Source organism: Pezoporus occidentalis, unplaced genomic scaffold (genome assembly GCF_034315485.1).
Source record: "Pezoporus occidentalis ecotype Australia unplaced genomic scaffold, CSIRO_AGI_Poc_V1 ctg44, whole genome shotgun sequence".
Classification (NCBI taxonomy): domain Eukaryota; kingdom Metazoa; phylum Chordata; class Aves; order Psittaciformes; family Psittacidae; genus Pezoporus; species Pezoporus occidentalis.
Window position 1 is genome coordinate 1,411,482 of NW_026915769.1, and position 576,716 is coordinate 1,988,197.

The following is a 576,716-nucleotide window of genomic DNA, read 5'->3' on the forward strand; positions in this document are numbered from 1 at the left end:
TTGGTATATGACAAATCTGAAAATCAGACCACTTGTTGCTTGCAATAAATTTACTTCTTTGTGTATACTTAACTGAAAGAGCAGTCTGAGAATCATTACCTGTAATTAGAGAAAACCGAAACAAGCCCTGACCAGTACATCTGCATTTTATATTAGCAAAATCACCTTTTTAGGGTCAGAAAGGAGAAATCAAAGCAAGACTTTTACTGTAAAGCTCTACAGTTAAGCAAAAGAAATTCTTTTTTTAAGAGTAATACAAAACAAGCAAGATCATTTTTGGATTAGTAAATCTAAGTGTAACATCCTCAAGAGAAAGTTACCAGAACTGAGAGGTAGATGCAAAAGGCAGCTAGAAATTAAAGCAGAAATACAGCTATACCGTTATACTGTAAAATGTATACTGCATTTAAACACCATATTCATAGTATTTTAATACAGTAGCTTATTTTCTACCCCAGCCTTAGTGTTTTGATTTCTGAATCATTGTAGTAATTTAATAAGAAAGCTAATTTCACTAATTGAAATTAAAGGTTAATTCTACCAGACCATTGTATAGACAGAATACAGATGGCAGTATTTAGGAAGCTGGAGGCTCATGTCTGCACATAGAAATTTAATTTTAAAATGAGTTTATAGCTATTATTTTTATTAGATAGCAACGTTTACAAATTTGAATTAAGAAATAAAGTTACAGAACGGAATTATCTTGTGCTCATTCTTGGTTGTGATGGGTTTTTTCTTTAAGGTCATAATCACTTTTATACAGAATGTCATCAACAAAAAAATCTAGACTGTCTAAAACACAGCCCCACTATTTCCTCATTCAATATTTCATAATTTATCAAAAATCTATGCTTGTTCTAAACATTTTAAACAAGTATTTAATTAACTATGCTACTGGGCCCTTAATATATTTAAATTTTTTAGTTCAATTTGTACACAATACAGATTTTTAAAAAGCATTTAAGGATTCTATATTGCAATTTTTTGTAACTTTCAAAACTAGGAATAAATAGCTTGTTCCCATAACAAGATGAAATCCACTATTCAATATACCACGTCGTGTCTTCTCCATATGTCTCATCTAAGCATACAATTTTCTAGCAGGAATATTGTTTTAAAACACTTAATTCCCCATCATTTTAATGCACAGCCATTTTTGACTGCAAGAGCCTCTACTTCCTGATAAGCGCAGGTTTAACTTAACTCTATATTTAGCAACAGTCCACTAAATAACACCTCAGCATGTACTTCATTTACATTTTCTTCCCCACAGCTCGTGAGAGTCGGAAGACAAGCTACGTCTGGTAAGGATGAAACTGCACTGAGGTTTCTATTAGGAACCCTCATTTCCAGTGTATGCATTCATCCTTCTTTCTCATTCCTGCCTCACAGCTGAAACCAGTAATAAAATAAAGCTTCCAACATCTAACATTGAGGTTGCTAACAAATGCAAGACTGTAAAGGAGGGGAAATCAAAAAAATACATACAATGTAACAAGTTGCTGCAAGGTTTCTGCTCTGTAAAGATTAAACAGGAGTAAGAAGAGGCTGAGCCAGAAAGCTGCATAAGGAAAAAATATGCTGGAACAAGGAAAAATATCAACAGTCTTAAGGCAACGTTTATTCCCATTAGCAGTGTGTTCACTTGTGTATCTGAAGAGAAATCCTCCTTTAGGGTACTTAATCATGTTGATACAAAAGATGTCACGAACCGTATCGATCCTAGAAAAGTAAAAAAATCAGACAGACATGGGTATGTTTTCCATTGGACTAAATCAGTTTTAATTAATATTTGTACATAAAGCCTTGTTTAATTCTTAAAGACTTAAAGAAATTTGACCAACGCTTCCAAGAACTGCAGTTTATGTTAAACTCCAGGATAATTAGCTTGATTTTCAAACATCCAAGAGCTCCCACTGACCTCATCTAGGAAATGCAAACTGAAGCACGAAGCATGCTTTACACTATTGAAACAAGGATGTCTTAATTTTCTGCACAAACATAGATCAAAGGTATTTATGTCAAGTTAATTGAAGAGCCAATATAAGAGTTGGGCCAGATGATTGCTATAGATTCCTTCCAACTAAACTATTCTGTTCTGAGTTATGAACTATTATTACTTTAAAAATTAAGTGACAGCAAACAACTCTGTTATGGAAATTTTGTTTCAGTTGTAAGAAAAGAAATAAAGTATATAAGGAAAAGGCAAAAAAAGTTATTCTACAGCTACAGATTTATTTTTAGAAAGATTTATTTCCTACCACGAGAGGTCTACAAAGCTCAAAGTCAAATTCATTCTTTCCTCCCCTAAGATGATGCAATGGCAGCATCCATGATACTAAAGCCTATAAAAAGACTTTAACAGATGGTTAATATATTGTAAATATTTTTACTAACCTGTATAGATGTCATGACCCCATTAGCAAGTACAGAAAGTTTTCCAGCCACTGACTTTACTCCTTGTTTAAACTGAGCTATATCAGGAGCTGAAGGCAAGACATTTGTAATATTGTAGCTTCCTAAAAGAACATGCACACAAGAAGAAAAGAGAATTTTATATTAAAAGCAGCCTTTCCTCCCCTGGAAGTACATGATACTACTAGGAGCACTAAATACCAATGTCTGGTTGACACTGTAAAAACCACTGAGCACGCATCTCAAATTTCTTAAATATGTCTCAATTTTTTTCAGTTGTTCAAAATTTCACCCAGAGTTGCACCTTCTACACTCTATATTCCCAGCTAAGCAATAAAAGTTTGGATAATATATAATTTATTCCACACTTTCAATCCACTGGATGTTTATTTGTCTGGTATCCTAAACAGATTTATTACATCGAAATTAAAATATGAATGTACTTCTGTCGTTATGTGCATGCACAGGTATGCTTTGCATGCTGTATAAACACACATTTTGCATTACTACATCTGAGGCTTGGAGAGCTCTATAGAAATTATAGCAGATGTAATTAAGTTTTAAAACTCCAAGGCAAAGCTGGCAATGCAGCCTTCGTTAAAGCCAATATAGTGTGGCCACTGTTAGCTCTACTATTATGAAAAGTATAGGCCTGAAGATAGTTTTGAAACATCCCTGATTTCTATTAACTGCATGATAAGTATTAACATGCTAACAACTACAATCACCCACTCATTTGCAAAAAGAATTACTGGCAAGCCTTAATATTAAATAACTGATACTGTAAAAAGCACAAATGTCAGTAAACCAGCATCACAGGCCATGATCTTGGGAATAAATGGGGTTCCTGAGAAGAAGCATCCCAAAACATACCTCTATCAAAATGGAGACTGCAATCTGTAGCCTTCATATCAACAGATAGTCATGACCAGTCAGGACACAACTAGTAACTTGCAAGCAGTTACTGAACCTTGGACAAGCTCGTCCAGCCTCAGACTCCCCAACCTGTACAACTGTTAACTGCTTTTGAAAGGAGCTCCATAGTGCACATTGATACGCATGGGCTGCCCATTCTTCTCACTTTTTTTGTTTTGAGCAGGTGTGCAGGAGGGAATGAGAATGAACCTGCCGCACCTCTTTTCATGGGAAATTAAAGGCACCTGCCTCATTAGCAGGCTGATAAAAACATTACAGTAGATAATGTGATTTAGCTAAGCAAATTGGCTGGTTCATCGTGGTAGATGCTTCCCACTCCATTCTTTACAGCCTGCTATTGTTTCTACAATGCATGGGCACACTTGTTTATAGATTATTTTCAAAAATTCCCTGTTACTGACAGAGCCCTATTTCTGAACTGTAATTTTGACAAACTGTTCCACTTAACAAAAATGCTGAGGCATTTGATATTAGAGTCAGAGTCATGGAAATAAAATTTGCAGATATAAATAACCTGGGAAAAGCTCTAACCACTTCTCAGCCACATTAATTTTCTCATGTTTTCCTGGTTATGTAGGGTTGTCTGAAAAACTTGTAAATAAGACAGGAAAGCAACTCCTTTTCTTGCGATTTCCTTCAAAATCAGCATCTACAAGTCAGCTATCCAACATGCCATCTTTCATAAGCAACTCGTCTGAAATAATGCAAAGTAAAAGCGTTTACTTGTACCCCTTTTTGGTAAATGGCTCCTACAGCATTCTGTACAAACGAAAGCATCCCAAAACTGTTCTACCCTAAATCTCAGCAGAGCTCATAAAAACAACTTTAGATTCAAAGGACATTTTATTCTGGCAAGGACCCCAGAATTACAGCAGTGTTTTTGTTGCCAGCCTCTGGTCTCCTAATTACCTTTATTTTATGGAACTAATTGATGGCCTTGGCATTAATTCCACACCAGACAAGCTATCAGTAAAATTTCTCCAGATGGACCACTGTCAAAAGATAGTCTTTGGGGCAGGAGGTGTAACAGGAATGCAGGAAAGGAAGGTTCTGTAGATTGAATATAGTTGAATTTACAATATACAAAATAATTTCTGGTCTATCTTTAACTCACCATTATCTTAGAGCAGTTAACAACCCACAAAATGTAGCAGAAGTTTAGTCTCTGTAACATAAAACTTTAAATTTACTGTTGGGTTGCACACCAGTCACAAACAGTAACTAACCTCAAATCACAGGCAGGTATTTTCATCCCATTATTAGGAACCTCTGCATTCCTCCACAAGCCCCAGGAACCTTTCCAAGTGGCTAGTGATGAATAATAGTGTGTGCATAATTCATGTACAGCTACTAAACATTATATAATTGCCTGTATTACCCTTCTTCAGAACAGGGTGAGAATTTTACCACCTATATATGCACGTGCACATAAAAAGACACATTCATACATATATAAACACAGAGATATGTATTTCACATCAGTTTGCCCCATCTTTAACTCGTATCTACCTTTTTCTAGCTTATTCTCTTATTAGCACTGTGTAAAAGCCCCACACCTATTACACAAATTAAAGGAAAAATTAATTCCATATAAAACATTTCATATGCAAGAAAATTAAAATAAAAAAGATGGAGTTCTAGTCAACAATAGATAAAAAATATTATCACAATCCCATGTACCATTGGAAACACAGTTTATAATTTCAGAAATACCATTTCTTTGCTTGTATTTCCCACATCTTTTTTAAGCACAAGTATGATATAATCTTGCAAATACCCTTTCAAGCGGGTAATTTACTGCAATTTCTTCTTTATGTCTCCTCCCCTACTTAATATCTTTTTTACATTTCAAATTACTAAAATCCAGCTTAAGTAACAGGAGTAATTTCCCTACTAGTCACTGTATTCAAAACTTGCTTTCAGGGTATCAAAACTGAACAATCACTTTTGTTTTTTTAACTCCCAACTTTTCCAAAGTAAAATCAGATGCTGCATACTGTTTGGCTTTCCACCCTATTTATATAATTACTCACAGATTTCAAGTTCTTCAAGAATTCTTTTTTTCCCATTTCCTCACAAGTTAAGGAATGAAACCCAACTGATCAACTCAATAAAATTCTCCAGTATGTCCTACCTTTTCTATATTGCATTATTGCACTATCCAGAAAGGGTGTTAGAAAGAAAATGTGAGTCATTTTCAAAAGCCTAAGGAGCTACTTTTCAGTCAATCTAATCTACTACTTCCTTCCTTTCTAATTTGAACTATACTCTCCAATGTAAGGCATTCCAACAAATCCTTTACACAGACGAAACAACAGAAAAATGTCCTGAATAATTTGGCAAGACCAGTTTTAGAAGCAGATACCAGGATGAATGGATATGATATGCCATGCAACAGATTAACATGGGAATTTCAAGGCCATTAATATTGTATTAAAGACTTTCCTTAGGCTCAAATATTATTATGACAGCTATTTTCACATATGTAAAACATAAGTTGTTGGTCATTTATTAAAAACCTACCTAACAGTCAACGTAGGTGTTACCTCATTTGGTTTTATAACAAAATATTACAGTCTCCCTTTGATAAAAATTATTTACAACATAGAGTCTATTATTTTCAACAAGTCATGTAAAAACCAGTATAATACACTGAACTCAGTGAACTGAAAACACAGAACTTGAAATTTAAGAATTTCTTTTTTTTTAAATAATAAATACACTGGCTATGCCTGTTTGACCTATTAGCGATACTAACATGTACTGCACTTTGTACACTTCTTGCAGAATACAGTGACAGCTAGCTGATAGCGGAACTAGAAGCAGAGTACAGAAGCGTATTCACTCCATAATACAGTTTCTCACTCTGTTCAGTAGGTACCTGTTGGTTGCTTTTTCTGATCGTCAAACAAGTCAGATGAACTTATAGATGAGCTTCCAGAAAGTCTTTCTAGTCGAGCCCTTGCTTCATACTAGAAAAGAATTGAGAAGAAAAAGTGTTGTAACAGTATGCTGTCATCTTTTGAGGTCATGTCAGATAATTCATGAGATTACAGGTACAGTTTTAGAACATACAAATCCAGCTGAAGTTGACCATTCTGAAAGTTGCTCCCATTCTGTACTTTTCACATGACTTATACAGTGTGAGTTTGTCATAATCTCAACTCATTTCTGAGTTGATCAGAGTGACATTTACTACTGCAACACCAAGAGGCTGAAAAACTACGCAACCATTAAAAACAACAACTAAAAAATGTGAAATTGAGTGGTTAGATAGGATAAAATAAGGAAAAAGCACTGCAGCTAGCATCATGGTAACCTTTCTAATCATATCATGCTTTTAATCCAACTTTTTCTGAGTTCCCTGGAAACATAATAATAATTGATGATGATTATTATTATAATAATTATATTTTTACATTCCTCATTACATTGCTAATTTTTCATTAGAAGTATGTTTTCAAAATGATCCCCCACCTCTAAAATGAAACATAATATTAATCTGTATTTTATTTCTAGGCTGGATCAATTACATGTCACTTGTTGAACAATTCATCACTTAGTTGGCCTTACAATAGTAATAACGTTTCCATGCAACAAACACAGACAGGACAGCTGTTTTAACAAGTTTGTTGGCATCAGTTTGGCTATTTAGAACAAATGAAGTAAGCCTACATCCAGCATCAGGCTGTTTCTTTCAAAAATAAAGACTGCTGACCACTTCTATCAGGGAAGAATGATGTTGGAGGTAAGGTCCTACTTGCGGTGGAAACTCCTTAAAACCAAATGATAAACTATCAGAGTTATCAGAAATGCCTACATCTCTATCAGAGAAATATTCAAGTGGACATAATTCTATAAGCTTACTAATTCTACCAATTTTAACTATTTATGGCCTTCTCTATATAAGAACACTGTGTTTATAGGCAAAGACTATTTTAATATTAAAAAATATTTACCACTGCTTTCTACTTACATCAGCATGATCTTGCCTTCCAAAATACATGTCTGATGAAATTGCTTTTACATTGCCAAATTTCTTTTGTGCCTCATCTGTGTTTAAAGGTGGTTCATATTCAGGCTTACGACGAGACGCAGGCCTAAAAGAAAAATAAACTGCACTTGTGAGCCTAACTTTTATTTACATCACAACAAAAAATCAGTATCAACCCAGGACAAAGAAATTCAGATAACTAAGTTGACAGAGCAGCAAATAAAATTTCAGTGACAGTTTTACAAGATAGTGAACAAACAGCATTTCAAATTCATTAATCTTGTATCTTTATTTTTAAAGTTCATTTAAAAAGCAAGCTAAATTACGTGAACAAGGACAGAATATCTCTACAAAATGTCAGAACCCACAATTTCAGTGAAATTCAGATTTAAATGTAACAGCATAAAAATGTTTAACATCCTTTAAACTGTCACTACCTTCCACCTCAAACATACATATTCAACACAGTCGCTTCCCTTTTTCTCCCCTCCAACTTTTCCAGAGGAAATGTAAGCAAATGAGGAAGTAACAGTATTATGCACATGAACCCCTATTTTGTGTAATATGCATTACTGGTCCACTAGAAAGGAAGAAGCAGAACATGCTTGTGTTAAAAAAGTTGTACTTAAATGCACAAACTGTACTTTACAGGTAAATGAAAAACAACAGTTTTAAGTAAGAACAGAAGGAGAAAACACCAACCAAGCACACAAAGCCCCACATTCTTACATTTTCTACTTGATTACAAAGATAAAAATGCCGTTGTCAAAGAAATACATTCATTTTTTATCATCGTAACAATTAGACGTGTTGTTTGCACATATCTTCAATAATTTCATCCTAAAAGCTGAATACCCTACAGTTTCATTCACCACGTAACTGGGTTCTCTTTGGTTCGTTAGGCAATAAACAAAGAAGTGAAGCACCTATGCTCTCAGAACAGTGCAAATATTTGAGTTTCTCTCAACGTCTTTTGTCTACTACTTTTTTTGCTGAAACGCTTCGGAAATTACCTCCCGTACATACACTGTACAGCACTGAGAAAAACAGTCAAGTGCTTAAAATATAAACAGGAAATTCAGCTTACCAAAAAAAATAAATAAAAATCTCTTGACTGCTGATGAAAGTTGTGACCAAATTCTCCTTCTAGACTGAAAAAAATCCTACTACTCTGACCAGGACTCAAAGCTTTGGCTTTCTGTACAAAAATCAGTTAGGTTTTCTTGGTATACCTGTCTGAAAATCCTGGACTTTTTGAAGTTAACATTACATCAACATCTCTACTACTGTTTTCTTTCTTCCAAAAAGAATCTGAATTGTCGTCCCATGTAGAGAAAGTGCTGCTCCTCAAATCTGAAGAATCATAGTACCTAAAATAAAGGAAGTAAAAAAAAACTATTGAAAAAGTGGCAACTTTATATTGTTGAATAAATATTGCTATAATAAGTGTACACTGGCAAGTTTTCAGCACAATGAATAGTTGTCAACGAATAATCAGGACTTCATAATATTGGTTAAAAGCTTTGCAGAATAGAATTCTATTGATTTTTTTGTTTTTATGCATATATTTGACTGACTGGAAAGTTCAACCTTTCTTTTAGCTGAATACGGCCATGAATATGCAATATATCTTTGCCTGAGAGATACGGTCCCACCAAAACCAGCAAAGTTCTCATTACTTCAAAGTATTACGTCTTTGTTAGTGTCAGGCAAAGCACTGGGAAGGACACTGTCAAGATACGTGGCTGGTTTAAGAGCAACCCTCAGAAAACTTAAGGACAGACTCTGCAAGCAAGGCACCATGGCGACACTACAAAGCAGCCTGCTCATAGAGGCCTCATGCTAAGATACCAGCTACAAAAAAAGTCACTGTAACTTTCAAGGCACTTTGAACACTCCAGAGATCCAAGAACAAACAGCTAACCCATAGCACCCAGGTGTGCTCTGGCTCCACATGAGGCAAAGTTTTTTCACTAAGGGGCTGATAGTGGCTAATCTCACAGTTCCAAGCAAGTCAATCTTTAAACTGTGCAAACAGAGAATCTGGCCTCATTTTCTAAGGCATCAACAAAGAGTTCAGAAGAGTAAAGACTGCCCTTGTCTCTGGTTCTGTGTGTTATTTAAATAAATTTTTATTTACATATTTTTTGTATTTTTAATATAAATATTAAGTACCTCTGAGTTTTGTAACATGTTTTGTTAAAACAACACTTAAAAACAATACAATACAATAATCTTCTCTTGCATATCAAAACTGCAGGGAAAACACAAACAGAAAGAAAAGAGGGGAAAAGAATCAGCATGTTTTTCAGTTCTGGGTGTATGTTATCTTGACCTGTTCCCCTTTGATTAGCTACGTTTATCTGAACATATATGGAGAATACTTGAAAAAAACAACCTACTAAAATGCCAAAGATTAAGAATTTCCCTTTGTAGTTAAATAGATTTTCTTAAAGTTTGGATTCAACCAGGTAGGGAGTAAAATGATCAACAGGAGGCTAGCAGAACGGAATGATTCAGTAGAACAAGCATGGGATATTAAAGTCTGCAGCTGTGTTTTTTGAAAAGCACTCTTAAAAAAAACCCACCCACAACAAGGTCCTTCCTGTTTGTGTTATGAATAGTCAGGACACTTTGTTTTTGCAGTTTATGAGAAATGTGACACCTTCAGCAGCAAGGCCTCCACCTCCGCACATGGAAAATAGTAGGGACAGATCTGGAATGAACTTAAGAAGCAAGAGTCTCTAGCCTTCCCTTCTGACAGACAAAAAGAAGCCACAGCAATCTTTCGAAGTTTTATATGGACATGTAATAACAAGTTGTTCATATATATATATACATATGTGTATGTGTATATGTATACATATACATATATATATATATATATATGAAGCTATCCAATGTCACAATGACCATCAAAATCACAGGATGGGGCAGGGGCTACAAGAGCTGATTTGAATAACATTACTTACTTTCTTTATCCTTCCCTCTCAGATTTTCACAACTTTGCAAAATAGTATTCTCAGTATTCAGGGAGTGTGGGAGGGGTGTGAGTGGAAGGAGACAGAAAACCAGCATTGAATAGAAAATAAAATTTAACATTGTTATGTTAATAGATTTTATTAATTATAGCAAAAAGAAAAAAATCAAAATCCAAGGATTTTGTGAAGCTTCAATTATATTTCTAAATCTTCAGATATTTAGCTTGATTAACTTACAGATATTTGTCAGAACTCTTGAGTGCGATTATTCTGCTTTCGGGCATATATGAAGATGATGTTAAATTTACCTCTATTTCAATGCAACCCTTTGGAATTAAGGCTAATAACCACCTTACAAACCTTACCAAGACTAACAATCTGACTTTATAGTTTTTTTAAAGAGAATGAATTTGTACACCAACTTGAACTAGATTCTACTGTTGCTATAACTAGAAGATGATCTGGGAGCAGCTAGGTTACAATTTATCTTCTAATTATTGAACCAAAACACATTAAAAAACCTCTTCCATAATTTATCCTTTGCCTGCTAGTAGGCTTATGAATAATTCGAGAGTAGTAACAGTTCAAGGAACAAACAGGGAAGCTGTTTGAAATGATACGTTTTATTTTATAAGACTTGGTACCATGTTTGCATTTCTGCCACCAGCGATTACACTACAAAGTAATGACACAAAAGCCTTTGTGGTTTTATTTGCCTGTCTACAAGTAATTAGGTACAATTTTTCATGTTTCTGTGGCACCAATCCAATAAAGGCGGTTTATAAACGCAACACCTGTTTCTATCTGTCAGTTCAGAAACAACTGTTTCATTTCAATTAGTGCCTGTAGAACTAACGTGTTTTTCTCTCCCTCCCAACAGCGGTATTTTGTAATTTGCACTGCATTCATACTTTGATCCAAAATTCATCAATTCTTTTTTGCATTTTTTTAATTTAAATATATAAAAGTCTATCAAGTAACACTGAAAGAAAGGGGAGAAAAAAAAAGGAATGAACACAAATCATTCTGCCAAAAATAAATCACTGGATTTGGTGCACAGCAATTAAAAGCTTACATGGCAACTGTCTGTGCAAACAGAGACTAGACCCTGAACAAGACAAAACCTGTAAACACATTAATTCAGACTATCCTCCGAAAAAGTAACTCCTCTTCTTTATAAATACATGTGTCATCAAGGTAAGGTCAACTATTCTGAAACTTTCCTGATTCAGACGTCCCCTGAAAATACGTTGTGTAGACATGTCCAGTCGTCTTCTGTTTTTATCTTAAGCTCCAAATATACTGTGCATATTTGAATACATAACTTGCATATATTTCTGCCCCCCACCCCAAGTAAAAAGCTTATAAATTACCTTGAACTAGCAGAGAAATATGAGTCTTCTGCATCCTCAGTGTATTTTTTCTTCGACTTTGCAATGACAGGTGTTTCCTGCTCTATTGTTTGCATATCTGAGGTGACTGAGTGAGAAATGCCACTGGGGACAAGAAGAAAGTAAGTATATAAGGAGATAACAAAGCTCCCACCTAAAAATAAAAAAAAATTAAGCCCAAATCTAGTTTCTGAAGCTTGCTGATAAAGCCCAAGCTATACAAACATTTAAGAAGAAAGGAGGAATTTAAAGGAGCAAAGAAAAAGCACTGGAAAACTCAACTGCAATTATCTGAAGTAGGGACAGGACTTCTGAACACACAGACCAAACCAACAGCTGGAAAACAGAGCAATTTCAGAGTTTTGGCTTGTAAAAGACAGAATACACTTGGGTTGGTAGTGTTCACTGAAAACTTTCTACCCTCCTCACAGTCAGCTAATGGAGGCAAAAACCTTACAGACATCCTACAGTTTAGCTTAACACCTGTCTGGCAGGTTAGAACTTAAATCAATCAGAAGCAATTCTGATCCTTCCCTTGACAAATACTAGATTCTTTGATTATATTATTTAAGTTTTCATAACACACTTTAGTATATTTTTTTATTTCCTAAGTAAAACAAAGGATAACTGCATAAAGCCACAGAGTATTTTAAATACAGTTTATAGAACCTCACATACCTTCTGTTGCTGCCAAATCCTATGCCAAGCCTCTCCAATTCAGTTTTCTTCTTACCAGATAGATTTAAATTTTCTTCTTTTGTTTTAATATCAAGATCTCTGTAGGCCAACCGTAAAGATGATACGCTAGAACAAAACATACAGTTAAAATGTAACTGGAAAATGCTACACAATGACCAACCCAATAATAATGGTAGAAAATTGGCAACATATATTGCAGCACTGTAATTTGCAGTTTACTGAAAATATTGTTAATTGGATAAAATTCAAACTACAAGGATGGGAGAAAGCCAGTAGAGAAGACTGTGGAAACAGTACCCTAGTCTGTGTATGAGCAAGTAATATTTTTCAAAACAAATGTGAAACTTGGTACTACTAAAGTTCAGGACAGTTTTGCATCACCTTTAAGTCAAACTGAAGGAGTCTTTTTTCCACAGTCCTGATTCTAGGTGAAACCAAATAACTGTCAAAAAAGCCAACTCTCATGTACTACAGTACAGTGGTATTTATGACAGAATACTAGTAATATTTTCCCGTAATGTCCAGCTTGGCGTTGCTATGTCTCACTCCACCCCTGCCTCATGCTGTCAGTGGTTTTAACACTTGCCATATATACACTCTTTAGACAAGTGCTCAAGGTAGACCACATTCCTTTATTGATACAGCCCTTCCTTACATGCCCAAAAGAGTATCTCAGGAGAGGGAAGGAGTCTTTGTACTCCCAAAATGGAATATATTCTGTATTATGGCAACTCTGAAGCATCCAAATGTTGTAATTTGCTGCACAGCTGGCAACACATTTTGTCAGTCAAAACATCCCCAGGGCTCAGACACTGTAAGCTGTCATTCTGAGATACCACAAATTTCCTGTACCTCAAAGCAATCGCAACTATTTTCCAGTAATACTAGTGCAGCAGAGATAGGCTTTTAATCTTGACTGCTTACATTTAATTTGTTAGAAGTGACATTTAATTACAAAGAAACACTGCTTACATTTAATTTGTTAGAAGTGACATTTAATTACAAAGAAACACTGCTTACATTTAATTTGTTAGAAGTGACAAAAATAGTAATTTTCATGAGCAATGCAGCAGTACTATAATTCGTAAGTTGTGACTGCCATAAACTACAAATGAACACTATCAGAAGAAAGGTAAATGAGATTTAGGATGCTGCCGGTAGACAACATGCTGCAACTAGGGAGTAAGCACTTAAGCCTGAAAGCCATTGTACTTTTTTATCAATTCTGTGTAGAAACAGGAATGAAACCAAGTTTTTGACTATGGAGTATTTTCTTCCAGTGCGTCTCCTAACTATTTGATTACTGAAACTTGCCAGCTCTTGCCAGCTTGATTTCTTCTGGTCCCATGCATACTGACTTAACCAAGAGTACAAGATGCCTCTACCAAAGTTGATGCCCTGCTGGTTAGTGCATCTCCTGCAAGACAGGAGCTGTGTGGCTGAATGTGTTACAATTAAAAGGACAGAGTCTGGTCGTCTTCTTTCAAAGACAAGGAATGCAGGTACCAGCCTGCTAAAAGGTAGGGGAGGGACATCACTCCTCCACTGATGAGACATTTCGAAAAGGAGGAGAGCAATCTCAATCTTGTGATGATTAGATATCCTTTGACTGGGGCTTTAAGAGGACTTAGAGCCAGAACTAAAACAATCAGTGTATCTTATGTTGAGTTGCTTATAACAATAAAAGTCAGATACCATCTGTGGAATGACTTTTGAAACCAATAAAATCAGAAAAATATATCCTTAAAGCACAGAGTATGTTCAGAAACATTTTAAATCAAATCTTACAGTTTAGGACCAACTGTTACACAGAAAATTAAAAATGTTCTTTAAAGTTCAACTTGAAACCACAACTGATAAAAATCTATTCAGCACTTTAAGTAGAAAGATCAGCAACCCATCTTTATGAAATATTATTTATGAACACCAAAAATCTTATTTGCTATTGATTAAAACAAGTAGGTTCAATTTAAAAGTAATTCCAGTTATCTATTGTCAGTCTACAACAGAAAAAGGTGTATCAATTATAAAATAACATTTTAAGTCTCAGAACTCTTTAACTTTCTAAATACTAGCCCATGAAAGAATTACTTCTGTTCCTGCCACACAACAAAACCACATCAAATTAATTTACTAAAACTCATTACTCAAGCTTTTAAAATTAAAACTGCCATACAAATTAGTTGGAAGCAGATGCAATTTTAGAGGTATTCACCATTGTTTAATTTAGGTATATACTGCCATCTACAGTTAAAAATCCAAAAAGTTAACCTCCATGGCAAAAAACTTATCTTTGCCCTGCTGGGATCGGATCCATAAACTGAAGTGTATGTGCACCCCTCATGTTTGAAGACATTTTTAGAGGGTTCTGGCCACTGCAGAAAGGTTGCAGGAACCTTATACTAAAGGTTGCCTTGAATCTATATAGATCTATGCATTTCTGACACAAAAAACAAATAGCTAATTGAGATTTTCTTCCAAACTGAGTAATATAATTAAAGATACTATCATTAAAGAATAATAATAAATAATAATGAACAGTCATTTTTCTTGTTATTTAGTAGTCCACTCCTCTGAGTCACTCTACAGGTAGATTTTGTCAGCCACTGAGAAGCATGACTTTTATGGTAAAAATACTTCAGGAAAAATGAATGATCCCCTTGCGATTAATGTTTTTGCAGCACACAAAATATCCACTTCTGTGGAGGCTAAATAAAAGTAAGCAAAACGAGCAGGGAGGACATTATAGACCAAAGAGCTTGGTATCATGAGCTCCAAGTGATTTGTCTACAGGTCATAAAAATGATGCATCTTAGCACTCAAGAGAGGATGTTAAACTTTACAACAGTAAAAGTGTACACTAACAAAGTATTTAATAGTCTAATTTTGATGACAACTAACAAAATGTTAAAAACAAAAACAGTGTAGCAGAGAAATGTAGTGGAAGGAACCAGAATCACCACCCTCTGACCTTTTGGGCTAAGTATTTATTAAGTGAGATGGATTAACAGATTCGAGGCCTCAGACAAAAATACTCAAAGGGTTGCGGTGAAATGAAAGCAGTTCCAGTATAAAACAGCTGAAACTCAAGCAGACAATTCTAGTCAAACTATCCCCTGTCTTCAGCATAGAAACTCTACCCAATAAGTACAAATAAAGCTGTGTATTTGTATGTTCCCCCTGCTCTTAGAAAGACTGCTTTAAATAGTATTCAGTGCACTACACCAAAACAAACTGACGCGAGGTAAAGAAAGTTCAAGAGCCAAGAGTGTTCTCTGTAATACTTCAACACGTTTGGGGTTTATTTCACATTTTATTCATGTGTATCAGCAGAATGTCTCCTTATTTTCCCTGTTAAATAACACTAAAGATAGCACTGAGCTATTTCTACAGTAAATAATTAACTATAGGAACATACGGCAAAATGGCAAGAAAAAAGGGCAATGGGAAGACTGCCATTTGGCCCACCTCATCAACATCTGGGTTTTTTTTAAAGCAAGAACTGAAGTTTTATTTGCATGAAGTAACCTCTGATAGTATTTAAAATGTTGGCAATTACTTCATTAACATGAAATTAGGCTTCATGGTTTACAATTGTATATTTAATTCATACTTACAGTGGCTCTTCCTTATCAGTTTTCTTACTGCCATGAAGATCCTCTTGTTCCTTTATTTTATCTACAGCTTGTGCTTGTTTTTCAATCTCATTAAAGCTTTGGCTGCTCACTTTTTGTGCCCCCAAACCACCTTTTTTGGCACCGAGCTTGGTTTATTGAAAAACAAAAAACAAAAGCCCCAGCATTATAAGGGAGACAATGACTTCAATTGACTTAAGAGTAAGCTTTGAAAGCAACAGCAAACACTACACTCTGTTCAGGAGCATATGCAAACAACAATTAAAATTTGGAGCAGAGAAAATATTTTTTCATGTTTTGATCCTCTTCTACATGCTGCTCCTACTAACTTACAAATTTTGTTAGCTCTGCAGTCAAGCATCACAGGGTAATGAAACTATTATAGTTTTAACTGTTCAGAAGATAGCATGTTCAAATAAATAATATATAGCACAACTTCAGTTTCTTAATAAAGAATTTTGTTGCATAGGATTAACATAATAAAACTTGCTGCAATGGAACCATTTGGTGCTTATACACTTAACTCAGAATTTACATTCAGAAGTGGCAAATATTCTTCAATTAGTTCTCCCTGTCCAGCGCTAGTGTGTTATCTCAAGATTAATTACTGATTGACTAATTTATGGTAGGAGAACAATACACAGGTTTTGTATATAAGTGTATGCATTATTAGCTTTTACATATGGCAAAGCATTGTAAACTTTTTTTAAACATGTCAGTAGAGAGGTTCCAGGTTTGTACTCATTCTTTAAAATAATTCTATTCCTAGTTCGTATCACTTCAATACAGGGATACACGTCACATTCTTTCATTCTGATTATCGAAGATTTAAAACCCACTTAAGACTACAAATATAAATAGATATGATGATGCTGATTCAGACAGTGGCACAGCACTCAAACTGCTGTTCTTAGTCCCCCATGTGTTTAATTCCTCATCTCCAACACTGCAGCAATATTAATTTTCACAATACATTTATCTTAACCTTTTGATCCTTTAATGTGTTCGCATAGAAAGTTCTGGCCTACATAAATACAGGTTTTTTTTTACAGGCTCTGACACTACAGTTCACAAACTGTACATGCACCCATGAACACAAACATGTTCTTCTTACTGTAAAGGGAACACACCTGCGCATACCACTTAGAATAAGAAATTTCTTCTGTGTATTAGGGCCCTCTAGTGTGAGCAAGAAAGAATGCGTTGCAATCTAAATGAGTATGTTCCAATAAACCTTTCAAATCTTTTTCCATAGAACAGCCCATACTTAAAAGAAGTGACTCTCTGTAACACGTTGTCATCCTAATTGCCTAACATTAGGCTATTTTCTTGGGCCTCAACAGCCATACATTAAAAACGTAGTTTTTCCTACCTGAGTTAACTTGAGCTGTCTTACTCATTTTTCAGGTTCCTTGAACACATCATTCTGAGATACTCAACTCTCCTCATGCCTTCTTTAGGGAGACGGATGCCTAAGAAAGTGCTAAGACCCCATCCAGAAATAAGTCTGTAAACTATCATCTTGAAAGTATCTTGAATTGATGCAGCTGCAAGTTGCCTATACATACAACCAAATACCATACTGCTGTGCGATACAAGATGAGGACTCCTCCAGAAATACAGATCTGAAGTCTCAATCTGTATTGACAGATTATGTCACACATGCATATTTAGCCACTCAAAGGTGTTACTGGAACTCTCTCTGTTTTCAAGATCTGCTACAAAAAGATCTCAATGCCCATTAACTTAGCTGAAAGCCTGAAGAAGCCGTGCAACCCAGTATCAGCAAATGAGAAGAAATTTACATGGCATTAGCGGAGTTGCAGGGAGAGTGGTTGTGAAAAGAACTCAGGAGAAATGTGATACAGACCTTGACATTAATATATGCTTTGTCATTTTAATTTTACATAATTTTGAAAAAATATGACCTGCTGCTCAGGACCAGACAGCACAAGGAAAATGACACCCAGTTATGTACATGGAAGCCTGTACAGTTCAGTGAGCTGTATGCATGTAAACAGACTTTGAATATCTGAGGTCAGAAAACAACCCACAGATCTGAAGCACTCTACTACATGGAACAATAACCTGTTAGACAAACTCAAGTAAACAATAATCTGTTTTCAAACAGACGATTGGCTGTTTTGACATAGAAATAGTTTTCAATTCCATTTAGTTTCATCAGTTGTTACTGACACAAGTATTGTTTAGTACTAACTTACACAATTCATTTCCAAATTGCAATCTAAATATTTCCAGGAATTTAGAATAGAGTTATAAATATGTATTATTTATATACTTACCCCCTTCTTAGCTTGATTTGGCTTCTTTTTTATGAAGGTGGTGTTCTCTGCAAGGATCAAATGTACATTACTTGACATACAATTTTATTAATTCCAGAACTGCAGAAAATGATTTCCACAATACCAGCCTCAAAACTGAATCACCAAAACTCCGGGAATTTATTTTAATGCCTTGAAGTATTACAATTTCTAAACTACAAGACTGAGATAGTTACAGGGAACAGAGCTGTGAATATCTCCAAGAAACTGCCTCTGATTGAGGGCATGGAATCTCTTGCAAATATACAACAGGAATAAAATTACAGTCTTCAGTTGTAAATACCTGCTAGTAAACAAACAAGAATGCAGGACTTGCTATTCTGAATCTGACTAGAGGTCCACCTGATCCCTTACCACTTCCAAAATGAATTGCTTCCTGGTTAGAAAGGTATTGGCTACATTTAAGTCCACCAATGATACAGATAAAACATGAAGTGAAAAAGAAAACCAAACCCAAACCAACAAAAACTAAAATCAAGTGAATATACAAACAGCGACGAAGACCATACCTTCCTGAAGTACTAAGTCCCAGGCGTCACTTCTTTACTACCCCTGTGCGGCTGAGAATCAATACTCTTTATTCTTGAAAACCTACCCCTGCAGGATGATCTCCAATATGACAAATCACTGATGTATTTTATTCTGTTTTCCTCAGTTTGTTTCTACTTGCTTACAGTATGTTAAGTAAATTAAGATTCTGAACATTGAAGATATTGTATTACAAATATAAGATTTTTCCAGTCTGTATTTTTCATGTTCAGCTTTCTGAAAAGGGAAAAAGCTGTATCTAGATAGAAAGACCAAGCTATCGGTACAAGATGTGTTGGCTTAGCATAAGTAGCAGGCCATTAATCACAGCACAATGCTCTATTGCATCTGTGTGCTTTAAACGCAGAACTTAAAGCAGTCTAACAGGAGGTGTAAAACATTAATGGTCACCTTTATTAGGTGTGATACCTGTAGCATTTAAACTCAACAGGTTGGCTAAGAAGATAGATAAAACCAGAACAACACTGACTAAAATTTGTATCTTAGAAGTAGTACACAGTTTAACAAAAAAAGTTGTGATACAAAATCTGATGTTTCAACTTGTGCACATGGATATTAAAAAAAACTATGTCTCTTCCCAGTCATACATTCTCTGTACAAATGAATATATGCTGGTTGCTACCTTATTCTGCTTACACTCATTACCTAATGCAGCTTTTGGCGATGTACTGAGGCAATCAACACTTGGTCCGTGTTCTGGTCCTAAAACATAATAAATAACAGGGGTAAGAACATCAGAAGGCTCTTTAGAATACTTACAGTACCAAAATACAACTCACAGTACACAGGGTACTGTTTAATTCATACAGCATAATGTGTTATTTCTATCACAGCTTTACCAGTTACTAAAAGCAGCAGGCACCCAATGACTCACAGTCTTTTGAATCTAATATTAGTCTGGATTTCTATTAAACATTCTTAAAGGAACGCACAGTCCCACACATTTGAGCATAACCCTTCTAAGAAGTCCTTCCTCTCCAAAATTCTTGCATTATTAGTATGACTAGGTTATTCTATTATTAAAGTAGGGTAAAAACCAACCTAAATAAAGAGAGTACCAGAAAAATGCATCTTATTGTTAATGAAGAAACAGTCGTACCTTCATAGCAGTCTGGACTATTTTCTGGAGTTTTCTGCTGTAGACAAACTGGCTCTGATAACACTCGCTCTGCATGCTTTCCCTTGAAAAAAATTACAATAATCAAAAGTGTACACAAAATAGAATACATCAAATAAATATGAGCACTGAGCTCAAAGACTGCCAAAGCACCACTGACTAGTTAATACTGGATTCTTAAGATCACAGCTTCTAGGTTTAAACGTATTCTCAGAAGGGCAGTTATTAAAGTTACAAGAAATGCCTACCTTTATTAGAAGTGAGCTGGTTTCAAAACACTCCTGAGCACCTGTATTTTCCTCTTAGCAATTTCAGTATGTTTACCATCCAAAAAAATAATATGCTTTTTAATTGTGCTTTATGTTTAATTATTGTATGTTGGCTATTAACTGTCTTAATTCATAACAGTAATACAGTACAGGAAATCTAGATCACTTATTTACATATAATCACCAACCCTTCTCCCCACACTAAGCTCTTGCACTTCCAATTTTCTAACACTTAATTTTTGATTATGAGCAGTCCTCCCAAGTCTTCCCGGTGAGTCCTCCCACTTCCTTCAGAGACATTCTCCTCAACAGGCAGGTTTGTGACCTCGTCACAATAATATCAACTTAATATTATCTTTTCCATCAATGTTGAGCCACTGTTCTCAATGCTGAGAACATGCTTATTCTTCCCTAAAAACCTTAATCTCAAAACTTCCCCACATCTCTGTCAAAATGACCATACCCAAATAATCTCTTGCCCTGAGGTAAACAAACTGCTTTTCTCTACCTCTTGCCTTTGCAGCTACCTGAAAAGTCTGCTGTAAAGATTTACTTTATTCTATACATACATCTGTATGAAGTTCCTACTTCTTGTCCTCGACCACAAAAATACAACACTTTTCTGCTTAAACTTCTTTTCCTTTAGCTTGCCTCAATTCATGATTTTCCCACTCAACTGCAAGCATTCTTCCAAGCTGCTTTTTGTAAACAGAAATACTCAGTTTCTTTTCTACTATGAAGACAGGTGATCTTCTGGTGAAGACACTAGACTATAATTCACGATAACTGATTTTTTTTGGGGGGGATCTTTGCAATAAGCATTTCTGAGTAAAAGGGCGATACTCCCAGTGTGTAAAATATAAACATTTTTTCACGGTTTCAAAGATACTGAAATTTATTTTTAGAAGACATTCAAATATTGGCTGCAGTACGAATTCCTAAAATAAAACAAATAAATAGCAAAAAGGCTGAATTTCCCTTCAAAAAGCACCATTTTCAAAACCTCACAAATACAACAAGGTTACATTTTGAAATGTCACAACTGAATAAACAAAAGGAAAAATAATTCCTTCAAGTTACATTTTTTTTCTTCCTTAAGCATCCCATGTACACTAGAAAGTCACTGAAATGTCATGTCATTTTTACTGTGTTCTTCACCCAAGTGCAGATACGAGCAAATTGGATAGATTTTTATTACTTGCTGATAATGCACATGCACAATGACAACGTCATGACAAGGAAATTAACTTGCATATGAACTGGAAAAAGAGTCTCCACAATGGGCTAATTTGATATACCCAAGCCCTTTGAATTCTTCTCTATCCCAGAATATTCCTTGTGATTACACTTGTGTTTTATGTGTTACAGACTGTAATTGTACTAGAAAGAAATAGTACTAGAACACTTTATAGTGTTGCAACATTTAAGAGTACTAGGTGTAGTAATAACTTAATTGCTTTAAGTTGAAGATGACAATTTTTATCTATTTTTCAAATACCAGACGCAAGAGAGTCTCTGGAACATTAATCTGTGAAACAAAACCAGCACCTATCACCTTAAGGATGTAGGATCAAAGAAATGAAAACCAACAGGAGCAACAGCCTTCAGAAAATTAACATTTTCAAACAGGATGAAAGAATTTTGAGGAATAAAAAAGAATTGTTTAGCAAATGCTTTAAGAACTGTTAAACTTTACTGATTAAAAAACAAAATTATCACATAGTATATTTAAATCAGAGCACCCCCAATCAGGGAATCATGAGTCCACATGGAATTGTATGCCTACAGAAAGTATAGTTTCATTCCACATTTAGTTACTATTTGGGTCATTCTAAATTATCACCTTAGAAAATGGTTCACATCCAGGAAGAATTTTGAGACCCACAGAAGGAAAAGCAGATAAATGTTAACTCACTGACCTATCCTTTCTCTGTAACATTTTCCTTCAGGATTTAATCTTCATCATAAACACACAGTTAACCCAGTATTCAGAAAGCTAATACGAATGAAATACAGGTAATCTATACCTTGGGAGAAACATGGGATGCAAAAAAGTCTTCCTCTTTGTTTTGAGGTGATACAGGTGGCATTCCACATCCATCTGTCCACAGCTAGAATTGGAAGAGAGAGAACTTTACATATAAATTACATGTATGTACTTTTTTTTCCAAACATACTAATCTTAAAACTCCTTTTTTTTTCTAGTACATAATTTTTCCTTACAAATTTATTCAAGCTTCAATATATGACATTCCTTTTTTTTAATTTCATACATCTTTGATATGTTCCTTCACATTACTCATATCCTTCCTAACAAAATGCTCAATATAAGCTTTGTTGCAGTAATACTGTCAATATTTAGTATCACTAGACCTTCATAATAAGTTTTTTCATATTCTTATATAAGGTATTTTCTTTCTAATACTCTTGTTTTGCCCAAAGCACAAAAGCCCAAACCAAACCAAAACTGAAAACATAACACTAGCAGTCACTGGAAACAGTTTTTAGAATTGTAGCAATGTGGTCTTGTACTCTGATGAATTTTCCCACCTACTCTGAGAGTCCCATCACCTCTGCTACAGTTAAAGCAGAGTTTTGCAAGATGCTAACAGCTTTGAGCAATGCCTGACCTCAGGGTAGGTTGACAGGCCCACAGTGCCACAGGTATTCTTAGCATCGTGCAAGACAGGTCTATAACCTGTGATCTGCACTCCCACCTTACTCATAGGCAAATCACTTCTCATGATACATGACCAAAAATAATGACCGCTGTCAAAAAGTTTACTGAATGTGTAACAAGCTTACCTCACCATTCAAAAATCAATTCTATCCTTAAATTAGAGAAGAAATTTTCTACCATGTGAAAGAGGTGATGCTTGATACTACACCTAACTATCTGAATAATTTACTTCAGCAACTTAGCACATAATCACCTTGCCTTACATAATTACAAAGTATATTAAAAAAACCCAAGCATAATTAATATTAAACAATTCAATGGAATCCATAATTGAAGGAAGATAAACACAGTTCTTCAAAGTGTCATTTGGGTAACTTATGATCAACTTAAATGCACACAGTGCATCATATTTACTTGAACAGGTTTTGTATCTAAAGCTGTTTAGTAAGTAAAAAGACATATTCTCTAAAGTTAGTGATGTGAACTATTGTCTGTAAATTTGTAACTTAAAATTATTATAATCCATAAAATTTCATGCTATTTGATGCAGAGATCAGAAAAACCCCCAAGCCTTCTTGCTTTTCTTTTAATTCCCACTCATCTGATCAACTTCATATAAATCAGTCACGGACTTTAACAAGCTGAAATAAACAATCAAAACATGTTTTCTATGTACGCAGAAGAGAACTGTTGTCAAACTTGTCACTTCAGCAAACCAATTCTGCATACTTAGCTAACAACGTATTCCTGTCAGCAACCTAACAAAGTTTTGATAGCATGCATGAACTCTTTCAGCATTTTTCATGGAAAACAGCAAGTTCAGGACACACATAACCTGCTACATTTTCAAATACTGTTTTCATAGGGCAAAACCCAAACCCACACACTTACCTGTTCAAATCACATCCCACTTAAATTGCAAATATTCTGTAGTTAATTCTATCAACACTTTGACATTTTTACATGCTGTACTTCTCAATAAGAAATCAGTTCCTGATAAGCAAAAATAAAAACTTTTTTGTTATGCAATACCACTAAAATAATTTTGGAGCACACCTGCAAACAAAGAAGTTTCCATACTGAAGGATACCTGAAGTTTCTGCCTGGAACCCACATAAGTTACTGCAAATGTTAATGTTCTGAATTAGATGTAAATGATCCTGAATTCTCAAATTGAGCTCTATCTCAATATTCTTTTTCCAGACAAAAAAAAGGTATGCTACAAACAGTTTACTCCCCAGCTTGCCTATTCACTGTAATGTGTATCAGTACCTCCCAAAGACAGATAATATTTTGCATTGCTAATTGAAAACTTAAAATTACTTCAGGGGAGAGAAGATAAAGATTTTCAGAAATCTTACAGGCACAGGACACACACTACTCACATCAGTACCGTGCTTTCTTGTTGCCTGTGTTGCAAGAGATTTAATCTTCTCCTTGTAAAGCTGAGCAACACGACTGTTGTACTTTGCATTGGTATCATTTGTTGTGCATCCGTGTTGATGGAAAAAAGCAGACTGTGAAGCAGAACACAGAAAATGCCATGAGAAACAGGCTTAAAAACTAATGCCATTTCATATAAAAATATACTGCAGTGCAGCAAAATATACTGTTTCTCTACCTAAATCCAACCTTTTCAATTATGAAGTCTATGTAGATCTCCAGAATGCAAAGAGAACTCCATTCTGGCAACCTCTTTACATATAAACAACATATAGAAAAATCAAATACATTAGTGGGATGCTTCAAAAGCATCTACAAATGCAAGTTTGCCATCATATATAAAAAAAAAAAATCCTATTTGTGAAATTAAGTGTAGAAAGGAAGAGGGAACTGATTACCAATACCTGTGCTTCAAAGGACATTCCTGATATTCTAAAAGGCATTGCCTGGCTTCATCTCTACAATGTATGTTCAATAGCATCAAAATGACTCTATAAAAACTGTCTTCCTTCAAAAGAAAAGCGTGCAAATGCACATTTTATGTACCCATATGTATTTATATGCTTGTGTATTTATATGAAAATATACCTATATAAATGAAAAAATCTATTTCAATTTATGCTCTTAAACTAAAAGCAAATCGATACATTTACATCAGAGTTTCACAAACTCTTTGAAAGATTAAAAAAAAACACAAACAAATAACAATTTTCTCAATATCTACAATCATATATTCCTGCAGAGAAGAACAGAACAGACTGTTTTATGTTACCATAAAACCTAATAAACAAGTTTCTGATAGGATTGGCAAGTCTAGATAACCTAGGGTTATGGCCTCATATGCTGGAACTGCAAAGCATAAATCGAGTAGCATACAAGTACCTGACTTCGTATAAAAATTAAGCAAAGCCGTGAAGGAGAGAGAAAAATGCCAGTCAACTTCTGTGATTCCAACAGAAACAGCTGTAAACATCACATATGCCAAAAAGATGGTGCATTTTTGATTTAAATACAGAGAATCATAGAATAGGGAGGGTTGGAAAGGAACTTAAGATCATCTAGTTCCAACCCCCCTGCCATGGGCAGGGACACCTCACACTAAACCATGTCACCCAAGGCTCTGTCCAACCTGGCCTTGAACACCGCCAGGGATGGAGCATTCACAACTTCCTTGGGCAACCCATTCCAGTGCCTCACCAACCTAACAGGAAAGAACTTCTTCCTTATATCTGACCTGAACTTCACGTGTTTAAGTTTTAACCCATTACCCCTTGTCCTATCACTACAGTCCCTAATGAAATGTCCCTCCCCAGCATCCTTATAGGCCCCCTTCAGATACTGGAAGGCTGCTATGAGGTCTCCACGCAGCCTTCTCTTCTCCAGGCTGAACAGCCCCAACTTTCTCAGCCCGTCTTCATATGGGAGGTGCTCCAGCCCCTTTATCATCTTTGTGGCCCTCCTCTGGACTTGTTCCAACACTTCCATGTCCTTTTTATGTTGAGGACACCAGAACTGCACACAATACTCCAAGTGAGGTCTCACGAGAGCAGAGTAGAGGGGCAGGATCACCTCCTTCGACCTGCTGGTCACGCTCCTTTTGATGCAGCCCAGGATACGGTTGGCTTTCTGGGCTGCAAGTGCACACTTAAGCCGGCTCATGCTTAGTTTCTCATCTACCAACACCCCCACATCCTTCTCCACAGGGCTGCTCTGAATCTCTTCTCCGCCCAACCTGTAGCTGTGCCTGGAATTGCTCCAACCCAGGTGCAGGACCTTGCACTTGGCTTGGTTAAACATGCACCTATGAACTTTGTATTTAGAGCTTTTTTTTTTGGTAAGCCCCAATTCCAATCATTGTAGATATTTATTCTGAAAACAAAAGCAACTAAGAACACTTCAGATTTACCAGCAAACTGATACATAGCTATGAAGCACAGCACTGCTGCTCTCCAGTATAAGGCATCTTGAATACAAATTATTAGTGTTAATCTGACAGTGCTTCTAAATATCAGTTAGTAAAAATAGAATTTTCCATTTAGTTTGGGACAAAAAGGGATTTTTTTTTTGTGCAATTAGAAGAAAAATGTTAATTTTACTTTTTAAAATGTCCAAACATTTTACTAAACTGGTCTTTAAAGTCTCAGGTATTAATCTTCCTAGGTATCCAAAACAGGCCATTGTGAATTTGAGGTATGTGATGGGTGGCTGTAGGTATATTACACCCCTTGTTAAAATATATCATAAGAAACACTGACATCCAAGCAGAAAGACAAAACCTCATAAAATTAAAGGTTTACTGTTGTTGTTCTGGTAATAAGCTTTCTAAAATTAACAGAAGTACTTTTCAAACTTTGCCATCTTCTTTCCAACTACCTTAAACTCTTTGTATTGCTAAGTTTATATAGTTTAACCAAAGCTTTTAAGCCTTAGCCTAAAATAGAAAATATTTTTCATGCAAAATCTCCCTCTTCTGATTTGTTGAAAGTGTGGGATTTATGTACTAAGTGGCATAACAGAAACTCAATGAGTAAATTCATATAACAGCAGTATTAATATAGAAAGATGTAACTTAAGAGTAGGCAGAAGAGGGAGAAGACACCATGCAACCGTTCAGATCTGTAAACCAGAGACAGAAACCTGAATGCCTAATAACAAAGAAAAAGGTTTTACTGGAAAACGCAAATGTGGGAGGTAATTATGATCCTAAATTCATCTTTTTCTTTTTTTTATGGAAATAGGAAAAAAAATAGCAGAGTATGAAACTCTTAGAAAGGAAAACAGATTGTTAAGAAAATTGTTAAGAAAAAAGCCTATGGAAAGCAAGTTTAGATGAAGTTTCTTCAAGAAACATCATGGACAAAGCATAAATAAAGAAAGATAAGGGGAAGCTTTCAGGGAATTAGAAGAAAAGTAAAAATTTCTTAGGAAAGTTGCATGTTTCCGCAATGGGTGGGTCAATTTAGGGAAGTAATCTCAGTTATTGGTGGTTAATCTTTGAAAAAATATGGGAAAATAGGCAATATTCCAGAAGAGTTGACAAAGGAAGACATCCTCCTATGAAAATGAGATTGAGAACAATGTACCTGTCAACGTAACTTCAATTTACAAACATATTATATAACAAACTTAACTGTAAGTACATAAAAAATCAAACTGAAATAACAGCCAATATGAAATGGGCCACACAAAAACACTGCTATTTCCTCTATAACATACATGTAAGAAAAAATAAAACATTTGCAGATTATACCAAGAAGGAAAAGTTGCAAGTATGGAGGATGAAATCAGCAATCAAAAGAATTTTTAAAATTAAAAAAAATAATAAAAAAAAAAAGAAGAGGAGAAATGGACTGGGAAAATAAAAATACCCCCAAGATACGAGCCAGAAGAGACATAGCTTCCAAGCCTAACAAGCTTCAATGTGCAAAGGAAATTCTCAGGAATACATACAGCATTTGCATTTCCTCCAACTTGCATGCATCTCAGCTGAAACCAAGACCAATTGGAATCCAGTTCTGTAGATCTAAAAGGAAGGAAACGTTTTTAATGTTATCTCCCAAGCCATTTAAAATCTCTCTACCTTTTTCATTTGTAAAGTGTTTCTCTCCCCCCCTTTTTTTTTTAAAAAGTGAAAACATGCATCTATTAAAAAAATAAATCTGTGACAATACACAATGTGCAAGAGAAGTTAATAAAGCCATGTAGAACTGACACAGTTTTACCAACTCTAAAAGTTTGAGGAAAAAAAAGTACCCTCTGTCAGGCTTTCCCCTTTAGAAAGCACCAGTAAGATACATTTTCAGGGTAACATCTGAACTCTGTCAAAAGCAAATCACAATTACATGTAATGGACAAAGTAACAATTTGAATGTCATATCACAACAAAAATGAGTGACTATGAGGAGAATTAACACTGTGATCATTAGGAATGGACTCCTGAGAGGCCTTTTGTAACACTTGTATACAGCAAAAAGGCAGCAGAAGGAAAATTTTAGTTGATGGAAAACAGCTACTTTTATCTGCAATCCACTCCTGGATGCATTGCTCTCATGCACTTCAAGCAGAACATTCATTACATTTCAAATATGTAATTATTTATGAGGCCAAAAAGGCCCACAGGCCATCAGTTAGGATACTCACTGAAATGTGACAAGCTCAGGGTGCAGATTTACTGTACCAACTGATTAAGTGAGGTAAACAGCTGCTAAAAGGGTTAGCCCTTTACACTACCCCAGTACTAGCACTCAGGTGACACCACCATGAACTGTTTCAGGAAGTAAAGTTGGCAAAGTGCTACTCAGCTCTCTGACCTGGCTTGCTGGGGGTCAGATTATTTTTATGATCAATACACTGTAACACAGCTGATGACGATAAATTAGTATCTGCCTCGGTCTTGATTTGAAGGAATGATAAAATACTTCAGCATGCTCTCATTGCTCTTCATTTTTGTTATCTTCACTGTAGAAACAGACCTGCCAACAAATGTGCACTACTAACACAAGCAGGTAATGGGAATGGGTGCATGGTAAAACTTCTGTGAACCCTACCTATTTATCTAATTCCCAAGCAGATGTCAGATATATCAAAGCCAATACAAACACTAAAAAGGTCTGAATTGGTAGCTCAAAGAATGGGTTTTCCCCTCTGAGCAGGTATCTGAACAAACAGAAACATTAAAAGATGTTTACTATAAAAATATATAAGCTACTTACCGAATGAAACTCAAATGAACACCAAGTGATCGATGGGTCCCTGAACAATCAATACAGAGAAAAACTCCATATGTTATGCTTGCCCAGCTAGGGTTCTTTGCTCCGCAGTCAAAACATACCTTAAAGAAGTAAACATCAGTAACAGGACTTGAGCATAACAATGTGTTACAGTTGTATTACAGGTCATGCTGACATCATTTCAGTGATCAAACTTAATTAACTCATTTTACAGCATTTGTTGACATGATGACTTTATATTATCCTAATTTCGCAATATAAAGAGGAGTTACACAATCTGCCCACACCTGTGTGTCAGGGCCCTAACTAGACAGGACTACATGCCCTCCCGTTTTTCAACTACAAGTAGCGTAGACGGGGACCACAGGTTGAGAAACCAGGCCGGAGAACCCACGTCAGACTAGTTCACGTACCTGTTTAATGCAGTATTTCCAGCACTACTGAAATACAAAAGTGTTTAAGAAATACTTCCCCAAGGGCAGGCTCTCTTCATGACATAGGACTGGGCCTCCTCTTCCCTCAGAACATACATGCAACTGCAGCTATCAGCAGAACTAATGACATGATAATCTACTTTCATATATAGAATCCTTGATCCTTAGAGCAAGAGACTGAAACCCAGCTCTGTGAAGAAAGCATCCACTCTGTGCACTGCGTAGCTGAGCTCCCTCTGCCAGATAATGACTATTTGCATGATGTATTGCTGTATCAACCTTTTGACTGTCCATCATTAACTGGTTAAAAAGCAAACATGTCCACAACTTCTGTATAGACAAACCCATGACTTTCTTATTCTCTGCCACCACAAAAGGCTCCTAACACTTAGAAATACAAAACGTGTGTGTCTACATCCCATATGCCTTGCAGGTCTGCAGACCACAACTTTCAAGTCCTGTTCCAGCTGTTTTGCATTTTGTGCTTCTTTGACCAAGGAAAACAAGAACAAAAAATTTATTTCATGCAAACTGTTCTTTCAAATGCAAGGAAGAACACAAATTTAAACAGAAACAGCTATTCCTAGTTAATGCTATGTGCACACCTCTATTCCTGTATGAATCATCTGGTCAATGCTTTTTTGATGGTATTTATAAATGCTGCAGAGAAATATTTCTAAGAGTAAAAGCATCCATCTATAGTTACAGTCACTGGGCTCTACTAAGAAATAGCTCCACAGAGAGACAAGCTTTTACAAACAAACTGACGAAGTTCCCCTCTTCAACTTTATCCTTTAACGTCCTCTATAAATGTAACATATCCCCAGATAGCAAGGGAAGTTCTAGCTACACACAGAAAGAAAACATAAAGTTTATTCCAAGCCAGCTGCTGGGGACATATGGAGCGCCCTACACATGCAGCCACAGTGCTTTTAGCACCTCTGTCAGGTTGAAAAATTTGCAAATATTAAAACACTAAGAAGTCTCCATGTTAGAAAATCCATGCATACAACTAGAGACTTTTGTCTCTGTTTTTTTGTACATACCCAGTCAAAAAAGCCCTGAGACTGCACTCAGGTCAGCTCACACACCATCCACCCAAATTAATTTCAAGTCCATGCCCAGGAGTAGTTTCAGGCTAAACTGCTTGTTTTAGTGTGGATCTATTTAGCTTGTACAGTCCAAATTTATCAGGCACAAGCAAAGTTCACCAGCAGATCTCAGCATTAGATCTTCTAACACAGAGACACCATGAGTCTGGGCTTCAGTTAGGCTAATAACCAGTTATACAAACAGAAAGCAAGGAGTCAGAGTTTCTGACTCTGTGAGTCCCCTCTTCCTCTCTCAACAGAGATGTAACATTCATTAAGTCATTTATGTATCCCACTACTGTATGTGGAAATGGAGTCATTCACTGACTTACAGCAGAAAGAAGAAATAACATAAAAGCTACACAGAACAACTGATGAAAGGAGGAGTTAGAGGGATCCCCAAAACAAGCACAGGTGGAAGAATGATATAAGGGAGTTATGGAGAAAAGAAGAATGAGTAACACTTCATGCATGCCAAATTCTCAGAAAACACACAGCCTTTGCAGTCAGAACTCAGTCTTTTTCCCAATTCTCTCCATTCTTTGAAGTAGTTCCCTTAAAACAAAAAACAAGCTTCAATCTTCCTTTTAAATTGACTTCTCTTACAAGGCCAAAAGGAGGATGGGGACAATGAAACAGAAGATTCTGCTTGAAACTGAAGCTAACCAAACAGCCCTGGTCTCGCTTCTAGTGCAGGAGAGCAAAGCAGACTTAGAGTCGTAAGTCTTGTTGAAATTCCCTGACATACAAATGGGAAATGAGAATCTTGAGTATCAGTGGGTGGTTAAAAAACACACAGGTTTAAAAAGTTCAGTTACAAACATCCCTAAGGATTCTGCTTCCCTCCCTGGTACAATTATAAGCACTTCCTAGTTTCAACATCTTAGAAGTCCATTGCATCACCTTGGAAGCTAGCTGCCACAAAGCAGGACAGCTCAAGATCTTCACTCATGCAGGATTCTCTATCAGCTATTTACCAGATACTTGTGAAAATTTTTCATATTAATAAAACCTGCAGCTTTTAGGATTGTGATGCAAGCAGGAACATCTAATTGTCTTGTGGAAAGTAACGTAAGAACTGCCATTTCCAACACATTATGCAACAGAAACAGAAGCAGGTTTCATTAACATTTAGACTCATTTTGCTTAATTTTCTCAATTTTTAAAGTGATTGCTACCACATCAATTTTAACAAGAATTAAGAAAAAAAAAAAATCAAAACCCGTTTCAGAGCCACTCTATGAAATTGTTTCCATTTTAAAACAGATAAAGTGTATTTTCTGTACTGATTTAGGTGCAACTAAAATATGAAAATAATTATATAGAAAATCTATTTGAAGGATATACTTAAGTAATCTAGTACGTTTAAAATACACTTGCAATCTTTTTGCTTATTTTGTGTTAAAGCATTCAGGGCAGTAAAGGTGTAACAGTCACTTTGGAAAAACAAAAACAAAAAACCAAACCAGCAAAAGCCCTAATTGAGATATTTGCACAAGAGCAAACACAAAGGTTTTGGTATAGCCCTCAGCAAGTAATCATTAAATCCTACAACATCCACCTTGCACAAGATGCCTATGTTAATAAATAAATATATAATATGTATTGCTATTGGACATGGAAATGTAATAAACTTTAGCCTATAGAAATGTTAGTTTTGGCACTCTAAAGACGTGAGCAGGTTCAGCAAGCAAACCCACTTATCCCTGAGGTCATGGTCAGGCATTTTCAATGTCTACACAGACACTCCTAACCTCCCATGTAGCGGGGCTGCTGCCACAGGGTAGCTCTGCATTCGCTTGTGCTTGTCAGTCCAAGCATGCCAGGCCACAACACTAAACTCAGGAGTCAGTTTCACACTTGGTCAAAGGTGGTCTAAATCCAAGCACCTACTCCCATAGTAATCAGCCACCGTACCCAGATATGCTTTCCTTCTCTTGCATCAGCAGTAAAGAGTCACACTTGTTGATCATACTCCACTGCTTTGACTTCGAGCAAAGGTAGGTCCAACTCACAGCACAGCCACATGACCAATAATGCCAATGTACGAGAGGGAACAGAAGTGTTTGCCCTTAGAAGACAGGACTGCCCATTTAGAAAGTGTTGTGGTCTTAAAATGACTGATGTGACGCATGATATACTACACTTCATGCTGATGCAAAAAACCTTTCACCCTACAACACACACACAAACCACACCACAATACATACAGTAATAACAAAACTGACAGCTGATAAACCACCACCACAACAGCCATACCTAGTCTTCAGCCAGTTCAGATCCTTGATCTAGGTGTCCTAGCAAGGACATGAATACTATCATCAACAAAAGAAAGAGCTAGAGAGAATGAAAGACTTAACAGTTTCAGAGTAGATCTATGCCAGATTAAAAGTGACTATAGAGCCTCAGTATGCAAGTCTTCAAAACCAGGTGGGCTTTACAAGCACTCCAGTTAACAATATCTGGTAGCTTAAGGACTATGAACACTTGCATATGTACAAAATACACCCTATTTAATAATTTTAACATGTTTGTTAATTGCTATCAGGCAGCTCTGTATTAAGTAATACCCAAAGACACACCAAGAACTGAAAAGCTATTTCTCATGTTATACAAAGTAAAGGAAACTAACATGAAATTACAGATACATTAATTTCAAGACAATTATTCAAATATCAGTTTAAACACACTATAACCCACAAATTAAACTGCACATTTATTTAAATGAGAATTACCTTCCTAAACTCATGTGCACTAAGAACCACTGCAGAGCACTAGCACAGTGTAAATGTGGATGCCTGCTCATAGCAGGCAGTCAGAAAGCCCAGATGCCGCACAGAACAGACACCACCTCTTCCCAAACTGTATACATAAATACCACAGCTAAGCAAATTATTAAGCTTTCAATACAGAACCTTTCCAGTATTTGCATTTCCCCATGTCTATCTTTTCCAGCAGAAAAGCCCTATAAATAAAGGGGCAGACTGTGTAAGAACACAAGAGAAAGGAAACAAAACAAGATGTGCTCAAACACAAGAGGATAAACTGATGTCAGCAACTTTTACTTAAGACTGGTTAGATACATGGGCATGGGGGAGTTGTGAGATTCAAGCTGTTTGTTTCCCACTCTGTCTTTACGGGTCAGTGAGACTGGGCTTTACTGCAGTGTAATGAGGTTTCTGCGCCTGAGCTCCTTCTTTCAAACTGACCCAGTGTGAATGGCAGCACACACTGTGCTAACACTGCTTTGTCAACATCAGCACTAACATTTCCACGTAGCACTAGGCTCGACTGCAAGGCAAGACAGATACGCCTGAGCAACCACAGGTACCACATCCACCTTATTAAGTCTAGTATGGTAACAATGAGCTCAATACAGGGGAACAGTTCAAGGCACTCCATCCTTAGGCTTTCCCCTCTCACCAGCTGTGGGCAATACTTTCTGATGCTCTTGTGATCTCAATTCAGAAGAAGTATCAGAATAGTATTACAGAACTACTTACCCTCTTAAACGCACTGCCAGTTAATTTCAGAAGCTTGTAAAAGATATTCTATTTGAACCTCTCTGTTAGGACTAGGACCTTTCTTTGATGAGCTTTCTACTCCATTGCAAAGGCAGGTTTTAGAAATACTTGTGTCAGAAACCAACTGGTGAGCGTTCACCTCTAAGCTTTGCTTTCTGAGAAACCAGATGTGTGTCCATGGCCTGTACAGTCTTAATAATTGGTGTTCAAAGAGTGGACGTCAGTTTTGAACCAAAGGCAGACCTCCAGATATATATTCCCAGAAAACAAAACCACAGTGTTCCTTCATAATGCTAATCCAAAGTTTCTTAGTGTATTTTTCAGGTATGTTCACAGTGTATGTCCTAAAGCCAACACAGTGGAGCAGATGGCACCAAAAAAAGCAGCACAGGAGCACATAACTCCTGCAGGTAGTCCCACCTTCCAACACTTCTGCTGGGTCACCTTGCAGCCTAAGGCACCTGTCTCACTTCACACCTAGCCACTGCACATCTTCATGGGTAATGGATACTAAAAACCAAACAGGGCTTTACAACTCTGACAAATTAAACCTGGCTCTGGATGAGGCCAATGTAGCAAGAAAACATGGAACCTTTATCACCACAGAAATGGCAGTGCCACAGCAGGCTTTATTTATTTCACAGAATCATGAAACGGTTTGGGTCAGAAGGGACCTTAGAGATCATCCAGTTCCAAACCCCGGCCATGGGCAGGGACACCTTCCACTAGACCAGGTTGCTTCAAGCCCCGTCCAACTTGGCCTTGAGCACTGCCAGGGATGAGACAGCCACAGCTTCTCTGGGCAACCTGTGCCAGGGCCTCACCATCCTCACAGGGAAGAACTTTTTTGATTAAAAAAAACGGGGGGGAGAGAGGGTGGATAGAAACCGATGTTCACCACTCTAAGTTGTCACTATTTTGGAACTTCCTCTCCGTTTTCAGCTGAGCTGACTCTTCCTCCAGCAATCCCTAGACACCTGGCAGCCGGTGGAGCTGCACTTCCCTAGTTAAGAGCTGAGCCCCCGACGCCCAGCAGACACCCGCCTGCCGATCGCCCGCCTGACAGCACCGCTGCCAGGCCGACGGCGAAAAGGCTTCCCCCACCTCCAGGCCGGCCGACCCCGGTGCCGCTGCCCTGCCCGGCCCTTCTCTCCTCTCACCGGGTCCCTCGCCGGTGAGCAGCAGGGCCGGGTCGCCGGGGTCCGGGCGGGGCGTGACGGGCCGCCGGCAGTGCGACGTGTCACAACGGCGGAAGGCGGCCGCTGCGGGCTCCCCACCTCCTCCCCCCTCTCCGGGCGCCCCTACCTTGTTGGTGGGGACGGAGCGGAGCCGCTTGAAGATGGCGGCAATGTCCTGCTTGCTGGGTTCGCACATGGCTGCAGGTGGTGGCGAGGCGGGAGGGCTGCGAACCGGAGCCGCGCTGCCGCTCGCTCGCTCGCACTGCCGGGACGCTCCTCTCCGCTCCGCCCCGCTCCGCTCCGCCCGGGAGGCGGCCACGCCACGCCACGCGCGCGCCCCTTCAGCCCGGCGGGGCGCGGCCTGCGGTCGCCGGCGTGGCGCGAGGGGGCGACGCTTGGCCGTCTCCCGGTTGCCCTGGAGACGAGCGGCCCTCCTGCGTCAGCTCCAACGGCTGGCGGCGGGCGGGAGAGCCGTGTGAGGCGGGTCCGGGAGCGGGCGGGAGCACCACCGCGACCCCCGCGCTGTCCGGTGGGGAGGGAGCTGCGGGTCCGGGGAGAAAACCCGCGGGAGAGCACCACAGGGACAGCGCCTCCCGCTCCGTTCAGGGCTGTGGGGAAGGGGAACCAAGCACCTTCCCCTCAAGAGAGGTAACGGCGCGTTGTTATGCTTGGGAAGTAGACCTGGTTTTGCTCAACAAGTGGGTTCCAAGCGCTCTGAATAAAAGATTTAGTTAAAACCATCTTTTCCTCTTCTCTACAGCCAGGAACAGAGCCACAGAACAAAAAGCTTACAGGTTTAAATTGCTTTTGGAAGCAGCATGTTCAGATCATAGACCTGAACTCATGAATCTTCTCAGAATAGGAAACAATAATAGAAATACAACCAGGAAACGTGTAACACACTGGTAATCCATACCTCAAAAGCCTAGAGTGCCTGAAGGATGCTGTGCTGAGTATGGTTGCACCCAGTGACCTCGTGTCAGAGCTCTCCCCTCAGACTCCACCTTGAGGCACTGTCGTATTTCACAGGCAGGAAGCTCAGCAACGGCAGAGATGAACCCTCTTGCTGAAGTACACATTTGCTGGAACGCTGGCCAGGATGCTGCAGAGGTCCTACAGGAGCCACTCCAGGCCCCCTATGGCCAGCCCCATACTAAAGGTGCAAAGTCCCTGACAGTGCCCCTCACAAAACAGCACAAAGACAGCTTTGTGGCTGTACAGAACTCAGCTCAGCAGCAGTAAGATGATCCATAACAAGATCTTCAAAGCTTGGCATCACAACACTCTTCCTGAGAGATCATCAAATCTCACAAGGCTGTATTCCCTTCTCCCCTACTCTTCACAGACACTTAAGACTTCAGTTATCCATATATGGAAAAAAAAATTTAGACCCTATTTCTGCAATTCTGTAATTCAGTTTAGAAAGTCGAGGTTGGAAGGGACCCCTGGAGATTGTCTGCTCTAGCATTCTGTTAAAAACAGGGCCATTGTTTGAGGTATCTATCTATCTGTCTAAACAGTCAAGGTGGCTACAAAGAAGGCAGAATCACCCTTTTTACAAGGAGTTGTATAGAAGACGAAAGGTGATGGGCACAAGTTACTCCTAGGGAGATTCCGACTGGACACAAGAGGAAAATTTTTCAGAAGGACAGTAAGATATTGGAATAATCTCTCCAGTGAATGGTGGATTCCCAACGTTGGACACTTTTAAGATTTGGCTGGACAGGGTGCTGCAACATCTAGTCTAGGTGATGCTTTGCCTAAAAAGGTTGGACCAGACAGTCCTTGAGGTTAATTCCAACCTGGTATTCTATGATTCTGTGAAGTTCAAAGCTTTGCATGAAAATCTAGCTTCAGCCCTTCAGCCTCAAACCTGCCTCATCCTCAGGGCCTAAGGTACAAGAGGTTCACCATCTCCCACAGAAGCTAACAATCCCCAGTTCTTTCTGGTCGGCGGCGAAGTTGTTCAGGGTGATGAGACCCATTACCGCCTTGATTCTGGCCAGTTGGTGAGAACAGCCTTCTGCTGAAGCGCGTTCCGTGTGCTATCCCCATGCTGGGCCCTCAGCACTTCAATTCAGAGTCATGCCCTGCACCTGCAGCACCTTGATCACCAGGGGTCAGTCACTAGTTACCCTGACAGGCAGCTGAATACCCGAACAATTTACTTTCATTTTCAGAGCGTGGACATTTGCCAACAGCAGGCCAGCAACCTCTTTACTCTAGACTGACGCTATCACAGGTTGGGAACCTGATCAAAGTGTAGGATAGGTGTCCAAAAATCTATCTATAATGCATATATCCAAGTAACACGGAGACCAGAGTTAAAACATCTGAACCTGTAGAAGCATAAATTGTTGCCTATTCCATCCAGCAATCACCCTCCTTCACGATCACTTGGGATCAAGAATGCCTATTAAGAGACCTCCCTTACAAGTGAAGTTTACATTTCAGGAAAACGTTGCCCGTGTAATTGTAGGTTGCTCCGTACAGCGTGATCTCCTCCAGAAACACTTGCCAGATCCCATCTGACTGCATGAGGATTGCCATCCCAGCCTGCAGCCACTGGCCTCACAAGGAGGAAGAGTTGCCAGGAAGGAGACGTGCAATCTTGCCAGTTAATTGGAACAATTAACATCAGAAAAACAAGGTCATCCTGAAGATTCATCTGTCTGGCATGATCCTAAAAAAGTATGCTATTTATTGTCCCATACTTCTCCCAGCTGCGCTGCTGCCTCCCCAGGCAATAACATGCAAAGGCAGCTAGCGCCTGCCACTGTAGCAACCTGAGACCCAAAGCGCGTCTTTGGGAAGCACAGGCAAGTAACACCACAAGGAGGCTGGTTCTTCTGTCTTATGCTGGCCTCCGATTTCAGGAGGTGGTATCTATCTGTCCCTGAGCTGGGACATCAAAAAGTTGCTGGCTGCCCAGAGCCATCTTGTGCACACGGCCTCCATTCAGGCAGTAAGAAGTGTATCAGCCTTGATAGTGTTTAAAACCACACTGCACTGGTCCTACCTGGTCTCAAGCAGTGCCTCTATCCTAAGGCCATATTTTGCAATTCAGCTATGTGAATGTGCATACTAGACAGATTCCTGTTGCAGACTGCAAGTTCAGCTGATTGCTCAGACATGAGTTCTAGACAAGATGGGAGAAAAGCATTTAGCACATGCTTATAAACCTGAGGGAGGTAAGCAGGTGCTGTTAGAGGCAATCTTAGAGGAGCATGTAGGTTGTGGGAGAAAGGTATTATAGCGAATTGAGGTAACAGTAGAAGCAAGGGATAAGCTGATCCACCTCCATCAGGGAAAAGGCAGTACTTGTAATTTATTGGCTGTTCTGCATATTGAGCAAAATAATAATAATAACAAAAAAAAAGCCCTGCAAACAAACAATAAGACTTACTTGGAAGGGTATTTGTAGACTGAGCGCTGGAGTATACTCTGCTTTGGTGAGCAGCTGTTACATGCTGTGCAAGTCCTTACTCAAAGACCAGCACCTTGAGCAGGACTGAGTCACCTGGTCAAACATGGCTTATGTCCTCAATCCTCAACAGATTTTCATCTTGACAAAAAAACTGTCCAAGGAACATACTTCCCTTCCCTGGCTCCATTATCCACACCATGGTGTGCTGACATTTTCCTTGTCACTGAGAAAGAATGCTGATTTCTTCATGAAATTTTGAAAGTAGCCTCCATATCCTACTCTACCCCACTAATGGTGATCTTGCCTATCCCCAGAGGGGAAGCAATCTTGAGTCTAAATAATGGAAACCATCATAATCAGCCCTGAAAGGTGATGGAATGTTTCCAGGAAATAGAAGTGGGCCTCTTGTTCTTTAGCGCATTTGTGGTTTGAGTGGATTGCAGAAAGAGGGAAGGCATAGAAAGAGAATAGCAGCAGTGGAGACAAAGTGGACCACAACTTTGCTTTGCCAGTTATGCCTCAGTGTAGTAGTATCACACCTTACTAGTGGTTTCTAAGAATGTCCAAAATACACATATTTGTATTCCCAGTGCACACAGAATCAGTTAAAAATTCCTTCCATGACAGCTGGTCTGACAAAGATATACACAGTAGACTGCTATAGGTGTACCCTCAGAAACAAGTGCCTGGCAAGTACAACATTCCCTGGAACTGCTGTGTGTTTTACAAGTCCTCTAATGAGGTGCAAATGCAGAGTGACTCACTGCCAGCATGCCAGAATATGACATTGGGTGTTGCCAATCTGTAAATCAAAAACCAAGGGATCTTACTAACAACCCAGAAGGGAGTTCCAATTTGATACGGAGGGAAGATTCTGGCAAGCACAACTACAGGCTAGGCAGAGTGGACTGAGAGCAGCCCTGAGGACTTGGGGGTGCTGGTTGATGAGAAGCTCAACATGACCTGCTTGCAGCCTGGAAAGCCAACCATGTGCTGAGCCACATCAAAAGAAGTGTGACCAGCCGATCAAGGGACGTGATTCTCCCCCTCTGTGCTGATGAGACACCCCTGCAGTTCTGCATTCAGCTCTGGGGCCCCCAACATAAAGACATGGACCTCTTCAAGTCCAGAGAAGGCCATGAAGATGCTCCAAGGCCTGGAGCACCTCTACTATGGAGACAAGCAGAGGAAGTTGGGCTTGTTCAGCCTGGAGCAGAGAAGGATCCAGGGAGACCTTAGAGCAGCTTCCAGTACCTAAAGAGGCTACAAGAAATGTGGAGAGGACTTTTTACAACAGCATATAGTGATAGGACAAGGAAGAAAGGCTTTAAATTGACAGAGGGTAGATTTAGATTACACATTGGGAAGAAGTTCTTCCCTGTTAGGGTGGTGAGACACTGGAATAGGTTGCCCAGAGAAGTTGTGGCTGCCCCATCCCTGGCAGTGTTCAAGGCCAGGGTGGATGAAGCTTTGAGCAACCTGGTTTAGTGGAAGGTGTCCTTGCCCATGGTAGGGGCTTGAAACTGGGTGATCTTAAGGTTCCTTCCAATCCAAACCATTCAGTGATTCATGAAATCTACAGCTTCATTACCCTCCCAGTGCCAAAGGTTCCCTTAGGGCCAGAGGTATTTAAGTATAAATTGTACTTGATGCCCTTTGGAAAACTTGGTCACACTGAACAATTTGTCGCTGCTCAGAATAATATTGTGCATAATGAAAATATGTCACCTCATGACAGTTGTAGCTCAAAGTTTCAGGCCAGCCTCTGTCCTGGGTTCAGCAGTAGCAGTCATTTTTCTCCTCCTTGGTAGCTGGTGCAGGGCAGTGTTTTGACTTTCGGCTCAGGAACAGAGCCAATAACAATGATGTTTTGGTTTGGCCAAGGACTTTGTGAGCCTCATGCTCTGCCAGGGAGGGGAAGCCGGGAGGAAGCAGAGACAGGACACCTGACCCAAGCTAGCCAAAGAGGTATTCCATACCACAGCACGTCATGCCCAGGATGTAACTGGGAGTTACCTGGAAGGGCTGGGAGACTGCAGGGTTGGACTAGGTATTGGTCAGAGCTTGGTTGGGCTGGGGGGGCGAGTTATCAGTCAGCTGGTGGTGAGGTGTTGTATTCTCTTCCTTTGTTATTTCCTTTATCATTGTTATTATTGGTGGTAGCAGTAGTGATCTGTGTTATACCTTAGTTACTGAACTGTTCTTATCTCAACCTGTGGGAGTTGCATTCTTTTCAGTTCTCCTCTCCGTCCCTCCGGGAGTAGGGGGAGGGAAAGAAGGGGGGGAGTGAGTGAACAAGTTGCCTGACTGGGTTTAAACCACGACACCTCCCTCTGCAAATGATATCCTCAAAGACCCAACACAGTCCCAGACATGCATCATTCCAGGACAAATAATCCACGCTGGAAATCTCTAGAACAGAAAGATCAAGCACCCAAATGTCTACTCCCACCATATGGAAATGAAATTTAGTAGTTACATCAAAACCTAGTTGAAAGCAGTTTAACACAGCAGTAATACATTTTTACTTAGTACTAACACATTGTTTGTACTGATAACATCAAGAAGCATAACCACTTCTAACAGGTGAGGTTTCTTGGAGCTTTCCATTCTTGAAAGCAGCCTACATCTCAACAACATTGCTCAATACAAAGCCAAAAAGTTACTATGCTGGAATTTACAGACAGTCCTGCTGCACACTCAATCCTTACTGTGCTTAGGTAAGCCACGTCTATTAGCAACGCGAGGAACTTGCCAAGCTACAGCTAGAAGCAGCATCCCATTGCAAAACCCACCTGTATTTGCTGCATGCAGCATTTAATTGACAGCAGGGCAATCAGATTTCAGTGTTTTCTGCACAAGGATTCTAGAAATATCTATCATCATAGTACTTCGCAACTGATATGGCTGTTTACCGCACAGGGTTGGAGATTTCACAGGTCATGAAGAAAGGTGATCTAGCTGAGGTGACTGGAGAGTTGGATTTTCAAAAGGTTCTTGCTGATGTCCCTCATAAAAGCTGAAGTAAATTGCTGTGAAATAACCGAAATGGTCGTTTCATAAATCAGTTACTGACTACAGTAATAAAAGGTGAGAGATTACCAGTGTGTCCCCCAGAGGGATTCATGCATGGACTTGCAGATTTGGATATTTATCTACAAAACCAGTGAGCAGAAAGCTGGCAGTTTGTTGATATTAAATAACTTATGATCACAGAAGTGGAAAATAGCTGCAAAAGGATCTGGTACAGTACTGATTGCCTAGATAAAGCAACAAAGGAATTTCAAAAGTCAAATGCCAAATAACAATACAGTCTGAACTTCTCTAATGGGGTCAGAAGTAGCTGCTATTAAGAATGAACATTACTGGTTCCCTTTGTGGAACTGATCACAGGTTCTCTTTTCTGCAGTACTCATTTAGACCTGTATGAATAGTGTGGTGTTCAGTGAACTGAACTTTCAAAATTATGAGGAAAGAACTATATTTTTTCATAGGACCAACGACACAGATTTTTTGAAAGCTGAAAATATGTTTAAAATGTCACTATGTGTTCTTACACTCTTCCCAAAGCACCCACTAGTCTGACCTACTATAGTCATTCTTAGAGAAGAGGTTACACCTTTTGAAATGTGGCCAGTTGTGCAGTAAGACTTTCAGACGTATGTAGGTACGTGTAGTTTACAAGCAAAGCAAGAGGGCAGTCTGGGGAGTGTGTTCAGTATCTTTGTGTCAAGGTTTCAGCCGCAGAAATAATGATTTACAAGGAATTTTAATATTACTTTGTATTATGCGCACCTTCTCTAATAAAAACAGCCTGTTATTTGCCTGAAAAGATTCTCTTGATATTCCATCTTAACTAGATAAATTCATCAATGCTATCAATTACTGGCAAGAAGTACCAATTTTACACTAAAAAGACAAAGCACCTAATTCATTCAGTGATCATTGCAGGTATCACTGTGGCAAATGTAGTTAACTCCAGTTGGCAGCTGGTCACAAGTGGTGTTCCACAAGGCTCATTACTGAGACCAGTTCTGTTTAATATCTTTATCAGTGATCTGGATGAGTGGATTGAGTGCATCCTCAGCAAGTGTGCAGATGACACCAAGTTGGGCAGGAGTGTTGATCTAGGGAAGGCTCTGCAGAGGGATCTGGACAGGCTGGATGGATGGGCTGAAGCTTGTGTGATGTTCAACAAGGCTTAATGCTGAGTCCTGGGAGAAAAGGGGACTCGGGGGAGACCATACCGCTCTCTACCAACTACCTGCAAGGAGGCCGTGGCAACGTGGATGTACTTACTGCCTTTCTAACCTGGATGGTGGAGAAAACACACTCTCGACAGCCTGCAGATGATACCAAATTATAGTGTATAGAGGGCCACTGCTCAGTGGGAGATCAACTCTTGAGAAACAGGATGACAAGAGCCTCACGAACAAATGCAGAATGCAAAAATGAGCCTCAAAGGCAAATGCAGTGTCCTATACCTGCAGAGCTACTCCAACTCAGCAGGAAAGGCCAGATGCTGATAGGACCAGAAGAAGCTCTCCATAAAAAGACCAGAGTATCTGAGTGAACAACATGAATCAGGAGCATGTACTTATAGCAGAGGTGGCCCACAGCACACCAGCTTGTATAAGCAAGAGTATAGCCACCAGGTTAAAGCTACCTAAATGGAAAAGTGTGAAGACGGTACCAGACGGTACCAGACTCTGAGGTGTACAAACAAAGTGCAAGAGGAAATGTCAGAAATTCCGATGCATGTAAGGAAAAAAATTCCTCACAGTGAAAGTGAGGAACCATTAAAACAGGTTTCTTAGACAGATGGTGGACTCCTCTTCCTCAGAGATGTTCAAGACTCAGCTGGACAAGCCCTGAACAACCTGCTGTAATTGGCCCTGCTTTGAGGTGCTTTGAGTGCAACCTCGCTGCACTAGGTAGCCTCCAGATGTCCCCTGCATTCTCATTCTAATTTTGGCTACGATGAGTATATTCAAACTCCATATACTACATATGAGATAACATTCATGTTCTTGAAGCAAAATTTTCAATTGAATTCAGCTGTCCATTCAAAATGAGGATGAAACTAGTTGTTTTCATTTGGCCAAACTTAAGTCTGTTTCCCAAAGTTTGCATTTAAGTGAAGTTTGGTAAGAGTATCAAAACACTTTAAATGGCCTATTGCTTATACTTTGTCAGCAGTAATGTAAAAATACTATTTTAAAAATGTTTTATAAATTTGCCATTAGCTTCTGCTACTCAGCATCATGGAAGACTTTGTCCAGTTTCAGACACCCTCCTGTCTACCCCTGCGCTCAGTACAAGAGCCTGATAAACTTGAGCAAGGGCAGTGGAGGGACATCAGGGGGATGGAGCACTTGCTCTGGGAGGAGAGGCTGAGGGAACAGGGCTTGTTCAACCTGGAGAAGAGATTAGTTTGGGGGTCCCAACAGCAGCCTTCCAGCACCTACAAGGAGGCTACCAAAACACAGAGCCAAGCTCTATCCAAGCATAGCAGAATGACATACAATAGTCATCAACTGCAGTACGGCAGGTCCTAACCACAAATTAAAAGGGGAAAAATATTATCATTAAGCATTGTAAGAGTTTGAACAGAGAGGTTATGAAATCAGACTTTGGAAGTTTTCCAGACTAGCTCAAAGGCCTGAGCAAGCTTGTCTGAATGCAGAGTTGACTGTGCTTTAAATAGGAAGCCAGACTAGAGACCTCCCTTGGTCCCTCCCACTTGGATTCTATGGTGCGTTGACCAAACTGGACATCCAGCATAAGGTATTTTGTTTAGATTAAAAGATGCAGAATTGATGGGAAAGACGAGATGCAACTTTCAGCTAGCCATCACAAACACTACTACACCAATCACTGCCAGTCAACAAGACAACTCACAAAAGGAAAATATTCAGATGCTATAAATAGCTTAACTGCTCACCCAAGCTCTACCAGATTTGATTACACCACCGAAAGCAGCATCATGATAGATTCTGCATACACATAAAAGATGCGGTCTCTTTTTCCATAAAGAGTTATGCTGCAATGTCTTGCCAAGAGCCCCTTGCCCAGTGCACTGACTGCACCTCCCCTTTTTTGTTAACAGTAGCACAATGCCACTGATGTAATACTCCTCTTTATGGCCTGCTTAGACAATGCAGATTTTGTCACCTTGAACTGCAGTAAACCGCAGAGATCATTTGATTCATAAGACCATTTCATGTACACTGAAATAGTAAAAGGCGCATTCTGTGTATTTAAGAGATAACAGATTTTATTGTTTTCTAAAATATTTTACAATACAGAGACCCAAACCAGTAATTCCTGACAATTTTAGTAACCGTCTTGTGGATGAACAATCATGTTGGTAAGTTTTCCTTGACAGACATATACATACATCCACTTTCTAAGCTTGCACATTTTGGTTCATTGAAAATGACGACTAAATATATCTATAAGCTCAAAAGCAAACAATAAAATCCAAGACTACCAACAGTGTTTTATAGTTACCTCAAAACAGATTTGTTAGCTTCAAAACAGTGTAGCTTCCTAACATAGCATATCTACTTACCTGATACTTGGGTTTTTGTTTGGGTTTGTTTTTTTTTAAACACAAATCTGCTATAATTTTACAACCCACTTTAAATGTAACAAATGCATACTATTTGACACAATTACAGATGGCCGAGCTGTAATGGCAAACAAATGTAGATTTTACAGTGTTCTGCTACAATAATCCATGTAAGGACTAAAGCTAGTTTATATTTTGACCCATAGATTTATCCACAAATACAGATTTTGAGTATGTTAGTGTATTTACTGTACTTCTGAAAATCTAATCACAGAATACTTTGTCTATGGTACAGTAATGAATATGGCAGGAAAGCAGATTTAAATATACCTATAATTTAAACTCTTAAAACAGTCTAAATCTTATTGACAAAAAAAGGCTTGATAACTAATAGCCATGCTCTTTATATTTTGGAATATCAAATTATATGTACATATACACAACATAGATAGGCTCTTAATAAAAAGCATTTCATATATTTTACAGTCTTCTCTGTTCAAAAAAATTAGCCTTCACAGATTTAACATTTCAAATCACCCAAAAATCATTAGCAGTTTAAAGGAGATCATCTTTATTCCCTGCAAACATGTGCAGGAAATAGCTACTATTCTGGGGCTTACATATAATTTATCTTTCTTTTGAGTGCCATTTAAGTTCTAGATGGAAAACTCTTAGTTTAAATGTCAAACCACGTAAACAACATTCATAATAGAATCCCAACCCATGACACCTGCAGATAGCTCTGCTACAAATAGCCTTCTGTAACAGATATTTATTACAGTATTTGTTTTACAACTTCAAGCCATGCTGACAACATAGAAAGATTACTATAACATGGAAGGAGTTTTCATTCAGTCAATTGGTGACTAAATCTATGTCATAATTTAAGTATTGATTGATAAATCCAAGCATACAAAAAAGGTGCTTAACTACACAGCATTTAAATAAAAAAATACTGCATCTTTCAGACATCGCTAAGAACAAATAGAAAATTAATTATAATAATCTTTAAAATTCAAGTTGCGAGTTACTGAAGGTCACTTAAAATAACTGATTAAACAAAAGTGAGCGTAAGCCACATACCTAGGGTAGGATGAGGCACAAGCATAGAAATGCAAAAATGTTTAGGATTCACAATAACAGACCACATGGGGAGAAAAAGCTTAAAAATATTTTTCCTATCATAGTATTTTTTCAAGCTAACCCCTCTCCTTTGCATTGTGCACAAGCTGTGAAACCAGTATCAAATTATTAGTTCAAGCTTTTGTCTTTAAATCATCATGATTTCGACATCAAGCTCTCGCCTTTCCATTAAAATATATACACTCTATACATCATTCAGCTTCCTCTTACTTTAAATATATACTATACAAGCCTATGAGCTTCTGTAACACTTCTGTATTAGCGTTGTCCTTTGTCACTGGATTGGTTCCACATAGTTTGCTGGGTATAAGCCAACTTGTCCATTGTCCAGGCGTCCTTTGCACCAACCCTGCTCATCTTCATTCTCCATTTTAGTTAACTCATCCCCTGAAAAAAGAAGGAGCATTGTTAATAAACTGTAACCTTTTCAGTAATAACAGGTAGGTAATATGACAGTTATCTGCATGTCCACTGCAGACACGAAGATGCTGTATATGAGCGAATGAATGTCCACTTCAGCCAGGCAAAAGAGGCCACACTTAGTAATAATTATTTCTTTATGTACAACTTATTTGTGTCAATTTTTTCCCCTAGATAAACTGATTCGTGTTTCATCTTAGTTAGCAATAGCAATACATGCTGAAGATATTACTAACCACAATGCAATCCCAAACGGCTATAAATATACAGTCTTGGTATCATTTAGGAGAACATGAATTAGCCTAGGGACTATAAATTCTTTGGTAGAAATGGACAAGCTTCACATTAAATCCTTGCAAGGTGTCAATCTCCCATAGCTCCTCTGTTAGATAAAAAAGTTAAAGCCTCATCTCCTCCAGTTTCTAAGCTCACCAGAGAGCTAAGAGAAGAACATTAGTAAAGTGTTTGGCACTGCAGGCTGTACTTAGCTTATGTTGACATTTTACCACTATTTCTAGTGTGGCAAAATGAGAGAGTGTACAGTTCCAAGCATTCTCTCTACTTCTATGAAGTGCATGTTAATCCAGAGCAAAACCAGTGACTATCAAAAAGCCACACTGCATTAACAGTAAGCCGCAATGCAGTTGCACATGTAGTAGCAGCTAGGGCTTGGAAGCTCACTGATCTTGGAGGTCTATGAAATTATTACCACTTTTAAGCATCATCTGTATAACAGTTACAGAAAACGGTCTAACAACTGCAATAAAGACATTTATTTATTGTATAAATAAATATACAATAACACATTTTGACAACACTGCATGGACTACATTTACTGTAGCTATTTATTCTCAAAGGCAGAGACACAGTAGGGTGAGATATACATCTAGTAGATGGTTGCATCCCATCCTGTTACGTGATTATAAAAGCTCTCATAAGATAGGAATAAACAAAGTTATTCTTCCTCTTTGTAAGCCTCCCACAGTCATTTGCCAAGAAAAGGAAAGAAAGAAAAAAAAAAAAGGCAGAACAAACCGCCAAAAGATGTATGAAGTATTCCATTAATAACAAGGAATTCCATGTATTAAAGTACATTCAATGGACACTATGCAGAATATATTTCTACAGCATGCACCCAGAAGTGATCACAAAAGCTTTGCAGGCAGATTCTTTGAATACCCAAGGAAATCCTATCTGAGAATATCCATGTACATTTAAACCAATCCCTAAAATGCATTAATCCTCTCTTGACAGCTGCTTAGGAGTCTACAGAAGTCTACATAGGAACACAGGCATGAATACATTTTAAATTGTCTCCTGCATGACCTGGTGAGGTTTTTTTCCTTAGACTTTTTAAGTTCAGTGTAAACCTAGTCACACTAATACTTCTGCCTCAAAACTAAGTTTGACTGCAGCCATTCTGTAATTCAGCTTCTGTAAGTAGATTCTTAGCCTAGCATGTCATCCCTTCCCTATGATTGATACAATTGTGTAATTTGGTGTTACACTGTACTTTAACGCTCTTCCTTCAAAGGAATTAAGCTATTTTAAATTAAGCATATGTACATCCCAGAGTTCATACTCCCTGTACTTCATTTTTACAGACCTCACTCAGAGAACCACTTGGTTCAAACAGTTTGATGCAAAGTCACACAGCTGGTACTAAAGCACCAGATATCTAACTTTGTATTTAACCTTTATATCTCTGTGTATAAACATTGCATAGTTTTGCTACTGAAAGGCTTGTTACTGTAAACCCTTGGAATGCCACCCTCTTGCTTTACAGGCACAATACACATATTTCAAAAGGATTAGCATACTTCCATCCCCTGCTAAGAAAAAGCAGCATTAAAGTCTACAGAATGAAAAATAATCTTAGCCGCTGTGCATTCCAAAGAAAGCTCCAGATGTTTGCTTACTACTGTCCTTCTGTCAGGGCACAATTCAGCACAGTTAATAGACAAACCAATCCACTGCTCCTCTCCGGAAGCCTACAATTATCTACAAAGAAGAAAAGTCAAATGTCTAGAGGTTTCACTACTGAGAAAGGAGGGAGGCGAGTGGAAGGCAGGAGCACCAACATCTGAGTTGTGGGGCTTTTTAGTTTAAACCACGCAAACTACATTTATAATATGCCCTGGAAAAACACTGTTCTGAGCACCAGCTTGCTCCATAAGCAGATTGGAAGTCTGGCAGTTCACTGCTCAGGTACATCACTGGCTATCAACTTTCAGCTGTAACATCCATCTAAGACTCATAGTAGATGGTGCAGAAGTAGCATACTTCTTGCAAACCCCGTCTGAAACGGAAGTAGAACCAGAAGTTATCCTAAACTCTTTCAACACTTGAATCCTTTTTTTCCTCCACGACTAAATCAGTCATTACAGAAGAAAGTAAATGGCAAGCAAACAGGAAAAGGGACAAGATCAACGAGATTAACTGTCTCATTTGCAAAACCTGAAGTTCTGTTTGCTTTTGATAAACTACTCACATGCAATTTTGTTCTGGAATTCCTGGTCGGTAAAGTTTTAATGTGCGGCTTCGAGCACGACAGAAGAACAACTGACTGAAATTAGAGCTTGAAGGCATGATCAGGGCATAGATTTCACCTTTCATCACTAGAGGGTGCTGCCTACGGGCTGGCCGGATCATAAAAAACGAAGTTTCCCACTCTGGGGGCTGAGTAAGCTGCCTGGACACAGCGGCTGGCAGCGCTAGCCCAAGCGAATTGGAGGGCATCCAAGCATCCAAGGCATGCAGCCATCATGCCCTTGTGCCAACTTCGTATGTGTCAAATACTGTGGCATGTGTGTCTCCTGTCAGTTGGATCTATTCTGTTCTATAGCAGTGAGGTAAAAAAGGAATAGGGTATATGGCTCAAGGGAAATGCAACATCCTAAGAAGGAAGATGTATAGTAAGTGTAGCCTAATATAAGATGAAAACAGGTAAAGAGTGTTACTGAGCTTACATTTACTGAGGGGGAATGGAAAGAAAGGAAAAAGTTATCTGTCTATGGTTAAATACTGAACCTTAAAAAGTTTGCACTGTAGGAAGCTGGAGGCCAAACAAGGGATGCTTCCAGTTTAAAAAGAAAAAAAAAATCAGTTGATCAGATATTGTTTTAAAATTAACTGCTGTGTCTTTTCCTTTAAAAACAACAACTTTATAAAGTTGGGTTAACATTTCTAGACAGCTAAAAGCAGCAGCTGTTCCTGTCACCAAAAAAGAAAAGGAGAAGACAGGATTCTATCAGTTCTGCAACTCATTTTGTTTAATGTAAAACTGTAAGAAAATCTCAAACATGCATCCAAACACATTCCGAACAGATCAGAAATCAGTGCTTCTGAATGGGGGATACTAAGCAGCGCTATTGGGAGGGGGGAGGCTTAGGTAGGATATTGCAAGTTGTACATTCAGAGGACAGGTACAACTTCAGAAAATAAAAGCTGAAGAGAAAAGAATATTTATCAAAAGGAGAAAGGGGGGGTGGGGGTGATTTAAGTAAATGCTGTAAACTCACCAGCTTTGAAGCTGAGCTCATCTTGCTCTTGGCCCTCATAGTCATAGAGTGCACGTACTCTCACTTCCATTGCAGGAGAGGTATCTTCATCAAATGGATTAGTGTCTCCATTTGCATCAGTGGAAGAGAAGGGATTGTTGGACTCCTCATCAGACCAATCCGTAGGGTAGCCTTGGTTTTTCTCATAGCTGCTAACACTGAAAACAGATTTTCAATTACTCTTTTCTGCTCTTAAAATAGGAGACTAGAAATACCACCAAGATATGAGTTCCCCTAGTTAAGCTTATCCTCCACTCTAAGGCAGAAAAGCAGCAGCATTCTTGCAATACATTTACAAAGTTAGAAAAAGGTGAAATTAAAAAAAGGTATCAAAGACAACCTCCCCATGAACTCCAAAAACTCCTCTACCAATAAGCCTATATAATCGACAGGATTATTTACTCTAGAAGGTTAAAGGTATGCAGATACTAGATGACACGTATAATCTATTATCTGGCTTAGGATAAGACATTTACATTGCTTTGCAGAACTTTCCTCCCACATCTCTATGCACCTCTGCAGTAGCCTTCAACACTTTTTGCATGTTGCAATCCACCAATAGAGAAACTTCATTACACTGCAACAACTTGATCATTTAAACAAAAGTTCAGTGTTGAGCATGCACATGCCATTTAAGAGAGTGGTATGACACCCCCAGTATGTGCACTGAAGTAACAGGCAGCTGTTTGAGAAGGTCCTAAACAAAAAGAAAGCAATCATAAAAGCAGACTTATTCAGCAAGAACACACAGAGCAGTAAAGCTCCAGAAGCAGTTGCAGTACAAAAAACCTGTTGGTTTTAACAGTTTACAGGACTGGTAAAGGAAGGAAAAAAAGCAGCAGCAGTTCTGTTAGCAACTGCCAATAACCCCAGTAGTTTCAAACCATAGATCAAGGCAACAGATATGGCATCTGTTAGGAAAGACAAGTTAGGTTACAGTGTTGCTTACATAACCGCTTAAAAGGACTTCATGCACTGACCGGCATAGTGTTACAGAAACCAAAACCAGAAAACCCTGGATAGAGAAAGTGCAAGTGTGAAAACAATTAAAAAAACAACATTTCACCAACTTTTTGATCTTACTGTCCTCCTTTTCACTGACAGTACTCCCAGTATCTTCTTCATCTTCAAAGGGATTGTAACTTGATTGTACTGACTGCACTGTGTTACTCTGGACACTAAGACTGCTAATTTGGAAAAGAAAGAGCATTATGGTGACCCTATCTGTTTTAGAGTAGAACACTGACACTGGTGTCCCACTATGCAGTTTCTTAGCAGACCCCTTTTCCAGGCAAAAACCAAAACCATAACCAAACAGAAACCCAAATATCTATCAAGGACAGCTTAAGACTCAAGAAAGTTCACAAAATCTCACGCATGATACATTCCTCCAGAATTACAATATCCTTCGTGGACCACAATTTCTTTTTCCTACTGCCTGCAATAAAAGGCAGTGTGATTTTTCTAGCCATTTTCATTTCTTTCTACAGCAACTGATATTAACAATTTTATATTAATCACATCCCAAATACTTAAGCAACTAAATGTTTTGCAATCCAATATCTTAAAGGTCTTTTCTAACGTCATGGATTCTATGATTCTAAGATTCCAAAGTTTAATTGTCATTTCTAGAGATGGGAAGAGAGCAACAGACTTAACTACCAGAATAGCTACAGAAAGTTCAGTTTCTCATTAAGTTTGATCTCTTTTAATTGCACTTTGGTCTCTTTAATTAATTAAAGAGAAATATGAAATGGAGAATAATTCAAAAAATACTTTATAAGCTGCAGAATCACATCACAAATAACTAACATCTGGTTGGACAGTGACTTTTTGATCCTATAGAGCTTAGTGTACTTGAAGATAACAATCCTTTCCAATTAGTCTTTTTAGGCATGAAAAAATTAAATACCTGCTATGTTTGTTAGGCTGCGAAACTTGATCTCCTGTCTGATTAATACCAGTTAGAGTCACCCCATCAGAAGCCTTCTTTTTTTCTCTTCTACTGAGAGTGCGATTCAGATCTGCTGACCACTCCTGTCAATAAATGGAAAGCATGATTGAGAAATTTAATTGAACGATCACATTTAGTTTTCAGACTGAGTTACAGAACACAGATTTATACATACAACAGCACAATATGAAAAAAAAAAGTTACTTTAAGTGTTTCAGTTATAGTTCTCATCTAGTTCCTACCCTAGAAATGCAAAGCAGTATCTGTGCTACTCACAAAATCCCAAGGTTACCTGTACTACCCTGCTTAGTATTCTGAACACCTTGAAAAGACTTAGAATACCAGACATCTGGCAGACAATTGGGGAAATAAAAGGAGTTGGCCAGTGCAGCTCTTAAAAGTTGTACTGAGAGCGCTCACTGTTTTAAAGAAAGCCAAGACATCTGGCTTTAAAAGGTAAACCTTACATTTAATTTAAGGAGGTATTATAACCTAATTTAAAATGGGGCTTACTTCTCAAGAAGGGCTCCAAGAGTGACCTATGAAGAAGCTAATTTTAAACTTGTGTATCACTTCTCCTGTCCCTAAGATCTGAGCCCTTATGGTACTTTACATTTAGTGAAACCTACTGTCCTTAAAAGCCATCCGTAAGAATTAAGGCTCAAATCAACACAACTGTTGACAAGACTCATGATGCATTTGTAAAGTATCTCCTCCTTGACGTTCTGAGCCATTCAGATGTTTCAGAAAGCAGACAGACAGGCATGATGAAGCCTAAACACAACTTGTACCTATCAAATCAAATTAAGCTGCCTACTTATATAAAGCAGGAACCAACAGAGAACAAACCGGATTCAAGCAAATATCCTATGCTTAAACATGTTTGATCTCAGAAGCCTTAAAAATAAAAAACACACAGTCAGGAGATAGTTTGCTATACAAAAGATACCAATTAAGGTAAGTATTCTTAATACTTAATGGGACACTAAGGTTTTGCAAGTTGCTGTTACTATTGGTTTATACATCAAGCACAGTCAGTCTTCAGTGATTTCTGGCTAACTTTTCAGACATACCTTATTATTTTAACTTTGTACAAATACATATTGGATTTCTGAGTTAGCATACTTTAAAGACCACTGACCTAAGCATATTTGCAGTTTATAATGCAATTTCATATTCATTTGATCATGCTGGTTTTTTTACTTACGTCATCCTTGTAGCATGTAAATGAGAAAAAACAACTTGATTAGAAACACAGTAACAGTATTTAATCTCTTAATTATAATGTTTATGAAAAAGGATGGTAATTTCCCCACATGGAAGTAACCGTAGTTCAGCATTTCGGGCAAAGCAACTCTGCAGTAATATTATAAGTTTTATTTCTCAAGCCTTCTAAACTGAAGTTGGTCAGTATTTTAAAAACCAACTGCTATTTTCCATTATGGTTAATAAGGGAACATTGAACTCTCCAGAATTGATGCTTCCGCTCCATTAATTTAAACCTAGAACTTACTGCAACTAAACCCATGATTCTGGTCAGACAAACTCATCTCTATTACAGCTATGTGATATTCTGGTAGCAAGTTCTGCACTGATACATTTTGGTACTTCTTTCCTGTAGTAGTTAGCAGAATACCACTTAAAAAAAACCTCCTTCCTTTTGAAGATGGCATTCAGCAATAAAATTACCAACTGGCTAAGGCTGTTCTAATATAACAACATCGAAAAAAATAGTTAAGATTTATAAATACCAATTTTCAGGACTGAAGTATTTATTTCAAACTTTTTCACCTCAGTCTTTCCTGCCTACACTGTAATTATCTGCTAACAGCAAGCAGATTCAAACTGAAGACTGACACCGAAGGGGAGAAGGATAACACATACAGCTGTCAGGGTGTATCAAATAAACCACGGCACACTCATTACTTCAGTAATTTTTTAGGTTAAAAAAAACAACCCAACAAAAAAACAAACCTCACTATAGGAATTTTCTGTTTTACCCCTTTACCTTTAAGTAGGTGTCTGATACAATTAACCTCAAAAAGCTGGGAGATAAGGAGAGCCCAATGGAAATCAAGAAATGAAAACTACTATGACTTGTAAAAGCAACAAAATTCACTGCCAGAAGCCTGAATGTAATTGTTACACCAGAAAGACTATGACAGAGGCAAAGAGAAAAAAAATAGACAAAACAAGTTTGGGTTGTAAATACTGGAACCTTACCTCAAACTGAGGCCAGTTCATTGACATCCCTGGACCTTGATTAGCTCTAAACCACCGCAAGTCTTCAACAGCATCTGCTGTTTTGATATTCTGTTCCAGTTCACGGTAGATGTTTTTGTAACTGCAAAACAAATTTGTCTTCAAATTTAGAATGATGTTTAGAAACATGGCAAATCCCCTAGTCAGGTTTAAAAAACAAAGTAAGTTTGTATTTCAAAGTTCACAATAGTATTCAAAAAGCTTATAGCAAGACAGACTTTTTAAAACTAACAGACCTATCAAAGACCTGCAAAAAAGGAGTAGTCCAACCAGTAAGCTTGCTGAAAGTTCACAAAACCATAAAATCCTTATTTGCCAGATTCTAGAATTCTGTGGACAATTCTTTAGAATTATGATTGTTGTATAAAGTAACTTCATTGGCTGTTATTAAACGTAGGATATACATAAGAATGAATTTAAATTACTGAATGCCAATCTTGAAATTTTATGAATTTAAAAGATTGTCTACAAGACAGGAGAAACTGTTTTTGTGCTAAGCCCATAGCACTCTGTGAAAACTCCTTTTTAATCCAATGAATCCATAAAAATAAAAATCTCAAACTTGAAATTAAATGGGTTAAACAATTTTCCTCTGCAGGTATAATATCTGCTAACTGCTTTTACTATTTCAGCTCCTCTCTGATTTTACTAACTGTACTATTTAGACAAATGTCAAATAATATAAAAAAGCACCTTACTACTTTTACTTATCTCTTAGGCTAATTGTTTTTCATTAAAGGTGAGTTCTCATAAGTAAAAAGTATTTTACAGAAGTCATGTTGCAGATGAAACTTTGATCCTCTGATCCTGAACCATGCACATGATGCATTTGTTCTACAGACAATGACTACAAATACAACTGCATTTCTATACAACTGTATTATATCAAAAAAAACCCAGTATGGTGCAACACAACATTTAGAGTATAAAGAGGTTTTAACACAACAGCCACAAGGCTTAAAATAAGAGACAGAGAACTGCTAGCCTGTATTCAAGCTAGAGAAATCAGAGAAAATCCTTTTAGATGGACAGAACCAAGTCGCACCAAATTTAGAATTTGAATTCGTTAGTGCTACATGTCAAGGAGTCAAACTCTCCTAAAACATACTTCCAGATTTCTCAGATTCTATATATTGCTTGACTGCTTTAATACGTATGCAGTATGGTTGGTTCCACACCCCCACAACCCCATTCATGGCTCTTTGAATGTATTTAAACAACAGAAAGGCTCGTATTTTTAGAGAGAGAATAAATCATTTGGAATGACTCACTCGCCATCGATTAAATCAACAATAAACTGGAGGTCTACGTCCGTAGAGAACAGAGCAAGGCTATTTTCTGGAGTTTTGTTCTACACTTTTTTTGTTTTGTTTTGGAGATTTGTTCCGCACTTTTGTGCTTTGGAAGAACAAAATACAAGACATGCTTTATACATATGACAGCATAAGGAGCAGACTTTGAACTTAAGATGGACAAGAGTTCAGCAATGGCCAACCAACACATCTTTAACATTTATCTCCTAGTTAAGATAATTCCTTCAGACGGAGGTCTAATATTTTAACAATAAATGTGTTTATACTACAAAGGTCATGCTGTCTCGCACAAACAAATTCTAGATTGTTTTCCACTAAACATGCCAGATACATAATACTCCAAAACCCTCCTTTCCCAATCTTTGATCCAGCATTTTCTGATCCTAAGCTCTGAATCCTTTTGATTTTGGCACACATTTGATTGTAGAAATGCAACAAGAATGAGATCTTGGTTCATTTAACACTGCATTAAATAAAACCAGCAAATGTTAGGGATAGATGCTAATCTGATCTTAGACAAAACAAAGAATTAAGCTCTTTCACTTACACTTCAAGCAAATTGATGTAACACATTAGAAACAAACAGGTTCCAAACTCTACTTGAAGCATGGCTTACTTTTCACTGAAAACTATTCAGCATTAATTTTGAAGTTTTGCAGTTTTACCTTGCAACATTAGACAAATCAAGATGTTTTTGCACTTCCAGTAACACTTCCCGAAAGAAACGTAAACGTTTTTCCTCAAACTGCTGACACTGTTCAAATACCTGCTCCATGTTTTCCATATACTGAGGAGTAGCATTATCTAATTCTTTCAGTGATTTTTCATACTTCTCTTTTGTCTAGGGGTGGAAAAACAAACTGTTAGCAATATATTTTATTACTATCCTACATAACAGACTTATCAATGTAGTAATGGGCAAGATTTAGACCAGAAGTTCCCAAAATGCATTCGCTTTTCATTACCACTGTCCCTATGCTAGGTCACAATAAGTTATCTACCAAAACTGCAGAATTGTTACAATAAAGCTCTAAACCTCTTCTCGGATTTTTAAGAGAAACCATGACAAATGTTAATGTAATATTAAAGATAAAAAACAAGAACCCACACAGCAAGTCAACAGACAGTCTTTCAAGTTACAGGCTGCTTACTTAAAGTTCTCCAAATAACTCCCAAGTGTTATCTATTCTCCTTCAGTATATTTACATAGTCCACTGGGAGTTGTGACAAAAAACCCAAACATTGTATACATCCCTGTGAACATAAATCGCAACTCTGCGAGCTCAGTTAACGGACAGAACCTCAGATGCTACCTAATTTACAGAAATAAGTCAGACAGGCACTAAAAGATTCCACATGACATAACATCAGTCCTTTGGATCACAGAACAGCATTCTCAGAAGGAAAAGATGTCTTTGAAGAAAGTCACACATGAAAAGCCTCTCTGTACCAGCCTGCTGAGGAGAATGAATGCAATAGAACATCATGTCATAAAGTGTAGTTAGTTATTTAAATGGTTATCCGTGTTCCTAAAAAATAATGCATTCTGCAGTCAAGAATGGCTACAAGCTCGGATGCTGTCAGTAAATTTTAAGCACCTATCTCACAGCATCTCAAGTGAAATAACCCTCACTACTAAATGAGTAGAACACTGTCCCAGAAGTTCCCTGTCTTGCTCTGCTTTGTTCCTTGCTGAAAGTATTAACATGAAATAGAGGCAATACATTATTAATTCTTCACAGAAGAACTTGGCAGTAACATATGCTTTGGAGAGAATACTATATTTTAGTAAAGAACTGTAACTGAAAGTGAGCTACACTGTAGTCCACGGCAAATTCAGGAAGGAAAAAAAAAAGGCTTAAATATGCACAAACTATAGTTTAAAATGACTGCATACAAATGGTATGTTAGCATACAGTATACCTTTAGTACATCTTGTTTGCTTCTCTCCACTTTGTCTTGTAATTTTTTAAGTTGTTCAGGATTTAGTGCTGGATCAGCTTTGCTGTTTGTTTCCCTGGATATAGCCAGTTTCTCCTCTTTGCAGGCCGCATGGTACGCTTTCTTTGCTGCTTCCACCTACAAAGTCAATTTGATTATTTGCATCTGGGACAGTTTATACAACAACCATCAACTGAATCTTTCAGCCTTATAATCATGTTGCAATGCCCAAGTGTCAGATTTTGTTCTCTTTCTTTGGATATTTTTGTTTTTAATTTAGGCCAAGGAACAAACAGTACACAAGAATCAACATAAGGAAAGCACTGCAGTACTTATGAATTAGCATTCTCTCACCATAGAAAAATTGTCATTCATGCATATTAGAGAAGTGTGGAACATTCTCAAGAAAAGGTTTACAGAGAGCCCCCACCAGAACGTTTTTCCTGATACCCATGTTCTCCTGCTTCCCTTCTTCTATAAACCTGTTATTTAAGAATATTATGACACTGAAAAAAAAAAAAATAAAAACCAAACACAAACACTTTCCTCCTGCTCATCTCTTCAAGCAATTTTTAACTTTGAAATGCACGAAATCAGATACTGTTAAAATGATAACTTATATTCCACTTTTCCCAGATTTTCACTGAAGTCACCAAGATTAGGAAAGACCAACAGAAAAACACTTCTTTTCAGAAGAGGACAGAAAGCAAGAGATCTGTTTAAGAAAGGAGGGTCCAGCAGAGAGAATAGGGAGTTTACTCCCTTGTAGAGATCTGAGACATGAATATACTATAACATAGGATATCTAATACATAATCTACTGCTGTACCTCTTTCAGCTTTTTTGCCCAAGGTTTCTGAGCTTTCCTAAATCCATCTTCTGCTTCTTTGGTTTCCTTAAATCCTCCCATCATTTGCTTATGAAAGGCTTCCTTCTGCCAGTTCTTGATTTTTTCAAAGTCTTCATTCATCAGTGAACCTTTTACTTCTAGATGTAGTTCACTCACTTTTTCAGCTTCTGACATAAAAGCACACCAAGCCCTTTCTACTGTTCCATACTGTGGGCCTAAACACAACAGAAAGTGTCATTCTCAGTAACCATCACCCACATGGAACTTATATTCCCAAGAAACTATCTGAAGCTATTGATTTATATTCACTTGTAAACAGCAGTATTGATGCAAACCTAGAAAATGGAACAATTGCTTTTCAGATAAATTCAGAATCTTACAAATTTTTACACCAGAACAATATTCATTTAGCCTGGCCTCCTTCTCCCTGTACCATGATTCTCAATATTCTACTTATTACCTCCTTAATGAGCTGATTTCAGCTTCTCAACATGGATAAGCAGGAAAGGACAAACTATTTCAGATTATACTAAAACGCTATCAGATTTGCCTCCATTAGAGCAGTGAAAATGTCTTTTATTACCAGTGTTTCCTCACAGCCACTGCCCCCTCATTATTCAGATACACTTTCAAACTGTGTTCTATACCAGCAGTTACCTAGTAGAAACAGCTGGTTCTCCAGCTGGATTCCAGAACTGAATCTATCTGGATACCTCAACACTGAAGGCAAGATTCATCTGCTTCAGTAAGAAACAAGCAAACTAGCAGAGGAGCAGGGCTTTGTTTGTTTTAAATCAGTAAAAGCTTCGTCATTTGTCACATTATTAAGCCTTTTGCAAAGGCTCAATTACAGGCTAAAAAAGCACACAATTTCTACATTGTACTTACCAAAATAAAGATATACAGAAACCACTTAAGGTTGCAGAGTTCAAAATCAGAATACACTACCTTTTTCCACAAGCTGTTTCCACCTTTTTGCCCATTCCGTAAGCTGTTGTGCATAGACCTTCTCTATTCGTGCTCGCTCATGAATACAATTCATAAGATCATTGCAAAGTCTGTGACCGTCATCAATCCGTTTTACTGTCCGCTTGTAATTTCCAACCTATAAAGAGATAACAATTTCTGCTTAAAAGCTCTGAAAATAAATCTCCACCACAAATACTGTTACCTAGGAGAAGATAATCTACTAGCAGGAATTAATCAATTAGAGCATAAGGTATTTTTTAATTAAACTTAAAACCTAACTGAAACAGTACCAGAGAGGCCACAAGTTCTGTAAAAAAGGTGTTAATTTTAAACGTGAAACCTTGTTTTATCAGTCCTGCAATGTAATTATCGCAGTCATCACTGTTGTTCTGCATTATTATTGCATGGTAATGTTTTAGATAATCAAGATATTCAACACAAATACATTTCCCTCTTCCGTGTTATTATTAAGTACCTAATGCCTTACGTTTATGGGTTTAATCTTTCAGGGTCAATAAAATCGCAAAGACATGCAAAGGAGCACTGCAACATCTGTCAAGCATAATAATAATTTCCGTTTAAGAATGCAGTGTGAAAGAAGCATAACCACTATATATACAGCAGATACCGGATATGCCCTTTGTTACAGCTGGGCTTCACTGCTGACAAACTAGATAGCAACTATTTCATAGAATCACAAAAGGGTTTTCACTGGAAGAGACCTTAGAAATCATCCAGTTCCAACCCCCCTACCACGGGCAGGGACACCTTCCATTAGATCAGATTGTTCCAAGCCCCGTCCAGCCTGGCCTTGAACACCGCCAGGGATGGGGCAGCCACAGCTTCTCTGGGCAGCCTGTGTCAGTGTCTCATCACCCTCATAGTGAAGAATTTCTTCCTAATGTCTAATCTAAGTCTACCTTTTTCAGTTGCAAATGTATACTGTAGTATTTAATGTGGGAAGATGGTCACAGCAATGACATGGAGCTCCTATACGTAGAATTAACTTGAGAGAGCGAGAAAGAGAGAGCGAGAAAGAGAGAGCGAGAAAGAGAGAGCGAGAAAGAGAGAGCGAGAAAGAGAGAGCGAGAAAGAGAGAGCGAGAAAGAGAGAGCGAGAAAGAGAGAGCGAGAAAGAGAGAGCGAGAAAGAGAGAGCGAGAAAGAGAGAGCGAGAAAGAGAGAGCGAGAAAGAGAGAGCGAGAAAGAGAGAGCGAGAAAGAGAGAGCGAGAAAGAGAGAGCGAGAAAGAGAGAGCGAGAAAGAGCGAGTTGCTCAAAGTACAAGCTACAAAGCATGAGGATATGGAGAAAAATGCACACTACATAATGAAATTTCATTATTTAATTAACTCCCCCCCCCCTTCCATTTGTGCATATACACCAACATGGAATCACCAACCTAGACAACTGAAGGGAAAAAACCCGATACTGCTCCCAGAATAATATTTCTGCTCATTTCAAGGTCACTTGGGTTGACTTTGTAAACATTAAACAAGACGTAAGAACCTGGTTAACAGAATTTGCACAGCCTATTAAATATCACATTCTTATCTACCCTAACCACCTGACTGAAAAATAAAGATTAGCAATAAGGCTGTAGCTTAAATATTCAAACACTTCAAGCATGTTTGTAATTTTTACATTTGAATCGTATCCAATTCACATCTTAAACACAGGAGATCACCCAACTTCAGGTCTGCATTTATTCAGAATTTTGTCAGCAGATGTAAAGGCAAGCCATCTGCTTGAGGAAAAACTCCTCAAACTACACAGAGAAATAACCCTAAGAGGGGGAAAAGCCTGTATTAAGTGCTGGGAAAATAAGTGACTGCTGATAAATACAGGCATATGTTAGGACTCCTGACCAAAGCTGGGGAGAAAGAAGAAACTGAAGCCTGTAATAACAGGACAAAACCAATTCCTCATTTTTTCTTTTGAGACAGTGGCCTCGAAGGATTCATTTGGACATGTTTTTGGTTTGGGGCTAGATCCATTTCAACAAATCAAAGAAATTTAGGTAGCATCTAAGAAAAATGTTAGTTTACAGTCACTGATTTGTCTAAATCATGTTAAGAAAAAATAACTGTACACATACAACCCCCGCTTTTTTGAAGGTAGGAAGCTACCAGCATCACAAGAAGGTGTCACCAAAAATCAAGACAGTCAATGCATTCATGTCAAAACATATTTTCTCTGGTAACAAGAAAGTATGAAAAATAACCTCAGATTTTCAGGGTAAATAGAAATTAAGGAGGCAGTTTTAAACTAGCACCATAAGCTAAGAAACATACATATGTAATCAAAGCATTAAGAAAATCAGGTACTTCAAAGAATACTTTCTAAACCCAATCATTCATCTGCTCAAAATCACTCCAGCTGTAGGTTCACAGCCACGCAGACTATTAAAACAGGTTATACTAGCTTGGCACAACTACTGAAGCGTAAATGCGTGTCTCTAGTTATGTGCCCAGGGATTTACGTCTGTAGCATGAACATTTCCTTTCATAAATCTCCACTATTAAATTAGCATTTTAAATGCTAATATTGAATGGGAACTGGCTGCCTCATGGTATTTTTAATGCTTTAATTTTGTGTTGTCTGAGCAAATTCTAACCTCATGGTAATACCTAGCAGTTGCCAAATCTCAGGCAGGTATTTTGAGAACTGAATTTAGCCTACCTATCATGGCACACTCACTACTGTCACATAAGGCCACGCATAAGGCCAGGTCAAAAAGAACTACATGCAAACCACAGATAATTCACCCATGCTACCTCCTTCTCAGGAGGACTGAAGGAACTGGCATTATAGAAATAGTATAGAGAAGAACCAGGCCTACAATACTACAAAATGACAACCCTGTATTCCAAACAACGCCTTTATACTGACACTTTCAAACAGTTTCATACTGCTTTATGAAACAGTAGTTTAAAGCGTGTTGGGCATCACATTCAACTTTCATGCCCTAGGAGGAACTTTGCTAGAACTCTGGAAATGCAGCATTTTCCTGTGTTTCATGACACAGGATATAGGTTATATACTTTGCATTTAACATTTTAGAATGATAAATGTTAAATAAATCTAGTGGTTTATTTAAAAAATACATTTTAAGGGTACGGATGATGCATGGAGAAAAAACAAACAAAATCACTTCTTTGAGAAGTGGAATGTGCAGCCTGCCACTGCAGGAGGCAGACTTGAAGGTACAAGTGCAGAAGGTATTTAGACCACAGAGCCAAGGGAAAAGAACTCTAGTCTTTACGCAGCTAAGGAACTACTAGATTAACTAAAGTTAAAAGAATTAAATTCAACGCCTATAAGCACACTAAAGACGCACTGGATTTTGAAGAAGCACATGACTTAATATATTGTTTTATTCAAGACTATTTGCTCCAATTCTTGAGGTAGACTGCAATCATTCTGGAAGACTTGCCCCCTCACAGGAAGTATGTGAGCTGATGCAAAAATGACAGTCTTTTATTTGTAGCAAATGACCAGGAAAAATGAAAATAAGAATACACTGTTTCAGTCAAAGCCACAGCCACATAATGCCTTCCAATTTCCACATTTCTCAACTAGCACTGTACATGAACACGGAATTTTGCCAGTTAGAATAACTTTCTGATCATTCTGAGCATTGGGCTATTTCCTGTTAAACAGGCAGCAGACAACTAAAACATGAAGTTCTACAAGTGAAACACTTGTTTCAAGAAGATAAACTGCAAGATTATAAACTTTCTTACAGTTTCAAGAATAAGAGATATTTAAAACCTATATCCAGCTTTCATTTAGCATCAACACCTGACCCATCTGAAAGACATTTTATTACACAGTATGACATTCAGTTGCTGTTTATCCTTATTTGACAGAAACATGTCAAAAGGAAATCGCCACAAGAGTTTATTTCTTCAAAATACAACTCTAATGGTAACTTTGATGCAATCAGGGAATTCTGTGAAAATTTTAATTCAGTTTTGTGTGTCGTGTGTCGTCGACACCCCCCCCCCCCCCCCCCCCCCAATTTGAGTTAATCACCAGTTTCCTCTTTTCCACTGGAAAAAAAAAACAACTGAGCTTTGCTATTAATAAGCTTTGGTTGATCCTATTTTGCTCCATTTATTTCTTACAGACATTACAGATGCCTTCAGATCTCCATTTTGCTTAGTCAAGAAAACATCCCTTCTCATTTTGATATTTCCTTTCATGTACAAAGACAGTGATGTCACCTCAAATCCTTTGTCAAATCTCAGATTTAGAGAATCTAATAGCCAGAATAAAAACACACAAGCACACTGTGATGAGGCATTTAGCATCCTTTGTGACCCCCAGTGCAATAACATAACCAAGCACTGTTGCTGGTATCATCTTTAGTGGGAATATTTAAGAGCTTACAACCTCATTATTTTACAATTTCACAGCCCTGAACACAAGGGGAGGGTAGTCTTAAATTATGTAGGCTCCTTTACCTCAACTAATATGACTTTTTCTTTTTAGCATATGCATTGAGCAGAGTAAGAGCCTATAAAGAGTTAAACACACTTACCTGGTTTTCTGGTACTCCGAATGAAAAATTAGAATGTTTCAATTCATTAGCAGCCCAAACATTCAGCTATTGCTACGCTTCAGTCAGTTAATTCTAATATATCATGATAATCCTCACAACCACAAATATTTCAGGAGTTTCAAATGCCTGGAGAAATATGTGATGGCACCTCTTTCTCCAAGTTTGTCTAGTTTATTCATAACTAATCAGTCTTTATGAACTGGAAACGTGAAAGAAAGTCACCACAGCATACAACAGGGTTGGGTTTTTTTTAGGGAGGCGAATAGGCAGTAAACACAATAATGAGCTTTGAAGGCTCATAGACAAACCCATGAATACTGATGACCAATATGGGGACACAGTACTTCCAGCATTCCATTTAACAATGAGCCCAATTTCTTTCCAGCTACATCAAACAAGGTTTCCAAGCACTCCAACCAGCATTAACATTTGTAATATTGTGGGGTTTTTAATTAAATAGAATTATCTTGGTGCATAATTAGCACATACACAGTCCAAGTACCTATGAGCACGATCTCTATGTACGTTTTCCTCTACACATTCACCACTGGTTGACAGAAAAATCCTGAGGAAGCTCTTAAATCCACAAAATCTAAAGCCAAGCATACTAGTAAGCAAACACCTGGCAATGTAAATGGAGAATACTGTTGCTCAGTATTAGGAGGAAAAAAAAAGCGTATAGGAGATGACAGGAATCTACTATTGCAGACTCCAAATATTTTTAAAATGAAAAAGCAAAACAGAACAGTGTTTCATTAGCAAAAAGCATTCACTGACAAGTAACTGAAATTCCCCAACACAGGAATACTTCTCCAGTACTCGAGAGTGAGTTTTGGGAGATTCTCCCTCAAATTCCCTGCATCTAATCCCACTCCCCCCAACCAGACATCTCATGTAGATGCTGGCTGACAGCAGCAGGCATTAAGCACTGGTACTGGGAGTACCAAATGGGCAGGACCAAGACCATCTAAGCAGACAGCTTATAAGGCAGCCATAGGAGGCATGTCCCAGATCAGCTGCTTCTGCTATCCTGACTTTTGGGCTTGGGCTTTGCTTTGGGGTTTGCAGGGGTGGGGGGAAGAAGAATGGGAATGCATATGATAGCATCCATATAACTCATCCAAACTACATATGGGACCAATTTCACCTTTCTGAACAAGATGAAACTCTGATCTTGCTAGTGGATATCTCGGCAAATACTCCAGAATGCAGTGAAAGCCATGTGCTCAGCGCCTCAAAATGCACACCAGGTCCTGTCCTCCAAGGGCCAAGTTAAAGGCTTAAGTTCATAGAGCTAATGCCAGCTGTCAGTTTAGCAGCTATTCAGAATGGCTATTTTCATTTGAGTAAGCAGGTGTTTTTACAGGGCAGTTAAATAGCCCTGCAATAAATGGAGGGCTCATATTGCTGAAGCTAGCAGAAAATCAGGGAGAGTAAGGACGCACATCTAGGGTATGAGTGGCACACGGCCTGTGAGGGACCTACAGTTCATTAGAAGTAAGTGCTTCCACAGGCAGGGTAGCTGTTCCTTTTGATGTCTTACTTTGCAGGATACGCACACACTTCTACTTTGATCTCTAGGAACACTTACTCATCGTTGTTCTTACCTTCACTGGCATCTGAGTGAACGATAGCATTGGTCTCTGCTTGCTCAAGGCATTTTTCTTTTAATATGACCATAATAGTGATCAGCAATCATAAGGCCAGAGCCAAACCAACCAAACACATCAGAAAATTGGCCTTCCATTCATTAACATACCAAATTCTTTCATGTGCATTTCAAAACTACTTCAGTAGAACAAAGTCAATAGGGTTGTTCATTTCTTGTGTTTTACTGAAGCAATGCAATTCTGGAACCAGCAGTTCCGCCACAGTCTGGTTTTGGATGCAAGTGGCACAAATGATTATGATAAACTAACATGTATTTATGGCAGTCATGCAAATGCTTTAAGGGTCCATATGACAGATAAGAAAGAAATACAGGGGGGTTCAAATTGCAAGTCAAGATCCAAATTTTCCACTTTCCCTTGGAAAAGTTGCTTCTATCCTGCTCCAGGCTATCAGCAATAATCTTCTGATTACTCAAAGCCACCCTTGTCAGCTAAGCAACACAGATGAAGGTATTCTTTCTTGAAGCATATCAACAAGACTACTTGGTTTTAAATTTCTACACTAAGAGAGAGCCATAAGCTTAATCAGATACATCACGGTACTTGTAGGCCTGTCAGGAAAATGAACAAAGAGAAAGAAACTTCCATTTTTTATGTTAAGTCATTACTACAACCCAAACAACTCCTCCACTGTTATGGTTGCAATTATCTTTCAGAATGTCTTGTCTTCTTATTTTGTAATTCCTTGCTCTCTAAGCAACCCTACGTGAGAAAATGTTCTCTGTCTGCAAAAGCACTTTTATTTGGTAAACAATTGGACAAATCAGAGGAAAATAAAATACCTGTCCTTCTAAAAAAGATTTATCATCTTGCTAGAAGACAAAAAGCTTTTAGTAGTTGCTTGGGTTAACTAAATGCAGAAAAAAAATCCACAATTTAATTGTGAAAGCTGCTTCTATTTCTGTTTCATGCTAAAGGACTACATATAACTCTGAAAGCCTCTTTTCTTCAGCTGGATCAGCTGTTCTGATCAAGATACTATTCAGGTCTTGTCCTACCCAAATTTTTTGACATAGATCTATAGTAAGTCAACACCAAGAACACAAGTCCAAACAGTAACTTCTCCCATTCCCTTTCAACAAGACAACTATTTCCCAATCACAAATCTGAACCTGATAACTATATCTGTGCAGTAATAAAAAAATGCTAGGATTTAAAGGGAACAAATTACTATTCGCATTGGATTTCAAGCGCTGAGCTTCACCTCAGTGCCAGAACTGGAAGTTTCCATGAACAGTACTGAAATAGTAACCTCATAAAAAAAAAAAAAAAGGCGTTTCATAGATGAAGTAACCTGTACTGACTGCTCCATGCACAGTGTGAACGTACGCAACCAGACAAGGTTAGAGCAGCAAGTTTAATACTATTCAACCATATAATATAGATTCACATTTGTAAGCGTGAGCAAACTGCTAGTAATTGTCTTACAAGGAACCCTAGCAAAGGCAGTGATAACTCCAAAAGAAAACAAATGCTTCTAGAACTGGAAGCCTGATTAAAAACCAAGCAGTTTATTTCCTAGAGACAACGTTTTATGAATTTTCTGTCAAATGCAATGGCAAAAACTTTGAAGTTGGTTCCTCAACATTTTATTAAGAACAGCTCTGATCAGCTCAACAGAACATCAACATTCAAGAAATACAAGCAGTTTAGTTTCAAAGATATGCAGTGAGCAAGAAACAGTTTCCACAGTAAGTTCTTCAGATGGTTCCACATCCAGCCACCTCACCCTTTCCTAAATGTCTTTCAATAAAAAGATGGGGTTTGCAGCACACTCCAAAAGTAAATAAATTTGAGCTATTTTGGAGCCTTAGGGAACAAACTCAAAAGCTCACCCTGCCAGATTGTCTCTTCTGTGCCATGGCCAGGTTTAAATACATTCACTGCTTTCAGCTGTGGCAGTAAAACACAGCAAAGTGGCTTTCAAAAAACTGCAGGCTGTCTTTAAAAACAAATGAAAAACCTATTGCATCAGGTATCTTAAAAAGCATCTGGCGAAATGGTGAGAATGACAAAATCTCCGGTAACAATACAACTTCCCAATCGATTAAGAGTTCTTCACTTCCTGTTACCTGAGGCAGGAAGTACTGAGACTAGCATTCCAGAGACACCGCATCTTTTCTAATCAAGTCAGACAGAACATGTTGGTCAAAGCAGTTTAGTTATCCATTATGAAAGATTAAGACTGGAATTCAAAGTTACAGTCTTCAGAAACAGCGTAACTTATTCAGAACATATGGAAAAAGGACATGTTTTACACTAAAATTCAGCCCACCCAGAAAGCTGCCTCAGCATAAAACAAAACAGAATAGCTGAAGTTAGAAAGAACTTCTGAATATCATCTAGTCCACCCCCCTGCTCAAAGCAGGTCTGATAGGTCAGATTGCTCAGGACTATCTTCAGCTGAGTCTTAGACACCCCCGAAAGCAAAGGTCCCACATCCTCTCTGCAGACACGCTACAGAGTACCCCTACAACAAAATGGGTTACGACTTAGAATTCAGTTATTTCTCAGTAATTCAGTAATATATCACTTTATAAATAGGATAGACACATTTAATACGATAGTAAATATGTCTCCTCAAAAAAATGTTAGTTGTCTACTAAACAAGAACCTCACTGGCATTAGATCTTTTAGATAACGTATCGAAAAATAATGGGAGATCTGCATCAAAACACAATATGCCCTCACTGCCACCAACACAGGTTAGTGATCTAGGAAAGCCTTCATTTCAAAGGTAGCACAATGTTAGGTCACCAAACCCAGATGTCTTACATCGGTCTCTGATAACAGAAATATTCAGACACTTTCCCCCTAGCCATTTTCATATTTGCTATAAGAGCTCAAAAGAGCTCCCAGTCACATGGCAGAAGTTTGCCCTACTGAATACAGTTCACCTGGACAGAACTGGTACCTTACCTCTAATTATGACAGCACTGACACTGTCACACCTTTCTTTTTCTTGCAACAAGCTTCTTTTTTTTTTGTAAAATGCTTCCTGCATTATGAAGTTTGCTCTCTTTAAAGCTTAATCAAATTATCATAACATCTGAAAGCCTTCTTCCAATTGGGGCAGCACAAGATACTGATACTACAATGTGCTTTGTATTATCATTCTGCATGCATGCTCTTACATTGGGATAAGCATAAGATATTGTCTCTCAAAGTTTATACTTGTATCTAGACAAACAGGAGACATGCAGTACAGTCACACACTGTATTTGTAATTTATGTATGCTTACAGTAGCCTTTAACAGTTAATTTAGCTCTAACATTGATTAGTCAACCCTCTTGGTCATTTTAAAAACTACTCACCCACAGCTCTCTTCAACAAGTGACACTGACAAAGGTTCAATTCCGAATGGCATACCCTATGCAAATGGCTGATTCTCAAGTTTGGGCCAGTTAAAAACCCTTGACAGAACTAGGCCAAAATCTAAAAGGTCGTTTCGACCCTGAAGGCTGTTTCTGCAGATCACAATAACCAAAAGAGACTTCTACTGCAGCTCTTTCCACAGTTTACAATGTACAAAATACATTTTCTAAAATAATAGTAAGAAGTAAAATAAAAATATTGTGATAAAATATTAGGGTTACCTCCCAGAAGCTATCACTAGAAACTTCTACTCCAACAGAATCATCATATGAGCCAGACATTTCTATGTATGGAGAGCTTGTAAGTATTCAGATCTTAAAACACTTTCAGAATCTGTAAAGAGAGAAAAAATATTTATGAGCATTATTAATGAAAAACAGTTATCAAAAGAGAAATGAAGTTCGGTAACATCCTTCAATTTCTTGATATCTAGGTATGCCAAATAAAAACAACACAGGGCACGCAGATAAGTGCATTTCGTAACAGAACACTGTTCTACCACACAAGTTCTTGGCTCTTGCCATCATCGCATTTGTTGTCCAGAACGTGTTCAGTCCATCTGTCTATACAACATTTCAAACTGCTGATTTTATTTTGTCATAAAATTTCTTATTATAACAAAAGAAAAAAAAAAGATTTGCAGCATGATGCTTAGTCGGTAAGTATTCCACTTCAAAGCATTCCAGAAGAGGCAATCAATTGACCTTCGCTACCGATACCATAGCCTGCACTGATTCCTATTCCTTTTTCAATCCTGCTCTATCATTTAACCAAATGCAAATATTTAAGGGCAAAACAACTTGCTGCTTTAAATAAAAGTCCTCTTTCAGAAGGAAGATGTTTTATTTCTGTAAGAATTTTAGATTCAAATCATCCACTTGAAAGCCAAGGGCATCTACAAATACAAAACAGAGCTTCCTTCACACTGTAAAGCAAAACCAACATGAAGAGCATTGCAGCTATGTAAGTAGCAGGAGACAAGACCAGCCTCCTTCCCCAGAGCCTTAGTAGTTTATGATATTCAGACAGCCTGTTATCTCACCCAGCCAGCTGTGACTAGATCTCTTACTGAGCTAGTAACCGAGCTACTTGTCATTTTCTTGCCACAACTGTTGTGCATTTTAAAGCAGATAATGGATTGTAAATGATGGTATGATACACTTATATACTGTTCCCACATGTGAAAAGTTAAAGGCTGCATGACAGAAGGTCTCCTTGAAGGTGACAACTGCTTTGCCTAGAAGTTCAAACTTCCACATGCAGTTTTACTGAATTATGTGACATGTTACCACACTATTTATTTTAGCATTTATCTTTTAGTAAAACAAACAAAGGGGGGGGGGGGGGAATCAAGTCCAAATTTTGATCTTTATTAAAACTCACTAACAATTCAGACATTCTCACTTATACAGACACAGCTGCATGGAAGAAAGACATGATCTATCCACATCAAAAGAGGTGACTGTAAAATACTGTTTATGGAAAAAAAAAGAAAAAAGAAAAAAAAATTAGGGCTCCCCTAAGCTAACATTTAAGGTGAGTATCAAACCCAGTACCAAGGCAAAAATTCAGGCACATCCACAAATGTGGTTTGTGGAGCAGAGACAAAAAGGTAAGAGAGGAAGGAAGCAGCTGCTTCCCACAACACACACATGCAAATCTCTGCTTCATCTCTACAGATACTTCATCTGTAGAGTTCTCCTGTTTAGATTTCTCTTACCAACTTTGCTACAGCTACTGCCAGGGTTAAGTAGATTTTAACACGCCTTCTAGGAGGGGTATCTTCACCAGTAGGATGTAAGGTGAAGCTCCCTCTTTTTTGCCCTATGAATTTCCTTAATGCCTCACGTGGTTTCCCTTAGTGCAAAAGGAAGGGCAGAAAACATCTACAAATCTGGCCTACCTTCCACCCTAGTGGTTATAACACACTGCTGACAGAAACAGCAGTGAAAGCTTCCACAGCCAAAGAGAATTTAACACTAAATTCTCATTTCTTGGACACTATGAAAATAACTGTGCCATAACTGTAGGCATACACTGCTTGTTTGTACCAAAAACTAGCTACTGAAACAAAACAGTTGTTTGGACAGTTACAGCAAACAGAACAAAACTGCTTGGGCTGAGAAGACAAGCTGTTCCTCCTGAACAGTTTTTCATCCAATTCATTTCCATAATGCAATTCACAGAAAGCTTAAATAACATGAACACTGAATACAGAACTGAAAACTACACCAGGAATATCAGTTGTTTTATTTTGAAATGATAGTCAAAAATACAGGAATGGTTCTGCAAAATGGCAACTAGAAAAGATGATCATCTATTGCGACGAAGAGTTTTAAAATGCCAGTGTAACAGTCATCTGCTTGTTAGGTTGTTAGTAACTGCCAAAAAAAAGCCCCTTTTCCACCTGTGCTTTTACTGAACCAAGAGTGTGTTAAAACACTACACAACTGTCAGTTTCTCAGCATTACACCTTGACATGGAATGTGTTTTCTAGATAAATTTTGGCCCTTGCAATTCTAACACCACACCAATGTAAGCAAAGATCACATTTGTAAGCATTTATATTTTCCAACAGCCTTTCATTGACAGCCTTAAGCAGCACAAGGAGGAAAACAAAAGTGTGATAAACTTCCAACTAGTTGGATGAACTCAAAAGAAGAGTTTGACATTAAACAGCCTTTTCTAAGGGTTTGTTTGTTTTAAAGTTTTCACAAAAATATAAAGTTATGAAGTGGTATCTTTAACCATAATTTCTGGTGTTTTATCTGGTCAAAGGGAGACCTCAAGTTTAAAGACAAATTGTTAGATCAATAAACATTGTTTGCTAGATTCTGTAAACTGTTTGTGTTTTCTTGCCTTTTTCCCATTAAGGCAGCACTAACACACATATCACTCTCAAGCCAAGCAAGCTGTGGAAGCAAGTGTTTGACCAAGGCATGCCGTGCAGAACAAGGGGAGGAACAAGATGGCAGAGGTTCTCAGGAACCATTATAGCTGTTTTTCTTTAGCACACAGAAGTGTTTACTACCCTTTGAAAGAGATGAGGCAGACAACTGCGGCGTTCAGTGCCTTGGAAAAAGAAACCGTATGCAAAATTATAAACTTAAAGGAAGATTTCAGCAAGTCACCCATCCTCCTCCCCAAACCACACACAAAGTATTTTTGCCCCTCCAATTACAAAAACAAACTGGAGCAATAATACAGTGTCCACACACTACACCACTGCTGGAAATTTAATCTGAAAAGCTACATGGGAAAACTGGAAAAGCTGAAACAGAGGAACATTTTCTTAAGTGAGAGTACAGGTTGTGGGGACTTTTTCTTAAACTTTTATTCCGCCTCAACTAAAACTGCATAATACACAGAGCTATCCTTTTTTCCATAAAGCATGAAAATGATCAGCACTCAGGAAATTCTGATGGGCTTAAGGTTTTTAAATGCCAAATACTATGCTGTGAGAAAGTATGAGCAAGCGTATTTAGGGAAATATTATGAAGTCATAGCAACAACTGGCACAAAAAAAAAAAACAACACTATTTGTACAGCACTACTTAAAAATAAACTGAATACTGAGATAGGCACATTAAGCAGTATGACTCATACTACCCTCATGAAATAGAACTATTACAGCAGCCAGTCCTTTAGCACATTTTTTGTTAGGGCTTGGTTTTCCCATCCTTCAAGTGAATTTGTAGAGGTTTCACAATGAACATTCACTGTACTTTGATTTGCAGGGTCTTCCATTTCACTATAAAAAGTAAACCTATGAACTGTTAGTATAGCTGTCAGTATAAAATCTGGTAAATTCAGACCAAGATTACAAAAGAGGAGTTCTGCACAGATTCTCTCTGCAAATGATCACCTGCATCTTACAAAGCTGGGGGCTCTTTGGTCAGCTACATTTCAGCAGAATGAAGAACTCCATTGGAAAGTACACTGCCAACACCTAGTTCCTATAGTTCCAGAGCAGTTTAGCTTCATCCACTCTGGCCTTTATCTACTCATTCCATGACTGCAGGCCCAACTCTTCAAGAGTACCTATACTGCCTTTTTCTTATCACTCAACCACCTGGCTGAGCAAGGAGCAGTGTGCTCTAGCAGTTTCCACCCACCTTCATAATGAAGGGTAAACCAGCTTATCAAGCAGGACAAATTATTACCAAGCTTGTGTTAAGATTTACTTGAGCAGGTGCATCAGTTTAGGTTTTCTTCCACACAGCTGCCAATTTTCACAAAACTGGTAAGAAATGTGTATCTATTAAAGATCATCAATGAACAGAAGTCGCCTCTGGATCATGCTCTGTGCCTTTTCTTCAGCATGCTCTTGGCCAACACGAATGAATCTCGTAACGAGTACTTCTCAGGGCATTTTCTTCCTCTGTGTCAAAGAACTTTGGAATTTCCACTGAAGCCCAAAATCTCAATATTTTATTAATCATCAAGTCCAAAGGGGTTAAAACAAGTTTTTACCTGTGGCACCACAGGCACATAGGCCACCATAGGAGAAGCAGCAGAGAAAGCTTTACCAGTTCAGAGCCCTTGTTGCCTATTGTCATAGAAAGTCCCAGCACACACCAGCTAAGAGAACTTATATAGGCTAAAAATAACCATGAAGTCCAACTGGAAGAAGTAACTGTATACTAAGTGGAACATGCTGTAATAGCTACAGAAACAGTGCAAACAAGCAAGGCTCAAGTTTCTTTACTTAGTGATTTTTAAGCAATTTTTGTAAATTAGGATACACTGATCTTGGACACAGGAAAATTGATCAATAAATAAATTAGAGGTTGTTCTTTTTTAAAAAAAGCTTCCTCTTGAGGAACATACTAGCAATGCTATATGCTAGAGACCTTGAATTTCTTCTCTACTGCTAGTGTCCTACAGTGTGAAAAGAATTGCTATAAATATCCTGATGGCTTAACACATAAGGATTTAAAAAAAAATACTAACTAATAACGAGCAAGCAGCCCTTCAGATACCAACACAAATACATCTGAACAGAATATGCTGCCTCTACTCTCAAGAAGCTGGTTTTGCTGCTGTTACCTTGAAAGCAGCATACAAAAATCCTTCCTTCCTTCATGTTGAAATACTTGATTTTGTTTTCACTCCCTTTTTCTTCATGTGTCAGGTGGTAGAGGTTACCACAGCACACAACCTGCAAAAATCTACACAACAAATGCAGACTTTTAAAATGCTAAAATAATCCAGTGAATCCCAAAGCTTCTCTTAAAGTATTGTCTAACAGGAAGAGGAAGAAAAAACACTTAAAGATAACTGTTTATGCTCCCCAGCCCCCAGTAACAGCTTAACTTGTTTGATGAACACTTACTGTGAAACAGGTAGGGTTGTTTGTTGAAAGATTTTAAGATTCTGAACCTCCCTTGGAAGATGCTTGTTTTAGTTAGATACCTCATTATAATTCAAAAAGACAGTATTAAAACTTAAAAAAAATACACATCTAATTAAGGTCTCAGCTCTGCTTACTGAATCCTATGATAAGAAATAACAGATTAAGAGTCCAATATTCTAACACAAAGAATGCCTGCAGATAAAACACTACTTCAATACTTGAAACCAAAAGACAACACCACACAACTTTGACCTGCGGGCCTGATCAACATTTCCCAATACGTACAACCCAGATGACAAACAGGAGACATGATTCCTTGTTCCTTACTTCCAGAACATCACACTTTCTAGAACAGAAAGAACTGACAGAGGTCCTCAGTGTCAATGTGACATAATACTTACCTCTTCCAATGAGTCTCTGCTGTACAATGGGCTTCTTTATAGCAAAGCAGTCACTAGTACTATGGGTCTAGGTGACAAACTGGTCTAATCACAGAATAACAGAATCATTCAAGCAGGGTCAGGCCAGGTTGCTCAGGGTTTTATTCAGTCAGGCCTTGAAAACCTCCAGGGATGGAGGCTGCACAATCCCTCCATACAACCTATTTCCGTCTTTAATTGTCCTCAAGGTGAGAGACAGAAGAAAATAAATTAATCCACACTTAGAAAAACAAATGATGTGTCCAGCTATTAATATTATCCTTGTGCTGTCTCTAAGGACTCTACAGAAGCAAGCTCACAGTCAGTCTACCAGCATCTAGAAGAGAAAAGCAGCTGGTCACATTACCTTTTAAACTTATTTTTGTAACACCAGGACTTGTCAGCATGGATCTGACTCAGCAGGATTCCAAAGTTTCACAACTAGGGAGTGAAATACTTATGCATAAGGACACCACTCAACTTGGATTAGCTGCTCATAAAAACTTTCAGCTACACTATTTTCCCTTATTACTCAATGAGGTCTCAGGTTTCGTTCCCCACAGAATAGGAAGGAAACAGGACTTCATTGTACAGAAACAAACATATCCTATGCTTTAAGTGCAAACTATTGTGGTTTGTTACAAAGTGTAGCTACCATGAATATGCTGTACCTTGTATTCCCCGTTTATATAAAGCAATTTGACACAGTTTCCTTATCTATTCTATCCAAAGAACGTGCTCTATAAGAGTTCCCAGTTTCTTCATGGTTGCAATTTGTTTACCCTTTGCATAGAGCAAATTAAGTGACACAACTTCTTTAGCAATATTATAAAATCACGTACCAAAACCTGTTAAGAATCACAGCTGTTGACACTGAAAAGTCCATAAATTAATAGAACAAATAACTACAGGAAAAAAGGTCACTTTGGTTTACACATTCACATGCCACCAAATAATTCTAGCCCTTATGTGCATGGAACAAATGCATCAAACCATGATTATTCACCACTACTCAGTGCTGTGAACTCTTCTAATTGCAATCAGTAGACATTAGTGCATGTTATTAATAGAAGTCAGACCTTAGACTTTCAAAGACAGAGTCTCAAACCAATTACTTTGGCCTAATTCTTATTCTTCAATCTATAAAATATGGAGAATAGCACCTTTTTTTAGAGATTTAAGAAAATCCCTTAGCCTCCTCCAAGAAAACAATTACAACAACAAGTACCAGAAAAAGTCCATAAAAGGAAATTGAATCACCAGGCATTCAGCCTGGATGTTAAAGTTAACATGTGCCAAAGGACTTTCTGAAAGAAGCTGACAGCAACCCATTTGTTGAACCCTATATCCTGAGCACTAAAAGGAAGGAATCTAGGAAATACATGCTGTTACAAACTGTCTAAGCTTATTTCCTATTAGGCACACTCCTCTGAGAACTGCAGCAATATTTATTCTTATGTTTGCTAGTTTGAATACTCGAGTATGTTGCCACCTGGGCATTTTTCAGTTACCAAACAACAGAAAATGACATTAAATAGTAATAAGCTACTAGGTCGTACAAGTGATTCATAACTGTAAGATAACTAGAGATTCCTTGCACTTCTGTGACCTGGAGGCTGCAGGAAAAAGAACAAGCAGCAGCCAGAAGCTGATAGGAACTGGGAGGGAGGGAGGGAGGGGAGGAGCATATGAGCCACCAGGGCAAGAGAGACAATGATGGGAGTGGGGTAGGGGGGGAGTCACCTGGCTTCGACATGAGGACAGCATGCTTCTGGTGAAATCAAGCTTTCTTGATTAAATAGTTTGTGAGGATTGTTTTTTTTTTTTAATGACCATCACTGCACAATGTTAACTGGTTAAACTTGGAAGTTGATTCCCATGAACATGTTCTGATACGATTTTTCCTGTGCCTTAAATGTCTAAGGAAAAAATCAATTGCAAAGAAGTCTGAGGAATTATGATTCATGTCAACAAAAATGCAGACTTTGAAGATTAAGTTCAGAGCCCTTAAAATTATTATTTCAGTGACAGAAGTGCGCACTATTTTCAACTCCAGCTGAAGTACCACTGAGCAAATCCTCAGCTTTGCAAATTTAGTTCCACAGGTGACTAGGTACTGCAGGAGATATATCAAACTACTGACTCAACAGTACAAGCATTTACAAATAATAAAACTTAAATTTCATTAAGTCAAAATTTTAGCATGCCAGAATTTCTGAAGTACTGTTTAGGGCTTTTTCCCCCCCTGTATCCCCTCTTGTCTGTAACAACCAATGAACTTCAAGTTATGGATTATTAAGCATCATACAAATGACAGAAAAATGCCTGCAGAGATTACATGGAGTACTACACAGAGACAATGAGTCATCTTTTGCCTTTCCACCCTAGTACTGAAGTCATGCTTGTTGCTAAAGAATATCTCCATGAATTTAAGTGTCATTAAAAGGAAAAAATGTTATTACTTTGAGTGTTTTAACAAGGACATGCTTTTGTATGTATTCTTTACTAAAAACTGTGCACTTGCTTTCATATTTTGGGAGACAGAGATCATTTAAAATACAAGATACTGTCTGAATAAAATATGATACTTACTGTGTCCTCAAGTAGTGAATAAGATTTCAAATTACTTAATACACTGCAAGGTACTTCCTTCTGTATCATTGTTAGGCCTATGCAGAAGGCCAAAACAGGACCTTCAACTCAAGATGAAGACAGAAATGAGGTGTATTAACCTTTTTTCTAACATGGGAGCATTTTCACCTTTCATTATAAATTTTAAATTACGGATAGGTTAAGTAGGTTTCATCCATTTTCTACTTTTCAAAAATGGAGCCTGTAATATTTTTGAATATCATCCTGTTTTAAGAAAGGAAACGTAAACAAGTTAAATGATCGTGTGTGCATAGCTGCCACAAATTCTGTCAGAAGTACGAGAAGAATATATAATCCAAAATAAAGGTTTTATGAAATATACCATATTCCCAGCACTTACAAAAGCTTCAGATATTCATTTAAGATAAACTTTGATGATCTTGCCTAACATTTGAATTCTGAAATAACGCTTAGGTGATTCTTCTCACACAAAGGAACTCCAGTTTCAACCATTTTTAAAAAACCTCAGTAGTATCAGTATTTACATACAGAAAGAGAGCAGAAGACCACCATAGTTAAGAATTAAACCATGTCTGCTAAAAAAGCAATTGAAGTGTACCTTTTTAAAAACACACCCTTATGTTCTCAAGGGATAGCAGCAATACCATTTCAAAAGTGTAGAGGCCAGCTTTAATTTTCTGCTTAAAAAAACAAACACCAGTGCCAAGCTATGACATGCATTTAAATTAACCTGCAAGACAGCCATTAGGGGTTCTGAGCAAATTTATCTAGCGCATCAGCAGCCAAAAAGCTTAATTTTCTTTTATAATTTCCCTCAGTAGTGTATGTGATGCATACACAGTATAAAAGGAATTGTTAAATTATTATATATTAGACAACATAATTTGTTTCATAAAGAATTCAAATTAACCCTTATTTAGTACTTGTTTTTTAGGTTAAGGTATTCCACATAGGTTTTTAAACTCTTACATTAACATTACTTTAAAAAAAAAAAAGAATCTTAAAATTAAGAGAAATCTGAACTCACTACAGAAATTAGCTGGAGCCTAAGGATCAGCTATTTCATTTTACCCAACTGGAGGATAAAAACACCTCATCTGTTCGTATACTATGTGTCATGGTTTAAACCGAGTCAGGTAACTCGTTCACTCACTCCCCCCTCTTCTTTCCCTCCCCCTACTCCCGGAGGGACGGAGAGGAGAATCGAAAAGAATACAACTTCCACAGGTTGAGATAAGAACAGTTCAGTAACTAAGGTATAACACAGATCACTACTGCTACCACCAATAATAACAATGATAAAGGAAATAACAAAGGAAGAGAATACAACACCTCACCACCAGCTGACCGATAACTTGCCCCCCCAGCCCCAACCAAGCACCGACCGATACCTCCCCCAACCCCGCAGTCCCCCAGCCCTCCCGGCTAACTCCCAGTTACATCCTGGGCATGACGTGCTGTGGTATGGAATACCTCTTTGGTCAGTTTTGGTCAGGTGTCCTGTCTCTGCTTCCTCCTGGCTTCCCCTCCTCCCTGGCAGAGCATGAGGCTCACAAAGTCCTTGGCCAAACCAAAACATCGCTATCAGCTCTGTTCCCAGGCCGAAAGTCAAAACACAGCACTGCACCAGCTACCAAGAAGGAGAAACATGACTGCTACTGCTGAACCCAGGACACTATGCTCTAAAAATTACTATCTTCAATTTAGAGCAGCTTTGACAAGATACAACTCTGTATAGTGTGTTTCCTGAATCAACAGCACTTCCTGGCAAATTAATTCTCCCTACTGAAATCGTTCTTAGCAGCACTACTTTCGGTATTCTCCTGTACAAGAAAAAGGCAAATTTAGCAACACATCTGAAGCTGAAGTCAGGGTGACCTTGATACAAGAAAAGAAAGTAGTTCCTAAGTCACATGAAAAGGTCCAAACCATAACCCTTATGTCTTCACTTCTGTATGTTGCAGAATACGTATCTTACCACAAACTCTTGTATATTAATCTGTAGCCACTGAAGGAAGATAACTGTTCCCCAAATTCTCCCTCCAAATTTTTCAGACTGGTTTCTATATTAACTGTTCTTAGAAACATAAAGGAAACATTGTAAAATAATGGATTTTAAAATTAAAGGACTGTAATCAGGATAAAAAAAAACACCACAAAACACCAAAACCCAAAATAAACTCAATTTGAAAAAAGCCTGTCACAAGATCATGTTATAATGAATAAGACTATTACATTGTTTTGCAAACAGACTGATCCTGGTTTCAATCAATATTTAGTTTTTGAAACAACCTTCGGAGGTGTGCTGTCCTGTTGAGTACTGAGTACTACCTGCAGATTCTTTGGGCAATAAGGAAAAATGCAAGACAAAGTAGATTTGAATAGTATTCTTCATTGACATTAGGTACAAAATCTAACCATAAGAATTCTCCTGTTCCTGTTGAGATGCACAGGAAAGCAGAGGCATAAGAGAAAAATTTCAGAGTAGACTGGTCACAACACACTTGTGTTTTATGTTTTAAACCTGCAACACTGGTTTGTGTTGGGTTGGCGCTTTTCATTTTGTATAAAGAAATTTCCCATTCTGAAGACATGCTGTTTGAATTTGAAATCCAGGAAAGGGCTGTATGGTAGAGCTGTAAGGCCTACACATTGTGCTGTCTAGCATAACATTAAGTGGTTGCTCTCTAATTAATCTTTAAGACTTGTTTCTTTCAGAGCTTTAGGTTTTCCTAATCAAGGAAAAATTCACATTAACATTTTCTTCACTGTAGAAAAAAAGGCATACCAAAATTGGCTTCAAGTAGATTTTGCCAAAGCAAACAAAAATCCCACCTGAACGACTAAAAATTAAACAATTAAAATAGCATCTTTCATCTTTCAAGTTTAAAAAAAAAAAATAAAAAAATCAGAGGTTTCCATTATTTCTATTTCAGCAATTAAAATGTTAAAGTGCGGGAAAAACTTCAATATAATTTACTAATGTTCAGTTTCATAGTGTTCATGACATCATCCACTAATTCACAAGTCAAAGCCTCCTAAAAGGAAACTAATCACAATATTCTGGCATTCTCCCTAAATAAATATGCCTTTAGGTTTGTTTCAAAGAAGCAGGAAGGGGACACAAGACCACATGCCTTCAATTTGCAAATTATACTCAGTAGTAAGCATTTAGTTAGCAAGTGTTGTGCAGAGGAGTAGTAGTGATGTATTCTCCAGCAGAGAAAACACAGAACAGCATTTACAGCTGCACTGACAGAGCAGCTGCATAGAAAGCTGACATGTATACAACCGTTCTAAAATGGCATGTAATTAAGAAGCAAAATAGAATGTTAGAAGAAGCACTGCCTCAGACATCAAAACTTTCTCAAGAAGTGCCATGGTACTTCTGTGTCCACAGAAGTACCATACAACATGAACGCTGGTGTACTTGAAAACAGAAAATAGAAAATCCCACAAAAGTACATAAATAAAAAGTAATACAATAACCATTCTAGAAAAAAAGATGCGTGTTTAAACAGCAGACTGCAGGAGCCCAGAACCATAATTTCAAACATGATCAAACAGTCTTAAATTCAAATATCGCAAAATTCCACATTCACCTGGCCAAAACAAAAAACTCTCTTATCATCTATCACATGGTATAGTAAATTTTTGGTAGGAAAAAAAAAAGCAACTATAAGAGTTCTCTGGCAAGTCATTCAATATAATGCTTGCAAAATACTTACCCTAAAAGACATGCCTTAATTCACCTGCATTTTTTCTAAATACAGCGTTCAGCAACCTAACTGCGTGGATAGCTGCAGTACCTGCACAGCTTTGCCTAACCTCAGTTTCCACAAACAGAATTCTCTCATCAGAGCATACTTCTTCATTTCCTGTGGGCTGATGAAAACCTTGTAGCTCTAGCTAAGGTCATTTATTACCCCCCACACCCACTGCAGCACTCAAACCAACACAAGGTTTTCAGTCACACACATTTCTAATGGTTCCATATAGCTGTAAAGTCAAATATTCAGTTTTACTATAATCTTTAGGAAAGACCACAGGTACCCATATTAAGGGAAGGTATTTTTAGTCATGCAGCTGGTTCGATGAAGAACACTGTTTTTAAATACCTCAGTGAAACATGTAGGCACATTTTGCAGATGCGTCACTTAGGAAACAGCTGTGGTGCTCCGGTGTCTCATAGTCAAAAGCTGTAATTTTCCATCTCAGGAAATATGGGGCTGTGATGTTAAGTAATGAAATACTGAGGTGCACTGAACAGAAGCACATCTAAACCCTTAAATTATGGTGAAACAAGACAGTCTTCCTGAATCTGAAGGTTGTACTGGGGAGCTACTGTTCTTTACTTCGAGGAAGAAGCAGGTTAGAAACCTCATCTGAGCTAAACCTACCCCTGGGACTGTCTCAAACAGATATTTGTTTCCAAAGACTAAAGGACTATCACATACTGTAATATATGTACGAACAATGTCAGCATGTGTTACCTTGTATTATCATTAGAGAGATACAGATGATTATGCTTGGCAGAAACTAGTAAGCCTGATTGGGGCAAGGGAAGCTAGTTGCACAGGTGGACCCAGGCAAACCTGTGCGTTTTCAAGTGTAAAGTTAATTTTTCTGTCACTTTTTTGAAATGAAAAGAAAAAAAAACAAAATGGGGAGAGATAGTTTCGTTACAATGGATAAAGTAAAAGGCACAAACAAAACTAGATTTTCCTATATAGTTGCAGATGACATTACTGAAGACGATAAAGACTACAAGACCTAGTAAAATAACTCAAGTTTCTCAGACCACAATGTGCTCACATTATACTTAACTTAACACAGTGCCAAAGCATCACACTTCACATAGATATCTCTACAGCTGAATAGATTCTCTACTAGTCAAAACTGCCAGCTTTCTAGGATAGCTACTCAACACATGCACAGTAAAAGAAATAACATTATCACCAGAAACATTTTGCTAGTATAGCTTTTGTTCAAGGGACCAACCTAAGCTAGTACAGAACTATACCCTAGGACCCTTACTAAAGCGGAAATGAAATAATTGTTGGCTTAGTTCAGAGCTGTGAAAACAGCTCTAAACAGTAGTTTCGATTACTACCAATTCTTTCTGCAGCCATTATCCCCTCACTCTCCTTCCTCTGCTGACAAAAAGCAGGGCAAATCATCATGCAACATTGCTCAATTCTCAAAATACATCCAAGGATAGTTTGAGTATTTGGAGAAAACACTACCAATGTAAAAACTGCTAATGAAGATACCCGTACAATTTAAAGCAAAATTTTTGTCTGTTATCACTGTCACGTAAGCCTTACACATCAGCAATGTCACTTCTGCAACTGATACAGAATTTATACACCTCTGCAGAATGCAATTCATAAATGTAGACAGAAAACAACAGCAGGCACACTTAGCTTCAACTATCCTTCTTTCCTGTAAGTTAGACAACCAATTATTCTTTTAGGAACAAGAGAATATCTGTTCAAGTGCTTCAAAATCAATGCTATACTGTAACAGTACAAAAGACCATGTGACAGTATTTTATATTTCAGATTAAGTAAGATTAATTCAGATTTTAAAGCAAACTGAATCCAGCTTCTAAAGAACAGTTAGGAGCATTTAAATGGTTTGCTTGTCTTAAGGTGGAGGAGAAGGTTGCTTAATACTTAGTTTCATTAACATGGCCACTGAAAAAAGAAACTCTTGAATTCTGTCTAAACAGATTTTCAGCTCAGTGAATCTGAGGTAAACTTTAGCCAGGAGTCCTCATGTCTCTAGGCAATTTAATTTTCTGGTCCTGAAATGTCAATTACTGCAACAAGACCTTTACTTACCACTCAGTAATCTACACACGAGGGGCTGCTGACCCATCAGAATTAAATATTCCCTAAAATTTATTTTAATAAATAACAAACTGACTCCTTCTCATGTACTAAACTCATTGGTCTAAGCTAGCTGGAAGTATCACTTAAGTATTAAGGTCACTGACCTCATTTTGTGGCCTTCCTTGTATACATAATTTGACAAGCTAAGCTAGAAGTTCCTTCTGTGTGTGTGGGGTGGGTTTGTGTTTTAAAAACCACATGCAGTACAGTTAAACATATTTTAACCCTAACACAACTGAAAATCTATAAAGTCTTCAGTGTGCAAAACAAGGCACTGCTTTAAAAAGCTCATGTGAGATCGAGTGTGGCAAAAAAGAATGTGGAAGTTTATCTTGAGAACCAAAGACTTCACTAATCTTATTAAAGGTTTAAAAAAAAAACAAACCAAACCAACAACACACCCTAAAACCCCCCACACACAACAGAGTGGCCAGTCTTCCTCATGATTGTCAGAGATCAGGATATACATTATTTGACCTTATACAGCTCTCAAACACAAAAAAATCACTCAAATGTAGAATCCTTAAATGCGATAATGTGAAGTGAATGCTTAATTTGGTCAACTACCCTCAGAAATCCTGACTGGTCTTTTCTACCCTTCTCCCGCTTTTCAAGAAAAGGAAAGTTTTTTATGCTGTTTTCAAGTAATGCTTGACTGAAGTACAAGTAGGTCAGCCATCTACTCTACAACCTAATCGGACTGAAGTTCAAGGAAACTGGGACAAGAGGCCCCAGTAGCTACCAGCTCTTGCACTTGCAATTACCGATGTGTTTTTTCATTTAATAAGGCTGTGCCATCACTGACTATGGAGCATTAAACAACAGCCTTTGACCTGCATCTCAGCAACAATTTCAAAACAGATTTTAGTGCTCTCTCAAGATTAGAGTCTGAAAAACCCTAGTGTCAAAAATTCAAACATACAAGACTACTTTTTAAAATATATACAGTCTAGATCCAAAGCAGATCAAAGTATTGAAGCCCAGTCACTAAAAGCACATAATACACAAATTACTTTTTCTGTCAAACATGCTCCTGAGTAGTTTCAGCATTTTAAATGGTTCCACAATGATTCTTAAAACCAGAATCAACTGCTACTAAATGTAGAATTATACACCTTTTTTGCTTCATGCATTAACTTAATCAAAATTCATCTCAGTAAGCTCTACACTCACAAAGCAGTGGTATCCTAATAATCGTAGCAGCTGAGAAAAGAAGGCACCAGTAGCGTCAGAATAAAGAGATCAAATTTCTTAAGCTATTTCATCTACTGCAAATCAGTCTACACGTTGTAATCAAACTGAAAAACTGCGTAACATTAGACTCCAGAAAGTCTGGAGTCACTACATTCAACTGCAACGTCCCATCTTCAATTAAAATAGAATTCAATTGCTATTTTTGCATGATGCATCGTAACATGAAGCAGTCAAAACAGAAAAGGTTAGTATCATGCAATAAAATCATTCTGGAATTAAAATATCAAACTTGCACATACACAGAAAGAATGGCTAAGTGAAACCTCCAAAATGTACTTCATGCATAAACCATATCACTTATATGCACACACATAGAGAAAACCAGCCAGGAACGGAAAATTATTCTCCTCAGTACTACAGAGTTTTTGTGCCATTAGCCTAAATCTACGCTTAACACATTGGGAATTTCCAGCAGTCGTATAAAAGGTGCCACCAGGGTCCACCTTCAACTCAAGATTTTACTAACTAGCTAGTGTTCTTGCGCTTATGAATTCAGCTTGAATGTCTGAACAGATTACACACCACATTTGTCTTCCAAGATTTGAATGCACTGTAGTTGAGCCGACAGCTGGGATGGTATCACCATGTTTATTTCAAAGCTTTGGGACTGGGCAGGGGGACAATGGCATTCAGACAGAACTGCACCATGACACAACAAAGGCAGGGCTCCGTGTCACTGGGCACTCTAATATCTCAGCTAGAGTTCTAGAATAGTTTGTGGTTACTGAAATGAGTCACCTGTCTACATATGGTTACGTTTACAAAGCTGTATCTCCATATGGCTCGTCAATTAAGAGGTTGAGCAGCAAAGGAACCAAAAAAGAAAAACACTGAATGGTTCAACAGCTGAAACATCTGCAAGTTGAAAGCTTCAATTAAGCAGAAATGCCTTAAAGGTATCACTAAAAATAAGATTTCTATTTGACCAAATATTCCCCAAGAATAAGAAAAGCAAGCTATGTGCTTACTCAATGAATAATAAATTTCACATTTTACTATCGTTACCATATGGTAGTGGGAAGAATGAAAGAGGTATATAGGACTTAAAGATACTGCAAAAAAAGGTTAGACAAGACAACGAAGAAAGTGTGGCAAGTTTATATGCAAAATGTAATATTTACAAGTAACATATAATGACCTTTTTCATAATCATACTCTGTAGTGTCACAGGTCAAGTCAAGAACTCTCCAGCTGAGAGCACCTGTGAAACAAATACAGGCATTTTCCATTTCTGGGTCTGAAGGCTTAAAGCCTTAATGTAATCATCTGATAGAAGCACCATTAGAGAAAGTAAGCTTGCATCTAGAAAATCTTTCAAAACATCTTCATTTCTTATTTCTGAGTACCATTTTTTTATTTTCATGACTTCAAAACACAACAGCTTTACTGGAGAGGCAGACATTCTCCCTGTAGTCCCTCGCATAAATCAGAGCAAACTGTGATCTGCCCAAATAGCAAAGCATACCAAATCCAAGAGGCTTTAGGTTGACAAAAGCCCAACTAGACCCAGAAAGCTAATGTCAGCTCTAGTAATAAACAGTACTCATGATAACTCCTCAGTCATTCATTGCAAGCTTTCTTGGGAAGGCCAGAAGTTTCTCTAACTTGCTAAAAGAATCCCTCCAGTAATTACAGCTATGAACCCAGTAATATTTCTTTTTAAGAGAGGCAGCTCAATACCTAAGAGCCACCTTGACGCAGCCAAGCCAAGTTTCAGACCACTGTTGTCTTAAAAAGCAATCAACTGTCCTGACTCCTATAGCTTAAGGGTACAAAGCACTCAAAAGAACCAAGTAATTTCAAATGTCTTTTTAAAAAATACTTTGGCGGATGTATATTTTGACTTACTAAGGTTATTTCAAAATAGAAAAGTGTTTCAGATGTATGCATACTTCAAAGAAAAAGAACACTAAAAAGCGGATGGTGAGTCTAGCTGTAAAGTTTTTCTTGTCATTGAGCATTATTAACTTCTGGTACAACAACCTGAAAAGTCCACACATGTGCTCCCGTAGCAAAGTTTCTTTCCTTTTGCAAAAAGAAGGCTGCCCTCCCAGCAGAAGCCTGAATACTAATACTTGTTTAACTTGAAATTCAGTTTATAATGAAAGAACCTGTACACAGCCCATATCTGAAAGATAGCTTCACTGAGGCAAAATATCTGCATATCTGATGCATCAGAGCCCCCAAAAAAAACAGGTATTATACTTAATTGTATTTTACCACATCTAAAAACCCAGCATTAATAATGTGCTATATAGCATGTTTGAGATTAATAACTTTAAGTTGATTCCTTAGACAATATGCAATTATTCTGTACCTTGCAATTTATGAAACTGAAAATTAAATTATGTCCAATTCTAACATCTTAAAACAAATTGCCTACCTTTTCCCCTTGTAACTGCTACGAAGAAGTTAAATAAATTAAATAAAAAGGTACTAGGAAGAAATTCTTCATTATGAGCATGGTGAGGCACTGGAACAGGTTGACCTGAGAAATGGTAGATGTCCCATTCCAGGCAGTGTTCAAAAGCCGGGTTGGATGTGGCTTTGAGCAACCCGGTCTAGTTGAAGGTGTCCCTGCCTGTGGCAGGGGGTTGGAACTAGATGACCTTTTAAGGTTACTTCCAACCCAAACCATTCTGTGATTCTATGAAATATTCAGTCATTTCATAGGAAGAGAATGTTTTATTACCTAGTTTGCATTTGTCACACTACCTTAAAAAGCCTATAATTTCAACAGAAAACAACAATTTGAGAGAAAGGTGGCTAATGTTTATTGATCCCTCCATGGACTGGTGCCTGCCCACTTAAACACTGGAAACACCTTGCTCCATTTGACTCAGACAATCAGTGAGCCACTTAACCATGACAGAGGACAGTCTACCAGACACTGTTTTTAAACAGGAAAGACATCCTCTTCCTTTCAGCTTCCCAGAAAATCAAGGTAAGGTATATACACATTTTTAATGCTACATTTGAATGGGAAGTCACTACAATAATTTAGTAGATTGGCACAAGATGAGGATTATAGTAAGGGTCAGAGGGATCCTGAAAACACAACCAAATTGATGAGGCTGGACTACTCAATATGTCAAATAGGTCTTCAAAGAGGGTTCAACAGCCACACTTCGCTACAGTAATCAATTCCCATAAGAAATATTTCAGCTCAGTATTTGTCAATTTATAATGGTCACAAAAATGACATAACAGCCCAGGTTAGAAAGAACCTCAAAAAAAAAAAACCAAAAACAAAATCCAGCCTTTCCTGGCAAATGGAGCCTAGATGAGATTGTCTAGCACCCTTCCAGTTGCATCTTGAAAAATCTTGTGATGGGAACTCTACAATCATCTATCAATTCACAAGACATCTTCAAACATTCAGCTTCCAAAAGACAAGAACTAAATCAGTCACAACAGCACGGTTCTCACAGCCAGTTACATTTCATTTGTTTACCTCCTGCGTACACACACAATTGTAGTCCATCTTTCTTTTCTTTTTATGCTAAAGTAGAATGCTACACAGTTGAACCTTGCAGCCAAAGCCATTAACTAATCCCTTAACTATGAATTTTACTACTTGAAGAAAAATGTCACAGTAACATAACATTTCTCTGGTACAACACAGAAAATGTAAACTATACCCAATTCATGTAATGATACAGGTTTTCCTTTATAGGCCATTTTGTATAATGTAAATTGCAAATAAACAAGAAACTAACACTTTTAAAGAACATTCATTTGGTAAACACGTATTCAGCAAAACAGTTTTTGTCCTGAGCTTGTTATGTCTTGGTAGAACTGCTTCTTACCATATGAATATACTTTCATTGTAACATCCATTGGCATGAGGTTTGTTCTTTTTATTACCCCTCTCAGTATTTGCATTGTTATTTCATATTATTCTCACACAATTATTGGATACTCAATTATCTGATCTTGTGCTTAATCATAGGCAATCCAATATTACAATTCTCAATGCAAATCACAAGAATGAGAAGAGAGTCCATAATGATTGATTCCCAACTGCATTCCAAAAAAAGATAAAGCTCTAAACCCCAAATATTTCAGTTTTGGATTTCTACCACTGGCATCTAAAACTCCTTTCAAACAAAGGCAGCTATTCTTTCAGAAATGTTTACATGTTTATTCTCATTTTTAAACAAATTAAAGAATTCTAATGACATCAAACCAGTCTGAGCCTAGCTAGTATTTTGTTACAATACCGCATCCACTGGTGGTTCAGCTTCGAAGGCCTTCTGTAAAAGAAGCTGCAGTAGTTAACACAAAAATCTTCTGTTGCTCTTCATTCTCAGGCTCCGAATAACAATGCCTGGCACTAACAGGAACAATTTTCAATTGCAACAGAAGTAGTGTTATGTGATACCAGAAAAGGGGGTTTTCTAAGTTCTCCCTGCTTGTTTGTATATAACCCTACTGTACTAATCAAATAAAGAAGTTACTAAAGATAGCCTTTTCAACCTAAAACTAGTGCAAAGAAGGCCATTCAAATGGATTTAGTGCTGACTCACAGTTTTGACTAAATCCTAGCAAAACTAACACTGAAATTAGTTTTACTAACTCTACATGATACCAACTGACAGACACAAAATGCAACACCACTGTCCATTTCTAGTCTCTGGGAAAGGTGTAAATCAACAGAGGCTAGCACCAATATAAGTAAAATAGGTAGAAAGGTAGAAATCCAGCACTTTTGCCTATAAAGGCACTGAAACCCTATTCAAATTCTGAAAAACTCTACTCATCTTTTACTGCCGTCTATTTCAATAGTAATATTCCAATAATTTATTCAACAATTTCAGGATCTGGATGTAAGTTACCATCTGAATTCATTTAGCTTAACACCGTAATTATATATCAAGTGTTAAATTCTAGACAAAATCAGAAGAAATTCAATAACAAATAAAGCAGATTTTCAAGTAGGTAACTTCTCACTTGCCTCAATATCTAAGTTTCAGTAGGCTAGCTTCAGACAAAAATTTACGTTGTTTCATTTTCATTTTATGCATTTGACTAGGTACGCCAAATCCCTACTTGTACGTGTCTTTCACCCAAGATGGTAATTTTTCTTTCCGCCCTCCTTAAAAGAGAAAAACTTTGCTAAAGAAAGTTGGCCAACTCCAAAACAAGATTTAAAAATGTCTTTTTAAGCTTACATAGTTAAGATTTCCCACATCCCTTTCAGTATTCACAGCTATGCAGAGCAGTTAAGCACTTGAAATTGGGTAATGGAAAAGTTAGATGGAAGACACGACTTGCATTCCTTCCTCTTTTAGGGCAGATACTATAGCCAGATTGAGATTTTTTGCAGTACTCCAAATTTAAAACTTGCACGCTGACTCCGATGTAAATGACTAGGTGCAATATGCTATTCTTTGCATATCCAAATAATTCTCATGACCCAACACAGCTGCATAACTAGAGAAAGTAGCTCAAATTTAATTCATTCTGGAAAACAGACCCATGCTTTAAAGAACACTGCAGAGATTCCTGGAGAAACAAATTCAGGCACAAGCATCCTCTTACTTATTACATAAATAAATAGGACAGGCAGCAACTAACCCTCAACGGGTATGAGCTAGTGCTCCCTGTTCAGAAATTTTAGACTATTGGTAGATAAAGAATATAGCCTTAATAGTACTCACAACAGTGACAAAGCAATTGAACAATAGCCGCAAGTTTTACATTGCTTATTTCTTCCCATTTGCGGGGCTAAACACTGCCCAAATCAATTACCATTGCATTATAAAGTGTTTCACAAGATTTTTATAAAAGCCTTTTATTTTTCTGAAATGAGATTACAGGACTTTGTTCTGTGTTTGCTGCAATAAAAATTGATTCATGTGACCTTTTTTCATTCACAAATTCAACGCACATACTTATAAAAGCATGTTTATAAGACCTTCAACTTTAAAGAGCCAATTCGTACAACAGCTTTTCAGATTATTTTTCCTATCTAATAAATTGAATTCAAAATGTAATACACTAGCCAAATCAGACACCAACACATCCCTGAAAATGAGACATCTCATAGAAACTTTATAAACTTCACAGCTGAACTACTAACATAATTCACAACAACCTCAAAAGATACGATACTGGGACAGCAGTATTCATTCAAAAAAATGTAGTATTTTATCCATATGTATGAAATGAGAAATAGACACTGCATATGCAAAAAAAATGCATTAAATGTGCACAATGAAAATACATTTTGATGTACTTGAAGACATCAAATCTGTTAAACTCTCTCTGTATTTCCTTGCTATGCAGTAAGATATCCTGGAAACAGCATAAAGGCTGCTAAAATTATTACTGTAAAACTAGTAATTTTGTTCAGCAATACACTGGTAAGCGTTATGCACTAAATTTAGCACAGTTTGTCCTTAATTAAACAAAGTGTTTCTGCTATACCTAGTAACATGTAGAAGCACATGTGCTTCCCATCTAGCCTCTGATGCAAGAAAGGAGAGGAGGGAAAACAGGCAGAAATATCAGATCTCCAATTGCACCTCTAGTTTCTCTACAGGGCTAGTGAAAAACCTAAGCCAATGTATGTTTTGAGAAAGTGAGACTATTTTATTAGACTGATAAAAATCTAAAGCAAATAAGCTATACATTGTCTTGCATAACCTAAAACAAATGCAGAATTAATGCATGATATCTATTTGCACGTATCAGTCGCTGAACTGCTTGTTACTGATGTACAATGATTAAAATTGCACAGCACAGATTTCACTCACGATACCCACAGAATTTATATTCTACCAGAAACGATGCAACAGCCTGATCTAAACCAAGTGCTAAAAATAATTAGATACAGACAAGACCCACATATTGTTCTCTGATACAGGGATACTACAAGCCAAAGCAGAAGCAGCTGCTAATATGGACAACGGATTACTTAACCAAATTCAAACCAACTTTAAGACCAAATCTAATTTCAAATCAATTTTAGGGTTCACCCTACTTTATGGTTTCACCTTAAAACTGTACAGGTTGACCTTTCATCTCCCTAAATTTGTGTTTAGGAACATAAATAACAGATTTGGTCCTACCTCAATGCACAGACAAGATATTCATGATATCCAGTGAATGACCTTTCACCTTTCCTAGTGCAGAAAACAATTTAAAAAAAGCAAAGCAAAGCACAAAGTGTTCTGCAATACTGCTCAGTCTGCTTCCTTGGGAAGATGTTCTCTGCTAGTTAATTCATGTACCTATGCACCTCCTTCAAAAAAAAAACAAACAAACATCAGGTGGAACAGTGCTTTGCTGAGAATAGCCAAGGCAGCAGACTGGGCACTATCACAGAACAAAAGTAACAGGAAGATCCAACTAATTCTGTTCAATTATTTTTTGCAGAATAAGAAAGCCAACTAAATAAAAATCACAAAAAAACAAAAGGTTACAATAAGTTACGTAAGCAGTTCCACTTGATTATTTCCACAAGATTGAGTTCATTCTGGAAATTAAATATTGAGCTGGAATTCAAAGCTAGTTCTTCAAAACCTGGTTGAACAATAAAGTGTTAACAGATTAAGCCTTCTGCTAGGAATTTTAAAAAATATTTAGCATTCACTTTTTTTTATAAATACATTATTTCATTACACAAGAATATATATCAGCACTACACGTTAGAAGTACAAATAAAAGTTACTTACACATGAGGATTCTAGAAGCCAAAAAGCAAAGACTTTTAGCCCCTTTCTACTTGGAACCTGTTCAACTTTGAGAAGTATTTCAATTCAAAAAAGCAGCACATTTACCTTTAAATATATTAACTTAAGATAATTTGATACTTATTACTCACTCAGCCATGCATTTAAAATCGGTAAAAATTGAGAAACATAAGTTTAATCACATCTTCAATACCCTTAACAGCTTAATGATAGTAAGTCTAGGCAATAAGCATTAAATCTTTCTCAGCTGTATTTCAGCAGCTCATGTAGCACAGCTTCTGTTGGTAGGATGAGCAACACTGTTCCATTTATACATACTGCATCTTCCTTATTTTATTACGTCTGACCATTTTTGGCATACATGGGATTATAAAAGCACTTATACAAAGACTTACTTATATCCAACATTCACTTTACGGCCTAAATTTACAGAAATTATTCACTGTACTGCTCATCTCAGTACCTTGCCTGATCACTTTATTACGGTACAGACTTGTTCTGCCAACAAAGGTTGATCTGGTCTTCTCCCACATGCTCAGTCACTCCTCCTGACCTATGCCTTTGACTATATTCAGGAAGCCAGGTGCTAAGCTTTATCCAGCCGAAAATTACTCTGCCAAAAAATAAGAAGCTTCTAGCTGGACCAGGGAACCAACTCTGGTTGCAGCACAGCCACATAAAGAGAGCCAACACAGCACGTAGCAAGAACAAATAGCAGGGCATCAGAGAAACAAACAACCTGACTTCCAGTTTTAGGAGCAACACAGACCGTACTGGTTTTGAAGCTTCATCACTGTGAGTAGAAATGGCAAAAAGCTTCTGAGCTATTTCAACAAATCACAAGATGTTATGCCAACAAAAGGAATAAGCAAGTATACATACAACACAAAATCTGAGACCCTGAAAGTCAAGCAAAAATATATTTTCATTGTTTATGTGCAAGTGGTATGCACACAAGAGATAAGATGTTTGCATCTGGGAACATAAATCAAGCCCATTTAATATCACTGAAACTTCACTGTACAAGTCGCATGGCTGAACAGCATGTAAGTGGTTATAATAAGTAGGTAGAGAGGATTAAGTTGTCAAGAAAGAAGTGGTGACACTCCTGCATAATATTCATTAGTTGTTTGAATTATTAACAACTTTAATGAATACTAACATTCCAGATATTCTAGAATATGTTTCAATAGCTCATGAACCCCACGGGAACTAACTGATATCTACTGGAGATCACCAGAGCACACTAAATAACACAGTCAGCTCCTTCTGCAGCAAGCTGATGTGTGAAGGAGAATGCCGCATTACTGTGGGGCCCTTTGGTCTCACCGACGTATGTTCCACGTTTCACTTTTGCAATACTAAAATTGGCATGGCGCTTAACAAACGCTGCAGGTGACAATGTCCTAACTCAAAGAGCATGTTGAATTCAACACAAAGGAACTCCGTACACCATAACTAAAAAAAAAAAAAAAAAAATGGATTCAGACCTAAAAGAAGTGACTACCTACATAAAAGATACCAGAACCAAGTTGACTCTGACCATTTCTGGTTTCAACTGAGAAGACTCAGATTTGTGAATCTGATAATACTACTTCGCCATGCAAAAATCACAGGGAATCACACAAGATTTTTTAACAGCTGTCCCCAAAGCCACATTAGAAGGAAAAAAAAAAAACAACAACAAAAAACCCAACCAAAATCAAAACACTGTGGCTACAGAACTAGCTATACCTGAAATGGAAAATAGGGGAAGTTCATGGTAATAAATATAACAAAAGCTAGCTACCAGGGCTGTGGTGGTGGACCCTACACCCATTCTTTACAAATGGGAAGTTTTCTTTGTGGCTACATCAAATTCCAACAGGGATTCATTCACAGAAGTCCCATGGCTTGTCCTTTTCTGATAAGGTGAGTTCATTACAAATAGTTACTTTCTGGATTAAAATCTATTAATCATTCTTCTGCCTTGGTACTGTGTACTATTAGCAACTGAATAACCAAACTACTTCAACATTAAGAGCAGCAGCAGTTTAAAAACTGTTTATATTAAATATCACCTCTTTAGATGTCTATAGAACATTAATGCGTTATCTACAGATTAAAAAGTACCTATTTGCTAAAGCCATCCCCAAAACGTGCTTCTGAGGAGCCCATGCTGGAGCACATTTGCTTGCAAGACTTGCAACCCTGTGAGGGACCCATGCTGGAGCAGTATGTGAAGAGCTATAGCCTGTAGGGGAGGACTCACACTGCAGAAGTTGATGGTGGACTGTCTCCTGGGGAAGGGACCCCATGCTGGAGCAGGGCAAGACTGTGAGGAGGAAGGAGCAGCAGAGACTACTGCAGCCCCCATTCTCTGTCCCTTGCACTGCCCAGGGAGAGAAGATAAAGAAAAATTGAAAGTGAGGTTGAGCCTGGGAAGATGAGAGGAGTGGGTGGAAGATCTTTCAACATTTCATCACCCTATGGTGATTTGATTGGCAATAAATTAATTTCCCCAAGCCAAGTCTGTTTCGCCTTTGACAGTAACTGATATATGATCTTTCCCTGCCCTTATCTCAACCCATAAGCCTTTCATTATGTTTTCTCTCCCCTGTCCAGTTGAGGACGGGAGAGCAACAGGGCAGCTTTGGTGGGCATCTAGCATCCAGCCAGGGTCAACCACCACAAGCCATCAATGATACAGTAACACTCTGCAGCTTGTTTCCCTAATCCACTTGTTTCCACCTAGGACTCTCTTCCTCAAGACAGCATGAAAGTTTGCTTTGGGAAGTGGCACTATGTATTGGTTAAGCCATGTGTGCTTGTTGTTCCTGCTTTCAAATGAACCAGCTCTGCTTTACTTAAACTGTCTTTGTCTCAACCCACAAGTTTTTTCACTTTTTCTCTTACAATTCTCTCCCCATCCCACAGGGAGGAGAGCGCGTGGCTGTGCCATGCACACTTGTTGGCAGTGGCCTACCGTAACAGTAGAACTAATCAATGACATGGCAATACTCTCAGCTGTGGGCATAAGAGTTTCCAAGAAATTTAATTGCCAAAAAGAGGAACAACTAGCCAGTCAATTTATATCTCACTTTACAAATGACAAGATTGACAACGTTCTCTATATGAAGCTCTCCACTAACACAAAAATTAAAGATAAGTTGTTGAAAGGAAACGGTTACCCAGTTTCAGTTCTCACACTTAAAACAGACCTCACATTTTGGAAGGGAACCACCACCTAAACACAGCAAGAACTTGGGAAAACTACCTTCAGTTAAGTTTGCCCTAGAGATTAACCACGCTGTTCAAGATAAGCACAATTGTATGTTGACTGGATATTAGACTGGCTGTATTATTTCAGGTAAATGACAGATATATATATATGTCATATATATAATATATATACACACACACATACACACACATATATACACATCTGTTTGTCATAGATTTATCATTTCTCCTGACAAGCAACCAGCACTATTCCACGCTGCAGTAATCCAGATAACTGCCAATCTGCCAAGGAAAGCTTCTTTAATAGAGAGGATCAGAGGTGTAAGTTAAGCTAAAAAGATGCTCCGTTAGTCCTGTGACTCATGGCAGATCATTTATTGAAATCTGTACTTCACATTACCCCTTTTAAGAAGAGCACATTAAGCATACTCACCCTGCACCTTTTACTTGACCTATTAAGTCAGAAATTAATTAAAAAAAATAATACATAAGCTTAAAAGAACAGTGAAGTATGCCTGCATAGTGAAGTATGTATCTGCTACTGAGAACAAACAGACTTCTTACTTTAAGGTTCATCTACCATTACAGTGCTAGGTAAGGTTCCATGCAAGCTGGTGTTGGAACCGAGAACCCCTGGCTATGCTCAGAAAGCAGTCAGAGATGCCACATACAAGAACTCTGCTGGTCCTCTCAGAGCTCAGTCAATACACACCTTTTGTTATTGCAATCACCAGCTGGCAGCGCATCAGGCTGATATATGAGGGAGATTAACATATTATCGTACACAGAAATCAGATTTATGAGTCCTATTTGTGGTACTCATATACAAAGCCACAATAATAAGAAGACAGAAAGAAAGATCACACTTCTGAAAAATGACACTTCACAGTGAAGATTACAGAATACCACCATCATCCAGTTTTAATATTAGTAAACAACCCCCTACCTCATAATCAAAAGCTAAGAGCTTGCAAGTGCATTACGATTCTGTGATATATAAATCACAACAGGCATAAGAAGATATTTAAAATAGATACTTGTGAACTCCCGAGTCACAGTGCCACTTAAAATTTGCATGGCACCCATTCTCAGGGCATCTCTATGTCACATCTATACACTTATGAGAAAAGATTACATAAAATACTGCCTTTTTTGGCTTCATAAAACTGTTTGAAACAGATGTTTAACAACATGATTTGACATGCTGTTCTTCATTTTTGCTGTTACACTGTACTCTGGTTCGCTATTCACTGGTCTAGAGTACATGATAAAAGGCAAAGAAGCTTGTTTAAAATTTTAGGTTTGTGGATGCCTTGGAATCAACTCTTACCTTAAAGCAGAGACCTACACAAGCAAAAAGTGTTAATAACATGCACTGACCCAAAACCAAACAATGTGAGATACAGGTTTCCAACACTGTCAAAATATTTACAATGCGTTGCATAAGCCAGAAGAGTTTTCAAACATTTGCATATTCTAAAATGTTGAACCAGATCTCATCACTTAAAGCCTTCAGGTACTTTTTTTTGGTTTTGCTTCAAAGCTCATTACAGTGCAGCACTACAATACCCATACTTGCTCTATCCCTATTTACCAGTTAGGGCTGGGAACCTCCTCAAATATTGACACATCCTGTCCACCAAGATTCACAGGGCTCTACCAATGCGTAACTGTTCACAGTGGCTTCAGCAGAATCACTCACAGCACGCATTAAACCAGATTCTAGACCAACACCATTAAAAGAAATTTTGGCTGTTTCCCTTCCCCCAAGCAAGGTACCTTGCAGGATAGCATACAAAGGAATGACATTCAAGTCTTGTGACAAACTCAACTATGATTACAGACTGTGAACCAACCCAGGATACAACAGCTTTCTTACTATCAACTTCAGATTATTCATTCCATCCTCAGTGAGCCAAATAGCCAAGTAACATTCATATTAGGTACACCATTTTATTCAACCACAGACTCTTGAATACTTAGCTCAGCTTACCTCAGTACAGTTACATCATTCTTATTTCCCGCTTTCTTCCTTTTAATGCCCTGAGAACAATTCATCATTACATTAAGACAAGCCAAAAAACAGTAACGAGGTTTAGTTGAAAGGAACAACACTTCTTGAAGTTTTATGGATTAAGACAGAATTTGAATTAAATCCCATGTTACAAAAAAGTTGTTCATCTCACAGGCTAGTCTTCAAGCATTACAGACTTCCTTCCAGGTCCCAGTCTCAAGTCATTAGACTTTAAAATTTCTTTTATAAAGCAGAGATCCTAAGAACCAACAAAACATTACTCCAGTGCATTAGCTTACATGCATGTTTAAACAGATCTATTAAAAAAAAACCTTCAGTCTGCACCTACAATCCTCCTGGCTTATTGTATGCGAAGATGCAACTCTTTCCAGGACCTGCTACTCCCATATTGAGAAAACCATATACCAACTCAGAAGTTTTAGCTAATTTGTTTTACTCCCACAGATTCACAGAAGCACAGACAATTTCTGACTAGCAGCCCTGCTAAGCATTTTATCCTTTGCCATTCCTGTGACAAACATAAACATTTTTTGTCCTGCAGGCTACCAGTTCAAGTCACAGTAACTTTTAGGCTCATTTTAACCATAATCAGGGAAGCACAGAATTGACATAAGGACATCTTTAACCCAGTAGTTCACTCAGCTCCAGAGAAGGAAAAGGTAGCCATATGCTGGATGCACAGAGAACGAGAACAAAACTTCCCGTGCCTACCACTAAATCATCCAAACATGTCACCTGGTAAAAGCAACAAGTCCACAATCCTGATTTTGAGACCAACATTCAAGTACCCTGGTAGAGCAAAAGAAACCAGACATTTACCCATTAGAACTACATCTAGGCATTTTCTGACATTATGACCTACAAACATTCACAGATGCACACAATACCACCACACAGTCAGAAAGCCATGCTACTGTAATGATATTGCAAATGCTAAAGGAATAAAACAGAAAAATTAGAAAAATACAAGTAAATACACACTATAAAGTAAAATCAAGTTTTTGTTACAGAGATGACTTGTGGAATACAGAAAATCTCTCATAAACCTACGGCAGTTAAAGAAATGTTAAAGAATACTTAAGACCATCCACTTAAGATGTATACAGCTAACATCAAGCCCAGCAATCGTAACTGCCGTCTAATTTGTCAGCTTGGTATTACCTACTGCAACCACTTGCAGAGCACCCTCTTCAAAGGGAGAGAAAAGAAACAAACAAAAAAATCAGTAAAAAAATAATCCCAAAGCAGTTTTGCCTATCAAACACTAATAAACTGTTTAATCTCTAACTACAATTGTGCTATGTGTCTTCCTGTTAACACTGATATTGTTGCTTGATGTGTGGTATGCAGTTTAACCCCCAGGGCAGTTTTAAATGTTTATTAGACCCTGAGCCAAAGAAACCAACTCTAGAACTGTAAACTATGCACCAAGGGGAGTCTGGAGCCATTGAACAGTGAACAGCCATGCCAAGGTTAACACTACAGAGGTCAACGTAGCACCTGCACTCCTCTCCTGCTTACCGTGCCTAACCTGTGGTAGAGTATGATCAGAGATCTCTAAAATGAGGCTGGCATTGTGCCAATTAGACATGCCCCATGCGCTAATACCCACTACTGCTTAAGCTGATTCAGTCATAATTGGCAGAATGTAACCCTATTATCTTTGAAGGCGAATTGCAAGTTTGACAAAATGTGATTTCAGGAAGGTACAGAGAAAGAGCAAGCACATTAGCCTTTGGTGCTAACAAACTTAATAGTCAAAAACACAATTAAGAAGTTTTGCTCATCCAAAATACAGTTGGCAAACTGTTTCAGTTGCCTCTCACCTTAAATTTGGAATATAAGTCTTCCCCCTGCCCAGTAATGCAAACTGTTTCGGTTGCCTCTCATCTTAAAGCCAGAATATAAGTCTTCCCCCTGCCTAATAAAGCAATGAAGCAGTATTTCTCTACTGGTCTTATCACAGACATGTAAGAATGATCCTTTGATTGCACTGAAAACAGAATGAAAACTCAGTCACTTACATAACACAGTCTTTGCTATGACTATTATAATAATGCACTGTTAATGGTTTTCACCCTTTCAAATAGGAGGTTTTGTCTTTGGAGAAGGCTAAACAAACTGAATTTAAATCCAAATTAGCAGAAGGGAAAAAAATCCCTCCCCCCCCTCACAGCAAGAGAAAACAGTCTTATGGCCAACCTTTCAAGCAGTCTGTTGTAAGGTCACACTGCAACAGAAGAAAACAGAAGTGTCTAGCACATCCAAAGGCTCCGTTTTTACCCTGGTCTGCGTCACATACAAATGATCAAACTTACCGAAATAGGTAAAGGAAACGTGAGCGGTGGTGTACTTGTTATCCTAACTAATCTGTGGTTTTGATCAAAAACAACTACCAAGAAAACCGAGCATTTAAAACTGCAAGATTATGTTTCATTTTCAAACGTTCAGTTTACAAAGGACAGCATATGGCACTCGCACCTTTCTGGCTTCCTTCACTGCTAGGGCACAGGGACGAAAGCTCAGAAGACCGAACCTATCAGCTTCTGAGTCACTCCAACCCGAGACAGTTGGGCAGCTGGGAAAGATGGATGCAGCAAGCTGGGCAGACACTGTAGATACCCAGTCTTTCTCGAGCAAGGTAGCCTCGATGCACATAAAGAAACTTCTGTCTATCTGTCACACAGACGTTACTGTGGGAGATGAGGAGATTCTTTCCGTGAGCCAAAAAAGGGAAAGTTAAGAGAGAAGGCAGCAATGGCAAAATCAACAAGCCTGACTTACCTAGATCATTACTGGTTCTCGGGAGGCTGTTAGCTGCTTAAAATCTCTCTCTCCCCCATACAAACACCTCCTCCCATCAAACTAGCATCGTTACTTACCATCATCCCGGACGCCGGGATTTCAAAACCGGGAAGAAAAACCCAACCGCTCAATTTTAGGCCTCTGTCCCGTCCCGCCCCACAACCAAAGCCGCCGCCGCCACCACCAGCGAGTGGGTCACTGAACAGCGAGCAGCGCTCTTCCCCCCAACAGGAACCAAGCCTCCCCATAGCCCGTGTCGTCATCCTGCCGAGCCCCAGCCCTGCCCTTCCCCGCCGGCCGCCGTGCAAGGAGACCTTCACCTTCCCCGCGCCCGGGCGGCAAGAAGCCCCGACACCACCGCGGGGCGCACACATTCACCCGTCCGTCCGCCCGCTCCCGCTGCGCCTCAGCACTATTACCGCCGAGCCCCCGCCAGCACCCAACAGGGCCTTCCCAGTACGGCACCCGCCCCACGCGGCCTGACCCCGCCACGGGCAGCGCGGGCCCAGGCGCCAGGGGTGAGCCCCGTGGCGAACCCCCTTCCCCGCGCCCGCCGGTGGGACCCCGCCCGCCATTCCGCGCTCCCCCGCCAAAGCCTCTGACTGGGACCTAAACCCCAGCCTCCGCCTCAAGCTTCTCCTTTAAGGGTAGGGCCCAGGCCGACGGCGCCGCCCTCACCTGAAGTGCCGGGATCTGCCGGTCTCCTGTGCCCGGCAGCAGCAGAGGAGAGGGAAGGAGGTGGCCAACGAGGCGGCGAGAGAGCGCGGAGGAACGCAAGCCGAGCCCCAGCGCTCCGCTCTCCGCCGCACCGACTGCCGCCCGCCTCCGCCACCCGTCCGATTGGCGGACCCCAGCCGAGAGCGAAGCGCAAGCTCCCGCCCCGCCGCCGCCCGTTGGCTCTCCGCGGCTGCCAATTAGCGCCGCTTCCTAGGCGAGGGCTGCAGGGGGCGGCGGAGGCAGCGCGGGAGTGCGTGCGCCCCCGCCTCGAGCTCCCCAGCGGCTGGCGGCGGCCGTTAGCGCCGGGTGCGCCTGAGGGGGTTACTGCGTGAGCACCTTACGAAGGGGCTCCGGCCACTGCGCCCGCCGGCGGGGCTGCAGCAGCAGCAGCAGCAGCAGCAGCAGCAGCAGCAGCAGCGGCGGCCAACCCCCGCCTGCCCGGCAGCTTGCCCGCCCCGACCGACCGGCCTGCCGAGAGGGCAGCCGCTGCGTACGGGTAGATAGGTGTATACGTGGTCGGAAACCACTGGCGGTAACGCTGCGGAAAAAGGCAGGGCACGACGTGACTAAAAACATTGCGTCTGTGTCCCGTTTACACTGCGGGGGACAAGTGAAGGGGCAGATCTTGTTTCCCGAAGCGGAATTTGACCGAGTCGATAGATCCGGAAAAGTGACGGAGAGTTTTTAAGGCCCCGAAAGTGGTGAGGGCTTTATTTTGGCTTCTTGTCCCGCGGCAGTAACGCAGTGCCCTCTCACACCCCAATGCGACAGAGAGGGTGCTGCATTTATTACACTTCTCCCCTGGCTGCTCCTGTTCGTCCGCTGAAGACGCGTCTTGCTGCGGGAGAGGCAGCGCGGGACATGGGGCTTGTCCGTCAGCTGCCCCGGGGACAGGGGTGTCCCAAGGACAGAGCCTCCTCTAGAATAACACTGATGATCTGGTTAAACCTCCCTGTGCGGAGGTACGCGATAACTGAATGCTATCACGGGCAGAACTGTTACTCCAGCCCTTGCCTATCTTTCAAACTCTGTTTGTTTTAGAGGACTATTCCAAGTTCCAAGCAGCAGCCAGCAGGGTATTTTGTCCCTTCAGCTTTGACTTCTCCCCCACCAATTTCAGCATTTCCCTCCCATCTGCCCTTCTCATCACCGATCTGCCTCCAGCGTTGTCCCAGAGGACAGCCGGGTTTGAGGACAGCGAGAGCTTTGGGTCGTTGGGCAGGACTGTTAAACAGTCCCGCGAGTACTTCCCTCTTGGCCGTGTTTCCTATGCAAGTCTGCATAGAAGCAGGATAGACGGCAGGTTTTCCTGTACTCTTTCACTAAGTGTGTGACTTACTAACTTAAAGAGTTTTAAGTTCACTGAGAATTTAGATTATCTCAGTAGGACAGTGAAACGATAGCACTGGGGTAAATTTTACCTTCCAAAGAAACGTCCTGAAAAAAAAAACCCAACCAAACAACCAAACGATTTGGGCAGGGGTTTGGAACTAAATGATCTTTAAGGTCCTTTCCAACTCCAACCATTCTGTGAATCTGTCATTCTGTGAATTAATTGCAATTAATATTACTGCAAAATCTGGTCAGGTTGGTAAGCTTTCTAAGCTTTGATGTCTCCGTTCCCTAATTTCTCTCATGTGTTGAAAGTTAAAAGTTCATGTCTGAGAGAGGGAATCTTGAAATTTATTGTTTCTTCTCTCACTTGTGACCACAGATGTGCTTTTGTTTTCTACACAGTCTCTCTCATTAAACACAAAATCAAACTCTGCATAACCTAGCTTTCTTTACAAGAGATTTTAAGTGATACATATATATAATTGTAAATACAGTCCTTTCTGTATGGACAAGAATCAAATTTCCGTTTTGCCTACAGCATTGTCAAAGTTGGAAATTCTCCCTACCAGAACACTTAGACTTTCTTCAACCTCAACATCAAAACAGTCATTCATCTCTTTGTATGGTCAAATAATGCTCAAACTTGTTCAAAGATTGAAGAAACAGAACAGGAATTCAGTGTAAATCACAGTGCTCCCTGGTAGAACTAAGTTCATACCGTGATGAAAGGGAATTCCATTTCTGCAGAGGACAGAAGTTCAGCCTGCAACCAGTGGTGTACTGACACAAAAAACCCCGTAATTATGCCACACAGAGTTCACTGGATACCACCTTGTGCCCCAAAAACCACGTCAGTGTGCACATAAACAGTGCCAGTGTATGCTACCTCCTGTATAAACCAGGGCTCATATTCTTGGCCAGTATTGGGACAGTGACTGTAAACAGAGCAAGAGATGTGCTCTCAGGCCCCGAGTCTGGTTGCAAAAACTACCAGATTGTATTTTGATACATATATTTACTATTATATGTATTTTATATATATATATACACACACATACAGGTACCACAGATTTAGGTCTCATGCCACAGTGGTGGTGTTTTGAGAGTCCTCTTCATATGAACTTCATCTGGTTTTGCATTCCAGAGGAATGGATGGTGACCAGAAATGAGTAATTTACACAACATTTTGTACTAAGAGTTGGATTCAGATTTTAGTGCAACTTGAGAAATAACAATTGTGTTTTCCAGCTTTTCACTTAAGCATCTTTATAAATCTATCATCTTTATAAATGCAATGAAATGATAAAAATTTTGTAAATTATATTATAAAGAAATTAAAAATAAAAAGGGAAGGAGTATTAATTGGGGGGAAAAACAAAGTTCACCAAATGCAATTTATATGAACATTTAAATTCAGTATTTGGAGATTTCTCGAGGCACCACTTCAGGGAATAGTGTTTTCAAGCTGCTGAATATTCTCTTCTGGTTGCAAGATGTTTCCTATGCTTTTCATACTTAGATGAAGAATGCTTAGATGCCTTTGGAAGGCAATAAGACAATAACAGGTATCAGACTTTTAAAAACACATTTTTAATTGCAAAGGTTTTGCCCCTTTTCCAAGTGTACCATTTGAAAGAATTCAGAAGCAACATTATTAAACTCATCTCAGTCTACTTTCTGTATGAACACTATTGATCTTTCTGTGAATTACCTCTATACATGAAGCAGAATTTGTCTGCATTGGGGTTAATACACACCCTGGTGCAGTAATTTGACTTAATTACTTACAGTAACACAATTTAATGTATGTATAAATGTATACAGGCTTGAGGCCACATGCACTGAATAAATACATATATGCACTTGGAAACTGCTTGGGGAAATATACCTCAGTGGTTAATAAAGTGCTATTTTTTTCAATTTCTAAATGTAAATTATTTTTATGCATATTCAAATACTAAATTTTACTTGTAGTGAATTAAAAGAGATTAATGGTCTAATTATATCTATCATCAGTCATGCAGCCTCCCAGCATGATGACACTATTATGATGCCCTAAATAATTTACTGATATAGTGAATCATACTTTAAAATATTCATCATTTTGATTTTAGTATTTTTTTCCCTAAATACTAAAATTCAGTCGGTCTCTGAACATTTTCAGTTATGTACAGGGTGTGAATGAAGATTCAGAATTCCCAGATTCAGAATTCTTGGAAAGATTATCTCAATCTTTTTTCTTAGAAAAAAGGCTACAATCCTTGCAGCCTGGTTGGTGAGCACTGGATTTAGGCTGTTAGGAACAGGACAGGAAGTTTGGGGGGGGGGGGGGGGAAGAAATCCTTCTCATTTTAGATAAGTATCCCACGGTTATTTTTACTTTTAATGCAGTCTATTTTTAAATATGCTTCTTGTGTCTTCTGCTGTTCTCAGAAATTCCATGTGTCCTTTTAAGCACTAATTCTTTCTCTGTAAAGAAATTCTGTCTCTTGGCTTCTCTCAGTGTAAATTTTACTGTTGTTTATTGACTCTTGCAATAACATTTCAGCATTCTCTTAAGAACGTTTCTCTCTAGCTAAGATAGCTCAAGTATTAAATATGTATTTATTTATTTACATGTTAAATCTAAATTTAAATCCTAAGCCATATTTTGATTGCAAATCTAATGCCATTAGTGATTATATACGCCAACCAATGACACAGAAGTTCAGAATATTAAATTTTGTTCCAATCATATCAATCAGTTTCACTGTTTCACTGCCCAACTTTCACTGGGAAAGAACTTTTTACATATAAGACATGTTTTTGTCTGAAATATCCTTTATTATTGCCTTTTCACATTGATGTTTTTAATTAAGGTTTCGTACTGTCTAAACTTTTCTATTTCACAATAGTCTATGATTATCTCAGATGTGAATACCTTTTGTACTTTTTAATAGTTGCAAAATTATTTCAGATTAAGGCACAGAAGTCTCTTTATAACTGGTAAAGACATCTCTGTGTCATTGTAACGGCTGGAAAAGTTCTGGCTATGGGCTAGCTTCAAGTATGGCGAGTTTCTTTAAGCTCTTCTAAGCTTTGATGGCAACTTCAGAAAAGTAGAAAAAAATACAGCCTAGCACAAACAACTTCCTCCTATTCAGTAAAACCAATCAGTTTTTCCAAGATACTCATTTATGTTCCTATTTCCTCTTAATAATCAAATTTTTAACAACATTGTGCCTAAAGGCAGCTTTTCCCAGCTATATGCATTTAATTTATTTTATGCAGGGAATCCAGGAATTAAATTTTTTTGTTAAGGAACCCTACAGGTTAGTATAACCAGCTACTGACACTGCTGTTATATCTGATACCTATGCACCAGCAGACATCGAGTCCTTCCCACTGACCTGAAGGCTTGAGGGAGCTATTGTAATAAAGCAGGAACAGAATGCAAGTTCGCCTCTCTTTTTTCCACCTAAATAAACTGAACAGCAACTACTTCAGAAACAGCACTAGTTTCCAGTGACAGAATAAAGCCCTTCCTTTACTACAGATAAGTGAGCTCTGCCTGACATAGTCCTGCATTTCAGTAGCAGAACACATATCTTCTGTGAAATGTCTATTGTTTTGCTAAGTTTATAGCAGGAAGTGAATCAGGAGACAAGGACATTTTAGGTAGAAGTTCTATTGTGAAGCCAACAGCAACAAAGTGGCTTTAGGGATAATACTGTTTCTTTTATACTAATTAAGTTCCTAAAGCCATATAAAGAAGCTATTCTGTGAGAATCTTATTAATTCCTTCCATGTCAAAGAATTAATAGGGAGAAAGGCTAGTGCCCAGGAAGCAAGCCCCACTATTCAACTCTAGCAATAAGCTCCTTCAACACTGATGTCATTATAACAATTCCCATAGCTGTTTAGAGCTTGTCTATTTAATTCTTCATACAATACTGTCTTTATGCCAGTGATCACTTGAGCATATGAAGAACAGTATTTTAGCACTGAGATACACATTTATTTTGGCTCTGCCTGGCAAGTTACTACAGTAGCTGAAGTCAGAACTTTCGAGAACTGTTATTTCTGATTTATTTTGTTCTACTGAAAGTCAAAACAGTTACTTTATCTAGAGTTAGATACATTTGGAGGATGGTTGGCCTAGGGCCACAGTTAGTTACTCAGAACTAATAGCTTGTCTGCTTGCAGTCACTCAGATTTAAGCCCACTCAGTCAGAGGTAAACCAGGTTTTAATCTTTTGGAGAATGAAGTTCCAGCAAAAAGAGCTACCTTACCTTTGAATGAGAACATCCGTTTAACATCTTTTATCATACACGTTAGCATCCTACCTTTAGCTAATTCCCCTTAACTCCTATAGCAGATGCATGCCCCAAGTGGCTTACTTATCCCCCTAATCACCTCACTTCCATCTGACAGCAGAACATGCCCCCAGCTGCTATCAGTTTGTACATCACTTTGTACCATTAGTTCTGCCCTACTACAGCAATAGATTTAGTTAAGGATGTAGAAGTGAAAAGGAGTAAAAAGAGATTTAATTACATGAGCAGGCAATTTCAGTTTTCATTTCTAGTTTCTCTTCCTCCTTATCAGATTTTCACCTTTACCTTTCAAGGCCATGCACAAACAAGCATCTCACAGGGTGGTATCTACATACTACCCTCCTCCTCCTCCCCCAGAACTATTAGCTATGACTGCTTTTGTTTCCTCGTCATCCTGCTGTTCCTGAGTCTTCAGACAAGCTGCTTCATGCACAAATGCTCATTCCAGCTAACACAGAACACGACCCTTTCCTTATTCAAATTCTTTCAGAGAACCACTGTGTTTTGCAACAGGCCTTACACAGAAAAAGTAGATATTACATAGCAATAGACATTCCTAATTTTGAGTTTCCCAAGAACATTTCACTTAGGTACATGAGGCCTCAAGTTCTTCACAGAAAAGGAAGACTTCCTGCTTGCTTACAGGATTTTCTGGGCTTGTTTGTCACTGCTAATCAGAAAGTTAATCTTGCGTTTCTCAATATACCTCTTCCCCATATAGTCACACCAGTGTAGGCTGCATGAATAGGAAAGAAGTTAAAGGGAAGTAGTAATCATTCTATTGTAGCCATCCTTGCTAGCACAACTGTAACGATAGAACAAGACTACAACAACATTATTTGCAAAGTTACTAAAGAGAAGTGAGAGAAAGCTCCATTTTCCATCTATCACAGTATCCTTGTTCTGTTGTCTGTCTTGTAAGAAATGTAACCACTACAAAATACTACCTCCTACAGTCTCATAGCTCCCAAGTTAGTCACTACTTCCTACTTTACCCCCAACAGGCAGTTGGGGGTAATATCTGACCACACATCTACTTAAAAGCATCTTACCTGTCAATGTTCAAATATACAAGCAAGACTCATACTTAGGAACCAAAAAAACCCAAACAAACCCAAACACAAAACCCTAACCAAAACCTATGAGACCTGCAGTAATTATTTTTTCTTAGCTTTATTTCAAAAACCAACTTGAACATGCTTCTGTAGAGGCCAGTGAGAAGTCTGATGACCAGAGAGTAAGTTGGATTTTGGTTATTTTAATGGAATATGCAAAATTAATCAAGATGAGGATTATACTTTGAGTGACTCATTCAGTATATGCATTTCCTTGTGTATTGCAAGGATGAATTTCAGGTCATGTGTAAGGATACTGGTCAGCCCAGCCCACATCTGCCCTCCCTCCTCAGCCCAAACTGCTCTTGCTGGATGGTGTTCAGACTGAGAGTCATCAGCACCAACTGTCCCAAAGGCAAATTTGTGAGCAGCTGCCCTATTCTAGGAGGAACTTCAAAGGCAGGAAAAGGACCCACACGTTCTGTGGTGCAGGTGGTCTGTTTTACATGTTCAAGAAACTCAAAACTTGTGGGAGAGGTAAAGTTTATATTGCATGCACTTTAGTAGCCTGTCACAAAGGAGGGCAAAGCACATGGCCTGCCCTGGCAGGGAAATTGAGTATTACTGCTCTGGTGGCATCAAGATTAGAGTGTGTTATGGTTACGTGGACATCTGCAACTCTTAGCCTCCTTCATCTTTCTCTCCACAGTACTGTGCCATCAAAAAATAAAACCAACCAAAACAAAACCAAAAACCAGTGAGGAGGGGAAGGAGAACAAAGACGACCAGAACTGTGCCTTGGCATTTACAAATAACTGGTGGAAATGCAAGTGGAAGCAATAGCCAATCACACACCCAACTAGTTTATTTATATGCTACACTGTTAGAAGACTGAAATACCTATTTTTAAATTTTGCTCTATACATTCTGGTAGCTAATCATCACAACGTTCGTTATCATAGCTACCAGCAATAGCTTACCATGTGCAACAATATTTTTGTTATAGTTCACACAAAAATATACAGATATTTTACTTATATACAAGCACAAATATGCAATGAGATTCTCATATTACTGGTGCAAATAAGGATTTCTCATTGGCTTCAAGCAATGAGATTTATTACAGCTTGTTATTGTTCTGTCTGTTTCTCTACAGACATGCATCATCTTGAAATAAAAATTAATGGCTAGTCAAAAAGTGCATCAACATACCATTTGAAACACTCCCTCTGCCCATGAAACTTTCTACCTTTAAAGAGTTAGCAGCTCAAAACAATTACAGGAAATTTAAAAACCTAACCAAAACCAAACCAAAAATCCTCAGCATATAAAGAATTGCTTTTCAGTTTATTACTACTAATTGTAAAACATTAGCTGCCTTAACTGACAATAGCCTCAAGTCTATGCATTGCTATTTTTCTTAGTTTCTCTTCTTTTACTAGCAGGAATCTAAACCCTCATGTGACAATATTAACGCTCACCACACCACACTCTTACAGAATCCACAGCTCATTTATTATAGGGAGCTAGGGACAGTTACAGAGGAAATAAATTATATTCAGAACAGCAAGGGGTTTCTTTCAGAATGCATGTTTTGAGTTATCATCTTTATAAAGAAAGTTCTCAATCATTACTGGGAGAATATTAGTATATACAAAGTACATATGTACAAAATTATCATATATACATACACACACTATATATAATTATTGGGATAATCATTATATCAATGTATGTCTAGTACAGTTCCTGCTTTTAGATTGTTTGTTTCACTTCTTTTCAACAGCTGTACTGTCCTCTTTTAATATTTCCCATATGCAAGGTAGCAAAGTAGACGAATCTGTTCAAAACCTGCATTTTTGTTCATGACGCCTTCCTACCACGAGTGCAGCTGTTTCTCCTGTTATCACTTCCAGGTGGTCAGTACAGGCTTTCCTGAATCTCTTGCACGATTTCCTTTTACTCCAGTGGATTGTCCAGGACGACTCCGCAAGTCACGATCGGGACCATCGCTTTGTGCCATCTCTTCATCGTATCTGAAAATAAGATATCCTCTTCAATGCCTTGTCCTGTTATTCACTACACAAACATGAGTGGGTCCTCTATATTTGATTTTGCTTAATACCTAGCACTGAAATTTAAAACAAGCTGTTCTACACACAGCTTGTATTCTACACATGCACAGTCTGACACGCAGCTATTATTCGAGGAAATATACTACCACATGATGTTGCAATACAGATCAACTGAAGTATCTTCAGCTACTTTTTGAAAGAACCAAAACATCTGGCAGCTTTGGTTAAACTCCTGAGTTTGTGAAATTTTATACTTGTGAAATTTCCCATGTACTTCTGTATTTCTCCTCGCTACACAGGTCTGTGGTTAAGCCAGAATATCAGGCTGCTGGCAGTTTAATAAAGTCTTAAGCTATTGCTTCAAACAGGATAGTTAGCTGCCATGTTAAAAAACTCCACTGTTGCATCCGAGAGCAAGCAGGGAAAGAATGAGGTGAACAAACAACTGTGCTTAAATTAAATGTATCTGATGACATGCATTTTGTAAAACTTAACCGCAGTGACAAGTAGTTCTTAAATATGTAAGTCCACTATGGCCTCAGATAACCTCAATATATACTTACCTCTCGGCTGCCACACAAATTCCAAGCAGAAATTAGCTATAGATGTGTAATTATAATTATCAAAGTACTACAATATTTTTTGAACAGTCATAATATATATTTAATCACACTATTGCATAGGTATTCGCAGCTACCATGTATAAAACATTCATTCAAACTTAAGTCATAATTCAGACATTTAGCTGTCTTTACTAGAATATAAAGAGTATTTAAGATCAGTATAAAGCAGTGGATCTCCTATGTACATAACACATTCCTGACATACTGAACAATGTTACCACTAGTGCTAAAGAAACTATCCAAATATTTTCTCAAAAAATATGAGAAACTTTCAAAAACATGGTATTAAATCAGTGTTTTTCTGGGTAAAACCAATCAATCCTAGTTAAATCCTTCGGACACTCCAACATAAAGATCTGTCTCCTTAATTTCTCTCTTTGTAATCCAGATTAGGGAAATAAAAAAAACAAAGACCTGACAACGCATTACTATTACATCCATGAATTACAGGAGTCAAGAGGTGTCTTTTCTATTAAGTGAGAGAAAAATTATATAAAATTGCTATTATATCAATTTAACTACCATCTATATATTATAATCAATACAACTAAAGTTCTACACATAGAAGACACAACAGTCTCTTAGCCTCTATCCCTCAAATCTACATGCTGAAAGTGCAGAAGGTGCAGAAAAGTAACATTCTCCCTGGAGAAGGGGCGAGGCAGCTCTGCTTTAATGCCCTCCCCCCCTCCACCATTGCTACTGCAGCTCCAAAAAACCAAAGTGGTACTTTGTGTGCATTTTTCACAACAGAACAAAGTTCACCTTATCTCTACACTATATATTAAAAAAGTGAGGTGAGTGGAAAACATTTGCATTTATATAGAACATTGATAAAACTTACAAGACTTCATAATTGCCAAGAACTTCTTTTGGTGGAGATTTATTCCATTTACAGTCTGGAATTTCCCCATTAGGCACAGCAATGTTAAGTGTGTCATTAATAAGATTATACTTCAAGATCCGATCATTAGCAGTACTGGAAGTAAGAGAAGGGGAAGCATTAACCTACAAAAGGAAAAGAAAAACCAGTCAGCATCAATTTTTGAGTGGTACATAGTTCTCCAAACAGCATGTGTGATGACTACATGTACTATTTAGGAAATTAAGACTCAGCATCTCAAAGCACATCTTTCAGTTCCTCAGACACTGTAAGGAATCCCCCACTGGGCATTTTTCTTTTTACTTAGAAAAAAAAAAAGCCCCACACCACTAAATGTCTGCAGTGTCAGCCTGAAGATTTTTGTTGAGACTAGATGCACCGGGTGAATCAGACAAAACATGGATTTTTGTTTAATTTTCTAAGCTTACACAGATACAAACCCCATAGATTTCAGTGCTTACAGTTTGCCTGGTTCACTCCCACAGCTGCTCTACACAGGAACCTGTGGGTTTCTTCTAGGTAAATAGCTTGTATTTATGTTCCTAATCCAAGTTCTCTCCTGTTAACTTGTGAGCTGGAGAAACACACACATGCTCTCTATTCAAAGCACTACATTGTATCTTGTACTAATTAAAACTGGGATTCATTTTACGTATCTCTTGTGTGCCACATTTATTATGGAGAAATGGTATCAGAACAATAAATGTTTGGGTTTTTTAAAATAAAGTTCATTTACATTTGAACTTTCACTTTTAATTAGACTGAGAAGGAAGCGAGATGGAAAAAATTCATGTTGAACACAGATTCAAGGACAATACATTAAAGAGAAAGCCATATGGGAGATGGCGGGGGGGAAACCCCTTCCAAATGTCCCAATTACCCATCATTTACCCCTTTTCCTTCCTCACAATCTGCAACATTAAGGCCATAATAGCATTTAAAACCTAAGTTTGATGTTATGCTCCATTGAGCCAATGCCAATTTTCCAGCTACTGATACAGAATCTAATAGGCTGCTACCATTCAGACTGCCACTGAATTCCAATTGCATGGCCATACTGGATTTCAAAGACAAAACATAAATCCACAAACAAATAGAAACACCAAACAGGAAACAAAAGCACATGCAAGCTTGGTCACACAGTCTGTTTTACTTTCCAACATTTTTCTTAATACACTTACCTGAGGAACAAAAGACACTGTTTCAAAAGAGGAAAGGCTACATTGAAATCTAGCCAGTTTTACTTTGTGAAATGAGAAGGAAGTTTTTTTCCCTGTATTTTAAGTAACTTTACCTCAATTAGCCATGGTTTAAGCTTGTCATCAATGATAATGTCATATCCATAACACTCAAAGCAGTGTTTATCATTATTCATTACAGGCTAAAAAAAGAGAAAAAGACATCAATATGTATTAAAATGAATAATTCAGTACGTAACCTGAATGCATACTCTGCTATAAATCACTATGATCACTGTGACTACATTATGAATCTTCTGCAAGTTTTCAGTGTTTTTACCCGAATACAAGTGTGCTAATAAGTTGAGGATTACCTCTTTTTTTTCCAAGCTGGAAGTAGTATATCAATATTAATGATTGTATTAATGCTAAATACTAACATATTAATTTTCCATTATGTTTGAAAAGAAACGTGTTTTCATATTTTGCAAAAATAATAATATTTAAAGCCTGCATGCATCAGGAGACATCAGGAAGTTTTACGTAACACAGCTTTGCATAATTGTGAATTATTTCAACTTCAGAAAAACGAGACTTATTCAAAGATGTTTCTTTTTCTCTGCTAATATAAACATGTAGAGTAGAAATTTGAGGTCAAACAATTACCAGATTCATTTAAAAAACCTAATTAGCTCAAGTCAACTACGATCCTGAAAGTCAAGAGAAACCAAGGACCAAGTTGTGCTTGGATGTACATTCTCTAGAGAATCAGTAGTTTTCCAGCATCTGCTAACCATTTGCGGTGTGCATGGCAAGACTTTTCTTCTACGGAAATCTCATCAGATCTTTTAAAGAAACCTTTGTAACAGGTTAGTGAGATGTTTTCCCCTAGGCTAATAATGAAAGCTTTTCCATTCTTCAGGGAGTGAAAGGGACAGGAGAAACAAGCATCTCTCATTACATCTGCCATTGTCAGAAAGACAGAGGATCAAAATATTTCATGCTCAATAATTCTCAACACTTTTTCCTCTTCTAAGGTTCTTCTAACATTTGGATTAAATCCCTTTTCTTCTCACATCTGTTTCAAATATGATTACACAACAGACAGTGAGTTGAGCCATGCCTCCTCACCTCCCAGTGATCCTAGCTTCATAACCTGTCCCTCTTTCTTGTGCTGATTCTGGTGTTCAGCTGATCCTTCAGTGAGGCGATTTAGCTTATTACACTGGCACAATACTAACCCATCAATAAAGCAATACAGTAATTGTCAGTTGGGCGAGTGAGCTGATTCAGCTCAAGAAGGTGCCAGAGAGATGACAGGACCATGTACTTGGGAACAGGACAGTCCTTGGCACTAGCGAGCTCTTCAGTTACCCCAGCTGACTCACAGGGCGATACCTGCTATCTCCTGTAATCACAGGACATTATCCAAACACTAGAAAGTCACTTAAGCAGAGGACTGGTTGCTACTTTTTTTTTAAGTGAGAGTTCATGATAACTCTGTGACTCGTGAGGTGAAAGTAAGTTATGCAACTCTGCTGAACTAAAAGCCTTAGGTTTGCTTTGACAAATTGTCCTCCAGAGCTATTTTTTCTTTGACACATTTGTTATTGCTGAAATGGCATCATGTGCCTTGACAGAGCTTAATACTATTCACAAGAGCAGTATCATGTCATATTAACTAGTTCACAGAGCCCTCAAGGAAAGGGATTCATCCACTTCTTCAGTATGCACAGTCAACTCACCCACTCACCCAAAATTCAAGTCCACTCAGAGAAGTCAGGAGACAACAGAATTTTAGAAATCAGCATCAACACCATCACTCACATAGCAGGAAAAAGATTTTAGGGGTTTTGATGGCAAACTCACTTCACGGATATGAGCAGCCTGCAGCTGTAATGCTGTTGCTGGCAGCATTCCAGGAACAGTACTCACCGCCACAGCCTTCAGTGACTGCACAATTATCCAGTGAATTTCATCAAATAATTTGTTTGTGACTTCCTTTCCACGTGTGCTCTCCAGATACAGGCGTAAGTTACTCACTGTCCACTTGCCTCCATGGATATGATTGTAATCATCCTGAAAAATAAAGGAGTTAGTTTAGCCTAAAATTTTTAAGGTGTTCTGCAGTTTTGTTTCATTCACACAAAAAGCCCACTTACACTTACATACAAGTAGTGCTCTAAAAAAAACCTCAGCAAGTTATTTTTATTCTACAGGTTTATGAAGAGTTCAGCTTTACTTTGAACTGCACTCTATATAAACAACTGGTTTTACTATAGCTGTATATGTTTATATCACACATTGCAAATCAAGTAATAAATCTTTCTTCAGAACAAGAAACCAACTGGTACATTGACAACTTTATAGTAAAACATAATTTATGATTTGGAAATACAACTTTTAAAATGCAAAAGGAAAGAATTGAACTTTTTCCTCCTCTGGGATAAGGAAGAAATAACTAAGTGGGCAATAGCTGAATTTCACTGAAGAAAGCTGTTTTAAAATGGAGCACTTGAAAGTGCTTGTCTTAAAATGTGACTTGTCTGTTTCCCCAAAGGCAAACATGGTATCATCTTAATGGTGCTACCAAGTTACATTCAAGAGGACAGTGAAATGACCCGAATTATTTTTAAAGGTTAACTTTTCAAGTAATTCAGTATTTTGATATAGAAAAAAACACTAAGTGCTACTGAAACAGAACAGGGGGAAAAGGAGATTATATTTGTCTTTTCAGAGGCTATCAATGCTCTGCATCACATTCTCTTTAAATGGGAAGACAAGAGCAAACTGGGGGTGTTCGTACTGATGGAAAGACATGCATTAAGCCCTTGTATAACTCTCAGGACACATGCTTTGCCCCTTTAAAAAGGTTCTCCTCAGAGTATTTGTAACGGTTAATGATTGTATGCCTGCTGAATTATAGAACATGATGCAGAAAACAGTTCTCAGAGGAACGAAATCTGTGGTCCTCTAAGATGAGGTCAGAGAAACCTCTATCTATATTTAGGCTTTTCTACAGCTCCCCCCTTAGTACATTTGTAAAACTGGACTGTACAAATAAAGACCTCAAACATGGTTCTCAGGACTTGCTGCATGGAAAAAATGTCTTGAGACCAGATTCCAGAGATCAAAGTTTCAGCCTTCTTTGCATTGCAGAACAAGTACTCAAATCAAAACAGACTGTAACTGGGTAGAGCCTTACACAATCACAGCTGTTTAATTAAAAATATTAGAGTATTGCAGGCTACGCAGAAGATCACTAACTGAAAACAATAATATTGAATTACTGTTGTTGTGTTTGTATTGCACACGCAGTGAATAATGATCTAGAACTGTTTCCCAGCACCAACATTATAATGGGTATAGTGACTTAGTCTCCTTCCTGCATTTTACCATTTCCCTCTCCCAATATAGACTTGTACACTTTTCAAATTAGGGATGTTTTCCCATTACTTAGTAGGGTACAAACGCACTGGAACACTATGGTTCACACAGGACTTAGAGAAGAGATTAACAGCTAGAACACAAAGAGTTTTTCTAGACCACATAATGAATCTGATAAATTACTTGACTGTTCAAATCAGGTTCTTCTAAAATTGTACAACCTAAGTGCCTCCAAAGTTAGACAAGTTTAAAACACAAGGGCACATAGGATAGAGTGGCTTTGCATTAAACCTCTCAGTTCTTTCTACAAAACTCAACAAATATTAGTGGTTCTGAAATTATATAGTTTTTCATATATTCCAGTAATGACTCTATATTTTTAAACTGCTCCTTCTATACACATTTCCGTTGTCTTCTCTTCAGGTGACCTCACCACTACTTTCACCTCTACTTTTATTTGGGATAGGCAACATATCACATGCCTCACCTCTTCACTACTACTGCAAACAGCACCATGATTTACGCTCTAAGTCATATGGGATCTGCTTTCACCACAACCAATTCTCAGTGAGCCCTGTCAGAACCATAATGTGTTTGAAGCACTTTACAAATCAGCACCTGAGCAAGAAAATGTTTGTAGTACTGAAAAATACCACATTTTGACACTTACCCTAGTTTATAACTACCACCACAAATGATATGTCCCTGGAAGTGTTCAAAAACCATGTAGATGAGGCCCTTAGTGACATGGTTTAGTGGTGGACTTGGCAGTCCTGGGGTAACGGTTGGACTTGAGTTGATTCTATGATTCTACAGAATGTCCAGATAAAAGTAGTTCTGCTATGCTGCACATCTTACAGAACAATAATAGACATGTTTAGCATGGTTGCAATTTAAGATACATTAAACGTATCTTATGGAGTGTTGGTGTATGCACACATGAATATATATGCATGAGTGTACATGTGTATGTACATACACATTTATTTTCCCTACTCTTAAACTAAAAACTATGAAATTTGGAAGCATGGCAGTATAGTTTTAATTACTGTAACAGAGGCATGGTCTATAAATCACAGACATCCACTAAAAATGCAAAGGGACAGTCATCATCATCGAGTGGATTCCCTGAAGAAACAAGGCTTGGGCAGTCATAGTGTATGCCCATCTGTGCATGTCCCCCCTGACCCACTGGCCTTTCCTCCCACTGGTGAATTTCAGCCTGTGGTGACATAAGGAAGTCCTGTCAAAGCTATCAGGTTTCCACATGTTTTATGAACATCAATGGCAAATTACAGGAGAGAACTGTTCTGCAGGCAGAACCCTGTCCATTGAAAAGGAAGCCACCAGCTGGCCAGGCAGCAAACATCCATCTCCAAGATCTCAACTGCACATTCCCTTTCTTACCCAGGGAACAAAAGGAGGGGGGCGGAGCAGGGAAAACATGAGAAGAAGCTGGAAAGTATTGTGATGAGTAAGTACTGAAAACAGGAAAGCTGAATTAACTTCACGGGAGAGAGAGAACGGGAAGGGAAGATCAGGAAGCTGATACTAAAGTGCTATTATAAAATACAAATCTACAGGAACCAGGCTTCATTAACTCCACTGCTCACAGAATCAATTCCTAAATGAGCATATTAGCATTTAAATGACAGGAGACTTGGAAGAAAACCCCTGCTTTCAACTACTGAAAGTCAGTACTGAAGATATTCCACTCTATTACAGAGCTACAACTCATTATCTTGCATACTTTTGACCTGCAGTCTTCTAAAGTTTATTTATTTAGAAGTTCAAGTTGAAGTATTTTAATTGTAAGATGATGAAGAATATGACAAATAAAGTCTTTTTATGCCAAGGTTTTTGGGACAATTTAAGAAAAACAGTCTTGCTACAAAAGAGCACCTAAGAACTAAGTACACTTACCCCGTGTTTCTGAATGGCAACGTTTGTAAGATGTACAAACATGTTATCCAGTTCACTTGTACTTGGTGTGTATTTTACTGTGCAAAACCGGCAAAATCCAAGTTTATACCTTAAATGCAAAAAGTCATTAAAATGTGTTAAACCCCAACAAGATATCAGGAAAAAAGCATTCTAGGATACTTATTTTGACTACATTAAATGTTCTGTCAAAACAAAATACAAATACATACAGTCTTACATGTAACATCTCAGTGGACGATATGTAGATACTAAAACATACAGACGAAGATCAAATTTCTTTCCACCAATAAGTAATGGATTGTTAATATAGAGAGAAATCACATAGGCTTCTTTGGAAGACTGAGATACAAACCTGAAAAACACAAATCAAGTTTCAGAATGTAACAATTGCAATGATACAATCTGATAAATCTTTTTTTCCTTTAGTAGTCTGTACGTTGTGAATTGGCTGAAATCTTTAATCTTCTTCATGTACAATGTATAAAGCTGTAGTGGTTAATAATACACACTTGGCATCAGGTATTATATACACAAAAAAATGTTTAAAATACTACACAGATGACCAAGATCAACTAACCATTTAAACTCAGTTTTGAAGTTAACAGGGTAGCTGACTGCACCATGCACAATGCAGCTCTACAAGCCAGTCTTTTCCTTGGAGAGCACTTAGAGCTTGGCACAGTTAAGACAAGCAAAGAGTACGCAGTACATTACCTTCATTAGTCAAGGTCATATAGAACATTTGTATTTATGCTTGGTGTGCATTGGCAAACCACTGTGAAAAGCTACGATAACTTTCAGATTGTGACATTCTTCAGATTCAAAGTCAAAAGGGGAGGGGAAGACTTGAGTGATAGTCAACCAGTCACTTTATAACAGTAAAAAAAATCAGTATTACTTGTGTGATCAAAACCTTTACTAGTCAGAGAAAAAGGTAGATTGCTGACCTGTTTCATCCATTTGGAACTAGATCACCAACATTTTTGTGCTCCAAATAGATAATGTATTTTTAGAATCATAGAACAGTTAGGGTTGGAAAGGACCTTAAGACCATCTAGTTCCAACCCCCTGTCATGGGCAGGGACACCTCACACTAGACCATGTCGCAATAAATGCACTCTTCCTTTGTACTAATTGAAAAAGTTATTTAACATGTATTTAATAATTACTGAATTTGCTTAGGGAAAGATTTTTCTCTTGTTTCCTGTTATTTAATATTATGAAGCAGAACGATTTATTTTTATGCAATTTTTTCCTCAACACCACTGAAAGCATTTTTATAAAGAATAGTTAATTGAACAGTACTTTGTACCTCCTCATATCAAAACAAACTGCATTAAAACCTGCTTGAAGGAGGAAGTCAGATAACAACTGAGATTAAACGCAAAACCAACTATATAATGACAAAGCAATAATAATGGAATACTTTTCCATGCATCAGACATTTAGCATATGGTTCACCTCATTACAGGAAGTACACTAAAGGGTTTTGGTTTTAAGAACTTACGAAGACGTTTTGCTGTCTCGAGACCATTTTTTAATTTGGGAGAGTTTATTGATTAGAAATATTCCTTTTCCTTGAGCTTTGCCACAAGGTTTCATAATCCAAGTGCTGGAGGGATTTTTCCTGAATTCTTCAACAAAGAGATTATAATCGGCCGGAAGCATAAAAGTAACAGGAACAAAATCTGAGTGAAGGAAAACCAAAAAACCCACATAAGGTGCACAATTAAGGACACTGTGTCTGATAAGGCTATTAACATATACAGACTAAAAAAATTCTGTATTCTCAGTTTTCCAGTCTGGCACTATCCACCTTCATTAAGATTTACGTTGCTTTTCATCTCATTTAAATTCTACATTTAGGTTTACACTTGAACAAACAATTGCAAAATATTGCTGCTAACTTCAGCTAAGTAGATTTTAATTCACATGCATTAGTTTTCGCATTCTGTTTATATGCTGTGAAATTAGAATACTACATACCATTCCAATTTACCAAACTTTCCCAATTTCCTATGTCAGTTTTTACCATTCCATTAACCACCTTATCATTCTCTGTGCACCAAACATGTGAATGCTGGTGTCGCTTCCCCTTTGGATGAGGTAATTTTTATTTCTATGTAACTCCCATTAGTCACTTACTTGCTCCCACAATCAGTATTACAATGCTTACTCAAATGTAAAGAAAAGCATTTGTCACTTTTTGCTGTCAAATTATTTTCACTTCCATCCATACAGAACTGCCGCTCTTTTTCAGGGATGAACAACACTTTCCTTTCACTTTCCCAAGATGTAAATCAGTTCAACGTTATCTCCACTTCTGTTTTGCTGCAATGCTTTATGACCTCTAAAACAACTTCACTCTCCTCATTCCTGATCTACTGCTGGTTTGCCTTTTGTTTGTTTAGTTGTATTTCCTAGCAGTCATTACTTGTTTCTTGTTTTCCAACTTCCCCCAAACTTCTACTCTGAAGAGTTTGTTCATTCTGTTCTGCCAAGAGCCTCTCTGAAAAAGTTAATTTTAGTTTTCCCTCCAGCATAAGATATTCAGATAATGTTTTTTCACTTTTGAATTAAAGAAACTCCATCTCATGTGAAGTTCCAGAGTCCTTTGGTTTCATCACTAATCTTATTGCAGAGTACCTTAATCCCACAATTTTCCCTCTTCAAAATAATTTTAAACAAAGCAAAATCAACAAAAACGCAACCAAACAACCCACCTCTCCCCCACACTCCCCCCCCGCCCCCAACCACAAAAAGCCTAGTTACAAGTCTAGTTCTGTACCCTTATACTTAAAAATAGTAATTTCATTATCATTTTATCCAATGTTACTTCAGGTAATGCTGCACTGTTAAGTTCAGTCTTCTTTAAGGACCTTACTCCTAACAAAACAAAGTCTAAATACAACTTCCATGCACACAAAATGGATTTGTGCTCCTCTTTGAATACTGCTGAATACTAGCAAGTACACAATGGAGGAACTGGGCCTTGGTGCTTTGGTAATACAACAGGAAAACAGAAATGTTCAGTCTTTTATTAATACTTTTTCTCCAATTTCAATGAAGATCCTGAACAAGTGCCATCCCCTCTATTCCTCTCAATTTGTAAAATATTAGCTATTTTCCTTCAAAGGAAAGTTTGTGAAAACCTTTGAAAATACAGTATTTCTTACAAAATATTCACTACAACAGTTTTTATCACTTTACCTGTTCTCTGTTTCCTTCTGCTCTAATTCAGACTTGAAGGGAGAGAAAAGGAGAACACAGAGAAAAGGCTGTAAAGTTTGCAGAATACAGCAAATAATTTTAGGACAAAGTGCACTTCACTAACGGGGACAGAGCATTTCAAGATAGTTACTTTAATGTTCTAACACTTCAGAAGTTTGGTGCTTTATGCACAGAAAAGCTAGGTCAGTTCCAGGTCATTGGCTACACAGGAAAGAATATGAATGTTGATAATGAGAACCACATACCCAAATAAATATATTTCCCATTTTCATCCTTTTCTGCAAGTGGACTTCCTTCTTTCTCAAGTTCTTTCCTGTATCGCTTGATATTCTTTACCATCAAATCTTTTCTGGTCAGTTCATAGTGGTTTGGGAAATGATTGACAATCTGGTCATCAGAGAGGCGGTAACCAGTTTCCACACTGAAAACATTTCTGATTGTTTGTACGCTCATCCTGCAAGCAAAGACAGATACCAAAAGACTTCATAGAATCATAGAATAGTTAAGGTTGGAAAGGACCTTAAGATCATCTAGTTCCAATCCCCCTGTCATGGGCAGGGACACCTCACACTAGACCATGATGCCCAAGCCTCTGTCCAACCTGGCCTTGAACAATGACAGAGAGGGAGCATTTACTTCTTTGGGCAACCTTTTCCAGTGCCTCACAGTAAAGAACTTCTTCCTTACATCTAACCTGAACTTCCCCTGTTTAAGTTTAAACCCATTACCCAAGAAACACAATCCAGGAAGATAAAGTTTGTTGGTTTTTTTTTTGTTTTGTTTTTTTTTGTTGTTGTTGTTGTTGTTTCTTTGTTTTTTTGTTTTTTTTTTTTGTTACATACACTTCAACTTTTCTCTCTCATTTCTCTTTATACTCTAATACCCTGCTGCAGTGACAATGCAAGATGTGCTGACCTTCTATTAACAAAATCCTGCCAGAGGTTTTATTGATCCCTCTACTATGACTAAAATTGGCACAAGAGAGGAAAGGAAGATGACAACTTGGGCCTACTGGACTCTGCCTTGTTGATAACAGGTTAAGCCCCAAAAGGATCTAAAAATGGACGACACACCCCCAAGTGCTACAGAAGCAACTTCTGTTATTTCTCTTCCTGTAAATTCAGTTTCTCTCTTAAAAAAAGCCACAAAAACAACCTCCTACTGACTACCTTGCTATTCAGATTGTCAAGCATATGAATTGAAAACAGTGATTCAGAGATCTTACTAAAATCACCCGTAAATGCCAGATCAGGGGCTGCAGTGACAATGCCATCACATATCTACTTTATTTTTCACAGAAGATAAGAGTGGGACTATAGATCCAAAGAAAATTTGTACTGCATGTCTTATATTGGAAATTTAAGAATATTTCCTGACTGCTATCAACCTGCTACGTTATCATTTCAGGAAGAAAAAAAACAAAACAAAACAACCAGTCACACAACAGTCTCTATGAGTGCCCTGTTCCACCTCTTCCCCTCAACCACATTCCAAAATCATGAGATTACTAGATTCCTACCCATTTGAATAAGTGGTTCACAAAGGATACACTTGGCAGCACAAACCGCCATTCTGCCATATCTGAAAGGGACAATATAAATTGTTTGGTTTACGTACAGAGTACTGTTTCTGCCAATTAATAGATTACTGCATTCTAGGACAGCATTTCATGGTCTTATATTGCACAAATGCCAAAAGAGAAGCTAGATTCTTTACTCCCCTTTCACCATTGTTCTGATTTAACTTCACATTCACTCTAAGTATTGAAATGTTGAATAATCAGTCTGCATATAAATCATTATCATGAAGAAGTACAGTCCTCAAAGCCTTTATTATAGAAGCCTGGACTCTGGTAACAGGGCAAGACTCCACCACACAGATAAAAGAATATTTAATCACATATTGGAACTGTGTACTCTTGGATTATTTTATGTTGAGTTGCCAGAAAATTTGGGGAAAAGATACATTCAAAGATTCCCCTCAGGCCACATATCCCCTCCAACAGTAATGGAAAACTTCTGCTTACTGCAAAAAAAAAAAACCAAACAAACCCAAAATCAAATAAAATCAGGTATCACAGTTCAAAAAACACTGAGCGCAGCCTTCCCCCTGGGCTGTTCACAACTGGCATTCCCAGAAGTGATCAGTATCTTGCTAGGTCACCGACTTTCCACTCCCTGACTGTATCTTTGGCAAACTGCAAAGATACATGAGATCAGTAGCATGGGAATGGATCCATGCAGATGGGACCTTCTACTCTGAGGAACCCCAATGACTTTAGCAGGCCTGCACATATACAGGAGTCTACCAATGCAACTCTGAACAGAAGACCAGTGGTAGCCTGAGAAATTACAGAAACAATGTTATACTCTTAGGAGCACTGTGGTAAATCAATGATAATTTCTGTATCTTTCACTTTTTAATATACATTTTTTTATATTATTGATGATACTAACATATTAAAATGCTTCATAAAATTAGAAATTGGTATTTTTAATGTACTTACCAATAAAAATTCCAGTCTTCATTTTCTGCCACCTGAATCCAGCCTCTTTTTTCAAAGTTGTTTATTAGAACAGATTTTTCTATGTCAGTTACCCACTTTACTTTTCCTGCCATTATCCTAAAGCAGAATCAACCTATTAGTAAAGAAAAGTTTAAAGATGTGAAATTGAAAACAGGGGAGGACACAAACCAGGATGGTCAAAGTGGATGAAAAGTGGCATCTAGAAAGGTCAAACCAGGTTGTTCAGAGCTTTATCCAGCCATGTTTTGAAAACCTCCAAAGTGACATCTAGAAAGCATTTTAACGTAAGATAGAAGTAGCAAATTAAATTAAAAATCAAGGAAATTTGGGAACTGGACAACTGCAAACAAGGACACTAGTTACAAGGACCTTTCACGCTCCCCAGCCAATCTACCTTTTCTGAATGGGCACACAACTCACATCTCTCACTAAATACCTTAATGCCAGAAATCACTGTTGTACATTTATTGTATAATGATTACAGAACCAAACATAGAGCATAGACAGCTTTGGGGCCCACATCACAGGAGGGACACGGATGTGCTTGAACAAGTCCAGAGGGGGCCACAAAGATGATCAGAGGCCTGGAGCACCTCTCCTATGGACACAGGCTGAGAGAGCTGGGCTTGTTCAGCCTGGAGAGGGCTTCGGGGAGACCTCAGAGCAGCTTCCAGTACCTGAAGAGGCCAACAAGAAATCTGGAGTGGGAGGATTTGTAAGGCCATGTAGGGATAGGACAAGGGTAAATGGCTTTAAACTGAAAGAGGGTAGATTTAGATTTGACATAAGGAAAAAATTATTTGCTGTGAGGGTGGTGAGGCACTGGCATAGGTTGCCCAGCAAAGTAGTACATGCTCCATCCCTGGCAGTGTTCAAGGCCAGGCTGGACAGGGCTTTGAGCAACCTGGTCTAATGGAAGGTGTCCCTGCCCATGGCAGGGGGGTTGGAACTGGATGGTCTTCCAACTCAAACCATTCTGTGATTCTATGATTTCTAACCAAGACTTACATGCATATACCTTTTTGCTTTACTTTGAAGTAGGAGAGTTCATATGGATCACTTCATGACTGTAGAAGAAAAAAAAAAATATTCCAAGAGAAATCCCTTATGTGCTCTACCAAGAATCATGATTTCCTATACTGCAAGGAAGGGAACCAAAGTAACATTACCAACTTTGTATTGTCTTCTCTGTACTTCATGCAGCTCTGATTTTGCCTTCTGCTCTAGTGGGGAAGGGGGAGATGGATAAGTTGATATCATTAGCAAGGCCATAGGTGGGCACTGGGGACCGTGCCTGCCTCTTGCTTTGCTTGGGAAAAGGCACCTCCCCAGGGGGCTGAAGAGGATGAAAGGTGGGAAATGTGAAATAGAGGTGAAATGTTGGAGACTGACAGACAAACTTGCTTGGAAAAGGCTGCACTGCAAGCAGGGTTTATTTAAAGGCCAGGCTGGATGGGGCTTTGAGCAACATGGTCTAATGGAAGGCGTGCCTGCCCAAGGCAGCAGGGTTGGAACTAGATGGTCCTTAAGGTCCCTTCCAACTCAAACCATTCTATGATTGAAACACTGACAGCAGGATTTCTGCAAATTTATGGTTGCTAGGGAAATGCTTATAAGCTGCATTTCAATTCATGACGCCTAGGTGTCACCTTCTACATTAGATCTCTCACATGTCCAGGTCAGCCTTTCCTGCAAGGGTTGCAGGATTGTCTGGAGGTGACCTCAGGAGGTCTCTTGTCTAGCCTCCTGCTCAATGCAGGGTTAGCTATAAGGTCAAACCAGGTTGCTCAGAGCTTTATCCAGTCACATTCTGAAAACCTCCAAAGATGGAGATAGCACAGCTTCTCTGGCATCCTGTGTCACTGCTTGACTGGTCTCAATAGGAAAAGGTGCTGGGTATTGTTTTTCCCTCACATATTGCCTCATATATTCTGGAACTCTTCTTTCAGCTTGTGCCTGATGTCTCTCACCTTCCCACCCTTCACCCTGCTAAAGAGCCTTGGTCTGTCTTTTTTAATAACCTCCTCACAGGCAGGCTGTGATCCCAGAGCCACCTCTTCTCCATGTTGAAGAAACACAGCTGCCCAGCTTCACCTCACCAGACAAGTGCTTCAGCCCCCTGACCATCTTGGTAAACCCCCTGCTCAATTCACTCCAGTTTATTACTGTCTGTCTTGTTCTGAGGGCTTGTGTGATTTTGTCAATCCTCTGATATACTGTATTGCATCCTTGTCCTTTTTGTTTGAGAAAGACAGGCAAATCTAGCAAGGTAGGAATACAGAACAAATTCACTGAGGAAGTGTGGATGAGCCCAGCACCCACAATTAGCCCCTTCTGTGAAGGGCAGGCTGAAGCTTTCTGAAAGCAGCAGGCACTCACCAGCTGGCACTCTCCTTTACAAGGGCTGTTTGGTGAGATCACCTTTATACCATCTTAAATTGTGCTTTAATGCAATACCAGTGAAGATGGGGGTGAAGACGCATGAATTGAAGCATATCATCCTTTGTGCATACATACTCAACAGCCAAAATCCTACAATCCAGTTGATGTGGACAGTACACTATATACAACAAAGAACTTATTTACCCCATCTCTAAGTAAGTGCTGATCCCAGATCTAGGCCTGATTGATATGTAACTTAAGCAAGCTAACATACATTCATGAGCAAATTATAATAACTGCTAAAGCTCTCATAAGCAGTTTCGATGCTGCTGCTTAGTCTTTCTGTAGTTCATTTCACAAATTACTTTTACAGTTGCAGCCTAGTGAATCTTCATAGTTATGTTTCACAGAAATCAAGTGCAAAGAAGTGCTAATTCAGAAGAAAATCTTGTTAAGCCAAAAGCAGACTCTTTGGCATACCCTTCTCCCAAGGACAAAAACTGCCATGCAAGGGAGTGAGAGCGAGCAGATACACACACATGTAACACCCCCTACTGTTCCTTCTACATATAATTTTCCAATGAAAAGCCAATTAAAACTTCACCTTTACTAATGCAGTGGTGCAATTAATGGAAATAATGAATGTAGTTAATACAATTTCTGCAACTAAGATACTGAGCTGGAATTCAAGGGGTCTTCAATTTTCAGAACTACATAGAGAGACATAAATTTGCCAGCAAGCTAACAGCCCTACTATTTCTCTCTTCCTGGGAGGCACAGTCCCTTATATAGTGCTCCTACCTTCTCCCTCCTAGACTACTTAAATTGCCACATTCCACAAGGCAGAAATGTTTACTATTAGACTTCGATTTTAAAGAGATTTAGACATACTTATTTTTATTCATGCTGATAAGACAAGTTGAACTCAAGCTTAAATAGACAGATAAAAAAAGAGTGTATGAAGGCTCAGAGTCTGTCTTTTTCTGTGCTTAAACAACACCTGGTTCCACAAGGTCATGATCTTTCTGTAGGCCCTCCAGATACTACCAAAACAAAAATAAATGAAACAAAGGGATTCATTTATTTGCACTGAAGTATGCATGATTCATCATCAGTGACTCACTAGTATCACACACACGCTTGTTGTGGTTTTACAAGTGCAGGGATTAGTCAGTTTGGAATAGAATTGCCCCTCCAAAAGGAAATGTTTTAAATAATACTAATGAAACACAACGTAAAATTTTCAAAAGGCCTTAAAACATGTCCTCCGCATCTCCAAGCTACCCCATAAGGTTACCAACATCCAGCCCCAACCCTATACCCATTTCTCTATTACCCAACTCCTTGATCCATCTCCCTACTTTTCCAGTGTGTCTTGCTCCAGCATCGTTAAGCTGCAACTGCCCTCAGGGTTTGTTCTTCCAGAAGTGCTGCATCAGACAAATGTAGCTGCCTGGGCCTCTCCCTTGACAGAATCATGTAGCTGCTGCCTGGCAAAGATCAGGATACTGGGAGCATTGCCATAAGCAGGGCTGCTTTGCTAACACCTCTAATGCTGTAATCTCATTTTTACCCTAGGATGCAACAGCTGCTACAGCATCCTTTCTGTAGGATTCTTTATGAAGAGATTTCAACACATTCTACATATCCTACAGCTAGGAACCCTGGAAGACTGCATGTGCTGATCCAGCAAGTGGATTTTGTGGTAGGTGGCAGGTGGGACTGCTCCATGACTAGCTATGCTATACAACTCCCAGAGATGGCATGGTTTGATTTCAAAAGCCAGAGACAATTCGACAGAAGACTTACACACAGGAAGGTGAGTAAAAATTAAACCAAAGCTAAAAATTGAAGATAACTTCTGCCACAAATATTCTTCTCCTGATTTGGGAACTTTAGGCCTTATAGGTCCATCACCTGACAGGATGATTAAAAGGTTAACAATACAACAGCAGACTAAAAATTAGTCCTTGGTTTATGCAGACAGTTTGACCATCTCAGATGATGTTTAACTTGCCTGTAAATAAAATCTTCTCATTTTGTGTAACCCACAAATTAGGAGACATATAAAGCTATATTATTGAAAATAAGAATTTTTGATAACAATTTTAATACAACATAGTTTTCTACAGGAATCCTCTCATCTGCAATTAGGTATGCCAGACAACCTGATGAGACTGCACAAGGTAACAATGTGTTCAAACTTCTGGTCAGCTGAGATCCTTAAAATGGCAAACAGCTGTGTAACACAGCCCCAGCCTGCTTACTACATATAGGAGGGTAATGGTTCATTAAGTCAAATCCTTCACAGAGCACCAGACCTCCTACTCAGGAGACAACACATGTATAATATAGGTACAGCAGGCCTGACACTTCCCCAAAACACTGCCATTTCTGCCCAGACTGGTCCCAGGGACAGCAAGCAAACACAAGGAAACTTGGCAGCAGCCTAATCCCAAACTGAGGGCCTCTTGCCCTGGCACAAATTCATGCAGTGACGGTGAGATCCGAAAGCACCCTGGTTGTCATTACCGCCACTATAGAAGCTACTCATGCTGACTACATAACAGCTTTTCACACTGCAAAGATAAGCATAAGCAAGTGGTGCCACTGCCTGCAGCACCTGATCTAGCAAGCTCCATTTGCTTCTAACAGTCAGAAGACGTAATTGTGTTTCATAATTAAGTTTATTACTGGAAAATCCAGTTCTGCTGATGCGGTTGCTCCTTTAAAGGAGACTGGGAGGACCTGCCACAGCGATTCCCATCATGTTAGGGAGAAAAAGGAGACGAAGCCTGGAAGGGCTGCGTGGCTGAGCTGTGGGCAACGAGGACCCCCGGAGCAGGAGGTCACCACACGCGCCACGAGCGGACGCGCGTACACATGCTCCCGCAGGGAACCACAGTGGACTCGGGCCTTCACCGACATGTCGTGACAGCCCCACGAACATGCTAGCTCTGTCTAGCTTTGCCCTTGTCCCTCCCAGGGACCCTCCGAGAGTGGGCCGCAGGGTGAATCTAAGCGAGGTGATTACCTCACCCCTCCATCTCCGAGGAGGGGTCGCGATCCCACAGGGAACTTCAGCTGTCGCGATAGGCCCGGTGGGGGAAGGAAGACCGAGGATCTCCCCCAACGGCGGGCGGCTGCAGCCCGCACCGTGTGTCTGCGGGAGAGGGATAACACCCAGCCCGCTGCCCGCGCTCACCTGCCGGCACGAGAGGCGGCCGCGACTCCCCCTCAAACCCAGCCACGCCCGCCGCTCGCTTCCATCGCCCCGGCCGGCGGCTCCACCAAGCCCCGGGCCCTCCCTTCCGGCACCTTCCCTAGCAACTGCGACGCGCCGGGGCGGGACTTCCGAGGCGGTGACGGCGGCAGGGAGAGCTCGGTTGCCAAGGAGACACGCGGCGGCCGCCATCTTGTCTCCGTAGCGGGGAGACCCGATGCTAGCAGGGCGTGTTGCGACAGGACGAGGGGTGATGGTTTTAAACTAAAAGAGGGGAGATTCAGGCTGGATGTCAGGAAAAAAATACAACAAGGATGGTAAAATACTGTCACAGGTTGCCCATAGAGGTGGTGGATGTGCTATCCCCAGAGACATTCAAGGTCAAGCCGGATGTGGTTCTGGGCAACCTGATCTAGTTGAAGATGTCCCTGCTCATTGCAGGGGTGCTGGACAAGATGAACTTTGAAGGTCCCTTCGAACCCAAACTACTCTATGATTCTGTGATACCTAAAATTACACAGGGCCTCCCACACCAAAGCTCAAGTCCTTGTCTGCGCACATCAGGTGCAAGGAGGTTCATCGCCATATGGCTGCAGAAATATCTTCTCTTGTATTGATACTGTTCTGAGGAGATGTGAATTCTGCCTCAAATTACCAACAACTGTGATTCATGGTGAAAACTGGGTGAGAGAAGTAGTACCTAAGCATTAGTGCCTGTGCAAAGAAGCCCAGTTTACATACACAAAATTCCTTCCAAAAAGAGATGTATATTAAGGTTACTGACATCACACGATAGGCTCAATGCAAAGCAATAATAAGGTATTTAATGAACTCCAGAGATCTGAAGAGTCTCTATGGAAAAAATAAATTGCTCATTCTGTAAGACAAATTGCTGATTAAAAAAAAATTTAGATCCATCAAGGCAGTAGCTGAATTAAGCCGTTTGCAGTGTGTTGGCTACAGCAAATAACTGATATGAACCTGTATTTCCTAAAAGCCTTAATTCCCCAAGTAATCTGAAGATAATAAATATGCTTTATGATTTACCAGATCATCTTATGGTAATAGTCTCAGTTTCAAGGATGCAAAGAAATAGTTAAATTTACAAAGAAATAGTTAAATTTAATAATTCATATAACTGGAGCTATTGAATATTCCCTAGCTTAACTGAAAGAAGCAGAAAATGCAGAATCCTTCATTCACGTGCAGTGGAAATTTTCTGGCACCACATCACCTCTGACAGCAGAAGAGAACATGCTGCAGTATTCACAGCCTTCTTCTAACCAAGAAGGTACGTCTGCTGTGACAGCCAGCAGCAAGAAAAGGAAACCTGATTCTTCTCTTTGCCATCAATCCTTTTTTTTTGTCCTTGCATCCATCATACCTCAGGGGAAAGCTGAAAAAGTACCACTTTGGAAATATATTAAATAATTCATTAAGGACAGAAACACGTTTTGTTGTTTTGTTTTGTTTTTTTTTTAACGTAAGAGTCTTTTAGCTTAGTTCAACAGTCCTTAACTGAAGTTACAGTTCCATGGCATAAAAAGCTATTGTTTTGCTGTCTCTCTGACAATTACATCAACAGTGTTACATCAAAGCTAGTAATAGATGCTCTAGTTTTTCATGCATCTCCACTTTGTAACATTATTGTTCCAACAAGGGAAGTCAGGGAGAATTTGAGAGCAGCTCAATAATGCTTATTATTTTATCAGGAAATGCTGTAGTAGCATCAATGCACTATCTTTGCAACAGAAATCACTCATATGATGACATTTGCTTGTTTTATTTTAAGCTTAAGTCAGCTCAATTAAACAAGGTTACCTGTATGTACGAAACTAAGCCTGGTTTCAGGAAGGGAACTGTTACTGATGTGAAGCAAAGTAAACACTAAATCTGAAATATCAGAACTGGTAAATAGGACAAATCCTTGGCACAAAGTAATATTACCAAGGTTAATTTCCCTTTTATTGTACTTTGGAGGCAATTTTTATCTAGCCAATTGCATGTGTAAATGTAAACACCACCCTCACACGACACACTCCTTGGCATGAGTTGGAAGATAAGCACTGTCATGCTCGGAAGATGGGAGAGAAGGATGTTCCAAGGAGGATCATTATGTGTAGTGCACAAAGCAGTGGGCTGTGTAAGTGTATATACACACACACACTTTTCTACATTTAGAAACTTAGCTGCAAAAGTCTGTGGACATCCCAGCTTCAGGTGGAGTGCTGTATCTGTGCTACCATTCTGCTCCTCCTGGTGTTTACCTTCCCTCACACTGAGATGAGATCATACTATAAATAGAGGGCAAAGTCCACTCTCAAGCATTAATCAGTGATGTCTCCTGTTTGACATGACAATAAAGTGTGGAGCAACAGGGGGTTTGGGTTCTTTAAATCTCTTCTAGTGATGGGTGATAGATACCAACTGAATCGCTCACAACACTGTTATCAATAGTGAAAAACACTTGAAGTCCCCTGACCTCTCTAAACTTTTTTTTTTGCAAGAAGTCAATAGGATTTGAGTAAGTCTCAAAAAAAGTCTCTCTCTTTAACCCCTCAGGAGCTCTGCTCTGGCTGCGCTGCCATGGCTTCTCCTTTCGGTCCCCCACTCTCCTCCCCAAGCTCCCTGGGGACCGTTGGGGATGCCTGCTCATCGCAGTTGCTTCTGCTACACTGAATGAAGAGGAAAACCTGCTCCTCCCTGTTGAAAAGTGAACAGTACCACAGCATTCCCAACATTTTAAAGAGTATCTTGAAATTATGATGTATTGAAGCCCAAAGGGATTCTTGAGCAGCACAGATCTCGCCACTGAAACCAAAACTACCCCGAAGCCCACAACGAAGGTGGGCTCCAGCACGCTGGGGTGCTGAGAAAACCACACGGGCCCACCTACAGCCAGCCAGTTGGAAAAGGGGTCCATGGGCGAAACAGGACGGCAGGGCCTGGTCCTGCACTTGGCATCTCCACCGGTGAGAGCACAAAGATCATGTCCCGTCATGTCCCGTCACCGAGGAGGGGCTACCCCACTACGGTGACTGTTGTCCCCCCGAGGGGCTTCCACCTCGGCGCCCCCAACCCCGCCGCCGCAGACGAGCCCGGCGGCGCCAGCGCGGCCGTGCTGCCTCCGAGGCCCTCCTTATCCGTCGGCAGCGGCCGCCCGGCAGCGGATCCGGCCCCGTGGGCGCGGCGGGTTTCCCCGGCGGGGCGGAGCGGAGCGGAGCGGGCCGGGGCGGGCAGACAATAGAGGCAGTCTACGAGTGGCGCCGCGGTGAGTGGCCGTCGCGGAGGGGCCGGGTTGGGGGGCGCGGGGATCTCTCTCTCCTGACGCCGGTCTGTGTGCCCGCAGGGCGGCGGTGGCGGCTTCCAGCGCGGGGCGCCGAGTGGAGCCGAGCCGAGCCGAGGTGAGGTGAGGTGAGGTGAGATGAGCGGCGGGTCCCGGCGGGAAAGGGGTGGTGCGGTGCGGTGTGGCACGGCACGGCACGGCACGGCAGAGCCTTTGCCTGGGGAGGGAGGAGCGGGGAGGAACCCGCCGGGATCTCCCGGGAAGACCCGGATTGTGGTGCCGGGGACTGAGAGCGGCCGGCGGTCCGGAACCCGAGACTTCACCTGCGCGCCTGCCCCCACGGTGTGGGCGTTCTATATACCGGCCCTGGGGGAATCCCGGCAAGTTTCCACGGGCAGCCCTATCCCATGCACCTCTGCCGGCTCTGGCGCCGCAACATCTTTGACCCCCGGAGGGGAGATCGGCGTCTTCTAGAACATACGCCGTGCGGGGGGTGAACACCGTGAGCGGAGCGGGTGGCGGGAGCCGCCGGGTGCACCGGCCCTGCGGCGGGAGGCGCCGTAGCGCGAAAGCGCGCGTAGGCAACGAGCTACCTGTCCTGGCTGCTCAACCTCCGGGAGGGACGTGCGTTGTGTCCGTGAGCCCTTCCAGATGATGTTGTGGGACGCTCCGTGTTCGGTGTTCGGCTGCTACCGTCTAAGCAAATAAGCGAAGTACGTGTGCTTTCACTCTTAGCAAAGCAGGAAACAGCCCTCAACATAAGTCTGAGATCCACAGTAGGATGTATAGCAGAATGTGGCACTGATAAACATTTTTAAATATTCCTGAATAACTCATTTTCTGTATCTGTATACGTTCATAACAGTGCTACTGATAACAGGACTGATGTGCAACAGCAGAGAGGGATAAAGAAATCTGTACGGCAGTATATGTAATGTTTAAGTAATTTCACAAGGAGTGATTACAGGTGCACGGTGAATTCTGTGATTAAAAAGATTTCTAGATGCAGAGTGATTTCTAAATTGCAGAGTATTAGCCAGAGTCTGTGCTAGGCAGTATCAGACGTATGTACAACATTGTAATTTTCTCTCATGGGTACATCGCCAGATTTATTTTGAGTTTTGTGGTTATGATTAGTTATTTTTTCTTATTACCATTTAATGTATGTCAGTTGAACGGGAGTTAGGACTGAGCATAATGAAGAAGAAAATCAATCTTTATTCAAGGCATTTGATCTGATGTCAGAATGTCACCTCTGTAGAGACTCTGCCTCTCTTGAAAGAAGAAATTTAAGAAAAGTGCCTGCTTCACCTGGTCAGTAGGTGTCTGGTAGCGCTTTTTAAGGATTCTTTGTATCAATAGGCCATTGACAGTAAGACCATTTGGAGAGAAGTAATTAAAACTGAATGCGCTCACCTTCTTCAGGGTAACTGCCTGCTAGCCAAAGCCAGAGCTTGATCCTGCGGTTACCAAAGGGAGTAGTAAAACCCCTCCAAATGCAGTAAGGATCTGAAATGAAACTGGAAAGCCAAATACTGAAATCAAAGTATGAGTAAGGGCTACAAATCTACAAAAAGAAAATGAGTGTAGAACATAGCGTTTGAAGAAATACAGTGCTGTACTGGGGCAAGATGACTCCCGTGCATAAAATCTTGTTTTGTTTGCTCTTCATTTGGTTTTATACATTTGCTTTATTTAACAAGACACCCTATTTTTATTGTTAATTCCACTGTCTGCAAGATGTGTGGAATATACCTTACCAATGGGAACCTGGTAATTAATTTTATTATATAGTTAATATTATTTTAGTTTTATTATTTTAAAGTTTTAATAGTTATTAATAGCTTTAATACTTAATTTTAATAATTCTAGTCTATTTTAATTGTAATTAATTTATTAATTAGTATTTTTACCACTAAAATATTGTAGGTGAACTAGGATTATAAATCATAGTAATTTTATTGCAGTGTTTGACTTACTACTGTCAGTATTTTACCAATACAGGAAGCCTAAGTAAAACTGAGAACAGTATGCATTTAAATTCTTTATACAGACATGCAGAACAAGAAAGAGAGCATAAAGAGTGAGTTAAGTTCTTAGACTTAGGGTTACACCACCTGCGTATCAAGAATTAATCTCATTTTCCCAGTCTCACAGTAGTAGGTGGGATTGTGGAGGTGTCTGTAGGGAGAAGACCACCAAAGGTCATAGAAGATGCTGAGTTTTCTGATGAGTCCAATTAGGAGTCCCTGTAAAATGGGACAGGCTGCAGGTGTGAGGTGGCACTACATGACAGCATGTGTGCTGTGCTGAGCAGTGCTGAGGGAAAATGGCAGCCCATAGCTATCTCAAACATGCCAGCTTGCTAAGAATATGAATGAGCAGGTTTAGATTAATGGTACTGTTTGGTCTGTTGAAGCTAAGCATCTGCCTAAATATTTTATACATTATGACCTTGGCGATCAGCATCCTTTAATCCTGCTTGCTGAGGGTGCTAGCAGGCTCATTGCAGGCACTTCACCCTTCAAGTGGAGGGGATGGTAAACAAGGTCTCTTAAGTACATCAGATTTCTATTTTTATTTTTTTCCCAATTTGAATGAATGAATGTTAATGTCAGATTGAAGTATTCCAATTTTATTATGTATCTGTATTAATAATTATGAGCACTGCATGAATTTTTCTGCATACCAGTAACAACTTTTTTATCTGCATCATTCTCTTTAGGAGATTTAAAAAATAAGTCTAAGATACAAAATTTTAGAATAAATATGAACAAAGAAACATTTTCCATAGCTTTATGGTTCATTCATGGATTATTAAACTATATACATTGTCGTACTTACCTCCTACAGCTTAGCCATGCAATTTGGGTAACAATTTTAAACAATTCTTATTTATCAAAAGAATTTTGACCTGTTGGTGAGACTGAGAAGTACAAAGGTCAGAAGATGTTTTGAAAAGGAAATGTAAATGTTACAGCAGAAGCTTTCTGACAGAATCCAAACCTTAACTCTTTGTGAACAAGTAGAACAAAGGTGACATCCCTGAGATATGTGGTGCTGTCACAAAACAAAAATCTGAGTGTGGCAGAAAAATCTTTTTTTTTTTTAAATGGAAATGGTTAGTTTCAGTTTGGTATCGATATATATTTCTCTTCAATGTTCTTGGTTTTTCCTATAAAACTGTGTGGAAGCTTAATGTTTTCCTGCAGACACCACCCTTACCTCCCCCCTTGTTTCTCTCGAGTATTTAGAGGTGGCTGAAATAAGTTTGGGAGCACTGAAGGAAATCAATAGACTCTTCAAAGAAAGTTAAACTATTTTTGTAGGCTTATCAAATCACAGGTTTTTAATGTGGACATAACAGTACTATCTACTTTTCAAGGTGGAAACCTTTTGTTTTTCTCCACAGTCATACATTAAATGTCACCATGAGGACTAGTGTTTTCTGAGTGCTCTAGCAGACAACATGCTAATGTTGATGATGCATAAAAATCTTGAGAGATTCTTGAAGTCTTGACTTAGAATTTCAGTCAGGGCCCCTTAAACATTTTCAGCAGACTGAAATAGAAAATCCGTGTGCAAGATCTTTACTATAAAAGGTTTCCTCCATTTGAAGTTTGCTGTATGCATTTCTTTCTCACCTGAGGTCACAGGACTTACTTAAGGAATACATTTTTTTTTACTTTTAAATATAATCAAATGCTTCTTTCCTATCCTGTGTTGAGGTAACAAACCCTGTGTTAAGTTTCCAGTGAAGGAATTTTGACTTGCTGACCATAAAAACATAAATGAAATAAAATGCAAGAAGTAGAGTGTATTTTGTAGATTTACAGAAGTGTGCCTTTAATAGCTGTTTGAGGCAATATGAAGAAGTGTTTATGCATAAATAGTCTCCAAGGTCATTGATGTTAAGCTGACTGGAAATACAGGATGAGACAAAGAATTAATTTATCTTTGGTCCTTGACTTGATACTGCTTTAAGAGTTAATCCAGCAACCTGGGTTAACTAGCCTGCACTATCCAAAACCGAGTGACTTAACGTTTCATATTTCTAAGAGAAACTGCTGTTGCTGATGACTACCTTGCAGTGCTTTGCTGTCAGCCGTGGTGGTTCAGGAGGCTGGCCCGTGGAAGCCCAGGTGTCCCTACAAGAGAAGGGGCAGAGATACCTTGTAGGCACGGCTGCAGTTCCTACGCCTGTGTGCTGCCCATGGTTTACACATTCTGTCCTGTAAGGGAGGAGGAGAGTCAACAGGCAAGGGTCATAGGAGAGCCCAGAACTTAAAGAAAATAAACCAAAAACTTCCTGGGATTCTGGAGTGTATTTTTCCTCACTACAGCACCCTGGGAGTCCAGAATTCCTGTTTCTGTGAGATCTCAACTAGCTCTTAATCTCTCAGTCATCTTATCAGAATTGTCCTTGTGAAATGGCATAGAGATTTGTATTTGCAACAGGGAGGATGGTGTCATGTTTTGAAGGAGTTTGCTATGGATTGGAGGTTATATATGCAAACAACCAAGCCTCTATTTATTTTTCATTTAAATTTAGTTTGCATGGGCAGCTGGTAGAATCTGAAACAGTCTGAGATACACTTTGATACCTCGAGAGGAAAAAGATGAGGGTCTTATGTGGCAATCCATATTTATGTATGTAGGTGCTTGGAATTTTGAGCCTGAACACTGACATTAGATTACTGGTAGTTGTTCTATACTTTCAAAACCAGCTTTAAAACACACTAAATCACATACTGTAATTATTAACAGCTTTACTGTGTCATGTCTGCATAAAATTCTTAAAATTGTACATGCAAGACAAAGTATACATAAATTACGCTATATGTAAGTCATAAAATACATGAAGATAATACATAAATTGTAATTAATGCATTCAGTACGTTATACTGAAGTATCATTGTGTTTGTCTTAAAAAGTATTACCACAGCAAATCTAATTAAACTGACTACAAGTAGATTTCAGGACCATTTGTTTTCCCCAACTCACCTGCTGGCATACTTGGTTTAGCAATGTGCTCCTTTTTCAAGATTTGTGTTCTCTTTTGCTAGGTAAAAAAAGCCACAAATAGAAAAAACTGATACTGCAAAGTAAAGAAAGTGTCAACATACCTTTTCTACCAAAGGTACTTCATTATTCAGTCTTAATTCTGTTCATAAAAGCCATAATTTCCATCATATAATTGGGCATTTTAGAGGGCTGTTTGGTTTTTGATATAAATTTGGATCTAGGCTTCTATGCAACAAAACATTAAGTAAGCATTTAACTTGAAATATATTGTTTATTCTGCTGAAGGCATTTCATTATTGAAACTAAGCTTTTAGCTTGCTTGCTCAAAGCCTTTCAGAGAAGCAGAAGCTTTTTGGTCTGGTTGGCTAATTTGGAAATGTTGTTTGTCACTGTCATAGGATTCTCCTGCCACCTCCTCAGAGGCATTGTGAGGACTCTGTCGTGGTCACTTGCTTTCTAAATCACAAGCCACTACTCATGCACATGTAAAACCTCTTCGTTTCTGTAAACCAAAATCAGTTTGCCTTTCTTTCTGTATTAATGAGAGAAAGGAAAGTGTGAGATGAGGGATAGAAGATCAACACATCCTCCTGCTTTGGAGAACCAGAAGGGCTTGTGGAGTGTCACGCACACTCCTTTTGCCCAGTCCTGCATGGGTGCAGACTTGAGGAACAGAACAGATCCATATTAATGCACCTTTTACATGCATTTCTATATATATGTAGATTTTAAAAACAATGACAGAAATCAGTAAATGGTCTTGATTTGTTCCTTTCTTGCCAGGGAGGCAATTGCTAAGCTTTGCTTTGAACCTAAAGCAGACCCATCTTGTACGTCTCCAAGAAGTAGCCGTACCAGACTGCCTTTGCTGTATGTCTGTCCCGTAAAATACATTCTAAATCCCCTCTTTGTTGGCTTGCCCTTACATCGAGACAACTTGTGGGCAAAGCCAGCATACCAGGCTGCAGCTGAGTTGAGCAGAGCATGAGCTACGACAGCTCCTTTTTTAGCCTGTGGGAGAAGGTATTATCCTAACAGGTGTGAGGTAGCATATGTTGTGCTTTGGGCTTCTGTTGTGGCATTGTTTGTTTACACGTCTGAGTTCTGTAGTGCACTGACTTACTACAGGTCTTTTTCAGAAGACAATTTTCATTTCATAGATACAGACATTTCCATTGTATGGGCCCATGAATTTGAAACTAGCATCCAGTCTAGAAATGAAATAAAAAGAAAATACCTTTTTTAGATTTTTTCTTTTCTTCACAATGCACAGTTGTAAAGGCTAAGAACAGTTAGCCTAGTTATGCAATAGACAATGGACTTTTTGTACTGGGTTTTAATACATTTTACTCACTATAGTACTTACTTTACTAGACACCTTTAATGACTTTATAAGCTATGAAGAAAAAATGTTAATGGGTTTCCATTTGTTTGAGTCTCCTTGTGGTGCTCACAGGCTACAGGAATGCATCACTACATACTTAGATGTTTACTTTGTACGCGTGACCATACAGTTGGGTTGCTTAACCTTGAAAAGTCCAACACTACATCCTTTGACTGTTTCTCTGTGCAGTCCACAGAGACTAACGCTATCTAGAGAGCTGACACTTTGCATGTCCAAGTGAGTACTTTGGCCTTGCTCAGCCATTCCCAGTTTCTCATTCATGGATCTTCAGGACCCTCTGGAGCTCCTGCCTGAGTTTTGGTGGAGGTCTCAAACCAGGAGCTGCCCTGGGTGATCCAGTCTGTACTGCAATAGCATGTGTTGCATCAGACCTTGCACAAAAAATGGACAGGGGTGCACTTGTGGGAATGTGATTAGTCATTGACCACCACTACATCCAGTAACCCAGTGGTCTAGATGATCCCCTGGGAAATAAGGAGAGTCAGTTCAAGTGCCCGCTGCAGTAAATACAGATTTATTTCTAGTGATAGAGTTTCACTGTGTGGTATGTTTTGAGCCTTTTCACCTGATTCAGAGCTACACAGTCTTTGGGGGTGACTGGGTATCATCTGGGAATCAGGTATGGTGCTGGATAGCTCAAAGGCCTTCTATGGACATTACCTTCTTTTTCATGAATTTTGTTTGGACTCGGGAGAGAGACACAGAGCAAAAAAGGAAGTGTTTAAAACAAGACAGAGTGTATCTTGAAGAAAATAAAGCATCTGAAACTACTCTTTTAAAAAATATTATCTTATTAATTAAGCCTTTTAACTCACCTGTAAAACACGTTCAGTTTCTGCCACTCCTATGTACAGATCCATAGGTACCCCCTTCAAAGAAAGCACTGTGGTATTTCTCCTCAGGAACAGATTTGGGTCATAAAACTCCCTCATAGTGGTTGCAATAAAATACAGAAGGCTTGACCCCAGCTCATCTTTGGCACTGCTAAACTACACAGCTCATCAGAAGTCTGGATGTATTTAAAATCCTAAATTGTAAACTTCTATATGAGTAAAGCAGAAATGCTACAAATAGAAGGAAGAAAACAGAATATTGAACTACAAACTCTATGGCACATGACAGTTCCTACCCAACAGAAATTAATCCATAGCATGCTTTTCCCCAGCCACATTAGTCATCAGTAATAGGAACAGTTCACTTCTGTAGGACAGTGTATTTTCATTTATTTAGTAACACATTTATGCATGTTTGCTTATGAAATAATGCATACACATTTATTCTTAATACTTCTGCTTTGTGGAAAATGTAAATTTCATCTAAATATTGAAAGAAGATCAAGGCTCCCTCAGGACACAAAGGCCCCAGCCTCATCCCGAGTGTAAAGCTTAAGGAAAAATTGCTTGCAGGACTGCAGAAACATGGCAAACCAAATCCCTGCCAAGCAGCGTTATGACAGCTACCTTTTGCTTGGTTTAGCTCCAACTCTGAGAAAATTTCATGTGAGTTTTATTCATTTGACCCGCAGAGAGCATGCTTAAAAGGAGAAAGGAATCCAGCCAGGAGGAATACAGCCAGGGGAAATCCCCTTTGTTGCTGTCCAGGATCACGCCACTGACAAAGGAGGTCAGTTCTCCAATGATGGAGCTGGAAGCAAAGAGATCATAAAAGAGCTGGCCAAAAACATGCCAGAGAAAAACAGAGCATCTCCAGAAGATTGTCGTTAAATTCATTATCAGGCAGCCTTGAGACAACAGGCAGAGCCTGTCAGCACAGCAAATGTTCAAGGGGCAGCAGGAGTGTTACCTGCCCAAGGGCATGCGTGTAGTTCGAAATAACCCCTGTCTGCAGCCCTGATGTCAGTTCTCTTGATAAGCCAAGTAAAACAACTGTAACGACTACAAAAACACCAGCTCCGCTTCAGGCTCTGCTGCTGGTGAACTGCACCTCTTCAGTGCTGTCGGGGAAATATTAGAGATGTGACACCTATACTGAAACCTGTTAAGTTTTGCCATTTTTTTCGCTGAGAAGAGGACCACATCCTATGAAGTACTTAGGTGCTACAGCCTGTATACTGGTTGTGAATAACTTTCTCATACAAGCAGGCAGCTTGACTGATTTTAGTGGTTCCTACTTTCTACCCTTCCATTTGGAAAGCTGCTTATCTGTTTAAATCTTTATTGTAGGCTCTTTCTGTGGTGAGCTGCTTGTAATTTCCATGGTAGCAGCCTCTAGCTGAAGAAGCAGCATAAACCAGGAGCTAAGTTAAAGACTTACAAAAACCCATTCAAATTGTCTGTATTCTACTTCGCTCTCCAGGGATCTTTTACTACCAGGCAGGTAATTGCAAACGGTGCCGGAAAGCATCTTATAGTAAGTGAAACTACTGAGAAACTATACTTATCTACACTAGCTATATTTACCTAGATTTTCCAATTTCTAGGCTGTTTTGAGCCAATAGGAAGTGACAGCCATCTAAACAGTGCATGCCTGAATTGCTGTACATCTGCTGGGTCACTGAAACTTTCCTTTGACTACTCTCAAAATAGTTACCTTTGCAACGCTTGTGTTCTGTCTGGGGAAGTAAAAAGGGTAACTTTAAGAGCGCATTAAACAATTTCCATCTAAACTGAAAAGCCCTTCTGTTACAAGAAGCCACAGGATTTTCTTTCACGACTCGTTGCAGGGTAAGATGTCTGAAACAAGGAGAGTCCCCGGGCACTTTGTCCTTTCCAGCTACTCCAGTGGAGCACCAGAAGAGGAAACCTACAGTAACCACCAAACAATTCCAGACACCGCAGAGCAAATGGAGTTCAATATCAGGTATCATGCTGCATTAATACTTCTGTCCTTCCTGTCGCTTATCTCTCCCCCCCCTTTTCCCCCATATACAAAGCCCCAGACTTTCAAGAAGACTTTGCTAAGCCAAATAATCATAGTGAATACTACTGGAAATTGAATAGATGCAAGTGTAGATAACCTGTAGTGCTTAATACTGACCACACAAGATTATACTGCATTAAGTCTGTAAGTTTTTATCCTGCACAGGGACACAGATGTGGCTCTTCATTAGAAATCCACCTGTTACAGCAAGCAGCTGAGGAAGCCATTTTTACATAATTCTCCAGGCGCCTCTCATAACGAACTGATGGTGCTGCTTTGGGTTTTTCTTAATCCCATACATATTTTCCAGTTCAAGAGCTAGGGGCTGCCTTTCACCCATCTGTGAAAATTCCTTTCTGTGTTTTGTTTGTAGTTGGACTGACCAAACCAAACCCAAGTTTTTTTAAGCAGATCTCTAGAATTAAGCTCTTAAGACCACTTACTATTCAGCAGATCTCATAAACAAGATCTCAGCAGAAATTCAAGCTATAATAAAAATGCATAGTCATACTATTTTTTTACCAAAACAAAAAATCTGAATTAGCTAAGTCAAGTTTGAAATTTTCAGCAGAAAAGTGTAGACAGTTTTTGGCACCAGCGTGTACCACAGACATTGTAGTTCAAGGTTTTACACACTCCAGGACCTGCCTAAGAGCCTTTAGGTTTTGGTCAGTTCATACCCTGGTGCCACCCATTAGCTGGAGACCAACACTGCATTGTTGAAATCACTGGTGTAAACCTGTTGGATGACAAAGCCAGTGGTTATGTAAGATGAAGTATTTTCAAAGGTCTGATGTGAAGGTTGTTTCAGTATCTTGACTTTAGGGGGACAAAAAACCAAAACAACCACCCCAAACCAGAATTTCATTGCCTTGTATAAAGAAATGAGATGCCTAAAAAAACAGCATGTTTTCTCAAGAGTGCCAGATATGCAGCTTTTTATGAAAACAGCAAAGCACTTCTGTATGCTTCTAAATAGAGGTGTAAGATGCCTTATCAATAAACCCATAAATAACAGGGAAAGAAACCCTGAACATTTCTCTTTTACATGCCCAGTTTATTCCAGCTGCTAGGGGAGTAACTGTGTCAGACATTCACAAAGTGCTTTTTAAAGAACTGCAGTTGCAGTATTTTCCCCTAATGTACCCATTCCAAATGCCTTACAGCTCAGCTACCCAGGTTGGCCGTCAGCTAGCCCTGATTGGGGATGAATTTAATAGGAGGTACCACAGGAAGTTTGAAGACACGCTGCTTCACCTGGCACATGGGTAAGTTACCTTCCAGGCACTGTCAAATCCTTTTTAAAAGCATGTGAGATGGATAGATAATTGGTACTGTTTTGTTACATAAACAGTAAGGTTTCTGTACACAAAGTAAAAAATTTTATTGCTACTACTGCTGCTTCATACAGCAGCTAAAACACCAAAACAGGTACTGCAGCTTGTTTTACAAGGAAGAGCTTTATAATGCAAATTGTTGCCACAGACTACAGCCATTTACAGTCAAAGGCTTAAATATGGTTTCTGGGTATTTAAAGTTTCACAGTACCACAGTAGTTTTCTAGGTTAGACAGTGTCTTTAAGCACAACTAAGCAATGAGAGGTCTGCAGCCTAGTAAGTGTGATGCTTCAGGGATGAACATGTTACTGCATGCACTACAAGAAAATGTGGCTAGAGTAATCTGAATTGCCTTTTATCTGCTGTGAGCTGACACGCTTGTCACAGAGCCATTAACTGCCAGTTAAATGCCGTACAGTAACGTCCTAACCCAAGATACATAATCTGTGCCTGAACCCCCAAGTACTTACGTGTAGTTCGACCTCTTCTCGCTTCAGAAAGATGATGGTCACTTCTTGCAGACTTGCAGAGAATGCAGTTTTCTGCTGCCTGCTGCCAGTCCTACACTGCTGCCCTGAATGGTGATTCATAAGAGGTCAACAGCTCTCCCTGGGTTGCGCTGTCCTCAGTTTGAAACAATGGCAAAGGCACAAGGTTGCATGTTTCCTTGTCTGATGTTACTGCTTATTAATTCTGAAACCAAATTATCTCTAGCTTTCAAAGCCCTATGAAGTTGCCAGGTCTTCTTCCTAAGTATTGAGAGAAATATACATGTACATATAGACAGGAACATACTAGAGTTTTAGATTTCTTCTTGTAGCTTTCTAAATCTTGGTGTTTTATTTGCCAATTTTTAAAATAAATTTTCTATCCCCCTGGGGTTGTTTTTCTTTTTTTTTTTTTTTTTTTAATCTTCAGGGTTGCTATCAGTGTTTTCCAGACATGGAATATTATTAGAAGTGTTATAAGAAGCTTTGGAACTCTTTTGAACAATAACTGGACAAAGAGGATCGTTGATTATGGAAACTGGGTATGCGCTCTCTGTTTTCTCCCACCTTTTGGTTGACAACTAGGTAACAGCAATGCCTGACTTCCATGGAAGTGTCAATGAGTAAAGCATACAGTGCCGCTCTAGTTTTGGGGTTATTCCTTAGCTTGTTAGTGTCCCCCTGTTGCCCTGGTTTTAATTTTCAGGCTGAAACTTCTCATTTATAGGCAGAACATGCCAAATGTCTGCAGACAGCTGCCCAAGTTCCACACAGCTCATGGGGCTCCCCCACCATAAGCAGCTGTAAGGGTCTACTGTAGGGGAGATCAGCAGGCCTTCTGCCAGTGGTGTTTCACCATGTTTACTGCTGAGGAAAGAGGATTCTTTAGAGGCTGGATATAACCCTGCCACTGCAGCATTCACAGCAGCCACAGACCATATTCTCAATTTCACACTAACTGTGCACGGAGGCATTTTTGTTAGCTTTCCTGCACCACCTTTTTTGCTGCTTTGTTATTTCTAATTCCCTTCCCTTTTCTTTCCACAGATTTGCAGGCTTCCTTTTAGGTGCGTCTGCCAGAAGCTGGTGCCTGCAGTGTTGCTGGTTGTTGCCTTTTGGTGGGCCGTGAATTATGGACTGCAGAATTAACACAGAATTACAATAGGAGGTCATTGCTGGACTCTGACCAATATCATTAACACCCAGGTGGTGGCAGTCGGTTTGTTTTTCAAATTTACACTGATAAAAATCTCTTTTATATTTAAAACCTAGGCTAGTGCTGGGTCACTGCTGTTTCATACCTTTTTTAAAGAAAAACATTTAAAATAAGGAGGTTGTTGCTGGATAACTGCCTGACTTGCTAGTTTTGAAATGTGACTCCAGGCAATTAGAAAGTCTGTCTTTTTTGAGTTTGTTTTACTGCAGTATAAAGTGTCTATTTCATATAAATGAGTTTCTTAAAGAGATTCTGGATGTGAGGAGGACTGAAGGCATGCTGGCCATCCTTTAAATTTTAACACTGTAAAAGCAATAGTAAAGATTAAAACCATGATACTTTTTTTAAAAATTAAATTGTTGCTTCAAATGTTTCACAGTGTTATCTACTTTATTTTCCAAGACTGTGCTATCACACATTACTAACAATGTCTTGTCTTGTGCATTTCGCTACCTAAGACTACGGGACAGGCTTGATTTGATTCTTAGGTAGTAAAATTAGCATATGGATAGTTTATTGGAAGAAGAAAGGTTAGGATGAACTAGAAAGCAATTTGGTTGGGTTGGTAGTGCTTGAGAGCCACTCAAGCCAAACTATTACTTTTACAGAATTTGTCAGAAATCTACTAATAGCTTTTATATTCTTCTGCCTCTTTTCAAAGTAAAACTTTTTGAGTTACCCAGAAAAAAAAAAAAAATCAAGAATTTGACTGAATTTGGAACAGAGATTTTCTTGGTGACACGTCTTTTTGAAAGGCATGTGCTTAGGGGTAAAGAGATGCCTAAGGGAAACCTGAGCACAGCTTGCAGGATGGAGATGGTGTGTCACCCCTGCATAGTCCATAGACAGCCATCAGGACACAGGTGAGTTTCAGCTCTCGACAGTGCGCCCCAACCATATGAAGTTCCTCTCTCTATCTGGGTGCATCTTCCCTATTCTTTGCTGTTGAAGCTGTCTTTCACTGTACACAGTTACAGACTCTTGAGAAAAAATGAAAGTGCATCTCTGTGGTTTGGGTATTCCCCTCAGTAGTGGGATACCTGCTTCCTGCCTAGGTGAGCAACTACTACAGTTAGCACACTTTTGAAACAGGAAAATATAATATGTAATGGCCTGGTGATTTCAGCACTCATCTGAGGGGTAGGAGTTTCAAGTTCAAGTCCCTGCTTTACATCAGAGAAGCAACTGGAACCACTCTTCAGTGGAGACAAATGCCAAACCCAGTCAAGCTTAACCAGATTAAGGAACTTGTTTCCTCTCTTTCATGAATGGTGCCCAAATCCCATTATGATGCCAACGACCCGTCTCAAGAAACTCTTAAAAAGGCTCAACTGGAGTATTTCATTCAACCATTTCATGTTAAAAGACTCTGAAACACCTCTGATTGACTTGAAATGCAGAGCAAAACCAAAATAGGCAAAGAAGGTCCATAGAGAACAATAGCTCCAGTATACCTTGGAATTTCACATAGCAGCAGCATGTATTCTAGTGTCCCCTTTTTTCAAAATGCCCTCAGGCTGACTTGCCCATCAGCAGCAGACAGGCAGGTTTTTCCTAGAAAAGAATGATGAGCACACTGGAAACTTAGTCTCTCTTGGGCAAGAAGCTGGCCTGCTGAATTGCCTGTAAAATCAAAACCCAGCCTGAAAATTCGTGAGCAGATTGACTGCTCTGTTCAACTCCATAACAGCAGCATGACAGAATTTATGTTAAAGTTACTATTATTTAGTGAAAGGTAGAAATTCCCACCAAGCAGGTCTAATAAACAATCTGTGCACATGTAACAGAAGTACCCGTTGCCAAAAAAATCGATTCTGAATTGGCAGAATCACTTAAACACTACAAAAAAAAAATCAGTTATTTCTAGAAAAATCGTCTTTATGCCCAGGGGAGCAATGATAAATGGGCGACTGCTGCACTGCCTGTTCCCTCTGAGAGCTGTGTGGGGTGACTCTGCTTTTTCATACTCTCGCAATGAATAAGCTTAACATTTTGAATCGCAAGAGAGGGGAAGTTCAGCATCCAGCATGTATGGAGGAAAACAGAGTCTCAAGGAATATAGAAATGGAATCAAACCAATGAAGCAAGTGAAACACAAACAGCATCTGCAACAAGAATCGGTGCAAACTGGTCATTACTGAGAGGCTCCTCTTACCTGTGGAGCTGAGCAAAGAGGCTCCGTGCTGTGACTCACGAGACCCAAATTTAATTATCTTTGTTTTTTTACTGCACACTTCCTCATGTGACAGAGTTTACGGCACTTGATTTTTTTTCCTCCCACATCCTGTTTCTGCTTGTTTCTAGATGAAGGAACCGTGCTGGCTTTTCATGTCTTAAAACATTCAGTTTCCAGAAGCAGAAGGGATAGATGAGTAAGCACGTAAAAGAAATGCAGATAACAGTACTAAGATCCAGGATATTTCATTACTCCACACGCTGCTATTCTCTACCAAACCACAGGCAAGTTTCACAACACAGCAGACACCCTCCTGCTCATCTACAGCTATACCACCAATGTGATGGCATGCTGCCAGGCACTACGAGAAATCAAGCCCCAAACGCTCTCAATTCAGAAGTATATAGGCCTCCATCACACTTTTTAAGCTGATATAAATTGCCACCAAGATGCCAAGCTCAGTTCCAACTATCATAAAAGCTGGTTTCAAAGTAATGTGGCATTTGGTCTTAAAAGATGTAGTCTGAAGCTTCTCACAGCACATAATTCAGCATTTAGCAATATGAATGGGATTTAATTGAGATATTCTAACCATCTAACTAGTGATAACTCTGGTACACTTACGGAACTGTAAGCACCTCACATGGAACACAGGAGCCTTCACTTAAGTAATTTTGTTGACAGTGATGCCAGCCCTTAACTGGCAACCGCTGGTACTCCAGCGATTAGGCTGACAAATTCCTCTGGATTTTACTAATCGTTAATGTTTACACATGCCAAAAGTGGAATTTGTACTGTAAAGGTAGGCTCAGCTAACAATTTCAGGTCATGAAAATAACTGCTGAATAATACACTCTACTAAGCGATCATAATTTAATTGAGGCCAGTATTTTTTAATTCACTTTTCAGAAATGTGAAATTATGAAATGATTAATACTGTAACAAAGTTATTCTGCATTTCATAATATATTACTGAAGATATGCATGGTTATTTAAGTAATAATAACCATGTAATAATAACCAATCCTGAATTCTGTTAAACATATCATTAAAATACCAAAAATAAAACAGGAAAAAAGCTAGAGTTCAGTTGGAGCTCTTGGTCACACTTCAACACGCACCATGGAACCTTTTCTTGCATGTTTGTTCATGATTCCCTACCAAATACCACCCTCTCCTAGAGCTTCTTGTGCCTCTTGCAGACCAAGCAAGCCCACGTTTTCTACACACCCTGTGGGTGTCTTTGCTCAGGCAGTGCCATGCTGTAGAATGACTGGACCTCTTTTAATAAACCAAAGGCTGGCTACAGAATCCAAACCCAAGAATGTGGTGTTAATGCCATTCTAAGTGTCCCCTCAAGCACTGCAGGCACTAGGGAAGGTGCTGGAGCTAGTGTGTACTCCCTCAGAGCCTGCCAGCTCCGGAACTCACCACCAGCCCCGACCCATCCAAGGACACACAGTGCCCACAAGGGAACTGGAAAGCTCTTCCTAGGGGCGCTCTGGAGAACCCACTCCTCTGCAGCTCATCACCTGCTTCCGGAAAACATCTGAGCTGGCAAAACACAGCCAGGAATATGGAGAGAACTGAAATACCAGCATTCAAACTCTCCTCCCCACCACTCTGTCACCACAGGGTTCACTCTGCACAAAGGTGCCTCCAACAAGATCTTTCTGCAAAGTTCCCAGAAGCTGTTTCCTGCTTCTGTCAAGAAAAGTCACCCAAAGGCTAATTCAGCCTACGCAGCCTCTGAAGCTCACGCAGGGACAGCAGCCCTGCACTTCAGCGAAACATTTCTTGTGTAACTTCACACAACCAACACTGGACAGCTGGAGGGAAAATCAGCTCTGTTTATGTGTGGACTATAGGCCAGTGATCATAGAATCAGCCAGATTGGAAAAGACCTTTAAGATCATCAAGTCCAACCATTACCCCAGCACTGCCAAGCACACCACTAAACCATGTCACTGAGGGCCTCATCTGCACAGGTTTTTGAATGCTTCCAGGAACAGATTCTACCAGCTCCCTGCACAGCCCGTTCAATACCTGATCACTCTCCTGGTGAAGGAATTATTTTTAATACCCAGTCTAAACCTCAAATGGTGCAGCTTGAGGCCGTTACCTCTTGTCCTATCACTTGTTACTTGGGAGAAGAGAATGACATCCTCCTCTCTCCATCCTCCTTTCAGGTAGTTGTAGAGAAAAATAATGTTCCCCTGAGCCTTCTCTTCTCCAGACTAAACAATCCCTTCACCCCACAACATTAAAAATAACAGGAGAAGCTCTAGTTTATTTATAGCTTAACATGAAGAAAACTCTGTTCCTCATAACGTCTTCTGCCTGGCAAGAATTTTACACAGATAAGAGTCCTGCAAACCAAGTGAGGTAAGAAACAGGAACATCAACGTACCAAAATCTGTAACAAACAGTTGGCTCCTCTCAACGCACCCTCAAGCCCAGCGCAAAGCCCTCAGCAACCTGGAGCCAACAGCCTGGCTCCTGTATCTCCATGTGGATACAAGATACAGTACACAGCCAAAGCTACATTCAACTTGAGTTCATTCCAGCACCAACCCCTCCCTCCCCCACCCCCCACCCCCCCAGTTACACAGGAAAAAGAGAGGGGAAAGCTGCTTGCAGGACTGAGGCCAAACAGGCGACTGTCTGGCATCTTTATTGGCAGTTCTGCAGTCCTGACACAGATGGAAGAGCCAGACTTTGCTCTCCCCTTCCAAACCTGAGACACACAAAGAAAGGAAAATGTTCATCTGGATTACATGCACAGTGCTCTTTTCATCACAGGAAGCTACAAATGTTTAAGACTTCCTCTTCCGGGAGCACAGTTAGTTTATGCTTTTTAAAATTTAGGTAGAAAAAAACAAGTTGCATGGACTTTTTCTCAAAAGGCTACTTAGGTCTTTGCTGCTTCCTCATCTTCCAGAGCATCTACATGGTTATATTGTTTCCAGGCCTTTAAATTACACTTTTTGAGAACAGCTCCTAGTTGCTTCCCAGGCCCCACTTCATACGTGTAAGGGAATTCTGTTCCTTGCTGTCTTTCATATACAGCATGCATGGTCTGCTCCCACAAAACGGGTGAAACCAGCTGCTTCACTAACAGCTTCCGAATGTGCTTTGAGTGCATGTACTTTTTGCCATCAACATTGGAATAGACACAGACCAGCGGTTTCTCAATCTCAATCGAGTTTAGGGCTTCAGCCAGTGGCTCTGCCGCTGGTTCCATAAGTCTGGTATGAAAAGCCCCACTGACCGGAAGCATTTTTGTACGTGTAAAATAATATTTTCGGGCATTCTCCTGCAAAAACTCCAAAGCCTATAAGAGAGAGAGAGAAGTGAGAGTCTTGCATGACAAAGGTTTACCCAGTTCACCCCACAAGAACCACCTCATTGTGGCAAAGGGATTCCTTTCCCTACCCAACAACTGAGGGCAAACGAAGGCCGTACATAACTTCCACGCAGATGCACAAAGTGAAAGTTTTAAGTAAAAAAAAAAAGAGAAATGTTAAACTCAGCTGAAGGGATAGTTATTTGGAAGCAATACCTGTAAGTGTCCTGCAATGACTCTGCTGTCTGGAAACAAATAGTTTGAAATCTCACACACGGGGTTTTCTATACCCAGCGACTCGCAGTGTTTACGGGCTTCCAAGCAGGCAAATTTGTAATTTGCCTCTCGCCGACCGATAACCGAGAGCATTCCGCTGGGGACGGCTTCCGACGCCTTTTGCATGGCTTCGGCGCGCACTTTGACCGCGTACAGCGCTAAGGAGAGAAAGAGAGATGCTCGGTAAACAGGAGGCCCGAGAAGCCAACACCGTCTTGCATCTGCGGCGCAAGAAAGGGCGGCTGTTTACTCTTATGAAACGTCAACACTTTTAATGCTGTATTACACAGAGTGAACAGTTGAAGTAGAAAAAAAGATATAACCTCCAATTAAAAAACAAAACCAAAAGCGTGAGGGACACAGTGTGATGCTTTGGGAAAAGCACAGGGCAGAGGGGAGACCCTTATGGGGGTTCAGCACATTCCCCGGGCACCTTCGGCAAAGCCCATGGCTCCAGCGAAGACCAGCGCCGCGAACTCCCCCACGCTGTACCCCGCCGCCGCCACGCAGTTCGCCACCACCTGCACGGAGACAGACCCGAGGCCACACATCAGCCGGCTCCCGCGGGGGGCTGCCGGGACCGCCCCGCGTCCCACTGCGACTCGGGTGCCGCCGAGACCGGGCCCCGGCCTCCCCGCCATGGGGCCCGACCTCACCCCCCCCCTCTTCGCCCCGCCGCTCCCTCACTTCAGGCCGCTGGTGGTTGAGCTTCTGCACGGCGGCCAGGGAGGCGACGAACACGGCGGGCTGGCAGTGCCGGGTGCGGTCCAGCTCGTCCTGCGGCCCCTCCAGGCAGAGGGAGAGCAGGTCGTAGCCCAGCACCTTCTCTGCCAGGGTGTACATGTCCCGCACGCCGGGGTACCGGAGCAGCCCGCGGCCCATCCCCACCAACTGGCTGCCCTGCCCGGGGAAGAGCAGCACCGTGCCCTCCCGGGGGGAACGCCGCTCCCGCCTCGCCGCCGCCGCGTCCGGCTCCTCGCCCCCCACCGAGCTCTGCAGCAGGTCGCTCAGGGTCACCGCCCGGTCCCCACCGCCGGGGCGGGAGCTGCCCCGCCGCCGCGGTACGCCGCGGAGGCCGCCGCGCCCTCTGCAGCCACCAAGCCGCCATGTCGCCGCGGCCCAGCTGCCCATGGCCTCCGCCCGCCCGCCCGCGCCGCCGCGCCCCGCGTTGCCACGGGAACCGGGCGGCCCCCGCCGGCAACCGCCCTCCTGCCGGGCGCCGGGAGACAGCAAGCGGAGAGAGGGAGGGAGGCCGCCCCGGCGCTCGCCGCCCTAGGCCTGGCCTGCGCCTCACCACACCACAGCACACTACACCGCTCCTCCCGCCCTGCGCCGGGGGGAGGCCGCTCCTCGAGGCGGGCTCAGCCGGTGGGAGGGGCGCGGACGGGCCGGAGGGCGGGCGCTGCCGCCTCACGGCGTAGGAGGAGCGACAGGCGGCGGCAGCGCGGGAACAGAGGTAACGCCGGCTCTGACTGAGGGACTGGACGGGAAGGAAAAAGCCGGCGGAGGGTCCGCTGCGGCCGCGGCCGGGGCTGAGGGGTCGGAGTCCGGCGGGACCCCACGGGCAGGCCGGGCCGGGGCACCGCGCGTCGCGGCTCTGCCGGCGGAGCTCGCCGGTCGCGTACAGCTGTCCAGCTGTGCAGCCCCCGGTCAGAGGCGGTGGGTGAACCCGCTGCCTGGGCCTTTGGGAGTCCTGCTTCTCTGCCTCCTCACACGGCCCACCTGCGCCCTGGGCACCCCGGCGACGGCCAGTTCAGGCCGCTCTTACCCTGACGGTGTTTTCTTTCAAGGGTCTCTGTAATTTGCTTTTAATTTGACATCTTTAGAAGGGCGAAAGAAAGGACTTTTTTCCTTCTGAGTTTACAAGTAATGCTTATAAATCAGCACAAAATGCACGTTACTAATTCGAGCATTCCATGGCAAGATCATAAAAAAACAAGGTGAAAGTTGCCATGCTAAAGTTGCAGTTGTGCAAGGACTTTGCATAACTTAAGGTTATGAAACTGTCTAGCTGGGAGTTAGACCTCATGGGGCAGTTCAGTAAAAGAGACTGTAGTAGTGATACGCAGACCCCCTGTACATTGGTCAACTCTCTGCATCACTAGTGTAACTTGGGAGAAGGAAAATGGGTCAGAATAGCAAGAAGTTGTTGAATTTTAGTTCAGATCAATTCAGAAGAAACCCGATGAGATTTACTCACTTTCCTAATCTCTGTTCTGTGCTGCTTCGTAACAGGATTCCCCCCCTTTCTGTAAGCCTCCAGGTACAAGAGCTGGAAAAGCCAGTGACTTTCTCGGGTTAGCTGAACTGTGTGGGCAGCAATACGGGTTATACATATCACCTGTATCACCACATCCCACTCTGTGCCTGCATCTACCAACAGTGCAAGCAGCAATACCGCTTGTGCTAAGGCGAGCTGAGATGCTGGATGACAAGTTACCACGTGGGCCAGTGGAGGTGGCACCTCAGGGAGAACTGAGGGTAACGACTGCACTCATTGTGTTGAGTGGGTGTGCTGGAGCTTCAGGCACCTTTACAGCCAGCTCCCTCGTAGGCCACCTCGTAGCAGGGGTGCCCCTTCTGCCTAGGCTGCCAGGTTAGAGTTTGTGCCACCGGGTGCCCATCAGGCCTTGGGAAAAGTCACGGGGGTGACCTTCACATCTGCTGCATTCAGAGGCAAAGACCAGGGCAGGGACCAGTTCCTGCAAACCACTGGCCCCCACTGCAGCCTGGGTAGTAACACTGTGGCTGTTACCAAGGGCACCTCAGTACAGCCACTTTGTCTCTGGTTCACTGTAAAGGGAGCAGACTGCTTGTAGAGCACTTGAGACTTACCAGTAGTGATGCCCCATGAACGTCCTCTTGCTACTGAAGCGTGCCTTGGATGTGGCGCTTGTGATATTTTAACCTGTTAAAGCAAGCTGAAGAGAGTCAGGCCTAGGCAGAACGTAAACTGAATATCCAGAATATAGGAGAACCAGCCTTTTCAAAAATAGGTGTAGTGGTTGCCCAGAGAAGCTGTGACTGCCCCATCCCTGGAAGCATTCAAGGACAGGTTGGATGGGGCTTTGAGCAACCTGGTCTAGTGGAAGGTGTTCCTGCTCCTGGAAGGGAGGATAGAACCCAATGATCTTCAAGGTCCCTTCCAGCCAACTGTTTTATGATTCTGTAGCACTTTCTAAGTGGATGGATGAATAATAATAATTACAATGTTAGTAATACTGATGATAGTAATAGCCTACAGCAGGACACTGGGTAGCTATCTGGAAGGGAGGTAGTCTAAGGGATGTTTTCTCTTTACATTGCTTGCAGAGGATTTTATACAAACGTACAGAGGGAAAGATTAGAAGAGCCTGAGCAGTAATTGGCAAATTATCAGCTGGGAAGCTTTTGCTGTAGCATACATTTCAGTTCTCAATAGGTGAATCTTCAACAAGTTATAGATCTGTTTGTCCAACTTGTGCCATGGTGTTTTAAAAGAAGTGGAGCCTGGGCAGTGAGAGCTGTCTCTAGACCTGATGAGTGCACCTTGCATTAGATCCACAAATAAATACCATATTCTTTATTTTTAGTTATATATTATAAACATAAACTGTATACTTGCTAGATATTTTAGTGTCTATTATTCAAGATTAGATAATAAAGATAAGACTGCTTTTTTTGTGGTAGCCATATTCTATCTCCCAGACTGTGATGTAACTTTGGATTTAGTGTTGTGGTTCCCCTGGAGTTAAAGCCACAACACACATAAATTGCCTATTAATATAAATAAAGTATGTACCCCTTAATTCTTCAGCCAGCTGTATCTCAGGAAGAGGCCTTTTCCCCATGGGAAAGTTACATGCTACCTCTCAGACCTGAGTAGAACCTTATCTGCCCTCAAAAAAATATACTGCAGAGGGTGAGAGGGAGAGTTATCTGTCTTGGGTACACCCTCTCCCTTCAACAGTATGCTCATAGCTTTGTCAATCTACCTCAAACCAGTAGGGACTGGAAAACCCAGAACCACGTGGCTAATTTAGTGCTGCTGAGAGAATTTCCTTTGTGTTTTTAATGTGGTAGCTATAATTTAAGCCGACTGTGACTGGGCAGCTAGTACTAACTTGCACAAGGAAGGGATTAGAGGTTTATTGGCACAGGGGTGTAAGAAAATCATAGAATAGTTGCAGTTGGAAAGGACCTTAAGATCATCTAGTTCCAACCCCCCTGCCATGGGCAGAGACTCCCCACATTAGACCGTGTCACCCAAGGCTCTGTCCAACCTGGCCTTGGACTCTGCCAGGGATGGAGCATTTACCACTTCTTTGAGCAACCCATTCCAGTGCCTTACCACCCTCACAGTAAAGAACTTCTTCCTTATATCCAATCTAAACTTCCCCTGCTTAAGTTTTAACCCATTACTCCTTGTTCTATCACTGCAGTCCCTAATGAAGAGTCCCTCCCCAGCATCCTTACAGGCCCCCTTCAGATACTGGAAGGCTGCTATGAGGTCTCCACGCAGCCTTCTCCAGGCTGAACAGCCCCAGCTTTCTCAGCCTGTCTTCATATGGGAGGTGCTCCAGTCCCCTGATCATCCTCTCGGCCCTCCTCTGGACTTGTTCCAACAGTTCCATGTCTTTTTTATGTTGAGGACACCAGAACTGCACACAATACTCCAAGCAAGGTCTCACAAGAGCAGAGTAGAGGGGCAGGATCACCTCCTTTGACCTGCTGGTCATGCTCCTTTTGATGCAGCCCAGGATATGGTTGGCTTTCTGGGCTGCAAGCACACACTGCTGGTTCATGTTAACCATATGCAATTAAACTAGTTGTCATAGAATCATGAAATGGTTTGGGTTGAAAGAGACCTTAAAGATCATCTAGTTCTAACCCCCTGCTATGGGCAGGGACACATCACACTAGAGCAGGTCCTTCCTTCTCCTTCCTGCTGACTGAGCTCTCCTTTGGGAGCATCTGGAGAAGGGCAGGGGACCCACTGCCTTTGGGACCTGCTCAAAGCCAAGAAGTGTTTTAGATCATTTTTCATCAGGCTGAAAACAAATGGTTTTGTTTGAAAAAAGCCTCTGTTGTGATATATCTATTCCTACCTATAGTACACCCCATCCTATGAAGAGGAGGGCACTGAAAGCTTCTGTTTTTCTGCATGTTACACCACCATAGAGAAATGACCTGCGAAAAAATAGAAGCCCCTTGAGCAGCAAGTTGCACCACTGTTGTCCCCCACCTTTATTTCTCCTGTTCCTTTATGTAGCTGGAAACAGCTTTGGGCAAGTTGGATGTTTTGAGTACCTAGAAAAACTGTTTTAACATGTCTGTAAAACAAACTGAGCTGCTGCAGCCCTCATTACACTGCTTAAACTGCCTGAACTCAGAAAATGGGCAGGATGATGAACAAAGTGTTGCAGGGCAGAGATAACTGGAAACAGAAATAAACAAGTGTGTGTGGAAGGAAAGATTTCTAACTGTGGTGGTTCTCAGAGGCAGTATCTGCTGAGCACACACTGCAAGTACCACCACAGACATGCGGGTTTCTTCAGGATGAAAATCAGGGTGCCAGAATATTGCACAACCAGATGTCGCCCTGAAGTAGAGCTGAGATATGATTGGGAAAATAGCAATTATTTCTAGGTTGTGTAATTCACCTGCAGCCAGAGGGGCTGTGTTAGCAAACCTGTGCTGTGTGAGTTATTACTAAGTAATTTTGGGGTTATCAGCTGTACTCTAAAAGGATAAAGGCTGATAATTCTTTATATACTCTGTGATTACTTTCACAGAGATCCGTGCTGCATAGCTAACTAAATGCACACTGCGGCACTGGCTGAGTGCACAGGTTCTCCAGTGCATCTTTGCCTTTTACTTACGCTCTTGTTAAAGACCTACACCAGGTAAGCAGAGCAAGATGGACATGGCTTCTTCAACAATCAACTAGTGCTGCTCCCTAGTTAGCTACTGCTTTTTATGGGAAATTGACAACAGTATTTAATTTCTTGTGGATTAAAATAATCAACTGCCACTGCTGATGGACAGCTGTGGTCTACCCTACAGGTATGTCCTGATCTTGCTGCATGTTCTTTCTTTTCTCTGTCTCAGTGGTATTATGCAAGAGAAAGTATTTTGGAAGAAGAGAGCTTGAGAAGTAATGAGACATACTGTTGGAAAACATAATATATAATTAGTAGTAAGAGTGGTCAAAAGACTGGGACACCAACACTCAATTCCAGCCAGTACATTCAATCTCTTCTGTTCCTTCCCCTTTCCTCTTCATGCATGGCTGCACTTTCCCCAGTTCTTTGTGCCTTCCCCACTGCTGTTTGCCTGCCTGATTTTCTTCTCTTGTTGTTTAAGAATTATTTCAGTGTTGTTCCTCTGACATGCAGACAGACAGACTATGGGTTTTGTCCTGCAAAAATAAATAATGTAGCAACATAATTTATTCACCAGTAACTGCAGCAAAGCAGTACTTTTCCAATTTGATAGCATTTAGCACTTTCAGCTTGCAGAACACTTTCAGACTCTTCCCTAGGGAGAAGCTGACAGAACCACTGACAAAGTGCAGTTGCTTAATGCCTGCAGGAAGCCACCCTGATATTGTTACCGCCAAATAAAGCATAAACCCCTTTGGGTCCTTGCTTATCACTTTAAAAATTATATTGGCATTTGACAGCTATGCTGGAGCTGCACAGGTGACCAGCACTTTGCAGCGTGTGTAGAGAACCAAACCTAGTGTTCTCCCTGTAGGCAAAGCAAGACCAACAGGGTTAGGAATTAATGAGATCTTAGTAACTTTAAATTTCTAACTTAACCTCCTTATCTGAAGGCAACCAAAGAGAATTACTGTGCTGGAGCTCTTTTCCCATTGCATCTTACTGCTCCTGCACATAGCAATTCCTTCACATCCTAGTCAAAGCAGAGCCTTTCATGCTGTCAATACAGGTGACAAGTAGTGTGTGCCACAGCTGACAGCCTGCTCCCTCAGGAGAGTAGCACTACAGATCTAGGCAAGGAGAACATTTAAACAAATAGTAAAGCAGAATCCATATGGCAGCAGTAACAACAGCAATGAGCTTCTTCCCTACTTAGCTTTTTTACTTGGTTGTTCTTTTGTTCTGTTTTTGACTTTTACTGTTGTCCTGCTTTGTCTGCTGCCTTTTTTGTGTGCATTCCTATTCCTTGCCCTCCCACAACTCTCCCCTAAGGCATGCCCACAGCCCAGCAGCCTACACACGCTTTCTTGCTTACTCCTTGCAAGCTTTTTAATCCTGCATGCTTTACCAGTCCCTCCTGTTTTGCCTCAAAATTCTGCTTTGCTTCTATCACCAGGATTTTTCACAATCCCGTGCAATAGAATTACAGAATGGGTTGGAAGGGACCTTGAAGATCATCCACTTCCAACCCCCTGCCATGGGCAAGGACATCTTCCACTGGCCTTGAACACTGCCAGGGATGAGGCAGCCACAACTTCTCTGGACAACCTGTTCCAGTGCCTCACTACCCTTAGAGTGAAGAATTTCTTCCTAATGTCTAATCTAAATATACCATCTGACAGGTTAAAGCCATTCCCCCTTGTCCTGTCACTACATGCCCTTGTAAAAAGTCCCTTTCTAGGTTTCTTGTTGGTGCCTTTAGGTATTGAAAGACTGTTGTAAGATCTCCCTGGAGCCTTCTCTCTTCCAGGCTGAACAAGCCCATCTAAAGCCCATCTGGCTTGTAGTCCCAGCCCCTGAAATCTCTTCATTAAATCTGCATAACTGTATGGGCAGGCCCCTGAGTACAGGGACAAAAACCATAGTGCAATTGCTGGCCAAGCTCATACTTGTTCTCCAAACAGAAATCCACTGCAGCAGCAGAACTGTGACAGTGCAACGTCATCTGTGAGCCATTTCCTTTTGGTTTAAGGACACCTGTTACACGGGGGATTTCCTCTTCCCAGTCCCTGCCTCCTCATCCCAACAGTCAGAACTACAGCAATAAAACCTTTTAAATGTAGGCCAAGAGAACAGCCAGGTCAATACAGCAGTTTTCTTTGATGAGCCTGTGAAATCCTGGTTGTTCTAAAACTTTTGTTTTCTCTCTTGGGACTTCCACAGTTCCCCTTTCCCCACTGCTGCAATCTCCCCCCCTCCCACAGGACACACGAACAGGAATTGCGTGTATTTGCCTACTGTACACTTGAAAAAATAATGCATTGCATTTTGGTTCTGCCCTTTTTTATCATGCCTCTAATCTGTTTATATTTTAGCAAGCTAAACACTGCTTTTCTGTGGCATTTGGCTTTTGGCCAGAAAATCTGCAATGAAGCTTTTTCCAGTTTCCTTGCTTACTTTTTTTACTGCTGCCTGTACTCTAAACCGGCGTGGCCTACCAGAGCAAGGCATGATTTGGTTTTATTTCTGTGGGCAAGTTGAATCCAGCACACTTTATGGGCTTGGCAGCTAAGATTGCTGCAACTGATTGGATGATTCCACCAGACATCTCTTTCCTTGTTTAGCAAAACATCATTTACGTACTTATCTCCTCCGTGTCCTCCCTGCTGTTTATTTTCAGAGTCATGTTCTCAAGTGTCTGTTACTAATTCACATCACTTTTACCAGCCATTGAGCATCCTCAGCACCTTTTTGAGGGTAAAAATGAAACACAGCAGATGCAATTATTTTGGTTGAGCACAGGACAACACACACTATTTCCTTACTCTTGACAGTACGATCTCATTGAGTGAATGGGCTTTTTGGTGAATACAGGAATTCTTAGTAATTTTTTTTTCCCAAGTGTAGTTCATATGATATCAAACTGGGTAAAGATATTTATGCAGGTAAAATTCAGTAATCATACTGCACGAAGCTGAGGGGGAAGGCCTCACTTCCCCCCACCAAGTAATAGGTTCCTTTATGGGGGTATCGTCCAGTGGACCTGGTACAAGATCCATTCATTTCAGTTGCAGTCATTCCCCGTGACAAGCTCAGGCTGCGGCTCACATACATGTGCACGTTTTTAAATCTGCTAGAAATGGACATGTTTTGTAGTTGCATTTTAAAACCGCTCTGCCAATCCACATGTTCGTGTTTGTTCCAGATTCACCGTCTCGATGGAAGTGGTGTCAGCCTGGGCTCCGGCAGTGGGTTTCACACTCCTGCCCCCTGCAGGAGGATTCTTAGGAAGCACTCTAACAAAAAAGAAATTGCCAGTGTGGTACGGATCTCTACAGAAGCCATCCTGGTGCCCACCTAACTGGGTGTTTGCTCCTGTTTGGGGAGCTGTCTATACATCGATGGGGTATGTTTTTTTCACATTGTATTCAGGCATTTACCTGATCTCAAAGTTGCTTACTGTATAATGCTGTACCAGAGAATTATGATTGTGTTCCTGTGGCTGTATATTCATAAGAAACTCTGTCAAGCTGCCTGTTTAACAGGTAAGGACATGCTTTGGGAGTTGTGTGTGGGTTTGATAGGACATCTTGTATGCACAAGTATCCACATCAAAAGCAGGAATTTGAAAAGCTGCCATTAACTTGCTTTCCTCATTCATCCTGAGGGGAATATCTGCCAAGCTGTCAGTGATGGAGTAAGGCAGCACTGGGAGTTCTTCTATGCATGTCCTTCAGGAATTTCAGTAAAATGATACTAAAAAAAAGGGGGGGGGGGGAGGGAGAGAATTAGGATAGAACTGTTCTAACAGAGCTCAATTAAAAGGAACCAAAATCAAAACATATGTGTTAAATTCTGAATGTTTGAAACATCTACTGACTCCTTATTTAACAGCAGAGCAATTTCTGTCAAATGAACAAGGAATGACATGGCTAAATACCATCCCCAAAGGGACCTTAAAAGTTTAATAATATTGTATTTTAGCAGCTGTTACTTTTAATAAGATGTGGTAAAAATATTTATAGAAGTAGGATGTCTCAGGAGACTGGGCAGTTTTGATACTCCTCACAGACTGCTTCAGAAGCTGTCCACCCAACATTGCATGCTTTTATGTTAACTCTGGTGAGCTGTGCCACAGAGGAGAGCGTGCACTCTGCTCCTAGAGCCTCAGCAGAGGTCAGTGCAGCCCCCAGGCACAAAGGGATACTTTGTCTTTCTGCAGCTGTTCATTAAGAACTAGCTACACGGCAAGATTAAGCATGCTTTTTCCTAGCTATCAAATACACTTTGTTGCTAATGCAATAGTAATAGTTTTTAGGTTGCAATATGCCTTTTATGGCTTAATCCCTCCCATCTCCCATTAATTTCGTCCATCACAACAGTACATTTCAAGTGGTGTGTATATAGCACTGGCTTAACTATATGAAGTTTCAGATCTTTTCCAAGTGAACATTGCATAACTCATCCTGCAGGTTATCTTAAATACCACACTACTTGTTGCAAAATACAGAAATGATGCAGTGTCTGAAACTGTATCTGAATGCTAAATTGGCTCTCACACATTTGCTCATTTGGTTTCATTTGCTTTCCAGAAAAGCTTTGTCATTTTTATAGCCTCATGTACTGTCCCTCCGTTCCCATCAGTATTCTCTTTGCTTTCTCTCTTTGCAGTGTGTACTTTTAAAAAGCGCTGTTCTACTCTTGCATATTCCAAGAGTTATTACCATTTGAATCAGATCATTATTGTCCTGAGAGTTAAAGAATGCCTTGATCAAAGGGACAAGAGCTGAGTGGCTTTCCTGTGAAGCCATTCCTTCAAGTTGTGACAGTTTATCAGTACTTTGATACTATCAGAATCAGTATATTCTGAGGTGGATGGTCCTGATTATGTACATCAGCAAAAAGATCATACTTACTACCACACCTTTTCTTCTGTAATCCATCATGTGCATGCATTCCTTGACTGATCAAGACATACGGTTCCTTTAGAATCTCTTGAATACATTAAAAGCAAGAAGTAACTAAAAGCAGGAGTTAATAAGCTTACATGCCTTCCTCGACATTTAACTTTAGATTTCTGCATTGTGATATTGGTCTGAATTTAAAGTTAGGTTATGAACAACTCTAAGCCCACACTGTGGCTCTGTAAATCACTTAGGAACAGATTGGGGTCTTGATGCCTTTTACCTTACCCTGCCCACCCCTTCCTGTTTTTAACACTCTGCAATCAAACTGCTGGGATTTCAGAGCAGTTTGAAAATACAGTTCAGCCCCTATGAAAGTAATGGCCAGGAAGCAAGCTTGTGTCACTAACTGGCTTAAACAGGAAAAAATAAATCCTTCTTGTATGACCTACAAATGAAGACAAACTCCTTCCAATTACTTCTATGGATGTCTGCTCCTAAAAACCGTAATGCTTAAAGTTGGTCTCCATCTTTGCTCCGCTGCCAGCAGAGATACACGGGAGCCCCCTGCTGTCCAGCCTTGTGTACAGCCCAGTTCACATCCAGCCGGGATAGAACCTGTCTACACTTACTGAGACGGGTGCAATTCCAGATGTTGGCATTTTATCCAGGGCATTCTACTGTGGTCACCTGGAATGGCTATGCAGTCATCTGGACTGAAATCCACCTGATGTCTAAAGGGAAAAATCAAACAAGAGCGAAAGAGTTGTAGGTGATGAATGCTCCTTCTAATCAGGCTCCTTCAGTGCAAAAACCAAACCTTACATTAGTACATCTCCGAGATCCTGAGAATTCCTGTCTTTAGCAACTTATATTCTGGATCCTCCAGCAAACCAATCTTCTGTAGCATTAAGAAGATCTGTTCAGAATGTTTTTGGAAGATCTTTCAGTAGCTGGGATACTGCAGACAAGAAGGGTGCTGGGCGCTCCTCCTGGTTGATTCTTTCCACAGAACTCCTAAAAATCTTTGTTCTCCCCATCTTCATCCCCCTTCCTCCTGAAAAGTGGCTATAGGGTTCCTCCTGCTCTAACACCATACATCCCCACCCTCACCGGTGCTTTGGGATGCCACTCAGTTCCTACTTGTCTTGTGTTCATTTCATCCACTTAAACAATGGGTTGTGTTAGGTTTGAGTTTTTTTGAATTTATTTTTAAAGCACCATTTCCTAGTACCAAAATTAATGGTTTCTTCACTATTTAGAGACTTACCTTTTAGCCTTGCCTCTTGACTTGCTTCCATTTCAGCGTGGCGTTCTCTTTTAAGACTGAAACACAGGAGGTCATCTGCTGCTCTGCACCTAGAAATGAGTACTCTGGCAGGATAGGGAATTAATCTCTCTCTGTTGCTGTCCACAGCAGGTGATCAACCCCGTGCTGTCAGTTACTCTGCCAAGTAGTGCCTGGATGTCTACTTTTTCAAATCAACCTAGACCCTAGCACTAAAGTTGCTTCATTTGATCAAGAACGTGCAGTTGCTTTCTAACCGGTGTGCTGAGTTATAGCGTCCATTTGTTTTCTCCAGATATGGCTCCTACCTGGTGTGGAAGGAAGTGGGGGGCTTCAACAAGAAGTCGGTGATTCCTCTGGGTCTGTATGCAGGGCAGCTGGCATTAAACTGGTCATGGACTCCAGTATTTTTTAGAGCTCACAAAATGGGATGGGTAAGTGGAAAAGTAAGTTTCTTAATCATAGACTTCTGCAGCCATTGGCGAGGTGATGAGTCAAAAGTTTAATGTTATAATCATTGCTCCCTGAAAATGAGCCTTCATTCACACCACATCTCTTCAGGCTGCATCTGTGACATGAAAAGACTGGACACGTTTACTTAGCTAGTGACTTGCTCAAAGTTACACTGGGTTTGTAGTGAATGTAACAAAAAAAGAAGGTATGGATGAGTGGGATTTTATTCTCCCTCTCTTGCTCCCAGCAGCAACACCCTTTGTTGTGACTGTTGCATTGTTTTATGAGTCAAATTGACTTATAATTCAGCAGAAATCTCTCTTTTTTGTTGCTGGCTGGTTTTCTGAGAAGGAATTAACAAGTGCCAGAGTGAAAGAGGTACACAAGTCAAGAAAACTCATCAAGTAAACCCAACGCTGACCACCACCTTCCTGTGTTTCAGGGGTTGGTGATTCTCCTGCTCACGACTGGTACGGCGACAGCTGCAACTGTTTCCTGGTATAAAGTCACCAAAACAGCAGCTTATTTGATGATTCCTTATTTAGCTTGGCTAACCCTGGCTTCTGCACTCAACTATCGTGTCTGGAAGGACAATCGTGATAAGAAGCAATCCAAATAAACAGTTACCAGCCAAAAAGATATTCTTTTCCCCCAAAAGAATTTTCTAAATAGCCTTATTTTATTTTTAGCTGAATTACTTCTACTGTTACAAGCTGACAAAGCAGCACTCGTTTAAAGCAAATACGCCTTTACTAGGCAAGTCACAAAGGGCTGTATTCCTGACTGGGTTTTCAATCAGCACTGTTAGTTTGCTATAAAAGCACTAGTTTTCTATATTACAGCATTATAGTTTATATGACAACAGCATTCCCTTACAAGAAATAAGCATGAACTCCAACTTTGTGAGGTCCAGAGGAAGAAATCCAGCCATATATTAACACAGCTTCCAGAAAGCTGCTCCTAACAGCGACAGACACTACTGTGGTCTGAATCAACACTGACAGGCACGATTGTGGCCTGAATCTTTCATGTTTACCACTAGCAATTCAGAGAAAACTCCAGGAACAAACTTGCCAACAAAGTTTTCAAGCTGACAAGCAGGTATTCTTTACTGTGGCGCCGGAAGACACGGGGGATAGCTCCCCCTAACATGTGTCTCCCAGCTGCCACACACGCCCTCCTTTTATAGCCACTGGGCATACATACACATTCATGAGGCTACGTATGGATTACATAATTTTCCAGAAAGTTCCCCGCATGCGTACAGAATTGTGGTGGTGGTCTCTGAGGATCGTTTACTTCTTCCAACAATCTGCATTACTTCTGGCTGCCTTTGAAGCATGCGCCGTAGGTGCTCATACCAGTTTAATTGTTTTGTTAGCACCAGAGACGTAATAATCCTCCTATCCTCCTCCTTATCAGTTAGCTTAACTGTAGCCCATCCTGGACACCTGCGGTTCCCAGATACTCCTTATCCCTGTGTCCTGTTCTTCTAGACTGTTTTTCTTAAACTATGTCACAACTATAACAATTTATCTTGTGAAAATTCTCAGTATGTTCTCTAGCTGTACTCTACTTTTTCTTCTGTGTATCATCATGCACCTCAGTAATTTTCCATTGCTACTGTTACAAAGCCATCAAACTTAAAATTACCTAAAACTAATTCTAAAGGTTTCTATATTCCATTTTGTGCCCCCTTGTCTCACTAGACACAGTGCTTTAATGCTGTGATGTGTCCCACTACAGCTGCGAGATTTCTCTTCTGGTCATTCTACTCTGGAAATGTTTAAGATGAAATCTTTTTCACAATTTGTGCCTTCTCACTTTGAAGCACTGTACAATTTATTGGCGGCTGAATGCATTAAAGTACATGTAAGTTTACTGACCTTACTCCTGTTTTTATTGTTTTTAAATGGTTTTCAGCAGAAGAACACCTTAAAGCAACTAGCCTTAAAGACAGTCCCTTCATCACTCCTCACCCCTGCTACAGGCAAGACAAAACAGGAAATTCAGAGCACCAGGTCAGAAACTGAGAGAACCCAAATATTCAGCAGACCCCTGCGCACACCTCCGAGGCATCACCAGCAGCTCTGGCCCAGCAGCACTAACATACTCCACCTAGATCCTCAGATGCCAGTTCACTACTAGCCCCTAACAGGGGAGCTAGCAGCTGGGCCACCGGTGCATCTGCTGTCCAGCAGGGCAGTACTGGCACCATGGCTATTCACGTCTCCTGCCAGCACCTTCTTGCTTCAGCTGCTTAGAAACAGAAACCAGGGGTTCTCCTCTTTGAGGTTATGGCAGCGGACTGCAAGATGTGGGATGCTTAGTTCAACCAGTTGCTTCCTATAAGATAAAAAGATCTCTTCCATCCAAGAGCACAACAGACTATTTTTGCCCACAGCTTCTGGTCCCATAACACAAATCTCACTACTTTCTAGAGGTCATTCTTCTCATTTGCTAAGTGTGACATCACTTTCCCTTTGTGATGAGGGAAACCTCCCCCCTTAGATCCCCAATCACTTCATGTTTTCAGGTACTTTGTAGGCAGAAAGTGCCTTTTGCTCTCCCACAAGAGCAAACACATTCCATGAGCAGCACTGCATGCCTTCTATGTCCATTCTCCAGCACCCACTACTATTTCTCAGAAGTAGTCATGCCATCTGTATTAAGCACTTCATGTTTTCTTTAGTCACATTTAAGTAAGGAGTCCAAAAAAGTTCTGACTCATGAGCTGGAGACTGATAAGAGCTGTCAGCACCATTCCTGGCTGAGGAATCCCCTCTCCCTTTGCCCACCTGCGCAGGCTGAATGTTCCTAAGACAAAGATGGTTTATTTCTCCAGCCTGTGTTCCAGTCAGTGGAAAAAAGTAGTTTCTGCAGCCCAGCCTGAAATAGCCTAAAATACCCCTCTCCCTTCTTGATCATGAGGGATAATGTTGTGTATTTGCAAGGCTTGAATCAATGTTCAGAACATTTGTACAATTCCGTAACTGTACTTCGCTCTCAAACAGATCTCGATTGCTGCAAACTAACTTAAAAAATACTAAGCACGTAAAACAAACTTCATTTGAGGAGGGAGATTAGGAATGATTCATTTCAAACTGACACCCAGTCCCAAATACCTCTATCTTAAGCCCTAAACCTTGAAGTCCAAAGACTGCTGGGGCTCCTAGCAGAGTTTTCCAGATCCCTTTCATTCCTTCAGGCCTCTTCTGCATTCCTGTGCTGCTCTAGACATTACATCCTTCTCATTTCCTGCCTCACCCCTTCCCAAAACCCTAGTTTCTTTAAGGGGCAGGCTAAGGATGACAGCCAGCAGCACAAGGCTGTCACAACAGTATGCTGTGCCCTTTTATTTTTAACAAGAAAAATGGGAAGAGTCATCCAATCTTTAATTTTCTTACCCTAGGAGTTCATTGCACTGAAAAGCTATTTTCCCATCATAATATTTTAAATCTTTGTATAAGAGGGATAAATAATAAAAGACATACAAACTCCAACACGATCCAGTAAATTATAGTTTTACTCTCAACACAGGGAACTTGTGCAACATCTCCCAGCAAGCAAGCAATCAGGCTACTGAAAACCAAGGTAAATTGCTCCAGTTATTGTGCTATTTTGAGGTCCCCCATATTCAACAAACAAGACATTTGGTCAACACAAAGTCATGATTTAAAGAACTAAGCAAGACAAAGAAAATGCAGACAACTGATTATCAATACAGTGTATGGTATATGCATATTCTTCTGATACAAATTTTTTTCCTGGGTTACCAGTATAGGAAAATAGTTGCCTCAGCAGCTCACAGAACTGAAATATAAATCTTGCTGTGAAGCTTATCTGGGAAAGAAATTAATAGTGAAGCCTCCTGTGGCTAGACAATGCACGTCACATGGCAGTTGTCTGTTTCATCCAGAAATAGGGTGCTGAAGACATCATTAAAAAAAGTAGGGTGGTATTTGCAGGCTCTATCACAGTCAGGATTAAAGTTCACCTCCAGGATCTGAGGCTGCATAATTCTTTTCCCTGTGAAGGGGAACACAAACATTGCCTCTTATTACAAGTTCTACAGAATCACTGCTGTCTTTAAGCCAGAGATTATACAAAGCGACTGCGAAAAGCCGTATTTATGACCCAAGATGGCAAGCTGGAAGGGTGGGTTCAGTTCAGTGGGTTTGGTTTGGGTTTTTCTGGAGGGATGGAGGTCTGTTCTACCACCATTATCCAGAGGAAAAATCATCCAACAGATTCTGGATTAGCACAGTGAATGCAATACCTCACTTAGAATGAGAATTTGAAGCAATTTAATAGGATCTCCCTGATGCAGCTATCTTGCTTGACAGTCTAAAACATCTTCCAGAAAACTGCTTCTCCTTCCATGTTTCAGTACAAAGCTTCCTTTCTTAAAGCTCTTAGATACCTGCCTTTCTAGTTCTAGCAGTCTTATTCCTTTACACTCCAGCCACTGCCACTTCAACTCATTCCTAACTCATTTGGTTCAAGACCACCTTAAAAACCTGAACATGCACAAGTCCATGGGTCCTGATGAAATGCATCCGTGGGTCCTGAAGGAGCTGGTGAATGAAGTTGCGAAGCCGCTGGCCATCATATTTGAGAAATCATGGCAGTCAGGTGAAGTTCCTGATGACTGGAAAAAGGGAAATATAACCCCCATTTTCAAGAAGGGGAAAATGGATGACATGGGGAATTACAGACCAGTCAGTCTCACCTCTGTGCCTGGTAAAATCTTGGAGCACATTCTCCTGGAAGGCATGCTAAGGCACATGAAAAACAACAAGGTGCTTGGTGACAGCCAGCATGGCTTCACTAAGTGGAAATCCTGCCTGACCAGTTTGGTGGCCTTCTATGATGGGGCTACAGAACTGACGGACAGGGGTAGAGCAGTTGATGTCATCTACCTGGACTTGTGCAAAGTGTTCGACACTGTCCCACACAACATCCTTGTCTCTAAATTGGAGAGACATCAATTTGATGGATTGACCACTGGGTGGATAAAGAACTGGGTGGATGGCCACACACAAAGAGTTGTGGTCAATGGCTCAATGTCCAGCTGGAGACCAGTAACAAGTGGTGTCCCTCAGGGATCGGTGTTGGGACCGGTCTTGTTTAACATCTTCATTGCTGACATGGACAGTGGGATTGAGTGCACCCTCAGCAAGTTTGCTGATGACACCAAGCTGTGTGGTTCGGTTGATACCCTGGAGGGAAGGAATGCCATCCAGAGGGACCTTGACACCCTTGTGAGGTGGGCTGATGCCAACCTTACGAAGTTTAACCATGCCAAGTGCAAGGTCCTACAGCTGGGTCGGAGCAATCCCAGGCACAGCTACAGGCTGGGCAGAGAAGAGATTCAGAGCAGCCCTGCGGAGAAGGACTTGGGGGTGTTGGTTGATGAGAAAATGAACATGAGCAGGCAGTGTGCGCTTGCACCCCAGAAAGCCAACCGTATCCTGGGCTGCATCAAAAGGAGTGTGACCAGCAGGTCATAGGAGGTGATCCTGCCCCTCTACTCTGCTCTTGTGAGACCTCACCTGGAGTATTGTGTGCAGTTCTGGTGTCCTCAACATAAAAAGGACATGGAACTGTTGGAACAAGTCCAGAGGAGAGCCACGAGGATGATCAGGGGACTGGAGCACCTCCTGTATGAAGATAGGCTGAGAAAGTTGGGGCTGTTCAGCCTGGAGAGAAGGCTGTGTGGAGACCTCATAGCAGCCTTCCAGTATCTGAAGGGGGCCTATAGGGATGCTGGGGAGGGACTCTTCATTAAGGACTGTAGTGACAGGACAAGGCATAATGGGTTAAAACTTGAACAGGGAAAGTTTAGATTGGATATAAGGAGGAAATTCTTTCCTGTTAGGGTGATGAGGCACTGGAATGGGCTGCCCAGGGAGTTTGTGAATGCTCCATCCCTGGCAGTGTTCAAGGGCAGGTTGGACGAAGCCTTGGGTCAAACGGTTTAATGTGAGCTGTCCCTGCCCATGACAGGGGGGCTTGGAACTAGATGATCTTAAGGTCCTTTCCAACCCTAACTATTCTATGATTCTAAAGGAAATAGAGTTAAATTTTCTCTTAAAACTTCATCAGTACACTTCAGAATTAACTGCATTCTGTGCAAAGAGAAACAGAGGATCTGATTTCCTGTCTGGTGTTGCGACTGTAAGTCAGGGTACAAGTTTCTGATGCACAGGTAACCATACTCTGCTCTGCACAAAAGCAACCAACCTATTTGTCCCCAGGCTGCCTATGGCATCACAGCCATGACTTTGGCACCCACGCCCCCATCTTCAGAAGGCCAGGGACCCATGCAGCTCATGTTCAGCCACAAATGTAATATGAGTTTGGTGCTTTTACTACAATAGCTTTCCTTGAGCTAGTAACATTAGAGTTGCTTTGCCTCTCCTATTAAAGACAACTCTGGGACAGGTAAAAGGCATCAATGTTGGTGTAGCAGATCCAGATTCAAAACCTTGCTCTAGCCGAATGCCAAAGCTCCATTTTACATCCCCTGTTTCTCAATCATTTCACTCCATGAAAGTGATTAGTTGTCTATCTTGTAATTCAGATTCAGCCACTCCAGCAGTAGGCTAGGGTAGCCACCCAACATGTATCACCTAGTAACTCCTCTGGCAAACCTGGGCACAAGCAACAACTTTCTCCTGTGTCCCAGTGATCAGAGTTTCACAAGAAAAGGGTACACTTAGTTCTGTTTAATACCCCCCAGCAGTCCTTTTTGTGTTGGTGCCTCTGCTGCTTTTCTACCTACAAGAGACACATGTCTGGGTTGGGCACACTGCAAGAACATTTCTGAGCCTCCTGGTGAAATAACCTGGTGAATGCCCTGTTTGGCAAGTTTTGCTAGCAGTCCTCCACAACTGGCTGACGGAAAGACTCTGGGTAGTCAGCTATTCTGTGGCACTGACATGAAGGAGCTTCACACACGTTCTTGCGGAGACTTGGCAACAACTAAGTGATGGTCCTGAAGACGTCAACAGCATTGCCATGGTGAATGTGGTCCCTTCCTTGCTTTAATAAGTAACCATACATTGAAGACACTGGGCCAAGTCTGGAAGTCACATTCAGTAGGCTGTTTCTTTAAGGTTTTCACAGAGAGACAGGTATTTCAGATGTTCTGTCACCATAAATGGGAAAGAACACTTGCTGCTGGTAGAGTGACAAGATTGTTGTACAGTTATTGGGGTTTGTATGTGTTGGTTTGTGGCTTTTTGTTTGCTTTGTTTTTAAAAGCAGGGAACAGCTGTAGCAGGGGCAGAAGGGAAACAAAACCTCAGCCAAGCAGTTAACAGCTCCCCCACCATTCCTGTTAACCAGCAAGGCAGATTCTAATAACCCCACAGATCTGCAATTCCAGCTGTGCTTTAATGTCAGTGTGTGGCACAGAGCACACAGCTCACACTGCTTGAGAAACAGTAAGAGTTTAGACAGAAGAAATAAATTTCAAAACCAGCCCATAAATACAAAGAATTCAAAGCAACGAGCTTCTCACCATCTCTGCTGGTGTCCCATTTCAGCATCAAGTCAACAGCATATATTGCTCTTGATGACGGATAATCACAGATGCCAAGAGGTGCAGGTTTAGCTGAAGCAACTTGGAACAATTCAGCAAATGCCTTACAAATATTTGCCTAACAACAGAAAAAGGTCTCTGAATGAGAAGTGAGGTTCCATAAAAGCAAGAAACATGTTTTCAATTGCTTCATTCATACAGCTTTTTAAAGTTTGTATAAATTACACCAGTCAACAGCTGAAAATGTGAACGCTCTTAGTGTCAAAATGTGCATTTAGACCTAAAGACAACACAGTGGAAGTGCCAAGCAACCTGCAATATCCAGGGACTTTTCTGGAGAGCTAATCAGTACTATGGAAACCCTGAAAATAGGGCATTTCATATTAGAATTAAGTCCCTTCTCAGAAGTCCCTTCTCCCTGCCTATCAAGTTGTATTCTAGCTCTGTTTTATTCTGCAATGAAAAACCTTCTAGCCATTTATATCATCCAAAAAGTGTGGTGGGGACATGGAGGTCTTAAGAACACACTACAATGATATCTTGAGAAACAGTCAGATATCCAACATGAAAGTGAAGTAAACCAGGAAGAACCTACAGGTGTGGATTTTCGCACTGAGTTTATACTGCAGTGAACCACTCCTTCTGCAGACGAGAAGACTGTATAATGCCTCCTATTCTGTACACAGTACTCCTCTGAGGAACCTACAGTATATATTTTGACATCTCTCTTCTCACCCCTTGTAGTATCTTCTTCCAGACTATTTTAAGCCTAATGCTGCAAAACTTGTCATTCTCAGAGTATTGTTGATTGAATATGAAGTTCTAGTTAAAACTGATGCCAATTAATTTATGGAAATCAATCCACAGTTGGGTAACTTATTCACTTTTGAAAGCAGAGGCACATAAATGCTCAGCTACCATTCACTCTGCATCTTCTAGCTCCTGATAAATATGGAAGAATGCAACAATTCAGTTTTGTGCATGTTTCTGAACCATTTCTTTACATTCAGCTTTTTCTTTCAAGCATGAATTACAAGAAAAAAACCTAATCAACGAGAAGCTCCTCATCCACCTTCTTGCATGTTTTATGGAACTATAGTATTTGGAGCTGCTTCTTTGCAGATAAAATATGCCCTTATATTAGAGAACCAGCTGTTTTATTGTGAGAAGTATGAATGTAGTGACCAGAGACAGGGTTCTGGCCAGCTTGCTAACACTGAGCGGCTGGGTAGCAGCTGGAAATTCTGCAGTCTTAAAGGCAAGATTGAATTTAACGAACAGGGGTTCCAACTTACTAGCTCAGAGATACTATGTTGTGAGTGAGCTCCAGTGCACTGCACAGCAAACTGATCTGGAAGTGTACAGGCAGATCTTTAGACTGACAAGTCTGCTTAGAACAGAGAAATCAAAACCTGTGATGCCATTCCACTGAGATTACTATGTACTGTAATTTCCTATTTACTCCTGTTTCCTGCTTGTTCTGATACCTCCTTGTGAAGCCATCTGAAACAAAGGAAGCAAAAGGCTGAATACCTCAGGGGTTCAACCTTTCAGAATCAGAGTTAATATTCTGCCTAAGAGTAGCGAAAACTTTGAAAACAACTTTTCCACAGTCATGTGAGCAACACCTGTAGTGATTCGCACACTTTATATTCTGGACCTCCCTGCCTTTTTGCATAAGATAATAAACCTTCACAACCATAGGCTTAGACTACAGACAAACTTCTGCAAAAAAAGATGGAACTTGCATGAAGACTCTTGTCCCAGGCTCCTGGGGGTAGTAAGGACTGGCTTCATTACCAACTCAAATATAAAGAATTTTTATAGTGTTAACAATGAAATAAACCCCTCAAATGCTAACAACAAAATTTCTGAGGGGGAATTGCACTAGGTTAAAAAAAGCTTCTGAAGTAAAGGTTAATATTTGATGTCCTTTGTGGAACTGAGAGACATGAAGTGCATTTTATGAGGAAAAAAACAACCAACCATGCAACCCAACACTTTTTGAAAAGCTAATCTGATGGGTAAAAAAGGATTCATAAACATTTACACAAGAAAGATGAATTGCTGACTTACTTGTACTGTTGCCCAAGGATATTCAGGATATTGTTTTTCAAACAGAGGAATAAATTCTTCACAGTGTACCTAAAACAGTTTAGCAACATCAAAGACTGTTTTGGTTGGGAATGACTGAGCAATCAGATGACAAGAGAATGGAACACTGAATACATTTTTCCACTCACGCAAACCCAGGTACAGAACTATAGAATTAGACAGTTCCTGAATACCTTCTTTGCTACAGTATTTCTTCTCATAAAGATCACCTGACAACTATTAACCAGCTATTTCAATTATTCTTTTACTGGTCTATCAATATGAGTTACATTCAGGATGTTAGTTTGTATTACCGCATATAATCACAGATGACTGGGGCAAAGTAGGGAAGAGTCTAGGGAAGTATTTGCTTTGGGTACTTCCACCACCTTGACTGCTTGTTTAAGTGAATGTCAAATAGGCTATTTGGTCATAGTCACAAAAGAGGCACTGGAAGATTTTCTGACGGAAAAGCGAGGAGTGTTCTGGACTGTTTGCTTACCTGTTTTAATGTTACACCGGGAGCATAATTCATGACTGTGAAATGCTTCTCATAGTCATCCAAGTCATCAAGTGAAAATGCCCTGGCAAATAAAACAATTCCTTAGTTTCTGAGCTATCAGATTTAATTCTGAGCCCCTCCACCCTAACGGGGTGAAGGCAATTACCGATTTGAAAAGCGCAGCCAGAACACATCATAGATGTACAGCTTGAGTGGTTTGATGGACCGCAGCAACACAACATAACGGATGTCAAATTTAACCATCCCCACATCTTCACGGTGAAACAACACTGGGTTCTCAATATATTTGCACACTACCTACAACAAAGGAAAACCATTCACAGTAAATATAATTCAACTGAAATGAAAGCCAAGAGTCACCAGATCTTGATTAAAGGTATCCTTTTATGCATTTCAGTTTCTCTTTAGGCATGTGCATGAATACACAATGTTGTTATCCAAACAGACACCTTTTATTAAACTCATTGACACTGGGGTGGGGAAGTAGAGGCCAGATATACTCATTTTAAAAAAAAAAAAATCAATGTTAATTTTATTTATGATTTTGGTAACCTTGTTTTGCACTAGAAAGGTGAAGCCATTCTTTGTGCATTCCTGCAGTCCAGAAAATACATGCAGTCCACACACCAACAGAAATAAAGCTGAAGTGACACTATGAGATATGACCACATATTGCGAACTCCTTGTAAAAACCTCCATGATTCATCTATTGCTGGCAAAGACAGTGCTTTGTGCCACTGTGCAGAGCTGTGGATCAGCAGTAATGATCAACCAGGGGACAGAAGGAATAAAGTCCCACAATTTACGACCAACATTAACTATAGCTAATATGCGTTCACCTGCCAGTCTGAGGATTAGTGTTAAAGCTGCATCACACTGGAGGATTCATTACTGTCAGGGCAAGTTTTATTTCTCTAAATAAGAAAACACCAGGCTTCTTGAGTTCATCACTACAACCAATGGAGCTGACCAATTTGAATCAATCAATTCTGAACTAACTGAAACTCTGCTTCTGGCTAGCATATGAATTTTGAAGAAAATAAATTCCCTTCTCTGCATTTTCAAACCTCCTTTACGAAGCAGGTTTCTCAGCTCTCCCATTTAAACCACATTCAAACCCATGCTCTCTAACCTTTGGGCTGCTTTCTCTATGCCTGATGATATTGTTAAGGCTGTTGGTGATGTGGGTATCCAGGCTTCTGGCCAAGTTCCATGGTTTGCATATCCAGTGATTATCTTCGCCTCTGAGACAGAAAGAAAAGCCAACACCTGTAAGTATCCACCTCATTCATCTGTCTGAACATCCACTTGAACTGATCTGTGAAAAAATAGTGTGCGTTACAGTGCAAGAACTGAGGACTTTTTGACTGACAGCTGGGAGCAGTAGGCCTTAGGCATAAAGAGGAGAAAAGGCAGTGGTAGCTTGCATTGATCTTTTCAGTTAGGTCCTAGCATGCTCTCACTGTTTGGTTTCCTCCTGAATTTGACTCCTTCAAAAGGGGAAAACAACCCAACAACAGCATCATCATGAACATGCTCAGGTCACGGTGTGGAAATCAGTCTGCCAGGAGTCTGAGACCATTCTGGCATGATACCATCCAATTTTCCAAGTTGATTCCCCAATAATGCCTTCAAATCATTCATACCAAGTAACACTATAACTCATCTCTTTGGGAAGAAATCACACAGTATCTCAACAGTTCATATTGCGAGAAAATGAAAGCACACCACCATCTTCTCACTTTCCAGTACCTAGTCACCTCAAGAGGCAAAATTCTTTGAAATGTCCTTGAGGAAAACCAGAACATGCTGGTCTTTCAATGTGTCTTTCCGAGTAAGGGCAGGGTGAAACTTGATGCCTTCCTTTCCTCATCTACTAAAGCATTCAGAGAAACTTCCTGAGCTGCATGATAAACTTATGAAGTGAGCTGAAGTTAGTAATGTTAACTTAAGAGGGTCTGTTTTGTTTATTTGAAAATTCCTATCCCCTTCTTCCCATTCTCTACATGCCACTGCATCCACTGTCAAGTCTTGATATTAAAAAGCAATCAGACCACCACACGCAAAGGATATGTGGAAAGAATGCTCTCTGCTGGTAATGTCAGTCAATAACAGAATACATAGAGCAAAGAATGGCCAAATGAGACTCCTGGCAGGTGGCACCACAAGAAAGTATCACCAAAGCAGCAACCTTTCAACCAGAATACTCCATGCTAAGTATAAAAGGTTATCCCGCTAGCAGTACCCTATCGCTCTCTTTCTCTTTTACCAAAAGAAAAATCTCCATTTCCATCCACTCGAAGGTAGTTGCAGCAGCAGAAAGAATGTGGATTTAAACCCTAAAGATCCACAACTGATTTAGGCTAATTCAACTAAAACTCAATTTTACTTTCACAACCTTACAGAACCCAAGTACTTTAAATATTTTCATTCTTGCTTAAATGAAAGAACAACTGCTGCTCATCCCCTGGGAAAAATAAATCACCAACATATGTTGCAAACATGCTCTGATCCTTTGTCTATCTGTTAAATACAAGAGGTAAGATCTTGACCAGACAAAAAGCAATAGCCTTCTGTATTCAAATCATGGTGAAGTTTCTCTGTTTCAAAATGTATTGCTTAACTACTTTTACATTACAGAAAGTACCTAAAAAGCTCACATATTCCAGGTAAAATTCACCTGAACATAAATGCAGCCAGAGCAAACTCATGGTGGTGTAACAGCTGTCAAGCACCAAATGCAGGTTACTGGTGTTTTGGGAAAAAGTGGGATCAAGAAAACACAAAACAAGGAAGCGGAGCCACCTTCTATCACGTTGCTGGAAGTAGCTGATGAACTGAGGCAATTCTGTTTGGAGGTTAAAAGTACGAGGCAACCATCTTGGTCCATCTGGTCCTCCAGCTCGTCTAGAAATAGATGCCAGGCAGTCTTTGACAGTCAGGAGGTTCTCACATGGGAACTGATTCAACATTACCTCAGGCCTTTCCTCGCTTAGCTTCCTGCAAAACAGAGAAGTTGTTGGGTGAAGGGGGAGGGTTGGGGATGCCTTTGGGAACACAGTTTTTATAGCAAAAAAAAAAACAATTTGTATGATCAGGGAAACAATTGCAACCTATAATCTTTGAAGTGTGAGAAATTGTAGAGGATGTCTGCTTCTCCCTCATTGTCTGTGAACACAAACCGGGGATGTGTCAGGTTGTGGAGGACTTGCTGAATGTCTGTGAAAACCCTAGAAGAAGAAAAAGGCATATGAAGAAAAACATCAGTTTGGTTTCTGAAACTGATCAACTTGTGCCTGAACAGAAAAAAAGTTTTAAGCTTGGCTTTCTACAGGAATTATGCTTTACCAATACAAAACTTCAAATTGAAGTGGGACAGACTAAAAAAAAATAAAAAATGTATTTAAACATAGAAATCTCAAACACAGTTTAGCTCTAAAGCTTCACAAAAATAGCAATTCAGAAGACAATGATTTCCTGACAGAGAAGCACTAACATGAATTCTATACAAAAGGTCCCCAAATGAGAGAGAATCCCTCCTAAATGCCTTTGTTGCTGGAAGAGCTTTAAAAATCAACCTTCTGTCATCCAGAAGAAGGAAGTTAATATAAATCTTGTCAGTTTAACTCAGTAGCTTCAGAAGACTACTTTCATTTGTTTAGAACTTCACACACAGCCATTTCTAAACAATCAAAACATATGTAAGTATGTACATTACATATGTGCAGGAAGTAAACACAACTTTGAGGTTTGATACAGATTCCCTCCCAGCCCCATTAAAAAAATCCACACCACATCTGCATATGAACTACCAGAGACCTTGAATGCGCTAAAAGTTCAAAAAAAGGTTTTTACTGAAATTAGTGGACGTAACTCAGTAGGAAATCTTTGGGAGTCAAAACAGTACGGCCTTCTGCCCTTCCAGCTGCAGCTACTGCAAATACCTTTGAAACCTTTGGTTCATCAATGGATCAATTGGTTCTCACAATTTTTCCAACTAGGTTAATGATGAGGCTGAACTATAACCCAGGGGTGTTACAAAGGATTAATCCATGCTTAAGGCCAGATGAAAACATAACCCATGTGGCAAATTCCCTTACTTCAGTCAAAAAAGAGGCAACAGTATGAAAAATACTGCTCTAACAAAGGCCTGAGGACAAGGCATTTGGCCTTACACAGCATGGAAGGACACCTGGAGAGCCTGACAGCGTTTGGTAAATCCAATAAATCTTATTCCACATCATTCCCTAGACATCATTTGATGATTCTGTGATTCTACTTTCTCAGCTGGAGAGCTGAGCATTCTTTACACAGATCAGGGATTCAGTGAGAGGTCACCTCCTCTTGCACATCCAAAAATCCATGTCCCCCTAGTGCTAATTCACTTCAATGCTCTGCATAAGCCCTATGCCACACAGGTAGTGACCTGCATTCATACACTCCAAACAGCAGGCTTAAAGAAAGGCTCTGGTACTCTTTTTCTCCCAGTAACATATTAAAACTAGGACTCCTCTGTAAAAAATCTCCCAGTAAACACTGAGCTGCCTTTATAGATACACAGAAGATACTGGTATCTTCTGTAACATATAGTATCAACAACTACCAGAAAGACTACCCCAGCTCCAGTAGCTTACAGCTATACATGCTATTTTAGAGGTGCTAGTCCTATTAACAATAAATCACCTGCTTTCTTAATCCTGAAGTCTTGCTTCTGAATTAAGCGACTTCATGTGCCAGAGCACTCTGGATTACGTATCTTAAGACTTCCTTATAGAATGCAAAAATGCGGCACAAAAGCAGCAGAGGAGCTCAATCTATCTTCACTAAGTGCAGGAAGACCACTGAAATAAACTGATGGAGGTCAACATAAGAGGGAAAATAAGGCCATTCCACTCATTCAAAGTTTTTCAGTTACTTCATCCATTCTATAACCAATCCTCTTACCATAAAAGTCTTGGGATAGCAAAGGCTTTTGAAGGCAGATGATTTAGTTTTGGGAATGAAGATTTCATAGAAACACTACATAAGCACTGATTTTGATGGTCATATTCCCGCAGGTACTTCAGTATACCCAATATTAATGCATACATTTTAAAAAGTCAAGACCTCTGCCCTGAAGAACATGGACTAAAAGACCAGGCCTGACAACTACTGGAAAATTCCTTTGTTATCTAAGGAGCATTGAAGGATCTTCCATGGCATTTCTCTTGGTTTTACTTAAACTGGTAACACATATTCCAAAATCTACACATCTGTACATAAAAATACAGGCAGGTAAGAAATGTACCAACTCCCATTCAGAATTTGACAAATGACAGAATCTCTACACTGCAATACTGTTGTATTTTGGACCTTTCATTCTAGTACTGATGACACACTTGAATGAATGAATGAAGCCAGCTAACCATACTTCCTAATGATTCGCTGCCGCAGTCATAATAAAATCTTGGGTAGGAATACTATAAAGTCTGGTATTAAAGAAGGTACTATTCAGTGGAATTGTGCAAGTAAGATAAAACATTCTAGATTTTACTTAATTTACTCGAAGTATTTAAAGCTAAGAAGCAGTTATGAGAAACAACTCCCAAAGCACAGAGCTGACAAGACCAATCAAAACAAGAGTTGTCATCTCAAAACCAGCAGTTTTGGGCATCTTCAAAGAAATGACTGATGTAGCCAAAGAGAAACATGAAAGAGAAGATCAACAGACGATCAAGCCCAGCACAAACTGAAAGGACTTTTCATATGAACTTTGTCTTTGAAACATTTAGTTCTTTTATCCACTGTTTTCTCAAGCCAGCAATGAGCACAGCTGGACAGAACAATCTCCCTAAGGCAGGAGAGCTACAAGACCTACTTGAACCTGTAATTTTGCTATATCCAACTACATGTACTTGCTTCCCTGCTTTTCAGGATTCAGGTTAAACATTTATTTCATCTTCCCATTCTCTGTTTTAGCTCTACTTTGAAACAAGATGACTAAGAATTCATCCCTGGTGCTGAACTTCGCAACCTCATGCATTTAATTTCTTAGAAATCCCTAAAACAGTGGTAATGTGCAAGGTAGAGCATGCACATTAACAGGCTACTCACATCTACCCAGCTTCACACATTCCTATCTGCCCAACCATGGTGGCAGCCTTAAAAACTTTAAAGCTTTTCCAGAGGCCTCTCTGCCTCTGGAAGACTGTAGCTCCCACTAGCTCATCTGGACTCTGAGATGCTACCCTGCTCCTAGAGGAACTTTAGTAGATGAAATTCAGAACACAACAAGAAGGACCTTCTGGCCTCCTGCAGAGGTCAAGCTCTCTCCCTTTCTCCTCTCCAGACAGGAACTAGACAAAGAAGAGAGGAAAACCCCTAGGAGTACAGGGACAGGGGTGTTGATAACATTCAGAGCAGCAAAGATTTGGTATGTGTTTCCTTCCCTCCCTGAAGTAAAAGCCATTCACCTGAAATATGCAGCGCAAAATAAAGTGAAAAATAAGTCTACATTTCCCCAACATCCTCACTGTTTCTTTCCACCTCTATCGGAATGCATTTACCTTTGACTCCCTTATCTGAAACAGAAGCAAGTACACTGGATGAAAAAATAGCTTTTGCTCATCCTCAGTCTGTAAACAGAGATTTCAACTACATAATGAAACCTAGACTATCAGGGAGCAAGTCAACAAATACCTCCTAACTCAGTGACTTTGATTTTCAGTAGTTCTTCTCAAGTCAATTCAATCTAGTGAATAACGAGTTCTCTCAACAAAAGAGGCTGGGGTATGAGAATACCTTCCAAATACATTTTAGCCTAATGCCACCTCTCAAGTAAATCACTGCAAGCAAGAATTTGGATCCCAGTGTCAGACAACAAACACCCTGGAGGGCGACTCACAGCACATTCTATGTCACAGTATGTTTTTCTGGAACAAACTAGTAGTAAGGCAGTCTAGCCATGCAGTGCCACTGCTTTTGGTCACTAAAATCTCTTATCTTTGCAATGCTCTTCTAGATTTCTTCTGAAATAGTTTCACAGTATACACTCCATTTTTGTAATTAGGCACATATCCAACTTAAAACATCCCAGGTTTTGGCAAGATTCCCGTTTGGCAATCTCATCTGAAGAAAGTGAATAGTCCGTTATATTCACGCAGCACAGAGAAGCACATGTACCCTGCTGGATATACATGCTGTAATGCAAGAGAGGTTTTTAGTCTCTCTCATACGCTTCAGTGACACTTGTTAGTGAAAAGTATTACAACGTTATGCAACTTCTCTTCCACCCACAAGGTGGCACTTATTTAAAAACTAAAATTCATCTTTACTATGTCTGTGACAATCCACCTACCCTGAAGAACCCAACAAGAACCAGTAAGTCAGAATCTGAAGCAAGTGGCTACATACAAACACACCTGCAAGTTGCTTCTGGTATTCGATGCTCGAAAAGGCCGTTCAGCCTTAGCACACTGCAATCATTACATTTAACCCTGGTAAAAAAACATTTTGTTTGCAGATACGTACTTGAAAACTTTGTCTTTGTCATAAAGTTGTGGGCTTATTGCTACAGGCAGTTTCTCCTTGTTTTCTGCTAAAATAGCCTGAAAAAAACAACAAGAAAAGAAACAGAGAATAAATGAACAGCCTCAGGTCAAACTCTGCAATATTCAGCAGATATGAACAGCTGCTTCGACCAAACTGAATTTTAAAATGTGCATAATCAGGTTTATAAAAGAAGTGATTAAAAACCCCACAATCTTTAAGGGGAAGACACAGGTAAAATATTCAGTATGACTCAAAGTTTTTCCAAGTGTTTTATTAGCAAGAGCCTGTTTAAATTTGCTCAAATTGCAAACCTTTACAGGTCATTTTCTGTAATTCCTTATCTCCATGTAAGTATTTACTACATATATACAGGTGCATTTGTAGTCATAGTAAAAACAATGGTCCACCTGCATGTCTCATCAACCCACTGTTTTCAGTGCAAGTGAATCCTGTGAATGCTGTGTAATATGCTGCTCAGGAAAAACAATCCGTTCAAAAGCAGAGGCAGAAGGAAGTCAGAGGTAAGAGGCTATTAGTAAAAGAGGCACAAGAAATATGGCTTCAAGACCAGGGCTTATCAATACTGTCAAAAGCATGCTGAGAAATTCCTATTTCTCCTAAATATTAACAAAACATCAAATCATACATAGTCATATGCAGTAAGAGACAAAGTTGGTGTATTTCCAATGAAATGGAAAATTGGCCATTTAATTTTTTTTTTTTTTATTACAGATAACTAAAAAGGTTATAGGAGGCAGAAGCCTAATTTTGCTCCTGTAAAAATAAGCAAAAGGCTTGGGGAAAAAAGAAATCTCACTCCACCTTTACACCACCTCTGACTATTGAAAGCAAATGCACATTTGGATCATTGTTGATACCCTGCCAAAGCAAGCAGCTTGCAGAAACTCTGGAATGGGAAAAGTGTATCTTGAGAAACCAGAGAAGCTGGTGTTCTGCAACAGCCCCCAGAATTCCAGCTGCTGCAGGTGGCCCTTGCAAGTTGCAGTGGTGAAATGTCTGTCCAGCCACAGTCATACCTCTTTACCTTTATGGCTTTTACAGGGAATACAACCATACAGAACCGGGAAGAATAAACAAAATCACAGTCATAATGAAATGTCTGAGACATCACTTTGTAAGACAGATTAGACAGTACAAATACAAAATAATTCCTGCAGTTACCTAAGAACAGGAAGAAATGTAAGCCTTACATTTAAAAGATGACTACAATTCTCACAATAGCACCAGGGGATTTACTGCTGTCGTTTCCACAACTTGAATATGGGGAGTTACTGCAGAACAGCAACTACTGTAGTATCCCAAGAGATACTTCTTCCAGCCCACACACTTTATTAAAAGCTGCCTTCCCTGACGCTGGTTTCTGCAATCATTGCCCAATCCTTACCCATAGTACCATTTAAATTACAAGCTTTGTGGTCTATGCTGGAGACCAGAATTAGGTAACAAAACCAGGTAAAAGTTAAGACAATGTTGTTGTAACAACTCTGAAATACTTTTAAATAGAACAGTGAAGCCTTCAGGTTTATTTAGAGCAAAATTAGAGTAAAAAATATAACATCCTTAGCTACAGTAAAAATCAACAGCCCATTTAACAACAAATGATTATTTACCCACAGTAGCAAAGCAGCTGCAGAAACTGCACAGCAATAGCAGCAAACCATTTTGAAACTGTATGACTTGCATAAACATTTGGAAACATTTTCACTTAATTTTATTTCCCTGCAGAACTGCTGGTTCACATACTAATGCTGTAAACAGATCTCTGAAGTAGTCTGTTTTTGTGCATGCAGCTCTGCTTCTGTGAAAATAGGGGAATTAGAAGTGTCACAACATGGTATCTCTCCCATGGCATCTCACTTTTGGTGTTTAAGGATATGCTGTGCCCTGAACTATTCTTCGTTTGTCTGTCACCAGTTAAAACTTGAATCTACAGCTAAACATGCTAGAGTAAAAGAAAGCTCTGTTGGTTAGTTCCAGTATTAATATTTTGCTGTCATCTCTTCTGAACAGCTGAGCAGCAGAGACACAATACAACACCTTTCTTTGAGAAGATGTTTTTAAGGTAGGGTGATAAAAGAGGATTCTCTTTGCACGCATTTGCACACACAGTTCTTTAACTTGATCTGATCATCCCAAAACAGCATTAACATACATGCAAAGAATTGCCTTATCTGAGATCCAGACACTTTTGCCAAGAGAACTACCTGTAAGGCATCAACTTTGGGTACATTGTTGTTTCTCATCTGTAAATGCAAAACACATCTATCTCTCTTCCAAAAATGCAAAATCCCAACCAACCAATCTGACTTAGGTTACAGACAGCCTATTTTGAATGTATACCTTTGTTTGGCAGAAGCAGGTTAACCTCAGTTCTGACTAGATGTTGTTAATAACAAGATGGATCCAGTATTTTCTGCATATCTTCTATCATAAGAAACAGATGGGTTACAGATTCATCTTTAGATGCTGCACTGTGAATGCTGTTAGTGGTCAGCACAACATCCTCACAGGCTTCAGGTTTCTTCATTTTTCTTAAAAAGGAATCTCAAGCAGGCTTGGTTCATGAAAAGGAGATTCCAAACAACATAAATTTCACACCCTTAAAAATATCACAAACCTTTAGCAGAAAGGAGAGCTCAAAACACAATAGATAGAACTTTACAACAGTGCCATCAAATTAAAGATGTCCCTGCTCCAATACTTCATGGTTCTAAACCACAACATTAAATGAGTAGCCAGGCTGAAAAATATAACCACTCCTAAAATACTAAACCAAGTCTTTCTGTAACTCAAGACTGACCAGAGGTGCTACAATAACAAATTCAATCAGTAAGCCTATTAGAAAACATACCAACTACATAACTGGAAGATGAGTACCTCATATGCGGTACCTCATAGCATGCTTATAAAAACATTATGCAATACTGCAGTAGCATATTTGAACTCATTTATGTTGCTTCAGTTTTTAAAAAGTTAAAAATTGTATCTAAGACACTTCTTGACTCACCACACTTTATTTAATAGCTATATTCTGAATCAATATTTAAGCCTAAGAAGAGGCAAAAATCAGAAGTCTTGCAATGCCTTTAGACAATGCCTCATCTTGAGAGATGAAATATGAGACTTAATTCTTAAAATTTTACCTGGTAATACTCATCTGATGGCTCTGGTGTAAAACAGTTGACATCCAACACTTCACTAGGCACCCATGGTAACAGAACACACTTCCTGATCAAGCGATCTGTTTCCCCATAAGCATAATCACGAGTCACTTCGTCTGCAACAAAACAAGGAGAACCTTTAGGAACTGCCTTTCATTCTCCACTGAAAATCTTCCTCATGGCCTATCATAAAAATGACAGCTGAACAGTTAACAATACCACAACCTTTTGTTAGTTAAATGTTCTTTAATTAATTCTAATTTTACAACATTGATAAGGGTATTATGTAGGATGCAAAAATTAGTCTGAAACCATCTGACTTACGCCAGTGTATTTAGACAACTGAACACTTACCTCAAAAACTACAGGAATAAATTGCTGGCCTGGCATTTCCTAACTTACAGTACTTGATTTTCCAGCTCAAAGCTAGAAACACCCACTTCAGGAAATTTTATTAAACTCTTGGATGACTGAATCAGTAGTTTCACTGAGACAGGGATGCAAGATTTAAGTTCTCTGTCAACAAAAAAACAGCAAAATTTTTCAACTCAAGGGTGTCTATCTCACAGAAATTATGGAAGTATCAGGCAGAGAACTTTTAAATTTGATAGCATTACAAAGTATGCAGTCATTTTGGTCTTGAAATATTTGTTTTACTGTGAAGTGAATAATTTGTGAGAATACGGCCTGTCTTCTATTGTGAGCATAAAACCCCCCAAATAGCAAACTCAACACACACTTACCACCAGTTTCAAGGTCTCTCAAAGGCCAGAGAACAGTGTAAGCAATTTGTTGAGGCATATAAAACAGAGGTGCTGTTGCAAAACTAGGCTGATCTGAATGCTGAATGCGTGATCCAAATTCATCCATAATGTACCAGACAGGAACCTTCTCCTCTGCAGTCTGTATGATTAAAGAGAGTGAGACATCCTGCCCATATCAATTGCTATAAAAGCACTTCAAGACAGAAGGTGCAGGCAGCAACCCCTACAACATTTCTGTTTCCTGCTCTAGCCAGGAGTGTGAGCAGGATTCAGGTATAGAGTAACACTCTCATCCCTGCAACTCTGAGGCTAAGCCAGCCTAGCATCCAGCTGCTGCTGGGAACACCACTTTCCCGTATCAGCTGCACAGTCCCATCCTCTTTCTCATGGCAACGCCTACTGCTATTGCCACCAGACCTGCTTCCCCTGTACCAAACTACGTAGTTCAAGGAGTTAAACCAACAGAAGGCTGCCTGGTAGGATTAGTTTTCCTTCAGTTTCTATCAGAATAAGTGTGCTAAAAGGAGTTTGAAGTTTACAGCATAAGAGTTAAGGAGAGCAGAACTGCCTCCTGCCACAACAGCTGGTCGTGAGAGTGCTGAGGCTACATCACCAAAGCACCCCTTCCTTTCACACTTGACATGATAAAATCCTGAATGGGTAAACTTTAAATTCCTTGGTAGCACTACTGTGGCCTTTTTACAGAGGCAGAAATGGAGCACAGAGATTAGACTTCAGATATTCAAGCAGCTCAGTGCCAGAAACAGGAACAGAAGACAAGATCAACTACAGGTTGAATTAACTGTCTTCCAGGAAATCATATTTCAAATGGTAACAATTAATTTCACGTAGCTCACAAACCATCCATGAAACAAAGACACAGGGTAGAAAGAATGAGAGATACTGCTCAGATCTCCCTTGTACTTAAAGAAAAAGCAGTCACATCAGATCTCTTTCTCAGGGATTTTTCAGGCCTAATACTACTGTGAGCTAAGCTGATACCTTAACTAGTGCAGATGCCCACTCCAGAAACTGACCTCAAGTCCCTGAGCTAACAGACCAGGCTGGTCACACTCACACTGCTCAGGGTTAGCCTTGCCCATTCTGAATCAGGGCCTGGCCCAAAGGATTCATGAACTTAGCCTAGGAGCTACTCTGCAGACCCTACAAAAGGGATTTTAATTAAAGCCCGAGTGTTGTATTTCCTCTGAAATAGTATGCGTGCACTTGAAGGTGCTCGAAGGCTCAAGACATGCTGGTACAGTGCTGAAGGACTACACAGGGCAGACAGACCAAACATGGTGTGATCTTATCCACACTACCTAAAAGTAGCAACCTTTAGAGTAAGCTATGCCCAGAAACATTTGGGCTCCATCTTGAAGCTACTTGGTTCTCACCTGAGGGTGAGCTAATGCCAGTTGCCAAATACAAACCGGGAAGTTACTTGACAGTGTAGATATATTCCTGGTATGTAAAGCATTATATACAGGCAAGGAAAACTGCAAGTGTAGCTAAGATGCACACTCTGATGTGAGACAGTTGATTAACAAGAGGTTATTTCCCTCACAATGAGAAAGTTTGAGTAGAAAACACACAACATGCAGCAGATCTCATCCTTCTACCCCCCTCTTCTTTTGGGGCATACTCTTCCCTTCCCTATAAACCTCCCTTTAAAGTCCTCATCAGAAAGCTGGTAGCAAGTCATTGTGCATTTTAGCCCCATGTGGCATTTGCTTTCCTTCCAAGTGGAAGTTTATCCTGAAATGCCTGTAAAAGACTTTTTTTTTTTTTCATTTTTTTAAATTGAAAATTTCTCTCTGTTTATATCCACTGGAAAGTCTTCACTCAGGATTGCTCAGAACCGTTTAGCATCCTAATGAGGTTTTCGAGACATACCCCTTGAGAAAGCTGGTAGGTCTGATTGTATTTCCACATTTCCTGCAACACTTGCTCGATACTGCCCTCATCTGGGATCTCTCCGTGGAAGTCGATGCCCATGAGGTTGGTCATCCTGTGCAATAAGCCAGGTACGTGCAGCAGCTGCTGGCGGGCGTGTTCAACACGGTAAGTCCAGGCGTGGTCAATGAGGAAAACGCTGAAAGAGAATTTTGGTAACATTACAATGGTTCATTTTTAAAGGTACACAGACAAATGTTCCATGGATAAGAGCTACACTTCTTTGTAGATGGTTCGATGACTAAGTCTTCTCTTACTCCTGAAGTCACTCCAAGAGCACACACAGTGACATTACAGGTTAGGAAGAACTTCTCAGCAGTAACTTACACTCTGTTTTTGTTGTAGAAAGCTTATTGTGCATTAGCTGGTATTCTCATGAAAACAAGGAGCAAACACTCTATTTCTAAACCTATTTCCCTTTAAAGGCCGGGAACACAAGTTTCTTCTCTTTTGATCACTATTAACTCCACTGGATCAACCTGATATTCTTGCCTAAATGGAAAACAATACATTATTTTGCAAAATTATTCAAGGACCTTGTTAGCCATGAGCGCTGTGCCATCTGCACATCTAGGGGGAGAGCTCCAGACCTGTATGTGCTGTTACAAAAGGATTAAGTTTTAAGGTACTTTTGATTATTTCTCTTTGTTTTTTTTTGGGACTGTCATCCTGTCCCTCATCCCCTTCCCCCAGTCTTCTTAGAAAAAAGATATTCTAAAAGAATTACTGATCTAACCCAAACCAAAACCATATACAAGTTGCACAGCTTCCCTTGGCAAGTTTAACCTGTCTTTAGGCTGCACGATTTTTACAAAAACTACAGTTACTCCAACAGAAGGGTTTTCCACATTTTGGTTATATCCTCTCACTGAACCAAGTCAGAGAAAGATCTGAATTCTACTTGCTAAAAAACCCAAACCAAACCGAAAACCCCACAACAACCTTCCCAAACAAAACCACTCCATCACACGTATTTCAGGAAGTTGAACACGTGTTGGCTGTCACGTACAGCGAGTTTACTTGAACGATTATTGTATCTCAGATTCCACATACAGAAGGAACCTCATTTTATTTTAAAATTAAAGACTCCAGAGAATGCTATGGTCAAGCTCTTTGGAAATGTTAGCAAACAGGCGTGTTGGTATTCTGCTCCTGCATTCACAAACACATCTGAATGATGCAAAGAAACCCAAGATTCTCATAGGTGCTGTTTCAAACTTCACAATTCAAGCATGTTCTCAGATTTAAAAAGGCAATGACTTAGCTTAAAGCAGGCATGTAAAGGCAGGTACCTGTATTCTGTGTTGTTTTTACTTATCAAGGCTAAATCCAGATTTTAGGTCTTGGGTAAACATCCAAAGTCTAAAAAAGTATAAAAGTTCTGGCAAAAGAAATTCTTTACAACTGAGCAGAACTGTGTTTTGCTCTCCAGCAAAGATGACTTCACCTCACTGTTGTTTATTAATGTATGACAAATTGCCTGTTCTATGTTTAAAATCAGTAAGAGCACAAAAAGCTGTGTTGCAATATTAAGTTGTTTCTTATGCAACTTTTTTCCTAGCTGCATACTAGTCTCATATCCATGACAGGTAAACTGATTCTGAAGAAAGGCAACAGTAACTTGATATATTCAATTATGTATGCATCATAGCATGCAATCGCATGATGACACTCTTGAATTATATTTTACCCAGCTGGAGGAAATTTAATAGTCAATGGACCATTACTCTGAAGCTGCTTAGTACCTCCTTAACCTGAGATTTGTAAATCTCAGATTTACATTGTAAAGGTCACAATTATATGCGGTTGGGTTTTTTTTTGGTTGTTGTTTTGTTTTTGTTTTTTAATTCCAAGGACACATAGTCTTGTAGATACAAAGTTTTGTTTTATTTCTGCAGAATTCATTTCAAGGTTGCCTTTTCCCTATTCTCTCCCTCAGTCCACTAAAATCAATTCCTAAGCATCTTCTTGCATGATTTAAAAAAGAAACAACGTTAAGATACTTGCACTCCTAGTACCCTTTTCAAGACGTGCCTCATAGCATACACCTTTTCTCAAACAGGCAGGTATGTCTTATACTAAAAAAAAAAAAAAAGGAGGATTTCTGAATAGGATCAAACAAGTTTTAAAGCAAACTGTCTATATAATTTTAGGATTTAAGACTATTCAAAGACTGAACACTAGTTCTGAAATCACTCCTCACCTATTGGGATTGGAGGCTTGAAGCCCATTCTCATTTGTTACGATAACTTTGAAACAAGGCTCATTTCCAGGATTTGGTTTCTTTTTCAATTCTTCCATTTCTTCATCACCTTCTTCCTCCTCATCCACCTCTTCTACTTGCATTATCCCGAAGTAGTCACCAGCATCAAATACCTGAGATGGAAAGTACACAAAATATTAAGCAGTTTGTTGAGGCAATACCTTGATATCTATAATGCAACACTGAAAGGCACTTGTAGACACTTTTGGACTGCAGTCCTATAAAAAAAAAAAATGGCACTTTTAACTTAACAGCTAAAATGTGAAAGAATAAATACTGCTGTTCATTTAATAGAACTGTTTGCTTGGGAAGTTTATTTAATATTGGCAGGAAGCTTTGCTGGTTTCTTTGGTACCAAGAGGTCTACTGATGATTGTCTGTTAGTTTAACTCATCATAAAGCAGAACATCTTTGCTCAACTTTCCTAAAAAACAACTAAAGACCCTTAAACCCCAGTATTACCCAGGCTCCACAACCATGATAAAGTATATTAAGATCCCTGAAGAAAAAGAGCTTTTACCAATTGAGCTCTGAACCAGTTAAAAAATCCCAGCATGTCCCCCCGCCCCTTCTTTCCCTACAAAAGGGAGCCCAGGCTCAGTACTCAATCACCTCTGGATGAACTGGGAGATTCCTTTTACTGCTGCAAGTTACAGTCTATACAATTACCTCTATGAATGTGCTAAAAGGGAATTGCTTGCATGCTTGCCGATGCTGGACATAACACCTTCATCTAGGTCTACTCAAGTTTCCCTTCTGCCCAAAATCTTGCCAATCTTGCTTGAATACCTTTTGCAGAACTAAGACTATGCTGACAACTTTTGTGATTTCAAAGTGAACATATGCTTTTCAGAAGAGAAAGAACTTGTAAAGCCTGGGAAGACTTTTCAAATGTTTTCAGAAAGAGAGTTATTTCGCCAAGTCACTCACACACTACATAATGAACCAGGAAGGAGTAGACAAATCATTTGCCTCTATCAGATCTCACTAGAACGTAGCAAGGAGGGAGAAAGACTTAGAAGTGTGACCTCTGGAATTACTGGTTTAACACGCCAAGTCCAGGTACACCTAGCCTCTGACAACACATTATTAGAAGTCATTACTTTTAGACATCACCAACTGACTAGCTGTAAAATCCCAGCAGCAGTGACAAGCTTTTATTTGTTTATGTGAGTGCCCCGTCAGGATAACTATTTCTGCTAGGCACCAACAGAAGGGTGAGGAAATCAACCCCATGTTCGCAAAGCAACACCACCCAGACAAAGCAGATAGCTGCCCAAAGACAGCTGCAAGGGAGGAAGGCAGCAGGGAAACAACATCTACTTCAGATCTTAAGCCACAACATGGTTTCAAAGACCAGATCCAAGTGGAGAAGTGCTGGAAATTCCCTTGAGGAGCAGAGGATAGTATTTTCCTTTAGGCTGGGGGGTGTGTTAGAAAAAGAAGATGCCAACAATATATTGGCTAATTCCACATACACATTTTTCTTAGGGTAAACAACCTCCCTGGAGGTTAAAAATACACCCATTAAAAAAAAAAAAAAAAAAAAAATCAGAAACTGACTTAGTATCTTCCAGTTCAGCAGGTATCAAACCAGCATTTCTAATTTATTCCTAGTTTTCCAGCTTTGCTAGAAGAGGATAACAACACTCTCAACAGCAAGCAATATCACCACCTCTTGCTGTTGTAAGAGCAGTTATCAATATTTAAGTCTCTGCTCAGTTGCCTGTAAAATTTTAGTCACTCATGTAACTGCAGGCAGGTCCCAGCAAAAGGGAGAGTCCTTCCCTGTGTGGCAGTCAGTGGTGCTCACAATTTATTTTGTCAGATTAGCCCCTATCTGGATCAGCTCCCTGATCTGCCCCACTGTACAAGCGTTAATCCCAGCCCACAGCAGGCAGCACAAAACCGCAACAGGTGACACGAATTCCACTCCTCCCTCGAGTGACACCTCCTGCTCCTGGATCAAGACCTGTCCCTATCAACCTCATCAGCCAGCAGAAGAAACCTCATCTAAGTGTCTGGCAATCATCAGAAAGTAAAACTGCAAGTGTGATTCACTGGAGTCCACTTGACACCTGCTACAGCATGCCACTACACATGCTTTCTGCACTCGACATTTTGTCTTGAGGAGCTTGTAAGAACAGGGACACAAGGTGAGCCAGCTGCTGCCTCGGAGATCAGCCTTCACTCACCACAGGCTCTACCCATTTACCAAACACCCATGATGGATGTTATTATCAGGTTCTACAACTAAAGAAGCTGTTGTCTTTACATTTTATTAAGTATCAACTAAAGACTTAGAAATGAAGGGACTTTGAATTGCCTAAGCCATGCTTTCTTCAACAAAGCATCAGCTGCATGAGATTGTCACAGCTGCAGTTAGAAAAAAAAAAAAAATCCCCACTTTTAATACCTTTTCAACAGAGTTATGCTCAACAAAAAATTTCTCCTAGAGAATTTATAAGCTTGAAATAGCAGATTAGGTGTATACCTCATCTGAAGCAATATGCACTTCTTGGAGCAGCAGCTCAAGACCACCTTAGTAAGAGGCTTTTGGTAAGGTTTTTGCTGGGTTTTTAAATTCACCATTGATAACACAAACAGTGAAGTAGTGAACTGATGGGTCTGGCAGAAGCACCTTGTGGGCAGTGTGGATACAGCCTGTTGAGTGGGCTGTGGGTGACATTGCTGTCCTCCTCTCTCCCTCCCCACCTTGAGGGTCTGTCACACTGTGAACCCACTGATGCAGCAGCAGCTCCATTAAAGGAATCTTAAACTGCTTAAGCAAAAGAACACTGGATAGGATCATGCTACCAATTTGAAAAGTATAACCTTTTGCTTGAAGCAGAATAGGGAGAACTCGCATGAAGCACTCCACCAGAGTAAGTAATAACCTCTAGAAGACAGCAAAGGGGTAGCAACACATTTCAGTGGCACAACAGTTGGTGAGCAAAACATGCTTGAGCAAAATTACTCCCTCTTCATATACAGGTGCTATTCCGTCTCAACAAACCTAACAAACCAGAGAATGGGATAACAAAGCAGGCACATGTCATGACAATTACCATGCACAAGCACCTTCGGCAAATTCCTTTTAGACTTACTGCAAACTGCTCCGAAGGCCACAGGCTGCCCTCCCCTGCTCAGGAAAATAAAGTCTAGTAGTATTGATCAGGCTGCATTCCTTCTAGTAATTAATTACAAGCCTTCATTTCTATCTGGGATGAAACTCTAAGCAGTCCTTTGCCAGCAACATCCCAGCGCCACAAAACTCTTGCTGCTATACAGAGAAGCCTGCCATATAACTCAGCATATGGCTGAACAGTAAAAAGATATTATGAATTAAATTAGATGCAGGCACTGTACTTGCTAGGCTTATACATGGTTTCACCAGTAACATATAAAACAACCACTACATTGGAAATAGAATTCTAGGGCTTATAGTAAACATTACACATGCTTATGTTTTGTTTTTCAAGTTTCTGCCAGAAACACGGGAAAGTTTGCCTCCCAACAAAAACCCAATGCTAAATGCAAGATCAATAAATAAAAGCAGGTTTGTTGATCTCACAGATATGCTGTGTTTTGAACGAGCAATCCAATTTAACTCATGGTTACATAATGCACTCACTCTGCTGAAGCATGTGTGTGTGTGTTGGAAAACAGCGGCCTGGGCTGGGTTCTAGAGGCACTGATGTAAGAGAGATTTTTATCTGATGCAAATTTTCCAAGTTCCATGCTAGAAAGTTTTAATCTTTGCAGCAGGTTAGGGCAAATGAAAAATTCCTCCCACCCTCACACATGAAACAAACTCGTGCAGTGCTCCATGTTGCACCGATTTCCAGCCTCCTAGTTATTTCTGTTACCTAGTCTCCCCAAACATTTTCATCCTTTCCCTTCACCTCCTTTGCTTTCTTTACTGCTGCTCCTCCAGCCACTCCACATAGCTCAGTTCTAAGGTACCGCAGTTCAGTCTCTACCTCCCCAAGAGCTCATCTCAGTCCACAGCATTCCTCATAGTAATTTGCCCTGGACATCCCAGTCTTCTCTATACCCTTTTGCCCTTCTGGAGAAAACCCCAGAAGTTGCAACAGTAGAGACAAGCACCATCAGCAGCCTAATTTATCTTCCTAAGCACGCTGAAGTCATTAAATCTTTCTCTCCACACACACTGGAACACTTAGGACAGAAGAAGCCAGTACTGCAAGCAAAATGAAACAGAAGGAGCAGGCTGCCACCTTAGGGCATATGCTTTCTGGATCCAGCCTTTTGCCCTCCTAGCCTCCCGAGAAAGGCTGGGACCATGAATCTCCTCTCTATTGTCTCACCTTCTAAATTTCACAGACCCCTGAAGTTGCCAGCTACCTCCAACTTCATATTACTGGCATATGGCAATGCAACAGCTTGCAACTTTGTGTTTCCTTATCAGCTTTATATGCCTTCCACTTCCAACACATCCCTTCTTGTTTAAGCAGAGTACAAGATGCTCCCTGCTCCAAATCACTTGCATGTATGCTTGTTGGGAGGCATAATACAACAGAAAGTTTATGACTGGGCTTATGCTTCAGTTAATGTAGATTTATTTCTGTAATACATACGGATTCCTGTTATTAGCAGTACCAGACACATAACAGCAGCAGGAACATATTCAGATCCTTCCTGACTATAAACACTCAGGTTATCTCATGGCTTGCTGTGCTTCCCTCCTGTCCTGACTTTAAAGTTGAGACAGGGAAAAGAAGCGTTCAGGTATTTACAGATTAGTTTACTTGTACATGGGTGTTAAATTATAGTCCCCTCTCCTTCCCCACTGTCCTGTACTTCCTGTTCAAACGCATTATCCCACCTCTCTTGTTTCTCCACTGCTCATCATGCCCTCTGGCACCCCACCACTAGTTCCTTTCTCTCTTGATACCTTGAGGTTCCACCAGATCTCCTACCAGGCTGAAAGTTCACCTCATTCTTTTTCCTTCTCCAGTCGACTCCTCCAGACTCCCTGGAGCACTCTCAAAGTCTCCAGACAACCAGTTTCAGGTTGTGTCTCTTCCTTGGTTCCTTGTTCCTTTACTCCAACAAAACCAAGGCAGCTTTCCTCACCACTAAGGCCAGCTGTCCATGTACAAAGTGAAAAAAACCTAAATTCAACTTCTGTCTTTTCAAGCTCTCTGTCCAAAATGACTCTTTTTTCCTCAACTTATTTTTCACTTCCCTTCCTCATCACAAAGCCCCAGGGAGTAAGCAGATGGTTGCTAAAAACATGGGCAAAAAGGGATTCTCCCTCCTGGGCCTGTGCCCACCCAGCCTCCTTTACTTCAGGGCCAGACCCAGAGACCCCCGGCGCAAGCTTCAGCTGAAACATTACCAGAACAATCTTCCCCCACCACCCTGCTCTCTGACAGGGCTGAACAGCTTTTACTCAGCTCGGGAATACATGAACAAACCAACCGGCTGAAAACGCTCCCAGAAAACATGCCTGAGACAGGTAACTCGTGCCTACACAACAGGAGCTGACCGAGCTGGCTCTGCACAGTTATAAATGACTGAGAACAGGGTAGACCAGTGTGGAAATGAACTGAGAAAAAGTAAAAAAAAAACCTATCAGGTAAAAGCCGACCCAAACCAAACCACAATGCATTAACCCGTGACAATGTGCTGACTTTTAATACTACTACTGTTGCCTTTTCAAATGCCTCTTTGGCAAAAAGGGCTGAAGGCTTTAAGACACAGTCATCGCCTCCCTCCAGCATCAGATCTCCAGTTCCCTGCATCCCCAAAAGCTTTCAAGCTTTACGCTGACAACAGTAACACGAAACCAGTTACACACAATACTTCCCATTTCCTTTACACTCCCAACCCGCACCTTCGGTAACACGACCCTCACAAAGCTTTTACCACCCTCCCCTGCTGAGCAACAACCTCTTGGCTCTCTTCCTCACCCAGCCAAGAGAGGAAGACCCAGCTGAGAGAGAGAGAGAGAGAGCTCCGCAATCGCCTCCTCACTGAGGAAGCCCCTTCGGCAGGAAAGACCCCCGGCGAAAGGGCTTCCCTGAGCGCCATTCCCTCAGGGACCCACTGTCACCCACCTCGCCCCGCAGCTTGCGGTACAGGCTCTCCCAGTACAGCGCCGGGACCCCCGAGGCTCGAAGCGCGGCTCCATGCAAAGCGACAAAAGCCGACAGATCCTCCTCAGCGCCTCCCGACATGGCCAAACACTAAAACTACCGACTCCCACTGCCCACCCCGGCGCAGACCGGAACACGCCGAGCAAGAACCGCCCCTCAGAGGGAGGGGAGAGGCGGTGCCAACGGCAGCTTCTCAGCGCTGAGTGAAGGGAGGGGAAACGTTGATCAGTGGCTGCTCGCTGCAAGGGGGCTGCGGCCGCTTGTCATCATCCCTAAGAAAACGGGGTCTGGGGGAGCCATAGTCTGCTAAAGAGGTGCGAGTGCTGCCTGTGCTTCTCCTGCCCATAATCTTTAATAAAACAACAGCATTCGTGGGGCGGTGCTGGCCACAGCATACTTGTTTCCTAGTGTTTTATGGCGATGGGACTTTTCGGGAAGGCCGCAGCCGTAGCCTCTGTGAAGTGAGTTACAGGGGCATGACAAGGGCTAACTGCTGGCCACAGCCACGGGAAATGCTCAAGCTGTGTGTGCAGAGGAAAAGCTGGCATCACGTGTGGCATGGAACAGTAACTTTTTAAAGCCTTTTTTTTACCTTTTTAAACTTTAAGGCCTCTCTCAAGTGTCTGTCAGTGTTAAGAGGGAGGTGTGTTCTTCAGAAGCACATGTAGCAGCTTCCCAATATTTTTCTTGTGTTCTTTAGAAAAACATTCTAAATTTTTAAGAAAATCCATTCCTTCTGCAATTTTGTAGGAATAGCCTAAACCAGTTTAACCTGAGGCTCCCTAAACATTACTGGTGGTTTGGTCTCAATTCAAGTATGGCTGTAAGACAAGAGCAAAGCTAGGCATCTGGCAGCTGCTTGGAGCTGAGGGCTCTGCTGTGCCTGCTACCGTGCCTATCAAAGAGCTGCTGCTGGGGGAGCCTGCATTGCTTCCTCTGTGGATTGTCTGCTCCAGGGACTGTGGAAGCTGCTTTTTCCTGCCAGCCTGTCCTCAGATTCAGGCAGGATCTGACTTAAGTGCTGCTGACACAGTGCTAGGAGGGGTGTACTACAGGCAGGTTCTAGACATAGGAGTTTAGGGTCAGTAGCTGGTCAGAAAGCCTCAAATTCATGGAGTGCTGGCAGTGGAGTATGTACATGAATACCATGTTGAAGAAATACTTTCTTTCTCACCGCCCTGTCTTGTCTTGCTGAACTGGTGTCCAAGTAACTATCCAGAACAGCAGTCCCTCTCTCCACAAAGTCACAGTTACCAGGAGGAGGGTCAAAAGCTGCAGTAGCTTGGCCAGGCGCAGGGAAAGTAGAGATTGAAAACAATGCCTATGTGCTGTAACGATACATCGGCGTTCTGCAGCTGAAGATCTAGCATGATCCTCAGGCTGGAGATCTGAATAGTAGGTGCAGGCAAATCTTCCTCTTTGCCTGAGACTGCATCTGCCTCACCATGTGTTGTGTTCCCTCACTCCCCCAGCATAAAGGCTTTGCCGGGTTGTCACCGAGGAGTCCTCCATGATCAAACAGCAGCAGATCAAAAACCAGGTGTATTTCCAGTGCTTATTGATTGGGCTCCCTGCTCTGAGCTTGAGGATGGTTTTGCTAATATCATGGTTTGGAAGAAGGGGATGCCTCTGGTGGTGATCTTGCACAGGTATTACAAAATGCAGATACTAGATCACTTATCAGTCCTCATGGGGACCGGCCTTACTGAAAAGGTTCCCAGAGACACCCTTCCCTCATTTCTGTCTTTGCCATAGACTGGTACGTGTCAGCATGTTGTGTATGCACACAACATGATATGGTTCTACATAGCCTGTATCGAGTATAGCAAGTTACACGACTTGCTTTTTTTGCATAGATTTTGTTCACCATGGAAAACATTGTCTCGATCTGGGAGTGTTGATTACTGCTAATTTGAACTGGTTGGTTGTTTGCTTCCTTTGTTTTACCAGGTGACTTTATAAAAATGAGAGAGTTCCCAGAAAATATATAATGATTCTACAGTTAAGTCAAACTTTTAATTACCTAAAGAAGTCAATCACTTTTCCCTCAAGAGACAGAGTAGTGGGATGTATTTTCATGTCTTTGTTCTGCAGAGCCATACTGATCATGCCATGTCCAGAGGCAAGGGGAACGTGATCCTGCTCCAACATTAGATTTACGTAAGTCTTGTTCTCACCAAGTGCAGGCAGGTGCTTTCCCACTGCTTGTTTGCACTTCCACCTCACCTTGGTAGGAGTTCTGGCCACAGGCCAGCTGTCTGTGGTTACAGGCTGTTTGGGTGAGCTTGCAGGACTGGGGGCAAGCTGCACTGCTGCTGATAAACTCCAAGTAGTAATAAACCAGTCAGAATCACCAGGGTTAAGAGTAGGTAAGACTCTGACACTCAGAAGCCACAGTAAGTGGGCTGTTCCCTGACTTTGTCAAACAAGTTACCTAATACATTCTTACTCATCTGCTGTCCTTGGCAGCTTACCCTACTTTTTGCTGGTTTTCCACAGCAGGAGTAATTCCGGGAGCAGAGAGTGGATCCCAGCACTCACCACTCCTGTCAGGGCTTCAACCACCAGCTACACAGTGAGGCTTTCAAGAGCGGTCATTCCTACTATGTGGTGTAGAAGACCTGTGATGCCAGAACCATAGCCCAGAGATACCACTGTCAACCTCTCATTATGAAAGGAGGTATTTGTGGATAATCTTTGTAAAGAAAAAATCACCCCAGTATACTATTCTGATTGTTTTCTGAGGAAGAGTGACTAATTTACTAGTGCCTGAACAATGCAGTCCTTACTTAGGCAAAGTGCTTGTTAAATTTAATGGGTTACTTTACATAGGTATTTGTGGAGAATGCAAAAGATTCTCAGCAAGGCTGAGCTTACTTAATGCTACCCTGGGCTATAATAAGAGGATTTACCCATCTGGCACTATCTGTAGGGGGCCAACCCATGCAGTTGTTGCACTTCTTTGTCTTGGCAGTCCTGATGACTTATCCACCACGATCTCTTTTAGTTCCTGCCTTGTATCAGAAGTTTATCACGAGTTAGCATCTTGCCCCCACCAAACACAACTGGAGTTTTACAAAGTTTTGTGAGCCTGGCAGTTTCTGGCTTTATTCCAAATGCTTATGGTTATCTGATCCTGATAGATCTGATGAGAATTCCCTACCTCATTTCCCTGTTGTTTGATGTTAGAACCTTCCTCTTTGGCAGCATGTCATGAAAACCTTCTCCCAAAGAGAGGTTTGGATGTAAGGAGCAGGAGAGACCCTTAATCTAACAATAAAAAGGAGGCGAAGGAACATATTTCTGGTGTATTTTACAGTAAATGCTGTAATATGCTCTCAAATAAACCATTTGCTGAACTTTTAATGCCTTTTGCCCTTGTACACAGGTACTTTGTTAGCAGTAATTAACTTGACTTCCAATGACCTTTAGGAACTTTTGAGGTCAGCTTTTGCCTGCCTTTGACAGGAGCTGACTTTTCCTGTTACTCCTTTAAAGCTTTGAAGTGATAAAGGCAGCTGAATACCATGTCACATGGCACATCTGATTAAAGTGATGCTGTATCTTCTTGGAGTGCAATGAGGATAACTGGCTGTATTACTTGAGTGAAATGCTACTAGCTGAGAAAGGTAGGAATTGATTTTCTGCAGACAGTCAGAATTTATCTGTCTCTCTACCTTTCAAACCTGCCAGTGACAGGTCATCAGTCATACAGACAGTATTTGTATCATTTACAACATATATAAATTCAGCAGAGCATACGGTCATATGATAAATGCTTTCTCTATGGTAAACTACTTATATGAGAACATCAGCAGAACACCATGCTGGTAGATGAGCTCTCCTGCCTGTTCTGCAGTAGGTGGCTGCTGTAGTGTTAACAATGCTTGACAGGCTGTGCTCACCTTCTGAACAAGCACTGCTGAGTGGCAAACCTGTTACCAGGTGCTAGCAATTCTATTAACAACATCCATGATTTTTGTCTGGTCTAGCATGCTGTGTATCCTTAGTGACAACTTGTACTTCTTGTAGTACAAAAGATGACTTAGATCTAATTGACCTATGATAGTCTGTTTTCTGTCAGTTTGTCATCATCCATTTTCATCATTGCCAGAATCACTTGGGCCACTGGTTGTACGGTTTCTGCTTGCTTTGTAATCTTGGACTGTGAAAATCTATCATTGTAAAATTCAGCAGCAAGGAAGGCCTGGGCAAATACATTTTTACTATGGCAGGGCTAGAGGGAGAAAGGACACTTTTGATCTCTCTTTAAATCATTGGTTCAAAGTGCAAGTGTATTTTCCTTTCAATTAGTCCTCAGTGGAATAAGCAGCAGGTGAGTTTGGAAGTCAGGGGTCTTTTCAGTGGCAGCTTGTGGTGGGAATAGCCCATCAGGCCACCAGCAGAAGAAAGCTTCCTTCCTCTTTCTTTTTTTCTTTGAGGCTGCTTCTCAAGAGAGGGCTGTGGGAAAGGGCACTTGCAGGAGATGCAGTTAGTAAATTCAGAGTTATTTTAAGAGATGTTAAAGGTCCTGAAGGGATGTTGGTGATGTAGGGCTTTGCTGTGGTCAGGATTTCTTCTTGCTCTGAAAAACTCTTCTTGAAGTCTGGAAGGCACTTACCTCTGTGTGCCCCAGGACTCACAAACTCCAGTTGTTAGATGAGGAAGAGCAAGCTCTCTGTTGCCTCAAGATGAAAATCAGACCGGAATATGTGAATGCTATCAAAAGGCGAAGTTCTCTTCTGATTTCTGTCTGCATTATACTGGTGTATGGAGCCTTTTTCATGTACACAAATAAACGTCAGGCAGGGAGATCCATTCCATTTTACGTTTATTATGAAAGCAATTTTAACAAAAAATTTATTACATGCTTCATTCTTAGCTTTGACATGGAAATCAAAGCTATTAATATACAGAGGCAAAAAGAAATGTATTTTCTCATAAGGTACATTTACAACAACCTTTTCTACTACAAATCTGACAGTATTATTAGAATATTGGTAAGGCTTAGACCACTGTGTTTTATTTTCTAAGTATCAAATTTTGTACAGTTATTCACTATCTTTGCCCTAAACTACCATGGTACATTTCATATGGAAATAGCTGTTTGTACATAATTTACATTGGTAATAAAGCTTCTGAGTCCCAGCAGCATCTATAAGCATTTAGTTCAAAATGTCACTCTTGCCCAGTGAATCACACAGAGCAAATCAGTATAGGAACCAATATTACACTCCAGGTATTCTCCCCCAAAACCTAATCTACCAGAAATCCCTGCTTAACTGATGATGGACGTGATCATAGTGAATTTTATATAGGTGAAGCTACCACTGACCTCAGTGGCAGTTTTGCCTAAAAAAGGCTCTATGATCTGATCCAGTATGAGGTTTTATCACTTCCACTGCTAGCTGGAAGCAGAGAGATGCCCTACTTTTCTTTGTCTTTACACTATACTTGGACATCATCCTTTGGATTCCCTTTTATTTCTGAGTTTTGTGTTGTTTCTTATCATAACAATGGAAGAAGAACTAGTACTAACTTTAAAATATTCTTTATATGTTATGAAAATGATAAGCACTTCAGAATGACACTTGATAGTCAGTTCTCTGAAAATCAGCAGGTTAAACTGCTCCATAAAACTCTTCCTATGATGCCAGTGTGACTGCAGAATAATAAGAGCAGTAACCTGGAAGGATGAATCTGGCTGCTGACCACATCCACCCCAGTTTCCTACAGTACCTTTTTCATCGTTGTGCTCAGTATCTGCTGCTGTCAATGCCAATTAATGGCCTTTCTAAGGTATAAAACATAGAAAACAATATTTACAAAATAATTTTAATTAAAAAGTAACAAAAACTCTAAAAAAAGATATTTTCACAATCACTAAAATAAACTTTAATTAAGCAAAGCCACTTCTTTTTCTAGATATTGAGTAATTCAGCTAAAATTGAACTGCAGTCATTTGTATGTCTTTAAGGTTTTTATGTCCGCTTTCTGAATACAGATGGTTTAAATTATTACATCTAAAGGTACTTCTGTACATTTTACTCTTGTATATTACATATTAATTTTATAGATTAAAAGCTTAGTGAGGAAAAATAATAAATAAATGAAAGAACAATCTGTAATTGTATATATTCAGGTACTTAGATAACAGGTTTTTGACATTCGGAGTTCATCTCCCATTCTGTTTCTATTCAGATGAAAAATATTATGGTAAAACATGAGACTTCTCTCTGAATCCAAGTCTCACATTGAGGAATAAGTTCCTACTACCTTACAGAAATTTGCTTTCTTCTGTAAAGTCTTACTGAAGACAAAAGTCTCCCCCTCCCTGCCAAGTGCTTACAACAGTCTTGCATCCTAGAAAACAGTTTTATTAAACTCTCAAAGTACTGAGAGTCTACAGAACTTCTCCAGTTAGTAGCATCCCTGTCAATCAGTGGTTTTAAACTATGACAAAAATGCAGCTACTTGAACTCATGACACAGGTACAAGTAACTGTGTGTGTTGCTCATTCCCATCACTAGAAAAGGGAAAATCCAGACCCCTGAGGTGGCTGAGAATTCACCACTGGATTCACTTGTTGAAGATTTCATTCCAGCTTCTTTTTTAAGAGCGCTCAAAGGTATTTAGAGTCCAGACATGGGAACTGTCACAGAGCAGCTGGGTTTTGCTGGCAAATACCAGTCAGCAGTTCTTATGTAAGAATTAAACCACTGCTTTTGCTCCTGAAGTTTGTAACTTGTTATCTGCAAGATTAAAACTGGACTGTTCATATGGATAAGATTAACCTGAGAAATCTGGATCAGTTGTGTGTGCTTATCAGCAGGGCAGGGAATGGGGTTTGGCTTTCCTTGTTGAATGTTTAATGCATGTAAGCACGTTCCTTATTCATGTGGCTGCATCTTTGCGTTCTGCTTACAGACACAGGGCTGCAGGTGGGCAGCTGACAACTCAAAATGCAGACTCTGAAAACTCTGTGACCAAGCCTGTATGTTTTTAAGATAGTCTAAAATGATATTAACTAAACTAAACCTAGCTTACTAGGTAAGCTAGTTTTAAGTAAGCTTACTTACTTTTAAGTATACCCTAGTATGAAGCTAACATATAGGAAAGATAAGTCTAAATCTTTAGTAGTTATATTGTACCGTAATTTAACTTTATCCTATGGGGGAGGCACAATGAGGAAATACGTTTCTTTTGAAAAGTTGGTCTTTAGGTAAAAATCCAGTGTTTGCTGGGGGAAGGAAGGCGGGGCAAGAAAATGAGCTGAAAGAAGACTTCAGCAGCTTTAAATCTGGTTTCAGTGAGCAAAATCATCAGGCAGAATAAATCTTGCTACTGCAAGCAAGGTGCAGGTGGCAACCCATTGAGCACTGAATGCTGATGCTTCCTGTACTCAAAGGACATGCACAGGCACTTTGCCACAGCAATCACACAGGACTTAGGTCTTGATTAGCAACTTCTGATTGCTGCAGTCTCCTGGACCACAGCAGGTGTGCAGGCAGTGATGTGATGCCACAGGAGAATGTTTAGGGATGATTCACCACCACCTAACTAAAAGTAAGTGCAGTATTTAAAGCAGGAGGAGAGGCTTAAAATTCTAAGTGCTACAGGTGCAGCTTTTAAGCATACAGGCATTTGCAAACTGAAAATGAAAAGCTCATTTTGTGATGTGGAATTGGTCAATCACAAACGGACACTTCTTCGGCCTTGCTGTAATAACACATAAATGTGCTGTTGCACCTATCCTGCACACAACATGTAATTCTGTAAGAGCAAGTACAGGGCTGTATTTATTGAATATTTTTAAATGCGATATTTCATGTTTAGGTTAAAAGCCAAAATTTTCTACTCTGTGATGTGTTGATTCATTTCACAAAGCTGGTTTTCTTAAAGGCTATATTTCTATATACCTATATTTCTCCTTCTATGGTTTTTTGATTCCCAAATGTGTCTAGGCCTTCTCCATTGAAGAAGACATTCCTTGTTGTACTGTTGTTTTATAGTAGCAGTATGTTCTCTTCTGACAATGAAGGCACTCTATACCTACATTAACAAGTGAAGAGCTGAGCTCACCTTCTACTTGGTGACCACCAGTTTTTGTAACTGTAAATCTAGTGTGAAAGTAAAAGCACTTTTAGAGTTCATGTAAAAACACTGTGCTGTTGTACAGATCAGCTGAAGTCAGTTCAGGCAGTATTACAGACCACCTGTTGTTAATTATTTCATTAGAAATTTGCACATCCATTTCTATGCAAAGCCGCAACATTCAGACCTGACTCATTTTCTAAATACATGTGAAACCCTTGTATATTCCGAAACATTTCACTTTGATGGCCAGATTATTCTCCTTCTTCTTTCAGCAACACAAAGTCTGCATTTGCTACAGAAATCCTCTAGTGCCCTGTCCTGACTATGTACTCCATGCCCTGAGATGGCTCTGGGGAGTATGAACTAACTCACACTCTGAGGATGTCTGTCAGGATGAACTAATGTGTTGTAAGTAAGGGCAAGTGGTACCAGAGCTAAATGTAGCTGATCCCTCCTGTGTTCACCTCTCACAGCTCTACGAAAGCCCCACTAACAGGGGCCATGACCGGAACATGTCCCTCTTGTAGTCGCTAACACTGGATTCCAATATAGCTAAAGAACGTGGAAAATGCTAGTGGTTTCAGGATTTGTAAGGCAAGGACTTTCAGACCCACTTCAGAGAGGAGGTTTGTTCAGCTTGGCACCAGTGTCCAAATATGTGGGCTGTTAAGCAAAAATTTAACAAGGATTTTACTAAACTCACTGCACAGCATCAGGTTCCAAAGTTCACTCACTAAAGTTTGAAATACTAACGATCACTGCAAACCATTCAGCAAATGAGTAAGTTATTTTTCTCCATATCTTTCCTATCTTTTCCTTCATATGTTTCAGTAGAGTGGCTGCACTCCTGACCCATTCCGATCATTCTGAACTACCTGTCAGACTTTGGAATATTGTTCAGCTGAAGTAGTTTTTTAGCTATGCACTTTTACATAATTGAGTACCTAAAAAGATTTTTTGCCTTTTTAATTATTTTCCACAAATAACTCCTGTTAAATTAAAAAATACATACAACTTTCTTTTCATTCCAGACATGCACTGAGTCTAGGACTGCTGAGATGTACTCCTTCAAATGTCCACCTATAGTAACCCATGATGAATACTTAAAAAAGTAGTTTCAACATCCTCATAAAAGGTTAGGTTTAACAGCCTTTAACAAAGGACTTTTGTGGAGATGCTACATTTTAAAATGAGTGTTAATATATGAATATATATATATACTAAAGAGAAATTTGTCAAAGACCTAAGATCCATGAGTGGAAAAGATGAGTTGTCAGACCCCAAGTTGAACCTGTTCAGGCACAGAAAGAAAAAAACTATACTCTTCAATAGAAAAGGAAAGAAGGGAAGCAAAATTACAAGATGTCTAAGTAGGAAACCTCAACAGAATACTTAAGAAATGGAATATTCAACCACTTGTAGCCAACAGAAACCAGATTTGTAAATTTAAACAGTACTTGATCAAAGACAAATGTGTAACAAGTTAATCGTAACCACCCATAATGTATGTCTTTGAGAGCATTCAATCGTATGTTAAACTAAAGGGTAGATAGATATGCAGAAAAAACCCTGAACCCAACAGTGAAGCAAAATGGTGTGCTAGTCTCTTTCTGAGAGTATGCTAGTGTGATATTTACTCCATGTAATAAACTTGTAGGATCAAAAGGGAAAGTGATACACAAAAGGAAGGGACTTTAGAGTAAAGAGGCTGAAACAGTATTAAAAAAAGGCTACTCTCTCATTGAAATTATCTCCTGTGCTAGAAAACACAGGATTTATCATCCTCTGAAACCACCAGTACATGTCACTCCGTAAGGAAGGCCTGACCACGAGGCTAATGCTCTCTTGCAGCCCCTGTGGCTCCCATGGTTGCAATTCTGTGACAAACGGGAGTTGCAGGTCTCTGAAGACTGCAGGGCCTGCTTTCATCTGCAAAACTGTGTCCTGTTCACCCCTCACCTCCACAGAGCCTGGGCCTGTGACACAGGTCTATTCTCAGCATTTCAGAGGTGGCAGGTCCTACAGAAATTCCTCCTCAGTGAGGAGTTCCACCTCTCTGCATGTCATCCTCACGGTTAACTCTGTTGGTCTGCATATGAGGGGTGCCCAAAGAAGAGACAACAGCTGACCCCTTACTGGACAGCAGTTGCATCTTAACTGATGTTATTTCTCCTGGAATAATATTTGTCAAAAGAGACTGTCCCAGACTAAACCATTATCCAGTATTACAAAACTCCAAAAGGCTTCACTTTGTTGTAAACGGAAGTGACAAGTACTTGGAGAAGTCATTTAATCATCTAAGCAAAGTTACAAATAGATATGGGTAAATAGGGTGAGTGGGATTTAAGATTTAAGCATGAATAATATTTACAGTAACTAAAGATAACATTGCCAATGTACCCACAAATAGAAGTATATATTTATATATTTATATATTGTAATTAATTAGATGCTCTATTAACAGAAAGAAAAACAAGACTACTACTGCTGTTGTTCATTTCTCACCTATCCTATTGTAAATGCCTTCAAAGGGACCAATTGGTGTATGGAAATCCAGAGCTAAATCTGTTTCAGTGAAGTAACTGAGAGTGGCAAACCTCTGAAGAAGTTTAGAAGAGGACAGATAAAAACATTAGGAGGCCAGAACAAGGAACTCAAATCTCATGTAAGTCACAAAAAAAAATTATACATCTGTGGGGTTTTTTTTTCTTTTTTTTTCTTTTTTCCCTTTTGATGTCTACCTGGACAGAGGTTCCACTCAGCCTCAAAAGACAGATAGCAAAATTTAGATAGTTTTTTCTTCTAGAGATTCAAATATAAACTTCAAGTGCAATTCAAAATGCGAATTTTATACTACATACTTCTTTCTACAACAGAATTTATCTGCAGGTAGTTTAATCCAATTTGAAGAAATTCCTTCTTTGCTTGATTAAAGTTATTGTTGATGAAAAAGAAAAAGCTGGAAAGAATACTTTCTCTCTCATGTAATTTCAAATGGGAAGTGAAGATACACTAGTGCAGACAGAAATTTGGATTTTTCAACTAGATGTGCTCAAGGATGCACATTTTTTTTCTTTTGTAGTAAAAATCCCATTCAGAACATTGGCTTTGAATGCTTACATTATAGGTATTCTTCAATATACAACTGAAAACAAAGACTGCAAAAAAGAGCCTTCAAATTAGCAAATGTTTCTACTACAGAGAAAAGACAATATTTGACAGGAATGCAAAATAACCAACAATTGAATACCACTGGACTACTTGTATGGTCGTAGAAATCTGGAAACTTTTGATCGCAGTAGCTTTATAAATGATCTTGGAAACATCTCTTTTGACTCTTGTGCTGTGTACTTGAAATAGTTTTGTGGGTGTGCCAGTACATCAAAGAGAGCTTTAATCAGTTTCTTGTCCTGTGGGTGACAACATATATATTAGATAAAATTAGGGTCTGGATTCAGTGCCTGCACAGCTTTCAACATTAATGAACAACAATCAGGGTTTTTTTCAAAGCTTGATTCTGGGTACAGCACTGGAGGGCAACTACTCCATGTTACTGTGGAGTTTTATACTGATACATCTTTCTGCTGTGATGGACAGTTTTTTTGCAATTAGCATTCCTGGAAATCCCTGAGAGGGCAGCAGCTGGGTTAACCACAAACTGGTTGCAAAAGTTAGGCATTAGGACTGCAGATTGCCTCTGGCTGCCCTTCCAGCCTGCTCCATGCTGTTGTCCCTTCCCTCCTCAAGCAAGAGAGAAGGCTGGCCTTCCAGTGATGCTCAGCTCCTCTCCCGTACCTTGGTAAAGCCTTGGTTCAGAGCCTCAGCTGAGCCTGTGCCTGACCATATATATCCATTGCAGCTGGGACCTCAGCAACCTCAAAGCTCTAGTGAAAGAAGACTGGCAGGGCTGGCCAGGGGAGCTGGCTGACACTCAGTTCCTGTCCTTCCAAGTTGGATATTTACATGGCTGAATTTTGCTACCTGAACAGCCTTTTTTCAATTTGAATTAGTTAATTGTTAGAGGTGGCAGCCTAGCAACCTTCCTCCACAATTCTCTCCAGTGCATGGCTTGCACCTTTGGAAAACCATTTCATGGACAGCTTACAATGGGATATTATGGTTATGTCTTGTTGAGGCAGGTTGGTGATTGAGGCAAATACATTTCTTAAAGCACAGGAAATGCCAACTTAATGACTCATTTAAACACATGCCAGAAGGCAGGTCTTCAAACAATAGTTTCTTTATTCTTGGTTGACTAATTTTTCTAACATACAATCATATTAGCGTACCTTTACTTTAGCTCCTGATTCAGCAAAGGACTTAAGCATACGCTCAGCCCAGCTGAGCTACTGAGTCTGTGCTGCTCCAAATACAGGCATAAACTTCAGAAGGCAGTGAATTTAATTTGAGGTCACACTAAAGCTTTAAATATTGTGACCCTGTCAGGGTAGTGAGAAGTATCTTGGGAAAATATTTTGTAAAGGGAATTTTTGCTTAGCCTTGGATAAAACAGAACTTTCTCACCTTTAGAATTTCTTGATGATTTTCTGATGCATATAATCGTCCATCTCGAACAATGTCTTCTATTAGTTGTTGGTAATCCTCTGAAAAATAAAGATCAGATGAGTGCCTGTTTGTGACATCCTTTGGAAGGGTAATAGCCAGACATTAGTTAGAACTTCTCTTCAAGACAGTGGAAAAATTTAGTATCCAGTTAATTATTCCGTGTCTCTCAAGCTGCTGTAGTCTAATCTAAACACATTGAAATTTTTCACTGCTTTAGAACACTAATTTTGAATTACCCATATAAATACTAACAGCCCCAGAACACTACTCCCTTCAGATAATGTTTTATTATCTACGTTCTAGAGATGAAGAAACAGGACCAGGGATATAAAATAACTGTCAGAGGTTATATGTGAAGTCAGCAGTACAGCCAGAAGCAGATCCAGATTTCTGCCCTGAGAACAGCTATCATTTTGATTCCAGAATGACCAACTTAATCCAGGTTTTCTCATCATTCACAAAATTTCATTGGTGTTTGGAAAAGAGAAGAACTAACAGCTGCCAAAGGTACCACAGAAAAGTCTTTGTTTCATTAAAAGAGAAATCATCCCAAAGTCCAAAATACACAGCTTAATACATAATTTATGTGACAAACCAGGGTGTTTTAAAATGTGGATTTATGAAAGTGGTTACTGAAAGGATATTTCTTTTTGTATCACTTTTTTTTTCTTTCTCAGTTGGACTTGTGATTTTATTAATTTATAATTTTCAAAACTGGCTGTGTTACCAATAGGATTGATGAAGGGGCTTCCCAAAATGCACAGCAAATGTTATTCTCATTATTCATATGATAAATGTCAATTAAAAAGAGTCTTATTTAATTCAGTGGCATATGGCTTAAGCTTAAAGCATTCTGTGTAATGTGCTGTCCGTCCTTAAAGTATTGGAAAAAGTAACAAAAATAGAAATAGGTATTATTTCAAAGTCTTTGCAAGTAGTTTTAATGTAATTCTCTGGACTAAGAATGAGTTACATCAAGCTTTTCCTCTTCCTCTCTCCCTGTAATCAGTGTATGAGATGTTCTACAAGATGATTTTCTGCAATTCAGATATAACACAAAGGTGGAAAACAATGCAATTCTCACCATCGTAAGTCACGTAGGGGACCTGAAATCCTTTGCCACTGTTTCCTTCATTTGACTTGAACTGAATCCAGAGTTTCCTTGATCTTGAGGTAAATGCAATAGGTCTCTCATAAGTCTGACACGTTTCATATGTAGTGATTGAAGTAGGAGAAGCTAGAAAGAAGGTTAAATAAATAAATGTTCTTTATAAAATAACTTTTTTGCACCCTTCTTGGGAAGTGACAAATGTCAAATTGACACTATGCTTCTCAGCTGACATTCAGAGCAGAAGCTTCTTGTGATAGAAGGGATAGAAGAATCTTGGAGATTCAGCAACAGATCAGCAGCAGCTGGATGCCTGAACAGGACTGAAGGAGGAGTGCATCTCATTGGCGCCTTATATTCAGAAGTTGTTGAATTAACTTCCTAAAGACACAACACATAGAATCATAGACTCATAGACTAGTTAGGGTTGGGAAGGACCTTAAGATCATCTAGTTCCAACCCCCCTGCCATGGGCAGGGACACCTCACACTAAACCATGTCACCCAAGGCTCTGTCCAACCTGGCCTTGAACACTGCCAGGGATGGAGCATTCACAACTTCCCCACTCCTCATAAAATTGGGAAGACTTTGGATTTCCTGTGGGTGTCAGGTGTATCAACCTGTGTCACTGCCCAGATTTAGCAGTAACTGCAGTGCACACATACTTGCAAGGGCTACGTTAGAGTACAGCTTGTACAGATAACTCGAGAAAGCTCTCCCAGTATAACTTAGCATAGCTTTGTTGAGTTCAGTAATGGCAGTGATTTATCCCATGTCATAATTGGGCGAGACAGAAGCCCATTAACTGCTCCGTGATTCAGCCAAGACACTTCAATAATTAATATAAGTCTGTTGATTTTTATTGATACACTGTTCTGTTTTAACTTGCTGTGCCAAGTTCATTCAACAATCCTTTTAAAAACACTGGATAAATGAAGAGAGTTCTCCCTTCAGTATGAATTTTCCACTCAGCCAGTTTGCAGTAAATATTTCTATAGCCCAGGTCTGGCAACTTACCACTTTTTCTCATTACTAAAACGTCACCACATTCATCTTCAATTGGGAGAAATATCTCAGGTACTACGATGAGTATTCTCCTCTTTGGGGGTGGGTTTATATTCCAAATGCATTCAACATTAGCTGGGTAGTCTCCAGGATAGTTGGGCGATTCAATGTAGCCAGTATAATCACCAAGTTCTCCTCCACAGTGCTGGTCTGTGGACAAACATGAATTAGAATTTGTTTTAGCCCATTAGCTAATTTGGGGTGTTCTTCTAGATCTGTCAAGAGCAAGTCTAAACTCCTCCTTGTGGCTTTAGAAATGCATACATTCTCCAACTGCCTCTTTGTTTACCATGGAGAGCCTTTAAAGGAATACTTGATCTGCAGGGCTGTTCCAAATGATTTGCAAAACCTTAATTTCCAGTGTATAGGCTGATTGAACACATCATCCAGGCTGCTTTTAACACTTGATTAAGAAATGAACACAGGTAAGTGAACATGATACCACTGTGGAGGTTATCACAGAGTGGTTGCCACTGAGACCATCCTGAAATGCAGAAGGTATTCTGGTTTAACTTCACTTGGTTTTTAAGCTGATTTAGCTGAATGAGTGTGATGATCTTAATAGCCAACCTTATCTTAATTAAAGATTTGCCTGGCTTTATTTTAGATTAAACCAGTCAATAAAGAAGCTCCACTGATGGGTCAGTTTCACTTTCTGAGTTTTCAGATCTCCTATTGAATTTGCCACAGAAGCCTGATTCGGTAAGTTACTTAAGCTTGATCTTTCCAGGCCTAGTCATAAAACTGGATACATGTTCAAATATTTTGCTTAATCTAAGCCTCAGAGATCATGCAAGATCAGAAACTGACTTGCAAACAGGGAATATCTAAGACAGCAAAGTGACAAGGGTGGTTTTATTTTATAGGAAAATCATCAAACTTTTCAAATCCCTTACAAATATCTAATACAGTTAAATTACATTAGAAACGATGAAGGGCTTCAAAGGCACGTGGGACATAATCAGAATAAAAACTTATGACAGACTTGCACATGAATAGTTTGTTTAGATGATGCTACCTAATTATTATAGACACCTTCTCTTAAATTAGCATGGTAGAGATCAAAAAAATTGCTTGCCTAAAAGAATCAGTCATTCACAAAGATCAAACAAAATTGCACTGGAATCTTTGGGGATGTTTAAAATGGTAATTGAAGATAGGAGGCTGAGTACTGCAGAAATGCCTGTGAGAAGATTTCACTGTCATAAGTGATTAGCTGGTAGTTGCAGTATGCATGACCATCTCTCCCAGTATTTTATAATTATTATAAAATGGCAGTTGCTTTGATAGATGATACTGTGCTCTGCAGAGACATGGAGGAATATGCATCACTGCAAGATCCCTTACAAGATCTGGGACCCCAAAAGTTCTGTACCTTTAACTTGCTGCTGGCACTGTGCCAAATTACATTAAAGCTCAACCAGTCACATGCATCAGGTGGTAGTTTTCCAGGTTTTTTTCTCATTGTTTTCCCAATTTTTACTATTCCTTCTGACAATAGGTGAATGCTAACTAGCAATTAGAGAATTGAAGTCCAGCCTGACAGCTGGAACCTTCAAGCTGCAGTTCAGATCTGAAGATATGCATCATCTCACAACTTGTATAAAAGTAACTTACTTTTGCAATGCGTAACATTAGTGGAACCATCAAAATCTGTACTTGTGTTCCCAGGGCAGGTGATGCAGTAGTTTTGACCAAACTCAGGCTGGTATGTTCCCACAGGGCATCGGATACATCTGTGTGTTGTGGAGTTGTAGTAGTGCCCAGGAGAACAATGAACTGTAAGGTATGAGATGTGTTATTTTCAGGAAGTAACGATCTTCAATGCACAGAAAACTTTCTTCTACCCTGGATATATACCTCACAGTCCCAGTTCTGCAATATACTTACTAGGCCAGAAAAAGCAAAAGAAGACAACAGCTCCCTGTGTTTTGCATTACAAACGACCTTCTAACTAGAATTATGTTCCAAAGACTAGAGCTAAACCCTTACAAACTAGTAAACATGCTACATTTGTCTCTGCATTTAATACAGTGTTTTCCAATAAGTTTGTAATAAATGGAAGCTGATACGTATCTGCCTAAGCAATAAAAATGCCTTTCACACTAGCGGGAGAGATGTTTCTATCAGTGTCTGTTTGCCAGGGCCACCATGTCATTCCAGTAGCTACACCAACATTCATTTGAACAGATTCCTTCTTCAGCCTTTGCACTGGAAGTTGACATTATAGAACACACAACGTGTTGTGTGCTTACAGTTTCTAGCCCATTAATAATCAGTCCTTCATGTAACTTCTGTAGTGTTTAGTTTTTCTCATTTGATAAATAAAAATATACAGGATGTGAAAGCTTAAGCATTATCTAATGCAAGTTTGTCTTATTTCTTGCCATGCAGTGGGGCTGATTCACTCAACAGTTGCCATGCTGACCCCATACCTGCCCATGGTAATTCCAAAGAAAGCTATAAAGCCAGTTCAGTCTCTGCAAACTCGGGAAATGATCCCTAGTTGATAGATTTCCCAACCATTTATTTTACTTATACACTGTGTTTTTACATGCAGTGACTGTGTTTGGTTTGGGACCTTTCAAAGCCCCTTGGTATTAAAGATTACAAATAGAAGGGCAAGCAGCAGGAATATGAATTATGGAAAGATTACAAATTTACCTTTGGTTTCACAGTCTTGAAAGGAAACAGCACCTTCATACTTGGTCACAAGCCCACCGCCACATGGAAAGCAGAGGGTCCTTCCTGGTTCAGGCTGGTATGTACCAAGAGGACAGACTCTACAAGGTTTAAAACCATCTGAAGAATAGTGCCCAGGAGAACACTGCCCTAGAAATTGAAAATGATCATCTGTATCAGTGAGCCAACTTTTCTGGACAAAGTATAAAACCCACCAGTAGTTAGCAAAGCTTCCTTTAACTTAAACACATGACAGCAAGACACCTGCGGATCAAATTCTACTCTTACCTGCTGGTTTTGTATTCTTCCTGTAGCTGCTTCCTAAAACCAGCACCAGTAAATACCACTGGTAGCTCTTTGCTACCTATGTTTCTGTTTGCCGTTTTTTTTGCTTTTTAGCAAGGGCTTTATAAAGACGTTAGAACTTTGTGCTTTCACCAAGTCTCTCATCTGAGAATTTCAAAGCACTTTGTAGGAAAAAATTAAATTTTGCACTATATCTGTGGAGCAAATAATTGTGTGGGTTTTTTGTGGTTTTTTTGTTTGTTTTTTTTTTTTTTTTTGTATCTCCATTTTATAGATATAGAAGCAGTAGATCATGGGATTTACCAGACTGGATGGGACCAGTCCAGCACCCTGTCTATGAGAACAGCTGACATCAGCAGCTTTCCAGGTAGCTGTGAAAACTAGTGCTTGTCAGAAGCTCTGGTCTGTGTAAAGTGAAGCATTTTGTGAATAAGTCTACTGAAAGATACAACCTGGTTTCCAGATTTGCTCTCCAAGCAGTTTCTGATAGGCATTTATTTGGTTTGGTTCTTGCTAGCTTAAGTACTTTACTCTTTGACAACCTTCCTGAGAATCAGGATGTCAAGTTTTTTAAGATTATGGCATTAATGCTTATCTTCATACCACTCCAGCCTGGGAGACCAGCACTTTGAGATGTATGGTGTTCCCCAAGGTTGCCTAATCCCAAGTTTGTAATTTAGCTTCCCTGAGAACTGAACAGCAGGTGGAAACAACTGGCTTGAAAATCTGAAAGTTCTGAGAGCTATAGTTGGGGTTGGGTTTTCTTAAGAACCCCAATACTTGCTGGGAGATAAATGCTGGGGCATCTAGTAACTGGGGTAACTTGCCACTTTAGATGAACTAGAACTCTTGAACAAAAGCAAAGTTCAAGTTCTGTTCATACAAAAAGGTCAAACTGCTATGGACACCTGTGGGATTTAGTTGCACTTCCATCCCAGCTGGCTGGAATATGACTGTACAAGCTGGCTATTGTGACACAGACCTCTGAGAAATACTATGATATTGAAGACAGTTCTGCTATTGTTTTTGTAGCAAGACTGACCCATCTGCTTTGGTCCAGTTTCTCACTGGGCTTTTAACATGAAGGCAGTTAATGAAGCGTGGATTTGGATCTTGATTTTAATGTGAACATTAAGCACCTGTGAGGTGTGGCTTACAGACATCCTTTTAAAGAAGAGGTACAGTTAGGTTTTAGAACTGCTAAATACCTGATGCTTTCAACATGAATATGTCTCAGTCTTTACCTGTATATCAGAGTGAGATAACTTGCTCCCTTGCTTTCTGTATTGAAAATGCAAAAAAAAAAAAGAAAAAAAATAGATCTCAGGGGATTTCTCTGAGAAATGCCCCAAATGGCTAGGTTTTCTATTCTGTTTGGCCTTGGACCTACATGGATGCCATGTAAATTAACTACCACAGCATGTTATTCACTTGCAGCTCCAACTCGGAGTTCTACACAACAGGCACTTAAAACCTTTTTCCATACCTGTTGTATGTGCCTCACCTGTAGGGGTGAGGATTTCAGTCATACCTTATTTGTTACCACACAGGCATTACTGCTCCAGAAGATATGATGCAAAAATGCTGTTGCTTACATGTGGTGAGTGCATTTCTAACAATATCTGTGTTCATCAAAATACACTGTTTCATCACATATGCTGCCACATTTTATGGAGACATACTGATTTTGATAAAATCTTTGACAGGCAGGTTTATGAAGTGCAAAGCATATTGGACTTCTTCCCTTGCCACTTTCAGAGAAAGGGAAAAGCAGAGAGTTGAGCAGAAAACCAGACTGTTGTGATCTGACAGCAAACATTTTGAGACAGATCCACTCTGCAAAAATAATCAGATGGGTTTCTTTTTGTTGTTGTGCAGAACAGTAATTCAAACACAAGCCTTGAAACAAACCAGTCTTTTTCCTGCAGTTCACATGCCACTTTGGTCAGTATACTATAGTCAACTTTTAGAAACTCAGATTTGATTTTGGTAATCTGTTCTTGTTGGATTTTGGATAAATACAAATCAACATAACAAAGATGCACTGGCATTTCAACAATTTTCCTGTAATAGCTCCTTCGTACAGCAAATCAGCAAAATCTACCATATGTTTGGACTGGAGACTCTAGAGTTATTTTTTATTCACTGGATGGGGAAAAAGTGGCAGTTTCTCAAGTGACATTCGTTGTATGTTCACTGTAGATATCCTTGAAGCAAGCATTAATGTAAATTACATGAATGAATTTTAAAGTTAGAACTTGCATGGCAGATAGGACAGATTTCTTTCAAAGTCAAATTATCTGCTAAAAATTAGATTTTGCTCATTTGTAATGAAATAAGGTAAAGAAAATAATTAACAGTTGTGTCTTAAAACCTTATCTTGATCAAGTTATAACAGAAGCACAGCTCACTTCTGAGACCAGGTATTATCATAATTATGATCTCATTTATGCATCATGAAATAGAGTCAGAGATACTACATCACTTGCCAAAAGCTACAGTGAATTCAAGCAGCACTGAAACTTGCAGTCATTAGCTCTGAGTCCAGGTTATAGATCCTTGCAGCGCAACTATCTCAAAATTATGATTGCTGCTAATTAGACCAGGTAAACTGCATCTCATGCAAAACATTTTAATCAACAGGTTCATTAGACTCACCAATACCAGTCCAAAGTAATCCATCCCTTTGGCTCACAGTATACCTGACGAGTCCTTACAAGTTAAGGTATGGCCAGATTCCATACCTGACTTGAAGCAAAGTGCTTTGCTTGGCTTGCTCATTTCCATACCATAATTCACATTGCTGTAGCAGGTCCCATCTTCTTGTCAGCAATGTCAGTGGATTGAACAAGCCAAAACATTTGGCGTGTTGCTTGTAAGTGCACAGAGATTTCTTCTGTTACCTTTACAAGACAGAAGTGTGGAAGGCTCTCCCCTCTTTTAGCCTCCATGCCTCACATGGTGTGTGGCAACACCTAACCCTCTTATAATCAAATGAAACTTGCCTCCACATTCTGACACATTCCGGGCGCCCGCTACGCCCTGTCCATCATTACTTGGGCAGGGCTCACAGGTAAGTTGACCTTCTGTGTCTTGGTATGTTCCTGGTGAGCAAGGAACGCACTGATTATGTTCTCCGCTATAAAAGGTGCCCGTGCTGCAGGTAACTGAGAAAAGAAAAGGGGAATCTACATAAGGACTTCCATTTTGATCACATTATTTGCCTTCATATCAAACATTTAGAGAAGATGGATCTCTTTGGCCTCAGTATTACAGTGGCGTATATTTTCCATATGTTAGTCCAGGATCCTCACCTAATGTAAACAGGCCCATCTCCACTGCGGTCTAGGTCAGTTTACATCAGGGCTTGGTCCTTCTATTGTTTAAACTATTAAATGGCATTGTACTGCATTGAAGTGTTCATCAGAAATATGTTGTTAATAAAGCTGATGCGGTCTAAAAACCTTGCAGTTTAATTAAAATAGCGGTGCATAACACATGGGAAGTGATGTGAATTTACATGTTGTTTTTATGGCAGATGACTACAAGAAGTCTGTCTCCTGAGGTCCAGTCTAGAGACTTCTCTGACGGCAGTGTATCCCATGTAATTTTTTATGTCTCTTGACACTCAAATACCCCAACTGGAAAGTGTTTTAAATACAGATATGAATACACGTGCTTTTCCTGCTGCAACAGGGCACATAACTCGATTAAACATTTTTCTCTGCTGGGTATGGGTCGTTAAAATGTACAGGTATCTAGACACTAATAGCAACTCTTTCAATAGCTTCTAAATCACTGTTCCTCTGTAATGAAAACAGCCTCTGAACCAACTCATTAAAGGCACCTATCAGATCTGCACTCAACTATTTCTGTGTGCTTGTAAATAACTTGGTGTTTAAAAGCAGCTGGGAAAACAGATATGCTGATTTTGAAAAGATGATAAGGAAACTTGCCATACTGAGAGCTGCCATTAATAGGTTTGCACTAGCACTTTGCCCCTAGTTACCTTTGCACTAGCACCTTTACCTCTAGTAAAGCACTAGAGCCTGATAATCTGGGAAAAGCTTAAAGAAATTAGGTATTTTACATAAAGTTAAAACAGATTTTTTTTTTTCTTTTTTTTTAATTAGACCTCTTGAATGATAAATACAAATATATCCATGGGTCACAGATTACTTGGTAGTAAGGAGTGTGAGAGAGGTGACCATGGCATCTGGGTAAATACCATATTATTGTTCTACAGAATGGTAATTATGTTTTCATAAGATGCTGGGAGCAACTGAGAACTAATTGCCAACATTGTCTTGTGGTAGGCCTTGATATATACCAGCTGACAGCATGGGAATGTAGCCACAGACATGTTTCTTTTCTTTTCCTGCAACCATTTCATGAACTCCCTTCAAAGTCTTACTAACTGCCAGTGGTTCATGCATATATGTTGAGTGATACTGATTGAAATCATGTTATCTCACAGATTCCCTGCCTGGCTCACTAGGGACAAGCTCATTTTGGATTGCTTATTTTGGGGGATATGCTGAATAGGTTATTGGAACTTACCACATTTTCCATCCTGCAGCACTTGCCCTGTACTGCAAGCTTCATGCCCTTCAGTAGCTTTAGCTGGCTTCTGAGCCACTTCATATTCTGTCCCAGAAAACTGAATGTAAAATTGCTGTTTATTAATAGATTTCCTCAATGTTTTGATTGCAGTTTGCAGCTTCTGCTCCATCCTTTTCCGAACACAGTCAATGTTACAGGTGTCTAGATGGGAAATGATAACAAAACTAGAAGCAATTGAGATTCATGTTTAAAACAAGGCGCTTAACAAAAAGCTGAGCCTGCAACACACCATGACACCTCTATTTGTTTCACTGTCTTCTCTGTATCAATTGTAAAAGCAGCTGACTGTATTCAAAATCAGGCCTTTTAAAGGGATAAGACAGTAGCTGAGGTCCATCAAACTGAGTTTCATGGCCTTGTAAGGGCACACTGAGTGCTGGCATCTTATTGTTAGCATTAAAAAATCAGCGTACACTGAGTGCATGCACAGGAAAAGGGCTGCAGCAAGCATCAATCTCCCTGTGTTGTACTTCCAGATAATGCTTTCAGTCTGCCACCACTACTGTTTCTGAATTTGATCTGCCTGTGCTCTACTCATTTGATCAGGAATCCTTCACATTTCTCTAACAAAGAAAGGTACTTTCTGGCACGATTACTCTTTGAATCAGTTGCCTAGTGAGGTACCCCTCAGGGTTAACAAACCGACCTTTGAGGACTGATGTGTTTATAGAATTCAGCCCACATTTTCTTTGGCCAGATTTTATAGCATAATATTACAGCTCATGAATAACTTGAAGCAATTTTTTTTCTTTCTACAGTTTGTTATGAAAACATGAGTTTTCCAAATGTGTAATAAAAATGCTTGATTCTCAGACTGAAGTTTCAGCAACATATATTTTGGAGCCTATTTTTATCATTGTTGTTGCAGAACTTCTACCTAGTCCTTACATTCTCTGTGCATCAATTAGCACTTCTGTTTAAAGAAATCAGACTAAATTAAAGTACATGACTTAAGGCTTTGAAGGAATTTTGCTGCAGGTTCAATCTTTGTTCCTTCATCTTAATTTCATACCCGATTCCTTTCAATTAAATCTGTGAAAATATGAGTTTGGAAAGGCTGCTGAATGAAGCTTGTGCTAAAAAGTTTGCATGATAGGTTGATGAAATAGCATCAAAGAGATTCTAACCACACACAAAGGAACTGAATTCTGATTTCTCTCCACAGACAGATCTTTCACAAACCTGAAACTTCTTCCGACTTCATCTCCACTTCAAACTCTGCGGTGATATGGGATACCTCTTTTGATGGGGACTTACGGCCTCGACGTTTTTTCTTAGAGGAATCACACTTGAGATTCACAAAGGTCACCTGGCAGTTGTCTGTACAAGGGAATTGACCTCCTTTGCATAAGAGAAGCAACACAGAAAAGAAATCAAGTAGCAAAGTAGCAAGTGACAGGCTAATAAGCGGTATCTCAGCTGGGTTATCATGAGTGCAGTGACAAGCTTCACAGCATTTCATGCACATTGTGAGACACCTCCTTCTCTGTGCAATTTTGGGTTTGTTAGTGAATGCAGGGTGTGAAAACACAGTGTGGTGGTGCTCAGCTGCACAGTGGTACCTCTAATGCCTACAATTGCCTGTCCTTTTTCTGCATAAGACTTAGAAAGTTCTTTACAGAGATTTTCTAAGACCAACAGTACTATGTATTTGATGGTTAAACAAAGCAAGACAGTCAATTTTCATAAATTCATGAGAGTGGCAGGCCTAGGCCTCTAGAAAATACCAGCTGGTATTCTATCTCTTTCAGCAATCGCCAGATATCAGAGGTTTTAAAACATTTGATTGGGAGGTTATGAAACTATATTGGAAGGCTTTATCTGAGGGGAAGTCACAGAATCATTTTGGTTGGAAAAGACCCTTAAGATCATTTAGTCCAACCATTAACCTAACACTGCCAAGTCCATCACTAAACCGTGTACCTAAGTGCCACATCTATACATCTTTTAAACACCCTCAGGGATGGGGACTCCACCACCTCCCTAGAAAGCCTGTTTCAGTGCCTGAGAACCCTTTTGATGAAGGCTTTTTTCCTAATATCCAATCTAAACCTCCCCTGGCACAACTTGCGGCTGTTTCATCTTATCACAAGCAGAGGAACTGAATGCTGTTGCCAATTATGTGGAAAAGGCCATAATCCACTGGGGCATAATCACATGAGCATTCTTTCCCTATATAAAGAAATCTTAGTGAAAAACATCCTTTTTCTGATCGGCAATGGACCTTCCAGGTCAGGGAGAAATTTCTAGCAGTCAGGCCACCAGGAGGATTTCATTTCAAGCGTGTGGTTGTATTATGTAATCTTTCTGTTAGACTCAAAAGTTTAGATGACATAATAAAAACAAAGCAAAGCAAAGGACAAGGCTATGAATCCACAAAATACATTCCCATGGTGACTGCATGACTTTAAAAATGAGTCTGAAAAACAAATCTTATTAAAAGAAGAAAATCCCTAACGACAAGGTAAGCATCTTGACAACTGAGACTCGTTTTAAGTGGGTACTTGGAAAATTAGAGTCATAGATGTCTAGATTTCAGGGTAAAGATAAAATACGAGTCTATATTTAAAAAATCAAATCTTTAAACCATTAGTTTTTTTTTTAGGATACCTATTTTTTACTCTCCTCTGTTCAGGGCTTATATATGACTCCTCACTCTCTAGCAAAAGTGGTGGTGAGGCAGAGTCACAACAGTAGAAGTTTGCTGTATGCTGTTACGTTGCAATTACACCAATACTGTGTATTAAAGTCTGGAAAATTTTGAATTAATATTAAATTTAAATTAATTCCAAATACTTTTAAGCTGTGGAAATGCACAGCAGTAACACCCAAACACTCTTTAACTGTCCCTGTCATAGTATCAAGGGGATAGTGGACAAGAAATAAATGTCATGAAGATCTGTTCAATACACATAACTTTTCAAGTATCTTTCTTATCCAACTTCAAAAATGATGTTAGAAAACAATAAAACCACATGCCCAGTCATACTGAATTTTAAGAACATTTGATTACTTTGATTCATCCTCACATAAGCTTTTTTTTAATTTCAGAGTTTTGGTAATTATGTCTAACTCTTTTAAATTTTTTTTCTAACATTATAACTACTCACTCCAACATAAGAAAAGATCTAAGGCTGCGTAGCACCAGAGCTGAATTATAACTTCACCATTTAGGGCTTATCTTTGCTGCTGCAAATACTACAGATACTAATCCAGAATAAAGCAAATAAATAACATCTTTTGTTTTCTTTCATAAACCACACTTGGGAAAACTAAACCAAAGCAAACAGGCATTGTTTCACACAACTTCACACAGGTCACAGCTTTTTGCCTCAGGATATTTCTTCTATTACCAGTGCTAGAAAAAGGCTCAGCTGAATTCCAAACTCATGTACTTGTGAACAAAGATTTTTCAAAGCACCTGGTGACATTTCAATACTGTCAAATCCAAACCCAAGGCAATGTTCAGCTAGTGTGTGAACCTTGGCCTGAACTTAAATTCAGATCCAAATATGACAAACATTGTTTTTTTTTCCTGTCTGCAGTATGAAAACAAAATAGGCAAACAAGCAAGCAAGCAAACGAAAAATTAGAGTGCTGTTTACATGTTAGAAGAAACCACATACCTAAACCAGCTTGCTTCCCAGAATCTTTTGTTTTTTCTTTGCTGCGAGGTCGTAAATGGCATTTTGCATCCTTAATTTTAAAACGAGCCTTCTGCTTGATTGGAGGGGCTAATGAATCTGTTGACGTAAAATAAAAAAGCTATCATTTGGGATGCAATGAAATGAAATCTGAAACTCGTTTTTAAAAACAGACTCAGAAGACTTCTAGTGACACAGAAAAGACACAGCCCAAGAGTTACACACTTTGTACAAGAATATCCATCTCTATAAGTTAATATTTTTTGCATAAGCACTTATTCTTGAGGCCATGAAGATCAATGAACTTGCTGGTGTCACACATGCACTGCACACAGGCTTCCCCTCCAACAGGCCTGCACATCTTTGTGGAATTTGCGCCAATTTGTCTGTTACTATGAAAAAGAGTAATTCCTGCCTTTTTTTTTCCTGACTCTGTCTGTGACTTCCCATGTTACTTGGCTGTGTTCTGCTCTTGGTAATACCAACCAGGAATAAGATTAATTTAGGGAAGCTACACTGTTGGCAGTTGAAAACCATCCAAAGGAAACATTTTTATTTGACTGTGGTCTATGGCTTGCAAGCTTTATTCTTCGGCTTTAAATCCAAGCCAGTTACGTCTTGTGACTTTAAAGGCTGTTATATAGCCGCGCACCACTTAGGAAATGTGGCTGCTGGCTGACTTCCTTGCAGAGTCCATGGTGGAAAAGGCTGGGCCTGGCCCATCACCTGCCAGCCACTGTAGGCTGCCTATGGGACCTGGAGCAGGTGGAGAGGTGGCTGCAGGTAAGTGCTGCAGCGTGGGTCCCTCTTTCCTTGGGAGGGCTTTGCCAAACTAGGACTGTAGAGGTAGCATGCGCCTGTGCCACAGGCAGACATATCTGCTCCCCTGTTACTGCACTCCTCAGCATCGCACCTCCTCACACATTACAAATATGTAAGAAATACATGGTTAGAGATCTGGCAAACTGGAGAGAAGTACAGCAGATAATCATACATAAAGTGAGATGACACTTCCCACTGCTGGGTGCTGTTCAAGGTGCTTCTAATTTTGCCAGACCTCAACCATTTTGAGCTGAACTTTATTTTATGCTGAGTATCAGCTTTAAGACACATTTTGAAATGTCTCTGCAAACATAATCCAGCCATTTCTGAGAACAAGATAAATGAAGCAGTATGTGCTCATAAAAATCTCATAACCTTTTTATTGGGAATCCCCAGTAGGAGGATCTATGTTCCTAAGGAAGGGCTTTGCAGGCAAGGCTTGGAACCCGCAATAGCCTTCTGCTCTTGCGCTACTGATGGGCCCCTCTGGCTCACTTCCAAGCCTGGGAAGAAATGCCATTTTGATATGCTTGCTATTGCCTTGCTGAACTATGGAAAGTAAATTATTCTATATATCTGTCACTACTGAATACATCTCAAACCTCCACCACTCCTGTACTGATGTACCAACACATGCCACACCGGAAGGCAACTGTGTACTCTCCGCCCCTCAAGGAGAGGATGCAGAAAAGCAAGTGTGCACGTGATGGAACACAGGATACCTTAATTCTGGTCTTGTGTAACTTGAGTGCTGTAGGTCTTGCAACCCCTAAATGGTCTGGAGGACCTCCATGTCCTACCTCCTGGACAGGCGAGCAGGAGAGCACCTACCTGCGCAGCTGGGCAGCGTTGCATTGCGTTTCTGCTGAGCTTTGCCTTGCTGGACAGGAACGCCACAGCTCAGCGTGTAGCTGTTCTCCGAATCTGCAGGGCAGAACGCAGTGTCAGCACGTGTGGCAACAGTCTCTCAAAGCATCTGCTCTCTTGTCACCCCCCCAGCATTAATCTTCGACAAACTGATTAATACTGCTAAATAAGGAGGCGTTTTAAGTGCTGAACTTGATTTCAAATAGCTGAAATAGCTTGCCAGAGGCTATGCGTCACTGTTGACTGCAAGTTCTGTTTCTTCCAGCACTGAAATGTTACATTTTATAAACAATTTGGCATGCGGTTAGCTGCAAATGATTCCATGCTGCCCAAGTAGAAAATAGTTTGTGTTTGTCCATGGCAGAATCCTTGTGCTTTGATCATCTCTTTAACTTAAAAAATAAACCATGTACTTTCATAATAATTCTAGCTCCCGACTCTGACAGAACTTATTGGCAGAAACAAAACCTAATGTACTTAGAACCATAACAGGGTTAACATATTGCACAGATAAAACTGTGTATTGGTGCATACAAATTAGATAAATGCATGGTTCCACTAATCCCTGATAAACTGAAAATAAAGTGTGAACAGCTCTACTTCACATAATGCCAGGACTAATAGTCCTTAGACTATTAGTACAAAAAGTAGAAATATTCTTGTGGAAAATAATCCTTTGTCTGAACCAGAACATGCATGAAAAAGCAGTAGCAATCCCCTTCCCCACCTGCCCTGCAAAACTGTAGATGAAAATTGCCTGGAGCCAATGATACAAAGCAGGCAGAAGATGAAATGCATGAATTTCTACAAACAACACTCTGCTAAACTACTACCAGGAAAATGTATTAAAACTCAGCAACCACAGCAGATAATACTGAGAGATTCTTTTTGCCATATAGCCTCCTGAGACACATTTAGTTGCATCCATTTTGTATGAGACAGTAAGACTGTTTTAAAGGTGTCGATAGGTCATCCTTTGCTCCACGGTGCCCCTGGCTGAGCTGATAGAAGTTTTATGCCACCCCAGCTGGTCTGGGAGCCTGATCATGTGCTGTGGCAGCCACAGCATTAAATTTCCCAGTGTGTCCTACTGGTCCTTTCCTGCTCCTGTCTCAGAACGTGCTCACCAGGATGAGTTCCTCCCAGGGCACTCTCTGCTTTGGGACGTGTTTCTGCTCCTGCTCAATCACAGTTACAGGGTATTTCAGGCCATGATGCAAAGCTCATTTTAAAAAGATGCCTGGATGGGCACAGGGGACTTCACTCAAAGCTGAGAAACCCGGTACTGAAAATCAGCAGGAATCCACTGGAATCAACTGTCAATTTTTTTTCTCCCTCGCTTTTGACACAGCAGTTCAATACATTAAAATTTTTCTTTCGCACCTTGCTGGCTAAAGTAGACACATCTCAGGTTTTTGTTAGAAATTCCCCACCCCTCCAAATGACACCTCAAATTAAACAACGAAGGGCCAAAACTCTAATGTAAGTGGTAATCAGCTCTTCTATTTAGTGATGTACTTATCTGGCCCAGTTCAAGCTATAATGATGTTTTTGCTCATTTACAATTGTCCAGAACAAAAACTGAATGTAAGAACTGCAAACACATTGGCAGAGGAAAATCATCAAGTCACATTCTATACTTAGGAGCACAAACGTTTTGTACAAACCTGGAACAAAAAGAGTATTGGATGGGCAGGACAGGAAGCAGCTTTCTATGCCTCCTGTCTTACTACACACTAGCTGAGCCTTGGGAGCTGGTTTGGCATTCGGGAGACATTTCACCATCTCTGAGGAGAGAAAAAAGAGAAATGAAAAAAAAATCAGACACTACCCAACCCAGTTCCGTGTGCATCCACTTGCGTACAGTGCTGAGGAAAGGAAAGTGGAAACAAAGCAAAATCACAAGCTCAGTTAGGGAGAAAGTATCTGGATCTTCAGCTTAGACTTGAAAATTAAAATCCTTCACAGTTTTTGACCTAAACTCTTGATCAATCTTTCCCTCCTATGCTTCACTTAAGGACTGTTCAGGTCCAAGATCTGCACTCTGGAAGGCAGGTTTCTCTAAGTACAAGGACAATTCTGTGTGCATATCTTGATCTCAGAAGCAACAGGTAATATTAATGACCTGAGATGTCCTTTCCTCCCTTTTGGAGGCAACAGCTCTCCGATTTAACAGGCCAACTACCAACCACGCACAGGAGTCACCCTCACAAGGATCTGTTTATTTAGATGACTGCAAAAGTGGTATTTTCCACTTCTCTGACTCTCAAAGACTTTCTACTTTTAGCTCCATGCTGTAGCCTCTGGAAGTAGAAAACTTCCCAGCCAGGCAGGCATGAGGCAGGAGATTCTGGGATGGAGATTGGTAGTCCCACCAGTCCTTTCAGCCACTGCTGAAATGCTGCAAGCAGTGATAGAAGAGACAGTGACACACAGAGACATCAGCCATTTCTCATCAACATCCACCACATGAGGCACGTTGCAGTTTCTGCAATGGAAATACCCAGCTTCTTCTCTTGGCTTCATGGCAGGATGAAGACAGAGTATCCTGCAGGTCTCAAACTGCTCTTATTTGGGTAAGGGACTGTTTGTGTTTTAGCTGAAACTACAGAAAGTTGTAATGAATTGTTGGACCAGTCTCTGCCCTTCACCCTGAGATGATGGTATGCCACTAATAATTATAATCCTTTACTTATTTTGACATCTTTTGGGACTGAATTGTTACTTAAGTACATTCTGCTCCACACAAATGATGAGGTTCCTTCAGCTGGCAGGTGCCATCACTACTGGCATTGAGGCACTTCCCTCCTTTCCACCAGAGATTTAATCTCTGCACTGACTGTAGGCCAAGTGTAGCTGGGCACAGCTTCAAGCAGGTATTTCACACTGCATCAGCTGGTTAAACCTCAGCTAGGTGTCTGTAAAACAGTTCTTGCTTCAGCCACTTCAGCCTGTTCAGGTATATATGCTTTTTCCCTGACTGTTCCTTGCTGCTTCTTCCAAACATGGTCACCTTACAAGATGGACGTGCCTGACTCTTGTTTTGCTCATGGCTGACTGTGCTACTGAAAATGTCATTTTTCCTGTCAGCTTACCACTGAACCGCACCAAGGGAGACCAAAGCTGCAGCAGCCAGACTGGCTTGGATCTGCCAGCATTTGGGAAAAGCCCAGTAAAGCTGGGATAAAACAGGGCAATTCAAGTGTGGTAGCTGTAATGAGCCTTGCCTGGTTTGGCTTGAGTGCAGAGGACGGGTCCCAGCAGCCACCAGCTGGCTCACATCCCTGGCCTCACTGGTTAAGTATAAATACATACAAGCCCCTTAAACACACCTGATCTTCACATCTTTAATACGGGAATAATCATCCTCCACTTACTTCCCTCCTAAGGTCTTTTATGTGGCTTTGGTGACGGTTTTAAAGTATTTGTTTCTTTGGACTGAGGAAACAATACAAGCGCAAAGTGTCATTGCTGAGCAAAAGAGGATTTTTTTAACTGCAAATACCTCCAAATCATGTGGCATTCAGGATCACTAAATATCATTCTACTTCTTTTTTGTGCTTTTATAACAATATAGAATGCAGTTGCCTCTAAACAATGATGGTAATAAAGGCAAGTGATCAGCAGGGAGATGACACTCATTTTAAGCCTCATTGAATTCATCAAATAAAACAGTGTATACCAACAGAGAAGTGTTCTATTTTCTATCTTCTGAGTATTACAAATAATGAAGAGAAATTTACAACTAGGAAAATATTTTCAACCAGCCTCTTACCATGGGAACAGCATTCTTAGCAGGCTGAAAGGGAATATAGCACAAAACTTTTGTCTAACTATGAGGTCTAACTATATAGCAGACCTCAAAAAACTGCAGTCCCTGCTGTTAATTTACAAACTCATTTCCAGAGGAGTAACTGGTACATTGCAAGAGAGACCTGTTGGATAACTAAAACCCACCAGTGTTAATCATTTCTTATGCCTACAGAACTTGATTCTCTATATAATAGGGAAGGTTAATATAGATAAAGCTAAGCAGGAAAAATGAAGTACACAGTTGTGGTTAAGAGAGAAGTCAATGGCAAAGGCTGAAACCCAACCTGAGATACATACCCACCACCCCTCCCTGGCTATATATAAAAGTATGTAAAAGACTGTAATGCTTTTCTTCCATATGTGCAGAGATTCTGTTAAGTCCCTTTCTTGTTCTGTCTTGCTCCCAGTTAGGTATTAGGCCCCAAGTTTATCTATGAGAAATTACTAGTGGTTCAGCCTGGAGAAGAGAAGGCTGCCTTCCAGTATCTGAAGGGGGGCTATAAGGATGCTGGGGAGGGACTCTTCATTAGGGACTGTAGTGACAGGACAAGGGGTAACGGGTTAAAACTTAAGCAGGGGAAGTTTAGACTGGATATAAGGAAGAAGTTCTTTACTGTGAGGGTGGTGAGGCACTGGAATGGGTTGCCCAGTGAAGCTGTGAATGCTCCATCCCTGGCGGTGTTCAAGGCTGGGTTGGACAGAGTCTTGGGTGACATGGTCTAATGTGGGAGGTGTCCCTGCCCATGGCATGGGGGTTGGAACTTGATGATCTTAAGGTCCTTTCCAACCCTAACTATTCTATGATTCTGTGATTCTAAAACCCCTACCCAAACAAACCCCCACAACCTAAATTTGACTATGAAAGACCTCAGGTATGCCATTCCCGTTAAAAATGTGAAAATGGAATTTACATCTCCCAGAAAATACTTTGAATGGCTGTAGCCATGGTCAAGATGTGTTATGCTTCAAATAAGACCCCAGAAAAAAAGTTGTCTGCTAGAAGGATACAGAAATTCAGATCTGTCACAAAATGGCACTAGAAGCAAGTGCCATAATTTTAATGGTCACAGGATTGTGCTCATTGCAAATAATACACAGCTAGTGTTAGTACTTCATATTAAGCAGGATACCTTTGGAGATAACTTGAAAAACTGGGGTATGGTGCTGTGAATGTAGATTTATTCATTAACATGAATACTATGTCCTACTTGTAAGCGGTTACATGTTTTGAATATTCTAAATTAGTCTTAAAGGGAAAGAGATATAGATGGGGCAACAGAGACGGACAAAGGACAAATTAAGGATGAAAATATAAAATACATAACATAATAATAAGATGACTTAGATATGTGTGAATCGAAACCTAAAAAAACCCCTATCCACACAAAAAAATTCCAGCAGACTGCCCATTCTTTAATCCACCTGGAGTTACATTCTAGTTTATGGACCCCATAGGATCAGGTGTTATTTGACCTTATAACAATTAATTCGGAGATCTAGCTATATTTTCACAATATCTATACTGTGAAAATGCAGCATCCCTCAGGCAAAACCACGGGCTTTTCCGCCCTCCTGGAGGACAGGAGCATCACCACAGTCACCTCCAAGTCAGCTTCCCACACTTACCAACGCAGTCCTTTTTATTCCAGTGCAGTTTCTTTCCAGGTGGACAGACACATTCATAGCTCCCCATTGTATTAAGGCACCCATAGTCACAGCTACCATTGCTGATGCTGCACTCATCAATATCTGAAAGTGTAATTAAAGTTGAGAAGAGTATTAACCACATGTACACATGTATACTGTGCATTAAGATAGTATGTGCATAAGAGTATCTGTTTCTACTATATCTTTTACATTTAAGTCTATATAAACACGTATAAATGCAGACAATACTCATGTCAAACAATTTTAGTGTGTATTGCATGCATCTGTCCTTAGATAGATGTACAACTCCTACCCTTTCAAGGATTTATGCATATGATACAATTACTTGCTAGGGCTATTACACTGAAATTCTTGGAAGTACTCACAAGATACAAAACATGCTCAAAAGTCTCTGCAGCATCTGGACAATAATGTATATTGCACTATATGGAAAAATGTCAAAAGCATAAACTTCTGTTAGATTAGATCTCTTTTGCATAACAGGGAGTTAAATTCTCCATAGTGATTCACAGAGTTTGCTTTTAGAAATGATTCAGATGGAGAAAGAAACTGCATATTTGATAGGAACCTAGCAGCTGAAGTGTAGTTTATTTAGTCTTCTACTCTTCCAATGAAAATGAAAGGTAAAAGCTTGCAGGAAGGTAAAGCAATTACTGGATATGTTATCACTGATATTCCACATAAAATCTTTCAACTTTTGCTACATTAGAAAAGTATTTAGTCAATGTGAGGTGTACTCTTTTAGTCTATGCAGTCAGCATTTATATACTTGTGCTGACGTGGCCAATCTCTCATCTCCTCTCTTCCCACCAGCAGAAAGAATGTTTATCCATCATGCTCAACAGGAGTTGTGCTGCCATGTACTTGCTTCTGGATCACGCTCAGATGGCACAGGCCAAAACTGTCATATGGCACCAGTGGACTATCAGCTGCACATTGCTGCTCCAGAGTCTTTAATTCACTAATGTAGCCATAACCTAAAAGCCCTTGTCATGAACTACAGTCCCATTATTTTAGGCACTGCACTAACCTCAATGACAAATGGTTTTTGCACTTTGAACGCAGCTATGTTCATTTGCTTGCTAAAACAGTAGCATTACTGTAATACTTTTACAAGGCACATAGGTAGTGCCATTTGACAATATGCTGAAATGAGCTAGAATGACATCGAATCAACGGGAGATATACTGAATTTCTAATACTCTGGCTTAATGATAGGCCTCAAAATGTAACTACAGAAGAAAACCGTCAATGTGTCTGGCCATAAATGCTCCCAGGCTGAGTGTCTAACTACTTTTACAAACCATGCCTAGAGTCCAGGCTTGACCACGTGCTTGGCACTGTGTGAATCCATGTGGTTTGCATGAACACTGCCTGAGTTCAAGCCAGTTCTCCCCAGGCCCCAGTGTTGCAGCCCAGTGACCCCATCTGAAGCCAGAGCGGTACAGGTAGGAGGTGGGACTGATGAGTGGTTGGCTCAAGCCCTGCATGGTTAACAAATGTGGACCCATACACATCAGACAAGTTTTCCTCTGGCATCTTGGGGCACTTGGTGGGAACATGGGAGTATTTACTGGGGTAGCTGCTGGAATCTAGAAATGTCTTTCTTCTTCTGATACAAGATTTTAGCCCACGTGGTTAAGTAAAAATCTGGAAAATATGGAGTATATGCAAAAAATAAATTGAGAAAGACACCCGTATATGACAGGCATGCTTCTGGACAATGTTATGATTTTTGGGTCAGAGTCAGAACTTCTGCAGGTCCTGGGTTAGCAATTCCAAAAACGGACAAGGGAGATAGCCCCAGAAAAAAACTTTTTTCTGGGAAATTTCATACATAGAGGTGGGGCTTATGCTGAGTGTTCTCTGCTTGTGAACCCATACTTGAAACACACATACTAGCCCACAGTGCTCCTGCCAGTGAACTCTGGCTGAACTGTTCAAACCCAAGCTCTTGCTGTCAGGTACCTCAGCCCAGAACCAAGCTCCTGAAGCAGCACCCAAATTCCCCAAAGCATTGAATTGACCTGCAGATTCTACTGACTTTCCTAAGGTCACTTAACAAGGCAATTTATACTGAAAGTAGAGCTTTACATCAGCAGGTGGTGTAAGTGCTAGCACTGTCCTTCTAAAAGTTTCCCTTATGACGCAGGACTTTTATTACAAGAGATGCCATGAAGAAGACACCAGACTGCAACAGGGACTGTCCTTCAGCATGAAGGCCCAGAACAAGGACATTGCCACACAGTTCATTAATTACTAAGAAAGGGGAAGCGAGATGGAGAGAAAGCTTCCTAAGAGGTAAGCTTGCACCAAACCTTTTTGAAGGTTCTCATTATTTCTCCCTAGTTTTGACTTCTGCTTAGTGCCACATGGATGGCAGCCAGGGTAAGCTATTTGTTCCACTATAAACATCACTCTGCAGGGGCTGACTAAAACTAATGATAGGCCTGAGCACCAAAGCTCAGGGTGGATTCAGAGCAGTGATTTGGATCTGCCCATTAAGGAAAAAAGCAGACAGTTTGGATCTAGTCATGTTTTTGTCGGAGGTTCCGCACTGAGCACTTCCAGTTAGAGTTTTGGTCCTATTTCAGTCTTATTTAAAAGACTGAAGCTGAAGTAAGGCTGAAGATTATTTAAAGCCTGACGATGAACCCCAAGACTTTGAGGCTTTTCCTAAATTAAGACATATATTAAGTCATTAAGGAATTAACAGTGAAACTGAAAATCAGTCTCTCATACCCTGCATAGCATAGGTCCAGACTCTGCTTTTGCTTTCAGCACTGCCCTTAAGTGAAGTCTTTTCCCAAACTCATTTCTCAGATGAACTCCAATTTCTCTTCCTGCCTGCCTCTACTATACAGTGAATTCATTTGTTACTTTTCCTGCTCTATACAAGAGATACCAGAATACACTACCTACCCCTTTCTTCCAAAGAGGGGGCTGGCAGAGATATGGTTAGCATATGTGGTATGTTATGTTGACCCTACCAAATCAGGTGAACTCAACACTCGGATGGCAGGGATGGACTGGCATCTGTTTCTGCTACATCATTTTGCGTGCCAAAATTTGTAAACTTTGTAAAACTGACATCCTTCTATTCTCTTTGTAGCTCATCATTTGCAGCCTTCCTTCTGTAAATACAATTGTGACTAACCTCACTCCTGTGAAAGTACCAATTAGTACTCTGTGCTTGTGAACTCTATAACGAAGCTTACCCTGTACAGTGCGATGAGCCCCAGCCATGAAGCTGCTTTGCAATGGTTGTGGAAGAATGGCTGCATCCATGCATCCATGCAGCAATGGATGCAAGCATCACAGCTTCTCACCTATACTGGGGCTGCTATGTACCACCATCAAAAAAGGCCAGGACATTGGTTTTTATTTATGTTCTTCTCCTGAGAATTCTTCACCAAGATTGAGATGCTGAAATTTTAGTCACACAAAATAAAGCTAAATAGCAAGCTCACGCTATTTTAGCTTTAACTTTATTAGTTTATCATCTCTAGTTCTAAATGCTTCAGCTGAAAGAATGTGTGGCTGAGTAAACAGTTCACAAACCAAGCAAACACATAAGCAAAACTTGGTTTCCAAACCTCCGCAGTGCGTCAGTCCATACAAGGTGTAGCCTTTATAGCAGAGACATTCAAAGCTACCAGGATAGTTGATGCAGGTGTGATCACACGTCCTTTCAAAGGAACACTCGTCAATATCTGCATTCACAGAAAAAGCATTAGGAAATTAGAATTCAGTTAAACTGAATGGCTGGAATTTTCACATTCAGTTGCAACATCTTGTTACTGATAAAACATCACATATCATCCCATGTAAAATCTGAATAAAATATCATTTTCATTCCTTTAGTGCCTTATAAGGAAAGGACTTGCAGGTACCTGGAGAAGGGTAAGAAAAGAGAACAGAAACACGACCATGGACACCGTATTATACATGTTCACCATTAGATGGCAACCTTTAACTTCTGATCGTCGTTACCCAGCCGGGCAATGGGGATATGAAGGTTTTGGGGGGTTAGTGGCACAACGGAAAAAAATTTCGGGTCGGTTCACGTCATTCCCTCTTTCACTGACCATTCCTCTGCCATCCTGCTCACCAGGACAGGAAGCCTGCTCTGCCTGTGCAGACTGTACACACGGCTGCACATCTACAAGGGGGTAAGCACAATACCATCTGAGAACATGCCAATATCAGGAATGGTCGGGCTGCGCCTAAAACACAGGAAATCTCATCCCAAAGTCACATTCTACCTAATTCAAGAAAATTTGACCTCTTCCCCTTAAAAAAGTCAGGCATCTCTAATTATCACTGCTCACTAATGCAAAACCCTTATTTACACAGTCTCTCTATCCAGCAGGCTATGAAGAAAGCAATTAACAGCACACTGCTTCAAAGGTAGTATAAAGGTTTTGCTGAGGACGACATAAAAGGTTTACTTGACAGCTGTCATGATGTAATGGACTTGCTGTAAACCGTTACATTAAAGGTACCTTAGACAGCAATGCATGCAAAATAACACTTTTGAGTGAATTTCGTCCTAAAACAATTGTTTTTTAAAAAAATCCTCTTCAGTGATTAATTTTTCCATTAAAAGGCCAGAGATATTAATACAATGGCATTATTTGAGAGTGGTAACTTCAACAAATCTCATTCCTCCAATATTCCTGAGGTATAAATGAATGAAAACAGTATTTCTCTAATAGCTTGCACACTTTCTAAAGTAGCTTATTAAGAACATAATACGAGCAACACCATTACAATGTATAATTCAGACTTTCATATTGTACCTGCTTAGAAAGCTGTGGGTGCTTGAAAAAACTACAAAACTCACTGATACTTAAGGGTGTGCTACCCAACTCCTAGATCCAAGTTATTATTTATATAGTTTTGACGTTTAATGAACCATTCTAGGGCTCATCCTGCTGTTATAAATGCAAGCACATAACTTCAAGAACTAGAGAAAACTAAAGATTTTGTGTATGTGTACACAAACCCAAAATCTGTGTGAGAGTTTCTGCACAAATTTAGAATGTTGTAAACAGCTATAATTATATGATCTCCAATTTTAAGTGTTTCAAAACATTCATGAAAAAGAGAATTCACAATGTGGAAACCAACTGTTCAGGCAAATGCATAACATAAAATGAAATATATATTATGAACAAAAATCTATGCTATCCAGTTTTATGTGTGCTTCACAATCACTTGTTATGATCAAGTAGCAAAAAGAGGAAAGAGATTTTTCTCTTTTTTACATCTATTTAATTTTTAATGCATTTTTCTATGCATTTAAAAATATTATTTGACTTCTGAAAGTAATTTCTTTTTAGGGTTTCCTTTACAGCCTTGGAAATATGCAGCTTTTGAATACATATAAATGGCAAACTGTTTCAGTTTTCTCTAACTAAATACATGAAGTAAAATCATTCTGGAATGAACACTGCAGTTACGGTTTTTAAAGATTTTTAATGCCTAAGAAGCCAAATCATACAACATCGTTTCATTCATGTGTAACCTTGTGCCCTGTATGGCATTGCAGGAAATTTACAAAAGCAGTTGATTTTCTGGCCTCTGACTTACCTTGGAAGGCTCTTTTTCAAAAACAATATAAGATTTCTCAATAGTGATCTTATCCCGCACTAGTTTAGGCAGTGGGGTTTATGCACTGCTTTCACACATACCACTTCGTGTTGTTACATATTATGGCTTATAGGTTGTTACAGGTTTTTTTTTTGCATTAAGAAGGATGCCCCTTTGCCCGTGGAAACAACGGTCTGCCTAATAACATCACCAGTCATCCTCTTGCTACGTAACAGACACTCAGAATGGACAAATGCATTTCTATTGCACAAAATATCAGCTACTCATAAACTTATCTTGCTTACACTGTCTGACAGAGACACCAAAACAAACACTTTTATTATAATACAAAGACTGCTATTAAAAGCTTTTTCACCATTTAAGCCCCTCATCCCACCTCCTGCTGATGTTCTCATAAATTCAGCCTCTGCTGAATTCAGAATCTTGCTTTGGCTGATAGAATGCGGAAAGCCTCTGTGAAGATTCTTCCTTGCTTAACACCAAGACCCCTGCCTCCTCTCCTCGTTGCCTGTGGATGGTAGGACGAGGCTCTGCCCAAGGAACAGAGCTTTCCATGGCGCCCTATCCGCAGAATCACCAGTCCCCTGAGGAATTCAGCACTGGTCATAGAAAAGGGAAAAATATGCACCACGTACTCTTCACTAGAAGAAACGGTGGTGTGATACAGGATGCTGAAATACTCTCACTTTGTTTTCTTCTCTAAACTGAAATCTGTGCTCTGGGTGCTGTTATACCCTGGGTCCCAGAAACTTTGAAGTTGGCCCTCGCACCTTTGTGGCGCTCCACAGTATTTCTGCATATTTTCCCTGAAAGGATGTCCTTTTTATCAATAGGACAAGGAGTAATGGTTTTAAACTGACAGAGGGTAGATTTAGACTAGATATAAGGAAGAAATTCTTCACTAGGAGGGTAGTGAAACACTGGCACAGGTTGGCCCGAGAAACTGTGGCTGCCCCATCCCTGGCAGTGTTCAAGGCCAGCTTGGATGGAGCTTGGAACAACCTGGTCTAGTGGAAGGTGTCCCTGCCCATGGTAGGGGGGTTGGAACTGGATGAGCTTTAAGGTTCCTTCCAACTCAACTGTTGTATGATTCTTTTTCCCACCACCCTCAAGATACAGCTATATTGCATAAGAGATGAAGGAGCAAGAATTTAAATCTAGTTTCACCTACACAGCACTGGGCTTCAAACCCATATTCAAATCCAAGTTATGGGCTTACCACGTAACTGAGAAGGAACATAGGTATTTAAATCTTGCCTCCTCTGCACAAACAACACTACACACAACCTACTACACACACATTATCTACTGAAAAAAAGCAAAAAAAAACCAAATAAACCCAAGAGCAGAGATGTGGCAGGTTACAAATAGAGAACTGAGAATAAATAATTTCTCTTTCAGTTTCCTGATCAGTCCTCCACCCAACACATGCACACACACACACATTTTTTATTGGGTTGCTCTGAATTTGCCCCCTCCCAAACACCAAAATAAATACAGAGAAATTAACTTTCTGGGTCAGAGGCACTCTTAAACCAATTTAAAATTATTTAAGAGTTTTTAAACTGAACATGAAAAGTCAAAATGTTCTGTTTTTGAGGAACTTCAGGGGAAAGCTGCAACTTGAGGTTCAAGTTTTATTCTTAGTTGAATTTGGCATGAATTCATGAATAGTCCAATCTGTCTCAGAACATTTCAGATTTGAATGCACTTATTTGACATCAAACAAATTCTTTTTACTTTCACTTAGTCAAAAATTTGTATCACATTCACCACTGTAATCATTGTACGTGACTGTGTCGTTTCAGCATATTAAGAGATGTCTTCACAGTTTAACTATTTGAAGCTTACCAGAAGTCTGAGGCTAAATGCATCTCTGGTAGTACATGATTAGCTTCTTACCAGAGGCAGGTTTTTTTCATCATTGCTAACGGTGCCATATAAATTCTAAGATAAGGACCTCTCTATCTCACAGCAGATGACCCAGTGAAGTGCCTAGTTCAGGCACTGGAGCGGATGACCTCCAGAGGTCCCTTCCAACCTCCACCACTGATTCATATGCACATTGGCAGTCCCAGCCCTCTCTAAAGGCACCCTCTTTATGGGGTCCTGTGCTGCTAAGAGCTCTCCTTCCAGTTGCTGTTTCCATGACATCAATAAAGCCCACCATTTCTTCTACCAATCTATGTTTTCATTTCTAAAGAGAATGTTTCAACAGTGGAAGCACTCCTTTATTTTTGCCTAGAAGGGATTCTACTCAAAGAGATTGTTCAACAGTTTAATAAAAGAGCAGAATTTCCCTGTGTTTTTCAGAGAAGCAATTATTGCCAGCAGTGGTCATGCTTGATAATATTTGTTTGGCTCTGTTCCTGTTAGGTCAAGTCAGCATTTGGATTTTATTGTTGATTTTTCAACCATACTTAGCATTTTCTTTTTGATTTCATGCTTTCATATATTAAATGATCCCATAAAGACCTTTATTTTTCTTGAATATAATGCTTGTTAGTGGGTGTCAGATTGTCAGTACTGGGAAGTAAAATCTTCCATCTATCTCCAGAAGGGAGCTACCACTGATCAAATTTCTTCTAAGTTTCCTCAAACACATGTCTGTCAAAGATGACCTGAGGGAGCAGGGAGAAAGCAGCTCATTTCCCTAATCATTTAAATCCCTGCCCTTTCCACTGACGCTGCCAGTAGACTCCCAATTACAGTAGCACCAATTGTTCTCGTGGTTTATGTGATGTGGACACTGACTCATTTGTGGATGTAGAGTGCACCAAGAAACCATCACACAGTAATGATTTTTGCTAAGTCTGAAACCGGGCTGGATTGCTACCAGCAGCTCCAAAGCGAAAGACTCCTTTCTGTACTCTGTTCCCAGTCCTCAAACGCAGACCCCTGTATTCTTGATTGTCATTGCTTTCTTCTCTAAAATAAATTTCAGAGTAATTAAAATAAACCAATGACCAGGAAATTAAAGTGTAATGCACGGCATTTCCAAAAACCATTGGCCTTGCAAGCAAGCAGCTGAACACTAAATATATGCAGATGAGGCTGGTAAATAATAGCACTGGATTTCGAGATATTTGATGACTGCAAACTGATGTAGACACTGCTATGACTCCCTGACAGAATGTACACATGCAAAATTCACTTGCAAAGAGGTACACCTGTGTTTCAGGGGTTGTGGTTATAGAACTGAACAATTCAATGCCTCGTTTGCCCAACCTCACATTAAAATATTACTGCAAAAGAAAGGATTTCCCCCTCTCTTTCTTCTTTAGCATCATTTTGTTTGCTAATGACAAGTGAAAAAATTGATTAGAGAAAACTAATGGTTACCACAACAGTTTTTCTCTGAGACATACATTACTAGGTTAATTCATGAAACTGGGAGCCTCCTTCCAAAACACAGGCCACATGTTAACTGAATAAAAGCTTAGTCTTGCTGCTTGGAGTATTTTTTGTGTGGTCTGAAAATAAACATGACCAAGGGGAGATCACTGTTATTTGATGGTGCTATTTATGCTACAGAGAACGTGACAGTTGAGGAGAAGCTCAAAGACAATCAATAAAAGCTGTAACAGGGATGTGGGACAGAGTGCAGGCTGTAATGGTTCTGGACACTACAAGCAAAGCACCTATCTTATATTTGATTTGTCTGTGTTCAATGAGGCAAGACATGAAGTATACACTAGACCATCGCATATACATAAAACATACACATTAAATTTAAGTATACTATTTCAAATAGAAATAAAATAGAAAATACTTTGTGCTTAGAAATACAAAGTAAAATAAAACAAAACCTATCTCTACTATCAATTCCTTCATCAACAGAAGTGACCCATGACACTGAATCCCTTCAAAAATGGTCACAGTATTACAGTAATACTTGGAGGTGCTATCACAGTCATGAGTCCATACGTGCGCAATCCTCCCAGTTAGCTTAAGTATACCTTCATTATGGCAGCAAAGATTTATATATATATATCTCCCAGTTACTGGCCAGGATACTGTGAAGAACATCAGCACGGAATCTGTGGTTATCGGATTCACGTGTTAGGAGTGTTTGACCCCAGGCTGGAAGTAATGGCCCAGGTATCCCACTGCACTGTGCACAGCAATGCCACTGCTCGATACAGTGGGGTTATCTCCTCATGCGGCCACACCCTCCTAATGTACAATTCCACAATAGATAGTTCTGTTCTATTCCAAGAATAACCTTGGCTTATTTTGAACCCCCAGGCCAAACGCAGACTCAGTGTGGAGTACCCCACTCAACTGATCACGCACACAAGCCAAACCCAAGACTAGTCAGAATGTTTTGTGTTCATATTTCTCAGTTTCTAAGTTATCGGCTCCTCTGAGAGAAACAGAGCCTTTCCTTTTTCTCATTCATTAAGCACACACACATAGAAACTCTAAGGAGTGTTACATGATGTTTTTAAAATAAACACTAATGCTTTTTTATATGTATTTTGGCTGAATGTTATTTTCTGTCTACCCCCCCCCCCCCCGATACCACCCATGTAATGTTGTTCACCTTACAGCCTAGCCAGTGCGGTTCCCAAAAAATATTTGACAGACATTAGGGAAACCACAGATCTTAATCTGAGTGGCTGCCGGACCATAGGGAATCATGATTCAAGCTATGTTCTCCAACAAATGCTGCTTTAAATTCACTATTGGGAAAGGTATTATTTTGCTACAGCAGCTGTATGATGGGTTTCCACCACATCTCATGTTTTCTGATCCACAGTGACTTACCCCTGTTCACAGTAAGTAAAAATGCATCCTCCATCCGAGAACATAACTCAAATACACATTCAACACTGACCAGAAGGAATGGCTTACAGCTAACTTCTCCTTATGTTTCAAAGTCTACAATAATAAAACCAACAAAGAGGAAGTACGGAAAGATGTAGTAATGTACAAACCTTTTACTTCATTACCTTCCCACTGAGTGCTTCTGGAGCAGGCTAACAAAAAAAGAAGCCATAACCGCAAACCTTTAAAAGTAATTGAAAAACCATTCCCATTTAGACTTACCACTGCATTACTGACTTGCAATCAAGTCAACTTGTTACTGAGACTTAATGATTAATAACATACTAATGACCTGCAGAAAAACAGATCTGGTATTAATTGCTATACTTTTAATGTGAATGTAAGTGCCTAAATAGAACAGTCACATCTTGCATTTCAGAAATTTAAGGGGGAAACTGTCCATTATAACTAAGGTTGACTCGGACCAGAGCATTTATTTATTTAAGAACTTTATTGCTCACAGTTAACTATGTGATTAGTGAAGACCAAATGTAGCACACTAATCAGGGAATGAAAGACTTCTGAAGGAAATTGATTCTGCTTGCAAGGAAATGTGTTTTTTATTAGAGATGATTTGTTCTTAGAATGCAAAGTGGTAATAAAAGAAATAAATGTGTATAAACTGCAATAGAAACCTGCAAAATATACTTGAGACAGAGGCAATAAATAATTGGAAATCTGTGACTTATTATGTAAGCATCCAACAGAGGAGGTATTTTAAGGATTTAGCAGTACAAAATGAAATTACTATTACTCAGTTTCAGGGACAGGCACACAGTAGCAGTTACTGACAAATTCTGCAGAATCTTTGCTTTCTACTCATTCTAATATAGGTAACACCACTGTTCCATGCATTATTTAAACATGCTGCCACAGTTCAGTTCAGGAACAGAAATTTGCTTGTAACACAGTAGAGCTAACCTAGTTTCCCCAGACCAGGCAAAGCATTTATTTGTACCCTTGATTCACTCATTCCAGACAGTATGTCTCTGATCTCTAGCAACAGATTTAGGCCATAATGCTACAAGCAGGTCCATGTCTCATTCCACGTGGAATCATGGAAATCAAGGAGGACCTGCAGTGGCACCAGTGTCACGCAGATGTGCCTCCAGTCACATTCCCACTGAAGGAATTTAGGCTCAATTTTGCTTCTGCTCTGCAACCCACAGAAGGTACTTGCTGCCCTGGAGAGCAATACTTTCTAGCATAGCAGTGCCTTAACATGGACTTCAGTAATTATGACCCATTCCTTCCCCAGGGTTCAACACACTGAAAAGCCTGCATTCTTGCAAGCTACTTAGCAGCCTGAGCTTCTGCCACAGCAATAGGAGTCTCCATGGACCTTGCGCCTGCCAGCTCTCTTCCCATCTGGCTAAGCAAGAAGTGCTCTGCCAAACAGCCTAATGCCCTGAAAGATGCATCTAGGCCACTGATTTCTCCTCTCTCTGTGTGCTCTCACACTTCTGCCACATGTCTAAAGTTGAATTATATCTTCAGTCTTAGAAGTGTGGATAGAAATTGGATGTTTATTTTGATAGAATGAGTATATTTAACACCAACAAGATGACTGTACTCATTTAGTCTGACCTCCTGCAATTAAGCAGCCTTTAACATTTTGCTTGGTAACCTCCAAAAGCATCCATTCCAGAAAGGATTGTCTAGGTGCCTCCTTGGACTGACCTCCAAGTCTTCTCTATCAGTTTATTTTGTAGAGTTCAAATTGGTGTGATCCTTTTTAATTGCCAAATTTGGTAAAGGCTGAATAATTTCTCTTAAAAGAGTGTAATGCATATCTGATCCTTCCAGGAATCAGCAAATACCTCTTGATAGATTTCTCATTTATTTGGTTGTGTCTGAGGTTACACACAAGAAAGCAGGATTCCAAGTAAGTAGCTCCCTTGGGCTGGCTGACTGGCTTTATTAATTGCTATTGCTGGAGCAGCTCAGTTCAGAAAGCAGTAATATTCCATTGGCCCCTTCAGTGGTTAGAACTGCAGCAGTCAGACCCTTCTTCGATGCTATGCACCAAGGGGACAACTCTTAACACGGCAAACTCATCACCCTCATTAACATCACAGCAACTGATTCCCCACTGTTTACCTAGAAGTTACAGCAAATGGAACTGCCCTTGGGAAGAACAAGACAGTATATTTGGTAGAGGTTTTAAAAGTAAATGGCGGCTCATTTTCTTTATCTCTGCTATCAGACATTATCAAAACAGACCAGTGGCACTTTCTGGGAACCACTGTGCTACCTCTGGGATTTGAAAACAGAAGGAAAGCAGGTTAAAAAACAAGACTTGGCAATAAAATTGTAGGCTGAAACTGTTTGCTCCCTCTCCAGAGTAAACACAATTCCTTCTTTAGGAACTCTTCCAAGGGAGTTTTATGTGATCTCAAGTACCAACAGATTAATTTTCCCTTCTCTTTTCAGTTTCTTTCAAAAATTCCCTATTTAATTTTCTTCCATACAAAGTTCACAAGCTCATTCTCTTCCACAAGCTTCCCTCAGGGCTTCCTCAGAGTCTGCAGAAATGGGGCTGCAGAATGACATCTTAATGCAGTAAATACCTATTCCCTATGTGTTCCCTGTGTGTTAACACGTGCCAGGACAACTGACCACCATACATTCCTCTTCCTGTCAGCACTGCAGAGCCAATTCTGCTCCCAGTCAGTGAGTATGGTTTTGTTCTGCCTCATGCATCAGCCACAGAAGTATTTGCTTGCTTTCAGATCACCAAAAGCTTTGCCTGAGGGGCCGGGGAGATTTATGGTTTTGGATAGAAACTGGAGAATTTGGCAATGTCAGCTGTGCAAAAGTTAGCGGTTAACTCTGGGGTCTTTGGGGGTATCTTTGACTATAGTTGGTGGGTTTTGGCCCAGGGTTTTTTACATTTCTATAATGAAATACATCATCATCACCATTATTATTACCTTATTATTTCTCTGCTGCTGTGCAAAGAAAAAGGTTTCCAACATTCTTCCCTGCAGTATTATGAAGGACCCCACCAACTTCTTTTTTTTTTTTGTTAGCAGCACCAAACTAAAAAACAGAATAATGGAGAGAATTACCTGATAAATTCCCTTTTGGCAGGTAATAATTTCTTCTAATTTTTTAAACATGGTTGTGCAAAACTACTTGCTAAATCTCAGTACTGCAAGGAGAGCTGGAGAACAGCAGTGGTAGCTTTTGTCCATGGGACTGCTGAGGAGGAAAAGGTGCCTGGCCTCAGAAGTGCCAAGCCAAGCTTCCCTCTTCCTCCATTTCTTCAGCTGAGCTGAACTGCTCAGGATTTCTGAATTTGGTCAGCTGCCCTAGCAGAGAGAGGAAATGAGAAAATCAGTGTTGGGTCCAGAGGCTTTCTGAGGGGCAGGCAGCAGTACATTTCATATCTAATGAGGTAAGTTTGTTTCTTCTGTGCAGACACTTCACTTTGTCACTCACACCAGGAAACACATCCAGGACTCTCCCTAGCCTAATGCTCCCTGATCCCTTTGAGCATATTTCAACCAACCCTGCTATGGTTTCTCCCCTAGTTTGTGAAATCACTTGACAGAAAACCTTAGCCAACCTGATGTTCAATTTAATGACCAGCAGCATCGGGTGTACGAGCTTCTGGAGCCAGGGAGAGGGCACAGATTTGTGCTGCAGCTGAGGGCAGATCACCTCCTGTGAGGCTTCACTCCAAGGCACCTCCGTATTTGGCTATGCAGAACCCTCTGTACATCCTTTCTCTACAGACACCTGCAGACCGAGTATCCATGTACTCCAAGAGAAGAAACTATTTGCTCTCCGACAGGGGAAGCGGGCAGAAAGGCAGAACTATCAGCTAGGGGAGTCTCTGCAGAGGGTTTGCAGAGAGACATGACAATCACCAGTGACAGCTCTGCAAAAGAAATTATTTTGCAGGTAATAAAGTTAGCTGGATCTTTTATGGAACACCCCCCCCCCACTAATAACTAGACAGAACAGTATAAAATTAGTAAGTCTGCCCAAGGTCACAGACACAAAGGGAGCCAAGGGAGGTGTTCTATAAAGACACTTGGAAAAGAACGTTAAAACTGTTACTTGTATTTGGTATCAAGCACATCACTCTTAGCCTCACTATAAGTTCCTGGCAATTGCTCTCATCTTACTTTTTCTCTGTATTGTTATCCTTGTGAGTAACAATTTTTACAGAATTTCTGAAGGATTTTTAAAGGATTTTTAAAAGATTTAAAATGCACTGTAGGGATCTGAACCTGAGTAAAGCACCACTATCTTCTAAATACAACCAAAAATAGTACCAAAAAAGCCTACATATATTTAACAATATTGCTTGTTTTTAGAACTTATTACTCTTAGAATCAATAGAAAATTAGTTGAGCTAAGCACTTTGTTAAATCACAGCTTTTTCCTAAGAGCTACAAAGTCTACTCACTATTGCATCAGGAAGGGCAGGAACTGCCTGGTGAAAGGCCATGTGCCAAAGAAAGTCTAAGTACATTTGCAACTTTCCAGTGCTAGCAAATCAAAGAAAGGTCAGCATAGCTGTGATAAATGAGACTGACTTAAAAATGTACCTCTGAATGCTTATCATGGATAATGAAAGCGCAACTACAGTTAGTGGTATTCATGGTAAGTCAAATCTGTTACGAATGCTAGTACCAACAAAGTTGTGGCACTGCATGTGGGCATCTGGATGCATCGCTCTTCTCAGTGCCCTGTATGAGCACTTCAGGTGCACACACAAGTGCTAACAAAGGAATTGCAGGACAGATGTGGGGGACCACCATCCCCAACAGACCTCTGACATTCACTTTATTTGCTTCATAGCCTCCCCATATTATGTACAGATTGTCACAAGATTTTGAAACAAAATTATTTATGGTAGGAAAATAAAAATCATCTTGAGCCAACTTGCTTGTATGGGAACTTCTACATGGGACAGTTGGACACAGTCACTCAGTGGCAACAAAAGGGCCTCCAAGCTTCAAAGACTGAATCTGCTGTGGTACAAGGTGAAAGAGAAAGAGATAGACAAGAAAGGCAAAAGGCTAAGTTTCTGAGTGATGAAGATTTTGAAATTGGAGACTGAAGTTCTGTCACTGCTTAGACTGCCTGTAGACTTCCCAGATACTACCTTTCTCTTAGATCTATACTTACCTGCCCTAGATGTTTCCCACCCCTCTCTATTACATGAGGGCTTTGTTGTGCTTAGGTTCCTTTATTAGCCTGAGGAACACAGTAGGAGGCAATTGGCTTTGGCTCCTATTACGTTTATCCTCTTACCATTGTTTTGCTAGGACAATCTAAAATGCAATTAAAGTCAATACTTTCCCAACACTTTTGAAGAAAACAAAGTACTTTCATCAAAACATTGCCAAGATTGTATAAGCAAACATGTATCCTTTTCCAAAGTCAATCATTTTTCAAGGCAAAGGTAAGTTGAGTTATCTACTGCTATTATAGCAATAAACTCTGCTACTTCTTGAAGTGCTTTGCTTAGGAGAAGCATGTATCAAGAGAAGTGCCTTAAAAGAAACTTCAGCTAGTTTTGTTTGTTCTCCTACAAACATAAACATGTTTGGTAGCCTGCACTCTGCTCGAGCCACTATTTACACAGCAAGGTTGTAAGAGCAGCTTAACAGCCTGATGAGACAACATAATAAAGGTTTTTACCCTCTCTGTGTCAAGCAGAGAATAGTCCCTCTATCCTTCAACACACTTGATTTTTAGACATATTTCTGAAAAGCAGAAAATATTCTCTTTGCTAAGGTATTTGTCTCCACCACCCATTAGTGGCAGCTGCTAGTGAGACTTCTTGAAGGAACAAGGGACTAACCTGGATGAAAACAGGGGAAGTTTAGGTTGGATATAAGAAGGAAATTCTTTCCTGTTAGGGTGGTGAGGCACTGGAATGGGTTGCCCAGGGAGGTTGTGAATGCTCCATCCCTAGCAGTGTTCAAGACCAGGTTGGACAAGGCCTTGGGTGATATGATTTAGCATAAGGTGTCCCTGTCCACGGCAGGGGGGTTGGAACTAGATGATCTTAAGGTCCTTTCCAACCCTAACGATTCTATGATTCTATGATTAAAACGTGCCTAATGTTACTTGATGGTGCTGAAAGAGTACGTACAACACAGTTTCAGTTTTCAACTGAAAACTCAAAACGCAACACTTCACCTCCCATGGACCTGACCATGTATTCCCAGCTTCCTTCAATCTCTTGCTGAAGTCGGTGGCTGCTGAACAGATAGAATGACTGTTCTCTGGCTCTACTTCAAAGGTCTGCTTTAAACATTCTGCCTAGAAAGGCTGTCCTTCATGGAGTTGACGAGCAGAAGGTGTCCCTCCAAAAACACCAACAGAAATGTTTTGCAAATATGCATCAAAAAACCTCAAGAAGATGTTCTTCCACTCCACTACCTCTTCATATTTGAGCTTAGATTTTTGTTTTCATGTCCCAAGGCCTCATCTCCAAGTTATCAAAACAAGCAGTAGCAGTTCATAACATAGCTACTGGAAGAAAATCATACCGCTTTGCTTCAACAGGAGACTTGAAAGCTTGCTTTGAATTTGTTCTTATTAGAACAAAATAAACAAAACAGTGCACTTTAAAAGGCCCAGAAGGATAGATGCAAGCGCAGGAAAATGAAACTCTTCTGAACATTTGGAATAGGGTTGTCATTTTATTGCAATTCTGTATAGCCCAGCGTAAAGGATGCCTGACCTTAATCAACCTGATTAAATAACTGGGCACAGTAATATGGCACCTCTATGTGCACCACTGCAATAGTGGAAAATACATACACATATAGCATTTCTCTGATTCTCTTTAAAAACAATTCCTATTGAATTACAGCTTTCAGCACTATTTATCAACAGATTATTGTTTGTGGAAGAATGCTACCTTCCGGCTCAAACTATTCCAAAGCTGACTCATATCCTGGTAATTCATTAATACATAACATGATTCTGGTCCAGTAAAATCATACATCATAAATCCTGCAGCATCAACTGAAAAATATATCTCAAATTCTCTTTCTAAACACTAATGGAACATTTTGCTTGGCTTCCCACACACATCATCAAGGGGAGGGGGCCAGACAAAGCTGTAAAAAGCAATCTGATAGCAGTATACTTTATAGAGCTTAACAAACGAATATAAGAGCTACCATACTGAATGAGACCTGAGGTCAAACCAATCTACCGTCTTACAACAGTAGCCCGTCTCAAAAGCTGCATGGGAAAACAGAAGTGGAATAATCTCTCCCATCTGCCCTCCTCACATTAGGTCTCATCCCATTAGAAATTGATTTAAAGCCTAGATTGTGAGGTTTAATATTCTTTTCAGGGAGCAGCAACCAAAGAAAATTCGCCTTTAACTTATGATAACACTGTGCTGCAGAAAGGAGAACTGGAGGTGGGGGTATGCATTTGTTTTCATGTTTCAGCAGACTTAATTGCTATAACCAACATGGGAGATACTATCACTTGGCAAACAAACTTGTACTGGCTAGAGCTGTTTTTACTTCATGCCTGGGGCATTTATTCTTTCTGGGTACGATCTTGCAACCCTTTTTTTCTCACAAGGGCAGCCTGTACCACTATTCACAATCTCAGTGACACCAAGAGTAAGCACCATGTGGAACAGAAAAGATTTGAGAAGTATTCATTTTATTGACAGTGTAACATGTTGCTTCCCAGCAGAGTATTTTTTAATCTGATGCTAGAAGCAATATGGTGCTTGTCATAAGCAAGATATTTTTGTAAGGCTCAGTGACAAAGAATGCCTAAGAGAAAATCTACATAGGGAACGAACATCATCAGTGACAGGAAAATCATCCTGAATTTTCTTCTTATGATCTAGTCTGATTTCCACAATCAGCTCCCAGTATCTCCTTCTCCAGTGCACCACCAAGTCTCACTGGTTCTTGAGCTGCACTGGGAGCTGAACCAGCAAGTGCCTACACAATTAAACATACTGGACCAGACTCAGCTGGACTGGCTGAAAATCAGCTTATATCAAGTCAATGAATTTTATACCCTTACATCAGCACACCTACCTGATATGGATGAGTGTTTGAGTTCAACAAGGCAAAATCACTCTCCTTCATGTGTATCACACAAATGAGTGTCGATAGAGGAATGGCTTGAGTCCCTTCAACATGTTCTCATTAATCACTCTGCACTGACACTAACTCACTCCATTCAAGTGGTATACGAGAACAAAGACCAGCAGGTTGCCTTAGTGTGATAGCACTGTAACTCTGCTGCATATAGTAGCCTTCTCTCTGATATAAATGAAGCCCTGGGGATTTTCTCTGACTGCTGAAGACCTTGAATGCACATGCAAACTCAGGCAGAAGTCAGTGAGAGGACTCATAGGCCTGCTTGCACCTCACTCCAGACAGCAAACATGGTCTCTGGGATCCTTGATGCTACCTCCCTTGCAAGGACACAGGTAGCAGCACCTTAATGGTTTGCTAATGCTCTCCCTCCTGACAGTTCAGTCCTGACCATGAGGGTAGCAACGTCAGTGAGAAGTCCAGTGGGGGTTCAGGTAAACGATCAGTGGGGGTTCAGGTAAAAATGTATTATACATTAAGAAAAAAACCCACACAAAGCAGTAAAATTTCTGCTGCTGTCCTCATTATAACATCTTACCTGGCTGTGAAGCTGCATGTTATTGCTGCTCTAGAAGGAAGGGGAAGGCTAAATCATCTTACTTTTATTGAACATTTGGTTCTTCTATGTATTTAGGCGGAGGAGAAAAGAAAGAGAGGGGTAGACCAGTAACAAAACTTTCTAATGTTTTTCAGTGGAAAGTTGGCCAAACTGTAATGTTGGTGCATTGAATCTGAGGGGCCTGGGCCTCACCCATTGTCTTTTAAACTGACTTACATGAAGCATTCGTTCTAGCACTGATATGGATTAGCTGAAGGGTTTAATCAGTCTCTACTGCTGTATGGTGCAGCTGTACCCATTTAACATTTTTCACAGCTCACTGCCTCTAGGACTGCACTAGGCTCTACTCAGCTGTAACTCAGAGCAAGAAGAGTTAGAGGAGTAACAGTAAGGTAAAAAGACAGCTTGGCTTGGCTTGGAGAATCATGACATAAAATTCCTCTGTCCTGCTAGTCCAAGAAATTTCCTCAGCATTTTAAAACTGGGACACAGGACACGGGATTCTCCCTGTCCTCTGTTTTCAGAGTCTGTAATGAGAGACAGAGGGACAGATGCTCCAGACCTGACCTCTATCCATGCTTTTAGTTAAGTAATCCAAGATGGGTGACTGTGTCCTACCTGAATCAGTGCAAGGGGCGTATCTTCATCATGAGACCTTCAGGAGGTAATATGACTGGGACACGGCCAGTTGCTTTAGACAGTTACACGATCAAATGTGGGTGGCAGGTCACTGTCATGTAACCCAAAGGTGCAAATCCTCTTTGTCCCCCTTTTTATTTTTTAATTTGATCACTCTATGTCAAAGATATCCGGGGATTCATTGCTGCTTGTGTAGATGCACTAATTTATTTGGGATTAAACTGGTGCTGTACAGCCATATTTATCATCAATGGTTCCATACAGAAGAGTATAGTGAGATCTTTGTAGCTAATCTTTGTGGGCTTCTTTAGGCCAAAAATAATTCCCACAAACACTTTCTATCTGTCCTTCCCTGTATGATTAATCCCTCATTTCATACCCATTTTCAAAATGGAGATACCATGCTGGGAGATTCAAATCCTGCCCTTGGAAGGCTAATAGTGTGTATTTTGTACAAATAAGTGAAAAGGTGGATGTTATGAGAGGGGATTACATATCCAGTCACTATGGCAATGTTTCAAGACCAAGTCTGTAGGATCCTTGGACCATAGACAGTTACTGTATTTTTCAAGGTGCTATTTTTCTTTCTCTCATTCTGGAATGAATGAAGGCTTCTCTTGACAATTATGCATTGGGAGCCCTATGTAAAGCATCCCTTTAGCAACAGATCCATCATAGGGTCAGCTAGGTCTAATCACATCAAATTCTCTGGAATGAAGACCTATTTGGCAGTAAAGAAAGGTCAGTCTCTCATTTAACAGTATCACTTTAGCATTGCATGCATTATAGTTCTGTGGTGCAGCGTGTTAACACAGAAGGCCTGAGGCTGGTTTCAAATTATATTTCAGGTCACAAGTGAAAACAAGCTGTGGATGGAAAGAGTTGGGAGGTATATCCTGTAAGACATTAGAAAGTTATCACAAAACCTGCTACACTCATCAAGTTTGCTCAGAGACAATCTGAGAAACAAAAAAACCAGCTGAACAAGATTTGAGGTGTTTTGCAGGTCAGCACTGCAATATGCTGGCAGAGTTAGTAAGAAAACTGCCTCAATATCTGCTCATAGTATCCTTGGCTCTAGCTATCATTTCCAATTGCTCTACACCATGAGAATTGAGGTTTTGATGAACACTTTGTCTGGAAGTGAAGCTGAGGAGAGAAGCAAGGCTACAGTGGGGAAAATAAGAAACACATTTGTTTTAAAAGACAGAAAGAAAAGTCCTCATACACAAATATGACAGTGGATATGCTCATGTCTTTCTCTTGAATGAGAGGAAAAAACCACCTCAAATCTGCTATATGTCGATTTCCATTGGATAGCTTTGTAGAGTTAAAAAACCCCAAACCTCCAGCAAAATGTGCTCACAGAAAATCACTAGAGGGAAAATTCAATATATCATGAACCCATGGGGGCAAATTCTGTTTGGGATCTCCTGTTGTATAAACATGCATCACTGAATTTCCTTTGGACAGACATTGGCATTACCAACAGCAAAGTATAAGCCCCTGTGTTCCAGTGCTTAGTTATAAAAGAGTCAATCACGTTTGTTTAAAATCTGGTAAGAAGCTAGTAAAGAATAATCAACAGTGCAACGGGTAATTAACCAAAGCAAGTAAAAAATGCTGTCACGTACTGTGTATGAACACATGGCCTTAAAGAAGCCCCCAAAATGCCAGACAGCCCATGCAGGTATTCCACATGGCCCAGAGTTACTTTCATCTGGTGGACAACCACCTCCTTTCACAGTGGCTGTATCAATTCATACGGTTGGTGAGAAAGCTACTTTGGGCATACTTCATTATGACTGAACATCATGTCTGTGAGATCTAGCAATCATCAAGCCCCCTTAAGCCTGCACTGGAAGCTGAATAATGCAAATGCCTTGAACCGCCCCTTGAAAAGGTTTTAATTCCTCAGTGTAGGATGATTTGGCTCTATTTAAGACAGAGGTGGTGAGGGGCAGAGGGTGAGAGTGTAGACTTATCAGGCCAAAGTATTATGCATTGATCACTGGATGCTCCCACTTAAAAGCACTTTTTTTTTCCATAATGTAACTCATCTTTCCAATTCTACCATTCCCTGAAGAGATTTACCACAAATTTGTGTGCTGTCTCCCCTTGTCTTGCTTCGCAAAAGACAATTCCTATCCCAGGAAGAGAAAATTATTTATGATAAGAGTTTCACACATTTTTCTGGGTGTTTAATGAAGCCTGAACTTGAGTGGAGCAGAGAGGGTGCTCATTGTTGAATTTTTTTTGAGATCACTGCACAACAAACAGAAACAGAATAAGCAATTAAGTTAACTGGCTTTAAAACTCATATTGGCTGAGGATTAAGGTAATTACGTCTGCGCTTACACACATTCATTGCAGCTTTAAACAGTCTTGCTTGCTGTTTTGTTGCTGATGTGGTTCTAAAACTAATCTGAGTTGTCCTGTGGTTAATTACCTCAAAGGTTACAAACACAAGCTCTCCTTGCTATAAATATAGCTATGTTATTTGTATTACATCCTCAAAAGAGATGCAGACCTCTTTTGCTAGGTTTATACAAACAGATCCAACCGTTTCTTCCTGTATCAAAGAATTTACAATACCTTAGACTTAAGTGATCTGTTAAAATAATACACAATAGATGGCTTTGGTATTGTCATACAATGATTTCACTGTCAAAGCAGAAGAAAATCTATTTTTAAGTTTGCGGGAAAAGAGAGACTGGGAAAGAGGTATCAGTCTCCACAGTATCACTGGCAGGGCAATGTGGATTATTCACCTTCTGGGTTACAAATAAGTTTCCTTTTAAAAGGCTGGAATGCAGGGGAGGGGAAAGGAAGGAAAACCCCCACACTCTCCTTGTCTAACAAGGAGCCACAGCGTGAGAACCACTCCCCAGCAAAAGTAATCTGTGATTGACAATGGTTTTCTTTGCAGCCAGGGCTAAAAATGGTTTAGTTGTAAACAGACAAATACAGAACATTTTGATGCCCTTTATGTATGCAAAAGTTGCTTACACAAGTACTCTACATGCTGGCGGCTATCTAGTGGCACCAAGCAGGCAGCACCCTTCACAGTTCCCGAAAACCAATGGATTTTCATATCAGGGTATGAGCACAAACACAGGAGAAGAAAACAAATATCTTGTAATGAGCAGATTTGCAGAGGGCAGATTCACAAAAACTGGAAGTTTATTCTCCAGACAGTCCAGGCATTCATACGTGTGACCTTAGGCAAGCTGCTATATTTGGCTTCACCCTTCCTGCCTGAAAAACTGAGAGAAATACTTGATTCTTCACAGAGAGGATGAATGTGTGTAAGGCACTCAGTATGAAGACACTGGGAGCTCTGCAAACAACCAGGAACAAAGTCTGAGACTTTGATACAAGTTCCTTTCAATCTTAAAGTCAGCTCTGAGGTCTACAATGAAAGGACATCAAGGAAATGAGGTCAGGTGGGACAACCTCAGAATTTCACAGGGAATACGAAGGAACCTTTTTATTTAAACATGTAAAATTGACTTGTGCTGAAGAAAGTTAAGCAGCAACAGTTTATGTATATTTTTCAACAGTTTGAAAAATGTTGCTTAACATGAACTGTATCTCTGTGGCTTTGTTCTTCCTCACTGATTCTTTCCGGTGAATCAGACATTGTCACAGACTTATCCAGGGGTTCTGCAGGTGGTAAAAGGGCAAGATTACCAGCCTTTTCCATGGCCAATTTGCCTAAGGTTAGCAGAATCAGTTCCTTGATGTTAGCGATGAGCTCACTTGGAGGTAAGCTTCCTATGCACTAAGAAGGCCACCTAAACTAAATAGGACTCGGCCCCAAAACAATGTGGCCTTCTAAGGTCCTAAAAATGAGTATCTGGTAAACACGTTGATTTGTAACCAAAAGAAATCTTCCTTTTAAAAATGAAAACCAGAAAAAAAAAAAAATGTTGACAACAAGATCATAAGTCACAGAAACTCTATTATGAATCAAAACAACAGATGTAACACAAACAACAGCATCTTTTATAAATACAAATTAGACTTTTCTATTTCATGCATTGGAGAAACTCATATGCCCCAAGTAAATTCCCCTGAATCCCTCAGTAGTGTTCTATGGTCAGTGTTGACACACTGTTACCAAAAAAACCCATGGATGATTTATATTCCAGCAGTCACTAACCCCAAACCACATTTTTTTGTCAGACCTGACATTAATAACTATATTATTTTTGCAGCAGAAGAAGCAAAGTGAAATCACCTGTACTTTGGTTCTTCACAGTGAATCATTAGTGATTTCTTGATCTATATTCACTTTCCTTCTTTCTTTATTAGCAGGCCTACTGACTGCATTATCACCCTAAGCACCAGAGAGGAACTAAATTATCACAGTGCTCTCTCCACAAAGCAGGCATCATACAGTGTTAGCTGTAATCAGTCTCTGGGCCCAAACACCTCAGATTTCAAACAGGAAATAACTTTGTCCTTCCCATTTCACAACTCTGAAGAACCAGTGTTCCTGGGACCACAGGAACTTCTCCAGGTCAAAAATTCTCTGGATTTGCACTTATCTGTTACTGCAACAGATAAGCTACAATTGATGAATCAGTCAAAGTACCTTGCAGAAGCAGACAAGAGTGCCTGCCCTTGCTCACTGACAATGGGAAAAGTAGAACAGCCAGATCACGTTTACATTTCCATGTCTGATCACATGAGGGAGAAGAGAAGCTCAGCTACTGCTTCATTCCTTTCATGGTATGCCCTGTTACTGGCAACTCATTCGTTCTGTGTAGCCCAGGCCCATGAAGAAACAAAACTCCATTGAACAGCATTTACAGAGCTGCTTCTATTTCCCATTATCACGGTATTCATCTGATTATTTATAGGTAGCTTTCAAAGACTATTACTAAGACTTTGCATAATGAACACATAAATTTTGCACCAGCTCTAGCCTAACAAGAATGCAGGGCTTGACTTTTCTCTCGCCAGTTTTGCACTGGTGTAATTACACTTACTTCAGTGGTGAAACCTCTGATACCAAAGCAACAGCATGTCACAACATGACACTCATGAACCAGAAAGTATTCCTAACTATCTCTAAATACATCATGAAGGGAATGCTTCTTTTTAACATTTCATCCCTATTTTCAGCAGATACGTCAAAACCTAACAACTTACTCATCTGACATGATTCTACAATGTTATTTCTGCCTAGTCATGTGCACTAACTGTGCCATTCTCCGCTCTTCCCATCCTGTTCCAGGTTGAAACTAACCTTGCACCGTCTCTTTTGTGTCTAATCCACACTCAGGGTGGAGTAGGCTTCTCAGATGATGGAAGTCAATAGAGAGTTTGTGGGTCAGGGTTAAAGGGAGAACAGCAATGGGAGACATTACTGTGGGGATCTGTTACAGCCCACTTGATGAAGAGGACTCTGGATGAAGCACTATATAGACAGATAGTAACAGCCTCACACTTGCAGGCCCTTGGGGGACTTCCCCCCATGGGGCACTTCAACCACCCTGATATCAGTTGGAGAGACAGTACAGCCCAGCACAAGCAATCCAGGAGGTTCCCCGATTGTGTGGAAGACAACTTCCTTCTGCAAGTAATAGAGGAGACGACGAGGAGAGGTGCCATGCTTGACCTCGTGATCACCAACAGGGAAGGGCTCGTTGGAAATGTGAGGCTCCAGGGCAGCCTTGGATGCAGCGATCATGAGATGTCGAATTTGAGATCCTCAGGACAGTGAGAAGACCGTGCAGCAAGCTCACTGCCCTGGACTTCAAGAGCAGACTTTGGCCTCTTCAGGAACCTGCTTCGGAAGGTTCCATGGGATATAGCCCTAGAGGGCAGGGGGCCCCAAGACTCTTGGTTGATATTCAGGGATCACCTGCTACAAGCTCAGAAGTGTTGCAACCCAACTAAAAGGAAGTGCAGCAGGAGGGCCAGGAGACCTCCTTGGATGGATAAGGAGCTGCTGAGGAAAATTCAAATGAAAAAAGAGGCTTATAAAAGGTGGAAGCAAGGACAGGCGGCCTGGGAAGAATACAGGGATGTTATCCGGGAAGCTAGGGACCAGGTTAGGAAAACTAAGGCCCAGTTAGAATTAAACTTGGCTAGGGATGTGAAAGATAACAGGAAGGGATTCTATAGGTACATTGCAAATAAAAGACAGACTAGGGACAACGTGGACCCTCTCTGGGAGCAATCAGGAGAACTGGCTACCCTGGATTTGGAGAAGGCTGAGGTTCTTAATGACTTCTTTGCCTCAGTCTTCATTGGCAAATTCTCTGATCACACCACCCAAGTCTTGGAAGGCAGACGCAGGGACTGTGAGAATGAAGACCTTGGGCCCACTGTAGGAGAGGATCTGGTTCAAGACCATCTTAAGAACTTGAATGTGCATAGGACCTGATGAAATCCTTTCACGGATCATGAAGGATCTGGCAAATGAAGTTGCTAAGCCACTGGCCATCATATTTGAAAAATTATGGCAGTCGGGTGAAGTTCCTGACTACAGGAAAAAGGGAAATATAACCCCCATTTTTAAGAAGGGGAAAATGTATGACCCGGGGAATTACAGACCAGTCAGTCCCACCTCTGTGCCTGGCAAAATCTTGGAGCAGATTCTCCTGAAAGGCATGCTAAGGCACATGAAAAACAAGATGCTTGGTGACAGCCAGCATGGCTTCACTAAGGGGAAATCCTGCCTGACCAATTTGGTGGCCTTCTATGATAGGGCTATGGAACTGATGGACAGGGGTAGAGCAGGTGTGATCTACCTGGACTTGTGCAAAGCGTTCGACACTGTCCCACACGACATCCTTGTCTCTAAATTGGAGAGACATCTATTTGATAGGTGGACCACCTGGTGGATAAAGAACTGGCTGGATGGCCACACACAAAGAGTTGTGGTCAATGACTCAATGTGCAGCTGGAGATCAGTAACAAGTGGTGTCCCTCAGGGATCGGTGTTGGGACCGGTCTTGTTTAACATCTGTCGCTGACATGGACAGTGGGATTGAGTGCACCCTCAGCAAGTTTGCCGATGACACCAAGCTGTGTGGTTTGGTTGATATGCTGGAGGGAAGGAATGCCATCCAGAGGGACCTTGACACACTTGTGAGGTGGGCTCATGCCAACCTCATGAAGTTTAACCATGACAAGTGCAAGGTCCTACAGCTGGGTTGGAGCAATGCCAGGCACAGCTACAGGTTGGGCAGAGAAGAGATTCAGAGCAGCCCTGTAGAGAAGGACTTGGGGGTGCTGGTCAATGAGAAAATGAACATGAGCCGGCTTCAGTGTGAGCTTGCAGCCCAGAAAGCCAACCGTATCCTGGGCTGCATCAAAAGGAGCATGACCAGCAGGTCAAAGGAGGTGATCCTGCCCCTCTACTCTGCTCACGTGAGACCTTACTTGGAGTATTGTGTGCAGTTCTGGTGTCCTCAGCATAAAAAGGACACGGAACTGTTGGAACAAGTCGAGAGGATGATCAGGGGACTGGAGCACCTCCCGTATGAAGACAGGCTGAGAAAGCTGGGGCTGTTCAGCCTGGAGAAGAGGAATCCTGCGCGGAGACCTCATAGCAGCCTTCCAGTATCTGAAGGGGTCCTGTAAGGATGCTGGGGAGGGACTCTTCACTAGGGACTGTAGTGACAGGACAAGGGGTAATGGGTTAAAACTTAAACAGGGGAAGTTTAGATTGGATAAAAGGAAGAAGTTCTTTACTGTAAGGGTGGTGAGGCACTGGAATGGGTTGCCCAGGGAGGTTGTGAATGCTCCACATCCCTGGCAGTGTTCAAGGCTGGGTTGGACAGAGCCTTGGGTGACATGGTCTAATGTGGGAGGTGTCCCTGCCCATGGCAGGGGAGTTGGAGCTAGATGATCTTAAGGTCCTTTCTAACCCTAACGATTCTATGATTCTAAGTACCAATGAGATGCAATGGAAAAATTTTTTTACCTTGCTTTCTCTTTTGTTGTTGGACAAAGAAGCTCTAAAATACTAATGCTGTTTTGGAGTACAAAACCTTTACATGTTTAAACCCCATGCAAATAATTATGTATTGATAAAGAGGCAATTCCTGAACATAATTTTAATTGAGTACATCGTCCTTCCCCTTCTCTCTCTGCTGATGCATGCTCATCTCTCTAGCCTTTTCTAGGAGGCTTTTAAAGTGTAAAGTTGCAGAGCTCAAATGCGTAAAGTATCATTTCTCCAAAGGCACATGGTCAGAACTTAAGTTTGAAATGGTTATGCACTTAGTCATAGAATATATAACATCACATGACTTAGACAACAAATCATGACACACAGAGCAAATGCTGTAAACCACACATCATTCGAATTCTCACAGAACACTTCACTATCCCTCCATAAACAGATTCTGCCAGGCAAAGGTGGGTTCACAAATTAGACTCTTGGTTTTTTTTTCAGTTTTAATGTTGCAAATGCTCCATTCCAGTAAATTACTCTAAATGACTCTGGTGTAAAATAAGTCTCTGTCCCATTCAGATCATAGCAAATTAGAAGACCTGCACATAAGACTCTGCCTGAGGCTACTCCACTACACCAAACAGATTTTTGCGCTTCATCAGGACACTGGCATTCCTACTACTATAAACACTGAAACAAGACATTTCCAAAAATCTTCTAAACCCACCTCAGATAATGGAAATCTAATAGGTCTTTTCTAACTTTCCGTCCTATTATATTACATACATTACATACAATTAAAACCTGTAGTACAAATGACTTAATTAAAGAAAACTCAAATCCACTGAAAAGAGCATCTTCATTATAGAAGAGATAAAAGAAATGAAGTATTACCTTGGCAGGTTCGTTCATCTGTGAGCAGTTTATAGCCTTTTTGGCAGCTGCACTCAAAGCTGCCAACTGTGTTTCGGCAGAAATGGTCACAGCCACCATTGTTTACCAGGCACTCATCAATATCTGCAAAGAATGAATGAGCAAAAATTGAGTTCATGACAGCAATTCAGTAGTTCAGAGCAGGAGTACAGAAATTTACTCAGACCCCAAGAAGGCTGTTGGCTCTCTTAGGATTCAGGTTGGTCAGAGGTACCTCTTCCCAAAACTTTCTTGCAAGGTTTACAAAACAGCTATGGGCTGAACTGCTCTGGAGGCAGAGAGATTTCTCGCACAACTGGAACTGCCAGATGACCCAAGTTGGCACTTTGATGTTAAAGAACATTTAAAGAAGCTTCTTTGTAGATGCAGCGGTCTGCTTAACAGAAGACTTCAGCCTGTGTAAGATGTGAATCTGTTGCCTTGCACAGGAACTATCAAAATGCAAGAACACATGAAAAACTGAAATAACAACCAAGTAAAACATACATGAATGCTGAAAATACTTCCATTATCCCTATATAAACAAATGTAGGAATATAATTTTTTTAAATTAGCATTATATGCTGGTTTTTCCATTACGAATACAAAGTCACTAAATACCCATTTTCATGTGTCTTGCTTTCTTGATTTAATATATATATAATAGAAGAGCAACTGCAAGTGCATGTGAAATGTTGCTTTTTCAGTTGTTCTGAAGCCATATTTATATATGTATATATGCAAGAAGGATGAGATCAACGGCTCTTACTTTACATACTGATTATGAAGAGCATTGATGAACTTGATAAGACCTCTGTTCTGAATTTCAGACTGCTGATTCTGCTTCCTCCACCTTATAACTTCTCCCAAAAGTGTTGAAGAACTGGAATGATCAGTCCTTTTTCCGATCAAGAAAAGTTTGCGCAATAAGTACATAACAGGTCACAGAACCTCATTTAAAATATAGGGCATCTTTCCACCCTCCCTCACTTATAAAACCATGGATCCATGTTCATTTGAAAGAGAAAAATATGTGGTTGGCTTCTTTTTTTTTATTTTTTTCTTTTTTTTTGGTATGTGTGTTTTTTTTTTTTCTGTTTTTGGTTTTGTTTTGTTTTGGTTTTTATATTAGGAGTAGGACAGTGCAAAAATAGCTCATTTTAGGGGTGCATACAGTGAAGAAGTAACATGATATAAAGCCTTGGCTGACCACTTCTGAAGTGAAAACAAGATCTTTCAGAAAACCAAGTGGAGAGTGGTATTTCCTATTGAAAAGCCTCTTGCTGTAAGGGCTTTCAAACTCTGAAGTAACAGCTGGCCATATAAAAAGCAAAGATTACAAAATGCAAATCTAGGTGCCAAAAGAGCTAATATGAAAAGATGGAAATTTATCAAACACAGCATGATGCTGGTGAATGAAGGGTGCATTTAAAAACAATTTGAATTTAGGATTACTTATAGTGGATGTCATTCATTCATTTTTGAAAACGTATTATTACTGACATGGGAGAGTAGTATGGCTCTTACCATGTTTCTGCATGTAAAATATAAACAGAAGCAGGAGGAGCAAGGAGGTAAATCTAGACATTCAATAGCTAAAAGGCAAATTCAGCCATCCTTTCTAAAAGGCACTTTGCTTCACTGACATTGACAGAAATATCCTCAGGAGACCATACGACTCAAATAAACAAGAACAATGCATATTGTTACAAAGGTTTGCTTATGAGTTGCGTATGTGCAAAGAGAAGGCAAATTTGCTCTGAGACTCTCTGAACTAATACTACTCCTTATTACTTTTGTGTCTAGCTCTGCAGAGGAGTGGCTTTTGCACTCAGTCCTATTAAAAGCATGAGGGTAAAACGGTAGGCAGCAGCTGTGGTGGTATTATGCCTTGAGTGCTTCGCACAAAGACAGCTGAAATCTTTATGTATTGGGTAACAAGTTCTCAAAGTGATCTGAAACCAGCACTTGTGTTTGTTGTCTGGTCCTCAGTTTTGGTGACCAAGCTAGTCAAGAACAGATAACCTTAGGCTCTCAATCTCATAAATCTGATGAAGAGCACACTGAGGGTTGCTATACATCATACCATGAGAGTTGAGGGAGCAACCTATTTGGTTTCAGCTGTGACCACCAGCACAGATCTTGACCCGTCAGTGGCTTCAGTCACAAGACTTTGTCCAGTCCTGCAGGCTGGCATTTCCATTGGCAGAAGTGATTCCTCCCAGTCCCAGTACTTGCAACCGGCACTGTGCTGCAGGTCTTACGATGGATTACAATAGTTCCATGCTTTTGCACAATGCAGGTGTACCTAACTACCTGACAAAACTGCTGGACAAATAGAACTGTGAATTAAAATTACTAATATATTATGCATCATAAACATGCAGAGCAGTCATCCATGATAAAAACAACATGACCTTTGGGCTACTCTGCTGCCTGAGACTGCTTGAAGCAGAAATTACTTGCAGCCTGTCAAACACCATTCTGAAGTGAGGATTGACATTTTAAATGATGGCTCCTTGATTTCACACATTAAATTCAAAATTCCAGTCTAACCTTCTTTTCAGGGTGTCTGAAGACCATAAGGGACAAAAATGAAACCCTCCTGGCTTCAGAGGGTAGATTTGAACCTGTTAATTGTTGTTATTCCACTGACAAGACAGCGCATCAGTTCTACACCAGCAATTCTTTGGGATATTTTGAACCAGGAATATTCTGAACTGGGTAAAAGATGGGAGAGTCCACAGGAAAAGAAGGTGTTCATTCATTTCGTGTAGCTGGAAAACATGATGTGGCCTTTTGAAACCAGGACCATCAAAACAGAATAGAGGTCAAAACTGTTAGCTGCAAAAACATTCTAAATAAGACAAACAGTGCCAACGTCTCTCCTTTCACTGTATTTCTTTCCACAGCCATAGCGAGACTGACAAGGCATGTAGAAATTATTTCACTCTATGGAGAGCAGTGCATCGCTGCATTTCACTTGGAAGAGAGCAGTATCCAACTGTATCATTTCTAACTGGTTCATAGAAATTGCACCAAGTCTATATCCCCACTATTTTTCTTTCCACAGCTATAAATAATTCTTGTTATGAGCCATGTGAAAATAAATGATTCTACTGTGTGAGAAAGTGAGGCCCCATTTATCTTTAAACTGACTGGTACCCAACTTTGTCAAATGCCTGTTTGAACTTCACAGAGAGTATGTATGTCGGCCTATCATATAGGGAAGAAAAACACAGTGGAAACCATCATGGTATCTCTTCCAGCTTTGAATGATTTAGTCAAATATCCCTGTACTATTATTGGGACTGTCTGTGGAGGAGACGTAAACTTGGTGTCTTAAAACATAGTTCTCAAGTGGCTCCTTTTCAACGGATGATGCAAGCTGCAGAAGAATGGCTCAAACTTTCCATGCTGATCTGCTCCCCTGTATCCCCAGGAATGCAAAAGTATATAAAGAACTGTATGTCTCCATGGGGGATTGCACATAAAATGCCCTGGTCATAAGTGTTCAGACAATGTGCAGGTCATTTCAGACTAAGAGGTCTGATGGGCTTTCAGTGCATTAGCAATGAAATCCCAAAGGATTTCTCTTAATGCAATAATCAATATTGTTAAATGATAACTTGCTCATACAAGCTGCCTATCTGGCACAAATACCAACTGATGTGCCCAGCACAAATGGGACACATGCAGAAATGGAAAATACAGGCCAATGAAAAACCATAGAAGCATTAAAATGTACTAGTCAAAATAGCAAGTGAAGGCAACTAAGCATTCAAGCCTCCTGTTAGCCCTGAAAATGGTTCACTCCTCGACATACAACTGAAAAAAAAAAGCAAAAGCAAACATAGGATTTGCACAAAAGTACCTAAACCTTCTTACATTTTTTATATTTTGTGGAAAAAAGCAATTGTAAATACTAGTCTGGAGATGGAACTCAGCAACACCATCACAAAAGCTGTGGGCCCATCTGAACCCAGAAACAAACCCTGACTTGCTGTTCACAAAGAGTGGAGAGGTTTCACTCCAGCTTCTGTGACTCACTGTCATCTCTATGTGCATTGTGAAATGTAAGTCTAGGCTCGCAGCAAATCCTATAAGCAAAGGCCTGGCATAAAGACAGTCACTGTGGTGAAGTTAAGCATGACTACTCTCTGGATTTGCTTATGTGATCCTAGAGCATTGTGGAATTTGCTAGTAAGTCACAGTTTTGGCACACAGATCCAAGTACTCTTTTTAAATATCCTTTCTTTGTAGTTATTTTGCAAAGCTCTCCATATTCTTTTTGACACTCAAAAGCTAATTTTTGAAGAATGGAATGGGCAATAATTTTATAAGAATGAAGGAGGAATAAATAAAATGTTTCTGAAATAAGTTATGCTAAGTTTTCTGAGCATCTCAAAATACGAGGGAGGCAGTGGAATCAGTGTAAAATACAACTTCTCAGCTTTAAATAAAGGAACAGAAACTCAGTTGCTTTATGATATGCTGTATAGCCCCAATCTGACTTGAAGAAAAAGGCAGTCCAGTATTTTTCTTTTCACGTCCTTGTGAATATTAATGGGAATGACTGTTCCTGTTCTACTTGTACATATTTAAGCTCTGCTCAGAGTAATTCACATTTGGAAGGACCTAGCTCTGATCAGGGGTGTGTGACCACATGTGTGTGCATGTATGCATATAAACTCACGAAGATTTGCCTTGCTGCATACAAGTCAGAAAACAAATTAAAAAGTAGGGATTTTAGGCAACTTAGACCTTAACACTTCACATAAGCTGCTTAAAGGCAGGTGCAAGGGTAATCAACCCGCAATCTTCACTTAGCTGTTGAACAGTGATGGATATGGAGATTTCCAAAGCCTCATCACAGGCGGAAGTGAGGCTTCTCCTTTCAATGGCTGGACAAATATTTGAACTGATTGTGTCTGTCTAATCCTTTTCAGTTTTGAAATGCTACCTAGCTCCAGGAAAATAATACACTCCCAGATCAACCTGAAATAATTACAGAAACTTCATACCCTTCTTGTTTGTATTAATGACAGCATGTTAGCATTAATAATGCTATTACCAGCACAGGCTGGACATCATATTTTCTAGCTATTCTGCTAGCTCTTGTTCCCTTCTTTCACAGTTTTCCTTTTCTTTCCTTCTCTTTTCTCATACTTCTACTAATCACCACTGTCCCCTAAACCTTGTAACTAGTGTTGCCTTGTTGACCCAGGTATTAGTGTCCCAATCCATGCAGACTACAGAGTGCTTTACAAAGCAGCCACAAAACTTTTTAGCCCCATGTCAGCAATGGGGAAATAAAGGCACAGAAAACCAATGTGGATTCATCCACACTTGAATCAAAGCCCAGTGTGCAACGCAGCCAGCTACCTCGCTTAGATAGTGTGTCAGTCATCACAGCCTTGCACAAAACACATTATTCTACATGTTGCTCTACGTTACAAATATTACCAGAGCCACCAATGCTAAGACTGCAATTATTTTTTAATATTTGCCTGCTGCCTTGCACTAAATCTTGAAATATATTGAGTAACTCAGGATTCACATAAGCATAACCTACTGGGCTACACTTGCAATGCTCTAGGCAACACTTCCCATAGAATCTTAATGCATGCTAGGGGTAAACTATTAACGTATAATTTCATATCCTCAGACTCAGGATTCAGTGCTACTGTGAGAAAATATAAATCAAAGTAGAACTTAGGTTCTGCTGTTTCCTCCAGGAAACATCAAGCCAGCTGCTGTCTGGTACTTTACAGGGAGTTGTAAGTCCTAGTTCCAGTCTGGGCAAATTGCAACATTTCTCTGCTTTACTTCATCTGCACAGTGGGGGTATCGGTAATTATCACTTGATATTTTCAGGAACAATGCTTTAAAACGGATTATTATAATTAAACAAAGCATTACAAATTAAAGCCATTTACCATCAGAATTTTTCAGTTAAATCACATTTTCTTTTAATTTGTGGTCTGGGCTTCTGAATGGTTTGAGACAGCAGCACGGCCCATGCTGGTTGTGTTTTGCCCTGGAAGATTTTGTGAATATGTGAGTAACTGTACATCCATCTTTACTTCAGGAAGTACATCTGCTGTTCCACCCCTCTACCTCTAACTGCATAGCTCATTCCCTCCAACATGCTTTGCATGCTTCAGGGAGAAATAATTCTATTTATGCAGTGTCTTTTACTTAAGGATTTCAAAGGCCAACAGCTTATCAACTTCATTACATTAAACCTACACAAAACTTTTGCAAGAGAGATACGTTTAATTAATTCTCCTTTAACAAATGTGAAACTAAGGCAGGTAGGGTAGCGTGTGACTTCCCTGCATCAGATAGCTGCAAAATGAAATAAAGCATATATTATAGCACCTCTAATTTGAGTTTTGCACTTCAGCGACATCCTCATTTTCCCTCCCACAGTGCTAATTAACTGTAATGTATGATAAGCATTACTGAACTGAAGCCCCGCTAAGTAGCAAATGAAGGTTCTCCGTTTAATTAGCTTTATGGCTAGGTTGTGGGGCAAGGCATTTCCCTAATTAACAGAATTAAAACTAGACTGGGCAGACAGGAATGAATGTAATTAAAAGTTAATCTCCCTCATCCTCAAAACAAGCTGCCCACAAAATAGAGCGCTTTGTGTAAATGCTCTTAAGCATGGAAAGGTTGAGGCAGGTTTCAACACATTTCCCTCATGTCACTTTCTCCATTTTCACCTGTTATCTTTGCAATTTCACGAAGAAACCTGTCTTCCAACACAGATGGTAATCTGTCACATATGGATTTAGGTGTCAGCTATTCTCCTCCAGGACATATCCACTCTGACATTATCCACCAACCAATCAATAAAAGAGTCTGCCAGGCTGCCAAGAGATCAATCACCTTGTAAAACAAACATTATGTCCTATTATTTTCTTATTACAGTTAATTAGATATATAAAACACAAAAAGCTTCGAAAGTGAAAAACTTCTAAATGCTGTCAGAATAGTTTAGGCCCTGATTTCTCATTTGTGAAAGGGAAGGGATTTACTAAATCTAATGTGAAAAGAAAGGATTTTCATTTAAAATTTTTGCTGAACACTGAATTCTTTTTAAAACTTAACAACATGTTAGTGCAATGCTGCGAACCTAAACAGTGCAAGCTGACTTTGGCTGTGACACTAGAATGTGAAGTGGACCGGACACATAAAGAAATTGACTGATGGAATCTTTTGCTATCTAGACTGAGCTAAATGCAAAACTAGTGCACTCCCTGCCCAAGTGATAGGAATCCCAGAAAATAAAGTCAGTTTTCCTCCTACTGTAACTTTTGATCAATCAAAATGCTTTTTCTAAACACTGGTGAGGGAGAAATAAATGTGCAGTTGAGACTCCCATCTGTACTCAGGGACAACAAAAAATGTGTCTGTTTTCCAAAGCATGCGGAAAGTACAGTACATCAGATGCTGGGAACCTCAGACGGCAACAGTGACCATGTAAGTATGCACAGACCTGGATGGTGGCTGTGGTTCAAATGCTGGTACAGAACTGTGCAGATACATTGGGCTGACTACTTATCTACTTTAATTGTTCACACAGCCACTATGACCACAATAATTCTACATTTAACGTTTCTGCATTTTATGCAGGAGGAGCTGAGACAGAATAACTACTGGCTTTGATGAAGGTTACATACATTAGCAACAGTAAAGGAGTTACAGTAAAGGAGTTCAGTGTTTCTTAAGGCATAAATCTGGGGAGCTGACATCCCAGGGCATCGTCTCCGTACTAGATCTCACTAAGAAAACAAGGCCTTGCTCTTACAATATTCAAATTTTCTGCGTAATCTCAAGGAAGAGCACAGGGGCATGTACACTACTGGATGTGCACTACTGGACTGAGATACAAGAATTCCCAGACTTGGCATATTAACTCAATTTACCTTTACTCATAGTTGTTTTCATTTCTCCCTCTTGGAACTATTATCTGCTCAGGAAAGCTCTGTGCTTACTCCAAGAATCTGTTTGCTTTTGAATCTTTTGTTTAATTAAGTAAAAATTAAAAGTAAAATTGGTATTAAGGACAGTTGAAGATACTGATGCTCCCTCCAAAATCCAGCTGAAACTATGCTACCTTTTCCTATCATAAAGCTACTCCTGCTGATAAGGGCATCTGAATACAATTAGCCCACTATCATTCAAATGCCTCATAGCTGATAATGAATCAAAGAAATCTGGCGGAAGATTAAAAGTTAACCCTCCAAAACTTTTTTAAGACATTGTTTCAACCAATTAGGGATCTGTTCTGTACCAGAGAAGCCAAATACTTCATTGAGAGCAGGATCTAGCCATATAAAACACAAGCTGTATTTTATGATGAAAAAAAGCAATAATAAGAGAATAAAAAAATACTGTAAGCTCTGAATATTGGTAGCTATGATTATGTGAGTAGTCAACTCCCAAATTAGAGAAAGCACGCCACACTTTTATATAACAAACTGTGGTTGCTGATCCTCAGGGAGCTTTATATTGTTGAATAAATGCAATGTCTTTTCAACAACTGAAATGCAAAATATGACCCTCCCAAGCATTAATTTAAAGGATTTGGCATTTTCAAAGGGGAGGTTCACAAAGACTAATAACAACTGCAAGTTTCCAGGGAACAGGGATATTGCCTAGTCATGAAAAAAAACTAACTCAGTACACATGAATTTATTTTGTGGGGATAGATGGAACCCTTGGGAGGGAATGAAACTCAGTGAGTTATATGGCAGCTGACCCACGTCTGCAATTTTTTAATGGAAGATAATCTGTTATATTTGTCTGTCATGAACAAGTCTACAGCAGACAAATGAATTGTACGTCTTTAACCTAAAAATTAAATAAAAGGCAATTCCGCCCATAATAGGGAAGGGGTAGTGAAAGTTCCACACAGATTCTGGATGAGATAAATCTGCAGCAATGGTTAGAAGGCAGATGTTACTCACGGTTTTATTTGCTGGATTCCACTCTTCACCCTTTGTATTGTTTTGTTTTCCATTCCATTTTCCTCTTTCTGACAAATTTCACCTGTGCTGGTATCTAAAATTTGCGCAATCCCATGTGTTTGTAATTTCATTTTGCTTCACTGTGGGCTGGAACTTCAATTCTTTCTTAAAAAGTCTGAATCTTTCTATCTCTCCAATATCTCATCCACCACCTATGGTTTTACCACCAACCCTGCTGACCCTTTTCCTCTCTCTGTGCCCTCCTCTGCTCCTCAGTCAGATGCTCTATCATCTTATCACAGGCTAGATTTGCCTCTGCACTGATGACAGTCAACTCCCTCTCTTCTTTAAGAAAGTGGGGAAAAAAAAAGATCTGTTATTCTGCTTTGCTTCCCAGTTTTACTTGAAACAGTTGTTTCCAGGACAGCAGCAGTGGGACAGATGCTTATGGCCCCCTCACTGGACACAGCTTTCCACTGAGCTGCTGCAGCTGCCTGCCAGATGCTGTTACTGTTTTCCTCACATTGGGTTGATCTTATTTGTTCTTTGTCTTGAGACTGGATGACATAGATGTAAGCACATAAAATGACTGCGGCCTCAGCAGAGAGGCTATAGGAGCCAGATCTTAATGTTTTCTTCTTTAATTCACATTTAGGTAGTTATTTTGAAAATGTTTTTGTAGGTACCTGGGAGCTTGTGCTCACGTCTGACTTCCTGGTTTTACCCATCTCTTCTAAAACACGCAGCTCTTTTGATAAACTGGACTTGACCACTGGTCTTCATCAGATACTCAGCTTTTCCTCTCTAAATCCTAATCTTTATGAGTTTTTTTAGGGACACAGGTGGTCTTGCATCTTGCTTAAGTCCCACCAAAACAAAAATAAGCTCAGAACTGCCTGTGTTATTTAATATTCCCAGTCACTCTTATCAAATAAACTTAGAAAATTTCCTTTGCATCTTCTTCATTCAACTACAAGTCTACCTGTTATCTCTGCAGCATAGTACACGTAATGTGGTTGATTCATGTGCCAAAGAATTCCCCATAGAATCATTTACTGGGTTGCACTAGAACACAATCTTCATGATGCTTTCCAAAGAGGTTTCAAAGTGTGTGTTCTCAGAAACTCTTGCTAGTACTGAAGCACTGAACAGGATCACTGTTTTCACGACAGAAGTCCTGACTTTTTTCTCATTTAGTGGTGGTTTTGTTACTTTTTTCTTTGGTTAGGCATCTGGATCTACTGTTTCATAGTCCTAAATCACCCACTAGCTGCCTTTGGTTACTTCATTGGCGCAAATGCCTCTATTTTCTCAATCATATGGGTTTTGTGAGAAGAAGAGGAATATTAGGAAACAAAAGCAACATGGAGATCCTTTGCTGCTGTTGCTGCAACATCTACCCAGAAAAACTGCTGGCTTCCATAAATCACATAAGCAGTTTTGAGTCACACAAATCCGCATTTACGAAGAAGCTATCTGCCTGTTTCCTGAAAACAGCATGGGATCTCATGATGCTTAAGTATGCAGCAGCTTGGAAAATGGTCAGAACTTGTTGCCAGAAAGCAATTTAAAGAAAATTCAGCTATTTTAATTGACCATTTAATTGCACATTTAATCTGTGCATCATACATATATGGAAAATTACTATTTTTATTCCTCCTAAAAGCATTAGTCTAGTTGCTGTAGAATCCAAATTTTCATTACCATCGTTCTTCATACCAGTCTCATGTTAATTGATTTATTTAGGTGCTGACTTCTCATGAAAGGCAAAGATGTTCCTCTGTCCATTCTCCATTCTGTGCCACAGAATTTTTACGCATGCAAAGATATGAGGTTTGAGGGTTTGTTTTGTTTTGGTTTTCTTGTTTCTTAGGATAAAAGACAGACCTCAGCCATAAGATTTGCATTTGCCTTGTATTCAGCATGGAGAGGAAAAGGTATTTTTTGTTTTGATTCATTACTGTAGCAGCTTGTGATTATGCCTTGACATGCTTGACAGGTTGGCCAATACCAACCTCATGAGGCCTCACCAAGCCAATTGCGAGGCCCTAAACCTGGGTCAGAGCAATCCCAGGCACAGCTACAGGTTGGGCAGAGAAGAGATTCAGAGCAGCCCTGCAGAGAAGGACTTGGGGGGTATTGGTCGATGAGAAAATGAACATGAGCTGGCTTCAGTGTGCACTCACAGCCCAGAAAGCCAGCTGTATCCTGGGCTGCATCAAAAGGAGCGCGACCAGCAGGTCAAAGGAGGTGATCCTGCCCCTCTACTCTGCTCTCGTGAGACCTCACCTGGAGTATTGTGTGCAGTTCTGGTGTCCTCAGCATAAAAAGGACATGGAACTGTTGGAACAAGTCCAGAGGAGGGCCATGAGGATGATCAGGGGACTGGAGCACCTCCCGTATGAACACAGGCTGAGGAAGTTGGGGCTGTTCAGCCTGGAGAAGAGAAGGCTGCGTGGAGACCTCATAGCAGCCTTCCAGTATCTGAAGGGGGCCTATAGGGATGGTGGGGAGGGACTCTTCATTAGGGACTGTAGTGACAGGACAAGGGGTAATGGGTTAAAACTTAAACAGGGGAAGTTTAGGTTGGATAAAAGGAAGTTCTTTACTGTAAGGGTGGTGAGGCACTGCTACAGGTTGCCCAAAGAAGTGGTAAATGCTCCATCCCTGCCAGGGTCCAAGGCTGGGTTAGAGAGAGCCTTGGGTAACATGGTCTAATGTGGGGAGTCTCTGCCCATGGCAGGGGCGTTGGAACTAGATGAGCTTAAGGTCCTTTTCAACCCAAACCATTCTATGATTCTATATCTGATCTCTTCTATTTTCTGATAGCTCTTTGTTTATATGTACAGAGAAGCAAACTCAAACAATGTTTATATTTAAACATGCACTTACTTCTAGTTACAAACACTGGAAGAGTAAGCTGTAGCCTAAAAGCAGAGTCATGTAAGGGGTCTGATGGAAGTACAGTTGCTATATAATGGATTATGAAAACTAGATCTTGATTTGAGTATTGGGAAGTTTACTCTTGGTTTAAGTTGACGAGAAACATGGAGAAATCCATAAGGGAGAAAGAACAGCTCAAAACAAACCACTTCAGTAAACACTCAAGGGTTGTTAAAAGACAATGCACAACTAATGTCTAAAATGCTATCCCGACTCCAGACAGCTTGTGGGCTGGCTCTGACAACAGGCTATAGCCTGCTGTTGATAAAAATCAAGGAAGTCTGATTCCTCTGGAGTAGGAGGTTTTTCTGAGGGAGTGACACAGAAGGTGGAAGGAAACCAGAGAGGGACTGGAATTTCATCTTGCATTGGCTTTCACATGTGATTGGAGAACACAGGCCTCTTTGCACCATTTTTCTTATATTTTGTTTTTATTGTTGAGATATGAAGAGTCACTTTTTTCCTCACTCGTCAGACTCTGAAGAGAACTGGAATTCGTAACCCAGTTCAGAGGTATTTTCAAGGGAAGTGGATACCTTATAGGCTGGGATTAGACTATTTGGATGTGCTTATGAGCATATTACTGTGATAGGATATGAATTCAGAGGGTGCCAGCTGTTCCACGTTATTCCCAATGCACATATCTGTAAGCTTGTGCAAATAGGAGGTAGCTAAGCCAAATGATCAGGAATTACCAAGGCTGATGTGCTTATTTTTCCTTGGGGCCACCTATTCTTCTGACCATATCCTAAAAATGGGACACTGTGGGATTCCTGAGAGAAGAAAAAGACACAAGGTCCAAAATCAAAGTTGATGCCCACTGAGAGGTGATGCACACAAGAGAGGACAAACATTCTAATTCAGTATCCATAGCAGGGCAATACAGGCCTTGCGGATCAAAGAAGAGTAACAGAAGGTTCAAGCTATACAAAGGCCTGAGGATGACAACCTCTATTTTAAAAATGAAATAGTAATTGTCAATGCCTTTTTTTTTTCTGAGGTTCTTGAATTGAAATTGCATAACAACTCAATTTCCTGAAATGTCTAAGAAATTTTCCCCTAAGAAGTCTGAAGTGTATCTGGCTGATCACCTAAAAAACTTGCATCACATACCACTCCCAGGAATCATGGTTAAAATGTTTTGTCTGCTTGGGTTAGTTGCTTCACAGAGGGTTTAAGCACTCAGTGTATCTCAGTCTCTTTCCATATGCAATGTTTTGCATTTTTTTCCAGTGGAGATACCAAAATAGAAAATTAAAGCCTATTGACAGTAATCCTGTCTTTCCCTCAGTTACTTCTGACAGACTCTAAGGAACATGCATACTAGTGCTCTGGGATATCCCAGAGCAATCCAACCCAGATAGCTTTATTTATCCACAGCAAGCAAAGAGAAGCTACTTATTAGCTCAAATGAAAAGCTGCTCTCACTAGTCACCACTGTACCTTTGGCTGAGAGTAAGGCTAAGGGACCATTTTCCACGTGCTACTTTCCAAACCAAACTATGAATATAAGGCACCGTATCAGCAGAATGTTAACAGAATTTTATGTGCTGGACATCAAATTACTCTGACATCAAGCAGCAATGGTATCAACCAGTATTAAAAGAGGGAGTACAACTTCTCTATTAACTACATATATTATCATACTGTACACTACATATATTATGACACATAAGTAAATAGCTATTTCAGGTGCTGCAGTTATCAAAGGAAATGTAATCAGAAGGGAAAGCAGGAAGCAGCAGGTCTCTGCCCCTTCTGGCTTTGCCAGACATCCTCTTCAAAAAAAACCACTGCTGCTTGTAATCTTGTGACTGACATTTATGCTGGCATTTGCAGGTACCACAGCAGCCTGACTGCAGTGGAGGTGATGACTGCCAGCAAGTTACTTCATTTGAGTTTATTTTTTTGCACCATTTGCTTTTTTTTTGGGGGGGGGGGGGGGGGGGGGCGGGCTTTTTCTTGTTTGTTTTTTGTTTTTTGTTGAGGGAGAGCACTGGAAAATGTTAATGGCTTGCTATGGATAATGGCTCATATTAACAGAATCGTTAGGGTTGGAAGGGACCTTTGGAGATCATCCAGTCCAACACCCTGCCAAGGCAGGGCCACCCAGAGCAGGTTACACAAGAACACATCCAGGTCTCCAGAGAGAGAGATTCCACAAGCCCCCTGGGCAGCCTGTTCAGTGCTCTGCCACCCTCAATATAAAGAAGTTCTTCCTCATGTTGAGGAAGATATGCTTATGTTAGAATCATAGAATCATAGAATCGTTAGGGTTGGAAAGGACCTTAAGATCATCTAGTTCCAACCCCCCTGACATGGGCAGGGACACCTCACGCTAAAACATATCACCCAAGGCCTCGTCCAGCCTGGCCTTGAACACCGCCAGGGATGGAGCATTCACAACCTCCCTGGGCAACCTATTCCAGTGTCTCACCACCCTAACAGGAAAGAATTTCCTTCTTATATCCAATCTAAACTTCCCCTGTTTAAGTTTTAACCAGTTACCCCTTGTCCTGTCACTACAGTCCCTAATGAAGAGTCCCTCTCCAGCATCCCTATAGGCCCCCTTCAGATACTGGAAGGCTGCTATGAGGTCTCCATGCAGCCTTCTCTTCTCCAGGCTGAAAAGCCCCAACTTTCTCAGCCTATCTTCATATGGGAGGTGCTCCAGTCCCCTGATCATCCTCATGGCCCTTCTCTGGCCTTGTTCCAACAGTTCCATGTCCTTTTTATGTTCCTCAAAACCTGCATGTGTCTAATGTTAGGAAGCTGAACTGACCTCTTCACATGTGTTAAAAAACCCTCATGTTGCTAGAGAAAGGTGAGCTGGAAAAAGCTCTTTTTGTATGACTCAGGACCTGTTCTAGTAGCAATACAATACCTATTGACACTAATGCTGTGTAATGTAGAGTAGGCACCAATATTCCTTTCACTGTAGAAAGTATCACAGATATCACACTAAAGGATAATGGTAATAGGAGATGCATAGAAAGTAGACTGCAGATCTCAAGTAGGAGTAGTCAGGCAGTTATGAACAGATTTGCCTCTGTAAGTGACCTCTAGAAGTTTAAACTCTTGAGGAGAAGATTTAAATTCATTCTAATTAAAAATGCTGAGGTATGTGAATGAATTCAAGAGGGAACATTATTCCAGCTTTACAGCACAGTATCTTAGTGATTCTAAACGCAATATGTTCCTCAGAGTTATGCAGAAGCTAAATATCTAAATACTGTGGCTGCGCACCTTCAAATGGAAGTTACGCACTTCAACAGGGAACTTAGATGACCTTTCAGCATGTTATTTTAGTGATCTCTAATGGTCCTTATACATTTATGAAAAAGTCATGGCGGTCTCAGATGGAAACCTAAGAATTTTCTGTGGCAACCTAACTGAGGGAAAATTTGTACTTGGGTGACTACCTTCAAGGAGGTCTCTTTATAGCTAAAGAAGAAAACTAGAGCAGTGCCCAAGCCAAAAAATAAAGAAGTTCATTCACATGAATTCATTTCTGCCTGTCTTGAATTTGCCTCTTAGGTGAGACAAATCTTAGTTCAGAAGACCTCCTCCAAACCTACAGACTTGAACCTAAAGGCACTGAGATACCTACACGATGTGAAAAGGTATGGTTATATGTGCCACTACAGTTCTATCAGCCCCAGTGTAAGCTTGGCTTATACATATATTTTACAATATATTGTAAATATATTTGCAGAAGATATTTTACTGGGAAACTACTGGGCATGTAAAACAAAGTCAAGTTGATCATATTAATCAGACAAAATCTGAGTTCTTTATAGGTAATTACTCCTACTGCAAAAACTTCTCCATTTAGGCAATCAGTGAAAAAAATACACCACTCTGAAATTTACCTAATCAAACACAGTCAAACAAAGGTAGCATCACAACTCAAGCAGGCTCATAGTTGATATACCAGATTAACAACCTCATCTTAGTAATAATAAACAATAAGAATAACCTGCAACTCCTTCTGGTGTTCCTTTCTAAAAAAACAGGAAACATTTTCAGTTTCATATGAATTGATCAGGACTGACAAGATGCAATTCTAAAAGCTTTAGTCAATTTAATCCAATTTAGAGAAAAAAAAAAAACTAAAACAAATTTTAAGTAATTTGGGCTAATGGAATGATGGAGGAAATCATAACTGTTCACAGATATTCCGTAGCCAGGAAATGAAGCCAAATTGGCCAGCTAAACTGTTCATTGTAAGCTTTTCACTTAGGATTAGTGTGTTCTGAATGAAAAGGGAGAAAAGCCTTTGACATCTGAGTTATATTCTCATACAAAACTGATGTTAAGCATTTATTTAAACATTTAATTTAATGAAAACTTTCATTTAACGTTTAACAAAACACGACATATCTTGCTTCATTGAAACTCATTCCGTAACAAACAAAGTCCTTACAGAAACAATTCCATTTTTAAAATTTCATTCACTTTCAGGGTTTCACTTTTTTGTATCCAAAACCAATTTAAAATGCATTTTCCTGCTGGAATAGGCTGCAGTTAAGAAGGATAAAAAGAGCAATTACTATGTCAACCTAATAAAGGCAATGCAAAAATACCCTTTCATTTAAATAAACTCTGATTCAGTCCTTTGACTGAAATTGCTCATTATTCTCTATGCTCCTGTTCTTTTATGGATTGCTTAATGATAAGGAAGGTTACAGAGTTCAGATACTGGACAAACCATTCACAGCTAAGGCATTTCTGATGCTCCTACTGCAGCACAGTCAAGTATTTAAGCATGTAAGTGCCACATTTCTTTGCTACATCTGAATGCAAAAGGATGGGGGCCTGTTTCAAGGAAGTAGAGAGCACACCACATTACTGAGTAACCATGACAATGAGACAGCAGGAAGAAGAAATGTTTGCCTAAACAGCATCCAGTCACATAACCCCAGTGTAACACTGCTGTAGTTAAACAATATGCTGGAGGGCTAAGAAGGGCTTTCTTAGCGTTGCACAGTAGATAAAATGCCCCATCTCTAGAGGGAGATGTGCAGGAACCATTCTGTTTCCTAAGTATATGTCCATGAGATCAGCTGGGCTTGGCAAAGATCTATTTGTACACATGAATTAATACGGCTGTATTTAACCCCAGCTGGTGGCAGATTATCAATGTAACATCATATTGCTAATAAAACCACTGTCATTCTAGTGCAGCTGAGTGCCTACCTCCCCAAGATCCCACTGTCAAGCTTACCTGTGAAAATGATGCAAAATAGGAAGTTAGCTATACAAAATAATACACGCCTTGCTATTACAAAACATTTATGGGGCACTGCAAAGTTAGGCAGCACTTTACAGATGTTTATAGAAAAGCCATATTTGAGATGTGGCTTTTGCTCCATAACCATTAGAAATCCAGTTACGCATCTCTTCTCCTGCTTAAAACTGGTATTTGCTCTGCCATTTGACCCCAGGTGTTCAGCAAGTGCTGCGCCCTGCACAGTTCCTCTGGCTCTATGTGTACAGTGCTGGGAAGCTGTATTATTCTGGGACAGTTTCTTTGTTAAATTGCTGAGGCAGAGATGGAGCACATCAGACACATGGTCGCACATTCTGCACCATACCAGAAGCCAGTAGCCCTTCCTCTTGCTCTAATCCACTTCTTAAGAGAACCCACAAAGAAAGCGCCTGTCTCTCTCCAATGTCTTTTGCAGTTATTCCCAGTTCCCCTCTGCTCTAAGAAGAAGAATGCTGCCTTGCTCAGCTTGTCTTCCATCCTTCTGTAGCTGCCCTTGGGCAGACCAGCCATTTATTGTTTGATCCAGTTTGGCAGCTGGGTTTAAACAATTGTCAGAATCTGTGCTGAGTCTAATCTACTCTGACTTCACTCCTCTTGAGCCCCACAAGTTTTTTGCATATGAGTCTTCTGGTTCATCAGCTATGTTAAGTTGTATTTAATTCAATTAAAATGCTGAACTGATCAAGCTTCTCACTGAGGGCAGATTACAGCTGGACTCATGAAAAGGATACTCAGCAGGAAGGGTGCACAGAAATCAACAAGCAAGGGAGCTAGGAACCACAGAACCCCTGATATGCACAATATAGGGGATATTAAAAAGTGGGTAGGAGGCAATGAGCAATAAACATCCCAGCCCACTATGTCTTTTAATCCTTTGGCTTCCCTTCTGTCTGCACTAGCTGACTTCTGTGGGATGACTGGTTAGGTATTTAAGAAAATGAATGACACTGTTTTGTCATGTGTAGAACAACAATTGCAAGCATCAAATGAACTCGGCACCAAGCTGGGATCACCCAGTTACAATGGTGGGAGAAATTAAACAGCATTAATTAGATGGAACTCTTTCTGCCTGGGATATGTCTCATCTCTTAGCTGACAAAAGCTTCTGTGGTTTGGCTTATTCAGAGCCAAGTTGATAGGAAAGCTGAAGGGAAAAAAGGAGCATTGTCCATTGTCCGCCAACCCAGCTGAAGGAAGATTTGAGTTTGAGACTGTCTTCTAAAGAACAGGAAAAGCTTGATGAATTTTTATCCCAGACACCACTAATACATCTGAAGGTCCCTCTAATTAGACCACAGGCAGCACTTTCACTCCTGGGTCACTGAGATCAGGTAAATAATACATGTAAGGGAGAAAGAATCAGAGAGAGAAAAGATTTTTTCAGCTTCCAGAAACCAAAACAATCTTTTGCTACAGTAGAATTCCTACTGGCTCTGCAGCTACCTCTATGTAGTCCATGCTAAAACTTTCTCCACAGTATTTTTTTTCCTATCTTATTGACATCTGATATAAACCAGACTGCACTCCACATGAACAAAAGGACCTTGATTCTTCAAGGTACAATAAACTCTCATTTCCCACTGAGCCTGTGAATGAGGTTGACATCCCAAACTGCTGAAGGTAGGTCCCTTGTATGACTTGGAAATTGCTTTCCTGCAGCTTCTCTGTTCTTTGAAACATTGAGAAAGGGCCAGGAGAAATATCAGAGCTTCAGTCATGACTCAGTTCTGTACTCTGTGATTTGAATCCATCCAGGCTTTTATGACAGAACTATAGAATATGAATATTGCAAACAAAGTGTAGGACAATTAGTTACATTTAATAGGCTTTATTTGCTGTCATTTGGCAAATAAAGCATGTTTACATATACTCTTTCTTAAAGAAATGCCTTTCCTTCTGTACATATACCTGCCTTTTTCTATATTAAGCAGTTAATGAAATTCAAACTACTAAACAAAAAACTGTGAACATTTTGGACAGTAAACTCCTTTTCCCACTGTATGTCTATACAATGCCCAAACCAGACGAGTCCTGATTTTTTAATAGAATTTTTGTTATTAAAAAAAATATTTATATTTCTTTGATTTAAAACAAAATAGTCTTTAGTTTACCCGATTCCCTTCTAAAAAATAAGGAAGAAAAGTAGCAATAGATTTCCATAAAATACCAGTATGATAGAATTGTGCTACTGAGGAAGTCACCTACAGGTAAACTAGAATTACATATTAATACATTACACAATGTGTACCTTGGAGTACTCAAAAGTTCAGATGCTTCTTTGAGTCATATTTAAGCCTCTTGAATCTAAGCAACTACATAATTTCAAATAGTAGCTGCACTATGCAAAATGTCTTAGAGAGGAAGATGCCAAAACGAACTGAAAAATCATAGACTTTCCAGTAAAAACATTCTTTTTGGTCAACATTATTTGCTATATTCAACCTAAACATATTAATCGTTTTGGTCAACCCACAATTTCATTTTTTGGTTAATATATCAATTATCTCTCAGCTTTTCTTACATGCCCTGTCTCTCTACTTTCCTTTAATAAATAATGGCATATCTTTCTTCTGTATTTAGAAATATAACCTTAAAATGATGCTTCTATGAAAAACATCACTTGGAGATCCTGTGACACTTGATGGACTTGAAAACTTTGCCCAAGAAAGTGTGACAGCTGCATGATCCCTGAAGATGCTTTAAAGGGCATCCAATAGATAAATCTAGTGCTCTTACCACACAGATGTAATGTTACAGCTAGAGGCAACAATGAACTATATATACAAGAAATTCTAGACCGGTCAAATAAATGACAGTAAAGAAAAAAAAAGCAGTGGAGAAAACTTGAGCTGATAATTCTTTTGTTTCCTATAGAACTCAGAGCAAGGAATATGCACACACTGGATTTTCCCACCCCAGCCTTTTCCAGGGTTTACCTACAAGCAACAGGAGCAGAGAAGGCATCAATTTCCTTTCACCAAAATGCTCACTTTTGCACCCAGAAGATGTAAATCTTAGAGAGCAGTCTGGACTAAGAGCTGCCTGTCTGTGAAAGCTATGGAAGAAGCTTCACTGGTCAGCTAAAGTGCAGGGTCGTTTGTACACAGATTTAAATGGGAAGTTACTTTAGCTTCCGGGAAGCAGAATCTAGCCCAGAAATCTCACAGTGCAATACATTAAAGAAAAATTATTAATTATAGTTGAATTAAATGCGAAACATATATTTTACCATTTTATGATGATAAGTATTTCCTAAAATGTCAATAAAGGTTAACAAGAAATGGCGTGGTTGATTTGTTAAACCATGCAAGTTAATTTCCAGTTGCTGCTTACTTTAAGAAAGTGAGAAAGAATCTGCAGTACCATAAAAGTACAGATTCTGCTTCTTGTCTTTTCTTCTCATAAAAAAGAGGAAAAGAAAAAAAATGTGAAAGAGCTTAGAGCTAGGGTAGTTGATTTGAGAATCAGTTGAATATTCTTTTTGTCTGTAGCACTAATTATGGACTTGATTATTACATAAATATTGTTTCATATTAGTTCTATGGTCAAAGGTCTAAATTTAGAATCAATCTTTTTTTTTAATGATGCAGCTTCTATAATAAACACTATGATCGAGTCTAGGTGTATGTTACAGTATTAAAATGCCTTCTTTTTAAGCACTCGTCGGAATCACTGTAACTGGTCTGCTATGGCTTAGCCTGTCTGTCTGTAAAAACGAAGATTTATTTTTGTGTGGCTTGAACTGAACTGACTGATTTTTGATGTGTGCTCACCCTTAGCTATTAACATTGTGTGCAATCGCAGTTCAAATGTTTTATTTTCAAATAAACAGGCAAATGGACTGTTATTTCTATAAATACTAACAGGATCATGCCCAAGCGCTGGGATTTTTCAGCCTGGAGCAAGAGGAAACCACACATTTTCTGTTTATTTTTGTGGGTTTTACTATTTTAAGCAACTTCAAACTCTGGACTGAAAATATTCTGACATTTCTGGTTAATTTGAAGGAAAAAAGTCCCAGTAGTTTCTTAGCAAGTTAGGTCAACTTAGACCAAGTCACTGAGTGATAAAAAATTATTCTCTGTGACAACAATGTATGCAATGTCCTCCTGGATGTCCATCACCATGTCTCTTGCAACGGAGCCCCAAAGAAATACATAGGAAGCTGGGAAAATGGTTGATGGAGGGCCTGGTCCTACTAGCATGTATCCAAATCTACTCATGTGCCACTAAGTGTGATTCTGCAGGGTTATTTGAGAACCGTTCCTGCCTCCTTAACTGAGAACAGAGGTTGACAGTGATATCAGATGCTCTTTTCTCTCTTCCCTGACCTCAGTTTTAACACACAAAGGACAAAATGCCAAGGTTTTTGTGCTGTCTTTGGAACAGTAAAATCTGAGCATCAGTTTAGACCTGTGCACTAGTAAATACTGTTCTGGTTTTCCTTTGCAGCTGGCTACTTGTGTTTTGAAGGGACAGAAATGGAAAATTGCCTGGGTTTTTCTGAGCAATACCTCTGCATCCTTTGCTTGACCTAACTTAATAGTAACCAGCTGATTATCTGCAGGCAACAAAGTACTGGTTGAGAATAGTAAATTGCTTTTTGAACAGGCAAATTCAGACACCATTAGATGACTGAAGTTTTACAAGGGTAGCAGACTGTCCTTTGAAACTGGAGGCTTTTTGCATCCAGAGTTGTTCCTCTAAATCTCTGGTCATCTTGAAACAGCTTGACCTCTATATCTCATTTCTTCGCAGTTATAAAACCCTCTAATAAATTGAGAGAAAAAATGATTTAAATGGGTAAACACAGAAAAAGTAGGTAAGGAGAAAGCTAACGAACTCAACTGCAATTCCTATGCCAGTATTGCCTTAACTTAAAAGTATTGATTAAATAACTGAATATTTACATCTTGTACTGGAATCACTGAAGGCAAATGATGCATTGCAAAGCAAACAGAGGCTGACCTTTGCACGTTTTCCCATCAGGCTGCAGGGTAAATCCAACTGGGCAACTGCATCGTACCCCTGTCGCGGTATCCTTGCAAGTCCGATCACAGCCTCCATTATTGACAGCACATGTTTCTGCAGAATGAAAGAGAAAGAGAGAGAGAGAGAGGGAGAAAGGGAGTGTAATGAAATGTTCTGGGGGAGGGGAGAGGCACCGACACTTTGGGGCAATATTACAACATTACGAAAGCAATCTAAGTTTAAGCAAGCCAACTGAAGCAAGCTCTCAAGGTCATCAGGCCCCATGTACTGGTTTTGACTGGTAAATCATTTCCACAAGTCATGATTTCTTTCTCCCCAGCCCACCCCCCCCCCCCCCCAGCTGGTGTTTTTATTTATTATATTTTAGTTAGTGCTTTTGAACTCTCTTAGACAATAGGATGGGTTATTACATATGAAACAAGTTTAAAAAGAAAAAAAAAGCGATCCTGCCTTTAAAAGCAGAACCAAACATTCAGTCTGTTTTGTATCAATGTCTAGCTGAGGCTTTTTAAGGTTCATTTACTTAAAATGATGTCGTAGGCATAATGAACTTTAAAAAGCAGTAGAAAGCAAAGCAGAGTGCTAGACTTGGAACTGAGAATTTAAAATCCTTAGTTAAGAAAGAGTTAATGGAAAATGAACTACATATATCACTTTGACAAGAATCTACATGCCCAATCTGTTCTTACTGAACTACAAGCAAAAGGCATCTGGGTTTTGTCCACTTAAAGCTTTTTGCAAATTGAAAGGAGTTTGGAGTGGGTGGGAGGGCATAATTGAGGTCACTGAACCCATTCCAAGCTGTGTCATTGAAATTTCCCAGTGCTTGTAGTATGTAGAAGGGTGGCTGGGCAAACACAGGCAAGAGAAAGCTGCAATACTTCTAAGCTTTTACAACAGTGGGCAATGGCTATTAGGTACCACCACATTAAAAAAAATCTTCAACTTCATTACAGAAAAAGCAAAAAACCCTCCCTCATTGCCATTATTTTCTGTTACTTGTGTGTGCACATGCGCACACTGTACACATCCATACACACACATACCCACACACACATCCATAAAGTAGATAAAAGGCAAGTGAAATGATTAACTTTGCTTTGATCCGGAGAATAGAGTGGATGTAAGGATGCCAATTTAGCATGTCAGTCTGAACTGTGCATTTATCTGAAAAGTATTTACTTCAGAGAGCAAGTCCTTTTAATAGTATCTTTTTCACTTGCTCTGTCTTTGATTAAATTAAAATACTTCCCTGCCCCCCCAAGACTGCCATTATTCTACTCAGCTCACCTCATTCTGGCTTTCCCTAAAGAAGCTTTGTCATTACTTACTCAGATTTACAGACTCCTATTGCTGAATATTCACAGCCTGTGTCACAATTGTACCCTGTGGACAGGGTCTGACAATAAGCTATAGGATATGCTAATCGGGAATTGCCTTAGAACAGTACATTGATCAAAAATTATTTACACAGAATAGAAAAGGCTTTCTCTTTCAATTGACTAGTACTGAAAGATTTTATTTTAAAGTAGCCTCTGCTAATGCCCTCAAGGTGAACTCAGACTGGCTCTTTGGAGGGGCATCACTGCTTTGAAATAAGAGAATAAAAGTGTAACTGTTATTCTTGTTTTCTTTCGCACTAGCACAGACCTCTACATCAGTTGTGGAATAAACTGTTGGCACTTACGAACAAACCAAAAGCAAGGGGTTGGGGCACACATATATTAACAGCATGTGACAAAACTCTGCCATTCATATATATTCACACATGTTCTAATAGATAGATTTTTAGCGCTTTTTTATGCCATGTGTGCTATGTAATAACATCACGCAGAAAAAGCAATCAGTTATATTTGCATATAACTGCCAGCAGCTACAGCTAACAAACGGATTGACATGCTTTCTGGAACAGCTTTCTGCAAATGGAGCTGAGTCTGCGACTCCTTAGTTTCAGGGGGAATTCTTGCTCACCTTAGCTACGACTTGCAGGACCTGAACCTAACTGTTTAAGTAATATACTTCTGATTTTCATTTACTTCTCCATGAAGGCCTATTTCATAGACTTAGAGGCTGAAACTGCTGCTTGAAGAATTCTTCTGTAAATGACACTGTTAGCATTTCATTTGTGTGTGAATATGTGTGTCCTCACAGGCCAATGTATCAAACGATTTTATGTTTCAAAGAAGGAAAAAAGTTTCAGGTCATTTAAAACTTTTTTATCAGGACACAGTTTAATGGTAGGTTGATTTGCCATGAATAAAAAGAGTTAAGGTTAAAAAACAGGAAAAAGTGATGAAGTTGGGCATGGCACTGCAAAGTGCAGTAAATCTTACATCAGCAGATTAACTTTGGCATATGAAGAGTCCTTTATTGCAGTTCATCAACACAAGATGAACATAAGCAGTAATATTTCTGCTTTCTGGATGACATCCAGTGAAAATGAATAGACACAACAATTTTTTTTTCCCATGGCATGGATGACTGGATCTATAGGGTAAGGGTCATTCAGTGAACAAGAGTTATTTCTGTGTATAAATAGAGCGAATCAAGCCAGCTTTTCTTATTTTCACAGAGATTTAGTAACACAAACCAAAAAGGATAAATACCCTTCAACTTTCCTGGTGCCTCTAATACACGCCAAACCCTAAAAGAATGAAGATCCAAGCAAGCAAGAGAACATCTGACAGTACCTCTAATGTTTTGGATAATTGGAGAGATGTATTAACAAAATTCCTTAAATTCAAGGTCATGAGAAAACACTGGTAAAGGAAAGCGAATTTGTACAGCAGAATGTGGGAAAGAGGTATTGTGAGCTACATCAAATAGAATAGCTGAGGCCTATATATAACATAAACCGAAGCATGTCACCACCTGTGTTTCTATTAGGAATTACTTCAACTCATTCTTCACCTCCCTACTATCAAACTTTAGTATATATTTGAAAGACAAATACAAATTTTAGGTCTCAAAGAGCAGAAGTAAATTACTTATTTCATGCTGGAGAATCTATACTTATATGGAAGGGAAAGAATGGATGCTCAAAGTGTGGATCAGATCTTCATGATGGTATTGATCCTACAGACCATTTTCCATTGTTTTGTTTGGTTTTGGTTTTTTTTCCTGTGAAAGGCAACCTCAGCTTATTTATTATTTTTTTTTCTTCCATTTCACACTTTTTGCCACAATTTTTGTCCTGATGAGGGAGCAGAACAAAAACTGGAAGACACAAAGCAGTGTCATATAACTGACATTTACATTCCTTTCAAATTATGATAAAGCTCATCGCTTCAATTCATTAGACTTTATTGTGAATTTAAAGTGATGTTTGCAGCCACATTTACAGCCTTATTAAATTCGCACCAGAAACCTCAGACAGAAAGAGGGATCTAACAAAAAGGACATCCCTCCAGTCTGGGACAGCTTACATTGTGTTTCTACACTGTGAACAATTCTGGAACAACGTCTCATGAATCTGTGCCCTCGGTCTATAGACAAGAAGTAATGAAAATCATTACCAACATGCTATACCTATGATTTCTCAATTAGGATATTTATTACTAAAGCAGAATCTACACCAGGTGGCAATGGAGTCCGGTCACTTTCTTAAAAAGACTTCTGACAGCAGACAGGATTTATTTGGCTTTGGATGCTATTAAATGCCTGAAACTCTGAACATGTGCCATGGGTTAGGAATATTTCTGAAAAACTAAATTTCAGCTTATTTTATAAAACAGGTAAACACAACTGTTCAAAAGGTAAGCTTCTATTCAGATCTGTTGTTTTTGGTTTTTTTTTTTTAAGGTGGCAAATGATATCATAAAGCCATTGAAAAACTGCCTTGAAGACAGGCGCCTCTAAAATCTGCCTCCATTTTTTTGTGATTTCATTTGATCTCTATGATCAAAAGAACATGGTGTTATTTTAAGGGTATTAATCAAAGTAAGGCAAATCTTGGAATCTTTATTATTCACTTTGGCAGCCTGGGTCAACTTGAGTGATACCTAAACCAATGTTTTAGGAACTGAGATATGGTGCAAAGCAGAACAAACTTATACAGGTCTATGGGACTAGAAGAGATACATCTGAAGATCATACAGTAATATATGCGTCAGTGAGGTCATTCTCTATAATCTTTGGTAAGTCATGAGGACATGGTAGGGTTCCTGATGACTGGACAAGGTAAACATCAAAAACGCAAGAGGAGAGATCTGGGCAACTTACCTGCCAGCCAGTCTCACATCAGGCCCCCCCATGTTTATGGAGGAAACCATCCTGGAAGCCATTTGAAAGCACACGAAAGACAAGAAGACGATTGGGAATGGCTAGCATCAACTTGCTGAGGGCAAATCATGCCTGATTAACCTGACTGCCTTCTACAATGACATTACTTATACTATGGGTAAGGGGAGAGGTGTGGATGCTTTTCACCTTAAGTTTAGCACATGCTTTGACATCGTCTTCCATAATACCCTTATGGCCACAGTGGTGAGAGATAGACTGGATAAGTGGATAATACAGGGAATGGAAGATTAGCTGGACAGTTGAACTCAAAGGATTGAATAAGTGGTACAAAGTCCAACTGGCAGTCTGTCACCAGAGCTATCCCTCAGCCTCAGCTGGTGGTATTAAGGTCAGTACTGCCCAATTTCTCTAACAAACAATGGCACCCTCTGCAAATCTGTGGATGATACCAAACTGGAAGTGTGATCAATACACCAGAGAGCCAGGCTGCTACTCAGAGAGGCCTTAACAGGTTGGAAGAAAAGGCCTGAGGGGAACATTAATGACCTTCAATGAAGGCAATCCCAAGTCCTGTGTATGGGATGGAATATTCCCATACAAAAGAACAGGCTTTGAACTGACTGGCTAGAAAGCAGTGTAGAGAAAAGCCTGGAGTCACTGGTGGACAAGCTGAATGGAAATCATAAGTATTTCCCTAAGGCAAAGAAGACCAGCAGCATCCCGGCTTACATTAGTCAAAGTACAACCAGAATATCAAGAGAAGTGACCCTATCCCTCTATTTGATCCTTGGAGTAACAATATCTGGAGTGCCGTGTCCATTTCTGGGCACTCCAGTGCAAGAAAGACATGGACATACTTTTTACAGGGATAAGAGAATTTCGTCTTTTCTATCTTAAATTCCTTTAGATTAACATAAAACGCAACAAGATTTATAGAAAAAAAGCATTATATAACAGACAGGTTATGTCTCTGTTTTGCCTTAACCTCAGTCAGTCACTTTAGATTGGCTGTAATTATGATCTACTTGAAAACTTAATCACATAAGCTCTGGAACGTTTGCATATACCTGCACTTACATGCAGAACTCTCCTTTCCCGGTCTCCTGCTAAAATACTAGTCAACCTGCTAAAATACTAGGTGTACTGTTCCAAGTGATAAAAATAACATAACATAAATTTTCAAATTATTATCTTAAAAGATAAAAAAAGATTAAAAAACCCTAAAGATGTTCTACAGGGGTATAAGGAAAGAAATGGACAAGTAAGAAAGTGATTGATTATATTTTATAAGAAGACTTAAACAAAAATAAGCTTCTTTGGGTGGTAGGCAAGAAATTGATTTCAGAAAGATACAAGCACCCTCTTTACACTGTAAGGGTGTAATCCTGCTCATCACACAAGAAGGCTGAGCAGGTGGCAGTCACAAAGAGCCCTCAGGAAAAGATGTTGAATATAACATAGGCTTGTACTATTATTGTCTAAAAGCAAAAATGCCATTTTGCGGTCACTGTGCCATTGTGCTGTATACTGCTGCTGTGTTGACCTGTGCTGCTGCATCGTGAGCAAGACAGAAGACAGATGAGTGCTATGTGGACCTCTGCATGATGGAGGGTGATCTTCATGTTACGCCCAGAATGTATAAAAAGTATAGAAATATTGCACTAGTGATCAATGTCACTTTCCTTTGTCTGATCAACACATATCCCTGTCATGAAAAGCCTTTAAGCCACAAGGCATGAAAGCAAGAGCAGACTATCTAGCATCAAGGTACTTTCTTTGGAGATACAGAGAACTGATTCTCTGATGTTTTCTGTTACCCAGCATGGCAGTCTGCAGTCAGTAGGATCCAGAAAGCCCTATTTGGTTTCCAGCTCTTGATCACAACACAATGACTGGAAAGAGCAAAGAACAACTGTAAATGAAAGAGCTATTTTTAATAATGTGTGTATAAACATGCAAAGAAGCCTTAACAGAAGACCAAAAGCAGCCAGTGGTCGTGAAAACAAAAGAATTCATATACAGCCTCAAGTGAAAATGAAAAAGGAAGCCACTTAACTCATCACCTACATTCAATTGAGTCTTGCAGCAGCTGCTGTCTTGATCTCTGTCTTGTAGAAAAAGCATGAGAGGAACACTTAATGGCACCTTTTCCAACAGAAAAAAATGTTCCTGTAATAAATGGAATGAAAAAATTCTGTATGGCTAATGCCATATCCTCTGAATCAGAGAGGAAGGTTGGACTGACCTCCTGTCTTAAGGCCTTGTGCAGAGGAAAAGGACAATAAAGGCAACAAAGATTAGGTTTGGTCATATCTTCAAGTTTATGACATTAGATTCCAAAGAGTGAAATCCGTATGCTGCAAATGTGCATGTGCCCTCTTTTCTCACTAATTAACAATGATTAGTAATTGGTAACTGGTTTAAAGGCAATTGCTCTTGGAAACATGGAAAAGCAGGTTTGAGCTGATTCTCAAATTTAAAAGGCTGTTGAGGTGTTTAATGTTCTCTAAAGACACAAATCTGGGCAGTGTCTGTCTCTAGGACATAAAGGAGAAGAAATGACTGCAGTCCCAAAAACAAAGAATGTTTTCTAAGTTTGCCACATATCTGTAAACCATTTAGGTTGACATGGTAAGCAGTAAGTACAGCTGAAAGGAAGACATGAAAGGGGAAAAACGCTTTTTTGCCCTGCTTACTTCCTATGATTTGCCAAATGATAACACTGACCATAGGGCAAGTTAAAGCAAACCATCAATTCAACTGCCTTTCATTTGGAATTCATTTGCAGTACCCTAAAGCTCACTGAGGTCAGCAGAAATAGGCTGGTTGGGCTTTACTTCCAAAACCTATGCCACATTAGAGAAACTTATTTTGAGCCAATTTTTATGCTGGCCAAAGAGCAATTCATGATGGAGCAGTCTGCAGCTGTGAATTTAAAGTAGCTGAGATCCTATCAGTAGGTCATAGCACAAGCAAAGTTATCATACCTATAATTAGTGTAATCCTGTCTACTTTTACACTTGGTCTACATTTTGCACAAGATCTGACCACAGTATCTTATGCTCAGAGTAACTGTCTTAAATTTAGGGCTCAGCCACATGAATGAGTCAATCTTGATGTAACCAAAAGCTAAAGATTGCAAGAAGAATGGCAGGTTTGGAGCATTCACTGTTTTAGCCAGGTACATGGATTACCTTAGACCATTTTTTTCCTAATGAGATGCCTGTGAAGTAATATTGCCAGGCAACTGAAGTGGCAAAAAGGGTTAAACTATTATTAATCTCTGTTCCTCAGCAGATGTGCTGTAATTAAAAGCTATTGTAAACTGCTATGGTGTCTGAACCAGGAGATATTCTGTTTACGTATCCTGAACACATAAAAACGAGTTGCCATTCTCTCATTTGCTTTCTGTCCTGCACCAATTCCCAAGAAATTTTACAATACAACTCAGTAGAAATCAACTTGTAGAACCAGCCCCAGGTGGTGCACACAGCGTATCAGTGAGTCCTACCTTAAACTGCATGTATTTTCTAAGTAAGATTTCAAAGGGAACAGCCACTTTAAAATGGAAAAAAGTACATACCCATGATTTGGTTTATTTTGAGAAGACCTAATCCTAAATCATTAATTGCCATCATCTGTAATGACGCTTTGCATCACTGTAGTATTTTGGAGCCCTCTTAAGGACCAGCACCAGGACTCCACCGTGCCAGCTAAAATTACGTTATAGTTATGAAACAGTGATGATCCTAAGGTATTAAAGCAGTCCTATGTGAGGGTCAGATCCTGCTTGGCTGAGTGGCACTGGCTGCCTCAGCTTAAACAATGTTGATATCATTCAGTTTAATACAGAAAGTATCTGGAATCAAATTAGCCTATAACTTGTAACTCATCTCCCCTCACACCCAAAAATGCTCTTCGCTCAGTCTGGCTCAAAGGCAGTCTGTGCTGACATCTTATCTGCTTCTTTCATGCTGCTACCACAGCACAATCTCCACCAAATACAGCTCCTTCCTTACTGCAGGCATACTGGGGTTGTACATAGTACACTCCTCTTAACATTTCTGCTATATAGGAGAATCTTACAGAAATAATTCTAATTGCTAGCAGCATCACTGCTGAGGGAATACACAGTATGTGTAAGAAAGTAATGAGACAGAGAACACATGGTAAGACTGCTGCTGCCATCCATAAAAAGAATTTCACTGCAGGCGGCAGTACATGCACTATATGGCATGAGATCAGGGTACAAGGAGGGACCCAAGGGACAACGAACTCAAGGAGAAACTAAAACCACAAATAAAATATTTGAATTTTCAGTTAAGTGAGAACTATGTTATTCTCATGCAAATTATGCTCTGTGATGCTGAAAGGATAGAGAAAGAGCATTCAGAAGAGTATAATGAAAGAAACAAATAGCTGTGAACCGATGAAGGAGAAGCTGAAAGAGCTTCATATTCAGGGAACGAAAAAGGTGAGACAGAAAGGGTAACTTGCAGGATGTGGAATTCTTCCCTCCGTTATGCTTGTCTCCTCATTTCCTTGCAATTTCATGATTGGTAGAATTTTATTTGCATGAAAATAGGATGAGAATTCTGCACTGCTACATATGGAATGTGTGAAGAAACAACTAGGCGAATCTTGCACTGAATCATGAATCCATTTCAGAAAAGATCAATTTTTCTTCAGGGAACACCACATATTTAGGGAATGTTACTTGATTTGGTGTTTTATAAGCACTGAATGAGTCCAGACTGGTCCCTTAAAAATAGCAGTATTGGTTGTATTGTGGTGCTTTTTCTAAGTAGAGAAGCTGTATTAAAGAAAAACTGAAATACTCTAAACACTGTGAAGGAGCATTATCTCCTGACCTTGGACAAATCCTTTCAATTAAAATGGAAAAGCAATACAATGGAAAGTATTTGCAGGAATTCTGGATAAGGTCAGACTCTTTATCATCAGCAAAGAAATCAAGAAAAGGGATTTTTTACAGGAAATAGCACACCATTTCCAAACTCAATGAATAAAAGTGACAATAACTCAAGATGAAAGGATCTGCCCTTGGGAGAGACAGGATGCATGAATGACCTCAGGGATTCCTTCCCCATTTTCTGTAATTTCATACAGCAAAATAGAACTGACAGAAGGAGTTAAAGTGAGGTCTTGGTTTCACAGTTAGTAACCAAGTTAGAGATCCCCCTGGCAATACACCTGTTAATAATATATTTTAAATGCTTTATTGATTAAAGCACAAAAAGACTGTGATGCATACAGAGCAACACACTTGGCTTTCTGACAGTAAGCATTTCTAAGTCAGATAAATGCCATTCAGAGAAATAAAGACATATTTTAAGTAATCTGAAAGAGTCGTAGGAGGCAGTACAACAAAGCTAGGAATAGAAGTACACACTGAAAAGGTGCTCTTGGCTTAAAATGACCTTTAGTAGGCTGGAACTATGACAGAAGTTATTTGCTTTGGAAGAATACTTGAAAACAAACACTAGCTTGTCCATTTCCCAGGTCTTTGAAATAGAAAACTGGGTGTAGGATCATTTGGAAACTCTCATTCCAATATGAAAGAGACCAAAAACGAAGTCTCCAGAATCCATTTTTAATTCACATTGGAATAAAACAGCCTAAGACTTCTAAAAATTTTCTAATAGAAAGCCAGAGCTCATAATACCCTTTATTCCAATGGCTTGGTAGTTAGGCCATTACATGCCATGTTAGAAAACCAGGTCCCATTTTCTATTCTTTCATGTTTATTGAAAATGAAGAATCCCAAGCTCTTATCAGGCCATCATTTATCAATGGTGTCCCCAAGGGCAGAGCACCTTCATGAGGCAATAATGACTTAGTCTGACTTTACAGCCCAACACACAAAATTACAGTGTTTCACAGAGAGAGGCAGAAGTAAAACAAAGACTGTATACTAGAGAAATTAGGAGGTTTTTATCTGTTATTTACATACACGTTCATAGAGGGCATAGATTCTTGCAAGTTAAGACCTGACATTTTTTTTAGCTTTAAGATGACAGAGCCCCGTACCATCAGCTCTTCTCAACTCTGGAATCCCAATACTTTCCAGGTGGACTAGGAGAAAGAAGGGGAGAAGGGTGGCTGACCATATGAATGTGCGTACGGACAATGCATCTTAAGTAAGCCACCTTGCTTTCTCCTCCCAGGATTAACAATATAAAGTTCACACACTGGGTGTGTGCCCTCTGTAGTCCTTATTTTACACAAGCTACATGAAGGAGAATCCTGGTTCATCAGAAACAGGGAATGTAGAGGACTGCTCTGCTAAGAGCTACAAAATGCCCAGAAGGCTCTGTAAGGGGCAATTGCAGACGCAAGGATGGTGCTTTAGATGGCCTTTCTGCCTTGAACTCGCGGTGAGTATGTTCAGCTCACATCTGATGTTCTACCTGTTCACTAACAATCTGTCACCTGCAATGATAATCTCTGGTGGAAATAGCTATAATTAAGTACGTTCCTACCACTCAGGCAATTGGTGCTTCTAAAGGATCTGCTCCCAGACAAATAGAAGTCAAAGCATGCTAGATGTCCAGGGTGAATAGGGTAGCCTAATCCTTAGACAATTGTGGTTTAGGAAAAAAAAATTTGGCTGATTATTAAGCTCAGATGACTCAAGATATATAAAGTTGTGTATCACTTTGGTTTCAAATGGGTGAACTTAGTGTAAGGATCAGCTCTAAAGTAAGTCTCTCTATTTGATGTCACAGATGGTAAAACATTTGCCTTTGCTGCAAATGCAGTAAGTCATGACCACAAATATTGGGTTTGTTTTGTTTCATTTTTCTTAATATGGTGGGAGCAGCTCATTAAAATTCATTATAGGTACTGGGCTAAAAGTCTCCTGAAATGAAAACAGCTTTGGCCAGGACAGGATAAACACAGTTACTTTGGCTGATGTTTCTAAGTACCTTCAGGAGGCACAAGCCTGGGATGAAAAGCTGACCAGTACCCAGAGGAGGGAGTACTGGCTTGTTATGAAAGTGGACAAAGCAGAAACTGCACTTGTGATCTACCAGTCTGAACTGGCTTCAGCTATCTGGTGCAACATTTGAGATCCTTGGAGTTGAACTGATAGTGGAAGTACATTTCCTAAAGCATGCCCACATTAAAGCAAAAAAATAATAATTCTGTCCCATATGACATGCAGTGATGTTCTCTGTCCTAAGCTAATCCATGGCAGAAATGCCCAAATAGCAATTTCTACAGCTCACATCTCTAGTGATAGCTGTGGAGAGCAAATGGTCTTAGTGGACTGCGCACTTGTCCTTCCAGGTGGGTGGCTGGGTGGTCATTATAAATGGATGGAAGGCTACTAAAAATGGAAGAGGAGCCATCTGCAGAAGTCAAATTATTCTAGCCACAACAAGGGAAAATACAGAAGTAGTGAAAATACTATCTTAATTGCCGATTATGTGCCATGAGTATAGACAAACCAGAGCCCTGCATGTAAGCCACTCACGAAATCAGGGATGGAATGTAATATATGTACACATATAATATAGTCCAGCCTGGCAAAGCTGGTCCTTGTTGGTGTGATTTTCTAAATTACTTGAAGCACTTCCTATGCTACACAAACAAGCCAGGCAGAGGTAAACTATAGCAGTAACAAAGTCCAGGAGAGTTTCAATGCACTTAACAGTTTACACAAGCACTTCAACTGACAGAAAAGTAATTTGTAGCGGTCCTGGGAGCCAGCTTCAAGGAAAGAGAAGAGACTTACATCCCTGTATACATCCCTGTATCTTGAGGGAGGCTGCAAACAGCCTTAATGATGACCTGAGAAGCCGGTGTCCAATGGCAAAACCTTAAGCTGTCATGACACACAATGAATTGACCATGTCTTGTGAAGGAATGAATTTCAGGTTAGAGTCTGGGTTTCTGAAGACACGTGCAGTGATGTTATTACTGCCATTTGCACCATTATCCTGGCCTTAAACATGTAAGAGGAATTACTGCACTTCCTTGACTTCAAATGGGCTCAATGTCCTATTGTTCTTTACTACACTGAAAAGAAATTTGTAAAACTCTTGAGACAGTAAGAAACCAACCTTTTATCTTCTAGGGCCAGAGGAAGAACATTTTATTGCCCAAGTGAGCTCTTAAAAGTTTCTTTTGGAAAGAATGGAAAAGGTGGATTGAAGGTGAGGAAAATATAGCCTTTTCAGTTGTTCTGAAGTCACCTGAGCTCAAGCCCAAATGAACCTCATCCATTTGACTACTAAAGAATACAGGGACAGAAATGAAACATGGTGAGAAGTGGGTCAGCCCACCTCTTCAAAAAGTGATGATCAGAGGAGAAGAGCTAAGAAGTGCCCTGGATATAACATAATGGTTGTGTTTCTAAAGCACCTTAAGGCCTGTGATTATGACAATATAAAAAGTGACTGCATTTTTAAAGACAATATAAAAATATAAAATTGCTTGGCTTTAAGAATTGATGCAAAGAATAGCTAGAGCAAAGCATTACCTTTGATTAGGAGACAGTTTCTTTAGTCTTAAGACCAGAAAGTTCTGCAGTTCTGGTTCCTGAAAGAGGAGGTTTTTAGCGGCATGTTATGTCTTTGTAAGTGGTTGACTTACTTGTAGTGAGGCAGCCCACTATACCGATACTATAATATCTATTTTTGTGTCCACAGTATCAAGTTCTACGCAAAAGAAGTCTCAGGATACCAAAAGACAACTGGTCTATTAAAACCCTGTAGCCTTTAGAAGCAGAAGACAGCACCCAAGAAGAGAGACTTGTTAATTTACAACATGTATGATAAAGTGCTGGACTACTGGATGATGCATCATTACAGTTTGTAGACTATGGGACTGCTGGACTTATGAATTCTGTCCAAGGCTGCTACAGCAAAAAAGATATTTGGAAACTGCATACATGAAAAGGACATGGAACTGTTGGAACAAGTCCAGAGGAGGGCCATGAGAATGATCAGGGGACTTGAGCACCTCCTGTATGAAGATAGGCTGAGAAAGCTGGGACTGTTCAGCCTGGAGAAGAGAAGGCTGCATGGAGACCTCATAGCAGCCTTCCAGTATCTGAAGGGGTCCTGTAAGGATGCTGGGGAGGGACTCTTCATTAGAGACTGTAGTGACAGGACAAGGGGTAACAGGTTAAAACTTAGACAGGGGAAGTTTAGATTGGATAAAAGGAAGAAGTTCTTTACTGTAAGGGTGGTGAGGCACTGGAATGGGTTGCCCAGGGAGGTTGTGAATGCTCCATCCCTGGTGGTGTTCAAGGCTGGGTTGGACAGAGCCTTGGGTGACATGGTCTAATGTGGGAGGTGTCCCTGCCCATGGCAGGGGAGTTGGAACTGGATGATTTTAAGGTCCTTTCCATCCCTAACTATTCTCTGATTCTATGATTCTATGAATAAGAGCAACTCCCATTGCTGAAGATGTGATACTGGACAAACAATTTTGAGGATATGTGTACTGAATGGGTGGAAATTTGGTACTTCTAAAGTTGTGTGCTGACACTAGAATGGGTTTTATTCAGGTATGCAGGTCATGATATACTGTGTTTCAAACTGATGCTGGATTAGCACACTCCTCTCATGAAGTAGGGCAGTCTCATGCTATGAAGCTATGACAGGAAAAACAGTCCTGGCAAACAGGTTCTCAAGGCAAAGAAGGTAAAGGAAAGTGAAAAGGTCTTTGTGACTGCTCCTAAAAAATACACTGAAAATATTTTCAGAAAAAAATGTGATGTACCAAAAAAAACAGAGACTTGAACATAATCTAAAGAGCTGAAGGCAGTGCTCAGCTAAGTGCAAGATAAACTATACCAGATGTTTAAGAAGACCTGAAAATACTGGTTGTGCCCTACTGATTTATAGTAAGTGCAAGGTGTTCTGCAACAAGAGGATGTAAACTTACCTTACAGATAATGGTAAGGCTCTGGTTTTAAATGCTTGGATGTGTGTACGTCTGCAGGAGGAATGTGCACTTTGCTTCCTGATCTACAGAATGCACATGGCTCAATGTCCAGTTTATAATACCCACCACAGACCTCTGGCATATGGCAGAACCTGACCAGAAGCCCACCTGGAGTATAATTAAGGCTGTACTCCTTTCCACTCTACAATGGCAACTGGCCAAGCAGAAGTAAAGGAAATGTAAATGAGCTGTATGAACAGCAATATGGTGCAACATTGACTCCTCAGAGAAAAGTCGTTCAGTGCCATTTCTTTACTAAGAGTGATCTACACTCTGAACCCAAATGTTTTTCTCTGAACAGGGGAGATAAAGGACAGCTGAAAGCCCTTGAAGTCTTTCTGAACATTATGAAAAAGGTTGGATTCATAGGAATTATTGGATGGCTCTAAAGGAAGGTTTCTTGTAGATCAACAGATAAGACCAATTTCCCATCTGCCCCACAAGATCTAGATAAAAAATGCATCTAATAGTACGGAAGGAAGTGTATCTTCTTTTCTATATTCAAGATTTAGCCACAAGTCACAGGCCCACACCATGACTAGGACACAGGCCCCTGTAAGAGTCAGTCTAAGCTACAGAGGTGACCAATCTTGCTGTAGCAAAATGACTGGCATAGGCAGACATGGCTGACAGCAGTCCTGTTCTCATGCAAGCTTAGTCTTAGCCTGATATTAAGGGTTATACAGATAACAGACATTTTAATAGCATGCAGAAAATAACAGGGGACTAGAAATTATTGTCTCAGTGCTTGCAATTGACAGCATCTTTTATCAGGCTACTAAAATTACACAGTCATCTACCTTTCCCATTCTCCCAAGTCTGCTTGCAGAAGGGTCAAAAATCAGTCCATTAACAGAAGCTGGTAACAAAGTTTCCCGAGGAGTTTTCCAGTACTTTCTAAAATAGCTGTTTAGAAAGCATCTTAAGATACATGGAATTCCATGGAAATGCCACTATAATTTTGGAAGGTAGTAAGACTCCATTAAGAAAATAAATTTTGGATATTCTGAGCATCAGAAATCATTAGAAATAAACAAGTAGAAAAGCCCCTATGTAATATGCCACCCACCCAGATCTCACTAATTAAATTTCTTTTCAGGTCAAGTTAATGTTTTTCCAAGGAATCAGTTGTACAAACACAGCATGTCCATAAACTCTCAGCTCTTGGCTGATACCTGCAAATACAGGAGGTATTGAAGAATTAAAAAATGTATTTTGGAAACTGGATTTTTAATTATCTCCCTAAACCTACTTCTAGAGTCTATGTTCAGCTCAGAACTTACAAACCTGGTATAACTAAAAAGCTTGTTGCTAACTGTAACTTTAAAATTCTGTTTGCTTGGACTCTTGTAAGCAGTGTGAGCTAATTTTCAGGTTGGATAATTACTTTTATCAGAGGGTGATGCAGTAACACAGTGCACTACGTTGCTCAGTCCCTCTAACCTATGTCATACATACTGTTAGTGGCTGGACAAACTCACCATTTGGACCTAGAGGACTGGATTTTCCAGTGGTCTAAAGGTCCTTTGCACATTTGTTTTCCTAATTTCCTGTGAGACTATGTATCTTATTGAAATTACAGCTAAAAGTATTAACAGCACCTTTAGAAGCCAGATGAACTGCCTCACAGCTTTTGTTTTATTAATTTAAACAGTGCAACATTAAACATTAAATTGATATGTGTCACTTGCTAGGTCTGCAAACAAACTGCAAATTAATACTTGTAGATAATCTAACAATACAGGAACATATGACCAGGTTTTCACAAGAGGGAAAATATTTTACTTCAATGTTACCATGGAATACCATTGCAGAGTTACAACCCTGTGCCATTTCCTACACGCTAGCTGCGTGCTTACCTATGGTTAAGTGAATAGCTTGTAATTGGTGTCAAGATACAAGTGATATGGAAACTTTATAAATATTGTCATTTACTGCAACTACTAGCAATCAACTAAATATTCTTCTGATCTCCTAAAGGTGGCCCTTCCAGATATGTGTGGATGCTTACAGCCAGAGCAGAGCTTTCCAAGGGCTAGCAGGACAGAGTCTGCAATGGACTCAATGGGTTTAAGACATGAAATAGTGACCAGGAGGGAAGAGAGCAGAACCTTGTCCTGCCAGAACCTCTTCTGTGGATGGAGAATCCCTGTCTTGTAAACATTTCATTGGGTACATTTCACCAATGCTCACTATGGTTAAAGCCTAGTGGAAATAATTACATGTGGTGAGCAGGGCATCAGAATGGAAAATACAGCATAACAAACCACCTGAAAACTTCCAAACCGATGGCATAATCTACCAATCTGTGCTACCCTGTGCTCTTTGTCACACAAAAAGCGACTGGCAGAGGTCCAGCCACTCTACCCTTTCTATTCCAAAAAAGCATTTATGGCTAATGGCCACAAATGTAATATGAAGAAGACAAGCACAAGGGTGCACAGTGGGTTAACTCAGAGCAACAGGTAGAGAATCATCTTTATTGTTCAATGCACTTGCTCATCTCTTCCACTCAGGCTCCAGCAGCACAGAGAAACAAACTGCTTCAGTCTTGAAAGAAGAACATATGGAAGCTCACTAGTCACTAGAGAAAGATCTTTCAGTGGTTACTAACAGAGCTGCACAAAGGAAAGAAATGAATTTCTAGTCACAATATTTACATTTCAATCAAAAATACAGGCATTTTTAAGTAGGCAAACCCAGCTGTTCATTTAATACCACATTTATAATGGAACATGGTTTTACAACATCATCATCAACATCATCATCATTCACTTTGAAGCCATTAGGCAGGTCTGCAACATGAGGTTTTTCAGGAATCCTACAGCAACACATACACACAAACACACACAAATCACATGTAAGAAGTAGCTTGCATAAGGTGAGTAAGGTTAATGGCAAAAGCTTCTTTCTATGCAGAAGAAATTGAACATTAAAGCTGCAGCGTTAGGAAAAAAAAAAGTTTAAAAATAAGAAATGAAGTTGTACAAAAGATGAGAACTTAATGAAATTGGTGACCTTTCCACACAGATGAAGTCAGGTTAAAAAAAACCAAACCAAACCAAACCAAAACCAAAGGGACCAAATGAGACCAAAAGAGAACCTCCCCCCAACACACATACAGACAAAAGTGAGAGCACAACAAAGGAAGTGGAAGAAAAGTGTTACCCATAAGTAGCCGCCGTTTCACCCGCTTGTCCACATCAGCTACTGACGTGGCATTGTACTCAGAACTCTCAATTGCAGCCTCATCCTTCTCTAAAACACAAGTAAGGGACAAACATGGAGCAGTTGGTTAATCACAAGCCCAATTTTCCGCTGCCTAAGATAGTTTCTTGGCATGGCACAGCCAAAGCCAAGAAGCAAGGCATGAAAGCACTAAATCCCCGTTAGAGAGTTAATTCCCTTTGAGATCCCAGGAAAAAATTAAAGGGTATTTAGGGAAGGGAGGAAGAAAAGAGGGGGAGAAGGAATAATGGTCAACTATGAAGTAATTAACCACATACAGGAAGCTGGATTCCTACTGGAGAACAAGACAGCTAACATGAGTGCCCCAGAGAGGTGTTAATGATGAAAATTAAAATTCAGGGATGCTAGTTAAACCAACTACCAAAGACAAACTGCAAAGTGATTCAGGCTAATGGTGGCACCAGGATCTGAAGGTGGTAGACAGAAGACAGAGAGAACTAGAGGAGTCCGGTGATGGATGGGCACGGATGCACCATGGTCTCGTACACATTGACACATCGTGAGGAGAAACCAAACAACAGCATGCAAATTAAACAAAAACAACAACAAAAATAAACAAACAACAAACCAAACAAACACAAAAAAAGATCAATTTGGGCAGTGCTGGTTGCCTGCTTGTCTATGGAACACTACTAGCTAAACATTCAATGCTAGGAAAGATGCTGCAAGAACAGGGTTTAGTAATTTTATAAAGCATGCAGTAAGCGAGATGATGTCAGCAAAGGTGGTTTTACAAGGTAGTCTCTGATATCCTACATGTAAGAGCTTCATACAGCATATGAGGACTTTAGTTTGGTTATGCTTTGTTAGAAATACACAAAAACAGTCACAGGTGTGGGAAGAGATCATCAGTAAGTGAAATAAAAATAAAGATTTCTGACACAGGAAAGCAATGGAGAAGCAGCAGCTGGGTAAATAAAATGATTTATACAGAGAGGGAAATGCTTATTAGGAAAACAAAAACTAAAGAGCAGGTGGGGACTTCCACATGCAGCAAACATAAAAAATAAAGGGATAAGTCAAGCAAACAAAGACAAAATATGTTAGACAAAGGGTCAACAAGTATTTCTCTGGCATTGCAGAAGTTTGCATTCTTGCAGTGATGCCTGGAACATGTACACCACTGAAGACAGCAAACACTGGAATCACTGAAGTGAGGAGGAGGAGGAGGCTGGCAGGTTTTGTTTGTGGCAACACTACATGGTTGAGTGGTAGCAAGAAGTTGTTTTGTTTTGTTTTTAACAAGTTCTAGATGGGATCAGGCTGCAATAGAGGCTTTTGTTTGAGTTTTTTTATTTTGCTCTGTAAATAATTAATGAACGTCAGTTATCAGACAAGACAGGCAATCAGGAACCATCACCAGAAAGCAGGAATAAAAATGTAAAAAATAAATAAATAAAAGTTTAAAAGTATTCTAAGAGGAAGAACTACTTAGGAGGAAGAAAATCAGCACAGGCAGTAATATGTGACTTACACCACAAGACCAAGGAATGTAAATGGAGTTGTATGTATTACATTACAAAAATGGGAAAAAAAAAAAAGAAAATAACAAGTGCAGTGTACACAGCTTTTAAAATCAGTTTACATGCTGAACAAAAGAAAACATCAATCCAAGGATATCAGTGAATGCTAATAAACAGAAGATCAATTATTCATTCAATAAAACCTGCTCTCAAGGCTTTCACTCCTGTGAATTCTCTGCATCTGGAACTGCCACAGGCTTCAAGGACAGTTATTTAAGCAGAGGGGCTGTATGACAGCTGTATGACTAGCTAAGAGATCCTGTAAGCTGAGACAAACCTTGAAACCTTGTGTACACAGTGAGGCAGAGTCCAGCGCTGAACTTTGTTCAGCTCTGCCTCTGCCAGGAGAACCCTCACCCTACCACACAATTTGTGCACTCAGACCCATCAGAAGTGAGTGACACACTGGGTAGCCACGAGTTTTATGCCATGGATCTCACCAAGGGATCAGTAAAAACTTCCATGGGTTTCAAGGGCTTTGTCTTGCAGTATTGATAAAAGAGAGAAAAGATGATAAATACATGTCCATGCTTTTTTCACCTTAGGAAATTACTAGGAATTTATGCCAATTTGAAATAAAACAAAAAAAAACCCAACAAACAACACCCCCAAAAACCAAACAAACAAAAAAGGCAACATGACCACAATGCTAATAAAACCACTATGGATTTTATGTTCTGATGTATGAGTAAGATTTCCCAAATTTTAATTTGCAGTACACAAAAATATCCTCTAGGAAAACAAAAAAAAAAAAATAAAAAATTGAAAGCAGATTAGAAAGAACTGGTGTTAAGCAAATAATGCATTTTATAATCATAAATGTTTGCACAGCATCTTCCAAGATGCTCCACCTCTTTAACGCTTTTGTCCTAATGATATTCTGAGTGAAAGCTTATTCACTACATGTGCTGTAATTTTTAGAAACATAAGGTATATAACAAGGAAGAAAGCTCATAATGATTAATTTTCCCCAGTAACAGCTTAGAAAAGAGGATCATTTTCCTCACCTTGCTTGTGCAAGGAAGTCTTGACTCATGAAAGTGAAAGGAAGAGCTGAACTTTGATTCATCATTATGAATGTTCTACACCTTTTTACTTCAAAAATCGTTAGAGTTATGAAAAGAAATAAAAATTACACAGGAGTAACAAACGAATACTTCATTAACAAATGTTTTGACAAAACATGCACAAATGCCCCTCTCTCTGTATAGCTTGACCTTAGCTACTACAGCCAGAAACTGCTGTTGGACACTTTTCTCAGCAATGGTGCTAGAGGCCTGTGAGATACAAACACACACGCGCACACATACACACATACATATGTGCACATATATATTCTATGAGGAATACAAAAGAAAACTCATGACAGAGAAGTACTTACCAATGCAGGTTCGGCCATCTGAATGTAGGGCATACTTCTGATGACAACCACACACAGGACCAGTATCTGTGTCATCACAGGTGTGTTGGCAGCCTCCATTCCCATAGTTACAGGTTACTAGTTAAGCCCCAAATGAATGTGTATATATATATATATATAAATAAAATGACAATGAAACCAATTAGTCTTGAGGGCCTTTCAGAATACAGAAAAAGCAGTAACATACCAAGACATAAGGCAAGATAACATTTGTATTTGCAGTTATTTGCATTTCTTATTCTTTCTGCCTCTTTTTTCCCTCCTTATCTTAGTCATGCTCCTCTCATACCCTGCTTTCAGTCCATGCAGTGAAGAATAAAAGAGAAAGGAAAAAAAAGAAGCAGCATGTATTCATAATGCTTCATATTTGTATTCATAATTTTAGTATGAGTGATTAGCCAACTCCATCCTTTCATAAAAGCTATATGCTTTATATCCATGATGTAAATGGCATGAAGAAATGAGTGGTTTACTAATATGGATGTGTATTTTCAAGTCTGTAGACAGCATTTCTCTTTTCCTTCCCCTTCATTTTCTAAGTGGAGTAAGCAGAGACCAAACAGCAAAACCAGAACCCCGTAAGTCTTGAAAACCATTTTTGCACGTACTGGTCTTCTTAAAGCACAAGATTGTTTAAATATAAAACAAGGAAATGTGGTTTGGTTTTTTTGTTGTTGTTGTGGTTTGTTTTGTTTTCTTCTGTGAAACAAAAAATACATGGTTGTTATGGCCCTGTAGTGCACTGGCCTCAACTAGGAAAGAAACACTGGAGACGTCACTTTAACTTCCAAGTGTACAGTGCAAAATGGCTTAGAGCAATTGAAACATCCTCTAGTGAAAAAAATACTAAAAATACATTAAAGTAAACATTTTTCATGACAGGTAGAGTTTTAAAGTTTACATGAACTATCAGATCAGATAGAGTTTCCTTTGTCACATAATGGATTTAATTTCTGACTAATGAGACAAACCAGTTTTTAAATATTAAGCTGGCTAGTGACATAAACAGTGCCTCTCATTTGCCCCTGTTCCATTTGATCGTTTGTAGTTATATAGCTTAATGCTGAACAGCACAATTCTGATTTGGTTGAATTCTGAACTCAACTGACTGTCTTTACACACAGGTAATTCGGACCAAGTTCTTTATTGGTATAGGCATACTGGCAGATACAGGAGAAATCCAATTATTCAGTTGAATCATACTCATAATTTCAGAGGACATAATTTCAAAACTTAAATGTTTTTAAATGTTACAGTAATTTAAATACTGACTCCTACTAATCAGAAGGAACCTGCTCACATTGGTCTTAACAGAATTTCCCTTCTAGATAAGAGACTATTAAAAGAGTCAGGGTAGTATATTGCAAAATAGAATAAAACTAAGACGACAGTTAACAGGATTTTAAAACCATATATCTAGGTTCTATCTAGTCCAATAGGGCCAAGCTCATATAATTGCCCACCGACCTCAGTGTCTCGGTTTTACCACTAGCTTCTTAAAATGGGAGTGGACTGGAATTTGCAGTCACACTAACTAGCTCTTAAATATCCCACCTCTGGTGTGAGTGTCCCAGTGCTGAATAGCCATACCACTCACAGTAATCACTGAAGTGTTTAGCTTAAAATGGATCAGTTCTAAGAAAAGCAACTGAGGGAGACCCATCACAGCATACCCAACAGATTTCCCACTAAAACCTCCTGCCAGTGTGGGAACTGCATTTTACACCCGCAGCCCCTGAAGTCTGGCAGAGATCACAACGGGACTCGCTCATCTCCAAAGTGAGTACAGACCAGAGCCCACTACAGGTGCAAGCACCATTGGTCCTTCACATTGCACGCTTTGAATAAAATCTTTGCGTTATTCAGAGATTGAGAAGGAACAGTCCTGTGGCCTAGTGGTAAGAACATTCCCCAGGAAGAGCGCCTGCCTGGATTCCAACCTGTCCTCCAACTGTTCTATCCAATTGGAAAGAATGCCAGTGAGTAAGATGGAGAGCAGCCTGATCCACACTCCCCTCTTGGAGCAAGACAGCTAGGGCCCTAGGCTGGAAAATGGGAATTGAGGGTTTAGTTTCACCAGACAGAGGAGGCAATTGAATTCATCCCCCAAATCATAAGAATCCTAAACTTCCAAGATACTACATTAAAAAAGCCCCTTAAACAACCACCCTCAGGCATTCTTTTTCCTTCTCTAGTTATATAACTTAAATATTAATTTGTTTTTGTGAAAAAATATATGAAGCAAACCATATTTGTGAAAAAATATATGAAGCAACCATCCATACGAAGCAAACCATTCTGCTTTGCATCAAATGGAAGCAACATTTCATTTCCTTCAGCACACAATAATATTTTAGCTTTTACTTTTTGATGCAAAACAAACGAATTAAAATTTTATGTCAATTCTCCATTCTTAAACCTCTTACTCCAGGGAGGTGTTCACTCAGGCTGAAAAATAATTCTTTTGCTCAACACTAAGCCTGATCTTATTAGCTTCTTTTTTTCCCCATTCTTTGTCTTGCAATTTTGGGGGTTAATCTTTTCCTTGTGGCTCTTTTTCTATGCCATGTTATATGTCCAGCAGTTACTTTTTGGTTAATCTGGAGGCAGATGAAATACTGGTTTGCAGCTTAGCTGAGAATTGAAGGAATAGACAGGGGTTGTTTGAATTGGCTGGGTGTAGCCTGATGGCAAACATGAGCTCTCTTCTGCCAACTATGCCTGGGATGTGATCAAGCAGGGGCAGTAAGTGGTACAGAAAGCAGCTGCTTACAATATCCACAGTACTGGGAAGAACTAATCCAGGATACAGTAATTTCTCCTAACCTATCCTCCCCTACTTCTTGACCCCGTGTGGCTCTTGGACTATGTGGAGGTTCATTCAATGTTTCTACTCCTGTTGGACTGCAGTGCCATCACAAATTAACTTAAAGATGTTGTTTATGCAAGATGTTTAAATACATTTCTAGCCAACAGTATTTTTATTGTGGATTTTAAAGTGCAATCAGCAACAAAGTGAGTCTTTTAAATAACTAGACTGCAGTGGTTATTTTTGGCATTCCTTGCTGAAAGCCTCTGCTGGCAGAGATGAAAATACCTTAAGACGGTCACTCCTATCCACATAATATGAGGGACTTTTCCTTACTATATTTGTCTATAAAAATCACACTAGATTGATGCGGTTTATAGTAAATCCTGCAGAATCACACACTCCTTTTACAGTTTCGTACACTAAAGTTGCTGGTTCCTGTTATATACCTAGTCAATGAACACAGACGTAGGTCAGTTCCTTTTCCTGTCTCATACGAATATTAGTAAATCACGTTTTTGAAGGATTTGAATTACTGTCTAGACTACAATTTATTTATTTTAAGCAACTTGAGCCAAAATTCTGAAGCTTGACAGCTCTGCAGGTTAAATTGGTACAAAATCCAGTTGTGAAATATGTCATTTCAATTTTCTTCCAGTCTCAATTCTGTGGCAGTTGTTACATAGTGAGTAGTTTCTCTTAGAGGAAGAAAACCAAAATTATTCAGAAGCAAAGGGACATCCAGATCTACTCCATTTTTGTCAGAAAGCATTAAAGTAATGAAAAAACTCAGTGTTCTTTTAAAAATTATTTCTGATAAATTTGGACTCTACAGCTTTGCAGAAGGCTGTGTGCTCATTCAGAGTCTGTGACATTAAAGGGGCAAATAAAAAGAGGCAAAATGGTAGATTCTGACACACTTCATCTTCAACTATTATAAATCATTTTATAATGAAGGAGATGGAAAATACTACTTTTTTTTCCCAACAAAGGAGAATATATATGTATCTGTTAGAACTCAGATATACTTATCCCCAACATAGCAGACTTAAAAACAGAATAAGACTATTGCTTTTGACACTGCTTCAGCATTAGTGCATGTCTTAAGCGCAATCAAAATTCTGGGCTCTTCCCCATACTGGGAGAAATACCACTGTAAAACTGGCTAAAACCAATGTCTCATAGAAAAGGCTTTGCTTGTGTTGCCTACAAACGTGAGTAGGAACAGCACATAAGCCCTACAAAGATGCATACCAGCTGTGTAATGCTGGTGGCCAAGTTACCAGTGTGTTTTCCCAGCACTGCTTCTGCTATGAATGAAGAGCTATGGGGGGATCACCCTGAGCTGAATCCCTAACACTGGTGCTTCAAAGCATCTTCAGACTGGATTAATTCTTTTCATTGACTACAATGCTGAGGCTCTTGAACTGGAGAGCTCCCTTTCAGGGCCTGCAGGCTGGCAGCATGGCATGATCTCCCTAACTGTCCACCTGCTCATCATGTAAGCAGCAGCATCTATACAATTTCACTGGGCTGAGCTAAACACTCCTAAGAGACAGCTTTGCATGTGGGCCAGCGCTTACATCCATAGAAATAAAATGACTAATCTTGAAATGACATTTTGCTGATGAAAGACAAGAAACAACTGTCTGGAAAACGAATGACATCTCAAAGAACAAAATCAATTTTAATGTAAGTATTCCACTAAATAATTATAGTGATACTCCAGAAGATAGAAAATACCAGAATTCAGCCTCACTCTGCAGCCTAAATCCTGCTGTCAGTGTTTCTCTCAACTTTCATATAATCCTTTTTCTGGTTTCTTCCATCCCACATGCCCATGAGAAGGAGTATTTGAAAACATATGGCCAATTATTAAATCCAGTATGTAGTAGCCACCAACTCAAAAATCCTCTAAAAATGATGTCCTGATCTTGTCTGCATGTGAACTGAAACATGTACTGTGGCTCAGATGCCACAGAATTTGCAACAAGACAGATCTTTTGGTTTTGTAGCATGGCTTTCTGCTATGGCTTAAACCAGCACATTGTAATTCCAGAGAAATTTAAAACTGCACTACTTTTTTTATTAAATAGGATTAAATATATAATTTATATAAATATATAGGCATTTATTTCTATGTTATAAAGCTGTGCACACAATATTGATTGCATTATTCATTCTACTATGGCCTTACATTCTTAACATTCTGGAGACCTTCATTCTGAGAGCAAATAGTTGCATGAGAACACTGCCAGCAGGAGCTGAAAAGCTGCCACTTGGCATAGGTGGGACAGAATTTTACTATAAACATCCTTGTCAGGACTTTTAGAATTGCTTAGCACTAGCCCTCCTGCTCATTTGTACCATCATTATTGGAGGGGTAAGATAGAAATAGTTGTAGTTAAGCTTATATAGCATTTTGATTAAAAGATTCAGCTTTTACTTGTTTATAACTCTTTTAGGCTGCAATTTGCAGGTATGTGTATCTACTTTAGCTTTCCCCTTTTTCATTTTTCAGCTAAACTGGTCCAGCTAACACTGAGATTAACAAAAAATGTCTTGGTTTTGTCTTGGCTTGTTTATGTTTGGGGAAAAAAAAATCAGTGTATCAAAAAATTTCTAATGCAATCATGCTCAGGGGTGGGATCTGAAAATCTTATACAGATATAGAAAAAAAAGCTCATTTCCCCTGTTTTTCCACTATAATCTGGAACCAAATTCACTATGCCTAAGTCTGTTGTTTCTGCTGCCAGCAAATATCTATGAAAATCACTGGCAAAGCATATTCTCCTAATGGCTTGTGTACACAGAAGATGGTGGTTTGCCACTACTTTTGATCTAAAAGATGCAGCTCTTCTCAGGAACTGTGTATGGATCTATATGATTCTGCTTGGTGTATTTCTAGATGACCTCTTGAGGTCCTTTCCAGCCTCAATGCTTTTGTTTTCCTGGCATGTTGGGCCATGTGAGGGTGCATATTTAAAAATTACACTAAGAAACCTTTAAGGCTGAAAAATTAAGCACTCAAAAGCTACAAAATACCAGACTTTTAGTACACAGACTTATTGTACCAGGATAACCAACCTTAATGACAAATGCAGAAAATACTCCTATCATAGTGCAGGAGTTGGGTAATGTCAGGTCTGTGGAAACAGGTGGAGCATCTTGTCTCACTTGCTACAGAATGAGTAGCAAATCAGAAAGGGACTGCCAAGAATGCATGCGCTTGTTCAGACACTGAACACAGCCATAAAAACTCTTACACAGTTTTGCCCTGCTACAGAATTACTATTTAGGGCTTGGCAAGTCACTTGAATCCCATCTATTACAGGTTACTAATATTATACTCCTTTCTTCATGGCATTTGCAACTACAGCTGGAGCTACTGGGAGCTTGGCTTTGATCATACTAAAGTGCTATAAATGCTGAGCTGGGTTCTGAGTGTTTCTCATTAATGATTTATCACTACTAAATGACTTTGACATTAACATCTTTATATTCATTTTCCATTTATAAGACAGGAAAACTAATACTTTTTAACTTGACAAGAATGTTCTGAAAATACATTACCAATGCCTACAAAGCACTTTGATATTAATGAGTATCACGGGAAAATCCAGGAGGAAATTTAAACTTTTATGTTCACAATAGGGTTTAAATTCTGTGCAGCAGGAAAGGCATGACACTGAATTATGGAGAGGAAGCTAATGAACAAAAGCCTGTTTAATGAGCACTGACCATGGTATATAGTGAAGGAAGCAAGACACCAATAGTTACCGCCTTATTAGCATGCAATGATATGATCGGGTGATGTGGGATCATGTAATTAGGATGTAATCATAGAATCATAGAATAGTTAGGGTTGGAAAAGACCTTAAGATCATCGACAATCTTGTAATGCATGCATAAAAAGTAGGGAGTCTCCCTCCAATTTTTCATGCTTTCTAACTAAAATTAACATATTTTTTTCCTCTCAGGAACACGTCTTATTACTAGTGAACTTGGGCCAATACATCTGAAAACCTCACCCAGTATTCTGATTCAGTTGCAAACTGCCTGATAAAAATTCACTAGTGAGGTATTGGTTTTTTGCCACTTGTTCACATGAGAAAACAGAGAAGCAAGCTGTGACAAACCCTTAAAGGCAGAGTCTCCTGGAAGGACTATGACAGATCAGAAAAATTGAGAGGGATACAGGGATACTGATATATCAAATCCTACCAGTCCCTGGTATACAGGGCTACAGACCTAGTCCAGGCTGACAAAGGGCAAGTGACTCTTCAGCTCTCTGGCACAGTTCTACTCAGTCTTTACAAAGCTGCAGCTCAAGATTTAAGCCAATTCCACTGAAACAGTTAGCTGTGAAAAAGCTTTTTTTTAAAAGTGAAGATTTTGTTTCAGAACTAGACCTTTCTAAATAGCCTGCTGTAATCTCACAATTATCGTCCCAGGCTATTTGGCTACAGCGTTCTACTTCTTTGCATTTGGGAGGGCTAGAAGCACGTTTATTTTAAATAAGACTATGGAACATATTTGTGAATGTGCTGTGGGTTTAGGTGTACTTTGCAGCAAGCTCTGCAGCCTTGAAAAACTCACCATCCCCACTTACAGGTCTGCCAGCAAAAGTTCATTATACTTCCACTATAATTTAAACACCACAGGGCACAGGATAAATTCAAGTTTTTCATTCTATTAAACCTTGAGGCATTTAGAAACATTGTTCTAGGAAAAACTCTAATCCTCCTGCCACCATCTCATTATGAAAAAGGGTGATATAATTCCTAAGGAATGTATGAGTTTGTGGAAACAAATAATAAACAACATAAATAAACATCCTCTCCCACTTTACCAATACAGCTGATGTTGCACTGCAATTAACAGCACACAATGTTCATTTCTAATAAACACTGAGAATGAAAATTACCATGAAGGCAATTTTTCTCTGTGCTTTTGCCTTTGGCCTTGTGTAGCCTCTTAAAACCGAGGAGCAATCAGTCTATACAATATCCTGTGGCATTTCTTGATAATACTCAGAGATGATTCTTTTGACCTTGTACTCGGGAACTAATATCACCTAAGCGTGTTTACACAGATCTAATGAATTAAAAAACTGAAGTGGAAGAAAAACTATCACAAAAATACTGGCCCTATGGAAAGCACAAAACATGTTTCATGTCATTTAATGCACTTCCTTTTTTTCTTTTTTTTTTTTTGTCTCTCTCAAAGCTACCAAGCAGGAAAGCAAGATATCAGGAGTCAGATCTAACACTCACTGAAGCCATGAGAAAGACATGCTTCTTCCTTTGTAATCAGTGCTAAGTCACGGAGAGTCAATTATTTTAACCTGCATAAAACAATTTCCAATTTTGTGGGCTAATGAGTACCTACAACTTCATCATCCCAGCTTTGAGTATGCATCACTCAGGGTTTTCCTTTGAAGACACAGCTGCCTGTTTTCCAAGTAATAAAAAAAAAAAAAAGTAGTCTGTGGGCAGCAGAATCAGGACTAGAGCAAACATTTCTAGTCTTTAAAAAAGAGGAATTCACATTCTTAATTTGATAGCTTTAGTGGGTTTATCATTAGATCCATTACTAGATTTATCAATGGATCTCTTATGGTGGACCTTCAAAATACTGCAAGCCAGAATCCTCTATGCTTTATTTATTTTATTTTTACAAGGAAAGCCTGGCTCCCCTCACTTTTCTGCATTGATAGGAAGGTAGAAAAGTTGCTACCATTGCCAACAGAGTCACAGCCAACATTCTATTATTCAGTCCCTCTTATCCATCCCAAGTGCACTTTCTACAGCAAACCCACACTACTAAAATTACAAATCACCTTTGGCCAAAACAAAGTTGATTTCTTGTTTCTGAAAAATAACAACAATGAAGAAAATAAGACATTTTGAGGCATTTGAAATTTAATCTTCATCTACCTACATTTGCAGTCCTTCTGGTTTTTGGCAAGTTCAAAGCCAGGCCTACATTCACAGGCAACCCCACCTTTGGGTGTCTCCCGGCAGATGTGTGCACACCCATGATCTTTATTCATACAGTTCATACCCTCTGTAAGAAAAAAGGAAAGAGAAATGGAAAACATCAGTACTGAAATAAAATTATAAAATAATTATACGCATCCAGTTCTCCAGTAATTTTAATTGTAATTTTTATTTTGCCTCTGGACTGTGTTTCACAAGCCAAAAGAATGAAGCTGAAAAAAGGTATACAATCAACAAAACAGTGTAATAAAGGACAAAACTCCTCCGGGGCAAATGCAGTGAGTACTACTGTGGAATATAGAGTGCCTCTGTTGCTTATATGAACCCCCTATCCCATATCCATATTCTAATCTTTCACCAAAACTTCATGGATTTAAAGGATACTCCAGGAAGTTATCTGTCCCACAGGTAATTACCAGAGTTAAATAACTGGCCTCACTGTTATTTTTACCTTGTATAAATTTAATCATTACTGTCTGGCACATTTTCATCTGTCTGTTAATGTGTTTTATATTTTCTAATACACAGAATCTACCAAAGATCACATCCTAGCACTTTTGCTTGGATCTGTTTCTTTGCTATTTGTTATACATCTCAATTATCTGTGTCATCCACTGTTGGTGTAGCCCATCTCCAACAAACCTACTACCACTTTTCTCTTTCAGTATATTAAACAAAGTGTAAGAGCTGTTCAACAAACATCCAAGTGCAATAGGTGGATTCCTGTTACTGTTTATGCCAAGGCATAGTATCAACCAGGTCTCTCTTAATCATTATAAGGCTAATTTTAGCTTTCCAAACCATGTAAGTGATTTAGATACTGAATGCGCCTTATGCTCTTGGACACTTTCATTAATGAGTTAATTCAAACCCCACATATTCACAGAAATCTTGAACTCAGTCCTTATGGGTCAGCATCTAGCACTCCTTGTGTGAACGAAGGCAAGCCAGATTTGCATTACAAAGCCCTTCTCAGACTTCCCTTTGGATATCTGACCTGGAAAGGAGAGACAAATTTTCTGAGAGTACACTGACAGAGAATTCAGTGTAACTTGGCTTACTACTGTGAAAACAGTGTGTATTCTCCAAAATGTTGGTGCATGCAACATCACTATGGACTCACCAACTCATTTGTCACTTTGGAACATGGCTACTGTTACCTATTCTGGGATAATTTCCCAAAACAGCTCCAGTGTAGAATATTCAACTTAAACCTACAGTGACAATGAACTGTAAAGAAATGTTTTCTTCAGGGCTGTTGCAAAGGTTTTGCTTCCAAAGGTAAAAACAATCACTGCCATCCCTTTTTATTCTTACACAAACAGAAACATACCTGCCACCCTGGCATCTACACAAACTGCCTTTAGGCTGAAGCTGGTCTCACACTGAGCAAAAGTTTCTCTGGATACAAAATCATTTTTAATTGAACACAAGTTAGTGCATAAATCAGCTACTAAGAAACTTTGGGTAGAAACTTCTGAGGATGAAATGCCACAGAAAGTCAGCCAGGGATTCCCTCAGGTTGACAGAAGCTAAGAGCTTCAGGAGTTATTTGCACTGCTCAACTTACCTCAGAAAGGTTTATATTAGCAAAGCAATGAAAAACACGCATTACCAAGGTATTTTTGCTCATTTCTCCTACCAAAAATATCAGGATCTCAAATCTCACTGCCTTTGAAAACCAGTATTATACTGGCTGTCTAAACACATACATGTCTGTCTTCTAAATTCTCCTCTTTATTGGCCTTGATGAGTTTAAAAATTTGCCAAAGCACAAAATAACATTACTCTCTGTAAACTGCAGCATGAACAACAGATGTTATTGGAAGATACAATACATACTACACACTATAAACTATACACTATACCATAGATCGAAGTGAGGTACGAATGTTTTGTTTGCCGGAACAGATATAAGAAACCTGGGAACAGCCTTATTGAATGTTTTTGAGGCATTTTATAATCTCTTTCTCTCCACTTCTCCCAACAAAGGATTTCAGACACAATGTGTTTGACAAACTGCATTCCTGCACACTACACCATGTTCAGAAAAGGATCTGGGAAAGATAACACATGGCTGATTGAGTCACACTGCTGAGGTAATGAGAAGAGAGGAATTAGATGAAAGAAGATATTTAAAGGCCCAGAAGTGTAATGAAGCAAGTGATTTTCAGTATTTACTTAAAGATACTGAATATCTGCCATTGTTAAAATCACTTGGAAGACAGAATCTGCACACTGCTAAAAATATCAGGGGAAATCAAAGATCACAATTACCGCATTTTGAAGCAAAAGTTGAAGATAAAGCAGAATATTAAGCTGGTATTTGTGTGTAAGAGCACAGTATTTCAGTTGCAGTATTAATCATCTCAGTTATTGTATTCATTAAGCAGTTGGAGCTGTAGAAAAAATATTTGAGTTCCATGTTTAGCTGCAGAAGAACACCACAAAAATCTCCTACACTTGAAAACCATTATTTCAGTAAACATCAGTTTTCTGATGAAATTAAAGACCATTATTTATCAGACAAGAGCAGGAGCTCATCCACAACAAAACTTCTCATTTTTATTTTAGTATTTTTTTCCAAACCCTAAGAATTAAAAAAAAAAAAAAAAATCCTGAACAAAATTTTGCTTAAGCCTGAAAAAATATTTAGATAAAAATGCAGCAAATACCTATTTTAGCTTGTTTAAAAATGTTTAAAAACAAACTTGTGCTAATTTGCAAATAGTTTTAATAATTTGAAATTTTAATTTTTCAGCAAATGCAACAGTTGGCCAGACATCCATGTATCAATCTACATATATAAAGGATTTATGAATAATATACTTTTTTTGCAAGCTGTCTGTTCAGATAATACTGAACCTTTTATGATATATATAAATAGGAGAGACAAATACTCCTAAAATTATTTTTTTCAGTAGTCTCTTTAGTAGGATATGGTCCAAAATGGCACAATCAAAGCCAAACAGATTGATTTGTAGAAATAACTAAAAAACCAGTAATTCAAGTAAAAAAAACCACGATCATGGAAAAATTGTTTGGGATTCTTCTGCTCATTTAAATATGTTTGAAGTTTTTCTCTTAATCACCATAAGACCCAGTTCAGCAGAGGGGCCCCAGCACCAAGAGGACTGCCCTGTGTTTCACATGTTGCTCCTTCCTAGAGCTGACCAATGTAATGCAGAACCAGGGAAGAGAGGGGAAGCTCAGCCTGCACAAAATATCAGGCAATGGATCTTCCATCTGAGACTCAGCCAGGAACTATTTGCAGAACTACAATTTTTACTGCACTGACTTGTGGCCCCCACTCTCTCTCACATCGTGAGTGCAATGACATCACCCTGGGTCTGAACACAAGAAATTGCCCCTAGCTGCTTCTCTTGATTTTTGCAGTGGTATGTGTGTCCCAGCTTCTAGAACTGATGTGGCTATGAATCAAATGAAAACCATAGTTCCTAAATCAAGGGAAATACTAAATGTTGTTAAAAGTGAACTCTGTGCACCAAAAAATCCTTACTTCATTGTCATGACACTAAAGTGTCCAGCGTTTAAAGGTTCTAGGTTTTTTATGTTAGCTGTTAAGAAAAGCAGTATCTTAAATCTATATGCTGCTACTCAAGGTAGTCTCTAAGGCCAGCACAAAAATGGTTGCATATTCTCTTTGGCAGTGCTGGCAGGCAGCAAAAGAAACTTTTCAAACACAGACGCATTCTCAGCAAATTCACCTAATAAAAAGAGAGCAAACCAGAATCCAATGGAAAATATAAACAGAAAGAGAAATGCCACTTAAGGAAAACACTAATCTAATTAACTTAAATCCTCTCTCAGTGTTTTAGATATGACTTGAGAAACTCTCTCCTATTGCATTCCTGGATTTTCTCTTACTTTCACTTACAAAAGATTGTTCATGGGAGAATGGCAGACATTGTTACATGACCCACAATTCACATTCATTTTTGTTCCTGGGCTAGAAGAGATTTGGGTGTAAGTCTACCACATTAGCCCAGTCTGCCATCTAGTTATCAGAAATCTCTTAATAGTGCTGTTCTGCAAAATGTTCAGCCCGATACAATGACCTCTCCATTGTATTATGCTCTAAAAAATGTTTTCAGCTCAGTGGCTCTGCAAGTGCTTAAATCAGACTGACTGTGACAACTGATGTACTGATGAGCCTTTATTTTTCATTAAGACTGCCTGTTCTCATCTTAATTAAGACTTCTAGCAATTATTTTACTCCGTGTTTCTTCACTTATGCTTACACTATCCTCTATGTTATAATTTCACTCTGTGTTTATATTGCTATTTTTTATAACTTTCAAATAAAGATGATGATTACAAACACTATCTGAAAAAGACTCTTTACATTGCACTAAAGATAAAATACAGTAATAACTTTTAGAATATTGTCAGACATATATGTGGTTGAATGTGGTAAGAAAATACAAGAATTCTTGAACTTGACACATATACGTACACTTACGCTCAATCCTCAAAACTACATAATTGGATTTTCTTTTTTGTTGATGTTAATTTTAGCACCAGGTACACAGTGAAATCTCTTATTACAGTTGCATTCTTATTTAACAAAAAAGAGAGCTGTATAAAAAATAATTTAAAAAGTTGTAAATGTGATTTATGAAATTCATATATTGCACACTATTTGCATGATTCTGTACCAGAAACATCCAGAAGAGTTAAAAGACATTAAATATAAGTTATATGCATGTCATTGAATTGCTGGACTTAGATAAGCCACAGTGTTTAATTATTTATGAAGTGCTTTATGCACTTTTTATGAACATACCTTGTATGCAAAGTAAAGCATAAATCTTTATAAAACAAACAACAAGCAATTGTTGTGGTTAGTTTCTTTCCGTCAATCTTGGTTATAGGGGATAAACACTTCTGCTTGAGCAGGGGATCCATGTGGTGCTATGAAACTGCTACTGGTGATATTCAGGAATTTCAGGACTTTTCTCTTTTGGAGAAATACTAATTTAAGAAATGGTAGAGTTCAACTGTATCAGGATTAACTGTGTCAATATGTATTCTATGCTATAGCAAAATACAATCATACCAAATATATTTTAATTAGAATAGCTATAAAGTAAGAAACAGAATATGGCACATCTTTAGATCACCTGATTGCCACTTACAGTCATTCTCTCAATGCCCAGTGCTAGAAAGAGGGGAATATATCTTCAGCAGCAGAGAGAGGAAAGAATAGCAGAGGAGACAAGCATTCTCATTTTAGTTGTTTACTATACTATTAACATGGTGGGATTTTTTTCAGTTTGTTTTCTTTTTAAAGGTTCATGTGAAAACCTACAGTGCTACAATAAAACACACTGCTCAATGACCAAGCAATTTAGAAGACTGACAGAGACAACTCCTCTCCGAGAGTTTTTGTTTTACTCTGTTAGGAATGGAAGCCAAACAAAACATACTAAGTTTCTGACGGAGACAGAAACATGATGTTAGAGAAAGCACAAAATGGCTCTTTCAAGCCAAATGTTACATTCTGCATGTAAATTTTTGGTCATATAAATGCAGTAAGATAGTGGACTATCAAAAAACCCCATACTAATTAATTTTTTGGCTGGCTTGTGAAAAGCAGCTCCCCATCTATACCTGTATGTGTCCCTGCTTTGGCCTACTTCCAGCATCTTGCATGTTTCACAAGAGTAATAAAATTCAACACTTGGCTAAAGAACCCAGTTATAGTCAACAAATACATATGGACAGATCTTGGCTTCACTGAAGCCAAAGGGTTGTTTTCCAGCATCTTTATGCTGCACAGTTGCATCAGATCTTCTGGATGTTTCTGGCTTAGTATTAAGGGCCCAATTCCAGGACATGAAGAATGTGTGGGTGAGCTCTGCTCCCCAGTGAGAGCCTAAGAAGCTCTCATCTCAAAACTGAGTATGCCCTTATATGAGGATAAAAAAAAACCAAAACACCAAAGTGTGCTCTCTTCAGTAAGAAAATGAAGGATGAAACTAACTGATTGAGGCAGCTACCCTTCCTCAGCTGATCACAATGTCATGGGTACAAAGCATCCACCTAGGAAGAGACCACTAGATCGTATTTCCGCATACCCATATTACCATTGGGTATGCTGGAAATGGAATAATCTATGTCATGGTCCACTGCTTTTGGTATTGTTAACTGAATGAACACCAGGTTTTCTTTCCATCCTAATTCCTGAAATAAGTTGCTCGGTTCTGCATAAACCTTTAGGAAAATGCAGTTTTTTCAGTGACTACAACTCACCCCAAAAGAGACTGACAAGAAAAGAAAACAAATAAAGCAGGCAAACTGACCCAAGGAAGCAGAATTCTACACTATTAGTAGGGTTGGCTGGAGAAATCCTGGACATCATACAAGGAAACAGCTGCTGGTATATCACAAAATAAACAAATTCAAGTTTGTTTAGCAATTACATGTGTTTTCAGTTTGGATATAAAATGTGCTTAGGGACAGCATCTTTAGCAGACAAGCTTACAGTCTGATCTCTGACAAGATGTTCCCCCTCTGAGTGGCAGCCAGAAAACCACATGTCATCCAGCCCTATAAAGGGGGTTTTGTCTTTAAGATTCAGAAACAGGCATGTGTCAGAAATATAACTTCATTCTGTCATCAGTAAAAGCAAAGAATTCCAACTCTGCAAAGGTACTGCAATTTCAGAAATGAGGACAGAAAGACAAAGTGAACGATAGCAGTGAATGGATTAAATTTAATTTAGCAGAAAAACCATGCAGGTAGGGAAAGGAAATAGATTCAGAAATTTCTAGAAAATGGCAGCAACTCCTGGGGGACCAAGAATAGAGAATAAGAAAGACTGGCTGCAATCCAGTCTAGGTTGGTTGTCACTGACTAGTGATTGTGTGATGGCTTTTTGGTGGACCACATGAAAGAAGTTTGGCAATCTCAGTCTGTTTCTAACGCTGCAGAGGTAACGACAGAAGCTGGTGCTCACTGAAACTCTCTTCAAAAGTCTGTGCTACCTTCTCACACACAGATAACGGTTTCTCTCAAACAAAATTCAGCAAGATAGCCCAGGGAACCTGTGCTGCTGCTGCTCTGGCAAAATTTAAGGCTATCAGCCTCTGCCAGTATCCACTTGGCACCTGACATTACCACTGATTTCACACAAAAGGAAATAAATGGCAGGGGAAGAGAAAAATAAGGACAAGAAACAAAAGCAAACCAAACCATACCCAACTCTACTACAAATTGCTTTTATTTTTGTTTTATCTTTGAATTGCAATTCCTCAGACACTAAAGCAAAGCAAAAGAAAAGGTTGGGTTTTGGGGAGTCACTGTCACACAAAGTTCCCTGAGAGATAAAGGTGACTCTGAGGGCAGACAAGGGCATGCATGAGGCATAGATGAGCAATGAGCTTTCTCTATTTGAGTCTTCATCACTGCTGTCCTATTTCTTGGTGGCTTGGTAGGAGCTAATAAATCTTGAGTCCTGACATCCCGGCCCCCAGAGATGTGGTGCTACAGCAGACCTAGCAAATGACAGCATCATCAAGGCATGCTCAAATACCCTAAGATGGGCAGAACTTCAGTAACTATAAAGAAGTCCCAAGATCTCAAAAAAATGAGAAACTCCCAGGTTGTTTTTGAAAACACTAGGCCACTGAGCCTCATAGCATACTCAAGAGATATGAAAACCTGGCTCGCTCTTTTCTGACAGCTTCTCTCTAGGGATAAAAAGTACCTATTTATAACATGGGAAAATGATAAAGCATTAGACCACACAATAGCAAGAAAATGTTTTCCCTCCCTGCTCAGAGGAAAACTCAGTATTTAAACGTTCTTCACTCCTACCAGGTGAAACTTCTCATAAAGATGTTGCAAAGGTTTTAATCCTCCAATAAAAAGACTTAAAATAATCTCAGAAGGCAGACACTTTCCACAAATATAAATAATTTAATTGAACATGTGGTGGCTTTTCATTAGTGTTTCATGAGAAGGTTTTGAACTGAGTCTAACCAGAATTTAAATTATTACAGTATCATTTGTGTAAAGATAAGGCAGGAGATGGCATGATGGGATTAAAAAAAAAAATACTAAAACCTTGTCTCTTTTTCCTTCTTCTGTAATATTCACAGCTGACATGAGACAGCCTTGGTTTCCAGAAAGAAATACTTCTAATAAAATATTTTAAAAATAAATATTTCTAGGGCACTTTTTCAAACACATAGAGTATATTCAAAAACAAATAAAGTAACAGTAAATATTTCAACAACACTTTGCTTTGCAGGAACTCCTTCACATCCTAAACTCTTCCCAGGAAAATTTCATGACTTCTTGCAACATCATGTAATTAAACATAAAATGAGTATGTGCTTGATCAGCACTTTTGGAAGCAAGAAGAGACATTTAGGTTTTAGGATATTTAGGTTTACTTTCTGAGCTGTGTAGTAAGTAAACTTTGCAAAACAGCAGGATGAAAGAGATTCTTCTTTTACATTCCCATAAAGCTTTAACTGAGATGCTTTGTTCCTCATGGAACCAACCAATGATGAAGGGCCCTGGATGTGTGCAAGGGTTTACCTTCCACCTCCAAGTGGAAGAACGACCACGGCAATGCCTATTCTGCATTGGGAATACTCTTGCAACTCTCAAATTCTTTTTCAGGGAAGTAACAGTCTCCTGTGGCCTTGAGTTATGGCACTACCTTTCTAAGCCATAACTCAGCCCAATTCAGTTGTCTGAAGAAATCTGATACCAATTTTGCTATTCGAGTAGGATTACTTTATTACCATGAACACAACATGTAAAGACATTTTTAAGTGTTTAAGTCTGGAAAAAGTTTCATACATGCAATAGACTTTTTCCTATTTTCTTTTTTTTACATAAACAGAAAATATGCTGTAGGACTAATTAGCAAAATGATACATGATATGATTTACATATAATTGTATGTATTTTGTACTGTTATAGATATTTGTATCATTAGATATGCTCTCATTTTTATACCTAATGAATATTTATAATTATATACAATGCTAAATGTACTGATGCATATAAGCTATTTAAATGTAAAAATACATTTTGCAAGAAAGGAAGGCTGGCTGCTGTTCTACAGGTAAATAAGAAGCACAGATCAAATTATATGTTACATCAGGCTTAGCATTTTTGTAAGGCTAAACATGACCAAGATTCAAAGCTCAGTCTCTTATTTTGTTCATTACAAAATAAAACTCTGACCAAGATGCTAAGGAATTCGTAGAGTTGCCCCTGTGCAGACAGGACCATGTAGCATAAAGGTGGTCATGTTTCTCAGGGATATAGGACAAAGCAGTAGAGATTCTAGCCTTCTGTTCTAGGTGTTTTTTTTTTGTTTTTTTTTTTTTGTGTTTGTGGTTGTTTCAGCTCTGAAATGCTGAATGTGAAGCAATATTCATATGTAGCTGTGCTACAGGCCCCAGAGCTTCACGTTTCCATTAACATTTTGACAGTAGAAAAGTCCAATGCTCTAAGTTATTGTCCACCAACTAAACAGCTCTGGTGACTTTCAGAAAACTCATATACAACCTGGAACCAAAATCTATCAGTGCATTTGGAGTTATTGAATCAACTATAGTTGCTCTCAAAAAATAAGATTCTGGAATACACTTAAGTAGTATGTTTGCACACAACACAAGTTCTTTTTAGGTGCAAAGCCGCCTTGTGTTCAAACCTCAAGGTTTGTACAGCCCACCTTCATGCACCATTGGTGTGCAGGAAATACTTTGTCCCTTGGAGAAGTCAAGCTGCGACATGTAAACTTGCATGCCAGAAACAGCATGACAGAGTGCAGAGTGCAGAATGGATTTCAAACTCTTCCCAATTTCAATAGATACCATTCCCCCGCCTTTTTTTTCTTTTTTTTTTTTTTAAGAAAAACACATATATTTCACTGATGAGTATCAGAGAAATGGAGTAATACAACTCAGAACTGCAGTGGAGTGAAAAAAGAATAAAATGATACTATGCTAGAAAATGCTATCGCTTCTAAAATGTTACTCTAGCAACTGTCAGTACCTGAAGACAACAGAAAACTGAATATGAAAGGCAAAATGTATGTTTGTGAACTGCCTTGTGAATGGGCAATTTGATTTCCTATCAAAATGTTTTATGGCGTGTGTAGTGCCTGGGGTAAAAGCTATGTCATCTGGGGTATCGCCATAACTAAATAACTACTTTAATAAGCTCTGAGTATTTGGCTCCTCCATTGTCTTCTGCATCCTGCTTGATTATTTAGTGGGTTGGGTGGTGGGGTTAATAAATTTCAAAATTCTTTCAAGGTTTTTTTTGCACTTCCGATCAAAGAAATGTTTGTGTATCCTTCCCATACTGTGTCTCTTTAAACCACTGGCTTTTTCAAAGTGCTTATTTATTTTTTTTTAACACCATAATGTGATGTACACAGAGAGGTAAATGATGTCAGAATCCTTTCTGCCCCAAACCAGTCTGTAAATCTTCAGAAAAGCAAAGTTCATGGGTGCATTTAAAAGGGGCACAATCTGTTTGTGCTTAAAAGACAGTCCCCCTTTTTTTGTGTGTGCAGAATAACAATGCCAGAATGCGTTATTCCAAAGAACTGTTGCCATGGTGATGCCATCAATAACATCATTTTCTGCATCCTTGTCCTTTAAACACATAATGAACGCAACAAGCATTGGTAAATGTGAAAAAAGAACAATTACTTTTTCTCTCTCAGTAGCAGAGGAAGCCTTTTTTTCACCTCATCAATAGAAAATTATGTAGAAAGGAATAATAAAGACTGTTACAAGAAGCACCAAGAAGCCTATTAGTGACAAAGGCTTTTTTTTTTTTTTTTCTTTCCATGAATAATTACAGCTCTTCAAGAAGAAATCAGCCCAGGCTAAGGACCCTTTGCAAGCTTTAGATGGTAAAACAAACATTTGACTATACAAGGATTTCCCTTTCATGTACCTTTCCAAGGAAAAGCAACTAAAATCCAGAGTGAAATGGGAGAGAGAAAACCCAGAGAAACATCTGCTGCAATTAAAGAACCCTGCACATTCACCTAAGAGACTCATACCAAAAGCAACTCGATTAGTGACATAATCCATATAAATTTCAAGCCAGCAGGTTAAACTTGTCTGTGGTGGGAAAGTTTGGCTTTTTAAGTAGTATAGTAACAGGAAGCTGTTCTGATTCTATATGAACAGGGGAAACAGGATTTCAATACTAGATGATTACCAAAGAGTTGTAAAACATTGTTAAGTTTAAAAGCTCAGAAGACCAAGGCAAAATGGTAGATACACTTACTACACAAAGTCAGTTCATAAATAATGGAACCTTTAACAAAGCAAGATTTGACTGCAGGGACTTTCAAGAGTCATGTAACATGCAATTAGGGAGCCCTTCTGAAACATTAGGCCTTTGTCCTGACTGATGGGTGATGTGCAAATGGCAGCTCTGAATGGACTGCTTGGGGTTTTCTACACAAAGTGAAGGTCAACCTGTTGTGCAATGATTTGTTTATATCTTTTGGGCCTTTCCCTACATACCTATAGTCAGAGAGTAAGGACGATGAGCGGAAAAAACTGCTTCCTCATCATTGCCTCTTGGTAGTAAAATGAACTTTAAGAGAAAAGTGCAGAGGGAAGGAAGAAAGGAGTGACCAATTTTAAAGGTGGTTGGAGCATGTGAATTGGAGATGAGTCTAGGAGTTGGTAACCTCAGACACGTATGTCCTATAGTGAGACAAAAGGGCTGTTAGGATTAACGACAGCAAAGACACATAGCAGAAAACTTTATCAGGTTTAAAGCAGTAAAACAAATTTATTAAGATGATGCAATTCCAATCTTTAGCTGAGAGTGGTCTATGAGTATAACAACTTAACCATACGGCTGCATTTACAATGGAAAGCCTGAGCTAGGGTAGGAAGGGGAATTCAAGATGTTCGAATACTTTTCCTGAACACGCTATTGTCTTGCATTGTCCTTTGATTTCTCACCACTTCTGTCGCTCCACCTGTAAAGTGAGAAGATAATGCTTGCTCATTTTGGATAGCTCCTTCAGTTCTCCACTTGTTACTGTGGAAATCCTAAAGGAATTGTGAGCCAGTAAAGATGAACAACATATGGAGATGGCAGGAACCAATTCTTTTCCTTTCTGTTTCAGAGCCTCTGCAACGTTTCAAAGTACTCACTATTCAACTCAGTTTAAAAGCTACACAGACTGGGTTCTCTTTCATGGAAAGAAAGCTTCCATGTTCTGCCTAGATTTCAACACATTTAAGAATTGTTTAGAAAGCTCTGTTGAAAGGCTTTAATAAGGCAGCTAATAGGCTAACTCAGCTTATCTGAGGGGCTATTCACCAAATTCCCCACAAAACAAAAATCAGTGAAATCTGTTCCTCAGTATCCAAACATCACCCTTTATCTCTCAAGCTGAAGGAATAAAAGACAAATTCTTGGAAGGCAATGTTATGATTCCTTTCCCTTCTGGTTTGCCAGAGACTTCGAAAGAAAATGCCTACTTTTGTAACTTCTTAGCTGGACTCAAGAGGCTGAAAGCTGAATGGCAATTCCCAGTTTACTGGTCCCTCAGATCAACACTTCAGCGTGGCTGTCAACAAAACAAACCAATGGTTTTGATGAATTTGTGAGAGTCTCCTGAGATGCTTTAAAGGCCATCAGAAGTTTATATGCTTAATTTATGGAGTAAGTATTAAAAGTGAACTGTGTTTTGTTAAGCAACAGTTTCTTAACTCTGTTGGACTCTGTGACTGGAAGGATGCTCAGTAATTTTAATTGCTTACGGGTTACCTCAGAATGAGTGCAATATGTAAGGGTCACTTCAATGTGAACACATTCTTGCACAGATCTTTTGAGAGAATAATATTTTTTTTATGAAGAGAGAAAAAGGCTTCTGTGATGAAACATTTTAAAAGCTATGCCACTGCTTACAATATTATTCTCTTTCATCAGTAATAATAATTAAAAAAAAATTAAATTCCTTACAATTAACAAGCATTAGCTAAATCATTCTCTTTTTCTGTCTCCTGAATCCTCAGAAGGAATTTCCTCCCCTTGGTCATGTAAAATTATACCATTTTTCTATGGAAACACAGAAGGAATGATGACAAAATTTAAACTCCTCTCTGCCAACACATTCTGAATACTAATGGTGCTTCTCAAAAGTGAACGATCTTTCTATTTTAGGGATGCTTGCAGAATGGAAATCTGAAGATGAACCCAGAAGTGTGTCTTTGTGGCTATTTCGAGTTCACAAAATTTCCACTGTAGCAAAAGGCATACATACAAATAACAAACTGCATCATGCCATATCCCAATTAAAACTTCAGTTGTTTTCATGGCCTCTGCAAGAATGCATCCAGCTCTACATCATCACCATTTCTACTTAATGGGTGCATTTCTCCTACACGTAGATCACAAGAGTATTTTTGGAATGTTCTCAAAGATAGCACTGGAACGCTTTAGTGACATATTTCTGGCCACAACATGCACAAAAAAGCTAGCAAGTATGTCTTACAGCTGTGCTTTTATCACCACATAGGTGACTTATTGTGACACAGGGTAGACTTTTTGTGACACATCTTTGCTAAGAAACTTGCAGATCTTTGGCTAAGAGAAAAATGAAAGCTGTGAGTGTGTAGGCATTGCTCAGATGGAGAAAGCAAATGAGAGATAGGTCTTGTGGAAGAGGCAAAATAAGGAGATGAAGGAGGCTAGAGAGGAATAAAGGGTCAGTTAGTCATTGCCACTGAGTCAGAGGATTTGGACAGAGGCCTGTAGAGGACATGAGTAATAATTCTGGCAAACAGAATATAGGCAACCAGGAGAGAAGGTCTTCGGTCACAGTCCCATAATGGAGAAGGAAAGGGTAGTCCCATAAAGGGGAGGAAAGCAAAGCTGGTTTCGATGAAGTCCTGGAAGTGATCTAGTGTGGATACAGAATAGAGAAAGCAGCATGCTGAAAACACTGGCAAGTTAAATTCCTTGGACCTAGAATAACAGGAAAAAAATAACATGGAAAAAGTGGAATAATGGAGAAATGAATGGAAAGGATGGCCGACAGAAGAAATTGATGACTATAGTCTTCAGGCTTACCAGTAAAAGGTGTACCACTCTGTTTTCTTCCATGTTCCTCAATGACATTATATCATAATTGCTTGCATGCCACTAACGTTCTTGGCTTGAGGATATGTAAGTTTTTCAGCATCTTTAATAGAGTTTTGGGGGAAGGGTTGATTTCCTCTACTACAGTCTTTTTCACCACAGCTCTGTATAACCAGGATGCTTGTGGGGTGACATCAGACCAAAGAAATATTATGAGCATTCCTCTCTGCCATTGGCATAAGTACCATCATTATCAATATCCAGCAAAGCGTAACAGCAGAAACTCTGTATGTTCAGAAGCAAAGTACTGGGCAAACAGTCTATGATACAAACAAGAGTTTCAGTCTCCAGGTGCCATATTGGATGAGCTTAGCATTCTTGAATACTTATGAAGTTAAGTTTTTTGGGTGTTTATAATAGGTGTCTTATTTAGAAACAAACAAACAAACAAAAAAACCCGAACAAAATAAAAAAAAGCCACAACAAGAAAGCCCAACCAACAACAACAACAAAAAAAAAATCAAAAATCAAAAATCTGTAATTAGCTGTGTTATTGCCATCATTCAGAATAATTTGTGGACCTGGAAAGTTGCCACAGGGTCTGAGTTGTATTCTGCTTTAACAGATGTTGTATGTTGGTTTTGGGTATCACTGATGCATTTTTTCTATAGTCGTTGAAACAATAAAGAAAACAAGGAACATGCACTTAGGCCTGACTTCAAATATAAAAATCTAGTCTGATGGTAATCCACATCCTTAAAAATTACAGGGTACTATAATCTGAATTAAACCCAACATCTGCCCAAACTCCAGCTACCTCACTTGGCCAGCCAAGGAAGGGAACACAATGCATGTTCACAGGATTGGAAGCACTACCCTCCCTTTTTGTGTAGAACTTGTTCTGCCAAAATTAATGAAAATAGGTCAAATGCTGGGTGCCAGAAAGCCAAACTGGGACAACACCCTCTAAGCCCCTCAGAGACACTACAGGGAGCATTTCTCCTTTCCCTAATGCCTGCAATTCCTCTGTGAAGCTGCTTTTATGACTCACCTTCACTGCTCAGACACACAAATTTATAAGTCTGGCATATCTGCTAAATAGGATTTGTACTACCCCAATCTAACAACAGTGAGCTTCCCAGCACTAGGAAGCCATTTTACATTATTTATAATGTTGCTGCTCCATGCCGATGCTGCTGAGTTTCCAAATTCAACTTCACAGCATTAGTAAAAGGACAGAGATTTTCCTTCCATCTACTGTTGTGAAACCCTATGGGCAGCCACTCTATTTTTTTTCTCCATGATGGTAATTGCCATATTTCATAAGAGAGAAGGTTTCATACTGAGAAGGTTGCTATGTTACTTTTGACCCAGACTTTTGTCTTCCAGGTCTTCTCTCTTGCATGCAAGAGTTATTGACATCAACGGCTTAAGAAATAATAAGGAATCAGACTAATGTTAAGTAAAACTACACAATCTTATAAATAAATAGTACTTTGTAAGAGCCTTTGCACTGATGTGTTTTTCTAAGATGACATTTGCAGTTACAGTCCTACAAAATTGTTGCTTCTTATTTTTAACGAAACATTGAGTAATCTAAGATTGATAATTTGGAAGAGTCATTGCTCTTTGCATGGAATTTATGATGTTGCAAGAGCTGTCAGATCCAAAAGCTATAGTACAGCACAATAATCACAGGCAATTATTTTACTCAACACGCAACCACCACCCTATTTCCTTATTGAAGGAATAGCTAGGAAGGGCTCTCCATTTGACCAGAAAAACCTGTCATTGACTTGGTTGCCCTAGGGGTCCCAAGCCACTGATGTTAGAACAAAAATGAAACTGTTTGGAAAATGGTTTTGTGGTCATTGTTCAGAACCCATCTGGAAGTCCATGAGGAAACTGTGTGAAAGGACTTTGAAATGGTACCGCCTGTCTGGATAGGAAATTATACAGGTTCCTTCTTCTAAGATGATGCAAACTAAACATGCTATCTGCTGGCTGAATGACCACTGCAGCTATTGCTGCTATGTGAATGATATGATGGATTAATTTATTGTCATGCTGTATAAATTACCATTGTTGCTGTTACTGAAAATTATGCAACAGGCATTGGGATAACCTGGCATGGCTTAGTTAGCACAAATTGTGAAAAGTAGTTTTTTTTTTTGCAAACTGTCAAAGTTAGTTTTTTAATTATGACCTCTGCATAGGTACCATTTCAAGAGAAACAAGCTGTGGACAGATCTGTTATGAACGGAAAGTATTATATTTAGTTTAACATTGACAACTTCTTTCATTCTATAACAACTATTCTGAGTTGACAACTGAAGTAGTTCAGTAATTTCTCACCCTCTCAGACAAGGTCAAAGGCCTCAAATGCTAAACTTAATTTTCTAGGAGTAAGGTTAAATTAATGTGCATTCCTATGCCACTCAGTGACATGAAGAATCAGTGTTATAGGAACAGTGTCAAAGAGAAAAGCCAAAGTAGGAAACATAATTTAGCCAGAGTTTTCTAGCATTACTGAGATTGCTTCGTCATAATTATTCCTGGTTTCAACACCTTCAAAAGCTTTCCAAAGATAATAAAGAAATCTGAAGAAAATTAAACAGCATTGTTCTCATAGCATTGTTCTCATGGTAAGGCCAGTTAAGCCAACAATTTTAAATGCTACTTCTCACAGCAAAAATACTGCTTCCCAGAAATCTGTAAACCAGCTGCTTCTTACATGAACAAACAATAAACCCACATTTGAGACTACTTAGATTCAGCCTCTAGATTATTGTGTTCAGCTTCAGTTAAACTACGATATTCTTGTCCTGTGCAACGTTAAGATTGAAGAAACCTGGTTTCTGAGAAAATCTGAAATGCAGTAAAGGGAACAAAGATGTCAAGACTACTTCTAATGAAAATAAAAATTTTCTAAGTGTAATATACTGGCACAGTAGAACAAAAAACTGATTAGTAAAAGACTTAGCACCTAGACCTACAAACTACAAAACACAGCAGAAAAGCTGACAAATCTATTTCACTCAGAAAGTGCAAAAACTATCTCCAGAGAATCTATCAATGTTTTCTCACAAACTTTACTTTCATCCTATTATTCTCTGCCTTCCCTGCCATCAGTATCACTGATGACCATTTATGCCATGGCTGTGCCTCAGCTTTACATGTTCCCATCAGTCTATGCAAGTACCAAGAAATACAGGCACCAATCACTTCTTAAAGCTGTTTTCTTTCTTTTCGGAGGTGCATAGAACCTTCCTTCCACTTTAGCCACTGCACTTTATTACAACAAGCAAACTTAACGAAAATTGGAAATGTAGTCCTGAGGATGTCAGTTTTGCTGCTTTAACTGGCTGTTTTCCACAGGGACTGCCGTCCAGAAGCATATAATACTAGAGAAAACAAAGTGATTAAAACTACCTGCATGTTGAAGGAAGTGAAAGGCAGGAAGATGGAGGGCATGGAAAGTTTTTGACCCTTCCCTCAAGACTCTCCTGTGTGAGAAGTGGGCTGAGCCCTTCCTTGGGCAGCTCCAATAAGGATGCAATAGGAAACATGAGCTAAAACCTCAACAAATAGACGAATTCCAGGAGAAAAACCGTAACAAAAAGTAATGGTAATACTTTACATGGAGAGAATGAGCAGAGTCCTGATGTATATTTGACTTACGTGGTAACTACACCAGTAAATAGCATAGGCAGGCCTTCACAATAATTACATGTCCTTGCAGGTCACCTGATAATTACTTTCAAATGGATCCCCAAGTATTTACCATGTATCTGCACTGTGGCTTAGCAGATGAGATAGTCATAGAAATTCATGGTATTTTTCAGAGCTAAACCCTACTATTACATGGTGCTGTACTTACCACAAGTCATCACCCATATGGTCTACACAGCTGGTGGTTCTGAGCAATACAATTCTGAGTTAGAATGTAACAGATATTTCTTCTTCTCTTTTTAAATGCCCAATGCACATTAGAGTTTTAAAAGAAATGCCCTTGAATGCTACATTCTCTTTCTAGGCATGCTTTCAATGAATTTCACACAAATAACTTGCTGGCAAAAGCATCTGCTGAAACAGCGAATTTTAAGCTGGAATTACACATTACTTACAAAAAGAAGTATTTTGAGTGTATGCGAGTAAGAATTCACACCTAAGCTCTGATTTTCAGAAATCCATCTGCCCACTCATGGAAAAGTTTTTTCTTTATGATATGTGCTTTTAATCAGAAATCCATTTTAAATATAAAGAAATTGTGAACAGCTGCCAACAAAATAATGCTGCAGATGCAGTAGTATTCAGATAACGTTGTGCCTTCGAAGGCTGCTCTACTGGACTGAGTACAGGACTACTACTCGGGAAGCCTCTCTTGTAATGCTCGAAGGAAATTCACTTAAACTCCCATGCCTCTGTTTCCCTCTTCAGTCCCTTCTGCCTACTTAGACCTTTTGATCTTTGCTTCAGATCTGTACTTGCTCACTGCCTGAATGAATGGGGCTAGCAACACAGATGTAGGAACAGACCCACCACTGCTAGTCATCCTAACAATATAAATTATGAGGATAGGAATTCTAACGGAGCATGTGCACATGGACAGAAAAATCTGCTTTAATCTAATAGTCTATAAATGAAGGTTCTGAGCTGTAGCTACTGGAGAGACTAAGCCTCCTCTTTGGTGCTACTGCAGCCCTTGAGGTCCCATAAAGTACTTCTACTAATCATTACAACTACTGGATTACAGCTGGGCCACTGAATCCAGTAAAAATCAACTTCATTTCAGTACCCATAACCTACAACCAGAGAAAGAATACCTGCCAGTGAGTTTAGTAAAGACGATCAGAAATATCCGTCTACGGTTTCTGGGGGGTGTGAGACAAATCCTTCCAAATGCTATCCCCTCCAAGCCCATGTGAACTTGCTTTCAGGACATGGCAGTGATTCGTTTAGCCTGGAGACAGTGCTTTGAAGCAAACCTTGCACATTTGAAGGCAGCTTCTTCTTTGTTTGGGCATCTAGTGCTCAACATGGACACACCAAAGTGAGTCCAGAGGGCTGCTATGAATATGATTAAGGTGTTGGAGCATTTCACATAGGAGAAGCAAAGACAGCTGGGTTCATTTAGCCTCAAGAACAGAAGGCTCAGGGGAAACTTATCACTGTTTATAAACACCTGACAGGGAAGTAAAGGAGACAGAGCCAGATTCTTCTCAGTGGTGTCCTGTGACAGGACAAGAGGCACAAACTGAAATACAGGAAATTTCACTGAAACATAAGAAATGCCATTTTTACTGTGGGGATGATCAAACACTGGCACAGCTTACACAGACAGGATGTGGAGTCTTCATCCCTGGAGATATTCAGGACCTGACTGGACACAGCCCTGAACAACCTACTCTAGCTAATCCTGCTTTAAGCAAAGAGAGGTTGGACTAGATGATCTCCAGAGCTGCCTTCCAACCTTAACTATTCAGTGATTCTGTGAAAATTAAGAGATTCTATTGCCAAGCAGAACTCATGTGCTATGCTTTACTGACATGAATGTGCAAAGAAACAGATGTTTGGATTACAGATTTCTGAAGAAGGACCTGAAATGAACACATTTAATGTAATATAGATAAAGCAAAATAACCCACTGTGCATAAGGCTGCACTACAGACTATCTATATATTTCTACGCATTCTTATGTAGGAAAAATGCACAGTGTATTTTCTTCTTTCCTAATAAGCCCTTGTCACAGTATGACATTTCAATCTTTCAGCTAAGACTAGAAGGGCTGGAAAAGGGTTATGGCTGACCCAGTGCCTCTGGATTTAAAGGAGAGAGGAATTAGTCCTGGGATGCAGTATCTAAGGTATAAGCTGTGCAGTCTTCCAAGAGAAAAGCCACTTGTGGAGAGTTTCAAAATAATATGTATGCTACTTTAGAATTCGTTTTGTAAATAAAATAAAATTATTGAAAGAGAGTGGAAAAGAGCTGCGCATGGCACCCTAGTCTGGGAATGTAAAGAAGTAAGGTGAATGCATACTGAGAAATCTTACCTTCTCTCTTCATATCCTCTCCTGAACTAATAACTGATCATTGTATGTAGTGACTCCACTGTTTTTAAACAAATTTACCCTAATTCCTGAGCAAGAAATTGAGTTTGAAGGCCACTGGGGAACAGTTTCAGTGTCATGCAGCCAGAGATGATTTTTTTCCATATTCGTTCAGGGGCAATTTTAGAAGCACTTACATAGGTGCTTCCAAACAATTTAAAAAAAGTTTTGTCATCTTTTTTTCTCCCCCAGTGCTTCTCCAAAAAGTGACAAATATGGAGAGAAAAGCACATCACATTATTCTTTGTCTACACATTAATTTTGAGCTACTCCTAGGGTTACAATTACAACAGAGATACAAAGAACACTCTTCTAGCCCAACCATTTTACACACCTCTCTATCTACATACTTACCATCATATCATGAGAATACCAATTATAGTAAACCCTGCTGTCATAAAATTATTGAATAATTTAGATTGGAAAGTGTCTTTAAAGATCATTTGCTCAAAGATTCAAAGTTAGATTGGCTCTTGCATTGCTGGATTTTCCTTTGTTTAAGGTACGTACTTAGCACAGCAACTATGACCCATGTTACGATTGGTGAAACTGCTTTTTAAAACATTTGAAAAGAAATTCTGAGGATTTTTATAATAAAATTGTCAGCCATTTATTACACAGTTACTGCTGGGTTCATGCTGGTGATATTTGTCACTTGTACTTTTGCCACTTTAGCAATATGCTTTTATAAGAAAAAAAAAAGTAACAAAATAAACCAAATTATCTGCATGGAGAAGATACTGAAACAGTATCACCTGGAGAACAATTACCAGTGTGTCCTCCCCTTCTTTTTCCTCTTTTCTCTCACTGGAGGTAATGACCTTATCACCCTTTCTTCCCCTGATCACTACAGCAAATGTCTCCCTTGGTGCATCTAGTGAAACATGGAACATTTGTGCTCAGTTCATATTTACTTTTGAACATTCCTGTTTCTATTCCAGACCTGAAGACTTTACATGCTCAAAGCTTGCCAGGGCTTCCATGTCTATAGAGTAAGCCTGAAAAAATACTCTCTCTGCTGACAATCCCTAATTTATGCAATTAGATAATCCTAGCTATGACTGCCTTACTATTCTAACAAGACATCTGCTTCACACTGCGAAGTCCTTCGCAGTTCGGGTAAATCCTCAGCTTTAAGACAATGTCAAAATTTGTTGAAATTTCAATATAACTAAGTTTTTACTGTTGACACTATTTTAAATCCTCCCTGTATTTTGCTTAGGAAAAGGATGGAGAGATTCGACATCTGACGCAAGTCAGCTCCTGTTTCTGCAAGCTAGGACATGGCCTCAGATGCCTTGAAATCTGCCAAAGCAGTTGTCATCAGGGGAGAGTTCAAGTGCCCCTTGCCTATGATTAAGCTCTGCTTGTAGGGTGATGAGAGTTATAAGATCTTCTAGTGCAAAAGAAAAAATATTTTCAACTGATCATCCTAACTTAAGCATTAGATCCACACTTCTCTAATCCTGATGCTGCACTAGGTTTAAAGCCAGTAAAAAGTCCTATCATTCAAAACCAAAATGCTGTTCTTTAAACCAAAGAGGTACTTTTCTATGTTTAATCTATTTGTGGGATAGTCACTTCCAACTTTTTCATTTAATCTGCTCCAAACAGTAGGTCAAATCTATGTGCATCTGACAAGACACTTCCAGCAAGTGAATGTATGCTGTGGTAAGAGCTTTTTCCATCTATTGTTTATGTGGTGGAAGAATGTGTATGCATATATGTATATACAGATTTATAAAAAGACAGTATTTCTCTGTGCATATCTGGCTAGGTATTTAGGCATGTACAGAACTGGCTTACTGGGAAACTTTTCCTTTATGACCACATAAATCTTTTTCATTAAAATCAGAGTTATTTATGCCTAGGACTACCTGTGCTTGCACCAGACCTGGTGGGCCAGGAGAAAACCCTGCCAAGACCACAGACTAACCTGGGTCTCCAGGGGTTCCCAGTTTGCCATAAGGAGTGGCTTAAGAAAGCAGTTTTTTGAAGTCAGGTTATGAGTCCCTGTGGGGCCCCTGCTTATTTTATAAAGGAAAAACTCATGCTACCTCTTTACCATATAACCCAACACCCATACACAAGAGGAAATACTCTGAGAAATTCACAGAAACTTATCTTTGAAAATTGCAGAATCTTGTACACCTTACTCATGCTTCTGCATGTCTGTTAAACAAAAAGACAACTCCCTAATATTTTGTGCTGAACGATATCATTCTAGGAATGAAATACAACAGCAGACATTGAAAATACAACATTCATAAAACCCTGAGCAAATATTTGTGCTAATGAAGGTTAAGGAGTTGGCAGTCCTGAAAAATGTAGTCCTCTATTTATCGACAGCCTAATTTCAATGCAGGCAGCTGGAGTGGAAGCTTCCCTACGCTGGCCTGCCAATGCTTTCAACCCTGACCTAAAGAGACCCTCTCTAGAAGCAAGAAATAATTCATTCTTTATGCTTGTTTGGCCCTGGATTTATTTCAAGCAAAGGCTGCCAATTCCACTGAATCTGTACACAGTGGTTTTATAATATGGTCTACAGTCAACTGGGATCTGAACCGAGACCACCTAAGTCATTCCATTAAAACAACATACTGTAGTAGAAATAGACAGCTGGGAGCAAAAGGCCAGAGCTGTTATCCACTTCAGCTTATTTTTGTGATTGGAAGGTGGTTGCAAAGGAAGAGAAAGCAAGCTGAATCATACCTAATAGCTTTGAAAACTGCATAATAAAAATTAGGAGGAAAGGTCAGAGAAAACTAGAAAATAGTTTGGACCTTTTTATAGTTGCATCACTTATTCTTTAAACGCAAATATTCCCTGTTCCTTTTATGAAATGAAGTGCATTCTTCTTGATATCAGCATTCATTTGTTATAGGCGTGTTGAGTCTGATGCAGCATCCATTAGTAATAAGCAAAAGTATTCCCACTGACTGAGACAGTGACTTATCCACTCCTTTTTTATTTAGGCTGGCTTTTAGAAATGGGTATGTCAGTATTCAGGGTCTAACTTTTGGTTTCTGCTTAAGGAGTATGATTTTCAGAAATTACTAAGCACTCTCCTGAAAATTGGCCTATTTAATGCCAGGCTGTAGCCAACCAGACTTACAGGCACACCTGTCACTTCTGAAGAGCAGAAATTCAAAATGGCTCCAATCTGAAGCACCACCCTGCTTTTTTTTTGAAGCTGTTAGCAAAACTGCTCAGTAAAAGATAGTGCCAAAAGGCCTGCATTAGATAAACAGTACTTGTGTCAGTTCCCAGTATAGCCTTTAATTTATTCTTCCTTAGGTATGCATAGAAACAGAAACTTTCCACTGTTCGGAAGGGTGAAGAGTTTACTTGCATTATGCCCATGCATTCTGCTTTAGGAACACACCTGCTACTCCAAAATGTCAGCTGAAAACATAGTTCTGTTTTATGAGACTGATTCCTCCTGTAGTTAAAAGCTAATTTCACTGCTGACATGTGTGAAGCACAGGCTCATTTAATGATACAACTAGAAGGGGAAAGAATCAGGTGGTAAAAAAAAAAACAACACATTTATTTGCAAAAAATGGTTTATCAATATAATTCATAGCAATACCTATTGCTTTCAGAAGCATGTTCACCATAACTTATTAACTCTAACTAAATCATACGACATGATTTTGCAAAGCAAGTAAGGCAACACCCCCTTCCAGTAGAATAGCATGAAAAACTCCTTTAGTTCTCTTTAGGGAACTAAAAACCCTCAGTGGTTATGTGTTGAATGTTGCTAAATTCAACTTAAATATGTATTGATATCAGTAGTGTTGGATTAATGCAATAACTGTTTTTACTTGTTCAGAAATATACAGGTCAGATATTCTTTTTTTTTAAAAAAAAAAAGACAAATTTTCTTTTTTTGTTTTCCATATAATTTCCATAGCTCCTTTCTTCAGAACTGATTAAGTTCATGACAGAGGCCTTAATACTATCCAGAACGCAAGCTACTACTACAGTCAGAACATGGCTCCACTAATTTTCTTTTCTATGGATTTATTTCCTAGAAAGACAACAGACAACTGTGCCAACTTGGAGCAAAGAATCACATCGATATCACATTAAATCACCTTTATGGAGTACAAGTAAGTATGCTTCTAAAAGTCTGCAAGATTGGACCTAAAGTAATGACTTAATAAAAGGATAATTGAAACTTATTTCTGTAATTCAAACAAAGGAGTGAACAACACCCCAACAAGGCATTTTTAACAATGTATTTCCATCCGTTTTCCTTGGTATTCAAATATCCTGACACAGTTAACAAGTTCTGCTACTTGTATTTTCCACCTGGTATCAGTACAGAGCTGGAGCTTTGATACTCAATCTAATTGCTTCCTCTTGCCTCAGCCCACACCTGTATCCACTTAATGCCTCAGGAAAGCAACAGAACTGTAGAGTACACTACAGAAAATGATGCACTTAGATTGAAAACAAAACTGTAATATCTGATATATCAGATAGTCTGAAGCAGTTGGAAGGAAGAATTACCAGCTGAAAAGCAGCAGAACGTACCAAAGCACTATGCCTGCCTGGTTACCCGTGCTCAGGCAGAAACCAGCACTGTATCTTTTGAGAAAGTGAGAAAAAGTGACCTTTCTGTACTACCAAGTGCAACAAAAATAATCCTTCTCAATCGCAAGCCACCCACATGAAACAGAATTTCACGTCAATTAGTCTGAGAGGGAAATATAGTCACAGGTTTTTTTTTCAGCTACATTCAATATTTACTTTGAAACGTATTTGATGTTTTTGCTAAACAAGTCCTGTTTCAACTACTCAGAAATTTTTCTAATGCTTCATATTTTGTCTGGGTTTTCTTTACTATTTTTTCAAATACAGAATACCATGTAATCTTTAAGCAAGCAAACTCTTAATTATTTCTCATGGCTCTTTCATGCACACCAACATGAATCTCCATTGTTCTGGATTCATCCCAACAAAGGTGGAACCAAAATTAGAAAGAAGTATCCATTTTACTCATTATAATACATCTGCACTGACTTATACATGCTATAAAGTTTAAGCCATACATTTCACCTCCTGAGGAAAAGAAAACTCAACTACTGAAAGAAAACCTCAATGGACCTCACCTTCCTTACATGGATCCCCTACTTCAAACCCACAGCTAGTAGCAAAACCTCACTGCATTCTGATAACCAGTAAATCACTGGTTAGATATGGGGGGCAAATGGCATCACATGCAAGTAAAATAACCTCCTCTATTTCACTGTTGGCTAGATTTCCAGGTTGAGGATTAGTGAAGCTGCTGATTAATTCAGGTCAGACTGAGCTAACAGCAAAATCATGCAGTATTGTATGCTCACAAGATCATCTTCCACCAGAAGCAACCTGCTCGGTTTTGCATGCTGGGCTGTTCATAAGATTGTACCTGAGCTAACTTCTGTGGGGACACTCGCAAATCTTTGTACTCAATTTGTGATTGCTCTGGAAGGGATTTTGGGCTTGTGCACATCATGGTGTGAATGTACAGGGTAGCCCAACCAGCTCACCTGAGCCTGGAGGACCTGGTAAAGCAACTTCCTTGTTATTAAAGAGAGAATAGCAGGCAAGTTGGACCTGTATTTGAAACAGGTACCACTGCTCTTGCTAAGAACAGTGGTACCTGTCCCTTAAGCACGTTCTGTATGGCCTACATACTCCGGGGTTTTGTTGGGTTCCTTTTTTCTTCCTATTATTAACAGATTATTGCATTCCACAGTTTTCCTGGATAACAAGAAATTATTTTACTCATAAGGCAGATGAGGCATTTCTTAAGCACTTTCCTTTTTAGCCTTTCTGCTGCTAGTTCTGCTGTTACTTTACAGAAGTAAACTAGCAAGTAAGCACCAGAAGACACACTTGCATATTTGACTTCCCTTTACTTTTATCAAACAGCTTTCTGAACTGAAAATGAGACCATTTCTCTAGATCATTAAGAGTGGACTAATAATGCAGAACAAAGTTAGATGCATATAATGAAAAATACTGGCAAATATTTTTTTAAAAGGCCAAGTTGTGAAAGTTTTAAATAATTTTCAACAATTTCCCACCACATAAAGTAAAATTTGGGGTGCCATGGACTTTTATTTCAGAATTTGAAGGAAAATCACTTTTCAGTTTACTCACTGGGGGTTTAATTGCCGCTGAGACAAATGTTACATGCATGATATATATTTTACACATCTAGGCATTCTGCTTATATCTGTAATACCAGTGGGATAAATCCTGCTTCTTGCTGCCTTAGTAGACAGATACTAGGATGTAACTGGCTGCTTCTTTTTAATACAGAAGTAGGCTCATCTTCACAGCTTTTGATATTACGTTACAGGACTTATCTCAAATTCAAAGACAAAAGGATGTATTTGCATTGTTAACTTTAGGTATATAATAGCAATGTTCCTGGTATCCTTCTGGAGATGCTTTCTGCCCTCCAAAGAGAGCCTCATCTCCTAAACTCAAGTGGTCTGAATCACTTACTGGTTAGAGTTTATAGTCATCCTTATTACTCACTTTGGCTGAATGCCAAAATATCCTTTTAAATCTGCAACTATTTCAGGTATTTTAGCCTCCTTCTGCCCCTAAAATCTAAATGAAATATATGTGCATTTTATTTCAAGATATTGTTTCTCTGCCTGAATAACTTATCTGATTTCTCTGTGAATTTGCTTATCATTCTAAATTATGTAAACATGATTTTTCAACTCATGAACAGTTTATCTGTGAAAGCTTACCCAACACCAGAAGTGAAGGCTAGAAATCTAGTGGGCTAGAAATCAGAAGACAGCATTCTCTCCCTAGGGAGCCCAAGTGAACACCATGCTTCCCTGTCTGTAAATTAGGGATACACATCTTTTGTCTTGTCTGAATGGCAAGGGGGAGTCTCAACCTCTCAGTCTCTCTGTATAGAGCGTAGAGCAGTTGACACAATAGACCCTGACCTAAAAGCTACTGTAATACAAATTAACATTAGTTTTCCACAAGCACTTCAGTAATACTGCCTAAATATATTTTTTGGCCACGGTAACATTTACAAAACAAATGCACTGCATTACAGATTTTCAACACTTGTACTGCAGTTACCACAGAGAAGTAAATCTTTTAAGAATCTTAGTGGTATAAAAAGAAAACAGCATCATCTTGTTCAATGCCAGCTCTTCTGCTGAAATATTCATCACTAAAATGATACTTACATGCTTTTCCAAAGTGTAAAATGCACAAACTTTGCCACTGACAATGTTTTTAGTGTGTTTAAACCTCTGTAGAGCAACCATAATTATTAAGCATGGATGGCCAACAATTACAATAAATATTAAGACAGCATATATTTTCATTCAAGTTATGTATAGAACTTTAAAAAAAAGAAAATAAAGAAAATCTCAGAACTGAGACATGCAAGCCTGGACATCTGAACTTTTCAAGTAGCTATTACTTTAAAATAAAATGTAGCTACAATTACAAAATAAATTAACTTATATTTATTGTTATTACTTGTTACTTTTGGTACAGTTGGTTATTATTAATGGACATTTTTCATTATTTTTGTTTACAAGGAAACGATGCTCGTGCAACTGTGCTGTCTGTCCACCTGTCAACCCTTCTGTTTAGTCACTTTTGAAAGCACTGGCAATCCCAACTCATCTAGCTAGAGGGTAGAGGTATCACAGATAATTACATTCTTACAAGTTCTGAGAAGAGAATTAGATGGATATTGCTAGCTGGAAAAGACAGCAAGGTTAGCGCAAGAGTTACCTCTTTCACCTGGCATACCACCCGCTCAGTCAGCATGCAGCTAAAAAGTAGGACTTACTGACAAAAGCACAGCTGAGAACCCGCCACAGCACACATGGCTTCTGTCCTCATAGGAGACTCGGGACATAGGAAGGGCATGGTTGGGGTCAAGGTCATAAAGGAGACAGAAGTAACAGGGGTTCTTGCAGTAAGTAGTGTGTGGTCATGGGTAGGGACAAAGTGCTCCACTGACATGAGACGAAAGGTCCTAAACCACAGTTATTTTCTGACTACTGATTATTCTTCTTAATGAAGTTCCCTTCTGGACATAACCTGAGCAGTTCCACATAGAAAATCTGAGGAAAATAATCAGCAGAGTCCTTCACTAGATGAACTCCAGGATCAAGCAAAAAGTTAAAGCAATTTCTGAAAATAAAAGTTGATGAGCAGAACTTGGGAGTGTGTGGTATTAGATAAAAGGACTAATTTCAAACAAATCCTCCTTGGTCATTCTGTTTCTGTAAAGGAGGTAGAATTTATCTTCGCAGAATCACCAGTCTTTTGGTATTTGTCTTTCCTGTAAAGCCTGTTACTCACTCTGCTGCTTCCAGTGATGCAGCAGTTAAGGGTTCAAGTGTCATCGGATGCCCCACAGAAACCAAGGTAAAGCTGATGAAATTAATGCGCAATTTTCCCTTGAAAGGGCACTGACTTTATACGCTGCCATTTGTGCTCCTGCCAAGAAATCCTGCTCATTTCAGGCCAATGCTCTAGAGATTCATAGGGTCGAAACCTTGTGGCTTCAAGATATAGTTGCAAGTGTTTCATGAGATCTAATGACATCCAAATGACTCTGCAGCTTTCCATAAAATTGCCTTAGCTCCATTCTGCTCAGGCACTTTGTCCTGAATCCCACTATCTGTACTGACTCTGTTTTAGGAATTCTCTGAGGCATGTTATAAAACTCCTGGCTTTGCTTGGATATGTAGGAAACAGAGCTTGTGATTTGGTAAGAACATGAAGAATACTGTTTAGACTGCATAGGTTTTATTGCTGTTACAATACTCAAAGCACCTGCCAGTGTTTATTGGCACACTCTTAATTTTTGACAATGAGATTTAGGAACTTACTGTAGGTCAGTTCAAAAATGGTCATTCTGGATCTACTGTCTTTTAAAACTGTGCACTGTTAGAACACTAGGGTTATCTGGGAATTTCATTTAAGCTCCCCATGACTCCAAGGGTCTGAGGACCTGGCAATAGCTTAGGGTTTTTTTTCTTTTCCTAACTGTGGTAAATTACAGTTGTGGCTTTTGGGGTTCTACTGTAAGTTTTGAATTTATTTTGCTGACAAGCATTTTGTGGCTTGTGGTATTTAATTGCATCCGGAATAGCTGTTTTCTGAACCCTTCTGAACTACGTATCTCTTGCAACTGACTTCAGCTGATGGCACTCGTAGTCTTTCCTAGACGTATATTGCTATATTCCTGTTATTTGTTGACTGAAGTTGCTCAGACACCACCAGTTCAATGAGGTGTCATGTTACAGAAATCCCTGGAATTAAAAAAAAATAAAAATCTAAAAGCTTTGTAAGAATAGAAGGATCATTGTGTGTAATAAAGAACTGAAAATGGTAGCTACAACAGTAGCTAAACATGAATAACTAGCTGTTAAGCAACTGTATTTTTGCAAGTATATTTTTCCTTTTAAATTTTCTAATCAGGCAATAAATGCAAAAATTACTTAAGACTGAATTTGTGCTAAAAAAACCCCAAACCAGCAAACCCAGAGCCTTGATCTGAATAAAACTTTAGCTCTATGTGATTTTTATTTTATTTCAAAGTATCTTGCTCTGAGACCTACGAAAACACTCATTGTTTCAAGGCACAATGTTTGATGTTTGTAAAGTGTATTAGACAGATACTTACACGCTTTACATTAAAAAAGCAATGATTGGCTTCACAAAGAACCATACAAATACCTTTTTAATTGAAATCTTTCCATCTCCACTACTTCCAAGTCTCCAAAGGTACCAAGCTATGAATTTCAATGAGGGCTTTGCAAAACAGTATTTAATTAGTGCTTTTCTGTCAGCCTTTCTCCCATCACTCACCTAACCATTCTTGCTTCTACACTGACAAGTAACAGCAATTTAATATCATACAAAAGGCACAATATTCTCTAACAGATAACAAGAGTCTGAAACATATCAATTTAACCTAGCTTTGGTATAGCTGTTTTTCAGACTCATATGGAATAGTGTCTGGTTTTATTATGGATGTAGCAGATGTTAATTGATTTAAAAAAAAAACCAACTTATTTTGTACCTGAGAGAACCAAAGGCCTAAACACAGAGCTACAAAGCATAACCTGAAAAATCTGAAAATAAATCCCTTGTAGAAATGCATTGCTGAGTAGTTCCTGGTAATTCAAGCAGTCTGTTCTATTGTGAATTGCATTTCAGCTAGCAATCTAAAAGCATCACTATGAAAAACTGTGACTTCCAAACAATGCAGCTGGACAAGGATAGTATTTTGACTAGCTTGCAGATACTCTGCAGTCTCATTTGGCTGAATGTTAACTGGTTGATTCTATCCCTAGCTGAAGAAGCCTCTTGCATTCCTTGCCAAGAAAACCCTAACACAGCAAGGTTCACAATTAGCACCTTCTATACCTTCTGGCTAAAAAGGAGACTGGCCACTAATCCTGATTTTAGAAATTCATGTTGTTCTTCTCTTTCAACAAGGTAATACACCCAGGCTCAAAACCATTAGTGCTTAGGAAATGCTAGTGCTACACCACAAAAAACTGCAGTGCATTACCTAGATTAGGCACAAAAAATGTCTCCTCCACCTTCTGTACTGGCTTGCCATCAAAGCGTTATCAAATTTTCGTTTCTTATCTTAAATGATTTCTGCACCTAGTTTCTCATTATCTTCAAAGATGATAAATGGCCCAGTTAAAAACTCACTTATTCACTGAGCTATAATTCTCCCTGAGAAAGGTAAAGTTGGTTTATGACAGAAACACATCATTCCTGGAAGTGAATGGGAAAAGAGGAAATGAATTATGAGATCCTGTACAAGCATCTCATGGAAAAGATGAGAATACAAACAAGCAATATACAACAGAAGTAACTGCTACTGATGATGCAGCATAATAGTGCAGTGTTTTTTATGAAGATGATTAAGATATAGCAAAATATATGGAATGGAATAGCATCAGACCAGACTAATGCAGCTTGATCTACATCCTGGAAATGTAAGTTCAATTCTTGAAGTAAACTGTAGAAAGGGACCATTCAGGTGAGTGCTCCCATACAAAGTCTTTAAACTAATTTCAGCATGACTGATAATTTCTTGTTCAGGCAAGGGGTCAGAAATGGAGTAAAAAGGGATGCTACCAGCAAATAAGAATAAAGAATTTTGAAAGGTGTGATGAAAAGTAATTATTTACACTATTCCTACCTTTGCATAATATTTCTCTTTTCAAATATCTTCTAAACATTACACTAAACACATTCCAAAACCATACTAAAGTATAAAATATTTTTCAACATCTGATAGTAGACAGATTTGGGAAAAGACATGACAGTATCCAGAAATAAGACCCATGTGGTGCTGACAGTATTACATGAATTGCTCACTACAGTACACCTTTCTCTTTAAAGGAGTCCATCTGCTGTTCAGTCGTTGACTCTAGTTGCTTGTTAGCATACTGACTCTATAGAACATCAAACTTAGGGTTTTTTTGCCTCCACCTGGAGGCTTTTGCATCCACCTGTCTCTATGCCCTATTACTTGATGAGTTCCAGTTGATTTTCAGGGAGATGGTGAAAGGGAAACAATCCCTACTCCTCCTGTTCACTAGATTCTAGTATTCATCAGTACTGGCAGTATTACGGTTTGCTTCCAGTAAAACCCAGAGCACACTGCGCGTCCACCCCACAATGCCCATGTCTAAGAGCATCTTTGCTCAGAGGTAATGGCATTTCATGGGATCACATCTGTAAAGTGCCCTGTCCTTAGTCTTGGCTACAACTTGTGAGTCAGTTACAAGACACAAATTTTGGTGGAAAGAGAGGAAAGAAAATGAAATTAGCAGTAAAAGCCACAAGGCACCACAGGAGGGTGCTACACACAGTCACTGTATTAATCTATCAGGAACAGTCGAAGGCAGAATGACTTTATGCTTTCCACGGAGTCTGAAAGCAGGAATAACTCCTTTTCCCTCATAGCATCTCAGAGTGAATCCATTTACTTGTAATCAGAGACTCAATACAGAAGGGCAACAGTAGTGTTAGCCTGAGATCTGTGCTGGTGGTAGCAATACTGCCAACTGAGGCCTGTTGCTAACATCATAAGGAGAATTAGCTTATCAAATGACCAAACCAATGCAGAGTTTAAAAACTGTATAAATATTTCACTATGCTTACACTGTGTTAGAGAATATCTCCTCTTTAATTCAAAATATCAAGTTATTCTTCACATGCTTAATATCAATACATCTTCAGAAAACTCTCGGATTCTTAGAATGACACTGCTGTGTGAAGGTATATACACTTTTATGAATCAGCATATAAGAATACACTGACTGTCTATAAGTACAGATGTATTTTACTGTGCACAGATATGTTTTGTTTCACACTTCCCACTTACTTTTCCAGTAGATAAACAAACTTACAGCACTGTACTGTATGCTGTGCAGTTACCACTACTTTTTTTCTGAGGCTGTTTACATCAATTTAAAAGACTAATTTAGAACTACTCATTCCCTTCCCTGCTCAACAGATGAAAGTCAGGTTGTACAGAAGTTAATGGATATAAGAGGGATGGAAAGGACACCAAGAGATTATTTCCTAACTTTCCAGGGTATAAGTAACTCCTTTCTATATCCCAGTGAAGGTAATAGAGCTCACCACAGTGATCGGATGCATCTTGCAAGTCTCTGGAAATACAAAAATTGCATGTACTTTTCTTAAAGTATCTTCTAGCATTATGGAGGGTCTGTTGTCCAACTGCCCAAATAAGTGCAACATATCCTGGCAAGCACCTCTCTCTTCATTGCTCCATCTCAGTGGGGCTTATGTTCAGAGGCCTTGGGTATGTAAAAAAGGGTAAGGTGCACTGAAAGCTGAACTACTTGCCTCCTCTTATGAAGCAAAAGGGAAGATAATGCAAGGGAGACTTCCAAACAGGGATCTGGAATTCTTTCTCTTCCTGCTTATTCCTTTAATATCACTCATGCTGTTCTCTTCTGTCATTCTCTGACCCTAGTCTAATTAGATCTTCCTGAGGTGTCCTCTCTCTGTTGTATGGGTTTGTCTTTTTTTTTTTTCCTAACTCCCTTAATTATAGACTTATAAGAGATGTCAAGTTGAAAGGAATCCATGAGGATCACTGAATCCAACTCCCAAATTGATGTAATACTGGCCAACAGCTACGGCACTGTCAGCTTTCTTCCGTCATAATATCTCTTACAAGTTACCACTCCAATTTTCCTCTCTTTACCTAGAAAGTAGCCAGACAGTAGCTACCACTTACAACTTTGCTGTCTCTGTAACAACCCCACCCCACCCTCCCTGGTCCTTATTTCTTTCTATGTTGGAGGAGCTATCACTCTTCAAGGAGTCCATCTACTGTTCAGTCTTTGACCCTGGTTGCTTGTTAGCATGCCCACTCTACAGAACATCAAAGCCTCCACCTGTCTCTACGTCCTCTTACTTGACAAGTCCCACTTGATCTTCAGGGAGATGGTGAAGGGAAAACAATCCCTACTCCTCTTCCAGTTCACATGATTCTAGTGTTCATCACTACTGAGAGTATTACAGTTTGCTTCCAGTAAAGCCCAGAGCACGCTGTACTTCCATCCCACAATGCCCATGTCTTCGAGCATCTTTGCTCAGAGTAAAAGGCATTTCCCAGGATCGCATCTGTAAAGCACCCTGGAATATTTCAGGATGAAAGGTGCTCTATTATAAAACAGCTATCTCAGAACAAGCACTATGAGAAAACAATACATATCAATGCCTTAAAATTACTGCTGGTCTACTAGGCTGATAGTCCACACAGGAACTGAAAGTTAATGCAACCAAGCATTGGAGACGGTATCACAATGCATGAGAGAAAAAGGCCTAGCAGGCTAGGAAACAGTGTTGAGATGCAGGATTAGATGCAGTCAGCAGCACTGCTTCCTGTAAGGTGGAACTCTGGTGCTTTTAGCTTTATAAGGGTATGACTTTACTTTCAGAAAGCCAGCAAATATTGACCAAAAGTGGATTCCAGTACCCAACATATCTGTGACACAAAAGGGCTGGTGACTGACAGCACATGCCACACAAAGCAAAGGAAAAAATTGACAATGAGATGCACAACTACTCTCTCAATCTCCAAGTTGGAAACAGAGAATTAGACAAATGCTTTTAGAGAAGCTTCTGTCAGCCTGCACTGAATACCTGTTGCCACTCTCACTCTAATAATTTGGAAGTTAAATTCTGTTTCTAACACTGTCTGGGACATACCATGAGAAAAATACATTCATACATTGCCACTTTCTTAGAAGAAAGTATGGCAACAATGGCCACTACGTACACTTTCTCTTCTGGTAACAGAGTTTGGATGGGAAGAAGAGAGGAAGATAATTCATCTATCAGAAGGTACAGAAATACTAACTACTGAGAAGACATTTTTACATAGAATTTAATAAATAAAGAAAACAGGCCACTGGTCACCCTATATCCTACACAAATACTGGAAATGTAAACTGTCTGGAAAGAAGAAATAGAATGCTATACCCTGGTATGTGCACTAATTCATTAACTGCTCTGTGGCTCCAATCCAGCAAAACACTTAAGCACATGAATAGTCCCAACAACAAAGGCCTGAAAGCCTGCCCACACTTTAAAGTAAAATGCAGTGTAGGCACAAGCCTCTCCCTTGCTTTCAGAAAAGCCTACAAAACTCAAAAAACAAAATCAATGCTCCCTCCCTTGCGTATAGGAAGCAAAGAGTGGGGTCATAGCAGCCACATAGGACAGCTTAGGAAATGGTATTTACAAAATGCATATGCATTTGTATATACAAATTTTAAATACACATACATTGGTGGTATTACATATTGTTTTCTAAGCGTTGGAAGAGTCGAGCATAGCTGTAATACAAAAGGGCCATTTAGCTATGAAAAAACTTCCTAACTTTCTACTTGGTTTGCTTTTATGGGAAGACAGTTTGCCATTTTGTGGAAATTCTGCTCTGTTTTCCTTAAGTTTTCCTCTGAGAAGGAATCTGAATAAAATGTCAGCCAGAGACAGGCAGCAGTCCTTGCTTATACAAATCAAATGTCAGGGTTCAAGCAAGCATGGTGATAACGTTTGGGGAGGGCACAAGGAAGAGAAATGCGTGATTCACAGTCTGGAAGGCGACACCACAGGGTCTAGGTCAGGGTAAAAGTGAGAGCTGCTCACTAAGGATGGGTGTGAAATGGAGACGATGAATTTATTGCTATTTGATAAAAGTTACCTGCTATCAAGATTTGCCCAGATGGTACCAAGAAGGCATTCAAAAAACATTTTCTGATGACCTCAGGCAGAAAGATCCCTTGTTATCTGAGCAAGAATATTACCAAGAGGACCATTTGAAGCAGTTATAATTTCTCCTCCTCCTATCATTAATATTTATATTCACCAAAATAATCTTCTTGCTTTTCTGTTCAACTGCTACAACCAGCACCAAACTCAGACACACAGCTGGTATGTAAGCAAACACATTTTCCACACAGCAGCAAATTCGATTCCATTCCTGTCACAAACAGTTAATTTTTTCCTGGGCACACAGCATCAGATTTCATGTGGAGGCACCTGAAATAGCAGTCCTATGTTATTAGCCATTTAAGACCAAATGCTATCACCAACACAATAAGTGGAAGCCTAATCTGCAAGCTGCACTTCAGAAATGAAAATGTTTATAGGGCAACAGCGGTGTGAAAGTGGAAGAACCTGCTTCTCTCAGAAGTCTATATGTTCTTCTGGCACATTCAGGGTGAGAAATATCCAGTGTGTACACAAACCACTGTTACTCTCATATCATTGCTCTTTTTCTGTGGATTTAGGCTTATTTGTCATTGCAGAACAGTTTCTTCAGCTTAAAAATAGCAGGCTCTTCTGTGCCAAAGTCACCTCTCAGCACCTGTTTATTGCTCTGCTACAGTGTGTACTGACATCTTACCACAGTAACAATCACTACTAGTGTCTGGGATTAGTAGACTCTGTAATTGCCTTGCAAGCATATTCTTCAGTACTGAGCTGCCTTTAATCTACTTATCACCTATTGGTTTCTTTCTGGCACCTTTTACTCTCTTTCTCAAAGTTCTGTGTAGGTCCTAGACACTTCTGTCCTATAGATCAGTGAAATGGTTTGCTACGGTCTTCCACAGGAAGTGAAATGTTTACGATGGTAGTACAGTTATTCACAGTTTTCTTTACCTGGGTAATGGTGTAACCCAAAGAAATAATCACAGTTTGCATCACCTTGTGATTCAATCTCTGTTGTTGACAGATATTCATAGTCTTATGATACCGATTCAAATCCTACTGAAATTGCTGGGAGTTTGTGGACTTCTGAACTGGTTTGCTCTCATCTCCAATTCAGAGAGAACACTACAGCTGAGACTGGAGTAGTCTTTAGCCTCTACAGACTTCCTGATCTAACAAAGCTGTATTATTTCAACCTAGTTGCCATGTATACATGCAACTGGTGTATACATGGCATAAAAGAGCAAGGAGGTGGAAGGATAGGATGACTAAAGATGAAAATACACTGGCAGAGCTGCACATGGAAATAAGCATGACACCTGCTAGCAGCATATCTGATTTGTAGCCATCCTCAGCTGTAACCATTTCAGAAAGGTGAAGAAAATCCTTTGGCAGCCATGAGCTGTTTGCAAGAGGTCAGCAAGACTTTGAGGTAGCAAGCAGAGTGCAGTCAATATTACTGCGCAAAGCTGGACATGGAAAGAAGGAGTTCTTCTTGAGAAGCAGCTCTATTTGGTTTCTACACTTTGATGAAAAGCATCAGCTAAACACTGAATACAGATTTTATTTTGGGCAGTACTTGGTGGTGGTCAAGGTAAGCAGAAAAAAATGGAAGTGTTTCCCCTGCTATGGGGTACTGGAAAGCAAGGAAATCCTGTTTCTGCCTATAAATAGACTCTGTAAATCTGAGAGAATAAATAGGGAACAGGAAAAATCAGATGTCATTCAAAACAGCCACACTTCTGGCCACAATGCTGCTTTTGAGACAGCTCAGCTTAGTATAGCTCAGCACAGAAGTATCTCCATGAAGTGAGTCATAATAAACACTAAGAGAAAATGAGGCCTTTACAGGTGTGTTTAGAAGAAACAATGAAAGAAAACAACCCCATAAAATATTTAACCAAATGACACATAAATAAACTTTGAGAGCTTGGAGATATATTTACATTCTGGGTCTGGGCACTTGATAGCTAATAGCAAAAAGTGAATTTGATGAACACTCAGAAGTGGCATTATTTACACTAGGTCTTGAAAGCCTCAGAGCTCGGAATAACATATCCACAGTCTAGACAACAAGAAAATTCCTTTAGCCACCTAATGTCCCCCTCACATGAAACCAATAGCAAGATAAAAATTCAAAGAGACCTCTCTGCTCCCACCAAGGCTGTACTTTTAAAGGATCTAACTACTGAAAATTACCACCCATATGCTTCAGTTTATTGTTTTTCTGGTGTTTTGCTCTAGCACAGGGCTGTTTCATGAAGCATTTCAGTGAGCTCCTGACAAGTAATCCTCCAGATTAATTCAGAGTTCATTTGGCTGATAAGTGATCAGTTTCTCTAAGAGATAGCATGGGAATGACAGCTCACTATCTCTTTCTGTGAATGCTTGGAAGATTGAACAGGACAAGGTATTTTCAACTAATGCCACATGCTAAAAAGTCATGTTGAGATCTACAGAAAAAGCCTTCTCAAAATAAATCTCCACGTAAGACTACCATTCAGGATTCAAGAGAGTTTAGATTAGGCTAGGAAAGTGTTGCTCACCAAATCCTGGTTTAAAATGGCTTATTACAGGCTTTTTTTTAATGATATGGTTTTCAGACTCTAATTAGAGCAGAGTAATTAACTGTCCATTAAGGAGGTACTTAAGCCAAATGATAGCTTTTCCTGGAAAGCTTAGAGGGGAGTCTGAAAGCATTTTGGAGAGAGGAGGAAAAGAAACACAGTACTGTGGAAGAGCACACAGACATGGCAGTTGTTCATAATGGCAGGGTAGGCCAGTCTCACCTCAAGCCCAGCTTGTATGCTGCCCTTTGCAGAGCTAGCAGGACCCTTTTTTAGTTTGGTTTGCCCAATTCCTGGAAAGCTCCCCAACATCACTGAAATATTTCACCTTTAAAAGGAAAGAGGCAACTCAGGAATGCTACCAGGAATATGCTCCTTCATCTGCCAAATGAGGCTTCGTGTTTGAGCTGTTTCTTGCAGTAAGCATCCAATCTCTCCTCTGAATAAGTGGGCTTCATGGATACTCATGCTTATGGAGACAGACAAGGCTGCCTAGCCACCATTACCATAGACTGTCACGGAAAATACCTCTAGGTCTAGATGTTTCAAAGTTTTAATGTTTGGTTTTATTGTTTGATTTTGGGTTTGTTTTTGTTTTGTTTTGTTTTTTTTTCTGTAAGGTCTTTTTTCTTTATGTAAGTATTATTATTATTCTTCCAAGAAAAGCAGGTACTTCAGAGAACAAAATTTGGTTTAGTGGAAGAATATACTTCTTCAAAAATAACACTGACAACGTGTGGTTGACCTGTTCAGGTAGCTGTTTCCGCCTCACTTTTCAGAACCTACAAATTCCCAGCATCAATTTCCCAGTACAAGGACATGGTGCAAAGTCATCAGGCATCGTGAATTTCTGTAAGAAGTCAAGCTGCCTGACACCATCTGAAATTGTTCTATTTACAACAGCAAGCCAACAGAGAACAAACAGAATGAAAAGTGTAGGGAGGAAAGGCGGGAGAGGACAGGATTTGCAAAATGCACTGTTACCCACCCAGCTCCCTCTGCTACACTTTTATCTCTGAACATGTACATGTAATTCATCAATCACTGATGTTAAAATGCACCACGGATGAAAGAAGGGAATTAAATAACAGACCAAAAGAATGGGGCTCAGGGTATCTGCATTCTGTTCCTAGTAGGAGCACACACAAAAACAAATAGTTTTACAAAACAAATTTGGTGAAATCCACACTGTATCAATTAAACTGCATGCTCTGTCAAATGCTTAACAGCTTTTCTGGAAGGATCCTGGCATTTCTACATCCTTTCTGTGTATCTCTAGGAAAATTATTTTACTTTTCTGCCTTCCGTACGTGTAACTTACAGCACATGGCATAATAGCTTCTATCTCAGAGGGGGTTCAGAGTCCTGAGGTAGTTTTTGTAGACTCCTGCAACATCCTCTAGTGACTTAGTGATTAGAAAAGCAAATAACTAGAAGTTCATTTCTGAAGCAGGCAGAACAAGAAATGCATGACATAAGAAAAATTCACATTGCTGCTTCCCCATCTTGGCATTTGCGGTATTCCAAACAAACGTCAGTTTAAATAACCAATTCTGATTACACTAAATACTTAAATGCCAACAACGATCATGTGAATTTCTGTCAAAAAAATAATATTTGAGTACGGTTTTGGCCTGTCTACTACTCTGCAGTTTGATATGGATTGAAGATAGCAGCTATTATATTATCCTCAGCCCATGTTAACTATAGAAAGAAAACCTGCCAACTCTGGTAAATCACCAATGCTTGCAGCACACTGTACTGGATACTATTGACTTACATTGCATTTGGAGTGATTTAGTCAGCTATAAACACAGAGAAGAACTTTTAGGGGAGGTGCTCCATATCAAAGAGAGACAAAAGTGCTGTTGCTTTTACTCAAAGGTGAATGAATGCTTTATGTTGGAATAGAAGAAAAAAATTTGCAGCTTCTCAGCACTGGTAAGTCAGGCAAAGCCTTCTGAAAATGCTCAATTATACTACGCATCATGCACTAAAGGCAGGTAAACTGATTCACTGCACAAGCTCAATGATTTTATCAATGGTGAACACAGTTCAGATAGTATCTCCAAACTGCACACAATGCTTGTCTCTCCGTTAATGCCTCTGTTTCTGCATTTCCTGACTACTGGGAGCAGCAAAGGAGCTGGACCCTTGCAGGGATATCATCCTGATGACCTGTGCATGATTGCAGGTTGGGTTTGAAATCTCAGCACATGACCCATTCCACACAGAAAACCATCAGTTTTCAAAGATGCTGCTGCAGTTTGATTATACTATGATTGTACTGTGGTTTATACAGGAGAGGACTTAGTTAAAGGGAAAGAAAACTATAAGGGAGAAGATACTGAAAAGAAATGGCATCAGCAAGTCTCGGAATTAAAAAGACAGAAAAAGTACAGATTTTGCCTTGTGCTGTTTCGCAGGCTTCTTTTCTTCTTTGGTCTATTGTCCTCCACTTCATCTCATTCCCACCCGGCTGGCTGTCTCTCTCCCTCCTTCTCTTACTTTCTGTTTATGTGACATACCCTTGTCTCATTCCCTTCTTCCTTTGTGCCCCCTCTTAAAAATATCTCATGGTGCTACTACAGTGTTTCTGCCAGGAAAGAATTCACAGTGACTATGTGTTTTGTGCTGTCCTCTGCCCCATGTCTGCTTTGTTTACTTAAGCTGTAAATTTTCCCAGTTTGTACGAGGTCTCTTGAAATCTGGCCCCATTCTTGACTGGTGCTCAAGCGAAAAATTATTAAAATACCATCAAGAATAGTAAAAATCGCAACATTTTTACAACTCAGGTATTTCTAAGATATAAAGCTTAACAGAGTGTGCAAGTAGTCTTACACTTGAAAACATACACCGCTATTGAATACAAGCATCTTCTTATTTCCATTAACTCCTAAATTATTTCAGAAGAGCTCAAAGCAACCTCAAACATAATTACATGGAATTGAATAATTAACAGAACTCACTATACGCATAATATGCATACCATATACACTGGAGGGTAACAGTATATCTAAACAGGTATTTGGCATTCTTATCTTGAATTCCTACTGGTTTCTAGCCAAAAACACATTGCGGTACCAGCCCCTAGAGAGCTCCTGCTGGACCACATCTCTGATTTGTCATGAATAGCAGGAAAGAGGAACAGTGCCTGAAACATGGGCTGTGGTCGATTTCTTTGCATAAAGAAAAATATGAGACATACACGGAGAGACCCACAGTGACTACAGTAGGTATGAAAGATGCTGGGTATCTTCACACAGTATTCAGAGCAGTCCCTGAATTCAGCATTGTATTCTTGATGGCATGAGAGAGACACATCATGACAGATATGACGTATGGTATACCTAAAACACAGACCATTTGTTGTGTGCATGTGTGAATGCAAGCTTTTTTCCAGTACAGTCTGGCTTAATATTCTTCCCAGATCTTTCTCACCTGATGTTTCAGTCAACTGGATGCTAGAGGCCTTTAAAAAAAACATGTCAGTTCTTTTATTTAGTATAATCCTGCTATATCCAGGGCAGACAGTATGAACAGAACATTGGTTCACTTCCAATGTTATTGAATGATTGAGTGTGAAAGCCCCCTTTGCATATTTTCTCTCTTTAACTTTTTTTTTCTCAATGTACTACTTTCCAGTGTGTTTTCCCATTCGTGCGTATAACTTTCCCATCTTGTCAGCACTGCCCGTCAGTCAGTTGCTGGGCTACAGACTGTTCATTGCACTTCCTGTCACACAGGTGTGGAGAGATTTTTGATCTGACTTACAAATTCCCTGCTCCCCCTGGCAAGCTGGCTGGCTGTCATGCTGCTGCAGGGTGTTTCAAACAGCTGCTCTTTCCAAGACACACTTCTTTGCATCTCCAGCTTCATTATTTCGTACACACTTCTTTTCCCCCTTTTGTTTCATCCTTTTCATACCAAAAGGCATTGGCAATGGAGCCATGCAGAAACAACTACCATGCCATTAACTATTTCAGTTTCTGGCTCACTGAGGAATAATCTGCATGTCCTAGTTTACCATGTAGTTAGTCATGTTCAGCTGTGCATCTGCTTTTACTACTGTTCAAGCTCTATATGCAAGCTACACATGTGACTTCCAGATTATTTACCAGTTGATGTTTTCTGGGGTTTAAATTTTTAGTATAATTTTCTTTTTCCTTTTAAAAAGACGTCTGTTCTGATCACTACACATAAATCTGGGACCTGTTACAGGACAGCTTCTCCACAACAGTCTTGGAATACAATCCCAGATTTTGGCAAAATCTGGCAACCTGCTATTGTTTCTGAGGTTTGGGAGATTTCTCCTTTGAGTTTCAATGAACTCACTACCATAGTATCCTGCTAAGCAGTTGGTTTACTGCAGCATTCAATCTCAGCTGAAGCAAAGCAGCAGAAGGTATTGATTGCTCTACAATTCTTTCTGGATTAAACCTCATTCAAAGACACAGAAAATTCTGAAGCACAAGATTTTTTCCTTCAGAAGAGCTATAAAACTAAGGTTGAATATGTAGAGACATCATTATAGTTTGTTGAGTCTAATTTTGACACGGGTTTGAATTGGTCCCTGGGAACTCATCAAGGGCCTGCAATCAACTTTACCTGGCTGTATTCAACTCTACAACTTGGGATATCCTGAAAATTTATCTTGATTTCATATCCTATATAATTTCCTCACATCCTGGTTTCTGCCAGGACTGAAGCTGCTCTAATGGAGTGAATCTGTCCTGCAGTTCAAACACAGTCACAGGAGTTTTAGAAAATATTGTACTATTTACACCTTAATTTTCCTCTTATCTATAAAAGGCAGATTGCAGCCTCAGGTTTCAGATGTGTTTAACATTTTTATAAGCCAAAAGTGACATGCTTTTGCCTCCAATTCTAATGGTCACCATTTAAGACATTCACCCAAGGCCTTAATGTGAAAAGCTGAGGGGAAAAAAACACAGTAACAAAAAATACTGACTATTTTGATACTTAAAACTCTGCTTTTGCAGTTTTATTTGGATAGACTGAGTTTTATTTGGATAGCAAAGAGCAGCTACAAAAAGGATGGAGGCTTTCACAGAAGCTACACAGAGAAGAACAAGGGCAATGGATACAGGTTGCACTGAGAGGTGTTTTCTTGACATAGAAAGAAAGTCACTGGAACAACCTCCCCAGGGACATAGTAAAGTCCCCATCATGGATGGTTTTCAAGATACAACTAGACAGGGCACTTGATAGTCTCATCTAGGCTCCCTTTCCCACAGAAGGTTGGACCACATGATCTGTCAAGGTCTCTTCCAAGCCAGGCTGTTCCATGATTCTATCAGACAACGGACTGCCACATCTACTCTTAAACTTTAATATTATATAGTTACTGCTTTCCCTCACAGCTGAACTTGAGTCAGATTAAACTAGTTCCACACCAGTGTAACTTTACTAGTCCTAATCACGATACACCCAGGATACATAAGAGAAGGGAGATGAGGCCTAACAGATTTTTCTTTTTATTTTACTCATACCATGTGCTTTCACCTGTTGTGTTTTCCCTTCAGACAAATTACAAACTCCCTCCATTTGAGAGGAATAGAGAAAGCTTATGTAAGTTGCCCTTCACACAGGCTGCTGGAGCAAATAAGAATCCCAGAAACCAGTTCTGATGGGTTATACACAGCTTTAAAAGGTTACACACTTCTAAAAGGGCACAATATTTAAAATGGTTTATTAAGCCCCTTTTCCTGGATACACTGGGTATCCTATATTCTGTGAAAGAGAATCAATTGAGCTATTTATTCAAAATGTATCATGGGAATGTATAAACAGACAACTTTCTATTACACTTAGGTCATACTGCGTGCAGTTTTAGGAAAAAGCTTCCAAGTTCATAGTATATTTTGTCTAGGTAAAACTTAATGCTGCCTGAAAGGTTTTTGTACTATGTTATCTAAAAGCACATTAACTAATTTCCTTAAAACTTGCTTTACGTATATTCCTCTACTTTACAATTGTATTAGGATTCCAATTCAAAAAGACAAATAGGACTGTTCTGCTCCAGTGAATGGGATGCCTGTACTCGGGATAGCTATGGCAAAGTATAGTCAAGTAATGGAGTAATTTAGCCGGTTACATCACCATGAAAGAGCTTTCATAGTTGAGATGAGAAACCTTTTACTTCATAAAGTCTGGCACAGTGCTGGCAACACTTAATTATCTAAAGTAAACCCTTCCACATTAATCTAAATATGAATAGATTATTGTGCTTTCTGTAGAAAAAGCACCTCTGTCCTCTATAGTGCTTTGCAGAAATTCTGAGTCACAGTCACCTTCTTGCCCGTAGTCCCACAAGGCATCAGTACCAGAAGTGGGAATAAAGTTCAGAATTCCAACCTGTAACCTTTCCTGCTGTCCTGGGTTCAGCAGTAGCAGTCATTTTTCTCCTTCGTGGTAGCTGGTGCAGTGTTGTGTTTTGACTTCCAGCCTGGGAACAGTGCTGGTGATACTGATGTTTTTGGTTGTTGCTAAGTGATGTTTACCCTGACCAAGGACTTTGTGAGCTTCATGCTCTGCCAGGGAGGAGGGAAAGCCGGGAGGAAGCAGAGACAGGACACCTGACCTGAACTGACCAAAGAAGTATTCCATACCACAGCACGTCATGCCCAGGATGTAACTGAGAGTTACCCAGAAAGGCTGGGACTGCAGGGTTGGAGGAGGTATCGGTCAGAGCTTGGTTGGGCTGGGGGGGCGAGTTATTGGTCGGCTGGTGGTGAAGTGATCTATTCTCTTCCCTTGTTATTTCCTTCATCGTTGTTATTGGTGGTAGCAGTAGTGATCTGTGTTATACCTTAGTTACTAAACTGTTTTTATCTCAACCTGTGGGAGTTGCATTAGTTTCGATTCTCCTCTCCGTCCCTCCGGGAGTAGGGGGAGGGCAAGAAGAGGGGGGAGTGAGTGAACGAGCCCTCTGCCTGGTTTTAAACCACAACACCTGCACTGACTGGGGGTTGTACTTCCTCCCAAGGATTCCTAATACATTATTCTATCACTATAAAATTGCACTGAACTAAGAAAACAGGTAAGGAATAAAAGTAAATCATGGAAAGTAGGAATGAAAAAATTGAACAAAGGTGGGATTATAATCCTCAGAACAAGAAGAAATTTGATAGTTTGTCAGTTCACCAAAGGCGTCCAATGCTACTACTACAGAATTAACAAGGATTTTAAAATATAATCAAGTTTAACAAGTTACTATGCATCAGCACAAGCCTGGTAAGCCATTCTGTAATACCACTTACCCATGACAAACACAAGACAACTTGGCTAAGCATTTCACCTTCCCCGGGGAGTAAACTGTTACACTCCTAGTGCAGAAAGAGACAAGCTGGTTCTGAGACTGTAGCACAGTAATCTGCTAAGTTGTGGTAGCTTGACTTTATGTCAAACTTCTTAATTCTGCTAAGAACATAAGGCTAATGGGATAGGGGGAAGTGAAAAAGCCTTGCCAAATGTTTTTTTTAACAGGCTTGAAAATGATAGTGACAACTGTGTAAAAAGCTTTTCCATCATTTGACAACACCATTGTCATTGCCAGTCTTCTATAGCCTGGTACTTCTCCTCTTGTTCCACTTACAACTACCACTCGTAACTGCACCCGCCTTTTTAGTTTACTTGGCATTAACTCAATAAAAACATTGACACTGCAAATGATTAGCAGATATAAAACCATTAATATAACTATGTTTTAGGTAGACATTCAGGGGATGGAATTTAAAATGACGAAGTCTTCCTAGCCACAGAACTGAAGTATCTTGCTTGTAAGCAAACAACCTTTGTGTTTTAACAGACTTGCCCTCTGGAGGTGGGACAGCAAGAGCTTTCCGTAATGCTTCAGCTGAGAATTTTGGTGAAGGGGTCTGTAGCCAAGACTCCTGATCACAGTACCTTTTATATTTGTAATGCAAATGGGGCATACCATAGCTTTTATTCTGATCACTCTGAACTTCAGCGGAGATGCAGGTATACAGCTGAATTCTGTCTATTTTGAGCTTTTTATGCCCAATTCACATTTTTTACCAACTTTGCTATCACTAGGACTTTAAGGATGTGCCCAGAGGCTTTGCTGAATCGGGGCTTTTGGCTTATCATCAAATTAAGGGAAAAAATGCTGTAACCCAGTCACCTGACTCAGTCACAGCTGTAATGTACCACACTAATCTCCACATTTATTAAACACATGCTCCCTCTGGAGCTGGAGATGATACAGTAACAGCTGCTTTATTCTGGTTTCTTTTTAAGCCATGAGGAAACAAATACAAATGTGTCTGGTATAATTCACCATGTTCACACCTACTATTGCAATTAAGGTGTATTAAGATAAACAACTGTTACGTTCTCCCTATTTTTTACAATCCATCCTCCCTTCCGTTCTTTCTCCCTGTTGCTGCCATCATTACTATGAGTAAACCAGTTCAAAATCTGACTCAATGAAGGGAAATTAAGTTTTATGCAAAAATAAATGAGGTAAGTTGTACTTGGCATAGTATCTTCCCAAAAAGATACTGAGACTACACATAAGAAATCAACAGGCCTATAATGAAGACAGTGAAATTAAGCAAATACTGGGAAACCAGGGTTTGCCCTGAGTTTAGTGTCAGCCTGGCCTTCCATGGGTATAAAATTTGTATCTCTTTGGGGATCATTAATTTTCTTGTCCACAGGAAACAACAAGAACAATTCTAGATGGCAAGCAAATATCATTTGGGACACAAAGATGACATTAAAAGCCCCTACCATGAACTCTGGTGTGGCTTTTACTACAGCTTGTGGGTAGGAGCACGATAGTACAATACACCCCTGAAACACTGGCACAGGCACAGTGCATCTCTCAAAGCTGAGGAAATTCACAAAGCAGCCAACAATTTTCAGGAGGGTATCTCATATGAGAAAACACCCTTCTCGTGGCTGGTTAGTGCAAAAAGGGAGATATTCCTTCCTCTGCTCAACCCCCAAGAGAATATGGAATGCTCTTTTCCATCTCTGAAACTACCACACCATTTGAAAGTGTTGATAAGCTTGAAACACGTGATCAGCATCAGCCTTACCGGTGGCTGAGGCAGGTGAGCTGGGCCTGCAGATAGGGCATTGCTGAGGCTTGGTACCGCTCCCTTCATCCCAAACTCATTCCAACTCTGAGTACATCCTACTTGCACCTTGCAATGCTTCTCCACTTTTCCAAAGGCATTTGAAAACAGAGGGGAAAAGGTGGCAGGAAAGTGCATGAATAACCTTGTGGTTGATTGTTTTAGACTGAGTCCTTGAAGAGACTTTAGGTAATGTCAAGGACACCGAGATTATGTGACTGCACATGTATTTTTCAGACAGAAAAGTAATCCCACTGCAATTAATGGATCTTATTATGCTCAAAGTCAAGAAGCTTGCTAAAGGTCTTTGGTGAGTCAGCATCTCTGTGTTTGGATTGCAGTGCTGGCTGTGTGGTGTGCCTTTGCCTACTTCAGCCTTGTTTACCAACAGAGGTATAGACACATTCTAGCCTTAAGCACAATTCTGCCTAAATACTTTTGTGTATTTTTGTGTTCCAACAGTTTCTGTAGAGGCACTTAGATGCGAGACAGATGAAAGTCAGTAAACACAGATATTAAAAAAGCCATTTACTTTCTCACCATGCATATTTCCTATTTGCAGTTCAGTCACCTCTGACAACTGAAAGAGATCATTAACCTTATTTCCTTCCTCCAGCATACTCACCCAATATATTTCTGTGGGGGATCATGGCACTACAGTTTGTTATTACTGTAAATTGGCACTTTATTTTTGAAAAGCTACAAACTGTTTGCTCATAAAACACTTTGCAGTCATCATTGTTCTACTTGGCAGGTTGCTTGGGGTTTTTCAGATCTAAAATAATTTGATGTTGGCTCAAATTAAATAACTGTGCCTATATGGCATTTGCTCTGTAAACAAGTTAACACAAATATATGATTTCCATGCATATTCATTATGTGCATATAGAAGTCAACCTTCAGATCTACTCCTCCAGTCTTTCTGGCAAACTAGGAATCCTCTTTCCAATAAAAAAATACCCTCTCCCACAAATAACCTATTCCTTAGAAGAAGCTTTTGCCTTTACAGTCTCATTTTTCATTTATTTTATTAGTTTCCATCTCAGATAACTAAATTCTCTTTTATTAGACCTGGGAATTTTTACAATGTGCAAATTGAAATAATGATTGTATCGTAGTACTCTGCAAGTGGTTTTCATTAAGCCTCCAGCTACTATTCCTTGCTCTGTTGGATAACTTTGTGTCAGGGTTACTTCATGCTGGACAGAAATTTGAACAATTTATGTTGAAAAGAATGACTAAAAACCTACTATATAATAACCTTTAAACCACACTGGTTGATAGAGCTTAATTGTATATTCTTGTCTGAATCAAAATACCTCAATTGCTTAAAACTTAATAATCATGCTAAAGAGTGGAATGTATTCTGGAGATTCACACTTTTGAAAATTAAAATTACTACATTCTGCTTACACAGAATTCTGATTCTGTGTAAGCAGATACACAGTGCCAGAAATATATTTACATTTCTGAGATGCTACACTACGACGTTTTGCTTTCTTGTCAACAGAGTGACTAAATTCATGCTCTTGTGCTCAAGTAGGATTTTCTGGTTAATTCTTGGGACTTAAAATAGTTCAGAACCATTTGTGTGGCTTGCTGAAATTTACAGCGTGCTTACATTGTTGATAACCAGACTCATCTTGCTCCTTTGTCATTCTGTATTGCCTGTTGGTAAATGAGTTTGCTAGCATATATTCCCATTGCTGCCAGGGTCACCAGAAGTCTGAATGAATACAGAAAAGCGTCCACTTAATTGCAAAGATTTATAGCTATGCTGTTTTCTTTTCTCCCTTTCCACTCAAACTTGTCTTCCATGTCTGACATGTATAGAAAAGGGAGAGCTGTTTTTCTAGTCAAAATCAGCAGCAGACAAGGATCACAGATTTGCAGGGATTCCTTATTTCCACTGCTACTTGTATAGGCAACAGAGAAGCAGTTTTCTAATCCACCCTAGACAGGGTACTGAACCAAAGAAAAATGTTTTGTCAATATAATATCAGCCATCATCAGTCTGCAACAAAGCAGTAAGTTACATGACTGGCAGAAAACCATAACCTATATAACTTCCAGAAAAAAACAAGCTGTTTGTTTTGATTGAAGATACCATGCTCTCTAAGGTAGAAGACAGCTGAACTATTATACAATAAACAGATGAGAAAATTTTAAGTCTTGGAAACTCAGAAGCAGAAAGTTACCATTTGAAAATCTGCCTCTGCCTCCCCAAAGAACCTGCTGTTTGAACCAAGTACAATTTCTATGTCAAACTAAAGTCTTCCCCCCCCATCTTATTTATGGCTCTACTACAGGTTTGGGTAGCAGAAGAATCAATCAATTCCAGCCAACCAGTGAAACAATCTTGGGAACTCTGGGGATTAAAAAACAACCCAAACAGTTTCCGCATTTCTGATTGAACATAGCTATTCTAAAAATCACGATTTACACACTGAAAACTTACCAATGGAGCGATGAATGCAGGTATGCTGGTTATCACTCAGAAAAAAGCCCTCTTTGCACTGACATTCATAGCTGCCCATAGTATTTACACAAATCTGCTGGCATCCTCCATTGTTATCCTGACACTCATCAACATCTAGAAGAGAGAAGGAAAAAGAAATGCAAGGTAATGTACAGACTTGGAATATACTTCTAGAAGAGCAAGGAATCCATGAAAAGGCACACCGTAAATTAAGCGAATGAAAACTACTCAAACCCCATCAGAGTTAATCCAAATTAATCCATCTAATTCTTTTTCTTGCATCCTAGGTTTAAAGTTAACATAAAAAAACAGTGGGGAGGGAAGTCCAGCTAAGACTCCATGCATTCTGAGCCGCAAATTGATTTCCAATGCACAATGAATGTTAACGTCCTAAAAAGGCTGTGACCCCATCTGCCAAGTGTGGTGTTGCACTCTGTCATTCCCACTCCACTTGGAAAGACATACTTCAGGCCTACAGTAATTTCTAGCAGTGGTAGCAGGCAAACACAAAGGGCATTACTGGGTGAAAAGAGTCTTTATAGAGTTCTGGTCTTGAACAGAACAGCATGTTTCAATTACTGGAGTCATAACCCCCTACTTTGTCAGTTTGTTTAATGTTGTTTAATGAAAAGAAGGCTTCTTAAATCTAAATGTTCTATGTCTGTATTGTCATTTTAATAGGCAAATATATAAAACCACAAAGGCAGCATTAGCTACTGGCTGTTTTGAGGGTCCCTGCCTATCCCCCATCACCCCTCTTTGGCATAAAGTATAAAAAAACTTTTTATGCTGTTGTGTTTAACAGAGACATATACTCCAGTATTGGGAATCCACCGCCAGTGAAAGATATCTGACCCACATTCAACCTTGTAACTCTCCTGTTTTGCAATAAAAGGTATATCATACCCATTTTCTGTTTTTATTTTGGATAAAAGCGACCTGCCACCTGAAAATTCCACGCTTTCCTTTCTTTACGGAGACTGCAACCAGTTAGTTATTTCACAGTTTGTGCCAACAAGTCAGTAAATGAGTTGGTATGTGTTTTGCTTTCATTTTCTTTTTGGAGGGTGGGAAAAGCACAACAAAGCTAAATGATCCACAACACTCAAAACCTCAGAAGACCTGGCACAGCTCCTGCAAAACAATTCTCCCAGGACTTTCCACAATACGCTAAGGTAAAACCAAGCTGCTTTTGCCAATACTCTTGCAGGCAAGGCCAGGAATCTCTGAAATACTGCAGAAACTCAGCCAGTAACCAATGCAGGAGCGCTGGCTAGTTCTGGCAGCTTGCTCAGCTAAGACTGCTATTGCTGTTTGTGCTGATGTGCTACCTGCGCTTCATATGACAGAAATTGTAGCTCTTTTTTCACAGAGAAATAAAGCTCCAGGGTAATTACAGAATTACCGAGGGAAAGCAGGCAGCCTCCCCCTGTCTTGAACTACAAGGCAAGTGTGTAGACAATCCTGCTTTTTTATTTACCAGGAAACTAAGCATTATTGCCTCCAAATTTCTGTATCAAAAACCTCCCTGTGCTTAGTTCTTACTCTTTCCAGATTTGAACCTTTTCATAACCCATCAGAGCAGTTTGGAAACACACTGGAAAAAGAGAAGTGAAGACTTTCCTTTCCTACTGCAGCATAAGAAGGAAAGCCATGTAAGACGACTTTGTGAGACCCTTCCTCTGAGAGTCAGCAGGCCTTGCTGTCCTATTAGTGCCATGTTGTTCCTTCAAAACAGCACAGTGGAATATAGATACTCCTCTCTGGAAAATTATTTGAATTGAAGGAAAAAGTCTCAGTTAGTATATGTACAAACCCCAAAATTTCACCACAAAGTACACAGCCTTCTCTGTTTATAGTATCACAAAGTAACTCCAGCCATTGCCTTCCAGCTCTGATGAATAATCTGAAACAAATGCAATGATTTATAAACATTATTTTTCTACTCTTGATAGCAACTGCTGGTGATTTACCACTTCCATACAGAGAGCTCAATTTACCACCAAGCCCCAGATTCATATGCTGAACTAAAAGTTACTACAATTTAAACTCTTTTAAAAGTTTTACTACGAGGAATTTCTTCCAATTGTTTTCGATTACTTGACTCAAAATTATTTTAACATGTATCTATGAACAGAGGGAGTTAAGAAAGGGAGCAGCTGAGATCTACAACTGCTACAGCCCTATCTCCATATTACATGCCTTCCAATAAAACTTGGCCTGGTGCTGAAGGCTTAACATTTTCTCTTCTCAGGCCTCAATCCTGGGTCAGGCTTTTTGGAGCACTTTGTGTTACTGCAGTCTTAAAAGGCAGTATTGCTTATTAACCACCACACCAAGCAATCTATCAGGCATGGGTGCCCAGAAAATATTTACTGAATTATTTACTTGGCAAACTTTCTTTCCAATAAAGTTATTTTATAATCACCCTATTATGAACCCAGTTTAGAGGATGGGGTGAAAAACTCTGCAGTTAGGAGAGAGAACTCCAATGATTCCAATGAGCTTGAGCTTTGGAAGATCTGGCAGAATAATTCCTATCTGAATTTTTTTCAAAGCTCACAAACTAAATAGCTGCCAAAGGGGCTTTTTTTTCTTTAATTGTGCAACTCTTTTTCAATGAAGCTCAAGTTACACAGCTGAACATGTAAACATCAGTAATGCCGCATATGTGAGACTGCAATTTTGGACCAGTTTTTCTAGAGATTAAGTTCCACATAAACACCCAAATAAGTAGCCAGGTTTTCAGTAAAGCCATTCTGGGTCCAGTTTTGGAGCCATGTCAAACTCAACTGTTAACTGTTTTGAAAAAATGAGGGTGGATCCTCAAGAGCTTTGTTACCACTCCATGTGGCACCTGCTGGAGACCTGTGCCTCAGCACGTAACTAGATATAGTCCCTTAGGATGTAAAACCCCTTCACTCAAACATCTACTGTAAACCCCGACTAAACCCATTTTAAAAACTTTCAAATTTATTGAGCACAAATGCAAAACTTGTTTTATTACTCTACTCTTTATAAAAAGTAGATTTTTCTTTTTCTAGAGCCAACAGAGGTGTCTTTGGCAATCTGCTGCACAAAATCACCTACCACTGGTCATCTTACCCAGGACAAGGGTTGCCTCCCTGAGGACAGCAGCCACAAGACAGCAGGTGCAGTCTCCCTTCCTTTAAACTGGTATATGGAAACTCACATCCATTTCCTAGGCTCCTTATCTGGCAAAAGTTCTTTCATCCAGGTTAGCCTCATGACCTGAAACAGTGTGCTGATTCCCAGAGTACATTATTCACTGCTTATGGGAGAACTGAGCCTCAAAATTCTACTGATGATCCCAGGGTGGAAGCTGGAGCAAGAGTGCAGCAAACCTACACAATCCAAACTCGCAAAAGGATGGAAAAAGGTTCTCACCTGAGCTGAGCTCAGATGGTTATCCCACATGGCTGCTCCAACCCTCATCCTCAAAAGAGGAGGAAAAACTAGGAGAAAGCTAATATATGTCCTTAAGCCATTCTGTGTAACATTCACCAAAGTGACTGTTCTGTGGTTACGTTTACCAAAGACAATCCCTGATGGAAGCATTTAGAAATAACTCAGTTTCCACAGCTCTTAACTATTCCTTACCAGTACAAATAAATAGCTAAGGTGACAATCAAAACAAGAGCTAAATTACTTATACAGAGTTTAGTACAGAGTGACAAATCTATGTTTTCAGGGAGATGAGGACCTGGACTTCAAATTGGCCAGTCATCATCAAGGACAACAAGGAATAAGGGAAATGCCAGCTCAGGGAGAGGCTGGGAAAGGAGAAGTATCTTTCAAAAGAGAAGGAGAGATAAAGGATGCATATATACATACATATATAGATATATCTATATATCAGAAACATTAGGCAAATTAATGCATATCTGAATTTGCGTAAGACCTCTAGCTTTTTGGCCCACTGCCTTCATATAATTAAACTTGTATTCTGCATCTTGGTAAAATGAGATCCTCTAGAGAGCAGTATTGTGGAACAGTATCAAAGGGTATGAAACATTACAGTTGGTAAAGATGGATGTTTTATTTATTAAACAAACAAATGCTTTTGGTTTATCATTTAATTTATCTGATGAACTTTTCAAACTAGCTCCACTGGAATTTCACTCTGATCTGGCTCAGAGCTTCCTGCAGTATTTGGCCTGAAGAAGATATTCTGATTGAGTCCTGTTTGGATACCACTGAGACAGAAAGGTCTGCTAAGGGTATCTGAAACCAAAGCCACAAGCAGGAAGATATAAAAGTGAAAACACTACACAGAGTCAATGTCAAGAACAGTTCGTCCACCGTCCACTTCCTTCCATGAGCTTCCCTTCCTTCCTTCTGACATTTTTCTTTCACGTCAGCTTTTTCATAAGCACTTAATCCCCTTGGAAATCTGAGTCTCATCTTCAAAATCTCCAAAACACTAGGGAGCCACAGTACAATTCACTTATTACAGCATTAAGATTCTTTGGAGACTTCTGAAAACAGGACCTTGATTTATGATCCGAGGAGCTGATCCTGCTAGTTTTTCTCTAATGTAATCTTTGAGAATTTTGGAAGATTTCTCTAAGATGCCTTTTGGACCAGTGCAGAACATAGTGATAAATAGATGATCTACTGATAGCAGTACTGCAGACTGTCCTCAAATGGTAGCAACAATACACCACAGAGCATATCTGGTATTCATAGGAGAAATTATTAGCAACCGGAAACTCAGAGAATCTCAAAGCCTGATTCTGTAATTTTAAAATCATTATATTCTGAAAATGAGGATGAAAGCCTCATTAAAAAAATTAAAAAATTTAAAAAATCACATTCCTGGATTTACTACATAGTTATTCTTACACCAGGAGAACACCTAGTCCAGCATCCTCTCTTCGACACTGCCCTATAGATGATACTCAGGAGAAAACGGTAGAGATGGGACAGAACCACTGCTGGCAGGTTCTTCCAGCTTTCAGCAGTCATGTACCTATTAACCTTCCTAAACCACTTGCTAGTCCATTGTCCTGCTGGATCTTTCCTGTATTGATTTCTCTAATCCCCAATATGATGGAACAGTTATTTCTGCAGTTTAATTAGGAGTTACCTAAAAAGGTCATACTTCTTTTTATTTCAAACATGCTGCTTCGTAGTCTGAATTCCCCCTAATTCCATTACTGTAAGAAACAGTAAATATTCATTTCCTACTTGCCTTTTCTGCATCTTTCTTGATCTTACAGATTCCCCTCATCTATTTTGAGTCCTGAAGTATAGCAATACACAAATATGGTAACTAGAGACAATCTGAATTACCTCAGTGTATCATGTTTAATACAGAAAGTCATCATTTCTTAATGACAGCAACATTTAGCACATATTCTTCTCACTTCTTTATTCCATTCCCTCCAAGTACCATAATGCACTATTGGAATGGGTGTCTTAGAAGATCTGATTTCAAGATACCTGTGGAAGCCCAAAGAGTAAATCTGGCATGTAGGAGTGGAGCAAGTGATATCAGATTAGAGGTTGTAGGCAGGTGCTCCTGCTGGAATGGTCATACAAGTAGTGACATGCTGTCAAAGTAGGGAGGGTGATATACACTGCATCAGCTGAGGGGGCCATAGAAAAAGGAATCATTGCTAATTGAAATAAAAGCTAAACTTTCTTAGACCAACTTTATATGAGCATGGAAAGGGAAATATTAGAAGAAAGAGACACCAGTATCTATGTACACAGCATCTGTACCTCTGAAATCAGACCTCACCAAGAATTTAAAGGCAGGGCCCAAATTTTCTATTTGCGCATAAGGCTAGAATTCTGCTTTTTGTCCCCTTCTTTCAGAAATTGAAAAATCTGGTGAAGAAAAGCAAAAAGAACACCACATCCTTGAATCGAGTAGTTAGTTCATTACCACAGCTGCAGAAATCTTCATTACAGCTCTTGGTAATGAAAGATCCACTTGCAGAAAAAGATCCTACAGCAGTGAATGTTTACTGGAACACGTTAAACACAAAACAAAGCAACAAGAAGAGTGAAAGAATTACCTTTCCCTGAAAAATAAAGAACATTTTACAGAAGAGAAATGGAAAGTGCTAATCACAAAGATGTTACTGAGTGATGAACACTAAAATAACTGTAAAATAATCAAAGCATTGACCCCCAAAACCACTCGTCTCTCACATAGAAGGCTACAATATCTAAAATGATGCCCACGGTCTGTTCCTCAGAATCCAGTTTCTTAATAGGCTACAATCACCTATCATCTTCACACCCACCAACTAGGCTTCTTGTTTGTCTACACAGTTATAGATGTGTGCACATTGAAAAAGAATACTTCAAATCTTTTTTTTCTGTTGCTATTTTGTGACACACAGTGGAAGTCCTTAAATTTCACTACTACACAGTGTAAATGTGGCTGCAACAGTCATCTTTGCTGTATGTAGCATAGGAAATATTCTCTTAATGCAAGGGCTTAATTCTGCTGCATGTGATGCCTGCCCATTTGCTGAGCTGAAGTAAACAGCCCCACAGACATTGCATGAATGTTGCATCTGAGTTCAAGTCTCTTGACGTCACTTGTTTATTCCTTTCTTAAACAACTGGGCACCACTCTCTGTCCTTTTAAGACACCAAAACCCTTTTCACAGCTTTTAGCATTTGCAAAATAAACATCCAAGCCCCTTAATGTGATGTCTTAGTTGTAGCTTCTATCCTCTCGTGTTTGTTTTTTTAGACAGACACATACACATGGTGGCTTCCTTACAACAGTGCCTAATACAACAAAGTTCACAATCAATTCTTTTTTAATACATTATCTGTTCTTCTAACACAGGGCTTTAAAACAAATTTATATGAAGTTTATCCTGCTTTGTTTCATCTACAGTGCCACTGTCCAGGGAATGCCAGCAGCCTCCAGCTTGGCATGAGGCTCAGACAGCCACAGCCCCATTAGCAATAAGCTTGCAGTTCCTACTGATGTTTAGCTGTGTATAGGGTTTACCAAACTGCAGTGCTGGATTAACAATCCTCCATAAACTAACAGGAGGGAAGTTAATTACAAATGCAAACAAACAGCAGTCCTGATCAACTGAAGGAAAAATCTGGGACAAACTGAGTAAATTATCAGCCTATTATCGTAATGCCCTTAACTCTGTCTTGCCCCTGGGCTTTCTCTGGAGCATCATTAACTGCTGCAGGCTCAAGTGAAGTAATATTCTCTCTCCTTCTTCCAGGATAACTACTGCTTACACCTGCTTCCTTTTACACCTACTTAAAGACACTGCCATGATCAGAAAAATCTAGTTTGGGTTAACTCAAAACTGCTCGTTTGGCTGTTTTTTTTCCCTCACAAAAATTACAAAGATTTTGCTGTTTTGTCGAAGTTTTGTCAAACTTGACATACAACCTGACATGAAAAACTAAACAGTATTTTCATCTCAAGTTGATAACATTTTCCAGGCCTATGCAACATGATGCATTTTGTTCCTGAGCTCTGGTAATAAAAGCCATGGAAATGGTTAGATTAATGATTTTCTCTGTTACCTATCAGTAACACAGTTAGGGGACTCCCTAGATTCAAGTGAGGGATTAACCCAAGCAAATTTCTCTTTAGTTAGAATGTTCTTTTGTTAAGATGGTTTGAAAAAGCTTTACCATGACTCTCATTTCTGCTTCTGACCTACAGCACAATACCATGTGTCACACTGGCCTTATTCATTTAACAAAGTATATTTCAATTGTTTCCAAACATTTCTTTCCATATCCCATGTCGTCTTTTAATTATAAATTTTGCTTAATCCTAAACCTCCCAAATTCTCTAAATAATCATTCTTGTAAAGTATGTGAAATGTCTTTTTAATCAATATTTTAATTAATGAGTTGTTATTACTATTTAGACATAACCTATAGTCATCACAAAGTCATATTAAAATACGCTACTAACAACTGTCCATGTTCCTTCCTGCCCCTCTTTTACGCAAAACTACATCTTGTCCTCTGATACAATTCCAGTGAGGAATGTGTACACAGGGAATATTTTGAGATACTTGAGAAACATCTGTATTGAAGTCTGCAGAAGGCAATGGAAGGACTAAAAATAATCTTCCATTTCAGTTTTGTAGTTTGATTCAAACTTTTAAGTCTGCACATTGCACACGTAAATTGAAAGGATAATGTCAAGATGCAGAAATTCATGCAAAGTATTACCAAAAGCAGGGCACTACAGAAAGCTGAGACCCTGGAATCTACTTAACCAGGAAATTCACTAGCAGACTTTTATCTGGTACCCATCCATACTAGAAAAGAGTTTCATTTTATTTTCTAATACAGTAAGCAACTATGCAGCAGCTATTCTTTTCAATGACTATTTGACTGTATAAATCATAATGTTCATCATAAATCAGTATTACCAAGAATCAATTGTGTTCTAAGCACAGTATGATGACAGTGACTACATTTGAAACTGGATGATTTCGCCACTCTCCACATTGTCTGATGTCTTTGTGTAATCCATATGAATTCAGTGCTTTAAATGGATGTATGTAATTTCTAGGATAGACAAAGACATCATTCCATGAGGAAAAGTGTGAATGTCATCATATACATCTGACTGGTAAACACAACTATTATATGCTGAAATCCTGCACCCTCTGGTGAAAACACATTCTCCCTTGTTTTAAGTAAGCGCTAAACTCAGTGTGGCTCTTATAACGTTTGATGATGTTATAGTTTTTCTCTTCAGATATTCACCAAAATGGACCACACTGGCTTAAAAACTTGCTATTATGAAAAGTTTAAATAAAGCAGCTAAGGATGCATAATAAATAATGCAGAATAAAACACTGACTTTGCTGAACTGATATGGCTAATATCTACAGCCAGATGAGACCAAATAAGAGCATCCATATGGGATTTAACTGATTTAACTTATACATACTAACTTCACACTCTAAGCTGATTATTCTTTACTTTCCCAAGTGTTCTATGTAGAGAAATATTTACTGTGATTGATTACCTCCTCCAGGGAGTAAGTATTTAAAAAAATAAAAAGACCCAGACAACAAGATGACTTGCAGAAACAAGTGACTGAGATTGATGCTGCTGTCACATAGCCCCCAGCTTCTTAATTTATTATGACAGTCTGAGAATCTAACTTCACAGTTGACAGCGACCAAGATTTACTCTACACTCTTGATTATTTCCCCATACCTAACAAAAAACATCAGGACTATGCTGATTTAAACCCTCACTTGTTCTGGTACTTTTTAGATCACACTGGCTTAAGAAAGCAAACATAGGGCAAACTGACATGTAAAGAAAGTTATCTCTCACGTAACTCAGAAGATTAATGTGGGGTTACCAAACATTAGGGTACTTTTGAAGGGGAAAACTTTCAGACACAGAAATAGAAAAAGCAGGATAAGAAAAGCAGTGTGCTCAGAACCCAGCTTCAGAGACAGCTGGATATCAGAGGACCTTCCATCAATCAAAATGAGAATTCCATATTATTGTTGGATTTCCAGAGTGAAGGTGGGCATATTTTCAAAATCAGTCTCCAGTTTATGGCTCCAAACTTCTGATAGCAACAGTCTTATTTTCAAAGGTGTTAACTGAAGTCTATGGGACTGTACTCGTGAAAAAACAGGGAGCAGTTAGCTACAGTAAAGAGATGCTTTAGGATAGTGGCAGTCACATACACAAAACACCTATTTATTTCTCTCTAATGACTCCAAGGTGAATACAGATACATGGTTTATAAGCAGACATTTACACTCCATCAGCTGAAGCACAGACTACAACCTTTAAAGTGATTCTTGAGGGCTTCATCAGCTTTATAGAAATGTAGGGTCTGACTTCTTGTTTGTTAAATGTTTTTCAAATTTGTGTGCAAACACCATGATAATGATTCTCATCTGCCCACCATGGAATCTGTCATGAAAAGAGGAGGCAGCTCAGAGTCTGGAAATTTCTACAGGTGCCATAAAATTAAATCTGAAGTTAAGGAGAAGAAGATGATCTGAATTAACACATTACAATCCCATCTTGAAAGAGTGATTTAACTTATTTCTACAATTGTCTACCACTTGCACTGCAAACTCACAAGATGAGGGCAACCAAGTAACAAAAGTAAACACATGTACCCGGAAGTTATACGTAAACTTCTACAGAAGTCTGTAGAACATTTACTTATCATCCTAGCTATTCATGTTTCCTCAGCACCAACTCATCAGTTAGCGGAAGGCTACAGTGAAATAGTAGTACATGTTACAAAATCTGATGCATGCCACTGCACCACAAAGACTGGATACTTTAAATTGCTGCGATGAATCACAGCTGTTATCATTAATCTAATGTACAGGCCAAGCAAGACTGACAGAAGATCTGAAACCAGTAAGGTAGTAAAAATCAGTTTGCTGAAGAAACCTATCGGAATGGTAGAATAGAATGATAGACTGTAACTTTCTATTTCATTTAGGCTTGTATCTGAAAAACAAAGAACTTTAAAAAACGCACTCAAGTTTTTCATTGTGAAAGAAAGCATTCATCACTAAAATTCAGTTGTCCATGCAATTTGCAGTCTGTTTTTTTTTTTTGCGTATGCACCCACTGCAGCTTGTCTCAGGGAGGTTCGGTAGCTTAATACATCTGTGCCCCTATTTGCGGGGTTCCTCTAATCACAAGGTTCTTACTACACAGAAATACAGAACACATAAAAAGTTTAAAACATACAGATACATCTACTGTTAAAACTTGCATTTCAACACTTTCTATCCTATGTGTAAATATATATTAAATAGTGCCCAATTTCCCTTCTTGTGCCTCGTCCCTTCACATTTAGAGCAGATCCCTCCTACTCAGCCACTGAGCCCTGATTTGGGAGTCTGGCTGCCTTCTCTTAAACCAGCTACCAAGTCCTGAAGTTCTGCTCAAGCAAAACTTTCACTAGAATCATTGGAAATGAGCAAGAACTTCCAAGATCTAGATTAATAATTTTTCTCTACAAAAATACCATAACTTTACATGTGTTTTAATAAAATTGAAGAATTATGAAAAGCCTATTGGGTATATTCAACCCTCCTCCACCTGCAAAGGAGCTTAAGATTAGCAACCATGAAAATCTGGAAGAGAATTTATGACTGATCATATTATTAGAGGCCCAGGTAATGTGCTAGAAGAGGACAATACTTAACCATTGGCTCATCTAATAGTTTCCTGGGATTAGGAAAAAAAAGGCAAGACAAACTGGAAGGCCACAAAGAAAATGGACCATTTTTCACAGCTTTACTTTCAAATATTTGTTTTTATGAAACTAAAACCAACTTTCCAGGAGATGTGTAGTTTTATATTAAAAAATATTCATATTAAAACAAAATCTATTTGAACTGTTGGGAAACATGAAGAAAAATAAACATCAGTTAGATGCGTTTTTCTGGAGTTCAAGCAAGCAGCACATTGTGCACAGCTGTCTGGAGAAGAATTAAAATAAAGCTAAATTAAAAGGAAGACATTGGTCTTTTTAATCATACCAGTGATTATGCAATCCTAAATGAGTTATATACCACTTCTTGACATATTACATCTGGGACCTGTAGAAATGATTTCTCACACACTTGCAACTCTCCTCCCACTTCATTTTCACAGGCAGAACAGGCCATAATCCCCCATCCTAGTGTATACAATGTCACAAACAGAAGGGTAGGAATAGGTTTACTTTGGGTTCTAACTGCTTGGGTTCTGTTTTGTGTTTGTTTTGAAAGAAAAACATAGAACACTGGAAAATTCACTGAAAGTGGATGAATGATATGATGTAATACACATACACATGTGTATAAATCTGTTCTTTTCATCATCTGCATCAGATTGTAGGCTACTACTACCCAGTCTGGAATTAAGCCTACATGTCAGGGTTAAAACCTCTCCTCTCTTAAAATCATAGAAGGGTTAAGGTTGAAAGGACCTTAAGATCATCTAATCCCAACCCCCCTGCCATGGGCAGAGATTCCTCACCCTAGACCATGTTGCCCAAGGCTCTGTCCAGCCTGGCCTTGAACACTGCCAGGGATGGAGCATTCACAACTTCCTTGGGCAACCTGCTCCAGTGCCTCACCACCCTCACAGTAAAGAACTTCTTCCTTATATCTAACCTGAAGTTCCCCTGATTTAAGTTTAAATCCTGGGATTTAAAGCCTGGGATTGCTCCAACCCAGGTGTAGGATGTTGCACTTGGCACGGTTAAACTTCATCAGGCTGGCATCAGCTCACAAGCATGTCAAGATCCCTCTGGATGGCATTCCTTCCCTCCAGTGTATCAACCAAACCACGCAACTTACTGTCATCAGCAAACTTGCCAAGGGCGCACTCAAACCCACTGTCCATGTCACCAACAAAGATGTTGAACAGGATCAGTCCCAACACCAACCCCTGAGGGCCAGCACTCGTTACTGGTCTCCAGCTGGACATTGGGCCATTGACCACAACTGTGAGCAGCCATCGAGCCAATTCCTTACCCACTGAGTGGTCCATTCATCAAATTTATGTCTCTCTAGTTTAGAGACAAGGATGTCATGCAGGAAAAAAAGAAAATAAACCAACAGATTTTTGAAGGAGCACAGGAAGACAGTAACTTGGGTTCATATCCTAACCACAGACTTCAGAAGAAAAGAAATTGTGCCTCATTTTTATATTGACTTGGGATCCCAAAGCAAATTTTATAACAGGCAGATGTTACTTCAAGGCTTGTGATCATCTGATCCTTGTTTGTCTCAGAAATTTCTCCTTTAGTTGCAGACTCACAAATGCCTTATTGCAATTGTTGTTCTGCTCCACCTACCAGAGCTGAAAGACTAGTACCACTCCTGGAGCAAGTTCAGCTGCTTCATGGAAAGTTCCATGCCTCCTTTCCCACAGGGACTTCCATGTGACTTAAGTCACTTTGTCAAGAAATGCAAAAGAGCATCTGAGAACAGACAAAACAGCAATGCCTCTTTTTCAGGCTGGAAAATCAGGCCTTCAGGCCAAAGCACACCTTCAAGATTATGACATAACCAGGACTTTGCTATTCAATTCTTTGCTACAGAATTAACAGCTAACACTGTGCTTGCATTTTTATCTGCACATTCAGCTCTTGCAGATTGCTCCATGGAATCTATAATGCACACTAGTAATTGCATTTCTGTCTTGATTTATAATCAGAAGTTCATTCTGCTTCCCATGACTTTCTTCAATCAGACACAGGATCAACTGCTGAAGAACCATAAACTATACTGCATCATCAAAACCTACTTCTACAGTTACTTTCAGGAGGTCTGACATACAAAAGAATTAACTGAGATATTATAATATAGATGTCAGTGACATCAGGACAGTGAGAAGAGCATGCAGCAAGCTCACTGCCCTGGACTTCAAAAGAGCAGACTTTGGCCTCTTCAGGAACCTGCTTAGGAAGGTTCTATGGGATATAGCCCTAGAGGGCAGGGCAGCCCAAGACTGTTGGTTGATATTCAAGGATCACCTGTGTATATATCACCTGTGTGTATCACCTGAATATAGCTCAGGAGTATTGCGTCGCAACTAGAAGGAAGTGCAGCAGGAGGGCCAGGAGACCTCCTTGGATGGGTAAGGAGCTGCTGAGGAAAATTCGAGTGAAAAAAGAGGCTTATAAAAGGTGGAAGCAAGGACAGGCGGCCTGGGAGGAATACAGGGATGTTGGCCGGGAAGCTAGGGACCAGGTTAGGAAAACTAAGGCCCAGTTAGAATTAAACTTAGCTAGGGATGTGAAAGATAACAGGAAGGGATTCTATAGGTACATTGCAAATAAAAGACAGACTAGGGACAACGTGGGCCCTCTCTGGGAGCTATCAGGAGAACTGGCTACCCTGGATTTGGGGAAGGCTGAGGTTCTGAATGACTTCTTTGCCTCAGTCTTCATTGGCAAATGCTCTGACCACACCACCCAAGTCTTGGAAGGCAGACGCAGGGACTGTGAGAATGAAGACCTTAGGCCCTCTGTAGGAGAGGATCTGGTTTGAGACCATCTTAAGAACCTGAACATACACAAGTCCATGGGACCTGATGAAATCCATCCACAGGTCCTGAAGGAGCTGGTGAATGAAGCTGCTAAGCCACTGGCCATCATATTTGAAAAATTATGGCAGTCAGGTGAAGTTCCCGATGACTAGAAAAAGGGAAATATAACCCCCATTTTCAGGAAGAGGAAAATGGATGATCCAGGGAATTACAGACCAGTCAGTTTCACCTCTGTGCCTGGCAAAATCTTGGAGCACATTCTCCTGGAAGGCATGCTAAGGCACATGAAAAACAACAAGGTGCTTGGTGACAGCCAGCATGGCTTCACTAAGGGGCAATCCTGCCTGACCAATTTGGTGGCCTTCTATGATGGGGCTACGGAACTGATGGACAGGGGTAGAGCAGTTGATGTCATCTACCTGGACTTGTGCAAAGCATTCGACACTGTCCCACACGACATCCTTGTCTCTAAATTGGAGAGACATCAATTTGATAGATGGACCACTCGGTGGATAAAGAACTGGATGGATGGCTGCACACAAAGAGTTGTGGTCAATGGCTCAACGTCCGGCTGGAGACCAGTAACAAGTGGTGTCCCTCAGGGATCAGTGTTGGGACTGATCCTGTTCAACATCTTTGTTGGTGACATAGACTGTGGGATTGATGCACCCTCGGCAAGTTTGACAATGACACCAAGCTGTGTGGTTTGGTTGATACCCTGGAGGGAAGGAATGCTATCCAGGGGGACCTCGATACACTTGTGAGGTGGGCTGATGCCAGCCTGATGAAGTTTAACCGTGCCAAGTGCAAGGTCCTACACCTGGGTCGGAGCAATCCCAGGCACAGCTACAGGTTGGGCAGAGAAGAGATTCAGAGCAGCCCTGCAGAGAAGGACCTGCAGGGGCTGGTCGATGAGAAAATGAACATGAGCCAGCAGTGTCCGCTCACAGCCCAGAAAGCCAACCATATCCTGGGCTGCATCAAAAGGAGCGTGACCAGCAGGTCATAGGAGGTGATCCTGCCCCTCTACTCTGCTCTTGTGAGACCTCACCTGGAGTATTGTGTGCAGTTCTGGTGTCCTCAACATAAAAAGGACATGGACCTGTTGGAACAAGTCCAGAGGAGGGCTAGGAGGGTGATCAGGGGACTGGAGCACCTCCCGTATGAAGATAGGCTGAGAAAGCTCGGACTGTTCAGCCTGGAGAAGAGGAAGACTGAGTGGAGACCTCATAGCAGCCTTCCAGTATCTGAAGGGGGGCTATTAAGAATGCTGGGGAGGGACTCTTCATTAGGGACCGTAGTGACAGAACAAGGGGTAATGGGTTAAAACTTAAACAGGGGAAGTTTAGATTGGATTAACGGAAGAAGTTCTTTACTGTAAGGGTGGTGAGGCACTGGAATGGGTTGCCCAGGGAGGTTGTGAATGCTCCATCCCTGGCAGTGTTCAAGGCCAGGCTGGACAGAGCCTTGGGTGACATGGTCTAATGTGTGAGGTGTCCCTGCCCATGGCAGGGGGGTTGGATTTTAAGGTCCTTTCTAACCCCTAACTATTCTATGATTCTATGTCCAAATTTAGTAATTGTTATTTTTTTCTAAGAGAAACCAAATTTACACTGAATATTTGAAATATGAATATGTAAGCAGGGATTCAGAAGGGTAAGGGATTCTATTCTTGGCTATGTTGCATACATCCAGATAGTCTGTGTGACGACTGAGAAGTAACTTAACCTGTTTGCCCCAATTACTCATCTATAAACCAATGAAAATTATGCTTTGTTTCCTTACAGTATTTTTGAGGGCAAATCTATTAGTATTTACAAGGTGTTCATGTATGTTTCTATATCACAGTAACTGATATGACAGAAAAGCCTATAAATAAAATAGATACATCTCTGAATACATTATGATAAATCTTTTGTCCAGGTTTCTTTGTATCTTTTTTGACGATTTCTAAGAAGGGTTTACAACTTCCTTGAGCACACTTATTATTTATAGAAATTATGAAGAGCAGAGGACTTCATGAAACCCATGTTAATCTTCAGAAGAAAGAAGAGTTAAGATGAGTGCAACCTGAAAGCAAGAAGTGTTTTTGCAAAACAAAGCAATTCTTACTCCCTATTCAAAAGGGACAATCACAAATCAGAGCTAAAAAGCAAATAAAAAGAAACCCACACAAAACAGAGATGAGTGGCACTTCATAGCTATTCATAATTGTATCTGAATAGATAAGCAAAAGAAAATCATCAGTCCATGCAATATCATTCTTTAACCCAAAATATTTTTCACACCAGATTTGGTTTGACAAACCAACCAATGAATTGTGTACATTTTTAGAAAGAATTCCCTAACTATATGTGTATAAAAGTCTGCCTCCGGGAAAAAAAGGATAAAAGAGCAGAATTACATGGTTTTCTCAAGTAAGAACCAATGACAACCAGCTTTTCTTACTACATATTTTTCTTGTGCACTCTTAATTCCTCTTTTTTCCACATTCTGATCAGAGATAGGTGAATTACAAAAGACCTGGAACAGCTGGAGTATCAGCTATTATGTGAGTCCTTTGGAAAGGAAATTTTGTGAAGTAGGGCACTCTGCTTTCTCATCTGAATAGTTACGGCACCCTTTTCCACCTTCTATTGGCGGATGCTGAATAAATTTGTAAGACATAGTCAGGAATACCAGCAAGAGCTGCTTTCACCAAGGTTTCTAGCAAGCTTTTCCTGGGTGAATCCCAAGGTTAGTAATCCATGATAAGCTTCAGAACTCTCTTTGCTGGTGACAAATCAGACCAACACAGCCCATAATACAGTCCCAGGAAGCTTACATTTTTATACAGTAGGAGAGAGATTAATGGAAGATAATAGTACTCCACATGAGAGTCCTTCAGGAGAAGTGAAAAATAATTCAACACTCTTTCTGACTTTCCCAAGTGGAGAAAGCAAATACTGCTGCACTACCTCATTCACTTCTGCAGGGATATAAAACAAAACAGTAAAAGTGTAATTCTTCACAGAAGCCTTTTTTAATTATTATTTGATGAGTATTGTATCTTCTTTTTCATCTTCTCTAGAAGAAGACTATACTTTTCTTGCACTCTTCTGGCGTTAGCCATGTTAGACTTTATGATCCTTTGGGTCACTTCCAATTCAAGATATTCTGTGTTTCTATGTTTTTTAGATCACTCACTGTTCTCATTGCTCTCTTTTGACTTCATCCAAGTGCAATGCCCTAAACTGCAGTCCTCCACTAGCTGAAGACTCACTGCTGCTGAAAGAGCAGGGAGTTTCTTTCCATATGCCAATTCTTACCCCAAAGCCTATCTCCCCCTTGAAACTAAACTAAAACCCCCAGGAAATTCTCTTTTACCCTCCTGGGTACATTCTGGAGTGACCATAGTGGCAACCATGCCAAGCTTCCCTGAAATTCTTACTGAAAATGAGGACAAATTCTCCAGCCTTCTCTCTGGTATCCCTATCCATCACATCACATCTCACTCTGTGTACACCCAGGCTTACAACTCCAGGCTCAATCTACCTTCTCTGTTCTCTGTCCTACTGAAAACCTCCAAGAGAACATGAAGACATAGTACAAGGATACCCAACTGCCAAAAAGGCCTTAAATCAATAATGCACTTATACATATGCAAAAGTTCAGTCTTCTTACTTTAAATGACATGCTGGATAAGAGCAGGGAGCATGTTTTGAATCACCAGTTTTAAAGCCTTATCCATTGACACTCTGTAGTATGGATTCACAGATTTTACCAGATACCTGAATAGATACTCTGATTTACTATAAATGAGATGGGTAAAGCATTCAGCACTAACAGGAACCATGCCATAATCTCTCCTAAAGATAAGAGAGAACAGAAATGTATAGCATGCTTCAAAATGTGAAAGACACAAAGAAGGAAAAAACAATTTATTAGTAGCATCATGGAGAAAAAAATGAAAACAGAAAAGAACATCTGGATCAGTGAGCTAAGTGCTTATTAAAAAGAAACGCCAGACTGGTATTTTGTATGTGAGAGAGGAAAACATATTTCATGACTGGTTTCAAACGAAGGATAAAGAAAACCTATTGCATGAGACCAAATATTAGTCTTGCAGTCACTGAGCAGAATTTAGAGCAATTTTGAAAAAGAAATAGTGCTATTTCAAGCGATTACAGTGCTAAAATATATTATTTTTAGCCAGACAAGGATCTCATAATAGTTTGAATTCCCTGTGGTATCATTTCACATTATATTTGAAAAATTCCTCAATAAAAATGACAAATATAGAGCAAGTTGAGTTCCCCTGAGGATAGTTTTGGACATTTTCCAGTACAAATTTTAACTATCAATTCTTAACCAAACACCTTCTCCCAACAAATAAATAAATAACAAATTTCACCTGATTAGAAAGAAAGAAATGTTGAAACAAGAACGCAGGAAAAAAAAACAACCTGTCGACTGCTGCTGATCTAGTTAGTCATGAATACTCAAAATTTGCTACTTATAATGAAGATTTTAATCATCTTGCTATGCTGATATTATTAGAAAGACATCCAGTGAAGATTTAAGAAGTAATATAAACCCTGACAAGATATCCTTGTTTCAGAAAGGATAGAGTTAATTTTCTTCCTAGAGATGGTTCAAGATTTTGCATAGACTACAGTCAAACGTAGATGCAATCCCGATAGAACAGTTTTGTCAATTACAACTTGTTTCCCAGATGTCCTACAGGACTACCAGTGAACTACCATGGGGTCCCATCCCTAGGCCTTCTATCTAAAATCATTAAAGATTTCTAGTGATGTGTATGTGACAAAATGCAGTCTAAGTCACTGAGAGAGCAATTAAGCTGTCTAAACACTGGTGTCAGATGCCATTTTAGATTCCTAATATTAAGTCTATCTAGCATCCATCTCACTCCAGCTCTATTCCTGTAGTTCTCTGGACTCGATGATCCTTACGGGTACCTTTCAACTTGAGATATTCTATGATTCTGTAACCTCAGAATCACATCTACCAGCTCCAGGGTATTCTCAGTGTCACGAGGCTCCTATGTTTAGGCAATCAAATTGTCCCCTAAGAGTTCTTGCTCTGTGGCTCCCTATGTGCTAACAAAATGGACCCAACAGTAGTGCCTGGAAGGCCAAAGGATGAGGGAGAAGTAGGAATAGCGTAGTCTGATATTGGGCCACCCCTAGCAAGTCTTCTGTCCATGAACATACACATCCACAGTGCTATTTGAGGAGGTTCAGGCAGATTTTTCAAACCGACCTGCCCCAAGTTTTATAGGCTCATCTACAAATTCCATGGAAATGACATAATTCTATCCAAGATCTACTACAGCCTTACTTAAGGTGAACAAGAGTATAATTTCAGCATGCTAATCAATTACAGGCCTTTTCTAGGAGGAGTATCAACTTGATACATAGAATATATGATACGGTATCTAACTCGGCAGTCTTCGACAGTTCTGTAAAATCCTTATAAAGGTTGGAGAGACAGAGCGAGGAGGGGGAAGGGATTTAAAAAAAAAACCACAGCAGCAGAATGCATTGAAAGGTGAAAAACATTGTCACTAAGCTTGTGAAGTAGTCTTTGTCTCCTTATAATCCATGAAAAATAAGTGGTCTCTGAAAGAGCAAGAACGTGGAAAGCAGTGGACTCATCAAAACTTTAATTCTTTCAATGCCTAATTTCTTCATGGGAAAAAAAATATTTTGAATAAATTAACCAAGTTTTACATTCTGGGACAATTTTGCAAAAGATTATGGAAATCCTAATTTAAACATGTGCAAATATGAGATCTGTTTCTGATTTGAGATCTCACTGCATCCTCTTAAAAACTGCCAGCTGCATTTACACATCTCTGGTACCCTAAGTGAAAGAGAATGTAACTAGTCCAGAAGGGAAAAGACTAGAAATGTCCCCCTTTTCAAAACTGATACTGTGCTAATGGGAGCAAACAGGCTACCCCAGCAGTTAGTATAACCAATAATGCTAGCAATCAGCTAGGGACCAAATGATGACAGAAAAATTAAGTTCTCCCTTTTCCAGCAATGGTGTCTCAAATCTGAGTTAGCTCACAATAGGCAGTCATAGCAGCACTGGCCACTGTCAGTATTAAAAACTCGTCTGAGACCTTACAACCAGACACTAGACCTCAATAAATGTACACAAATTTTAAAGAAGGGAGAAAGAGGAATGTGCCTTGATTCTCTTTTCAGTGCCTCTAGGTAAAAGCAGTTACATTACTGAGACATACCAAAGACCATGCACTAGTCGCAAATATTCAATCTGGATTTGAGGAACAGAAACTTCCCCAGACAGTGGTCTCAAAACTAGAAAGGCAGCTGTAACTTCTTTTTGTGTCCTAAAATTGTACACTGGGAGAAAGGGAGCCCTTGCTAGTACTCCCACTCATCTGTTCACTGACCTCTTCTAGAAGCAAAATGGTTCCTAACATTTTTGGGGTAACACAAAGGGTCAGCTCACAGTAGACCATGAATACGGGCAGACACCAATTGTACAAAACCTGAAAGATCTCTTGGCAACCTTTGTATCAATAATTTCAACTGTAGCCACCTGCCTATATTATTATAGGCATTTCCCCCTCCAAAACATACTCAAGTAGCTGAACAGTAATTAATGCAAAGAAAATTAGAGATTTGGCTATCTCTGTAGATCCAACCTGCATGTTTCATGACCACAGAGGAAAGACACAGACCACAGGGGGCCAAAAAACCTACACAGATCTCCTTTATCATCCTTTATCAGGTCACTTCTTTTCCTGTTCATACTTGCTAACCTACTTTTCCCCACTACCATGGGAATCCCTGGAAAGAAAGTTGAAAACAGCAAGTCGTTTGTAACAATGCACATGCACTGTTATTTGAATTCCAAATAGTTGAACTATTTGAACTATTTGATTTGTGTCCTGTTTTATTCAGAGACATTTATGGACATTAGTACAAATAGTTTTTCTTTCGTTTTCAAATGAATGGCGGGCTGCTCTTTGTATAAGAAATACCTCTTGCACAATTAATCTTTTGACCACCTCAGGTTGAGGCAAATAAATCTATTCAGTCTGTTCTGTAACAAACAAAATTTGAAGTTTGAGTCAAAAGCCTGACAATGGTTCCATCTGAACAAATATTACTCAGTTTGAAAATGAACGCAGTAGGAAACACATCTACTGAAAGGCTAACCAAATCCTTGCTCAGAAATTCTAGTTCCATAGCTTCAAAGACTGCAGACTTGTATTAGTGGACTTCGTTATTTCTGGTTCACTACCTGATTTCTTGCCTTTTATTGCAAAGAACCTCAGTTTTTACCACAGTAAAGGTGCTGCATGTCACAGAAAAAAACACCACCACCAAAAAAAACAAACCTCCCTCTCCACACAGTTTTATAAACATCACACTGAAATTGATTTGGGACTGTACCAAACACTGGTCATTGCATTTATGTTGGGAATACTGAGAAAGATATTCCAAATATTCCTTCACTGCACTTGCACTTTTAACATTCTGTAATTTATGTTGAAAGAGCATATCCTAGAACTACATTAACCTAAAAGAGAAAAAAAGGGAAGGGGCAGCTCTAAGGATATAACTGGAATTACAGAAGTTGGAAGAAACAGGCAAAATATATTTACATGAATGTGACAGATTACTTTTCTTAAAATAGAATCCCAAACATGCAGCACATCCTTTGGGGGTGGGGGGCAAAGTTTTAGCAATGTTAAAAATAGGCAAACTGATATGAGTTAGGATTAAGAATGCCAACTTTAAGAGTCTAGTCTAAACCATACCAGAGTCAATGGATAGGTTGGAACTTACTCTGTGTGATCTGTATCACATTTTTACTGAAAACATACCAGATGACAAAATGCAGCAAGCAGGTGAGGCCTTCTTACCACAGCCATGAAATGAAAATTCCATGTCAGCATTCACTACTTACCAAGACAGTTGTGGCCATCATGGGCTAACATGAACCCATCATAGCATGTACACCTGTAGTTGCCTGGAATGTTGATGCACTCGTGGACACAACCCCCATTGTAAAAGTCATTTTCACACTCGTCAATATCTAAAACACAAGAGGAGGAAAAAGCAGCTTTTGTAAAAACAGAATATTAAGAATACAGAAAAGTTTTTCCAGCCGAGCATGGTCTTTGAATATATACACATTCCTAATATTTCTATATAATCATATTGCATATATCATCCAAAAGATGTCTCAGGGAAGTACATCATGACCAGAGTGATGAATACATCAGGGTCATGTGACCAAAAAGCAGCAAGCCAATATATAGAAATCTCCTTCCCCAAATAATTGTGGTATCATCACATTAAGCAACGATATGTTGTCAAAAATTAAGAAGAAACACCTCTTTTGGAATTCTTTTTTTTTAATATTTAAAATGTAGGTTTGGGGGTTAGCCTTTAAAATTATCAAGCAGACAATAACATAAACCTTTGACTTCGCTGTCACAACTACTTGAAGTGTGCTATTCATATGGCGTAAGAGCAAAGTATGCCCTGTTTAATAAAAAAAAAGTCTTCCCCTCAAAATAAACCCTATTATGATTTTCTGTATTAATTCATGTACAGCAACAACAACAGCAATAACAAGTCCAATGCTTCATTCTTAGAAAGTATGCTAGAATTACTTTTGTACACTGGCCTGTATGAAAGAGTACCATGAATTATGAGATGCGTTCTGCTTCAACTACAAACAACCCTATTATGATCTTCCCTCCTTCATACAAAGCAAAATTCACTTCTTCACTCATTCTAGAAAGTGCAAACTTTCTTCTTTTTACAGACTGTACCTTGGCTTACACACGGAATGTCAGCATCAAAGTCCCTGCTGTGAATGATTCAGTGGTGTGTATCAACCAACTGAAAATGCATAAATAATTATAGACAGTCTCACAGCTTGATAACTATCAGCTCTATATCTGTGCTGTGCTAGATCAAAAACCCCAGCTACTGTGCCTTAGGCAGCACACAATAAAAGGAAAAGTAACCTTTTAAAAGATCACCTATTAGTACATCAGAGCTATCCTGGCAGTGCATTTCAAACATGCCTTCCATTGCATAGGGAGTTGAAGTATTTCTGAACTAGGTTCATATTCATACAGCCTTATTTTTTTTTTTACTTTTCCAGGAAAAACTTTGCTACCTGGTATCACACCCAGCTGCAATCTCAAGACAGCAAGGTAGTCTGGTAAAACCATATTCTTTGGAAAAGCCACTGCGACTCAGTCACTCAATGCTTTCAGTATTTTTGGCCCTTGGATGGAGTCGGGCTAGGTTTTTCCCTCCTTGCACAATCTTCTGAGAAGACCAATCTCTCAGAGCAAGCACAGGCTTCTTCCAAGCGTTTTTGCAAGCCTTCCCCCTCAGGTTGGTCCCTCCCAAAAACCTACCTTAAACTCAGAATAGCCCAGGTTCTCCATCCACTTCCCTCAACCAGCTTTCTATAATCTCCTCAGAAGCTTCAAACAGGAGCTATAAATTTATCTGCAACACCGATTAGGTTTTTTGTATTCAGCACCACAAAAATGCTGGAAATAAGCCGGAGAAAGGAACTTCCTAACAAAAATACTACCTGCTGTTTAAGATAAATTTCCTAGTATTTCAATCACTGCTCTATTTCAGAAAGTTCCCATCCTTTACTAATCCATTAGTTGTACAAGTGCCCAGCCAGGACAATCTGTTTTGTCAGGACAGATGTGCTCTAACTTATGGAGCCCAGTATGACAACAAAAAGATACGGCTGTGATTTTTCCTGAAAACAATAACCAGCAAATCCATTACAATGTATTGGGCTCATTCTGAACACACCGCATGGCAGTGCAAAGCCCCCAAGAAGCCTCCTCCTTTATTTACAGCCCAGCGCGCCTGGGTGCATACTGCCGAAGTGTTCCAGTAAGGTTTCCACTTAGCAGTTACTTGCAGCTTTCATACAACCATTCATTAATCATTCAGAAACTCCCAGTCATCTGCAGGTTACAGGGACAAAAATAAGAGTTCCAGAGCAATGCCACGTTTAAACATAATCAAAAAGCACGTAACATGATTTTGATGTCAGACACGTTGGGCATTCCCTGAGGACACTCAGGAAAAATGGTAACATAATTTTAAGTTTTGTCCTTAACTTTTATCCAGCGCTAAGTTTCTTTACAACAGGGAATTCAGAAGAAACTGTTATCAGCTGTTACGTTACTCAGCACTGGCTGATCAATTCATTCCCTTTTTTCAAACAATGAACCAAATAGGACTATCTGTTTAAATAAGCAACGTGAGAGCCTTCAAAAGGGATGAAAATCAAACAAACATGAAGCCTTTTGAATGTCTACCTCTTACGCTTAATTCTAAAAAGCTGTACTGTGATTAGCAGCTCAAGGTGCTGCTGTAATACAAATACTTAAGTTCCAGAAAAGGTAATCTAACAGATACATAAACCAGAAAAATGACAAAAGGAACAGATTCTTTTCACCTCTCTCAAGAAGTTCTGGTTACATTAAATTTTGCAAAAGGATTAGAAGATTACTTCTCCCTTTTGTATCCCAAGAGCTGTTTAAAATTAGGAACGGAGCCAACCATTCTACCTAATTTTGATAGCTATGTTGTAGGATTTTTTGGTACTTCTTTCCCCTCCAAAACCACACTGCTATTTAAGAAGACTTTGCCTGGCAGGACGGCTGGAATTTCTATCTCCAGTATTGCTAGTAAAACACCAAGTGACTAGGAGTGGTATATTTAACACTTTATTTTTAAAAATAAAACCAAACAATCAAACCAAAGGCATACACAAAGACTGCAATATCCAAATGTTGAACTGTTTTCAGCCTGCAAACACTGTGAACATTACCCCATCCTCTCTTTGCACATACCTGGAGGAGGACATTCTTTAAAGAACGCCTCGGTGAAAGTGCTGAACAACTACAATTTACGGGTAGACTATTACATCTGACATGGCAGGATATGGCTTCCTTCGTAAGCTTAATATACTGATAAAAGAAAACACATGAAACCTGCAGTCTTGCTCTTCATTTTATCTATTGTAAAACTCAAAATTTGCAGAGGCCAGCTGTGTTCACTCCCTTTTGGTTAGGTTGTACCCTACTATTCTTTTTTTCCTGTATTTGGTAGAATTGAGCTCTATCAAAATCAAACAGAACCAATCTTTTGCCTCCAAACACCTCTAACTCAGAAAGACAACTCTTCCCACTAATTTCGTAGCTTCAACTATCCGTAACATTTTTACTGTTTGATCACTTAAAATTGTCTTTCACCATGAAATAATTACCATAACACAAGAATGAAACAAGAGAAACAGAGAAATGCTGCCATCTGACCACAAAATTGCTGTGCTGTATGCTGGTGAATACACTGTTGAATTAGCAAGATTTACTGCAAGCTAGCTCTCAACAGGAAACCTAAATTTTTATCTATCCTGGAAAACTATTTACAAGTTTTTACTCCAGTAAAATCTGGCTGTGCAGACAGGCAAATCTTGGGGTGTTTAGTCAAGAAAACACCTTAAAAAAAAAGTATTCCTATTTCCTCTCTACGAGGAATTCATTTCATATGATATTACAATGGCAGCAATTACAGGAGCCCTGGAAAAAAATGAAATGCATCAAAATGATTAAGAAGGTGTAGGACCATTTATAATAGTGACAGTCTGCCAAGAACCTATTTGGTCTTACTAGGTTCAAATGAGACCACAACTCCTAGTGCCAGACCTGGATGTATGCAACCACATCCCTCAGCTGCTAGCAAGATAATTTTGACCATCTCTTTCTGGAACTGGTTTGGGAAATCTCAAAAATCCACTGCTTGTTTCAAAAGTCTTAAAGGAAAAAAATATTGGGGGAATTAAAAAAAGAGATAAAAAGAAGCTTGCTTACTTGGGTGTACTAGTAACTGTACCGGTTCAGCTATTAGCCATGGTGAAAGAAGCTTGGAAATCAAATCATAATTCCTTATGGAAAACAGAGGTGAATCTTTTGTTACAGCCTGGAAATAACTCTTTCAGTAGCCTGAGGGAACACAGCACTGCCATGTTCTGCTGTTGTCTTCCTCAATGAGCAGTAGTGTTACTTAAAGATTACATACTGTATGAGACTGCAATTATTATTTAAGCATCCAGTAACTTTTTAAAACACCTAGACAAGTATCTGGGAAAAATCAAGCATTTCTTACCATGTGGAAGTGCTGTAATTTACAATCACTATTTTATTTATAGGAAAAGAATGTCAAATGTCTAAAGTGACCTAATTCTTTTTAGTCTCAGCAGACCTGTATCTACCTCATACATAACTGGGGCTGATTCTTCTTTCAGTACCACAAGTAAGACTGACACTATCCCAGAGATGTGTTGTATTTGTATATTTTGCAACAAAGGTATGGCACGCTTGTAAGTCTCACAAGGCCACCCAGCAGAGAAGCAGCTGTTCCAGGAGCACATACAAGTTGACTAAGAAACATTCAAAATAAAACAGTCCGTCTCTCCTGCTTCCAGTATCACAGCATTTCAGCTTTCTGTTTCAGCAGAGAATAGAAGACACGTCAGCATGAAATAACTAACATTCAAGACAAAACACACTGCAAAACAGGGTAAGGAAAATGCTAGTTCCCATTTTGTCTAAACGCTTTCAGCAGCAGAAACTCACTGCATGTTAACCATCTTTTCCAAGCACTAACAATCTTTGCTAGAAGGTGGCATAGACTATAAACCAGTCAAGTACAAAATTTACCTCCAGCAAAATCCATTCCCACTCTTCATTATACCAGTTGCCATTCATGAAGTTCCTGAATGTTCCAAGATCATTACAACACATAAAACTAAATTTATTTGTCAACACAGCTACAGATCTTTATGGGGAAAGTTACTGAAACCAAAGCAAACGTCTGCATAGCGCTGATGAATTTTGGATGAGTGTCACTGTTAAACTGTCACAGAAGCCTTATGGATTTTAACATGCAAAAGGAAGAATGGCTAAAGCCTGAAAGTCAATGAGCCAAATTCAGCTTTTAGTGTTGAATTCCAAAGATTTCTAGAGAATAAGGGGAAGTGTGCATTGGCACAACCTTTATCTTGGCATCTGCCAAGGCCACATATCCCAACACTTACATTGCAACAGCAAATGTTCAAAACAGGAGTAGGATTCAGTAAAATCTGTGACAATTTTGAAGTATTTCTTGACTACTAATATAACGAAAAGATCTGGAATTAATTTACCGAACACAAATTTCAATTGACTTTGAAAGGAATAATTTACGTGCTTGGACATTTTAAAATAAATAGCCAAAGGAAGCTGTCTGCCCACATCAATTTCTTCTAATTTAAAGAACCACAAACAGAACTTAGCATAACGGTGTATTATGCAGATGTGAACTATTTCTTAAAAAAGCTGGATCCATAAAGTAGCTAGAAAAATAAATATTAAAGCCTTTGTAATTGTATCTTGACAAATAAACCCACTTATTCATTCAGTATCTGAAGAAAAAAATATTTTGGCATTCATATTCATCTATTCATCTATCTGCTTTAACCAAAATACTCCAAAGAGGCATTACAGAGACAGTTAATACCGTTGTCCTTACAAACTTGCCAGCAAAGAAACTGTGTTTTTACCTTCCTGCTCCATGAGAGGTTGCTGCCAGCTCCCTACAGAGGACAAAGCACACCTCTTGCAGAATTCTCTCAGTTGTCTTCTGCTAAAAAAAAAAGTCACACAACAGTTCTGCTATTGCAACGTGTTGCCTGCTTATCCAGAACTGGTACGCAGTAAAAGACATTGTAAAATGCTGGAACACATATTTCCATGTGTAATATTTTGCACTTTTATGGCTTCCCTCTTGAAAGCTTTCAAAAATTTTTACTGATTTGTCTACTGAGTTTTGGTCACTGCTCCTCCTAGGACTAATGCAATATCCTCATTTCTAAAGAAGAATACAGGAGAAGAGCCCTACCCTAGGTTCAAAATCCTACATAATTAAGAATAGAACTACAGTATGAACAGAGCTGTCTTCATCACTGTATAGTTTTATGCAACTTTGATGTCAGACGCTGGGGAAAGAAGTGGCCTTGTAATACCCAAAGGTGAATCCTACAAACTCCAAGAGGCATTTTTGCCACTGGCTTTATGAAGTGAGGAAGACAAGTTTCCTGGGTCTCACAGTAAGGAGATATGCAAGACAAGATCAGCATTTCAATTTCTTGTTCCCACTTCCAACTGAGAACAGGCAGCAGTGAGGCATCAACACCATTACTTCTAAGGAAACAGGCAGAAACGAAGTAACATGCACACCGACAAGAATACAAACTCAAGTCCTGTATCATAACAGATCAGCATTTTATTCTTTTTAATTAATGGATCTGGGGACTGTGAAAGCCATTAAAAAAAATAAAACCAATATGGGAATATTTATATACACTCTGTTTCTTTGGTAGATTCTACATCTAATGTACTTTCAGCAGTTATACACACACACATTGGATAACCTGAACCTAAGGCACTTGTATTTCTAATATCAAGTTGCACTTTCCTTAAGAAGGGAACCAGCTCCAGATCTAAAGGCCAGAAAAAACTCATGCATAGGTTAAAGACCGTTTTGGTTAAGTGCAGAGCAAATTTGCCAAAATCTCAGCTCTCTGGAATGCATTCAACCCCAACAAGAACAGTAAAATTATCAGATTCTCCAGAGGAGTTTAGCATCAGCACATTTCCACATGTTCAAAATTATCTGAAGCCCACTCAGTTTTGGTATAAAAATTTTCAAGAGCTGACCCAGCTAGATGTGTAAAGAATCAGCTAAGAAAATGTCACCAATTCCACTCAACTTGATCTGCTAAAATGCTGCTTCCCTCTGAGAGTTTTGTGATTGCAGAATTCAGCAATGCAGAATGCAGCATTTACTCCAAGTCCAAATTTTGTGAAGAAAATACTGACATAAAGATTAATTCAAATTTTTTCCTACTCCAAATGAAACCCTGACCTTCACCTCAGAGTAAAGTCCATTTCTGAAAATCGCTTTCCATGAAAAGCTTCGTAAATCACATTTTCTATGAGAAAAAACAAAATCTATCATTTGATATACCTGTTTTTCCTAAGATACTTTAGGTTTTGACTCATAAACATTAACGTCTTTATTCTTTAGATGCTAAGACCTTAGAAATGTTACAATTTAACCAATCAGAGGAACACACAGGGCAGCTTTTACAGCTTGCAAGTCATCATGATGTTTTCAAGATGCTTGTGTCCAAGTAAACTGTAAAATTTGATAGCCATTAGGACTACCCCTAAAGCCAAGGTCAAGGGTGAGCAGGCTGGCAATAGGGTAAAAATCAGAAAAAGCAGCCTGATGTTCCTTGGTGGAGAAAGGAAAAAAAGGAGGTACAACAGATTGTTTAGCATAAGCGTTTATTCAGTGCAAATTTCCCAAGAACCTTTCCACTGCAGGTACTGCCCCTCCATTAACCCATTCACAATAAAAAAACAAAATTAAGCTTTACAGCTTCCGTCCAAGATGTCACAAGCCCCTATTTTCCATTATTAAAACAGCAGGAAAATGAAAATGCCATGCCAACTTAGTGAAGATGATTTGGATGCAATCTATGATATTGTTGGGGTGTTTTTCTGGGAGCCATTTCATTCAGTTTCCAGAAAACATCAAGTACTCTGTAGCAGCTTTATTTGTTTCCTTTTCTTCTGTGATAGCTGAGCACAAAGTTCATCACACTATAATTTACAGCTTGTTGATACTATGTTTTATACTTATTTGAAAAAAGGAAAGGCGGTGTGTGGGGGGAAATGGAATACAAACCCAACTATGTAGAGGTATATCCAGCTGCTTGAACAGCAAATATGAAGTGTGAACAGCTTCATATTTAGAACTAGCATGCCTAAAAACATTTATGATGCATTTAGAAGGCAAGTGAGCCATCATCCCACTTATCGCTGGCTGCAGAATGGGACTTCTTTACTTTCTATTTGTTTAATATCTTTTGTTTGACCACAATTATTACCTCCTAATTTTCAAGAAAGCAGAGAGACCTATTGCAGATGCTTATTTTGTCTTGTGTCTGAATTTCGTATTATTACACTGCTCACAACAAGCATGAATCAAATCTTCAAGTCACACAGAGTAAGGCTGTCCTTGTAAGAGCCATCTTTGCTGCTTGGGAAAAAAAAAAAAAAAAGACAAACTTTCACACACACCTGTTCCAGTGTCTCTTCACCCTCATAATAAAGAGTTTCTTCCTAATGCCTAATCTGTATCTCTGTCAGTTTCAGCTTAAAGCCATTCCCCCCTGTCCTGTCACTACATGTCCTGGCAAAAAGTCCCTCTCCAGATTTCTTATAGGTCCCCTTTAGGTACTAGAAGACTTACAAGGGCTCCCCTGAGCCTTCTCTTCTCCAGGCTGAACAAGAGCAACTCTCACCCTGGCAAATCTAGTCTCTGAAGAGTCCCTTCCTTACATTTTTCTTAAATTCACCTTCCCATCCTCACCTCCCTGTCTATTCTTTCCTGTTCATTTCCCTCCTTGCTTAAACTCCTAGTTCAAAGACTCAGAAGAGCATTTTCAGTGGCTGGACATTGCTATGTCAATCGAACTGATAACAGGAAAGAATCTAAACGTTTGATTCACTCTTAGGATGCCTGCAGTTCGAGGCAGATATTACTGCTTCAGTGTACATGCACTTTGGCAATGTACTTCCCCTGAAGTACAGGGGAATAAAAGATTGCTTAAAAATATAAAAAAACCTACAAAAACTGAAAAGCTGAGGTTCTGCATGAAGTTGGTGCAATTTTCCAGCCTCCTAAATACTCTCTATGGTTTCAAACACTCCAGGAGCAGGAATGGAGAGGTGATCAAATAAATGACATGGAACACTCCTCATTTAGGACCTTACAAAGTTTTAGACTGCTTAATTGACAATTCTTTCTATTGCCTTAACAACAGGTTTATAAAGCATTTTTTACCTAGAGTTCTTTTTGAGGGTCTAAAATTTTGGAGCTGCAATCATTTATGGAAAAAAAAAAACTAAGCAGAATTCTTTCCCTGTGGAACAATATATTTTCTGTTCATATATGTGAACATTATCACTGTGACATTTTCCATCTCAACCAGCACAATGGAAACTCTGGGACCACTGCAGTTCCATTTATGTTTAATACAGTATTTTAAACCAAATAAAACCCAAATTACTGTTATCCTGCATTACACATCTTGAAGCCTTGATTAGAGTTTTTGTGGTCTGACATTTTTCTCAATTGATATTTAAACAGATTGGCTACAAGTTCTTTGAACTGCAAGTGAGATACCCAAATAAAGATGGATACCTGCAGAGCCCATAACAGTTTTAGGGTCTGTCTTTATTTAGTAGCTGCCATGCCCGGCAAGCTCAAGCAGAGAGATTTCCTGTTCACAAGCTGTTATGAATGTGAAGAACAACATTTGACAGCATTTTTCCCACCACTTCTAAATCACAGCTATTTTTACCACAAATCCCTCTTTTAATATAATGGGAAATGTTTGATTCCACATCTGAACTTGTGAGTTCTTGGAGATCTAATGGGAGAATATTTCTGTGTGCCTTAAGGCCACAACTGGTACTCATACATCCTGATGGTCATCATTTCAGTTAGTCATGGTAGAAGGTTATTTGTAAAATGAATTTAAATTATTTAAAATGAAATAATGCACCTAAAAATTTTGAGGGAGAGGTTTAAGACAGTGAAACCAGATCACTGATAGAGACACCATTCACATACTTTTTTTTCCCAACCTGCATAGGTATCTCCCTCATTCTCAGATTTGTACCTCCAACCTTCCTTTGCATTTAGTTTTTAAATTTCTGTCCATTGACAAAACAATCCCAAGCTTCAAATCTGAAATAAATTTCCTTATTACCTGTCAGTGGATGAATATTAACTTATTTTCTGTAGCCTTTCAAGTGGGAGAACAGAAGGTGTCTATTCCTTCTTGCTCATTTCAGAATGTATCAGTGGCATGAACACAGGATCACATAGTGTAAAATGGAAGATTTCTTAATATCATACAGCACATACTTCATTAGTCCCTGGCAGACTAATACTGCTGCAGTTTCAGGCTGAGACAGCTAAGGCCACAAGCAGTATGAGAGGCTGTATAGCAGCAGTTTTCATCCTTCTTGGATATGAGAAACTGCTGTTTTCCAGCAGAGGTGCAAATCCTTGTATTGCAAATTTATGTCTTCAATAGCAGGCTTACATTTTCAAACTATTTTTTCCACATGTGCTTTACCAGTAGTCCTTGGGCTACTTCAGACTCCTGGCTGAGAACTGCTGTGCTGTGCTGGTTAACCACTTGGGAAATATAATTTATATCACGTAGGATTTGTAAAATGTAGGGCTTCCTGTCATCCTGCATTACTTGGTCAAAGTCCCGACTTTGGGACACACATCAGACATTAATTTAACCAGCCTACAGGAATTCCCTGCGAATGTTATATAACCTATCTATGAGCAGAGCAACTCTGCATTATGTATGCTATTGTGCACTGCCATGAGAGAATCACTGCATATATTCAAAAGGCCTGTTCAGGGCTGCCTTTCATTTCAACATTTACTGAAGTCATGTGGCTCCTTCTAAACATGATACATGGGTATCCATGGATTTGTCTCTACTGACAATGCCAGACCTAATAGTTACAAAGCCCAAGAAACCAACCCTGCTATTATTTTGTCACCTGTTCTCTGAATGCAGGCAAATTCATACAGTTCCCCAATAACACTGTCTATGAACGGAAGGCCTCCCAGCATTTTGGTTTGCAGTGAACAGCAAAGAGCAGCCTACATGGGCTGATACTTTAAGTCATTCACAAGTTTGAAGACTATAGCGCCTCACCTAATAAACAGGAGCTGACTGAAGGATAACTTGGATCATCAAAGCACAGATCTGTCTGCTTCAGAATCATTATGTTTATTTTTGCTGTAAATAGCTTTTCCAACTAGAGAAGTGTTTACCTGGACTAGGAAGCTCCGCGTGATGGCATAACAGCAAAAACACACATAGAATGCACTGAAAAATCAAAGAGAAAGCCCTGTCCTACATACATACTGACGATTCTAAAATTTTATTCACAAAAAATGTTCATCAGTTATGATGTAGGCTCTTCTTAGCCTTCCAAAAAGCCACACAGAAATTGGTCTTGGGAGCCAGAGCTCTATTTATCACAGACAGATTTATCTATTTATCAAAGAGAAATAATAATAGAGCAAATGTGAAAACCAGTGGGGTTTGACCTGTGGATGTGCAACTGTCCAGCAGAAACATAGATCTACAGATAGCAAACACCAGCATGCCACCCATCATTATGTTTTATACTTCAAAACATTGCCTGGAGTCTTTGGCCACTAGAGAAGTAAACAAGAGAAGGGGCTCTCTGAAGAACTAAAGAAGTTACACACACCACTGCCTGGCACACAGGGGTAAAGGTTTGATGAGACCAGGGCAGGCTGTACAAAACACCTATTTCATAGTTAAGAAAATAAAGAAAAACTGGTAAGGATGAAATTTCAAATTCAAACATGAAAAACACCACTGCTGTCCTGTGAATCATCAAATACTTTCAATTATAAACTGTGCTCACACCTGATGACTGGACAAGAAAAATGGACCAAATAGATGCAATCTTGGATTTTCCAAGAAATTAGACATTTCTGCTCTAGTGTTCAAATATCGTATACTAGAAAGCACACAAAGCTTCCAGCACCCTTAATGCTATTCAGTGAAAAAAGAATGAAATTGCAGATATGGAAAATGTAACATGGCCATTTGGTGAAATCTGGAGAGAGCTCATATTCATAGCCTGGAAGTTTTCCTTTGGTAATTTTATGTAATTGTATCTGTTACGTTCGGGAAAATGTTAGGTAGAAAGAACCAAAGAATGCCTCCAACTTCTGTGCAGTATTCAAATAATAATATTCATCTGACAGAATTTACAACAGAAAGACAGACAGTCTAATTGTACCACACTCCTCCCCACTAGTAAAGGGATAAAAATGGGTAGGTTTATATAAATATTTGTTTAGTCCTGCAGAGTCATTCCCAATATTCTCATTTAGATAATTTCTCATGAGATGCCTTTTGCAGCAATACTATTTCATTATGCACAGTTAAGCAAAATGCAGCAATCTCTTGACTAAAGATTTCATAAACAGGTGTTCAGGGTTTTTTGTTTTCTTCTAATTGGGTAGTACATCCAATATAAAACTAGACATAAGAGATAATGTTCATGATGACTTTTCCATTCTTACCCTTCCTCCTTCCCATCTTTCTAGACAATCCCTCTGTATATACAATCTTGTATATATTCATAGTATTTCTAAGATACATGAAACAGAAGTCCAGGAGAAAACACAATACAACGTTCTTGGTTATCCACTGAATACAGGACACCAAGGCCTGACTACTTATCTCACTCATACTTAATACACAACTTCACCCTCAGCATAAGGCTCAAAACAAAATCACAGAGTTATGGGTGTTTATCCACGGCACCCGATTTAACAACATAACCATTGGAGGTTACATTAAACATCCAGGTCAAGCTTTTCAAAGTACCTATTCATTTTTCGCAACTGACTTGAGACTCTCCTTACTGAAGTCTCATTTTCAGGTGTCATGGTTTAAGCCCAGCCAGTAACCCAGCCGCTCACTTACCCCTGGCTTCTCCCCTTTCTGAGGTGGGATGGGGAGAAACAGAAGTATGTAAAACCCATTTTGTGTTGAGATAAGAACAGTTTAATAACTAAAGTAATATAGCGATAATAATAGAAAGAATACCAACGATAATAATAGGAAACAACAAGAGAAGCAATGCAAGCTCGGAAAACACAAGTGCTGCGCAATACAATTGCTCACCACCCACTGACCAATACCCAGCCTGACCCAAGCAGCAGCTGGTCCCTTCCGGGTGACTCCCCCCAGTTTATATACTGGGCATGACATGCTGTGGTATGGAATACCCCTTTGGCTAGTTGGGGTCAAGTGTCCTGTCTCTGCTTCCTCCTGGCTGCTTGTGTCCCTCCTCACTGGCAGAGCATGAAAGACTGAAAAGCCGTTTATCAGGGGAAGTGCTACTGAGCAACAACTAAAACATCGGTGTGTTATCAGCACTGTTCTCAGACTGAAGCCAAAACACAGCACTGCACCAGCTACTAGGAAGATAAATAACTGTTACAGCTAAAACCAGGACATCAGGGAAGCAGAAAGGGCAGCCATTCTGAAGATGTTGTTAGCTGCCAAGTCAAAAATTAATGTCTGGTTTTGTAGTTTCGCCAAGGAGAGAAACATGATGTAACACTTATGGTAAACGACAGTAGATGGGAGGCTGAAAAGAGGCAGGTGAATACAATCACCTATGTCTGCACAATTCCTTTACAGTCACTATACCAAGCATGGCTAATCACCAACCTACCAGCTGTGAGTTTTGCCAAACACCTGTACAAACATACTCATTTTCCATTTTTATTCTGAAGACACCACTAACACAGTGATTTGTATCAAACTTCCAGTTCAAGAAGTCTCTAAATCTCTTAGATTTGTACCATAAAAAAAAAAATCCACCCTAAGCAATCACTGATGGCCACTGTCAGAGACTGCACACCAAGCTAGACAGACCTTCCGTCAGACTTGACCTGGCCAGTTTGCACAGCGATGGCTTGACTTCATGAACAAAGATCTGGGAAGGGCTTTACCCATGCTTTTGCAAGTGTGAGCAAACCCTTCGGGCCTGCGCAGTGGATTTTTTTAGGTGAGGCACAGCATGCCCGGAACTGGCCCCACCCTTTACACCTGAGGTTTATCTGCCAGGGCCTAGCGAGTTTGCACACTAATACAACACTATGTAGCATAGGCAGGGATCAGAGTTCTTTGAACCCATTGTAAAGAGCCCTGGGTTTACCTTCCTGTAATGGGTATAATTTAACAACCTTTGTCTACTCCATCAGCACAGAACATAAAACAAACTGGACAATAAGGAGATATTTTTAAAAATGCTTAAGGGGTATTCCAAAGATCTGATAACTAAAACTAAGCAAACGATACTTCAATCAAGAAGATCTGTCCAACTCCGTAACTGGCACAAGTGACTTCAAAGAAGTTACTTCTAAGTGCATGTAAAAGTCTAGCAGGCTTAGGGTAAATGACTCTTAAATTTCAGTTTAGTTTATGCAAGCTGGAAACTCAGCTACTGGAATTAAAAGCAATGCAATCTAAACAAATGTATGATCACATGGCCTAGCAGGGCTTCCTGAGTAGGATGCACCAAGAAAAATCTTAAAGCTGAGTTCTAAGATAACACAATTTAAAAGTCAGCTTTTTTCCTAAAATGAAGTTGTGAACACTTGTTTTGTTTAGGTTTTCTGGTTTGTTTAGGTTTTTTGGTTTGTGTTTTTTTGTGTTGTTTGGTTGGTTTTTTAATTATATGCCAGTGCTAAAGAGGTGGGGCCTATTTTAAATTAAAGAATAAAAATGTAAAGCTGAGACTGGAAGGATGAATTTCCTAATGACCAAATGATATCCCCTGTTCTGGTTAAATTCAAAGCACAATTAAACACAGAATATCTTCCATTAATTTCAATAAACTTTGAATGGCATAGCTGCAGGCTCTTCGGCCCAGATACACCTCATCCAACTTTATATGCCTACATTGTAGATGTCCACATGTGTGTTAGAACTGTTATTTTCAGGACATGATTGATGTAGTTTTGTCTCCATTAATACAAGGCAGACTGCACCAAAGAAATTTCTGTTTCTCTCCATCAGCTACATATGGAAAGCAAGGCAAACAGCTTAGGTTTACTGAATGGTACTACTGAAATCCATATTTGGACAGATGAAATCCACCCCTTCTCCTCTTCAGATGCCTCTGAAATGAACGGAAACTCTCTGAGTATACCAAATAGCCAGGGCCTCCCGCCCAAAGTCTTACTTTTACTGGAAGTTAGGCCTCAGGAAGGAGTTAATGTAAAGCCCATAACCAACTGTCTGAACACAGTTTAAATGTTAAACTGAGTGATAAGATGTATTATTAATGGTTGTAAGTGACTGGCAAGTGTTCACTTGAGGATAGGAAGCTAATGTTTGGATTGATTCACATGTTAATTTTGTAACTCGTGACCCCAGAACACTTTTAAAACAAATGGCAGCAACATGTTTTCAAATTTACCACAGGAAAAGTAAACCCCCCACCAGTCAAACAAGTTTACAGCCAGCAGAAGGCACAAAACCACATGGAGGAGATACTTTTAATTAAGTGCAATATAAGGAGAATAATGGTTACCCATATTCAGTCTAAACAATTATTATCAAAAGCGCCTTAGCATTTTAAAATAAGCCATTTAAGAAAGGCTTACTGTTTTAACCATAAACTGTTTCCGATTATAAAGTATAGCTTTCAATTAAGATTAGCAAGGCCTAATTCAAGCTATAATTTGGTTCCTTTAGTTAGCAAATGTCTATTAAAACTGAGCAATTAAGGTTAAATGGGTTGAAGCACTTAAGCACTCCCTCCTGCTTCAAGTACTATTACAGAAAAGGCTATGTGAGTGACTAATTCAGACCAGAAGACATGTATTTCCTTTAAGTTTTATACTTCCTTGGTGATCATAAAGTTTACTAAAGAAGAATCCATTGGTAAACTAGATTTTCAGTGGAATATGACATTGTTATATGTTTGTAAGGTACAGCTTATTGTGCATAATTTAAAAACCAAAACAAAGTACAAATTCTGTAATTTTATAAATATAGGATAAAGTTTGCTCCTGTTATGGCTCTTCTCCCTTAATTTGTATATAGTTTAGTAACAAAAATATGTAGTAAACTTCCCAACAGCATATTTCTCCCATTTGATAGTTGGATTCATACTTGGCATAATGGTCTTAAGCAGACACGCTGTGTGTGTACTTCTGACAGGTAAAGAAAGAAGTATACTACAATCTCTTACATAAACCACCTTTCAAAGCATTCCCACCTTCCCTTCTGCTTCCTATTTTCACAGCTTCCTCAAAGACTGAAATTCTGCATGCTTGGTCTCACCTTTGAGATCAAGCTATTTTAGCAAGTTCAAGCAAAATCAGCTGAGCAAGCTTGAGAACTGTATTTCTGAGTGCATGACACATAACTAGACACACCCCTTCCCAGCTGAGCAGAGCCCTGACCCAACAGGGCCCTCTGTTAACACACCCAAACAGCAAACCTCTCATATGTCTTCGGGATTCCTTAGGACTCCCTCACGAGCACACAAACCTTGCCTATACAAATCAGATGTGATCAAGACACCAGGCTATCTTTCTCATTAGGCACAAGACCTACAGAATACGCAGTGTACAAACAGGATCATTAAGGTGACTTCACAACTACAAACACTGGGACTTTTCCTCAATGAATGGCAACATTATCAAAAACACACTAGTCCTTCTGGAAAGCATCCTTTTCATGCCTCCATCCCTTGAAGCCATCCTCTCGCTAACTCAGGCAATTATATCATGTAATCCTACTCAGGATAAGGATTGATATTTTCTTCCCATTGCGGACTAGACTACAGCAACTGCCTCTCACCTTCCATAAGATTGCCAAAATACTTGTCTTAAAAATATCTAAAAAAAGCCAACAGTGCTTAATCGTAACATCAATATTAATGGCAACGACTAAAAGCATTCCAGGATAAGCAGTACAGGAACATATTGTAGTAACTCTGTTCTACTCAGATACAGGCTAAAATGCGCATTTCAAGTTGGAACTCCTGAAGATACTCAAAGATATTATGATACACTATAACAAAGGTTTTCTGAAGGACTGTGGACACACACAGGTATTCATATATACATATGCATTCACCTTGTGCAACGAAGTCCAGTGAAAGCCCTCAGAAATGTGCATTGGAAATGCTGGTACTAAAGTAAATTATACCAATAAGCTGTTCTAGCAAATGGATTCAATTGCTGCTCCTATCCTGAACTGGTTTGTGCGTACTCTCTTCATAATAAATGCTAAAGCTTTTGGTTGTTTTTTTTTTCACAAGACCACATGTGATGCAGTCAACAGATTTTTTTTTTCTTTTCATAATGTAGTTCTCACATTTCCCCCAAGGAAAAGAATATTAAAAAGATTTCAAAATAAAACAGTGAAAGGATAGAAAGTGCCAGAAGCATAAAGAATAGAAATCCTTTTCATATAGGTTTAGAAGTGACTGTTAACATAAAACTTCAGTGACAACACCTTGGATTTCATCCATACCACAAAAAAAAAAAAAAAAAAAAAAGTTGTTTCCTAGTAATGGTTAATCATACTATAAACTATTTGAAGGGGTTGCTTTCATTCTTAAAGCTTTTCAGAGAACCGTAATAGAAAAGTTCTTCCATTCGGAAGCCATAATCTTCTTAAATGTAAAACTGTTTACATACAGAATAAGCTACTTCCATTTTCACATAATGAAACAGTCTATACCTAATGAAACAGACTATACCCAACCAAATCATTTTAGTCTTCAGGGTTTTATTTTGGGAAATCAGGAAAACAGGATGAGGTTGCCTATTCCTGCCTTTTACTTACACCCTGGCTCACTCTTAGGAGTCAGAACAGTTACAGGTCAGAGCAATTCTGTCAACTCTCCTTCCCTCATTTATTCCGTGCACTCTGAATACATCTACACCCTCCAGTCTGAACAGAGGTAAATTTGCTTTCCTAGGAGTTCAAGCCAAGCAAAAGCCACAGGGCTCCACTCGTGTCAGCCCTCTAGTAGCCAAATAGCTCACAGTTAGTCTCCCTGGTGAAGCAGCCTCGTGGCTGTGGATCAGTCTGCAACATAAGCCAAACAAGACTGTCTTTCCTCACTGTGCCCGTACACACAAAGCCACTACAAGAGCCACTGGGAAAATCCTCTTGCAGTTAGAAGGAGCAATCAGTTCAGAACACCTGCCTTCCCAGTGTGTGGTATAGTAAGGCCACTATTAAGGATCAGACGAACCGTACTGCTGTGCGAGCAGTGACTGGGCTAGTTTAAGAGAAAAGTGGCATGTGGAGGGAAGGATGTGGAAAGAGCAACTTTGATCATATTCGTCTTTAGAAAGGTTGGAATGCACCAGAAAAATTGAAATTTCTAAATAAAGTCAGACCTCAGTGCTTTGTAGTTAGATAAAATACAGACATTTCTCCAAGCCACAGTTCTAATGGAATCCTTTTCCATGAAATTTTAGCAAACAGAATAATGCAAGAAGAATAAAGCCACAACTCTACTTAATAAAGAGACTAACATCTCCAGAGGTATAAATTCAGGTAAAAAATTCCTCCTACACTCATGATGCTGAACAATTTAGATACGCATTACCTACACTCCCCATTCAGCAAAGGAACTACCCACTTACGTCAATAACTTTTTCACTGGAACAGGAAGACAACTTCCATATCTTTTTTTTTTCTATACCTTGGTTACTGAAGGAAGAGCTGTTACATTGTACAGCTCCAGAGAAGAAGCTTCATAAAGCAAAATATAACGTAAGTGTATTCCTTTTGATGAGCATCTTAAATGTGTAGAAAAGTCCCGAAATTTCAAGGGGGTCAGACCCTATCTTCAGTTTCTTATAACTCCGCCAAACATTTACGTATGGGCTAGAATTTTTTATGCAAGATATCTGCTTTAAAGCAGATTTTTGGCTTGGTTTGGTTTTTTTTTTTCAGCTGAAATTTAAAACACATACATACTAAAGCCAACAATGAAAAAAAAAACAAGAAAGTTGTTTTTTTTTTCTAAAGTGATTATAAGGAAAATTCACCATTTTGCTATGTTTAAAAAAAATCTCCCCCAAATACTTGGACAGATTTAACACTCTCAGATTCTGATTCTGTAAGGGTGAGGGGAGTTACCTTTCGTAGATTTCTTGGGACAGTAAGAGCTGGCTCAGAAACAGCTGAGCATTCACCAAAGAAAAAACAGCCAATAAAAAAAATTAAGAGAAAAAAAATACAACAAAACACAAACCCACAATCAAATAAATTACAAGCTCAGCAGGCATCTGTTGATATTTAGGTAGCTAAGGTTTCCAAAATGTTCTTCTTGGTTGGTGTTTTTACAACCTTAGGCTATGGTTTCACAACACAATGTCTCCAGAAACTAAACTAGATCAGGAAATCTATTCACCTTGCTCACTACCACCTTCTCCTGTCATGTGTTTCAGCCTCTGTACTCCAGTTCATTGTCTTTTCATTGCAGAACAGCTTATAGGGTGATGCTGTAATCCACTGTTTTTTAATTCCACTTTTGGGGGGATTTTCTCCAGTGATATTCTTCACAGTATAGCCTTACATCAAGTGCCTGTGCGCAAAAACCCCAGCATGACCAAGCAAAAAGGAACTTCCTAAATCAGTGCTCTGAGAGAGTATCATGCTTTTTTGGGCAGACTACACACATTACTCCTACAACTTCCTGCCATAGGTCCTCCATTCGAAGGCTAGCTGAAGCTTGGTCAAACTTGCCCTGTAGTTAGTCGCACAGGTATCCTGGTCTAGAATAGCATTTGACTAGTACTATGGGTACAGAAACTATATGCACGATCCTCTTCCACAGGTATGGAGACTGTACCCACCATCCATCATTCCCATTACCTTCACAGTGTCCTAACAGCATCACAGTGAATGCTTCCTGCCTCAAATGCAGAGGAGACAAAAGCCACATTAGTGGAGTTTATTTGGCAAGGCTTAGGGAAGTAGCAGATCACATTCCTCAACTCTGCCATCTGCCAACCAGAGGCTCCCTGACCACATAATGGATCACCTTACATTTAGCCTCAGAACACACAATTCGTAGAATGTTCATTTGCATACACATGAATACAGTCCCCATAATCAAATGGAAGCTAACAAATAACGGCAAACAGTCATGCAAAGATGTCTTTCCAGCCAGACACCTGAGGAAAGAGCCATGGCTCCGCAGCAGTGGGAGCAGCACGACTGTGCTGAGGGACAGCTGAACTATGAACTGGCGGTGGGGGCCAGGAAACAGGTAGGGAAAAAGGAAGGAAAAGGGACAACTCTGAGATCTGGTAGGAGCTGTTCGGATTTGAAAACAGAAGACAGGGAAGGTAAAAGGGTCCTCAGAGCTTGCACCAGTCCCAGAGGTCTTGCTGCGTGACACTGGCTTTCAGAGTAATACGTCTGCAATTGCAATAAGCCACTGAGAGAGGACAAGGGAAGAAAAAATGAATAAAATAAAAAAGCAGCAGGTGAAGATATACTAGGAGATGACAAAAGAAAGAGAAGTAGAATTTGCTGTAGGGAAATGACAGTGTTTAGAGACAGCTGAGTAACAGAACATACAAGACAACATAACAAAGACTGCAAGGAAATGGGACTGCACCAAAAGTAAAGGTGACAGATAGGAAAATGAGGAAAACCAAACAGTGTCTGGCAGATGTAGAAAGAATGAAGGCAAAAAAGAACAGACTCTTACATATTGAGCTTAGTATATTCTATTTGTGCGCCTTTTTTAATTATAATTTATTTTATTAGAATTTTCCTGTCAGATAATTTACACTGCATATTTTGTGGAAAGGAGAAGTTCCTTCTAGATACCAAGTTTACATCACCACAAAAGGCCACCCTGGGTTCTGCAGCTTAGCAACTGCTAAGACTGATGAAATTTTATATATATTCATAAGTTCCCAGAGTACCCACAGACCATCCAGCAGACAGGGAGCTTATCAACTATTTAGAGAAGTGTCCTTGGGAAAACACTATTTTTTCCAAATTGAGAATTACATGTAATGCTGCTGAAGAATGAGGCCATATTTCTAGCAGCATGGTATTTGTTTATGCAAAATACAGTGATATTTGTATCCAAGAAGCATTTCTGGAGGAAAGAAGAAAAGGGAAGGGATTCGGAGAAAACTCCAGGAACAAAATCTTGTTGGCAAGCTTGTTCCTGGAGTTTTCTCTGAATTGGAAGGGGAAGGGGAAGGGGAAGGGGGAGAGGAGAGGAGAGGAGAGGAGAGGAGAGGAGAGGAGAGGAGAGGAGAGGAGAGGAGAGGAGAGGAGAGGAGAGGAGAGGAGAGGAGAGGAGAGGAGAGGAGAGGAGAGGAGAGGAGAGGAGAGGAGAGGAGAGGAGAGGAGAGGAGAGGAGAGGAGGGAAAGGAAAAAGGAAAAAGAAGTTGGAGCAACTGTTCTTTTTCTACTTAAAAATGGAATATTTCCAAACTGGACCACCAGGGAAATTGGTCAGTAAAGAAACATTTTGGGCTGCCAGGAAGCAGCTCTGAGAGATAAGACAGGGTAAGGAAGAAAAGGGAGAGGAGAAAACAACAGGGTGTGTGACACAAGGGGACTGATGGTACTGTGAGCAGTTAAATGGGTCATGTCATCCCAACTAAGGGATATTCTGGTTTTATTGGATAAACTGCTGAACAAAGTCAGAAAAAATTAAACAATCAATAAGTAAAACATAAAATAAATTCAAGGCTGAGCCCTGATCAAAAGAAAAGCCCTATCCAAGGATCAGAAGCATGAAGGAGGGGAAAAAAAGAAGTTATTACATTAATTCACTTTGTCTGTAATAAACCCATTTTTTATTACAAAGTGTTCTCAAGAGTATTTTCTTGCTTGCTACTTCTTCATCCCCTAAGAAACTCCATTCCCTGATGTAACTCAGAAAACTGGCAAGCTAGGAATCAAGTATTAAATGATAGCAGAGAATTAAAAATAATAATAATTGAAAAAAAAAAAGCAGAGATATAAAAGACCTCAGAACTGGATTTTGAGAAACACTTTTATCGGCCTATATCAAAAAGATGCATCAAGTTACCTAATCAAATAAGTAGGATCTACAGAGAAAGGAAAAAAAAAAAAGTAGTTATTAGTTCAAATCAAAGAAGCCAGTTTACATTCTCCCTCTTCCAGTTTTTGACATGTGCTGCTTCATACTGGAAGCCATTCAGTGAAATTAGCACAATGGCTCACCCAGAGTAAAGGTATAATCCGTGTGAATAAAACTGGAAGGAAATTTGACCCTGAAATAAAAACCACCACATAACTGGGAGTGGGAGGTGGCAGAGTATTTCTTTCTGTGGTCTCCTGCAAGCCAACAGGTCAAAACCAGGATCACATACTTGTAGCAACAGATCCCATCCAAAACCACAGTCATTATGAGAGGGTGACATGAAGTTCAACACATGACATTAATGCCATCTGTTAAGATATTATGACTGTAAAACTAGAAAGTACAGCAGTTTCAATACCTAATATTCACTACAGACCTCAAGATTACTAGAGAACCTGTTCAAAGTAGTAAGATCAGTGTCAAAGCCTCAAGCACTGAACTGAGATCAAGTCACAAGATGGTTATACAAAATAACAAAATTAAAATAAGGATATCAACAAAGGATGAAACAATATTTAGGAAACATATTCACATTCCATCTTCCTGTAGCTTTTCAGAACAGGCAGGCAAAGGGTGTAGATATTTGAGGTGTTTTCAGGGAGTCCTTAAATGAATGAATCCACCTTCTATTGCAATTAGAAGAATCATCAATTAAGAAGAAGTCCCTTAAGCTGCCTTGTTCAGTTATTCAGCAGAGAGAGACAGACAGATAGCACAAGCCTGACACCACTAGAACTGTGCAAGCATCAAGATGCCCAAGTTTCAGAAAGGAAAGGAGACCCAACAGTGTTCATTTACTCTCACACAACACCACTGATAAAGACGGTCCACTTAAAGAATTGCTGAGACTGGATTGATGGGACACCTTGGAGCTCTTAAAATAAATGGGATCATTGTTCCATTTGAAAGACACCCAGAAGCCCCAGACTTACTTAGCCCTGAAGATAAGAGAAGGCCTCAGTGTGAGATACTGGACTAGGAGCTGGGAAATGTGAGCTCTGAAATGATCCGTGCTCTCTCCAGGTTGACTGATTCAGAGCAACCCTGTCACAATATTTGGATTCATTTTTGAAGAGGATGAGAAGAACACTGCAGATATTTGAAAAACCACAGTAAAATTAAAAAGGAGTGACACCAGCTTCTTAAGAAAACAAAAAATAAAAAAGGTGAACAAGATTAAAATTTTGAGAAGAATATTAAGTCAAGCCTGGAGAAACAAAAATTGCTATTCAAATGAAAATGAGGAGGAGATGAATTTCCTGTATGTTTTTCCAAATGCTATGATTAAATATCCTTTCAAAAAAAGACCTAACAAGTAGGTATAAGAAGAAAATTGGCCTCACATCCGTAAAACTTCTGAAGATGATACTGAGTGGTTTATCTATACCATTTCTGATTCATTGTAAATGCAATGAACTCTCATTTTAAACTTTAGTGTATTGCTGCAAACACAGTGAGTAGTTGAAAATTTGGCTTAGGGACGTTACTGCATCTGCAGCATGAAGACAGAATTACACACGATAGACCCGAACCTCAAACATTTGCCAAAGGATGAAATTCACTATCCTGTTGTTTCCACAAAATTAGAATTCCAAGTTCAGAAAAGGGCTTTTAGCTAACAATTTAGAGATGATCTGTAGAGTACTCTGTGCTTTTCTGTCTGCAGCAACAGACAATGTGAGAGACAAAGCCAGATGTCACAGAATGAGTGGAAATAAAATCTAGGTATATCAATGCCAGTATTTTTCCAGATACCATATTGACTATTTCTATCCACTATACACAGACATCGGGAGCTATGGCAGAAGTTATGATGAACAGCATCAGCCCCAGATTAGGAGATGCCTTGGTAGCTTGTTTGGTTGTACATTTTCCAGCTAAGCAGACCTTAGATGAGCACTGGGGTTCAGAAAGGACAATTAGTCTGTTTCCAAATGGATGTAAGCAGAACATAACCTGCTGTGGGTCTGAATATACCCGTGATTGAGGCCAGAATGGTTTATCTTATTTTGAAGTTGTATCATGCCTAAAACCAGTGAGGTGCTATCAAGAACAACAGCCCCCTTTGCAGATTTCCATGCCCTGTTTATCTGGAATGGTTATTTACAATAGGAAAAGGTCTGCATGTACATCAACATATGACAAATTTACACCACTAGCACTGCACAGACCTGCATAACTAGCAGTCAAGCAGAACTGCTGCTGATAGAGCACAAATTTCCAACTTGAGCATAAACCTGAAAATCACCCTCTCAAGGCAGACTCTGCTAAGATAGTTTGCCATGGTACAGGTATGTCGCCCTCAGTGAGAAATCCATCAACAACATTATGAAGCTTTGCAGCAGGAATAAAAAAAAAAAAAAAAAGGAAAAGTACAGATGAAAGTTGTGAGCATCTGTAGAGAGTTCAAGAAACATAACAATAACTGCAGGAGACCAATTATGAAAAGAACTCAAGAACTGTTAAGCAAGTACTATGAAAGACAAAAAAACAGCACCAAGAGGGAAATCTTACTCTATATGGAAAAGTGCAGAGCAGAGTTTTGCAAACCAAAAGCAACAGATCCCAGCAAACATGTCTTAATTAAAAAAACATCTGCCCAGTCACATTCTCTACAAACTACAGAGAAAGACTCCTACAAGTAAGGTATCACCCAAAAGATAAAGAAACTATAGCTAGAGCAGCTCACTGAAAATACAGTTACACTGAGGATAAAAAGTAGCCTGAGGGGAAATGAATATTTAAATAAAGTGAACACACTAACTGGATATAAAATAGGCATGAATAAAGATCAACCAGAAATTATACAATGCATTTTAACAATTAATGGTGTGAGGACTGTAACAGCCTGAGAAGTAGCACAGACAAAAAAAATATTAACTAGGTTTGACAGCTAAACACCTTCATAAACTGTTCAATGCCAGAGTACCCCACAACAGCATACATCCAACACAGGCATCAGGGACAAAGGAGGCTCTGTCAAGGCCTAGGGAACTTCAGGACTTGGAATCCTTTTGAACCTCTGGAATTTCCATTACTTTGACAAATTTTTCCAGCTAACAATTTTACTGGACTTGTGCAAAGCGTCAGACACTGTCCTGCACAACATCCTTGTCTCTAAATTGAAGAGACATCAATTTGATAGGTGGACCACTCGGTGGATAAAGAGTGGCTGCATGGCCACACACAAAGAGTTGTGGTCAATGACTCAGTGTCCAGTTGGAGACCAGTAATGAGTGGTGTCCCTCAGGGATCGGTGTTGGGACCAGTCTTGTTCAACATCTTTGTCGCTGACATGGACAGTGGGATTGAGTGTGCCCTCAGCAAGTTTGCCGATGACACCAAGCTGTGTGGTTCGGTTGATACCCTGGAGGGAAGGAATGCCATCCAGAGGGACCCTGACACACTTGGACGTGGGCTGATGCCAACCTTATGAAGTTTAACCATGCCAAGTGCAAGGTCCTACACCTGGGTCGGAGCAATCCCAGGCACAGCTACAGGTTGGGCAGAGAAGAGATTCAGAGCAGCCCTGTGGAGAAGGACTTGGGGGTGCTGGTCAATGAGAAAATGAACATGAGCTGGCTTCAGTGTGCGCTCGCAGCCCAGAAAGCCAACTGTATCCTGGGCTGCATCAAAAGAAGCGTGACCAGCAGGTCGAAGGAGGTGATCCTGCCCCTCTACTCTGCTCATGAGACCTCACTTGGAGTATTGTGTGCAGTTCTGGTGTCCTCAACACAAAAAGGACATGGAACTGTTGGAGCAAGTCCAGAGAAGGGCCACAAGGATGACTGGGGGACTGGAGCACCTCCCGTATGAAGATGGCCTGAGAAAGTTGGGGCTGTTCAGCCTGGAGAAGAGAAGGCTGCGTGGAGACCTCATAGCAGCCTTCCAGTATCTGAAGGGGTCCTGTAAGGATGCTGGGGAGGGACTCCTCATTAGGGACTGTAGTGACAGTACAAGGGGTAACGGGTTAAAACTTAAACAGGGGAAGTTTAGACTGGATATAAGGAGGAAGTTCTTTACTGTGAGAGTGGTGAGGCACTGGAATGGGTTGCCCAGGGGAGCTGTGAATGCTCCATCCCTGGCGGTGTTCAAGGCTGGGTTGGACAGAGCCTTGGGTGACATGGTCTAATGTGGGAGGTGTCCCTGCCCATGGCAGGGGAGTTGGAGCTATATGATCTTAAGGTCCTTTCCAACCCTATCTATTCTATGATTCTATTGATTGAGATATCAGCCTGTGAGATTACCAACCTGTAGTGAGACTGAAAGTCAACCCAGAGAAGGTAAAGACAAAAGACAAAAAACATGGGAACATGAAAGAGCTGAATGCAGGTCACTGCATTTGGTACACTGACTAAAATCAGAATAGGAAAGATTTCCAATGTAATAGTAGATCTGCCAGGGCAACTGAATCAGTTTTTGATTAATAGTTTTTGTATATTGAATAGAAAGGGACATATGAAAATGCTAGCTAGAAAATCTCTGGTAAAAGCCTATTGATATGTGTTGTTACATGGGGAAATACCATCACAGCAATGCTAACCATATGGCTTGACAAAGCATAGCAGATAGTTGGTTGAAAAAAACAAGGTGAACTGAAATCTACAGAAGGAAGCAGGAGACAGGACACAGGAAGAACAGCTCTTCTGTCTGGATAAATAACTGTGCTCTGTGGAAAGAAACAGATCAGTTGGTGCAGGCAAGAAGGCTACCATGAAAAAAAAAAAAAAAAAAAGAAGAAAAAAGATACAGTAGATCTGCAAACTGAGAATTCAGCCCAAATCCTCAGAAACTCTGGAGAAACCTAATCCAAAAGACATTTTGGGAGAAAATAAAAGTTCAGAAACAAATTCCCTTCTAAAGGAATTTAACAGGCTGTCAAGAAAATGTTTTATTTCAGTAGAATTGCTCCTAGAGCTCTCCACATGTGCTTAAGCATTTCTGTCTTACGTATTTCTCCCCACCCTTTAGGTCAGAGAGGCAAAACATGCACACAATCTTACACAAGTGACTGGGCTCCACTAACCCAAAGATCCAAGTTTTCAAACAAATAATTTTCTTTGATTAAAAAACTATAAACAAATATACAAAAGTACACAAATACCTATTCACATACTGCACATATCTGTACAAATACGTCCTCCACTGCTCTTATAAAACTTAAGAATCAACCAAATCATGCTGGTTCCCACACTCTATCCCATTCTCTTAAAATGGATTTTAAGGGAATGAAAGCAATATTTAAGACTGATGTTTAAAATAAATTAACAACCACAAGCTTCTAAATCAATTCTAATGCCCCAGTACAACCCAAACTGGCAGCTAAAATTTATTAGAATAAATTTTCATATAGGATCATTTCTTTAAGCTCACTGTACTAAACAAATTGCAATTCTGCTTATTTAGTGAAATCTGGCCCCATACGAGAGCTTGCATTGTAAGGGAGTTACTTATGCTTTAATAAATGTTCTTTAGACATGAAGCAATATAGGTAGAGTGCTACAAACTTAAAGAGAAAAGACAAAAAATGTGTACAAAAGACAAGTTTTTCTCATAGGTAACTGGTTTCAGTGGTCAAAAAAGGTTATTTAGAAAAGCTCAGTTATAAAGACTGAGAATTGTTTTATGACCCAGCTTTGTTTTTGGCACAACAAAAAAACATTTGGTGTATTTCATGTTTGTGATTACAAGCACAGTCACTTTTATCTTAAAAGGTAATTTTTAATGGCTGATTACGAGTGTTGTCTTGGGACAGAACATTAAATACCAATCAATACTGCTAGTCTGTTTATTTCTGTAGGTTTTGAATACTTGACCTCAAGGTGCAAAATAAACCCACTCTATGTGAACAACAGACCTCAGGCAGATCTTAGGTCTGACTTGTATGACCCTTCCTTCACCTCTCTAGTTTTGAGTTTACTCACTTATAGAAAGAACATAATGATATCTGCCTGTCACTGGAGGTACATAATTTCAGTAACAAAATTTCAAAGTACTCTGGGATCAAATTAAGAGATACTATTTAAGTAATCTAAAATAAGCTTCAGAAAGGAAGCATCCAAAAAAATTTCAAGCTTTCTGCTCATCTCAAAGCTTGATATTAATTACAAACTTAAGGTACAGAGCTAATGCAAAATCTTTCAAACTCTTATTGTAACAGTGTAAAAAAAAAAAAGGAATATATCATGCATAGTAGTACCTGGTTTAGACACTTCATGTCCATTTACCGAACACTGAACAATTAACATCCAGGCAGATTGTGTTGCAGTCCGTCCCAGCTTACTTTACTTATCAAGCTTGTCAGATACTAAAATCCATTAGATACAAGTTTTACATCAACCACAGAAATTCCATGATTCTGTATGTCAATCCATAGAGAAATCTACTTTTTTACTCCTTACTGAGCTCTCTTTCTTATTGAGCCAAGGTAAGTCAGGCAAAGAGAAATATGGGTATTAAATAAGCATGAGTATCTGCCAGGTCTACCATGAAACAGAGATCACCTAACCGCTTTCAGGAAACTTCTGATGTGGAAACCCAATACAAGTGCCACCAATTCTGAGAATGCTGTAGTGTCCACAGCTGTGGCCCTGAGTACGTTTTCTCCGCACAGAGCTCTTTCCCTAGAAAAGATGAATAAGGGAAGAAGTGGTGCTTAATGATTATTCTGTTTGCAAGAAAAAAGATCTGGCTTTCAAATGAACAGCAGCTAAGAGACACTAGAGCACCAACAGATGGACAGTAGAAATTTGACAATTTAAGCCCAAAACAGAAAAATATGACAACCACAAAAATGCTTTACGAAGGCCCTTGAACAAACACTTTGGAAGTCCATGGAGAATAATATGTGGTTTCAAACTTTTGGAGACTTCAGCAAAGTAATTTCTAGGTCTCTAATCTTTTTAACGGACTGACAATATAGACTTTGAAAAAGTTTCAGACTGTCATAGAGAGACTTGGAAACAATTTTTATAGCTGCTAAGCATCTACAAGTAGGAAAAAGAAAAATAATAATCCTGTGTCTTTTATTTGTAAGGCCTTCTGCTGTGATTACAGTATTTGTTCTTTTCACCAGAGAACAATCTCTCTGCTTAAGTTCAATAGCAAGATGGAGTTCACAAAATCTGAAATGAGTGTACACAGCACCTAACAGCTCATGCTAGGTCTTCTTCAGTTGCAAGGATTGATGCAAGAACACACAGAAGTTAAATAACTTATGTCTGTGTAAGTACAATAATCTGAAATAGTTCTTTTTAAAATAACGTTCCACAGACTAAAAGTGGATGACCATGACACATGCAAAGTGTCAAAATAAAGCAAGCTCCAGTGTCCTATTCGAGTTGATACTGAAAAACATCGACTGTAAATGGCTCAGGGGTGAGGAGACTCACTGGGAAAGAAGAGTGATGGTAAATCACACGTTAGCCAAGCAGAGGGTGCAAGCTTCCGTGTGCCTCACCGTAATCTACGGAGAGCGACTGGTGCAGCCCACAACACCGCCCTGGGCCAGGGTGGAGAGGCCGCAGACCCAGCACCGGTAGGCGCGGCCCCACGGCGGAGGGCGGCGGCCCTGGTTCCCCGCAGCCCCTCTGGCTGGCCCGGCTGCGGTAGAAGGCGTGAGGCCACTCCGGGCGCCTGCAGCCGAGGAACGGCCACACGCAGGCAGGTCCCAGCTACTCAGGGCGGCCCGGCCCGGCCCGGCCCGGCCTGGCCTGTGGCGAGGAGCGAGTCAGGCGCTCCATCCTAGACCGGGCCCGGCCCCACGGGCGCGCACCGGCGGGGCGGAACCACGTGCTCGGCGCGACGCTTCGAGCCCCCACCGGCAGCGAGATCAGCGCCTCCCGGGACAAGCTGGTGTGAATCCACGGGTCGCCTCCTCCGTGGGGAACGTCGCGTCTTACCACACTTCTATTTTTTGGTTTTAACATCAGGCTCGCGGGCGCGGCGTCTGATGCCGGACAATTAGCAAAAGCAGCAGGGGGATGCTTGCCAATAAACACCGAGATTTGAGGTCAAGCAGCTGTAAATCTGCATTAATCGTTTCAGGAATTCAGCTATTTACAAAAGCTTTTAAAGACCAAACAAATAAGAGTAGGGAGGGGAGGAGAGAGAGCTGTACTTACCTTCACATTGTTTCCCTTCGCCTTTATAGCCCGGCTTGCAGATGCATTTGTAGGATTTCGGCGTGTTTTGGCAGATCGCATCGATGTGACAATCATCCGTAGCTTCTGCGCACTCGTCAACATCTGGAAGTACAGAAGGAACCCCAAGGGGACAGATAAGAATGGAGATCTGAGACACACAAAACCGCCACGAATAGATAGCCCACTTGAAGAAGCTGTTTGCTTGTCTGCCTTCTGAGTGCCATCCTGGAAATGAGAACATCTGACATTAAGTAACTGAACAAACCAGCGTTATTCCCTTTAAATCACTTATAAGCATTGCTCCGCCAAACTAGAGGGACTTGGTCCCACGGTTCTGCATTAGGAAATCATGAGACATATTAAAAATTAGCTCCTGCTCTATAGGTCTGGTGCTGGAAACCCACATCTTAAAGGAGCAAGAAAGCGTTTAAATTACCTATAAGGGGGGATCCTATTTGCATGTTCTAGCAAAGACTTCTTAAGTTAGAAAGACAAACCCCAGTTTAAATAAACTATGCTGGCAGGGGAATGAGAAAAAGAAATATTTTAACAGCAAACCCACAATAATCCTTTTTATTAAGAGGCAAAAAAAAAAAAAAAAAATGAAGACCATATTAAACTGAGTAAGTTAGCATAGAGAAAAGCAACCTGCAACAACACCCTCTCCACGAAGCAAAACTCATTTAGAAGGCAGAAGTCCGAGCACTCCCCCCAGGCCCTGCTCGGGCGGGTGCCGCACTGGTGAGACAGACACGGGCACGGGGGGGACCCAGACCGCTTTCCTTGCTTTCAGGATAGGAAGCCTTTACAAACATTTCAGTGACGGGCAGTCGTTTTCTCCCCCGGATTTAAAGAGGATGGGGGAGGGCGGGGGATGAGAGAGAGTCGAGATTTGGTAGTCGTGGGAATGTTAATGAAGTGAACATAGAAGAAAAAGAAAAGAAAAAAAAAAAAAAGCTCCGACCTATTCAGGGATGGGGTGTGCAGTTAACATGGGAACATTTAAAGCCCTGCCTAACCGGCCCTGCCCCCCATGCTCCCCACAGATGGTCCCGGCCACCTCAGTCCCCCGCCGCCCCCTACGCAAGGGGCTGCGGCGAGGCCGGGACTGCCTCGGGGAGTCCGGTCGGACTGAGCCAATCCGCCGCTGTCAGCCGCGGCCGTCGTGTCAGTAACGCACCTCGCAATGATTTCCTCACATCTGGGGGTCGCAGGAGAAGGCAGGGAGGGGAGCGCTCTGCCCAGGAGGGGCGGGCTAACAGCCGGTAACAACGAGCAGAGCAGCACACAGCACAGCCTCCCTTTTACTTTTAGGAAGTATCGAGGAGAGAGGGGTACTGCGGAGGGGGGAAGGAAGGAGGGCAGACAGAAAAGGGGGCATCCATTGAGAGACGTGCAGTTGGTTTCATGCCAATTAGATGAGCAGATCCTGAAAAAAGGGGCACCAAAGTGAAAACAGTTTTATTGTTCGCTTGAAATCCCAACGCTAATTGTTTCAGAAGTGCTCACTCAGCCATCTCCAGTGATAACACCCGGATCCTTCAAAGTCACCGGGGACTGGAGGAGGCTATTTAAAGAGAGGAAGAATAATCAGACACGGTGCTATGGCACACAGCAGAGGACTGCTCCGAGAGGTGCGGACCAGGACGGCCCCGAGGGGGCACCTCGAGGACCCCACCAAGAGAGCTGCCTGCATTCTGTATTGTTGTTACATATATATATATATATATATATATTTTTTTTTTTCTTTTTAAAGCAAGAGGAGTACAGAACGCAGGGCGTCATATGTTTTTGGAGAAACGCAGGGCTGCTGTAATGTTTCCTCATTTCTTTTCCATTTATTTTAACCTCTGAGCCGGTTCAGGTCTAGCTATGATTTACGCGAATTAGTTTAGGGGTCCGTGGGTGTTGCCCGGATCAGACACAGATCCAGTCAAGCACAAAAAGAAAAGGTTTGAGTTGGGTTTTTTTTTTTTTTTTTTTTTTTTTTGGCGGGGGGTGTGTTTTTTTTTTTTAATGTTTTGGTTTATACTTTTGACTCATTAAACCAGCACCTATCTCCCATCAAGATCAGAGAAAGTGACAGCTGGACTCTTTATAATGCCGTCAAAAATTCAAACTACATTGAGCCAAGGGGGACATTTCACAGCAACCAGAGGATGCCTGGGAGTCAGACGTGAATGCCAATGAGTCAAATGAAAGGGCAAAACCAAATATGAGCCCCTGCTCTGCTCCACATCTCACACTGCATTGCTTAGACTTTAAGAACTTCGACGCTGACCTTGTTCATTTTGTTGCATTTAAACTCATGTATCTGAGGGAAAGAGATTTTCCACCGCCCCCTTCCCCCCCCCCCCCCCCCGCTTTACCTTAAAGGATTTCTTCTAGCACAACTTCAGAGACTGCATACACATCTTTAAGAAATTACTTTGGGCTTACAAAATTCCTAGACAGATGGGGGCTTGGGGGGTGTTTATGTTGTTTTTTTTTCTTAAATACCGTAGCAAAGACTTAATACCATCACTGCTATGTAAGAGATAGGAGCGCGGCTGTGAAGAAACGCCAGTTCTTTGGGTTAATGCGCAGACAGGGAAAACCTGTTAAGATAGAACAGCCAACGCTTCCCCTGCGGAGTCTCTGGGATTCAGCACACAGTACCTCCTGGGCACTCAAGGAAAGTAACTTTCCCCGTCTTTCCCTCCAGACGTCCCTTGGCTCCGGTAGTGTCAAACACGCGAGAAAACGCCGCCTCACCACAACTTCCAACACCCCCAGCGCTACCAGCAGCAAGAAGTAACCTCCCCCTCGGCACCTTACACCAGGGAGAGAAGAGCGGACAAACACGGTGCCCCCCGGAGAGAAGTTCCCTCTTACCTGCGCCCCCGCTGCCTCCTGCCAACCTGCCGGCCCAGGCGAGAGCAAAGAGCAAACAGCAGCGCCGCGAAAAGCAAACAGTGCCCATGATAAAGATGCGATCCCCGGCCCCCGGTGCCTGTCTGCGGTAAGGGACGCACTCGGGGCCGGCCGCGCGGAGCCGCCGGCGCTGACGCCCTGACAGCGCCCCGCTGATTCGCCGGGGCTCCCGCGGCGGAGGCGGGCCGGGGCGGGCCGAGCCGTCCCCACCGCCCCCGAGCCTGCCCCCGAGCCCCGCCGCCGCCGGAGTGGGGGCGGTGGGTGAGGCGGTCCAACTCTTACCGCCCCAAGAGTATCTGTTAGGTACCTACCGGCGTCACACCCGCGCCCCTCTTACGTCTCCCAGCAGGTAGGAAGCCCGCAGAGCGACGTCACCGGGCTTCGGCCCCGGGCGCCCTCGGCTGCTCCAGCTTTGCTCCCCTCAGGGACCGGGGCGCGCTTGCGGACCGTTATGCTCTTCCCCTACCCCGGAGGGCGCCCCCCCGCGGCCGGGAGCAGCTCTGGGCGGCAGGAGGGGGTCGCATCTCCTTCTCAGTGCCCTTCGCAGGGGGCCCCGAGGAAATGGCTCCCCCCCCAGCTCCGAGCTGCGGGCTCTGAGGGCAGACAGTCCGGCTGCCCATCTCCTTGACAACCGCTGAGAGGGATTTCTCACCCTCACTAGGTTCAGACTAAAGGAAAACTGCCCCCCGTCCCCCGCCTTCCTCTCAGCTTTAACTAACTCCTAGGAGCGCGGCCTTCCCCACTCCCCTCGCATCATGACTAGGCGCCTGGCTGCTGGAAGTGCTTGCCCTAGCCAGAGACTTCCCCAAACCCTGCTGCACCCGAGTCTCCGTCCGTGACTCTGTGGCCTGGCCTGGCCTGGCCCAGGCGGTCTCCCCACAGTCATCAGGGAAGCTGTAAACTGCTCTTGCTGCAGATGCAAGTTTACAAGTACGAAAGTCACCATCACTCTGAAGCAGAAATCTTACTGTTTTAAACCCAAATATGAAATTTGTCCCCTCAGAGACAAGTTTCATCACCCTGAAGTCCTGCAGACTGGTGGTTTTTAAAGCACTGACATAGCTTGCAGGCGTTCCTCATTATGTCTTTGCACCCCTATTCACTTCACACTTTTCGTAGATGCCCACTGTCTGACATTACAGAATCAGCTTGGTTGGAAAAGGCCTTTAAGATCATCAAGTCCAACCATGACCCCGGGACTGCCAAGACCACCACTAAACCATGAGGCCCTTAGTGACATCTACGTGGGTTTTGAACACTTCCAGGGACAGTGATTCAATACCTGATCACCCTTTTGGTGAAGAAGTTTTTCGTAATACCCAGTCTAAACCTCCCCTGGCACAGCTTGAGACCATTGCCTCTTGTCCTTTAGGTTATTTTAACTCCTAACTCCACAGCGAGGCTGCCTGATGCATGTGACACACACTTGTCATCTGGGTAATACATCCCACCATAGCCTTAGATGCCTCCTTTTGTCAAGTTCTTCCCCAAAGTTTGCCTGTTTCAGTACAGCACACTTGCCTAGAGAGTAGCACTATTCATTACATTTCAGCTGGAAGGGAAGGGAAGGAAACGTAAAGGAAGTTGCTCAGCCCAGCTGCTTGGTCAGTGAAAGTACATGCCACTCTCTCTTTTTCCTTCCTAGAGCCAAGGAACTAGTGCACAGCAGAGAAGCTGTTTGCTTTCTGAATGTTTACACCTCTGCTTTGAGCATTCCCGTTCTTAATCCGTCAGTGGTGGGGCAGAGGTATTATTATTTTAATTCCCGTCCTATATTTTTGTGTGACTACGCTGAGGTGCAGTGTGAATTCCACGCTCGAGTCCTCCCATGGATACACTGAGTGCTTCTCCCATGTAGGTCCCCAGAGAGACTACCTGGTACCTTAGAGCTCCACCTAGTGAGTTTTGTGGCATGCTGTAGCAGAGCGACGGTCATCTCCATAGTTGTATCCCCTGGCACCGTGATCTTTACCTTGTTCAGACCACACGCTGACCTTTCTGGAAAGGCTCTTATTTTCAAAGGCTTTGTAAGTGTGAGGTTTTTTCTTAGGTGAAAAATAAGGCTAAGCCGCCTTCCTATTTTTTTTAAATATATATTTCATAATTTGCCTTGACATTCCATTTAATTAAATCATCCTGCAATTTACCGTGGGATAAATTGTCCAAAAAGTTTATTTTCCATAAAGGAACTCACTAGAAATGTCTAAAAACGAACTATCTCAACCTTTTTAAAAAGTCACAATGTAATGAAAAGGTTTGCTGAAGCACCAAAACACTCCAACTGCCTTGGTGAGCTGCTCTCTAGCATAAACTGTGTCATGTTAATTGCACCTGTTATGTTACTCTTACAGAAATCACTACACTTGTGCTTTTTGTCTTCACTGATTCTACGTATTTATTATCAGCACAGTACTAATACTACCTGTATGACACCCAAGAAAGGGAGTCACCTTGATCCAAATAACACACTGTCTATATATGCCCTTGAGTACTCCAAGGGTGGCATGTGACTGAAAGCTAAAGACCCTTTACATCAGGTGCTTATCTTCTAACAAGCTCACTTTTCTAAAACAAAGATTCTGACTGACAGAACATGAGAAAATACAGTAGTAGAATGCTTTCCAAAAGAGGGCCTGAACCTGAATCAGGATCATCACACAAATGAAGGAATATGATCTTCAGTAGCAGGCTGAATATTTCCAGAGGGTCTTTTCAACAGTTGTTCTTGCCAAGGGCCATGTCTTAGAAAGGGGATCGTTGCAGACTTTCACCTTTTCTACTTGTAATTATGCTTCTGTGCTTGCTTATCATCATCTAACATCATTCCTACATCAATTGCACAGATGCTTCCATGAAAATTTAATGTTGGAACTAATGACCAAGCAGCATCTGGTAATGTGGAAACTAAGAGCCAGAGTCATGACTGTAAACCTGCTCTGTATAACTGGGGTAAGCAAGAGCTACTTGAATTGAAGGTGGAGGAGCTGCCTGGGAACCACCGCTGTTGTTTTAGCTCTCTGCCAATGTACCTGAACTCTGCTTGAAAACCTCTGGGCATCCTGCAGCAACATCCTGCATGTTAATGGATTGCATGGGCTTTAAATGTTCTTCCATACCAGTGTCTTTAAAGCTTTCAGGAAATATTCCAATAAAATAATAATGAGTTTATTAGGACCTATCTCTTTACAGAGTAGAAAGTCCACAAACACCTGCATATCGGGAAGACCAAGGACATACTGTAGAACAGTAGCCTCACCTTCAGAACACCTCTCACAGACATGCACCATTCCAAAAATACTTTAAGAAGACAGAACAGTATCTGCAGAATTATTTGGTTTCCCAGTTTGCCATTTATGAACACCAATGATGCTTCAGGGGGCAATAAAAGCTACAGACAGGGCTAGGAGTCACAGCAATCACTGGTCAGGCTTTGCAAACTTGAGTAAACTGCATACCTCTGTGTTTCTGCTTCCCTTTCTTCCTTCTGTCCATCTTGCCCATGTACAGGGCAAGCCCACCATAACAGGGCCTGCCTATCACTGTATTAATACAGCACCTTACAAAATAACATACTAAACTTATTTCATCTCTCTCTCCCATTAGGGCGTTCATGAGGCCACTAAGACATATAAACCCTAACATGACAATCCTTTTATTTAACTTAAGTTCTTCTCTTTTTCTGAAGTGTAGTATGAAAGAGTAGTGAGTGAAAGAGAGTGAAACCTGGCTCAATTGGATAGGGAACAAGGAGGCCATATGACAGAATTTGTGCAGGAAGCATATATACTTTGAACCTTGAACTATATATCTCCAAACTTTATTTAAATCTTTTCTATTAAGATGAAAGAAGCAATGTAAAAACAGCTCTTCAATGTAGACTATTTTGAATTTCTGCACATACTTAGGGGAAGCTTTTGAAACTAGAGGCAGTGGAGATGCACAGCACCACATGCTCAATGCTATGTTACTTCTTTCCAGCATCTAAGTTTCCGAGAAGTTAAGTAGTTGCATGCAGCTGAAGAATTTCAATGATTTGTACATGGGAAAAAAACAAGAACAACAACAAAGTCATCTACCATAATCCATAATAGAAGCTTTGTACAAGAAAACTTGGTGTCTGGGAGGAGGAGAGTTTTTCTTTTTCCTCGGAGTGGATGGGGAATTACATAGCAGTGGCTGTTAACAGTTAAGAGGGGATGTTTATCAAATAGCTTTGGTGAAATTAGGCATGTTTTACCAGGATGAGGGCTACATCTCAAAGAGGTGAAGGAGGACTTGATGCATAGAGCTGGGTAAAACTTCATGACCTGCATTATGCAGAAGACTGGTTACAGCAGTCTCCCTTAAAATGAATAAGGGGCACCTTATAAAAGCTGCAAGAGAAATTGCACAAAACAAGGTTGTATGTACTATCATCTGTCATGAGATTACACCAGCAGATGGAAAAAGAGGACAAGGACCTGAGGAAACATGCAGCTGAAAAATATACCTTTCTTAAAGTCCTGTTTAACTCTGTTGCCAAAATGGTTTTAGAGGTGGTGATGTGTTTATGTTCACAAAGAGATGAGCAGCAGCATTCTGAAATGGATTGGTTTTAGGAAGTGAAGGCATAAGGAAGCCAGAAGGGAAATATCAAAGCAAAAAAACCTACAAACACCCAAACAAACCAAAGCAACAACAAAACCCCCAAGCCAACCCCTCTCCCAACAAACAAACAAAACTAAAATAGGAAGACTAAGCAAAAGGCAACCTTCAATTTCTGTGCCAGTAGATGTTATAGACAAAGAGAATAGATGGTGAGAACACCATCCCATCTGTATCAGCTGATGGAAGTTAAGCCACCGCGTATTTACCTGAACTTCACAGAAAGATGTAGGAGGTGCTAAAAATGCTGCCATTGAATTCTATCCTGACTACAAAGGGGATGAAATGAGCAGGGTCTAATTACTCTTTGTTGATTCACTAACTTTAGATCAGAGTATGATCAGAATCTTAACTCAGTAACTCCTCCACAGAAGCCTTCAAAACACTGAATTTATGCTAGTACAAGTTCTGGCTCCTGATCTGGTACCAAGTACTTGCCATTATATTCTTATCGTTGGCAGCTCAGTTACTCTCCTAATGAATTTCACTAATTATTATGATTGCAAAGAAATGTCTGTAGCTGCTGCTTAGCATGTTATCCTCTTGAACTCCCAAGTTTGCACAGTCTAAAAATATCAAGAAACTCCAAAGAAAGTACTGTCTTGGGTATTTTAGGCTCACGCCAGTCACTTCTAACGCTAAATCCTATATAGTCATTTACTGCTCTGACTGCACAGAACAGCAACAAGAATTGTAGCAACCCAACAGATGAGAAAGCTTTTGGGTTGTTTTAGGAAACAATCAGCTTTTTTAAAGTGAACCTTTCCCTCAAAAATAGCTACATCTGGCTCTGATTTCTTCTTCAAAGCCCTGATTAGGGCATTCAAACAGAGGTACTTTCTGCTGTTCCCTTTTGTATTGTTACCCATGAGCTGCAGTCAGTTATCTGTGTGCTTTCCCAGTCTAATCAAGGCTCTGAACATGCAAGGTACACAGAAGCATGTACATACTCATCAGCAGGACCATACCCACTTCTGCAGGGTAGACTCTCTCAGCAGGCTCAGGATTATATGTTGCAAGATAAAGAGAAGGGGCCATAGCCTCTACTCACAAGTCCCTTTATCCTTCAGCTTATCTTAAAACCAGATGTGAGGAATAACATGGCTCTAATCCACATTGGCAAAACTCTGCTCTATAGAACATACTATGACAGCAGTTCAGAGAAAAAAGCTGATTCAACTTCACACAGGATTTAATATTGTGAAATTTATTTTTGTTTCCCAATTCAGAGCCCTGCCTACCCCACAAATAAAATCCCACCATTGCAAGACTTCCAGAGGCTGCAAATTTCGACTGCAGCCTGGCAGACCAGCTGTAGAGGTAGGTGAGTTGCCAGGACACCTTGACAAGGCATGGTAAAATCTATTAAGACCCCTGCATCAGTTCTTTGAAACCTTTCCTGAACCCAAAATATTTCAGTTGAAACATTAACAGTAGCAAGAAGACTCTAGGAAAATTCCAACAAAAGTTCTTTAATCAAAACCTTTCCTGACTCCACAAACAATGTAAGATTGTTTCTCAGGACACCTTCATGCAGACAGGAAAGGAAAAGTATCTGTAATGCAGCCTGCTCCTGCAATTGTCCTCGCATTCCTCACCCACCTATCTGGCCACTGAGAGCTAGAGGGAGATTTCTGCACCAATTTGTAATTCCGTGTTCTTCAGAGAGGGCCACAGTGCCAAAGCTACTCTCAAGACTTTAACTTGCTGGACTACAACAAGGGTCTAATGCTGCTGAAATGGCATAATTTTGTATTGCAGCATCCATTCAATATATTACAATATACTGCAGGGAGAAAAACTCTTCTATCAGAAAGATCTGGAAGGACCAGGGCATCAGGGCATCAATCTCTTTACCAGTTCAAGTCCTAGCTAGCTATGTAGTGGGGAGCTACATAGTGGTAGAGACTTCCATACAGATTTTCTAAAACCAATATGCTTATATCCTGGTTTCAGGTGGAAACTCACCTTTTTCCAATTCTCCTCCCCATCCCACAGTGAGCAGCAGTGAGTAGCTGCTTGGTACATAGTTGCTGGCTGGGATTAAATTATAACAGCTTATTTTAGTGCAAGTGCATATATGTAATTATCACCTTGTTTAGCTGCAATCTTTAGTACACATTATATGTTCCATATCATAAAAGCCCATTGCCACAGATCAAGCCCTGACTTTATCTAGTAAACCTGGTCTATTACCAATAACAACTTTTATCTGAGACAAAATCTGTGTTGACCAAGTAAAGTTTTATTCCAAAGTAGGTGCCTATATTGAAATATATGTAATTCTTTGTACTGCAACTAAATACATTTTAATCCAGTTATTCTGTTAATCCAACGCAGCTGGACTGAGATTGGCATTGATCAAGGAGCCTGCATCTCCTGTGCTTTGACTGCAGCCTAGGCTCCTGCAGCTGTGATAAATGAATATAAAATACCCCAGCTGTCACCCGGAAAGACAACTGTGTATCAGATAAAAGGCCATGGAAAATTAGGCTAATAGTCTTGTAGCATGATGACTGTGGTGCTCACCTGATGAGGAAAGACTAGCAGAGCAGCACCACAAGATGATCAAAGGTTCAAAATGAGAACAGCAAGGTCTGCTACAATCTTGTAGTAAGCGACTCTGTTGCCATCTCTAGCTATGCTCCGATAAACCAAGGATTGAGACAGATGAGAAGTTCCAACCACTTCCCAGTAAACAGAATAGTGCTTCTGAAGAGAGAAGTGCTCAAACCGGGGAGAAGATGTTTCTTCCTGTCCTTCAAGAGAAAAAGGGGAAAAAAAAAAAAGATACTTTTTAATCTCACAATAGGAATTTTAAAATACTTGGATGAAGCTTTTTTAACTACCAGAATATCATTTAACTTTTAAGAAAATTGAGCAGATTCTTTCATGGAAGGAACAGCTGCATTCCCCACATTTTTAGATATTCAAACAGAGGATGCTGAGCACTATTGTGACCATTACCCAGGGAAGTTGAGCATGTTTTAGTCTGAAAGACTAACCAAACTAAACAAAAAAGTTAGACCTAAGAATAACAAGTAACAAGTGGTGTCCCTCAGGGATCGGTGTTGGGACCAGTCTTGTTTCAACATCTTTGTCGCTGACATGGACAGTGGGATCGAGTGCGCCCTCAGCAAGTTTGCCAATGACACCAAGCTGTGTGGTTCGGTTGATACCCTGGAGGGAAGGAATGCCATCCAGAGGGACCTCGACACACTTGTGAGGTGGGCTGATGCCAACCTCATGAAGTTTAACCATGCCAAGTACAAGGGTCCTACACCCAGGTCGGAGCAATCCCAGGCACAGCTACAGGTTGGGCAGAGAAGAGATTCAGAGCAGCCCTGCGGAGAAGGACTTGGGGGTGTTGGTCAATGAGAAAATGAACATGAGCCGGCTTCAGTGTGCGCTTGCAGCCCAGAAAGCCTGGGCTGCATCAAAAGGAGCATGACCAGCAGGTCAAAGGACGTGATCCTGCCCCTCTACCCTGCTCTCATGAGACCTCACTTGGAGTACTGTGTGCAGTTCTGGTGTCCTCAACATAAAAAGGACACGGAACTGTTGGAACAAGTCCAGAGGAGGGCCACAAGGATGATCAGGGGACTGGAGCACCTCCCGTATGAAGATGGGCTGAGAAAGTTGGGGCTGTTCAGCCTGGAGAAGAGAAGGCTGCGTGGAGACCTCATAGCAGCCTTCCAGTATCTGAAGGGGGCCTGTAAGGTTGCTGGGGAGGGACTCTTCATTAGGGACTGTAGGGATAGGACAAGGGGTAATGGGTTAAAACTTAAACAGGGGAAGTTTAGATTGGATATAAGGAAGAAGTTCTTTACTGTAAGGGTGGTGAGGCACTGGAATGGGTTGCCCAGGGAGGTTGTGAATGCTCCAACCCTGGTGGTATTCAAGGCCAGGTTGGACAGAGCCTTGGGTAACATGGTTTAGTGTGAGGTGTCCCTGCCCATGGCAGGGGAGTTGGAACTAGATGATCTTAAGGTCCTTTCCAACTGCAACTATTCTATGATTCTATTCTATACAGTTGTGTGCATATGGGTACACTACAAGCAAAATTCAGGTCCCACAGAACTATGGAGCAACAGGCAAAAAACATGTCTGGAGTAGAATCAGCCTGTGCTTCTCAACACACCAGACAAATTGCATGGCATGTAACTAGTATGATCATTGTGGTTTAAGAGAAACTTCCAACAGAGGAAAATATCACAGAAAATACCCAAGCTCAGATTATTGCCTCACTCTTTTAAACAACATTAACCAATGCTGCCTCCTCCTCAAAAAAAAAAAAAAAAAAGAAAAAAGAAAAAGAAATTAGAGAAGTCTATACACCCATGGGTGTTGATATTTGCAGATCTTATAGCCTGAGTTTGAAGAGAGTTTATCAAAACAAAAGGTCAGCAAATTTTCATTCCTTCTACGACATTTTCCCCAAGTTCCAAGATTGTATTTCAGAGTTGTACTCTGCAGGTGCAATTAGAGTTGCTGTCAGTCCAGGGCTCATGGGCCATGCTCATCAGCCCCTTTTCCCAATACTGCTGTGAAGGACACAACAGTAATCCTTCTCCAGCATAGAAAGTGAACATCCCTCCACAAACCCTCATACTGAAAGCTTGCTGCTTCTCTATGATAGAATGGTTATCTCACACTTGCATGTTTTCCCAGTAAATATCTTTAAAGGAACCAGGACTTATGGTTACCCAGTAGCCTGCTTCATCCTTAAAGCACAGCCTGCTTGGTTACATAGTTGCAGGGGCTTTTAAAATATATCACCTTATCCAAATATACAGCGGCAATTCCAGAACCATTTGGAAAACCCAATTATCATTTTCTACTAAATGAGTTCTTCTCCCTAAGGGCTCTGCAGAGAAGCCAATGTTTTAGCGCACTAAACTACCTACGAGAAAGCTGAAGCTTAGACTAACTCAATTCCTGAAAGGCAGCTGCAGTTTCAGGTGGTGTGAAATGGCAAATAAAAGAGAAGATTATGAAATAGAATTAAATGTAGCATCCTCAGGAGGCCTTGATATAGAAAGGTTAAAACTCCACCCACCTTAATCCTGCATATTATCCTGTTCAACTGAATGGGCCTAGTTGTATGAATAAATATGGCAGGATTTGGTCTCATATGCTTACTGCTTCTCTTTTCAAACAATATAAAATGCACAGTTTGGACCCATTAATAATGTTGTAGTTTGTTAGCGTTCTTATGTCATTAGAGATGGATTGGATTAACACAGGTATATTAAATTACAGTGAATGAAGCTTACAGAAGAGAACAGGATGGTAAGTGGTTCACAAAGGTGTGCTCAGAAAGCTCATCAGGAAAACATGCATATCCTCATCAAGTGAAAATACAGGAAGCAGAAGCTACTGACTGAGAAGTCCCAGACAAACTCTTATCATATTTCAACTGATCATACTTTAATTACACATCTAAAATAATTTTGAATTAATTTCAATAAAATGCCTACAGTAGAAGCAGAAGTAAAAGTCAATACTCATCCCACCAATTACCAAGTGAATGTAAACAACCACTGGACTCCAAAAAGTGCAGATTAGGTGTATGTAGATATCTACATGGGTCAAGACCAAGACTGCAGATAGCATATATAAGACCTTGTTGATGTTCAGAACATTCTTTAAACACAGCATCTCGGGTTTCTCTCTTTACACCTAGAAATAGACAGCTTAATCTACATGTTTATTGACCTGACACTGAACATGGCAATATTTACCTTCTACAGCTTTCCCTGTACATTTGGCCTTCAGCTAGCAGGTGATTAAACGTTCAAAACAAGGTCTCAATTCTCATCTGCTTTCTACTTCTGCACATCCAACCCAACAACTCAGAAATCTGTACAGCTTCCTACTGACTTTATTCAGCCTTCAGTTATACACTCAGGTTTGCATCAAGGATGTCCAAACCCTGCCAGATCTAAGCAGCAAGATGAACAACTCTGCAGAGTGCATACCAGTAGTGCAAACCAGTAGTGTCAGCCCTGTGAGAAGCTTGCATTGCATGTCCTCTTTCAAATGGCACACAATGGAGGTGTAGTAGAGCCCACAAAATTGCACCTGTAGAGGAAGGATACCACAAGGAGCCAGGCAACAACTGCAAGCACTTCCAGCTGTGCCAGCCAGTCATCTGTCCATCACTACATGTTCCCATTGCTTGCCAACCACAGCTTGTCAGGCTAGGACTGCCTACACTGTTTGGGAAAGAAGCACAATAGGAAGCTCCTCTCTAGGCACCAAAATCACAAAAAGTTCTACACAAGGAACTAGCAGGATCCAGCTCAAGAATGGCTCATACAAAGCTATAGAAACTCCAGCAGGTTTCCAATTTGCAATTTCAAAAATTATTTATGAAGAGTTCGGTACTATAGAACTCTTTTCTGCACAAAGACATTGATAAATATTAATGAATTAGGTTTCATAACACAGAAAAGGGGAGTATTATGCTTCCCTAGTAAAGATAAGGGAAAGAACTCACAGAGCAGTTAAACAACTCTGAGGTTCATATGGGAAGTTTGGAAACTCAGAAATAGCTTCAGAGCTGAGACTTCAAAATGAATTTCAGGTGTCTCCATTATACAACTCAGAATGGCTTAAGACAGCAACTGTAAGGTCCACACATGTTTGATATCAGGCTACTCAAGACTTTCCACAATCAGGTAACTATTGCTACTAATGACCTTGGCAAAACTGAGTCCATACTCTTGACTCCTGCTCCAGCTTTCGGTGCTGCAAAACACTATCCTACCAAGATACAGTGGGAGCTAATTGAAGACTGTAACTTCTCCTTAGCCATCTGAAAACTAAAGCTCCATGTTGCTTAAGCACTGTTTTGTTTTCTAATCTGTTCAAAGGAGCTTAAAAAGGTTATTTTTAGACTAGAAATTTGGGATAAGTCCTGGGGTTTGTAGAATAGTTATGCTCCAAGAAATACTTTCACTCAAAAATAGATGATTACAACAGTTTCTATAAATGTAAATTGTTTGACAGACAAAGACAGACATTACAGTTTGTTCTAGTTTTCACTGAAATTAAGCCAGCAAATTCCTCATACCAGTACTATAACAATAATCATGCTGATAGTGTTATTTCAGTTTACCAATGACAAAATCCAAAATGCTACAAATTAGATCAAGCATCAAATAAAATTAAGCAGAAGATAAGCAATGCTCAAGGAAAATACTAATAAAAATGAAATGTTTACAGTTCTTTTGTGTGTTCAGATATAAGCTCAACATATACAAGCAATCTTATGTTGAACTATAGCTTTATTTCCCCTTTTGTTATATCCCTTTATTTTTTAGTTTTTTCTTTTCCTTTTTTTTTTTAATTTAAAGGCAGACTTTGCAGACAAGAATATTATGAGACAGCATATTTTGCTTGTAAGGATATTCATTTTAGGACAGGGGAAGGCAAACAGGGCTCAAACCAATGAAAAGCTTTAAAGAAAGGCAAATCAATTAAAAATGCCAGAGGGCAGACATTGCTTAGAAAGAGAAGAGACTTTGACAAATTTCAAATAGCTATGCCATTATGAACTACAAGGTTCATAACGGCAAACAAAAATAAGTTGCATTCATACCCACAAATATTCATGGGAAAATAAGGCATCTGATACATCATGGATAATATAGATCTATGCTTTCACAGGCTGAATAAACAAGCCACATGACTGAGTTAGTGTTTGGTGGGTACTTTGAAGATGAAAAGCAATGTATAAAATGTGAGGTGTTATTCTTAAGACACCCAAGGCAGCCAGCCTTCAAACTCAGCTGCTGAATTATTAGTCTTATTGATCTGGCATTGCATTATTTTTTGCACCACAAACCCCATTAGTTTTCAGTAGAAGGCAGGCACTGAAAAGACAATACTCATAAAAAGATTTGTAATTTGGGAGTTCAAAAAACTATATTCCAATTTTGGCAACTCACTAGAATAAGAACCAACACTGCCATTGCTGAATGTATCCTTTGAGTGTAACTATAATTTAAAAGCATTGTCCAATGTAATTTCTTTTTTTTCACACAGTGATTCCAGGCCAATTATTTATCCACCCCCTTCTCCCCCCCTTAAGAATAGTGTTTTGAAGTCAGCCAATGAAACATGTTTTATTTAAGGACTATATTCCTAGAGCAATGGAATGGATTCTTTGGAGACCTAAAGGTTGCAGAGCACTTCATTAGTTCCACATAATGAAAGAATGGTGCAATTGAAGGAGGTCTCTAAGGGAGAATGGTGTGAAAATTAGAGACCCGTCTGCTCACTTGGAAAAAAAAAAAAAATTAAAACAAAAATTGAGAACAAGGAAAAAAGGAAAAAGGGAGGAAACAAAAAAAAAAAAAGAGAAAAGGAAAAAAATTAAAAAAAGTAGATTTTCTAAATAAAGCACACTATCTCCATTCAGTCCACAGAGAAAAGGTGCCTACTCAATCCTCTTACCGTTGACAATATAATAAAACCAGAGGAACTTTTTTGAAGTAGATCTGCACATTCCACATTTGGATTGAGGGGCAATGGACTGTTTAAATTGCTATTTACATTTCCAGCTGTTTTACCAGTGATTTGCCCAACTTAATAGCTCTTTAAGCTTTTAAACAAGAAAATAGCTATTCTCACGACTCAAAGAAGAAACCATGGTTATTTCAGACTGCCTCTATTGTAAAAGGCTTAGACCCCTCTGTCTTTATAGATGCCCTTCCCTTTATAGTACTTCCCTTTTCCATCTCCTCCTACTTTTGAAATCTTCTTCAATTTTTTAGTTCACTTTTTACATTATATACTTTTAGCAACATAACACACCTTTGCCAATACTCCTGATTCAGGGAAGATGTTTGCAGGCAGCCACCAAGTTTCCCAAGAGAGACTTAAGTTAGCAAGAAAATTAGATTTGCATGTATAATCTTCTGCTAGTTATTGGGGACTTAGCCAATGTTAAGCAAATGCTCTACAACCGTTAAAAAAGTGTATTTGTTTATCCACTTTCTTCTGGGGATGTATTAAAAAGATGCTAGAAATGTGTACAGCCATAACATAAACTGTATTTTCTGCTTATTTTTCAGGCAAAGTGGAAGAGGAGGGCAAAGGGGCAGTCCACAGATAAGAATGAGACTAAGATGAAAGGTTAAAAAGGGGAAGGGGGATATTTCATAGTCACTCTATAAACCACTGCAATTATTTTGTTATAATTTGAACCCATTAGCTTGTTTAACCTGGTGCTAATAAACTGTAAAATCATGAAGAAGAAATTTAAAACCAAACCCCACCTCCTGCTTTTTCCCTGATCAAAGCTTCAGTGTTTTCCTTTTATTAACTCTAAATGTTCCGTGTTTACAGATGATTGCAACACTAGTCAGTTAGTGGGGCAAACAAATCTAAACCTTGCAGGAAGTGGTAGCAGCAGCTCTGATTAAAATGCTTGAAATTAATACAGTTCACTAAAGGATATTGTATTAATGGTTGGAAAAACGCAAGCTCTTTGCTTTCAAGATTGTACCCTAACTTAAATATTTTTAGAGAAAGGAATTGTAACTGGTATAACGCTAACCAGCTGTGATTTTGTTTTAAAGGTAACACTTCATATTTAACAGTCAATATAACCTAAACTAAAATTCCCATTTTTTTTTCAAGGCTTGTAAAAGGTAGTTTATTATCCCCAAACTCCCATATTGGCTGCTGCTGAGCAAATGTTTGTCCTGGTGTCATGCACCGTCACATCACTGACAGTGTAAGTTTCACTAAGCAAGATGGGATCAAGAATCAATGTATATTTGAAATACTGTGGTTATAAGACAATCGGCTTGTAACTGGAATATTTGTTCCCTTCAAAAAGGAAGGGGAAAAAAACCCCACACCTGAGTCACTGAATGGTGACAAAGCTCTAGAGAAAGCAGATTTCAGGATAAATCAGGTGCTATTATTCATGGCAAAGAAAAAAAAACAAAAAGATTCTCAAACAGCACAAACCCCAGAATCCAGCAGGAGCTAGAAGAACATCAAAAACTTCTAAGTAAAACTAGACTTTGCACTTTGTTAGTGAAAAGAAATTCCATTGACTTCTAGCACTCTGCAATTTTTTTTCTGAAAAACTGTTTACTTAGATTTTGAAGATTCTGAGGTAGCTCTGATGTTAATGCCAAAAAGAAAACAAAGGGGGGGGGGGGGGGGAAGTGAGATTTTGTAAACCCCTCATGGGACAAATCCAGCCCTGCTCAGGAGCACTGGTGAAAAAAAGAGCACTGTCAAAATATATGGTATTGGAACACATGAAAATTCTGAAAGAATGGCTTGAAAGGAAATTCTTTAAAGCAGGCATTCATCTTGCAGCACTCAGTTCTAACTTCAGTTCTAAGAAACCTGAAGCTTTCCTACACAAGACAGATTTTTGGTTATACATAAAATAACTCCTGCTTCTACCATGTTTCTGTTAGCGTTCTGTAGCAGTAAGAAAGGAAGACTGCAAATCAGATCTTGTTCTGTGCTAAATGGTTGCTCTATGAATTTAGAGTACATTAAGTATATTCCCTTACCTAGCCTTCTTTTCAACAACTAAAAAAAGCATCAAGATCAGGCTTCATGAAAGTTCCTAACAGAGCAAGAGGAGGAAGGCTACTGTGTACAAGGTGAAAAGAATTAGCTATTAATAGCCAAACCTGTGCAGTAGAGTAGCCACAGGAAGTCACACTTTGAGTAAGAAAATATTTGAAAGTAGAACTTTCCAGCACTGGACAAGATTAACAGCAGATGCATTCCTGTGAGCAGCTCTACTAAAAACAATTGCTTACAATAATGAAAATAGGTACAATCACAGCTGCAGGATCAAGACCCATTCTGAGCCACAGGACCCCTGTATTAGAAAATGTATTTGTATTAAATGAATCTGACTACTTTGCCATAAAGATGGAAGTTTTACTGCCAAGGGAATCATAGTAGAAGGCCAATGACTCAACCCAAAGGCTCTGCAGCATAGGAACAGTTGCACATTTTATGCAGCATTCAGCTGCCACAGACACCAGAGCTCAGTAATGCCTCCTGGCAAATCTTATTAGGCTTCTTCCTGCTCCATTAAGATCACCAGAGCTTGAAAACAAGGATCAAATCTATCTTCTGATTCCAGGTGATGCACATCCTCAGGTACAGATCTTTATACTTACCCTTTTACTCACACAGGTAAGACTCAGCCCAGAGATTACAGTTTCTCTAAGAATCTGCGTAATACAGATAGCTCTTGGTTCCCACAAGGTAGAAATAAGTCTGACAAAAGCCTGCTGTAAATTTGGATTAACGCACAGCAACCCTGAAAGCAAACATGAGACTGTCATGTTACCCTCACATCTGATTTCCAGTTTCAGTCTGCCTTCACCAAACCAAACCAAAACAAAAGACAACTGGAGGCTTTACCTTCTTATTCTCCCAGCAGGGCTACTTTGCAACATCTTGCAGACAGCTTCCCTAAGCATTTCCAGCTGCTTGTTAATACACAGGGTGTGGCTGGTGCCACTCACCTTTGCTTCTGCAGACTCTCCCTGGTGTGACTGGGCTTACTCACCTGCAGCCCCTTTTTCCATCAGAGTCTCTGAAAGTGACTGAGCTGGGGGTGAAGGTGGCTATGCCTATGCAAGCTATACAAATGCAGCACCAGAGGCTGTAAGAAACTACTGATTATTTATTGTATATATTTCCATGTTGGGATTGTCCTCCCCAAATGACGTTATGTGCACAGAAAGGAATTACAACTTCAGAAATTGTGTTGCAAACAGAAAAGTTTAGAAACAAAGGATTAACTTTAATCTTCATTGCAGGTTGTTACATTTCCAAAGCCTCACAGGTTACTTGGGGATTGTCTGGAGATGAGGCATTGCTTGGTGAGATACACCCAGCAAACCAATACTCTCCATCTGCAAGAGATGCTCTGAGGTCTGAGCACATGAGCGAACCACTTCCCCTGGGTACTGGAGAGAGGACCAGGCCGTTGTGAGGTTCACCATTGAGGAGTTGGTCTCTGGGCACGGCCAATTTCCAGCGCTTGAGATGAACTAAGCAAACATGAGCTCAGAGTACATCTGGCTAATTGTATAGTGGGAGCAAAAAATCTTTCTTGACCCCAGTGGTTACCCAGCTAAACCCCTGAAGCACAAGCTTTTATTACAACCATTATCTTTATGCAAATGATGATCATGCTGAGGACCTATTCTGCCTGTTACATATGAAGGAAAGAGGGGAATGAATGATACATTCTGCACAGATTCCTTGACCAGAAGGGACCATTCAAGCCAAAGCCAGTTTGAAAGAATATATTTTAGAAAGATATCCAAACTGCCTCTTAAGACTCTGAGTGATGTCAATCATGCTGCCCCCTTCATCTACTGTTGTAATGTTCAGTTACCCTCCCTACTAGGACACTATCTGAAATCAATGTAAAATTTATCTAGCATGAGCTCTTCCCCATCAAACCAGTTTCTGCAAGCCTGAAAAATAAACTGCTTAGTGGCATTGCTTTGTTAACACGCCTGCTGATGCCAGTTTTATTAAGAGCTCTACAAGCCCTGAACTGCTCTATTTCAGACTTCAGTGGGATTCATAAGGTGTCTGGGAAATTCTCTCTCAGATGCCAAAAGTTCTGCAAGGGAACTGGGCAAAACCATGGTTTGTTTTCTTGGATGGAAAAAACAGACAGACATACCAGAAGCAAAGAAGCAAAATGAAGTGACTCCAGTTTACAAGCTATGGCAAGAGCATACATAGCTTCTAGGCAGTCTTTTATCCCTACTCATGCCTCTGTTTATTGCAGTAATGGCCACACACAAAAGGGCTGCTTGATCTCAGCCTACCAAAATGGACCCTGGAGAAAGCACAAGCAGGGAGAGAAAAAACAATTAGTGCAACAGTAAGTGGGATCCTGAGACAGCAGGAAGTTTCACACAGCTATTGCCACAGACTCTGTGATGGCTCAGAGCTATGAGTGCTAGAAAGGCACAAACCATTAATCTAATTGCAATGGGTCCTTGCCAGCTGGAGATACTGCAGCCCAAGCATAGTAGAAGCCATCTTAGTCCATGTCTTCTTGCTCCAGAAATGTCCAAGACAACACAGAAGAGCAATCATCTGGCATTATGGAGAAAACAACTCCTTGGCAGCTCTGGGCTGTGCTCAATCAATAGTTGGAAAATACTATTTGGTTGAACATCGAGTAGTAGCAGGTGCACCTGCTATGCAGCTATTAAAATGTCTGTTCCCCCAATCGATCCCTTACACAGATACTCCTTGGCCTACAGATGTATCAGTTTTCAAAAGCTCTGTCACTTAAGGCTTCTCTTATCTGGCTCTGTTGCTGCCACCACTGCAGTCACACAAGCATGTGTGCCTACGTTAGATTAATCACTGCTTCCTGCAGAACATGCTTCATTTTTGCTGGGTGGCACATGCATGAATGCAGCTTCCTGGCTGTGTCTGGTGCCCTTCTGAACTCATTTGCCTGTGACCTTTGCTCACTTCAGATTGAACAGGTAAAGTCTTTGCCGTTCATACAGCCACCTTTTGCCTGCTGCCTTATGGGGTGCACATCCTTTCAACTGCAAGTGACAGCCCCATAGCTAATAAAGAATTAACTGAAAACTGTTTCTATTCCTGCTTCCTTGCTGGTGTCTGACTCATGTGTTAAAGTCAGTCTAAGCACAGTACACAGAAGCTGAAAAATATTTTAGTCCCTGAGGTCGGGAGTGCAGTAAAATTTGTGTTCCTTGACAGTAGCCCACCCAACATTACTGCTGAAAGCCCTATGCTGAGAGTCCAAAATATGAGCATATGCAGAAAGAGCCTCCCCTAATCCTTTTTAGGAGGCTCAGAGGTGGGAAGAGTTAGCAGAATAAAGATGCCAGGAAAAGTGAAGACTTCAGACTGAATAATCCGAAGACTTCATACTGAACATCATTTGGTGTGATTTTGCTAAGTTTCTTTTTTAGAGCATGAACTTCAGTCACTGAAGATACACAATGTATATCTGCATGAACAGCTTAAGTGTCTTCAAAAGCTCTATGCTGTAGCATACCTCGTGCTGGCACGTGGAAGTCTTTCACAATTTGATTCCTAGACTGTAAGTTCTGATAATTTGTAAATATGCAAAAATGTTCAAAAAATATGTAGACATATAAAAATGCTCAAGACTAGAGTCCTGGAATGCTCCATTGTATGAATGTAAATATAGCCAGGACTCTGATCCTCCCTGCAGGGACAAACCCTGCATTTGCTGCATTCAAAGAACCTCAGCCTCAGAAGCCAAATTTACATAACCAAACTGTTCCACTAGCTGCACAGGGGGGAAGAAGCACGACAAGCGGTGAGATATAGGTGCAGCCTTGGGAGGCTGAGTACCAGAAGGAATGTCAGAGCTTGTGGAGCACATCTATGTAGATGTTGCTGCATCCTGATACATGCGTGCTCTGGTTCTTTGGAGCAATTGGCAGGAAAGTTTGTTCTCTGCCAGAATCTCTTTTAGCAGAGTCACTACAGCACATTTCCAAAGCTGAACAGCTTCTCTGGGGTCTGGTATTAACATTTTGGCAGACAGTCCTTTATGCTGTTTGTGAGCACTTCTGTTCTGAGGCTGGTATATATATGTGGCATATATGGCAGTGAGACTAAATTTCTCATCACTACTTTCCCTTCTGCTGGGAAGTTAACATATGCTATTGCTCAGCAAAGGACAACATTACATTGTAGTTCCCTTATTTAAAACAATAACAACTGTCTCCTGCATAGAAAACTAATAGGCCCTGTCCCCAGATGGTGTAAATTAGCATGGCACCACTCATGTCTGATTTATAACAACTGAAGATCCAGCCTTCCCAATATACCACATGATTAAGCATGCACTTTACTAGCCTAGAAATGTCTTGAGGGCCATGTAATTGTGTGGTAATGAACTAAACTTTAATTAAGTTCTCATTTTGAATTAGAATCAATAAGTCAATAAATAGCCTTCACTTGATTTAGATGATAAATATGCCAGCTGAGGCTGCACTCTATGTTCTCCCTACTTTTCAGGCTGTCCTTTCTTCTCCGTATGTCAGAATCTAATGAAGGAGCTCTGAAGTATGGTCCTAATATATTATTGTCACACATGGTGATAATACTGGTAGAGTTAGGAGACAGCCAGGTTTCTATTATAAATCCAGTTCCCAAGGTTTTATAGCATGTGTTTTAAACTGCAGTCAGCAAAGTTGTTTTTACAAGGAGCTGTCAGCCCCAGCTTGAATTTTTGTCAAAATAAAATTAAAAATGGATTTGATTGATTCAATCTGTCAATTTTTCAGGAATTCTGAAGCTATTTTTGTTAACCTCCAGCATAATATGCCTTAGATTTGAAAAATGCAGTTTCATAGCAAGCTTTTAAACATGACTAATTACTGATTTTTGTTGGGAGGAGAGAAAGGGCAAATGGGTTTGTATGGTGGTAATGACTCTTATATTTTAAGACTGGACAAGACCTTTCTGACCATCTAGTCTGACCCTTTGAATAGCTAGGTCACAGAATTTCACCCAGTAATTAACGCATCTGTCTCAGTAACTTCCAGGTTGAATTACAGCAGATCTTTAGAAAGCTATTACTTCTCACTGTAGGGAATGTCATAGGCAAACTCTATAATCCAGTACTTGGAATGGCACAGCAGAAGTTATCACTTGAGACTTCTACTCTTCACTCCGATTCTGACTCACTGTGTGGCCTTAGGAAAGCAACTTAATTTTTCTGATTTCTCTGTTTTTCCATCTTCTGCAATGAGGAAAATAGTATTTAAAAGCCTCAGAGAGGGGGTGGTGAGATGTAACAAATTATTTGAGGAATGCTTTGAACTATTCAGATAAAAAATGCTATTCTGTAAAAGTAAAGAAAGCCAGTACAATGTATTCAAATTTGAAAAATGATTACTTTTCAGAATGTGCTCTTTCTCTGCATTTGTGTCAAGTTAACAGCTACTGCAGAACAAATCTGGTTAGGTGAAAGACTGAATCCCATAGTTCATTGTATAGAATACTTTAGAAAGAAATAGTTTGAAAGTTGGCTTGGATATTTTCACTCCACTTGTAATATTTTTTGCTAATAGAATGGGTGGTTTTCATTACAACCAGATTTTGTATTCATTTCCACTGGACAAAGCACTTTTCAATAGGATTTTCTCAGGGTCACAAAAACTGTCCCTTTCTTGACTGTCCAAACAACTGGTAGAAAAGTGGGTTCTGGAGGGCAGTTGTTACTTTTGTGAAATTAATAGGGCAATTTGCATTCTGGACTTTTACTGTGACTGGCCACTGAAAAAACAGATGGTTTCATCTTCAAGACCATGATAATACTGCTTGGCACTGGCATGAAGAAAAATTCAGACCGTTATTCCTTAAAAAATATCAGTATAAACTGGAATATCCAGGACCTTTTCAAGAGACTTTTACAATTAAGTTCCAATAATAATCCTTACCATTTAGTGGCTCTATTTACCCTGCTAAACACATCTGCTTCAAAAAGTGATTCTTGGAACTTAGGTTAGTGACACAGAATGACCTGAACACACATTGGGTATCCTGCTGCTCCAAACTGGCACCTTTGTGTCCCTAAGAGATAATGATGATGATGATGATGATGATGAGAGAAGGCTCAGGGGGAGTTATTGCTCTCAGAGTTGTTATTGCTCTCTACAACTACCTGAAAGGAGGATGGAGTAAGAAAGTGGTTGGTGATAGTAACAAGTGACAAGTGATAGGACAAGTGGTCTCAAGCTGCACCAGGGGAGGTTTAGATTGGGTATTAGGAAAAATTTCTCCACCAAAAGGGTTATCAGGTATTGAACAGGCTGCATGGGGAAGTGGTGGAATCACTGATCCTGGAAGCATTAAAAAAAAACATGTAGACGAGGCCCTTAATGACATGGTTTAGTGGTGGACTTGGAAATCCAGAGGTAAGGTTGCACTTGATGATCTTGAAGGTCTTCTCCAACCCGGCTGATTCTATGATTATTGTTTTATATTGCAGCTTTATCATTCAAAGTGTCCAAAAAACAAGGGAGGAGTAGGACAGTGAGGTGGGTAAGGTCCACACTGATTAGCCAAGCAGAACTACTTACTTGGCCGACTGAAGGAACACATCACAATGAAAACCTCAGAGGTATGCGCTGGGGACATCAACTCTGCACACCTCAGCTCCTGGCCTGTCACTGTTCACCAGGACATTTTCTATGCAAGAGACTACAGCTGGAGCATAATGACTCCAGGAGCAGTGTCCCAGTGGAGAACACAGAAGACAGATGAGGAATACACTGAAGCAGTCATTGCTACAGTGTGGCCAACCACTACTATATACAGTGGATTTCTTCCAAGACAGAAAGCGTAGGGGGGATTTTCCCAAAATAAGGGTAAAACTTTAGACCTACAGAAGTGGTACATTTGCCTCAATGTAGCTATGTAGCTGATCTTGTTTTTTAAGGTCTGTACAGCTAGGTGCTTTAGAAATACAGTGTCTGTGGTAAGAACCTGTGTTCTTTGCCTCTGTGTTTTTCCAGATCAGTTGAATTAGAAATTCAACACCAGTTTAGAGTCCTCAAAGCCTATGTAGGACTCAAGAGAAATGTGTGTGATGTTTTGGGAAGCCTCTGAATCTTGGTAATGGAGAAGAACACTTGACTGAAATCTAAGTCCAGGGACATACCCTAAGCTCCCAAAGTCAAAAGTAGTGACCAGTCTCCGCCCTATCTGGGTGGGCTGAGCTAACACCACAGAGAAATAGTGGACCAGACTGTAGAAGTAGCCCTGACAGCCTGATACAGCTCTACTAATGTCAGCCCTCAACAGCAGAAACTCTGATTCTTCATCTACAAACAGAAGAAAGAAAACAGAAGAGAAAAAGGTGTTTAAATTTTACTTCAACTGGAAATTCTTTAGCAAGTACAAGAAACGGTTTAGCTTTCTAATTGCATTCACTAGTGCTTCAACCCTTACAGCAGTTCTGCCTGACAACAGCTTTAGGGGAGTGGAGGGGCAGGGTGAAAGACATTAGTAACTATTCTGAGAGTTTAAATAAGCACAAGTAGCATTACAGGGCTACTGTGATCAGTATCTCCTTGAAGGAGATAATGATGCATCCTGGCTCTGTCTGGAATGTGCTGAACAAAATCTCTGGGCAGAAGGAGCTAGATGAAAAATGTAATTTTTTTTTTACAGTTGAAGATCAGGTCTTCAGCAAAATCGAAATTCTTGCAGGAATGATGTGCTTGCTGCAATCATTTCCCATTTCTACCTGAAAAACCCAAAGCTGAAATCTTTTACGTAATAGTCTAAAATAGTGGGGTTTCAATGGTATTCAGTCATTTGCTGGGTACTGACAGTGTCCACAGAAGATAAAAAAATTAAATCAGACACTCACCATCCAGGCTGAATTTGTGTTTGCTTTCTCCCCCCCACCCCCCACCATCTCTCTTGCTCTCTGTCCCACTGCTGTCAAGGGCAGAGTCACAACTTCAGTAGTTTATAAGGTGCTCTGTCTGCAAAAAATATCTGGAGGACAACAGATTCTCTTCTTATTAGGAAAAAGAAAAGATCTGCCCTCAAAAAATACTGAAAACTGAATAATCAAAGAGAACAGAATCAAACATCAGAGGTAGCATGAGACCTGCTACGCAGGTATTTGCCACAACCCCCCCAGTATCCTGTACTTTGTCACAGCACTTGCTTATTGTCTAATCTTTACTTCACTGCAATGCTTGCTTTGTGTATTGAAATGATATCTGCCTGGTGAGAGTAACCAGCTTCTCTGCACAGGTTCTGACCTGGATGGAGAGGAGCATCCTTAGTTCAGAAGCTGGGCTGGAATAGCTTTGCATTCTGCGAAGTTTACATTGCCTCACGGCAAAACCTTCAGGGTGGTGATTATTTCACACGTTTGTATGAAACTCTGCAGGGCTGGTTTTGTTTGGCCTTGCTAGCTTCAACCACACAAAAATAACAGATAATATGGTTTTGTTCACACACAGTTTCAATGTCTTTCTGAAGGTTAAATGTGGTTGTTATTACCAGGGACCAAAAAAAAAGAGTCAGGAAAGGGCTTCTAAAAAGAGCGCATTAGCAATGAAAACTTCTTCATCTGGGGAAAGTTTAGATTCAGGACAATGTTAAACACAGGATTATACAGCCTACATACTCTGACTTCAGCAGCCACTTAGATACAATATGCCAAATTCTTTCCCGATTTATAGTATTACAGCGGGGTTGTACCCAGAGGTGAATTTAATATGCTGACACTGTTCAGTGCAAAATGAATACAAGCACAAGTAAGCATCGTGAAAGCACTTACAGTTTCATTTCTCAGAATGTTTTTCTGTCCCTTTGGGCATCCCTTTGGTACAGAGCTCGTCAGCAAAGGCTACAAGGATAAAAATACAGAGGAAGAAGAACCTGAAGATGCTCCTTCAAGTGAGCAACACTATTCTGTCACAACTATGTTCAAATATCTACAGTCCAGGGTAGTTCTGAGTGTAAAAATTACCAGAATCACCTTCTCTGTGAGATGAAGCTCACATTTGTCACTGATAATTCAAAAGTATAAATTGCCACATTATACTTATTCATTGCTGGCTCACTATTGGGCCAACATCACTTCCCCTTAGAGTTGAACAGTTTGTGAACAGGGTGATACAGACTGTAGTGCTGGGATAGGACTCTGAAAACAAAGAAAGAATGAGAACCAAAGGGTCAGACAGTTTCCTGATCTACCTCTTAAGTCCACAGCTGGCAGCTGCCAGATGTATGCCTCATACTTCAGAGTATGCCAAGAAAAAGCCCTTATACGTGTTCTGATACAGAGGATGATAGTGGCCTTCCTGGAGCCCCCTCTTTCACTGTTGGCAGACACAGGGGTCCTGCAAACATCAGTTTAAGCAGCTTTTGCTCCCACTGCCAGGAACTAAGGTTAGTCAACAGCTTCGGTGCAGGCAGAACCACACTATTAATCACACATTTGTCTAGGCAGGGAAGCACCATACTTACAGGTCACAGCTTGGAAAACTGATTTTTACTCTCTTCTGGGTTACAAATATGGGGTTTATTGTTGCCATCCTCATTCCAATAGCCTTCATATTGAAACTAGTGTGGAAAGAAGACCATCCCATGTATTATACCTAAATGTGAGGTGCAAGGAGGTTCAGATCACAGTAAGATTCTTTGCTGTGATGTGTCACATTAACCAGTACACAGAATCCATATCCAAACAAATTGCTGGCTAGCAGCTACTACTGACGGAATTTTTACTTTTTTATGTATTCAGGCTTCTGGGTAGGTGTCCTCCACACCTTTGCACTAATGCTAGTTCCATTAAAATGTGAAATAGCTCCTTCTTCTCATTTACCAATGGGCAGCAGCCAGAGACCAGAAACAAGTGGGAATCTTTAGGGCAGCCATGCAGGACTAGATACAAAGAAATACAGGAAGGTAACTGGACAGATAAAAAGATGTGGTAGCACAGACAAAATTAGATTGGTACTCAACAGTATTTATTCCACTATGACAGTGCTACTAATCTCAACAGAATTAAAAGCTCCAAAACATTTTGTCAATGATGTATGGCAAGGATTTCTTTGTACTGATAGAGTCAGCTTTCCACCAGCATAAACCACCCATGTAGACAAGCCCACTGTGAACACATAGGGCGTTTACAGCGGTTAGCCTGTCATGCAGATTAAGTCTGAGCTGGAGCAGCCAATCATTTTGATCTCCTGGCAGCATGCAGGGCAGATGGAATATTAATCTTCTGAAATATCATTCCATGCAATTTATAATAATCAGGGGACTGATGAGAAAAATCCAGACTGATATTATGGAAAATGGGCCATTTAATAATCTGATGTTGGCAGACTTAGAAAAATGGGTAAGAGATTCCAAATATATTTGAAGATTTGGAAGGCACCAAGGAAATAATCCATTTAATTCAATGAAAGTCCAGTCTGGAATTGCCTCATTTGCAGCCAGCTTGACATTTGCTGAAGCTTTTGGTGCCAGTACAACTAAATCACTTTCTCAGTATAATTAAAACAGTAACATACTATTGAATGAGACATCCAGTGTCTGACTAAACTTCTTGTCTCAAAACCACTGACATAAAACATTTTAGCATAATGGGACATGAGAATTCATCAGTGACATTTGAATGCAGAAACTAGTCAGGACTCTACCTCTTAAGAGGCTCTACCATTCCAGGCTGGGTCTCCTTGTATTATAGGATGTGACTCCTGCTATGCTTTGACAATTTCAAAATTGCACTTTCATAATGTCCTTGTTTCATCTTGTTTTGTATATTATCATTAGCATTATTTCCCCTACCTTTTCTGTCCTATTAAACTATCTCTATTTCAACCCACAAGTTTTACCTTTTTCCAGTTCTCTCCCCCATCCCCCTTAGGGGAATGAGTGAGTAGCTCTGTGGTACTTTGTTGCTGGCTGGGCTTAAACCGTAACAGTCTTTTTTTTGGTGCCGAACACTGGTCATGAAGGATTGAGATAATGACAGATCTGACCAGAGTGTGTTGAAAAACATTTGTTATAAGCATTCCCTGTATTGGTTTAATAGTTCCTGGTCATAATGTTGATTTATTTGCTCTCAGAGTTGTTGCATATGTTCTCAGAGTTGTGTTATGCAGCACCTTACTTGCTGTGAATGTTCCCTGTTGTGCTGTTTACCATCTCTGGGGATTGGGTTAAGGTTATAATTTTTCTATACTGGCTTATGATATGATAAATTACTGGTCATGAGACTAATCTGGTATTTGTACTCAGCACTGCTATTATCTCTGTACTTTGGGAACCATCTATTGGAAAATGTTAATAAGTACACTCTACCTTTTCTCCTTGAAGAGCCAGTCTTTGTGGGAGACAATGGAGGACACCTTTCCCTATTCCCTTACCTTTCCCTTCGCCTCCAGGTGAGTTAAAATAGCTCTTGAGAATTTTGAATACCCTTGGGATGTACAAACCAGCATATTCCTATTGCTATGTATTCTGAATGAGCTTCAGGTCTTGTTTAAGGTTAAACAGCCATCTAAGAATAGCATCCAGAGATCTGTCCTGAGGCTGGATAGTTATGAGTGGCAGGGTGCATGGGGTAGTATGGGCAAGTATGTAGAAGAGTGGGCACCTCCAGTGCTTTGGAACTTCACCCTGAATACATGCAGGATCCTGAAACACTAATAAAATATTTGGAAGAAGTATTCTGACACCCTGGCAATCCTAGAGAGACACAGATCACTGTAATGTGCTGGGACCTGGACCATGCCTGCCAGCCCTGTTCAACACTATTCAGTACCCTCATGGGAAAGAGAAGGTCTCTGGATCTGGCACCAAAATGACAGGCACTGTGGCTTCTCCAACTCTGGCAGCAGGCACTGCAGCTGAACCAGAGCACCAACCTATGACAGTATCAGTTGCCTCTATACTCAAGAAGAAATACTGGGTGTGAAAGCTTGTTTAGTAACTCCCACTAGGAAGGGGAAGAAGGAAGTGCAGAAGACATCCAGAAGGTGATGCATCGGTCAGCAGGTGGCGAGCAAGCACATTGTGCCTCACTTGTTTTGCATATTCTTTAATAATTATTATTATTTTCCCTTCCTTTTCTGTCCTATTAAAATGTTTTTATCTCAACCTGTGATTTTTACCTGTTTTCAGTTCTCTCCCCCATCCCTCTGGTGGGAATGGAGCAAATGGCTGTGTTGTGTTTAGCTGCCTGCCATGGTAAACTACGACAAAAAAAAATTCAATTCACAGTGTTAGGGGTTTTTTTGTTTTGTTCTGTTTTTTCTCATCTGGACCACTACTGACACACTGTGAAGCCTCTGTCCAGAATGGAATCCTGTTGGCTACATTATAAATTACATCACCAGAGAAGCAGGTGGCCTGTGGGTGCACATCACTTTCTACATGCTGCAGCTCCCCATGGACTGTCTGACTGCAAGGCTGAACTGTACCACAATACTAAACCACCGAACTAACATTTATGAACTTATTTGTCTTCCTAGACAAATGGGTATAACCCAACTTCATGTTTCCACTGATGGAATTCATCCTCCAACTGGACATCTTAAAGCAATGACACAGGTCTTATTCAACAGTTAATGCTGTAAAAATCTCACTAACAATAAGAAAGCAGTCACAGTCCATAGCTAATAAAGGTTAAGACGTTACCATCTAATGCAAGCACGAAGACAAATGGCATATTCCTCCCTTACCCGTTCAAAGCAATGGAGAAAAATATCATGTCAATTCAGGCTGTCAGTGCTCTGCAAGAACTGCCCATGAACTGACATCCTAATACGACTAGCTGGTGCTGTACAGAACAGTGACTGCACAGAACAATTTGCCTGGTTTTGCATGATGTAGTGCTTTCACATTAATCTCCCATTGAAACTCACCAGTGAAATTGAAAGACAAACCAATATCAGTAAAGAAAGTACAGAGCCTGTGAAGTGCAACATCAGGGCTACTTGGTGTTTCAGGTAAAAGGAATACATTGAATAAAGATTAAAGAATAACTGACAGAAGAACAAAGATTACACAGAATAATACAGACCGTTTTGTTTCCCTAAAAGTGAAACACTCCTGACAGAGGATGGATGGATGGATTTACTTTTACTCAGAAACACCATCCAATTCTTGAAATGCCAAGAGGAAAAAACATTCAGGAAGTACAAATGTGGTCTACTGTCAAACAAAAGAAGTAATGAAATGACAGATTTTAGTGGAATGGCACATCCTTCATTTGGTCTGCAGATTGCACCACACAGCTACACAAAGCAGTCCCTAAAACTTTGTGGGTGGCAATACAAAGGAAGCATATAAAGACCCTCTGGATATATTACAACATTATGGTACAACTCTGTTTATTAAGTCAATCTTTCATTCTCTGCTTTAAAATATCTACAAATGTCTTCCTTTTCCCTCTTCCATTCCCCTCCACTTCACTTGTACAGATGGATTATTTGAACAGGTCTAATGCAGGCCATCACAGCAGTGCACCAAGGCTGAACCTCAGCTCTTTCCTGCCATAGTGAAGCAGGACATTGTATGGCTGCAGCACTTGTCCACTCCCTACCAAGAGGCAGCGTATTTCACTCCTGCTGGCTTCTAACTGCTTCCATGCAAAAAAACAGAGAGTTTAGTGGGTGCCTTACCCATGTTTTCTCATAGTGTCTGCCCCAGGGATTGCTTCTGTCAATGGCAGGAGGCTGGCAAAGAACTCCAGAACTACTGCCTTAACAGGAAGCCACTTGAGCAGAAGACCACCATACAGGAGCAATTGTCCCCACTATAGGGATGACAGTGATGAGAGAGGCTGACCAGCTGCACAGGGGAATTCAAACTGTTTGTCCTACAATAATTGAAGCCCTTTAGACATACTCTGCTATATATAAGAGCAGTGACTCTTTTCTCTGTTTGTCCTGTCTTCTTGCATACTCCCAGGTACTAGTTGTAATATCAGTTCATATCCCAAAGCATTCCACAGAGGCATCTTTCACAACCTTTCAAAATACAGTGATTAAAGTCACTGACAGATTTTTCTCTCTTGGAATGTTTCTGCTGTCACACATAGCTCATCCAAGGTTTGTACAGTTTTTTTTTGTCATAATTCTCACAGGAAAATGAAACACTGAAACAGGATAACAGAATGACACTGATTGCAGTTTGCTGCTGAACTCCTCCGGAGTGAGTTACTGCCCAATAATCAGAGCTCCAAAAACCATGCTATACTGTTCTGTGCTTCACTAGCATTGGTATAGTATTGCATCCTGCTCCAACACTAATGCAGAGGTGATAATTATTTGCAAGACTGCTTTCTAGCTATTCAGACAAGATGTGCTGGTTAAAAAAGTACATCTCCAACATTGTCTTAGAAAGTGGGTAAAGGAATCATCAAAATGTATATCACCATCTGGACTGAGTCAGAATTATTTCTGGTTTGTATAACTTGCCAGAGATATGCTGGGTTATAAACATAATTGAACATAAATTGGCTATCCTAAGAAAGGCAAGGAAAAAAGCGAACACTTCAGACACGTGCTGCTATAGTCCTGATCTTTACGCTGCCAATATAAATACAAATAATTAAAGCAGAAGCAGAGATGGCTGTAATTAGCAGTCCCAGATATTTGAGATCAATAGAGAAATAAGGAATGTATAATGCAACTTTAGGTTAATTGCTCTACTTGGTGTGCCCAGAACTCATGCCTTTCTCTAAGTACAGTAATTCTCTTGGTAGTTGCCTAGACCCCAGACACCCTGGCTTGATCCATATATAATATTGATATATATAATGGAATTACAGAATAATACTCAAAAACCTACCTGGTGTTTTCTCATTCTGATAACATTTGACAGCTGTGTGTCAGCCTCAGGAGACCATTAAGTTCATTTGGAGTAAGGCATGGTACATCACAGTGGATTACTTGGGGCTCAGCTGCAGAGCTGTGGTATCTTCCTGGTTTCAGAAAGGATGCAATAGCTCCATCTGAGTTGGGGATATGACACTTTCAGGATGAAATCACATTTTGTATCTGTCTCTCTTTAGTTTTTTAGGAAAAAGTGATACTTTTGGAACAAGAGAACATAGTAAATGATGTGGAACACTCCAAAAGGCAAAGGCCAAAATTATTAAGTACTTGACTGGGCTGCAGATTTTTTCTGCTGAACTTAAAGCCATGCATTGACTGCCATAACTTTCCCTTCCACCCACCCAGAAAGAGCAGTTGTTATACCAAATTAGCAGGATAGACATTGACAGAGTAGAACAGAGGGTAGGGAGCTTAAAAAAAACAAACCTTTGTACCCCCGTAAGATAGTCTCATCCTGATCTTTAATTAGGACTGGTGGTCTCATTGAAACACTCTGGGCAGTCTTAAGGCAGTCTCAAGGGGGCAACATACAAAACCATATTCAGCTAATAGCAGGAATTGAGAAAGACCCTTCGGGTAAGAACTGCACAAATATTTTGAATTGTCACTTCATCTGGCTTCTTCTTAAGACTATCAATAGAGGTTCCAGTGCATGCAGCCTTGGTTCTGCAGCCAGAAGCTGGCTTACTGTCCTAGTGATGCTGCAGTCAGGACAGATTTCACTTCTACACTGTGTTGTCTGCATGAAGTTAAAATGGTATTTTTTCTATGGCTATTTGAAAACCACTGTTCTTGTGAATAATGTGGTGCACTTCGTATTCATTTGCCACAGTTTAAGCTACAGGTATTAAAATGCTAGGAAATTGCCTTGAACAATTAATTAATTAAGAGGCGTCGTTCAGCTGAATACAAATATAGGACTGGCCTCAATCTCTGAGAGTTACCTCCAGTATCAAACTCACAAAAAATGCAGGCTAGCACAAAGAAAGCAGCAGAGCACAGCAGTAAATCTGCAAAGCTATTAGTCTTCTAGATGGCTGTTACAAATACAGCAGAACCTTATGGATCTACATAATGTCAGACTTTAGAAGTCATACCTTTTATTCAGAGGAGTGCTTTACAACTGTTAATTAAACTTCATCATACTGCAGGGAGTCACTAAAATGCTAATGCCAGTTTTGCAGATGTGTAAATTAGCCCATTTATCACTTAATATTTGAACATACTTGATCACATCCAGGGGAAACTGAACTGGAACCTTTGTATTGATTTGCCTATGCTAGAAGATATGGTATCTCCAGAGACTTAGAGAAGGAACCTTCCATTATAAGATGAAATTAATTGGAATAGTAAAGACTGTTTAAACTTTCATCTTTCCCCAACAAAATTTAAAACAAATATTCTCCCTCTACAGTGTCTAATACTTCAGGAAAAAAAATATATAAGTTTTGGAAGGTACGAAATAAGGTACTGTTTCTCTGTTTTATTTGCCTACTAAATGTTTTCAGGAGTCTTTTTCCTGTAGAGGTAATTAGAAATAAGTCTGGTTAAATTACCAATCCTTCTTTCGTATCAGGCCATTCCTAGATGCAAGGAAATAACACTAGTGCACAACATACAACTGTCATTTCCAAGGATCGGATGAGAAGTAAGTGAATTCTTGATTTTTGGAATATTTAGAAAACCTCAAGCCCATTTACTCTGGATGACAAATTTAACACTGGAAGCTTTCGAAAGATGATACACATCAAAAGAATAGATGGAATAAAATATTTGGTGTTGTGAAGCCTCAGTGGCACACTGGGTAAAGGGTAATTTAAGATGTCTGGCCTCTGAAGTCAACAGAAACTTGAAAGGACCGGTGGTATCACTAGCATATGGCACTTTTCAGAAGTGTTAAGGAAGGCCAGATCTTGCAATTTAGAGGGCAGGAAAGCAGCTGAAGCTGAGCGGTCCTAAGGCTTTCAGATCTCTGCCCACTTCCCATCTGTTTCAAAAATCAGGACCGATCAGAAAATACATTGCAGAATAATCACGTAACAGATCACATAAAATTATATGGTGCCTCCCCATTGAGCTGTATCCTATTTTGGTTGTAAAACCTTCAGGAAAACATAGCATGTGCTGAACAGGTAAATGAAAGGGACAATGAAAAGAGCTGGGAAAGCTGTAGAAGCCTGAATATGATAGCTACTAACATTATAGCTGTACAGCTTACTGAGCCAGGGTAATCAGATCTCATGTTCCGGGCAGAAAGCTGAGTCCTGCACCACCTAAAGTGATTCTTACCTCAGTTCTTTTCAGCCTTAGTTAGTCATGCTTTGGCTAGGTAAACTTAGCCCACTTCCTTTGAAGCACCATGTCCTGACAGCTGTTAGGAACAGGATATCTGACCTGATAGTTATAGCAAATACTAAATTCCTGGAAAGGCCTCCTTTGAGCCTACTCTTTGGTATTTCCTTTCCTATGGAAATGGGCAGAACTGTCAGCCTCCTTGGAAACTGCAATTTATCTAGGGTGAGGAGCTCACTGCCATAACAAAGATGCAGACAAAATTGTTTTTTCTTCTCAGCACATCTACTACTCAAACATTCTGGTCAAGCCACACACACAGCAGGTTCAGCTTTGAGCCTGAAGCCAGAAAGTGCTCCAAGGCTGTGCTCTTGACCCTGATGTCTACTATAAAGTGCTGTGCTAAATGAGTATCTGACATGCACCCGGGATTTACTCACTGGAAGGATCCCAAAGCGTTTTGCATGCTATATATAAGAATCACTTCATCTGCCATCAAAATGTGATTACATCTGAAGAGAAAGGGAGGACACACAACGGAAACACGGCAGCAATGATGTGAAAAATAAACTGGCTAATTTTGAGGGCAGATGAATTTTAATCACTTGAGCCTGAATCAGAGCTTTTAAATCCCACTTATTTGATAGAAGATGTCACAAAAATATTCAGCAGTGCCCTACTGTCAGGTTCTTTAGCTCCCCATTACTGCTGAAACACAGTGGTTCTGTGCAGCAGTTCTGATGTGCAATTGTTCTTTAATCGTAATATCACTATTTTAAATTTAATTGGGAACACCAGTAGGACTTGTCATGATGGCACCAAGTCCAAACACTGAAGATGAGGCAGCACAGAAGGAAAGGCTGATAACAAATTATGGGACAAGAGATATCCCTGTAGTTCTGGTCCTTCACAGGCACTAATGCATTCATCCTCACAACAGTACTGTGAAGTAAAGATAATCAGTTACACAGAGGAGAAACCAAAGGCTCAGGAAGACTCACATCCCCCATACCCAGCAGATGTTCTTCAGGTTAGACCACAGTGTCATAGCCCTGCCAAAGCTTCTAGGCAGAGGTTGAGGACTGGCCCCTCTCTCCTTGAGAAATGGACAAACCCCAGCAGGGTTTGGGGCTTCAATTGCTCAGGTCTAAAGCACTCTCAGGATCATGCAACAGGACCGACAAAGTGCAGTTTGGTGGCCTCACTTCTGGCTGTTGCTGTGGGAATGAAGTATGTACTAGGACATCTTCCTAACTGCTGCTAGGCTGTGCCTAATCTTTGAGTTCCCGTTTCCCATCTGTCTCAGAGCTGGAACTCTCCTTTGGCTCTTTCCTAATACCACACAGTCCATCTCACCTTGGGATATCCAACTCTTCCCTTCGGCTGAGCACAACAGCTCACATTAGGAATGAAGCATCTCCAAAGCAGCAAGAATAATGCTCATGTTGGAGAAGGAAGCCAGTGGCTCAACCAGAGCTTTACACCATCAATGGCTTTGAATTGCTGTCATTCATCTTCTACCTATAATCATGTTTCACAGGCACTACACAGTTCACAGCTCTGGCAATCAGTTCTGGAGCTTTTCGCCCTGAGGTTACAAGCTCCCCATTTCCCTCAGTTAAGACTGCAAACCATCCTTTGGTGCTTTCACTGACTTAGGGCTGTTCATTGCAGGTCAGTTCTCTCTCCCCATTTCACCAGAAAAAAAAAAGAAAACAGTATTTTTTAATAGAACAGCATCATTTGGGTGCAACAAGAGTGGGCTACTACCAAGGAACAGAACAGGAGACAACACAGGGTGGGCAGTGACCTGACCAACCAGGCACAGTGGCCCAGAACCAGGCACAGGCAAGCAGAGAAGCAAGGTAACAAGGCAGGTCCAAGGTCAAGTTAGGAAATCAAACATCATAGGAACAGCACTACAGACAGGCAAACCAGCAGCACAGGTCAGGCTGGGACTGAAGGCCCAGCCTAAATGGGAAGAGGGTGTGGTGGGAGCTCCAGGCAAGGCCAGCCAGGGCCACTAATGCGCTCCATATTACTCTGGATTGACCATGCCTATTGGCATGCTCAGGGCCATGACAGGCATTTTGGTTGAATGCTTCCCAAAGAATTGTGTTTTTGTAGAAAAAATCTGGAAGTTTTTCACACAGATCAATTTGGGAATTGAAGTGTTCAAAAGCATATAAAGAAAATCTCTGCATGTGATAAAAATGAACTATAATTTTTAAGGCTTTTACTTTCAATAGAATTTTATGAGGACAGAAAAATATAAAACATTCTTCTTTGTCTTTCCCAAGCAGATGGGAGCTGTGCAAAGCAAATCTAGCACTGTGTTGGATAGAAATGACCATGAAGAGAGCATAGCTTTTCTCTCCTCTCTCCAGAAGACTAGATGTTAAGTCAGCAAATGTGTGAGTATAGTCTAAAACCCCCAGTCTTACCCGGGATGTAAGATTTGCCACACTGGATCACTTAACTTACTCCTCAAGTGAGAGGAGTATTTTTGCAAATACACAGGGCTGCAATGGAGCTGAGAAAGCTGACTTGGAATTTCTCCTGTGAAATGAGCTTCAGAGGCAGACTGATCCCAGTTTCAGAACAGTGTGAAAGAAATATATGGTGCTTCTAGAAATGAGACCTCTTCTGTAGATAAAGCTAACAGTTATAAATGATGAATTCACTTGCATTTAAAAAAAATCCAATGAAAGTGAAAATCTATCTTTTCCTGAAGGATACATTTACATTCGGCTGCTTTTGACTGAAGTAAATACACAGTTTAAATCTTCCTGGCTTGTGCATTCTGCTTTATTTAAAGCATTCCTGACTTTTATTGATTTCCTAGCAAGCTACTCTAAGAATATGGGAAGCCCAGGAAAGTTACATGTAGCTTTTTCACAACCCAGCTTTCATGGGCATGTGGGCATGTGAAAAATCTCAAAAAAAAAAAAAAAGTAAAAAAAAAGCCAAAAAAGGCAAAAAAAAAAAAAACAACCAAAAGAAGTAAGTCTTCAGCCCTTGCGGTTGCATAGAAACATTTTGAAAATATGGATCATAAATTCTCACAAGCCAGAAGACAAAAATAACCTTATGTTTATTATTTTAAAAATTTCATGATTTTTAAGCCAATCATATAATTTGCGGGGTGGGCTGGGTGTCTGCTCCATGATATTTGAATGCCTGGTTCACAAATGCTAAACTTTATAGTATTACTATTTCCTACCTATTTTATATTTATAGTATTGAGGCCTAAATTTCCAAGTTTCAGCAGAGTAGAATGTTTTCTTCTCCTCAAGTGACAAATCCCTGAAAATAATGGAAATACTGATAGAACTTTAACTGTACTGTCTCAAATGAGACACTGTGATTTTTAGTTTCTAATTAAATACATATTTCTTTCAAAATTGGCCCTTATATAACTTGTAAATCATCCTGGTGGCAGCTCAGAGGGAAATATGGAGAATGTTGATCTTGGCAAGAAAACCAGAATTTTCATCTGAACTTAAAATTCTTAAAACCTCTGATCCAAACAATACATATACACCAGGTAAAAGAGTTCTTTAAAAAGAAAAATCATCAGCCTGTTTAAGCTTGCAAACAAATTGACAGGTATTCTGCTGCCTCCCTGTGGAGACTGGGATGCCTTATCTACAATTCCTTTTGAAATCAGAATAAAGTGCAAGAGCATTTTTAGCTGAAGCCAATTTGCTAGAGTACAGAAATACAGAATTACCTGTGTGGCTCATAAACACAAACAATGCACTGGAGCAATGCAGATAAATGCTGAAGAATGCTGAAGTACTCACTGGTCAGCCCACAGGAGGAAATGCCATTAAAGGTACGCTTGTGCTGGTGGCTGCACAGTCCCTGAGCTCTGTATGTGTTGTTGGACTAGTGGCTAGGGCTGCACTTTGGGTGAGCAAGGAACTGCTGCGACACTCTGCTATACATTCCCACTTAGTTACTCTTAAACTAAAGAAGAAGAACAAAAAATAGTTTTCTACTGGTTTAGCCCCAAATCTGCCCTCTAGAGAGTTACTGAAGGTAGGGAAAGCGGTAAAATGGTAGACAAATAACTGACCCTTCATTAAGTGAGGAAGACAACACTCATTTTACAGAATACATTAGCAGAAACAAGAGGCTCTGGAGAAGCCTTTTGTAGGGAGTGAAGTATGTTGTTGCACTAGAGCAACCGGGCACAGAGCAACCACAGGAGAAGATGGGGCACCAGCTGCACTTCTTGGCTAGCACCAGAGGAGATATGAGCCACTGTTGACTCAGCAAGCACTGCTTGCCAGAATAAGGTCATGTCAGCAGGTCAGCATTGACCAGCAGCGGAAGGACTGATCAGATCTTTGTTATTCCTCGTCTCATATTTCTACTTCCCAAATTTCTTTAGCAACCAGCACTCTCGCTGGTATGTGACCCAGATGCAATGGAGCCTTCACTGGTATTTATGCTGGGGAAGAAAGAAGAGGTGGTGATTGCATTCCACCTCATACGAGCCACCTGAGTGAGCCAACCCATCCTCTGGAGATGCACTGCTCCTTACTAAAAATCGAATTACCACCAGTGGGGGTCTTCCCCTACTGATGATAAAAGAAACTCAGGGGAGCTTCTGGATTTGTGTGCCTGAAATTATGGGGGATTAATAGCAACAGGCTAAGCAAGGACTGGGAGCACAGCCTACCAACTCACTAACCATACCCAGGACAACATACCACTGACCATATTAGCTTCTCCATGGTGCTTTCCCAGGAAGCATGATAAGGCAAGCCCATGAGAATGCAGGTCCACTGGGGAATGACACATGTGCAAGTGGATGGTCTGCTGGTCAGGCACAGGCCAGCACAGACTACGAGATCATTGCCTCAGACTCTTCTGAGTCTTCCAACAGATCTTGATAAAGCCACCAAAATTGCAGAAAGCCACAATGTATGTTCTGCCAACAGCTAATGAAATAACACTAAGAACAAGTATTTCCAGCAATAATTTCCCACAGAAATTTACTGTCACATCTTCCTCACAGGGCTTTAAACATATGAGGGCACGCCTAGTCCATAGAGTAGTAATGCAGAGCAGGACACTACCCAGCTTGGAAACTGCTTAAGGAGATTATCAGAGCAATTCACCTGCAGAAGTAGCTTGATCTTCAGATATTCGCAATCTGTTGTTCTATTATCATTGAATGTTGCAGCAGGCTGAAAAAATAACTCCTAAAATTATGAGATTGCCTTTTTGTCACAAAAAAGCCTCAATCTGTACTTAACTCTGTGTCATAGCTCAGACCGCGCTGATGTGCAAACATTAATTTTGGTTTGCTCCTCCATTTTCCTGATCTTTTTTTATTCCTGTGAGGGTGGAACTTGTTCTGTCTAGGTTGGCCACATGTCTAGGGCTGGCCTGGACAGTTCTGGAGCACAGGCTTTACCTCATTCCCAATTACAGAAAGAGCAGGAAGAACTTAGGATCTCATCTGATTTACGTGCTACATGCTGATTATGTGAAGTTACTCATCCAGACCAGATGTCAGCTGAGCAAGAGACAGCAGCAAGGGCTTCATTTTCCACTTCATGTAACTATGGAAGCTGGTTAGCAGGATTTATTTTTTTTCTTGCCAAATTTCTCACTGTTTTTTCTTCTGTTGAAATCCTGAAACAAAATTCCAGTTTGCAGATTTTGACTAAAAAGTCAAACTTCCACAAAACAGCAGACACTTCAGCGAAGGGAAAAGTTACTTGGAAACCTAAGAAAAATACTGCTGTAATTCCTAGTACCGCTTTTAAAAGAAAACACTTTTAATGTTATTTGCTATCTAGCATCTCTCCTCTTCTTGGAGGGGATTTATTCCTGTTCTGTGCTCTCCAAACCCCTTTTCTCAAAGAAAAGGGCACAGAACTCGAAATAAGAGTGTGTGGGAAGAAATGTTCTGTCACCATTTTTCTTCTTCCATGGAATAAAAACATAACAAAGTAAGTAAAGAGCAAAAAGCACTCACATTTACTTTCTTCTCACCCATTCTCCATCAAAAAAAATTTGGAACACAAGCCTTCTCTCACATTTCAAGTAAAACAAGGAAGGCAAATCCCTTTTTCAAGGGAAAAGATAAATCACTAAGAAAAACAGGGTTTGGTGCTTTCTGTAATTTACACACTTTTTCACCTGTGGGTAAGGCAAAAGAATGGGAAAGCTTTAAAAAGGTAGGAATTCTGCTCCCTTTGCCAAATAAAAGAGTATGTCTATTTTAAATGAGTCAAATGTTCCTGTTTTTTCAAAAGCCTCAAACTGTCTCAAAAGCTTAAAAAAACCCAAACTCTGTAAAATATTTACTTTTTAATGCATCACTTCGGAGGCTGTGTTAGTGATTAATGAATGACATAGAAGATGCCATTTAATGACTGATGCACAAATTGAGTGAGCAATCTATGTTTTTATCTGTCTACCTACCTACTTATTGCGTATCTGAGTACCACCTGGACACAGGTGTTTCTTCTGCTTGTGGCTGTCAGATCAGAACCTGAGGCCACTGTTTTTAATATTTTCCAATAACCAAATATTAAAAATAATGGGCCTAAGTATTGAGAGCTTGGTAGAGTGGTAGAGATGAACTGTGGGTGGTGTGGTCTTTAGAAGAAATACTTGACTGCATGTTTAAGGCTTTCAGCGCTGAGAATCTGAGCAGTGCCGTCCTCCCCTCCACTCCTTCAAGTACTTCACATATGATGACAGGCTAAGAAATGTGTGCGGAGACCTCACAGAAACCTTCCAGTATCTGAAGGGGGCCTGCAAGTCTGTTGGAGAGGGACTCTTCATCAGGGACTGCAGTGACAGGACAAGAGGTAACGGGTTAAAACTTAAACAGGGGAAGTTTAGATTGGATATAAGGAAGAAGTTCTTTACTGTGAGGGTGGTGAGGCACTGGAATGGGTTGCCCAGGGAAGCTGTGAATGCTCCATCCCTGGTGGTGCTCAAGGCCAGGTTGAGCAGAGCCTTGGGTGACATGGTTTAGTGCGAGGTGTCCCTGTACTGGGAGGGGCCTTAAAGATCCTCCAGTTCCAACCACGTTGCCATGGGCAGGCACACCTTCTACTAGACCAGGTTTCTCAAAGCCCCATCCAACCTGGCCTTAAACACTGCCAGGGATGGGGCAGCCACAGCTTCTCTGGGCAACCTGTGCCAGTGCCTCAGCACCCTCAGGAGCTCTGGAGCCGGTTACCCTGAGCGGAGAATGAGAACGACTGCCCCATGGAGAAAACTCCCAAGCCAGAACCTCAGTTTCCTTGGAAAACGCCTGCAGCAACTCAGCACCGTGCCTCCCTGCAGGCCTGTGAACTTCTCAAGCGAAGCTCGGGGGGGATTTACAGCAGAGCTGTGACAAATGCGGCAGTTGCGGCCAACTTGTGGTGCCTGACGCTGCGGTCCGAGCGAACCCGGCACTCACTGCCAGCCCAGAAAGGGAAAAAGCAGGAACAAGGAGTCAACAGGCCCTGAAGGGAAAGATAGCGTGTGCACAGATCCGCGAAATGCCTTCGTGAGAGGCGCAGGGGCCGCGGGCGGCTCAGGGAACGGCGCCTCCCGGCTTCGGCCGCCGCCCACCCGGTCACCGTGGGGCCGGGGCTGCTCTCGCCGCCGGGCTCAGCCGCCCGGCGGGTCCCGTAGCCGGCCACGAGGGGGCGCCGCCGCCCGCCGCTCGCCTCCGCCCCTCGGGGAAGCCGCGGCATTGGTGCGGAAGCTCACGGGGTTACCTGGGGTTCTGGGGGTGGTTGGATTTTTTCTTACCTACATAATCCTTAGAGCGGGGCGGGAGGGGGTCTCTGCCGCATTACGCAGGGCGGGCGGTAGGTGAGGAGACCCGCTGGGGTCTTGCCGGCGGAACACGATTGAGCCTTGTGTGTCTTCAGAGTACTGTCACCTGCCACAGGAGATGCGAGTTTGTATTTGCCAGAGGTTTTGACTTCCTCCCCCCCCGGTATAGGTCAGAGTAAACCCAGATATTTTAAGTACATCCCAGGAAACGCCTCCCAGTGCCCCCTCCCGACTGAGTGAAAAGCCTATTCAAAAAAAGAAAAAAAAGAAAAAATCACTTTGGAGGGGAAAGGTCTTAATTAAATGCACTTTATTTACGTATTTTTATTACCTTTAGCTCAGCCCTAGGTATTAGGAAGAATGTATGATATGAACCCTCAGTAAAAGACTAACTTTTACTTCAAATATGAGTAGCTATTTCTGAATTCTGATTGAAACAGCTTTTTGTTTATACTTTAATGAAAAAAAAATGACATTTTGACACTTCAGTCTAAACAGGAGGATTTCTACGACTGCTACTGGCTTCTTTTGAAATAGCCTAAGAATAATACATAGAAGGCTGTTAAACAAAGACTGTGAAGCATATTCTCAGTTTTTTTTCCCCAAAGTGAAGAATGATAATTTCACTGATTAAGTATTGATTTAAATTAGATGGATTTGAATCTAATGAACAAAATTAGATTTTTTGAAGGAGTTCTTAAATGGTAAATTTCTGGCCAGCTCTGTCAGTTTTGCTGTATCTGTGATAGTCTGCAAATTTCTCAGTTTCGGGGAATGTTCCTTTATTTCTTAACACTTTTGGAAGTCTGTTTCTCTCTACCTAAATAAGAATGCATTAATTATGGTTATGCTGAAGAGAGTGGTGGAATACAGGCTTCCACGCTTTCTCTGTTTTAGCTCTATATGTTTCCATCCATAGCTTTACACTCTACATATATAAATGTGTTCAGAGCAGTTTAGACTACATGGAGCTTCATTGAGATGAGCAGATTAAAAAGTCACAGTTCCCACTTCACCTCTCTGCTGGAATAAGTCTATGCTTTCGTCTCCACATAGTGAAGCATGCCTGTACCCATGCTTGCTCTCAGCAATGCTACTTTCAATGATCTCAAGCCACTGTACAAGGAGTAATCACTACATTTTACATAAAATTGTTGGGAATTTTTGTTCCAAATCTTTCCTGACATACCAAATGATGTTGCAGAGAGAAAAATGTTGCCAGAAAAAGTCATTCAACACACTGATTTTTCAGCACAATACTAAAGAATTCTCTAAAAGGTTAAAACTACCAAATTGAATGAATTTATCTTCCCTTACTCCTTTCGAATAAACACAAATGTAAAACAAAAGAGTATCTGCCTAAAGGAAAACATTAAAGAAAAAAGCCTGGTTTTTAACTTGCCTTTGATTTTCAAACCTTTAGAATTTCTATATTCAAATGATTTTCTGCAATCACAAAGACTGAAAACCAGACATTTTTGAGGGGGGGGGGTATAATCATGGTTCCAGCAGCTGAGGCGCCAAGGAAAATGATACATGTCACGATGAATTGCAAGAGATAGCAGCCCTTGTGAAGGGATGCTCAGATGGTGGGGAATGGCAGCAAAAGCTGCAGCAGTAACATGTTTCACTGCCAGTGGCTGAAGGGGGAAAAATCGAGGAAGAAATGATGGATATAGACTAGTGTCCACAGAGCGAGTCCCTGCACAGGGTGCACCAGGCTGGCAGTGGGACAAAGCCCACACAGAGGTATGATGGGCGAGTTTGTGCATCACCAGCTATTTCACACAGAGCATTCTACTTGAGGTGGCCCTAATGCCCTTTGCTTTTAGCTACATTAGCTAAAGTGCCCTCAAACTCTGCAGATATTTATAAGCATTGTTGTTTTCAAGAGGGGCTGGGGGCCTCTGTTCAGAAGAATGTAATACATTATTTAATTTGGAAAGTGTACTAAATTCCTTTTTTAGTTATTACACTTCACTCCCCAGTGAAAGCAGCTCTGTCATTACATGCAAGACTGCTTTGATATTTACCTGAGCTCAAAGAACGCCATTTCTCAATCTTACTAAAGAAGACAAGTAATAATTAGGAGGGGGAACACTGTCTGAGAAATAAAGGATAATAACAAAGGCAGCATTGCATCTGTTGTTAAAATACTGAAATAAAATAAGACTAGGCTTGTGCTATTCCATTTTCTTTTACAAATGGTATGGATTTAGGATGATTAGTCTCTTGTATGGCGTTACCACCAGCTTCTTTAAATGAATGCTCTTGCCAGGTCAGGTTTGGGAGATGAAAGGAGTATGTTTATTTTTAAACTTCTGTCACAACAAAGTTACAATAATGTGTACCCGTGTGTGCGCCTTCTAGTGAATCATGTATCACACTCATCCACTGCCTCTGCTGAAATCTGCGGACAGAAATGATGATACTTTTACTGGGATTGTGGGCTGTTAGGAGTGTAGTCCCAGAAGAAGGCAGCATGTTTCAAGAGAGTAAGGAACAAGGGAGGCAGCAGATGTGAACCCAAGCACTGGGTTTGTTATGTTCTAGGTATGAGGCAAACACAGAAGTACTCCTCCGTGACTGTTCACTCCTCATCATTTGCCATAACTATTTTATCATAAACTCTTTGGATGCAGAGACTGTTCCTTCCCATGAGTACACAGAATGCCTAGGATGGTGAGGTTTTAATATCAGCGTAGGCTTCTATGCTCTACTCCAATGCAAATAATAAATGAAAAGCTTATTGTACCTTCACACTGAAGACAGTGCCTCAAACACTATCATGATAAATGCAAAACAATCTTTCTCATTTCATCCAGGTCTCTTTTTGTTCTGCCAAAACCACAAACAAAGCACCAAACAAAAAGAAGGTAAAAATAGCACATTTAGTCTTGCATTCCTGGTGGGACTTTGATGACAACCACACACAGCGGAGTATATATACTTCACTTCCCAGCTAATAACAGAAACCATTCATTCCTTTCCAACAGACTATACATTCCAAAAATATTTTGTGTATGTTCAATATACTGATTATTTCCTCCATCATGTTTCTAAAGGCAAATTAAATATACCTAATAATCCCTTGAAGTTCTATAGACCCTTTCATCCAAAGGTCCCAAAGCATACTACAGTTGTTAATTTGCCATGAAAAACACCCTGCCATGGAGCTGTTTGAATAAATGATTTTGGTAGCTGAATCTAATATACTTTTTGGTTTCCATATGACACACAGTAACACTTTTGGCTTTAGGGGAAGGGAAAACATTCCTTTCCAACTGAAAGGAAACATTCTGTTTGACCTGAAGTGTTTTATTTCTGAAAAATGAAAATTTGGAAAGAAATGGCCAGATTCATAAGGAAAGTTGTTCAAATAAAATGGAGGTTATTATTTGCCCTTGTGTAGTTCAGTGAATAGGACTGTTTTGGAGAAAAAGTAAGGAAAGAGATTTGAAGATGGGTCTATTTCAGAAAAATATTTCCTCTTTAGATAAGGCTCTTCCAGGAAAGCAGAGAACCCATTAACTTCCCAAGAGCCAGGCATCAGAGGTATGAACTCGAGTTTGCCCCACAAGTACTTCAGGTACAAGACAAAGTTTAACCGTGCATCTGAACATTGCTTAGAAGTCCTTTGTCTTGCAACCCGAATCACTTGATTTCTCTCCTATTTAGATATATCTTTTTGCCTGTTCCAGCAGTTTTATTCTTCTTTCTCCTCCCCTTAGAAATGTTTCTGTAGGGAAACAAGTTCACCCTCTTCTTCTATTCTTCATTCAGTTCCTTTTTTTAGCTGGACTAAATCAAGGCATAAAAAGATTGTGTGACTTGAAAGAAGTCACTAAACTTAGTGTAAGTTTCAACATTAACATCAGTGAAGGCTGGACAGCATCCAAAATCACTTAAGGGTGGACCTAAAAGTCATCCCTCGCAGTCTTCTACTGTGACCTTGTTATAGCACAGATGCCTTCACACAGTTGAAGAATTAACAGGTTTAAGCTTTGTTACTTCATTTGGATAGTGATAAGTACTATTCACTATGTAGATGTTCTTTTATGTGGTTTAACATTGTGGGAAGTAATGAAACAAAATTAAGGATAGTAATTAGGAAAAATGTAAACAACAAATTAAGAAAGCTGGAAATTATTGCCTAATATACATGCAGAAAGTAATATTAATTTTGTATACAAAGCTCCAACTTTGCAAAATCTTCTGACTAAGCATCCCTTTAGAGGATTTTAGTACGTATGCAGCATGTTTAATGACATTTTCTCTCAGATGCTGTTGCTTTGTGATTTGGGTATGTTGAAAATTCATCTTCTAATTCTAGTTTCTCCAGATCCATAATCAGTCCTTCTATTAATCTTGGCATGGTTTAGAGAAATATTGTCAAAGAAGCAGACCCTGTCCCATAGAGCTTACATGAACACTGTAAGTCCATCTTCTTGTTTTCTTCTTCAACCCTGAATTTTAAATATTTCTCTCATTATTGTTCATATTTAGACAAAGCTAGTTCTTTAATGCATTACATTCACAGTAAAATCCAAACAACATGAAGGTTACAATGTGTGCAGAGACCTCTGTTACATTTTACAGTGTCCCATTACAAGTCATGCTTTCTGAGCGTCATTACAATTTAGCTAAAGCCCTAACACAATCAGCTATTGGAAAGATGGTTTTATGATGCTGTCATTTCATCTACTTTAGAGAAATAGCTCAAATCTTTTTACATGCTAAACCTTTGGAAAGTTGCAGTGCACTGAGTTCTTGCCTTCAAATAGACTTGCACCAGTGAAACTAAGTGGAGATTCTTCCAACTTCCAGATGTTTCAACAGCTACCAGTTGTACTGTACTGCCCCACACCCATTTTGTTTTGTGGTTTGAATAATGTCCAAATTTCCATGTCTCTCAAGTGAGGGTTTTTGGTTTTTATTATTATTTTTAATTTTCATTTTGTTTAGTCTTGCTTTTATAAAGCACCCAACATTATCTCCAAATTGACTCAAACTGCACAAGCCCTGGAGGACCTTAATAGAGTGCCCAAGTTCTGTGTTTAGATATGTTATTAAAGCACCACAATTTGCAAATTGGCCTGCCCATGTATCAATGACTATGTGTTGAGTGCTTGCCACTGTACAAAATGTAGACACAGATGGATTGAGGAAAGAAGTATCCAACTTCTCCCTCTCTACACACTGATACAGAACTATTTTCAATTGCTTTGTGTGAAATTCCAAAATCTTCAAATGTACAAGCTAGGAGAACTTCTTGAAGGCAGTTTACATACAAAATTTTATGTTTAAAGCATACCTACACTAGTTCCTTTGCAGTCCTGTTTTGGCATGTGATGGTCTGAACAACAGAAAAGAGAAGGAAACACCTGATGACACTATAGCCTTATACTCATGCAAAGTTAAGGAAGGGCTAGTTAAGGAAGGGCTTGTACAAGAATGCATTATGTTCAATAAAAGGTGTAGTAGGTGAGGCAACATTACCACAAATGACTGTGTAGAACAGTGAGGGAAGATAAACGAGGTCTACAACAATTAAATTGTCTGAGATGAGTATTGTGCCTACAAACATTAGAAGCTTCTTTCTAGGCTTTTTACCTGTGCAGTTATGCTCTCAGTGTGCCCATCCATGCACATCTGTCCCTCCCAGAGTACCTCTCCAAGTCATTAACAGCTTTTAACGAAATTTGTCAGACAGCAAAGGTTCCAAACTGAGTAACTGAATTCTTCCAACAATAGTGAATTCAAGTGACCAGAAAACCTACAATTGCCTCAACTGACAAAAGTGCCATTTAGATTTTTTTGGATGTCAAGTATCCATGCGCTTGAGAGTGGCCGCACAAACCACCATTAAAAAAGTTTCAGTCAGAGATTGTTCTTCGTTAGACACCATAATGAATAAGATGTACATCTGTATAAAGCATCAGAGTAGTTTTGATATTTAAGGAATGGATTATTTCTTTTGGACATTTAAGACTCTTAATGGGAAAGCTCAGAAGAATGGAAAGGTTACTGCAGTGCAACTGAAAACGACCTGAAGATAAATGAGGCTGCAGGGCACAGCATCCAGCACAATGTTGTAGGTGTATGGGTTTGGTTAAAGAAAAGACAGCAGGGAAGGAGGATAATCCATACCAGTTTGTAAAAGTAGGGTGTTGCTCAGTTTGAGCTGATGGATGCGTCAACAGACAGGTACTGAGTGCTGAAAGGTAACAAGTATGAGCTTTTGCCTGGTGTGAAAAGCAGATGCAGTGAATAAAGTGGGAAGGGGAAAAGAGACTGATTGCAAGACTAAAATTCAAGGACTGCTCCTTCTAATGTCTTAGACTGGATAAGTGAGGTTACTGTTATAAATACAAAGGAGAGCAGATTGCAGTATCTATGACAAGAGAGAGAGCATGGCAAGGACCGCTATTTTAGCAAGAGAAGAAACCCATGTCATGCTTTGAAAAAAATACTTGGCAAGAGTGGGGAGAAGAAGGAATGAGGTGTCAGACCATGCTTCTCGAGTTGTGAACCCCTTGGACTCGTTTGGCTCCAGTTTACTTGTTATCCTATCTCTGCATATAATATCACCTTTCACATGATTAGCAAAAGCAGCTATGTCACCTCAGCTTGAAGGGGAGAAAGTCAAGCATATGGCACCCCTCTCAGGAACAAGAAGGCACTGAAAGATTAATTAATTGTCTAGAAATACTACCAAGCCTACCTTTGCTTGGGGGGAAAAGGGCTGTTACAAGATTTTACTTGCATGGGATGACTGCTTTGCTCAAATGTAGGTACTGGGTTTTCACTAACAGCCATTTAAACAGTAGAATTGACAAAGCTACTTAGAAAGCATATAAAAAGTGAGTAAAAATTATGAGACCGGTGGAGTTATCTTAAGAAAAGGAAATCTGTGCAGAAAAATGGAGGGGCAAAAGTTAAGGTAAAGAGTATATACTTAAACTAGATACTCAGGGTAAAATTTCAAATAAACAACTGCTGATCTCAACCAGATTGCAGGAAAATGTCAGGGAACATAAGCACAGGAATACACATAGTCACAATCTCAGTTGTTATCTGTGGTCGGGGAATGGGTATACAGGAAGAGTAACACGGAAAACACCAAAGGTGGCAGACAGCCACCAGGTGGAGAAGAGGACATGAAAAGAACGACCGCTTAAGTTCAGTAGTACAAAGAACACCTCAGTCGGCAGCAACTCTTTGGGCCCTCAAGACTCAGAGATTGCAATAAGATGTGTGAAATTAACACAAGGACACCCACTTGGGCTCGAGCATGTGCACTGGTGGACAGGGATGTTGTATTGCACAAGATGGACCAGACAGTGACCAAAAAGCAACTCAGTTAGAAGCAGGGGGCTGGAGAACTGAGCCCCTTGAAAACACACAGCTGATTTGAAGTGGCCAGGGTTAAAGATAACAAAAATGCAAACTAGTAGGAAAGGAGAGGGGAGGGAGAAAAGGGGGAGAAGCAATGTCAACAGAAATAAATTAACATAAAGGCAGAGACAAGAAATTCTCCCTGTAAATCAAAAAGAGTGACAGAAAAAGAAGTAAAAAATGGAGCTAAGATTGAAGTAATGCATGAAACAGAAAGTGACATATTTCAGGGACAGCAAGGAAAGATTATCTGGGGTCTCATTCCAAGATATATTTTCTCTAGGAAAGATGGACCAGTATCTGGTGGTAAAGCAGTTCAAGCAAAGTATCGAGCCAAACAACTTCAGTGTAATTTCAACAGCACAGATAGGATTACCCCCAGCACCATCTCTTCTTTGTTGAAGCCATTCTTTCAACAAACAGTATTCTCACACCTGCCCGAGTGTTGCAACTCTGAAAAATGGATGTGTGAAAATGGATGTGTGGCATTTTCTGTTAGAAGAAATACAGTTTTCAAGAGTGGAAAAGTGAATGCAGTTAGCATTCTCCCTTGTAATGCTATATAAATAAGGTTAGCTTACCCACCTACACATAGTACATTTAGCATGTTGAAGACAAATTGACTCAATAAATTCTCTTGTCATAGAAAATAGTGAGAACAACATGTTGATGACATTGAAACAGTAGAAGATTGTACTCTAACTGTTCCAACATCTTTGACACATTATTTCTGAGGTTCTAACATCACTGGCATGAGATTCCTATTTTCCAAGCTTAATAGGTTCATCATTCATCCTTTGTCTTGGCAATATGAACAAAAATGTTCCTATGGTGGCCTTTCAGATCTGTGCTTGTTTCAGTTCCTTAACTTCAGTGTGCAGGATCCACTTCTGGTGCTGGTACTTTTTTTTTCTCTACTGCCCTTAGCAAACAATGAGATGACAGACTGAATGGAGGAGAGAAACCACTTTCTAAACCATCATAACTAGCAAGTAATGCATATGTGTTATAACCCCTCTTATCTTATGAGTCACAACTGTGAGCATTGCAGGTTGTTCAAGTTAGGAGGAGAAACTGGTTGATGGAGTCAGCTATTTCCCTGATGCCATCCTGTTTGCCTGAACAGATAGACAACTCTTCAAATAGCAGGAGACTGTCTCTGCTCAAAATGCCTGTCATCTGAAAGTCCAGCCCCCAAACTTGTCCTTTGGCTATTTGTTAGAATCATACTCCAAACACTTGTCCATTTTGCATAATTACCTTTCTCTTCTCTATTTTTCATGCATACAAACTGCATTCCTTTCAAAGGGATTCCCAGTAAAGACTCTCTGGCCACATACTGGTAAATTCCTGAACAGCTTTTCATCTTTGGATCTGGACAATGAGCTTTAGATTGAAATCTCCATCACTTCTGCAATTTCATCAGGGAGCTTTGCTAGAAGTACATGGCAGCAATTAGGATCAGATTCAAGGCAATTCATTGCCACATCTTGCTAAACCTCATCTACTCCTCACTGCAGCTCAGGACAGAAAGTTTAACACCTCTAAGTCACCTCCGAAAGGGAATAAAGATTAAAGAGTCTTTATAGAAGATTCATTACAAATTATATAATTTTAAGCAGCTCTATATTTATATTTGGATGTTTTCATGTGCTACTCCAAACCAGTTATACCTCACTGCATCTGTCTTTGGAGCTCTCCATTCACTACCCAGATTTCTCCCAGGCTGCTTGGAGGGACCCCTTACAACAGGCTCATGAACAGTGTCTTTTGTATGAGCAGAAATTGCTGGCTGAAGCACCCCACACAGTTTATCTGAACAGAGTGAGCTTGTTACTGAAACAGCTTTTGCAATTTCAAGATTGACAGGTATTCTCTCAACTTTTAGGATAAGAAAGGGAAGAGAATAATCTTAACACTGGAAATGCTCTCAGTTGGACAGGACAATTTATTTCCAAGACTGAACCCCAAATTATCTTCAATGACACTGCTTGTATTCACATCAGTTCTACACAGGGTTCTATCCAAGGTTTACCCAGTTTAAGGTTTCCAGTCAGATCTGGCTCAAAAGCAAGATTTGCAGTTCAATGGAAATTTGAGGGGGCTTTTCAGATTTGATTTCAGTCCAAATCAAATCTGAGATATTTTCAGGAATTCTTCTGAACTGGAAGTTCCCCAAACCATTCAGCTGCTGAGTGATTATCACAGCTAAAATGAGCACTGACTTCACAAAGCAGTGATAGGGACTCAAACTCCCAGTTCCAAGTAGTTCCATCTGTGATTTGCTCTGTGGGAAGGACATGATAGTCTCCAAAGTTTGCCAGAAACTCAGGATCTATCTTAGATCCAGTGAAACTGAACAGGGCTTGAGATGTTTCTAGCAAGTCATCTTTGTTTCAGGAATAGCACTGTTGCTGCTGAAAAAGTGTCACCCATGGCACCTGATCTCTCCAATTGAGAAAGACCAAGCTTTCTTTGAATTGCTCAGTGAAGACGGGTATGTAAAGGGATGATGTACTCTGGATCCTGCCCTGCACAGCACCCAGAGCCAAGACCAGGTAAGTACTTCCGGCTTACAAGCTAGAAGCATCAGTAATAGATAGTCCCATTTATCACCAGTTGCCTTAAAATATATTCCAGCAAGCACAGAGCAATTAAATTTCTCCCTTTAGAATTTAAAACTTCTGAATGACCTAAATAACTCTTACTCTACATGAACTCCAGGTAGATGATTCCCAGAATTCTCCAGCCCCCACCCAAGAGTAAGGAGCACTAGCCTACAAGCTTAAAAGGAATGAAAAATGCTAATTCCTGCCTCTTCTTGATAAGAAAGACATCTGAACTGTCATCATCCACTCTGAATTGCTCTATACTACCTCATCAGAAATTGGTGCACTAAGATGGTAGTTGATTTCCTGTAGTCTTACAATAAATCTACAGAAACTTTTGATTCAAATTTTCTTTTCCTGACCTGTGTATGACCCACCTCAAAAATTCCAAATATAATCCATCCTGTCTGCTACAGCTTGCTCTAGTTCATGTCTGTAATGGAACAGGCAGGCCAGGGCTGTTCCCTGAAGGAAGATGGGCCAAGGGGAACACTGGGGCCACCAGGACAGGTGTCTCATTAACCAGAGCCCATCCCACAGAACTCAAAGAGAGGGTAGTAGGACAAACCCGAGATGGTGGGCAGACCCAACAAAGAAACAAGATCTTAAGGCAACACCACAATGATGAGGCAGATACCAGGTCAAACTAGAAAGTCAGTCCATAGGTTCAGGTTACGATCAGGTCCAGTAATCACCAGACAAATGCAGAGCAACAAGGCAGGTCCCAGGTCAAGCCATCTAAGTTGGTCCAAAGGTTGAGATCCAGATCTAGTGGCTGCATAGCATGGGCATGACTCACTTCTCCAGCAAAGCTCAGGGAGAGAGCGAAGAACCAAGGCTAAGCTTAAATAGAACTCTTGGGCCCATAAGTGTGGTTGGAGGCCTCAGGTGAGACTGGTCAGGGCTAGTAAGACTTATTAGTGCACTTGGACACTAATAAATCTTTATGCCATTTAGTGAACTAGTTAAAAAAAAATCAACCAAACAAATAATAATTACTGGTCCTTCTTCAAAAATAGCAGAAAGATCTGCCTAGCAAGATACTGCCCAGCAGAGGCCTTTTCTCTTAACAGTTCCTAGCCACCTTTTCTACATCTATTTTGTAACTTTTTTTTTGCAAATGAAATCATACCACTTTGCAAACCCTTAAATATCCACTTTTTAAATGATGACATTACATTACAGACTTCTTTTTCATGGATCTAGAGCTAGCTAATGAAGTTTATTGCTTTCTTTCCATCTTTTTGACAGAACTTGATCTTAAACCTTGAGCCATTCCACTGTGAATAGCACTTTTACTGAGGTATACTAAGGGAGAGACTATATTCCAGAGTAACTGTTGCCAATAGCACAGTACTCTGGTATTGAGTGGGATTCACTTGGAATCCCTGTAGCTACTGTTCCACTGGATTTGCACTTCTGCAAGGTGCAGGAAGCAGAAACAATCACCTCTTCCCAGCCATGCTCATTCACCTGAACAATCAACTCTCTTTGCTTGTTTAGACTGGCATTTGCAACCAATCTCACAATGAAGCTATCTGGACAAAACATCAATAGCAGTCAGTGTTAAGCCCAAATCCAAGATTTTGAGATACTACAAAACCCACAGTACCACAGTTATTCCAGTCTGTGGTTGGAGTAAGTTGTCCCTCTGGTAGAACCATTGCTGGTCCATTCTCATCACAAGCTTCTTTCCAGACAAGTAGTTGTGAACATGTTCCATAGTTTTAATAACTTGCAGATTATATGACAGTTTTTCCCAGGGGAGTTTAGCCACTGACTCTTAATAAACTGTCCTTGTCTCAAGTCATTCATGTTTGTGTATCAATACCCAGTCCATAAACACTAGTCTTTGCACCTAATTGAAAACGAGGTCTGAAGCCCTGGTCGGTTAACAGGGAAAAAGTCAGAAGAACCTTTTCATCTCTGAATACTAAATCCCACACTGACTGATGAAATAACATTCTTTCCCTACCCCTTTTATGCAAATGTTATGTAATATTGCAAAACACAGAAATAAACTTCCTTTGGTAGGATTAAAGTCCCACAAAACTGCACATCTGGGAGTCTCTGGGGAGCTGGCTGCTGTTCAAAGATCTTAAGAGTGTAATTTCCCTCCTCACTGTTCTGTGCATCAGACCTAAATTCATTCTTTTAAATACAATTCCTATTGCTTTGGGTACAGTTTCAGACCAGCAAGCTTGAGCTGATCCCAGCCTATTTGTAAATAGCTCTAATTCTGTTCAAAGATACTAGTGTGTGCCTAGGGTATTATCTAGGTGTAGTGAACAGGCCAAGAGTAGTTCTGGACCAAAGCCTCCTCTTCTGGTGCTCCCTCAAATGTAGCTGCCCACTATGAAAATCAAAGGCCATCGCATTGAAATGCTGCAAGCCTTGCTAGCAATAAAAGCACTTTTTCTCATTTTTAGGGCCAATTTCTATTGCCAATCTTGGCTTAATATTCAGTCTGAAAAATCAGATTAAATTTCTACAGGGTCTGGGAAATCATCTATTCATGGGCACTCAGAGAAAGCCTTTTAAAGTGTTCAAGGCAGTTTCTACACAGGGAACAAATCTGCCTTCTTTTTTTCCTAGCAAGAATTATGGTGGACAGACAAGAACAGCTGAAGGCTCGGTTATGCTCTTCTGACAGGTTTTTTCCATGTCCTTTGTGGCCTCTTCTTTCTTTGCTTGATGGCAAAAGCAGATGAGGTAGGTGTTTGATGTGCTGTTTCTCTCTCTGATGGCCTGGAGCTGGCTTGGAACACTGCAGCCTCGATCTTTGCTGAATCAAGGAGAAAATCATGAACACTTAACCAAAAGGTCTTTTGGACCATTTTGCAACTGATTATTTAAAGCAATAGTACTGTATGAGAACAAATCAAAGCAGAAACCTTCATCTCTTTAGTATTTCTCCTATACACGATTCATTTCCTCCAGTGGGTTTACATTTTTACGTTCTACATGCAACCCTTTTTTTCCTTTTTGCTGTTTACTGCATGTTAGCCACATTATCAAACATGTAAAAAATTCACCCCTGCTCCAGATCTACTAAAAATGTAAGGCACAGGTTCCTGCTGTAAACTTTGTCTAAAAGATGATTTCAGCCAAAGATTTCTTCCTCTGGAGGACTACCATCATACTGAGCTGCATTTAATACTGCAGGACAGTTTGTTCACAGTGGTAAATTACTTACTCCACACTAACACATCTTCAGAGAATTTGGCACAGGCTGGATTTATAAGGTACCACCTGTCAGCTATCAGTCACTATTAGTCACCAAAATTACACAAGCAGTCTCATTTAGCCAGACTGGCCTAATAATTGTCATGGTTGAACCTACATCTACTTTGGTCAGTAACCAAGTTCCTTTTCTGGTTGCTCAAGGATACACCGGGGAGGGTCCTGGCTCTTCCATGCTTTCTCTGTTGAGTATGGTACTCTTTGTTCCTGTTTATTTTCTTGTGTCTGCATTTAGTCAAACTGGTTCTTTGCATTACTGTAAATTTGCTTTGTCTTATATGCCAAAATGTATTATTTTTATTGAGGGGTTGAAAAATGAGACAGGCTATCATGACAGCATGCATGCTAGCCCCAGAGCTGTTTGCAGAGCTCATGGCAGTGAGCTCTCAGCCTCCTTTTAAGTGCTTGCTTCCCATCCTAGAGTGCTGCTGGAAGGAATGACAGGTTTATGGGTAAATTCCATTGCCTTTCTGAGGGCCAGCAGCTTCTTCACTCTTCTTCATCCAGAGAAACATATAAATTAGTCTACTGACAATTTATCTACTTCAGAAATATTAAGTGGTGCCTGTGCACCTATAAACCTCCATAGTCCTCTGTAAGTGAGTTGAGGACTCTGGTGTCTTCCTGATTCTTAGCTATCCTCTAACCCCTAGAGCCTTTAAACCAAAGGCACAGAACTTCCTCAAAGATCAGGATAATGCCATCTTTTTTTTTTGGTGGGTAGGCTGCGCAGTACCATTTGAACTATACGTTATGACCCACACCCTTTCTGTTCCTTATCCAGCTGTCCCTTACCAGGGAGATAACAGATCATTTGAAGGAAGAAGCTAATTATTCCTTTTATGCTTAAACCAAAGATGCAAGAGAAGAGGAAACACTTGAGGCCTTCCACCAGGCTGCAGCAGTGTGGTTACTTCTTGGCCATATCATCTTGCTGAAGGTCAAACAGTGCAGTTGCTGTAGTGCTAGGAAAGGAAGATTCTTTACTCATGTTTTTCTTTAAATTGTAGATACACACTCCCCTTACCTCTGAATTTCCTTGTCATGATGGCTTTATTTAACTGTATTGTGTGCTTCTGTGATTTAATTGTTATGTTATTAGGGTGAGTAAAATAAAGCTCCAGCTTTTCTTTTGCTGTATTAGTGCAGTTTAATTACATTTGGGAAAGGCAAAAGGGAGAGTGGGAGCTTGCCAACATTAATGCTGTCTGTCATTCACAGCCCATTGATGACAAGGAGTTGAAAGCTTGGCAGTTACTCTGGTAATCAGCAACCTGGCTGATGACGAATGGAAAAGATTATGTGAATTTTCCTGAAAGGGGGGAGAAAAAAAGAGTTCTCAAAAGAAATAAAATACAAAACAAGAACAAAGGGCAAAAAAAGCCACCCCAACTTCCAAATCAAACACTAAATCTTTTTTATGTTTACATGAAAGACACTACATGAAGCAGTTACAGTAAATTAAATTTTTCCCCCAGTAAACTATGTGTAATGTCTATAAAAGGGATCTGCATTCCTAAAATAGGAGTACAAATACATCCACTTCATTGTTTAAATGGACTTTTTCCATGCAGATGAAGGAAATGTATCACAGTTAAAAAAAAAAAAACCACCCACCTTTCACCACTAGAGATGATTTCTATTTTAAAATTTAGACCACAGAAAAGAAGGCCTTCTTTAGAGCTGTTCCAAACACATAACTCCAGATCTTTCAAAATACAAATACTTTGTTTTCTTTTTTATTCACTCTACTTAATTTTCTCCTTTTACTACAGGAGAATGCAGATATTTCATCTTACTATTGGTAACATAAGCAACAGCTATTCAGGCTTTGCAGTTACTTGTAGTACTCCAGCCTCTGACATAGTTATAAACTTAAAAAAAACCCTCCAGCTAAATGAAACCGGGAACTACGTCAGTGTTTAGGAAGGAGACTTCTACTGTAGTTACATGGTTTTGCTGTGACCTGTACAATGGATGATTTGTGACATTTCTTGTTTGTCTTCATTAAAAGCTGGATATAATTCCAAAGCAATTTTTGGCATCCTTAGGAAGAAACAATGCTGGCTTGTCTGAGGTTTTGTCCTGTCATTTTTCTGTAGCTGCTGGATATACCTACTCAGTTTCACAATTCCACATAATTGTGCTTTGGGATTCAACAGTATTATTACATCCGATTTGGGTATCGATGATAATATTTCTAGACCATAGTTTTAAGAATAAGAAAAACCTGTACAATTGGACAATGTACAATTGTTTGGCATGCAAACAGTTGTGAGACTTTTGTCTCTTCTACCTTGTGAAACACAACACAAGAAACAAACAAATGGCTTTTAATCATGATGTTAAGCAACTCAGTTTACCAGCAGGTAATGTTGACTATGCAGGGCTGTGAATAGGGAATTTCTCTTTCACACTGTTGAAAAGATACATTAGTATGTGGCTGCAGACTTTTTCCCCACAGGCAGAGCACTGCAGTTTTGTATTTTACGAGGAGTTGGAGGGAACACTTCACCACAGTTGAAAGAAGACCACTGAGGTTTACTGGAAATCTACAGGAGACTGATTTGATTGATATATTTAGTGTTAAGAACTACCTATGTATTTATTAGATTAAAAATATAATGCATGTTAGAGACCGCCTCTCCAGTAAAGAAATGACAATAGGTATTAGTCGCACACCAGAGAGTTTTAAATTTATGTGGAAAAGATGTAATTTAGAGTAAAAAAACCCTGTAACACATTTTTTTGTGTTAGCAGTGAAGTTCCACTGCCCAAATAACATGTCTTTCCATTCCGGACAATGAAGAGGTAAGGCTACTTTACATACAAAGCTTCCTGCATACACTATTCCCCCTGTGGTAATTATGTCAGGCACAACCTGATGTTTTTCTGTATTTGTCCAGGTTTTATGGACATGCAGGAAGGCATCAGAGCTCATGTACACTGAATCTAACTTGCATGCTATATATTCAAGCATCCTGGCTAAGACTACACTTACTTGCACATGTGCATTAAATCTGGTCCTTCAGGAAAGCATTTTAGGAGCATAAGTCAGACAAGTTTAGGAAGTATTGACTTCAGTGCATATGGATAGACTAGCTGTGCATGTGCAGGAAGTCTGACATGTCAAAGAAGCACAGAAGATGGGAAACTATGATAACGTAAGAGAAGATGGATTACAGATTTCAGAGCTGTAGGCTGTCACTCAGCAGTGGTCTACTGTTCCTCTTCTGCAGTGACGCTGTGCTGACAGAAGGCTGCACAAACTCTTATCTGTAAAAACCAAACTTCTCATGAAATATAAAAAATCCTGAAGTAGAACAGATCTGTTCACTTAATGGGTGTTTTTTAAATACAGATTTAAACAAAACTACACATAAATAGTTGTCAAACACAGAAAAGCCAAATTAAGTACAAAAATTCAGCAGAAATAAAGCGATGCGCTGTTATATAGGATTGCATTTATTATCTATTTCTGCCTTCCCCAGTGATCTGAACTTCACTTGCCCAACTACCTTTCACTTTAGATAATGGATCATTTTCTCCGCTATGACTTGAAATTCATTTTTGTTTGTTGCTATATAAGTGAAGGTTCATGTAAGAGCACTTTCTGTCAACAAAACTAATAATTAAAAAAATAAGATCTAGAACCTCTTCCACCTTAAAATAATCTCTTTGGACAACCAACGGTAAGTATTTAGGGGTTACTTGCTTCATTAACCCATGAATTGGATCAACATCCCACTACAACTACTGTTCCAACAGGATAACATTATTGCATAATATTTCCCCCAAAATTCACTATTTTGAAAAAATTAAGTAACATTTTGTTGGTATTTTATCTGCATCTCTTTTTATACTTGATATTGTTGCTAAATTTGGTTTTATACTTGCTGTTGTGTACTGATGTGAGTTAAGATACTGAAAAAATGTCTGCTGCTTAAGTTTAGACTGATCTGACTGAAGTCATTGGCTAAGCGGATGGAGCAAGAGATAGCTGATACAGGAAAGCAATTTTTAAGAGCTATGGTTTCTTCTGCAGGCAGGGTGAATATCTTCTTTGTTTCAATCCATTCAAGTAGTTAAGAACTATTCAACTCAAAGCTGAAAAATCAACCCAAGAGTGGAAAAAGTAAGATTGCCTCTTTTCCTCTGTCACTCTACAGCTAAAACTAGCTATGAGAGGATAAGACCTACCTTCTCTAAGACTGTGAAGGACATAGCTACTAGAAGTTTCCCATTTAATTCCCATTCTACAGGCCATTATTTCAGTTCTTTCATTAAATATTTTAAAATACAAACATGCTTTTGAAATGCATCAAGCACATTTAAGGTAGTATTGATGAACAATTTCAAATGACCACATGCAGATCATAATTGAATGTGAGTTTTCATACAGAGCTTGATGCAAATCATAAACACTGAAAATATAAGATACCACTCACTATTTTGTAACACTAAAGGGTGAGAAATTAATATTCTGAATAAACGATTTTAAAGCTAAGATGATGAATTCAATGCGTATGGATACAATGTCATCTCTTAGTTGAAGGGTCAAAATAGCCAGATTAGGTAATACTGATCAGTTGCAAATTTATGTTTACCTCTTCTCCAAAAAAGGGAAATCAATTTCTTTTAAGAAAGACAACTAAAAATTGAAAAAAACAAGATTTAAATTACCATGATAATTTTCCTTCTGCTTGTTCTTTTAAACAGTATTTAAAATTAAGGATTGACAGCCAGCTACCCTTACCCCACCTGGAACATTTAATCAACGATTTTCAATATTAAAGATAAAAATAAATAAGAAAAATGCTTAGCACATTTGCTTTCTTTTTTCTTTTTTTTTTTTCTTTTTTTGGTACGAATTTATTACTCATATTTCCCATGGGGGAACTACACATCCTCAAGATTTCCAAAAAAAGGTGCCTGTAATTACTTTCCTAAGCTTGTATTCATGCATCTGAATAAGTGAATTGATTGTGACTATGTTCTGCAGCTTCTAATAGGTCTCAACCATTAGGCTGATCAAAAAATTTTCAAGCACATTTATATTGTTATAAAAAACGCTGACATGCCAAAATGCAAACTTTCAAGATAAATATATGTTTGCCAGTAACAGAAAACTGTGCGGGAGGGCTCTGAAGTCCAATCTTCGGTTTCTGATACACAGCCCAGCCTCATCTCCATCTGCACGCATAACAGATAATGGCTCAGTGGATAGCTGAGGTATTTTCCACCCTGTGTGGAGGCCTGTGTTCAAGTTTGACCTCTGTTTCGGTAACACACTGACTATGGGGCTAGGCTGAGATGCATTCCTCTGTTTCCTCCAGAAAACTTCCTATTTCATCCTGATATAGAACAAATGTCCAAATTACAATTTTCTTTTATACAATGGGTATTTTTTAGTTCAGGATTAAACAGACAGTTCGATCAGTGATAAAGTTACCATGTGCACTAAAAGCAGATGCAACTCCATTAATTGTTCCTAGATATCCAGCACGCTTCTTTGCCTAGCAGGCAATACGGGAGCAATCGCACAGGAATTAAATTTATTCCGGGAAGGACTTTAAAATATTTCATTTTAGAATCGCTCAACAATTGTGCAGTAAAGCCCTTTATATGTAATTTGCCTCTCCTCGATGTGTGCATTTAACTCTCCTGCTCTCTATTCATAATATCATAGGAGTGTAGTATTATATATTTATGATTCTATCATGGCCTGATTTCGAAGCGAAAGAAAGCTGTGCATGCTCAGTGCCTCTGAGAAATACACCAGGCGCTGGCAGGAAAGGGGCCTTTCCTCTCGACACCAGCGATGCTCCCCTCTGCCCTACTGCTACCTCACACCGGACCGGACCTCGGCAGCCCCCTGGCACTGCTGAAGGGACGCCCAGTGGCTCCTCTGGCCCCGAGTCGCTGCCCGGGGAGGAAAACTTCAGCCGCGGCGGGGACAAGAGCTCCGGCACTGGGGCGGCTGGCCCTGACCCCAGCGCTTGCCCGCCCGCCCGCCCTCCTAACGGTCGCCTTCCCGCCTAACGGCCGGCGCTGCGCGGCGAGGCCTGCCACGCAGAACCCCCGGGCATCCCGTAGCCAAACTTCCCCCCGCTTGCTGAGAGAAGGGTGGGCGACCGGGCACGGGAGGCCGGGATCACTCCCCGCAACCCCCGAAAGGCCGGCGCAGAGCTGCTGCCTCTCTCCCTTCACACACAAGCGCCCCCCAGGCTGCCGCCTCAACTCTGCCCCGGTCTCATCATGCAGAGGGCTGGGGGGCGCAGCCTTCTCCTCCCGCCGGAGGCGGCACCGCGCCGCCCCACGCTGACCCCCACCCGAGGCGGGAGGGCGCCAACCCGTGCCTCCGCCGCAGCGCAGGCCGGCAGCGCATCCCGGTCCCGGTCAGGGGCCATGGAGTACCGCGGGCACCGTACCCGGCCCGGCCGTGGCCCCGGGCAGCTCAGAGCTCCGGCGGCGCAGGGCAGGGCCGGCCGCCGGGGCTCCCCGGCCGGCCGGGCGGGGAGGAGGGGAGGGCCGGCAGTGGGGGATTCCTGGCCCCCCAAAGGAGGCGGGGGAGGGGAAGCCGGGGGGAGGGGAGGCTGGGCTCCCGGAGAAGGAGACGATAGCTCGCACAAAATCCTGCGTCCTCAAAGCAGCCCCGGCGGGCAGGGTAAGTATTCCGGGGAAGACCTCCCTGCCCCCGACGCCCCCCTGCCCCTGCAGGGATGGGGATCGGGGGAAGGATGCGTGCGGCCGCCCCGGGCGGGGTCTCCCTGCCGGCTCTGGGCGGGGGGATTGTGCGCAGGGCCCGGTCCCTGGTGCGGGATCGGTTCGAGACAGCGAGGTTCCAGCCTCAGCGCTGCCTTCCCCGGCTGGGCACTGAAGGGGGGGGGGATGGGTCTGCCTGTGTTGCCGTGCGAGGGTCTGAAACCCCCCCCAGCTGTACCCCCCACCTACCCACCCCCAAGCGCGTCAGGGCTTTGCTTCTCCCAACCAAGCTTCCCCGTGGCTTTTCTCTGCTGCTTAAAAAAAAAAAAAAAAAATTATATATATGCCCCAAAGCTAGAGAGAGTGAGGCGGTCGGGGGGGCGGGGAAGGGCTTCTCTGAGAAGCGGGAGAGAGGCGGAGGGAGGGCCGTCGAGAGCCTCGAAGCTCCCCTCGCTCTTCCTCCGTGCTGCTCTGCCAGAGGTCGCCTGCCGCCGGGCGTGAGGAAGGGGTGTGTGAAGGTAAGGGCTGTCAGTGTCCTCCCGGAGAAGGGCTGAGGGTTGCCACTGCTGTGCCAGCGCCTGCCTCTCCGGGGGCTCTTCTCCCCGGCGTGCCAGTGCGTGTCCCTGCCCCACGCGTGTCCCGCCGCCTCCCGCCACCCAGCCGCCAAGTTACTTTGTTTGCAGAGTTCCCGCAGAGGCTGGGCAGCGACCCTCGGGCGCCCGCACCGCCGGCAGGCACATCCTACCCCCCTCCCCGTGTTCAGGTGTCACCAGCGGCCGGCGGAGACTTTCTGGGAGGGAAGAAGTCCCCCAGGAAAACTGGTGTGCGCCTTCGCGATAGCTTGCCCTCCTCGCGTAGTCGGGGAAAGGGGTGATGGAAGTGGAAGAACTTTCCTTTGTCGTAGGAGAGGATTTAGTGACCTCTAAAGTTTTGTTCCGGGAGGAAACGGCTCGAGAAGTTTGATGATGTTTTTAAGATTCGTGCTGATTTTCATGCAGTTTATCGCGCTGTTGTTTGGTATTCAGCATGCTCAAAGCTCTGGAGGAGAAGGAAAAAAATATTAGGGACTTTTCGGTAAGGATTTCATTACTTTTAATACATTGCTTTCTTAACACCTGCGTTTTATGTTTTGCACTTTCAGATGGGTAGTGTGGAATACATTCATAAATGCGTATTCTTGTCTGTGGATTAACGGAGGGGATAAAGATGGGGAACATGCAGAAACTAGACAGATTTTAAACATTCCATTTTCTTTGACAGGAGATCAATAGTTGAAGATTTCTGCTTACACAATTTCTACCTTGACAATATCATAATTAAGAGATCTGATAATGTATGGGATTGATAGCCATTTCAACTTCAGTTAAGGCTTAATGAATTTTAAACATTATTATTACTAGTGTAAAGGAGCTTTGGATATTCTGGATGAATTGATAACTAGGCAAGATTATTAAACTTTATGATTGGCTCCTGGTGAAGTGAACTCTCATTTTTTTCAGAAAAATATCAATAGATATTTAAGACAACATTTTAAAATGTGCAGGTCTGAAATTTGGCAACTGATAAATAGCTGAGTATGTCTTTTGGGGTGACAACTGAAGGGTTATATGATGGCAGTCTGTGTTGCACCCATTCATAATGAACAGTTTCATGATGCCAGGCACTGTAAATTTTCTGGTAGTGTACTACACAAATAGGGGGGAGTTAATTTCTATTTTACATTTGTATTTTTTTGAAATTATTTAATGTAGCGGTTTTCCCATATATGATACAAATGTATGAATTGTTTAATACTAATTATTACCCACGAAATTTTAATGGTATGTTTAAACAGTTTTAGCTTGGCATTTGGTTTGTTTCATTGTCTCAAGCCTTCTGAGACAGAAGAATCTGAAAATTTCTTCCTTGCACATTGTTCCCTTTCTCTTTTCATCCTGCTCTCCTTCAGTCTAATTCAAAGCAGAGTAACCGCTAAGAATACCTGTATATGTTCGTGTGAAGAAAAATGCCCGTTTTAAAGATGCATGGATGTACTTGGACGAGAGCAAACCCCTCATGCCCTGTACGAAAACCTACTGGACTGGTGTTAACAAGATACTTGTTTTGGTATTAGTTTGTGATGCCAAACAACAAACATGAGAGAATGCAAAGATAAAGCTGGTGCTCTGATCTTTGTTTACAGGTCATGATCTTATTTAATGCTGCATGCTCATTACAGGATCTGTCAGCAGGAATGTAAAGCGGAATGGACTTCTCATTTGACATACTTAGTCAATTCTGACATTCATGTTTCTGTTCCTTGAGTTAATGGCTCATAAAACATAGTCATGTTTGTGATCATACTTATTTAATTGATTTTATTATATGGAATTGGAAAAAAAAGGTCTGGATTAGGGTACTTTAGGAAGCAAATATGATCAGATCTGCTACCTCAGGTGCAGTGCTCCTCACCTGAAGAATTACACAAGAGTGGGCTCTTCTACATAGTAAAACCCGTACAAGTATATAAAAAGATTACTGGTTTTTAGGTCAGCTAGAGTTCTGCCACTGAATTACAAGGAAGGAGACTAATGTCCTGAAACCAGGTAACTGCTTAGTCAGTTCTCTGGTCAGTTTATTTTTTTAGACATATGGTACCAGTATAATATAGTAAAGAAAAAAGTGCATTTATAAGGGAGAATTTTAGTATTTTGTCCATGAGAACAGTTTTCATCTCAAATGATAATACAGTGAAAACAAATCAATGCAGTCCATTTGATTCTTGCTGAACCCTGGTTTGAAGAATTCAGGGAGGATGTATAAGATAGTCTAAAGGAAAAGCCTTTCAGCATGTTCCATTACAGTAAGATATATTAGGATCTTACAACATAGAGTATCAGCTCTCAGAATAAGATTTCAGTGTAGTGCTGGAAACTTTAATTTATATGTTTTGGATTGTACAGTAGTTTGGATTCTGTGATCATTGTCTGTAAGAAAATTGGGTCTGTGTGAGAGTGTCTGAGGGAAAGGTGTTTTCGTAATTGTTATTTCTAACTTAAAATACATGCTTCTGTTCAAATCCTGGATATTCTTGGTTATGTTTCAAAATACAAGCAAAGTTAGTAATTGAAGAGAGTCCTTAAAGGTCAGTGAGCTGGCTGTTATCCTTTGACTTTTTTAGTCATCTTTTCAGGCAAGGTTGCAGAATGACAGTCTAGTATAAGATCTATTGCAAAAAGGAGCAGTGCTGTTATGGTTATGGCTTCTTGCAGTGTGATCACCCCTGGAGGCTGAAGCAGTTCATTCTTTATGGCTGGTCACTGCTTGACCTCATTGTTGAAACTGTCAACAGGTGTCACAGTTCTGCTGTGATTTGATAAAGACAGTGGAAATTGCATTAGGATTAGCAAATAACCATCATGGTATATATGTACTAACTTGCAGTCATAACTAATTTGGGATTCATTACACTAGCCTAAATACAAAATGTTTAGTGTTTTCCATTCAGTCGTTATTTAAAATAACATCATTTACTATGGGAGTAAGATTGTGTTCATGTCATTTAAATATGCTGTATTGTGACTTTGGAAAGCCATACTAATATTAGTGTAATAAGGACTTCTCTCTTACTTGGATTCAGAGGTGTACTACAGATGTTGCGAGTATTTGCACTTACTTGGTGTATATTTTTAATGTATATATTTCTGCTAAACCCAAGATCACTATATTTAGTATGAATTACTTTGAAAGCTGTTTTTCGTGTGTTATGTCCTCTCGACCTTTTAAATTCAGTTCCTCTGCCATACAGCCGGCCCAGTTTCCCTTATGGCAGGGGATGGTCTTGCCATTCAACCAAAGACTGAAGCCAGCAGAGCAGCTGTAGAAGCAGCATACAAAGGAGACTGATGGTTACTGATATTTTTGACTGTTTTTTCTCTGCCTTTTCCTAATTGGCTGTTTTGTTCAAGCTCCCTTTTTGCCAGCTCTCACAGTCGCATCACTTTGCTTAACGTGCTGTATAGCTCAAACGTCCTGCATGCCACTTTATTTATCACCTTTTTCCTCCTCTCACTGACTCTGTTGTACCCCATCTTCTTGCTGCTTTTGTCTTTTGTGATGCTAATCTTGCTTATTTTTTCCTTCTTCATAGAAGAAAATGGAAAGAACATAGTGTTCTGCCACTGCACTGACAATTTCTCTCTGTGGCTGTGTTATTTTTTTCCCATATCCTTTGTTGAGTTTCTGGAGACTGTAAGCTGTTTGGGGCAGACTTTCTGTTACTGTATGGTTGTACAGTGTCTAGCATAGTTTGCCGTTGGATTTCACCTGGCCTGTGGACACTTCTAATATTCTAGTATTAATATGTATTACGATTATTTTGATTTTGTGGGACAGCCTTTATTCTGGTTCTTTGGTAGAAAATAAAAAAAAAAAATTCTTACTTGGTCTTTATCTTTACTGTGTTGCTGTTCTGAAGTGCATCTCAATTTTGCCCCTCAACACTTTGACTCTAGTATAAGTAGTTTCTGGTAAAAGTTCCAGATACTTTGTGGCAAGGATGGGATGGATTAAAACTTAGATAGTGGGAGTAGTTAATAATCTAGTACCTTGAACAAGAACCCAGACTTAAAAAATGCCAGCTTCAGTGCATTTCAGTAGAAACTTCAGATTTGGCAAGACCAAAAAAATGTTCTGGTTTCACCATGTTCATCAAGTAAGGTGGAAAGGAAAAGCTAAAAATGCATACTGAAATCATTTCACTACTTAAGTGTTTTCCTCTTAAGTATTTTTCCATTTTGATCTTCCTTTACTTTTCACCCATAAACCGTTTGGCTTTGTTTTAGCACTTCTGCGTAGCATGAAAATTTGTAGTCAGTACAAATACAATTTTCAAAACAATTTTTTAAGCAGCCAGCAAATCAGCTGATGTACAGTGCATACAGCTCAGAGTCACAGTTCGGAGGCAGCCAGCCTTGGCACTGTCCAACAATTCCTGTCACTTGTCACAGCCTTCCCAGTATTTTGCAGTGTGATAGCTTCCACCTGATCTAGCCTAGCTGCCATGGAGTGCCATGTGTGCACTCTCCATGTAGCTCTTCTCCTGAGCCTTGCTTCTTTTATGAACTCTTCAGCTTCAGGGAGAGCAGTGATTTGAAGCATCCCTGTGTGAGAAGGGCACTGTGGACTGGATGCTTTGCTAATCAGTAGGATCCATTTTAGGTCTGATGAATATCCAGAGGTGTTTGACCTGAAATGCTTCCCTTCAGAATTGTGTGTCTGGGACTTCCCCCATTCTATCTTTCCTGTCTCTTTTTCATTTAAGAAAAGGGTTTGGTTGCCTTTGTTTCAGTTTCATATGGACCATGTAGGGGGCTCTTCGTGGACATGACTTTTTGGGTAAGAGAAGTGAGTGGCCAAACGAACTGTTGAGTACTTTTTCCTTGTATTAGTCCTGGGGAAGATGCCTGGAAAAACAGACAGAACAAACCCAGTGAATCCCTTCCTGAACATGAATCAAATGAAATGAAGAATTTCAATGGGATGGATGCAGCTAAATGAGTGAAAAGTAAAAACAACAAAATTAATAGGACAGTATACTTAATTTTCCAAGAAAATTAAGCTTGATTATTAAGTCCACAATTTAACTCCAGGCCCTAACAGAAAAAGGCACACTGATCTCAGAAGTAGTGTCACTATAAATATATTTACGTGTAAGCTGTGTTCTACATTCCACCTTATATATATGTTTGTGTGCTGGTACTTTGGCATTTCAATCATCTTGAACTACTGGAATAGATTGACCACTTCTATTTTCCGTTCTTTGTATTGACGTAGAGATCAGCAACATTTCAAGAGTTGTTGGTGTCAGATTTCTTTCTGAAATCGGACAAGACTATTTGCAATAGAAATTCATCCACAGCCGAGAGGTGCTGCTGCACAAATGGGGAAGATCTTATGAACTGTCTTAAAAGTGTTAATATTCCTATATATGAAGCAGCAGCCCCTTGGCTCCTGCTAAATGCAGAGCAGGGGAGTTGCTGTCTCTACTGCTGGCTGTTCCAGGGGTGTTGCGTGCCATTCACCTCTGCTGTATGTTGCTGACCCACACACTAATGCTGGTTTTGAATGTTTACGTGGAAACTACAGCTGTCTACTAAATAGACATGACATATTCTGATGGAAGTTTGGTATCAGAGTGAACACACTAAACCAGAAGGGATGTATTCTGCCCTCAGATACGCATGAATGATCAAATTGGTCAAATTCTGTGCATTTATAGACAATTTCCATTGGAATTGGTCAGGATAAAGTATGTGTTGCAGGCAAGTGGGACTTGACCCAGCAGGGGTTGTGCAGGTTAAGGCTTGGAAATGAATGTGAGGCCAGTTGTCACGAAAGGGTGAAAGCAAAAATTCCTCAGTTAAAAATGAAACCAAACTGTTTCTTAAATATGTAACATTTCAGTACTTAGTCTTCTTAGTAAATAATATTTTGAGAGATTCAAGAGGTTAATCAGATCATATGCCCAAATTGCAGACTGAAATGTAGAATCAAATCCTCACAACCCTACTTTAGTCCTGCTGAAATGTCCATTTTTGATAATTCCCCCCCATAACCTGTATTTTATCTATTTTCCCTAATTCTGGGACATGTAATTTGTTCTTTATGAATGTATACTCATGATTTTCAGTAATGTAATAGATTTTGAAATACTGAAGGCAAATTTGTTAGAGTGAGGAATGAGTTTTATGGCTTTTAGATATTTATTTAAAATTTCCTTCCCCTAGAGTTAATTACTTAAATAGATTAGCTACCTCTGCAGGTATTTTGGAATAAATACAGGTAGTATTGAGCCAAACCGGTATATTTTTCAGGGAAAAGATTTGGTTTTGCGTAAGAAAAATGTATGCATTTAAATATTTTCTCCAAATATGATAATGTTTTATACATTCAGGCAAGATCATATGTAAGATTACAATAATACATTTAGCCTTGACAAATGTTCAATCTATTTGTAAATCTTAGTCTTGCAGTTTTTAAATCTAAAATATATTGAATATATTGTAAAGTGGAAGTTAAAGGTGAAAAAAAAGCAGTATTATTAGCTTGTGTTTATTTTTTAATTTGAATAAATGAACAATTATCTGTATGGATGAGAATTTGATTTAGAAAATGATGCTGCTGTTGAGCCAAAATAAAATTAAATCCTAAAAAATAGAATATTCTGATACTGTAGTTCTGGGAACCTAGGTAGGGAAATGAGAAAAAGTGATTTTAAATCATGAAGTCATCATTCAAAATAAGACTAGCTAAAAAGGTTTCTAACCTTTAAATAAATGCAGAATTGGATTTTGTAGGTATATGTATGATTTTTGTGTTTTCTGAACTCATTTATTTATCTTTTTTTCTGGATTCATGGTAAGAACTTTGGCATATAGTAGGTACAGTGTATTTTTGGAGGAAAGTGGACATTAGGGCGCAGTTCAAAAAAGACAAATACTTTCATTTTTTACTTGATGTGTCTATATAATTTTTTTATGACAGTTTAAGCTATCAAGTATGTTAGTGTTCTTTATAAAGTTATGAGAGAAACATAGAATATTTGCATTTGAGAGCAGTGGAAGAAAACTAATTTGAAGAAAAAAAATAATTTCATTGAAGAATTTTGTCATACCGTATTTGACAGGTCATTATAATCAGCAAAGGAGAACAATGATGTGTGGTTTAGCATGGTAGCATGGTGAGAAATATCTTGGGGGATTTTGTTGTGGTGTTTTGTTGTGTGTTTTTTTTTTTTTTTTTGTAATGCAGGTTAAGGTGATTGTAAGCACAGGGAAATAAGAAGTCTTATTTAAGTCACTGATCTTTTTACACATTACAAAACAGATTGCACAGTACTCTGTAGATCTGCAGTTAACGTGGTATGTATGATGAGGCACTGAAGTGTTCATTGGTAGGTTAAATAGAAGATTCTAAACAAAAGAGGATAGATATACTACTTTTCTTCTCACAGAAGTGAGTGAGATTTTGAGGCCTACCAGTAACTCAGAATTATGCCCCTTAGTTTTGGCTATGTGAATGGGAATAGCTCTGACTTTGAGGATAAAGACACGGTCACAGAACTGAGTATTTAACTGGTAACAGTTAGCAAATTTAGATTCATTGGCACGGAGAACTATCTCAAACATGATTTAAAAAGACCATCCAGTTTCCTTAATAAATCATGGGTTTGGTATAATTTCTTTCAGCAGAAGCTACTGAAGAGAGCAGAGACTGAAAAACGGGATGCTTAAAATCTTTCAATTAAAGATACACCATGGGCGAAGGTTTTTGAAAATACCATGGTGGAGCATATGTGCTCTAGTTACCAGATGAGGATTGTGAAATCTGTAGTAAGAGCCATGGTAAAGAACCATTTGTAAGCTTTTATTCCGTGTTTTGACCTTAGGACAACTTTACAGACTTGCACAGCAATATGCATACGCTTTATCCTCTGAGGAGCAGATGGAGCAGTGTGTGTTGCCTTCTCATGGTACTCACAGAACGGACCAGTGAGTGTGTTTCATTTTTTTTTTTTAAGATAAATCTGCATTACAAAACCCATTTGTACATTTATTTGATGCTTAAACCAGGGGATTTCTTGGCCTGTATGGATAGGGAGTGCTTTGGAGGTCTCTGCAGTGGAGGCCTGAGGCGCACCAGTGGGCTGGGGAATGGCGCCAGGCCTGGTGTGGGTGCCAGCCCCTCTGCACGCTGTCTGGGCTGGGGATAGAGGGCTGTAGGCTTGAAGGCTGTCACCCTGGCACGTTCACCAGTGCTAAACTGGCTTTTAGAAGAACTAACGCTCTCAAATGCTGTACTGCTGCTGGGGCTGAAGTAGGGTTCAGCAGGATATTCCCGTCAGGATATCTAAATCACTCCATTTATCATGATGAGCTCTGGGAGGTTTGTAAGGGTGGTAAACACCTTAAATGGCACCACAGGTTATGAGACTGTAATTCAGATATACTTGAGGAGCCTGCTCGTTTTTTTTATGCTGTTGTTTAGTTCTCGTTGACACAAATTGCAGGTACATAAAGCATTTGCTTTGGGAAGAGGGCTTGCAAGTGCATATTTCACTTCCACACATTGCAGTTTTATTTGTTTATTTTAAAATGCAATGAGAAATGTTTCTGTCTGCAATAAATCATACTTATTTAGAAAAGTAGAAAGGTGCACAATCAACCTTTAATTCTAAAAGTGTCTTAATGACATTTGATTATGCTGGCTTCACTTTAGAGTCCTAATTTGTCAAGTAAATCCTGTCTTCTCAGGGAAGAGTTGGTGGTTTTGGTTTGCCAGGACTTGCACTGTGTTTCAGAAAATGAAGAGGAGGAAGAGGAGAGTGTATCTCTTTAGTAAAGCTTTCATTTGCAGATTGATTTGCCTGGCTCATCCTTTCCCACAGAATAATGACTTTTTAGGATTATTTCAGTATTCATTTCCAGATAGCAGAACTGAAGATAGCAGACTAGTTCCATTGATTGTCTTCTATCTGGAATGGGTATTTTAGACAGCAAAAAACCCTTTACCATTTTCAACCTGTTTCTCATAGTGAGCGATTGCTTTACCAGTTTCATGGTGGTCAGTCTAGAACAAGCTTTGGGGGGTTGTGTTTGAGCCAAAAATAGTAATTTGTGGTAATGAAGCCAATCACTAGTGGTTATAGAAATGTTACTATGACAATTGTGACCACTGCTGTGAAATACTCTGTAATGTGGGGTTTTTTTGGTTTAAATGGTCTACTTCCCTGTTTAAAGGATGACCTGGCAGCTTATGAAAAGCACTGCAGTGCTGCATGGGGAAGACCTGACCTGAACCCCTGGGCAAGCTCTTGGAAGGGTTTCTGGTTAACAGTGTCCAAAATTTACTCAAGAAGCAAGTGTGTCACACTGTGTGGTCTATCACAGACTCTCATGTGCTTCTTTAAGGTATTTTACTGCTATTATCTTACTGTCTTTCCCTAAAAAAAAAAAAAAGAAAAAAGGACTTTGATGTTTTATAGCTGCATGAAAACGCCCTTTTTTGTTGTTTTTAGGCTTTGAGACAAAGGGCAGATGATGAAGGGAACAGTGGGGATGATGGAATGAGATATAGCAAGAGATTAGTGGACATGAGAGTGAACTGAAAGATGAACACAAAATAAACCAGAATCTGAGAATGAAGAAGTTAGATTATAATAAAATGTTGGCTTGAAATGAAAAAAAAAAAAAAAGGAGAGAAACAGGATGCATAAAAAGGCTGGAAAATTTATGTAAAAGAGGGAAATAACTATGCCAGCTATACAGGAAGGCTGTGAGATGAAAATACCAGAAATTTCAGGCTGAAAAAGAAAAATCTTAATACAAAGATTTATTTGAGGACCTCATCAAAAGGTTTAAATATACATCTGGGTTCAAGGGCTTGCTTCAGGACAGATGTTGCAATTCATGTAGTTTATGGACTGATGCGAAGCCTTCTGAAGACGGTGGACCAGTGTCCATTGTACACAATGGGCTTTGGGTCAGAGCTCTTGAGAGCATTTGACCATATGCTAGAGAAAGCAGCAGAAATATAATGTATGGAGAACATTCATGCCATCAGTAAGAAGATGGCTTAGCTGATTTAATAGATTTTTCTCAGTCTGTGATTCTAACAGCCAGGTTTCTGATATTTATTTTAGTATTCATGTTCTTGCAGTCCTTTTTACATTTCTCTGTTTTTCCCTGGCAGACATCCCGCAGCTCCATAAGTCTGGGGGAAGAGGATGGTTAGCATGTTGTTGCTGTGGGGATTTGAGTTTTAATACTCTGTGTTGGTAATGCTGGGCATATAATCTTAAAACTTGCATGCTATAGAAGCAGATAATTATTTCCCTGCTGCATTTTATACCCTGGTTTGGGAAAGGAAGAAAGTTCTGAATATTAAAAGAAAGAAAAAGTTATGATTTGGGAACTGTTCAAAATGGAAACAGAAAGAGGGGAGTAATGGGTGTCAGTCTGGTTATCAGTCAAGCTGCAAAGAGACAGCTTGTTCTGTCGAACACGAAGAATGTTAGTAGTCAGCCAACCACTTATGCAGGAAGAAAACCCTAGACTGAAAGGTAAGGTTCAAAGACATCTGTGTATGTTTCTGAAATGAGCTTGAATGAAGCTGGCTATTGAATTATGCTTACTGATTATGTGTGTTACATATCTGATTCTTGTTTATCACAGGCTATTCATATGATTGCTAGTTATTTAATTTTTATTGCAGGATTTGGCTCTTTCTTTTCAAGTCTTGGATGCTTTTTATGTGTGCAGGGTTGATGTTGGGTGACTGTCATTTGGCAGAAGGATTAGCAGTGCTGTGGAATACTGGGTTTTTTTTCCTCCTTTTTTTCTTTCCGTATGTTTTCTTCTTTTCTTTTTTTCCTTACCTCAAGTAAATATGTTGTCTTTCTGTTTCCTACATGTTTATGTGGTGAACTTCTTGCTGAATGCCTGTGGCTAGCATCCTCTCAAGCTGGCCTAATAGTATGATTCACACACTCTCCCATGTGCATGGCTTGATTCCCTGCTTCTGAGAACTCTTCAGCACTAAAGGGTATATTGGCGGTGTGCTGGCTGTGGTTTTGTTTCTGTTTGCAAACAAATTTGTTCTTTTGAGTTTGTGTTGGTAAGTGCTATTTTCCACTTAACCAGAATGAGGAGGCAGAGCTCAAGAGTGGATATTAGGGTACCTACATGAATACACTGATTCTGCAGGAGATGTGATGTATAACTTGAGATAAGTCATGAAAGACAGGACCTGAAGAGGAGGCTGACAGAAGCTGTTTTCTCAGCTGCTGTGAGCTCCTGAGAACTTACTAAGGCCAGAGGGAGATTCTGGGTCCCTAAGGCAGTGCCTTAACTCCTTTGTAACTGTAGTTGTGTGTAAAGTGGGCATAATCCCTGAATTATAAAACAAAGGCTGTGTCTTTCAGGTAGTTTGAAATCCTTATGTAGAGCTCTGGAATCATAAATTATTAATCTTACTGGAGAATATTTCTAGAGGTCACCAGTTCTAATAGTTTCTTTCAAACAGAAGTAGGTTCACTTAGAACAGTTTGCCCCCTATAAAATCTCTGACCTTGCCTATTCAAACTTCTTTACAAATGCATCATTTAATACAGAAAGCTCCTCAGGGAGGGTTCTTCACATCTGCTGTCATAATTTCTTATTTCCTAAATGCAGCAATTTGTACTTGATTATTCTTACAAGGATCATGCCTCCCTTCCCTTCTCCTGCTCTGGCACATTCCTTTGTGCTGCTGCTTGTTCCGTAGCCTGAACACGGCATCTGAGAGTGTTTAAAATCCAGAATTTTCTTTGTTGTTATTCTGCCATTTCCTTACCACTCAATTCTAGGGGAGGGCATGAAGGAATCTGCTCTTTTATTCTCAGACTGTTTTCCTGCCAGTTGTTAGTGACAGCAAGTTGTCATCATTTTATAGCCATTCAGCAGCTAACAAAACTAAGCTGAATCCCTCATTTTACTTTCCTAAGAAAAAGATCTCCCAAAACAAAAATAACACTGCCACTTCTTGGAGCACTTAACATCTGCAGTCGTTAAGCAAAGACTGAAGCCCAGATTTTTAAAGATGCTTAGGTGCTTGACTGCCACTAGAACTGAATTGGACCTAAGTACCTGTAAATATCTTTAAAAATTCGAGTGACTATGAAGACATCCATCACTGTTGGCAGTGGTCCCTTCAGAATGGAAGTTAGGTACAACGGCAAGGTCACATAAAATACTTGTAGCTCTGCTTTCCAGAAACTGCATGTATTAAGTGACTTGCTGCATTCTAGCATGGCTTCTCATGAAATACATCTTCTGAGGCAGAGCACTTCTGTTCCTTAGAAGAAAAGAGCCCTCACTTGCATGAAAGTAAATATTTAAGACAGACAACTTTTTAAAAGGATGCAAAATTATACTGTAAAAATACCCACCTTTATATCTTATAATCCATTTTTTATTAAAACTGGGAAATAAAAGTAAAATTCACATTTAAATTACTTTCTGCTGTTTCTAGGGGATACTCTGCATTTCGGTTGATTTCACTTTGCTGTTCCTCTACCAGTTTTCAGTGCTGCTGTTCTAGACTTGTGTCACCTTCAGGGAAAAAATTATTCCCAAGCATAAAACCTGTACGGATTTTACTTTTTTTTAATACTTAGTAACATTTAACTGTGTGTTAGCCTCTGAATTGCTTTCTTTTCCAGTGAATTCAGAATGTTGGGTTAGTGTTGACTGAGAAGAGAACGTGTTTGAAGGGGGGAGCCCTCCATATCTCTGTCACAACTTCCTTCAGTGATGCTATAAAACCAGGAGCAAGGGCACAGAAGGCCTTTTGCTCTGTTCCTTAGGATGTAAAGAGCAACCACTTGAAATGCTTCCTGGTAATTAATGGTGCAGACTTTCTGAAGAATTGGTTAAACTCATTCTTGTTTAATTAACTCGCCTTTTAGTTGTGCATGCCCATGTATTCAGTGTCAGGCTTAGTGGGCTGTTTTGTTTTTTAGAAGGTGGGTGGGTAATAAATATTCAGCAATGCAATAAAAAAGAAAGGAAATGATTGGGTTGAAGAAACGTTATTATTTGACACACCATTCTGAATGACTGCCGTGGCTTTAAGTTTTGTATTAAATGTCTGAAATACTAGAACAAGTTGCCCCTGTGCTCTTTAGCAAGTTTACTTCCTCACCCTGCTTCCCACCTGCAGCTAAAGTATGATCATCAAATTGGCAGGTTGGAAAGGTTTGTGATGAGTTCTTGGAGCTGTGTATCTTCGCCCCTCAATATCCTCCCTTCATCTCCTATTAAATAAAGCAACTCCAAACATATTAACTGTCAAACAGTTATGCTCCTTCTCTTCAATCTTGCTTTTAGGTTTTTCGAAGGGGAGTGTGCTGATTAGGTAAGGAGATGTCATGGTCTGCTTCCGTCGATGTAGGAAGATAGCAGTTATGATTGCCTGAAAAAGCCGAACTACGCAGTGCAAGCATGGCTTTCTCTCAGTCTCACATTATGGCAGCTAGAAGGCATCAGCACAGTAGACTCATAATTGAAGTGGATGAGTACAGCTCCAACCCCACACAGGCATTCACGTTCTACAACATTAACCAGGGACGTTTCCAGCCCCCACATGTGCAAATGTAAGTATTATAGTTTTGTTATTGCTCTAGCACAGCCTTCTGAATTGTTATGGCCTTGTCGATGTGGTATTTTATGGACCAGTCAAAAAGAATTCAAAGAACACCATTTTGCTGCCTTTCTAATAATAATTAGTGTAATGATACAAAATCAGTCCTTCTGGAAAGTATAAGTACTTTGCTAAAGGGTGGGAGAAAGATCACTCAGCTAGCATTACTTTAATACTAATACTTAATGTATTAAAAAGAAAAACAACAAACAGTGGTAATGAGAGATGCTACAAGGATATTTTCTGTGATCTTGATAATGTTTGTATTGTGCACTCACTTATTGATGTAAATAGCTGTTGAAAATACCATCCTGTCTCTGTACAACACATACTGTTTGCTTAGTTATATTGCAGCTACATACAAGGGAAAAATAACATCAATAAATAAAATAGTGTGGGCACCCATCCGACAACTTACTTTCATACCGATGGGCTGAAGATGCCAAGTACTTAAAGAGTAATTAAAATAATGTGTTTGTTTCTGACTTCTTATATAATGACAACATCAGTAAAATTAACTACTCTAAATGATTTACTTGTAATGTAATGTGGAGAATTATAATTACAAAATGAAACCTGCCATAAACTTTAAAGCCAGAAGGAAGAGCAAAACAGTAAAGCTATTACAAATAAATTAAGTATAAAAATCTACTGTAAAATATTTTTATAGGGAATAAAAATGTCTGCACCATTTCTTTGTGTTTATTATAGAGAGAAGCAGACTTATCTTTAGATCAGAAAGCTGGTTTTTAATTTTTTTTGATGGAAACATTTTTTTGCTTTAGGAAGACTGATAAAAAATCACATTCACATTTTTGGTGTTAAATATGATCTGATAATTTACAAACATAGGACATGATTTCTATAGCTAAAAACCACTCAGGTTTGGGGGGCAGTGTATTAGCTTATGGTCTGTGCTGTTTTTGTTTTTTTAGATACCACTGGAATGCAAACAGTAAAATGAGTGAAGTGTTAGCACTGGGAAACATCTTTTGTTTACAGAGCTGGCAAATGGTAGCAAAAGTACAAACAAACAAATGTGGGTTCAGAAATACTTCTATGAGTGAAAATTCCAAATGCAGGTTGCTTTATTTGTTGAGGTTTAGCTATTTGTGAATATTCAGACAGTTCCTGGGCACTCATGAATTTGTTCACTGGTCTTAAAAGCTGAATGTTTCTTAACTGGGCTGAAAATAAGTTATTTATTAGTATCCACTTGGTACTCAACAATATACAGTTACAACTTGTAACCAGTAGCAAATCATATTACTGGAGGGCTTAGACAGTCAACTGCATGACAGAAGTTCAGCGCCTAAGCAAGCAGTTGAAAATAAGCTATCCATAGAAAATGGATCCTCAGAAGAGTTTAGTAATCTCTCATAAATGATTAATACTATTGAAGAAGCTTGTACAACTAGAACAACAGGCTAAATCAATTGAAACATTTAACCACAATCTGACCTCTTCTTGGTACAGAAATTGTTAAGTAATGTTTCTGAATACCAGCAGGATTGCTTTTGCCTCCTACCAATGAATAGAATAATAACAAAGAAGGGAGAAATAGACATAAAAAGTGTAACAAAAGCACCTTTTATTCACATGATTGTTATGGGTGAAATCTTAGCCCTGCTTTAGTCCATTCAAGTTTTGTCACTGACTTCAGAGAGGTGAGGGCTTTACAGTGTCTTTGTGTATAGTTCAGAATATCACTATATAAGTGATGTTGCATTCAATCATAAACAGATTCCACATAGACTTGTTAACATATGAACTCGTAGTAGGCTACTTAAACTACATTTTCTTTTGTGTGCTCCTTTTCTTCTGAATTCAATCTTGCAGCTCTTCCTTGGTCCTTTGTGCAGTTCTGTATTTCTTGTTTCACTTCTTAGCACCCATAACGTGCTGAGAACCCGTTCACAGCCCCATCTTGGTCTGTCATACCTGTGCTTGTGCAATGATCTGGTTGCCTGTGAAAAGGGTGGTAAATTCTGGCAGTGTTTTCAAGTCCATCCCTTGTTTCTGGAAAGTTCCTGTCTTGCTCCTTTGTGAAACCACTGAAACCTAATGTATAAGCTAACCTCTGGCAGTGGTTTTGGTCTGAGATTTTTTGACTTTGCTTTTCAATTTCTCTGCAAGTTTTCATACTGGTTTAAAGAAAAGCAAAAGCATTTGCACAGAAATAATCACCAGATCTTTATTCCTCTGCTCATGCTGCAAGCGGTGCATTGGGTGTTGGTGTGACAGCTGCTGTGGGAATGCGTTACACAAGAATATGGGGATGGAGCCTTCAGAAATTATTTCCAGTAATACAACTTTGATGCGTTTGTGAAACTTGACATATGTTTTTACCTATATATGGCCTCAGTGTGTGCATATCACTTCCATGTGAAAAATCTGCATCTCATTTGTTGTTTTTTTTTCTTTTGTATTGATGCTTTTTTCCCCCTGAAAATTACCTGGTCCATTGCACAGGTTTTAAAAGTTATATATACTTCAGCAGCCAGGAACATGCTGTCCACATCTTCCCCGTCCCCATTCAAACTATAAGAAAAATCATGTATATTATGTGCTGCATGGGTTCCCATGGTAAGTCTGTTGTTTTTTCCATTCAGCCTCAGAGGAGCAACATGTGAAATGCATGCTGCTCCCCAGCACCCAACTTCCTGCTGTGCTGAGCTTTAACAGATTTCTGGAGGAGAGGCAGTACCAGCTTTAAAGGCTACCTTACTATGAAAAGTCTAAAAAGTCTACTGGTATTTTAGACCAGTCCATATTGTTAGGTTGTTCCAGGGTAGTAAGCATAATTTAAAGCTGGCTTACCATTATGACCCATAACTCACATGGTGGACCCCAAGAATAATCAGAAATTTGTTTACTGGACTGATATTTAATCTTTTTAGCTTAAACGACAGCAGTGATAGCCAAGGTCAGCATCTCATCATTTTGTCTAGCCATCACAGTTCATTTTGTGGAGGAACTTCATGAACTGACTGCATTATCCTTTACACCTTCTGACAAGTCTCACTCACTAGGCTACACCCCACCATTCACCATGTATATTCTTTTACAACCCTGCTATTTCCACTAACCACCCATGGAACTTTCTCTGTGGCAGCTCTCTTCCCTACAAACAGAGGTGTTTTTAACACATGATGGCAATAATGCAGCTGCATGGTTGAGGTTGTGACCTCCTATGCCTAACTCCTCCTGCATCTTAACACTTTTTTTCACCTGCCCTTCTACATGTGCTTGTTGTTCTCTTGGAACATACACGCTCCCTCAGCCTTGCACGCAGTGTTTGCAGCTGCTCTCTCAAGTCCAAATGTTCCACTGTTTGTAAGCCAAGTTTTACAACTTGAAGTACATGCTTGCTTACATATCCCACTAGCATATACATACTGCTGGGTATTCATTAGGTATGATTTGATCACAGCTGTTTTTTCTCCTTACCTCCCGTTTGATTACTTTCTGCTCAAAACCTGAAACTTCAAAAAGGCAGCTCCAAGGTACTTGTGCTAAAAAGCTGTTTCTCCAGTGCTGCTGTAGAAAATCCAACATTTTTTCTTCCTAAAAAGGTATAGGAAAGACTGGTATGAAATAAGTTGTTCATACTTTAGTTGTGTAGTTATATTGTGGAAAATGCTAAGAACTTTCTCCGTACTTAGTAAGATTTAAAGTTTTTAGATTTATTCCTCACTCTCTTACTAATCTCACGGAGTTGTCAAAACCACCTCAGTTTACCAGCCTATAAATTTTGCAGAATTCTTTGACTTGGAGAAAAGATTATGTGATCATAAAGATTATTATCTCATGTCTTTCAAGTAATAAAATGCATTTTGAAAATTTACCAAGTAAACAGGTAGTATTAATAGCAAAGATCTCTAACTTCTATTCTGAGTTTATATAAAAGTAAGCTCCTGAACTGAAGCTCAACCAGTAAGGAATAAGGGTATGTATTACATATCCTGCAACACTGAACCAAACTAATTTTATTTGTCCTTTCAAAATATATTTTGGAAAGGTAAAACAATTCATAACAGTTCTCTTTCAGTTTTCAGCCGACATAAATATAACTCTGCATCTCTAGCATTTAAATTTTATTCCACCAGAATTCCCTAACTAGAATAGCGGATACGGTATAGCTGCCTATAGATACATTTGCTTCTATATATTTTAACAAAATATGGACTGAGGGTAAAAAGACTGAGTTGAAAGTAAGTATTCCTCATATAGCAGAGAAGTGTTCTCTGCTTTCATCTTCTAAACCATAAGTCTCATCAAACTGGGTCAGATCTTTTAGTTTCCTCAGTTTTGAATATCGAGATTGGGCTCTGAACAATGCAGCCTCACCCCTCAGAGCATCTGATTTCTTTTAGTATAATCAAGCCCAGAAAGTTGACACATTTATCCTGACAATAGTCAGACTCGAATGTACATTTACAGTTGTTGTAAGGAGAGTTCTTACGTTGCTTTGCGTTAACACACTGAAACATATCTCCAAAATGTGTTAATTAAATTTGCTGGAATTACATAATTTGCAGGGGAAAAAAGTTATAATTAGAAAAAATACATTGAAATGTGTTTATGTATCTAAAATGAATCTTTTCCCTGTATACTGTGTAATCATATTTAAACAATGAAACAGGATAGTAAGTATTCCTTTGAAACTGGTGATGCCTTTGATTTATTTGTATTTGTGTCAGAGTGATTGCCATAGTCCATTTTTTTTCCTTAATCTCTTTAAATTAATCCATCTACCCAACAAATACTGAAAATGTTGTGATGTGAACATCAAGAATTTTTACACCTCCCATTAGTGTTAGGTTTGTTTTAATAAATCCCTTCCCTCAGCCAGATTTAGAAGTCTGTGTAATCTTTTATAAAGGTAAAAAGTAGTATTAGAACTGCAAAGTAGACACTAAGAAGTACATTAAGTACTTTATAACCTTGTTATGATGCATTTCCTACAGGGTTGATCCGGTGCCCCATGATGCTCCCAAACCTCCAGGATATACACGATTTGTCTGTATTTCTGATACTCACTCAAGAACTGATCCCATCCAAATGCCATATGGAGATGTGTTAATACATGCTGGTGATTTTACTGAGCTGGGACTTCCTAGTGAAGTAAAAAAATTCAACGAGTGGCTAGGTAGGTATTGAATTCTGTGGATTTGACAGTAAGTTTGTTTACTGATTGTATCTGCCCCTTCTGCCTCTCAGTAGAAGTCATCATGCACTCAGAAATAATGAATATTAATTAGACTGTTAAATTTCAATGGCAGTGAGCAGGAGTATGATTTTTTCTTTTTTCTTTTTTCTTTTTTCTTTTTTTTTTTTACAAATATTTTTGCATTTTTCCAACTGAGCAAGTAAGATTTGTGAGACAATTCATCTGTTCTGCCTTCACACTCTCAAGTGTACATTAAGCAACTTCTTGGTGTTAGCAACAATTTAAGTCAGAAGGCCTTTAATGATTTACATAAAACCTCTTACATACATTGTTATGGCTTTGCTTCCTTCCCCAAAAAAGTTGTTGTGACTGAAAACATTTGTCTGTTTAACCCTGGAGGCTCATAGTTGTTTTTTTTTAATCTGAGGCTCAGCTGCACCACGGTGATGAATTCCAAACAAAGCAAAACGTGTGCCGGTGGTTGCTGTCTTGGATGTAGCAGACCAGATGTAGATGCCTTCTGTAGGCAACTGTTGGCATTGGTAACTGAAATTCTGTTCCACTGGGCAAGAGAGTGGTGATTTACATGTGCTTCTGCAACATTTTGTATATTCTAAAACAAAAATGACAGTGAAAATGGGAAAACATACCCAGACAAAACCCCTGATATGTATTGTTCTTACAGCAGTGTGGATACCTTAATTTAGAATGAAAATGGCTTCTGGATTCTGATACTTCATTATCAAAAAAAGAGTGAGAGGAAAGAAAGGAGTAGCTGAGAGAGAGGACACAATTTATGAGTAATGGATTTCAGGGTTTAGGTTTAGTTTCTTTCCTGTAGTTGATATTTTTGCATTATTCCTATCTCTTTTTATTTTTCTACATATTACAGCATTCTACTTTGGGAAGGCACGAAGCAGACAGATACACGTAGGCTGAAATGGAATATAAAAAAAAGTCAGGACTTTAGAATTTAATCAAATATTTACTAACAATTATCACCAAGGCTGATAAATACCTGTTTTGAGCTTGGGAACCCAGTAATATGCCCCACATGGAACAATTCCATTGTTCTAAGAGTATTAAGGTAGAGACAGCATGTGGAAGTAATACACTCTGGTACAGTGCCCTCATCTCTGTCTCTGTATCACTGAATCATAGAATGGTATCCAAACGGAACAGGTTGGTTGTAAAACAGAAAGCAAATTTTAATCCTATTTTGCAGGTCTCTATCATGTAGTATAATAATGTACTGAAAATAGCATATAAAGATTACACAAACCATATGGTTAGCCCTTCTAAATAATACTGATTTTATTTTTCTGCTAGTGTGGGAAGAAAAGTGCTTTGGGATATTGTTAGCAAGCAAGGATGGTGGCTACACACATCACTTGCTGCACAGTTTTTGTCTCCCTTGTTCTCCATCTGCCTCCCTGCTGGTCACATCTGTACAGTGTTCTGAAGAAGTCTGTAAGCTGAAAGACTCTCAGTGTGGCAGAGAGATTTCCCAAGGCATTTCTATGATGGTCTCTTATTTTTATTCCAAAAGGTTTCATTTTCTGACTTTACAGGCATATTCCAACTTCATGGTAGCACATGCAGTTTGGCAAAAGGTGATCTTGGTGGTTTCAGTGTATTTTTGCAAGAGCATCTTTGAGATACGCAAATTTAACAAGTCAGAGATTTTTTTCAGTTTCTTGGCAATTTGAAGAAAGGGGAAGTTTAACTTATTTTTTAAATTTATTCTGGAAGATCCAATAGAAAAATAATTCGGCATCACGATGTAGGTTTCATCAGCTAGCATTTAAAGTTTTGTTCCAGTTCAGAACTGTAAGCTATTTCTTTAAATAGCAGTCAGTGAGAATTCAAAATGGAAGCTTTAGCTTTTTTAATTTTTTTTTAATGAACAATTTAGCAACACTAGAATACCCTGAGTGTTTGCAAAATCTATAGTAAATGGTGGTATGGTTAAAGTGTTCTCTTTAAGAAGAAGAAATTAAAGACTATTTTGCTAGCTGTGCATCTTGTTGTGAAAGGCACTAGTCTGCAACAGTTTTGATTTTTCTAGATAGCTGCTTCCAGTACCTTCCATGATTTTGCAACTCCCACAGCTTATCCAACCTTTTTCTTCTTCCTTGTCTTAACATTTGACTAGCTTCGTGAGAAAGCAATTGACAGACTCTGGCATGGACTTTTACCTCCAGCATCATTCTTAACTTGCTGCCACCAAATTTCTCTGTCTGTTCCTTCATCCCATAGCACAGGGCTCAGCTTCCCACTTATTTTGTTCTGTGTCAAATCTGTGTCTTCTGCCATCGTTAGACTATAATTCTGTTTATGCCTTGGAATAAATGCTAGCATATTTGCTTGTTACACTTTCCCTTGATCTCAGCTTCCTCTTGGGCACTAGATTCGTATCCTACTACTGCTTTTGCTCCATATCTTTATGTGTAGCACTGGTTCCTACCTTTTAGCTTTCTGTTCCGTTGGATCCTCTTGGGTCTGTGCCACTCTTACCTATCAGCCTATTCCATCTTTTCAGTAGGCCCTTCAGCAAGTTCAGATTTTATCTTTCTGCTGTACATAAAATTTTTGTTCCTGTCTGATGCAATGTTTTACATTAACATCATTAACTTCCATGGACCTTATGGCTGTATCGACCACATGCTCAAGTGTTGTGCTAATAGAGGCACGTTGGCTTGCTGAGTCATACCCTAAAATATGTTCTCTTTTTTAGGCTAACTGTATGTGGGTACACAGGAAGGCCTATACCAGCTCAGATGATATATGTCTCTAGCACCGTATTGTCTTTGACTGTAGCTAGCAGCTAAGGTGCTCTGCTTTGTCTGCCCCTTAGTTACTTAGTTTTTATCATCTGACCCCTAAAGCCCTCCATTTAATTTCACTTTGTTCTTTTTGGTAATTTCTGTTCTTTTACTTTTCTTCCCCCTCCCCCCTGCTTCCCAGGGAGTAATTCGAGGTTTTACTAGGGCTAGATAGATGCCTAACTCTATGGAGGAGATGAAATGCTGGTGATAACTGAATGTGCATATTTTGTCAGCTTTCTCTAGTAGGCAGTCCAAGGACATCCTGAGCCACAGCATTACTTTGTTTTCAATATATAGATCTTTCTTCTTAGTTTTTTTAATTGCCTTTTAGATCTGTGCAAATTTTGAGTGCCGGCAATTTTACATCAGAGTTCCATGAAGGTGTCCCTGCCCATGGCAGGGTGTTGAAACTAGATGGTCTTTAAGCTCCCTTCCAACCCAGACCAATCTATGATTCTATGTTTGTGTGAAGTGCTGTGCTTATTTTGAACCTGTCACCTACTGGTGTCATAATGTGTTTCCTGATGCTGGAAGAGAAAAGTGAACAATTTCATTCTTCATTCTGCTTGAGAATATAGGCTCTTCTAATATCTGCCCTTAAGAAATTTTTTAGTCTGAAGCCTGTTTAGAAACCCTTAAATACCTTTGATCATATGTGCCACTCTTTGTACCCTTTTGTTCTATATCCTTTTAAAAACAGTGAGACCAGAACTGCACATGAGCTGAGAACACCACAGATTTATCCCCTGGCATAATGAAATTTCCTGGTTTGTTCTCTTTTCCTCTCTAGTGTTGTGGATTATTCTGTTTTTATTTTTGACTGTGACTGAACAATGAGATGGCATTTTCATAAAATTGCCTGTTACAACTCTATGAACTCTTTTCCGAATGGTAATATCTAGTTCAGAGCCCATCAGTGTGTGTCTGTAGTTGGTATATATTTTCCTGCACTTGAATTATTCTGCATAAATTTATGTTCAGTTTCATCTGTCATCTTATTGCCCAGTCATGCAGTATCATGATGTACTTTTGCAAGTCAGTTTTCAATTTTGCTGTCCTTATTCAGAATAGCTTAGAAAAAGAGGGGAAACAGGGAAGAACAGTCAGTTTACAAAGCTTGACAGTGGTGCCAACCTGATAATTTCCCTCCCTTCTTTTTATGAAATAACTTTTCTCCTGTTCTTATATTTTACTTTTTAGCTTTTTTTACATACTTTCCTCTCTGACTATTTTTCTTCCAAATTTGAAAATCCAATTTTGGAGGATGAGAAATAATGAAGTATTAAATATGTATTATGGCAGGGCTGCATGGAAGGACATGAAGCCAGTGCAACTTTCTAATGGCACTATAAGGATGCATGGTATGACAGCTTTGAACACACGCTAATTTTCCAGTATGTCCAGGAGATTTTAATGACATCACGTTAAATGGCCAAAAATAATTCTGGGGACTTGTTTCTCAATACACGGACGTGCTAGAGCAGGTCCAGAGGAGAGCCATGAAAGTAAGCAGAGGGCTGGCATACCTCTCCTATGAAGACAGGCTGAGAGAGTTGGGCTTGTTCAGCGTGGAGAAGAGAAGGCTTGGGGGATACCTTATTGCAGGCTTTCATTACCTAAAGGGGGCTTAAAAGAAATCTGGAGAAGGACTTCTTACAAGGGCATGTAGTGATAGGACAATTGGCAGCAGTTTTAAACTGAAAAAGGGGACATTTATATTGGCTATAAGGAAGTAATATTTTACAGTGAGGGTGGTGAGGCATTGAAACAGGTTGCCCAGAGAAGTTGTGGATGTCCCATCACTGAAAATGTTCAAGGCCAGCTTGGACAGGGCTTTGAGCAACTTGGTCTAGTGGAAGGTGTCCCTGCCCATGGCGGGGGATTGGAACTGGATCATCTTTAAAGGTCCCTTCCAACCCAAATAATTCTGTGATTCTGTGTAATCAAGGTTAGATAAGGTAGATTATATCATAAGATCTATTAGGCTGACTGTGCACTGTAGCTATCCTTGTGCTCAGCTTTTTCGTTATTTTTGGTTTTGTTGTTTATTCCCTACCTGCATATAAGTCAGTGTTGTAGGACAAATACAAAGACGCATGTCCTGCTTTAGTGCACTCATCAAATAATGACTCCAAAACCATGTCTATTTTTCATATCCTATATTGTTGGCACTGGAAATTGCCTGCTTGGCTCAGTTGCTCATGTAATTCCCCTTGCTCAAGTCTGTAATATCATTTCCAAATTGTGTATGCTCCAGGACCCACTGTCACTTTGAGCTTCTGGGTTACTTTCCTGGAAATTTGACTAAATAGCCAATCTGTGATGTAAACTGCAACACATGCTTTTGTATTCTGTCTGTGAATTCTCTTCTGTGCATGGATTGAAAAGATTACTTAAACTAATATCCATTGTTTCAGTATGTTTGCTTGAGATTTTCCAGTGTCAAAGACAGTCTTCCTATTTGAAATTCAAGTTCAAGCTAAATTTGAAATAAAAAAATTGGTGGCTTTGCATTGTCATGGAAAACAGTAATTAGCTCTTTAGAGTATTTTCCTGAAAATGTTAATTTTACCTGTATATCGTACACACACAAAAAAGCTAGATTAAATTATTTGACATGCACTTCAGGAATTGACGTAGGCAGATTAATATCAAAGGATATTTTTTTTATTTCAGACTAAAAAGTATTTTAGTCTGAAGATGCCATCCCAGCTATAGTAAATAGCACTACTAGAATTACCCGTTTCTAGTATTAGGTTGTAGAAGAAAATCAGCTAATTTTTGTCAATAAACATCATTCCTACTTTTAAGCTCTTGATAAAAAAAGCTCTTCAGAAAAGCCTGAAATTAGCTTTACATTTGCTTTACTGTTCAATCTTGCAAAATGATGGCAGTGATTTTTCATCCTCTTTTAACAGGTATTTTTAGGTTCAATAATACATTTAAAACAGATAAAAATTGTGTTGAAGAAGAAAAAAAAAATAATCTTCCAAGCAGCAAAAGAAATTAGAATTTATAAATTGTAGTCATGCCATTTTGACCATCGGTAATTACACTATTTTTATGTTAATGTGGAAACCCTTTGAAAGAAGTATTTAAGTACTAATTATCTATTTACAAAAGAATGGCTTTGGAAATGCAGTGAAAAACATTGAGCTGTGTAGGGATTTAGAACAGATGTCATTTTTAAAAGACTAGGCATACTAAAAAAAGTGTTGATTTTTATTGCATTTCTTAAATGTGCAATGGTTCTGATCCATTTGTACGTCTAAGATTCAGACAGTACATCACAGAAAAGTGCACTGCAACACACTCTCCAGTTCTGAGGAGTTAGTATGTCCTGAAGACTTCTGAACACTAAACTGGCCGGGTGTCTCAGGGAATATTTAAAATACATCCCTGTATTGGCAAGATGACTCAGAACAGCTGTTCTCCAAGTATTTCTCCCATACTAGTGGTGACAAGCTGTAGGAGTGGTAGGTGCTAAAAGATTTTCTCTTAATTTCCTGCTTCCAAACACGCGTATGCTTTTGGGGGATTTCTTGCACTTTGCACTAATACTGAGGTTTCTTGTTTCCGCTAGTGGAGTGGAAAGTAGCCAGACTTAAAGATTCTTAGTCTCCGGGGTGACTCGCCTAAAAATGTCCTGTGATTTTCATAAATATGGAGATCCCTGATCCTCCGAATAATATGTGAGTAAAACCACCCAGTCTTATTCCAGACTAGGAGACAAGTGTAGCTTTAAGAAAGCAGTGTGGCCCAGACGTGCAGAGATCAACCAGGGAACTGAGAGATCTGGAGTATGATTCCATGAATTGTCGTGGCCTCTGGTGGAGATATTTGAAAGAGTCTGAGGAACACAAGCGACTGAATTGTGGTTAGTAGTCTTCAGACTTGACAGTCCCTTTATTGTTCCCCCTTGTAAAATTGTGAAAATGATGCTTGATCCACCTACCACATGAATGTGTTGGAGGATTAATTATCATCAGTGCAGCACTTTGAACATCTACTGCAAAGCACTGTACACAAACATTAAATACTGTTATTAGTGCTGTGCACCTTGTACAGTGACATAACACACAGCTCTTTGTAGTCATCTCTTCCAGAAGGTGACGACTGGGAGGTACTAAAAGCACCTTTGTGGTATCTGAAGATCTGAATAGGAATCTGTGTCAGTGTGCGGTGAGATCCGTGTAGGAAGTCTGAAATATTTTTGATTGTTACTTTTTAACATAGTTCTCCATCTTCTTTTCTTTCATTTTCCCCACTTACGTATGTTATAAACCAGAAATAGAATATTCCAAAGGGCAGAAAAGCTGTTGTAAAAATTCATCTCCACAGAAATGTATATTTTTTAAGATTACAACTATTCCAGGAAATAAAAAGTATTTGTTAAAATAGACCCTGTGGCTTACATAGTTGGGGGTTTTCAAACCATCCATTGCCATAATGTAAGGCAATATCAAAGTAAGGTTCAGTTTAGGCAAACCTTGCAGTCGTATAATTTTCTAGGCATCTGTTACTGACCACTAGTGGACAGAAGGAACAGACCTACATAATCTTCTGGTTTGACTCACTACAGCCACTTTAATGGCCTAGTTTGCAACATGCACTGGGTTCATTCTGCATAATTACAGGGTAATTAAATAAACCGGGATAAAAGGAAGCCATTTTTCCTTTAGAAGTAATTTTGGCCAATTATTATACATGTGCGTGTGTGCATATAAAACACAGTATATCAAAGAGCCTAAGTTGGGCTATTATCAGGTATTTTTTAGTTTGATTTGCCTTTATCTATTTATACTAAGAAATCCTGTTTTGTAAATGTGAGCAGTATTGTATGTGATTGCTGTTGTAGTGCTTAATATAATTACTAGCTTTTACAATGCAAGAATGTCTTGAGCTAGCAGGTTACAGATGACTTAGGAGGGAGTGTTCATTTACAATGTTATTCCAGATTACACACCATACAAAAAGTATGTTAATGTGAATTTCCCAGACATCAGCCCCAGTGTTTAAACACAGAACTGTCAAAGAGATGCTAAAAAGCAATCTCAGACAGTTATGCAGTCTTTTTACTATATCACTCACTGCTGTATTCCAAAAGGTTGAAATGAGAGGGAAAAAGCAGTAAGTGGGCACTTACATGATTGTCTCTGCTTTTAATGAATACTAAAAATTCTGCTCACTACAATACCAGGAGAGAAGCAAAGCACATCTGCTTGTACAAGTTTGCATTTATCTTGGTGAAGGTGCAAGTTGATAACAACTCTAAGCTGCAAAGGAGGTTACTATTTGATAAAGATGCCTAACCTCTTAGTGCCAGACAAGCCCGGAGTATAAACATCATGCATTTGCTTTTGAATTATTTTCAGCGTTGATCTAGTTTACGGGGAAGATGACTGATAGAATAGGATGAACTTTTAAGCACATAGAATTCTGCTTTGAACAAATTCAAATGCAGAGAAATAGCAGACAGAGGCACATTGTTCAGTACTTCGCATGATGCAGTTTGTAGTTCAAGTAATGGTTCCCCAGCATTTCAAGTTATTTTGTAAAAATTATGTTTGCCATAAAAAGGGCCCGCTGTAGTTTAGAAGTTAAGAATTGCTGTAATAATTTTGTAATTGGTGCATAAACATGCAAAAAATTTAGATGTTCAGTTGATTTTCTTAATTAGCAATCTACAGTAATGAAGGGAATAAACAAAGATGTTATTAGCTGAACAATATCTCTATTCTTATTCATTATATATTACCAGAACTGCTATCAGATTCTTACACTAAGGAACAAAAGCTTTTGTCAGGAGGGCTTGCTGTAGCTGTCAAAAAAGTAAGATAGTAAGATAATCTCAAAAAATAGTAAATTGGATTGATTTAGGGCATTTAGGGCAGAAACTTCATCTTCTTAGTTGTTCTGGGAGGAGAACCACTGCTGCCTGACTTCATGGATTTTGTCTCCTAGACTTCTGTGGATCCTTAGGTGTCTCATTCCTTTGAAACCTCTCCTTCAGACTGGGCATTAGTCTTAGACATATTGAGGAAGCTCAAGGGAACATAAGTACCTTTGAGGTACTTACTTTGCTGAATATAACAAATAACTTCTGAATCTGCTGGGCATTTTCAGAGGGATGTCGAGAAACAAACATACAGAAGTCTGAAGCATAGTACTGCTGCAAGTTTTGTTTCTGTAAGAAAAAGCCCTTTGGTAAAATGCTAAATTAAGTGCAAGGTAATGTCTCCAGCATTTTTCTGCATACAGGGAGAAATTACAAAAAGGAGAGGAGGGGGAAAATGTGGCAGGAAAGATGAAAAACCATGCAGCATAGATGAAGGAAAAGGAAGGGAAAAATCTCTCATGCTTTGTTAAGGTAGAGTCTGAAAGAGAATGGTGGCTTGGAGCCTCACTCCAAGTTGGCAGAAGGCAAAAGCTGGATGTAGCCTAAAAGCCCTGAAGGCCAGGACTAAATTTGAGCCAGTATGTTTCTGACAGAATTTTGATGTGTAAAGATTCCTGTTGATTCCAAATCCAAATAGGATGAGGTGGCTAGAGGTTGATTATGGAGGAAAATAATTTTAATTTCTGGCAAGTTGGATATTATGGGAGGGAAAACCCCCTCATTTTAAGAAAAAAAAAATTGCTTAGAAATTTTTTTTACCCCCAGAAATTTTTTACTCCCAGATACTTTAAACTGACATTTTGGTTCATTTTCTTTTCTTGGTAATGTCAGAATCACTATATGAATTTCCAAATATATCCCATTCCATCCAAGTAGTATTTTAATAATTTTAATATAGAATGCTGTTCAGGTAAATTGTTTTCAACCAATTCTAGTTCTAGTTCCTCTCCAGCTTATAGAAATATTTTAGGAGAAGCTTCTCAGGAGCCAGGAACAGGGGATTCCCTGGTCTTCAAGCAAAACCACTTGTCTTGTTTTGGCTACTCAAAATAATTTAAAAAAGAAAATAACTTTCCACCAAATTCATAACTTTGCCTTTTGTTTTTTGGTTCGAAAATACATCTTTGACTCCTGTGGCGTATGTTTTTGTATGTGTTTCTTGGCACTCCAGAAAGGCAGATCTAACATGCTTGATGCCTTAATTTTACTGGGGAATGAGTTTTGTCCTGGATATGTGTGCAGAATTCCTGTGACAGCTGTAAATTTTCTATAATGCTTTTGTATTTAGCTTCTCTATTAATAAGGAGTTTGCTACCTGCCCTCCAGTAAAGCCGTATACTAGCATCAAATGTTAATTAGCTATCAGTTGAGTATTTAGTCCTACTCAGCTGCAAAATGGATAGTATGAAAACTTATACCAGTTAATGGAACATACTCTCTAGTCTTGTTAAATTGCTTGCCTACTGTAGATTTGTTTCATTCGAATCACAACATGAAATGAGTTTTTAATTCCTTGCAACATTGCAGGTTCTTTAAAATTACTGTTAGTTTTCCAGTGTAGACTTGCAGAAACCTGGAATCACACAGGATGGAGGGTACGTTTGGAGGTCAGAGTCCAGCCTCCTGTTTGTAACAGGCCTAGTTAGAGCAGGCTGTTCAGAACCTCCTTGTCCAGTTGAGTTTTGAATATCTCTAAGAGCAGAGATTTCACAGCTGCTCTGGCACCTATTCCATGTTTTGACCGTCCTCATAGTAAAATTCTTTCCTTGTACCGTGTTCCCACTTGTGTCTGTTGCCTCTTGTATCTGTGTGCACCTCTGAGAAGAACCTAGCTCTGGCTTCTCTGTATCCTGAGATCAGGTAGTTGCAGGCAGCAGTAAGGTCTTCATCTTCTCTAGGCTGAAGAGACTCACATCTCAGCCTCTTCCCGTATGCCACATTCCCCAGCCATCTTGGCGGCTGTCTGCTGGACTTCCTTCAGTTTGTCCCTATGTTTTCTTTTACTGAGGAACCCAGAACTGGACACCACGCTCCAGACTTGATCTCACTAGTGCTAGACAGAGGAGAAAGATCACTCCCTTTGTTCAGCTATTTTCACTGTTAACTAGTACATTGTGGTTGTCTGGCTTTGCCACAAAGACACACTGTGCCTAGTCTTGTTATTCTCTCATAGGAGTATGCAAAAGGAGGAGTTTGCATTTGCTTTTGACGAAATTTATGAGGTTCCTGTCAAACCATTTTTCCAAACTTTGGAGGTTCTTCCGAAGAGCACACATACCTTCCAGAGTGAGTCAGCATATCCTCACTTGTAATTTGGTGTTGTCTTGCAAATTTGCTGAAAGTGCACTCCATCAGATTATCCAGGCTGTTAGTACAGAAGGAAGTAGTATTGGCCCCAACATCACTAGCTGAGGCATACCTCTAGTGACTTGCTTCCAATGGACTTTGTCCCACTGATTTTAGCCCTTTGAGCTCAGTATTCTAGAGGATACTTGACCCACCTTATCATCCATCCTTATTTTAGCAATCTGGATATAAGAATGCTGTGGGAGATTGTGTCAAAGGCTAAGATCGAGGCAAACAGCATCCAGTACTCCCCCTTCACCACAGAGCCAGTCATCTCCTCATAGAAGGCAATTGTGTTAGTCAGGTATGATTTAGCCATCACTGATGGCTGTTCCCATTCACTTTCCTGACCTTCACTGCTTGGAAAACTACTTTATGAGAGATGTGTTCCATAATTTTCCCAGGCCTGATGTGAAGCCTGATGGCCTGTATTTTCCCAGATTCCCCTTCTTGTCTTTCTTGAAGGTGGGTATGACATTTGCCTTTTTCCAGCCAAGGGAAACTTCTGCAATCCCCCTGACTTTTCAAAGGTGTGATAGACAGGTTATAAGCCTGTGTCCATCCATTGCATCTCTCCAGTCAGGTGAGCTCTTCCACCATGTCTCCAATTGCTATAAGAAGCAATGAAAACACGCATGAGCAGAAAAAATATCTGTTAGGGAGAAAAAAAAAAAAAAAAGATGGTAAAGAGAGGTTGTGGAGGCAAAAAGAGGGAAATGGGTTTAGCAAGGTGCCACCTGGTATGGAATGAAAGAAAAAAAAAACTTGAGCTGCAAACTCATCAAAAACACAGTTGTTAATTGAAAAGCTGACAGACCTGTAACTACAGTAGCGCTTCTGGCCGCCACTATAATAAATGTAACTGTACATTTAGAGTAATTTGCTAATTTGCCTAAGTAACACCCACAGACAGCAACATGACATAAATACATTAGTGGAAGCAACAGCTATAACAAGCTCGTGCAGGTTCTTGGCTGCTAGATGGATGGATCAGATGAGCTGGAAAAGATGTACAAAACAATAGAGATGGAATTGTTAACAGCACTGCGGTATTCAGGATTTTATTTTCCTTTTTTACCAAGAATGCTTTAGGGCATGTAGATGCCCATACATATTGTAGCATCTAAGTAACATTTTTAACTTATGTGTGTATATGTGCACACACACAGAAAACTTGTAGAGATGGAGTGCACATCTGCAAAATGCTAAGCATTTCAGAGGCAAAAATTACAAAATGTACATCTCAGGTAGTCTTTCAAGTGAAAAAGAGAATCTCCAGCATTCAACATGTAATTATAGATATCTGAAAACAGTTTCTCTTAGCAAATATTCTAAAAGCACATATGTATTGAACCCACCAGAAAGACTGGAAAATGTACAATCAATTTTCCTAATACAGGTGTTCCAGGTGTCTGAAATTTACACTTAAGAGTTACCGATATCGTTTCATATGGCAAATAATGAGTTTAGCCTTGTGGCATCTCCTCTGGGCTAGCACTGTTCTTTGTTTCATATTTCTGTAACTCTGAATTACACTCTTGCATTTTATTCTTAAGTCCTATACATGTCAACTTTTTCCACTACATATTGGGTGGTGGTTTACCTTCTCTAAATATCCTACCTCTAGGTTATGGTTGTGGTCATTTCTATGTTATCAACAATACATGTTAAAAATGACAAGATTGCTGCTATGCACAGTGGGTCTCATTTTCAAGAAAATATTTTTTTTCTGGTCCCAGTCTCCTATTCTGACTGTCTTCATCCCGATGCACAGTAACAGTGCAGAAGCAAAGCTAATGAATGCAGCTTTACACAGTTTCTGTCTTTGTTTCCTCTCAGATGTGCTCAGAAGGTTTCTGTTAAGCTTCTTGAGGCAGGTGATGCCTGCTCTCAAGGACAATCCAGCTGATAACCAAATGTGGACTTAGGTAGAAAGTTCCTGTTGCAGTGCTGCTCTCAGGGAGAACCTATGTATGTGGGCATGTATATTCTTGCAGTCGGCAGGAGGTTGTAAGGTTTTTCACTAAATACAGTTTGTAAAATATTCTTGAACATGAGTCACTTTAAATTATAGTCCATGGATCTAAGGAAGTCACTGAGAAAATGGAGCAGGAAAAAACATGGGATAGAGGCAAACTGCAAGACTGCTTTGTGGGATGTGGAGTTTTGACAGCTAAACCCCATCCCTGTCTTGGTTGAAGGCTTGATTTGAAAGGGCAAAGAGGGCAGCAGACCTCTGACTGACCCAAGTTCTGAGTCTGTAAGACCTCCTCAATACAAGCGGATAAAGACCACAGCTCTGGGAGAAGAGCTGACATTATTTTGTGAAGCGTTACGACTGATCTTCTTTGAACCCTAATTTCTGTCAAAGAGTTATCATCACTGTCACAGTAAGTGATACTTGCAGCACAAATGGCAATTAACTAGAAGTAAATAGTAGAGCAGAAGTCTGCAGACTGGTTTTTAAGGTTGATGAGTTGAAAGTAATTTCAACACATTAATGCTAAGTATGCTAAATCATAGTGTGCCCTGAAAAAGACAGTAATGTCATTTACCTGAAATCACCAGAAATTGCAGTAAAACGTAGTAAGGCGTATGCTCTGTTGTTTTCAGTATGTGAGCATATTATAGGAATTGATAATAGTCTGTGAGTCTGTCTGTTTTCTTTTATCAGATTTTCCATAAAACACGTAATTTGTTTGCTTTTCACTGTTTTAGGTAGCCTGCCCTATGAATACAAGATTGTGATAGCAGGAAATCATGAATTGACCTTTGACCAGGAATTCATGGCTGACTTAATCAAGCAGGACTTTTACTATTTCCCCTCTGTTTCTAAGCTGAAGCCAGAGAGCTATGAAAATGTACAGTCTCTTCTAACAAACTGCATCTATCTTCAAGACTCTGAAGTGACGGTGAGGGGATTCAGAATATATGGCTCCCCTTGGTAAGCAGGTTTTTAAACATACCTAAAAAAAAATATTGATTGCTGTCACATCAGCCATTTTGTATGCATCAGCTATATCTGGATTGCTGTCTTAGGAAGAAAAGTAATACTCAGTTTGATAAAGTTTTTATATTTTCTTGTAATGAATCATTCCTGTGACAAAATAATGTACTATGGTTATTGTTAAAAAAATAATGTTTTAGTGCGCTCTTTAACTCTCAGCCAGTAGCAGTTCTGTAACATAGTCCGTGTAGGGTTTTTTGTGTCATAAAATATGTTTCTATACTTAGTGAGTTTATGTAATTACAGGTTAATTTTATTGAAGAGGGTATATTCTTTTGACAATTTCCATCCTACAGATAATATTTAAGTTTCATTACTGTATACAGTAGTCATTTAACGTAGCAAGCTTGTTACAGCATTTGTTTAAGCCTCATTTTTTTTTTTTAATATCCCTCAGAATCTTATTTCTTTAATACAGTAATAGCTTTCCTTAAGGCATAGTTGCTTCTAAACTGAAGGCATAGTTGAGCTTCTAAACTGAAGTCAACAAAACAGTGGCAACCTAGTATTTCATGGATTTTGCTCTGTTGCATCGAGTGAACACTTAGAATTCCTCGACAGTATTGGAGACAGATGGGCTTTGGCTTCCTGACCTCCACCTTGGCCCTCGTATGTACTGCTTCTGTGTCTCTTACTTAAGTTACATTACTACTGTGTTACTTCCACTAACAGGACTGTAAATTGAGTCTTCTATGAGCATTTGCTATACATATAAAATAAGTAAAAATTTATTTTAAAAGGCAGATTTTTAAGGGAATCTGTTACTCTTCCTTTTAAAATCACATCAGGCTGGAATGTAGCAAACAAGTTGTCAAACCTGATGCATATACCCCAATGTGAATTTTCAGTGTGAATAAACTGTGAAATCTCTTGGATTTTTGTGAAATATTTTTTTTTGTAATGAAAATTGGCATTTTCCCACTTGGTTACTTGAGATGGGTGTTAATTTTCTCTAAGCTTATTATTCTACATTTGTCTGCATTAAATATCTTCCCTTCTAAATGCACCCTTCTCTCTATCCCTCTTAGATCTCCAGATTGTTCTGGGGGTATTTTTCAATCCACCCACCTGCTGTGTTGTAGTTCATGTTCCTCATGTGTCTACTGTGTATTCAATCAATGCACAATTTACTTCATTTTCCAAATTATTAGGGAAGATATTAGATGGTATCAGTCCCAATATTAACTTCTGAGAAATGCCACTTGGCATCTCTTCCCATTTTGATGTTCAACTGTAAATATACTGTAATTATGCTCTGTTTACAATATGTCTGGCAACTTCATATCTTCATTGCAATATTCGTAACCAGGCACCATATTTCCAGTGTCAGTAATAATTTTCTAGGCAGTAAAGTACCAAAAGTCTCATTAAAGTCTAGATAAATTAAATTACAGCAAAATGTTATCTAGAAAGTGGCACTAAGTAGAGGCTAAAGAAACCACTTGAACTCTGTGTGTGATTCGATGTGCAAAAATCTGTTGAGAAAACTTTTGTCCACCCACTAACCCATAAATAATGTTTCTGTAAAATCAGATCTGCCGCATTGCATTCCCTTTGTGCGCTAATCTTGTCATTTTGCACAAGTTGTCTAAGCTATCTGGCATGACCTATCCGCATGAAAAAAGATTGCTTTCCATCTATGCATCTTCAGGTCATATCTAAACTTCCTCACTACATGTTTCACAGTGTTGCTAAATCATCTCCCACCCCCTTATGGTCCTGGAAGACGAGTGTTGTAAGGTCCCTTGAAGATCTTTGCTTGCTCCATATGGGAGAAAGTCTTGATGAAAGTCATCCAGCCAAACTGGGTTTTTTTTTGCTTGTTATTGTGCAACGCCAAATGAAGTTTCCATGCTAACTGATGTCACATCCAGTAGAGTCAGCAACAGCAATAGCAGTAGCTTAAGTCACTCTTCATTAGTCTATCAGAACAGCAGATGCAGAAGTAACCAAGTCACATCAGCCAGCTCACCGGTCAGAAAACACAGGAAGAGAAGTAGCAATTTTGTGTAGGTTAAACTAGCTTCTTGCTATATTGAAGGCTGTAGTACAAGTCTGTGCTTATTGATCTCTACAGTTCTTTAGCAGTTCTTTTTGGCTCCATATTTAATTCCTTGTGAAAAAAAGAGGTTTGTCATAGCCTCTCTGGGAAATCAGTCTCAGTTTCTTTCTATGTCATACTAATGTAATCTCTAAAAAACTACAGAACTTTGGTGAATGTTTCATGGTGAATCTATTTTTGCCCTTGCATCATGAAGCCAGTCCTTCAGAAAATGCTTATGAACTTAGTCAAGACTTCAGAATTCTTTAAGATCTTAGAACTCAGTAAGAAAGCTAAATTTCATGCAGTTGCTTGTTTAGTATCCTAAAATAATTTTCTTTTCCAGCCTTGAAAATGTGCGTCTAGCTTTTTGAATAGATTTGTTTAATGGTAGAACTCCCAATTACAGTACATGTTTTTGTCCAAGCCTGACTATTTAATGAGAAGGTGAGCTATCTAGAAATGAAAAGACTGGGGCCCTAGTCTTTTAGACCCTGCCTTTCCATTTCTGGTTACAGTCCTGACCTTACTTCATCCTTTGTTAAAATAAGTAAAAGCTAGAGATATCCCTGCTTTATAAAACAGGTTAATCAATAGTTGCAAAGTACTTTGAGAATACTGGAGTAAGGTCTGCGTCAATGTCAACAGGCATTAACTTAGTGTGTTTACCCATAGCCACCTGTGTTTTTATATGTGACTTGTACACAATTAGATTATACTTATGCTTAAGATGTTTTAGTTGCAGAATAAACCATGAGAGCTTGATTGGTTTGCATAATATGCCAGTCTCTAAGGCCTTTTAAATATGTACCATTTGTGTGTGGTTAAATGTTTTCAATAGCACTTGGGTATTTTGACCTCTATTATTGTCTAAAATTCAGTGGTTATTTTTAATTGCATAGAAGAAATGGGACACAGTTTTGTCTCAGAAACCAATGCTTTTACTCTCCTAGGCTCCAAGGGCAAGATTTCAAGTGCCAGATTGAGCATCTACCCACTAACGAAAATTTAACTGCCTTAAATGTTAATTACTCTAGTGTAATCATCAAGCAGGGAGCATCCATTTTGAAATCAAGTTGCAAAGCACAAAATTTGCTATTTAGGAATTGGTATTTGCAACACTTGGACTATGGATTATCAGCATAGGTTGTAAGTGAGAGGAGTATAAATAAGTAAGATGCTTGACAGCGCACCATACAGCGTTGGTTGCCAGATCTGGATGAGCAGGACATCAGGAAGAATGCATCGTGCTTCATTCTAGTGTAGCCCACACACTGGGAACTGTTGGGGAATTTTTTCATAAAAAGCTAGGCACAGGAAGATGCACCCTAGTGTCATCCCAGCAAAACCAAGGACATGGCCAGAACGTATTCACAGACCTAGAAGCAATCTTGTGTAGAGAATAGCCATAGTTGCTAGGAATGTAAACCAAAGATTTTGGTTTCTCAGTAGCATTTGTTGTAAATTGTAAAGCTTCTGATTGGAAAGTACTTTTGAACACTCTTACTTATTCCGGACTGCTGTAACAAAAGTCAAACTGGCCGACAGAATAACCCAAATAATTCTACAGAATAATTCTATAATTAACATTTAACTGCTAAGCTTTCCCAAAGATGAAAGCATCTTCCAGAAGAGTTTAATTTGTTTTTCAGTATAACATACGATATCATAACATGTAAGTAAAAATACAGCAAGCAGGAACACCAGAGAGGAGCAGAAAATTCATCCTCAGGTGTGTTCTCAAGACTTGGCTGGACAGTTGTGGCTGACCAGATCTAGTGGTGGTAAGTGGTGGTAGGCAGTGGTAGGCTGGACTAAAGATCTTCGAAGGTCCCTTTTGAGCAATCTTTCTGTGATTCTTTCCATCCCACTGTAGAGCTAGAGTTAGGTGTCAGCATTGATACCTGAAATAAACAGGTATCAACAAAGTCCTTACAATAAGTACTGCTGTTGATATGAAACTTTATAAGCAGTAGATGGTCCTCACAGGTGGCTTAGAAGTCAGGAAGCCAAGATGATAGTGGAAAGTTGAATTTGGATTTGAAGCAGAAGGTCTTTTCTATGTCGTCAGACTGAGTATTATCTCTGTGATGACATCATTCAAGGAACCATATTAATAAGTGATTGGTGAGTATTTCAGTTACAGATTTTCAGCATTCTGTTATAGCTCATTATCCTCACAATCTGTTAGTATTTGCAGGTAAAAGTTTTAGTGTTAGCTACAGCTGGAATGAAGATAGGCTATACAATCCACTTGTACCTGTGCTAAAGATTTTAATTGCACAATTACACACTGTGTTTGCACAAAAACCCCTGATGCATTCAGTGCACAAGATCTGCTGTGCTTAGTGAGTTAACTAGGTATTACTCCATTTTCCTATGCAAAAATAAATGCCTGTACAGGTGCACATACATTTTTTTTTTCAACATGAGAGTACCTCTCTGAGGTTTGTACTTGCATGTGTGATCTGAGTGTTGCTATGTCTACTTCTCTGCTGCACAAGGTTCCAACAAGGGACTCCGCCGTACTACATGTTTTTTCTATTGAGTTTTTTACCCCTCAGTGGGTAAGTAACTTTGCTCTCTGTTCTCAAGTTGCATGCAGTAACTAATTTTAAGACCTGAAGATAATAAGTTGACCTGGTCAATAATCAGAAGCTGTTAGTGTCTTGCAGAGGTTATACTGGCCCTTCCACCAGTGTGTAATATTCTATCCCTGCCTCAGATTTATAGAGAAAGATGTGCATCTGCAGAAGAGCTGTTATTCTGTGTGTGATCTTGTTGAAAATGGCAGGAATTCCATTGGCATTTTCTATTAAAAATGGGTTATTGTGCATTAATGGCAAGGTTAGAGTACACACTTGACATAGCGAGAGAAACGCAACTGGCTGAAGAAAAACGTATTCTTCCTAGCCACTGAATTTCCATAATACCGATCAGCTGTACACACCGATCAGCTGTACACAACTGGAGGAGACGCTTTGGTCCTCCTGCTTTCAAACAAGCATACAACGTGACAGGAGAGTTTTTCACCTCCTTCAGTGTTTTGCTTTTTTTTTTTAATTTTTCCACAGTGTGGGAAGGGATAGTCAAAGCTCTCTTGCCAAACGTGTGATAATTTCATTATTCTAAATGACATATTGGCCTGAATAGCAAAAAAGAAGACATTTAGGAGGAGATTGCCTCCAGATTCATTATCCAGAGAGTGGTTTTTTGCTTGGCTTTGATTATCTGGAGGGATGTGTTCTGTGAAACAGAACCTCATTTTTCTTTTTGCAGAATTACGGTTTTTTTTTTTCTAGTGTCTATGTATTCTCATTTCCTCCTTCATTCTTTTGTTAGGCCATCTGGAACTTCAGAAACTTTCATTTCCCAGTTAGGGAAAATGGGAGAGCAAAGATTAATATCAGCCTACAAAGACATTTGTGATCGTTTATCCTGAAGTGACAGACACCTGGGCTGCACTCCTGGGTTTTTTTAGCTCCCTCCAGTGGAACATTGGTTAGATGTGGCCCCTGCATGTTTACCCGTGGGCCAACAGCTCTCATGCAGCATTGTTAGCCAGATTATGGGAACTGAGTGCAGAAAGTTAAGGGTGTGTATGTGGAGAGCTGTTTTTACTGAGTTTAGCATTCTGAGTCAGGGCTATGCAGTCAGGTTTTTTTTTAAGTGAAATATGTTAGAGAAGATGGCTGAATTCTTTCCATTCCAACTTGTAGGTTGCATTAGTATCAGTCACCAACTCAGCCCAAAGGAGTCTTGCCAGGGAGCTTATTTTCGAATCATCATCCCTCTTTAGTGTGAGGGCTGGAAATTTGTTCCAACCTGTTGGCCCTTTTCTTGGTGCACTGCAGCTATCTGTACTGTTCCAGTATGCTGTCAGCTTTACTCAAGCTGTATAGTCCAGTGTGATCAGTAGTACTTAGCTGTAGGTGCATAACTCTTCATCTGATTTTTCATCACAGATTAGCTGACTTTGTTAGACCCCTTCTCAGATGTTCTCTCTGTGTGTGTGTATGCACATGCACATGTGCACTTTGGATAGAAAGACTGACAACTTCATGTGTATTTTGGGTAGTTTGAAAGAGCATGCAGAGGGCAAAATGAGGCAGACTTATTTTTGTTCCACACAGAACTGAGGCCACCCATACCCTAGGTCTCCATTTCACTGCATTCCTCCTCCATCTTTTTAAGAACAGCTATAATAGTCTCTTTCATTCCTCGCTGAACTTAGTTTCCATCAGTAAAACAATGCAGTAAAGATTTATAGATTCATTTCATGAGAGGGACACGCTTTCATTTTGCCAGTGATGAATCATCTAATGTTTACTTTCCCAGACCTTGTACAAATCTGTACAGTCATTGAGGTGAACATCAATTAAAATGAAACTGTAATAAAATAAAATATTGACTTAATTTAATATAATATACCTCCCAAGTCGGGAGTGGGCTTTCCAGCAGCAGCAGTGCAAGATGTTACATTGCAGGTTTCATTCTTTGTAAAATTCACAGAAAGTAGTAAGTTCTGCCTCGAAGTGACCACTCTGATTCTTAGTTCTTATGCCCTCTTTCAAATCTGCAAAAAAGCCCACCCTATTCAGTACCTTGCACATGACTGAAAATAGAGACCGAAAATGTGTGTTACTGTACAAAACCATACTAGACTTTTTTTAAGTAAAATAGCTGCTCCTCCTGTGTTCTTTCTGCACCCTCACTTGGTCAAAAGATAAGAATACAGATAACTATACTGCAATTACTTCTGTACTGTTTTCTAAAGCAATAAAATACCACTTTAAAATTCTTGAAAGCCTCAGGTTAGGTAGATTTTTGAGCAGGTGGCTTGTTTTCCTGTCTAGTTTTGTCAGTGCTGCAGTTTTGTATGAATGGGTGTGGAAATGCTGAATGTGGACATATTACAGAGTGATAGGATTTTGTTGCTTATAAGTGTGTTTTAAAAGCAGTAGACATTCACTGTTAAGTTGGGAACTGTGTGGAGCTTTATTAATTAGTGACATTGAGGCAGGCAAAATAAGTAATTTGGGTAGGCTGATATGATTCTTGAAGAAAATGAAAATCATGAGTGAGAACAGTAGATTATAGTTGTTACTTAGAATTGAGACATCTCGTGTTTCAGAAAGATTGGGGAGAATGTTGGCATCTAAGCCTACCTGATGTGGCTGCATTACTGTGGTTAGAATGCTGAAGATGTTTTATTTCAGGTATTCAGTAAAAGGTAGGTAAGATGTGACAGATGTGTAAGAAATAGCAATGTGTTTAGAAGAGAGAAAGCAAAATTCATCATCCTGTTAAAATATATTAATTAAGAGTCTGAGGCACATGGATACAGATTTAATTGTATTTTAATAGAATGCTAGAGTGATATTTTTATTTCCTCTTCCATACTTATCAGAAACCATTTTGCATTTTGGAAAGTGCTGCTTCTAGAAATGCTTAAAACGACAATACGCTGTAGTTTAGTTTGCAGCATATGGAAGATCGTAAGAATGGGTATTTTTCCTGCAAAATGATTTTGATCTATTAAATTCAGCTGCTCAGGGAATGTGGTGGGGAGAAATCTAATATATTGAACTCCTGAAGTATGAAAGGCTTTCCAGTGGCAGAAAGTGAGACTTTAAGAGTTCGTTCAGGCTGTTTTAACATCAGAAACAGATCATTGGATTGTTTTTCTCCTTTTTTTTTTTCATCTTTTTTTACTAGTGGCAGTTTGCTAAAATTGGTGCATTTCATGTGGTAAAAGCATCTTGGAAAGCATTTTTTTTTTAACATGACTTGGAAATACAGGAAATGTTGAATCTCATTCAGTAGGCAGTAGGTATACAGGTGCTATTGTTCATGTGAGTAATCATACTGAATTCAGGAGAGGTTTTTTAATGAACACTGCAATACAAATTAAATGACTGAAATGAATTAGCAAGAATCATTACATTGCTGAAAAAAAAAAGGTGTGTAGAACAAAATAAAAGTTTCTTAGACTCCAAGTGAATTTTCTGTAGCATGGTAAAGGAACATAGTTGCTATTAATTGAATTCTGCAATAGGTATGTGAGTGAATGGAAATGTAAACTGAACTATGCCTATTGTAGCCCATAGATACCATCAAAGTCAGACCAATATGTTAAATTCTAGCTATTATGAGCTCCTTAGAAGTTTTATTTTCTGAGAAATTTATTTTCTATTTCCCATAAGATTTTTTTTTTTAAGCCACAGCATTTCTTTTGTCATTAATGAACATTCCAGAAAATGTTTTCTCTCAAATAAAATTGCTTCCCAACATTGGTCAGGGTTGAGGAGTCTGGAACAGTTCAATCCTAGAATAGGCACAGTAGGGGAAAAGCAGTAAGTTGAACACTTCAGCATGCTGCTTCATTTACGTGTTTACCTGTTAGGGATATGAATCAATTTTTTTAACACATTTCACAGTGACCTCTTGCAGAATGAACTTAATCAGTTACTGAAGCCAAAGACGCTTTGCATCCACCTTGCAGTTGCCGTCCTCCGCTGTGTCTGTACAAGTGTGCAGGACATTACACTGCCTTTGTGTGCATGTATGCTGAATATATTCCAGAAGTTATATTGATTTCACATAACATTTTTGGGCAAGTGCTGTTTCTTGTAATGTCTGAATACATTGTGTGGCTTTATATTTCTGTATGTGAATGAGGATTTCATTTACTTGTTTTGTTGCAGTGTTTCTAGTTTTAGTTAAATTTGAGAGCAGTTGAAAAATGTATTGCTTTAGTTTAATTAGCTTGGTAGGAAAAAAGTCCTTTCTTAGGCAGTAATTATTAGTCATATATTACTAAAAGAAAGTAGTTCACATTCAGTTACTTAGCAGAAATAATTGAATCTTCTGATCCAGTAAACGAGCTCACTTTGGATTCAGCTGGTTTTTAATTTAAGACCTATAGAAGAGAAGACCTGTAATCTCACTACAGGGAATTGGCTTCACTTTCCTGCAGTTCATAAACCACAAGAGTGAAATTGCAATCCCCCACAGCAGTTTTCTCTTTAGTTTTCACATTTGCTTGAAAGTTTAATTTTATGCGACAGAGCTGATTTTAAAGTTTAAAGTGGGTTTTCTGTTGTTGTTGTTTTGGTGCTTTTTTCCCACTATTTTTTCTTGAACAAAAGGACTACCAGCTCTATCTGTAGTCTGGGCTGTTGTCTCAGACAGAAGCAATTTCAGGATGTTTCAAAGATGTAAACACAGTTGGGTACTGAGTTGAGCCCTTTGGCAATATTCCAAGAGAAACACAAATAGCTAACTAGTTTGGAGCGGATCTATATGGAGCTGATTCTCAGCTGGAGTAAGTTGGCAGAGCTCCACTGGCTTTTGAGCCATTTACACCTGGTGAGAATCAGCGTCTCTACTCCACAGTAGCTTGTATGTATGCATTTTTCCTAGGTTTTTACGCGGTAGATGTGTTACTACATCAAGTACTAGATGGTGACTTTACATTGTGCTCTACATGAAGAACTGTAAATGGAGCCACCATCAGAGTAACTAATCATAACACAGTTGTCTGAGTTCTTTCTCTTCTCCCTGACCAGATTTTAAGCTGAAAAGTAATTTACCACTTATTGTGAAGCTGTTCAACATTAGAACACTTTCTTTGGAGTTGATGTTCATAGATTAATTTTATTTAATAAATTAGCATAACTTAAAATGAATTAATATGAGGATTTTCTTCTCCAGTAAGAAGGTAAATTGGAACCAGTATTACAACACAGGGCTGCACCTGTATGTGTCAGATATTTCTAATGATGTAATTTATATCAGATAAGCATATGACTTTTTAAGGTTATCTCATAATTCCTAGCAAGCTGAAAGGGCATCCAGGTGTTAAAGCTGTACCTTTTTCATATAGAAAGTTACATTGCAGCAATTGGTTTTCACCACTGTAGTGTGGGGTGAATTTAGGACTGCAGGAAAATAGGAATTTGGAATTTAGGATTACTTGGATGTTGTTCAGCTCAGGTAGAAACATGGCATATGAAGTATCAGTACTTTTTTTTTTATACAAGGAGTAAGTTCATCTGTTGCTAAATTAAAAATGTTAAAAATAATATACTTGTTGAGTATATGCACATGTGCTATATTAGTTTATTAGTTTTGGAAGCATTTTCATGTGTGTTTAACTCAAAATGGCATTGAATTTTCAACAGAAAAGAAGGTAAAAAAAAAAGAAAGAAAAACAGAAAAGAGCTGGCAGACAGTCCATATGGCCTAATTACTCCTGGTATTTTGAGAAAAGAATTTAAACCTGGAGAGTTACTAAACTGTGAAGTGGCTACTCTGAGGGCCTTTCTTCTCAGTTCTTAGTGCACCTATTACACATTCTACCTATTTCAGTCATGTTTCATCTAGGAGAGTCCCTCCAGTAGCTGAATCGTAAAAAAAACCCTCTAGTGTCTCAATTTGGGAGGGATAGTAAATCTTCTCAGTTCCCGAGCTTCTGCAAGGTCTTGGGGGACTGCAGTAAACAGTAGCTGGATGTGTGGAAGAACATTGTTTCTCTTTTAGCTGTCTGGTCATCTGATAGTGAAAAACTGTAGGGATGCCATACATAGATGGGCCTAAAATTATTTTTCCTAACAGATTGGTTAGGAAATTGTGATAAGTTATATTTAAAATGAGATGGTGACTGTACTGTGTACAGAGGGCATGTTAACTCCTCCTGTCTCTTAACCCTTCTTCTTTCTGTGGCTGTCAGCTATCAGTATCCGAAGTACAAACTGGATAACCTCGCTGTACGTATATTTTCACATATTAAGAATCAGAGAGGCTGAGGGAACACGCTGTGAGGCATCAGGAACTCAAGGACTTTCCCCTGCATTAAACATGTAAGAGTGTACTGAAAGTCTGTACAGTTCTACATCTGTATCATCATCAGTGAATCTCTTGGTTAATTATTTTTGGGGTTTATTTTATTATTTTTAAAATCTATATCAGATGGGATATTATCATTTGCCTCCCAGCAGAATGACATAAACTATTTGCATTTGTTGTTGGCATATTGTAAATTCAGTCCTTCATTAATTTTTCTCCTTACCTGTTATCTTCTGTTTTCTTGTTATGAAGATAAAGTAGATTTCCTTTTATTTTTGTTTTATAACAGATTAGTGTTTAGAAATGATGAGTTGCTATTAGTCACAGATTGTTCCTTCTTCTTTCCAGTCAGAGAAAATCCTTTACTAAACAAAAGATGAATGATTTCATGTGTAATTCAAATTGCAAGAGAAATAATTACTAACAAAGGGCCATATTTGGATTTTTATCCTTTTCTTTTGTGAAAACTGTAATTTAATTAGATTCAGAGTTTCAAGAAGGACAACCTTGGATGCAAAGCTAGTAAGGCAAAAAAAAAAAGAATACAGCAAACTTCCTCATCGAAGAAATGTTGTCTAGTACAGCCAGCAGACTGATAGAGGATCTGACTTCAGTTTGCTGCTCACTACAGTTTCCTGAACTAACGCTGCAAGCCTTCTCCATCTTAGCACCTACATTTTCCTTCCTTCTGCATTCTCCTTTACACCTGCTGAGTTGTACTTTGTGGCCTTGTGTTCCAGGAGATAATCTTCTATGATATTAACCGTCATTTGCATTTATTAAAGTATAAGGCCTTAGATTTTATTAAGAAAACCGTGGTTCCAATATTATGAATGAGTGAATCTAAGTTTCTGTGTAGTTTTAATTCTCTCTGTACACTGCTTTCATACCTCTTCTCTAAAATCAAACCATCCGTTGTCTCTGTCACATGGAGGCTAACCAAAATATAAGTCTTCTCATCCTCCTCAAAACTTTTGAAACCTGTCTTCCTTTGAATTTCAGTTACGCTGTTGAAATGCTTAGATGCCAAGATTTTGAATGGTATTTCAAAGGCTATAAGCGAACAGTGCCCTGCCAGTCCTTCTTAGCATTTATGGTCTCACGGCTAGTTTCAGCCCTGCCTCCTTTGGACCATCCTCTTGAATGTGAGGAAGAAAAGACAGAAAGATTAGTGTTATTTCACTACTTTAGATGTTGAAACAGGCAATACCCCCACCCGCAAAAGTGAACTTCTCTGCATACTTACTTGTTAGAGAAAATTGAGTAAAAAGCAGTAGAAATATTTAGTAAACTGGTTAGTTGCTTACTGAGGAAAGGCTGAAATAGCAATTATGGAGATTGGGTAAATTCAGCGAACACTGTGATTTGGGATGTAAAAATATGAATACCTAAAGGATGTTAATGCCAGGCAGGTGAAGGAAGGTAGATAGTGTATTTAGTACTGTATACCCGTATTCGCAGGACTGTAGCTAGTTACAATAATAAGATTAAATCAGGACCAGGAAAAGTTAGACCTAAATAGTGAGATTATAGATCCAGTAGTGAGGTTTCTTGGGCTGGGAATCAGGATGTATCAGAGTTTTGCCTGTGATTGCCACTGCTGAATCTAACTGCTTTCTGGTGCTCCGTGGCTCTCGGCCAGTCACTTTTACCAGTATGATTCTCAGCATGTATAGACTAATCTTCTAAATGCTGACTATGTGCAGCTCTGCAGTTGTCAGGAAGGGAAGCAGGAATGGGAAAACTGATCTGGTCTATTCTTTTCCCACTGAGCTTCTTTACAGTCACTGGCCAATATCTGTTTATTTTCTGATAGAAGGAAAATGACAGCTGTTGTGGAGGAAAGACTGGTGCAAGTCATGTGTTTGTGAACCTTTGAAATTTATTTTGTAAGCAAAGGAATTCTAGGGAGATAACTTGCCTTTCAGCTGCAAAAAAGGTTTCTGTAGGAAGCTTTATAGAAATGAGGAGGTACAATATCTGTGCATCGTGTTTTAGTTCTGTATTTCTTGCTATTAACGTGTTTGCAAGATGCTGCCCACCAATCCCTTTGATACGCTAATGGCCATTCACTTATGCTCCATAGGTGGTGTGCTGTGCAAGGGAATTTTCCCTTCAAGTCAAAGAGAGTAATTGTGTGCCTGCTGGTGGCAAGATTTGTCTTACTCGTCTGGGCAACCTAGATGTAGCTGCTGCAGTAAATCTTGCGGTCTTGAAGTTCCTGTGCCAGCTGACAACCCACAAGCACTACAGGCAGTGCTGTGGTGGGGATATTTCTTCAACTGCCCACTGGCTGCCTGCTGTGTTCATTTGTTGCTGATGACCAAGTACTGTGGAGGGTCCCCTTTAGGTGTACAGAGAGAAAGGGATCCATCCTTTAAGTTAAAACATTTACATTGAATCAAAGTAATGGAGAATCAGATTTCAATCTTCATTGCTTGTAATGGAAAAATCCATTCACACTGATAGTTTTCCTCAGACAAGTGTCCCTTTTTGTGTCCCCTTTTTATACATCTGCTGAGCAGATTGAAATGGATACCAGGGGTTTGAAAATTGAAAACCTTCAATTTTCACATAAACTCCAGGTCAGATCTGTGTAGTACCTCACTGCCCTTTACAGTAAATCACATGTAAAGCTAAGTTATGCCTCATTTTAAATGACAGAAGAGTCCTTGGACTACATGGTAGCCCTTTCCAGTAACAGCTGAATAGAAGAAGAAAAACTAATAAATAATTAAGGCAGTAATGTGTTTGCCCAAATAATTAAGGCAGTAATGTGTTTGACCACCGTTTTTTTAGCATGACTTTTTTCTGTTATTATTGTAACAGAAATGTTCCTTTCAAAGACAACTAAAGCTCTAATGATAGCTAAGAAGGTCATTCCTAGGAGGTTAAACTGGTTTAATTAGAATTTATGAGAAGGTTACTCTAAGAGTGCAGAAAGATGTTAAGGGGTTAACCTATAAGAGATTACATTGTAGTCAGTGTTCTGTTAAAGTTTGAATTAATTTTTCCCATGGGTTTTTCACATTCTAATTTTCAACTAAATGAGACATCTGTTTCAGAAAAGGAAAATTTGCTATGGTTGTCATAGCAACTATCATTCTGTAAGAAAATTATTCCAATGGTTACTTTAGAACAGAAAGATAGAAATTCAGTACATAAAGCAACATCCGATTGCTAGCACAAACTCTGATAATTCAGCCCTTTTTGTATGGTGGATTATTTGACCTGCAGAACTTGTTCATATGTTTTTAACACAAGGTTAATTGTGCTGTAAACTAATTCACTTTTACCCCTAGCCTCTTACATGTAGACAATCATTATTCTTACCATAATAATAATAACTGTTGGAATTTCAGTAGTATATGGAGACACTCAAACTGTTCAGTGTAAGAAGATAAGACCTAAATCAAAGTACATTTCTATATATGAGCATTTCACTTCAGAGATGAAATGCATTCATACTGTATGTCTTTAATTGCCAAATACATTTTTCTTGGGGTTTTTAGGGAACAGTGAATTTTTCTCTTATTGAACATACATGACAACAGTATTGTCTTTGTAAAATGTAAAATATTACAGTATGTAATACGTAAATGTAAAACGTTCAGTATGTCTGAAAAATAATTTACAAAAAAAAATAACACTTTTCCTGAGCAAGCATTAAGTGGGGATCCAGAAATTGCGTGCTTCATATGAAGAATTTAACTTGCTTTCAGGTTCTTTTGTAAATGCAAATTTTAGACAAAGTTTTCTTTGTGCGATACCCAGGTCACACACTTGTTAATTGGGTATTTGAGAAGACTTTTTTTTCCGTACTCAGAAACTTTGATAGTCGTTTTGCAGTAAGTTTGCAGAGAAGGGGGCTTTGGGGATTTATAAAATCCCTGTGTGCATACAAAGATAGTTTTGCTTTGGGGTGGGAGCACTGATACATATGATTTGTCTTTCTTCTCTCAGAGGTAAAGCATACCAACATCCTCCCCTGAATCTTTTCTTGGACTTCAGATTTTTTTTTTTTTTTTTTTTTTTTGCCAGAAATATTCCAGACATTTTTTTCAATCTTGGGATTGTCACAAACGACAGCATAATGGCAAATCACACAAGTTGTAACATCTCCCCTTCACAAAAGAACAGCTCCAGCATGCATAACTTACCAGCCCTGCTCTCAGGCGGCTACGCTGCAGTCACCACAAAGGGAAGGAGGGAGGGACGAGGGAAAGTGCTTCTTGTCTTAATAAGCAGATCATGCCTATTCATAAGGGGAAACGGGCTTTTTAAAAAGTGGCTGTGTACATGCTAGCCCTAGTAGAGGCAGGCAGAGATTCTTGCAGCTGCATATGCCATTTTCAGTCATTTAGATTTCAGCAGGACTAAACTGACTTTTGGCAAGACTTGGGGCAGTCATGATTATTTCTCTTTATAAATACTTCTTTGCATCCTTAAAATAATTATTCCATAGGCTTTTGACCTTTTCTTCTTGGACAAGTACCAGTCTTTCCCCTTGGTTTCTTTCTTGGGCCATGGAGTGGCCATGGCCCATTCTGCTGTGTCTGGCACACTTGTGGGGTACAGGACAGTGCCTCACCTCCCTTCCCATTGAGGACCTGGGGATGGTCCCATCTGTGCCCAGCAGCACTGGTGCCAGCAGCAGGTGGGAGCAGGGGCCTGTATTCACTGAATCTGTCAGGGGCTTTAAAAGCATGATTTACTATCCTGACACTTTGTTTGCATCCTATTTGCCCTTGCAAATATTTTCTTTGGCTGAGATTTTGCTCATGGAAAACTTGCTCTGGGCCTGTAGACAATTTGCCAAACAGTTGAAAGTTTTCATCTTCATGGTGCTTAGCATGTAAGTTGTGTAATGCAATCCCAAGGCAGGAACGGATGGAGAGTTTAGAAGCAGTCTAACCTCTGTATATTTTTATAAAGCCTCCCACTTCTGTAATATTTGGGTGCCTCACAGACTTCAGTTTTATTTATTTTCATGGCATTCCTGTCAGGTAAAAGTACTCCCATTCGTCAATGGGGAGCTGAACGTAAAGACAGGCTGATCAAAGTCCACAGACTGGAGTTTGGTTCTGTGTAACAGCGTTGTAACATCATGGTAACATCATTGGTTACCTACTGCAGGTTAAGCCGGTAACTACAATCAAGAATCATTTAGGTTGAAAAATACCTTTAAGATCATCAAGTCCAACTGTTAACCCAGCGCTGCCAAGTCCCTCACTTAAACCATGTCCCTGAGTGCCATATCTACACATCTGTTAAATATCGCCAGGGATGGTGACTCTACCACTTCCCTGGGCAGCCTGTTCCAATGCCTGATCACCTTTTCAGTCAAGACATTTTTCCTAATATCCGATTTAAGCCTCTCCTGGTACAGCTTGAGGCCTTTACCTCTTGTCCTATCACTTGTTACTTGGGAGAAGAGACCAACAGCCACCTAACTATAACCTCCTTTCAGGTACTTGTAGAGAGTGATAAGTTCCCTTCTGAGCCTCCTAGCTGGACTGTGAGTTACCACCCAGAAGGTGAGAAGTCATGTACCTGTGAGCCAGGTGCTGTTATTCCTATGAGGAAAGGCTGCTAGGAGTTGAACAGGTAACCAGAAAACTGTGATTTCATATCCTTGATATAGGGATATGTATTTCTTAGCCAGATGCCTTGGTCTGAGCAACCTGACTCAGAGCAAGGTTTCTGCTTCATTGCTACTGCTATTAGCATCTTTTCTTCACACACCTTCACCTCCCTTATCACAGCTTTGGGAGCCTGGGATATATTTCTGGTCCCAGTGGCAGATGTAGAAAGTTTCACCTTTTATTCTTTTTCCCTGGGACACCTGTTTATCCAGACCCTGGTTATCCATGGTATGTGATGAAGAGCTACAAGATGAGCTCTTAGCTTTGGACACAGAAAGCCTTTCAGTTAACTGCCTAGAATTGTTTAGGCTGTTTGTCTGTGGAAAAAAAGGCAGACTATTTGTTCTCCAAATATGTATTTGGCCAGAAGATGTCAGTCAAAAAATTATTAAAAAATTCCAACCTAAAGCTAATCCTTCAATTTTATGACCTAGAATCAGAGCATAGTCAGCAAGACATAATTTACCACTGTGATATAATTGCTGAAATACAGTTTTTTAATCAGTGGGATAGCAAGACATGGATAAATTGTGTTCTGACTGGCAGTGTTACAGTCCCACTGTTCCATGATGAGCTGGTCCATAAATATGTTTTAAAAATGTAAATGCCCATCTGATAAGAAATCCTGAATATGGAAAGTCTTTCTTAAAAGCAAGTCAACACAAGGACAGAAGAAAATTATGTGTAAGGAAAGAAGCAGTATTCTTGTTCTGATGGGATGCCTACGATTAGGGGAACAGAGCAGCATAGATGATGTCTCTGACTTTGGAGTGGGATCTGTCATTGTGCCAGGGCCTGTCCTTGCCCAGCTGGTCATAGACTAAGGGCCAAACAAGACAGGAGCCAATGTGAAACATAGATCCACACCTTGGTATCTGAGATGGGTGTTCTTTTAGATGTTGTGGGAGTGCAGCATGCTAATCCACACATGGACATCTTGTTATCCAGCTCTTGTAAGAGTTACTTTTCAACTAGTTAGAGGAATACTGTGAATGTTTTACTGTATGCTGCTTACTGAAAGTGGTAAGGACTGCACTGATTTTCCACACAAGCTAAATAACACTGGTTGTATGGAAAGAGAGTTTTACTGTGCACACAAAGAAGAAGACAATGAATGCTATTTGTGTCTCCAAATTCCATGCTAGTAGAGAGTCAATCTCCGTATTTTAATTAGATAACCAGTATATGGAAGTAGCACTGAAGACATTTTCCTCCTCTCTTGGCAGGCAACCTTGGTTTTATGGCTGGGGCTTTAATCTTCCACGAGGCCAAGCACTATTAGAGAAATGGAACCTTATTCCAGATGGAATAGATATTCTTATAACACATGGACCACCTCTCGGTAAGAAAATACTAGTGCTCTTAGCTGTGTATTTCAGATTATCTGAAATTATGTTATTATGAGTAACTGATGCCTCTCCTTAGACGAAGAGTGCAATCCTGACTTAACAAGAGTCAAAAGTAACATCCATACTGATTTCAGCAGCACCAGGACTCCAGTGCAGGTTTATGTTTAATGATTACCTTTGCTCAGTGGTAGGGAATTAAATAATGGCTTAAAAATAAAGCCTTAAAATATAAAGCCTTAATGAGCCTTATAAACAAGAGAGGTCTGATTTTCCTATGCATCTGTCTGCTCTGTCACTGCTGAAATTAGTAGGTTTAAAGCATGGAACTGCTTGAAGAGAAATGCAGGATCGGGTTCTTCTGTTTTTAGCACTGCCTTTGTCCCTCACTTTCAGTAGCATTCCCCCACCAAGAAGTACCCAGAGTCTTGTGTTTTTCCTCATCATGCTGACTTGGTGCATCTCCTGCCTCACAAACCCAAATGCTGCCATTGTTTACCTGTTCTTCGAACAGTGTGGGTGAATTGCCTATCTGTAATAGTCTGGCAAGACCAACACACCAACAAGAAATAGTTCTGCAATTGTGTTTTACAAATATTAATATAGGTGATATAAAAGTCAGGAGAGATTTCTTGTGTTCCTAGAAAAAAGTGAATGTGTGGTACAGAAATAATGCAATCTCAGAAATTTGTCCAGATTTAGTAAAGCTTTTAACATGGTTTTCAATGTATCTAAGATACAGCAGTGTACATTTAATGCATCTGTGAATTTAGCTCTCACTAATTTAATCAGTGGACACAAAGGTGAAGCATGTACTTAAGTGGTCTGCTGAGTCTTACTGTGGAGGAGTTCTTTGTGTGAAATGAAGGCAGCTGGTTTCTTTAAACGTTTAGATTCCCCAATTTCCGGAAGCTAAAACCCTCTTGTCTTCCACCCTTTCTTCTCCTCTTTCAGAGCTTGGAGGAGAAAGTATCTAAAGGGTTTGTGTTTTGTTGTTTTCTTTAGAAAGACATGTTTGCATTCCACTGCTCACTAATCCTGGGGGAACGGGCTTCTTTGTGAGCGCGGTTTCTCATAGCGAAGGCATGTGTTTTGATACTTCACCTAAGTGGAGTCTCATGTCACACCATTGACTGATTTTAATATGGACCTCTATTGTAAAAGTGTATGGCAGAAATTAATTATTTAGACCTTGAGATATCAGCTCCAAACGGTTATTACTGGGGATAATCCCTGTTAGGATCCAAGGCATGACACTTGGTCTCTGATATACTTTTATTTATAAGTCATATTTAAAACTTTTTCAGAAGCTTTTTCAGCATTTTTAAGCAATTTTTAAAACCAGCTGATCAGCTGTAAAGTAATTCAACCTTCAGCTGATCCAAGCAATATCCCTGTATCTAGCACATGAAATGCAGTGTTGGAAAGTGGAGAGAGGGGTTCACACCACCCAGCTTTAGCTGCCTTGCTGATTTAGCCACCAGCCCTCTCCAAGCAGCCTCTGGGATCAGCAGAGGCAGGAGAACCTCTAGAGAGCACTGTAGAGCTGGCGCTCAGCAGACATGCTTTGATAATAAATTTAATAATGAATTTAGTAATTGTAGTAATTCTGATGAAGAGCCGCCCATCTCCACTGACTGTAATGGGGAAACATTAATTCCCCCATCTCCATGTCTCAGTATTTATTCTCTTTTTAATTCTTGAACTTCAACTGTCCTCCAAGGGTTTTGTTTTTTAAAAGTTCCCATTTCTTTGTCTTTCTTTTTGATGCATTAATAGATGGCTCAGGCACAGAACCCTCTGCTTGAGGGCATCAGCTGTTGGTCTCCCTGACACCCACTGCAACAAATATATGATGCTTCAAAAGAAATTAGCACTCTGCCTAACTTACAGAACCTCCTTACGGTGTAGCTCAGTCCACAGTCATTTTGGGAGACAGGGTCCTCCTTGACCCTCCCAGCCAGTTATTTTAACCCGAAAACTGATTACTGTTGTTCTGATCTTGGAGAGCATCACCAGAGCTGTTCCTAATGATCATAAATAGCAATCAGTGCTCTTCCAAATTCCTCTTCTCTTTTTTTTTTTCCAGCATGGCTGCCTAAATTCTGTCCATCATCTATTTTTTGTGCTGCTTTCTCATTCACTCACTTCAAAAGAGCGTGCATCCTCCTAAACTAATTAATACCACATTGTTAGATAGATTTTAAATTGCCTGCATGATTTAGATGCAGAAGCACCATTAAGAGTTAATGGACATAGTGTTTCTAAGTCAGTTAGGCATGTAACAAAATTCTGAGTAATTTTTCTTTTCTGAGCAGTGCTTTGGGATGAAACCGGGGGAGGGATACACAGGAGGTTCACACAGGATGAGAAAACAAAGGTTAAAACAGCTATTATTGACCATTTTATATGACCTGTGTGTTGTTAACTATGATAAGGCATATATTTCATAGCTTATGAAATACTGTATTCATGATTATGGGATCAGTGCTAATGCTCATTTCTATATCAGCATATTTTTGTTACATTTATGTATGGTATAACTTTTCAAGTCTTTTCCCTGATTCCTAAAGAACTGCTTTTATGATTCTTTTATTCATCTTTACAAAGTTTACTTTTGTTTGTTTTTAATTTAATTTCACCTTTAAGTCTTCATTTGTAGCTGTCTGCTTGATTGTCGGTGACAAAGATTTATACTTCCCTGACAGCTGCAGAAACCTGTTTCAAGTAACCAAACATTAAAAAAACCCTAAGATGAACTCTAATTGTTAGCTAGGTGTAATCAATTATTCTTAGTTTGTGTAGTCAGGTGTACATAATAAGCTGCAAACATATGGGAAAGCTTCAGAAGGGTGATAATGCATGTAAACAAAAACATGTTCAACATAAATAATGCTTAATTTAATGGAGAAGTTAATTTTATGAATTTTTGTTTGTGAAGTTTTTGAAGTGGAAATACTCTTGGCTTTATGTTCACCACAGACATTTTGACAATTAACTATTTCAAATCACTGCAGTAACAAAACCTATGGTTATAACACTCTTGCTCTGAAAAAAAGCATGACTGGATTCCAGGGGAGTTTCTGGCCTCACTTTGGCATCCTAAATACTTATTATTTCCTACAGTGAATTTTGACCTGCATTGGATACCAAAGGTGACTGACAAAATCAGTTAACCAGAACCGAGCATTGCTCTGCTCTGTCTGTAATTTAGCAGGGCTTTTTCTTTGTACATCTTTGTGTCTGAATTAATTAGTAGTCTATGGCCGTCATGAGAACTTCCTTCCTTTTTGACATTTAGGATGCCTCATTCCCAACTCATTTCTGAAAATTGGACTTTGCTCTCTGAGTAACTATGATAAAAGGGCAATTTTTTTCAATTTTCATAAAACCCCACACTAGACTGAGCCCAGTTTTCAAGCGCTGGCATCTAGAGATGGTCATCTCAATGTGTGAACCAACCCTGAAGCTCTAGCAAATCTGTGAGTTTTTCCAAGAGCTTGAATGCCACAGTCCTGGTCTTTTAAGCCAGCTGGTTAGCTGCTATTTAGCCATGCTTGAGTGGACGTCAAAAGTAAACATATGAAAACTAGGTCCATGCTCTATACCTCTCTGGCTGACTACTGTTTTCTCAGAGGCACAATGTATTCCTTCTGTTGCAGCAATTTAAGAGATACAAAGCTATGACAGGCACACAGGGAAAGAACAACTAAAGAGAAACAGTGATTATATCTTTTAGGTTTCCAAATTTGAGCCTGATGAAAATGTCAGAACAATAGAAAGATAACAAGAATGGTTACTGCAAACCCTCTAATAAAACAACATCCTTCTTATACTACTGCTTTGAAGGAAACATGAGACTTCAGTTGGCAGTAAGCATCCCCGTGCAGTATGTTTCTAGACATAAAAGCAAGTTGGTGTACATTTTTGTCTGTATACATAAAAAAAATGAATTTTTATACAAATTTGGTGCAACTAACTATAGCTCTTAAAAACATCTACTGCAGATGGGCTGAGTTTCTTTTCCTATCTGAGGTTCGTAGATTTAGGCCTTGGTGTGTCATGAGGTGCTTAAACCCATCTACTTGATAAGGTTGGGTTTAGGTATGCTCTGGGTTCCCCATGTGAATTCCACTACTGTAAGACTGAATGTAATAACAGTACAGTTTTATTACTAACAACACAGATTCCATTACATCAGTTAAATTGTTCAATTTCAGAAACTACATCTCAGGGCTAGATTTAAATAGCCAAATGTTGATTTGAATTCTTAAGAGACTGACTTTGGACATACTGCTCTTTGAGCCTCACTCTGTTAAAGGAAGAAAACTTCATAAAGCATTGAGTTTTCACATTAAAAATGCTTTAATTGCAGTGATTTATTTTCCCTGGAAGACACCTGGCAAAGAGTTATCATAGTCCTTTTTCTTCAGATGAGCTTTTATGATTTTCCTCAAGTATTTTTCCTTCCTTCTTGCACTTACCAAGGCAAACACTGTTATTTCCATGTCCATTCTTCAGTGGCTGCGTATGAAAAGCCACAAACCATTAAATCTCAGAAATGTTGTATAGCAGTACAGCTTTGCAGATACCTTGTCTTCTTTTAAAGCTTTATGTTTTTTTTCCAAGGTTTTCTAGACTGGGTTCCTAAGAAAATGCAACGGGTGGGATGTGTTGAGCTGCTGAACACAGTCCAGAGACGAATACAGCCAAGGCTTCATGTTTTTGGACATATCCATGAAGGTCAGAACACCTTTCTCTTTCTCAATCTCTCTCTCTCTCTCTCTCTCTCTCCCAATATCTCTCTCTCTCTCTCTCTATATATATATATATGTGGAAATCACAAACACAGAAGTTGTCTGGTTTAACAGCGTTTTCAAACTTGAATGTCTGAACTGAAGCACTTCTGGAATTCAGATACTTATTTAGCTGCATATATAGAGAGGAAATTGGCTGATAACTCTAATTTCAGTATTTGTACTATGGCTTCTTTTCTACATCTGTAAATGCAGGGTGATGCCTCCTGCACAGAGAGGATTACTGTGAATTTTAAAATAAGAACATGAATCCAGTGGTTAGAGAAAGTGACTAAATATTAGGATTGATGGACTGTATTTTCCTCTGCTGAGTCTCTGTGACCTAAGACAGATAATTCATGTAAGATCTCTGTGTCTCAGTTTTCTGTGTGAATGTGTAAGAATACTTTGAGGGGTGCTTCTAAGGCTAAATCCTCAAGATTGCACAGTAAAGGTTGTCTCTCCTCATCAGCATGTGTATGAAATCAAAATCAAGAGGGATGTCACCACTGACTTGGGCAGAAGTTTAAGATATTTATTCGTGTATTTATTTGCTTTGGCAAGGAAAACATTTTGTACCCAGACAAAACAAAATGGTTCCCTTGACTATTTCATTTTTAACTGGAAACAAATTAGTCCCCTTCACATAAGTCAGTAACTGGTGACAAATATGCTCCAATGAAGTCAGTGACCAGGGGAGTTTGTTTCTAGACAAAGGGGAAGTAGATGCTGTCTGCTGTAGAGATGTCTGTCTTGTTCACATACTATGGCAGCAAGACTTCAAGCAGTGCCCCCATCCAAAGAAATCACTGGGCTGTGCAGAAGTGTACCCATTGGCATGTAAGCATGTTATTATCAGCTGCTTAGTCCTTGGCAACATTAATTTACTGGCAGAAAAAGGTGCTCCATAACTGCCAGTTTTCTGCTTCTGGGACTGCTCCAGCCTTTGATGTAGGATTTCTGTAGGTCTCACCAGTGTAGAAATGAACAAATGGGAACACTGGAATAGCTGGAATGCAGATATTTCTGGTTTTGTGAAGAATCATTGCCCTTCCCAAGAAATCCCACTCCAACTTGCTGCTAGGGGCTTTCACAATGCTAAGTTAGAAGTGACATTGCAGAGAGGTGTGCTGGTGTGAAATTGATGGAGAAGACATTCAAATCATTATTTTACAGCTCAGGGATTAAGTCAGTTCTCCTCATGTGTCTTGTCTGTGGTGACCTGTTAATGCCTAGCTAGTGTCCAATGTGCCGTTAAATCACAGAGTGAACACACAATTTGTAGACAGTATTTTCCCTAACCCTCCACTGTTAGAGCAGTCTTTGAGATTCTGTACAAGAGAGTTGGTGAATACAGTTAAAACTCATTGTCTTTTCAGAAATAGTAAGCCAAGTGAGTTGCAGGGGATATAAGCAAACAGTTAGCAAGCCATGAAGCTTCAGGCAGATAAACAAAATCACATCTGCTAAGACCAAACCCAACTTTGGCTCCCAAGGGAAGAGAATGGCACCTCCACAGAATAGTAAATCCTGTGAATTAATACGGTTGGCACAGTAGATACCAGAACACAGAAACAAGGTACTCGTCTTGTTAACTATCATAATTTAGAGAAAACAAATGGGGAACTGCATAGCCTGTTTTGCAGTGGGATGCTAAATCTCTGCAGAGGATAATTCCCATTGCAGACAGCCTGTGCAAACGAAGCTGTTCTTTGTAGGGGGAATGCATGATTTGAACAGATGAGTTCTTCCCCTGACTGAGCATAGCTACATCTGCAGCAGTCATTTACTGAATATCCAGGAGGAAAAGATGCTTAGAAGAGATGTTTCTTCTTTATTTCCCCTCTGCACTGCTGTCTCTGCCAAAAAATACCTCTACACATGGGCTTGCTGCTGGTTGACCCACAGAAGTGACTAGCAGTATGGCAGGGACTCCAGCTAAAATCGTGCTTTGCCTATTGCAGCCAGTACTTGGCCAGGGTAATGGACAAGGAAACTGCTGGCAGTAGGGTGTGAGTGAGAAGTGTAGCATTAGTAATCTTTCAGCAAAAAGAACATATTAGCAAGCTGATTCTGTTCTCTCTAAAGACGTAGCCGAGGAGACAGAAAGTCCCAGCAGCAATGCTGACTGTCCTCTGTGCAGTTTGTGTTTTACACAGAACAATTGTTCTGTGGCAACAGCAAATGATTTAAAGAAATGTCTGTGACAGGAACCTGACAGAGTTTTCTTCCCTCCCTTGTCCCTAATTATAGTGTGGCTTTTCCATGGGGAGTCCAGGAGGCCTTGCATTATTCAGGGTGTTTTAAGGAACAAAAAAAGAGAGGAATTTGGCTACTGTTTCTTTGTTTGTAAATTATGCATCTATCAATGCTTCCATAAGAAACAAAGTTGTACTCAGAAAAACTGTAGAATCGTAAGCATTTAGGATTTGAATAGCTGTTCCTCAGTGTATGTAGCAACGAATTCGTTTCACTATTAACTTCAATAATAGTGGGTTTGAATCTTAGTGCAAATGCTTTCTAGCATGCGATTTCCCCAAAATCATATATTTCTGATTTTGAATGCATTCCTTCATGATGATCATAATGTTTTAATGCAAGTTTCCAACATTAGGCTTTTAATTTTGGTGAATCAAGCTTCTGTTTTTTCCTAGTCATTCATGAAAAGATTTTTGGCAATAGAGGGTGTGTCTACTTTTTCATAACACGAGGGCAGTTAAAGGGCTGCTGCTTCACTCTCTGAAACAGCATTTCACTATATTTCTTACAGACATTAGAGCTGGAAGTCTGATTTTTTTGCAGATTTAGCTCTGGAATTGTTTGGCTCAGGTGTCTAGTCAGACATGAGATGTAGTTAAAGCTCTTTTACCACTGATGAGACTTACAGAAAACTGTTTTCTCCTATGGAAATGCTATGGTGTCTTAGGCTTAAATTCACCTTGTCATAGCCATGCTTTTTCTTTGACTGGTCAGGCATTTTAGTGTCTTTCCAGCAAATTTGGTGGAACTTGGTCAACAAATTCAAGCACATAGTGACAAGAAATTTCTACTAGACGAATCCTGCTCAGGCACACATGCACACGTACTCCCCTTAGTCAAGCAATGCTTTATCCTTATTGGTTGCTTAAAAGATACACAACACAGGACAGGAAAAAAGGTGGAAAGATGAAAATTGTCCAGAGTTTGTTGCACTGATGACTGCAAACCTAAATGATCAGAACTGTGTTTTTTTTTCAATGCTGCAATTGCCTAAGCTCTATCTATCTTCTTACCCTTTCCAAAACTGAGAAGGTTTTAAGAAAAAAGCTTTGCAGAGAAAATTACCTGTCTTTCCAGGAAGGTTTGGTGAGCTGGCTACCAGAGAATATAGCCACTAGCTAGTGAGGGTCCATTTTGATTTTCTCACACAATTTAAAAGATGGCAGAAAGTTCTGCTGTAGGAAAAAGATGGTGTTAATTCAGGAGACCTTTATATTTTGCATGAAGAGAATTTTTAAATTCCTTCTGAGTAATAAATGTGGCACTTACTGCTGTGTGATAAAGGGGAATAATTAAAAAAGGAAGAAGAGAGTAATGAATAATGAGAGTAACCAGAGTTTGTCTTTCTTCACAGGCTATGGTGTCATGGCTGATGGAACTACTACCTATGTGAACGCATCTGTGTGCACTGTGAATTACCAGCCACTTAATCCACCTATAGTTATTGACTTACCTACTCCAAGGAACACATGATTATAATGAGGATTTAAAGTTGTACCCAACACATTAGCAACTTTATATTGCTGGCTGAGAATCCGAATAGGGATTCATTCAACAAAAAAAAAGCAAAACTCTTCCTTTTTCCCTGCTAGCTCTTAACAGATAAATTTTGAGTGACGAAAGTGGATGAGGAGCGAAGACATTTTGGTGCCAGAAACAGATTAAAGACTCTAAACATTTCACCATTAAAATATTTGTGAACACAGAAAAGTGAATGCATTCCACATATATAATATACATATACATATATATATATCTCAAGTAGGGACTTTTGTATATACCGTACATTATATTGGACGTATTAAAAGAACAATGTCTTTGAAAGTAATGTTTCTCTAAGAAAGTTTGCAGTTTAAACTTAAGTGTTTAGACTAGGATTTCCTCATTTCAGATGTTTCCCAGTGAGCTCTCGGTAAAAGAAGAATGATGGTAAAGATGTTTTCCCTTAATTAACAAGGCAAATATAAAAGATGGTGCACGACTGACCAGTCACAGGAGGAAAGCTGTTCAAGTCCTCCAGGTCTAAGTCTTTGCATCTATTCAAAACCAATGCAATAGAGGCCCTAATTCACTGTACTGAAATGAAGTTTTACTACATCTGGTGTTACAGATGGTAAGGGAAATAGTGCATATTGCCAGCATGCTGTAAACAGCTCAACATTCAAGAAGGGAGACTGTGTTAAGTGCAGTATAAACTCAGGAATTTGTAACCTGGCCTCATCTGTGAAAAAAAAGGATGACATTTCCCTTAAAAAAAAAACACCAAAAAAAAACACCAAAAACACAACAAAAGACAGAAAAGAAAAATATATAACTGTGTTTTCTTATGGTCAGGCGATAAGTGATTGTATGTTCATTAGTGGTATTTTAGATAAAATCCACTTGGGACTATTTAAAACCTGTTAATAGGACATGCAGCCAATAATGAGGTTACTGATTTGAATTTGGACCCAGTGAGAAAGTGATTAAATGTCATCATTTTGTCCTTGGAGAATGTTACAGATGTCAAGGGGAAGGGATCATCCCAAGGTGGAGATTGGGCATTCACTTTTGGGTACCTATGTAGTAGTGTAAGTACACACCAGTGGGTACAGAGACTCGTAAAATCTGTCATTGGTGTTCACTCAGTCATGGACACTGCTAAGAAAGGCCCAAGACAAAATTGTCAACTGAGTTGAAACCCATCTGTTGTTTTGCATGTGATGCCAGGTAAAGCAGGGCATGTGTCAGAAGCTCACTGGGGTGGCCAAGTGCCATGGTACTGCCCATGCGTCTTTCCTGCAGGTTAACAGAGGTGTTGAAGCTGCTGGGATTAAAACCTTTCTAGGCAGAAGGTTTGAGAATTGATTACAGACCTGCCAGAAAAAAATGTGTTTCAGATGCGCCCTACAAGAAATGGGTTTTTGTCTTGAACCAACAATGGTCAGTTCATCAATAACTGTGCGCAAAGAGGAGCTGTTTTAATTTAACTGTTGCATCCTGAATTTGGGGCTGATGGCATCTAGACATTAATCTTGTGCACATATATTGGGCAGACCATCATGCTACTAATACGGGCTTGTTTGCAGGTCTGTGCATAGTCCGCATATGCACACACGCATTGGATAATTGTGTATGTTACTTTTTGCTTGATCTATGGGTGTAAATGAGCTTCACGTAGCAGCTGCATGTACTTCATATGCATACACAATTTAAAATGCCTGTGTCACAAAACCAGGCTATGTCAGACTCAACTCTAAGCAAGGTGGGCAGAAACATTGTGTTTTGCTGGCTTCCCATGGACAGTAGCAGTTCCAGCTGCTGCTGGGAGCTGTGGCCTTCGAGCCCTGTAACTGACTCATGCTGTGGACCCACCAGAAGCCAACAGAAAACATGAGAAGTTGCAGGTCTGTCGTTCTTTGTAAGCTTTTGGGTGATTTGGGGTCTAAACTAACATGCTGCTTTTTCCTGAACAAACCCCAAACCAACCAGTGATGCCCACAACTGGTTGTTGAGTGAATAGTTCACAAGTGCATGAGTAGCCTGCCATGAATTCAGATGAGTCCTTTTGTCAAAACTATTGGTATAGAAACTGCAGGATCAGCTCCTAAATCAGCAAGCACTGAAATTCATAGTTGAATATGAACTCCAGCCATCACTGGGAAGATGAGCAATAGCGCGTAATTAGAATAAAAGTGTCTTAGCTAGTCACAATTCAAGCGATTTGCCACAAATGTGGCAGGGAATTGGCTGTATGTTAAAAGTCTGAAATGTTTACATTCGCTCACAGCACTTAAGAGATTAAAAAGTGTTAAAGTTGGGGAAGAGGTCCTTTTATTAGGCTCAACAAAATTTGTATGTTGACCGTAAACTATGCTCTTAAAAATAATTTTTCCCAAGGCATCTTCAAAATACTGTGTATTTTTATGCGGAAAGGATACAAAAGCAGCTGTTCCTTCAGAATATCATTTAAAGTACTTGAGGTATGAAAGCTTAAAGATTATTTAATCATTTTGGCATAACTTGATTGTTGTTGTACTTTTTGGTCAAGCATGTTGGACAAATAAAATCTTAAAAATACCCAAAACAAACAAGAAAGCCTCTTTATGTCCACGTCATGCATTCTGTGGGAAAGGCTGCCTGTCTGCTCCAGGAGTAGGAGCCAGGCTGCAGGACATGAAAGTTGTTATCAGGAGGGGTTGAGGGGCATCTGGCAGAGGGGCTCGGGTGATAGGCAGAAGGTGCCCTGCTCCACCTGCCAGCTTCTTCTGGCCACCACATCTGCAGAAAGCAGCAGATTGGAAGTCGGGGTTGCAGATAGGGGAAAGCCACAGCTGTGACCTGTAACCGATGTATTTTGGTGGGGGAATACACCAGATGTGTCTGTGAGGCTGGGCAAAGCTAATGTGAGAAAGTGCTGCAACGGGGCTGTGAAGCAGTAAGGAACTGGGGTGCCATGCTTCAGGAATGGGCAGCAGTCAGGGGAAGGATGGTTTGTGCTCTGAGTGTAAGGACATGAAACAGGGAGATCAAAGTGAGGTAACATTTTTAACTTTGTGGGCACAGTCAAGGCCTGGGCTTCTTGCCTTAAATCTGGTGTACCTCGGACCAGGGAGGCTGTGGAAAGGAAGGTTTCCACAAACACGGTTTTCAGTTGTCAGCTCTATTTAAATTCAGGGATGCTTTATCAAATCATTCTCTCATACCACCTCCCCATTGCTGACCTTCACTGATATTTATCCAGGCAGCATTGCTCCCAAAAGTGTGCTGGTGTGTATTGCTAGTAAGTGTATAGAATCATAGAATGGTTTGGTTTGGAAAGGATCTTAAGATTATCTAATTCCAGCCCACCTGCCATGGGCAGGGATACCTCTCACCTTCCACAATTCCAACACTCTGCAGTTTGGAAACTTAATTTCAGTTCGTTTTGACCATGAATAGGGGAGATAGCCCTGCATGTCAATGAAAAAAAAAACGTTATTTTCACCTCCCTTAGTCACATATGGCTGAGGATGTGAAATGTTCCTTGGCTACAAGCAATGAGCAAGCTGGGACTCAGTTGCCTTTTCCCAGGCAGCCCCACCCCACTACAACTGTACCCCAGCCTGTGGAACTGGGTTTAGGCTTCCACATGATGCTATGTGTTGGGCCCTACAGCCAGTCTCCAAAACTACAGCAGTCTTCAAGGAAGTTGCTGCAGGGAGCAAGGCCTGTGGGAGCAGCTCGCCTGCCTGGCCCTGAAGGGTGCTTCATAGACCAGGTAGCTGTGGGCAGGGAAGGGGAAAAGCTCTGTTCTCTGGGTGATCATGGGGACAGAGTGGGGGCAAAGTGCTCTGGCCTTGCTGCAGGAGGGAGTCTGTGGGGATAAGAAGTGGTTTGTCTTCTCCAGTCACTGACAGCTGCTAATAGAATCCTAGAATGGTTTGGGCTGGAAGGGACCTTAAAGACCATCTAGTTCTACCTCCCCTGCTATGGGCCGGGACACCTCACACTAGACCAGGTTGTTCAAAGCCCTGCCCAACCTGACCTTGAACACTGCCAGGGATGGGGCAGCCACGACTTCTCTGGGCAGCCTGTGTAAGGGCCTCACCACCCTCACAGGGAAGAATTTCTTCCTAATACCTAGTCTAAATCTACCCTCTGTCAGTTTAAAGCCATAATAGCCAATGTAAATGCTTCAGAGAAAGGAGAAACACAACATTCCGTAGAAGGCAATATTTGAAATAATCTGCCCGTGGGGATCTTTGCCCCACTCCCATTTATTCCTGTTTGTACAATTTCTCTCTTAAAACCCCATATTATTGCTCACTGCTGATATAACTCACACATCGTGAATATAACTCCAAATGTTCTTTTCTTTCAGGTACATTCCTGTCCCTTTTCTGCAAGTCTCTCTGCATCTGGGATTTTAACGATATTGTGGAACAGCGAGCTCCCCGGGTGATTATGCACAGCGCATTAGAACAACACTATTTAGCTTATCCTTGTACATGTGCTGCTGTTTGGGTTTATTGACTGTCCCTTTCTTCTCCTTTTATGTGAAAAGTGTAAATAGGAGTACTTATATGTACCTTCTTTGTGCCATTCATTATTTTGTAAACTGCCATTATGTTGCATTTTACTCACTTTGTTTAGAAATTAAAATCATTTCAATTCTAGCTAGATTCTATTTCTAACTCTCTTAACTTTCCCATCTCTGAAATGTTCCCCTCCTCTCTTTCTGATGTGTCCTTTGGGAATCAGTGAGAGGCAGTGATGCCAGAAGAGAACCTCCTCTTCCTTCCTATCCAAGCATTTCGACACAGTTCCCTGCTACTTTCTCTCCTGATCTTTATCCAACTCTGTTCTTCATTTGTTTAGGATTTCTGGGGGTAATACCATATATTTGCACTCCCCAGTGCAGAACTATGGTGAGCTATCTATGGCCCTAGTTGGGTTTTCTGAAGAGGTGACAGCTCCTCTGGACTGGACTTACCTGGTTTTCACAACCATCACGCCCTTCCTCTCAGGGAGCCTTTCCAGGGGCACCTCCTCTGCTGTGTGTGGTGAGCAGCCCTGGGGCTGGAGGTGCTGCTGGGTGGAGTATGGAGCCAAGTGGCATTTGCACAGTTCTCATCTTGCTTTTTGGGTTTTCCTTTCTTGGCTTGTGCCCAGCCCACAACCCCTTTTTGCCTCCCACAAATAGCTCTTTCATAAAGGTCTTTATCAAAACCTTTGCAAGTGTCCACACCAATTATATCAGAGATATCTCTTCTTGCCAGGACTTTGATGTCCCAAAAGCTTTCAAACAGATTAAAGGAGCAGGGTTTTTTTTTTTTGCACGAACCGGTTGTCTTTGTTCCTCACTTCCCTACCCAGTGAAGTGCATTCATCCTTTAGAGCACAATGGGCTAAAACTGAGCAGAGCAATTAACCTCACTACCTGCAGACAGGTAGTGCACACAACATGCCCTGGCACTCCTCCCACTCATTTGCTCCAATTCAGCACAGTCTGGGCCCAGTTAGTGGACAAATCCATTCCCACCACTGGAGAAGAGGCTGTTTGCTTGCTTGGACTGATGCCAGTGATGTGGATGCTTCTCCCCTGGTTTTGCCAGAGGGGCACAGCTACACGGTGAGGTGATGCTAGGGGCTTGCAGCAAGCCTTGGGGAGAGGGGCCAGCCGTTAGAAACAGTGATCTGGACAGGTTTGCCCTTTCAGTCACTCTCAAACGTTTTTCTTGTAATGTTTCCTGCCTTGTGGAAGGGAAGAGCAGCCTGGGGAGGCCTGGATGAGAAAACACTGGATGTAATAAGCACGCTGCAATGGTTTACAGCAGCGTTAGGCTTCAAAATCAGGATAAGGAAAATTCTCTGCCCATCAGCTGAGCTATCCAATACCCAGGAAAAGCTCAGGAGAGTCAGAGGTGACGTTGAAGCACCGTCCTGCCAGCCAAGCCCCGGCTGCCCCTTCCCTGCTGTACCTAGATTCCAGCTGCAGGTACTGGGGCTGCCCCAGTCTCCTGAGTGCAGATTGGGAATATGAGAAGATACTGAGGTTGGTGGCACAGACCTTTCCACGGAGACCACTATAGCAGTGGGAAGGGGTCATAAAAGGTCCTGGGATGCCTCCCCTTAAAAAGTGTCCACTTGTTCATGGGGGGACAACTGGGGATGCCACGGCGTGCATCCTGGCAGTGACCCTGCCTGCGGGTCTGTTGGGCACTGGGGTAAGTAATTCCGTCTGCGCCCCTGCATGGTGCAGAGTAAGGCAGCCCTGCTGTTGTGTGCTGTGGTTTCAGAGAAAGCCTTCCCTTCCCCATGGCAGTTCAGGTTTCCATTTCAGGCTGGTGGTGCTGCCTCTCCACCAAGACACAAGGGACATGGAGAAGTGATGGTTGGGTTCCCAGCTGCACAGCACGGTGCCTCGCTTCCAGCGTGCTGATGGAGGGCTTCGTGCAGACAGAAATATTCCCATCTGCATGGTGTAATATCCTGCTCTGGCAGGCTGCTGCTGCTGCAGTGGGAAATTTCATAGCCTCCTGCAAAACTTTGCCTCCCACCGTAATTGCTTAGGACAAATTTTCTAGAAATACTGAAGTAACAGAGGATAAAGCAATTTAAGTGGAGTGAGCAATTAAACCCGTATTTATATTTCTTCTACTGTTTTATAAGGCTGTTGCATGGCGCAGCCGTTCTAATTGCATCTGTTACCTGATATGTTAAAATGAACAGAGAGCTGCTTCACGCAGACGTGTGTCGGCTGCAGATTACCTTTCCTTTGTCACTGACTCCTCTGCTTCCCACAGCCAGTCCTGTCAGTCCTCGCCGCCTCATGACACTCATGGTGGGGCTCCCCAAGCAGCTTCTCATCATGGGCACCCCATTCTAGATGCCTCTATAGCCTCCCCAACAGTGGCGTGCAAGCCTTAACCGTGCTCTTGCTTTTGAGCCCACAAACTGGCCACCTTCCCCAGTAGCACCAGCTTGAAGGACCTGCAACAAGCTGAGAGTACTGTAGGGCAAGGGGGCAGGTCCTCCTGCTTGTGGTGAGCCTGGGGACCCCTCTCAGCATCACCCTGAGCCTCTCTGGGTGGGTGACTACCCTCATATGGGGTAGATCCCCTCTATGAGGAGGGAAGAGCTCTGCTCTGGCAGGAGCAAATGCCAACATCAGCCAGAGCAAAGGCAGCTCTTCACCGGGGTGGCCAAGCCAAGCAGAAGCATGACAGGACAAGCCTCTAGAAAGAAGTGCCCAGCAGGGTCCCTCAGCAACCCAGCATCGGAATTTGTCCCATCTGTTTGTGGTGTGCAAACATTTGACACCTCAATAACCTCATGGCCTGCCTGCAACACACTGACCAGGACTTCCACCCCTCATTCATGTGCCAGGTGATGCAGCACCTCATTTGCAGTTCTCTGTAGCCATGTACATAGGAAAGGAAAAGCTGCTGTGAAGGAGTCAAGAGAAGTAACTGCCTTCCAACTCGCTGCTCTATTGTTTCAGCCTGTGCCCTCTGGGTACCCATTGCTGGGGAGGGATGTTTTACCTGCACACCTTCAAAAGCACCTTGTTTCCCCACCTGTTATAACATAGAGTGTTTATTGCTTGTTCAGAAAGAAATCATAGCTCTAAAGTGTTACCTATCCACTTTGCTTCTGCAGATGCCCGTAACAATAATTAATCATACGTACTAACATGCGGTCAAGAGACTTGTCAAAATTGGAGCTCTTGAGCAGTAAGTAGAGCTCACACAATTAGCAGTCCCTCCTCTGAAAACGCTTGGATTGATTCATTGCTCCTCCCAACACCTAAGAAAGTCAAGGAAGTAATAAATCATGAAAATATAGACAAGGCATTCAGCAAACCATGATGAAGACACTTCCTCAGCTGCCTTTAGCTCCACATCGGTGTGTTACACTGGAGTTGACACTGGCTGAGCTAGTTGCGTGACAGATGTAACCAGCCAGCACTCACTAATGCTGCAGTAAACCTGGAAATAACTGTGCTCTCTTCTAAGTTAAAAGTAAAGTGTTTCTTAATTGCAATTAATTCACCTGCTACTGAGCACATGCCATCCGTTAAAATGAAGGCATATGAACTTATAGAGCAAAGACTTTAACCTGTACAGTAGAACTCTCTGCCAAGGCCACAAGATTGGGTAGACCAAAGGGGCAAAGGGTGCAGTTGCATTTGCTGGTCAGGAAAGTGTCCTTTCACCCTTCCATGAGCTCAGGATGCTGCAGTGCGAGACACCCAGCTCTCCTGGATCCTGGGTGTGCTTTGTTAAAGCAGCTCCTTTTAACTTGCAAAGAAATCAACATTTGCTAAAGGAATAAAAGAAAAAAAAGGACAAGAGCGGCAGAAGGGGAACGGTTCCTCCAAACTTTGAAGCTGGTGTTATCTGTAAGAAACAACAAAAGAAACTCAATGCTGAGAGATGGAAAGCAACAAAATGTATGAAAGCAAATGACTTCAATGGGGCTTTCAGAAGTGATGATGACGTTTTGTGCTCCCTGTTGGCTTCATTTCTGTTTCTGAGTGAAAAGGGAGAGTGTCCTTTAAAGAACAGTGTTGAATCAGTAGTCTCCGCACCGGCGCTATCACCAGCGGTTGTGTTTAGCAATTGTGGTGTTGGTCTAAAAATCATCAAGAACTCACAGCCCACACGAAGAGTTGAAATAGGAAGGAGGTATATGGGGGTTTTATTTTTTAATAAATAAAATTCTTTAAAACTTCATTATAGATGTAAAAAAGGCAGTTACTTCTCTTGACTCCACAGTGGCTCCACAGCAGCTTTTACTTTCCTGTGTGCATGGCTACAGAGGATGGCAAAGTTCTTCACTCAAGATGGTGCTGATATCAGTGGGAGGGCAAAACCGAGCTGAATTTGTGCAAGACTCTCAGAAAACCACAGTCCATTGAACCTGGAAACCAATTTACTCCCTGAAGAGTAAATGTCCCAAGTCTGGTTTCCGAGTTGCTCAGGTTGGAACACCTCTGGTGGTACCCAGCCCAACCTCCCACTCCAAGCACATGTATCTGGCCTCCTCCAGCTGAGTTTTGAGTATCTCCAAAGATGGAGAGCTCATCACCCTCTGGACATCTGTGTGAGGGTGTTTGAGCACCCTCATGGTGTAAAATGCTTCTCCTTGTAGAAGGGAAAGCTTTATGTCCTGCATTACCAAGGGAAGCCGCCTGCTGACCCAACTGCTCCAAAACTTCATGTGTGCAAGAAGGCACATTAAAATCCTGGAGCCTGCTGCATTTCTTTCTTTTGCTCTGATGTCTTCAGTGCAACAACTTTATTTCCTTCAGTTGTCGGAGAGCAGAAAGAAAACCTACTCTGAAGAAGCGTGATGAAAATTGGTCATGTTGGAATCAGCAGAAGTATGAGCACTGACCTCAGCAAAATGAGCATCCTCATCTGTGACTGTACCCTAAAGCTTATGCAATTTTTCACCATGTTTCAAAAGTAGTTGAGTTTATCTCTGCACTGTGCCCTTTTGTAGCTGAGCTGGAGTAGTCAAGAGGGACACCCACTATGCTGGACCTTCACTTTGCCTGGCCACGTAAGAGCAGCCTCCTTTCCAGGAGAAACACTCTGATCATGTTTTAATGGAAGACTGTGCTCATTATGTCTGAAATTATGATCCACGTGCACTTTATTTTTGTGACTGTTTTCCAAGGGACATTTCAGCTTTTCAAGTCATTTCATCTTCAAAGTGGAATGATTCTTCTGGTGTGTGCCCTTGTGTCACCAGGGTTTTATCCCTGTATGTCAGATGCTCAGAGTGCTGGACTATGCAGTATTTTGCAAACCATGGCAGTTTGGTTCAGGTTTAGCTGGGATATGACAGTTCAAATGCAGGAACCTGAGTTATAGCAAGCAAAAAGATTCATTCTTTGGGGAAAAATAATTGCTTTAGAAGCTGTTCGACTGATGGTTGCCTTTGATAAGTAAATACGGTGCACAGGCTTGTCTATTTCCACAAGACAAGTCTAAGAAATTTTGTGTACTGGGAGAGTGAAATGCAGAGAGCATCCCTTGAAGAAGCAGAAAAAGTTGGGGAGGCAGTTGATCTGCATGGAGGCAAATCAATTCCTGTGGCATGGATAAGTGGGGGAAGAAATATTCTCCAAGGGACACGCTGGCACCAGTGATGAACTGACACAAAGAGTCACAGCACAAGGGATGGCACATCATGAAATCAGAAGACACCGCTGCACTGATTCATGATGCAGTTTCATAAACATTACACTCCAAAAGAATTTGAAGGAGAGGGATGTTCAATGTATCCTCATGGAAGTAAACGAAGGAAATCAGAAGTTGCGAGGACCTGACAGTGAAAATGCTTCTTAAGTAGGAGATATAAGTTAAAGAATATGGGGTTCTGCAGAAGACTTGGCTGTCTGGAGCTGCAAGGATGGTTTACAGTTAACAGAAGAGTGTGAAAAGGCAGCACCACCAAACCCTCAGACTGTACAAAATCTGTGTGCTGGCAACATATAACAGAGACAAAGACTGTGCTGTGCGGAAATTCATCAAGATTAAAAGCCCAGGTAATAAATGCAAGGAATAGAAATTGCTTGTTTAGAAACATGCATTAGAACTAGCTGATATTAATGAAACCTAATAGGATGACACATGACAGGAATGTTGATTAAGTTGTTAGAAAATATCAACTTGGCAAAAGGGAAATAAAACTGACTCACAGTATAAAATGGTGATGCTGGCAACGATGAAGTCAGTCAACTGGAATATTTTTTCATCCACTGGACCTAAGAAGTAAAGCTGGTGGTGTCCCTCCAGACAGTATGCACTTGACACTATTAAACTGAATTAAGCTTTATGGAGTCTTCCTTATAGAGGATGACCACCTTAAACACAGATCAAAAATGGTTGCGACACACCCCACACTCGGCATCACGAGGCAGTTTGTTCTGAATGGTGTGAAGTGGAGATTACAGTCTGCCAGAATTTCTACAAACCCCAGATGACAATTTTCTGATGAAAAGGCTACTTCCAGCTGGAAGTCACCACGTCTCTTCTTGATGGACAAGAACTGGTTCAGAGAATGAGGACGTTGATGCAGCTTGTGGTATCCGCAGCCATGACTTTGATCACATCCACTGTGTGAATGTAAAATAAGGAGATAGAACAAGTCAGATAAGCTTTTTTGTCTTTCAAAAAGGGGAATTTCAGAAAGCCAAAAACTAACAAATCAATGGGGAGAAAAAACACTTAAACAGGAAAACATAGATGGTATTTGAAAACTATTTAAGAAAGTTTGCCAGAGAACAGTCCCAGAATCCAGGAATACCCAAACTGGGTAAAAAACCCCAACAATCAAGAAAGCCAAAAAAAAACCAAACAAACAATCTCAACCCAACCTAAACCCCCATTTTTCAGGGTAAATAAATGCAAAATGAATGAAAAATAAAGATGTATACCAAACTGGTCAAGGAAGAAAATGGTGTTAAAAATGATGAGGAAAGCAAACATGCAGAGGGAGTACCAATGGCTTGGAATAGTGATGATAAGAATAAAAAATCAAATGGGAATGATGGAAATGGGAGATTCATCAACAGGATTATTAAAAGGTATAATTTTAAAATAAATCTCCCTGCAGTGGGCAGACAAAAAGGCCAGGTGGTAGTGAGACATTACCCAGTGCTGGTGGCTTTTCAGGCCAGTAGTCCTTGAACAGCATGTTAAATAGCAATTATCAAATGCTATGAATTGGGAACTTTATATCTGAAAAGCTGAGGAGCTTTTTAAACTGTTAATAATGAATTTTCAGACACTTTAGGACATGAGAGAAATCCCAGCAGTCCATAGAAAGCTGAAACAGTGCCAATATTATAAAAAAGGGAAATAGGATGGTCAAAGTCAGAGAGTGTTAGCCTGACTTTGATCCTTGGAAAAAAGCGGTGACGGGATTGATTGTACAAGACTGAAGTAATAAAGAATTAAAAGGGGCTAATAAAATTAAATGCTAATCAAGGTGGGTTTAAGTAAAATGGATCTTCTTAAACTAATTTGATATCTTTCTATGAGATTACAAGTTTGGATGACAAATGAAATAGTGTTAAGGTAATAGACTTCTGTAAGGCACATGACTTGGCACCATTGCCTAGTATTTTGTGGAGGAAACGGGAATGATATAATTTCAGCATGGCACATGTTAAATGAGTTAGAAACCACCTAACCGATGTAATTACATGAGGAATTATCTTTAAGAGGCTGTACCTTTTGTAGGGTCCTCCAGGTGGTGGATTCTGTCCCAACATGATTTAGCTGCTAGAACTTGACCAGGAAACCTGCTCCTTCGCCCTGCCAAAAAAGGTGCTACTGAAACTTTTTACAGATGAACCAAGTGTTGGACCACAGGGAATACTGAATACAAGGGCTCACAGGTACACTCCGATCTATATGTTTTTATTTTAGAAAATGAGGTACAGCAAATGAGTCTACATTTCAGTATGGCCACATCTGAAGCTGTATCACTGAACACAAGAACATGGGCCAGAGTCACTTTGCCTCAGGGAGAAGAACTCTAAGAACAGGACTTGAAGATGGGCCTGGTTGGCAGAAAGTGCCTGGTGTGCTCAGATGGTGCTACGGCCAGAAGAGCAAATGCAGCAGTTGAGTGGACAAAGCTGGCAGAAAAGGTTACATGTCCTCTGTACTTGGCATCCCTATGGTTAAGATTTGAAAACTTCCCAGTTCATACATCACTGACTCTAGCATGATTTTGAGAAGTTGGAATCAACACCAGAAGGACCTGTGGAAATGGGAAAAGAACTGGAAAATTTGCTCTAAGAGGTGAAAATCTAGGGAGCTCAGTTTCTCGTGCTGTTGAAAGAAGAGGTTCATTAGATTAGATATTAAGCAAAAAATTCTTCCCTGTGAGAGTGGTGATGCACTGGCACAGGTTGCCCAGAGAACCTGTGGCTGCCTCAACCCTGGCAGTGTTCAAGGGCAGGTTGGACGGGGCTTTGACCAGCCTGGTCTAATGAGAGGTATTCCTGCCTATGGAAGAGGGGTTGGAACTAGATGGTCTTTAAGGTCCCTTCCAACCCAAACCAGTCTGTGATTCTATGATTTCACCATGACCTTTATGTCAAGCTGAAAGCTGCACAGAAGCACATTCTTATCTAAAAGAACATCATCTTAAAAATACCTATATATGTATTCATATGTATGTACATGGTGTTTTCTTCATAAAGAAGAGAGTAATTAGCCACTAAAACAACCTTCAAATGATTGCGCTGATTCTTTGCAACTGGCAATTTTAAAATCAAGATCTGATGTGTATCTTCAGACAAAAATTAATTATGGGAGTCCCATTCATTAAAAATAAATAAACAAACAAACACACACCCATGTGAACTCTTTCAGCTTAACTCACTGGGCTTTGGATCAGGCTCTGCCTTAATTAGGAGGAACGCTGCAAAAGGACCATTGGCCAGGGTGCTTCCGCCCCATCGCCTCGCTGGGACTGTGCAAACCACTGGAACTAAGGAGAACGCTCCTTTTACCCAGACATGTCATTTCACACCCTGGCACGCAATTAAAATGCAAATTATAAATGTTAATTAGAACTGTTTCAACATCTATTCTAATGCACAAGATGGGAATTCTGCACAGTGTACAGAGAAAGATGCATTGTTCCTCAGGCAAAACCCTTCCGCCACTCTCGCTCTGGAGTGAGCAGAAATAGCTGCTACTTTTTTAAAAACCTGACTACAGAAAAAGAAAAAAAAAAAAAGAAAAAAAAGAAAATAAAGTGCCAAGGTCGGATGCTGATCTCAGATGCTGGAGTAAATCCACTGAAGTCAAAGCAGTCATGGTAGGCTGTTGATTTAACAAGATCAAAATCAAGCCCTGTATAAACACACTGAAAGCAGGAGCGGAAAGGTATTCACCCCACAAGGAAACGTCTATGTTATACTAGTTTTGCTATCGCGCCCTTTCCTTTATTAAATCACAGCCAATTTACATGCAGTGGTAAAGCCAGATGCTAGCTAACCACTACCTAACCTAAGACTCAAACATACTGGACAGCAGCCTGGGGCTAACCTTGTTCCGGTGGGGACTCAGGAGGGGAGGAGGAGGCTGTGCCACAGCACTCAGCCCCTGTAGCTCTGCAGACACAGTACCAGAACTGGGGTTTTGTAACAACAGCAGCTCTGTAAATGAATGCCAGCAGATCTCCTTTCCCTGTTGAATATACAATTGCTCCACTACAGCTCATCCCTGTACATCTTGACGTTTAAGACAACTTTCTTTGCTTTCCCACTTAAAATCTATCTACATCAAAGATGAAATCTGGATGCTCCCAGAGCTGTGATGAGGTTATTTTTACAGCTATTTGAGCAGCATGTTATACCTGCTTATTTGAAGATGATGATATTTGTATTGTTGCTAAGAACTCATGCCAAGCATAATTTTGGGGCGTTGTGAAGATATCATATTTGCATATTTTAAGTATTGATATAATACAAAATTCTCTTTATGATTCTTTTCACAGCATAATAATATTCTTCCATTGCATGGCAGCCTTTAGCATGGAAAAATAGAAAACCAGAATAAAATTATTTTTTAGGAAACAGATTTTTTTTAAACCTGGTTTTCATTTTCCCCTATTTGGAGCATCCCTTTAGTACTCATGACCTGCTGCATATCACCCAGATAAAACCAGTAACTGCAGAGATATAGGCACTTCACACAGTAATGCCTTAATCAAATAACTGTATTCTGAAGAAGTTCGACTTGTTTTTCCTGAAGCACACTTTATTTTTGCCCTTGCAGGCTTTATGCCAGTTGCCAGTATAGAAGATGGCCCATATGAATCTCTTCTTTCTTTCCTTTCTCTTCTGTCCCTTTTCCTAGCCTTAGCCCTCTTTCTGCCCTTCCCTACTTCTTCATTCTTTGAGCACACTCTGCTCCCTCACTTGCAGGCTCCACACCAAGTCCTAGGGCAGAAATAGCTGGTACAGAGTCTACAAACCTCTTCTTCCTTCCACTCCTATGACTGATTCTCATCTTTCATTTCCTTTGTCCTGCTTCCTCATGCTTCTAGCAAACAGCATTTGTGCCATGCCTTTCTACTCTGCTCCAAAAGGGCTCTTGTGAAGTTGTTCCTTTCCTTAAGCCAACCCCTGTTTCTTGGCAACAGCAGCAGGCTGGCCTCAGGGCAGGGGATTTGAAGAGGCCAAGTAGCTCAGGTGGGCTTGGGGATGTGCTAATGAGCAGCAAATGTTTCTGATGAGCATCCATACTTACTGGGGCTTTGAAGTGAGAAAAACCTGAAAGGAATGATGGGGGAGAAGAAAATTTAGGGACAGACACTGTCTTCTTCTATAGTCTGCTTCTACCTGATAATCACTTTCTGTGTGGTGATGGGTACTTACATTGTATGCTAAGTCCCCGGAACCATTATGGTGCTTGTCTGGTGTGAGCTTTCTTGCAGTACACCCCTAAGTCAGAGGTGCCATATGTGAGTGTCTGGCTGTTTTGCTGAGGGATGTATCAATGGGCAAAACTTGGCTGTGCAGGTGGGGTAACGATGGGTCTAGCAGGTCCGTGGGTGACCTGGCAGTGACATGAGGCTCCTGTGCAGCAGCAGATCTGTTAATGTCTTCAGTCTCAATCAATGAGCTTATTCTGCTCTGGAGTGAAGGAAATGAAACTTAAAACAATGTTAGAGCACTGCAGAAGGACCCATTTTCCTCCAGCCTTAGGAAGCCCTTTGTCTCCAGCTCAGAAGAGGCAAATAAGCAGTCACAGAGACTGCTAGTTTTGGGGGCAGAGCAGCAGGGAAGCACTAAGGCAGGTCTGGCAATGCAGGTTGTTGTCCACAGTTGAGTTAACCCCTGGGGATCCATGTCTGCTGTTCTCCAGGTTTTGCTGGAGAGGCTGCTGAAGGCAGACGTCCCCCCTGACTATGGGGTGTGCTTGGCCTCCTTCACGCCTCACAAGATACGTGGCAGCATTAATCGTGATCAGCCCAGTCAGATGCTTGATGGCCACCTGCCGCTAAGCCAAGTGCGAGGGCTGGGCTGCAACCAGGAGGCCATGCCCTGACTCTGGTGTGTGAGGGTCAGCGCCGTCTCCTCCCAGCACCGGCAGCAGGACCCCTGGGGAGGGAGGTGAGAGACCTTGCCTAAGGGCTTTTCTCCGCTGAGCCCAGAAGGGGCATGTCTGGAAGGAACAGCCAGCAATGGGCTGTCACCTGCTGCTGTGTTTCAGTGGCAGCAGATGCTGCCTCGCAGGGAGGGCTGGCAGAGACCCGTGCTGCCAAAATCCCTCCCTTTGCTCCCCCTTTCCAAGTTTCCAAACCAGCAGTCCATGTGCCTGTGCTGCTGCCCCCAGGGATAACAGGGCAAACGCCTGTCCTGCTGGAGCAGACACAGGACTGCTGTCCTCCACATTTCTGAGCTTTGCATTGATGCTTTTATTTTCATAACCACCTTGGCTTTGCTGCGGTGTTTACATACAGCAGCGGGAGACCATTACCCTGGGATAATGCTCAATCCCACTGACATTATCCGCCTCACAGTGGAAACACGGGATCTCTGCCAGCCCTCTGTAGCTGGGTGGCTGACCCTTGGTTAGGTGGAGCGGCTGCAAAACAAATAAGCCCTCTTCCATTACAAAGTTTATCCATCCATCAGTTTGCAATTTTAATATGAAGAATTACCTTAGTTATTTCAAAACACTGGCAGTTGAAATTCAGTTTGTTTTGGGTTTGGCTTGATTTTGAGGTTGGAGAAATAGCTGATAAGAACTCACTAAAAAAAAACCCAGCATGATTTGATTTGTTTGTACAGCAAAAAGATTGTTCTTTAATCCCTTCGGAGTTGTTGGATTTGATACTCCTGCCAGTCGAACTAATGAAAAATCCTCTGTCAGGATGTGTCAGGAAACCCGGAGACATCCATCCCCTTGCCACATCGCCTCTCCTGATGGCGGTGGGTATCCTGAAAATGGCAGGGCAAGGGACACAACTCCTGCATCCCTTTGTGAAACACAGTAGCCGTGCTCTGTGCCAGAAAGCAGCACAAGGATGGCAGTCTGTATTTGATATAAAATTAGACCCAATTGTCAAACAGGAGGTACAGGAGAAGACTTTTTTGGGAAAAAACAAAATAAGCTACCAAAACCGGCAACAACACTACTGGATAATCACTTGCGTGGTTTGTTTTTATCTCCTCACTTAGATCAGTGCAGTGAAATCCACTATTTTTAAAATAATTAATGTTGTATTTGTGTTTTAGTCCTAGGTATTCCAAATAGCAATTATTTCTTTAACTGATATGAATGAGTAATTCAGTACATGAACTGTATGAAATACTTACAGAAATTAAATTAGGAATGACTGGGGAGGAGGGAAGAAGTTGGCGTTAGAGCACAGAGCAGTGTGAGGCTCCGCACCAGTTACCAGGGTAAAATTAAACAAAGATGGCCCAATTAGATCATAAGTGGGGCTAAGCCAACCCCCTCTTGGGCTCAGGTCAGTTGCTGAAGCATGGTTACCTATTGCTGTCTGAGAAGTCCTTCGACACTGGAGACATCCCTGTGGGGCTAGCTGGGGTTAACATACGACCTGCCAGGGTAGCCAGGTGGGAGTAGCTAAATCGTGCCTGTGTTCCTGCAACTGAACCAGGACCAGCTCTTTTTAGTCACTTGCTATATATGTACGTGTATTCTTAAACCCTACCGTTTTCTATTAATTGAACTAGGATTTTTTGTATTGATTTAGCATGGGAGAACATCCTTTAACACCAGTAATTTCAGTCTCCTCTGTTAATCAAATATCTAAGCAGCAATTTTGGTGGCTTACAGACAGCGATCAGTTTTGGAAAAAAGAAAAAAATTATAGGAAGCATTTTTTTATGTTATTATTTCAAATATATTAAACTCCAAATGTATTTCTCTTAGAGTACAAATTACATGAATCTTGGAAGCTAAACGATAAACAATACAGAACATTCAACCTGAAACCTCCCCAATGCTTTTTACTCAAAATCTTCAAAATATCTCCTGAAAAGCTCCAAATGCAAAGAAACATTTTTTCAGAAGAAACATGCAGTAAAGTGCTCTGCACTGGGAATCTTTCAGATTCATTGCAATGGTTCACACTTTCACGAGAAGTAATAAGATAAACAAATTATGTTCTACTACCCTTTCCCATTCCAAAGACTTCCCTTGAGATATATGTGTGTGTGTGTGTGCATGTGTGTTTGTACACCCATAACTTGCTCCCTTTTTTAAAAATTATTTTTTATTGACTTATCTTTATATGTTACTTGGGAGAAAGGAAGATACCAAATCAGTTCAGGTGGTGAGGACAAGGTTCTTTCGTTACCGATGAAAACTAATTCAGGAACCAGAAAGTGAAACATTTATCTGACAGTTCTTCAGAGCAGGTATGTGTTTAATTGTTGATATAATCTTAGGAAGCAGGCTCTGATGATAATATTACCCTTTAATTATCAGAAGAGTTCAACAGTCAGATATCTTTTAATTTTCTCACCAAGATCGAACTACTTCACAAGATATTAAACCAGAGTATTTCTAAAATTGGGAAATCCAACCACAGATTTTATTTGCAGTTTACTGCTTGCTGTATAAATATATATGTAGTATCCTTAAAAAATAAACCTCATGGCTGGCACTGGGAATATTTTGCTGCAGTTAAGAAGCCAATGTTTATTGGTAAAGTAGCTTCTTTTCCAAACTGTGCTGATGGATGTAGAAGAATAGTTTTAACAGAGAAAGGTGTGGTATCCACACACAGTTGGCATCTGCTCAGATTTCAGTGGCTGGTCCCTATGAACGTGTTCTTTGACAATGCACATATGGCACTGCAAGGAGAGGAAAATGATGCTTCAAGAAATAGGATGATTTTTTTGGGATAATGAAGGCTAATGTATTAAAAGTAATAAATCTGGAAAATGACAATTGAGGAAATTCAATAATATGTCTTATAAACCTTTTTACTGAAGTTAAGAGTATGTCATTAATAAAATGCCTACAATTAAATGAATTACTTTTGGAGACATCTTCGGAAGCATTATTTTGACAATGTTAATTGTTGTCTTTTTTTTTGCTAAAAGGATTATGCAAAATTAATTATCTCACTATGTAGATTTAATCCACAACACAAGACCACTGTCAGAATTTAGAAGTATTTTGAGTTTTCTAATGAAAAGATAAAAAAAAAAGCTATAGTCAAATAATTTATTAGTTTGAAATTTGAAATTGTAAATCAGTTACTGTCTTTATCTGGATTTTTTTGCTTTTGACCAAATCCTACTGTATGAATGCTTGGAGAAAATCATTATAGGATATTTTTGAAGTCACATTTTTATCATAGTATTCCAATATGTTGAATAACTCTTCAGCTAGGTCAATGCTGTAGTCATGAAAAACCTGCAAAAGACATAGACAACTTTAAAATTTATTTCAGTGCTTTGGGTGAGCAAGAAGTAAAAACTTTTGTTTATCTTGCTATAATTTCATTACAAAGTATCTTGATGGTTCAGCTCCACTCTGTCTTAGGTTTCTCAGAGTTAGAAAATCAAACCTTCCTTCATTATCCCTTACACTTCCTGTGCCAATACTGGCTCCCTCGGATGTGTGTCTGAAAACCTGCATACACAGGGGTTTTGTCCACTAGCCCAACTAGCACTTGTCTGAGGACACACTGGGAAATGCGTAGCACTTATATGCATAAAAGCTAATTTACAGAAAGCACATATTTAAAAGGCATCCACTGCTATTTGGAGATGAGATGAAGGGGTGGAATCTTCCTTTCTATCCTTCTTGGGTGATCTGAAGCCTTTCGTCCATAGAAACAGAAGTCCCTCAAACTGTACAAACCCTGATGTATATGATAATGCTCTTGATGCACTCAGTGCTTTTCATTTCCATGGAACAAATGCTCAGCCTGAAAGGTTCCTAGCACTTCAGTGAGAACCCATCTTGAGCAGGATGCATCTGTTTCACCTGATGGTAAAAGCCGGTTTAGATACCTGCATCTTTCAAATATTTGACCCAGTGTGTTTTTCAGCACTTCAGTGGTTTGAAGTGTTCTCAGTGCCCTGACGTAAAAGAAAATAATTCATTAATTTCTGGGGATTACTTCTGGGTTTAGAGGCACTTCAGAATTTAAACCCTGAAAGTGACAAGCAACATGGTGTGTCCTTGTGTGCTATGCCAGTTGTCATTAGTTTTTTGGCAATCTCAGATTAGTCTGCCTGTTTCCCTCTTAACAGCTCAGCATCAGAAATCACTAATGACCCCTTGCAAGATAGTACAGCCATAAATAGTGGTACTGAAGTTAGTAGGGAGCTAATTTCCCCATTTCAGTAAATTAAGTTACTTAGGAGATAAAGGGATCTGTACCTCCATAAATCACTTGATATCTTGTCAAACAGCAGATTAACACCTTTGTAGTAGGACTGTGTAATCAGGGATTGCTTCTTCGGGGGTCTAGATCCACAAAGAGTTAATTTTTTGGTGTGGGTTTGTTGGTTGGGGTTTTTGTTGTTGTTGTTTCTTTTGCTTAGCTTATATCATGTTAGGAAGCTTGGTATGAAAGCCGTTGACATTGCTTTAACTACAAATAGTAATCATCATATGTCCTAGAGGAACATAACAAATTAAAATCAAATGCAATGGAGCCTGATCTTCACTCCTCTTCCTCTGAGCCTAGTCTGCTGAGGCAGTGCCCAAGCAGTCAGAAAGCAGCAGCGATAGACAGGGAGCCTCGGGCAAGAATTTGATATGGCCTCATTGACACATCTAGCTCCTCAGCCTTTGCAGAGTAGCAGGCAGGGACTCGGGTTTCAGTTATGTGGCAGTGCCAGAACATATCACATTCCCACCTGTCCTAAATGAGTAAAGATTTGACATTTCTGTGACCAGTAGTACCAGACACCAAGGGGTGTCCTAATGCACACAGCATTTAATGGGTTCAGGCCCCACTCTATTCTTTTTGTTTTTTTTTGTTTTTCCTTACACCTGGATAGAAAGTAGTCAGAATTACTTCAGAACAGTGATTATTAGTATTAGTTAAAACAGTGTCAAAGATTTTTAAATCAGTAAAGCTAAGCAAAAATCAAACTACCCATTGATCTTGATGAAGAATCACTGATATCCAGAATGCACGGGTGTGTATTTGCTGTTTGAGGAGATATGAGATGCCTAAATACTTGCAGAGGATATGGATCCCTTACCTAATACAGAATTATGCTGCATACAGAAGAGAAAGGATTCCAGAAACAAAAAAACAGAAACAGAGGCTTTCAAATCAGAATTACTTGAGCCCATTTTAAATTTAGAAGTGGCCACAGCAGTCAGAGGGTCACAGGATCCTGCAGCTATAGCAGTGCCTGTACAGAGATCTATGGGCAAGTATGCTTGTGTTTTGTTGCCATGTGTTTGTAAAAGATGATACCCATTTAAACTTGGTATAAGGGCTAAGGTAGGTTTTTCTCTGTTTTATCTGGTCAGGATCCCACCAAGACCTCAGACCTCAAGGAATTGTAATTACATGTACAGAAAGATTACTGTGAGTGATGTTCAGAGCTAAAGTCACAGACAGGATCCAGAATGAAATTATATGCTCTAGTTCAGTACCATTTTCCAGAAAAAAAATCAATCTGGAAGCTTAGATTAGACAGCTGTAATTTTCTGACCATTATTTGGTAAACACAACCTACTTGTTTGAAATCTGAAACATTTAACAGACCGCTACAAGTTTCATCATGGGATTTAAAAGTTCGCTCCATTGGTCTCCAGCAGTGCAGGATCTTGGGCTGAATTCTCAGCATTGCACTGAAAAATGACGTGGTTTGTGGTCCAGGACTCAGCTAGTGAAGTTGGATGAGAAAGACTCACATTTAGTAACAGATCATGGACACAGCTGGGAAGAAGAACTATAGTGCAGAGAGAAAAGATGCTGGACTGTAATACTGTCTTAATACTGTAAACAATAATTTGTTTACAAATTATTGCAAGATACTGTTTACACAAGATCATTTTAACCTATAACATTTTGATATTCTTGGGAAGTGCAGATGGTATATTTACTTAATCACTGTCAAAGCCTTAACTTTTTGTTATTTGAAACTGATTCCGAAGTCAGTGTTACTTCTGCTCAGATCTCAGTGTTTTCACATGTATTCAGCTTGCCTTTTCTCGACTCCTTCTTTCAGTCATTTTTAATTCTCTGCACTGTTCATTTTTCAAAGTGACTGCATAAGCCAACTGTGGGAGCAGTACAGTATTTAACAAAACCCAAAACCTTACTATACACTTTTCCCAGTTTAAAAATAACTTATAACCAGTTTTTGAACCTTTGTTTTCACAAGTCCATAAGGTTAATTTTCACTAGGACGTGCTGTGACCTGCTGCTTTTAGCCTGGCTAAACTCATTACACTGGTGTACCCTGAACACCCAAGAAGTGCAGAACTATTCATTAAGGCAAAATTAATTCCACTTGTACAAAGCTTTAACACTGGTGTGATAAGGGACTTTTCCCAAAGCCAGCAAGCCCCAGTCCACCTGCAGGCTCTGGACCTGCTCTACTACCTTTTTCTAAAAATTAAACCAAACCAAACCAAACCATCTCCATCTCACTTTCCTGGTATTTATTATTGTAACTGGGTGCCAGTTGCACGTGCCACTGCAGCCTCCACAAGCATCTGCGTGTGAAGGAAGCACACAGTTGACTTTATACATCTGCTTTGTGAACGCACAGAGGCTGTGCTGCACCTCCATGTGTTATAAGAGGCCTGGGAGGCAGCTGCACCATCTTTCTGTGCTCTTGGGGTATTACTCTGACAGACTATATAGCTAAGGAATGAGTGGGTACATGAATAATGCAGTTTCCAACCCAAAGTACTGAGCCCCCCTTGTGGGCTGAAGGAAGGGAAAGAGCGCTTTATGGTGACTACAACATAGGTTATTTTCATTGCTCAGAGCCTGGATGCTTCCATGAAGCCCTAGGCCATTGATTCTCTCAGGCTTTTGAGAAAGAGAAGGAATTGTGCCTGCCACTGAAAGAAAAATGGTTTATTTGTGGGTTTTATGATTCCTTTTGATGTGTATCTGTACACTTATTAGGTGAAATGGACTGAACAGTTTATGAGGAAATTTTGCTTTGCATATTACCTTATATAAAGGTGCTCAGAACATGGACTGAGACCTTCATTATTTTTTTCTGAATAGAATAAATAAAATAAAAATTATTTGAGACAACTACATAAGGATTTAATAATTACTGCTTTATCCACCCCAGAACACTGGGATGGAATTTTACAACATCAAGTTTGTGTATAAAGGAAGATCTTATGGAAGGTAATGAAGTTCTTTAATGCAAAACTTAATGGTTTTACCTTACTGTCCCTCCTGGTAGTGAATACTTGGTAATTCCTAATGATACTCTCTTCATACCTTGGTAGCAATCTGTTCATTCCACATGTGAAAACAGTTCAGTAATGTGATTTCTCTATAAAATGCTGCTACTAACCATATCTAAACTAATTAGGCACAGTCAGAAACAGCCTAAAAATGTAGCAGGCTCGCTGAATGAGCAGATTTGGAATTTGGCACCGTTCCTACTACATAACTTGATTGGGATGCTATTACCAACGCCTTCCTTTCTGGCCCACCAGAGCCAGATTTCAGTGTCTCTTCTGATCTTTTCTGCCCTAAAGCAGTACTGCAGGCAGAGGAAAACAGCCTGTGTGTAGCCATTTTGCTGGGGCTCTTTTGCCTCTTCATTGTAGCTTAGGGAGATGGTATATGTGGCAGGGAGAGCTGCAAGGGCGCAATATGTGTGACCAGTCCTGGATAACAGATATTTTTAATGTCCATTAACAGCACTGCAAGTGAGAGCTTCTTCTGGGCTTTTCTTAGGGTGCTGGGTGTGGAGCAGAGGCATACTGATGACAAATTGGAGTCATCCTAAGACACATCCCATGCATTTTTGATTTCTAGCTTGATTTCATTTAGTTCAGCAAAAGCTCTTAAACTGTCAGCTCCCATGTTTTCTATTTGGAATTAGTATTCAAATTTTAGCAAATTTGGCCAATTTACCTTATAACCTGGATACACCGAGTATGTTCCCAAGGAGCTCTAACTGAAAGAGATACCAAATGAATACTAGGCAATTAGTACCATGGTATTAAATAAGAGAAAGGAAAATCACTGTTTAAAAGTGACTGTAAAAATGGGCCATGAAATAACTTTTCAGTATAGCAGAAACTGAAAAAAAGGAATTTTGCTTTGATTTTTATGAGCTGTGTACCTACCGGCTCTTGTGGCTTCTGTATAATCACCCTCTTCAGCAGCGAGGTTTCCTTTGGTTTTAAGAACAAGACACAACTCTGAAGAAAGTCATAGTATGCAAATGTTCCATTTTTCTTGGAATCATATTTTGCTGTTTTTGGTTAATCTCCCCTTCACTTAAATCCAAATTGAATTTCCCTGCTACATCAGAAATGCAAAGAAAGAATATTAATTTTGTCATTCTTAAAAATAGCCAGTCATTGTCCTATCTTCACAAGTTTTACCTGGGATATGCTACCAGGTCATCAGTTGCAGTGACTGCTGTGTGTTATGCAGCTCTTGCTACATGCAGGTATATGCATATGCATATACCTATGGGGCAGTAGTTCACTTTTTACATGGTTTCAGCGGACTGATAACATGTCATTTTGATTTTAAATGCGCAAGAAGTATTCCTTGATGTTAACTGAGATAAAAGATTTGATAAGCTAACATGTTCTTATAGCCATGACTTTACATTTGATTATACAGGTGTGCAATCGTCACACACACACACACACAAATGTGTGTGCTTCTAAGAGTAAAATCCAGGGTCCTCTCAAATCAGCAGGTGTTGAGCATTGAAACCAGTGCAACCAGAAACACACACAACCTCACAAGGAAAGGTCTGGCGAATCTATTTACTGACATATCCCCAGGCACAGAAAGTATAGTGAATTGGGAAGGTAATGAGGAACTTGTATGCATGCTAACGTACCCACAAGCAAAGCCATGCACTCCTTTTTTAAGGAGTAGCTAATTCTGAATAGGAATGTGAATGTATTGCACCCAAGTCTATTCTGCTCTGCAATAGAAAGGTGGAGAAATCATGCAGTGGGTGGCACTTACTTCAGGCCAGATGTTCCTATGGCTGGGACACCAGAAAGGCAACAGAACACACCTGAGAATGAATAAAGCACTTTTCAGATGGTAACAAACCTAGGAAGTCTGACAGTGGGATTTCTCCTACATTGCTGATATACTTCTCTTTGCACACTTTCAGTATCCCTTTCCAGGAATGTTTCATTTTCTTTCTTATCCTATTTTCTATTGTTTTGCAGTTAAGGCCATGTGCAGAACAAGTTTTCTGAGGACAACTGGATGCTGGTTTCTAAAAGCAAAAGATAATGCTGTTTGGGTTTTTTTCTATTGAGTTTTACTGGTTGTGTAGACAAATCACCAGATGACAAATCCATTTTCTGGTCTTCCAGGCTTGAGATTAATGTACCATTTGGGACACTTCTAAGTCTGGTTTGAATTTGGTCTGCAAAACTGTAGGTGAAAATGTGAGAACACTCTTAGTGTCAAAATGACACTGTACATTTAGCGGGCCTTGATCATTTTTTCTTAATTTGTCTTGATGTTTTGTATTAAACAACAGATACCATAGTCAAAAAAAGCTGTGTAGAACCATCTTAGACCAAACACAAACCAATGACAGTCACTGAATTATGAAATAACATTGCTTTGATTTGCTACTGGGAGGACTCAGTTCTGCAGTGGTCCTACGCAGAACCACAGAAGGAGTATGAGAGGATCTTGGTGAACAGTGTCTTTTTGACTGCTGCCTCAGAAGTACTGTAGGTGAGCTGGGAGCAAAGTCTCAGCCTGTGAGACGTGCATAATTGGTATTTATGCTTCCAGATCCAGTGTATAATCTCATATTTAGTGAGACTTCAGGGTCTCATTGGTGCAGACTTGCTGAGGCTTCACACATATACCCATGCAATGAATGCTGCAGGAACATTCATCTTGATTGGTGTTCAGGCTGGCTGGGGTCTTTCCAACAGCTGTAAGTTTGGGAAGAATTAAGTTCTGTTCCTACTGCCCAATCTAACATTCACAGGCAGTAACAAGGAATTTTCTGTTGCTTTCACTGGGAACTGGATAAAAGCTTAAAGGATGCATGTAAGCAATTGTCTGGGCTTTTCAAGAAAGAACCTATAGTTAATGCAATAATTGAGCCAGAGATGGGACAACGTTTAGTTTTACCAGCCCTGACAAGTTGTTTGCATCTTTAATTTGCTCAATCTGTTATTTTTTTTTCAGTAGCTAAACATCTCCATGTAGCAGTAGTCAGAAAATCCAAGCATGTTCCAGGCACTGAATAATTCTAAATATTTTATTTTTCTGTTGTAGGTTTGGTTGTAGCTGAAGAACTAGAATAAATAGGTGCAGCTCCGCAAGTGGGATATTTCAATTCCTGTAGTGATTTCCCCATCTTTCTGTGAATTCTAACACTTGGGTAAGAGGCCAGCATGGCAGTGGAGAGAACCAAATTGCATTATTGACAGGAAGTACAGGTTTGGATGCAAAAATGAAGCAAAACTATTGCATTCCTAATCCATTTCTCCTACCTCCCTTGGATCACTGTCCTTCATGGTAAGTCCATCAGTCAGACCATCAGGCATTAACAGCTATTGTTTGGTAACTACCAGAAAGCAGGCAAGACCACCAGAATGTTTTAGGACAGGCCAGCAAACACTTTAGGAAAACTGCAACTGCCAATCCTGCCTAGCTTTGTCAGATGATCACAGATAAGCTGTCTACATTTTTGTATGCTGCTTTTGCAGCTATTGGGCACTTGGAGTTTGGATTGTCTTTGTTTTCAGAAATCTGATTGTGCTTAAAGACAGAAATTTTATTAGCTGCACAGCACTGATGGATATGCATATGCTAACAGCAGGGAATGCTATTAGTAAACATTGCCACATATCCTTTGACTTCAGTAGAGTTACTGCCTAGCCCAATTTTCGTCATTGTAACACAGTTTTGCAAATTACCTTGTTTGCTAATTGGCAGGTGCTTGTGTCTGATTTCATGGGAAATCAATAAGAATACTTTCACTGAGTTCCACAGATATTATTTTCAACCTATTCACAATCCAGAAAATCCAGAAAATTCACAGAAAAAACACATGCTGTTTTGCACTGGAGAAGATGATGTCTTGGGACGTTCAGCCTGAGAAGAGATGTGTGGATCATGCACTGCACAGGTAGTAGCTGACTTGGTAGAAGCTGCAGGGAGTGCTTGATGATACTGTTAGAAGTTCAGAGCTGAACTTCTTCAAAAAAGTCCTGTTATTTCAACTGTCCACTACCACAGACATCCAAGGTGTTCCAAAGATTCTCAAACTAATAATGAAGAAAAAGATGGCTTTTGTAAATTCTAGTTTTACAAAACCAGAATCCCTTTATGTGCTAATAATATGACAAAACATGTATTAAAAAAGTGTGAGGATGCTTCGGAATATAAGGAATCCTAGGGCTCATCTTATTAAAAAAAAAATAAAATCAAAGCTTCTCTGCAGAAGCCTGCACAATGCTGGAAAAACAATGAAAAAAAAAAGGATTTCTGCAGGACATTTTTTAATTGAATTGGGCCCTTAGTGTGCTGTTTCAACTACTAAACCCTGTGATTAGACACAGTGATTGAGCTGCAGTATAGAAGGATAGCGCTTTAACATGAGATGTAAATCAAATACATGATGCACCTATATCCTGGTTAAGTACCACTGAGGCAAATTTCTCACTCTATCAGGTACACCTAAGTTTATATCACCATCTCAGGAGGCCATTAAGGTTCCTCAGTTATTGTATTTGCATCAACAAATTATTCCACCCTGAGGGAAAAAATGAATCAGCATGAAAGAACATAGCAGGAAATCTTTACAGCCTTGAGAATCACATATAGTTATGATGTACAGCCAGCCTACAGAAGACCTGGGGGCAGCTGCTGATACCCTTGTTTCTGCTGCCCATGGAGGTTCATGTGGCTACTTGGCCTGGCACAGGGCAGGTAGCCCACCTTCTGGGTTTTGTATGGAATCCTATGGAATCAACTGAGTTGATTTCCTGCTGAACAGCAATTTATTCAGTAAGTAGCTGCACTGAATTAAATGGGACTACTCATGATATAAGCTACTAATCAAAGCAAGGATTAGCACAGCCTGCCCTTAAATAAGTTGCACTCATTTTGTGTTTCAAGAGTCATCAGTATGCCTTTATAGGGTCTTCATTATTGATTTTTAATATAAATCTAATTGGGAACCTCAGATTCCTTTTGATTTGATCTTTTTTGGCAAAGACTTAAACCCTAAAGGAAACTAGTCACCTCTTTGATGCATGTGCCAAGTTGCAGTCAAACTTCAAAGGGCAAAGGATACATTTTGAATTTCCTTTCAACTTTCCCCCATTGGCCTGGCTGCTACCACATTATGAATTATAAACAATTCTATTTTGCGCTTCTGATTATACTTTGCACTTCATACGGGGATCTCAAAGTGTATTACAAACTTCAATTAAATAGAACAATACCCTGATGAGCTGGATTAGCTAGAGAAATGATTTTAACACCCAACAAAGTTTAGCCATTTGGGGGATTGCCGATAGTTCAAGCAAGTCAAGGGAGTTCAAGCAAAAAAAGCGCCTGTGATAAAAAGGGGCTGCCAGCTGGTGAGATATTAATCAACACCTTGCTTGCAGAGTTTTTACCATCCTTAGCCTTTTATGAAAAAGGTCACAGTATCAGAAATTCTGAAAGACCAAGAAGACCAAGAACCCAGACTTCAGGAAAAAATTCTTCACTCACTGCTCGATGCAGACTGCAGCTGAGCCTTGCTAATAGCAAACAGTAAGTGGCGATCATCCAGGAAAGAATAAAGGAAGATGTTTTCTGTGAAGTCATCCAGGCTGTGACTTTAGAAACACTTTTGTAACAACTCTAAGCAGTGACAACAGCCAGAATGGCAGGGGTTTGGATTAGCAGTGGCGAAACCTGTACCCAGATTGGAAGGCGCTCCTGGGGCATCTTCATATAGATATACGTAGGCATATCTTTGAGAAGCCTGTCAAAATCAAAATATCTCTGGAAATACAGGGCTTGAGTCTCACTCACACAAAGGCTGCTGTTTATATAAATGAAGCTCCTCAGGCCTGTTTCTCGTTGCTATTACGGATGACAGTTTCTATCGAGATTTTTTTTTATTCACTTGCCTGAGGTTCTTTAAAGTATAAAATAGCTCCTGTGTCCCTTTGCTGCTTCTTGAGTGTAGACAGGATCTAGTCTGGAGGACTTTTCAGCTGGAGATGCCTGCCTTATGCTTCCAAAAAAAAAAAGCAAATAAGAAAAAACGAAGATATTTTTCACATCCCAGGAAGGTGTGTGCTCTCCTGCCTTGGCCAGGGCTCAGCTGCGAGCTCACCCCAGTACTTCTGGTCAGTGGTTCACAGGGATGAGGAAAGAGTATCACCACATTTTCACTTCTGCTTTCAACTGGTGTTGAGGCTTCAGGTTCAAATAAAGCACTTGCACTTAGTTGCTCACGAGAAGTGTGGTGAGGAATAGAGTATGCAGGAATAGAGCACATAGGACATTTGGGGTTTTCTGTTATTTTCAAGAAGGAAATGGAAGATATATTTTAATTTTTAGAGTGCTTTCATCTGCAACTTTACACATGTGCAGCAGCACCTGATAACATGGAAGACTGTGCAATCTCTCTGTTGCAATCACAAGCAGGCCCTGCTCCTGTCTGCAATTTATAGTAAAAAATGCTGGGCTAGAGGGTATACCTGTAATGAGCAAAGTACCAAAATATCTTTCTGTAGTGCAGACATGCATATGAGTTTGGAGGCTCTGTGTCTTGTCTTTCAGTTTGTTGCCAAATGGCATTGATGCAATCATGAGCATGAAGGTTAGAATGCTGCTAAGTAAAATCTGAAATCTTTTAGTCAAGGTTCCCTCTGTTTTATTACTCACCTCATCTTTGGACTAGGAAAAAACACACTGAACCAGCATTAACAAAGATAAAAATATGGTTCTTTTCATTCTAAATTCAGCAGAAGCAGAATGTTATGAAAGACTGGCCTCTCAGGTTGCCCTGAGACTAGCATTAGGCTAATAAGACAATTTGTACTGGCAGATTCATGCCATGACTTCAGTCATTCAAGCTAAATTCAGGGTTACATAAACTCTGCTAACACTAATCTGGTGGAATCTTTTACCCAGAAAAGTGGCTGAAAGGTGGCCAGGAAATGTCAAATGCTTGTCTCTTTCTTTGTCCAAGCAGTTCAAAATAGCTACTGAGAAAAAAGGAATTTGCATTAAAGGAATGAGCTCCCCATGGAAATACCTTTTATTCCATACTGAGAAGGCTTTTTTCCCCCATCAACTGGAAGTATATTAATTTAAATTTTTTTTTTTAAAGAAACTTTTGAAATAGCAAATATACAGATACAGACCTAGTGAAAGAGAACTACTGTGCTTTAAATTCACACCTTTGTTATTAGCAGTAGCATCTTCCTGACTTTGCTTTAGAAAGCCTGCGATTATTATAGTACATAGCCATACTCAGAGATAAGGAAAAAATAATCTCCCACAAATGTAGCAACAAATGTTCCTGGAATGATAGCCTTAAAACATTTTCATTTCATGCAAAATTTTAAACTACTTGCCTATACACAACAGTATACAAACACATGTCTCTAGCCACAGCCAATTTACCCAGTTGTACACTTAAATTAACAAGACAAAATAATATAGGTTTCTTACTTGTTCTTCAGTCAGCTGCTGAAAATGTTGGTTACATATAGCCCAGAACTCCTTTTTTGATATACTGTAGTATCTTTTGAAGAGTAAATATCTTTAAACTCCTGTGCAATTGTGTTAAAGCCAGCAGTCACTACTTGTATCTGTGAGAAGATGCCTCTCTCTGACAGCTCCCAAGCAGATTAAGGAGGAGTGACTTTTTGCCCTTCCTCAGTCTAGACAAAAAACATACACAGAGAATCACTAATGGATCCACTGAATAAATTATAAATTGTGGTGTGGCATTCAGCCAGTCAAAGAGCCCATGGAGAAGGCGGCCTTCGAGATCCTGCAGGCAGTAAAAACTGCTTCCAGGAATTCTGGCTTGCACCAGAAAAAAGAAAGAGGGCTATGCAAATAGTTAAGGGGAAAAATAGACTACAAATGTGATCCAGCTGGTGACAGGCCAACAAAAGCACAGGATTCCAAGACTGACCTAAACTTTTACAAGGGTCTAGAAAAATTGGGTGATCATACAAAGAGGGTTATTCTGTTAATACAGAAAAAAGGGAAGTGAGGGCTAACTAGCCCAAATATCCCAAACGTATTCTTCTCATCTGAATAGTCTTTAGCAAGCAGTGGAAATCTCTTTGATTGAAAAGGCACTTCAGTCCTGAGATGAAAGAGAGGGCAATTATGTTCCTTTCCTTTTTAAGTTCTAGGAATATTTATGGCGGTACTTTTTAATCTGGTCATCCACAGTAGGGGTACTACAGCTAAATGATGCAGTTGAAGGCTGCAAAGGCACAGAATGTGTGAGAGAAAAGCAGGGAAAGGGCTGGGTGTAACAGTGTTAATGCTAGCACAAGGTGTGTGCAAACCCTTTTTTTCAGTGTCTTGATTTCAAATCTAACAGCAGTGTATGTTTTTTAAACTTTACCACTGGAGCTTATTACTGATTAAATTTCCATAATTCATTCTGCACGGGGAAAAGCACACTTTGGGTAAATACAGGAGAAAGTCATATGGCAAGCAGAAATAAAAATGACAAAACACAGTTGGTTGGAAAAAAATGCAGAGTAAAATGCTGCTAGGCTTTGGTATGGACATACCTGAGAATGTCAAAAGCCTAGCCGTGCATGCAAAAGGCTACATTTAATAAAGTTAAATATCAGCAAAGTCTATTCAGCATTTACATTCTAACTCCAGAATTAGCAGTAAACTGCAGTTTTTAAAGTCAAACCAAGTTTTACTTATAAAATTAGTCTAAAGAATGGCACAGTGCATAATAATAATAATAATAATAATAATAGGCAGTTTCAGAATTTTGAAGATGAAACTACTTATTTTCAGGAGTGGAAGCTGGCTTTCCACCCACTGCACTGCCTAAACTAAATATGTAAAATATCTTGAAAGCAAAGTTTTCACAAGCACAAGTAGCAGCCAGTTTTACTATAGCTGTGGTAAGATGTCGTGGTAAAACCAACCAAAAAAGAAAATCTGGTTTTGGTTCAGACATTTCTTTACAGCCTGTTAAATGTTACTATCATGTTTTATACCGCCATGTTTAAGCATTTAAGCTTTGCCACTTTCTTGCTCCATGCAATATGAAATACCAAAAAAGAAACAGATGGCTTTTGGTCCTGCACTCCTGTTCTGTTGTCACGTCTCACATGATCATTATAACTGGATGGAAAAGAGAATATGTTTCTTACAGAACTGCAAGAAACCTGCCTCCTAGTCAGAAAAGACTCCACTATCTTGAGATGCAAATAACACTTTCAATATTAACCATGCTTTACATAAAACATACGTGTGGGACAGGCATTTCGGCTGCATTATTACTAAGGGAAGAAATATGAGAAGTAGAATTGTGGCTGCAGAGGCAGAAGCCAGACTGTGCCATAGTCAGGAAATGAAGACTGCCAGGCATAGTCCAGTGCAGGGCACACCTTCTGCCTGCCTAATGTTACTGCAACTAGAAAGCACTGTACTGCTGGTTTTAATTATCCTAATGAAGCCAAAGGCTCAGGGAAAGTTTCACTACCCTGCAACCTTTTAAAGAAACATATTTTGTAAGTGCAAGCTTTCCTAATTTATTTAATTTCAAGAGCTTTTTGTTTATTTCATAAGACCTAATGCTCTTTGATCTTAGAATGGTTAGAGAGCCAATAAAAAAATAAATCACTTGTTCTTCTTGCAAACCACACATTGAAAAACAGGAAAGCTTTTATATTCAGTTATTGTATTACATTCATCTACCACATGCAGTTAGTACATCCAGTGTGTATCTATGACACTATCATCTGCTGTTAAAAGAATCACCTTTAGCTGAAATAATGGAGCTGGAACCTAAAATCTCACACTCTGGACTGGGCATCTGGACATTTAAGTGTTATTTCTTCATTTGAAATTAACTGTATACACAGTGAGGGTACATTTCTTAGCTTTGCTGTGTCTGACTTAACCTCCCGAGTGAAAGGGACCTGGAATGAAGCTGCCTCAGAGCTGTGTAGCACATGCCCTAGCATACACTTACAGATCATTTATAGAAGACTTTCTGTTGCATAGAAAAGTGGTTATTTCTCTTTTAGTGGTTTCCTGATACTTGGTTCCATGTGCTCCACCCATGGAACTCCCATCCAGCTCTGTACGTATATCACTTTAGAATTCAAGGGCCAGGACTCTGGTCCTGCTTCACAGCTTCTCAGACTACCACATGGCCTCTGAGCAGTACCTGTCCCACGCTATGGCCAAATGTCAGCTGCTGCCCTAGGCTGTGAAGTCTGGATTACAGGGCTGTCCTGCTCAGCTCTGTACAGGCTTTCTTCCTCTTCCTAACAGAATTTGAGATGCCTTGGGAGGACCATGTAAATCTACTTTCACCTCCTGCTTTCACCAAGAAAGAGGAGGCATTATTAGGAGGCTTTTCTTATGGGCTAGTCTATGTCGCTCGTTTGCTTTTCAAAGCAGGGCTGTATTTTTGTTCTTTAGAAAGTTCCTTCAGAGCCTCATGTCCTTTTCTATAAATGGTATAACTATGCTGATTAGTAATAAAAGAAGGCTCTGCCACCCACACCTGCTTAGTGAAGCTCCATTCCTGCAGCTCCTTCCTGTTTCTGGAAGATTTTTCTATTAAGAGGAATTCTTAATTAGAAAGTAAATCAGTACATCAAGAAAAATTACAGTTTCTCTAGTCCTTCTCCCTGCCTGCCACAAGTCTGACCTCCATCCCTTTCTGTGGAGGCTCAGAGAGGAAAGGTCTTGGGAAATAGCTTACACAAGAAAGCCCTTGTATCTTTCCCTGAAAAAGGGGACATGCACATTTCCCTTTTGGTAGGCAGGAATGACCTTTGCCAGAAGTAATCATCCTTTTGACAGTTTACACAGTTTTAGAGGCTTCTGAGCTTGGCCCATGGGTCTTTATCCTAACAATATATATCTTCAAGTTGTTTTCCATAAATGCTCTTCCCTAAAGATGTGTGGAAGAAGCAGTTAGTTGTTGGAGCATGGACTGGGGTGGAAATGCACTGGTGAATTCCTGGTTATAACCAGTAATAACCAGCCAGCCTGTTCTAGCTCTCAGCACTATAGAAAAGCTTATATTTTATCCCTGGGTTACAAGTAGAACTGTATCCTCATCTGGCAGTGATCAGTCTAGCTCCATTAACCTGAGTGCTGATTTATGCCTGCTGAAGATTTGATAGCTGGTGTGTAACAGGAGCTTGCAACAATAGACCCAATTATAAACAAAATATGAAAACTCCATCGAGGGTCATGCTGTAGTGTACCATTTTCCTTTTGACCAGGTGTTTACAACAAACAGATTCAAGTTTTGGGGTCACATTTGTAGGATAAAATACACTTGGTAGTGTTTAGAATACATAATGGTATAAAATGGTTTGACAATATGATTTGACACAAGTCAAAGGTGGCCCACATACCAATCTCTGCCTTGTCTAGAAAAAAAGAAAAGCCACATTCCTCTAAATGTAATTAAAATAACTATTGTATTAAATGAGTATAATATATTAAGCCTAGATAGAACTTATTAAAGAAGCAGTAGCCACAGTGAGGCTTCTCTGCTCCTCTGTCTTCCCAACAGTGTTTAGCTCATCAGCAGTACAGCTGATGGTCTAATAGTACTTTCCCTATTTTCCATTATTCCTTCTTTCCCCTTTTCCTCTACTTTTAGTAAATATAGAGCAAAAGGCTTCCCAAAGAAGACTCTGCCATTTTAAGATTCCATTAGAATCTTTTCTTCACTCGTCATTGAGGAAAGAGTCCAAATCAGATACCCTAGCACAATAAGGGACAGCATGCTATAGTCTTGGGCAGGGCACTGCACAGGAGAGCAGGGCAAGGAAGGTGAATTTTCAAACCAGTTTTGCTATGGATAAAGAGGAACATGAAGTTAAATCATGGTGTAAGGAAAGCTTTAATGTTTCTCAGCCTGAAGCAAGTGTAATATTCAGAAATAGATGCAAACATGCAGGCATCCTAGAGGGGATATTTCTCTGGAGCACAGCTGTTCTATATGAGCTCAGACAAAGTCTGTGGCACTGCTGACTGAGAGTAGGGACATAATCAGCAGGCCTGCAATCTCTGATGCTGGTGCAGTGGATCATGATGGATGACAGTCAGTTGTCTGATTATATCAGTGGCCCAGCACAGGAAGGCCAAGAGGTTCAATATATGAGGACAATGAGTAATGAATAAACCTGTAAAATACCCACTCTCAAGACAAGGAAAAGCACCACCTCTGTAGAGGAGGTCATTATGTAGTCCTGCTGCAATTTCACAGGTAGATTGTGGCAGCAAAGTGAACTTCAACTGCCTGAACACAGGGCACAAGGGCTGGCTTAGTAACACTGTTGGATCTAGGAAACAGGGTTGTGGAAAGACCAAGGATGTAACTTTTCTGTTGCATAGGGTTTTTGAGCTCTAAAACTTTATGGTTACAACAGATATACTACAGAGCTGCACTGTGCATTCCATCACTTGCAAACAAATCCTTGCTTGGGGAGCCACAGTGCAGCCACTCTCCATTTGTGGAACTGGCAAACTGTGTCAGTGCTGTCCCCTCTGTAGATATAAGAATAGTTTCCAAGATCACAAGGAACCTGTTTTTATAAGGAAGGGGTTGTAGCAACTACTGCTGAGAGCAATGTGAAAGAAAGTGGCTTTAGCTCTGTAGAGAGATATATGAACTTGCCATACTTGGGGGAATCCTCTCATGGGTACTGGTCCAAGGAGAAGCAGGATGCTCTCTCTGGCAGGAAGAACACCAAGGATGAACAAACAAGCCTGCAGTTTTGCAGGCAGGTTGATTAGATGGAAGTGGCTGGAAACAAAATGCACTCAGCTGGTGATGAAAGCACTCGGCTCGGCAGCATGAGACTGCAGAGGAACTCAAAAGAGGAAGTACAAACAAAAATGGAGAATTTAGTTTGAAAACAAAAAGTTCAGGATGAAGCTAAACCAAATGCCTGATTTGATACTGAAATGTTCTGCAAATTTTTCTGCAAAGAATCTGATTTCCAAATTTCATAATTTCAGATTAAATCACTTTTAAAAAAATACAAAAAAAAAAAAAACCAAGAAAAAAACTTTGCTAAATACGTTTCTACTCATTCCCTTTGTCAGCTGAGACACACGTGTCAGCAAACCCCTAGTTAGCTCAGTTTCTGCTCTTAAACAGGTGCAAGTGGTAATCTGTCTCTTCTCCTTGCCATCACCTCAACCTGCCTTGCCCTCTTTCTCCTCCCTACTGGACTTGACAGGTAAAGGTTTCCTAAGCTTGCAGCAAATCACTCAGTGGCCTCAGCTCCAGGAAGGCTAAACAACAAATTGTTTGACATTGATTATAATCCATCCTTTCCCCATATATTCCCCCCTACAGGCAGCTGTGCTGATGCTATATGAATATCTTGCTGTTCTAGACCTGACCAGCATGACCTGAGCTATTGCTTTTTACACATTCTCTACTTTTTCCCTTTCTGCATCTGAAATAGCTCACAGTGGGGAAGGACAGATAACTACATTTTCTTTTGGGGGAGTCTGATTCCCATCTGCGGCTTTCAGCAGGCCAGAATGCATTAGCCACTTACTTTAATGGAGAAGAGCACCATTCAGGCCTTATTAATCACAAGACTGGCAGGCCAGCCAAAAGTTCACAATGCATATTCCTAGCTCTGGGGTCTGGGCTTTTACAAACATCCTCATAGAGTCCACCTGTGGTTAGTAGCATCCCATCTAAGACAATGTCCTCTCTGTCTCCTTCCTTTGCTCTTCTGCAGTTGGTTAGCAACATCCAAGCTAAGTGCCATAACTGTGGGATTTTTCTTATTTGAATATTAAGCTGCAGTCATATTGCTTAAAATACTTTGCATCTTTAATTCTATTTTTGTACAGTGGAGCCCTAAAGCTCTATAGAGCCGTATTGCAGTGAACATCCTGCTCATATACAGATGCTGTAGTGTGTATTTTAGAGAGTTAATCAGAATGTAAAGCTCATCAACATATGTCAAAGCCATCAAAAGATCCACATGATGCATAAAACATCCAGAAATAATTTCCACAAGAATTTTTTCATGTCCCCTTATTCAGCTGTTTTCTAGGAAAAATACAACTTAAACCTATGTAGCTTTTGGGTATGTGAATGTTTGCCTCTGTGGTTGTGGGTTTTATTTATGAGGTGCCATTTGAGACAAAAGTCATCCCAGGCTCATACTTTACTAGTTCAGTAAATTTTCCATACTTTAATGATCAAGCTTCATACTTTACTTGTTACTTTTTAATATAGTTCAGTGATCAAATTGTATAGCGTAATGATCAGTTTTCCTAATGTGCCTGGATGAGTTGCATACCTCATTAATTCAGATACATACTTTACAGGCCAAAATTGCAGTGTGTTTGAATGAAGTGAATAATTTAACAACCACCCTTCTCTCGCAACCTGCACAGGAGCCCAGGAATATGTGTGAACCCAGGGTGGGATGAAATTGCAAAGGCGTGGGAAATTTTGGGTTGAACCCAAAATGAAAACATGAGATTTGAGAGCATCTGGAAGCTGAACCAGCACTGTGAACCTGGTTCGTATTTGTTTTGTCTTTTAAAAAATGTTCCCTTGTGGATTAATTTAGGATTTTAATGATGGATTTATCCCTTCTACCTCTAAACCAGCACAGAAAACTGCTCAAGATGAATGCTTGATACTGAAAAAGCAGTACAGGCTCCAGGCCTGTCATGGATCAAGCATCTAATTTTTTTGCTAAGTTGAGTTGGAAGGTATTTGGGGTCTTGGAGGACTAACTGTTAAAGAGACTTCATGTTAAACATACACTCTTGCAGAACTTGATCCTAGGAACTGTGCAGCTTGACAAGTTATTAAGGAGGCTTAGCACCTACTTGGAGGATAAGAAGATGTTACAGCAAACCCTTCCCTAACAAAAGCAGCTACTTATTCTAAAGTTAACATTGAAGCTTCCTGGCAGGTCAATATTACAGCACACAAATACATTCTTAGAATAATTATATAGATATTTTATACAATTGGTCTTTGTGCTGATATGACTCAGTTGAAACTTACTGAATTTGTACCAGCATAAAAGCAAGAAAGGGGGAAATGCTGCATTTTCTAACCTATACAAAGTAATCCGCTGTTTCACACTTCAGAACCATGTAATCTATTATATCTGTTAAGACTGCATTTTAATTTTAATAAGCTGAAAATATAAATGTTTAAAAATCCCCCCCAACTATTTTTTAAATAACTATAATTAAATGTAGCCCTGCCACTAAGGACAAAGTAACAGTTGCACTACTATAAATATTAATGCTAAATTTACAGAGAATAAAATCCATTTAAGCACCCTTATAAAATTTTTACTGAAGCTACACTTATAATAAGCACTTTGGTGAAGCTATGCCTATTGGTAACTGACATGTATAGATAAAGTCTCTAACCAGCTACAGAAACCTATAACACATTACATACATTTGGAGCTGTTCATGGTTCCTCCTCTTTATTCGAAATCTGTGGTCCTTCCTCCTCCTTCTTCTCCTCACATGAGTCACTCAAGTCCTGCAATTATTTGAAGCCTGACAGACTTGGACTTGGGACATGAAGAGGCTGCAGCAGATCTCACTGGTTTTCCAGCTTCTACTTTATGACACAAGACTTAATCACCATACAGCTCCATACAGATTTGTTTAGCACAACATTCTATTATCGCCATGGCAATAAAGTGGTAGGCTTTTTATACGGTTTTCCATTGGATGATGATTATTATTTTTCTCATTTTATTTGTGCTTTGAGCATATACTTTTGAAAATGAAACATAGTTACTTCTCACAATATAAGATGCAAATTAATGTGGGTTTTGGTTTTCGTTTTTTTTTTTTTTTTTTTTTTTTTTTTATTAGAAGTGGTTTTTATCCAGCTAGCAACCAGTTTTCACATCCTTAGCCAAGTTCAGATATGAGCTGTAAGGTAATATCGTTTGGGCTCCTGCACCCTCAGATGTACTTACACCCTCTTGCCACTGGTAAGCCAGACTAAGAGGGGAAAAGCCAGAGGGAAAGGAAGGACTATGAAATTAAAATTGGACAGAGAAGTTTATTTACGCTTTTGATAATGTTCCTGGTATTTACAGATACAGTAAGGATTGCTGCACTGATAAAAGGATACAGTTATGGACTGAAGGATATGTCCGTGCAGTCTGTACCAAGTGAATGACTCCAAGATAGGCATTGTGGACACAAACCTCTGCCACAGAGAAACAGCAACTCCAATTTGAGTTGTTGCAACATGCATATTCAGAGCATCAGAAGACTCCCCATGACTGAAGTCAAGGTTTGCTCTGTACTTGACTAATCTCTGTATTTGACCTTCCTGCTACATCTACACTGCTATTATTATTTGCACCAAGAACCTGGTGGGCTTCCTACTCTACTCATGTTTCTATCCTGCCACTGCCAGTCCATCTAGTCAGTTCAGGGATAACTGGGCATATTTGGATATCTCATGTCCTGCACTGTTCAGCTGGGGCAGTATGGCTGCGTACTTTCAGCTTGCCCCATGTACAGACCTAAATCTACCTGAGTGTAAGATATAACTCCTTAGAGCAGTTTGTTAGGAGATAAGGGCTTCATGGAGTTTAACAGAAATATATATGAATTGTGCATGCTTAGTTAGTCAGTTTTTTAAATCTATATTTTAAAGAAATATATTATAGCTTGATAGCTCTTCTTATCTCTGTGAGGCGGTTCATATTTTTTAGGAAAACTTTCCAGTCTACTATGAAGTCCTCACAAAAGTAAGGTACTTGAGAAGGTGCCTGAACTGCTGTGTCTGATAATTTAAAACAGAAATGGTCAAGTACTTGCTGAAATTCTAGTGTTTTAATTACTTCAGTACCTTCTTTATCAAATAGAGGAAATGCCTGAGAAGCAAGAATTCAAATTATTTAAGCAAACGTAGACATTTCAGAAGAGAAGTCTTTTTTAGCAACTACTTGGCACTTCACATGGAAATACCTGAGACCCACATGCCCTTTACTTGCAGGTATTTTATACACGGAGAAATAAAACACATTTCTCAGAGCCTTACTTAGTTTGAAGCTTTCCTTTCGTTAAAAATTGAGATGCAATTGTTCAAATAAGACAAAAATAGCCTGTATTTCTGTGCCACATGTAAATATAAATATGGAAATGAACAACAACCTGCAGTAAAAGCAAAAAGGCATTCTAACAAGTACACAAACTTTTCAGAAAAGGCAGTGGTTAAGACAAGAAAGGAAAGAAAGAAAAACAAGAGGACTGCCTTAAATAATTTAAATTAAGGTATTTTTAATTAATCACCTGAGCATGTTCAATTTGCCTTTTGTTCTCCCCTCAGTTCATTGTCCCTGGTGGGACAAGTTTGTTTTCTACTCTGTAAAGAACTGGATAGGCCTTCATTCTTATCAGTTTCACCTCATCCTGAAAGATCACTTGCTCTATTCTTGTCCTTCCTTGCTCAGAACATCCAACCTATTCTTCACAGGGGTTTTCCAAAGGTTTCTCAGGGGAAACAGACTTGGTTTAGCACAGTTGCAGCAGGAGGCATACAAAAGAGTAGTTCAAATAAGTGGCAGAAATACAAATGTCTAGAAAAGGTGTGGGTCATATCCCCTCGCATTCTGCTACTGACTCACTGTGCCCCCTTGTTTTATTCTGCCCCTTATGATGCTGCACATATAAATCACTGATTCCATAAATGAAAAGGAATATTATACCTTTCTAAACTTCAGGTAAAAGTCCTATTAGTTTGCTAATACTATTGCACATTGGTGTAATACAGCAATTTCTGTTTTACCATTAGAACTATTTTAAATAATGGGTTTAAAAACGTGTATTTATTGAACCTGAACTGTGTCTATTGGCAAAACAAATGCTACCATATCCAAAGGTCATTGGAAAGGAATCCTTTGGATACTAAAGAGGATTCTGTAACTTCTTAACATGAAAGCTTGATCTTCGCTTACTTACTGAAAGTCTTATAGGAAAACAGAAGCATATAGCATGCACTGCGCCAAGTGTGGTGAAACTGTGTGGGAAATTATTATACTGACAGAGACACACCTGAATTCTTAAACTTCAAAGTAGAAGGACTTTCATTTATAGAATGTCATGGATGGGATGTGATGTTCTGGGTTATTTTATTCAACTAGCTGGACTCTGGGAACAGTGCTTTCAGGTCTGCCTCTTCTTAACAAATTATAACTTTGTGTCGTTAGAGTCCCCCACCACAGAGATGGCAGCAACTATTACTCAAAAAATAGCTCAGGAGAAAATTGAGAACTTCCTTATTTTTTTCTTGTAGGGGAAATGAGAAAGAGTTCTGCTTTTCCATAGTACCATAGACAAAGCCCTGATCTCCATGAAGAAAATCCCTTGACCCCTAAAATTATATTAACTATCAACTGGTATCCTAAAAACTTAATGGACAACTTGTTCATGCTGAAGGCCATTTTTAAATCATACCCTCAGCAGACAAAACTATGACCTTTAAAATTTCCAGGCATCCCTGCCCATGGCAAATGGGTTGGAAATAGGTATCTTAAGGTCCTTTCCAACTCTAATCATTCTATGATTCCCACGACACCCAGGGATGACAGGACAGATATTATCTTCCATTACCTGTAGCTAACACTAACCTGGGCTATTGAATTTATCTATTTCTTATTTCAATAACATGGAGCACAGGAAGGCTTCCCCCCCCTCCCCCACTTACTGTGAAAAATGTAAAGTGATTATATAAATATTTCAATATCCTGTTTAACAGTTAATCTATCTGGCCGAAATAGGAATGTGGTTCCAGCAAATTTACAAACATCACAGAAGTCTCCAAATAGTGTGAAAAAAAGATTTCTGTAAAAAAACAGCATCACCCATGGTACTACTATTTTGGGTGTTTGTATATGTGACTTCACTAGTGATGTCTTTGCTGGAAGCCTGTATTATCTTTAACTGCAGGACAGAGTTTACAGGTTGAGATTTAGGAAATGCAGCCACTGATGGCAGGGAATTTCTACCCCCAGCCGCTGTTCCCTTCCACTCTCCTGTGCAGGCAGCAACTCCCCCATGGCCACACACAACTGATCAGGCTTTTGTCAGGTTGAAGTTCCCTGGCCCAGGCCATTGGGCAGGAAGACAAGCGCTGGTTTTGACACAAGGCAGGCAGGAAGACCACACTGTTGGAGATACAGGGGTAGTGAGACCACTTTTGCAGGCACAAGCCTGCCTCTAAATCCATAAGCTTAAACTGGACCTGAGACTGCAAGTGCACATGAGATGGCTCTACAGTTCTTTGCAATAGCAATGTTTCCTTCGAGGTATTTTTGATTCTTCTTTCCTATGCTTGAAAACAATCTTGCTGTGGCATCAAGAATTATTTACTCTAGAGGCTGCTGCATTTCAGTAGACTCCAACACAACAGCCTAAGACTACTTAATATACAGCATTTTTTCATTCAGGGCTTTCAAAATTCTGCAGAGAAGTGGTTATATTTGTTGCTCTCATTTTACAGGTGGGAAAACCAGGAAACTTGCTGCTCGACAGCTAATACACCTTATCTGTCTGTGTCAGAATCAGAAGTGGCCCAGAGCATAAATGCAGACAGCTACAGAGCCCCAGCTGACAGGTGCTAACTTCTGCAGCCACTATAATGCGCTCACATCTGATCGTTTGTCTTTGCCCTCAGTTGCTACATGATCCTTTTGTCTGATAAAACCATAATGCCTGTCTGCAGTAGCACATTATATCTACTTATAATAAGTCTCAGCTTAGGAAACT

The 576,716-nt window shown here is 39.8% G+C and overlaps 8 protein-coding genes and 4 long non-coding RNA genes across 31 annotated transcripts in view; 3 read left to right on the top strand and 9 right to left on the bottom strand.

Annotated features, from left to right (window-relative positions):
• Window positions 1-625: 625 nt before the first annotated feature.
• ARFGAP3 (ADP ribosylation factor GTPase activating protein 3) lies at window positions 626-35,691 on the bottom strand. The gene is made up of 16 exons (XM_062634853.1): window positions 35,539-35,691; window positions 29,167-29,285; window positions 27,905-27,977; window positions 24,397-24,528; window positions 22,359-22,442; window positions 20,045-20,126; window positions 19,591-19,647; window positions 18,358-18,404; window positions 16,037-16,182; window positions 12,399-12,524; window positions 11,703-11,825; window positions 8,581-8,718; window positions 7,331-7,454; window positions 6,236-6,326; window positions 2,401-2,522; window positions 626-1,725 (listed from the first exon to the last, which is right to left on the bottom strand). The coding sequence occupies exons 1-16, from the start codon at window positions 35,605-35,607 to the stop codon at window positions 1,708-1,710; spliced, it is 1,551 nt and encodes a 516-aa protein (XP_062490837.1). The 5' UTR covers window positions 35,608-35,691; the 3' UTR covers window positions 626-1,707.
• Window positions 35,692-45,097: 9,406 nt separating this feature from the next.
• Window positions 45,098-101,580, bottom strand: PACSIN2 (protein kinase C and casein kinase substrate in neurons 2). 5 transcript variants are annotated; one of them, XM_062634856.1, is made up of 11 exons: window positions 101,413-101,580; window positions 69,655-69,766; window positions 59,804-59,960; window positions 58,835-59,070; window positions 57,988-58,143; window positions 56,730-56,905; window positions 54,713-54,833; window positions 52,448-52,572; window positions 51,606-51,719; window positions 50,497-50,693; window positions 45,098-46,942 (listed from the first exon to the last, which is right to left on the bottom strand). In XM_062634856.1, the coding sequence occupies exons 2-11, from the start codon at window positions 69,712-69,714 to the stop codon at window positions 46,830-46,832; spliced, it is 1,455 nt and encodes a 484-aa protein (XP_062490840.1). In that variant the 5' UTR covers window positions 69,715-69,766; window positions 101,413-101,580; the 3' UTR covers window positions 45,098-46,829. The 5 variants fall into 5 exon arrangements, with proteins under 5 accessions (XP_062490840.1, XP_062490838.1, XP_062490839.1 ...); XM_062634854.1 differs by having other exon boundaries at window positions 51,606-51,722; window positions 101,413-101,579; XM_062634855.1 differs by lacking the exon at window positions 101,413-101,580 and adding an exon at window positions 100,812-100,835 and having other exon boundaries at window positions 51,606-51,722.
• Window positions 101,581-109,000: 7,420 nt separating this feature from the next.
• On the bottom strand, window positions 109,001-129,752 carry TTLL1 (TTL family tubulin polyglutamylase complex subunit L1). 6 transcript variants are annotated; one of them, XM_062634860.1, is made up of 10 exons: window positions 129,594-129,752; window positions 123,986-124,118; window positions 121,725-121,933; window positions 119,756-119,936; window positions 118,466-118,600; window positions 118,228-118,336; window positions 114,853-114,996; window positions 113,034-113,120; window positions 111,701-111,864; window positions 109,001-110,194 (listed from the first exon to the last, which is right to left on the bottom strand). In XM_062634860.1, exons 2-10 carry the CDS (start codon window positions 124,096-124,098, stop codon window positions 110,065-110,067), a joined length of 1,272 nt encoding a protein of 423 aa, XP_062490844.1. In that variant the 5' UTR covers window positions 124,099-124,118; window positions 129,594-129,752; the 3' UTR covers window positions 109,001-110,064. The 6 variants fall into 6 exon arrangements, with proteins under 6 accessions (XP_062490844.1, XP_062490847.1, XP_062490845.1 ...); XM_062634863.1 differs by having other exon boundaries at window positions 123,986-124,102; window positions 129,594-129,726; XM_062634861.1 differs by lacking the exon at window positions 129,594-129,752 and adding an exon at window positions 129,423-129,548.
• Window positions 129,753-134,099: 4,347 nt separating this feature from the next.
• LOC134172081 (uncharacterized) lies at window positions 134,100-140,268 on the bottom strand. 2 transcript variants are annotated; one of them, XR_009967820.1, is made up of 4 exons: window positions 140,143-140,268; window positions 137,902-140,013; window positions 136,982-137,129; window positions 134,100-135,146 (listed from the first exon to the last, which is right to left on the bottom strand). It is a non-coding gene; the product is annotated as an uncharacterized LOC134172081 (long non-coding RNA). The 2 variants fall into 2 exon arrangements; XR_009967821.1 differs by lacking the exon at window positions 140,143-140,268 and having other exon boundaries at window positions 134,100-135,078; window positions 137,902-140,077.
• Window positions 140,269-145,620: 5,352 nt separating this feature from the next.
• Window positions 145,621-149,207, bottom strand: LOC134172082 (uncharacterized). Its single transcript, XR_009967822.1, has 2 exons — window positions 147,405-149,207; window positions 145,621-146,872 (listed from the first exon to the last, which is right to left on the bottom strand). It is a non-coding gene; the product is annotated as an uncharacterized LOC134172082 (long non-coding RNA).
• An 852-nt stretch (window positions 149,208-150,059) lies between these two features.
• MCAT (malonyl-CoA-acyl carrier protein transacylase) lies at window positions 150,060-152,192 on the bottom strand. Its single transcript, XM_062634867.1, has 4 exons — window positions 151,735-152,192; window positions 151,481-151,568; window positions 150,988-151,205; window positions 150,060-150,759 (listed from the first exon to the last, which is right to left on the bottom strand). Exons 1-4 carry the CDS (start codon window positions 152,176-152,178, stop codon window positions 150,337-150,339), a joined length of 1,173 nt encoding a protein of 390 aa, XP_062490851.1. The 5' UTR covers window positions 152,179-152,192; the 3' UTR covers window positions 150,060-150,336.
• A 170-nt stretch (window positions 152,193-152,362) lies between these two features.
• On the top strand, window positions 152,363-164,592 carry TSPO (translocator protein). Its single transcript, XM_062634868.1, has 4 exons — window positions 152,363-152,503; window positions 160,117-160,317; window positions 163,399-163,537; window positions 163,999-164,592. The coding sequence occupies exons 2-4, from the start codon at window positions 160,130-160,132 to the stop codon at window positions 164,173-164,175; spliced, it is 504 nt and encodes a 167-aa protein (XP_062490852.1). The 5' UTR covers window positions 152,363-152,503; window positions 160,117-160,129; the 3' UTR covers window positions 164,176-164,592.
• A 2,472-nt stretch (window positions 164,593-167,064) lies between these two features.
• TTLL12 (tubulin tyrosine ligase like 12) lies at window positions 167,065-195,728 on the bottom strand. The gene is made up of 14 exons (XM_062634881.1): window positions 195,504-195,728; window positions 189,358-189,530; window positions 187,095-187,293; window positions 185,178-185,337; window positions 184,417-184,550; window positions 181,232-181,308; window positions 176,836-176,952; window positions 176,528-176,722; window positions 174,855-174,966; window positions 173,868-174,019; window positions 173,702-173,783; window positions 173,182-173,250; window positions 171,085-171,223; window positions 167,065-167,585 (listed from the first exon to the last, which is right to left on the bottom strand). Exons 1-14 carry the CDS (start codon window positions 195,621-195,623, stop codon window positions 167,434-167,436), a joined length of 1,881 nt encoding a protein of 626 aa, XP_062490865.1. The 5' UTR covers window positions 195,624-195,728; the 3' UTR covers window positions 167,065-167,433.
• Window positions 195,729-204,292: 8,564 nt separating this feature from the next.
• On the bottom strand, window positions 204,293-413,774 carry SCUBE1 (signal peptide, CUB domain and EGF like domain containing 1). Of its 5 annotated transcripts, none has more exons than XM_062634869.1 (23): window positions 413,465-413,652; window positions 410,570-410,692; window positions 380,468-380,596; window positions 358,466-358,600; window positions 308,741-308,866; window positions 299,950-300,066; window positions 296,965-297,054; window positions 279,553-279,669; window positions 257,371-257,493; window positions 232,400-232,516; window positions 228,762-228,884; window positions 224,990-225,109; window positions 223,287-223,379; window positions 221,616-221,732; window positions 219,172-219,330; window positions 217,927-218,130; window positions 216,372-216,533; window positions 213,043-213,210; window positions 211,996-212,157; window positions 210,331-210,528; window positions 209,290-209,442; window positions 208,164-208,243; window positions 204,293-207,049 (listed from the first exon to the last, which is right to left on the bottom strand). In XM_062634869.1, exons 1-23 carry the CDS (start codon window positions 413,550-413,552, stop codon window positions 206,897-206,899), a joined length of 3,057 nt encoding a protein of 1,018 aa, XP_062490853.1. In that variant the 5' UTR covers window positions 413,553-413,652; the 3' UTR covers window positions 204,293-206,896. The 5 variants fall into 5 exon arrangements, with proteins under 5 accessions (XP_062490853.1, XP_062490857.1, XP_062490856.1 ...); XM_062634873.1 differs by lacking the exon at window positions 413,465-413,652 and adding an exon at window positions 386,162-386,244 and having other exon boundaries at window positions 410,570-410,690; XM_062634872.1 differs by lacking the exon at window positions 216,372-216,533 and having other exon boundaries at window positions 413,465-413,774.
• On the top strand, window positions 413,725-436,322 carry LOC134172085 (uncharacterized). Its single transcript, XR_009967823.1, has 3 exons — window positions 413,725-413,852; window positions 427,231-427,291; window positions 432,130-436,322. It is a non-coding gene; the product is annotated as an uncharacterized LOC134172085 (long non-coding RNA).
• A 36,909-nt stretch (window positions 436,323-473,231) lies between these two features.
• MPPED1 (metallophosphoesterase domain containing 1) lies at window positions 473,232-533,867 on the top strand. Of its 6 annotated transcripts, none has more exons than XM_062634875.1 (7): window positions 473,232-473,595; window positions 487,541-487,806; window positions 492,824-493,005; window positions 506,818-507,043; window positions 524,869-524,984; window positions 529,618-529,731; window positions 533,398-533,867. In XM_062634875.1, the coding sequence occupies exons 2-7, from the start codon at window positions 487,655-487,657 to the stop codon at window positions 533,514-533,516; spliced, it is 909 nt and encodes a 302-aa protein (XP_062490859.1). In that variant the 5' UTR covers window positions 473,232-473,595; window positions 487,541-487,654; the 3' UTR covers window positions 533,517-533,867. The 6 variants fall into 6 exon arrangements, with proteins under 6 accessions (XP_062490859.1, XP_062490861.1, XP_062490860.1 ...); XM_062634877.1 differs by having other exon boundaries at window positions 473,525-473,595; window positions 487,510-487,806; XM_062634876.1 differs by lacking the exon at window positions 473,232-473,595 and adding an exon at window positions 474,007-474,151.
• Window positions 533,868-560,874: 27,007 nt separating this feature from the next.
• LOC134172035 (uncharacterized) overlaps window positions 560,875-576,716 on the bottom strand; it is a 19,299-nt gene continuing 3,457 nt past the window's right edge. Inside the window, exons 3-4 of the long non-coding RNA XR_009967806.1 lie at window positions 564,402-564,613; window positions 560,875-560,986 (exon numbers count right to left, since the gene is read on the bottom strand). This is a non-coding gene — a long non-coding RNA (uncharacterized LOC134172035). The remainder of the gene's footprint in view (window positions 560,987-564,401; window positions 564,614-576,716) is intronic.

Coding starts and splice junctions, on each gene's coding strand:
- SCUBE1 (XM_062634869.1), bottom strand. CDS start 413,552: ATGGGCACTGTTTGCTTTTCGCGGCGCTGCTGTTTGCTCTTTGCTCTC. Junction 300,067..308,740: donor AAACCAGAAGGACTGCAAAT/GTAGGTAGATGA, acceptor GGGCTTAACTAG/TAACCTGTAACTATGGGAAT. Junction 213,211..216,371: donor GAATGTGTCAGAATGTGGAG/GCAAGTTTCATT, acceptor TTCAATTTCTAG/GGCAGTGTTCTCCTGGGCAC.
- PACSIN2 (XM_062634854.1), bottom strand. CDS start 69,714: ATGTCTGGCTCATATGATGATTCTGTTGGAGTAGAAGTTTCTAGTGAT. Junction 58,144..58,834: donor GGGCAAAAAAGCTGAAAGAG/GTACAGCAGTAG, acceptor TTGACTTTGTAG/GTGGAAGCAGCAAAGAAAGC. Junction 52,573..54,712: donor TGAACTGGCCTCAGTTTGAG/GTAAGGTTCCAG, acceptor ATTTATTGACAG/GAGTGGTCAGCAGATCTGAA.
- ARFGAP3 (XM_062634853.1), bottom strand. CDS start 35,607: ATGTGCGAACCCAGCAAGCAGGACATTGCCGCCATCTTCAAGCGGCTC. Junction 29,286..35,538: donor GCTCCGTCCCCACCAACAAG/GTAGGGGCGCCC, acceptor TACTTCTTTAAG/GTATGTTTTGACTGCGGAGC. Junction 8,719..11,702: donor TATTTCTCTGCTAGTTCAAG/GTAATTTATAAG, acceptor CCTTTATTTTAG/GTACTATGATTCTTCAGATT.
- MCAT (XM_062634867.1), bottom strand. CDS start 152,178: ATGGGCAGCTGGGCCGCGGCGACATGGCGGCTTGGTGGCTGCAGAGGG. Junction 151,569..151,734: donor TCAACCACCAGCGGCCTGAA/GTGAGGGAGCGG, acceptor GTCTCCGTGCAG/GTGGTGGCGAACTGCGTGGC. Junction 151,206..151,480: donor AGCCATGGGCTTTGCCGAAG/GTGCCCGGGGAA, acceptor TTCTCTCCTTAG/CGCTGTACGCGGTCAAAGTG.
- MPPED1 (XM_062634875.1), top strand. CDS start 487,655: ATGGCTTTCTCTCAGTCTCACATTATGGCAGCTAGAAGGCATCAGCAC. Junction 524,985..529,617: donor AACACATGGACCACCTCTCG/GTAAGAAAATAC, acceptor TTTTTTTCCAAG/GTTTTCTAGACTGGGTTCCT. Junction 529,732..533,397: donor TTTTGGACATATCCATGAAG/GTCAGAACACCT, acceptor CTTTCTTCACAG/GCTATGGTGTCATGGCTGAT.
- TTLL12 (XM_062634881.1), bottom strand. CDS start 195,623: ATGTCGGGAGGCGCTGAGGAGGATCTGTCGGCTTTTGTCGCTTTGCAT. Junction 184,551..185,177: donor GAGAGACCTTGAAACTGGTG/GTAAGTGTGTGT, acceptor GTTTTGTTGCAG/ACGAAGTGACTCGTGATTAT. Junction 167,586..171,084: donor ATGGGACACCAGCAGAGATG/GTGAGAAGCTCG, acceptor TCCCCTTCACAG/GGAAAAGAATTATGCAGCCT.
- TTLL1 (XM_062634860.1), bottom strand. CDS start 124,098: ATGGCAGGAAAAGTAAAGTGGGTAACTGACATAGAAAAATCTGTTCTA. Junction 121,934..123,985: donor GAAGACTGGAATTTTTATTG/GTAAGTACATTA, acceptor CTTTGCTTGCAG/GATGAGCGTACAAACAATCA. Junction 111,865..113,033: donor TTAAACCATGGCTAATTGAG/GTAAAGTTACTT, acceptor TTCCTTTTGTAG/GTTAATGCTTCCCCTTCTCT.
- TSPO (XM_062634868.1), top strand. CDS start 160,130: ATGGAAGTGGTGTCAGCCTGGGCTCCGGCAGTGGGTTTCACACTCCTG. Junction 160,318..163,398: donor GCTGTCTATACATCGATGGG/GTATGTTTTTTT, acceptor TGTTTTCTCCAG/ATATGGCTCCTACCTGGTGT. Junction 163,538..163,998: donor GAGCTCACAAAATGGGATGG/GTAAGTGGAAAA, acceptor CCTGTGTTTCAG/GGGTTGGTGATTCTCCTGCT.